Source organism: Felis catus, chromosome D1, assembly GCF_018350175.1.
Source record: "Felis catus isolate Fca126 chromosome D1, F.catus_Fca126_mat1.0, whole genome shotgun sequence".
Classification (NCBI taxonomy): Eukaryota; Metazoa; Chordata; class Mammalia; order Carnivora; family Felidae; genus Felis; species Felis catus.
In genome coordinates, this window is record NC_058377.1 from 45,067,499 (window position 1) to 45,555,085 (window position 487,587).

Below are 487,587 nucleotides of genomic sequence, written 5' to 3' on the forward strand. Positions count from 1 at the left end.
TTAACGATGAAGTTCCAGCAATTGTGCCTAACATTTTCTTCTCTGGTAGGGATGTATTTTCAGTGTCAGCCACATGTCCATTCTCACCTCTCTTTAAGCCTCCCTGTTGAACCTGGGTGGCCAGTCAGGCTTTTCTTTCCCTCCTGGCACCTTCTCTTTCAGGTCCTTTCCTGTCAATGGGTCTTTTGTGGAGCATAATCAGTTTAGCAGTAAAATGTGATAGCATTGAACTTCAAATAGAAAGAAGCTGAGATCTTAATCTCTTCCTCTCAGGAGATTCCTAGTCCCTTTGCACGTTTTTCTGCTCCCCACCCCCTCCCCCTCCCCCTCCCCCTCCCCCTCCCCCGCCACAGTTCTGATTTAGGGAATTAGGTGCTTGGTTGATTAATATTTGCCTAAGGGACCTGTTAAGTAAGTCTGCAGAATAAATAGATCTGATTTATGGTGCTTTGCAGCTCCATCATGAGAAAGAAGTTGTGTGTGTGTGTTTTAGTGTTAAATTTTCTTGTTTAAATTCGAAATAATCACTGTCAAATGAGAGAAAAAGGAAAATGATCAAAATATTTGAATTTCAACAGGACTCAAATTGTCGTTAATGCTATCTTCTAAAAATTAAAATAACAGCCATTTCCTACCTGTGACCCTCCACTGTCCACAGGACACAATCCAGATTACTCCTTAACCTGGTTCCAAATAGAAAGCAAAGGAACACACGCAAATAAATTTCTACCCTTCTCTTAAGATTCAGCTGAAATATTCACTTTTCCTTATGTGCTCCCAAACATATTGATTCATGATTGTTTTTTTATTCCTTTTTTCAAATTAAAAATAAATTATCATTGAAATATAGTTGATATTCAATGTTATATTAGTTTTAGGTGTACAAAATAGTGATCTGCTAAGTCTGTATGTTAAGTGGTCATCATATATCACCATACAACATTATTGCAATATTATTGTGACTAGATTCTCTAGGCTGTGCTTTTCATTTCTGTGACATTTATTTTATAACTAGAAGTCTGTACCTTTTAATCCCCATTATCTATTTTACTCCTCACGCCCCACCCTTCTGGCAACTATCAGTTTATTCTCTGTATTTAAGAGTCCGTTTGTTTTACTTTTTAGATTAAACATATAAATGAAATCATATGATATTTGTTTCTCTCTGTCCAACTTATTTCACTTAGCATAATACTCTCTGGGTCCATCCATGTTGCTGCCAATGGCAATTTCATTCTTTTTTATGGCTGAGTTAAATTCCATTCTATGTATATGCCATATCTTCATTATCCATTTACTTATACTGGACACTTGGTTGGTTCCATATCTTGGCTATTGTAACTAGTGCTGCAATAAACATAGGGGTGCATATATATTTTCAAGTTAGGGTTTTATTTGGGTTAATACCCATAGTGGGATTACTGGATCATATGGGATTTCTATTTTTAAGTTTTTGAGAAATCTCCATACTGTTTTACATAATGGCTGCACCAGCTTGCATTCCCACCAGCACTGCACAAGAGTTCCCTTTTCTCCACATGCTCACCAACTCTTGTTATTTCTTGTCTCTTTGATTCTATCCATTCTTATGGATGTGAGATGATATTTGTGGTTTTAATTTGCATTTCCCTGATGATTAGTGAAGTTGAGCATGTTTTCAGGTGTCTGTTGGTCATCTGTATTCTTTAGAAAAATGTCTGTTCAGGTACTCAGCCCATTTTTTAATCTGATTGCTTGTTTTGGTGTGGAATTGTATAAGTTCTTCAAATAACTATGTTTTATTTATTTATTTATTTTTAAAGATTTTTTTTAACGTTTTTTTATTTTTGAGACAGAGAGCGACAGAGCATGAATGGGGGAGGGTCAGAGAGAAAGGGAGACACAGAACCCGAAACAGGCTCCAGGCTCTGAGCTGTCAGCACAGAGCCCGACGCGGGGCTCAAACTCACAGACTGCAAGATCATGACCTGAGCCGAAGTTGGACACCCAACCAACAGCCACCCAGGTGCCCCAATATAACTGTATTTTAGAGGTTATATTTTGTGTATAACTATTTTTTGGAGATGAATCCCTTGTCAGATATATCATTTGCAAATATTTTCTATTCAGTAGGTTGCCTTTTTATTTTGTTGATGGTTCCTTTGCTGTGCAAAAAATTTTTATTTTGGTGTGGTCCCAATACTTTATTTTTTTCCTTTTATTTCCCTCACCTGATGAGACATATCCATAAATATGTTGCTAAGGACAATGTCCAAGGGATTATTGCCTAAGTTTTCTTTTAGGAATTTTATGGTTGCAGGTCTCACCTTTAGGTCTTTATCCATTTTGAGTTTATTTTTGTGTATGGTGTTAGAAAGTGTCAAAATTCACTCATTTGCATGTTGCTCTCCAGTTTTCCCAGCACCATTTATTGAAAAGACTGTCTTTATCCCATTGCATATTTTTGCCTTCTTTGTCCTAGATTAGTTGACCTTAAAAGCATAGTTTATTTCTGGGCTCTCTATTCCATTGATCTGTGTGTCTATTTTTGTGCCAGTACCATACCATTTTGATTACTATAGCTTCATGGTACACTAAAAAAAATTTTAACATTCATTTATTTTTGAGAGAGACAGAGCATGAGTGGCAGAGGGGCAGAGAGAGAGAGAGAGAGAGAGAGAGAGAGAGAGAAAGAGAAAGAGGAGAGAGGGAGATGCAGAATCCGAAGCAGGCTCAAGGCTCTGAGCTGTCAGTACAGAGCCCGACAAGGACTCTAACCCACGAACTGTGAGATCATGACCTGAGCTGAAGTAGGACACTTAACCTACTGAGACTTCCAGACACCCCAAGCTTCATAGTATAGTTTTAAATTGCAAATTTCAGGATTTATTTCCAGTTTCATTCTTTCTCAAGGTTGCTTTTGCTATTTGAGATGTTTTGTGGTTCTAAACAAATTTTAGGGTTATTTGTTTTAGTTCTGTGAAAAGTGCTATTGGTATTTTGATAAGAATTGCATTGACTCTGTAGGATGCTTTGAGTAGTATGGACATTTTAACAATATCCATTCTCTCAGTCTATAAGCATGGAATATCTTCCCGTTTGTTTGCATCACCTCCACTTGTTTTCATCAGTTTCTTAAAATTTTCAGAGTATAGGTCTTTCACCTCCTTAGTTAAGTACATTCCTAGGTATTTTATTATTTTTGCTGCAATTGTAAGTGGGACTATTTTCTTAATTCTTCTTTATGTTACTTCATTACTAGTATAGAGAAACACAACAGATTTTATATATATATATGTATATATATATATATATATATATATACATATATATATGCATATACATATAAATTTTGTATTCTAATCATTTTTTGGTGGGGTCTGTAGGATTTTCAATAAATAGTATCATGTCATCTGCAAATAGTGACATATTTATTCCTTACCAATTTGGATGCCTAATTCTTTATTATTCTTCTTAAGTTTGTCTATTCCACTTATAAAAGTAAAGCCAAGGACTCTTCCTTTTTTATCCTAATGATCACAAAGCATACCAGAGTCCCTGCTTTTGTAAATAAATAGATGAATGAGATAGATTTTTGGAAAGTATTGCTGATTGCAATGTAAGTATTTTTTGAAGTGGTTTTAAGGTTTCACTCACTAAAATCAGGAAAACAAAGTGAAAATGCAAGATAATTTAAGCAAGAAATGATGTGTTTGGACTAAATAAATAATACTGGAATGGAGAATAACAGATTTTAGAGGTAAAGAATTCTCAGTGCTTGATGTTTAATTGGTTAAAGGCAAATGGGAAGGAAATGATTTTCTAATTGCTGGCAGGGAAAATTCCACAAAATTTGCTGACTTTTTCTGATAAAAGACCAGAAAAAAAAGAACAAGTTGAACATACTAAGATCTTTTTTTCTTTTCCTTGCTTTCTTTTCTTCTTTCCTATTTTTTGTCCTTTTAGTGCTTACAAAGTTTGTGAAATGTGTTTTGCCAATAAAGAATTCAGCCTCTAGTTGGGAGTTGAGACACATATCTAAATTAAAATTTTAAACTATAAAATGGCTTAGAAAAACTATAAAATCTATGGAAAATAAACATTACAGGGGAAAAATATACTATCTACTTCCCAGAAATAATAATAGTCAACATTATAATTACTGTATGAACTGGAACCAACTACTCCACTACTCTGAGCTTGAGTTCCCAAATGGCAATAAATATTTTTGTTGATTTGACATCCTGACACAGAGAAAGCTGTTGCTAGATTGCCTTGAACTCAGTAGGCTTTATTGAAGATTCTTTATGCATGGCAGAATCCCAGATTACACTGGGAAATTTCTTGTGTTACATAACTGAAAGACCAGAGATAGTAGGATAGAGAGGTTGAATGCAAGGCAAGGCTCTCCAAAATAGTCCATTACTGAAATAAAAGGGTAGGGTATAGATTGGCAGAAAATATTTTATATTCTCTCTCTAAACACATGCACAACATTTCTTTGTGATTTTTTTTGTATCTTTGTGAATGAGTACTCCTACAGCTTTTAATAAGATGGCAAAAAACCCAATATACAAAAGCAAGTCTGAAATACACACTTCACAAAGAAGATATATAAGGTATATAGTAAAAGTACATATAAATTGTTACATTTATAGTGTTATATTCATACAATTATATTCATTCATAGTGAGCAGTAACAAGAAATGAATTACTGACATACGTAGCAACTCTGATGAAGTGAAAGAAGGCAGACACAAAAGACTACAACTGTATGATTTTATTTACATGACATTTTTAAATAGGCAAAATGAGCCTGTAGTAAACAAATGATGAGTTGTTTCCTAGGAACAAGGGTCATGTTGGTTATTTATTGCAAATGTGCATAAGTTTTTGTGATGATGACAGTGTTTTATATTTTGATTGTGTTGTGGTTACAAAAGTGCATTTTCAAGACTTCCCAGTCTATCTACCCCTAGAATGGATATATTCTAGGTATATTTATTATATTTTATTTATAAATCAATAAATTGGTATTAAAAAGTTAAAGTAATTAAATTATCATTCTTTGGGACAAACCAGAAAATAGACAAACTGCTTTTATCAAAAAAATAGTGAAAATATATCTAAATATAAACAAAATGAAAAATGACAGAGGGAAATAACTCTTTTAAAAAGATAAAATTAAGATCATAAAAGATTATTTCACACAAATTATGGAGATATAGTTGAAATCATAAGTTATAATACAATTGAGCATAGCTGACCCTACTTGTGATATAAAGCTTTAAAACACTAATTATCATACTAAAAAAGGATGAAGAATTGAAAGCGCTACCTCCTAAAAATTACCCAAACTAGATGGTTACAAACGGAATTCTACCAATCCTTTAAAAACTATTCCTACTAAAATTCTTCTAGGGCATAGAAGTAAAAAAGAAGAAAAGCTCTATGTATTTTTTCTAAAACAAATGTAATATTTAAAACTAAACCTGACAAAGATAAGAAAAAAAGCTAGAAAAGTTGTTTCCTTTATGAATATTAATTTAAGAATCTTAAACTATTTGCAAACAGAATCTTCCAACAACTTATTAAGAAAATATGTCATGGCCAAATTATATTTAGTCTGGGGATCAAAGAATGACCCAATATTAGGAAATCCATTAACATAAATAATTATATTGATAGTTCTGAAGCAAATAATCATACATGGGTCTCGAGTGATATGTATAGCAACATTCAAAACCAAAGAGAAACAAATGAATTTATATTTGTATATCAAATGATAACATATCTGCATAGAAAAATTAATTCAATTAATAGCATCATGTTATTTTGAATGCACACCCTTAATAAAATATGTACTAAGAATTTAAAAAAAATACAAAGATACCTTGAACTTTACGAAGTTGTGTTACTAGTTAATAGTAGTGGTATTAGTTTATACTTTTTGAAATTATTTTATATGGTGCAGGATAAAGCAAATAGGAAATGTGGTATGGAAAAAAAAAGCTGAGGAAGAGCACTGTGGTGTTAGGTTTGAAATTTTGTTAGCATGGATGATTAAATGTATATATTCAGCAGGAGAAAGGGCCACAAACACTGTCACATCAATAGCTACTAGTATACTTTCCTCTTAAATATTGGCTTGTCAACATCATTCCTTATTGAAATGAACCTGGGATCCTTAGAGATATAACTGAAAACATACCTTTGGCAGAGTAAGTACCACAGAACTTCAAACAGCTTTATTGTGTTAGTAAAAAAAGTGTTACATATTGAGGGTACAAAATAGCCCAGAATTAAGCTCAACTGGCTTTCTGTTGCCCAAATTTGGGGTGACTTAATTATTAAAAGTGTAATAATGAGGATTATTACAAATAATGATAATTTCTGTAATATGAAAGTTTCATTCATTTTAAAAAGATACAATTAGGTGAATGGTGATAGATTGATAATGATTGATAAGGAATAAGAAATAACGAAACTTATCCTAAGGTTTTTGTTTTTGTTTTTGTTATCATTAGAAGAAAAAGAATCACAGTATTAAGAGACAGACCTATACACTTAAAACTGTTTTTGTCATTTATTAATTCTGACATAAAATCTCTTGCCCAATTATTCTTCACCTGTCAAATGGGGGAAGTTAAAAGTATTTCACTCATGGTAACGTTGTGAAGGTTACCTGTGTTCATACATGTAAATCACTTAAACTAGCATGTAACGTAAGAAGTGTTCAGTCAAGTGTATAAACTTTCTTTCAAGTAGCATCTTCTTTCATTAAGATAGAAGTCTTTGTAAAATTACGTGTACAAGCGTGTCAGAATAGCCTAAGCTTAATTCATTAAAATTACACTGTATAAAAAAGGATAGAGAAAAAGAGAAGAAAAAGAAAAAAATGAAGAAAATTGGAATGTTCCAAATAAATAATCTTTGAAATTCTAAAAAAAAGTACTCAGTAAAAAATTACTATTACCATATTAACAGTATTAGATTTATACCAAGGCATCTGCTTTTATTAAAAATTGTTGCCTTCACCAATTTCAAATATTTATTTTGTCCCCAACCCATTACTTCATTTATGTATACTTTACAAACCCTATGTAAGTTTTGTGTATTGTAGAAAGAAATGGCTAAAGGCAAATCAGATGACTTTTGTCAGCTTTAGTTAGAGACCCTCTTTGGACAAGACCTATGTGCAGGTTGTCACATAGACTCATTTACCTCTGCCCTCTCTTATTTATTGCATATATGAACCATGCACTGGGCACTGTTCTAGTGAGGATACAGTGGTGAATTGGAGAGAAATCTCTGCTCTCAAAAAGCTATATGTGTGGAAAAAATGGACTACAAACATACAAATGCACTTAGGTGAAATACTATAATATCAACTATGGATAATTCCAGGAAGTAAAAGAGAAAATTCAGGTGCTATTCTTAACGTTTATTTATTTTTGGGACAGAGAGAGACAGAGCATGAATGGGGGAGGGGCAGAGAGAGAGGGAGACACAGAATCGGAAGCAGGCTCCAGGCTCTGAGCCATCAGCCCAGAGCCTGACGCGGGGCTCGAACTCACAGACCGCGAGATCGTGACCTGAGCTGAAGTCGGACGCTTAACAGACTGAGCCACCCAGGCGCCCCTCAGGTGCTATTCTTGATAGGTCAGAAGACTCTCAGAGAAAGTTACATTTGAGACCACATGAAGTGGAGGAGAGTGTCATAAATATTTGGTGAAAAGCAGTCTTAGTAGAGAAGGCTGTAACATAAAGAAACTGAGGCAGGATGGCATTTGGGGGCATTCAAAGAATGAGAGTGGAGATGGGGGGTGGTAGAATATGAGTTAAGAGAAGTACATAGGGACTAGATTTCATGCACATGTCATTATAAGGACTTTAAATGGGAAGACTTTTGTATTTCGCAGGGAATGGTATTAATACGATTTACATTTTAAAAGTATTAAGTCAGTTGCTCTAGATTAGGGAAGAAAGAATGAAAACAGAATAGTTAGGAGTCTGTTGCAGGAGAGCAGGTGGGAAATGGGCCTTAGAGCAGGGATGGGGGGGCAGTAGCAGAGATGGAGAGATTGGATTGTGAATATATTTCAAAGGGAAAGCTGAGAGGATGTGAGAGTAGAGGATGTGAGAGTAGATCTGTATCTCTGTGAAAGAAAAAGAGAGTCCAAAGTATTTGGTCTGTGCAAGGGGGGAGAGGAGGCAGGGGGAGGGGCAGGGAATGGTGGCACCATTTACAAAAATGGGGAAAACTGGGGATGGAGCCGGTTTGTGGGTGGTAGTGTAGGTAGAAAATTAAAAACAACTCTTAGTCATCCAAGCAAAGGTGTAAAGAAGTGGTTGAGCATAGGATTCTGAAATTTAAGGGAAAAGTCTAAGCTACTGATTTAAATTTGGAAACTACTGAATAGGAAGTATTCCAATTGATTTATGGAAATTACCCAAGGAGTAAGTATAACGTGGTGAGAAGAGGAACAGGCATGAACTGTGGTGTGCTCAGTCTTTCAGAGGTGGAGAAGACAAAAATAGTCCAGAAAAGGAAATAGAAAAGGAGTGGCCAGTGAGTTAGGAGAGAAATTGGGAAAATGTGCTGTCCCCTGTGAGTGAAGAACCTACTTCCAGAAATGGGAATAATTGAGTATGATGGTGTTGCTGGTCAGTGGAAAAAATATGAAGGCTGAGAATTTGCAAATATACCTGGTTCCTGCTAGAGATGGAAGGTCCAAATGAGAAACAGGAGTTGAGAAATGGGGACAATAAATACAACCCTTTTAAGGAGTTGTGCCACAAAGAAAAACATAAATGGGGTGATTATAGAAGAGGAATATGAAGTTAAAGGGGGGATTTTCTCTTTAAGATCAGAGATAGTTCACTGTGTTTGTGGTAGTGGAAGAATCTAGTAGAGAGAGAGAAAATGATGCTACATGAAAAAGAATGGACAATGTTAGAGAAATATCTTTAAATGAGGAGGGGATTCGGTGCACCAGGGAGGGGTTGACTAGAGATAATGGCAGGAAGGTTAACAGAGTAAACTGTACAGACAAAGGCAGGCCACGGGCTATGGAGGGAAGACAGGAAAGTTGTCTTTGCAGTGCTTCCCTTTCCTCAGTAAAATAACTAGCAGGGTCTTTGGTTGAGAGAGGAGGTGACAGGGAATGATGAAGATTTTAGAAAAGAGGAAATCACATGGAATTGTTGTTTACCTTCCTCTCCACTATTTAGACATATTTTAGGAACTCACTGGCCAACTTAGTTTTAATACATAAAAAAATGAAAGAAAAAAAAAAGGTCTGGGTAACATGTAGAGACAGAGTTGAAATTGCCCAAGGCTGTTGAAAGCAGGTGTCTTAGAACAAATGCAGATTTCTGGAAGTTGCAAAGGAGCCAATGTGAGACTAGGGTATGTAATAGTTAATCTGTAGATTAAAAATCATTGCATAGTAAGAATTGGATATAACCCTTGAGACATAGGGTTAGTTTTATGTACGAAATTTCTTTATTGGAAACCAATACCATAGAATTATGGAACTGGTTATGTATATTTAGAGATTTTATAATTCCCTCATTGTATATAAATGTGTGTGTGTGTGTGTGTGTGTGTGTGTGTGTGTGTTCTCCTTATTACCAATCAACTTGGGAATATGAAATCAACAAATAGATTCCCTCCACAAAAAAATAGAAGTAAGCACATATGTACAATTTCATAAATAAGGAAGTATCCATGAACCAAAGGATAAGAAGAATCTGGATCTTACCTCAAATGTATCTTGAGCTAAATGACTTCCCTCTCTCATGTCTGTGGTTGCATATTTTCTCCTCTCTGCCTGCAGTGCCCATCTTTGTTTTCCATGCCTACCAAACTGCTGCTTCTCCTTCAAATTGGAAGTTAAGCTTTGCCTTGTCTGTGAAGTTTTTTCTTACTCTTAACAAACCCTAGGGGCTCCTTCCTCCAAGCTCCTGCTTCTTCCATAGTAGCATTTATCACTTTGCTTTGGAGCTGTTGGTTTGGAACTCTGTTTAACCCATGATACTGTGGATTCTTTGAAGGCAGAGACTAAATCTTTTCATTTCTGAATCATCTTTATCTAGATTAGTGCCTAGCAAGTTTTTAATGAATTTTAGAAATAAAGAAAAAATGAGACCTAAAAGAATTTAGGTAACTTAAACAAGCTGGTTGTAGTACAAGGCAGGACCATGGTGTTTTTCTTGCTCAGTTTAGGTCTCTCTTATGCTTTCTGCATCTATCTGTTTTTAGGTAGGGAAACATTTACACCAGGAAATGGTAGGACAGCCATGAAGCTGTAGTGAACTTCCAGAAGGATAAGTGCTCCCCCTTGTGGCACCTCTGGGAGGTGGAGGTGGAGATGAATATGGACGCTTAAATCCCCGTTAAGAAGCAAGATGGCTCTTTCGCTAGGAGTAAAAAACTGTGCCTTTCAACTTTGTTCCCCCAGGAGGAAGTTAATAAGATGTTTTCCTGTCTTCACTGTAAGCAAAAAAATATCTTCATATCCATGATCTGAGCCATTTTCATTAGATTGCATGGTCATCTGAGTAGGTTGCTTAGGCAGGTGGACTCATCTCTCTTATCTGACATTAAGTTCTCACTACAACCCTATCAAATCAGGTTCTCATTCTAATGTTACAGGTGAGCAAACAGAGATTAATAAAGGTAAGACAATTATCCTACGGGTGCATAGCCTGGAACTCAGGTCTTTGAAATCTATGAAGTGCGCTTTCCAGGGCAATGTGCTGCCCACTTATGCAGAAGCGTGAGAAGTTACAAAACAAGTTAGCTACCCTTGTTACCAGAATTATGTTAGCCACCAAGTAGGCAAAAAGAGCTGACTCTTGGCTGACAGTTCAGGGTCAGAAATAAAAGTTCCCTTTTCTTGCATAATGGCTGGAAGTGTCAAAATATTAGGTGGACACAAGGGCCACTGGGAGTGGTGGTGGAGGGGAGATCCCAGAGAAGCGCAGGGATTTTCTCTGTCTGATCCGACCTCAGACTTCATGAGTAGCCAACAATGGTCCTAGTACTTTGCCCAGAACAGAGGTCAGAGTAGAGGGGAACAAATCCTCAAGCTGCCTCAGAAAGGTGCAAAAGTCCAGCCTGGAACATTTTTCTTTTCTAAGACTCAGTAAATTCTTTGAACCAAGCCAATAGCTTGGGGACATGCGATAGCCTATAAGTGACCTTTTAGAAGGACTGGCTACTTTCTGTAGTGGAGGAAGCAACATTAGCTTTGATTTGATGAATGCTTTCATAACCTACTCTCCCTTCCTTCTCCAGACTCTTCTCCTTAATAGAAGCTAATAAACATCCAAATCAGCACAATAGCATAATTAACACATTTCCATATCCTGAACCCCTGCAAGGCAATGATCAAAATAATAGCTAACACCTATTGATCAATCATTATGTGCTAAATGCTTTACCAGCACGATTATTTTATCCTCACAGCAAACTATATTATACTGACCAAGAAAGGCTCTAGAGTTTAATTGACTTCCCTAAGGTCACAGTGAGTAGTTGATAGAGCTGAGAATGAAAGAAAGCAACCGGACCCTATACTGTAGAGTCATTGCCCGAAGATCTAAACATAAATAGCTGATCTCCTGAGTTTCTCAGATACTACATGAGTTTCCACCTATAGGGCTGCTCCTCTAGTTTACTCAGCACACCAAAGATGGTGGAAGACAGAGAACAGCTGATGCTTCTCTTTTTCCCAGTCTGTACACCTGGTCAAATGGCTGAGGAACAGCCCATGATCTGGGCAGCCCTGTGTTTCTTAAGAAAAATAAAAGCAATTAAAATTCTCACCAAGAGTTAAGATTATAGGGAAATTTTATAACTGACAAAATGTGTAAAGAAATACAGCCAACTGGGTACCTCTTTGATTTTAGAGTTGACCTGTTGTTGATTAGTAGTTCACTGTGATTATCAACTTTACTTTCACTAGATTGTCTTTTTATCACTTTCTAGAGGTTACCATTTCTTTCTTTTTTTTCTTTTTTTTTTCTTTTTTTTTCTTTTTTTTTTTTCAACGTTTATTTATTTTTGGGACAGAGAGAGACAGAGAATGAACGGGCGAGGGGCAGAGAGAGAGGGAGACACAGAAACGGAAACAGGCTCCAGGCTCTGAGCCATCAGCCCAGAGCCCGACGCAGGGCTCGAACTCAGGGACCGCGAGATCGTGACCTGGCTGAAGTCGGACGCTTAACCGACTGCGCCACCCAGGCGCCCCTCTTTCTTTTTTTTCTTAATATTATTTTATTTTAATTTCAGTATAGTTAACAGTTTTATATTAGTTTCAAGTGTACAATATAGTGATTCAACAATGCCATACATCATCCAGTGCTCTCCTTAATATTCCTTCACCTATTTCACCCATCATCTCACACCCTCCCTCTATAGTTTTGTTCTCTATAGTTAAGAGTCTGTTTCTTGGTTTGTCTCTCTCTTTTTTCCCTTTGCTCCTTTTGTTTTGTTTCTTAAATTCTGCATATGAGTATGTGAAAGTCATATGCTTTTTCTCTTTGTCTGACTGACTTATTTTACTTAGCATTCTACTTTCTAGCTCCATCCATGTCATTGCAAATAGCAAGATTTCATTCTTTGTTATGGCTGAGTAATATTCCATTGTATATATATACCATTCATTAATTGATGGACTCTTGGATTGTCTCCATAATTTGGCTACTATAGATAATGCTGCTATAAACATCAGGATGAATGTATCCCCTTGAATTAGTATTTTTGTATTTTTGGGGGGAGTAAATACCCCATAGTACAATTACTGGATCATAGGGTAGTTCTATTTTTAATTTTTTTGTGGAACTTCCATACTGTTTTCCACAGGGGCTGCACCAATTTGCATTCTCACCAACAGTGCAAGAGGGTTTCTTTTTCTCCACATTCTTGCGAATATTTGATTCTTGTGTCATTGATTTTAGCCATTCTGACAGGTGTGAGGTGATATTTCAATGTAGCTTTAATTTGCATTTCCCTGATGATAGATGATGTTGAGCATCTTTTCATATGCCTATTGGGCATCTGTATATCTTCTTTGGAGAAATGTCTGTTTATTTCTTCTGCCAATTTTTAATTGGATTATTTGCTTTTAGGTGTTGAGTTTTATAAGTTCTTTATATATTTTGAATACTAACCCTTTATTGGATACGTAATTTGCAAATATCTTCTCCCATTCTGTAGGTTGCCTTTTAGTCTTATTGATTGTTTCTTTTACTGTGCAGAAGCTTTTTGACATAGTCCCATATCTGCTTTTTTTTATTTCCCACAGAAGCCCTGGAGTCCTGTACTGTCTGTGCTAGCCCTACTAACATTTCCAGTAGTGGCCCTGATGATTGTGCCTCTTGTTACCCTGGCCAGTGCCACCCGTCTCCATTGCTGAGCATCAGAGGCTCCAAACTGTCTCTTCCCATCCTCAACCCAGTCACTGTGCATTTTCAACAGGAAACAAAAGAATTGGAGAATAATCCTTCCTTAATCCATGTGTTTGCCAGCATTAAAAACAGGTTTCATCAGTAGGGGAGATGGTGAGGAGAGGATTTGGGATCACCTCCACCACCCACAGGGCTTGCTATAACTAGAAGATAATGGAGGACAGCTTTGAAGTCAGAACATCAATATTCACTCTCTTAAATGTAGGTAATAATACCTACCTAGTAGCAATGTTTTGTGGTAAGAGAAATAACAGATGGGTCATTTCCACTTTTGTAATTTTAGGATATGTAGATTAGGGAGTAATATGAGGTAAGTGCATGGGGAAGGCATATCTGGGTTTGTGTCCTAATTTGCACGACTTAATAACTCTGAATTTGTTGAAAAAAATTTAATAAATGTTTATTTATTGATTTTGAGAGCCAGAGCAAGAGAGAGAGAGAGAGAGTAAGGGAGGAGGAGAGAGAGAATCCCAGGAAGGCTCCTCACTGTCAGACTCAGAGTAGAGCCTGACTCGGGACTTGATCCCATGAACCATGAGATCAAAACGTGAGCTGAAATCAAGAGTTGGACTCTTAAATGACTTAGCTACCTAGGCGCCCTGTTGAAAAAAATTTTAATTCCACCTTCTCAGTTTTCTCATCTGTAGCACAGAGTTGAAGCTCCCTACCACATGGAGTTCAGAAATAAGACAGTATATATAAGTAGCTGCTGTAAGGACTGGCATACATATTCCAAACCCTTCATTTCTTCCAGTAGAGCTCTCATTATCTTTGACCTCTGGATACCAAAGAGGAAGATTGGGAGAGGAGACTGCCCCCAGATGTGCCCTTGTCTTTTACCTCCCACTTGAAAATAGGGTAAAAATAGCAACTACTCCTACAATCACTTCTTATATGATGGCATTTTTTTTAAAACTGCTGCCGCCACTGCTGTTATTCTGGTATTATTTATTGAGCACAGCTATGTAGGATATGTAAAGGATACTGTGCTATGCATTTTACCTACATTATTGATCTTAATCTCAGTATACCAGCCCTCTATGAAGGTTTTATTGTATGGCCTTGAAAAATAGCTATTCCATTCCCTGCCCAGGGTGTTTGCAAGGCAGGATTAACACATGAGGCCCTCATTAGGAAATAAGCTCCAGGGCCTCTTGGAGAATAGGACTGGACCACACATCTTCCTTTTTACCATCTCAGCCCCAGCACCTCTGAGGAGTCCCTCTCTGACTGATTTCATGGCTCGCCATCTTAACCGTTGTGGGTTCCTTTCATAGTGTTTCACCGCAGCATTTTGCAGGCAAGCATAAATCTCCAGATCCTTAGGTTTTCAGTCAGGTAGAATAAAACCTCAGCATTCCTTTTCATGCTGTTAGTCATTCTCAAGCGGTTCCTTTCCTTTTGTTGCAGTCATTCTAAATGCTGAAAAACAACAGAAACAGAAAGCAATCATGAAGCCATATCCTTGGATATTAGTAGAAAATAAAACAATATCCATTTTTATCCTGTTGAATGTATACTCCCTCTAAACAAAAGAAATTGGTGAACTATAGCAAATAAAGTATGCTTTCCTCAGCTCTGTTTTAGACAGATAAGCAAGGACAATTAATATCAAGGATGTTTTTTCTTTGTTCCCATTTTCTATCTCTGTTCCTAATTGATATTCCCAGAGGTATCTGAGATTAGATAACTGCTTAAGATTCCCTTCTGGATTATTTTTTGGTACTTATCGAAAGTTTATTTCCTAGAGGCATTCTGAGGCAAATAACTCTAACATATTAATAGATTTACAGAATGTTAGAACTAGAAAGAATCTTAGGTATAAGCTCTGTCTGGGGCAAGACTTGTTTTGCAAGTGGGGAAATTTGAATCCCTAAGAACTTTGGGATGTGTGTGCTTTGGGAGTTCAGAGATCTTCTTTATAACCTAATATTCACTTCTTTGTACATTTGATTCTTGGAAATAATTTTAAAATTATGCCTATTAAATAACAGTTTCCCCTCTGAATTAAAAAAAAATCAGATTCTTTCAATAGCATAGTAGAGCAACAATGCTTTGATCAGATTCAGCTTGCTTCTTCCAACATCCACTGGGGCATTGAGGAAGGGCAGGAAGTAGAGAAATTATACTAAATATAATTAAGAAATAATCCTATTTTTTCAAGACAAAGGGATTTTAGAACTGTATTGCTTCTTACTTGGCTAGATGGGATTTGCTGTGTTGTAATTGCTGTGTCAGGGGCCTGGGTCCACATGACAAAGGAGTCAGATTATTTTAGGGGACCTGTCAATTTTTTAAAAATTCCCACCCAGAAGCCTGAAAAATATGCTGCCAGACATGCTAGCTGTCCAGGCTTAAAAATCATTTTAACAGAAACCTTAGTAGGAAAACAACCCATTAAGACCCAAAGCTCCTTACCATGCTTGGTGCCCACCATTTCCCTCGCTGTTAGCTATGAACAGTCCTACCTCCAGTCTCTTCACTTCAGATGCAGTAGCTTCTCCTGCAGCTGCTTACATCTCCTGACACAGATGCTAAAAGGTACCCCTTGGTGTCCTTCCAAGGAGCTAGACATAGTGGTGACTCTGTTCCTACCCCAGTTGAGGAGAGAGAAGCTCCTGGGTGATCATCAACTTCATATATCAGTGGCTCACAGCCTGAAGGTTTCTACTTATCTGATCCATGCCTGTTCGTGACTAGATATCCAGATGGGAAGCTGATGAGGCCCACAGAGGCAAAATGATTTGACCTAATGAGTGGCAGGGCTAGGATCAGGGTAGGGATCTCTGAGACCAAGGCCATTGCTGTTCCATCTCTCAGTTGAATGTCACAGGGATTGAGGTAAGTTAAGAAGGAGAGTGTGGAAACGTAGTAGAGAAAGAAAGAATGGCCATGGCTTTTTAGAGAGGGACAAGCAGGAATAAGCAGGAATGGGGGAAATTTTCAAAACAAAGTCTTTTTCTTGAAATACAGTATGTCTTAGTAAATAATAAAATACAAAGTTGGACAGCTCTATGCTTGAATGTCAGTTACTTACTATCTGCTTTGAGAGAAACTGCTAAACCCCTCTGAGCCTTGGTTTTCTAATATATAGATAAGAACCAGAATGTCTACACCATGAGGTCATTTTGAAGGGCTAAATGACATATTGTACATAAAAGACCTAGAAAAGCTCCCATAGGCACAGGCCAATGTACTAATCATTAATACCAAGGCTAGCCTTGCTGCATTCTCATCCTTTATTTATACTTTAAAATTTTCTGGCTCTTCTGCCATTTCAGTTATTTTTTTGAGATTATTAATCTGGAGTAGTTTTTAACAGCATGTGATTTTGAATCGGATACAGATTGGGGATACAATATTTATTTATAGTCATATTTATTTAAAGTAAAACAGGCCAAGCCTCTGCAAGGCTCAGTTGTTGAACCTGTAATATGGGAGTAATAATACCCACCCTGGTAGAGATGGACTATTTTGAAGACTAAATTAGACTGAATGAGACTATAAATTTTAATGAATGCAGGATCCCTGTCTTGTACAATGTGGTATTCCTTGAATCTGCAATGTGCTTGCCATATAATTAGTCTCAAATGAAAAATTAATAATACATGCAATATAAGCTTTTAATACAGTGTCTTATGCATACTAAGTGGGAGTTACATCTATTTGATTCCAGTTAAAATGTATGAAGGTGAAACAGAATTGCATGACCATTTAATACCTTCTCACAATAGAAATCGGTCTGGAATTGCCTATTGGATTACCAAGATTTCTCCTTAAGTAGCTCTGACAACTTTATTCCCAATAAATAAATCACAGAGACTTAAATGTCAGAGAAGGTATATGGAAGAAGTTAATAGATGATCCTGGGATCTCTTGCAGAGACCTCCAGAGAGGAAGAGTAGCTTCTGATGTTTGGGAATGCTAGGTGGGGAGACAGGGAATGGAAGAGATATTAAAGACTGGGGATCTGGCACCTAAGAGAAAACTGTGAGGAAGGTAAAAAGGATGAAGTTCTTAATGACTAGCTTTAAATCCTGCCTTGGAACTTAGGCAAGTCATTTTTTTTTGTATGAGTTTTCCCATTTATAAAATAGGAAGAATGATACTTTTCAGAGCTATTGTAGTGATTAAATGAGACAGTGGTTATAAAAGTGATCAGTCAAACACTGGATGAAAAAAAGTAGTTATTCCTTGAAGATAAAATTATATTGTAGAACTTTGCATTCTCTACTGAGGTTTTGTTCACTTTTTAAATATTTTTTTTCTTAGGATTGGCCAATTTCTGCTGATTTGTCCTTGAGTTCCTGATCCTTTATTTTGCAATATCAAATTTGTTGTTCAGCCCACTCTATGAATTTTTCCTTCCATATTTATGGCTTTTCAGTTGCAAAGTTTCTATTTGCTTCTTTTGTTGTTGTTTTATTCTGTTACCATTTTTTCTGCTGAGCTCCATTTTTTTGTCTCTTTATATCCCTTTTTAAGTCCTTAAGTACATGTATAACCTCTTGCTTTAAAGATTTTTTTCTGCTAATTATGATAACTGGATTATCTTGACATCTGTTTCTATTGACTTTTGTTGTTGTTTTGCTTGGATTTATTTTCCTACTTCTTTGGGTATCTAGAAAATTTTTATATTATGTTGGTGTTAGGGAGGAAAAATTTTTCTATACCCTTTAAGATTCTTTATGCTGGTCTAAGAATTAAATTGACATGAGACAGATTAACAGGAGAAAATTAAATTCAATACGTACTTATGAAGAATCCACATAAACATGAGATTCCAAAGTCAGTAGGGCAAAATGAGGTATATAGAGTTATATATGTCATTCTGTATAAAGGAGAAGTGGGTAGAGGTCTAAGGCTACAAAAGAAAGGAAGGCAATTCACAGTAAAGATGAAAAAGAGCAAATATTTGGTAAACAAATGTTTTCCTTTTTTTCTTTTTTAAAAATTAATTTTTAATTTATTTTTTAAAAATTTACATCCAAATTAGTTAGCATATAGCACAACAATGATTTCAGGAGTAGATTCCTTAATGCCCCTTACCCATTTAGCCCATCCCCTTCCCCACAGCCCCTCCAGCAACCCTCTGTTTGTTCTCCATATTTAAGAGTCTCATATGTTTTTGTCCCCCTCCCTGTTTTTATATTATTTTTGTTTCCCTTCACTTATGTTCATCTGTTTTGTATCATATGAGTGAAGTCATAAGATATTTGTCTTTCTCTGACTTATTTCACTTAGCATAACACCATCTAGTTCCATCCATGTAGTTGCAAATGGCAAGATTTCATTCTTTTTGAGTGGTGAGTAATACTCCATACATATACATATACATATATATACACACCACATCTTCTTTATTCATTCCTCCATCAATGGACATTTGGACTCTTCCCTACTTTGTCTATTGTTTATAGTGCTGCTATAAACATTGGGGTGCATATGCCCCTTCAAAACAGCATACCTGTATCCCTTGGATAAATACCTAGTAGTGTAATTACTGAGTCATAGGGTAGTTCTGTTTTTAATTTTTTGAGGAACCTCCATACTGTTTTCCAGAGTGACTGCACCAGTTTGCATTCCCACCAGTAGTGCAAAAGAGATCCTCTTTCTCCACATCCTCGTCAACATCTGTTGTTGCCTGAGTTGTTAATGTTAGCCATTCTGACAGGAGTGAGATGATATCTCATTGTGGTTTTGATTTGTATTTCCCTAATGATGAGTGATGTTGAGCATTTTTTTTCATGTGTTGGTTGGCCATCTGGATGTCTTCTTTGGAGAAGTGTCTATTCATGTCTTTTGTCCATTTCTTCACTGGATTCTTTGTTTTTTGGGGTGTTGAGTTTGATAAGTTCTTTATAGATTTTGGATATTAACCCTTTATCTGATATGTCTTTTGCAAATACCTTCTCCAATTCTGTCAGTTGCCTTTTAGTTTGTAAACAAATATTTTCTGAGCACATTGAAACAGTGAGGCAGAAAGAGGAGTTTTAACAAACAGACTTTGCTAGATCCCTCCCTGTCTACCATATCTAGTGCATATTATACTACTGTTATCTACAGAGATAGCTCCCTTCCTAGGACAGACCTCTATCTAAATTCTTTTAGGCAGATAGGGAGAAGGTCACAGGTTCTTCCTGTGCCTCTGTTTTCTTAAAAATAATCAGCCTAAAGTAATTTATATGTCAAAGAAATACATTTTGGGGTGGCAAGTTTTGCGCCCTGCATAGAACATTCTTGGTAATACATTGTAGAAATACTGAATTATCTTATATGTTTTTAATTACATTGTCTCTTTAAAAAAAAAAGAGTTATTAACTGGCACACAGTTAAATAATGATGGGTTTTATTGATCGTATCAGACTCAGGTTTACTTTTTTTTTTTTTTGGTGGGCAAGGGAGCTATTTTAATTTTGTTTATAGTCTTAGGTCATGCTCCTTAACATGGGGTGGTTCTCACTCATAAGGTGGAGCATTTCCAAGGTCTCCAATGATTGAGCAAGGTGCTTACCAAGACTTCTTCACTTTAAGCCTGGATTGGTACTCCCACATATTCCAGCACTGTGTGACCTCTGGTATTTTCATTTAGGTTCAGTGCTGCACCAGCTCCCCTCTTCTGGGACTCATAGGGTCTCACCCTTCACACGTGCAACCAGTTTTTGATAAGGTCTATGAGGGTGAGACATACAGAATTCTGGGTACTCTCAGATCTGCAGCTTTCTCCCCTTTGGGAGCTTACCCCCAAATTCCAACCATTTCAGAAGCCCTCGTCTCAAATCCCTGATTCTTCAGCTCAGGAAGACTGCCACACTCTGCTTGGTCTCCGCCTTCTAGCTCCATGGACAGGAGTGCCTCTAGACTGAAAGCCTGGAGAAACTTGGACTCTCCTGTTTTTCTCTTATTTCAGAGATCACAGTACTGAGTTGTCAATGATCCAGTTCCTGAAAACAGCTGCCTCATGTGTTTTTCTTTCCTTTTTGTTTTTGAGTTTCTTTTTTTTAAGTTTATTTATTTATTTTTGGGACAGAGAGAGAGAGAGAGAGAGAGAGCGCGCAAGCAGAGATAGAGAGAATCCAATCCCACACTGTTAATGTGGAGCCCCTAAGTCAAAATCAAGAGTTGGATGCTTAACCGACTTAGCCACCTGGGTGCCCTGTGTTTTTCTAATTTCATAGTTGTTTACAGCAAGAGGGCAAATATTAAAATGTTACTCTTTCATGGCCAGAAGCTGGAGAACAAAAGATCTTTCTTTTTCTCTGATTATGATAGTATCCTGCTCTTTAATGGATGAAACATCTTTTCTCATTTCCCCGGGGATATTAATGATTATTTTCTTTCTTTGTTTATTTAACTCCCTACATTTTATTTCTTTCCTTGATATGTCTTTTTTCTTTCTTTCCTTTTTTCATATTTATTTTACCTCTGACTCATATTAGGGGTACCTCAATTATATAAGTAATAATCATTCTAAAAGATCTTTGGAAATCTTTTGCAAGGATGGGAGTTATTGAATGACTTAATTCACCAGAATGTGATTAATTGGAAGAATTGGTTGCTTTATTGAGGGGCCTCCAGATGTCAGTAGGTGTAGGTCTATTTTTATAAGCTGGCTAGCCATCTCAGAGAGGATTTCCCTGAATCTGTTAATGTGAAGAGAAACATGAACTTCTGTCTTCCTTAAGCTAATCTAAAGGATACATAGTCACCTGGTGACTATGTGGGCTAAGGGAGGAGGCCTATGGTGAGGAGCACTTTGTAAATATTTTCAACCTATTACTCTACTTTCAGCTCCACCCTATTCCTGTCATCAGAGATAATCTTCCTATTTCCAGTATACTCTGCAGTGCTGAGACATGACCATCTTTCTTGCTGTACTTCCTCAGAAGGAAAGTTTCAGGTTTCTGTGTACTGCTACCTCAGTAACTATTCATGTATCTTCTAAAACTGTGTGGATAATTCAGTGGGCTGTTACTTGATTTAAAAATATATTTTTTAAAAGTTTTACAGATATTTTAGTGAGATTTCAGGAATGAAATGCAATGAACATGTGTGTTTGATCTACCATGTTCAACAAGAACAATATATATATATATATATACATATATATATACATATACATATATACATACACATACATACATACATATGTATACACATATATATTTTACAGAGTGAAAGACAGGCATGGACAAAGGGGGGGTATAATTCAGGAATGGCCCTTTAAAAATTGTATTTAAGTTCACTCATCTAACAGTAGGTCCAATTCCCACACCCACTCCTCCACATATTAGAATCTGGTCATCCCGTCTTGCTCCAGGATCTCTGGTCTTTCATTCTTTGTCTACTGAACTGAAGCAAAAAGAAGCCTTTAGCTTCCACTGACCTTACTTAAACACATTATGTCCATGTTACTTACTCATATAAGCAAGAATAGAAGCAGAAAAAGAAAAAGGAAAGTTGAACAGGTGTGATAGGAACTGAAGTCACTTTCTCTGCCCTTCTGAGTTGCATACTAGTTCAGGATTCCTCTGATTGCAGAGATATATTAGTGGTAGCCCTATCATTTCTAAGCATGAAAACAATTTGCAGGGCTCTCTCTTGCCTTTCCTGACTTAATCTCAACAAAATAAACCCATTTGGAAAAACCCTTGAAGCAATGTTCTTCCTGCCTCATTACAACTACATCAACACATCAGCATTCTGGAACTGCCCTGCCTGTCTCCCTTCTCAGCCAGAGCATCTCATAGGCGATTAAATCCACTATAGCTCAGCTCTGAGACCTTGTCCTTGCTCCCTTATTGCTTTTCAATAGCTTTAAATCTAGTCATCTGAAAAACCAAACCGATAACCAGATAGGAATCATCACTGAAGTGAGAAATGATGGAAGAACTTTGTGCAATGTTGGACTGCCGCATTGGAATGTGGTCCTGGATATGAAATGAGCCTTTTAGCACCCACTTGAGAACAACTATGACTTTCTACATTTGGGTGCTCTGTTTGTGTTTCAAATACCAGGGATGGAGGGTGACATTTAGCTGTTGCTCAGGGACTCATTCTGTCCCTTGCCATCTCATGCCAGCATTGTTTAAAATGTTTGTCACAGCATCCAAGAAGCAAAGGAAAAATCAAAGTCCTGAATGTAAGGAACTCAGTGGTGACATCTGGAGCCAGCTGTCAGCTTTCAGCTCTCCACCTCTTCACCCATAAGCTCTGCTTCTTTTGCAGGTCCTAGTGTGCTTATACATCCATATACATGTAATGTCTCAGCCCACCTGGAGAATGTCGCGGCTGAAATGGATGTTGGAAATCATCCACTCTAAGATTTCCACTTTACAGAAGTAAATAAGCAATAAGAAATTCCTTTTTTCTAAAATAGTAGAGCACATTTATGCTCTGGGGAAGGCAGCCTAGTTCAGGGCTGGGACCTTGGTGAGTTTGAGTGAGGCACTCACCCCAGGTATAAAATATAAGCGGGCATCAGTCAATTCAGTGAGCAAGATAACTACTGTTTTAGTGCATATTTAAATTTTTTTAATGTTTTATTTATTTTTGAGACAGAGACAGAGCTTGAATGGGGGAGGGTCAGAGAGAGAGGGAGACACAGAATCTGAAACAGGCTCCAGGCTCTGAGCTGTCAGCACAGAGCCTGATGTGGGGTTTGTACCACGGACTGTGAGATCATGACCTGAGCTGAAGTCAGACGCTTAACCGACTGAGCCACCCAGGCGCCCCTAGTGCATATTTTTAAATGTTTAAATAAACAAACATTTATTTGTTTTTGAGAGAGAAAGAGAAAGAGTGAGCTTGAGCAGGGTAGGTGCAGAGGGGGGAACAGAGGATCTGAAGCCAGTTCTGCAATGACAGCAGTGAGACCAACGTGGGGCTCACACTCACAAACCATGAGACCATGACCTGAGCCAAAGTGAGACCTTCAGCCAACTGAGTCACCCAGGGTCCCCTCGAGTGCAATATTTTAAGAAACAAAATTAATGCAAAAGAATCTATAATGAACAAAATATCAACATTTTAAATAAAGATAGGATACAACAGGGCCAGGATTAGGGTGAGGCAAGTGAGGCAGGTCTGTTCAAACATAGAGCTGGAGTTGGTGTTTATAAAATGTTGATATTTTGTTCATGATATTTTTGTGCTTTTTTATTTTTAAAATATTGCACTGAAATGCTATTTCTCTAGATTACTGAAATTTTTGGGGTCCTCTTAAGTTTTCTCCTATGTTGAATGTCTTACTCCCTTTCGCTCTAGCTGTGTTCTTATTCTCAAACCTGTTCTCTGTATATGCCTATTTGCTTGCCACTTCCCTGTCAATCTTCTCACTTTGAATTTTTTTTGTTACAACTTTGAGATATAATTGACATACCACATTGTGTAAGTTTAAGTAAGATGTACAATGTGAAGATTTGATACACTAACATATTGTGAAATGAGCACCACAATGAGGGTTAACACCTTCATCACCTCTTATTATTACCTTTTTTTTTCCCTTGCATGTGATAAGAACATGTAGGATATACTCTCTTGGCAACTTTCACATATACAATACAGTATTGCTAACTATTGTCACCATGTTATACATTAGGTCCCCGGAACTTAGTCATCTTTTAACTAGAAGTTTGTATCCTTTAACCAACATCTCCTCCATTTCCTTCATCTCCAAGCCTCTGACAACCACCATTCTACTCTCTGCTTCTGTGAGTTCAGCTTTTTTGGAATCCACATATAAATGACATCATACAGTATTTGTCTTTCTTTGCCTGACTTATTTCACAATAGTATAATGCCCAAAAGGTTCATTCATATTGTTTCAGGATTTCCTTCTTTTTAGCTGAATATTCCATTGCATATACCATATCTTCTTTATCCAGTGTCTTAGGTTAGATACTGATAACCTAAGACACAGTGTCTTAGGTTAGGAAACAACACTTAGGTTGTTTCTGTATCTTAGCCATTGTGAATAATGCTGCAGTGAACACAGGAGTACAGAAATCTCTTTGAGATCCTGATTCCATTTCCTTTGGATATATATCCAGAAGTGGAATTACTGGATCATACGATAGTTCTACTTTTAATTTTTTGAGAAACCTCTATTCTGTTTTCCATAGTGGCTGCACCAATTTACATTCCCATCAACAGTGCACAATGGTTCCTTTTTCTCCATATCCTTGTCAATACTTTTTGATGATAGCCATTTTAACAGATGTGAGGTGATATCTCATTGCGGCTTTGATTTGTATTTCCCTGATGATTAGTGATGTTGAGCAGTTTTCGATGAATCTGTTGTATACCATCTCTCTTTTGTTAAGGTGGGGGGGCAAAGGAAGAGAAAGAGAGGGAGGGAAGGAAAGAGGGAGGGAGATAATCTCAAGTAGGCTCCATGCCAAGTGCAGAGTCCAATGTGAGGCTGAATCTCACAACACTGAGATCATGATCTGAGCCAAAATCAACAGGTGGACACTTAACTGACTGAGCCACCGAGACACCCCTCCTGTCCCTTGATCCTGCAATTCACCAGGCTGGAGGCTGACAGCCTCCATTTTGCTTTCCCAAGGATATTGCTAAATGCTCATTGTGATCTCTCTCAGGCACACAGATTCCAGCTAGGTTTCTGCACATGCTCATTAACTGCCTGCCAAAGCTTGCTCTTGGGACATTGAGATCATACATAGGGAGCCATTAATGGGTAGGAGGTATATGGATGAAGCATGCAGAATGTTGGAGCGTCTATGAGCCAACTGGGGGATTTAAGGAAAGACATCCCAGTGACTTATGGACAGGTCTCTTGCTAGAGTATGTGATGTGGTTAGTAGGATCTGTGTCCCTTTTATACTTTCTGAGCTCTGACTGTTCTCCAAATGGCTCATTGCCTCCCCCACCAGCCATATAGCTCACAACTCAGCACTCGGGATGAGCCAAGAGAGAACTGGGCCTCTTTGACAGCATCCCATATAGCTGAGGAAACCATGTGCTCACTTACAAACTCTCACTTCCCCCATGGGGGAAATTTTAGGCTGAGAAGGGCTCTCCTGGTGCTGAGCTGTGCTGTCTTGAGATAGAAGTAATACAGGTAAAGTCAAAACTTCTCTATCCCTCTTCAGTGTATCAAATACCAGATTTTTTTTCTCCTGTGGTGTGTTGGAGCTACTCCACTGGACTCCTGGGCTCCCACAAGTCTCTCTCATCTGTGTTCATTGTCTAAGTTAGTATTCTCCAGGGGGTCCTAGACCATGGCTGAGTGAGGATAAAGTCCACTGAGCATACACAGTTGGGACCAAGGTCTATATGCCTCTTGCCTACTGAATGGGAAAGGTGAGACTCCTCTCGGGTTCCTTGGCATATGGTGCTGTATCCCATAGCTCCCACAAGCTGGTCTATGGAGGGATGCCCAATTTTTTGTCTATGGAAGAATGCCCAATTATTGTTATTGAGGAAGGGGATAGAGTGATAGCCATCTTCTTTGGTCCTTTTGCAGACATCACTTTTTTTTTAATATGAAATTTATTGTCAAATTGGTTTCCATACAACACCTAGTGCTCATCCCAAAAGGTGCCCTCCTCAATACCCATCACCCACCCTCTCCTCCCTCCCACCCCCCATCAACCCTCAATTTGTTCTCAGTTTTTAACAGTCTCTTATGCTTTGGCTCTCTCCCACTCTAACCTCTTTTTTTTTTCCTTCCCCTCTGCCATGGGTTCCTGTTAAGTTTCTCAGGATCCACATAAGAGTGAACACATATGGTATCTGTCTTTCTCTGTATGGCTTATTTCACTTAGCATAACACTCTCCAGTTCCATCCATGTTGCTACCAAGGGCCATATTTCATTCTTTATCATTGCCATGTAGTACTCCATTGTGTATACAAACCACAATTTCTTTATCCATTCATCAGTTGATGGACATTTAGGCTCTTTCCACAATCTGGCTATTGTTGAGAGTGCTGCTATAAACATTGGGGTACAAGTGCCCCTATGCATCAGTACTCCTGTATCCCTTGGGTAAATTCCTAGCAGTGCTATTACTGGGTAATAGGGTAGATCTTTTTTAATTTTTTGAGGAACTTCCATGCTCTTTTCCAGAGTGGTTGTGCCAGTTTGCATTCCCACCAACAGTGCAAGAGGGTTCCTGTTTCTCCACATCCTTTCCAACATCTATAGTCTCCTGATTTGTTCATTTTGGCCACTCTGACTGGCGTGAGGTGATATCTGAGTGTGGTTTTGATTTGTATTTCCCTGATGAGGAGAAACGTTGAGCATCTTGTCATGTGCCTGTTGGCCATCTGGCAGACATCACTTTTCTTTGAAATCTCTTGATTCTGCCTTCATTGGTCTAGCAACTTTCACTCTTCACATTGAACATGAAGCTACTTGCTTACTTGGGCTTTGCTTACAAAGGTTTTTATGTGGATTGATACTCCTTTATTGAATCCCAGCCCTCCTCAGAGTCAGAATTCTTTCTGCTTCTCTGGCCATGGCAGCATATGAGCTTAGAGTCTCTTGACCCCACAATCGTGTCACCACAGAAACAAAACTCAAATTGCCAGTTCTAAAAACAGTCACCTTTGTGCTAGGCCATGTTAATTTATGGTCTTGGATAAATAAATAGAAAAGCAAACATGGAAAGTAAAGTGTGTATTAGAAATTCATCAGTTCTGTACTAAAATTCTAATCTATCTTTTGTGAATAAAAATTTACAATACAGATGTAGCTCTGAGGTCTATTTCTAGGCTCCTTGATCTGCAGGCTGCATTATATTGACTTCGCTTTCCTTTTGGTTGTTCAAAATTTTGATAATTGAATCATAATAATACTTAACTTACAAATTAAGGACGTCATGAAGTCATTTTTTTTCTTTTGAAATTGTTTTTGCTCAGGACCCTGGACTTCCTCCTTCATGCCTAGTGTGCCTTTAGATAATGTAGCTGTGCAACACGCAACACTTGAAAAATCAGGATTTTTAATGGTTAACCTAATGGTGACTTCATCATGATGATTCCTATGTTAAATGCTTACCTTTGGAATTCAGGATACCTTTTGTTTTTTTGTTTTTTTTGTTTGTTTTTTAATTTTTTTTTTCAACGTTTATTTATTTTTGGGACAGAGACAGACATAGCATGAACGGGGGATGGGCAGAGAGAGAGGGAGACACAGAATCGGAAACAGGCTCCAGGCTCTGAGCCATCAGCCCAGAGCCTGACGCGGGGCTCAAACTCACGGACCGCGAGATTGTGACCTGGCTGAAGTCGGACGCTTAACCGACTGCGCCACCCAGGCGCCCCCAGGATACCTTTTGTATACGACACCTTTCCTTCATACACCATGTGTCTATTTGTCTTTGGAAAGGAGTGGCCAACTTCATCAAAGGATGGTGATGGTCACATGAGATGAGGACCTTCTAGTGCAATTGAAGAATGTTAAGTAGAAAAGGCATTTGCATCATAATTTTTGTATTGTTAATGTAATCTGAATTAACATTTCTTCTTCTTCACTCTCACTACCTAAGGACTCCTGTCAAAGTCCACTGGAAAAAGATAAAGAGGGAGTCAAACAAGCCATCTGTTCTACAAATTTCCTTAAGATACTGATGAAACAAGGTCAGGGTTTGGGGCCTTTCTACGGACAAAGTACAAAGTATGAGACTAGTGGTAAAAGAGTTATTGCCAGAAGGCATTGGTTAAAATATTATTTCCGTTGTTTTTATGGAGAGTAAAGAACAGAGGCTTGAATAAGAGAGAAGGTTTTTTCGTTCTCACATTAAAAAGTCTCAGCTGCCTATATTCCCCAGGGATAGAGTGGCTCTGCTCCACATGTTCTTCAAGGGAGCCATATTTCTTTAGTAATATCACAATGCATCTTACAGAGGTATTTCTACTCAAAATATGGTCCATTGACTTTTTGTTACTGTTCTTCAATAAGATAACAAGCTTGTGCCAGTACATAAAATAACCACATAACTAAGCACACTGCTTTGCTTTGTCCAAATAATTTTCTTTCTTAACTAGATTTTCTTAATAAAGAGAGCAGTATTTTGAATTACATTATGGTAGAAATTTTTTATGTCCTTTTGCACTGCCATCTGAGTTGCACTGCTAGAATGTGTTGTTGTCTATGTTCTCATGGTTGAAGCAGGCTCACCACTGCTATTTATGTGTCCTAATTGGGGGAAAAGAGGAAAGGATATGTATAAGACAAACAGCTACCTTCTAAGGACATGCCTCTGAAGTGTCCATTTTATCTCTGCTCACATCTCTTTGACCATATCTTATCCACAGTGCAACACCAAGAAGGATTGGAAACTGGAAAATGTAGTTGCTAGCTAGGTAGTTTGTGCTCAGCCAAACCTTATAAGTTCTAGTACTAAAAGAAAAAAAGGGAAATGGATATTGGAGACAATTTATAGTCTCTGACATAGCACATCTTAGGCATGGAATGGCTATGGCTAAAACCAGCAATGATCTTGGTACCAAATTTATAACATAAAAAGAAATTATAAGGCATAATGTAACAAGATAAAAACATCAGTTTTTGGAAAATTAAGAAGGTACAATAAATAGCACGCTTCTTTACTCTTGTGAGTTCTGAATCATTTAAAAAATAACCCAAATTAAGACAAATGAGAGACAAAAATATAAACTTTATCACTGGAAAATAATATATTGGGTTTATATTTACAGACAAATGTGTTTCCAGTAAAGAACCTCAGAATTAAGAGAGTTACTCATCCAATGAGAGGCTCCTCTAGACTACTAAGGGTGGTATCCCCTCTTCCTCCCTGACAATGCTGCCAGGGCTTTTCTTATTATGCCCATTGAAAGACTGAGAGCAATCAAGAGCACATAATCTCTGCAGACAAGAACATTCCCAACAAAGAAGAGAAGACAGTGAGCTGAGCTCACCCATTTTATTCTTCCCAGGTTTTCCCACAAAACGAATCGCCTCCTCTGAAGAGGGTAGTCTGAGGGGGAGGAAGGAGGCCAGTGGTGTTATACTTACAGAGCTTCCTCCACCTGGAAGGAAACATCATCAGAAGAAAGGATACAATCCTCCTCTCTCACATTCCCAAGCTTTTGTTGTTTTAACACATTAGACTTAACAATTAAGCTGATGACCAACCTGATGTATGCCTATCTCCCTAATGTATGTAGATCTGCCATTTCTCAATCCAGTCTTATTTTTACTGTCATGTGGATATTTTCAGGTTATTAACCACTAATTCTTTGGATGTAATCCTGAAGCCACTAGTGGACAGAAGTTTCTGAATCTGATCCAAACAACGCACAATTTTATTTCAAGACCATTGTTTTCCACACCAATTTATCTAGCCATTTTTGTCCAGCAGAGTCAATAACACATTCTTCAAAGAGATCCAATAACTACGTTACAATAGTTTAATAATAAAATGCCAAGAGAGAAGAGCGACAAATTTGGATACACATGTTTCTCAATACAGAGTAGAAAATAAATTTTGAAGCATAAACCTCTTAAAGTTCAATGACTTCAGAATTCAAAGGAATTAAATTTGGAAATCAAATCCTCTGGCCTTCATTATTTCCTCTCCAAGTTCATATTCTGTTTACTCTCCACCAGAGGAATGACCCATGCCTGACTGGAGTTAGGATTCCTTCCATAGATGAAGTCCAGATGGGCATCCACCTGAATTGCTGTGGGTTCTTTATGACCTTAGGAGCTGAATTTGTTCAATACCAAATCTCTTATGAGCCTCCCATTTGAGAAATTTAAAAAGATAATAGGACATATATGATCATCATAACACTGACATGCACCCAAGAAATTTTGAAAATGACCTGTTCCCTAGCCCCTAGAGAAATTATTCTAGGCACAATTATGTATGTAATGTTGCAAAGATTACAGAAGATTCTTGGTGGGATTTATACGGAAGAGGGAAGATAGAGAAAATTATTTTTTTTTTCAGTCTAAGGATAATGTCAGTTATCTAGCACCTTGTCCAAAATCCATGACCTGTGTCTTATAAATTTAACTGAGAGGTTTATCTTGGCATTGTTAATTTACTAAATGAGAAGTGTAAAAAGCATGGAGTCAAACTGACCAGAGTTAGCTTTAACATAAAAAGGAGGGATTGTTTTTTTTAGGAGAAAATAATATCCATTTTGTTTTGTCTTTGTTTCTAGATTTGAGCCTCAAATGGATCTACTGGATTCTGATGTCAGGGAATAAATGCTCTTAACCTCTAGGGTTGGTTCTGACATGTAGAATGCCATGGCTGCCACTTGAGCAGCTCTGACACTTTTTAGGAAATGCTGTTACACATCCACATGTTCTGTAGCTCAGAACACTTCAGTTAACCACTTCATCTCAACATTGTGTGGATTACACAATCTCTCTTTAAACTTGTTATTTTTAAAGAGCATTCACTGAGATCATGAGGTCCTGAACTTAGTTCTCAGAAAACTTCAAATTATCAGATGAGACAAATATCCACTAAGTCTCCTCATCTCTGGCCTTGGCTAAGATTAAAGTGCTCTCCGAGTGATTGTTTCAGCTGTTCTGGCTGAAAGGAGGACCAGGAGAATAAGTGTCATTAGGTTTTAGAGGAGGCAGAAGAGGATCAGATGTGCTTGGAAATTTGATTTTATTCTGATCGCATGGAAAGAGACATTGAGACTGAAGAACTGGATGGCTAGTTTAAGGTTGCTTTCTACCTCTCCTCAGTTTGAAGTGACTTCAGTATCTGTTTAAGAGTGGATGTGTCTTCAGTTACTTCCCTGGTACTTTTCTTCTTAATACTAGTAATGTCTCCCATTAATTGAGCCCATCTTCATATGCCATCTTTAAGTTCTTACAACACATCTGCAAGGTACTACCATACAATATACGGGCGGAACTGAAGCTTAGAGAAGTCTAGGTATATTGCGCTGGTCTGGCTCAGTGCAAGATTAGACTTCAGCCTCTCTAGAGAAACGAAGTAGGGCATATATCTCAGGCTCCTCTTTATGAGCTTTGTTTACTTTATAATGAGCATTAAAGAGCTATAATTCTGAAATTAGACACCATGATGAATAAGGAAGTTGTAAAATTCAGAGACTAAATGGAACTCCAGAGTGGAGGTCAGATATATGTGTCACATGGTCACATGTGTCCAATGTGAGCATGTAACTGTATGCCTACAGGAATTAATATCTTTAAGTCTCAGCTTCCTCATATATGAGAGGCAATTTTTAAATTACCTTATAGAGTATACATGGGGATTGAATCTGATACACATATAACACTTCAAGCAGTGCCCACCACACAATAAATGCTGGCTTTTATCTTCATTGTTATTACCATCACCATTATTCAGTTCTTTATACCTTTTTGCTTTTGGTCATGCCCAGGGCTTCTGCCTTTTGAACTTAAATATTTTCATATTCTAATTAAAATCCGGTTTTTCTAATTCTTTTATCTATCATCCCTATTTAAGGAGTGTGCTGTCAGTGCTACTCAAACCATTGTCTCTAGATAGGCAATCTTTGAATCATATAGGAGCTTGTTAGAATTACAGATTCTTAGGCTAAGCCAAGACCTCCTTGATCCAAATGTCTGGGGAAGGAATCTCCACTGTAATAAGCTTTGTAGAAGGTTTTAAGGCCTGTTAAATTTTGAGAAAGCAGTCTTCTAAGTCAATTACACAGTTTAATGAAAAAGTCCTGAAAATGGGTTGGGATTTGGATTTAAATCCTACCTGTGCCATTTATGAGCTATGTGAACTTTGGCAAATTATTTAATCTCTTTGACTACCGTTTTGATTTTATAATGTGTGCAAAGCTCCTTGGAGTTTTATTTATTTATTCAGATTATAAGCTAAGCTATATCAATGAAGAGATCCAAAAATACAGTTTGTACAAGTGATTCATTTATTTTTCTCTGCATAACAGCCCAAAGGTAAGAGGGTGGTCCACAGTGAGTTGTTGCCTCTGTTCATAAGGTCATCTAAGGATTCTCTCTTCTCGCAGGATTCTCTCTCCTCTCCTGGGACTTTGTTTTGTCTCTATGCTTGACTTGTGTTCAATGACTATGTCAGGCTTATTGACAAGGGAAAAGGGAAAAAAGAGAATAGAGAACAAGAAAGTTTCTTTTAAGGAAGTGATGTAAAGTGATGTAAAGTGATTTCTTTTAAGGAAGTGATGTAAAGGTTGCACGTATTTCTACTCCTCATATTTTCTTAGTGAGAACCTAGACTTTGGGGCATACCTACTAGGAAGTGTCTGTGAACTAGGTGACCAGGTGTTCTATACAACTTCAAGAGCTGTGGGTATTCTGACTCTAATAAAATAGGCATTTGCAGGGGCGCCTGGGTGGCGCAGTCGGTTAAGCGTCCGACTTCAGCCAGGTCACGATCTCGCGGTCCGCGAGTCCCAGCCCCGCGTCGGGCTCTGGGCTGATGGCTCAGAGCCTGGAGCCTGTTTCTGATTCTGTGTCTCCCTCTCTCTCTGCCCCCCTCCCCCGTTCATGCTCTGTCTCTCTCTGTCCCAAAAATAAATAAATGTTGAAAAAAAAATAAATAAAATAAAATAGGCATTTGTGGAAAAATATAGCAGAACACTCAGCATGTAATAAACACTCCACAAATACTAATGTGAGTGAGGGTAGCCCGGTGTTGAAGAGTCAGGCAAACATGAGCATGAAAGCAAGTTCTGTTACCTACATTGTATTTCACATTGGGAAGATTATTTCTTCCTTGAGATTCAATTTCCCTACTGTCTAAAATAGAAATTATAGTGTCTTACCTCAACGTGTTGTTTTTAGGATAATGCATGATTGCCTGATTTAGGCTACCTCCAATGCTAGGTCAGAAAACATTTTGATTCTTTAATCACAATGGAACAGGAGACATCCATAGTTAGTTAGAATGGTTCACATGTCATTAATTCCTTATCAAGCACAACTCCAAGCAACTTGCTGCAATTACTGTACAACTTTTGGCCCTCAGCCTGAAGATAGGAATCTTAATCCTAGGGCCCATTTGGTGGTTGGTGGGGCATGCATAAGAGAGATCTTGCCAACAGCCTAAAGCACAGATCTCAGTTCCAAAGAAGGAAGGAGTGTTTCCATCCTTTTACTATAATCTCCAGGGCAGAAATTGTGGGCTAGTGGTGAAATATAATTACAATTCTCCGTTGTCTTAATTGGGGTATAAACAAACAAGTTCCTTTCTAATCAATTTGCAGAAAAAACATGGAAAAGCAAATATGCAGACTTCCTACAAAAGGAGAATTAAGCAGGATTTGCATATACCATTTTTTTCTGGCAGAACAGAAGTGCAACTTTGTCTTTAAAACAAGGCAAACACTCACCTTGTTGAAGAATAATGCTCTTTATCAAAGCTTAGTTCCATCTCTTGACATCAAAAAATCCTTTTTGGTAACTATTTTTTTCTACCAGTAGTTTTCCATCTTTCAGAAAACATGTTTTCTGTATTCTCCAACTTAATAAGGTCAAAGACATCTCTAGTCTCTCTGCTCTCTACTTCCTTCATTCACAAAACACATTAGAGGCTGGGAACAAGAGAATCCATGATTTCTAAGTGTGTTGCTACATTGCTGAGAGTCTGGCTTCTCAGGGTTCATTTTCTCTGATTACCAAGAAAAGTGTCTAGTAATGGGAAGAGGAGCATGGGTGTTAAAGAAGAAGATGGGAGTCTTTCTTAGCCTGGATATCCTCCAAAGCAGAGCCTGAGACAAAGGCTTGCATGCAAGTGCTTTAGTTGGGAAGTCATTCCAGGGAGATTCAGGAGAAAGAAACAGGAAAAGGAGGAAAGCCAGCTCAAAGATGTGTTACCGAGTTGTCTACTGCTGCTGGAAAATAAAACTTATCCTGTGGGAACTTCTGGGAAAACTTGTGACATGAATCTTGGAGCTGTCTGCCTAAAGGGTAAGGAGTGGAAGAAATTACATATGGATTCCCATACCCCCTGGTCAAGGTTGGGCCCATAGGGATTCATCATCCTTCCTTTGGTTTCCACACACGTCTCTTGCTGTGGCATCTGAGAGACCACAGGGCAGAGTGTGAGAGGTCCACAGAGAAGCTATGGTCCAAGACCACACACAACGGGCCCCTGAAGCTGAGGTGAGCCCAGAGGGAGGCCAAGAGAGGTTGAGGTGGCTCATAAGGGGTTTCTGATACAGGTGCCTAAAGAACAATTTTTCTCTGTCACACTTTTCTGATTCTAGTCTTGTGCTCTGTATGATTTTATAATAATAATAGCTACCATTTATCTGCTATTTGCCAGATGCTGTTCTAGGCACTTTTCAAACATGTTCCCATTTTATTTTTTGTAGCAATCCTTTATGATAACTTTGTATTATTCACATTTTACTTATTAATAAACATGTTGAGAAAGGTAAATAATTTACTTAAGTTCATAAGGCATATACAAGTGTGCAGTTTTTAAAGTAATTTCATTAATTATGACATTCTATTATCCCTATCATATATTAGAGGGTTTTAAGCATTTTTTTTATCCAGCATTCACTACATTGATAGAAAACTTTAACAAGAATTTTACAAAATCATATTTCTTCTTTTTATACTTGCTGTATTTTAGTATTTTCTATTCTGTTCTGTTTGTGAGTGTGTGTGTGTGTGTGTGTGTGTGTGTATGTGTGTGTGCGTTCACTGTTTGCTGCTACCCGCTAAATAGATTTCATCATTTACTAGTGTATTATGAGTCATAACCCCACAGTGTGAAAAATGGTGGCCTAGTAACCGATATTTGATAGACACTATTCATTTTCAGGTGGTGGGGTCATCTGAAACATCACAAGTCCTGTAGTTTGATAGATAGATGATATATAGATGATGGATGGATGGATGGATGGATGGATAGATGGAAAATAACAGATACATGTTGTGTTTATTAATCCATTTATATATGGCTTATAGCCAACTATAGACTTTATACAAAGGCTTTAGTCTTTGTGGGGGGAAAAAGCCTATAGGATGAATTTTGTGACCTAGTAATATGTTCTTTCCCAGAAGCTGTTTACAGTCATCTCTCCATAGGGAAATTCTATACTCTAGTGAGGAGGGAAAAACACCTGGATAGTCTTCCCATTGCTGATATACAAAGAGTTATTAAACATAACCAGAATAAATGAGAAAATATGGTGACAAGTTCCTGTCACCTCTTGTGTATCTGAACAAATAACTATTGGTATTGCTCTTATGAAATAGTATCTTTGAATAAAGACAAAAATGTTCTTTCTGGTGCATCCATATAAATTAAAATATTTAGTTGCATCCTTATATATAAATGCCTTATTTTTAACATAAAGAGAGATATGAATGGTTTATTAATAAAAATCCATTTCTCCCTATAACCACTACATAAATGAGGAGCATGTTCTTTTTTTTTTAACATATGAGATTTATTGTCAAATTGGTTTCCATACAACATCCAGTGCTCATCCCAAAAGATGCCCTCTTCAATGCCCATCACCTACTCTTCCCTCCCTCCCACCCCCCCATCAACCCTCATTTTGTTCTCAGTTTTTAACAGTCTCTTATGCTTTCTCTTTCTCCCACTCTAACCTCATTTTTTTTTTCCTTCCCCTCCCCCATGGGTTTCTGTTAAGTTTCTCAGGATCCACATAAGAGTGAACACATATGGTATCTGTCTTTCTCTGTATGGCTTATTTCACTTAGCATCACACTCAAGGAGCATGTTCTTAAACAAAGGACACCAAATTACCAGCTTGCCCTGGGTACCCATCAGACGTAGTCCAGCTCTGACCTGTTTTACCCCAAATTGGTTGGAATTCCAACAACTTTTTGTCCTTACCTCTTTCTACATTTGTCCACTCTATCCCCTTTGCTGGAAATGTCTTTCCCCATTTTAACTGGCTCCTTCTTATTCTTTAGTATTCAGATCAGGCATTGCCTTCTCCAAGAACTTCCCCTGATAATTGTCCAGCTCCAAATTGGATCAACTCTCCCTTATCTGAGATACCAAATAACATAATAGTGTAATCTCTCAATTTCATTTACGTTAAACTGGTTGAACAAATAACTCATGAGTGAACAAATATTTTGTAATCATTCCCTTGCATTTAGTATTATTAGAGCTACCTTAGATCTCTTGGGAGACTAGGCTTTTCCCTTTAGGTCAACATGCAAAACAAATCTCCCTTCACAATGCCACAGTTCTCTTTTTAGCAGACTAGGACAATGCAAATGCAGTCATTTCATTAAATGAGAACTGATGTCAAAGATCTCTTAACCTAGATTTAAAGGTTCTAAATGCTCAGAGATTTCATCCTCTAGAGATCTCTAAACTGTGATTATGAACAATTAGAATGAAATTTGTTTGTGAAATGTAATTAGAAATAGAAATAGTCCATGTTCCTGTGCATTTTAATTGATGCCTTGTTTTTTGTTTTTTGTTTTCCTGAAATATTCCCTTTACTTGACTCTGGCAACAGTGAAAGCAGATCCAGTTAAGGACTCATTCCTTGGAATTAAAAACAACTAACAACACTAGTGTCAAAAAAGCAAGGTAAGTTATAGCTTATAGGATTTTACAGAGCTGTTCAAGTCCTCAACAGGAGGGATTCCAATGTGGATAAATACAGGCATCTCAAAGGAGTTAGACCGTAGAGCCCTCGTCGCTCATTGTAGCAGTGCATGAACACTGTGGCACGGAATTCAGTCAGGCTGTTGAAATGTAATGGACTACACTTGGCAGTGTCACAGTTTTCAGGGGAGAAACCAAAACCTTAGCGTTGGGTACAAGTTACAGCTTTGTCACTACCATCTTAGTCAACTTACTTTGACTTTTATGTGTTAGTTTATTGATCTATGAAACAGAGATAATACAAACTTCCTTAGAAGTTTCTAGAGAAGCAGACAAGCCTGGGTGGCTCAGTTGGCTGAGCATCCGACTTCAGCTCAGGTCATGATCTCACAGCTCGTGGGTTTGAGCCCTGCGTCGGGCTCTGTGCTGACAGCTCAGAGCTGGGAGACTGCTTCAGATTCTGAGTCTCATTCTCTGCCCCTCCCCCCACTCATGCCATGTCTCTCTCTGTCTCTCAAAAATAAATAACCGTTAAAAAAAAGTTTCTGTAGAAGTGGACCAAGATGATGGATGTACAGGTGCTATTACAACGTTGAGAATGTGGTGTCTTCTCTGTCAGTGTCTCACCCTTCTCCATCCTCCTTGCTCATATTTTAGCAGACAGCCCTGCTGAACTAATGTAAGGTCTCTAAGGCCTCTTCCTCATTCCCTTCTTCCTCTTCCTCCTTCTCCTCCTCAGGGGTAGGCAAGACTCTGTTCCCCAGATTTTTGTATTTCGTGGACCACTAGTATTATTTTAATGGAGCATTGAGAAGATTGGCTATTTCCTTTGCAATGTAAAGATATTTCAAAAAACGAATGCCATCTACTCTAACCATCATTTCACAAAGGAAAAGACCTTTTATTTTTTCATTTTAATTAAAAGTTTTTTAATATTTATTTAGTTTTGAGAGAGAGGGAGAGAGAGAGAGAGAGAGAGAGAGAGAGAGAGAGAGAGAGAATGAGAGAATGAACAGGGGAGGGGCAGACAGAGAGGGAGACACAGAATCTGAAGCAGACCCCAGGCGCTGAGCTGTCAGCACAGAGCCCGGCACAGGGCTGGAACTCAAAAACCATGAGATCATGACCTGAACTGAAGTTGGACGCTCAACACACCAAGCCACCTAGGCACCCCTATTTTAATTTTTAAATTTTTTTTAAATGTACTTATTTTTGAGAGAAAGATTTTGCAGTAACATTTGAAGACTCTGCCTCCACCTCTATAGCTTAGGACTTACTTAGGGTGAACTACAATGTGGCTACATGTGCATGTGTTGCTGTACGTATGTATGTGTGCATGCTATATATACCTTTCCAGATGTAAGTGCACACTTATGTGGATATGTGTGCATGTGTGCATGCATGTAGGAGTTGTGGAGCAGTTATTGGTCAAGTCGAATTTTGCTAATACCATTAGGTGTTAACTTTCCCTAAAAAAGAGCTATTTATAATGCATACATCAACGTGGGATTTGGGGGCTCTGTGGGAAGACCTGTGGTTTTAAAATCAAAGACGGAATTCCGAGTGCTTTCCTACATAAAGTAAGACCTAAGGCTGGCCCACATGGCTTGGAGGGAATGGTGAATCATCAAAGATCTGAATAACTGATCATGGCACTGAGGAGCACTAAAACATTTCCCCCATTCCCCTGTGCCCCAATCCAGCCTTAAACTGATAGGCACTAAGTTTTGTAGCAAGAAATTCAATCCTCTAAGATATGTGGCCAGTTTGTATGTATCCCCCTACTATTCACCTGCAAATGTTTATGAAATCAGACCAATCAAGGTTTAAAGTCAGGCTTTACCATATACTACCAGTGTGATTTAATCTCTACCTTGTGATTTAATCTCTGGCTATAAATCAGAGGTTCCCAAGAACCCTCCTTAGTTCTGATTAATTTGCTAGAATGGATCACAGAACTCAGAGAAATATTTTACTTACTAGATTACCACTGTATTATGAAAGGATGTAACTCAGGAATAGCCAAATGGAAGAAATGTACAGAGCAGGGTATACAGGAAGGAGTGCAGAGCTCCCATGTTTTCCCAGGTGTGCCACTCTCCCTGAATCTCCACATATTAACCAACCTGGAACCTTTCCAAACCTTACCCTTTGGGGTTTTTATGGAGGCTTCATTACATAAACATGATTAATTAAGTCATTGGCCATTGGTGATTGATTCAACCTCTAGCTCCTCTCTCTTCCTGAAGTTTCCTGATTTTAGTGGAAAAGGTTTCAGTTTTTACCATTGAGTATGATGTTAGCTATGAACTTTTATATATGGCCTTTATTATATTGAGGTACATTCCCTCTAAATCCACTTTGTGGGGAATTTTTATATTTTGTTGAGTGCTTTTTCTGCATCTATTGAGATGATCATATGGTTGTTATTCTTTCTCTTGATAGTGTGATGTATCACAGTGATTGATTTGTGAACACTGTACCACCCTTGCATCTTTAGAATAAATCCTTCTCAGTTGTGGTGAATGATCACACAGGTGAATGATCCTTTTAATGTATTGTAAAATTTGATTTGCTAATACTTTCTTAAGGTTTTTATATCTATGTTCATCAGAGATATTGGTCTGTAGTTTTTGTTTTGTTTTTTTTTTGTTTTTTGGTGAGTGTTTGCTTTTAGTGTCTTTATCTGGTTTTGGTATCAAGGTAATGCTGGTGTAATAGAATGAATTTGGAAGTTTTCCTTCCTCTTTTTTTTTTTTTTTTTTTTTTGGAATAGTTTGAGAATAGGCGTTAACTCTTGCTAAAATTCACCTGTGAATTCATCTGATCCTGAACTTCTGTTAAGAGTTTTTTTGATCACCAATTCTATTTTGTTACTAGTAATCAATCCATTCACATTTTCTTTTTCTTCTTGATTAAGTTTTGGAAGATTGTGTGTTTCTAGGAATTTATCCATTTCTTCTAGGTTGTCCAATTTGTTCGTATATAATTTTTCATAGTATTCGGTTATAATTCTTTGTATTTCTGTGGTGTCTGTTGTTATTTCTCTCCCTTTATTTCTTATTTTATTTACTTGAGTCCTTTTTTTCTTACTGAGTTTGGCTAAAGGTTTATGAAACTTATCTTTTCAAAGAACTAGCTCTTGGTTTCATTGATCTTTTCTTTTTTTAGTCTCTATTCGTATTTCTGATCTAATCTTTATTATTTCCTTCCTTCTAATGGCTTTGGACTTTGGTCTTCTTTTTCTAGTTCCTGTAGGTGTAAGGTTAGATTATTTATTTGAGGTTCTTCTTATTTCTTTTTTTTTTCAATATATGAAATTTATTGTCAAATTGGTTTCCATACAACACCTAGTGCTCATCCCAAAAGGTGCCCTCCTCAATACCCATCACCCACCCTCCCCTCCCTCCCACCCCCCCATCAACCCTCAATTTGTTCTCAGTTTTTAAGAGTCTCTTATGCTTTGGCTCTCTCCCACTCTAACCTCTTTTTTTTTTTTCCTTCCCCTCCCCCATGGGTTTCTGTTAAGTTTCTCAGGATCCACATAAGAGTGAAACCATATGGTATCTGTCTTTCTCTGTATGGCTTATTTCACTTAGCATCACACACTCCAGTTCCATCCATGTTGCTACAAAGGGCCATATTTCATTCTTTCTCATTGCCATGTAGTATTCCATTGTGTATATAAACCACAATTTCTTTATCCATTCATCAGTTGATGGACATTTAGGCTAGGTTCTTCTTATTTCTTGAGGCAGGCCTCAATTGCTATAACTTTGCTCTTAGAATAGCTTTTTCTGTGTCCCAAAGATTTTGAACCCAAAGATTTTTATTTGTCTGCATGAATTTTTTTATTTCCTCTTTGATTTCCTTGTTGATCCATTCATTGTTTAGTAGCATATTGTTTAGCCCCTTGTGTTTGTACTCTTTCCATTTTTTTTTAAAGTCGATTTCTAGTTTCATACTGTTGTGGTTTGGGAAGATGCCTGATATGATTTCAGTCTTCTTAAATTTATTGACATTTGTTTTGTGACCTAACATGTTATCTATTCTGGAGAATGTTTTGTGTGTTGTTTTAAAGAATGTATATTCTACTTTTATATGGTATGTTCTCTATATATCTATTAGCTCTATCTGGTCTAATTTGTTGTTTAAAGACACTGTCTCTTTATTGGTTTTCTGTCTAGATGATTTATCCATTGATGTAAGTGGAGTGTTAAAGTTCCTTAATCTTATTGTATTACTTTCAATTTCTCCCATTATGTCTGTTAATATTTACTTTATGTATTCAGGTGCTGCAATGTTGGGCGCATATATATCCTCTTACGGATTGATTTCTTTTTTTTTTGTCCTTACGCAATGCTTTCCTTTGTCTCTTGCTACAGTCTTTGTTTTAAAGTCTATTTTATCTGAGGCAAGTATTACTAACCCAGTTTGCCTCCATTTACATGGTAAGTATTTCTCTATCTTTTCAGTTTCAGTCTGTTTGTGGCTTTATGTCTGAAATGAGTCTCTTTTAGGCAGCATATAGATGAGTCTTATTTTTTGGTGTTGTTTTTGTTTATTTTTTTATCCATTCAGTCATCCTGTGCCTTTTTTAAAGTGTTTATTTACTTTTGAGCGAGCACAAGTTGGGGAGGGCAGAGAGAGAGGGACAGAGGATCTGAAGAGGGCTCTGAACTGATAGGGGCTTGAATTTACGAACCACGAGATCATGAACTGAGCTGAAGTAAGATGCTCAAATGACTGAGCCACCCACGTATGTCTTTGAACCTGAGCATTCATTTATATTTAAAGTAATTACTGGGGCACCTAGGTGGCTTAGTCAGTTAAGCATCCAACTCTTGATTTCAGCTCAGGTCATGATCTCACAGTTTCTGAGTTTGAGCTCCATGTCACTGATGGTATGGAGCCTGCTTGGAATTTTCTCTTTCTCCTTATGTCTCTCTGTCACTCTCCTGCTATATTACTATATAAATAGTAATTACTGGTAGGTATGTATACATATCCATTTTATTAAATGTTTTCTGGTTGTATATTTCTTCTTTTCCTCTCTTGCTCTCTTCCCTTGTGGTTTGATGCTTTCTTTAGTGTTATGCCTGGATTTCTTTCTCTTTATTTTTTATGTATCTATTATTGGTTTTTGATCTTTGGTGACCATTCAGTTCATATATAATATCCTATGTGTATAGAAGTCTATAGTAAGTGGGTAGTTACATAAGTTTGAACACATATTACAAACACTCCCCCTTCATATTTTATGTATATGATGTTATATTTTACATCTTTTATTTTGTGTATCCTTTCCCTAATTTTTGTAGATATAATTGATTTACTACTTTTGTGTTTTAACCTCCATATTGGCTTTATAAGTAGTTGATCTATTACCTTTACTATGTATTCTTTTACCTGTAATTTTTTCCTATCATAATTTTTTTTTTATTTCTAGTTGTGGACTTTTCCTCCCATTTAAAGAATTCCCTGTAACATTTTTTTTTTTGTAAGGTTGGTTTAGTGGTGATGAACTCTAACTTTTCTTTATCTGAAACATTCTACCTATTCCTCCTTCAATTCCAAATGATAACCTTGCTAGGTAAACTATTTCGGGTTATACAATTTTTTCTTTCAGCACTTTGAATATATCATGCCTTTCCCTTCTGGCCTGTAAAGTTTCTGTGGAAAAATATGATGATAACCTTATGGGGTTTCCCTTGTATATAATGGTTTCTTTTCTCTTACAGCTTTCAAAATTCTCTGTCTTTATTTTTCTGCCATTTAAATTATTTTGTGTCTTGGTGTGGACATCCTTGGGATAATCTTATTAGAGGCTCTCTGTGCCTCATGGACCTGGATATCTGTTGTCTTCCCCAGGTTAGAGAAGTTTTCAGCTATTATTTTTTTAAACATTTTCTGCCCCCTTCTCTCTTCAACCTTCTGGAATCCCTATAATACACATGTTATTATGCTTGATGATATTGCAGAATTCCCTTAACCTATTCTCAACTTTTTGGGGTTTTTGTTTGTTTTTTTCACTATCCTGTTTTCCTGATTGCTGATCCACTGTTCTACATCCTCAAATGTGTTGATTTTCTTTATGTATCTTTTAGTTTAGTCATTATATTCTTCAGCTCTGACTTTTTAAAAGTATTTTCTCTTTGTTAAAGTTCTCACTGACTTCATCTGCTCTTTTTCTCAAGTCCAGTGAGTATCTTTATGACCATTACTTTTAATTTTTTAAAAAAACATATTGCTTATCTCCATTTCATGTAGCTGTTTTACTGTGATTTTTGTCTTAGTCTTTCATTTGGGATGTAATCTTTTGTCTTCTCATTTTGTCTAGCTCTTTGTGTTTCTTTGTATACATTAGGTAGGTCAACTACATCTCCTGATCTTGAAAGTAGTAGGCTTATGTAGAAGAGGTTTTGTAGTGCCCTGTAGCACAATCTCCCCTGTTCATCAGGATCAGGCACTCTACAGGTGTCCCCTGTGTGGATTGTGTGTGACTTTCTGTTGTGGCTGAGTGGTGATTGCCTTCAGTTCAGCAAACTGCAATAATTTTCTTAGCCTTTCCTGGGTGGAGTGAATAGGGTTTGTTCCTCATGCTTTTGAGCAGTCTAGCTCCAGCTGCCACAGGCTCACTGGTGAGCAGGGCTGATACTTAGCCTTGCTATCCTCAATTAGCCTTTCTGCCACAGCTGCTGGTGAACTGAAGGTCAGAACTTGCTCCCTGTGCAGCCAGCTGAAGTCTAACTGCATGAATTGTAGATGCAGTGGTGTGTGGGGTGATCTTCCCTCCTCCACAGGGCAGGAATCACTTTGGAGTGGCACCATCTTGACTGACACTGCCTGTTGGGTGTTGTCAAGCAGGAACTATTTTGGCTGCTGAAGTTGGTGGATTGGGTGGAGTAGGTGCACAGGGAAATGTCAGGGTGGGGCACACAGTGCTAGCAAGGTAGATAGAAAGTGTTAGAATTGACTCCCAGAACCATTTGGCTATCTAGGTTTGGGGAGAGCAAGAAAAATGGTGCCTAGCTAGAACTTTTGTTCTCAGAAACTTCCTGCAGATTTCTGCCTTTCTGGCACATATTCTAAGATTAGCTAACAGGTCTTCACATACAGCCCAAGAGCTTTTCAAACTGCTGCTTCTGTGCTGTGTCTGGCATTGAGTTACTTAGTATGCTAGCTCTTTAGGGGCAGGGACTAGGTTTTATTTTTAATGCCCTCTAGCTGATCTAGAGTCCAGCCCACTGATTTTTAAAGCTCATGGAGTTAAACCTTATTGGTTCTCAAAGCCAGATGTTATGGGGACTTGTCTTCTCAGTTTGGGTCCCTGGTGCCAGGGGTGGCCAGTATGGGGTCTGATCCTCTTGCTTCTCCATGTCTGTGATGTCCTTCTCATTTATGTTAGTTGTGCTGTGGCTTTGGTTCCCAACTATGTCTCCACTCCTGTTATTCTTTCTAGTGTGACCTTCTCTTTACAGCTAGCTGTGAAGATCTGTTCTGTCAATCTTTAGGTCGTTTTCAGGGTTAGTTGTATACATGTAGCTATTGCTTCAGTATGACTGTGGTATGAGGTGAACTCAGGATCCTGCTACTCTACCATCTGTCCTACAGGATTGATTCTTGATGTTGTGAATAGCTAAACTAAGATGACTACAAAAGTAGGCAAAATAAGCATAGCTTTAGATTTGTATTTTGAGTTGTAAGTTCTTAATCCTTTTATCTACATCTTATGTGTCAATTCTTACACTCTGGGAAATCATTGGGAGGTAGGAGGAGGTTATTTATCGCAAAGTGATAATTAAGAATATTGAAACACAAAATGGCCATGTCTTTCTTACTCAAAGTTTGATGGATAAACCAGTCACATCAGTGGGAACTTCTCAGAAATACAATGTTTCAGACTCCATCCAAGACCTATTGCAAAAAACCTGGAATTTAATAAGATCCCTGGGTAATTCTCTTTAAAATTTGAGAAGCACTCAGTTATGTGATTTTTCCCCCCAAGGTCCTATCTCATGTAGAGCTGATGATGAGCAAAAGCATCAGGGAACAAAAAGATCATTTATACTGAGAAATATCATTGCAGGCAATAACTTAACAAAATCAGGTTGTATATCATTTTCTTGGTGAGAAAGCTATAGGCCACAAATTAGAAAGTCAGGCTGTCAGTGGCTTCATCATCAGACACCCACACAAGAAGCAACAGAGAGACAGGTGAAAAAGATTTCCCCTGGGGCACCTGGGTGGCTCAGTCGGTTGAGCATCCGACTTCAGCTCAGGTCATGATCTCACGGTTTGTGAGTTCGAGCCCCGCGTCAGGCTCTGGGCTGATGGCTCAGAGCCTGATGCCTGCTTCCGATCTATGTCTCCCTCTCTCTCTGCCCCTCCCCCATTCATGCTCTGTCTCTCTCTGTCTCAAAAATAAATAAACATTAAAAAAAATTTTTTTTAAAAGAAAAAGATTTCCCCTTGGGGGTGTTTCCAAGAGCAGGGCTTCTTCTGACAGGTAAGGGGAATGGTGTGCCTCTTAGGGCCTCACCTTGAGCTTTATGCCCATAGTAAAACAGAAAGGAAGGAAAGCAGGGAAAAACCGGGAACATAATGTCATCCCAACAGTAAATAATCATGTCCTTTATTTGGCCTCAATATTCCTCAGTAATTAAAAAAAGAGAATATTTGAAATTCCCCCATTGTTCTTTGACTTGTAGGAAATACTTGGAGTCAGAAATGCCCACTCCTTTACTCCTTCATTTATCCATTCCACATTTGTTGGGCATTTACTAGATACTTGATGCTTGGGATATGAAAATGAAGGACATAGATTCTTGACTTATGATGGAGGGGGAAGAGAATCAAGTAGAGGTGTGATTTCAGTCAGATGGTATCATCTTATTTCAATTTTACATCATGTGGGGCTGTGCCTACTTGTTTTTCAAAGAACCCAACCTTATATCTCCTGACCAGAGACAAAAGAAAATGATCTAGCTAGTCCCAGCCAGATAAAACCCAGCCAAAACTGTGATGAGTCTAAGTTGCATTCCTGTCTATGAACCAATCATTGTGGCCAGGAGATGGGAAACTCTAGGCCAGTTTGAGCCATTAGGCCATTTCTGTGATAGAAGTGAGGATAGAGATGTTACCAAAAAAACATAGGGTAAAGAGTGTTAGAAGTTAATATTTCTAGCAAAGAACTGACTTCTTTCTAATACATCTCCATAATTAAAATTCAGAGTCTTCTATGGGCAAGAATCTTTCTTTAGCTGTACATTCATCATGACACATACTTCAAAGATAAAAATTTTAAGCTGACCTTGGCTGGGAACTGAATGACTATAAACACATTCAATCACAAACAATAATGCTAAAATCTCTACAAGGGGTAATATTTGTTGTCTGGCAGACACTCTGAAAAGTATCAAGAAAAAACAGACCATCTAGTGATTTTTAGGAGCTGAGGAGCTATACCATGTTGAGTTTTTGGGTTTGCATTTTGCTTTACATATACCTGACATGAAGCTGAAGAAACCAGCAATTGGACATACGGGCAGAAAAATAAATTTAAAAAATAATAGTAAGCCTTGACCTAAGTCTCACACCTTCTATAAAAATTATCTAAAAATAGATCATGATAATTAATATAAAATATAAAACTATAAAGATGAAAACATAAGAGAAAACCTTGAGTGTTTAGAGCTGGGCATATAGTTATGCAACTTGACACCAAAAGTATCATCTATAAAAGGAACACTTGACAAATTGTTATTCTTCAAAATTTTAAAAATTTATTCTGCAAAAGACCCTGTTTAGAAGATAGAACAACTAATAGGAGGGAAGGGAAATGTATTTGCAACTTACATATTTAGCAAAGGACTATTGTCTAGATTATACAAAGAACTATCAAAACTCAAGACTCAATAAACCTAAAAAACAAGAAATCCAATTAGAACATGAGCAAAAGACATGAAGAGACATTTTATCAGATAAGTTATCCAGATGGCAAATAAGCACATGACAAGACGTTCAACATCATTAACCATGAAAGAAATGCAAATTAAAATCACTCTGAGTGAAAAAAGTCAATCATGAAGGCTACATACTGTTGGATTCCACTTGTAACTTTCTTCAAATGACAAAATTATAAAAATGAGGAACAGGTTATTGGTTGTTAGGAGTATAGAGGAATTTAGGGTGGGAGGAAAACAGAATGGCTATAAAAGAGCAATATCAAGGATCCTTGTGGTGATAGAAATGTTCTGTATCTTGTCTATATCTGTGCCAATATCATAGTTATGATATTATACAACAGGTTTACACAAGGTAACCATTGGAGGAAACTGGGTAAAGGCGCATGGCATCTATATGTATTTGTTCTTCTACTGCATTTGAATATATAATCATTTCAAAATGAAAAGATTAATAATGATGAAGGAAGAAAGGAAAGGAAGACAAGGAAAGAAGGGAGGGGGAGAGAGGGAGGAAGGGAAAGAGGGAAAAGAAAAAAGAAAAGAAAAGGCAAACTGCAGCAGGTTCTTCTTTGAAAATAATATTATTAATCTCAGGGAAGAATAACAAACCTCCACAGAGGCTAAATGTAAAAAGCAAGGTCTTCTAAATGAGAAATGGCAGTGGGGGTAAAGAGTTGATTTGTTGAAAATAATGCATAATAAAGAATTTTGAATTTTCAGGGGAAATCCCAGGGGAAGAAGCAGTAAGGAAATCAGGAAATGAAGAAAAATGAGAGAAACAGCAGACTAGAGCTTACTGGGAGAGTCTCCAAAAGGAATTAAGACCAGAGAGAAATTCCACAGGGATTAAATGACAGAGGAGCTATTATACAAAAATGTATATCTAATATATAATTTTATAGTTGTTTATCACATAATAACCCCTCATTCTCCAAACCTTTGATAGTAAGTTTTTTGTTAGTGTTCCTTTGGGGTTTTAAAGGAGAATAGGTCCCATTCCTTCTTTGGGATGATGCAAGGCAGAGAAGAAGACTTCTAAGGTGAGACTTTGATGACAAGAAGCATTGAATAAATAAAAAGAAAATGAGAAACAGAGGTGACTGTAAAATAAAGCCCCTGAGTTGTGCAGAAAATTAAGTCCCTGGATATTGATTATATTGTATGTAAGATAAATATTAAAGCTCCAACCTCCATTACTACTATGTTGCAAAAATTGGTAAAGAAAAGGTGTTCCCAGAAGATTAAGGGACCAGTGGACTTCCTAGTGATAGATGCTTGGGTTACATACTTATATTCTTAATTTAATGTGAATGTTACCATTGGTCAAATCCTTTAGTTACAAGAGTAATCATATGTCAGGTATTTAGCTACGGCCTCTCAACTCCAAGTCCATTATTTTGTGCTCCTCTCTGTAATGTAGGAACTGGAATTTTGCACACCACATTCATCCTTTACCAGCTGGCTCCCTGCTGTGTTCCAGGGCACCTTAGGAGACCTGAAAACAGGAGGAAGGGAGAGAGAACTTGCCCTTTCCCACATGCTTGCACTTTCTGTCAGCCTTGCTCTAGCAAAGGCTCTTCACCTTGGCAGCAGGAGACTGTTTGCAGTTTCTAGCTTTATTTTCCCTACAGCACTCTCAGAACCAACTTCATTGTTTTCTCAAAGATAACTGAAATAGCCAGGTTGCAACCCCTCCTCAGAGGTCTAGTCCCAGCACTGCATGGTGTTTTCCTCAAGCTTCAAAAGTCTGATAATTCCAGTCTTTCCCACTGTTGCCCTATCCTACAAGGTGGTAGCTGTTTCCCACAAATACTATTTCAGTGTTACCTCAACATTCATGTTCCCCTTTTTTGTTCTTTTATATTAAACTTTAAATATTATGTTAATATGTTTTGTTGAAATACATTGTATGTTTTCTTTTTTCCTGGCTAGGCTCTGGTCAGGAAATTATACTATCTTCATATAAATGATACTCACAGAAGGCAGCTTTTTATGAGAACACATGGGAACAAGTAGTAGACTTGGAGAAGATGTGTGCAGTGAATGTTTCACTTCCTTTGAGACTGAGATGGACGATAAGAAGAATTCAGAAAGTAGTTTAGCATTGCTTGGGAGAATCACCTTATGCTACTATGGTATTTATATTTTCCCAAAGAATGGATTTAATTGGGTCAGCTTTTGCCACTAGTTATAAAATAACACTATTGGGTAGATTTTCCACCAGGCCACAAAGGAGATTAACATGTAACTCACTTATTTGTATTCTAATCCAGTATGTTATGATAACATGGAAGAAAAGATTTCACTAACAACTTTACAGAAGTCATAGCAAATGGGGTGAGTGTTGGGAAGACTAGAGTTGAGCCTTCAGGTTTTTCTCAAAAGGTGGTTGTGTAGATAATATAGACTCTTACCATTTCATGGATTTCCCCTTCAGCTATTGCAGTGTTAGTTCCAAGCACATAGTCATGCTAGCTGTAATTGAGATACACATCCAGATTTCAAGTTAATTTAAAAAACCTCTATGCAAACACTGGATATACTCAAGTGCTTCCTTGGGTAGCTAGGAGAGTCACAGATTAATTCACGAAGGTTTGGTTATTTAAGAATGGATTTAAATGAGAAGGAGGAAAGCTTGGGTAGGAAAGGTGTTTCAGTTAATATTTCCTGAATTGAAAATTGCCAATCTTGATAGGACTTACTCTACTGCCATTGGTGTATTAGCTTATGCTTAAGGGAAATTTGTTGCTTTGTGTAACCGAAAAATCCAAGGCTAGTCTTTCTTTAAGTAGAGCTTAACTCAGGACTCAAAGAATAATACTTGGACCCATCTCTTAACTCTGCTTCTACATAGCTGGTTTGTTTTTCAGTTCTGTACTGGCACACCAAGGAAATTTCACATTTATATTACCTCATGCCTGTGTAGCAGTTGACAGAATCTACTTTTCTGAGAGCTCAAATATAAGTCCTCAGGTTGTATCTTCTTGACTCTGGGGGACTTGCCTTGGGACAACTGCCTATTTTTTATTTTATTTTATTTTATTTTATTTTATTTATTTTATTTTATTTTCTAATGTTTATTTTATTTTGAGAGAGAGAGAGAGCACGAGCGAGCAAGCAGAGGAGGGGCAAGAGGGAGGGAGACACAGAATCCGAGGTGGGCTCCAGGCTCTGAGCTGTCAGCACAGAGCCCGATGCTGGGCTTGAACCCATGAACTGTGAATTCATGACCTGAGCCAAAGTCAGACATTTAACTGAGTCACCCAGGTGCCCTCACAACTGCCCATTTTTTTTCAAGTTTGTTTGTTTATATATTATTATTTTAATATAATTTATTGTATAATCCAACTGCCCATTTTAAAACCATTCTGTGTCAAGCAGGATGGAATAAGATGACCAGGCTAGTCTGAACCACATGTCCCTCTCATGTATATTTGCATGAAGCCAGCATTATGGAGATATGAGTAGGCAGAGTGGCTTTCCCAAAGGAAAATGGGAGTACCAGTGCTATAAAGAGGAGGAATGGATTTAGGACAACAATAAATACTACTACATTTTATTTCTATTGCAAAGTTATGCTGAAGTATGTCTGAGTGCTAATTTTTATTACTATCCATTTCTGCTTTCAAAATACCTAGCAATTGTATGGCTAACTTGGATCTCAAGTCAGCTTCCTTCTTGGTGTAGTCATGGAGGATTCATCTCTGTTACCAGATGAAACTCTGTATGCGACATTTTGAGTGGTGTGGAGCAGGCTATGCTGTTACCTTTTAAAGGGCATTGATGGGTCTCTTGAGGAAATATGATTTAGTAGACTGAAGACTCTGTGTTCTCATAATTGCAACAAAGATATCTTGACTCCAAATTAAAAAATAATAATAATAAAAATGCAGTAAGTCCCTACCTCCCATTGCTGCTGATTCTAGAATTAAGGATGTCCAGTTTAGAAGATGTGAGCAGCCAGTACAATTTGAAGCCTGAGGCTCAGCTGTCCTAAAGGTGTAACTAGATGAGTCAGGCCATTTTTGCATGCATGCTGCACAACTAGCTATAGTTCTGCTTACACAGAAAAAAGGGGAGAGGATGATACCTAAAAATGGGATCTAAATATTTACCTAACACATGGGAAAGTAGGCTCTGGGGAAATCAATTTGTTGTTTTCCCAGCAGGATGCTGGGTCCAAGCAAGATATATCCTATTTTTCTAGGCAAAAGCCTATTAGATGAACTAAAGGAAGCTCAGGGGGGATTGTAGGAGGGGCCTGTAGAGATGGCAAAGCCATGATGGTAGAGCAGCCAAGCAGTCTGAACCACCCTGCCCAGACAGGGTAGAAATTCTCTCCAAGATGGCCTGCTAGCACCTTCCAAATCTGTCCATTTTTCTGATGATGTTAAAGTATAACAAAAGGGATTTCAAATTTTCCCTGTTCTTCATAGCTGAAGGTCTAGGGTGGACATTGGACCCAAACTTAGGCATCTGGACTTGAGACATGAAAAGAAAGAGCAATTTATCCCTTGAGGATCTGAGCTAAGAGGTCATATAGACACAGCGTTCCTTGTTCATATGTTCTTGATGCTCCAGTTACACAGTAAGGCAGATACCGATGCTCTTCTCTATCCCCACTTCTGCATATTGTTCAAATGCCCCTATTTTTCCTCTTTACTTCCCTTCCTCTTTTGCTTGCAGCAGATTGAGGTGCTGCTTCTTCAATAAGAGAACACATATACATTTCATTTTTGTTCTCATTCAAGAGTTTAAAAACACAAAATTATAGGGGCATTTTGTGTACTAGCTAAGGAAAAGGTTACAGATGTCAAACATTCTTAATATACTTGTTAATTTAACACATACATTCCCTCTGAGTCATCAAAGCTAACAGAAGGGACTGGTACTATATGTAATCCAAATATAATTTCTGTTTGGCTTTAAAAATTGTTCTATTCTGACATTTGAATACTGGTGTACCTGGAGTTCAGGGAATTTACAACAGGGAAGCAGCCATATGATACCAGGTGGTCAATGGCCTATGGAAGATCAATTTCTCAATCCTACCTGATGCTACATGCCTCCCAGGGATGAGCAGAAATGCCTCCCACCCCAGTGCACAGCACCAGTTGGCCTAAAGCTGTCTACATTCTCTCATCTAATATGGCACTCTCTTTGCTCATACTGACAAGAAGAACAGAAAATGCAATGAGAGGGCCTCAACCAGAAAGAGAAAGCCCAAACCATCTCCTCACTTCCCTTCTTTCCTTAGTAACATGAATTAAATTCTCTTTGGGGGCATGGAAGTCATGGATGCTTACAATATTACCCCTGTGTTTAAAGATTTTGTTTGGTTTATTATCTACATGATGTTTTAAGAATGAAAATTAATTACAACTCTAGCTAAAATAATTTTCCAAATGCTTATTTGAAATGATCATTTGAATGATTATTTGAAAAGGTTCAATGACTTGCCCAAGGCTACACAAACAGCAAAAGAGTAGCAGAAAGAAATTTAAGGACAGATAAAATCACCTACAATTAAACTCTTATTCAGGCTGGTTTAAATAATTATGGTGTATTCTTAGCAGAGAAAAGTGTAGACGCTTTAATAAAAATGAGATATACACGTGCACATGAAAATATTCACATGCTCTATTGTTGAAAAGAAAATACGGGTGATAATATATTGTGTATGGCATTATGTCTCTAACTAGTTCACTAAGACAATGTTATACGAGTGTGGAAAAAAAGTCTGGAAGGAAGCCTGCCTCATTTTTAACAGTGTTTACCTCCGCAGGGGGAATTGGGTAGGTAGGGATGAGGAGCTTTTACTTTTTATCTTATAGCAGTCAAAAAATGTAGAGAAGTGAATGATTTTTTGTTACCCTTTGTTTTTATTTTCATATTAAGAAACAGAGTATTTCCTGGGCTCCTGGATGGCCCAGTCGGTTAAATGTCCGACTTCAGCTCAGGTCATGATCTGACGGTTCGTGGGTTTGAGCCCCGCGTCAGGCTCTGTGCTGACAGCTCAGAGCCTAGAGCCTGCTTCAGATTCTGTGTCTTCCTCTCTCTCTCTGCCCCTCCCCTGCTCATGCTCTGTCTCTCTGTCTCAAAAATTAATTAAACATTAAAAAAATTAAAAAAGAAATAGAGTATTTTTCCAACTCTTTTTGGTCTTATTCTTTGAAAGTTTAAGACTTTTTTTAAGGTCAAGTCATCAAAAATACCTCTATTCCACTGTTAAGTTCCTAGTAACTATCACGTTCACAGTATTTCAATGAATGGGAGAGTTGTTTTGTATCCTTCTGGTTTTACTTCTTTTAGCTTTGCTCACTTAAAAATATTTTTAGGAGTTTATTTTGATGGCATTTACTTTAAATCCTTAAATTATTTTAGTTAAGATTGAATTACATTTAAACATATTTTAAAGATACCTTTAATAGCTACATAAGTTATGCAAAATAAGGCTCAACTTAAATTCATTAGGTTATATAAGAAATGTGTATCACTGGGGAGACTGAATTGAGAAGAACTTTCAAATTTGTAACTTATTTTAAGAACATAAGGGGTGCCTGGGTGGCTCAGTGGGTTAAGCAGCTGATTTCACATCAGGTCATGATCTCATGGTTGGTGACTTTGAGCCCCGCATCAGGCATTGAGCTGTCATCACAGAGCCTCGAGCCTGCTCAGAATCTGTGTCTCCCTCTCTGCCACTCTCCTGCTCAGGTTCTGTCTCTCTTTCTCTCTCAAAAATAAACAAACAGTAAACAAATTAAAAAAAAAAAACATGTGATCAGGTAAAGTGACCTTCTACAAGGATTTTCATTTCCTATAAACTAGTCTTCAGAGGAATTGATTAAAAAAAATTTAATACAATTTTTAGACCAGTTTTAGTTCAGAGTAAAACTGAGGGAAAGGTACAGAGATTTCCCATATTGTCTGTGGAACTGATTTTTTAAATAAGCTAATTTTATCAAAATGGCATTTCCAAAAGTATAACATAAAAAAAGAGGGAAAAGTATTGCTACAAATAATAGTTAAAACTTTTCCCTGAAACCAATACTACACTGTATGTTAACTAACCTGAACTTAAATAAAATCTTGGAAGAAAAAACAAAACAACAAAAAACAAAACAAAAAGTTACTAAACACATTATTTGGCAAGTACTGTTTTAACTACATTATACTTATTAACTATTTAACCCCCCACTATAAAACTATTATAATTCCTATTACCCCTATATTGCAGATCAGAAAACAGGCATAGAAAAGTTAAGTAACTTGTCCAAGTATTCACAGCCTAGCAAGGGTGTAGTAGGAAGAGATTTAAGGACTGATGAGATTGTTCATAAATTTAGGAACCACGAGCTACTGGAAACTAAGAAGGGGGAGGCTGACCACCCCAGGGAAAACAGGAAAGTTTCTCAGACTAGATGCTGCCTTGTACCATGTGGGCTATATGGTTAAGAGATGGACAAATGGATTTGCTATTTAGGCAAAGGAGGAGATTCCATTTAGAAAACTGAAGTGCAAAAAGATGGGCCACACCACAGGCAACCCACTTGAAGATAAAAACTGAAGTACAATATTATGGGTACTTGTAAGAAGAGAGAATATTTATATTCCAACAGCTTTAAAATAAAAATGATTCTCACTTTTCCTTTGTCTGTCAAGCACATATTGAAGACCAGCTCTATCAGCAGCGTTCTCTTCTGGATGCTGGGAGGTAGGATGTATTCCACATAATTCTTGCCTACAAGTAGCTCGCAGTGTAGGGATGGATAGTTGAGAATCTTACAACAATGTTATATAGTTATAGGTATGTTACAAATTAATATCCAAGGGAGAGGTTTCCACCCGAGTAATAACTACCTGTAGTTGTTGTTTTTAAGCCTCCTGGGATAGATGGAACATATGCAGATATATGGGGCATCTGAGTGGCTCATTCTGTTAAGCATCAGACTGGATCTCAGCCCAAGTCATGATCTTATGTTTTGGTTTCTGAGATCAAGCCCCTCATTGGGCTCTGCACTAACAATGTAGAGCCTGTTTGGGATGCTCTCTATCTCTCTCTCTCTGCCCCTCCCCTACTCATGTACATGCTCTCTCTCTCTCTTTCAAAATAAACAAACTTAAAAAAAGTTGCAGAATTAACATCTGAGACAGTACAGCCAAAATCTGTTTGCACTTTGTCATTCACATGCAAGTGCACATACCATCATGTTACCTATCTCCTTTCTTCTGAGCAACCTCTCTGCACTGTTGGATCCACCTCCTGTCACTGCTGCTGCTCCCGAATAGATAAAACTAGGCCAGACAGGGCTCCCAGGGGGAAACAGATGAGCTTGTGTAGAGGAAGCCTGGGTAGAAGACGGAGCTGTAGCTCAGTGCTGCAATCAGCCCAGCATTGATGGATGAGCGCTCCTTTACAGCTTGGCCAGTGGGGCTGTGTGAGGAAAGCTCACCCTTTTCTCATCACCATGTAATAAAGCCCAACTCCTCAGCAGCACCAGCCCCAGGCTGTCACCTGCCAGCATAGTTTCTTCCCCTAATCCTCATTTAGACTAATCTGCAATAATTTACCAGCTCTCTTGGGTACTCAGGCTTTATTATATTATTTCAATGGGTAAAATTGCTATTATTTTGTACTAGGAAGGCAAAAGAAATAATACTATTTCATTTATTTAAAGTAGAGTTGGAAAATTCTTGAGAGATTGTTTAAGTCAGTCTTGTCATTTCATACATGAGACCCAGAAAGGTGACTCTCCTAAACTCACACAGGTTTTTGGTGACTGAGTTCGTGGTAGTCAAGTGATATCTTACCTTCAGGGCCAATAATATCCTACTACATTTTAACTGGAAATAATTTAGTAAAATTTTGTGATTTTTAAAAAAAAATTAGGGAATGAGATAACTTTTCTGGAGTTTCAGAACATAAGTTAATAAAGACCATAGGTTTGGGGCTTTTGAAACACAAGTGTGAGGGAAATTAGGCTGGAAAGGACCTGAGGATGGAAACCTGAGGTTGGTAATCATGACAGCAAAGGGGCTATCAGAGATTCTTTCATTATTTGGACCTCTCTGCTCATATCCGTGTGATGAACTCTGTGCTCAGAGTCAGATGTAGGCCATAGGTCAACAGAGTGGTCCCCTCTCAGGACTGCATTGAGCTTACATAAGTAGAGTCTGGATGGGTAGTGCTGTGGGGGTATATTGACATGAACTGTCCTTTCCTGCTTCGCATAAGGCCTAATACAATTGCTATTCCCCTTTATAAAGTCTTCTGATTATAGGATGGCAGATATTGATGTTTAAAGAGATAAATCAATGTCAAATAAACATGGAAAATCCTACCAGATCACTCCAGACAGATAAAGGAATATTTACCTAAAGTGAATTATTTCCAGAGACAGCCCATTCTGCAACTGGATAACTTAATAGGAAGAACATTAGCATGGTGTATGCCTCCTGTAATGCTGACATGTGGTTCCCTCCAGGGTGTGTAAGACCACCCATTGGAATTCCTAGCCCAGGAGCGAGGAGTAACTAGCTAGGAGTATCTCTGCTTGAAATCATTGGTCCTTTCTCCGAATGCCTTCACCAAACAAACATTTATTATACACATATTCTATGTCCAGACTATACTTAAAACTAAGCATACTGAGCAGGTAAGAGATTTTGTTCACAACACAGTTATTTTAGGAAAAAAATTATAGTGCAACATGATTGGTGGTGGGCATTATAAAAAGGAGATAAAAGAAGAAACAAATATGCCTAATAATGTCTTATGAATGGTAGCTGCTCAATAAATATTTGTAGGAAAATAAATTCTTGGTGTTACCAGTGAGGAGAGGGTAATTAGAAGAGCTTTGGGGATGAGTTGGCATTTGAATTAAGCCTTTGAAAGCTAAGTATTTATGACCTACACCAATTAAGAGGTACCAAGCTGAACTCAATTTTATCTTTTTAGTGTACTGGGATCTTGGTTATAGTGAAGCCAAGTCTGGTGAATTTTCAAGGCAGGGGCTACATCCCTTTCTTCTGCTTTTCCAGTGACCCTAGTGGGAGAGATGAGCCATCACCAACAGGAGGCCCTGTTGGCTGTCCTCAGTAAAGATGTCGCTATCTCTACTTCCCTACCACATCCAACTCTGCTCAGTCCATTCCTGTAGTTCACCCAGTGTGCACACACTTGGGAGGGAACAAAAAGCATATTCCTTTCAAAAGCCGAGCTCTGCTGTAGCCCACAGCATTGATTTTATATGTCATTATGAGACATTTGCCCCCCTCACCTATACATCTGTAGCAATAGGTTTAAAAATAATATCCTGAGGAGAGTACCAGGAGACAGAAAAGACAAATATAAAACCTGAATATAGTTGATAACTCTATATTATATAATTAAAATTTGCTGAGAAAGTAGAATTTAAATGTTCTTACCCCCAAAAAAGTAAATACATGAGGTAATGTATATATTAACTTGATAGGGAAATCCTTTCACAATATATATGCACATCAAATCATCACCTTAAACTATTTATTTATTTATTTATTTATTTATTTATTTAAGTATTTATTTATTTGGAGAGAGAAAGAGTGTGCATACATGAGCGGGTAAGGGAAGGGAGAAGAGAGAGTCCCAAGTAGGCTCCACTCTCAGTGCAGAGCCCCATGCAGGGCTTGATCTCATGACAATGAGATCATGACCTCAGCCGGAATCAAGAGTCTGATGCTTAACTGAGTCACCCAGATGCCCCACCTTAAACATTTTAAATATTTTAGAATTTTATTTGCCAATTATACCTTGAAAATTGGATTTTTTAAAAAATCAGGATCAATAGGAAACATTCATTTATCATACACATGCACACACATATACCTACGTACATAGGTAAACAGATGTGTGCACATACATATGCATTTGTATACATACGGAGGTACACTGGAAAAATCAGTTCTCTGGAGTAAGATAAACATAGGCTTGAACCCTGACTTCCAATAGATATTACTTAAACACACTACCTACAGGTTTGACCCAAGGTATTTATCTTGATTTTTATAAACCTTAATTTCCTTAAGTAAGAGGTGACTAAGAGTTCCCACCCGGAATATAAACTGGTGCAGCCACTCTGGAAAACAGTATGGAGGTTCCTCAAAAAATTTAAAAATAGAGCTACCCTATGACCCAGGAATTGCACTATTAGGTATTTATCCAAAGGATACAGGAATGCTGCTTTGAAGGGGCACATGCACCCTAATGTTTATAGCAGCACTACCAACAACAGCCAAATTATGGGAAGAGCTCAAATGTCCATTGACTGATGAATGGATAAAAAAGATGTGGTATGTACACACAATGTAATATTACTCAGTGATCAAAAAGAATGAAATGTTGCCATTTGCAACAATGTGGATAAACTAGAATGTGTTATGGTAAGGGAAATAAGTCACTCAGAGAAAGATAAATATATGATTTCACTCATATGCAAACTTCAGAAACAAAACAGATGAACACAGGGGAAGGAAAGGAAAAATAAGATAAAAACAGAGAGGCAAACCCCAAGAGACTATTAACTACAAAGAACAAACAATGTTGATGGAAGGGTGTTGGGTGGGGGAATGGAATAGATGGGTGATGGTCATTAAGGGGGCACTTGTTGGGATGAGCACTGGGTGTTATATGTAAGTGATGAATCACTAAATTCTCCTGAAACCATTACTATAGTACATCTTAACTAACTTGAATTTAAATAAAATTTTAAAAATACAAAAAAAAAGACTTCCTACACACAAGCTGTGAAAAAAGATTATCTGAGAGCATATATGTAAAATGTTTCCTCTCTGAGATAAGGGAAGGCTTGCTTTCACCTCTTAAAACATGTAGCCTGGTGGCATGGAGGAAGTGCCCCTCACTAATGATGCACGTGAGAATTAGCTCCTCTCCCACAACTGGGCTATTAAAGCAAATCAAAGATTTGCCTAACAGGAAAAAGGACACTAGTAAATGTTCCAGTTTACAATCTCAAGGACTATTTTGCAAGCCACTTCACATTTCCCCATAAATGCTACTTCAGCTCAGTTATTTTGTGATTGCAACTTGCCTTTGAGTTCAAGCCTATGTCTTGTTTATCTTTGCAACACATCAAGTGTCTTGAACTTGCAAAGTGTTTTTACCCAGCAGGTGCTTTGCAAGTGTTTGCGGAACACAGAAGGTCAGTGTGACATGGCAAAAGGGCACAGTCATATGTATCTTGAATTCAAATACATATTTCCTCATTGGCCAGGGAATTCGGCAATTTAATTTCCCAAACTTTCCTCATCAGTCAAATAAGGAAAGCAATGTCAGACATGGACAAGTGCATCAATGTCAGAAGATTAATTAAAATACATTAGCAAAGACATTATTAACAGCAATGCCAGGCACCTCATATAGGATGAATGTGTGTGTGTGTGCACGCATGTGTGTGTGTGTGTGTTTACCCTTACCTCATTTTTATTTTGTCCTCTGAGATGAAAGAAGACCTTGAGATTTTTTTTTTTTTTTTATCTCACTGGTCCTCAGTCACTCTCTGAAGGTGAACATGATATAAAAAGGCACGAGCTAGAGTCTTCAGAAAAGTTAACTATTTTCTCTGAGGCTATAATTCCTCAACTTCAAAACTGTGATGCGAATGCTAGCTTCACAGTGTTGCCATGAGAATTAAATGAAATGGCATCTATTGAGACTTGCTCAGAGCGGCTGCTTAATTAATGGTAGTGATGATTATTAATGCTATCATTAAATACATCTATGGAACCAACTCACCTCTTTCTTGATACAACTCTAGAATTGTTCGCATGAGAAATAATATTACCTCTTTTTAAAACTTGTCTGTTTTAGGCTGCCAAACACACACACACACACACACACACACCGAGGGGGGGGGAGAGAGAGAATTAAGTGGTTTTTGCTTATTGGAGCAAGATTCAAATACTTTTTATTCTCTTGTGCTGATTCTGTTTGTTTATGTGCCCCAACTAATGAATGAAGTTTATGCTCAAGGGCAAAATAAATGAAGAAATTTCTAACTCGAATATCAGAATCTGAGAAAATTTAAAAACTACCCTGCTGTTTCCTGAATAAATACCCTGGAAAATATAAAAGAGGGCAAAAAGTCTCCTTCTTTAGGGTTTCATTAGCTACAGAATTTGAGAATATCATTCTCTCCTGGTTTCATCCTCAAAAGAAGTACTGTTAATACTAATAAAATAGGAAATATTACTACTTCCATCGTCCCAACATAAGGTCACTATGTCTAAAATTCAAGTAAAATTAGTCACTTTGTTGTTATTTATGTTATATAGAAAGGAAACAGCCACAGCAATTATCAGTTGTTCAGGTACAGCTTACAGTCAAAATTAGTCAACCAATTACATAATAGCCATGACTTTTCCTCTCTCCTACCTTCCTTCCTTCCTCTCTCCCTCCCATCCCTTCCCTTCCTCTTTTCTCTCATCCCTCCTTCCTTCTTTCATTTCTCTCCTCTCAGCCTCCCTTATTTTTCTCTCCCTCCCTCTCTCCTTTTTTCCTCTCTGCCTCCCCTTTCCTTCCCTCCCTCCCCTTTTTTTCTTCAGTCTCTTCCATCATCCTTTCTTCATTCTTCATTTCCTTTAAAATATGTACTGACTGTGACTGTTTCAGCCTTGTATAAGGTTGTTGGGATAAAAAGATAAGTACCCACAAAATTTCCATATAGCAGAAAACTTATACAGTCTATGAAGCAAAATCAAGTAGAACACAATAAAATGAGGTATTCCTGTTTGAAAAGTTTTCAGTGCTTTGGAAAGAACAAAGTACAAGGAATTTTTTCTCCTTAATTTTAAGAGTGAAAGAGATCCCCATAAGATCTTTTTTCTTTTTTCTGATAGACACATATCTTTTTTTTTTTCTGATAAGAAACAGACTCAGAAACTTGCATGACTTGTGTAATAAGAATATGACAGGGTAATTAAGCCTTGCCCTTTACCAAAAGGATGAAAAGAAATAAATGGGGAAATTACATATTTAAAAACACTTCACATGAAAAAGAAAGATCTCTGTGATTGAAACAAATACATGTTCCCTAGGAGTTATCCTGTACCTCAATATTTAAAATAGGTAATTTTTAAAAAAAGAATATTAAATGAAGGTTATGCCAGAAATAATAGAATTCTTCTCTTTAGAGGGTGTGCATTCTGGGGGTGGAAACAGATTTACCAGTATATTCTTTCCACTTTTGAGGCTGCACGATCTGTCTCCCTAATGCAATATAATTACCATCTAAAGTGACACACTGCATGAAGCATTTTGGCACGGAAGTGGAGTTTATTGTGTTCTGGAAATATTTACAGTCATATAAGTTATATGCTGTCATGAACCAGTCTAAAACACTGTTTAAAATCCTCACTTAGAATGTATTTAAAGCATTATTTTTGGAACAAAGGACATAGGTGCCTTTGAATATATATATCTGAAGTAGCAGATGTCCTTGGTTGTCTACCTAACAGCCATTTTGCTCCTTCTTCATGGCTGATGGGACCCTCACTTTGCTTGGATTCAACTCTAAACTCATGTGTTTCAATGGCTTTAGAGACGAAGTTCATCTCTTCATTAGTTTTTATTGAAGATGCTGCTTCAAAAATGGGATGTATAGTGATCTAGTAAACTTCCTGCTATCTGAGGAGAAAAGGTATCTACTTACCAATATTTTTATTCAATCATTTATTCAACCAATGTGTACTGAAGCCTTACTATGTGTAGCTATGTACTAGGGCCTGAGGATGTAGGATGAATAAAACCAATAAACCAATCTCTAAGCTCAAGTAGCTGCTGGCTAGTAAAAGAGATAAAAAGCACTTATAAGACACTTATAATACAAAGAAAATAGTGTTATAGTGTGTTTTATATATACACATACTCTTTGTTATATAGTGTTATACACACACACACACACACACACACATATATTATGTGTATAACACTGTGTTAGAGCAGCACCTGAGAGTTAGAGCTGCACCTGAGAAGGGTATTTGACCTTGCCTTGGGGTTCAGGAAGATGATTTTGAGCTGAGAAATGAAAGTCCATTCTGGAATCATATCCTGTGTCAACTTTTATCAATTAGTAGTATGGGAAATATAATATTAAAAAGGATTCTAAGATTTATAGATTACTTTTCCAAACAAGATAGAGTAATAAAAGCTAGATTTAGCGTTTTAACTGAAAAACTAAAAGAAGACAAAATATAGGAAATGACAGTTCTGAAAGGGGATATCTGTTAATGAAGGAGGGCAATCTGTAAGAAACAGGGAACAAATGAGATTAGTCCTAATTGCCCCAGCTTCCACCTTGAGAGTGCGTTCAGATCATGAGGCATGGAAGGGGAAAATCCAGGCAACAATTTCCCAGAGGTGAGCAGATGGAGCTGGCAGTGTGGGAAAGAACAAGAACTCAGAAGGCATAACTGGGAGGACAGAGCTGCAGGGAGAGAAAACTGCTTAGATCCGCAGAGGGCTTCCCTGGAGTAGACAACTGAGTACTGATTAATGCATGTGTGTGAGAAACTACCCAGACCAGCACACTAAGGTAATACCTGAAAAATTAAGAAGAAATAATGCCTAGCCTTCACCAGGCATTCCCTGGTTCACCAGGTTGATAGGCTTCCCATCAACCAGAGTGGGAAAAAGCTCATAATTCAGAGACTATCAGTTAAAATACAATGAAGGGTCTTGCTTTGATAGCAGCAAAAAATTAGCCCAAGATTAAACACTGTTTGGACCCTAGCTAACAAAACCTAAATGCAAAACCTAAAAGAATTCAATGGTTTGCAAATAACTTTAACCATTAACCTAGAAAAAAAAACCTCAAGAATAAATCCAGAAATAAAATATATCTAGCACTTGACAAAGTAGAATCCATAATGCCTAACATCCAATAAAAAACTACCATCATGCAAAAAAAAAATCAGGAAAATAAAACTCACAATGAGGAGAAAAATCAATAGAAACTGACATAAAAATGATTCAGATCCTAGAGTAGTAGACAAGGACATTAAAACAGTTAATATCGGGGCGCCTGGGTGGCGCAGTCGGTTAAGCGTCCGACTTCAGCCAGGTCACGATCTCGCGGTCCGTGAGTTCGAGCCCCGCGTCGGCTCTGGGCTGATGGCTCAGAGCCTGGAGCTTGTTTCCGATTCTGTGTCTCCCTCTCTCTCTGCCCCTCCCCCGTTCATGCTCTGTCTCTCTCTGTCCCAAAAATAAATAAACGTTGAAAAAAAATAAAAAAAAAACCAGTTAATATGATTTCATTCCACATGTCCAAGTAGCTAAAAGAAGGATTAAACATGTTAAGTGTGGAAAACAAACCTCTAGTGATGAAATCTACATGTCTGGAATAAAAACACACTGGATGGGGTTAATGGCCAATAGATATTGCACAAGAAAAGGTCATTAATGAACTTATTTCCATAGTAATTCAAACTATCCAGATTGAAATACACAGAGCAAAAAGCTGAAAGAAGAAAATAGAATGGTACATAAACTAACTGGGAGGTAGTTGCGTATAATTAGTGTGCCTGAATAGGACAAAATATTTCAAGAAACAATAGCTATGAATTTTCCAAATTTATAAAAATAGTTCCCTACACATCTAAGAAGCTCAGCAAACCCCAGTCACAAAAAGAAAGAAAGAAGAAAGAAAGAAAGAAAGAAAGAAAGAAAGAAAGAAAGAAAGAAAGAAAGACAAAACCATGAAGAAAACTTCACCAGGGAATGTGATAATCAAATTGCTTAAATGAATAATATAGAAAAAACTGTGAGAAGCAGACCCTGAATAAAAGACAAATTATATTCAAGGAAATAAAGAAAAAGATAGTACTAAATTTCTTGACAGAAAAGAAAAGCACAAACTAGAACACAGTGGAATAGCATCATTAAGGTGTGGAAATAAAAATTAAAACTGAATCCAGAAGTTTTTACCCAATGAAAATATCAGATAACTCATAGCAAAAAATATTACCAGGGATGTAGAGGGTCTTTTTAATAACGTAGTGGGAGTCAATTAATCTGGCATATAATAATCCTAAGTTTTTATGCACCTAATAACTTCAAAATCCTTGGGAAATAACTTGATAAAACTGCAAGGAGAAATAAATCCACAATTAAAATTGGAGATTTCAACATTACTCCATGAACCAGTAGACAGTTAATTGATAGAACAACTGGACAGAATATCAATAAGGATATAGAAGATTTGGAAAACACTATAAACCAACTTGAACTACTTGACATTTATAGAACACTACACCCAAAAAACAGTATATGCATGATTTTCAGGTACAAATGAAATATTTATCAAGATAGATTATATTCTGGCAATAAAGCAAATCTCAATAAAATTAAAAGATTAATGTCATTCAAAGTATTTTAAGTCTGATGGAATTAAATTAAAAATCAATAATGGAAAGATAGCTGGAAAATCCACAAATATTAGGAAACTAAACACACTTCTAAGAAAACAATGAGTCAAATAAGAAATCTAAAAGAAGATTCCAAAGTATTTTGAACTAAATGACCAAGAAAATGCAACATATCAAAATCTTGGGATTCGCTAATGCAGTACATGAGGGAAATATTATAGTACTGACTATCTATAATAGAATAGAAGAAAGCTTTCAAATCACAGACCTCAATTTCCACCTTAAAGAATTAGAAAAAGAAGAGAAAATTAAATCATTAAATCTGAAGTACAAAGAAAAAAAATGTCAAAGCAGATATCAATTAAATAAAAATAGAAAAGCAATAGAGAAAATTCATGAAACAAAAAGCTAGTCTTTTAAGATCAGTAAGGCCAGCATTGTGCTGATACCCAAATCAGACAAAGACATTAAATGAAAAGAAGAGTTCTTTGTATATTTTTGATAGAATATTTATCAAATATGTAATGTGTGAAGTAAAAAGTAATGAGCATTTGGTTACACACAGTAATATGGATGAATTTTAAAATAATTATGCTGAATAAAAGAAGCCAGAGGGCGGAAAAAGAGTATACACAATATAATCTTAAAAGGGAATAAGGGTTAAGAGGGCAGAAGGAAACACTAGTATGAGGAAACATTTGTGTTTGACAAATATATTTGTCATATTGATTTTAGTCATGGTTTCATGGGTCATGTGCAATTTGAACATATATAAATACATAACATGTCAATATACCTCAATAAAAATGTTAAGAAGAAATGATGACTCTGAGGCTCCATCTTGGTTTAGTTGAGAAAGAGTAGAGTGAATATGCTTTACAGATGAGAAATGCATTTCTAACTCCTCCCCACTGTGAGAAGTAAGCCAAGGTACTGTAGGAGCACTTACAAAGGGCATGAGGACAAGCTTTGGGAAGTCAAGATATCATCCCAGAGAAACTGTATCTATCTTAATCTTTAAACACTAAACAATTGGAAAGCTAAACAGAAAGGAAAAAAAAAGGCAGGAGATTTTCCCCAATGGGGAGTCTTGCATTAGCAAAGACCCAAAAGTAAAGGAGAGAATGATTCATTTTAAGAGCTTAAGATACAGTAAATGATTTTTAAATGCAATAATGTTGGAAGCAAGAGGATATATGCGAGTAGAAAGATCTGTGATGACATTATGTTGACCCTGAGGAACTGGAATACACTGAAGCATCCCTTGCTTCAGTAAGGTTCAATCACTTTCATTAGTTTTCAGTTGTGAGAATTTTGATGCATTCCACTTTTTTCCAAGACGGCAATCCACACATGGTAAAATTTCTGATAAAACAGACATCTCAAAATGCTCCAGTCTTTTTAACATTATGGAAAAGAAAGAGCTCAGCATCTTAATTAAGGCAATGTTGTCCCTGATTAACATGAATCCATAAGGTGAGATCCTCATTATCTGCCTACATATTCCAAATTTCAAACTTCTCAAGCATTTCCTTTAATTGAATCAATATGGGTTTGTGGGTTAGCATTTAAAAACCACACAAGCTGCAACTCATTTGAGTCTAAACAAATTATTTTTCCAGCAGATTGCTATGTGACAGGCACAGTGGTAGGCACTAAAGAAATAAATAGAAGAAAAACACAGTCCCTACAATTGGGAAAAAAGGAGATTGTGCTTGATTAAGAGTAAGTATGTGGGCCTAATTTTCCTTTACTAACCACAAAAGTCAATGTGCTCTGTTGAACACCAATTTAATGGAATTAAAAATTTGTTTGAAGCCTGTAATTTTCATAGAGTTACCAATTTAATCACTAAGGGAGTGTTCACCCATATTAAGGGAAAGTGGAATGTGACCTGAATTTTGCATTCTGATGACACTGTCTTAACTATGAAACCCTCTCTGTGAGGTCAAGATCAGAAAGACTAGGGGCACAGAACAATTTTTCTTACAAGAGCAAGCTCTAGGCTTGTAGGTCTGCTTGATAACAAGGCTTTGATCTTTCTCATTTTCTTAATCTGTAAATCCAATCACACTCCATTGAGCACACAGATCTCATTCCCTCTTATGAGCATAGCATCCCTCTCAACTGCTATATGTCTAGGCAGAAACTTTCCCTAAGAGAATTCATGTTAAGTCTCATGACTTGGATTTATTGTTACAAAATGCATTTTAATGTAAAAAGGAGACAGGTGAAATATGATAGCTATTGCAAATATTGTGTATAATTTAGATACACTGTTTGAATCAGTAAATCACATAGCTTTCTCTAACATAGTATATTCATTCTATATATTCAAGTGCATTCATGTTATTAAAATTTCCACCAGGAAACAAGTGTTGGCAAATTTAACCCACTATATTAGATTTATAAAGGCTTCCAGAATTATAGTAGAGGAGAAACACAGGATTTACAATGGAAAATAGAAACACATCATTGAGTTGGATTTCCAATTAGTTATTAAGGAAATGGAATTATTCAAAGAATAACATTGATTCAACTTACTAGCTTTTTAAAAAAAGTTATTACTTCAGTCATTATACAAAAATCTATTGCCTGTGAATAAAAATTTAAATGTTGGAAATTTGAAAAGTGCATATTGGAAATTTAACAGTGTCATAAATTGCCTGAAGGATAATTTTTAAATAATAGTGGAGTAGAGAGGAAAGGGCACAGAAAAATGAGTATCATAATGGAAATTATTGAAAATGTTGTTTATGTACAAAATTTAAACCTCTGAGTAGAAGAAAATGTCCAAAAGAAAATCAAACAAAACAACAAAGTGGACCAAAAAATAAATAAATAAATAAATAAGCTTCTAAGAAAGTCAATAATATTTGCAATATTCACCACACAACTAATTTCTTAATTGTAACCTAAAAAAAATCTTGCAAATCAGTAAGAAAATGACAAACCAACTAAAAAGAAATAGGAAAGAGGCCAAGATTAACAATAGGCAGTTTACATACAAAGAAATACAAATGACTCATAAACAAATGATATTCTGAATTCGAAGCAGGCTCCAGGCTCCGAGTTGTAAGCACAGAGCTGGACAGGGGCTTGAACTCACAGACCTCAGGACCATGACCTGAGCCGAAGTCAGATGCCCAACCGACTGAGCCACCCAGGCGCCCTGAGTTATACATTTAATACAGAAGCACAACTATAAAACTGAAAAAAATATTAGAAAATGTTGATAGTGGTTAATTGCAAATGACTGAGCATAAGTGATTTTCATTTCTTTCCATTTCCTAAAGTGTCTCAGTCACCTCATGCTATTTGAATATCTGATCCCCGCACGTTCCTTGCATCCCTAGGACAGGGGTAGGGAAGTCTGATGGTGTGGTAGCTGAACAGACACTTAGACTTGGACTCGTAACTCGGGCCTGTTTTCTGCAGGAAAAATATATTGAAGCACTCTTTTCCTCCAAGCAATAGGCAACAATTGGGTCCTGGACGCGCCGCCAGGCCCCATACTGGCAGAAAATTAGGCTGGGAGCATAGAATAGCAACTTCCGCAGTGATCAGTGCGCCCAGGAAGGGATGTGTCACCTGGGCGGGTACCCGAGGTTGGGGGTCGGATCCCTTTCCACCGCTGAGATCCAGGGAGAAAAGGGGTCCACCGCACTGCATGGTCCCCCACCCCCAGGGAAAGTTGGTCCAGGGAGGCAGCAATGGAAATCTGAAGGAGACACAGGTCTTCGGTAGTCAGGACGCTGAAAGTGAAGGGAAAGAGGGGCACCTGGGGATTCAGTTAGTTCATTTCGGCTCAGATCATGATCTCATAGTGCCTGGGTTCGAGGACAGTGTTGAGCCTGGTTGGGATTCTCTCCCTGCTCTTCTCTCTGCCCCTCCCCTGCTCACGCGCGCACTCTGGGTCTCAGAATAAATACATGTTAAGAAAAAATAAAAGCGAAGGGAAAGAAAGTAAAAAATATATAAATGGTATTCTACTTTAGTCATAGTAAAAGAAGTGCAGATTAAAATATTAAGATTCTGTGTCACATATCAAATGAGAAAGATTTGAAAGTTTGATAATACACAGTGTTGGAAATGGTGTGGAAAAATAAGCAGTGTTTTTGGAAATGTAAATAGAGAAGCTCTTTGGAAGGAAACAGCTATATTGACTAAAATATAAAACTATACATGACTATTTAACAATCAGTTTTAGAAATTTACATAGTCATGTTCATACATACAGAAAAATATGTGTAAAAATGATTAATAGAGCTATATTTTAAAAAGTAAACCTGAAAATAACACTGATTCTATAAATATGGGAGTATTTACAGAAATTGTGTTACACCTATGTAAAGCAACATGATGCAGCTATTAATGAGGTATATTTGTAGGTGTTAAAATGAACAGAACTCAAGACATATCATTGAACGAATAAAAGCAGAGAAAAGTGTGTATAAAACATTTTTATTTGAATGAACATAAGGAAGTTACAGAAACTCATATCTATATAACAACGGTGAAATTTTGGAAGAATACAGAAGAAACTGTTGATGGCCTTACCTCTCAAAAGATTGGAGCTCTGAGATGGCAGGCAGACAACTCGTATTGTATAACTTTATATACTACTTGGATTCTTTTTATTATATGTATATTCTATTTTTATATAATGAAAATATTTTTAAAATATCACTGCATTGAAGATTTTAACTTTTGACGTCAGAATAATGATATCCATTGGTTAAGTGCTTGTGTCAAACACTATGTTATGTGTTGTTGTTGTTTTTTTTTTTTTATCATTTATTCATTTCTTGAGAGACAGAGGGAGACAGCAAAGGAGGAACAGAGAGAGAGAGAAACACAGAATCTGAAGCAGGCTCCAGGCTCTAAGCTGTCAGCACAGAGCCAGATGTGGGGCTCAAACCCATGAACTGTTAGATCATGACATGAGCTGAAGTTGGATGTTTAACCACTGAGCTACCCAGGTGCCCCTGTTATGTGTTTTTTTTTTTTTTAACTATTAATGATTTTTATTTATAAAATATACATCCATGATTCTTTTCTGGGTATATAGACTTTTTTTTTAATTAACTTGTTTTATTTTTTATTTTTTTTTAATTTACATCTAAATTAGCATATAGTGCAACAATGATTTCAGGAGTAGATTCCTTAGTGCTCCTTACCCATTTACCCATCCCCCCCTCCCACAACCCCTCCAGTAACACTCAGTTTGTTCTCCATATTTATGTCTCTTCTCTTTTGTCCTCCTCCCAGTTTTTATGTTATTTTTGTTTACCTTCACTTATGTTCATCTGTTTTTTCCTCTACAAGTCTTCATATGAGTGAAGTCATATGATTTTTGCCTTTCTCTGACTAATTTCACTTAGCATAATACCCTCCAGTTCCATCCACATAGTTGCAAATGGCAAGATTTCATTCTTTTTGATTGCCAAGTAATACTCCATTGTATCTATATACCATATTTTCTTTATCCATTCATCCATCAATGGACATTTGGGCTCTTTCCATATTTTAGCTATTGTTGATAGTGCTGCTATAAACATGGGGGTGCATGTGTCCCTTTGAAACAGCACACCTGTATCCCGTGGATAAATGCCTAGTGGTGCAATTGCTGGGTAGTAGGGTAGTTCTATTTTTAGTTTTTTGAGGAACCTCCATACTGTTTTCCAGAGTGGCTACACCAGTTTCTATTCCCATCAGCAGTGCAAAAGAGATCCTCTTTCTCTGCATCCTGGCAGACATCTGTTGTTCCCTGAGTTGTTCATGTTAGGCATTCTGACAGGTGTAAGGTGGTATCTCATTGTGGTTTTGATTTGTATTTCCCTAATGATGAGTGAAGTTGAGCATTTTTTCATGTGTCGGTTGGCCACCTGGATGTCTTCTTTGGAGAAATGACCATTCATGTCTTTTGCGCATTTCTTCACTGGATTATTCGTTTTTGGGGGTGTTGAGTTTGATAAGTTCTTTATAGATTTGGATATTAACCCTTTATATGATATGTCATTTGCAAATATCTTTTCCCATTCTGTTGGTTGCCTTTATCTTTTCCCATTCTGTTGGTTGCCTTTTAGTTTTGCTGATTGTTTCCTTCGCTTTGCAGAAGCTTTTTGTTTTGATGAGGTCCCAGTAGTTCATTTTGCTTTTGTTTCTTTTGCCTCCAGAGACGTGTTGAGTAAGAAGTTGCTGCAGACAAGATCAAAGAGGTTTTTGTCTGCTTTCTCCTCGAGGATTTTGATGGCTTCCTGTCTTACATTGAGGTCTTTCATCCATTTTGAGTTTATTTTTGTGTATGGTGTAAGAAAGTGGTCCAGCTTCATTCTTCTCATTTTGCTGTCCAGTTTTCCCAGTACCACTTGCTGAAGAGACTGTCTTTATTCCATTGGCTATTCTTTCCTGTTTTGTCAAAGATTAGTTGGCCATACGTTTGTGGGCCCATTTCTGTATTCTCTATTCTGTTCCATTGATCTGAGTGTCTATTTTTGTGCCAGTACCATACTGTCTTGATGATTACAGCTTTGTAGTATAGCTTGAAGTCTGGGATTGTGAGGCCTCCTGCTTTGGTTTTCTTTTTCAAGATCGCTTTGGCTATTCGGGGTCTTCTGGTTCCATAAAAATTTTAGGATTATTTGTTCTAGCTCTGTGAAGAATGCTGGTGTTATTTTGATAGGGATTGCATTGAATATGTAGATTGCTTTGGGTAGTATTGACGTTTTAACAATATTTATTCTTCCCACCCAAGAACATGGAATCTTTTTCCATTTTTTGTGCCTTCTTCAATTTCTTTCATAAGCTTTCTACAGTTTCAGTGTATAGATTTTTCACCTTTTTGGCTAGATTTATTCCTAGGTATTTTATGGGTTTTGGTGCAATTGTCAATGGTATCAATTCCTTGATTTATCTTTCTGTTGCTTCATTGTTGGTGTATAGGAATGCAACCAATCTCTGTGCATTGATTTTATATCCTGCAACTTTGCTAAATACATGAATCAATTCTAGGAGTTTTTTTGGTGGAACCTTTTGGGTTTTCCATATAGAGTATAATGATATCTGTGAAGAGGGAAAGTTTGACTTCCTCCTGGCCGATTTGGATGCCTTTTATTTCTTTGTGTTGTCTGATTGCAGAGGCTAAGACTTCCAATACTGTGTTGAATAACAGTGGCGAGAGTGGACATCCCTGTCTTGTCCCTGACCTTAGGAGGAAAGCTGTCAGTTTTTCTCCATTGAGGATGATATTAGCGTTGGGTCGTTCATATATGGCTTTTATGATCTTGAGGTATGATCCTTCTATCCCTACTTTCATGAGCGTTTTTATCAAGAAAGAATGTTGTACTTTGTCAGATGCTTTCTCTGCATCTATTGAGAGGATCATATGGTTCTTGTTCTTTCTTTTATTGATGTGATGAATCTTGTTAATTGTTTTGTGGATATTAAACCAGCCCTGCATCCCAGGTATAAATCCCACTTGGTCGTGGTGAATAATTTTTTTAATGTATTGTTGGATCTGGTTGGCTAATATCTTGTTGAGGATTTTTGCATCCATGTTCATCAGGGAAATTGGTCTATAGTTCTCCTTTTTAGTGGGGTTTCTGTCTGGTTTTGGAATCAAGGTCATGCTGGCTTCATAGAAAGAGTTTGGAAGTTTTCCTTCCATTTCTATTTTTTGAAACAGCTTCAAGAGAATAGGTGTTAACTCTTCCTTGACAGGAAGGTTTGATAGAATTCCCCTGGAAAGCCATCTGGCCCTGGACTCTTGGTTTTTGGCAAATTTTTTATTACTAATTCAATTTCCTTACTGGTTATGGGTCTGTTCAAATTTTCTATTTCTTCCTGTTTCAGTTTTGGTAGTGTATATATTTCTAGGAATATGTCCATTTCTTCCAGATTTCCCATTTTATTGGCATATAATTGTTCATAATATTCTCTTATCGTTGTTTTTTATTTCTGCTGTGTTGGTTGTGATCTCTCCTCTTTCATTCTTGATTTTATTTGGGTCCTTTCCTTTTTATTTTTGATCAAACTGGCTAGTGGTTTATCAATTCTGTTAATTCTTTCAAAGAACCAGCTTCTCATTTCATTGATCTGTTCTACTGTTTGTTTTTTGTTTTTTTGTTTTTTTGTTTTTTTTGGTTTTGATAGCATTAATTTCTGCCCTAATCTTTATTATTTTCTGTCTTCTGCTGTTTTTGGGTTTTATTTGCTGTTCTTTTTCCAGCTCCTTAAGGCATAAGGTTAGGTTGTGTATCTGAGATCTTTCTTCTTTCTTTATGAAGGCCTGGATTGCTATATATTTTCCTCTTATGACCACCTTTGCTGTGTCCCAGAGGTTTGGGGTTGTGGGGTTATCATTTTCATTGATTTCCATATACTTTTTAATTCCCTCTTTAACTGCATGCTTAGCCCATTCATTCTTTAGTAGGATGTTCTTCAGTCTCCAAGTATTTGTTACCTTTCCAAATTTTTTTTTGTGGTTGATTTCAAATTTCATAGTGTTGTGGTTTGAAAATATGCATAGTATGATCTCAATCTTTTTGTACTTACTTGGGGCTGATTTGTGTCCCAGTATATGGTCTATTCTGGAGAACGTTCCATGTGCACTGGAGAAGAATGTATATTCTGCTGCTTTAGGATGAAATGTTCTGAATATATATCTTTTAAGTCCATCTGGTCCAGGGTGTCATTCAAAGCCATTGTTTCTTTGCTGATATTTTGATTAGATGATCTGTCCATTGTTGTGAGTAGGGTGTTGAAGTTTTCTACTATTGTGTCATTACTATCGATGAGTTTCTTTATGTTTGTGATTAATTGATTTACATATTTGCCTTCTTTCACATTTGGCACAGAAATGTTTACAATTGTTAGGTCTTCTTGGTAGATAGACCCCTTGATTATGATATATTGCCCTTCTGCATCTCTTGATACAGTCTTTATTTTAAAGTCTAGATTGTCTGACATAAGTATGGCTACTCCAGCTTTCTTTTGTTGACCGTTAGTGTGATAGATGGTTCTCCATCCCCTCATTTTCAATCTGAAGCTGTCTTTAGGTCTAAAGTGGGTCTCTTGTAAACAGCATATAGATGGATCTTGTTTCTTATCCATTATGTTACCCTATGTCTTTTGATTGGAGCATTGAGTCCATTGATGTTTAGAGTAAGTACTGAAAGATATGAATTTATTGCCTTATGATGCTTGTAGAGTTGGAGTTTCTGGTGGTGTTCTCTTGTCCATTCTAATCTTTGTTGCTTTTGGTATTTATATATATATATATATATATATATATATATATATATATATAATATATTTATATATAAATATATATATATTTTTTTCATCGTTTCTCCCCTCAGAGAGTCCCCCTTAAAATTTCTTTCAGGGCTGGTTTAGTGGTCACAAACTCCTTTAATTTTTGTTTGGGAAACTTTTTATCTCTCCTTCTATTTTGAATGACAGCCTTACTGGATAAAGAATTCTTGGCTGCATATTTTTCTGATTCAGCATATTGAATATATCCTGCCATGCCTTTCTGGCCTGCCAAGTTTCTGTGGCTAGGTCTGCTGCAAACCTGATCTGTCTTCCCTTGTAGGTTAGGGACTTTTTTTCCCCTTGCTGCTTTCATGATTCTCTCCTTGCCTGAGTATTTTGTGAATTTGACTATCATATGCCTTGTTGATGGTCAGTTTTTGTTGAATCTAATGGAAGTCCTCTGTGCTTCTTGTATTTTGATGTCCGTGTCTTTCCCCAGGTTAGGAAAGTTTTCCGCTATGATTTGCTCACATAACCTTTCTACCCTTATTTATCTTTCTTCCTCCTCTGGGACCCCTATGATTCTGATATTGTTCCTTTTTAATGAGTCACTGATTTCTCTAATTCTTAAATCATGCTCTTTTGCCTTAATCTCCCTCTTTTTTTTCTGCTTCATTATTCTCTATAAGTTTGTCCTTTATATCGCTAATTCTCTGTTCTGCTTCATCCATCCTTGCTGCTGCTGCATCCATCCGTGATTGTAGTAGCTCAGTTATAGCATTTTTAATTTCATTCTGACTATTTTTTATTCTTTTATCTCTGCAGAAAGGGATTCTAATCTATTTTCGACTGCAGCTAGTATTCAGATTATCGTGTTTCTAAATTCTGGTTCAGACATCTTGCTTGTATCTGTGTTGGTTAAACCCCTGGCTGTCGTTTCTTCATGCTCTTTCTTTTGGGGTGAATTCATTCGTTTTGTCATAATGAATTAAAAAAAATTAAAAAATGAATTAAAAAATTAAAACAACACACGCACAAAAAATTCTAATAAATGATGCAAGATCCTAGGTGTGTTTTGGTCTGGGTGTTGAAAGTGGTTTGACAGATTAGAAAAAAAGGGGGGGGGATCATTTGAGAATTTGAAAAAATGAATACACTGAAGTAGACTAAATTGAGATGATGGGAGTAAATTAGAATTTGAAAAAACTTACACAAAAGTGAAGAATTTAGTACGAAAAAATTAAAAATATTTTTAATAAAAATTAAAAATAAAAATGAATTTTTTTCACTTTCTGTTTTCAAGAAAAAGAAAACAAAAAAGAGAAAAAAAGAAATAAAGAAATCGTTTGCAAATTTGAAAAAGTGAATACACTGTAGTAGACTGAAATAAAATGATGGAAGTAAAATAGAATTTGAAAGAATTTACATAAAAGCAAAATATATAGTAAAATTAAAGAAAAATATTTTTAATAGAAACTGAAAGTAAAAATGAAGTTTTTCACTTTTTGCATTCAAGAAAAAAAGAAATGAAAAGGAGAAAAAAGAAAATGAAAAAAGAAAACAAGGGAATTGTTTGAAAATTTGAAAAAGTGAATACACTGACGTAGACTAAAATAGAATGATGGAAGATAGAATTTGAAAAAATTTACACAAAAGTGAAAAATATAGTAAAAAAATTAAAGAAAAATATTTTTAATAAAAATTGAAAATAAAAATGAGTTTTTTCTCTTTCTGTATTCAAGAAAAAGAATAGCATAAAAGAGAAAAAAAAGGACAGAAAATTGAGTAGATGGACCTGCTAACATTGAAATAGGATTGAAATTACTTAGTTTTTCCCCTGGAAGTCAGATTATGTAGCGCTTTATAGTCCATAAACTAAGTAGGCTGTGAGACTTGTGTCCTTGAAAAGCAAGGTTGTCCCAGTTGGGTGGGGCTCAGTATAACAGCTCTGTTCTCCACTAGATGGAGCTGCTATCCTACTGGGGTGGATTGTTGCAGTGCTGGTAGGTGCGTATGCACATGTGGAGTGAAAATGGCGTCATCTAGTAACCCAGTCTCTAGTATGGGAACCGTTGTCTCTGATCAGCAATCGCGTACCTGTCCTCTGTCTTCAGCTTTCGTCTGCTCCCGCTTCTTCACTGTCTGTGACCAAGCTCCAGGCAGTACCTCTCTCCTGAGTTTTGTCTCAGATGCAGCTGTTTTTCCCAGCCCCTTACATCTAAAGGACTGTGGCTTTGACCTGATACACCCCTCTGCGAGAGGGTCTCACTGAGCAATGGCTGAATGAGCAATGGCTGAATATCGGCTGCACCCAGGAACGCTTTGTTGTACCCTGCTGCTGCCGGTGCCCCGAGACTGTGGCCAGGTGCCAGCCCACCCCAGAAAAAGTTCTCGAGATAGTGTAGCAGCAGCATTTCAGGGATTATGGAAAATCACAACACACATCTGGCACCAGCCTTCATGCTTAATGACCTTGTTCCAGCACCAGCGAATGTGACCATTTTGGGGGGTCTTCTGGGACCAGGTGGCTTCAACAGTCTCTACCCAGTGTCCTTCCAGCAGTGGAACTGCTTTTCCCCATGTGGCCCGAGAACCTCCCAGACTCCACTCTGCTCCTGGGGATTCGCCCTTCCCACCAGAGCACCGCCAGGTATGGAGCTGCTCCCCTTGTTTATAGTCTTAATGGAATTTAAACCCTCTCCTTTCTCCTTTCTACCTGTTTAGTTTAGTCCCTGCAGCTGTTTCTGATGTTCCACTTTCTCTCCACCTGCTTTTGGGGAGGGGTGCTTTTCCTGTATTCTCCCCCACCCCAGTCTCAGTCTTCTCTCCACCTGTAAAGGTGGCTCCCTGCCTGCCGCCAGCTTCTCTCTCCCCAGGTTCATCTCTCCGTGCCACGTACCTGGTGAATTCTGTGGTTCAGGTTGTGCAGATTGTTGTGTTAAGCCTCCAATCAGTTTTCTAGGTGTGCAGGATGGTTTAGTGTTGGTCTGGCTGTATTACATGGACACAAGACACACAAAAAACTTCCATGCTGTTCTGCCATCTTGGCTCCTCCCCTCCTTTTATGTGTTTTAAAATCACTATTTCTAGACTTAACAGTAAGATAGCTGTTGTTTCTATCTTCATTAAATGTCTTATAAAAATTCACGTAAGTGCTATACATTTACTCCATCTAAAAGTCTCATTAACCAAATGAGTTAGAAGTTTGAATTTTAAGGACCAGTGCCAGGATCTAGCACATTTGTGAAAACAGGAATAATATGCTATCCTCCTGAAGCTTCATTGGTTCATTTATTTGATTTTTAAAATGTTTGTTCCAGGGAGAGGACACCTAATTCTAGTATGATACCATAGCTGGTAATAGTCTAGTCCTCCTGTAATAAACAACTCTACACTGGATAAGATATATGAAAAATTTTTTCAGATATTGCACAATAGGCACCACAGAGCCAAGACCACCAAATAAGGGAGACAAATGACATGAGCCTCACAGTTGTCCCAGTGTTCTGCTCAGAGGCATGTTCTTGTCCTTAGCAGTTTGGAGCTTGAGACCAAGAAGAGCAGAGGTATCTTGCTGAGCTAGAGACATGGAGACCGGTTTGGAGATACTGTGGGAGACTTGAGTTTGCAGGCAGAGTATCAGCAAGGAGACAACTGTGCAGAAAAAGAGAGCTCTAGATGACTGCATCAGATTCCCATTTGTGCAGCCTGTGACTGCATCAGACTCCCCTGGGCTGAATACTGAGCTATGCAGCATAAGGTGAGACTCAGAAAGGCCAAGCAGAGAACAGTCCCCAGGGAGCTGAGAAGGCAATGGAGATTTCAAAGTGTACACATGATTAGACACATTTGAGTTCCAACCACCCAGAGTAATCAGACTTTGTTGAATACTTCAGATAATTGACACTTTAGAAAGGCCGCATCTCAAGATTAGAGCTCCTTTATCCTAACCCTAACAACCTTACAGACAAGTCTCAAAATGGTCAAGCTGATAGACAAATTAACAGCCTGCAAATAAAAAACTTAACTCCCTTTAACTAAGACAAAATTACAGTGTCTATAACATCTAGAATTAAATAAAACATCACCAGGCATTCAAAGAAATTGGAAAATCAGGAGAAAAATCAATGATATAAGGAGATGCAGAATGACAAAGATGATGGAATTAGCTGACCAGGACATAAAGCAGCCACTATAAGTATGTTCAAGGACTTAAAGAAATACGTGAGCATAAGGAGGGAAGAGATAAAAAATGGAAACTATAAAAAAAATAAAACTTTTGGATTGAAAAATATGGCATCTTAAATTTAAAAATTCGTCAGCTTATCAGTAAATTGTAAACTGAAGAAAAAATATATCAGTGACACTGAAAACAGGAAAATAAAAAGTGTTCAAACTGAGATTGGGAGAAACAAGAATCTATCTCAGTGAACTATGGGGTAATATCAAATAATGGGTAATTGGACTCCCAGAAAAATCCAAGAAAGAGATTGGGGGTGGGGAGGAATGTGTGGAAAAAATATGGAAAGAATGGTTGAATTTTTTAGTTTCCATGAAAAATAAAAACTCATGAATCCAAGATCCAATAGGCCCCAAGCAATGTAACAAAGAAAACCACACCAATGGATGTCATAATCAAAATGTTACAAACCAATATAAAAAGTCTTAAAAGTAACAAGCAAGATGAAAGGAAATAATAAAGATGACAGAAAAAATCCATAGAACAGAAAATGGAGAAAATTAACATAGCCAAAGTTGGTTCTTTGAAATATTAATGAACTACTAGAAAACTCTTAGAGAAACTAAGAAAGAAAAGACAAAACATATTGCCAATATAAGGAATGGGCAAAAACACATCACTATATATATGGTACAGACATTAAAAGGTGTGTAATAGAATTCATGAAAAATTTAGGGCCAATAAATTTGATAACTTAGATAAAATGGATAAAAGTTCTTAAAAAACATAACCTTTCAAATCTTACCACCAAAGAAAGAAAATCTGAAAAACACTTATCTATTAAATAAATTACATTTATAGTTACACATAAATTTCCCGCAAAGAAACTTATAGGCCCAGATGTATTCTCTGGTAAATTCTAACAAACATTTAGGGAATAGAGTAATCTTACACAAAATCTTTCAAAAAAATAGAACATGAGGAAACATTTTCCATCTCATTTTATGAGGCTTCATTGCCTGATACCAAAATCAAATAAAGAATTTATAGGTAAAACCTGTCACAGACCAATATCATCAAGAATATAGGTTTAACAATCTTTTACAAAATATGAATAAATACAGACCTGTATAAAAGATAATACCTCAAAAACAACTTAAAATTTTCCCAGGATTGCAAATTTGATTTACATTAAAAAATTATCAGCGTAACTCAACCTATCAGAATAAAAGGGGAAAAATAATATAGCCATTTCCGAATTTCAAAAAAAAGAAAAAAGAAAAATTAAAAAGGCAAAATTCCATATTAATTTATGAAAAGAAACCCAGCACACTAGAAATAAAAGTAAACTTTCCAAAGCTGATAAAGAACATGTACAAAAAACCCACAGTTATCATCATTTTTAAAAAGATTTTATTTAAATTTCAGTTAACATACAGTGTAATATTAGTTTCAGGTGTACAACATAGTGATTCAACACTTCAATACAACACTTGGTGCTTATCACAAAAAGTGCACTCCTTAATCCCCATCATCTATTTCACCCATCCCCCCACCCACATCTCCTTTGTTCTCAATAGATAAAAGTCATTTCTTGGTTGTCCTCTTTTTTTTCCCTTCTGCTCATTTGTTTTGTTTCTTAAATTCCACATGTGAGTGAAATCATATGGTATTTGTCTTTCTCTGACTTATTTTTCACTTAGCATAATACTCTAGCTCTGAACACATCATTGCAAATGGAAAGATTTCCTTCTTTTTTATGGCTGAGTAATATTCCATTATATATATATATATATATACATATATATATACACATACCGCTTCTTTTAAAAAAATAGTTTATTATTTATTTTGAGAGAGAGAGAGCACATGTATGTGAGCAGGGGATGGAGAGAGAGAGAGAGAGAGAGAGAATCCCAATCAGGCTCTGCACTGTCAGTGTAGAGCCCCATGTGGGGCTCCAACCCACAAGCCATGAGATCATTACCCATGCAAAATCAACAGTTGTTTGCTCAATCGACTGAGCCACCAGACTCCCCAATACCACTTCTTTATCCATTCATCAGTGTTGATGGATACTTGGGCTGTTTCCATAATTTGGCTATTGTAGATAATGCTCTTATACATATTAGGGTGCATATATCCCTTTGAATTAGTATTTTTGTATCTTTGAAGTTACCATCATTCTTAACAGCAAAAGACTGAATGCTTTCCTATAAGATAGGGAATAAAGCACGGATATCTGTTTCATGTTTATCCAACATGGCATTAGAGATTCCAACTAATGCAACTAGTCAAGAAAAAGAATGACATAATATTTGAAAAGTTGAGTAAAACCATCTTTATTCACAGACTACATCTTGTTCATATAGAATATCCTAAGAGATCTATTGAAAAAAGTCCTTCTCAGAATTATTAAATTGTAATTAATTATTAAAGTGTATATAAATTATAAATGATATTTAGAATGATTAAAATAAGTCATAATTAATACGTGTACCTAGAACTGCTAAAGTGTAATTGGGAAAGTCATAGAATATAAAATTAATAAAATTTGTGTACATATGCATAGGTAATATATATATTGTGATAAACAGATTATTCATACATTTTACCATGGTCCAGTCTTTGCACTTTCTTTGTTGATGGCTTTGTTGAACTCTGTCTTTTCTTTGCAAGAGATTTCTCACATGCCTGGAGATAAAAAATAAAAAATCAGCAAAACACAGTAACATATTCAACGTAGTGATTCTAGACGCTACATAAGCCAAATTCTACAATGTTAATATGGTTTTAGCCAAACCGTGAGTTGAAGGACTTTCCTGCTTGGTTATGCTTACTAATGTCCCAAAGTCCTTTTTATAATAGAATGATACTTTTAAGATCCTTAGAGTAATTACATTGTTCTGGAATGATTTACTGTTTAAGTTGAATATGTGGAAACTGTTCCTCTCTTGGAATTCCTGATCTTATGTGCCTATTTATTAACTTCCTTGCAAGTCAGCACATCTGTTGTTCTTTTGAGTGGAGGAGAATGAATAGTTTAGCAACCTTGGGAAATATGCTTCCATGTGTTTACAGGCTGATGCTTATAGAGCTGTTGTTGATAAAAGTTGAATGAGGCTAGTGGAAGGATAAGAGTCTTTAGGGAAAACATTTTACACTTTACTTATGGGATGTGGAGCTCCAAAACAATCTGGAAAAGGAAATGAGAGCCCCATTAATTTTTGTGGAGTCTGGGAATGAAATAGCCTTGACATTTTGAGCATTTAATTGAGACCATATTATATGCCAGCCCTGTGCAAAGATCAGAAAAACATAGATGCATAAGGTCAAAACCTTGCTCTGAAATTATTTCATGTATAATGGTTTTCATTCCTTGGCACATGTTAATCACTTGGGAGGTTTAATAAGCATTTATTAAGGGAACACACCCTAAGCCAAATGAATCCTCATCTCTGGGAGCAAGGATAATATAGCTACAATTTTTTTTAATGTTTATTTATTTTGAGAGAGTGAGACAGAGTGTAGCAGGGGAGGGGCAGCGAGAGAAGGAGACTCAGAGTCCGAAGCAGGCTCCAGGCATTGAGCTGTCAGCACAGAGCCCAACATGAGGCTCGAACTCACAAACCATGAGATCATGACCTGAGTTGAAGTCAGATGCTTTAACCCACTGAGCCACCCAGGTGCCCCCAAACAGCTACAATTTTAAAAGTATTTCTGTTCATTCTCATATACAAACAGGATTTGCTGAGGGTGAAAGTACAGGCAGGCTAGAGGAAATAGGACTAGAGCTCTCTCAAAAAAGTTGTGATTTAGTTGATGTTGGATGTAGAGAAAGATTCTGCATGAATTTTGAAGGTTCAAAGAAGTCAGTTAAAAATGAAAGACGAGTTCTAGAGAGTATAACATAAAGGATTTGGATGGGAATCAATAAAGGACAGGTATTTGGGTAAAATGCATGAGAGAAGAAGATAAAGGATGAGAAAGGAGAAAGTGCCAAGGTTCTCCACCACCCCCACTGCCATTTTTACCCCTTTTTCCTCTTCTTTTTTTCCCCCTTGGTAACAGAGAGTCAGAGAACATGGCAGAATTAAAATTAGATGAATATTGGGAACAGTGAATTCTAGCTGATATATCAGACAGAAGGTAACATTTAGAGCAAGAAAACTTGCTGGTAAAGATGAGTATTCAAGAAGGGAACAATACCATCTTTAGGCACTTGCTGAAATGTTATTTGTTGTTTTCTGAGCAAGCTTATGGGTGTAGTGCATAGTGGCCTTTCAAGACAATAAATGCTCTTACAATTTTGTTTCCTGTCCAGATTGGTGGGGGCACAGGGTCTTAGAGAGGCAGTGAAGTTTGAGTTCATCTGTGTCAATTTTTACACCATGAGAGGGTTAATTGAGGACAAGGATAGGCTTTGGGACCTTAGCATATGCTGTTTTCTTCCTCCAGAAAGTTTTAGTTTACTCCCACCTCTTGGTCTCCTTTCCCCCATGTGACTCCAATATGTCATAATTCCTCTCAATTTTTCTGTCTTCAGGTAGACCATTCCTAACTCACCTGACCAGGTTGATTACTCAATTATTCAGAGTCAGTCTCCTGTATACCCTTCCTACTTCGTTGCCACTGCCATTTGACTTATTTTTAAGATACTTTTTTTCATCATTATAAGTCTTTCTGCACAGATGAAAGCTTCATGGCATAGTGACCATGTCTGTTTTGCTCACCATAAGAGTTCTACATCTAGCTCAGTATCTCTACAAGGGCTCAATGAATGAATACATGGTGGCCATCGGGAAGAAGAGAAGGACTACGAAGAGAGACAAGTATGTTGCAGTAGTGTACCAACTGAGATTTTGCCAGAGAAAAGAGTTTTGATTTTGACATTGTTTTCAAATAATTGCTGTTTACATGAGGAAGCCTAATCAAATCATGTAGCTAACATCATGACTTTTGGCAGTTATATCCTATAGAAACTTTTTTTCCCACTGTGAGAACTTGCAGTGGAGAGTTTATGCTCTGGTGTCTCAGGAGAAAAGCTGTCTATGATGGAGCCTCCGGGGAATCCAAGTGCCCTGGATGAGTCAATCCTCTCTCTCCCACTAAAGACATTGGGGTAGAGAGGCATGGCAGTGCCCCTTCCCTGATGCTAGTTGTCCTAAAACTTTCCTTCCAACCAAACTATGTAGCAATGAAGATACAGGAGTTTTTCTTATTATAACAGTAGTAAAAAAATGTACATAGAACATATACATAGTGCTATATAGTTCATATAAAATGTTACAGCTGTTTTTTTTTTTAATTATCCCAAAGCTCTTCAAATAGTCATTATTAAGAAATGGAAGCAGGCTTAGGGAAGTTAAGTTTTTGCCAAAGTTATTTAGCTAGAAAATGTCATTTTTCAAACTTGTACAGGACTTTCACTTGTGCCTTTCCTCTGCATTTGAAAGGCATTCTGTCCAGTTCATCAGAGTGACAGAAATTCATAGCGTCTTATAGACATAGATGTTTCTAGAATCTTAGGGGCCATCCCTCCATCTCTGTACCCAATACAATAATCCCCAACACTGTGTTGTTCACTAGTAGGCATCCTGCTTTATTTGAGTATCTACAGCAACAGGCACTTATTCTTTCCTCAGGTCGTCCATTCATTGTTATGGGGTCTAATTATTATCTGCTTCCATACAAATGTCTAGTATCAGCAGATGTGTGTTGGTAACCCAATTCCTGTCTAAGTGTTAGTGACAGGCATCATTCTTGAGAGTATTTTCATTAAAAAAAAAAAAAAGCTTCCGGTACACAAAATACTTTAGCAGGAAGCAAAAAAATATAAAAATGTGATAGCAGGAATCAGGAGGGGTTATATTTGGGTCATGCTGCCCTCTGGAGGCTTTCAGTCCTTACTACATGAGGAAACTCAGTCTGTCTTGTGGCCACATCCTTGGCACCTTCTCCTGCCACCTGTCTTAGTTATACTCTCACCATGGTGAACTGTAGTAACACAAATTATTACCATAGTTATTAAGGTAAGGATGTCTTAAAACACCTACAAGTGTAATTGATAACTAGTGAGAAACTAACATTCCCTACTCCGCTAAATTAAAAAAAAATGGGTAGCAAGACAAAAATAGTATGCCTTGTTAACATCCTTATAATAAGATTGAAGGACAAACCAAGTGTTGATGAAGGCAGGTAGGTGGGAGACGGGCTAGATGGTGTTGGGCATTAAGGGGGGTACTTATTATGATAAGCCCTGGGTATTGTATATAAGTGATAAATCACTGAACTTTATTCCTGAAACCAATATTGCACTGTAAATTAACTAGAATTTAAATAAAAATTTGAAAAGAAAAATATTCATGACAATGTACTCATTGATTTAGTCCTTCAACAAATATTTATTAAGCATGTAATACATGCCACATGTTAAGCATAGTGCTGAGGATATAATGATGAGCAAAACCCATCATGCGTCTGCAGTTGTAGAGTCCATAGTCTAGAAGGGAGCCAGATACTCATTTTAAAGATTGGAAGCAAATGTGAAATTATACCTGAGGTTTGTAGTCTCAAAGACTGATTTTGCATGTTGAAGTTATTCAGTGAAAGTGATTGGTCTGAGATGTGAAGAGGATTAGAAGCATATCAGGGAAAAAGTAGAGAACAGGGCTAAGGGAAAGCTTTTCCCTCCATAAAGATAGCAGCATGTGCAAAGGCCCTGTGGTTGGTCGGAACATTACACATTTGGGAAATGAAAGAGTAGTGCATTTGAAGAACAGGAATATAATGGGATCATAGTGCCTGGATGAGGCCTTTCCCTGATGAAGGTCAGATATTCATTTCATCTTGACCCAATTTTTTACTGTCTCTACTGAGTTGGTAACTCTTGGAGATTATTCATCTATCCAGGTGAATAGTTGAGATACTTCTCCCTCTGTTTCTCTCTCCTCTCTCTCTCTCTCTCTCTCTCTCTCTCTCTTTACCTCTGGGAACTATAACATAGGTCCATAGATAAAAAATTAAAGATCATTCAATTCTAAGATAGAAAATAGATATTATTTCTAGTTCTAGTCCTTGTAGATTCATGATGGATGCCTGTAATCACATATGACAAGGATTCTGAGTCATATCTTTGCCAAATCCTGTCTTCCCCCTTCTTGTGGTCAGTCTTTAACTCAGTTCTAGTTTTTGAGTCTGAGTCTTTAACTTAGTTCTAGTGTTTCCTGCCTTTGTTTGGGAAAGTAAAAAAGGCTCTTTTCTACTGACGCTGAAAAGTACTTCGAGATCCCCTTTCCCTTTGTGCATTAACAGTGGATGAGAACACCATTTATGGCATTTACCCTGATAGGTAATTCTGCTTTGAGTGAATTCTAGAGCTATTTCTTCTTTTTTAGCTCTTAAAAACAATTGCATATGGGACACCTGGGTGGCTCAGTCGGTAAGCGTCCGATTTCAGCTCAGGTCATGATCCCACGGTTCGTGGGTTCAAGCCCCGCTTTGGGCTCTGTGCTGACAGCTCAGAGCCTGGAGCCTGCTGTGGATTCTGTGTCTCCCTCTCTCTCTGCTCCTCCCCCACTCACATTCTGTCTCTCTATCAAAAATAAATAAACATTGAAAAAAATAAAAAAAATTACATATGAATGGGTACTTTGCAAATCCATGCACAATTAAGGCAAATGTGTACATTTAGAAATTTAGAAATTTGAAAGGAAACCGTTCCATTTATCAACATTTCTATTGTTTTCCAGTTTCATTAAAAGAGAACAACAACAACAAACCTACAGAAGAAATTAAAAAAAAAAGACTTATCTTAACACTATTCAAAAAAAATTTTTTTTTCAACGTTTATTTATTTTTGGGACAGAGAGAGACAGAGCATGAACGGGGGAGGGGCAGAGAGAGGGAGACACAGAATCGGAAACAGGCTCCAGGCTCCGAGCCATCAGCCCAGAGCCTGACGCGGGGCTCGAACTCACCGACCGCGAGAATCGTGACCTGGCTGAAGTCGGACGCTTAACCGACTGCGCCACCCAGGCGCCCCAACACTACTCAATATTAACTTCAAGACCTTCAGATTTCTAAGTTCTGGGAAATCTGGCAATAGAACTTCATTTCATATATGGCATGCTACCCAAGAAGATGAAATATTTAGAAGCTGGAGATTGCTGGAGGCATGAAAAATACCAGTGTTTGCAAAACTTACAATAGTAAAATATTTATAATCTTCCCAAATGGAATGTTAATAAAAGTATGAGTAGGTATAGCTTTGTGGTCAGATCTGAAGGCATATTGGCTGTTCCATGATTTTTAACATATGGGATAAGTTACCAAGAATGATGCCAGTTTTTATTTATGATTTACATTAGTCTTTGGGCAAGTTTGAAGAATTATTTTAAATGCCTATTGACATACATTTATTCTATTTACTTTAAAAGTATTGAACTTCCCAACTGATGAAAAAAATATATACTCTTCCAAGCTATAGAGTTACCAGATGTCTGCACTTAAAAGGCAAAAGGAAAATCAGTGAGACTAGTTTCAAATAAAAGATATATATGGAGTCTTTCCACAAGCAAGTAAACTATTAATGAATCATGCTAGTGCCTGAAACAGAGTAAGATAAAGCCAACCTGGATACACAGCAGAGGAATATGCTAGCTTTTTTGAGTGACTAATACGTGTTGGGCTATTTGCTGCATACTTTGTACATATTAGGCTCTTTGATATTCACAAAGAAACTTCACATGTGCAATCCCAGCCTGGATTACCAAGGAGGAAATTGAAGGTCAGTGCATGAACATCTGAGACTTGAACCCATGTCTGTCTGACTTAGAGATGTCTTCTGTTTTCCACAGTCTGGAAATACTGGTTGAAGGAATGACTAATTCTCTGTACTTTTTCTGTTTCCTAGCTCGATACCCACAGGAGACTTTTGCTTTGTATATTTTTCAGCAGCTGTGTTTTGAGATTAATGGAGAGTTTGAGGCTCAAATTCTTCTGTCATAATGCTCAGCAGAGAGCAGTATGTTTGATGTAATGTGTCTGCACCCAATTTGAAATGAATGGTTCTCTTTCTCCTAGATGTTTTGACCCAGATTCTAGCAAACACTTTCTCCTGATTTCAAATCAGATTTTTCCTCCTCATAATGTACTACGTTTAGTATAGACATCTTGTGGTCTAGAGTATGAGAGACTCTTACAAAAGGTGTCTGAAGAAGGATTAATGATCCCTTGGCATGGACTCTTTCTAAATGTCTTGGTGGAAATGGAAGGTCGGAGCTTATGGCTGAGCTTATGGCTCAGCAGTGGTCATGCAGCTGGTGACTGGCTGAACCAGGATTTTAATTCAGGTCTGTCTGAATTTAATCTCTCACTCTCTTTTACCAATCCCTAATGAGTAGGAATCAATCTTATACCTTGCTATATCTTCCTAAGTATTTGGTACAAGCTTGATTACATGACACTTATCTAAATAGGATTTTTAAAAAGGTATCTGAATGATTAACTGACTCTCAAAATAATAAGCAGGCTTAAATCATTTAGAAGGCATGGGGGAAGCAAATAACATGTACAAAGGCACAAATAGGTATGAAGGGATAGTATGTGCAGGATGTTCTTTTTGAAGACTTCATTTGTACCTTAATTTATAGCACTCATCCTAACCTGGTTTTCATCTACAATAAGCACAAGTCTGTCTTCTTAAGTAGGTTGTCGGCATGCTCCATGTTTCATTTCTGTGTAGCTGAAGTGACCAGGACAAAGCAGGCTTTCACATTGTGCTTACTGCATGGGTTAGAATTACAGATTTAGGGCAAAACAGGGTAATGTACACTGTCCTTTCCTGAAGCTGGGTGGTGTAGTAGAAGCGTGAGCTTGGGAGTCAAGGAGATTCTCCATTGTCTAGCTGTGTGCCTTAGTTGCTCATCTGTGAGATGGAGCTAATAGTACTTGGCTTGCTGAGAGGGTGAGAGAACAGAATGAAAAACTTCACAGGGTTTCCCATCACAAACTTGAAATGAAACAAATTTCTGGGGTCCCTGCCATGCGCTTCTCCCTTGCTCCTCAGAGCAAAGGCCTAGGGAGTCTGGCTGTCAGTGAGCCAGATTTTCCTCTCTCAGCACCCCATGCAAGGACTGCAGGCCTGCATTCCCTACAATTATTTTTCATCTCCTAATTGTCTACTGCGTTTGACTACAAGAATAGAGCTATTTTAAAGTCTTCATCCCCCATCCCATCATCTGTGCTGTGTTTGACTCTCATCTAATAGGGACAGGGATGTTTCATGCCTTCAACTTAGCAACCACCCTCTTAAGGCAAACAAGCAGCTTTCTTTCCAAGTCCCTGCTAGAGCAATTCACCCCCAGTTCATACCTGGGGGTGCTTTTGTTCTTCTCTTTAAGTAAACTCATTCTGTTCTCCAAGCAGCCATTTCATTTGAACTCCATCAGCCCTACAAAATGGGGCTACAGGGTGCTAGCAAACCAGCACATTTCTTTTGCAAAAATTGAAATGACTTAATACACTGATAACTGGTGCCTGCTCCAGGAGACTCATTTGTAATCAGAGCTATAATCCTTTCTTCTTTCCAGAGAAAGGAAATACAATATGTTTATAGTTCTAGCTCTTTCATAGTATTATTTTATCCATATGACCCTCTCAATTATTATGGTGAGTAACATATACATATACACATCACAGGTGTAATATATACACATATGTATGTACACATATGTATGTATATGTGTGTATGTATTATATATATTCACATATAAAAATGTAATTTTATATATAAGTTCATGTTTCATACACAATAGCAAACACACGATATTTTTTTAATATCAAGAAAACACTTAACACTTAACATTATTTATTTTGAGAGAGAGAAATAGTGCATGTGTGAGTGGGGAAGGGCAGAGAGAGAGGAGGAGTGAGAATCCCAAGCAGGCCCTGCACTGTTAGTGGATAGCCCAACATGGAGCTCCATCCCATGACTTAGATCGTGACCTGAGCCAAAACCGAGAGAGACGCTTAACCGACTGAGCCACCCAGGTGCCTTGTTTGTTATTATTTTAACACTGTAGCCCAAAATTTGAATATGAAATGAGTACAATCATTGCCAGGGAAGGCAATAAGGTACTGAGGGCATTTCTTTAACCAACACAGCAGAAATATGCTCACATGATGATGGTACATATATCTCCAAGTGATCCTTTTAAGAGGCAGCACGTTTGATACAATACTTTTACCATGCATCCATAATATTTTGGATCTATTTTTAGGGAATCTGCTGCATTATCATTATTATAATAATTATCATCATCATCATTGTTCAAATGGCTGGTATAGTAACTACATATTGGTTTTGACTGTCAAACAAAACTCCTTTACTCTGTGAATAGCATGTCCTTTCTCTGCAGAACTGTTTGTTCTTCCCTCACACCACACCACTCGCCCTCATTGGCCCTCCTGTGTTAGAAGTAGGATTATCTTGTTATCAACACTCTGCCTCCTGACCACAGTTGATTGGTCCAGCAGAGGGCTTAGCTAGCCCCTCCTGACCTTAGCTAGGCCAATCAAATCCCTTCCCAGCATGTTTTTTTTTAAACAAGAATTGGAAAAATGACCAAGTCACCTTTAGTAACTAAAACTCTAAGAATTAAAAGATTTGGAAGCTGCTAGTGTGGTATTTCCTGACTTATGAAATCATCGATCTTCAGTAAGAGAGAAGCAGAGTGGAGCACTGAGAAAAGATGTAAGATGCACTAGCACTAAGAGCTAGCTGAATCTCTGCCACTAATAATGCCATCAACATTACCTAAACAACAGGCTATATATGGAGCATCTGTGGAACAGTGTACTAAATGTTTTGTGCTCATTATCTCATGATGTAAGATTACAAATCTTACACCATGGTCTTTAACTTCCATAAGTACGTCAGGATGATTGAACATGCAAACAGATAATTTCAATAATACTGATAAGGTCTGTTAGAGTTATATAACACTGAGTGAAGGTGAGAAATATTGGGCTGACTTAGTGGAGACAATGATTAGAACCCTCTCGTAGGAAATGTTATCCAAGCTGAGTCTTAAAGGATGAATAGGACTGAGCTAAACAAAGAAATGGGGATATAAGATGTTCTTGAATAATGCATGAAGTCAAGAAGCGGTGCCAAGAATTGCCAAATATTTCACCGAGAAGTGAGATAGGGGGATCTGAATTAAAGAAGGATTAGTTCAGATGACCCTGATTGGCCATGTTCTGAGTAGATTCTGCTAGTAATTACTAACTTCTAAAAGGCTTCTGAGTAGGCAAATAACATGTTGAATTTTCAAGTTAAGTTGATTACTACCATATTACCATCATGGTGAAGTACGAATTGAAGGGAGACAGAGGTCAGGAAAACCAGTTGGACAGATGTTACAATAGTCCCGGAAAAATATTAACAGACTTATAAATAAAATAGTGATGGTAAAAATGGAGAGAATCTATATGAATTAAGTAACCTTTTAAGACCCAGTAATTAGTTAGATGAGGGAAAGAGGTTAATAGCAAGGAAATTAAAAAGTCAGATTCCAAGATGTCACAGAGGTTCAGCCAAGATCCTGCTCCCTCCTCAAGGGGTGAGCTGGTTTTATTATTCCCAGGTCCATGGTTGTCAGGGCTGTCACTTCCCTTGGCAGTTTATGCATTTCCTGGGTGTCCATTGCTAGTTTTTTTTTTCCAGCCAAGTATTCCTTATTAAATAAATATTGATAATCTACTGTGTAGGTACCCAGGAACATGAGGTATGTAAATTATGACTCCTGTCTTTAAGGAGCTCAAAGGTGGTAGACAGGTAGGCAGACAAAAGAAAATATCACATGTCAGAAGCTATTATTCAGATGTGTAAAAAAGGCTGTGAGAGAATTTAAAAAATAAATATATCATTACACTATAAAGGCTTTATAGATGAAAGAATGTTTGATCACCTAGATTCTAAATTTTAGCAGGGCAAGAAATTCTATTCTTTCTGTTTACTTCTACATTCTGGGTGCTTACCTATAGTAATTTATAACATGTGTTTCAAACCATTAATATACAGATAACATAATATAAATATAACATACAAAATCTTGGTATTAGTCATTTGAACACCTGGTTAGCACATTCACTGGGCTAAGAAGAACTTTGTAACCAGAAAAATTGTCCCAATTTATAGTTTAAATATACTGTGGAAATGCTCAGCAAAATATAAGAAAACTGGACTGTTCTTATTTCCAGAAACCTTTTGTTCTTATATTATGCTTAAATATCACTTACTTTTAGCCAGTAAATGAGGCAAAGCACAAAGCCAGTTCAGCTTACTCACCACTGCAAGAACAATCCCATAATCTCCCTGATTAATTAACAAGTGGTGAGCAACCATGTTGAGTGGTATTCATTCTTCCTCTGTGCCTATGATAAACATGGCATAAAAACCATTGGAATCAAGGTCAGGATTATAAATTTATGTATTTTCCTTGGTACCAAAACACCAGACTGAATTTCCTCCTTTTGTCTGCATTTTTGGGGATGTCTGTTAGCTGTTTGGTAACTTGGAAATGATGAAGTACAATAAAAGAAAGGAACAAGATGAAATGCAAATGTTCTAAGGCTACCCCAAGCCAAGACCTTCCCTAACTAATACTCCTAGCATTCCTATGTAATGGGACTTTCCTTTTCTTTAAAGGAAGTAAAAGTTTAGGGTTTTTACTCTTTACTGTTAGACACACAGTAAACAAATACAGTCTAGATGAGAGAGAGAGAGAGAGAGAGAGAGAGAGAGAGAGAGAGAGAGTGAGCAGAGCAGGACTGGCTTCATAGGCATGTGATCTGTGCAGCTGACTTACAAGGGCCTCACTCTTGGTTTAACATTTTGCTGTGGCTATCTTGATATCATTACTAAGTTTTAAACAAGAGGCCCCATGTTTTCATTTTGCACTGGACCAATACTAGAATGTATATACTAATACAACACCTGGCACACAATGACTATTCATTAAGTAAATAAGTATGTGAATGAATAAACCTTTTTTCCTGAAAAATAAGTTGGAGTTTTCCAAGTATGAAACAAATATGGCCAGTCCAAAAAAAAAAAAAAAAAGATTTGTGAAAAAATGCAGAAGAGAAAAGGACTTGTATGTTTCAGGAAGTGGCAAGAGGTTTTGTTGGTGGCTGGAGGCCAGACTGTTTGGAGTCTATTAGGGCTCTCCCTAATAGAGATTTCTAATGTTAAAAAGATATGAGAAAATTTAAAGTTTTGGATGTCATTCTAAAGAATTTAGAATTTATTTTTGTGGCTTAAACAATTTGTAGAGGCCCATAAAATAGGTGAATAACAAGGATAGAATATAAATTTTAGAAATTCTCTGTGGATGGTAACAGATGGACTAATGGCTGGGTAGGTTTCGTGGATACTAAAGCAGTAGAGAGATGTGCAGGAGGAGAAATAATTTTCTCTGTACCCTTCTTAGTTATTGGCTTATAATCCCTGTAATAAAAGACAGATTAACAAAAGAAAACAAATAGAAGTTTTTTGGTATGCATCTCATGAGTAAATGGAAAATACCCTTGGAAAAAGGAGTAACTCTTTGAGGTGGCTCAAAACTCTGGCTTACATACAATCGTTAGCTAAAGACAAAAGAAGAAAGGGGGCGGGCAGGCCATTTGCAGGGAGGTGACCAGGAAAACACACTAAGCAAGCTTTGTTATACAGGTTTAAGTTGGTACCTTTTCCATTGATAAGATTCTCCTGATTTATTTATTATTCTCTTCCTGGTACAAAGAAAGAGACTCTTTCACATATGGAAATTTCCTTTATAAATACAAATGTAACTTCTCTGTTTTCAGAGCTTTTCCTATCTGTTCTTTCTCAAAATAATCAGATCAAAATAATTGTTATGCCAAAGAGGCTTATTTTGGGGTGACATATTCTGTTAGTATTTACCAATCAATCATGGTTTTCAGGGGTGCCTGGGTGGCTCAGTTGGTTAGGCATCCGACTTCAGCTCAGGTCATGATCTTGCAGTTCGTAAGTTCAAGCCCCGCATCAGGCTCTGTGGTGATGGCTTGGAGCCTGGAGCCTGTTTCGGATTCTGTGTCTCCCTCTCTCTGTGACCCTCCCCTGTTCATGCTCTGTCTCTCTCTGTCTCAAAAATAAATAAACGTTAAAAAAAATTTTAAAAAAATCATGGTTTTCAGTTTTTGCCATAGGTTTTACATATATTTCCTTCCTGGGTAAATGCTATATTTAAATATATATACTTAGTAATTTTATCTTTTCAACTTTTTGTTGCTAGAATACAAAAATAAAATTAGTTTATTATTTGCAATGAACTATATTTACATAGTTATACACTATGATTCAACTATTTTTAAAGTTAAAATTAGCAAAATTTTATTTTGTATATGTTCAAAAACACTGTATTTATCCTATATGGTAGTTTATTTGGAGAATTCCTTGTTATACAATCAGTCAACCCCAAAAGACTCAGCTATGCACATTCCTAGTAGATATCTCCACTTAGAGGTTTAACAATCATCTTAAACATAACATAATCAAACATGAGCACCATATTTGCACTTCCAAATCTGCCCCACTTGCAGCTTCCCCCATATTAATTGATGACAGCTCCATCCTTCCGATGGTTTCAGCCAAAACTCTTGGAGACGTTCTTGATTCCTCACCTTCTTTACATTCTACATCCAATCAGCAGATCCTGGTGGTTCTACCTGCTAAAATATACCCAAAATATAATTCTACTTTTAGAAGCTGACCTAAAAACAAAGTTTAAAATATTCAATGTAGTTATAGAAGTAAATATAAGAACTCTCAGCTTTGACAGGGTAAAATAAAGCTTTGGGTGACAAAACTTGAGAGAAAGGTAAAAGCTGTGATATCCTAGTCTTTCCAAGAGGGAATTTAGGACATATTGTCTGTAAAGATTAAAAGAATAAATAGATATTTATGGTTTTTTTAATGTTTATTTATTTATTTTGAGAGAATACCAAGCAGGGGAGAGGCAGAGAGAGAGAGAGAGAGAGAGAGAGAATCAATTCTAAGCAGGCTTCGCGCTGTCAGTGCAGAGCCCATTGTGGGGGTTCTATCTCATGAACCATGGGATCGTGACCTGAGTCAAAATCAAGAGTTTGATGCTTAACTGACTGAGCCACCCAAGTGCCCCAGTATTTGTACATATTTTAAGTTATTTATGTTGAACCATAAAATTGTTATTTTTGTGGGTCAAAATGATTGAAAATTGGTGAATTTGCATGGTTTAAAGAAATTTAATTTTCTTTCATCCTAGATAAAATTAAATAGTAAGTGTGAGGTTGTTGTGTATGGGAGTAATCATTAGAAGAAATAAAATAAGACATATTAATAATTTCATGTAGATAGGAAGATATTTTATAGTAAAGCTTTCTTTCCATTTTTTTTTGAGAATTAAAAAAATACCCATCTGTGGGCTTATTATGTATAAGGATTTGGGGGACTCTTCTGTGTACAAGTATTAAGGCAATCCCTTGGTGTGAGTTTCATTTCTCACTCCTGTCCTCTATTGTATCTGCCATCTCTGCACCCAGAAATACTCAGTGTTTCAGGTGGACTCCATGGCCTCCTCCTGGGCTGCAGCCCTTCAGCCTGTCTCACAACTATAGTTTGTTCTGCCCCCATTCAATATTCAATACTCTCCCTTCTGCATTTCTTCATTCATAAATTTGTTGAAACTCTTCATCTATTGATGCCTCCATTATCTTTACTATCACTTCAATTTAATTTTAAGTGGTAAACCTGTGTCCTGGTCTGCCTTGTCTTCCAGTACAAAAGATAGGCAAAATGTGAGCTCCCACATCTCTCCTTATAGAATTCTACACTTGGGTTGTACACAGAAATGAGATAGAACCCATAGCAAAGTGAAAGTGTAGTCACTTTAAAATAAAATGTATTTAATCTTAGGCAATATACTTAAATCTCCCAGCTGACATCCTTATCTGTATCATAAACAGCCTGAATTACATGATCTCTGAAACCTTTTCTAGTCTTAAGATTCCATGATTTTGTAGGTTCCTATGTGAAGTTATGTAAAAAAATATATGAAGATGATTCTGTCTGCAATTTCACTATACTATGAGCTCCTAGAAGGCAGGTAATTTTTCTTCTTCACTTTTCCATATCCAATACCTAGAATAGTGTCCTGTATATACAAGGTCTTTAACGAATATTTTTAGATGAATAAAAAATATAACATTCTATCATTTATAATTTATGTAAGTTTTATATAGTTATCATAATGAATAAATACTCATTGTGCCTTTAATATTATGAAGGTCTCTCTATTAGTTAGTGGTATTATAGAGGAAAGACATGACACCTGCCCTTAAGTATTCTGGCAGCAAAAATAATAGAAAAACAAATATACATATACACACAATCACACACGGAGAGTATAGAATAGTGTCATGTATGAGGGTAATATGATATAAAAGAAAGAGTGTGAGCTTCAGAGTAGTGCCTGGGTGGCTCAGTTAGTTAAGTGTCTGACTCTTGATTTCGGTTAAGTCATGATATCACAGTTCATGGGTTCAAGCCCCAAAGCTCCATGCCGATGGTGTGGAGCCTGCTTGGGATCCTCTTTCTCTCTCCCTCCCCCAATCATGCTTGCTTTCTCTCTCTCTCTCTCTCTCTCACACACACACACACACACGCACACACACACACACACACACTAAACAAACAAACAAACAAATGAAAAAGAGTATGAGCTTTGGAATCAGAAAAACATGTGTTCAAATCTAGACCCTGTATCTTAGCTACTGTGTCAGCTTGGAAAGCTTATATGGCTTCTGTGTGTTTCCTTTACAAAATTGGAGATCATAGTTTTGTTTCAGAAATGTTAGGAGGGTTATATAATAAATTCAAACAACCTCACACATTGTAGTTACTCAAAGTTCTATCATTATTAATTATTATTACCAATGTAGGTGCATCTGGGTGACTGAGTCAGTTAAGTGTCTGACTCCTGGTTGCTCGTGGTTTGTGAGCTCAAGTCCTGCATTGGGCTCTGTGCTGACAGTGTGGAGCCTGTTTAGGATTCTCTATCTCTCCCTCTCTCTGCCCCTCTCCTGCTCCCACTGTCTCTGTGTCTCTCAAAATAAATAAATAAACTTAAAAAATATTATTACCAATGTATACACATGGGAAAAAAATCTAGGTTGAACAAATTAGGAACAGCTTTTCAGATTAGTTGATCTTGAACTGATTCTTGAAATATGGAAAGAAATAAGGTAGACATAAATAGCAAATATTTAATCCTGAGCAGAGGAAAGAGCATGTGTGCTTGGTAGGTTATGGGTGCTCATGTCAAGTAGTTCTGTTTGGCTCCAGCAACATAAAAGCTACCTGCAGGAGTCAGTCAGAGAGCAGATGGGGGATGGAGTGAGCTAAGGGACTCCTCTGCCTGTGCCCTCTTTCTTCCTTCTGTACTACGTGGGCAGAGGGCACTTCAGTGAAAATATGGGTGTGAAAAAGAATATGACCTTATGTTTTTCTCCATATTTTCAAACTTTAAAAACAATTGTTGGCAAGAAGAAAACAAAGCTATTTAGTGAGGGTTGTGTTCTGTGAGCTTTTCCCTTTAAAAATAGATGAGGGCTAATATGGGAGAAATACTTTCCTTGAAGTAGTGTTATCTGCTTTGAGCACTACCCTGTACTTGCAGAGAGCACTAATTGCCAGTGGTAGCTCCTTGGAAGTAGCCCATGCCTTCATTGTCCTTGTGTTCTATCAGTCGGATGGTACAGAACTTAATTCCACCTTTCAGGCAACCAATACATTGGACTAAGTGTATGAGAAGTTAGTTCTAATAGCTTTCATTTAGGACAAAAAAAATTCCTTGAAATAATCCAAGTCTCTTTCCCCCTCCTTACCTTATAGCAGTCCTAGGTCTGATTCCTGGCATGATGCCAGGAGTGTGGAAAGAACAGGTAGGGAAATCTTTTGTCTAAACACCTTGCTCTTGAAGGTTTATCAGAAGGCAGCTGATGAAGAAGGAAAGGTGAGAAAATTAGCGTATCACCGATGCTTTTATGTATACAATCTGATTCACCCTCCTAATTTCCCTCAAAGAGTACATTATTATCCTTATTCAACAAAAAGAAAACTGAGGCTCAGAGGGACTAAGTAATATGTCCAAAGTCACACAGCTAGGGGTAGGACAGGCATTTAGTCACAAATTTGTCTAACTCTAAAGCGGATGTTCTTTTCATTATTACAGTGCTCTCCCGTTTCCCTGGCTGTTCAAAGCTTACTGTATTTCATCAATTCCAAAATACTTCCTTTTTTTGTTACACTATGAGCCTATATGAAAAGAGAATACATAGTGTTTTATAATTGCTGTTAGCAAAAGAGAGTTTTAACTATGTCATTACCTATGTGGGCACAATCTTGGGTGTTGTTCTTAAAGCATCATTTGATATTTGCAGTCCCTTGATGTTTTTACCAAGTCATTTAAGGAACATTTAATGAAGGAATATGAGTTTTATTTGTTTTCCGAAAACCTTCCTTGATACATGATAAAATCAAGAAATTGCTACCTTTATAACGTGCAGAATGAGAGTCTGGGGCTCGGGAGAAAATCACAAAGAAGATATTAGAGCACTTTTCAGAAAGGCTGCATCACCAATGCCCCTGATGGCCCAAGAATATTGTACAGAAAAGCAGTAATTAAAACATTCTTAGACCAAAGTTATTCAGAATAGTCAAACTGGTTTTGCTTATATTGTCATTGTATTTTTGCTTATATTGCCATTTTCCTTTATTTTCATATTATGTAAATTTTCTATACGATAAAAATATATGTTCAAAACACCCCACATGGTCTTTGGATCTATTCATGAGTTTATTGTCTGCCTTTAGCCAGATGTGTTTCAAAGAACAAAGGTCTGGCAATGACAAAACTAGCCACCATGTTTTTTAGATCATATTGTCTTTCAAGTATTGTGCTGAAGCATAAATTATATCTTTTAATTCTAACAACAATTTTGTCAGGTAGTTATTATCTTCATGATTTTATAGAAGAGGAAATAAGAATTAGAGAGGTATATAATTTGCCCACATTCATACCATGTGGATTTTTAACCCAGGGTTTTCAGACTCAACCATCTTGTTAAACATCACATTCTTTACATTTCAAATCGTTTCTGGACATGACATTAGAGGTATAGCACTTTGCGGAGCACATGCAAGTACTGGTCAATTTCTGGCTAATTAAATAACAAATTTCTATTTTGCCCACTGAAGGAAGAAGGCAAGCATACCCAGAGCAACAATGAGTGACTAACTAAAGACTCTCAGCTTTTTCTTGGTATAGAAGAGTGGGATCAGGCAGTCTTTGGAGTCAAACATACCTAAGGTCTGAATCTCTAATAAGCCACCCATGGACTGCAAGAACTTGGCAAGTCATGTAGCCTCTCAGAGTCTCATTTTTATGTAAAAAGGGTATGATAATCACAAGTCAGCAGGGTTTTTGATTGCCTTAGAGGAGATGATGAATGTGATTTTGTCACACTTAGCACACTGACTAGCACAAAGTCACCACGGGAAGACACTCTTTTCCCATTTCACAGAGTTAGTTTTGGGCTGAGTATCTCAGTCTAATTTTAGCCCTAGTCCTTTTTTCAAGAAAGTTAAACTAGCTGAGGAAAATTATTTTCTATTTCTTCTGCTCCAAAACTGGTGGCACATGTAATCTTTTATTTATTCAACACATATCCATTCAGCACAGTAATGCTCCACACAGAGTGCCAGGCATCAGTATAAAAAGAAAAACAGCAAGAGCTTTGGCATCAGGATAACTTCTGAGAGCCCTGGCTCCATCACATGGTATGATATTGGACAATCATCACATGTTTCTGAACCTCACCTTGTTTATGTAAAATGGATAATAGTATCATCTTCCCAGGGAAACTGTAAGGATTGGAAGAGATAATCAAAATAAAAGTGTTTTTCACTAAGAAGGAGTTTGTGTAAAGGCTAGTTCCTCTGACAGTGTTAGTCTTGACTCAAATACCAGTTAGAATCAAACTCTTTTGACTAGTTGCAAACCCACTGATGGTATGTTGGCAAATGCTTCACAATGGGTTCTTTGGGTAGGGTGGGGGGAATCTTTGGTGTAGCATTTGATAATTTCCATGTATAAATCTTTCCAGGCTGCTCCGGCCCACCACTGACAACTGTTTCTCTTGCCTGACCTTAACAGCATACAGGCCCGTGCCTTGATTTCCCATGTGAGGCAGCATATTCACAGGTTCTAAGGATTTGAGTGTGAACGTCTTTAGGGGGCCATATTCTCACCTACCACAAATTGCAATCATTTATTATGCTTTCTGTGCATTACCTTATCCTCTCAGCAACACTACTGTGTACAGACTCATCCAATTTTGCAGATGAGGAAACTGTGACTCAGAGAGATGAACTTGCCAAAGGTGACCTAGGCAGCCAGTGTCAAACTGAGGTTTGAACTGAAGTCATTTGATTCCTAGGTCAAAGTTTTTATCCACCCTCCTCTGCTGTCTCCCCTGTCAAGGATTCAGTAAACCAGCTCCCTGGTTTAGCAGAGAATTTCCATAGAAACAGTTGGGTTGCTGTGGTGGTGGTGGAGGGGTGTTTATTATGAGGTGCATGGTGTGCTTTAGAGTGGATGCTAAAAGTAAACATTGATTTGGGTGGCATATCCGGTCAGTGGTAACCTCCTGCAGTAATCAAAGTAAAATCCACTAAGAGTGTTTCTAGGCTTTAGCTAGGGTGATTTCATGAAGCTTTGTCCACCACAGTCACACATAGAAAAACAAATGTAAACAAACAAACAAACAAACAAACTGAAAATTAAATGAATCCTCTCCAAAGAGCTGTATTGGAACTCGAAGCTGTCTTACAAAGCAATAAAAATAGGGAAAATAGAGTATATTACAACTTTAATCTCAGCCAGATTTATTATCATCTTGGGGAAAAAGGGAAGGCTTAGAAAAACAATGCCTTGTAAAGCTATTTTCTGAAAAATAACCCAGACACTCCTTAAGGAAACAGGTTAACTGAGTTTCCATGAGAATGGTCCATGATGCTGAGATACTATGGGCAACAGGAAAAAGTGACCATGGGAGAGAGACAAAAATAAGGATAGCTGGAGAAATGTCTTGTTTAAAGATCACATCCTATTCTAATTGTCCCTTTACACTTCAGACCTCACTCCCCCTTATATTTTGAGGAGAGGATCTAAGTCAGTTTGTATACATATCATTTAGCCTAGTGTTTAACAAGAAGTACATGCTTCATCAATGTTGGTAGACTGCAGTTGAATACTACATTACTCTAGTGGAGTGGTTCTCAAATGCAATCTTTGGGTTGGTAAACCTAGAATCACCAGAGGAGATTTGAAAAATATAAGTTACCTATATTTTTCATAGAGATTCTCAAATATAAGATCTACAGTGGAGTCCAGATGCTTGCATTTTTATAATGCCATACAGAGGATTCTGAAATGCACCCAAGTTTTAGAAACACAGTTCTACACAAATCCATAGGTAGCATGCTAGACTCACATTTGTCAAAAGCCACACTTCAGTTAATATCACTTATGACAAAGCATAAGAACTGTTTTCACTCATCATGGGCCTCCTATGTGCCCCAGACTGGGACAGGGGAAGTCAGGAATACCAGAATGATGACCCTTATCTCTGAAACAAAATTATTTTATAAAACTAAAGATATCTTTATAATTCAAATCAATTTGATTGTCTGGTAGGCTGTTAAGTAACAGAGGAAATGTCAGAAATAACCTCTGTTAAAGAGGGAGGATGAAAGTATTGATTTGATTCCAGGACAATGGAAACTTATGGCAGGAAAGGAAGATTAGTATTAGTTACTGCTGAAGGTGGTGCTGCCTGACTAGACCCTGGCCAGCCCTGTACATGCGGAACAGCAGTGCACTTGCTATGGACATTGAGGCATGAACAGCAGCATGAGCACCACTCACACAATTTGGCTGTTATTTTAGCAGAGAAAAATACAGTTCTGGCTTTTAATATTGAAGTGACAAGAATGTGACCACAAAACCAGAGCAGAAAATGCGGGAAACCAGAGGAAAAAAAACTTGATGGCAAAACTTGGAGTCCATAAGAGACAACCCACTAATAATTCTTAAATACCTGCAACCAGAGAGATATTGTTGTCATTATGGTCCTATTCTTACTCTTAATGTGGCTAAAGAAACATTGGTTATACTATATAAGAATAAAGAAACGAATAATATGTGACAAGATGTAGTCTCTAAATTCAATATGAGTTTATGCCCAGAAGATAAGGACAGAAACAAAATTAATGTGAAATGGATAAAAAATAAAGGTAGGAAGATAAGAAAAAGTCAACAGAAGATCCAGAATTACTTTATTAACAATTGGACAAGCATCCAATGCCTTAGAGCCTAGTCTGGAATCTGTCTTTTTTAAAAAAAGTTTATTTATTTTGAGAGTGAGAGAGAATGAGGGGAGGGGCAGAGAGAGGGAGAGACAGAATCCTAAGCAGTGTCCATGCTGTCAATACAGAGCCCAGTGTGGGGCTTGATGCAGAGCTCAAACTCACAAACTGTGAGGTCATGATTTGAGCTGAGATCAAAAGTTGGATGCTTTCTTTTGGGATAAGCACTGGGTGTTGTATGGAAACCAATTTGACAATAAATTTCATATATTAAAAAAAAAAAAAAGTTGGATGCTTAACTGACTGAGCCAGCCAGGTGACCCTGGAATCTGTCTTTTAAGTCAACACTCCATCCATAAAATATGGCTCAATAAATGTCCTGAGCTCTGAAATGAGGCTGGAAGGGACAGCGATTCCCCCAACATAGCCCACATTGTTTCATTTCCCTCAGCATCTTCTGTGTGCAAGTGTTCTTATGTATTGAGGATACCATTACAATAAGACAACATCCATGTTTTAGTTTTCACCATAGCACTCAATGTTAGTTGGTATTTTATTATAAATTCATTATTTTAAATTTACTGCACTATATGCCCCTCACAAAAATGAGCTCCATGAGGGAAAGGACCTTTCTCGTTCACCGCTGAGTTCTCTATACCTTTTGTAAACATTACTCACAACTATTATTTAAACAGGTGAAGAAATGACAGAGTAAGTGAACAGTATGCATGGGCATAAAGTAATTAAAAAGGAAATTCCGAGTTTCTTTTGAACTACTCTCATGGGGGATAGTTTATCAAGCAAAGAACATAGAAAGAATTGCTGGTCATATAAGATAGATACTTTCTGTTTTCATACCAAACAGAAAATGACTCTTCAAACCACAATGGAATCTCTCAGCTTAAAACATGTGTTAGTCAGTATAGTCTAGGCTAAATGTGGTGAAAATAAACTTCATACTTTATCCACTTAACACAATAAAGTATAACTTGTTTTCATATCGCTGTCCTTTGAGCGGTTCTCCTATAAGCTGTGACTTGGGGATCTAAACTATTTTCATCTGTGACTCCATCACTTTGAACTCTTTCTTTTCAAGGTTTTAAAATGCGGATAGATAGGGACACCTGGCTGGCTCAGTCAGTTAAGCATCCAAACTCTTGATTTCGGCTCAGTTCATGATCTCATGATTCATGAGTTCGAGCCCCATGTCGGCTCTGCACTGACGGCACAAAGCCTAGCTGGGATTCTCTCTCTCCCTCTCTCTCTGTCTCTCTGTCTCTCACTTTCTCAAAATAAATAAATAAATAAATAAATAAATAAATAAGCAAGCAAGCAAACAAACATTAAAAAAATATAAAATGGGGATAGAGCAGGGAAGCTATGTGTGACATATCATTGCCAGGAATTGAAGTGCTGCATGTTGCTTCCATGCATAATCCATTAGTGTGGTCTCATCCAGTTGTAAGAGGTCTATACATGTAGTCATCTTGTATGCCAAGGAGGAAAATTAAGTGGTTTGGTGAACATGTGACATTGTCTCATGTTACATTTCCAACACTGGGTTTAAAAACAAGAGGAGTGTTGGTATTTCTAGCCATAGCCAAGAGGTATTTCCCATACAGATGGGAAATAAAATAGTCCAAAGCAATCCTTTAATAAAAATCCAATAATCAGATATTAATTAACTCAGTCACTAGGTTTTTATGAAGTTATTACTCTTTACAACTATTGCCACTCTCTTATAGCTTATAGTCTAGAAGGGAAGATAAATGAGCCATTATGATGAAATAAGAAGAGTGCCGTGATAGAGAAATATAGCATGTTGTGGGAAAACTATAATAATGTTTAAGTAATTACCAATATTTTAGCATTTGCCCCATATATAGCACCTTAAAGATATTATTGTATTTATTTTTACAATGCTAAGAGTATTACCTAGTTTTACAATGCTAAGAGTATTACCTAGTTATTTTACAATGCTAAGAGTAATTACCTAGTATTACAATGTATTTACAAAGTAAATACAATGTATTTATTTTTACAATGCTAAGAGTATTACCTAGTTTTACAATGCTAAGAGTATTACCTAGTTATTTTACAATGCTAAGAGTAATTACCTAGTATTACAATGCTAGGTATTGTTTTATGGATGGGTAAACTAAGACTTAGAGAAAAACAGCAACTTGCTCAAGGTCACACAGTAATTAATTCACTTTGCATAACTGAATAAGCAATAATTAGCACTAGTAATGAAAGTTTTTAAAGCAAGAACTGGATGGTTTTGCCCCAGATTATGTCATGTGGAATAAAAATAATGTAAAATTCCCGGAAGAAAATCCACATGAGATGAGCATTGAGTATATTTCATGCAAACACAGAGATTCTCACCAGTGACTTGATGAAGAGCCAGAGATGACAGATAACCCATTATACACCCCCTTAGTCTGCTGCACAGAGCTCTAAAAATAAAGCTCACAGAGTTACCATTCCAGAATATGGGTCCTACCTTTTTAAACAAATCTTTTCGCTTTTTTGCAGTCCCAATTTAAAAAATCATCTCAGTCACTGTAAAACTCTCTCTTTCTTCCTCCCTCTCTCTCTCTTTTCCTTCCTCTAATTTATCTTACCCCCTTCCCTCCCTCCCTCCCTCCATAGAGAGAGAAGGGAAGCAAAGCAGAGCAAAGAAAAGCAGGTGATCCCTCTGAAATCTCTCCCTTTTGCTGGGTTGTGTTATGCCCTGGCCATGTGGTTATATATTCACATAAACACATAGGAAAATACTTGTGAGTGCATACAGTCCTATTCCAAGTAAATAAGAAATTTTATGCCCAGCTCAAGTAATTTGTTTTAGTGATAGATGTAGGAATTAGTAAACAATGTAATTTATATTTATGATATTCTTAATATAAAAACCATTATCCTTCCATAGTAAAAAAAACAAAAGTACCTGGAGTTCTGCCTATCTTCAGTATGACCTGTTTTCCCACCCTTCCAACTCTTTTGCCAGAATTTAAATTCCTAGGCAATATAAGTTTCCCACTGAGGCCAAAAAAAAAAAATCAATAATTGCCCTGCAAATTAGAGAAGCCAGCTAGGAGACGGTACTCTACTTGGATATTTTCCATTGCAATAATGTGGAAATAACTGATTTAATGAGAATAGTATAATGAGGCAGGGTAACAATTTCATCCTTGAGCCAAAGTCTCATTTTTCTCTCCATGGGATGGATTAAAGAGGTGGATTGAGCAAGGAGCTCACCTGGTGAACCCACTGTTTTTGCAGATGTAAGTGGTGCACAGCTGGCTTTAACTGCTGCGATTTGCTTGCCCATATGTGGTAGTACATGAAATAAAGAGGAGCTGAAACTGGGGAGTGGGAAATGCAATTTTTAGCACAGCTTCACTGTCAGCAATGGGAATTGCTTTTCTAACACTGAGATTATCCTTGATGAAAACATTCTTCGATATGCTCAACATTGCCTTGGGATAAATTCTTCCAGAAACCATGGAACGCTTCCTCTTCATTTTGCAGTTTTATGGCATTTTATTGTCTGCTTTATGGAATGTTGTGAAGCTGTTGCACAGTCCTCTGCTGTTTTCTGTGCTGCATAACCAGGGTGTTCACAAGTAAGAGACTGAGATCATTTAATTCAAATTAAATACTTCTTTGAGCATGTGTTAAGCATTGGGGATACAAGAACAATTAAGTAAAAAAAAAAAGTATAATGGGCAAAGCCTATGTTTTAGTCAGGCAAAATAGTCCTTAGCTTACGCCCACCTCATGCCAGCTGTGGGATTATGGGGAATTGATTTAAATTCTCTCAGGCTCAGGGCTCAGTTTCCTTCTATGCAAAATGGGAATAACACTTATTTGCATCATGGTATAAAGATAAGTAATGAATGCAGAGTGTCTGAAACAGAGTAGAGTGCATGGTATGGAGCTATTATAACAGACATTGGTCATAAACTCAAGAATAGGATAAAATTAGTGGGGAACCTGGGAGCATGGGATTATGTAGTAGGAGAAGAGTGTGGTTTCATGGCTACTACAGTGACCTGGATGGTAAAGTGGGCCTCACTGAGGATATCAGCTGTGAGGATGCAAAGACTTTAGGAAAACCACACTGGTAGCTGAGAGGAGCTCATTCAGTAAGGTTGGTGGGGAGAGACACGAAGAAGATAGATTGGGCTGTATACTTAAGATTTGTCCATTTTTCTCTATGTCTATTTTTATGAAATTGTACTTTAAAATGCCCAGGATTTTTTTATGGATTAATTTATGCTTTTCATTGGAAGGCACTAAAAAGGATTTAAAATGTGTGTGTGTGTGTGTACCTGTGTGTGTACATCACAACCTTCTGGATCAACTTCAAAATCCAGCAACATAGCACATGTTTGGGGATTTGTTTTGTAAAATTAGTCTGTTTCTATTAGTCTATTGTGAAGCCTGACATTTTACCTAAGCTGAGTTAGCTAAGTTCTGATCACTGCTTTGTGGGAACTGATGGCAGAAGGTGGGGAGGGGTTGTTGAGAATAGATCACAGTCTGCTTCTCTGGAATCTAGACATTTCACAGCTTGTCCTGAAGGCAGTCAGAATATGCAATGACATGCTTTGACAAACAAACTAACAACATACTGGAATCATATTTGGACCCTCAGGTGAAATCAGCTAAACATAAAAATGATTTTCTCAAAATCGTTTAGTTTAATATTTATGTATTATATGTTAAACCCAATGTTTGGATCCAGATTAAAGTTTAGAACAAATGAAATAGTTTGCACGTAAAATATGGTTATAAAACAACTTTAACATTTTGCATAATAAAGTAAAACACAACATAATGCTATGAATGGTATAAACAATTCAATTACATAAAATACAGGAATGAACGGTTGCATTACAAATGGAAAACCGTAGTTTTTATTTGGTCTGAGGAAAAAGTACAAACATACAGACTATGATAGCTATTCTATACACAAACACCAGACTAAGAAAAATCCCACATGATTTTGAGGCTTTCACTTTTAAGCATGTGAATAATTATCAGTTCCAAATAAATATTTACTTTAATTTTTTAAATGTTTATTTATTTTTGAAGGAGAGAGAGAGACAGAGCATAAGCAGGGGAGGCGCAGAGAGAGAGGGAGACACAGAATCTGAAGCAGGCCCCAGGCTCTGAGCTGTCAGCACAGAGCCGGTTGCGGGGCTCGAATTCATGAACTGAGAGATCATGACCTGAGCCAAAGGTGGATGCTTAACCAAGTGAGCCCAGCAGGCGCCCCAATAAATATTTACTTTAAAAGGCTAAATAATATCAAAACTAATCCAAACCAAAGCTTCTAATTTTAGAAAGATCTAAACTGACTTGAACAGAGGACTAGAGAAGTCGTGTTACATCTTTCCCGAGTTATTTTCCTTCTGTAATTTATGTGGGCATCTTTTTTTTTTATGTGGAATGTTATTAGCAAATACAAATAGAATGATATCTTATCTCAGAAACACTAAAGGAAAAATAAGAATAAAGAAACATGAAGCCAGAAGCGCCAAAGGCCATAAGCAGAGAAAAGTGATGGGGCCCCAGTGACAATAGGTGTGTAGATCCTGCAATGATTTATTTTTTATGATTTTTTTAATTTGACATAGGCATTAAAAAAACTGAATTAAGAATAAAAGTGAGCACACTAGCTACATCATAAACATAAAGCCTATTTCAGCTTTGCTTTACAGCTATTTTATAAACCCGTATACAGCAATGTTTTGGACCCATTGTCATGATGACTCATGGAGGAAGATGTTCATATGTCTGACATTCTGGGCATATACAGATTTTTTTTCATGGAACTGTAAAAGATTTTGTGATGAAGTACAGTAAACAGCCCCACAGAAATATTTTCTTTTTGATGAAGCACTCATAAAAAAAATTTACTATGAGCATGTGAACAATAAAATCAGTCCCAAATAAGTGCTTAAAAGGATAAATAATATCATGTCTAATCTAAACTAAAGTTATTAATTTCAGAAAACCCTTTTCCCCCCAGACTTCTATTCGACAGGTATTATTAAGATGAACAATTGTATATTATTTCAGGACAAGCACATAATTTATTTTGTTAAAACTATAATCAATAGAATTTCTGACTCTTTAACTGTTTATTTATTTTGAGAGAGAAAGAGAGAAAGAGTCCAAGTATGAAAGGGGCAAAGATCAGGGGAGAGAGAGAATCCCAAGCAAGCTCCACGTTGTCAGGCTGTCAGCGCAGAGCCCAACGCAGGGCTCGATCCCATGAACTGTGAAATCATGACCTGAGCTGAAACCAAGAGCCAGACACTTAACTGAGCTAACCAGGTGCCCCTAGAATCTGACTTTTAACACATATTATGTAGTACTCTCTTTTCCATGGTATTATCCCAGTCTAGTTGCCTTTGATTTGGTAACATTTACATGCTTTTGTGAATTTAGTTATAGAAGTATCCTGCACATCTCCTTCACTGATATACATCAAAAATGGGTGCATAGAAACACAGTTGGTTGGGCTGTGTTACATAGATAGGAAGTATGTAGCTTATAGGCCATCTCCCATTCAAGAAAGGATAACAATACAAACAATTATGAAGTTATTAGAGATAATCTCCAATGTACCCCAATGGTTTTTTTTTTAGTAAATCATTCACATACACTTGAACTTTAAAAAAATCATTGAAAACAGCAGGAAATATATACCTGATATAAACTTTATAATACTAGTACTCTTAACATTGCTGTTTTGGTATATCCAAAATTGTAACTATTGCATTTTCCAAAGAGAATCAATACTTTTGTTAATGCGGTCCTGCCTACAGAAGTTTTGTAGTACAGTGAGCAAGGCACTAATTTGGGGCAAATGTCCATGGTTCACATTCAGGCTCTGAAGCTAAGTGACCATGAGTGGTCATTTGGTTTCTTATGAATATTAAATGAGATACTGTGTTAGGTGCTTATCCCAGTGCTTGGAGCTTGATAAGCGATCTAAAAAATAGCTGAACTTATTATTTGGTTGATGAAAGCAAATGATCACGTAGCAGAGAACAGTAAAGGACAGTTTGCCACAAGAATGACAAGTTATAGTAATAGTGACATTTAAAATAGTTGCTTTTATGCTTTCACTTTCCTGATAGAAGAGTGGATATTACAGTGGAAATAGTGAATCAACAATGATGTCTTAGATTTGGACTCACTTCAGTTTATTCCCAGTGTGAAGCTCTGAAGTATGAACAGTCTAACAGTCTTCATCTCAGTTTGGAGCAGTGGAGGCAGCCTTTGCCACCCCCTCAAGCACTCAGTCATTGGCCACAGTATGATGATCTAAAGGAGCAGGGACTGGAGTGGGGGTTCATTCCTGCCTAGTAGGGGGTGATTGTCTAGAAAAGGAGGAAATATTTGAAGTGGCTGGGGTGGTGCACCAGCCAGTAAATGGGCAGAGCACCAATAATAAGGTCTCCATGACTATCATGCTTCTTTAGTGGAGAATACTCAATAGCACAGAAGCCTTCTGCTAGGAATATATGGCCTAGTTGTATGCCGGCCCTCCAAATTATCCTTTCTTTTTTCTCTCATTCTCCACCCCCCAACCCCGATCTAGATCACTCTTTAATTTCTGTTGTCACATTCTCTGTCCCAAAATATCCTCCATTTCCAAATATTCCATGTCAGATTGGTCATTTCCTTGTATCTGCCTTGACTTGTCCACTGCGAAGGGTTTCAGCATCTCTGTCCGTAGCTCAAGTGTTACACCTTTTAAAGTGTGGGACACTGCAGACAGTACTGGGTAAGGCATCATAACTTGGGTTTGAAACTTATTTCCTCCACTTAGCAGCTCAGGGAGCTGTGCTCTGTGTCTTAGTTTCTTCATCGGTGAAACAGAATTAATAATATAAACCTACCTCTTAGAATTCTTTGATAATTCAATAAGCTAATGTGTTTAAAGCACTTACAACAGCATCTATATAGGATAGGCACTAGTTGAGTATTCATAATCGCAAAGTACAAAGTCACATCTGTACAAAATACAGAGGCTGCCTTTTTCAACTTCAGACTCTATCAGTTATGTTTTTAATTCTCTGGTTATTACCATATTGCCAAATTGTTATTGCCCACATTTGTGCAGTTTGGAATATAAGGTCCAATTCTTCCTAAATGTCAGGAAGCTTTACTAATGTTTTCTGCCTATTGACAATTACCAGAAAAGCCTTAAGAGTGCTTTCTGTGGCTATACTAAAGAGGTTTGGTTTTTAGCGAGGCAATGGATGACTTTTAGGTGAAGTGTCGCCTAGAGGACTCTTCCCCATTGAAGCCCTTTCTTTTTATGGAATTTTTTTTTCACCTCATATTTACTGTCTTCCAAACTCCAGAGACTGCTAAAATTACCTCATGGAGATAAAATTTTAGTCTTTGAAAATAATATGTATCCCTGCTTGGCTACTGTAGTATTCATTTAATCCTGAAAATTACCCTGAGACATATTATCTCCATTGACTTAGAAACTAAAGCTTGGAGGCATTCAATTCACACAAAAGGTCACAAAGCAGGTTTTAATGTTTAACTGTTTCATATTTACTACTTGTGCATTACCTGAGCTGCCCCAGCAGTGCCAACCCATGCACTACTCCACCAAGGAGAAATCCCAGGAAACACACACTCATACAAAGAAAAGATCTACTCAGGCCAGGTTCTAAAGCATCTGTTGTGTCTCATTTCTTACCAAAGCTTATATTCAGAGGAAAGCAGATTATTAGTTAGTCTTTTCTGTTATCTAAATAATTACTATTGAATGATCTTTTAGTGAGTAAAGATAGGATAAATGTCACTTTGTAACTAAAGCGTATTGTCATTTCAATGATCACCAGATCCCCGATTCCTCCTCCATTTACATCTTGAAGTTTTGGAAGTTTTTACAGATGGAACACACTGGGGAAAGCACTGTGCTGTAGTGGTTCCTCAGACCATTGCACCAATTCATAATGGTGAGTCTGGGCAGTCGTCAGACCTCCCCATGCTACTCCTTCTTCTGTCAAATTAAGACTAATAATAGTACTCTTTGTAGGATTATAGAGAAAAAATAAGATATGTATAAAGTGCATCCTTAAATGTCAGCCGCTATTATTACAGATGGTTCTGCGAAGATAGAGTGAAGCACGGTTCGTGACTAAGTACTAACTAAAGACTTGTAGTATCTTTGGATAAATGGAGGACTCATGATTTTAATAAGAAAACTATTAGACAAATACATATGTGGGGAATTCTATATGATGATAGGCTTAGATTCTTTAAAAATTCACTGTCATTAGACCAAAAAAATAAATAAATAAAAAGTCCATAACTTTGCAATAAAGGATACTAAAAAAGTGAGATACCTAAATTCTATGTGTGATCCTCCCAGTTGGATCCTGGATTTGAAAGGGGGAAAAAAAAAGATACAACAGTGATTCTTAAACTTGAATGTGTTTAGAACCACTGGGATCTTGTTAAATGAGTAGACTCTGAGGTTCTGCATTTCTAACAAACTCCCAGGTAATAAAACTGCTGCCCAGTCTGCAGACTGCACTTTATGTAGTAAAGGCTAAATAGACATTCCTGGAATAATGGGGATATTTAAATATGGGCCACATATTAGACAGTATATCCATTATAAAGTGTAATAAAAGTTTTACGTGGATGAATGTGATCATTTTTAGGAGATTCCAATTTAAATACTCAGTGCTAAGATATTATGATATGTGAAACCTACTTCCAAAAGGTTTGAGGAAAAAAAGGTGAATGTGTGCATGTGGGGAAGGGGGAGAGGAACAAATGGGGAAAAATATTAACAATTTGTCATTTTAGTTGAATATCTATACTTTGACATTTCTCAAAATGAACATATTTGAGAAAATAATATGGCTTCTCTCTATGATAATTTTCACCAAGTTTCCAAGATCTCATCCCATCTCACAGTAAAACTTGAAGCTTCTTTACCTCCAGCATTCTCTCCCTGTTCAATTAGGAATCTACCCCCAGAAGTTTTTTTTCTCAGGGTACGAATTTATCTTCTGGGTGAATTGGTTTGTAGTTACTTCTATTTGTAAAGAAACATAAGTCAAGAAAGCCATAGAAAGCAACGGTGTCGAAGGTAACTCAAGTGGAAAGATATTGCCCACTGAATAGCATCAGTGCTTGCCAGGGAGCTTGCCACACATTAAAGGTAATGCACCTCTGAAGATCCGGAAATCTTAACATTTATTTCTTGTTGAACTCTTTTATCGATATCCTGATAATATTCAGTGACTCTCAGTCTCTCTTCCTCCACCCCTATTCCCTTCAGGCTTTGAATATCCTTGTTCTTTTTCCACCTTGGTTGTAAATTCTGACTCCATTGTTTCAGATAACTTTCTAGATGTACTCTCCTGGAAGCTTCCAATGTGCACTATGCTACCATTAACTATAGTCACCATGCTGCCCACCACATCATGATCTGTTCATTTCACAAGTGGAAGTCTGTACCTCCCGATCGCCTTCATCCATCTCGCCCACCCCCCACTCGTCTCCCTCATGGTAACCGCCACTCTGTTCTCAGTACCCATGAGTTTTGTTTTGCTTTGTTTGTCTTTTAGATTACACATATAAGTGAGATCATACAATATTTGTCTTTCTCTGCTTGACTTTTTTTGCTAAGCTTAGTAACCTGAAGGGCCATCTATGTTATGGTAAATTGCAGGGTTTTCTTCTTTTTTATGGCTGAGTGTTTTTCTTTGCTACAGGGCAGTGACCACTTCCAGGTATGGACCCATATAGCATCCATTATGCTTTTTTTTTTTAATAATAAAATCCAAATGCCTTTTGTTGGAATCTCCTCAATGACTCTTCCATGTTATTCGTAATGACCCATTTGATCCCATGAGCATCATGGCTTTCATTTAATTTAGAAGGAAGAAAAACATTATTTTCTATTGACTATTAGATACAATACAATGTGGAAACAACTACCACTTTTCTGCCACCACTTGGCTGGGAATGGAGCCAAAATAAGAAAGCAGAGCCAAGAACTAGATAGAGAAGAAAGTCCTATTAACTTATGCCAATCCCTGAAACAAGATGTTTGTGATGCCAGCAAGAAGGATCCCTGGACTTTATAGTTATGTGAAACAATAAATTTCCTTTTTTTGCCTAAACCATTTGAGGTCAGCTTTTCTGTTGATCACAACCAAAAGATATCTTACAGATGCTGATAGGTATCTTTTTTTTTATATATGAAATTTATTGACAAATTGGTTTCCATACAACACCCAGTGCTCATCCCAAAAGGTGCCTTCCTCAATACCCATCACCCACCCTCTCCTCCCTCCCACCCCCCATCAACCCTCAGTTTGTTCTCAGTTTTTAACAGTCTCTTATGCTTTGGCTCTCTCCCACTCTAACCTCTTTTTTTTTTTTTTCCTTCCCCTCCCCCATGGGTTCCTGTTAAATTTCTCAGGATCCACATAAGAGTGAAACCATATGGTATCTGTCTTTCTCTGTATGGCTTATTTCACTTAGCATCACACTGTCCAGTTCCATCCATGTTGCTACAAAAGGCCATATTTCATTTTTTCTCATTGCCACGTAATATTCCATTGTGTATATAAACCACAATTTCTTTATCCATTCATCAGTTGATGGACATTTAGGCTCTTTCCATAATTTGGCTATTGTTGAGAGTGCTGCTATAAACATTGGGGTACAAGTGGCCCTATGCATCAGGACTCCTGTATCCCTTGGATAAATTCCTAGCAGTGCTATTGCTGGTCATAGGGTAGGTCTATTTTTAATTTTCTGAGGAACCTCCACACTGCTTTCCGGAGCGGCTGCACCAATTTGCATTCCCACCAACAGTGCAAGAGGGTTCCCGTTTCTCCACATCCTCTCCAGCATCTATAGTCTCCTGATTTGTTCATTTTGGCCACTCTGACTGGCGTGAGGTGATACCTGAGTGTGGTTTTGATTTGTATTTCCCTGATAAGGAGCGACATTGAGCATCTTTTCATGTGCCTGTTGGCCATCCGGATGTCTTCTTTAGAGAAGTGTCTATTCATGTTTTCTGCCCATTTCTTCACTGGGTTATTTGTTTTTCGGGTGTGGAGTTTGGTGAGCTCTTTATAGATTTTGGATACTAGCCCTTTGTCCGATATGTCATTTGCGAATATCTTTTCCCATTCCGTTGGTTGCCTTTTAGTTTTGTTGGTTGTTTCCTTTGCTGTGCAGAAGCTTTTTATCTTCATAAGGTCCCAGTAATTCACTTTTGCTTTTAATTCCCTTGCCTTTGGGGATGTGTCGAGTAAGAGATTGCTACGGCTGAGGTCAGAGAGGTCTTTTCCTGCTTTCTCCTCTAAGGTTTTGATGGTTTCCTATCTCACATTCAGGTCCTTTATCCATTTTGAGTTTATTTTTGTGAATGGTGTGAGAAAGTGGTCTAGTTTCAACCTTCTGCATGTTGCTGTCCAGTTCTCCCAGCACCATTTGTTAAAGAGGCTGTCTTTTTTCCATTGGATGTTCTTTCCTGCTTTGTCAAAGATGAGTTGGCCATACGTTTGTGGGTCTAGTTCTGGGGTTTCTATTCTATTCCATTGGTCTATGTGTCTGTTTTTGTGCCAATACCATGCTGTCTTGATGATGACAGCTTTGTAGTAGAGGCTAAAGTCTGGGATTGTGATGCCTCCTGCTTTGGTCTTCTTCTTCAAAATTCCTTTGGCTATTCGGGGCCTTTTGTGGTTCCATATGAATTTTAGGATTGCTTGTTCTAGTTTCGAGAAGAATGCTGGTGCAATTTTGATTGGGATTGCATTGAATGTGTAGATAGCTTTGGGTAGTATTGACATTTTGACAATATTTATTTTTCCAATCCATGAGCAGGGAATGTCTTTCCATTTCTTTAAATCTTCTTCAATTTCCTTCATAAGCTTTCTATAGTTTTCAGCATACAGATCCTTTACATCTTTGGTTAGATTTATTCCTAGGTATTTTATGCTTCTTGGTGCAATTGTGAATGGGATCAGTTTCTTTATTTGTCTTTCTGTTGCTTCATTGTTAGTGTATAAGAATGCAACTGATTTCTGTACATTGATTTTGTATCCTGCAACTTTGCTAAATTCATGTATCAGTTCTAGCAGACTTTTGGGGGAGTCTATCGGATTTTCCAAGTATAATATCATGTCATCTGCAAAAAGCGAAAGCTTGACTTCATCTTTGCCAATTTTGATGCCTTTGATTTCCTTTTGTTGTCTGATTGCTGATGCTAGAACTTCCAGCACTATGTTAAACAGCAGCGGTGAGAGTGGGCATCCCTGTCGTGTTCCTGATCTCAGGGAAAAAGCTCTCAGTTTTTCCCCGTTGAGGATGATGTTAGCTGTGGGCTTTTCATAAATGGCTTTTATGATCTTTAAGTATGTTCCTTCTATCCCGACTTTCTCAAGGGTTTTTATTAAGAAAGGGTGCTGGATTTTGTCAAATGCCTTTTCTGCATCGATTGACAGGATCATATGGTTCTTCTCTTTTTTTTTGTTAATGTGATGTATCACGTTGATTGATTTGCGAATGTTGAACCAGCCCTGCATCCCAGGAATGAATCCCACTTGATCATGGTGAATAATTCTTTTTATATGCCGTTGAATTCGATTTGCTAGTATCTTATTGAGAATTTTTGCATCCATATTCATCAGGGATATTGGCCTGTAGTTCTCTTTTTTTACTGGGTCTCTGTCTGGTTTAGGAATCAAAGTAATACTGGCTTCATAGAATGAATCTGGAAGTTTTCCTTCTCTTTCTATTTCTTGGAATAGCTTGAGAAGGATAGGTATTATCTCTGCTTTAAACGTCTGGTAGAACTCCCCTGGGAAGCCATCTGGTCCTGGACTCTTATTTATTGGGAGATTTTTGATAACCGATTCAATTTCTTCGCTGGTTATGGGTCTGTTCAAGCTTTCTATTTCCTCCTGATTGAGTTTTGGAAGAGTGTGGGTGTTCAGGAATTTGTCCATTTCTTCCAGGTTGTCCAATTTGTTGGCATATAATTTTTCATAGTATTCCCTGATAATTGTTTGTATCTCTGAGGGATTGGTGGTAATAATTCCATTTTCATTCATGATTTTATCTATTTGGGTCATCTCCCTTTTCTTTTTGAGAAGCCTGGCTAGAGGTTTGTCAATTTTGTTTATTTTTTCAAAAAACCAACTCTTGGTTTCGTTGATCTGCTCTACGGTTTTTTTTAGATTCTATATTGTTTATTTCTGCTCTGATCTTTATTATTTCTCTTCTTCTGCTGGGTTTAGGCTGCCTTTGCTGTTCTGCTTCTAGTTCCTTTAGGTGTGCTGTTAGATTTTGTATTTGGGATTTTTCTTGTTTCTTGAGATAGGCCTGGATTGCAATGTATTTTCCTCTCAGGACTGCCTTCGCTGCGTCCCAAAGCATTTGGATTGTTGTATTTTCATTTTCGTTTGTTTCCATATATTTTTTAATTTCTTCTCTAATTGCCTGGTTGACCCACTCATTCGTTAGTAGGGTGTTCTTTAACCTCCATGCTTTTGGAGGTTTTCCAGACTTTTTTCTGTGGTTGATTTCAAGCTTCATAGCATTGGGGTCTGAAAGTATGCATGGTATAATTTCAATTCTTGTAAACTTATGAAGGGCTATTTTGTGACCCAGTATATGATCTATCTTGGAGAATGTTCCATGTGCACTCGAGAAGAAAGTATATTCTGTTGCTTTGGGATGCAGAGTTCTAAATGTATCTGTCAAGTCCATCTGATCTAATGTATCATTCAGGGCCCTTGTTTCTTTATTGACCATGTGTCTAGATGATCTGTCCATTTCTGTAAGTGGAGTGTTAAAGTCCCCTGCAATTACCACATTCTTATCAATAAGGTTGCTTATGTTTATGAGTAATTGTTTTATATATTTGGGGGCTCCGGTATTCGGCGCATAGACATTTATAATTGTTAGCTCTTCCTGATGGATAGACCCTGTAACTATTATATAATGTCCTTCTTCATCTCTTGTTACAGCCTTTAATTTAAAGTCTAGTTTGTCAGCTCCTGGTGACTGTTCCTTAGTCCCTTGATCTCTGTAGCAAGAGATTCTCTGCTGTCCTGTATACTGTTTTCAAGTCCGGCGATTAATTATATGACTATTATTCTAAATTCACTTTCTGTTATATTATTTAAATCCTTTTTGATCAGCTCATTAGCTGTTGTTATTTCCTGGAGATTCTTCTGAGGGGAATTCTTCCGCTTGGTCATTTTGGATAGTCCCTGGCGTGGTGAGGACCTGCAGGGCACTTCCCTTGTGCTGTGGTGTATAACTGGAGTTGGTGGGCGGGGCCGCAGTCAGACCTGATGTCTGCCCCCAGCCCACCGCTGGGGCCACAGTCAGACTGGTGTGTGCCTTCTCTTCCCCTCTCCTAGGGGCGGGATTCACTGTGGGGTGGCGTGGCCCGTCTGGGCTACTTGCACACTGCCAGGCTTGTGATGCTGGGGATCTGGCGTATTAGCTGGGGTGGGTAGGCAAGGTGCACGGGGGCAGGAGGGGCAGGCTTAGCTTGCTTCTCCTTAGGTGATCCACTTCAGGAGGGGCCCTGTGGCAGCGGGAGGGAGTCAGATCCGCTGCTGGAGGTTTGGCTCCGCAGAAGCACAGAGTTGGGTGTTTGTGCAGAGCGAGCAAGTTCCCTGGCAGGAACTGGTTCTCTTTGGGATTTTGGCTGGGGGATGGGCGGGGGAGATGGCACTGGTGAGCGCCTTTGTTCCCCACCAAACTGAGCTCTGTCGTCAGGGGGCTCAGCAGCTCTCCCTCCCTTTGTCCTCCAGCCTTCCCGCTTTCTGAGCAGAGCTGTTAACTTATGACCTCCCAGACACTAAGTCGCGCTTGTTGTGGGAACACGGTCCGTTAGGCCCCTCCGCTTTTGCAAGCCAGACTCGGGGGCTCTGCTTGGCCGGCGAGCCGCCCCTCCGCCCTGGCTCCCTCCCGCCAGTCCGTGGAGCGTGCACCGCCTCGCCGCCCTTCCTACCCTCTTCCGTGGGCCTCTCGTCTGCGTTTGGCTCCGGCGACTCCGTTCTGCTAATCCTTTGGCGGTTTTCTGGGTTATTTAGGCAGGTGTAGGTGGAATCTAAGTGATCAGCAGGACGTGTGTTGAGCCCAGCGTCCTCTTAAGCCGCCATCTTGCCTCAACTCCGCTGATAGGTATCTTAAAGTATAAGTGTCAGACATTGAGGGTATGTACAGTTAAAATTTTATAGATATTGACAAATTGCCCTTCCATAAACTCTACCAGCCAAGACACAGCAAACCCTTCTCCATCAAGAATATTATAAGCAATTTTATCTTTTGATAAAACATAGTAAAAATATATATATTTTTAAATTGAATTACCTGATAACTAGGTAGATTGATCATTTTTTCATAGATGTTTGACCACTTATCATTTTTCTCCTGTGGCTTTATTGTACATACATTTTCCCAATTTTTAAAAATTAGGTCATTTATGTGATTTTCAGATGGTCTTCATATATCCTATATATTAACCCTTTATTATATAAGGTGAATATATTTTCTTCTAAACTACCCCTTTCCTTGAAACATTATTTATGATATTCTCATATAGATGTTTTAAAATTTTACTAGTGACATCTGACAAACATTTTCTCTATAGATGATACATTTTTTGTCGTGTTTAGAGGTTCTTCCTAAAAGCATATTAACTACCTTAAATTTTCAAAATTTTATATTATACTTTATTTTTTCATTTTAATTTACTACTTGCTTTTGAAACATTTAAAATATGTTTTTTAAAGTTTTCTCTTATTTACTATTTTCTTGGTATATTTGACACACAATGACCCATTAGTTTCAGGTGTACAACATAGTTATTCAACAACTCTATAGTTTATGCTATGCTCACCGCAAGTGTAGCTACCATCTATCACCATATGCCATTGACTATTCATTTGGTTGTATATTGTGAGATAATATATAATAAGTAACCAGTTACTACATACATACATATTAAATAGTTCATTCTTTCCTAGTGATTTAAAATGCTATTTTCATCATTTGTTATATTTTTATACCTAAGTGTGTTGTTTGACTTTATTCTGTTTCACTAATCCATTTTACATTTTTACATTTTGAACACAGATGCACAAAATTTTATTAATCATATCCCTTGTTTTATGACATGTTGTCAACATTGGTACATGAATTACATGGTTTCATTTATTTGGTTGATTTGGCAATTTAAACAACACCTGCAAATCTAGTGCTGAGAGCAAAATCCAGGACTTTGACAATGACCTACATCTAATTATTTGGTTATCTTCTTCCAGTCTTTTTTTAAAACAAGTTTTTATTTAAATTCCAGTTAGTTAACGCACAGTGTAGTATTAGTTTCAGGTGTACAATAGAGTGATTCAACACTTGCATACAACACCCTGTGCTCATCACAGCCACTGCACTCTTTAATCTCTATCATTGTTATTTTTTTCCTGTCTAAATATTTATTTTAATGGAAGTGGTTTTAGTATTTTTCACCCTTGAGAACAATATTTGCTGTTAAGTTTTAGTACAAATCCTTCATTATATTTCAGCAGTTTTCCTCTTTTTTCATTTTTACTTAGGATTTTTATTAGGAATTGTATCAAATTAGGCTGGCTCTAAATATTAAATATGGGAGCTTTCCTTCTTTTTTATAGTTTTGACTAAATTAAATGGCATGGAAGTTATCATTATTTAAGAACAGATAACAGCTAGCTCTGGTGATATCTATCACCTTTTTAATGCACCCTCCCACCTAACTTCCTTCTGGTAACCATCAATTTGCTTTCTATATTTGAGAGTCTATTTCTTGGTTTGCCTCTCTTTTTTCCCCCCTTTTCTCATGTGTTTTGTTTATTAAATTCCATATATGAGTGAAATCATATGGTATTTGTGTTTCTCTAACTTACTTTGCTTAGGATTTTACTCTCCAACTCCATCCACGTCATTGAAAATGTGAAGATTTCATGGCTGAGTAATATTCCACTATATATGTGTGTGTATATATATATATACATATATATGTATATACACTACATACATACACACACACACACACACACACACACACACACACATATATATATATATATACACACACACACATACATACACATACACACACACACCACCACCACCTCTTTATCCATTCATCAGTGTCAGTGGACACCTGGGCTAATTCTATGATGTGACTCTTGTAGATAATGCTGCTATAAACATTGGGGTGCATGTATCCCTTTGAATTAGTAGTTTTGTATTTTTTGGGTAAATACCTAGTGGTTCAATTGCTGGATCATAGGGTAGTGCTGTTTTTAACTTTTTGAGGAACCTCCCTACTGTTTTCAACAGTGGCTGCATCAGTTTTCATTTCCACCAACAGAGTAAGTAGGTTCCCTTTGCTTCATAACCCCACCAATACCTGGTGTTTTTTCTGTTGCTGAAAGTGAGGTGATACCTCATTGTAATTTTGATTTCCCTGAGGATCAGTGATGATGAGCATCTTTTCATGTGTCTGTTGCCCATCTGTATGTCTTCTTTGGAAAAATGTCTTTTCATGTATTCTGCCCAGTTTTAATTGGTTTATTCATTTTGGGGGTGTTGAGTTTTACAAGTTCTTTATATATTTGGATACTAACCCTTTATCAGATACATCCTTTGAAACTATCTTACCCCATTCCATAGCTTGACTTTTAGGTTTCTTGATTGTTTCTTTCACTGTGCAGAAGCTTTTTTATTTAGATGAAGTCCAAATAGTTTACTTTTGCTTTTCTTTCCCTTGCCTCAGGAGACGTATCTATAAAGAAGTTGCTACTGCTGATGTCAAAGAAGTTACTGACTATCTTCTCCTTTAGGATTTTTATGGTTTCAGGTCTCACATTTAGGTCTTTAATCCATTTTGAGTTTATTTTTGTGACTGGCATAAGAAAGTAATCCAGTTTTATTCTTTTGTATGTTGCTCTCCAGTTTTACTAACACCATTTATTGAAGAGACTGTCTTTTTTCCATGGGATATTCTTTCCTGCTTTGTTGTAGATTAATTGATCATATAATTGTGGTTTTATTTCTGGGTTTTCTATTCTATTGATCTGTATCTATTTTTGTATTAATACCATACTGTTTTGATCACTATAGCTTTTTAATATAACTTGAAGTCTGGAATTGTGACGTCTCTAGCATTGCTTTTCTTTTTCAAGGTTGCGTTGTCTATTCAGAGTCTTTTGTGATTCCATACAAATCTTAGGATTATTTGTTCTAGTTCTGTGAAAAATGCTTTTGGTATTTTTGATAAAGAGAGAGACAGAGACAGAAACAGAAACAGACACATTTAAGCTGGGTCCACACTCAACATGGAGCCCAACATGGGGCTTGATCCTCTGACCCTGGGATCATGACCTGAGCCTCAATCAAGAGTTGGACGCTCAAGTGACTGAGCCACCTAGCTGTCCCACCTGTTGGTATTTTGATAGAGATTGCATTAAATGTGTAGATTGCTTTAGGTAGTAACATCATTTTAACAATATTTGTTCTTCAGATCCATGAACATGGAATGTTTTTCCATTTCTTTGTATTATCTTCAATTTCTTTCATAAATGCTTTACAGTTTTCACAGTACAGGACTTCATCTCTTTGGTTAAGTTTATTCCTAGGTATTTTATTCTTTTTTGGTGCAAGAATCAGTTTTTTGGTGGGATCTTTGGGTTTTTTATATATAATAATATGTCATACACAAATAATGTAAGTTTGACTTCTTCCTTGCCAATTTGGTTACCTATTATTTCTTTCTCTTGTGTGATTGCTGTGGCTAGAACTTTCAGTACTATGTTAAATAACAATGGTGAGAGAGGACATCCCTATCGTGTTTCTGACCATAGAGGAAAAACTTTCAGTTTTTTCCCATTGAGGATGATATTAGCTGTGGGTTTTTCATATATGGCCTTTATTATGTTGAGGTATGTTCCCTCTAAATCTACATTTTGGAAGGTTTTCATCATGAATCAATGCTTTTTCTGTGTCTACTGAATGATTATACGGTTCTTATCCTACGCTTTTATTAATGTGATATGTCTCATTGATTGATTTACAAATATTGAACCACACTTGCAACCCAGGAATAAATCCCACATGATTGTGGTGAATGATTTTTTTAATGTATTGTTGGATTCAGTTCACTAGTATTTTATTGAGAATATTTGCATCTGTGTTCATCAGGGATATTGGCCTGTAGTTCTCTTTTTTAGTGGTGCCTTTGTCTGGTTTTGATATCAAGGTAATGCTGGCTTCCTAGAATGAATTTGGAAGTTTTCCTTCCTTTTCTATTTTTTTGGGGAATAATTTGAGAATAGGTATTAACTCTTCTTTAAATATTTGGTAGAATTCACCTGTGAAGCCATCTGGTCTTGGACTTTTGTGTCTTGAGAGTTTTTTGATTACTGATTCAATTTCATTGCTGGTAATTTTTCAAATATTGTATTTCTTCCTGATTCAGTTTTGGAGGTTATATGTTCTAGGAATTTATCCATTTCTGCTAGGTTGTCCAATTTGTTGGCATATAATTTTCATAATATTCCCATATAATCTTTTGTATTTCTGTGCTTTTGTTATTTTTTCTCTTTCATTTCTGATTTTGTTTGAGTCCTTTCTCTCCTTTTTTTTCATTTGTCATGAGTCTTGCTAAAGGTTTATTAATTTTGTTGGTCTTTACAAAGAGCCAGCTCGTGGTTTATTTGATCTCTTATATTATTATTTTAGTTTCTATTTCATTTATTTCTTCTCTAACATTTATTATTTCCTTCCTCCTACTCTTTTTGGGTTTTGGTTGTTCTTCTTTTCCTACCTCCTTTAGGTGTAAGGTTAGGTTGTTTATTTGGCATTTTTTCTTGCTTCTTGAGGTAACCTGTATTGTTATAAACTTCCCTCTTAGAATTGCTTTTGCTGCAGCCAAAAGATTTGGAGCCATTAATTGTGTTTTCATTTTCATTTGTTTCCATGTATTTTTAAATTTCTTCTGTGATTTCCTGGCTCACCCATTCATCTTTTAATAGCATGTAGCATAACCTCCATGTATTTGTGGTCTTCCCAATTTGTTTTCTTGTGATTGACTTCTAGTTTCATAGCACTGTGATCTGAAAGGATTCATGGTATGACTTCAAACTCTTTGTATTTGTTGATATCTGTTTTGTGACCTAATATGTGATCTAATCTGGAGAATGTCCCATGTGCACTGGAAAGAATGTGTTCTCTGCTGCTTGGGGATGGCATGTTCTGAATATATCTGTTAAGTGCATCTGGTCCATTGTGTCATTCATTGTTCCTTTGCTGATTTTTCTGCTAGGTGATCATCCATTGATGTAAATGGGGTGTTAAAGTCCCCTATTAAATTGTATTATTATAAATTAATTCCTTTATGTTTATTATTTGTTTAATATATTTTATAAATATATATATATTACAAATGTTTTATCTTTATCTTGTTCGGTTGTTCCCCTTATGATTATACAGTCCCCTTCTTTGTCTATTTTTACAATCTTTATTTTAAAGTCTAGTTGTCTAATATAAGTATTGCTACTCTCACTTTCTTTTGACACCTATTTTCATGATATTTGTTTTTCTATCCCCTCACTTTCAATCTGCAGATGTCTTTAGTTATAAAATGAATCTCTTGTAAGCAGCATACAGATGAGTCTTGCTTCTTTTTTTTTAAATCCATTCTGATACCTCATGCCTTTTGATTGGAACATTTAATCCACTTACATTCAGAGTAATTGATACATATGTATTTATTGACATTTTTTACTTGTTTTGTCATTGCTTCTGGAGATTTTTCTCTGTTCCTTTCTTTGTCACTTTTGTTCTCTCCTTCACACCCAAAGGGTCCCCTTTATTATTTCTTGCAGGGCTAGTTTAGTGGTCATGAACTCCTTCAGTTTTTGTTTGTGTGGGAAACTGTTTTTTTATCTCTCTTATTCTGAATGGTATCCAGCCTTGCTTGATAGAGTTTTTCTGGATGCAGATTGTTCCCATTCAGCATGTTGAATATATCATGCCACTCCCTTCTGGCTTGCCAAGTTTCTGTTGAGAAACCTCTAGGTACCTTTATGGATTTTCCTTTGCAAGCTAAGGATTTATTTTGTCTTCCTGCTTTTTTAGTTTTTGTTGTTGTTGTTGTTGTTGTTGTTGTTTCATATCACTATATTTTGCAAATTAAACTACAATATGTCTTGGTGTTGGCCTGCTTTTGTTGATTTTGATGGGAGTTCTCTGTGTCTTATGGATCTGGATGTCTGTTTCCTTCTCCAGATTAGGGAGGTTTTCAGCTGTTATTTGTTCAAATAAATTTTCTATTATTTCATCAAATAAATTTTCTGTTCCCTTTTTTTATGTCTTCTTGGACTCCTATAACAGGAATATTATTATGTTTTGGTGTCAATGAGTTCTGTAAGTCTATTCTCGTGTTCCATAATTCTTTCTCTCTTCTGTTTAACTTCATTACTTTCCATTATTTTTGTCTCCTAAGTCACTACTTTGTTCCTGTTTCTTCCATCCTGCTGTCCAGTGCATCAAATGTGTTTCCAATCATTTATTGTATTCGTCATCTCTAATTGATTCTTTAACTCTGTTATCTCTGCTTTATGGGACTTACTGATGTCTTATTTTCTCAAGTCCAGCGAATATTATTCATTTTCATTAAAAATTTTTAATGTTTATTTATATTTGAGAGGGAGTGAGACAGAACGTGAGTGGGAGAGTGGAAGAGAGAGAGGGACACACAGAATCTGAAGCAGGCTGCAGGCTCTGAGCTGTCAGCACAGAGCCTGATCTGGGGCTCAAACCCACAGACCATAAGATCATGACATAAGCTGAAGTCAGACACTTAACTGACTGAGCCAAGAAGGCATCCCAGTCCAGTGAGTATTCTTAGGTTTGTTACTTTAAATTCTCCATCAGGCATGTTAGTTATATCTGTTTTGCTTAGATCCCTGGTTGTGGCCTTATCTTATTCTTTAATCTGGGATAGAATCCTCCATCTCAGCATTTCATCTACATCTCTGCCTTCTTCTCTGTGTTAGAAAAACCATTTATGTCTCCTGCTTATGAAAGTAATGGCCTTATGAAGAAGAGGTCATGTAGTGCCCAGATCCTGGTGCTTCAGGGATTTTCTCTGGTGTGTGCTATACATACTCTGATATTGTGTTTTGGCTGCTCTATCCTTCAGCCAGTTGTCAGCAGAGGCTCTCCTTTCCTGCTGTGGGCAGTGCTGGGTCCCTGGCCTGCATGTGACCAGTTTTAACCAGGTGGATTTCTCATCTGCTTGTGAAATGAGACCTGTCACCACCTCCACCAGAACTGAGGCCCTGCAGAACTCTGGTCAGGAGACATGGTGTGAGAAGGAGTTTGTGCTGGTCTTCTGGGGTAGGGGACTGCCACACTGATACTGAGGCAAGCTTGACTGAGAATGGCAGTCCCACCAGAGTGCAGGGTGTTGAGACCTGGTATATGCAAGTTAGGCAGCCAGTGTTGGTTCTGTACTGCTTCCCACAGGTCACTCCTGTTTATTTTGAGAGGTAGGGTAAGGAAATGGCACTCTCCAGCTGTTTTGTTCCCAGAGAGGCATCTCCATGAACACTGCTTCTTAAGAACACATTCCCAGAAGAGCGAAAAATCTTCCCACTCTGTGCCCCAGGCAATCTTCAGATCATTGTTTCCATGCTGTCTTCCCCCAGTCGTTTCCCTGCCTTCTCTCCAGGAACAGTACAGTTCCCTCTGGGCTCTATCTCAGCCAAGCCTGCTGACCTTTAAAACTTCAGGCGCTAAGACTTGCTGGTTTCAAGAATTCACAAAATCCAACGTCTCTTGTTTTCTAAGCCAAACACTTTGGGGAAGCATTCTTCTTGTGCATTTTCCTATGTGCTCCTCTCTCCCTTGCCCTTCTCTGCAACCAGGATTCTCTCTACTCCACAGGACCTGTAATCCACTTCTACCCTAAACTATGTCTCCATAGTTCCTACTTTCTTTGGCCTTTTCTTTCCCTTTAGTTGTGGAGCTTGTTCTGTCAGTCTTCAGGTTGATTTCTGGTATATTTAGGAGGATTGATAGTTACCTTGTTGTGTTCCTTAGAGGAAGTAAGCCTAAGATCCTCCTATTATGCTGCCAACTTCTTCTCTTCCACTTCCTCCTACCTTGTTTCCTGACAAACCCTTCATTCTTTTGCTTTCTTTGTAAATACTACATGTGATTTATAAATTCTATATGTACTCTAGAATTAAAATTTTTATTTTAATTTGCTCCTTTTAATATAATGGTTTCAGAAACACCCCTAGGATTTGCAGGGCCTTGGAGAATTTTTTTCGTGAGACCTCTGTCTAAAAATAATTTGACTCACTCCAAATAAGCATTCCAGAAAACGTCTGGCTGCCTAATCTTATGTGATCCCATGAATGAATTACCTTTCTGGCCTATAAGAGCAATCCATTTGTCAGACTATCCTCCTGGAGCCAGGATGCTGCCATTGAGTCCTAGGAGGATATCATAGGCATGAGTCTGGAGCTCCTCAGAACATTTGATCAACTCTGCCATAAAGAGTCAGGGAGTTCCCCAAAGGGGAAAAAAGGTAACCAAGGTCCATAGGTTCTAGTCTTGTATCAGGGTCACCCACCTGGATGGCATTTGGGATGAGTCTGGTCCTACTCATTAGAGGGAAACTTAGAAAATTTTGAGAAAGTCCCTCTAAAGCATAGAGTTCTTTGAGGTAAGGGCCCAGGGCAAGCACCCCTTCTTGCCTAGCCTAAGGGTAGTATTGATAAGTATAAAGTTACCTCTTGGATATATAGCCAGGAATAAGTAGGTTATATAAATATTCAAAATTAGGAGATAATGCCACATATTTTTACAACGTAGTTGCACTATTCTGTGTTCTTTCCAGCATGTGAATCTATGAGTCTATGTTCTGTGTCTCCAAACCTTCTCTAACACTTGGAAATGTTACAGTTTTTAATTTTTCACAAGCAGGTATAAAATATATTTCAATATAGTTTTGATTGGCCTTTACCTAAATAATAACATATTAAACATATCTTTCTATGTTTACTTTATTCATTGCTTCACCTGTGAAATGTCTGTTCATGTTTTTGGAATCTTGTGATATTTCTTATTAAAAATGTATTTACATTTCCTTTATGAATCATTGATATTAAGCCTTTATTGGTGGTATATATTGCTAATGCCTCCATTTACAATTTGTCTATCCTTGTTTTTTGAGGTGTTTATGAATCATAGTTGTGTATTTTCATACAGACACAATTATATATTTTTACTTTTATATTGAATAATCTTGTTATTTTGCTTAAAAATATTTCTCCAAAATTGATCTAAGAGGTATTTAATTATATAATATACTAAGGGTTTTAAAGTTTACTATATTTATTAATCCATCCCAGACAGGGATCAGAATATTTTCTGCAAAGAGGTAGATAGTCAATCCTTTTGATTTTTAAACCCAAATGATTTCTTTTATTTGTTTGTTTGTTTATTTACTTATATTTTTTTATTTTTTAAAAATTTACATCCAAATTAGTTAGCATATGGTGCAACAATGATTTCAGGAGTAGATTCCTTAATGCCCCTTACCCATTTAGACATCCCCCCTCCCACAACTCCTCCTGTAACCCTCAGTTTGTTCTCCATATTTATGAGTCTCTTCTCTTTTGTCCCCCTCCCACTTTTTATATTATTTTTGTTTCCCTTCCCTTATGTTCATCTGTTTTGTCTCTTAAAGTCCTCATATGAGTGAAGTCATATGATTTTTGTCTTTCTCTAATTTCACTTAGCCTAATACCCTCCAGTTCCATCCATGTAGTTGCAAATGGCAAGATTTCATTCTTTTTGATTGCCGAGTAATACTCCATTGTATATATATACCACACCTTCTTTATCCATTCATCCATCGATGGACATTTGGGATCTTTTCATTCTTTGGCTATTGTTGATAGTGCTGCTATAAACATGGGGGTGCATGTGTCCCTTCAAAACAGCACACCTGTATCCCTTGGATAAATGCCTAGTGGTGCAGTTGCTGGGTTGTAGGGTAGTTCTATTTAGTTTTTTGAGGAACCTCCATACTGTTTTCCGAAGTGGCTGCACCAGCTTGCATTCCCACCAACAATGCAAAAGAGATCCTCTTTCTCCGCATCCTTGCCAATGTCTGTTGTTGCCTGAGTTGTTCATGTTAGGCATTCTGACAGGTATAAGGTGGTATCTCATTGTGGCTTTGATTTCTATTTCCCTGGTGATGAGTGACATTGGGCATTTTTTCAAGGGTCGGTTGGCCGTCCGGATGTCTTCTTTGGAGAAGTGTCTATTCATGTCTTTTGCCCATTTCTTCACTGGATTCTTTGTTTTTTGGGTGTTGAGTTTGATAAGTTATTTACAGATTTTGGATACTAACCCTTTATCTGATATGTCATTTGCAAATATCTTCTCCCATTCTGTCAGTTGCCTTTTAGTTTTGCTGATTGTTTCCTTTGCTGTGCAGAAGTTTTTATTCTGATGAGGTCCCAGTAGTTCATTTTGCTTTTGTTTCCCTTGCCTCCAGAGACGTGTTGAGTAAGAAGTTGCAGCAGGCAAGATCAAAGATATTTCTGCCTGCTTTCTCCTCAATGGTTTTGATGGCTTCTTGTCTTACGATGAGGTATTTAATCCATTTTGAATTTATTTTTGTGTATGGTGTAAGAAAGTGGTCCAGGTTCATTCTGCATGTCGCTGTCCAGTTTTCCCAGTACCACTTGCTGAAAAGACTGTCTTTATTCCATTGCATATTCTTTCCTGCTTTGTCAAAGGTTAGCTGGCCATACGTTTGTGAGCCTATTTCTGTGTTCTCTGTTCTGTTCCATTGATCTGAGTGTCTGTTCTTGTGCCAGTACCATAGTGTCTTGATGATTACAGCTTTGCAGTACAGCTTTAAGTCTGGGGTTGTGATGCCTCCTGCTTTGGTTTTCTTTTTCAAGTTTGCTTTGGCTATTTGAGGTCTTTTCTGGTTCCATAAAAATTTTAGAATTATTTGTTCTAGCTCTGTGAAGAATGCTGGTGTTATTTTGATAGGGATTGCATTGAATGTGTAGATTGCTTTAGGTAGTGTCGACATTTTAACAATATTTATTCTTCCTATCCAGGAGCATGGAATGTTTTTCCATTTTTTGTGTCCTCTTCAATTTCTTTCATAAGCTTTCAACTTTGATGTTGTAACATGTAAGAAGTTATAGGCATAAATTAATGTGTGTGACTGTGTTCCAATAAAACTTTATTTATAAGAACAGACAGTAGCTTGGATTTGACCAATAGACCATTGTTTGCCAACCTCTGATCTAGTATTTTTATTTTTATAAATGACGTAGAGCAGGGAACTAATATCTTTTTTCATATAGATTTAGCAATTAATTTAATTTCCAGTCATTCAATAGTTATACTTTTCCTCACTGATCTGACATGAAACCTTATTCATATGTCAGGGTATATATATATATATATATATATATATATATATATATATATATACATGCATCTGTATGGACTCTATTCTATAACATTAATACATTTATTCCTATAGCATTATTATATTTTCTTGATTAATATAGCTTCATAGAAATTTATATATCTTATAGGGAAAATTTTATTTCCTTCTCTTATTCTTCATAAGTGTTTAGCTATTCTTGGCTCTTATTCATCTAAAAGTAGATCATATCCTTTCTTTGTCAAATGAAATATTTACCTATTAGACTGAAATATAACTTGTAACTTACATAAGTACGATAAACCCTGATGATGATTTCATGACATAATTCAATCCCCATATTATTTAGAAGCAGTTATTCACAAGTTATACTCTAATGGGAACAAGGCATTCTAATGATAAATTTGAATTATTTCAATTATTCCCAGGTGTGATGTAAAGTTTCTTTCAATAATAAATTTATCTAAAACTTTTACTATTTGTTATTATTTTCAGATACTAAAGTCTATATAAGATATTATGATAATTATGCCTAGTTGCTGAAAAAATAACCTTGAAATCTTAATGGTTTTAAAATAATAAAGGTTTACCTTTTGCTCATATCATAGTCCAATGTAAATAGGTAATAGCTGTACTCCATGCAGTCATTCAGGAACACAGAATCTTTCCATGTCATATAAACTCCATCTTTAAAATAACATTTCAGTAGGACAGGAGAAGAGTATGTGAAGAATCATCTAGATGGTCTTATGTGTCAGTAATGGAACACATCACTTCCACTAAATTCTGTTGGCAAGAATGAAGTTTATCATGCTAAATTTACTGCTAATGGTTAGGATATGCAATCTTCCTGTTTAACCAGGAAGAAATGAAGTAAATTTTGTAAATTTATAGCACTTTCTCTGCCACAGATGATCTCTTATATATCACAATGTATGTTTTTAATTGGTTTAAGTTTGTATTTAAGTGCATCATGGTGTTTTATAAAATTATGTTGACTTTTAGAAAACCATTAGTTTAAAAAACTTAAGGAACACTTAAGTGTTGGAAAGGTATGAGTGTTTTACTACCAATTGCATATTTCCCTGTACAAAACATATAAAAATCATAGAAATATATAAAGATAGATCTGCTGAGCAAATATGCTGAGGCTATACTAATTCACTAGTAGAACTATAAGAATTATTCATGTTTATTTAAAAGATAAATGTAAAAAATAAACAAATATCTAAATATCTATTACAACTGGAATGTAGAAGGTATTTTCTATGTAGGAAAAGACTAAATGCTAACACCTTCATTTCTATTTTTATTTCATAGGTTAGGTGTTTATTTTATAAAACTTTTTATGTAATTTTTCTTCTCTGATATCTTTGCAAATAGGTATAAACCATTATTTATGAAGTCATATTTTAAAACTTCCACTTTACCTTCTTAATTTTCCACATTAACCTTAATAACTTGAATAGATAAAATTGAAACCATGGTTTACAGTAAATAATGCCTCCATTGTCATGACAGAAAAAAATTATGACTTGTTAATAACTGCATGATGCTGACATTGCCACTGTTCTGAGTGGATTTATAACCTCAGTGAGCCAGTAGAAGTCTACGGGGTATTGTTAAAATAGAAGAGCAAGAGATTATTGAAAAAAAGAAGATCACCAAGGAAACTGCCTTTCCCTGGATATTTCACCCAAAGACTTTATGGAAACATTCATATACATTGAATAAATAACGAAAAATTTTAGAAAAGATTAATTTTGATGAAATCTGAATCTTTAGAACAATGGAACAAAACAGATTTGCTCTGCTTACTAACAGAAATATTTTCTGAGGAAAAATAGAGGGAATTACTACCCCAAATTTCAATAAGCTTATATTTTTAAGGAATCTCAGCAAATCGAACAAACACATAAAATGCCCACAGAAAAAAATAGCACTATAACTCTCTGTATTAACCTTTTTTTAAAAATAAAATTAGGGAATGTTTGTAAACAAGATGTTTTATTTTTAATTCAATTATTTTTAAAATAAATTTTGGTACTTCTATGGCATAAAATGTATTTTTGTAAACAGAGGTCCAATTATAAAATTTTGCTGCTAGGAATAAAATACTTCACTTATGGCTTTACTTGTGGATGTTATCCATGGCGGGGGTGGGGGGGAGGGGAGTCAAAAGACCAAGGGAAGAGAAATGGCTTCCTATTAGATACTCAATTTTCTCAAAATTCATATTTAAATAGCAACTTTACATGCTGAGAATGAATCATTTCCCCATTCACTATCACATGTTAAGTTTATTCCATAGAAAGGAGAGATAAGAAAAGAAATTAAAGCAAAAGAAAGTAGATTCTTCCAATTTCCTAGATCCTCACAGCCAACACTCTTCTATGTGTTCAAAGGACAAATTAGGCTTGAATATTATCCAGATACCACATTTTCAGTCAAGTTGTATAGAATCAACTGAAATTCTTCATTTACCAGCTGTGGTTGGCAGAATAATAGTCCCCCAAAGATGTCCACATGCTAATCCCTAGAACCTGTGAATACATTACCCTACAGGGCAAAAGAGACTTTGCAGATGTGATCATGGTTCAGGACCTTGAGATGGAGAGATTGTCCTGGACCATCTAGGTGGGTCCTATCTAACCCATGAGCCATTAAAAGCAGAGAATCTTTCCTTGATGTGGAGAGAAATGCCATGTGAAAAGGACTCCATCTGCTATTGGTGGCTTTGAAGATGGAGTGAGAGAACATAGGCTTGAGCAGCCTCTAGAAACTGAAGAGGCCCTCACCTGGCAGCCAGTAAGAAACAAAGGGGGAAAGGGGTGGAGGGGTGTCATCAATTCTGCCTACAACCTACATGATCAGAATTGGATCCTTTCCTAGGGCCTCCAGAAAGGAATGCAGCAGCTCTGCTAACACCTTGGTTTTAAGCTAGTGAAGATCATGTGATACTTCTGGCCTACAGAATTGTAAGATAATAAAGTTGTATTGTTTTAAGACGCTAACTTTCTGATTTGTTTTAGCAGCCATAGAAAAATAATATACAAGCACTTCAGTCCCATCCAAGACTTTTCTGAATTAAAGGTTCAAATTTTTGGCAGCTCCATCTTCTATTACTCCCATAACACAAATATCTGCTCCGATCAAGTTTTTGGTTCCCAGACCACAGCATTCATTTTATGCTTTCACGCTTTGGCCCATGTTACCACTTCTGCCTTAAATGAAATGTCATGTCTTTTGTGCAACCTACACAAATCTTCCCAAATATAGCTGACCATTCCCTTTCTTTTAATCCAAATGTGTGTTCTTTTTTTTTTTTTTTTCAACGTTTATTTATTTTTGGGACAGAGAGAGACAGAGCATGAACGGGGGAGGGGCAGAGAGAGAGGGAGACACAGAATCGGAAACAGGCTCCAGGCTCTGAGCCATCAGCCCAGAGCCTGACGCGGGGCTCGAACTCACGGACCGAGAGATCGTGACCTGGCTGAAGTCGGACACTTAACCGACTGCGCCACCCAGGCGCCCCTCCAAATGTGTGTTCTACTCCACCTGTGATATCACAACTATTACCTGTTAATTTTAATAATTTCATTTTAATAAGCAGACTTTAAAATTTACCTCACAATTATTAAAAGTGTTTTTGTTCGTTAGGAAGCATTCCATTTTGTTGTGAAATATATCTTAAACAGTCAACTTCAGGTAAATGTGTAGCACCAAGATCTGGATCTTGGGTAATGTCAAGGCTTTAGATAAAGGATATTGTTTAATGGAAGAAGCATCACTGAGAGATCCAGGGGGGATTTGAAAAAAAGGAAGTAAAAGGAGAACAAGAGAAGGTATTAGAGGAGATCATCAGGAAGACATGACCACCAATTGACCTTCAAGCTAAATCTGGGCTATCAGAGAGTCCTCCCTCCCTGCCCTGTCCTTGGAATGTACACCCACTGTTTCCACAACTGGAGCCATTTTAGGGACCCAACTTGAGAGAGATTGAGACCATATAGATGGTACATGCCACTGAATCCTGTTAAGGTCTCTGTATAAACTCATCAGATTCTGGTGAGCAGATGCAGGTATGTACTTGTCTTGCTACTGCCTGAGACAAGCCTTGTATGTAAGTTCTCTTGCTTGTTAAAACTTCTTCCTACCAATCTGGAATAGCCTGCCTCTTTTTTTTTTTTTCCAGTCTCTCCTTGACTTCCATGTACAGGGGCTATTTTGCAAACCAACAGAAGGGGAGAGGAGAAAAACAAGAGTGTGTGCTGTACTATATTATATACTACTCTGCCTAACCCTCAGTGTTATTTATTGAATATGCAAACCATCCTCTTTTCAGCATCATTTGATTTTAGCCCTGTGGAAAAAAATATAAAAGATAATGCAGAGATGGAGAAAGAAGACCTTATTTTTACACTGAAACTTTCTATTAGAATTACAATCTCTTGCCCGTCATTGAACCATGTCATATCTCAATTCAGAATCTTTAGGATAAATTTTAAGAAAGACACATTAACCAAACATTTAAAAAAGAGTTAATACCTATTCTTCTCAAATTATTCCAGAAAATAGAAAAGGAAGGAAAGCTTCCACAATTATTCTATGAGGCTGCCATTACTCTGATACCGAAACCAAATAAAGACACTACAAAAGAAGAGAACTACAGACCAATATCTCTGATGTACATAGATGCAAAAATCCTCAACAAAATAGTAGTAAATCAAATCCAATAGTACATTAAAAAAATCACTCACCATGATCATGTGGGACTTATTCTCAGGATGTAAAAGTGGCTCAATATTCACAAATCAATCAATATGATACATTACATCAACAAGAGAAAGATAAAAACCACATTATCATTTCAGTAGATACAAAAAAGGCTTTTGACAAAGTACAATATCCATTCGTGATAAAAATCCTCAACAAAGTAGTTTTAGAGGTAACACCTCAACATAATAAAGGTCAGATACAACAAATCCACAGCAAGCATCTTACTCAATGGTGAAAAACTCAGAGCTTTCCCCCTAAGATCAGGAATAAGACAAGGATGTCCACTGTCACCACTTTTATTCAACTTAGTACTGAAAGTCCTAGCCACACCAATTACACAAGCAAAAGAAATAAATGGCATCCAAATTGGTAAAGAAGAAACAAAACTTTCACTATTTGCAGATGACGTGATCGTATATGTAGACAACACTAAAGACTCCACCAAAAAGCTACTAGAACTGATAAACAAATTCAGGATACAAATCATAGGATACAAAGTCAATACAGAAATCTGTTGCATTTCTTTGTATTAATAATGAAAAATCAGAAAGAGAATTAATTACAAACTACATTTACAATTGCACCAAAAAGAATAAAATACCTAGGAATAAACTTAAGACCTGTACCATGAAAACTATAAAACATTAATGAAAGAAACTGAGGACGACACAAACAAATGGAAAGATATTCCATTCTCATGGATTGGAAAAACAAATACTGGTAAAATTTCCATAGTATCCAAAGCAATCTACAGATTTAATGTAATCCATACCAAGATGCCAATAACATTTTCACAGAACCAGAACAAATAAATCTAAAATCTAGGGGTGCCTGGGTGGCTCAGTTGGTTAAATGTCTGATTTCCACTCAGGTCGTAATCTTGTGGTTCGTGATTTGGATCCCCACATCAGGCTCTGTGCTGACAGCATGGGAGCCTGGAGCCTGCCTCAGATTTTGATTCTTCCTCTCTCTTTGCCCCTCCCCTACTCAGGCTCGCTCTCTCTCTCTCTCTCTCTCTTTCTCAAAAATACATACACATTAAAAATAAAAATCAATTTTGTATGGAACCACAGGAGACCTCAGCCAAAGCAGTCTTGAAAAAGAAGAGAAGAAAAAACTGGAGGTATCACAATCTCAGATTTCAAGATATACTACAAGGCTGTAGTAATCAAAACAGTATGGCACTGGTACAAAAATAGACACATTATTTACAAGTTTTTACTTAAATTCCAATTAGTTAACAGTGTAATATTAGTTTCAAGTGTAGGATTTAGTGCTTCATCACTTACACACAACACCCAGTCCTCATCACAAGTACCCTCCTTAATACACATCACCTATTTAACCCATCTACCTACTCACCTCACTTCTAGTAACTCTCAGTTCGTTCTCTATAGTTAAGAGTTTGTTTCTTGGTTTTCCTCTCTTTTTTCTCCCCTATGTTCATCTGTTTTGTTTGTTAAATTTCACATATGAGTGAAATTATATGGTATTTGTCTTTTTCTCACTGACTTACTTAGCTTAACATAATACTCTCTAGCTCCATCCATGTCATTGTAAATGGCAAGATTTCATTCTTTTTTATGGCTGAGTAACATTCCACTGTATACTCACACACACACACACACACACACACACACACACACACCTTTTTTATACATTCATCAGCTGATGGACATTTGGGCTCTTTGCATAATTCGGCTATTGTTGATAATGCTGCTCTAAACATCACGGTGGATGAATCTCTTCAAATCAGTGATTTTGACATATAGATCAATAGAACAGAAAAGAGAGCCAAGAAATAAACCCACTATTATATGGTCAATTAATCTTCAACAAAGGAGGCAAGATTATGCAACAGGAAAAAGTCTTTTTAACAAATGGTGTTGGGAAAACTGGACAGCAACATGTAAAAGAATGAAACTGAACCACCTTATTTTACCATATACAAAAATAAACTCAAAATAGATTAAGGATCTAAATATGAGACCTGAAACCATAAAAATCACAGGCAGTAATTTCTCTGACATTGCCCATAGCAGCATTTTTCTAGATATGTCTCTTGAGACCAGGAAAACAAAAGCAAAAATAAATTAGTAGGACTATATCAAAATAAAAAGCTTCTGCACAGCAAAGGAAAAAAAAATCAACACAACTACAAGACAACCTATTGAATGGGAGAAAATATTTACAAATAACATATCTGATAAAGGGTTAGTATCCAAAATATATAAAGAACATACACAGCTCAACCCCCCACCCCCAAATAATCCAATTAAAAATCAGCCAAAGACATGGACAGATATTTCTCCAAAGAAGATATACAGATGGTCAACAGACACATGAAAAGGTGCTCAACATCACTAATCAGGGAAATACAAATCAAAGTCAGAATGAAACATCACCTCACATTTGTTAGACTGGTTAAAATCAACAACAAAGAAACAACAGGTGTTATTGAAGATGTGGAGTAAAAGCAACCCTTGTACACTGTTGGTGAGAATACAAACTGTTGCAACCACTGTGGAAAACAGTATGGATGTTCCTCAAAAATTTAAAGTAGGATTACTGTATGATCCAGCAATTCCACTACTTGGTATTTACTCAAAGAATACAAAAAGACTAGTTTGAAAGATATATGTACCTCTATGTTTATTGTAGTATTATTTACAATAACCAAATTGTGAAATAAGCCCAAGTGTCCATTGATAGATGAATCAGTAAAGAAGAGGTGGTGTAAATGTATATATATATATATATATATATATATATACACACACACATATATATATACACAGTGTGTATGTGTATATATTATATTATATATTATATTTATTATATTTATTATGTATAGTATATATATGTGTGTGTGTGTATATATATATATAACAGAATATTACTGAGCCATAAAACAGAACAAAATCTCGCCATTTGCAACATCATGGGTGGATCCATAGAGTATTATGCTAAGCAAAGTAAGTCAGTCAGAGACAGTCAAATACCATATGATTTCTGTCATATGTAGAACTTAAGAAACAAAACAATGAAATGAACAAAGGAAAAAAGAGACAAACGAAAAACCTAACTCTTCATTATATAGAACAAATAGATGGCTACCGGAGGATAGGTCACTGGGGGAATGGGTGAAATAGGTGAAAGGGATTAAGAACACACTTAACTTGATAAGCACTGAGTAATGTATAGAATTATCAAATCACTATGTTGTACATCTGAAACTAACACAACACTCTATGTTAATTACACTGGAATTAAAATTAAAACAAATTTTTAAAAAGAAAGATACATTAGGACCAGAAACAAACATCATTTTCTTAAAAATATTTTGCTCAGGATCTTTTCAAACAGCATTTCTTTTCAGCAGCAAATTTGCTTTGATATTGTTGTTTCCAACGTCTGTAAAAAGGAAAAAGCAAAAGTAAAATGATTAGGAGCAGATGTCAGTGAATTTCCGAGGTCAGTTGACCATTCCAGGTGGTAGGTTCCCCAGAAGGACCAAGGGTCTGTGCGAATGGTGAGTTTGCAGAAGGATACAGGCTCTGCAGAGAGCTACAAATGGCAAAGTTAATCTTGGGATTAAGATATGACAACTTTTACCTCACATATTTTTTTTTAATTTAGAAAATGGAAACTACTCTCCCTTTCCAGCTATGTAGCAGCAGTTTTTCTTACTTGGTGTTTCAACGCCATTAGGTTTAACTTGTCTTCATATGTAGGTAATAACCGGGAAAGAGTGAGGTAAGCAAACAAACCAAGCAAACAAACAATAACAAAACAAACAATAACCAAGCAAACAATAACAAAAAGTTAACCTCTAATCATCAACTCATTTAGCTATGAAATGCCATTCTAAACACTGTTTGTAAGTAGTAAAGGCTCTGTAAATTGTGGAAAAGATAACTTGTAATTCACTTTCATTTAAAATGGTGTAGCTTTGGGGCACCAGGGTAGTTCAGTCAGTTGAGTGTCTGCTTTTGGCTCAGGTCATGGTCTCACCATTCGTGAATCCGAGCCCTGCATGGGGCATGCTGCTGTCAGTGTAGAGCCCACTTAGGATCCTCTGTCCCCCTCTCTTTCTGCCCCTCCCCCACTTGCAGTCTGTCTCTCAAAATTAAATATTTTAAAAATAATAAAAATAAAATAGTATAGCTTCTATGATGTCAAAATCAGTTCATTTTCATTAACACCTACTGTGCCTTGAAATAAATGCATGTCATGCTAGATGCTGAAGTCAGCAAAACACAGCCTCTACATTCAAAGGGTTTACAATTTAGTTGTGGGGTGTTGGGGAAGGAAGATGGGCAACAAATAGTTGCCCTCAGGTTAACAGATACTAAATTCAGTCTCATAAGTTGTCTTACTATCATTTTCAATTGGAGGTATAGGAAATTTCTGTGAGACTGTATTTTTTCCAGAGAAAAGGCTGGAAATTCATACTGCATTAAGGTCTAAATGCATCCTGCTCTTTTACCTCCAGATCTGGAGCTATTATCCCAACCATGAAATGCAGACCCTCAAAGCTACATTGGTTTTAATGAGTGTATTTGAATTTTAACAATAGCAATGAATTTCTACACAGCTCAATGAAAAGGACAAGCCCTCTGATGCTCCAAGATGCAGGTGATATGTGTTTTGGAAATCAGTGAAGCATTAAGTTAAAATTCTTAAGATTAAACACAAAGAAGTACTTTTAACACTTTGATGGTAGGATGCAGGCATTATTTGTGTGTCTACTGTTGTGTGTGTGTTGGTACTGTGTTGGATCATCAGAATTTAATTCTTCAATCAGTTTTTGGTGCCAAATTTTGGGAGTTGGGATAAAAGATTAAGAAAATATATGCGGTGCCTAAAATATTTTGACTAGCAACCCAAGGACTGCAAAATTGAGTGAGACTTTGACCCACCACAAAGAGGAAGACCCCATCACCCCCGCACCCACCCCCCACAGATGCTTCTTTAGAAGGATTATATGTGGAGGAAGGGAAGTATAGTTAAAAGCAACAGAGTTATGGGGATTCAGTGAGGGATTTGGAACCTCTAAATTTATGAAATGTGCATATGTTGTGTGTTAAAGGGAGAGGCAAGGAAAGAGACTCTTTCCATTTCTAGGAAAAATCAACTACTATAGGATGATATTCCTGGGGAAAGAGGCTGCAGCAGAATTGATAATATTTTGCTGAATCAGTACTTTGGTACTTTAGTTGTGGTTTATTTTATGATGACTTGGTACTTTTGCAGACAAAATTAAATTGGTTGAGCGAGTTACTTTGCTAACTTTGAAAGATGTTAATGTAGGATGTGTGTGTGCGTGTGTGTGTGTGAGAGAAAGAGAGAGAGGGAAGATATGTGAACTTAAAAGGAAGTTCCCAGTGGAGCAGAACTTTTTTTTCTTTTAAAGAGAATAGCCATTAAAGGTGCTTGCTATTTCTGTTGATAATGGTGGCATGACCAATCTATGTGTGACCAAAATGTTACTGGTTTTTAAAATGTTTATTTATTTTGAGGGAGGGAGAGGGAAAGGGAGAGAGAGAGAGAGAGAGAGCGAGAGCCTAGAGCTGAGAGCTGGAGCAAGAGCAGGAGCATGACTCAGGGGAGGGGCAGAGATACAGGAGAGAGAGAATTCCAAGTAGGTTCCATGCTGTCAGCCCAGCGGGGGAGGGGGGTCATTCTCATGAATTGTGAGATCATGACCTGGATTGGAATCAAGAGTTGGATGTTTAACTGACTGAACAACCCAGATGCCTCAGAATGTTACTATTTTAAAAGGTCATCATAAGAATCCTATTGTTATAGAAAGCAAACTGAATACCCACACACTGTTGGGCTGGTGGGGGTGGGGGAACAGGATCCTTTTTTGGCTCTGGGAGATTCTAGGCTTTAAATCCTATTTGAAGATGAAGTTCCAGGATCCTTACTTATTTCTCATTTATTTGACCTAGTTTTTCAGGTAAGTTTCTAGAAGGAAAGATGGCAGGATGGAGATTATTTCTCTTTGAAGACTAAAGTTATTAAGCACTCTAGCCAGCTGGCAGAAAAGGACAACAAAGCCTTCCAAATAATATTCATAATAAATAAGGGGTGAGCTATCTGGTTTCAACATGAAAATCCATATTGTTGTAGGGAGGCAAAGGGTTCATGGCTGGTGCTGAAACCCTTCTGATTACACTGATACCATTAAGGGACCTTATAACTTACAACCCAAAAGAAGAGCTGTTTAAAAGTGGTAGTATGAGGGAAGATTGCTATTAATAATTATACCAAGAAAAGAGGCATAAATTGAGGCTGTCCTGGGATCTTTTGCTACAGCAGTTTCCGTGGTGCACAAAATTTTGCACCAATGTATGAACTCCCTGATTTGAAATTAATACTCTGTGGTGGTGAAAGTCATGATATTGGGTCCCTTTGATTTGTTGTGAGGAATACAAAGTATTGCTGGGATTTGAGTAAGCCCTGGTGTGAGAAACTGGAACTTATTCCTGAGCCCACAGTAAAAAATACCTTCTCACCAGTGGTCTAGAGATACCATTCTTATCAGCATAAAAGAGGACCTGACTTACAAATACAGCAATATTAATGTTGGACTCAATGCTTGACTATGTGAATCAAAGATTAAATTAATGGTAAAGTTGCTTGTTCCTATGCAATAAACTAATAACTCCTTTTCTTCCTAAGGTATGCAATGATTTTCTGATAATCTGTTTCTAAACCATCTAAAGCTTTTTCAGTCTCAGATGTGGAACTGATGGGTTGGTGCCTTGGTTAAGCTTTACTGTTTTTCCTGGTAGCCTGGAGAGATAAGAAACTTCAAAGCTGTGTGAGCACAAAATGTTAGTGTTTATTGAACATTCATTAGCATGTGAAAGAAAAGCATTTTTAAATTTGTGTTTATTATTTTAAGTCTTTGTTGGTTAGATCTTGTTGTGGAAAACAGAGGAATGTGAACATATGTTTGAGATTTTGAATGGGAGATACATAGGATGATAAAATATAAATAAAAGTAAAACCATAAATTATAAAAAGGATGATGCTGAGATAGTCAATTAATTAGGCTTACTTAATAAAGTAATTTTAATTGCCATTCCTTTCTTATTATCAGAAGAAATACTAACTTCCAACATTTTTAGGAGAAACAACTTGTTTTTTCTGTTATTATAAATCACCAGACCAGGAGAGACTGGGAGAGAGGGTCAAAGACTGCACACTAACATTAAGGATACACCTAATTGAGTAGCAAGAAACCTCTGGGAGGGGAAACTAGATGCTGGCTGTCCTTTGGTACCTTCTTTACCCCTGTTTCTATGAACATGCTAAATAGAAGGTGATCTATTCCCCTAGATGGTAAAGCTACAAACTAGGGATGGGATAGGAAGGTGATGGATCAAATTTAGATTCAAAGCACAACTAGGCATAGGAAATTGAAGGTTCACTGGTTACCCTTTCCTGTTTTAAAAAAGTGGAAAAATTAAGTTAGGAAATGATTATAATAGAATAAAGATCTCTTAGATTTAATTGTGTTCCTTGATGTTTAGAGACTCATTTATTAGAGATTGTTGGCCTTTGGTTAAGGATCTCAATGCTTCTTTTTCTCTTAGCTCTTTTATTCCGCCTTACATTGTATTCTTTAGGGAAAGTAATGTACGTAAGTTTGCTTCAGGACACTGACATTTATTATTTATTGCTTCTCAGTGAAAGGACTCGTCTTTCCCTCCTTTGAGTTTCCATTTCTCTGCCTTGATTTGTGGCCCAGGTTAAATTGATAGTGTAACTAGAGAGAGGATTTTTTTTCTAGCCAAGAATTCAAGCATCCTCTACATGAGCCTTGTCCTGCTACAGCCCCCTATATACTGGCTCCATACTCCCACCACCCTTCCCTCCTCACCTCCTACAGGAAATATGCAGTGATGTCCCCAGGGGAAGTGTATTCCAAGAAGACTGCCAATCTCACAGTGAAAACCCTAAGTCTGGAGTTCCACTTTTGGGTAACAAATTCAATTTCTTTGCTTGACATTAAGACTATCATTCAGCTTTTTGGTTTCCTTTCGTGTCAATTATTATGTTTTATCTTTCATGAAATATGTCCATTTCATGTAATTTCTCACATTTGTATCCCAAAGTTCTCTTTTCTTTTAATGTGTAGAGTCTGTGGTGACAAATCCTACGATAAGTATTCATTGCTCATATTATTAGTTTGTTATTTATCTCTTTTAATTTTTTTTTAATTTTTTAACGTTTATTTATTTTTGAGACACAGAGAGAGAGAACATGAACAGGGGAGGGTCAGAGAAAGAGGGAGACACAGAATCTGAAACAGGCTCCAGGCTCTGAGCTTGTCAGCACAGAGCCCAATGCAGGGCTTGAACCCACGGACTGCGAGTTCATGACCTGAGCTGAAGTCAGATGCTTAACCAACTGAGCCACCCAGGTGCCCCTATCTCTTTTTAATATAATTTATTCATGCTCTTTACTAACTTTCTTTTATTGACTTTGTTTTGCTTTTCTAGTTTCTTCAGATGGAGTTTTACACTGATTGTAGATCTTTATTCTTTCCTAATATATGAGTATTAAAATTTCCACTTACTATGTTTAGCTGCACCCTACACATTTTGATATGTTGTATTTTAATCATATCAGTTCAAAATATTTTATAAATTTTTATGTAATTTGTTTCTTTTATTTTTTAACATGAAACTTATTGTCATATTGGTTTCCATACAACACCCAGTGCTCATCCCAAAAGGTGCCCTCCTCAATACCCATCACCCACCCTCCCCTCCCTCCCACCCCCCCATCAACCATCAGTTTATTCTCAGTTTTTAAGAGTCTCTTATGGTTTGCCTCCTTCTCTCTCTGTAACTATTTTTCCCCATTCCCGTCCCCATGATCTTCTGTTAAGTACTCAGGATCCACATATGAGTGAAAACATATGGTGTCTGTCTTTCTCTGTATGACTTATTTCACTTAGCATAACACTCTCCAGTTCCATCCACATTCCTACAAATAGCCAGATTTCATTCTTTCTCATTGCCACATAGAATTCTATTGTATGTATAAACCACAACTTCTTTATCCATTCATTAGTTGCTGGACATTTAGGCTTTTTCTATAATTTGGCTATTGTTGAAAGTGCTGCTATAAACATTGGGGTACAAGTGCCCCTATGCATCAGCACTTCTGTGTCACTTGGGTAAATTCCTAGCAGTGCTATTGCTGGGTCATAGGGGAGATCTATTTTTAATTTTTTGAGGAACTTCCACACTGTTTTCCAGAGTGGCTGCACCTATTTGCATTCCCACCAACAGTGCAAGAGGGTTCCCGTTTCTCCACATCTTCTCCAGCACCTATAGTCTCCTGATTTGTTCATTTTAGCCACTCTGACTGGTGTGAGGTGATATCTCAGTGTGGTTTTGATTTGTATTTCCCTGATGAGGAGTGATGTTGAGCATATTTTCATGTGCCTGTTGGCCATCTAGATGTCTTATTTAGAGAAGTGTCTATTCATGTCTTCTGCCCATTTCTTCACTGGATTATTTGTTTTTCAGATGTGGAGTTTGGTGAGTTCTTTATAGATTTTGGACACTAGCCCTTTGTCTGATACGTCATTTGCAAATATCTTTTCCCATTCCGTTGGTTGCCTTTTAGTTTTGTTGGTTGTTTCTTTTGCTGTGCAGAAGCTTTTTACCTTCATGAGGTCCCAATAGTTCATTTTTGCTTTTGATTCCCTTGCCTTTGGGGATGTGTCAAGTAAGAAATTGCTGCGGCTGAGGTTAGAGAGGTGAAACTCCTCTAGGGTTTTGATAGTTTCCTGTCTCACATTCAGGTCCTTCATCCATTTTGAGTTTATTTTTGTGAATAGTGTAAGAAAGTGGTGTAGTTTCATTCTTCTGCATGTTGCTGTCCAGTTCTCCCAGCACCATTTGGTAAAGAGACTGTCTTTTTTCCATTGGATATTCTTTCCTGCTTTGTCAAAGATTAGTTGGCCATACTTTTGTGGGTCTAATTCTGGAGCCTCTATTCCATTGGCCTATGTGTCTCTTTTTGTGCCAATACCATGCTGTCTTGATGGTTACAGCTTTGTAGTAGAGGCTAAAGTCTGGGATTGTGATGCCTCCCACTTTGGTCTTCTTTTTCAAAATTACTTTGGCTATTTGGGGTCTCTTGTGGTTCCATACAAATTTTAGGATTGCTTGTTCTAGCTTTGAGAAGAATGCTGGTGCAATTTTGATTGGGATTGCATTGAATGTGTAGATTGCTTTGGATAGTGTTGATATTTTAACAATATTTATTCTTCCAATCTATGAGCGTGGAATGTTTTTCCATTTCTTTGTGTCTTCTTCAATTTCCTTCATAAGCTTTCTATAGTTTTCAGCATCCAGATCATTTACATCTTTGGTTATGTTTATTCCTAGGTATTTTATGATTCTTGATGCCATTGTCAATGGGGTCAGTTTCTTTGTTTGTCTTTTTGTTGCTTCATTATTAGTGTATAAGAATGCAACTGATTTCTATACATTGATTTTGTATCCTGTGACTTTGCTGAATTCATGTATCAGTTCTAGCAGACTTTTGGTGGAGTCTATCAGGTTTTCCGTGCATAGTATCATGTCATCTACAAAAAGTGAAAGTTTGACTTCATCTTTGCCAATTTTGATGCCTTTGATTTCCTTTTGTTGTCTGATTGCTGATAGAACTTCCAACACTATGTTAAACAACAGCAGTGAGAGTGGACATCCCTGTCGTGTTCTTGATCTCAGGGGGAAAACTCTGAGTTTTTCCCCATTGAGGATGATATTAGTTGTGGGCTTTTCATAAATGGCTTTTATGGTGTTTAAGTATGTTCCTTCTATCGCAACTTTCTCAAGGGTTTTTATTAAGAAAGAATGCTGAATTTTGTCAAATGCTTTTTCTGCATCTATTGACAGGATCATATGGTTTTTATCTTTTCTTTTATTGATGTGATGTATCACATTGATTGATTTGCAAATGTTGAACCAGCTATGCAGGCCAGAAGTGAATCCTACTCGATCATGGTGAATAATTATTTTCATATGCTGTTGAATTTGACTTGCTAATATCTTGTTGAGAATTTTTGCATCCATATTCATCAGGGATATTGGCCTGTAGTTCTCTTTTTTTGCTGGGTCTCTGTCTGGTTTGGGAATTAAAGTAATGCTGGCTTCATAGAATGAGTCTGGAAGTTTTCCTTCCCTTTCTATTTTTTGGAATAGCTTGAGAAGGATAGGTATTATCTCTGCTTTAAATGTCTGGTAGAATTCCCCAGGGAAGCCATCTGGTCCTGGACTCTTATTTTTTGGGAAATTTTGACAACTGATTCAATTTCTTCGCTGGTTATGGGTCTGTTCAAGTTTTCTATTTCTTCCTGTTTGAGTTTTGGAAGTGGGTGGGTACTGAGGAATTTGTCCATTTCTTCCCGGTTGTCCAGTTTCTTGGCATATAATTTTTCATAGTGTTACCTGATAATTGCTTGTATTTCTGAATGATTGGTTGTAATAATTCCATTTTCATTCATGATTTTATCTTTTTGGATCTTCTCCCTTTTCTCTTTGAGAAGCCTGGCTAACAGTTTATCAATTTGTTTATGTTTCAAAAAAACCAACTCTTGGTTTCATTGATCTGCTCTACAGTTTTTTAGATTTATATTGTTTATTTCTGCTCTGATCTTTATTATTTCTCTTCTGCTGGGTTTGGGATGTCTTTGCTTTTCTGCTTCTATTTCCTTTAGGCGTGCTGTTAGATTTTGTATTTGGGATTCTTCTTGTTTCTTGAGATAGGCCTGGATTGCAATGTATTTACTCTCAGGACTGCCTTCGCTGCATCCCAAAGCATTTGGATTGTTGTATTTTCATGTTCATTTGTTTCCATATATTTTTTAATTTCTTCTCTAATTGCCTCATTGACTGATTCATTCTTTAGTAGAGTGTTCTTTAATCTCCATGCTTTTGGAGGTTTTCTACACTTTTTCCTGTTGTTGATTTCAAGTTTTATAGCATTGTGGTCTGAAAGTGTGCATGGATCTCAATTCTTTTTACTTATTAAGGGCTGTTTGTGAGCCAGTATGTGATCTATCTTGGAGAATCTTCCATGTGCACTCAAGAAGAAATTACATTCTGTTGCTTTGGGATGCAGAGTTCTAAATAGATCTGTCAAGTCCATCTGATCCAATGTATCATTCAGGGCCCTTGTTTCTCTATTGATCCTGTGTCTAGATGATATATCCATTGTTGTAAGTGGGGTATTAAAGTCCCCTGCAATTACCACATTCTTATCAATAAGGTTGCTTATGTTTGTGATTAATTGTTTTATATAGGGGTGCCTGGGTGGGTGGCTCAGTCAGTTAAGCATCCAACTTTGGCTCAGGTCATGATCTCGTGGTCTGTGGGTTTGAGCCCCATGTTGGGCTCTGTGCTGACAGTTCAGAGCCTGGAGCCTGTTTCAGATTCTCTGTCTCCCTCTCTCTCTGACCCTCTCCCGTTCATGCTCTGTCTCTGTCTCAAAAATAAATAAACATTAAAAATTTTTAAAAAATTGTTTTATATATTTAGGGGCCTCCATATTAAGTGCATAGACATTTATAATTGTTAGCTCTTCTTGATGGATAGACCCTGTAATTATTATATAATGCCCTTCTTCATCTCTTGTTACAGCCTTTAATTTAAAGTCTAGTTTATCTGATATAAGTATGGCTACTCCAGCTTTCTTTTGACATCCAGTAGCATGATAGATAGTTCTCCTTCCCCTCACTTTCAATCTGAAGGTGTCCTCAGGTCTAAAATGAGTCTCTTGTAGACACAAATAGATGGGTCTTGTTTTTTAATCCATTCTGATTCCCTATGTCTTTTGGTTGGAGCATTTAGTCCATTTACATTCAGTGTTATTATTGAAAGATATGGGTTTAGAGTCATTGTATTATCTGTAGTTTTCATGCTTGTAGTGATGTCCTTGTGGGCCTTGCAAGGATTCACTCACAGAGTCCTCCTTAGGATTTCTTGCAGGGCTGGTTTAGTGGTGATGAATTCCTTCAGTTTTGTTTGTTTGGGAACACCTTTATCTCTCCTTCTATTCTGAATGACAGACTTTCTGGGTAAAAGATTCTTGGCTGCATATTTTTTTCCATTCATCACACTGAAGTTTTCCTCCCATTCCTTTCTGGCCTGCCAAGTTTTAGTAGATAGGTCTGCTACTACCCTGATGTGTCTCCTTTTGTATGTTATGGCCTGTTTATCCCTAGCTGCTTTCAGAATTCTCTCTTTATCCTTGTATTTTGCCAGTTTCACTATTATATGTCATGCAGAAGATCGACTCAAGTTACATATGATGGGAGTTCTCTGTACTTCTTGGATTTCAATGCCTGTTTCCTTCCCCAGATTGGAGAAGTTCTCACCTATGATTTGTTAAAGTATACTTTCAGCCCCTTTTTCTCTCTCTTATTCTGGAATTCCTATGATATGGATATTGTTCTGTTTGATTGTATCTCTTAGTTCTCTAATTCTTCCCTCATACTCCTGGATTTTTTTTTTATCTCTCTTTTTCTCAGCTTCCTCTTTTTCCATAATTTTATCTTCTAATTCACCTATTCTCTCCTCTGCCTCTTCAATATGTGCTATGGCTGCCTTCATTTTATTTTGCACCTCATTTATAGCATTCTTTAATTCCTCATGACTATTTTTTTAGTCCCTTGATCTCTGTAGCAGTAGATTCTCCACTGTCCTCTATGCTTTTTTCAAGCCCAGAGATTAATTTTATAACTATTATTCTAAATTCTTGTTCTATTATATTGCTTAAATCAGTTTTGATCCATTTGTTAGCTGTCACTACTTCCTGGAGTTTCTTTTGAGGAGAATTCTTCCATTTCATCATTTTGGGTAGTCTCTGTGGTAGCTCCAAACTGTAAGGCACTTCTCCTGTGCTGTCTGGAGTAACTTGTGTTGATGGGCAGGACCACAATGAGACCCAATGTCTGTTCCCAGCCCACTGCTGGGGCCACGGTCAGACTGGTGTGTACCTTATTTTCCCCTCTCCCAGGGACAGGACTCACTGTGGAGTGGTGTGGCCCCTGTCTGGGCTCCTTGCACACTGCCAGGCTTGTGGTGCTGCTTTGATGGGATCTGGCCAAGGGACTATTGGCCAGGGTGGATTCGCAAGGTACACAGAGGCAGGAGGGGCAGGCTTAGCTCTCTTTGTCTTTGGTGGTTTCCTGTGGTAGGGGCCCTGCTGCACCTGGAAGGAGCAGGCCCCTGGGAGGGATGGATCCACAGAAGCACAGCATTGGGGTTTTTGCGAGGTTCAAGCAAGTTCGGTGTCAGGAACTTGTTCCCTTTGGGATTTCGGCTGGGGGATGGGAGAGGGAGATGGCGCTTGCCAGCGCCTTTGTTCCTCGCTGAGCTGAGCTCTGTCTTCCGGGAATCAACAACTCTCTCCTGGCATCCTCTCACCCTCCCAGTTCTCCGAGAGCAAAGCTGTTGATTTTTAACATTCCAGATGTTAAGTCCCAATGGCTGTCAGAACTCACAGAGTCCAGCCCCTCCACTTTTGCAAGGCTCCCTCCCACCAGTCCATGTAGCAGATCCTGCCTCTCCACCCTTCCTACCCTCTTCTGTGGGCCTCTTGTCTATACTTGGCTCTGGAGAGTCCATTCTGCTAGTCTTCCGGCGGGTTTTCTGGGTTATTTAGGCAGAAGTGGGTGGAATCTAAGCAATCAACAGGACAAGGTGAGCCCAGAGTCCTCCTATGCCATCATCTTTTTTTTTTCTCATTTTCGTGTAATTTAGTCTTTGACCCATGAATTATTTAAAAGGTGTAGTTTAATTTCCAGATGAATAAGGTTAACTCAATATTTATTGTTATGTAGTTCAAATTTAATTACACTGATGTTAGAGAATACACTCTGCATAATTCAGATTTTTTTAAGTTAATTGCCTTGTTTTATATTCCAGAGGATGGTCTGTCTCAGTGAATCTATCATGTGTACTTGAGAAGAATATGCATTCTTCAGTTATTAGATGGAGTACTCTATAAATATAATTAGATTAAAGTGGTTCATAGTGGTTTTGAGATCCTTTATGTCCTTGTTGAATTTTTACTTAGCTGTTTTATCAATTGCTCAGAGAAAGTTGCTCAAATCTATTTTGATGAAAAAATTATCTCCTATTAATTCTCTCAATTTTTGATTTGTGTATATTGAAGCTCTGTAATTAAGTGTGTAGACATCTTTGTTATTTCTTCCTGATTATTTCTCTTATTTTTATAAAATGTAATCTGTGGTATTTCTCTTTTTATTAGAGTCTATTTTATCTGATATTAGCATAGCTAGTTCAACCTTCTTATGGTTACTATTTGCATATCTTGTTTTTTTCATCTACTCACTTGAAACCTCTCTGTGTCTTTATATTTTATGTGTGACTTTTATGGAAGCATATAGTTTGGTCTTGTTTTTACCCATTTGTCAGTCTCTATTTGTTAATTGCAGTATTAAAACCAATAATGGTTCCTGTAATTATTAATATATTTTAATTTAGTCCTGATGTTTCCTTATTTGTTTTTTGTTTCTATATTTCCTTATTTTTTATTTTTGGGGAGAATATTTTTAGTATTTCATTTTAATTATTATTTGGCTTTTTTGATATATATTCAACTTTGTGTGTGGGGGGGGTCATTTTTTTTTAAATTTAAATTCAAGTTGGTTTAGTTAATATACAGTATAGTTTTGGCTTCAGGAATAGAACCCAGTGATTCATCTCTTACCTATGATACTCAGTGCTTATCCTCAAAAGTGCCCTCCTTAATGCCCATCACCCATTTAACCCAGCAACCCTCAGTTTGTTCTCTGTATTTAGAGTCTGCTATGGTTTGCTTTCCTGTCTGTTTTTATTTTATTTTTTTCTTCCCTTCCCCTATGTTTGTCTGTTGAATTTCTCAAATTCCACCTATGAGTGAAATCATATGATAACTGTCTTTCTCTGACTAACTTATTTAGTTTAGTATATTACATTCTATTTCCATCCACATTGTTGCAAATGGCAAGATTCATTCTTTTTAATCACCATGTAGTATTCCATTGTATCTGTATACCACATCTTCTTTATCCATTCATTAGTCAGTGGACATTTGGGCTGTTTCCATAATTTGGCTATTGTTGCTAATGCTGCTATAACCATTGGGGTACATGTGCCCCTTTGAATCAGCATTTTTGCATACTTTGGATAAATTCCTAGTAGTGCAATTTCTGGGTTGTAGTGTAGTTCTATTTTTAATTTTTTGAGGAACTGTTTTCCAGAGTGGAGGATATTTTATTTGTAGTGGTTCCCTGGGGATTACAATGTACATAACTTACCTTCTACATTAGAATTCTACTTAGAATTTCTATTAGCATTCCCTACAGGAAAGATTTGTTAGTAACAGTGCTTTTCATTTTATTTCATCTGAAAATTTCTCTATCTCATCTTCATTTCTGAAGGATATTTTCATTGGATGTAGCATTACAATCCAATAACGTAGTTTTCTTTCTTTTATCACTTTAAAGATATTTGTCTTCTGGCCTTGGAGCTTGCTGTCCTCCTGTAAGCAGTATGTTGTTTTCCTCTAAATGTTTTCAGAACTTCATATTTGAATTTTAGAAGTTTACTTGTAATGTGTCTAGTGTTGTTTTCTTTGAATGTATCCTTTTTAGAGTTCACCAATCATCTTGAGTCTATAAACGTATGTTTCTTAAGAGAATTGGGCATATATCATGAAATATTTCTTTTGTTCCAATATCTTTCATTTTCTGGAATTCCAAACATACATATATTAGACCTTAGGTATCTTATATGTCCCTGAGGATCTGTCCAATTTTTCTTTCTTTGTTATTTCCACTGTCATATCCATTTTGCTTTTGTGTCTATCTCGTGTATTTTTTATTTCAGATATTAAAATTTTTATATAAAAATTTCCTTTTTGAAAATATTATTTTTATTATTTCCTGTTGAGATTTCTTATCTTCTAATCTCATTTCATGTGTTTGATTTATTTTGTTTGTTTTTTACCTCATAGAGCATAGTATTGCCTTAATCTTTGTCATGTTGGCATTGTATACCTTGATTTTTTTCGTGTTTTCTTTTTTAGAGAAAGAGAGAGATGGGATATATTTTCCTGGTCCTTTGTATGTCACATAATTTTGGATTGTATCAGACTCTATGACTTGTTATAATATTCTGTAGAACACTGATATTTTTATATTAGCAGACAATCAACAAGTGAGATATGGACCCTAAGTTTTGTCCTGTTTCCTGTGAGTGGTGGTTCAAACCTCAGTTCAGTTCCTTAAATCATTGCTATGCTTGTTTATAAGTATTATTGGAATGCATAATTTAAAAATTACTCTGAGACTTGTACAGGTGACCCAAATCTATTTATTTTTCAAAACTTTTGCTGTGATGATTTGAATCTGCCCAACCATTTGTATTTCAGAAGTTAGGTGCAGTCTTGTGTTAGTGGTTCAAACCTCAGCTCAGTTATCTAGGTCTGTGCTATGTTGCTTCGGGTCTGTCCCATGCATGTTTGTTCAGAGTTTTGGCTAAGGTTTGCCAATTAACTTTAAATTTCCCCAAATACACAAGGCAGATTAATTAGGTGAAAGTGAACTTTTGTTTTAGATTTACTTCCAAGTTAGCCACTTATGGATGAAGAGTTGTAGAAAGCTCAATGCTGAAAATGGCAAGAATAGCCAATGAAAATTAGTAAGGTATACTTTGAGAAAAGTAAAGGACATGATATAAATCTGAGAGGGAGTTCATCATACTGGTTAAGAGCATAAGACCTGGGATCAGGCCAAATTGGAATAAAGCTCCACATCTCCTGTAATATAGCTCTGTAATGTTTGGGAAATTAGCCTATTTGAGCCTTAATTTACTCAACTACAGTGGGAATAATGATTCCTCTCTCATAAAGTTCTCATGAGAAGTCCATATAATTGTGCAAACTGCTTGGCATAAGGCCTTACACATAATGACTTTTCAATATATTGCAAGAAAATATCAAAAGAGCACCTGAAACAAGTTGAAATAATGGTAGTGTTATGGGTTAGAAAAACCATGAATTCAAAATGAGTATATGTTTCTGTATGTTTTAGTTTCCATACACATCAACTTGAAAGAATCAGAACCCTTGTTCTCTTATTAAAAATTTTTAAAATGTTTACTTATTTTTGAGAGGGAAAGAGACAGAGTATAAGCAGGTGGGGGTGAGGTGGGGGTGGGGAGGAGCAGAGACAGAGGGAGACACAGAATCCAAATCAGGCTCCAGGCTCTGAGCTGTCAACACAAGAGCCTGACACGGGGCTCAAACTCATGAACCACAAGGTCATGACCTGAGCCAAAGTCACACACTTAACTGACCAAGCCACCCAGGTACTCCAATCCTATGTCTGACCAGTGTGGGATTTGGAGAGGTGGACATAATTGGGTGTAGCTGTCTATAAAACATGGAGGCATTAACATAAGTTTTGTGGTGCCCCCTACTCAGTGCATCTCAGTAGGGCCAAATGAGCTGTCTAAACAAGGAATCTATGATCTAAGAAAAAACAAAATGTTTCTGGGTCTCAGAATGGAGGGAATATGGATGAGGTGGGGAAAAGATCTGATATCCCCTAGCTAAAGCCCCCACTCTGCCTATTTCAGCCAATACACTCTCCTACAGCTTGTTTCCATGGCTTCAAAGCCCAGCCTGGCCAAATATAAACTTCCCATTGAGACAAATCTCATACTTTTTATGAAAAATGCCTTTCAAATGGTAGTGGATCGTGTGTATGGTAGAGGTGGGGGTTTGCTGATAAGGGCAAACTATTTTGACCAACACGGAAACTTGTATGTTTCAAAGTAAAGTCATTTCCAGGAGAGTCAGATTGAAGTAGAGATAATATGCAAAAGATAATATGCAAAAAGAAAATAATGAACCAGTTAGTTTGGGTCAAAGGACTATGAGAGAGTACACTCATTTGTGTAGTTCAGTTTATTGTAATTTTTGCATACACATACATGTAGAGCTATTTATGGCACACATTAATTTTCCAGATACCAATCAGGAGTTGCTCTCTGAATAGGTCAGTGAGAATGGAAGCCTCCAAATGTACAAGAGGTTCCTTTTGGGCTTAGGATGTCATTAAATGGGGGGGCCTAAGAGCCTCTTCGCACAACTTTACTTGGAATACAGGATTTCAACTTGTCTCATGTGACCTTTCACCAAAATATAGAACAAACAATTTAAAATTTTATTTTTTTCTTCTCTCTTTCTCTCTCACTAACACAGTTTAATGATGCTTCATTGTTTCTTCTCTAGGGAAATTCTTGACCTTCTCTAGGGCTGCAGGTTCCCCTGTCATCTTCTTCTTCCACATTATTTACTCTGGTATAGTAAGCTGAAAATCCTTATTCTTTCTCTGAACACCCCCTTAGGATGTTTTTCTTTGTTCATTCATGACACTTCTCAAATTTCACTTTATTTGGACAGCAAAAAATCAGGTTATTCGACAATAATTGCATCCGTCAGCCTCTGAGCCCTATCAGCCTCTCTTCCTGTGACAAAATGTATCAAACAACAAAAAGAAAGGGGAAAATAAAGGGAGGAAAGGAAAGATAAAATATAGCCAGTAAAATTTCAGAGAACAGAGAACTACTTATGTAATTTATCCTTCTAATGTCCCTTAATAGAAAGCAGAAGTAAGTTGCAGGTGAGGTGACCACACAATCCAATATTGCCCAGGACATACTGGTTTATGATTGTCCTCACATCCAGTCCAGTTAGCACCATCTTTTATTCTCCACGGTGTCTAGATTTGTTCACCCATTGATAAGAAGAATGAGTTTTTCATATCAAAGTTGAATTGTACATTCTGAGAAGCAGGCACAGCATATCTGAAATTCAAGACTGTCTCTGGTCTTTGGGAGGCCTGGTCTTCAGACAAACATCCAAGCTCAGAAACATTCATCAAGAAAATGTGTTCTAGACAGAGAACATTCACTCATCTTTTGGAAGGGATTCTACCCTTGTGCCCAGAGTATTTACCAGGTAGCTACAATTTAGGAACAAAACCAAGCCCAAATAAGAGATTAGAACATCTCCATTCAGGATATGTGTGTTTTTGGGGATGAGTGGGTGAGAAGGGTGGGGATTTGGATGTAAATAAAGTTAATGTGTTAATGGATGTAAATAAAGTTAAGTTCAGAGAAAAGGGGAAGGACTTTAGAACCAGGCACATCTGAGTTCAAGACCCGTATGTACTACTTATTGGCTGTGATGCAAACTTGCTAAGCCTCAGTTTCTTCATCTATAAAATCAAGCCAACAAAATGGAGATGAAAATATAGATATTAGAGGAGTTATAATGATTAAATATAAAGTATAATTACTTGAACAGAATAGTAATGATAGCTTATATTTTTAAAAATGCTTAGAAGTATCAGATACCATTCTAAGAACTTTATATTAATTCATTTAATACTTACAAAAACCATAAGATGAGAACCTACTGTTATCATTATCATTTTATAGGTGGTGAACAAGAGGTCAAAGTCCCAGGTGGCCAAGAATAAGGGAATCTGGGTTTGATCCAAGCAGGCTATTTTCAGAATTGTTCTTGGTCTAGGGGTTAGGCTGTTTTCAGAATTGTTCTTGGTCTACAGGTTAAGCATGACCTTAGTATTTACACAGGTGTTCTCTGGAAAGCAAGCAAAAGATGTTATTAAGAGGGGCAAGGAAAAGAAAGTTAGTTGTGAATAAAATGGAAAATGTATACAAACAATAATAGTTGAATGTGAACCACTCTATATAGATAACTGTCAAAAGCTCTAAGTCAGATTTCTGTATGCCTTACACAAAGGAAACATTTATGTACATCAATAAATTTTACATTACTTTTGATGATAATGCCATTTTAGCACATTTCTCACTTTTGGAATTTTAAAAAGTGAATTAATATGAAACAGAAGCTCTTAAAATAGATATATCACTGGATTAAACTGTGACTAACTACTACCTTAATTTAGGAACAGTATAAACTATTGCAAATAAGCTTTCCTCCCAGGATGCTGTACTAGTGATTCTGAGAAGAGAACCTATGTTGTACTGAATAAACAGGTGGGCAGTCCTTCCATTAGACTTTGTAGAAAAGAAATCATCCTGATTATCATTCAGGAGTGCCCCACTCTCTGATATTCAGGAAACCAGTAGTCAATTATTTAAAACTTACTTAGGCATCTTAGCTCTGTGCTGTTTGTTTACTTTGAAACCAAAGGCTCATGCTAACTTTCCATGTTTTTCAATGTCACCAAAGGAGGAAGGGAATTTACTTCTTTTCTCTAGTTCAAGCCCCAACAAAGTTTAATAATCCCTTCAGCAATCACCATCCATTTTCATTTGTAATGTCTAACATCTCTCTCTTTCCTATGTCTGTTATTACTTCTCTGCCCTTTTCCTCTTTTTATTTTCTTTATATCTTCCTCTTTTCACAAAGATAAGAATATTTCTAGCCTCCAAAAGAAGGTGGGTTTTTTCGAGCAAAGGAATTTGCAAGTTATTTTCCTATTTCCTGGGGCTCAATCTCACTGATGACATTATGTAGACTCACTGGACTACATAATGAAGCTATGACATACATCACAACGATCAACCTGACAGAAGCCATTTGAGGTACTGGAACATTTTCCTGTACTGGATACATAAAGATTCATTCTTGGTATATACTAAGAGTTTGGTTCAATTTCTGGTATTAACTTGGTTATCAATAAATTATTATGAATGGATTATGGTGGCCCAAATGCTAGCACAAGAACCTTGCCCCAAATTTATTAGTGGCCAAATCAGATGCATCTCCTATCTTCTATTTCATTTTTTTCTAATAGTAATATTAAGAGGGTTTCTTCAAATATATCTCGATAAAAATCCTGCTGCTCCTACTTGTCACTTAGAAACTTTAATAGTGTTATCCCATGAATATAGAGTAAATCACATAATTTTACTCATTCTACTCAATATAATCTTGGTAATATGTAATTAAGGAAAGAGCTTGGCTAGTTTGGTAATTGTTTTACACTGAAGAACAGTAAATGAAAAACCAGGCAGTCACAATTAGAAAGAAACCAAGTATAACCTATAGTCTGGTATTCTTATGTTTGATAACCACAGGTCAGAACTGAAACATGTGGACAACCATCTGCATGAATTATGAGTTTTCTGCAGCATTTCTGGTCATTTAATTAACAATGTATTTATTGTGTGTCTTTACCTGCAAAGCTTTATATAACGTAATTAGAGATATCAACAAATAAGACCATGGTCCTTGATCAAAAGATACATGACAGAAATCTATTAAATACATATAAAAGAAAGAGGCAGAGACAAAAGCACCAGTAATTCACTTTCTAGTAGCAAAATTTATGAAAGCCATTAAATAGAGAATCTTTTACTAGACTGTTGACTGCATAAAAGTTATTCCATTCTAACAGCTCTCTAGTATCCTGTGGATAGTAGCACTTTTTACCAAATCAATTATATAGCATAGTGGTTAGAAACATGGGCTTTTGGCTAAGCCTTTTGTTGGCTGATGGAGTTTGAATAAGTGACCTGTAAAATGGACAAAATACTAAAATTTACCAGCATTGTTATTAGGATTAAGCACGATGGTGACAGTAATGAGTTTTATTCAGTGTCAGCACATAGTAAGTACTCAGTAAATGTTAGCTGTTTTTAAAGTTAACAGAAGATGAGCTGGCAGAACTATTTTAGGATGTCATATGTTGTTTCCATAGTATAGGATTTGAATTAAAACAGAGAAATATGAAATGACAAATGCCCACCATGAGGTTCAGACACACCCACATCATTGGCATTTTCTTCATCCCAGAAAAGCTTTGGGCTAGCCAGGATACTTCTTGGTGATAAAGGAAGAAAGAACACCAAGATTTCAGGGGGATAACTCGATTCCTCTTAGATATTTTCATCTCTACAGAAAAAGTCAGATCGCCCAGAGTCACATCTTCACCAGTTGAAGAAAGATCTAACATCGGTTTGAATTCGAGGGTGAAAGATGATTATTGTTAATAAGTAGCTACTGATGCCTGAGTCCAGTTGCTGCATAAAATGAGCACAAGCATTGCTTCCTATATTGAATTCACCGGGAAGTGCTGGACACATATCACAAGGTATTAAGCAACATTTACACGTGGACTATTCACCAAGTATTTACTGATAGCTTGCTAAGTGCCAAACACTGATTGTTTAAGAGTAGTTAATTTGTAGAAAGATTAATTCAAAAAAGGTAAAAACTATTTATTTGTAATCTTAGATGCCAGGAAGATCTTCAAATATCTTTATATATGTGCTTAATATTCTATATTTTCATCACTGCTTTCCCCTATGGGGAATGACTATTTAACCCAGTAAGATGGGAAGTGCAAAAGCTTTAGTCAAAAATTAGTTTGGTGGTAAGTACTAACATTATCTGTATGATCTGGAACAAAAGTCTTCATTTACTTAGTCGTCAGTTGGATCATCTATAAAATTGGAGGAATAATGCCTGACTCATTTAGTTGTTATAAAGTTTGAGTCATAACCATTGGCTAGCATCATTTTGACCCTCAGTAAACATTAGTTTACTTTGGCCCTCTCTTCCTGGCACTAACTTATGCCTTTAATTTTCTGCTAAATACTTGTGACTGGCGCAGGTGTAGATAATCAGAGGGATATTCCCGAGCTTTAAGTCATGCCTGCCAAAGCAAATTCTAGGTCAACCTTGATGCCTCTATTGGAAGAACTGACAACAGAAAAATCTCATCCCTTCAAGAAAAATGTATTAGGTATCCACATTATGCTTGGCATTAAAGATACAAATGTGCCTTCATGGAGCTCATGGATAAGCCATACAGTACTTTAAACAAGGTATATGTGCTCATATGGGGGAAATGTGTGGTCCAGTGGAAGTATACACGAGGCATTCCAAGGTCAGTTTTGAGTTCAGGCGTGAAGTGATCACGGAAATCTTGCTAAAAGAGAATAATGAAAAGAATTGCAACAGCAGTCATTTACTGAGTGCTTGCAGTGGTCATTTTATAAAACTTAACCCTCTTATTCCATACAATGTCTCAATGAAGAGGATTCCATTTTATACCCATTTTGTTGATGAAGAAGATAAAGTACCCATTAGGTATTTTTATAATGACACATCTAGTAAATGAGGCACAGAGATCTGATATCTAAATAGAAACTTTAAGTAGTTAAAAGAGGAATTCTGGGAAGAGGGGAAAAAGGTTTTAGGCAGAGGGGATTCTGAGTACAAAGGGCCAGAGACAGCACAAAAAAGGAGACTGGTAGTGTAATAGGAACTAAGAGTGGGACTGGGGGGGAGAAAGTAGAGGTAAAACCTCAAAGGGAAGCAAAGACCAGATACTCAGGAACTGAATACATCAGGCAAAGAAGTTTCAGAGCTCTAGAGGACCATGAAAATTCAGTGAAGGATTTAAATACTTGCCAGAGCTGAGTTTGCAATATAGAAGAAACAAACACTTTAGCTAGAATACAGAGATAAGATTGGAGGAATGCAGTCAGTAGTGAAAACAGACAGTTAGGATTTTTTTCAGTGGCCTAAGGTAGGAGCAGAAAGGACGATAAAGTGGATGGAGCAGACAACTATTTTAGATAGTTGAGTCAACAGCAGATGGTGATTAACTGAAGAATTTGAATGAGACAGTAGTCAAAAATATCTCACAGGTTCCTGGACTAAGAAGCCAGGTGGAAAGAATTTTCATTTGTTGGAAAAGGGAGTGCCAGAGAAAGGACAGATTAAAGAGAAATATATTGAGTTTAATTATCTAATTGTACAATTATCTGTGCAACACCCAAAATTGGTTTTAAATGGGATTTTCAAAGGATAATTTGTCTGAAAGGTTCAAGTCTTTCAAAAAAAGTCAGTGTGAAGGATTTTATCAGTACTTTTGTAATGGAAATTGCATTACCATATAAGCATTTCCCGCATTATCATGGCTGTAGATTATGTGGAAAATGTAAGACTTGTTGAAGGAAAAGTGCATATTAAAAGCTATATTTAGTATCCTGGACCTAATTCTAATGTGGAGAAGAGTAGATGTCCTGACGTCAATGGAGAAAATTCAAGCATCAGACCAAGTACTGGATGACTGTCTTTTGTATCTGTATTGGTTTTCTAGGGCTGCCCTACCAAAGTACCACAGACCAGGCAACCTAAACAATAGTAATTTATTTTCTCACAATTATGAAGGCTGGAAGGTCAAAATCAAGGTGTTGATGGAGTTTGTTCTTTTCTGAGTGCCCTGGATGAAGGATCTGTTCCAGGCCTCTCCACCTGGCTTGGAGGTGTCTTCTCCTATGTCTGAACATGGCCTTCCCTCTGTACATGCCTATGACCAAATTTCCTTTCTTGTAAGGACACCAGTCATATTGGGTTAGGGCCAACCCTAATGATATCATTTTAATTTGATTGTTTCTATGAAGACCCTATGTCAAAATATGATCACATTCCAAGGTACTGGGGGTTAGGACTTCAATATATGACACTAGGGGCAGGGAAGACACAGTTCAGCCCATAATAGTATCTTTGGTAATACACCCTAAGCCAAAATCAGAGACAGTAGGGAGTTTATTCCAGAGGTTTCAGAGATATTAGTCACAACATCCAGGTTCCAGATTCGTGGTGACAGTCAGCATGCCCAATACTTAGTGCCTTTAGTGGTGACAGTGCCAACCACAAGGCCTAATTCCAGCTGCTGACACTGGTAGGCTCACTTAGTAGTTCTTCTGGCTGCTTCCAGCTGCTTGGCATCCTTGGTTTCTGCCCATTCTTTTAGCCTATTTCTCCAGCTTTTCTAGGATTCTACAAGGCACCCAATGCTTTACTTTCTTTAATTCAGTTAATCATATATGGTTTCTAATGTTTCTAATCTAAAACCTTGACAACTAGAAAAAAGCATTCATAGATTTTTTCTGCATGTTGAATTAAGACTTACTCTCCTCTATGGTACAGGACCAAGAACAGACTGAAGAGCCAGCAGATCTGGGCTTCAGTCTTGGCTCCATTATTTGCCAGACACATGCACACATTTCTCAAATTGAGCATCAGTTTCCTCATAAGGAAACTGGAAATCATGTAATACCAAACATTTATTGGGCACCTATCAAATTCTAGGCACTGTTCTGTTATTTTATATACGTTATGCCATTTGCTTCTCATAACAACCCATGACCATAATTAGTATTAATATTAATATCAGTTTTTTAGATGAAGAAAATGATGCTACATGACAATGACTCCCCAAGTGCTTGTCCCAAACCCAAAACCTATCTTTTGAGCTTAAGTCGATATACCCAATGACAATTATGACATATTGAAAACCTAATGTATTAAAAACTAACTCTTCTTCTTCTTTCTTTTTTAATAAGCTCCACACCAAGCATGGAGCCCAGTGTGAGGCTTGAACTCACAACCTTGAGATCAAGACCTGAGCTGAGATCAAGAGTTGAATACTTAACTGACTGAGCTACCCAGGTCTCCCTTAAAAACCTAACTCTTCAGCTCTGATTCCTTCCCTGACTCAATAAATGAGGACAGTCAAGTTTTTCAACCCTAAAACCTTTGTTATTATTGATAACTCACTTCTCCTACTTCTAATAATAACTAAGCCCTGATTAGTTCACCTCTGTATTAGTTTTCTATTACTACAATAATAAACTACCACAAATTTAGCAGTTTAAAACATCGATTCTCCCAGTTCTGAAGGTCCAAAGTTTGGGCACAGTATGACTGAGTTCGTTCATAGCCTAGAGTCTCACAAGTCTAAAATCAAGATGTTGGCAGGGATGAGTTTCCTTCTGGAAGTTCTGGGGTGAATCCTTTTCCAAACTCATTAAGACTGCTGGTTGAGTTCAGTTCCTTGTGGTTATAGGACTGAGGTCTCAGTTTTGTTGCTGATTGTCAATTGGGGGCTGGTCTTTGATCCTAGAAATTGATAGCATTTCTTCTCATACCTTCTGCAGGGTCCCTTCAGCAGTAGTGGCTTCAGAGCTCCCTCATGCTTTGACTCCCTCTGCTTTCCCCTTGTACTATATACCTCTGCTTCCAGCTGGATACAATTCTCTGCTTTGAAAGGCCTTATATAATTAGATTGAGTCCATCCAGAATACTCTTCACATCTTAATGCCAGCTAAGAAAAAAAATGCAATTGCCTCTGCAAAATCAATTTTGCCATGTAATGTAACATATTTACAGATTTGAGTGTTAGGATATGGACTTCTTTGGAAGGAAATTATTTTGCTTACTATAATAAGCTGACAGGTAAATCTCTTATTACGCATAGATAATAGCAATGTTACATATTTTTAATGTTTATTTATGTTGAGAGAGAGAGTGAGCAAGCAGGGGAGGGGCAGAGAGAGGGGGAGAGAGAGAGAATCTCAAGCAGGCCCCATGCTGTCAGCACAGAGCCTGACATGGGGCTTGATCTCATGAACCATAAGATCATGACCTGAGCAGAAATCAAGAGTCCAATGCTTAACTGACTGAGTCACCTAGACACCCCAGCAATGTTACATATTAAGAGTTATACACTGTGGAGCTGGACCCCTTGAAGTTCTTTTACCTATTGGCTATTAACTTGGACAAGTTAGTTAACCTCTTTGTGCTTCAGTTTCTTCACCTGTAAAATCGAAGTAATAATATTGTTTGCATCATAAAATTCTTGGTAAAATTAAATGCATCACTGTATTTATGGTTTTTAGAATACTGCCTAGTACCTTGTAAGTGCTATGCTTTTTCTATTGTTACAAATTGATACTTAGGATGAAGGGAAGAAGTGTTCCATAAGGAACAGCTAGAGGACCAGTTTTCCAATGAGTGATCAACAAAAATCTCTTTAAGCTCGCAACTGAACAACAGAAGCTATAGAGTGACATGACTTGAGTAACCAATTTTAGAAGATCACTCTGATCCCACAGAAAGTAATAATCCTGATCCCAGGAAGTAATAATATTGTTTGCATCATAAAATTCTTGGTAAAGTTAAATGCATCACTGTATTTATGGTTTTTAGAATACTGCCTAGTACCTTGTAAGTGCTATGCTTTTTCTATTGTTACAAACTGATACTTAGTTTGAAGAGAAGATCTGTGGGAAGGGACTGGAAAGAGTCAAGCACAAAAGCAGAGAAACTGGTTAGAAGACCATGGGAGCAGTGCACATGAAAGACTGATTTGGGCAGTGGAGATAGAATGGAATATATTTGAGATATATTTTGAAGGTTGTAGTAGGCTGAATAATGTCCTCACACAAAGATACCTATATCCAAATGTCTGCAATTTGTGAATACATTATGTTACATGGCAAAGAGGAATTTGAAGATATAATCAAACTTACTGACCTTAAAGTCATAGGGAGAATAGCTGCAATTACCCAGGTAGATCCAATCTAATCACATGAGTTCTTAAAGAAGAGAATTGTTTCCAGCTGGAAGAAGAAAAGGGCTTCAAAGAGACGAGGTATAAAGAGAGGTCAGTGATCCCAAGCTTGAGAATGATGTGGCGGATTGTTGCTCGCTCTCTGTCAGAGGGCCTTGTTTGTAAGGCTGGAGAGAGACTTGAAAATTTAAGGCAGGCCCCCAGTTAACAGCCAGCAAAGAAATGGGCCTTAGTCCTACCGCCACAGGAAACTATATCCTGCCAACAATCGAATGAGCAGGAAGCAAAGCCTTCCGGTAAAAGCCCAGCTGGCTGATGCCTTAATTTGGGGTTTGTGAAACCAGGAGCAGAGACACCAACTGAAGCAGCCTAGCTTTCTGAACTACAGAACAGTGAGTAACAAACTTTTTTCAGGTCTTTTATTTATTGTTTTTGTTTGTTTTGTTTTAAGCCACTAAACTGACTCATTGTGGTCATTTGTTATGGCAGCAGTAGGAAACTGCTGCATTTATATATTGATATCAGTTATCCTCATAGACTGAGAGTTTCATAAGCACAGGGATTGTTTAGCTCACCACTCTACCCCAGAGACCTATTCCACTGTTTAGCATTATACTAGGTGCTCAATAAGTATTTTGTTGCAAAAACGAGACAATGAAAATTTGTATAACTTGACTAATGTCACACAATTAGTGTTTGAACCAGGCCTTGACCTCATGCAAGAACACCATCTATAATGAATTGTTCTGAACACTGGAGAGTGTGTATAAAGTCTCTGATGTGCAGTTGACATTCAGTAGCTATTAAATCCTCCATTTCCCCTTAATTATCCTGACCCCAGTTCAGACTGTCCTCATTGTACTTCTGGCTAATACTAATGTCCTAATGGGCTTCACTGACTTTAGGCCCTCTCTCTTCCAATCAATTTCTTACCAGATTAATATTCCACAAACACATTAAGTGAGACAATGTCTTTGCAAGAACAGGGCCAACTGTAAAGCCTATGTGTTATTACTATTATTACCATCACTCCTGCTTCTATGCTGCATTAAATCTGCTGAGCCAAGCTTCCAAGGTGCCAGTGTCACAGACACTTCCCCTGTTCTCCCAGGTATGTTCCTCAGCATTCCTCAGTATGTACCCATCATGCAAGCAAAGCCACCTCTTCTCTTTTGGAGAAACAGCCTAGACTATGACCCTAGACCTTTGCTTATACCCTTTCTGGCTCCCCTTTGTAAATTTTGCTCTGACCTCAGCTTTAAAACCCACCTCCTTCTCACAAAGTTTTCCTTAACTACGATATCCATTGCTGGTCTCTGAATTCCTATAGTACTGAACTCTGATCCATGCTCTTTTGTATTTATTTATCTGGTGTATTCCACAGTCCTAAACTGAATGCCTTTTATATAACAAATATTTTTCATGGTATAAACTGTGACCTTTGCTCAATACTGTTTTGGAGATAGTTTTTGGCTCGTTGATATGTGTGGGTATGAGTCTTGCCAGCTCTACAGTAAACCCCTTGCAGAGTCACTTGAGAAGCTGACCTCTGGAGTCAAACAGGTTGCATTCAAATTCCACCTATATCTTACAAGCTGATTGACCTTGGGGAATTTCTTTAACTTCTCTAAAACTTAATTTCCTCATCTATAGAAAGGAGAGAATAATGATATACTTCATTGGGTTGTTGCTATGGGAAATAAATTTGTGTAAAGCTCTTAAAATATTCTCTGGCCTACGAGTGTTTGATACACATTATCCATTGTTATTTTTTACTATTTTAACCACTATTCTGTGTCTTCCACAATGTCTATTACAATGCTGAGCACATAGTGGGTGTTGGATAAATATCCCTCACTAAATAATTATTGAAAAATAAGCTATATCAGATGGCTAATCTAGCAAAGGAAAATCAGGGGAAAAAGGTTCAAAGAATTATCAACTGGGGGCGCCTGGGTGGCTCAGCTGGATAAGTGTCCAACTTTGGCTCGGGTCATGATCTCACAGTTTGTGGGTTTGAGCCCTGCATCAGGCTCTGTGCTGACAGCTCACAGCCTGGATCCTGCTTCAGATTCTATGTCTCCCTCTCTCTCTGCACCTCTCCCGCTCACACTCTATCTTTATAAAAAAAATATTTAAAAAATTAAAAAGAATTATCAACTGGACTGAACATTCAATTGACAGAAGCCAAGAATTAATTAGGGAAACGAAGATAGCCACAAATTATTCCAGTGTATATAAATCAAGCTAAGAAACAGGGTAGTCAGGATTATAGGGTAATTTTATTTTTTGAAAAATTTAAATTGCTAATTAACATGTGTTTTCAGTAAAAAAGAAATTCCAGCAATAGAGAAAGTTGGTAATATGACCTTTATCCTCACCTCCCACTATTCCCACAGCTCAGAGGTACCTACTAGGAAGAGTTTGTCTGGTTTTCCCAGAATGTTCTGTGTGTGTCATTACTTACCTTTCCAATCCTCTATTTCCTCATTTTGAGAATGAGCAAATACAAATTTTTTGTAGGAATGTTTCAAAAATTTAATAAACTACACAATATAATAACCAAAGTTAATTTGAGGACAGCATAACTTTATAGGCATAGAGGGAAAAGAGCAGAGATCTGTCAGAGTATTTTCAAGGTGAATCAGAGATTAATTCCCATGAAGGTAGTAAATCTCAAATGTATCACTAAAGATTATTATAGAGCATGCTGTTTCCTAAATCCATTCAAGTGATTGTACTGTTCAAACAGAAGGTTGTAGATGAATTAGCTTTTTAAAATGTTTAAGAAAGAAAATAAATATGTGCATTTATAATTATTCATCACAAAGTCAGTGTGCCAAATTTAAAGCATGTTGTTTAGTAATCAGAAAAGCTGATGAATAAATTGGGGAAAAAAAATAGAGAAAAAGAAAATGAATAAGCAATCACTGGATAGCAAAAGAGTAAATGAGGAAGTTAGAGCATGGAGCCCATGCCCATGTGCACAGGATGAGTCTCTGCAGTGTTATTGTCCAGCACTTGCCCTTTGAGCAAGAACAACCTAGTGAACTTCCCCTGGCCTCCTCGTCTGCTGGCAGTACGCCAGACAGAGAATGAAATGGACTACCATAGCTTTCCCTTTCTACCATGCATCTTCACCTCCTCTTGCTCTGTTTCACTCTTTGGACTCCTACTTTACCTCTCAGTGTTATATGATGATGATAATAAAGACTGATGGTGACAGCAGTGATGATGGCAGTAGTTTAATGACAAGAGTATCAATGGCAGGCTAGAAACATACATATTCAAAAAATGTACCTTTATTTTATTCTTCCTCATCTAAATCACATTTCTATTTCAAGTTGCAGTTCCTCCAAGTCCATTTGAAATCTCCCCCGACTCTTTTCCCAGGGTTGTGTCTGTGTTATCACATGGTGACAAGGCAATGGGGTGTAGGTGGGTGGCCTTTAGGATTCATCACTCTTTCAACCCAGCTTCTATTCCTGTCTATAGATCCTTCTGATATTCTTAAGCCATCTGGGAATTTAAAAAAACCCTCTGGTGTTATCTCTCATCCTTTACCATCTCTAAGACTCTGTTGGGTACACAGGAGACATTCTGCTGCACCTGCCCACACTAGGGTACCTTGGAACTCTGTGAGCTGCATTAAACCCATCAGTTTAGGCACAGCCCATACTATGTTCAGGAGGCAGCATGGCCTGTCAAATCATTCTCACACTTTGAATATCTGACGTCTCCTTATACCACATGTCTCTAAAGTCCTCTTCTATTTCTAGCTGGACAGAGTTTTAAGAATTCTCCTTTTAAGCATTAATGTGAATAGAGTAGATCGGACCTCCATGGATAATACAAGGTAATGTCCTCATTTTAAGGTACATAACCTGAATTACATCTACAAAGTCTCTTTTGCCATCTACCATAACATATTCCCAAATTCTAGATATTAGGGTATGAACATCTAGGGGTGTGGGCTGGATTATTCAGGCTAACACAGTATCCAAAATATACAGCAAATATGTTCAGTTATCTTTATTCCCATTGCTCCAAATAAGTCTTTTATTTGGATGGTTTCATTGACTTCTCAGTTTCCCTGCTTTTGTTCTTGCCCTTTTCCAGTGTCTTCCTACAGAGTAGTGAGAATGATCCTCTAAAGTATGTTATTCAAGTACTGCCACTCTGTAGCTTCTATCCTTCTAAAGTCTAAGTTCCTCAATCTGATCACAGGGACTTGTGGGCTCTGATGTCCTTTTATTATCACTAGTCTTTTGTTTTTCCTCACCCTACCCCTTTGTCACCAGGCTGTAATCCCAGTGACTGCTTGGAGTCACTGAGATCTACCAGTATTGTCTTACCCTTGTTACTGCCTATCCAGAATTCTCTGTGTGGGCTACTTCCTCCTTACCATACTTCTCTCTACAGCCTGCCTTAGCTGTCTCAATTTCTTCTTTCAGTTCTGCACTTAAAGAGCTTTTTGTGGCCCACCATTGAGAAAATTGGTCTGCATCTGTTTGTGATTCCTATGGTTCTTTCTCCCTCGCTTGGACCATGTCCAGAAGGCAGCATAAAAATTCCTCCGTATTAAGGGCCCCACTTTTACTCTAGCTTTTCCATAAAGTTTTCCCTCCATTCCTGTGTCAGGATGCTATCTAGTTTCTATGGTGGGATGCAGATCTCTGAGACTGTTTTCTGTGTTCGATGTTTCTATAGGACTTGAACTTCAGAAACTCAAAGTACTTTTCTATAAGTTTATTAGAACTTCCCTCCCCTGAATCAGTGGATGACATGGACCACATGTCAATGAATAAGTTACAGGGCAACAAGCTTGACTGAAAAATCTGTTAATATTTTAAAATATCATCCAGACATAACGATAAAAATCATGAAAAATAACTACCATTCACTGAGTACTACTTATTGCCTGTAAAAGTACCACTAAATGCCACATGTTTTGTTTTAATATTAATTTATTTATTTTGAGAGAGACAGAAATAAAGAGAGCCAGCCGAAGAGGGGCAGAGAGAGGAGAGAGAGAATCCCAAGCAGGCTCCATGCTCTCAGCATAGACAGCCTGACAGGGGTCTCAATTTCATGAGATCATGACCTGAGCCAAAATCAAGAGTTGGTTGCCTAACCAACCAAGCCACCCAGGTGCCCCAATGCTACAGTTTTAATCTTCAAAATAGTCCTGTGCCATAGGTAATATCCCATTTTATTGATGAGCAACCTGAGATTTCAAAAAGATAACAAAGTGCTATTTTCAAAGTCTTCTAATCAGAAAGATCAGTGTCTTCGTTCTGGCAAAAATGTTGAGTTGTTGTTGTTGTTGTTGTTGTTGTTCATACCTGCTTTGGGCAATAGTCTTTTTTTGTTTCTTATAGGCCCTGGAGCTCTCTTACCCATTAATGACTTTTTCTCTTGGAATTTGAGGAAACATCTTGAATGCCTTTCTCATGTATAGTAACTGTGAAGAGACATGTGGTATATATATTTGACAACATTGCGATTCGTCATCAAACATATTAGAACAGGTGGTTTGAGAGTGCAGTCACCATGCAGAATTTACAGAATTTAGAAGATTTGAGTTCAAGGATGATAGAAAGACATGATCAAGAAATGCAGATGAAGCAGTCAATTCTCCAAAAGAGAAGTTGTGTCCAAAGCTGGGAATCTGTGGACATCAAGGAGCAAGAGTTACTTGAAAGAGCCAGAGAGATAAGGGAGAAAAGCTGAGGCAAGGTGTCTTTTAGGTGGAGGGGTCTTTAGAGGGATTACTCAGGGTGTTCCATTTAGCATCACACAGTCCTCAAAGAGCCTTGCTTTTATGTTCCCAAGAGCCTTGCTTTTATGTTCCCAAGGAGGCTCCAGGCTTGATACTAACCAGACTGAATTCTCTGTGAATATTCTGTGGTGCAGACCTTGAATGATTTACAAGTAGAAACTTTTGAATCTAAACAAAGAGTCACAGGAAGAGAATACTTCTCTCACCTTTAGTTTCCTAACATGCTTAGGTGTTTTATGCCAGCAGGGAGGGATGCAAACCCACATCCCTATAATACAGATGGAAGATAATTATATATCTTAAACATTTTTAACTGCCAACCTGAGTAGGGTTTTAAAAATGGATACCTGCCTTAAAATATCCAGATGGAACTAGATCAAATATCTAATAAATGTAAGAGTTATTAATAATGAATAAGGCATTCTGAATATCTAAGTAAGAAGGAGAAAATTTTAGAAAATCTAAACATACTTTATAATAATTTTAAGTCCTCTTTGGTGATTTAGCATCAGATCAGCAAATATTTCTATTTTCATAAGGTTGAAGTCAATGATTTTAACTATTTTTAATGTTTTATTTCAAAATAATTTTGATTTACAGGAATGTTGTAAAGATAGTACAGGAAAATCCCATATATTCCTCATTCATTGTCTCTGATGCTAATTGTAAATTACCATGGCACATTTGTCATAACTAAGAAACTATCATTGGTAAATTAATATTACCTAAACTCTAGACTGTGTTTGAATTTCATCAGTTTTTCCACTGAACTCCTTTTTCTATTTCAAGATCCAACCCAGGACACCACACTGTATTTAGAAGCTGCTGGGTTTCTAGAAAGCTAACTATAGCAGACAACCTATTTCTTCATTTTGTAAGGTGCAGTTTACAGCAGTTTCTTCATGTTGCTAGAACTTGTTTGAAAAGAGATACATTCAATCTGCTGATGGGTTTTGTCTGAAGTTCTGCAAATAAGTCTTGTCTCTAGGTGAGCTAATTATTTTGGTAGTGGGAAGACCAACTGGGTGTTAAGAAATTTTTGGAGATAGGTCAGTATACAGCAGTAATATAAACTTGGGGATTTTTGTTTCCTAATTTAGACCAGAGCTTCTCACCCACTGACATTGTTCCTAAATCAACACTACTATTGATTCAGATGAATATATTTTCAGTATGGGGTCAATAAAAGAAAAAAACTATGATTAAATTTTATTATTATGGTTATGTGTAATGATATTTCCTTAGGAGTAAATAACATTTAAAACAATCTGACCAATCATGTTCTTCTCAATTAGATTCATATTTTCCATGGAGTACTTCTTAAAAACTTTACACTTAAGACTACTAATGAGAGAGAGAATCCAACTCGGACCCTTGAGATCGGGCAGCTTATTAAAAGAGCCTTCCAAAAGAGAAAAAAATACATATATCTTTGAAGTGTTTAGCTTTGACTTAAAAAGTCATACATTTTGCATTTTATTCCATGATGTATTTGCTTTGTTTTCATATAAAATTAGTGTTCTAAATTATTTAATACCAAGTCAAAACTGAGTTATGTTTATCCTGTGCCTTCATAAACCATCTTGCACTCTGATGGTTGAGGGTACGGCTGTCTGTCCCTTCTTTTTTTTTTTTTTTTTTTTTTTTTTGTTGTTGATAGGATTATTATTTTTTTTAACTTTTTTTTTCAACGTTTATTTATTTTTGGGACAGAGAGAGACAGAGCATGAACGGGGGAGGGGCAGAGAGAGAGGGAGACACAGAATCGGAAGCAGGCTCCAGGCTCTGAGCCATCTGCCCAGAGCCCGACGTGGGGCTCGAACTCACGGACCGCGAGATCCTGACCTGGCTGAAGTCAGATGCTTAACCGACTGCGCCACCCAGGCGCCCCTGGCTGTCCCTTCTTGATGAGCAGACCGGTTAATGGAAGTCCATGCTAATCCAGGTGTTTGTTAAATTGCAGCCCTGATTAATCTCTTTAACCAAATCTCTTTGTACAAACATTATTATATTTTATACTCAGGAGAAAAATGTCTTAGTTCCAGGACTTAAGTCTTCATACTTCTGAATTAATAAATATGTGGTTCCTTCTGTCTTCAATGTACTTCCAACTTTATTCACCTACCAACTCGTGTGTATGATGAAGAAGTTACAGACATAGGCCTTGGAGTCAGGGAAGCTGGGCGTCTGGACTACTCTAAACCAACATGTAGGACACTCTTTACCATGTAGTCATGGCATTTAACCTTCTAGCACTGTTGTATATCAGCCAAATGACCTTGAACAAAAACTCCACTAAGCCTTAATTCCAACAATGTTAAATTGAGATTGATCATAGTAACTAGCTTTCAGATTTATTATGAGAATTAAATGGTATGGTGCATGGAAAGCATTTAGCCAACTGTCTGATCCATAGTCACAGCTCAGTTATTTTGTTAGTATATTTTAAGACCCAGTTCCAATGTCATTTCTTTTTTTTAATTTTTTTTTAACGTTTATTTATTTTTGAGACAGAGAGAGACAGAGCATGAACGGGGGAGGGTCCAGAGAGAGAGGGAGACACAGAAACCGAAACAGGCTCCAGACTCTGAGCGGTCAGCACAGAGCCGGACGCGGGGCTTGAACTCACGGACTGCGAGATCATGACCTGAGCCAAAGTCGGATGCTGAACCGACTGAGCCACCCAGGCGCCCCATCCAATGTCATTTCTTCTGTGGAGTCTTCCTCTTTTTTCCATGGAGAATTAGTGGCCTTTACTTTGGGTCTCATTGCATTTTTGTTTTACTTAAAAAAAAACGTAGAGGATTGTCATAGGTGAATCATCATATGCTTTTAAGTAATGAGATTATAAAACAGCAGGTACATTATATGTGTGAGATAACCATGTTAACAGTGGAGTGTTTTCTTTCAACACCTCTGTATTTTTCAAACTTTCTATAACATGCATTTTAGAATCTGAAATGAAGAAAGCAATGTAATACTGTTCTAACCATCCACATTAAATTTATTTTATCAAAGTAACACATGCACATATTTCCCTTTTCTGCCACTCCCTAACTACTAAATCCTGATCCCCAAAGCATATCATTTTCAAATCTTTTGATTGTTTCTCCCATTTGAGATTCTAAATAACATGCACATATTATTCCTCCATTTTTCCATCTTAAACTTCTTTTGGCTTTCTAGTATAGAAAGTCTTGGACCACTTCTCTCTTGAGCCACAACCTAATTTTCCAATATCTTTGTCCATCCTCTCAGTACAGTTAGATTATAAGAGTTTTCATTAAATCATTATACCACATTGTTATTATGACTAAGTATAATTCATACCTTCACTATGCAGTTTATTATGTTTATCTTGTATATTTTGGTTTCCTGGAATTAATCATTGTTACATTATTTGTTTGTTCAAAGATTATGTACCTATCATTGCTTCTTCTCAAACTCTCCCAAGAAAGAGCCAATTACCTCTTAATAGCAAATGCATCCAGTGGTCTTCCCTGCACCACCCCCATTTCCACAGACCTCTTTCCTAGACCCCTTGTGCTTTTGATCACTCAGGACTGCTTCCTGAGATTTCTAGGCCTCTCTCGTGGACTGAATTCTGTCCCTCTAAAATTCATGTTGAAGCCCCCAGCCCCCAGTACTTCAGAATATGAGGATATTTGAAGATAGGGCCTTAAAATAAGTGATTAAGTTAAAATTAGGTCATTAGCATGGGCCCTAATGCTATCATTATCCTATATTTCTACCTTTTATTTTTTGAATCTCCAATATTTTATTATGTAGTCAGTGTTTGTTGATATTTAGTCACATATTTACTACTTGTTTTGCTTTAGTTGCTTCTTGCAGTTCTATCTGGGAGAAACTCCCTTCTGTTTTAAATACACCCTTAAGAATTTCTTTTGTGTAGGGCTATTGCTGGTAAAGGCTTTCTGTTTTTGTTTGTCTGAAAATGTCTTCATTCTACTCTTGTTTTACAGAGATGTTTCTAATGGGCTTAGAAATCTAGATTGTAGTTATTTTCTCTCAATACATGGAATATATCATTCTGATTTGTATTGTTACTCCTGAGAAATTGGCTCCCCTTTTATCTCTACTTTAAAAGCCTGCCTGCTTTTAAGATGATCTCTTTTTCTTTATTGTTCTGTGTTTCGCTGTAATGTATGTAGGATCTTTTTGTTTATCCTGCTTGTGATTTATTTGGCTTCATAAAAGTGTGGATTTGTTTCTTATTTGTACTACAAAATTGTCAGCAGAATTTCAGTTCAGTTTTGCTAATGTCCATCCCTTTTCTTCTCTTGGAACTCTGAGATGTGTTAGATGTTCTTACTCCAGTCATCTGTGTCTTTTTGCTCCTCTTTTATATATTCCATGTCATTTCTCCATACTGGTTTGAGATAATTTCTTCAGATCCATCTTCTACTTTATGAATTCCCTATTCTTTTCACTCTAATATTTGGCTCAACATGCCTGTTCAATTTTGAGCTATTTTCAATCTTGTTGATTTTAGTTTCTCCTCTCTAGACATTTTCAACGTGTTTTATTTCTTTAAGCATATTATTTAGTTTAAGCACTGTTACTTGAAATCTATATGTGATCACTTACTGTGATTTTTTTTTTAAGACTGGATCTGTTACATGTTGTTTACAGTACTTATTAATGGTACTTTGTTTCCTTGTGAATCTAGTTTTTATTTTTATTTTCTTTTTCACGAGCTTATTTTCCTTGGAGGTTTATTTGAGGAGAATTATTTGAGGCCTGAGATGAAAGTGAATACTACAGAGGTGACTGGCCAAATGCTGGATCACTCTAAATCTGTGACTGGGTTTCTTTTGAATCAGAAGTTGAAATTACATATCAAAAACTTGGGTAAAGGCTATGTTATGGTTGTCAATTCTTAGTCATTTTTCATTTGAGATTCAGGGTCAAGGTTCAAGACAAAAACCTTTCAGTCCACTGAAAGAGATTTAATTGGTTTTGGATTTGGTGCTAGATCATCCTTATCCCAAAGAAGTCCTTATACTTTTATGGGCCCTAGCTTTACCAGAGAAATCCATTTGGCTCCTTGTTTTTGGCAGTACTTGGGCTTTGTTTCCTGTCTTTTTCATTCCTTGAGTCTATGAAAGCTGGAACTCAAGTTCATATAGTTTGGCAGTTGTCCTCAGAGTGAATTCCAGCCACAGAGCTCTACTTAGTTCTTCAAACTAAGAATTTATTCAAATTTATTTATTCAAATTAATATTTGAATTAATAAATAATAAATAAATATCGATTATTTATTCAAATAAATGTATTCAAATTTATTTTTATTTTTTCATGTTTATTTATTTTTGATATAGAGAACCAGAGTGCAAATAGGGGAAGGTCAGAGGGAGAGAGAGAAAGACACAGAATCTGAAGTAGACTCCAGGTCTGAGCTGTCAGCACAGAGTCCAACATGGGGCTCAAACAGCAAAATCATGACCTGAGCTGAAGTCAGACGCTTAACCAACTGAGCCACCTAGGTGCTCCTTCAAATTTATTTTTAATATCTTATCCAGGATTTTAGGTTGCTTTAGCAGTGAAGGTTGATTCAAGAAACTGACCTCTTGTGTTATCAATAAAGACACTCCTGCTGTTGCTGATACCACACTATCAATTATAATGTATTGAATGTACCTGCTGGTGTTTCTTTTTCCTACTAGACTTGGAGCTTTGTAAAGACCTTTGTTCATCTCAGTGGCTGGCTTATAATAGGGACTTCGTATATCCCTATAAATAATAAATAAATATTAGTAGGATATTATTCTACATCAAATTACATGTTTCATGCCCTTTATTGATTGACTTATGCAGTACATTTCTGACTTATGATTAGGAAAGATAAGGAGACTGGAATTTGAAATTTCATTAATTGGTTCAGTTGTTGTTAAGTGTTTGTGTTCCTCTTTTTTAACGGAGATATAATTGATATATAACATTATTTTAGTTTCAGGTGTGCAACATAATGTATGTTTTCTGTGGCATAACATACAGGAGAAATTTATTAATGTAATTATTCAGTGTTTCACCTCATTTAAATCCATAAGAAACGCAAACCAGTTGCCCTCACAGCATAAAAACAAAAACAAAATAAAAAAATCCTGTTATATAACAAAGACTTTTTGTCTCATTTTTCTGGTGGCCTGTTGCTATGGAAATCTCCCCATATATCTGCAGACGTGAATCACCGGGTAGCACTACATCTGCAGTGTACCATATGGCAAATTTACTACAGCCAAAGGAGGCAAGTAAAAACTCCTTAAACAAATGGATTTACCACTTGGAAGGTTGAAGCAACTATTAAGTAGGCTACATTGCTTGTTTATTGGCAATATCAAAGTTCACAAAGGCATTTGTCCTGAACAACTGAATACATAGGTGATGAGCTGGTACTTGGAATGAACAGGCCAAAGGGCTGCTGGGAGGGCTGCTCAGGAGAAAACGCCCAACCCCATTTGGTAAGCAGGGCCTCTACCCTTTGCAGTTGTCTGGTCTCCACCTGAATCCACTTCATTTGTAGTGCTCATAGAATGATCCTGTTGTTTAGATCTATAGATACAGATCTATAGCTCTTGGAAAACAACCCCATGTTGGTTTCATAATAAATATTTAACATATGATTGGATGGGTGGATAGTAGAGTTGGGAAGTTAATTCTTGATGTGTCTGCAGTTACAGCTGCTGTGAGCAGGGGATGGTTACCATTTGTGGACCACCACACACGCTAGGCTTTCATCTAAGTGTTTTACTTACGTTATTTGATTTTTATTTTCGAACCTTCCTGCCAAGATATGATACCCATTTGATTTATAAGGGCACAACAGTTAAAAGATACTAATCTGTTATCTATAGTTTGCAAACGGGTTGTGAAGTTTAGGTTCTGCTGCAATTCTGACTTCAAGGCCTGTTCTCTTGTCACTGTATAACAATTTCTCTGTAAGAGATGTTTATGAAGAGCAGAGTCAACACTGTACTCCAGAGTCGGACTGCCCAGCCCAAAAGTCAGCTGTATCTTTCACTATCTTTGTGACTTCAGGCTACTTACTTGACTTCTTCTATCTTCAGTTTCTCCATCTGTAAATAGGGGTAATGAAAGTACTTACCTAGGAGGATTCTTAAGAGAATTAAATGACCTATGGCAAAGGGCGTAGTAAGTACTAGGTAAGGGCTCAGTAAGTGTTAATTACTATCACTATGTTCATTCAGTAATTTTAAAATATAGCATACTAGTGTTTGGATATACAAGGATGAGTAATTTTTTTTTTCTTTCTTTTAGGGCAGTAGTTCTCAAACTGTGGTTCCCAGACTAGCAGCATTACCATCAACTAAAAACTTGTTAGAAAAACAAAGTAGCAAGACTTATCCCAGATGTACTGAATAAGAAACTCTAGGGATGGAGCCCAGCCATCTGTGTCTTAACAAGCCCTCCAATGGTTCTGATTCACGCCAAAGTTTAAGAAGCATTAGTGTGGGAGAAAAAACGTTGTCTTTCCCAGTTTTACCCAAGGCCAACTCTGCTCAAAGGATGTTTTTGGAACCAATCCTGAGACACTGATTTTTCTAGAATCAATCCTCATGTCTTCAAGTGGGTGATGCAATCACTTTGTTCTATGGGCCCATATAATCACTCAGATTCTTGATTAAGAGTTAATCATTTTGTCTTGACTGCATTTGAAATGATCAATTATTTTATAATGATTTGCTCTTCTGTGGAATGAGATGTAATGCTGTGATTATCATAGCCATTAGAAGACACTGCTGGAATTTGTCCAGGGTTGAAGCAGACAGAATATTTGAGGTGCCCAAAAAAACAGGCTAGCCTCTATTTCTCCATGAAAACCTAACATTTGATTAATTTTTCTGACTAGGAATTATTTGAATCAACTTTGTAAGGCTTTTTCTAAGTTGCACATTGTTTGTGTGGGTTCATAAGTGGAAAATGACACATTGGTAAATTTTCAGACTTAGCCTGCTTCAATGCAAGAACAAAACTCCATGCATCTGAGCCTCAGTATGATTAATTTAACGCCATCCTCAAAAATGAAAATTAAACCACTCATTTTACCAAGTCAAGAGAGGCAATGAAATTAAAATCATTTTTATCAAGACTGTTAAACAAATAAGGATGTTTAAATGGTTTAAATGTTGAAATCTCCCTAAAAGTTTTAAAGCTATTTACCTTTCCTAAATCTCTTTACTTATTCTATAAAACAAAGGGGGTTATTTCAGTTGATTTCTTAGTGTTGTGGTTGTTGTTGTTGTTGTTGTTGTTGGCTGTTGTTGTTGTCAGAACAACAGTGTTGTTTCTGTTGCTGTCAGAAAAGAATGGTGCAATGAGTATGTGGAAAACTATTATTTACATTTAGAAATAGAATGTTTAAGTCCTTTGGGAGTCCTTTGGGAGTAGACCCACATCTAACTTGATAAAAATTTTAAGCAAGTCCTTTTGAGATCTCCACAAAAACTATCAAGTTGGTAGACTTCATAGCAGTTCCTGAAACTGTTGGCATGTAGTAGCTATACAGAAGCTTTTGATTTGAGCAGATGGAAAATCCCAATTAGGTTGAGGTTGTTTATCTGTCCAGCAGACCTTCAATATCTTTATTTCATAAATAAGTATATTAATGTTACCTATATCATAAAGTTCTTAAAAGGATTGCATAAGGTTATCAGTGTTAATAAACCTAATGCTTGATTCACACACAGAGCTCCACATACATGTCATTATTGTTCCAGCACAGTGGTTTCTAAACTTTGTCATGTATCAGAATCACCTGGACTGATAATCGTTTTAAAAAATAGATTCTCAGGTCTCTTTCCAGAGATAAGGTGGATCTACCAAATCTGCATTTTTAAAAAATATAATTTATTGTCAAATGGGCTAACATACAGTATGTAAAGTATGATCTTGGTTTTTGGGGTAGATTCCCATGGTTCATTGCTTACATACAACACCCAGTGCTCATCCCAACAAGTGCCCCCCTCAATGCCCATCACCCAATTTCCTGTCCCCCCACCCCACCATCAACCCTCAGTTTTTTCTCTGCATTCAAGAGTCTCTTCTGGTTTGCCTCCCTCTCTCTCTGTTTGTAACTATGTTTTCCCCCTTTCCTTCCCCCATGGTCTTCTGTTAAGTTTCTCAAGATCCACATATGAGTGAAAACATAAGATATCTGTCCTTCTCTGACTGACTTATTTCACTCCACATAATACCTTCCAGTTCCATCCATGTTGCTGCAAATCACATGATTGCATTCTTTCTCATTGTCAACTAGTATTCCATTGTATATATAAACCATGTCTTCTTTATCCATTTATCAGTTGATGGACCTTAAGGCTCTTTCCATAATTTGGCTATTGTTGAAAGCACTACTATAAACATTAGGGTACATATTCCCCTATGCATCAGCACTTCTGTATCCCTTGGGTAAATTCCTAGTAGTTCTATTACTGGGTCTTAGGGTAGTTCTATTTTTAATTTTTTGACAAACCCCCATACTGTTTTCCAGAGCCAGCTGCATCAATTTGCATTCCCACCAACAGTGCAAGAGGCTTCCCATTTCTCCACATCCTCACCAACATCTGTAGTTTCCTGAGTTGTTCATTTTAGCTACTCTGACTGGTGTGAGGTGGTATCTCAGTGTGGTTTTGATTTCTATTTCCCTGATGATGAATGACATTGAGCATCTTTTCATGTGTCTGTTGCCCATCCAGATGTCTTCTTTGGAAAAGTGTCTGTTCATGTCTTCTGCCCATTTCTCCACTGGATTATTTGTTTTTTGGGTGTGGAGTTTGGTAAGTTCTTTACAGATTTTGGATAATAGCCTTTTGTCTGATATGTCATTTGCAAATATCTTTTCCCACTCCGTCAGTTGCCTTTAAGTTTTGTTGATTGTTTCCTTTGATTTGCAGAAACTTAATCTTGATGAGGTCCCAATAGTTCATTTTTGCTTTTAGTTCCCTGTCTTTGGAGATGTGTCAAGCAAGAAATTGCTGCAGCTGAGGTCAAAGAGGTTGTTGCCTGCTTTCTCCTCTAGGGTTTTGATAATTTCCTGTGTCACACTTAGGTCTTTCATCCATTTTGAGTTTATTTTTGTGTATGGCATAAGAAATTGGTCTAGTATCATTCTTCTGCATGTTGCTGTCCCAAAAGACTCCACCAAAAGGCTGCTAGAACTGATACATGAATTCAGCAAAGTCGCAGGGTACAAAATCAATGTACAGAAATCGGTTGCATTTCTATATGCCAATAATGAAGCAACAGAAAGAGAAATCAAGTAATTGATACCACTGACAATTGCACCAAGAACCATAAAACACCTAGGAATAAACCTAACCAAGGATATAAAATATGTGTACACCAAAAACTATAGAAAACTTATGAAGAAAATTGAAGACAAAAAGTAATGGAAAAACATTCCATGCTCATGGATTGGAAGAATAAATATTGTTAAAATGTCAATGCTACCCAAAGCAATCTACACATTCAAAGCCATCCCAATCAAAATTGCACTGACATTCTTCTCAAAGCTAAAAAAAAAAATCCCAAAATTTGTATGGAACCACAAAAGACCCCCAATAGCCAAAGTAATATTGAAGAAGAAAACCAAAGCGGGCATTGCAATCCCAGACTTGAGCCTCTACTACAAAGCTATAATCATCAAGAAAGTATTATATTGGCCCAAATATGCATTTTTAATAAGCTTCCTAGGTATTTGGAATACAGCTCATCCTAGGTATTAAGATTTTCCAAAGAAATAGAACAAACAGAAGATAGATATCAAGACAGAATGAGAGGGAGAAATACATTTATTTTAATTAATGCCAGCAAACTAGAAATTCAGGCAAGAATTGATGCTTCAGTCTTGAATCTGAATTCTACAAGGCACCAGCCTGGAAATTCAGGGAGGGTGTTATGTTGTCATCTTTAGGTAAATTCGTTCTTCAAGAAAGCTCAGTCTTTAGCTCTTAAGGCCTTAAACTTATTAGATGAGGCCCACCCATATCATGGAGCATAATCTGCTTTACTCAGAGTATACTGATTTAAATGTTAGTCACAACATAAAAAATATCTTAATAACAACACGTAGTTTTTGACCAAACAAGTGGGTAGAAGGAGAAGGATTGGTAAATTGGACAGATATGAAGAAGTAGGGAGAGCAGTTTTGTTTGGGGGTTTGGGATTTTTTTTTTTTTAAGCATAAAGCCCAAGAGCAATGTTGTAGCTTTTTGGAGGTTAAGCACATTTAACCCTCTTCTCAATAGCCATGTACAGCTCAAGAGACCTGGAAGACTATGAGGTTGTGGGAAGAGTCCATGAGTGGTTTGAGGAGTAGGTGGTGTATAAGAAAAGGCATCACTATTTACCTTACATTATTAATACTTTTAATGCTGTAGGTATTGCTGATGCTTATAAGTAAAAAAAAAAAAATGTGGGGGGGGTGGGGGGTACACATGGGGAAAGACAACACAGAACCTGATTCTAGTGCCCAGTCACTATCAGGGGACTGGGGCCAAGATTAAATGGGTCAGAGGTTGGGAAGAAGCAGCCAAACTAATATTTTTGAGCCCCTGTCACTCAGAAACCATGTAGCTACATCATAAAGATTATCTTATTTAATTCAAAAAACTTTTTGAGGTTTTTACAAGTGAGACACTTGAACCTCAGATTCCTCAGGTAAATTACCTAAAGAAGGAGAGGGAGACAGAGGATGCAAAGCGAGCTCCAAGCTAACAGCAAAGAACACGACATGGGGCTTGAGCTCACTAATAAACACGAGCTGAAGTCAGATGCTTAACCGACTGACCCATCCAGGCGTGCCTGTGCAACTTTTTAGTAATAGATCCATAGTTCAGATCCAAGTCTCTCTGACTGGAAAGACCGTTCTTTCACTGCTTCCTCATGAGGTAGGGTGCTGTGTCAAGTTTACACAGACTGCTTCAGTCCAAGGTGGGCCTCTCGAAAAGATGTGGATTCTGTGTTCCTTACAGTACATACTTCTCTCATAAACTAGCTCAGCCTCATTGTCTCATCTCCTTGTGGACAAGTGAGAATATCTATGACAGCCCAAAGTCTGAGGTCTTAGTCTTTTAAATTTGGTTTGTGGAAAGACTAAGACTGGAGTGTGATCTGCAGAGTTTGAAGACAAACGTGTGTGAAAGGATGTACCCGGGGTTGAAACTTAAATTAAAATCCTGGCAAATAGAACCAAAGCAAACATCTGATGGAATGAGAAAATATCAAAGTCTGGGGCTTTTGGAAAGAAATGAGGTTTGTCAAATCAGAGCAAGAAGCATAAGATCAGAGGAGAGGGTATGTGTGTGTATGTACTTGAAGCTTCCTGGGGTAGTCAAAACTTAATAAATAGAATCAGATCAATACATTGTGTTATATCCTTGTTCCCCGTCACTTGTAAGCTGTGTGACCTTGGACAAGTAACTTATACTCTGTAGAACTCAAGTTTTTGCATGTGTAAAATGGGTTTAAGGTTCAACGAACAAATGCAGGTGAAATATCTAACCTTGTGTCCATAAGTGCTCAATACATTGCTGCTGCTGTTAATTATTATTAACCAATAGTTGAGAAGAAGAGCTATGAGGCTGCATATGTTTGGTGCTTCAGGAGCCACACTTGACACCATGTTCTCCCAGAAGATCCTGGGAAATATCCTTGACTTATTTCCCTAGTATTGGAGAAAACAGAGAAGCAATTACATGGATCTCCAAGGGCCTAGGTGGGGCAAGAGACTGGGTGATTGTTAAAAGTACCTGCGATGCTATACATCTCCTGGAAGGGAGCTAAGCTCGAAGAAATCCAAACTTGTTTCTCCACAAAAGGAGTTAAGAAAAGAAGTCAATGCTCACAGCCAAAACCAAGAAACTGGGAGGAACCAGGAAAGCTGAGAGTGAAGACCAGAGAACGGGTATTCAGGAGTCAGCTAAAATGGATCCCCAAGATTGGGTGACCACTCTGGATTTGGTAACGTTTTAAGAGGCTCTAGTGAGTGGGGTTATTTTTCTTTCTTTTTTCTTTTTTTCTTTTTGGTTCTAAACAAACAATTTCACTTAATAAGAACAGGAGAGATAGAAGAGGGGATAACTGTTAATATCTAGATTGTGACTACTTGTGAGAGCATTGCTCTTTGAGAATCCTATGCCTGAATGCAAACATTAGATCTTACACTATCACTCAAGACTTTAATCCTTGAAGTGGAGAAAGGCATTTGGCAACTGTTGTCCTCTATCTCAAATCTTAAGACTTCTTTCTGGGGGCATAAGCACATTCTGGTGCTCACCCACCCAAAGTACCTTCATTTCCTGCATCAGAGCAGATAAACTAAGGGCTCTTTATCTGATTTTCTCTCCTACTCTTCTCCCCTTGGTTACATGCCTCCTGGAAAGAGAGAAAGAACAGTCTTAACCTTGAACATAATAAATTGATTTCACCTTCAGACTGGCACAGTTCTCCATCAACATACTGTGCTACCTTAATGCCTGGGTGGATTTTGAAGGGCTTGGAAATCTTCCTCCTCATATCTTATAAAATTCATCGCTTGAATAAATTCCTCTGAAGTTTCTCAAATGGTCTTTTCTGCTGTTCTTCTTGGACTGAAGATATGAAATACCATATGCATTCTCTTAGATTTAAGGTATCTTACAGAGCCACAAAATTTTACCCCTCGCCACTCCTCTTTACTGCTATATGTTACTAATGGGGAGTGGGAAAACAACTATGGCTTTAGCTGTGGCTGGTGGGAAGCAGTGTGTCTTTCTTTTATAAAAGCTTGAATTTTTTGCTATAAAGTGACATTGCTAATTTTCAGGGAATTTCTTTAGAATATAGTCATTAATTTTTTTTTTTTCATCCATGGGGAAAGAAAAGGGAGAGCCCAGTTCCTGTATTCAACAAGACCATTTAGAATCCATGATTGGCTATATTTCTCTAATTTGTAGGGGATTAATGAACTGCTGACCTAAATTTTTTAACAGTGGCAAAATGAGAATTGTTTCCAAGCAACCAGAAATTACTGACATGAGGATTAAATGTTGAAGCATTTTTCACAAAAGCCGAGAAGTCTATTCTGCTGGTGAAATGAATGGAAGATATATGATGAGAAGCCTGGGCCTTCTGCAAGACCCAAATAGGGGCTTGAGAGTCAAGCACACACAGCCCCATTTATTGAGGTATCCCCAAAACCCCTCCATCATGTTATCTTTTTCTGATTGAATATAAGTAATAGATGTACATAGAGTATTTCCCCACAAAAACCTGCAACTAAGTGTTTTCTTCACTCTTATAAACTCTCTTTTTTTCATAGCCTGAATGTTTTATATATATGTAGAGCATATTAAATGAGACAAAATAGTCTCAGGCCAGTGATCAACACATAGGAAATACTCAACACACAGGAAATACTCAACACCACTTCAGAGGTGATCTAATCATTGGTGATGGAGGGGTGAGGGGGTTGTTCTCAGGGCAAATCAGAACCTCACCAAGATTAACAGAAAGCTTTTTCATTTAGCAAAAAAGTTTTTGATTTTTGTTTAAATTTGAGTGACCCTCATTAGGTCAGCCCTCTTCATCTTACAAATGAGAAAAAGAAGATGTTTGCCCAAGTTTACTGGAGGTGAAGTTGATATCTAATTCCTGAGTGCTGAATTCTGCTCTGCTTTCTAGTGAACACTGCTTAACCAGTCTGAAACTCTCTACCAACCTCCAGGCCCATAGTTTGATCTATGGCAAATCATTGGAGCCAGATAGTTCTGAAATTCTAGGAGGATACAAAAGGTGTGTATTTTGTAACAGAAACAAAGAAAATTTGGATGGTTCCTTGGTAATTACTCCCTGTTTAAACTACAATTTGAAATTATACACCTTAAGCTTTTTCCAGATTTTTATCACCTCTCACACATGAAAGACCACTGGTACATTTCTTACATTTGATAATTCTTGGATATTTGTAACATAGTAATAATAATCATTTAGAGAAGATACAGTTAGAATTTTTAAAACAATAAGGACAATCTCTGGTGCCTTTTCCTTTGCCCTGAATTTTTAAAATAAAATTTATTGTCAAGTTGGCTTACATTACAATACTCAGTGCTCATCCCAAGAACTGCCCTCCTCAATGCCCATCACCCATGTTCCCCTCTCCTTTCTCCCCGCACCACCCCCTCATCCACCCTTAGTTTGTTCTCTGTATTTAAGAGTCTCTTGTGGTTTGCCTCCCTCCCTCTCTGTAACTATGTTTTTCCCCTTCCCTTCCCCCATGGTCTTCTGTTAAGTTTCTCAAGATCCACATATGAGTGAAAACATAGGATATCTGTCCTTCTCTGACTGACTTATTTCACTCTGCATAATACCTTCCAGTTCCACCCATGTTGCTGCAAATCACATGATTGCATTCTTTCTCATTGTCAACTAGTATTCCATCGTATATATAAACCACATCTTCTTTGTCCATTCACCTGTTGATGGACCTTAAGGCTCTTTCCGTAATTTGGCTATTGTTGAGAGCACTACTATAAACATTGGGGTACATGTGCCCCTATGCATTAGCACTCCTGCACCCTATGGATAACTTCATAGTAGTGTTATTGCTGGGTCATAGGGTAGTTTTATTTTTAATTTTTTGACGAACTTTCACACTGTTTTCCAGAGCCAGCTGCATCAGTTTGCAGTCCCACCAACAGTGCAAGTGGCTTCCCGTTTCTCCACATCCTCGCTGGCATCTGTAGTTTTCTGAGTTGTTCATTTTAGCCACTCTGACCAGTGTGAGGTGGTATTTCAGTGTGGTTATGATTTCCCTGATGATGGGTGACGTTGAGCATCATTTCATGTGTCTGTTGGTCATCTGGATGTCTTCGGAAAAGTGTCTATTCATGTCTTCTTCCCAGATCTTCACTGAATTATTTGTTTCTTGGGTGTGGAGTTTTGGATGTTCTTGATAGATTTTGGATACTAACCCTTTGTCTGATACGTCATTTGCAAATATCTTTTCCCATTCCGTCATTTGCCTTTTAGTTTTGTTGATAGTTTCCTTTGCTGTGCAGAAGATTTTTATCTTCATGAGGTCCCAATAGTTCATTTTTGCTTTTAGTTCCCTTGCCTTTGTAAATGTGTCGAGCCAGAAATTGCTGCAGCTGAGGTCAAAGAGTTTGTTGCCTGCCTTTCCTCTAGGGTTTTGATAATTTCCTGTCTCACACTTAGGTCTTTCATCCATTTTGAGTTTATTTTTGTGTGTGGCATAAGAAAGTGGTCTAGTTTCATTCATCTGCATGTTGCTGTCTAGTTCTCCCAGCACCATCTGCTAAAGAGACTGTCTTTTTTCCATTGGATATTCTTTCCTACTTTGTCAAAGATTAGTTGGCCATACTTTTGTGGGTACAATTCTGGGTTCTCTATTCTATTCCATCAGTCTATGTGTCTGTTTCTGAGTCAGTACCATACTGTCCTGATGATTACAGCTTTGTAGTAGAGGCTAAAGTCTGGGTTCCTGCTTTGTTCTTCTTCTTCAATATTACTTTGGCTATTCAAGGTCTTTTGTGGTTCCATACAAATTTTGGGATTGTTTGTTTTAGCTTTGAGAAGAGTGCTGGTGCAATTTTTATTGGGATGGCATTGAATGTGTATATTGCTTTGGATAGTATTGACATTTTAACAGTATTTATTCCTCAAATCCATGAGCATGGAATGTTTTTTCCATTTCTTTGTGTTTTCTTCAATTTCCTTCACAAGCTTTCTATAGTTTTCAGCATACAGATCTTTTACATCTTTGCTTAGGTTTATTCCTAGGTATTTTATGGTTCTTCGTGCAATTGTAAATGAGATCAGTTTCTTTAATTCCCTTTCTGTTGCTTAATTACTGGTGTATAAAAATGCAACCAATTTCTGTACATTAATTTTGTACCCCACAACTTTGCAGAATTCATGTATCATTCTAGCCGCCTTTAGATGGAATCTTTCAGGTTTTCCATGTCATCTGCAAAAAGTGAAAGTTTGATGTCTTCTTTGCCAATTTTGATGCCTTTGATTTCATTTTGTTGCCTGATTGCTGATGCTAGGACTTCCAACCCTATGTTAAACAGAAGTGGTGAGGGTGAACATCACTGTCGTGTTCCTGATCTCAGGGGAAAGCTCTAAGTTTTTCCCCAATGAGGGTGATATTAGCTGTGGGTTCTTCATATATAGCTGTTATGATGTTTAAGTATGTTCCTTCTATTCCGACTTTTTCAAGGATATTTATTAAGAAAGGATGCTGAATTTTGTCAAATGCCTTTTCTGCATTGACAGGATCATATGGTTCTTATCTTTTATTAATGTGATGTATCACACTGATTGATTTGTGAATGTTGAACCAGCCCTGCAACCCAGGAATGAATCCCACTTGATCATGGTGAATAATTCTTTTTATATTCTGTTGAATTTGGTTTGGTAGTATCTTGTTGAGAATTTTTGCATCCATATTCCTCAGGGATATTGGCCTGTAATTCTCCTTTTTAGTGAGATCTCTGACTGGTTTGGGAATCAAGGTAATTCTGGCTTCATAGAATGAGTCCAGAAGTTTTCCTTCTGTTTCTAGTTTTTGGAACAGCTTGAGAAAAATAGGTAGTAACTCTGCTTGAAATGTCTGGTAGAATTCCCCAGGGAAGCCATCTGGTCCATGACTCTTATTTGTTGGGAGATTTTTGATAACTGATTCAATTTCTTCACTAGTTATGGGTCTCTTCAAATTTTCTGTTTCTTCTCATTTGAGTTTCAGTAGTGTATGGGTGTCTAGGAATTTGTCCATTTCTTCTAGGTTGTCCAGTTGGTTGGCATATAATTTTCATAGTATTTTATGATAATTGCTTGTATTTCTGAGGGATTTATTCTGATAACTCCATTTTCATTCATGGTTTTATCTATTTGGATCCTCTCTCTTTTTTTTGAGAAGCCTTGTTATGGGTTTATCAATTATGTTTAATTTTCAAAAAACTAACTCTTCATTGATCTGTTCTACTGTTTTGTTTTTGGATTCTATATTGTTTATTTCTTGTCTGATTTTTATTTTTGCTCTTCTGCTGGGTTTGGGGTTTCTTTGCTGTTCTGCTTCTAGTTCCTTTAGGTGTGCTGTTAGATTTTGTGTTTGGGATTTTTCTTGTTTCTTGAGACAGGCCTGGATTGCAATGTATTTTCCTCTTAGGACTGCCTTTGCTGCATTCCAAAGGGTTTAGATTGTTGTGTTTTCATTTTCATTTGTTTCCATGTATTTTTTAATTTCTTCTTTAATTGCCTGGTTGATCAATTCATTCTTTAGTAATATAGATGTTCTTTAACCTCCATGCATTTGGAGGTTTTCCAAACTTTTTCCTATGTTTGATTTCAAGTTTCATAGCATTGTGATGTGAAAGTGTACGTGGTATGATCTCAATTCTTTTATACTTATTGAAGGATGTTTTGTGACCCAGTATGTGATCTATTTTGGAGAATGTTCCATGTGCACTCAAGAAGAATGTATATTCTGCTGCTTTAGGATGAAAAGTTCTAAATATATATGTAAAATTCATCGGGTCCACTGTATCAATCAGGGAAATTATTTATTTGTTTATTTTCTGTTTAGATAATCTGTCCATTGTTGTAAGTGGAGTGTTAAAGTCCCCCGCAATACCACATTCTTACCAATAAGATTGCTTACGTTAGTGATTAGTTGTTTTATATATCTGGGTGCTTTTGAATTCGGTGCATAGACATTTATAATTGTTAACTCTTCTTGACGAATAGACCCCATAATTATTATATACTGCCCTTCTTCATCTCTTGTTATAGCCTTTAGTTTAAAATATAGTTTGTCTGATACAAGTGTGGCTATCCCAGCTTTCTTTTGATTTCCAGCAGCATGATAGGTGGTTCTCCATCCCCGCGATTTCAATCTGAAGCTGTCCTCAGGTCTAAAATGAGTCTCTTGTAGACAGAAAATAGATGGGTCTTCTTTGTTTATCCATTCTGATATCCTATGTCATTTGATTGGAGCATTTAGTCCATTTACATTCAGTGTTATTATTGAAAGATAAGGGTTTAGAGTCATTGTATTATCTGTAGGTTTCATGCTTGTAGTGATGTCTTTGTGGCCCTTGCAAGGATTCACTCACAGAATCCCCCTTAGGATCTCTTGCAGGGCTGGTTTAGTGGTGATGAATTCCTTTAGTTTTTGTTTGTTTGGGAAAACTTTATCTCTCCTTCTATTCTGAATGACAAATTTGCTGGATAAAGGATTCTCGGATGCATATTTTTCCTGTTCATCAAATTGAACATTTCCTGCCATTCCTTTCTGGCCTGCCACGTTTCAGTAGATAGGTCTGCTACTACCCATATGTGTCTAATCTTGTAGGTTAAGTCCTGCTTATCTCTAGCTGCTTTCAGAATTCTCTCTTTATCTTTGCATTTTGCCAGTTTCACTATATGTCATGCAGAAGATCGATTCAAGTTATGTCTGAAAGGAGTTCTCTGTGCCTCCTGAATTTCAATGCCTGTTTCCTTCCCCAGATTGGGGAAGTTCTCTGCTATGATTTCTTCATGTGCATCTTCGTCCCCTTTCTCTCTTCTTCTTCTGGAACTCCTATGAGACAGATATTGTTCCATTTCATTGAATCACTTAGTTCTCTAATTCTCCCCTCGTGACCCAGAATTTTATCTTTTTCTCTTCTTCATCTTTTTCCATAATTTAATCTTCTATTGCACCTATTCTCCACTCTGCCTCTTCAATTCTTGCTGTCACTGCCTCCAGTTTATTTTGTACCTCCTTCACAGCATTTTTTAACTCATCATGACTACTTTTCAGTTCCTTGATCTCCGTAGCAATAGATTATCTTCTGTCTTCTATGCTTTTTTCAAACCCAGCAATTAATCTTATGATTATTATTCTAAATTCTTGTTCAGTTATATTCTTTATATCTGTTTTGAGCAATTCTTTAGCTGTCATTTCTTCCTGGAATTTCTTTTGAGAATTCTTCCGTTTCTTCATGTTGGCTAGTTTTCTGTCCCTTATGTGTTTTAAAAGCTTGTTATGTGCCCTGAACCTGTTATCACTAATATTAAAGAGGGGACATACACTGTCCAGTGCCTGGCCCTTCAGGAGGTTTTTTTTGTTTTTTTTGTTTTTTTTTTTTTTTTTTGGTTTTTTTTGGAGAGGGTTACTTGCTCTCTGTTGTTGTGACTTTGGTTACTTTATCTCCCTTCCCCTAGTGATGTTTTGGACCCTCCACCAGGTGTGCTTTGATTTGCTCATTGAAGTAGCCCTGAAAAGGAAAACAAACAGACAAAAACAAACAGAAAACAAAAACATGGACACACACACACACACACACACACACACACACACACACAATCCAAAAGCAAAAAAATCAAGCAAACATAACCAACAAAACAAAAAACCAGAAACACCAGCTACAAATAAATGACAGGGTGGAGGTAGTGCTGATGGAGAGGCCTTATCCCATACAAGGAGAGAAATGATGGGGGCAGGGAAAAAGAAAAAATAAAAATTGACCAGGCAGATTGACTATAGGCTTAATCCAGAGAGAGAGAAAAATGAAAATAAAGAAGTGGGTGGGGTAAAAGAAAAGAAAAGAAAATTGATCAAAGAAACTATACAGTTTAATCCAGAGAGACAGTAAGGAAAATAAGGAAGGAGGTGGGGAAAAAGAAAAGATAAAGTTTCCTAAACTGAGAAACTATATGGCTTAATCCAGAGAAAGAGAAAGGAAAATAAGGATGGAGGTGTGGAACATGTATCAACAGAATGGATTTGTCTGCTTAAACAGACAAACAACCAGAGTAACCAGACTGGAGGAGGGAAGACAGAAGAAGAAGAAAAGGAAGGAAGAATATATATAATAAGAATTGTCCGAAAATTAAACCAGGCAGTGCAATAGCACTGGTCTGGAACAGGGACTGTCTGGTTCATCAGCGTCAATCCAGCTCCAGTAGCTATGCAGTTACCAGGCACAGAGGGGTGTGCTTTGGTGTAAGTGGGCCCTGTCTCCACTGTGAGCACGCTGTCTATTCCCTGAAGTGTCCCACCTATGGCCCATCAGGTTGTCCCGATGGGTCCCTACAAGCAGCTCTGCCTCTTTTCCTCCCAGAATCTTGGGGTTCAAAGTCCTTTGGCCTCAAGAGGGCTTTGAGAGATGATGGAACTTTGGATCCCGCTATTTCTCTGCCATGTTAGTCCCTCCCTCCAACCCCTCCTTTCTGAGGAACTGCACCTTTGACCCGCTCAGATCCTCTGGGGGAGGGTCTTGCCAAGCAGTGGCTGGGTGCGGGCCCATCCCTAGGAACATTGATGAGACTGTGCTGCTGCCAGTGACCAGAGACTGTGGCTGGGTGCCAGCTTGCCCCAGAAAAAGTTCACTTGATCTTGTAGCAGCAGCATTTCAGGGATTATGGAAAATCACAACACACATCTGGAGCCAGGATTCCCCCCTAATGTCCTAGTTCCAAAACAAGTGAATGTGGTTGTTCTCTGGGGTCTGCTAGGAACTTTGCCTGTGGGTTGGCTTCACAGCCTCTACTGAATGTCCTCCCTGCAGGGGAACCACCTTTCCACGTGTTGCCCATGGATGCCTTGGACCTCACTCTCTGCTCCTGGGGATTTGCCCTTCCCACCAGAGCACTGCCATGTATTGAACTCTATTTGTAGAGTTTTGATGGAATTTAAACCCTCTCCTTTCTCCTTTCTCCCTTTATTTGTTCAGCCCTGCAGCTGTTTCCACTTTTCCACTTTCTCTTTAGCTGTTTATGGGGGGTAGGGTGCTTTTCCTATACTCTCCCCCTATCTCCGTCTTCTCTCCATAAGCAAAAACAGCTCCCTGCTGTCCCTGGCTTCTCTTTCCCCCACTTCACCTCTCTCTTCTGAGTACCTGCTGAGTTACATGGTTCAGGTTTTGCGAATCATTGTATTAATCCTAAAATCAATTTTATAGGTGTGCAAGATGGTTTAGTGTTGATCTGGCTGCATTTCAACAATGAGAGATGCAAAAAAACTTCCATGCTGTTCAGCCATCTTGGCCCCTTTCCCTGAATTTTAAAAAGCAATAAAGTGGTAAAATAAAGACTTGATTAAGGCAGCCAAAATGAAGAACAATTATATGTAGAGGTGGAGAACAGAAGAAAAAAATTTACAGGGGAAGTAAGACAAGCAGCCCCTAAAATATTACAAAGAATGTGGGAAATGGAGTAAGCATTCCAAATAGAGGGTCTAGCACTCAAAAGAGGTATAGACCCAGGAGATTCTTGAGGAATTGAGGAGCAAAATACTCATGAAGAGTTAAGAAGAGACCAATAGTTGAGTATGGTCTTCTCTATTCAGCATAACATTGAAAATTTTAAGCAGGTGAGTATATGATCCTATTTGCAATTCAGAAAGAAGGATTTATGAGTGGATTCTACTTACTATCTCCATCTGTGCTAATAGAACTTTGCCCTTCTCACAGCAGAAAGAATGTAGCCACTGAGTTCCAGAATTATTCATAACAAAGATGTAGCTAGGATTGGATATCCTCCAACTTTATGATTCCTGGCTAATATAAAATAAAATCTGAGCTCGTTTTGCAACTTAAGCCTCTTCTCTGACTTTGCGTTAATAGGGAATCTAAATTTTTCAGAAATTTTTTTAGGTATTGATGGGAAAATATTTTCTCCTAACTTTTTTTTTAACATATCTGAGAGGTGACAGAATTTGGACAACATTTGATTGGCATGCAATTTAAAGTAGTAGTTTATTCAGGCAGCAACTTCAATTAATATCTGAATTCCTTTTATTACTTTTACATACAAAAGAGATATGTAAGAAATTAATAAACCTATGTTTTCTAGTTTGTAAAGAGTAGGAAAAAGCTTGAGAAATAAATCCTCAATATTATAGTCAGTTGTTTTATTTTCTGGAGTTAGTGTCCTCCAAGTTTTTAAGCAGATAAGATGAAAGTAAAAGATAAAAGGACAGAAAAATAAAACTGGTTTTGGGCATAACCATTAACCCTCTTGATTTTTTTTTCTTCCCCAGAGCTTTTGCTATAGGTAATTTCTGTCCCTCTGGTTAATTCTTTTAGAAAGTACTATCATAGTCCCTCTGAAAATGAGAAGTCTTCCCAGGGTGATGTGAATATGTGTCTTGATTTGATATTATAAGTCCAACTTCACACCAGTTCAACAAGCTGCATGAAGTTACTGTAAGCAAGAGTCTGACGCCATGACTTACCATTGTGTTGCTGGAGGCACAGCTTGGCAGAATCCCAGGCTACAGCTTTGGTTCAAGACCAAGAAAAGATTTAGTGTCTACTACATTTGAAGGATTGAATGTGAAGATTTTTTTGTAGTCTGGGCAAAATAGAAGTTGTGCCATTTTTTGTTAGGATTTCCTAGTAAATCTTTTACAACCTCTTACATTCAAAACTTCATTGTCCTTATATTTTAGATGTGGTTCTGGTGAATAGCCTATGACTGAATTTTGTTATTGTTTTTTCCAATCTAGAAATAAGTTTCTTTTAGTTAGATCAGCTATTCCATTTACATTAAATGAAATTATTCTCATCGGTGTTTAAAGCTACTGTTTTATTATATGCATTGTCATTGCTACTTCTGTATTCCTTTTTCTCACTGCTCTTGTCTTCCATTTGATTGATGGCATTTGGCACCTCCAATTCTTTCCCCTCTACTAGTTTAGAGGTTATATGCTACCTGTTATTTTCACAATTAACCCTTAGCATGCATCTTTAATTTATTAAAGCTTAGTTTTAACTGCTGTCTTTATTTTCCTCCAAGAAAATGCAAAGAACTTAGAATGCTTTGATTCTATTATTCCTCATAATGGATAGGATATTGTTGTTATGCACTTAAATGATACATGTGTGACAATGTATTCATATTCATGTTTCATGTACATATGAATATTGATATCTTCTACAAAATTTTGAATCTCTTATACTTGATTTTATTTTAGAGTTATCCACCATTTTTATGGCTTCATTTGCTTTTTTGCTTTCATCCGTTTCTGAGCTTTTCCTGGTATAGTGTTCATATTACCTCAACTGCATGTTGAGAAATCTTAGTAGACTGGATCTATTGGCTGTGAACTCTCATTTGTTTTTATTCCAGAAAAAGTGTTTATTTCACCTTCATTCACAAGAGTTACTTGCATTGTGTATAGGTTTTCATACTGTCAAATACTTCTTTTCAGTATATTGAAGACCAAATTGCACTAATTTGCACTGCTAGTGTTAATTTGTGAAGTTAGCTGTCATTTTAGTTGTTGCTCTTTGAAAGGTACTTAGTCTGGCTGATTTTAAGACTTTTTTAAAATTGAAGTATAGTTGACATGTAATAGTTTCAGTTGTACAACATAATTTAATAGTTGATAATTATATACATTACTCAATGTTCATCATGGTAAGTGTACTTACTATCTGACACCATACAACTTATTACAATATCATTGACTATATTTCCTAGGCTGTATTTTTCATCCTTGTGACTTATAAGTGGAGTTTGTCTTTTTCAATTTCCTTAGAGTATTTTGCCCATTCTCCCCACCAGCTGCCCCTCTGGCAACCACAATCTTGTTCTCTATTTATAAGTGTGTTTCTATTTTATTTTTTATTTAATCTCTTTTGTTTTTTACTCCATATATAAGTAAAATCATACGGTATTTGTCTTTCTCTGTCAGACTTATTTCACTTAGTATAATACCCTTTAGGTCCCTCCATGTTACTGCAGAAGGCAAGATCTCATTCTTTTTTATAACTGAGAAATAGTCCAGACTTTCTGTGTGTATGTATAAATTGTACACATGTATAAAAATGTGCATAATCTATACTACATCTTCTTTATCCATTTACCTATTGGTGAATATTTGGGCTGCTTCTATATTTTGGCTATTGTAAATAATGTGGCATTCAACATAAGGCTGAATTTATCTTTTTGATTAGTGTTTTCTGGGTGTTTTTTTTTCGGGGGGGGGGTTGGGTGCAGGTGGTAAACACCCAGTAGTAGAATTACTTTATCATATGGTATTTCCATTTTTAGTTCTCAAAGAATCTTCAAATTATTTTCCAGAGTGGCTGCACCAATTTACATTCCCATGAACAATGTATTTGGATTACCTTTTTTCCACATCCTCACCAACATTTTTTATTTATTGTCTTTTTTTATGTTTACTTTTTTTATTTTTTTATTTACATTCAAATTAGTTAGCATATGGTGCAACAATGATTTCAGGAGTAGATTCCTTAATGCCCCTTACCCATTTAGCCCATCCCCCCTCCCACAACCCCTCCAGTAACCCTCTGTTTTTTCTACATATTTAAGAGTTTTAGGTTTTGTCCCCCTCCCTGTTTTTATATCACTTTTGTTTTCCTTCCCTTATGTTCATCTGTTTTGTCTCTTCAAGTCCTCATATGAGTGAAGTCATGATTTTTGCCTTTCTGTGACTAATTTCACTTAGCATAATACCCACCAGTTCCATCCACATAGTTGCAAATGGCAAGATTTCATTCTTTTTGATTGCCGAATAATACTCCATTGTGTATATATATACCACTTCTTCTTTATCCATTCACCCATCAATGGACATTTGGGCTCTTTCCATACTTTAGCTATTGTTGATAGTGCTGCTATAAACATGGGGGTGCATGTGTCCTTTCAAAACAGCACACCTGTATCCCTTGGATAAATACCTAGTAGTGAAATTCCTGGGTCATAGGGTAGTTCTTTTTTAATTTTTTGAGGAACCTCCATTGTGTTTTCCAGAGTGGCTACACCAGCTTGCATTCCCACCAACAATGCAAAAGAGATCCTCTTTCTCCCCATCCTTGCCAACATCTGTTGTTGCCTGAGTTGTTAATGTGAGCCATTCTGATAGGTGTGAGGTGGTATCTCATTGTGGTTTTGATGTGTATTTCCCTGATGATGAGTGACATTCAGCATTTTTTTCATATGTCAGTTGGCCATCTGAATGTCTTCTTTGGAGAAGTGTCTATTCATGTCTTTTGCCCATTTCTTCACTGGATTATTTGTTTTTTGGGTGTTGAGTTTGATAAATTCTTAGTAGATTTTGGATACTAACCCTTTATCTGATATATCGTTTACAAATATCTTCTCCCATTCTGTAGGTTGCCTTTTAGTTTTGCTCATTGTTTCCTTCACTGTGCAAAAGCTTTTTTATTATGAGGAGGTCCCAATAGTTCATTTTTGCTTTTGTTTCCCTGGCCTCTGGAGACGTGTTGAGTAAGAAGTTGCTGCGGCCAAGGTCAAAGAGGTTTTTGCCTGCTGTCTTCTGGAGGATTTTGATGGCTTCCTGTCTTACATTGAGGTCTTTTATCCATTTTGAATTTATTTTTGTGTATGGCGTAAGAAAGTGGTCCAGATTCGTTCTTCTGCATGTCGCTGTCCAGTTTTCCCAGCACCACTTGCTGAAGAGACTGTCTTTATTCTATTGGATATTCTTTCCTGCTTTGTCAAAGATTAGTTGGCCATACGTTTGTGGGCCCATTTCTGGGTTCTCTATTCTGTTCCATTGATCTGAGTATCTGTTCTTGTGCCAGCACCATACTGTCTTGATGTTTACAGCTTTGTAGTATTGCTTGAAGTCTGGGATTGTGATGCCTCCTGCTTTGGTTTTCTTTTTCAAATTTGCTTTGGCTACTTGGGGTCTTTTCTGGTTCCATACAAATTCTAGGATGATTTGTTCTAGCTCTGTGAAGAATGCTGGTGTTATTTTGATAGTTATTGTATTGAATGTGTAGATTGCTTTGGGTAGTATCAATATTTTAACAATATTTATTCTTCCTATCCAGGAACATGGAATCGTTTTCCTTTTTTTGTTTGACTTCTTCAATTTCTTTCATAAGCTTTCTGTAGTTTTCAGTGTATAGATTATTCACCTCTTTGGTTGGATTTATTCCTAGGTATTTTATGGGTTTTGGTGAAATTGTAAATGGGATCAATTCCTTGATTTTCTGTTGCTTCATTGTTGGTCAATAGGAATCCAATTGATTGCTGTGCATTGATTTTATATCCTGCAACTTTGCTGAATTCATGAATCAGTTCTAGCAGTTTTTTGGTGGAATCTTTGGGGTTTTATATATAGAGTATAATGTCATCTGTGAAGACTGAAAGTTTGACTTTCTCCTGGCCGATTTGGATGACTTTCATTTCTTTGTGTCATCTGATTGCAGAGGCTAAGACGTCCAATACTGTGTTGAGTAATAGTGGCAAGAGTGGACATCCCTATCTGGTTCCTGACCTTAGGGGGAAAGCTCTCAGTCTTTCCCCATTGAGGATGATATTAGCATTGGATCGTTCATATATGGCTTTTATGATCTCGAGGTATGATCCTTCTACCCCTACTTTCTTGAGGGTTTTTATCAAGAGAGGATGTTATATTTTGTCAAATTCTTTCTCTGCATCTATTGAGAGGATCATATGGTTCCTGTCCTTCCTTTTATTGATGTGATGAATCACGTTAATTTTTACAGATATTGAACCAGCCCTGCATCCCAGGTATAAATCCCACTTGGTCGTGATGAATAATTTTTTTAATGTATTGTTGGATCTGGTTGGCTAATATCTTGTTGAGGATTTTTGCATCCATGTTCATCAGGGAAATTGGTCTATAGTTCTCCTTTACAGTGGGGTTTCTGTCTGATTTTGGAATCAAGGTAATGCTGGCTTCATAGAAAGAGTTTGGAAGTTTTCCTTCCATTTCTATTTTTTGAAACAGCTTCAAGAGAATAGGTGTTAACTCTTCCTTGACAGGAAGGTTTGATAGAATTCCCCTGGAAAGCCATGTGGCCCTGGACTCTTGATTTTTGGCATATTTTTGATTACTAATTTGATTTCCTTAATAGTTATGGGTCTATTCAGATTTTCTATTTCTTCCTGTTTCAGTTTGGGTAGTGTATATGTTTCTAGGAATTTGTCCATTCCTTCCAGATCGCCCATGTTGTTGGCATATAATTGTTCATAATATTCTCTTATTATTGTTCTTATTTCTGCTGTGTTGGTTCTGATCTCTCCTCTTTCATTCTTGATTTTATTTATTTGGGACCTTTCCTTTTTCTTTTTGATCAAACTGGCTAGTGGTTTATCAATTCTGTTAATTCTTTCAAAGAACCAGCTTCTCATTTCATTGATCTGTTCTACTGGTTTTTGTTTGTTTGTTTGTTTGTTTGTTTGTTTGTTTTGGTTTTGATAGCATTAGTTTTTGCTCTAATATTAATTATTTCCTGCCTTCTGCTGTTTTTAGGTTTTATTTCCTGTTCTTTTTCCAGCTCCTTAAGGCATAAGGTTAGGTTGTGTATCTGAGATCTTTCTTCCTTCTTTAAGAGGGCCTGGATTGCTATATACTTTCCTCTTATGACTGCCTTTGCTGTGACCCAGAGGTTTTGGGTTGTAGTGTTATCATTTTCATTGGCTTCCATGTACTTTCTAATTTCTTCTTTAATTTCTTGGTTGACCCATTCATTCTTTAATAGGATGTTCTTTAGTCTCCAAGTATTTGTTACCTTTCCAAATTTTTTCTTGTAGTTGATTTCAAGTTTCATAGCATTGTGGTCTGAAAATATGCACGGTATGATCTCAATCTTTTTGTACTTGCTGAGGGCTGATTTCTGTCCCAGTATGTGGTCTATTCTGGAGAACATTCCATGTGCACTGGAGAAGAATGTATATTCCATTGCTTTAGAATGAAATGGTCTGAATATATCTGTTAAGTCCATCTGGTCCAGTGTGTCATTCAAAACCATTGTTTCCTTGTTGATTTTTTTTATGTTTATTTACTTTTGAGAGAGAGATACAGAGAGACAGAATATGAGTAGGGGAGGGACAGAGAGAGAGAGGGGAGACCAAGAATCTGAAGCAGGCTTCAGGCTCTGAGCTGTCAGCACAAAGGCCTGATATGGGCTTGAACTCATGAACTGTGAGATCATGACCTGACCTGAAACCCTACGCTTAACCGACTGAGCCACCCAGGTGCCCCAACCTTGTTGATTTTTTGGTTAGACGATCTGTCCATTGCTATGAATGGGGTGTTGAAGTCTCCTAATATGGTATTACTATCAATGAGTTTTTTATGTTTGTGATTAGCTGATGTATATATTTGGGTACCCCCACATTTGGCGCATAAATGTTTACAATTGTAGGTCTTCTTGGTAGATAGACCCCTTAGTTATGATATAATGCCCTTCTGCATCTCTTGCTACAGTCTTTATTTTAAAGCCTAGATTGTCTGATGTAAATATGGCTACTCTGGCTTTTTTGTTGACCATTAGCATGATACCTCGTTCTCCATCCCCTTATTTTCAATCTGAAGTTGTCTTTAGGTCTAAAGTGGGTCTCTTGTAAACAGCATATAGATAGATCTTGTTTCTTATTCATTCTGTTACCCTATGTCTTTTGATTGGAGCATTGAGTCCATTGACGTTTAGAGTGAGTACTGAAATATATGAATTTATTGTCATCATGATGCTTGTAGAGTTGGAGTTTCTGGTGGTGTTCTCTGGTCCTTTATAATCTCTGTTGGTTTTGGTATGTATGTATGTATGTATGTATGTATTATTTTTCATCTTTTCTCCCCTCAGAGAGTCCCCCTTAAAATTTCTTACAGGGCTGGTTTAGTGGTCACAAACTCCTTTAATTTTTGTTTGTCTGGGAAACTTTTTATCTCTCTCTCTCCATCTTGAATGCCAGCTTTGCTGGATAAAGAATTCTTGGCTGCATATTTTTCTGATTCAGCACATTGAATATACCCTGCCACTCCTTTTGGCCTGCCAAGTTTCTATGGATAGGTCAGCTGCAAACCTGATCTGTCTTCCCTTGTAGGTTAGGGACTTTTTTTTCCCTTGCTGTTTTCATGATTCTCTCCTTGTCTGAGTATTTTGTGAATTTGACTATGAAATGTTTTATTGATGGTCGGTTTTTGGTGAATCTAATGGGAGTCCTCTGTGCTTCCTGGATTTTGATGGCTGTGTCTTTCCCCAGGTTAGAAAAGTTTTCCGCTTTGATTTGCTCACATAACCCTTCTTCCCCTATTTCTCTTTCTTCCTCTTCTGGGACCCCTATGATTCTGCTGTTGTTCCTTTTTTTTTTTTTTTAATTTTTTTTTAACATTTATTTATTTTTGAGACAGAGAGAGACAGAGCATGAACGGGGGAGGGGCAAAGAGAGAGGGAGACACAGAATTGGAAACAGGCTCCAGGCTCTGAGCCATCAGCCCAGAGCCCGACGCGGGGCTCGAACTCACAGACCGCGAGATCGTGACCTGGCTGAAGTCGGACGCTTAACCGACTGAGCCACCCAGGCGCCCCTGTTGTTCCTTTTTAATGAGTCACTGATTTCTCTAATTCTTAAATCGTGCTCTTTTGCGCTAATATCCCTCTTTTTTTCTGTTTCATTATTCTCTATAAGTTTGTCCTTTATATCGCGATTCTCTGTTCTGCCTCCTCCATCTTTGCCACTGAGGCATCCATCTGAGATTGCAGCTCAGTGACAGCATTTTTAATTTCATCCTGACTAGCTTTTACTTCTTTTATCTCTGACGAAAGGGATTCTAATCTATTTTTGACTCCAGCTAGTAATCTTATTATCATGATTCTACATTCTAGTTCACACATCTTGCTTGTATCTGTGTTGGTTAAGTCCCTGGCTGTCATTTCTTCCTGCTCTTTTTTGGGGGTGAATTCCTTCGTTTTGTCATTTTGAAGTGAGAAAAGGAATTAATGGGGTAAAAAAATAAAATTAAAAAATTAAAAACACACACACGCAAAAATGAATAAATGATGCTAGATCCTAGGTATGTTTTGGTCTGGGTGTTGATGGTGGCTTGATAAATAGAGAAAAAACAGGAAAAAAAGGAAATCATTAAAATTTGAAAAAATGAATACACTGATATAGACTAAAATAAAATGATGGAAGTAAAATAGAATTTGAACAAATTTACACAAAAGTAAAAAATATAGTAGAAAAATTAAAGAAAAATATTTTTAATAAAAATTGAAAATAAAAATGAATTTTTTGTCTTTCTGTAGTCAAGAAAAAGAAACGAAAGAGGAAAAAAAAGAAATAAAGAAAACTGAACAAATGGACTGGCTAACAGATTGAAATATGACTGAAATTACTTCATTTTCCCCTAGAAGTCAGACCATGAAGCGCTTTATAGTCCATAAACTAAGCAGGCAGTGAAACTTGTGTTCTTGAAGAGCAAGGTTGGCAGTTTGGTGGGGCTTTGTGTAACAGCTCCATTCTCCACAACATGGTGCTGCTAGCCTTCTGGGGTGAATTGTTGTGGCGCTTGTAGGTGCATGCAGGGGAGCAGTGAAAATGGTGTCACCCAGTTACCCAGTCTCTAGTATTGGAACTCTGTTGTCCCCAATCAACAGTTGCACACCCATCCTTTGTCTTCAGTTTCCGTCCATTCCCTGCTTCCACGCTGTCTGTGACCAAGCCCCAGGCTACACCTCCCTCCTGAGTTTTGTCTCAGATGTGGCTGCTTTCCCTGGCCCCCCACTTCTGAGGGACTGCAGCTTTGACCCACTCCTCCCCTCTGAGGAGGGTCTCACAGAGCAATGGTTGAATGCCGGCCACACCCAGGAAAGTTCGTGGGACTGTGCTGCTGCAGATGCCCAGAGACTGCAGCCAGGTGCCAGCCTGCCCCAGAAAAAGTTCACAAGACAGTGTAGGAACAGCACTTCAGGGATTATGGAAAATCATAACACACATCTGGCACCCCCAATGACCTTGTTCCAGCACCAGCACATGTGGCCATTCTCTGGGGGTCTACTGGGCCCAGGTGGCCTCACAACCCCTACCAAATGTCCTTCCAGCAGCGGAACCACTTCTCTCTGTATGGCCCAAGAACCTCCCAGACCCTACTCTGTTCCTGAGGATTCACCCTTCCCACCAGAGCACCGCCAGGTTGAGCTGCAGAGTTTCAGGCTCTGAACTCCCCTTGTTTACAGTCTTAATGGAATTTAAACCCTCTCCTTTCTCCCGTTTTAGTTCAGTCCCTGTGGCTGTTTCCAATTTTCCACTTTCTCTCCAGCTGCTTTTGGGGAGGGGTGCTTTTCCCATATTCTCCCCCCATCCCGTCTCTGTCCTCTCTCTGCCTGCACAAGTGGCTCCCTGCCCTCCATGACTTCTGTCTCCCAAGTTCACCTCTCCATGCTGCATACCTGCTGAATTCTATGGTTCAGGTTGTGCAAATTGTTGTGTTAATCCTCAGATCAGTTTTCTAGGTGTGCAGGATGGTTTAGTGTTGGTCTGGCTGTATTTCATGAATGCAAGACATACAAAAAACTTCCATGCTGTTCCACCATCTTGGCTCCTCTATACTTACTGTCTTTTTGATACTAATTACTCTGACTGGTGTGAACGGGTGCCATATTGTGGTTTTGATTTGCATTTCCTTGGAGACTAGTAATGAACATCTTTTCGTGTATCTGTGGGTTATCTGCATGTTTTCTCTGGAAAAAAAAGTCTTTTTAGGTCATTCACCCACTTTTTAATTATACTTATTTTTGGTGTTGACTTGCATAAGTTCTTTATGTATTTTGGAAATTAACTCCTTGTTGAATATATAAATTGCAAATTTTTCTTCCATTCATTAGGTTGCCTTTTTCCTTTTGTTGATGGTTTCCTTTGCTCTGCAAAAGCTTGTTATTTTGGTGTAGTTCCTAGTTCACCTTTGCTTTTGTTTCCTTGGCCTGAGGAGACATATCTAGAAAAACATTGCTACGACAGATGTCTAAGAGATTAATGGTTACATATTATTTTAGGATTTTTATCATTTCAGGTCTCAACTTTAATCCATTTTGGGTTTATTTATGTGGATGGTGTAAGAAAGTGGCCCAGTTTCACTCTTTTACATGTTGCTGTGCCATTATGTCAGCACCATGTGTTGAGAATACTGTCTGTTCCCATTGTGTATTTTTGCCTCCTTTGTTTTAGATTAATTGATCATATGATCAAAGGTTTATTTCTGGGCTCTTTGTTCTGTTCCATTGATTTGGGTCTATACTTGTGCCAGAACCATTCTGTTTTCATAACTATAGCTTTTTAGTATATCTTAATCTGGGATTACGATACCCTCAGCTTTATTCTTAGAGTGCTTGGGATATTCAAGGTCTTTGTGGGTCCATAAAATTTTAGGATTATTAGTTCTAGTTCTGTGAAAAATACTGTTGGTATTTTGATAGGGATTGTCTTGAATCTGTATATTGCTTTGGGTAGTTTTAACAACATTTTAACAACATTTCTTCCAATTCATCAGCATGGAATAACTTAATAATTTTGTGTTGTCTTCAATTTCTTTCATCAATGTCTTAAAGTTTTCAGTGTATACGTCTTTGACCACCTGGGTTAAAATTTTTCCTAGATGTTTTGGTGCATTGTAAATGGGTGTGTTTCCTAAATTTCGTTTTTAGTTTTTCCATTATTATTGTAAAGAAACAAAACAGATTTCTGTATGTTAATTTTGTGTTGTGCAACTTTACTGAATTCATTTATTCTGATAATTTGTTGGTGGAGTCTTAGGGTTTTCTATATATAGTATTATGTCATCTGAAAAGAGTGACAGGTTTTCTTCTTCTTTACCAGTTCAGATCACTTCCTTTTTCTTGTCTGATTACTGTAGCTAGGACTTCCAACACTATGTTAAATAAAAGTGTCAAGAGTTGACATTTTGTCTTATTCCAGATCTTAGAATAAAAGCTTTGAGTTTTTGACTATTGAGTATGACATTAACTGTAGGTTATTTATCTATGTCCTTTATCATATTGAGGTATATTCCTTCGAGACTCACTCTGGAGAGTTTTTTCATAAACAGATGTTGTATTTTGTCAAATGTTTTTTTCTGCATGTACTAAGTGATCATAATTTTTTAAATTTTATTTATTTTGAGAGAAGGAGAGCATGCAAGCAGGGGAGGGCAGAGAGTGAGAGATGGAGAGAGAGAATCCCAAGCAGCCCTGTGTTGTGCAAAGCTTGACGTGGGGTTTGATCTCATGAACCTCAAATCTCTGGGCCAAAATCAAGAGTCTGTGCACTTAACCAACAGAGCTATCCAAGTGCTCCATACATGATAATATTCTTATCAATTCTCTTGTTAATGTGGTATATCACATTGGTTGACTTTTGGATATTGAACCGTCCTTGCATCCCTGGAATAAATGACATTTGATCATAGCATATGTTTTTCATATTAAAATTGGTTTCCCAGTATTTTCATGAGGATTTTTAAAAATTTTATTCTAGGGGTACCTGGGTTGCTCAGTCATTTAAGTGTCCGACTTTGGCTCAGTTCATGATCTTGCAGTTTGTGAGTTTGAGCCCCACACTAGGGTGTCTGCTGTCAGCACAAACCCCACTTTGGATACTTTCTCCCTCTCTTTCTACCCCTTCCCCACTTTCTCTCTCTCAAAAATAATAAATTAACATTTGATTTTTAAAAATTTTAATTCCAGTATATTTAACATACAGTGTTCTATTAGTTTCAGGTATGCAATATAGTGGTTCAACAATTCTATACATTAATCAGTGCTCATCATGAGCCCAAGTGATGTAAGTGTACTGTGAATATCTTTCATCTATTTCACTCACTACCCACCCATCTGACTTCTGGTAACCACCAGTTCTCTATACTTAAGAGTATCTTTTTTGGTTTGTCTCTTTTTGTTGTTGATCATTTGTTTCTTAAATTCTACATATGAGTGAAGTCCTATGGTATTTGTCTTTCTCTGACTGACTTATTTTACTTAGCATTATACCCTCTAGATCCATCCGTGTTGTTGCAAATGGCAAGATTTCATTCTTTTTTATGGCTGAATCACATTCCATTGTATACATATATATCCATTATATACCACATCTTTATTCATTCATATATCAATGGCCACTTGGGCTGTTACCAGATCTTGGCTTGGCTATTGCTATATAACTTAGCAGCATATATCTTTTGGGATGCATATATCTTTTCAAGTTAGTGTTTTCATATTCTTTGGGTACATTGAAATTACTGGATCATATGGTAGTTCTATTTTTAATTTTTAAAGGAATCTCCATACTGTTTTCCCCAGTGGCTCCAATGGTTTGTATTCCCATCAACAGCGCACCAGGGCTCATTTTTTTTCAACATCCTTACTAACACGTGTTGCTTCTTGTATTTTTAATTGTAACCATTCTGATAGGTATGGGGTGATATCTCACCATGGTTTTGATTTGCATTTCCCTGATGATGAGTGATGCTAATCATCTTTTCATATGTTTGTTGACCATCTGTCTGTCTGGAAAAATGTCTAATCTGGTCCTCTGCCCATTTTTAATCATATTTGTGTGGAGTTTTTTGGTGTTGAGTTGTATGTATTTTTTATATATTTTGGATATTATTATTGGATAAATCATTTGTAAGGTAGATTGCCTTTTTGGCTTAATGGCTTCCTTTGCTTTTCAAATGATTTTTAGTTTGTTGTTGTCCCAATTGTTTATTTTTGCTTTTTTTCCCATTGCCTGGGGAGGCATATCCAGAAAAATATTAATGTTGATGTCCAAGAGATTACTTCCTATATTTTATTTTAGGAGATTTATGGTTTCAGGTTTTAAATTTAATTCTTTAATCCATTTTGAATTTATTTTTGTGTGTAGTGTAAGAAAGTGATCCAGTTTTTTTTGTTTTTGTTTTTTTGTTTGTTTTTTGCATGTAGATGTTCAGTCTTCCCAGCACCATTTATGGAAGAGGCAGTCTTTTCCCCATTTTGTTTCTTCCTTCCTTTGTCATAAATTGACTATCATTGTGGGCTTATTCTGAGTTCTCTAACATGTTCCATTGATGTAGGTATCTGTTTTTGCTTATTACCATCCTGTTTTCATTACTACAGCTTTGTAGTATAATTTGAAATATGGGGCTATGGTACCTCCTGTTTTGTTCTTCCTTAATATTTTTTCTGCTATTTTTGGTCTTTTGTGGTTCCATAGAAATGTTAAATTATTGGTTCTAGTTCTGTGAAAATAGCTGTTGATATATTGAATAAGGATTGCATTACATCTGTAGACTGCTTTGAGTAGTATAGATATTTTATATATTATAATATTTATAATATTCTTCTAATTCATGATCATGGGGTAGCTTTCCATTTCTGTCTCATCTTTGATCTCTTTCATCAATGTTTTATAGTTTTCAGGGTTTAGGTTTTTCACCTCTTTGGTTGAATTTCTTGTTTTATTCTTTTTGGTGCACTTGTAAATGGGATTGTTTTCTTAATTTTCCCTATTTTTTCATTACCAGTGTATAGAAACAGATTTGTGTATATTGGTTTTGTATCCTGAAACATTATGAGATACATTTATTAGTTATGATAGTTTTGTGAAGCCTTTAGGGTTTTCTATGTATAGTGTGTCATCTGTATACAGTGACAATTTTCTTTCTTACAATTTGGATGCCTTTTATTTCTTTTCTGATTGCTGTGGCTAGGACTTCTAGTACTGTGCTGAGTAATAGTAGTGAGAGTGTACATCTTGTCTTGTTTCTGATCTTAGGGGAAAAGCCTTCAGCTTTTCACCATTAAGTATGATGTATGCTGTGGAGTTTTCATATCTGGCCTTCATTATGTTGAGGTATATTCCCTCTAAACCCACTTTGTTGACAGTTTTTATCATGAACAGATGTATAATTTTGTGAGATTTTTTTTTTTTGCATCTATTGTGATGATCATATCCTTCATTTTGTTGATGTGATATATTCACTGATTAATGGATATTGAACCATCCTTATATCCCCAGGATAAATCCTACTTGAATGTGGTGAGTGATTCTTTTAATCTATTGTTAACCACAGTTTGCTAATATTCTGGTCAGGATGTGGTATCTATGTTCATCAGGGATATTGACCTATAGTGTTTATCTGTTTTAGAGTCTTTGTCTGGTTTTCTTATTGGGGTAATACTGGCCTCATAGAACAAACTTGGAAGCATTCCTTTTTTTTATTTTTTGGAATAGATGGAGAAGAATAAGTATTAACTCTTCCTTAAATGCTTTGTAGAACTCTCCCATAAAGCTATTTGTTCCCGGATCTTTGTTTTGTTTCTCTGTTTGATTATCAATTCAGCTTTTCTATTTCTTCCTGATTTTATCTTGGAAGATTTATGTTTATGGTAATGTATCAATTTCTTCTAGATAGTAAAACTTGTAGGCATAAAATTTTTCATACTTTCTTAAAAATTTTTGTATTTCTCTGGCACCAGTTGTTATTTATGTTATTTCATTATGATTATGTTATTTTGTTCTTCTCTTAAGAAGTCTGACTAAAGGTCTATCAATTTTGTTCATCTTTTCAGAGAACCAGATCTTAGTCTCATTGATTTTTTTTGTCTTAATCTCATTTATTTCTTCTCTAATCTCTATTATTTTCTTCTTTCTATTAACTTTAGGCTTTGTTTTTCTTTTCCTGTTGCTTTGGGTGTAAAGTTAGATTGATATTTTTCTTGTTGAAGTAGGCCTGTATTGCTAGAAATTACTCTCTTAGAACTGCTTTTGCTGCAACCCAAAGATTTTGGGACTGTTGTTTTCATTTTAATTTGTGTCCATACATTTTTTTTATTTCCTCTTTTATTTCTTTACTGACCCATTGGTTGGTTGGTAGCATATTGCTTAGCTTCCATGTGTGTAAGTTTTTCCAGTTTTTTTTTCTTGTAATTAATTTCTAATTTCACATAATTATAGTCAGATAAGATACTTGGTATAATTTCAATCTTCTTAAATTTATCCTTTCATTCCTCTCTGCACTTATGGGTGGCCACATCAGAGTTTCGTTCTAAATCCTGTCTCTGCCTCTCTGCCTGTCTCTCTCTCTCTCTCTCTCTCTGTGTGTGTGTGTGTGTGTGTGTGTGTGTGTGTGTGTGTGTGTTTAAGGTATTTTCTCTCTATAACTAGCTGTGGAAGGCCTGATTGTCCAATTTGTTTCAGGTTGTTTTCAGAGCGAGATACAATACATGTAGTTGTTGTCACCCTGTGTTCATGAGACAAGACAAGCTCAGGGTCCTTCTATTCTGCTGTTTTTCTCTCTTTTTCCCACATTTTTAAATGAAGTGTTCAAGTAATTTTCAATCTTTTGTTTATCCAGGTGAATTTTAGAATTGCTTTGACACTCCCCACCAACCCCCGGCTCCCAAATTCTTCAAAGGTTTATTGACTTGCATCAAATTTAGAAATTAATTTCAAGTAAATAGTGTGTGTTAATAGTTTTTAAAAAGGTTATTCATTCATATTTTTAAATATTATATTTTGTCTTATTTAAACTTTGAAGTAAACTTTTTGTCTGATAGTTTGTACTTTATTTTGCTAAGATAAATATTTTTACCCTTTTGTATTTTAAACTGCTTATTTCTGGACTATAAGAAAGACATTGGTTTTTGTATTTTTATTTTGTTATCTTATTGAACTATTCTTAATTGTCTTTCAGCTAATTCTCTTAAATTTTTTACTATTTTTTAAAATTTATACCCCTGATTTAGATCTTTAATTTCTCTCAGCAGTGTTTTATAATTTAAAGTGTATAAACCTTGCATTTTTTTGTTACAATTATTTCCCAACATTTACTTTTTTTTGAAGTTATTATGAATGGAACTATTGCCTTAATTCCATTTTTGGATTGTTGCTACCTAGTATATAGAAATATAGCTGATTTCTATATATTGATCAGTTATTCTGTAACCTTACTAAACTTGTTTATTAGTTATAGCTGGTTTGTTGTTGTTGTTGATGGCCTATATTTCATTTCTATATACTGGATAATTTCTGAGAATGAAGTCAGATTTTTCTTCATTTCAAATCTGACACAATAAATCCTTTCCTTCTCCTTTTCCTTCTCCCTCCCTTTATTTCTCCTTTATTTGAAAGGAGGGTTTGCCACATAGGCTAGAACCCACAGGACAATGTTGAATAGAAATGTTGAAAGCCCATACATTTCTCAATTATTTCTCAGAAAACTTCATGTATTAAGTGACTTTCCTTATTCTCCGTGGTACTTCTATTCACTATACTATTGTATCTCTACCTTTTTTAACATTTATTTTGAGAGAGAGAGAGAGAGAGAGAGAGAGAGAGAGAGAGAGAGAGAGAGAACACAAGTAGAGGAAGGGCAGGGAGAGGGAGACACAGAATCTGAAGTAGGCTTTGGGGTCCAAACTGTTAGCACAGAGCTGGACATGGGGTTCAAGCCCATGAACCATGAGATTATGACCTGAGCTGAAGTTGGATGCTTAACCAACTGAGTCACCCATGCGCTCCTACTTTTTTTTTAAGTGTGTTTATTTATTTTGACAACAAGAAAGAAAGCATTGGGAGGGACAGAGAGGGAGAAAGGGAGAATCCCAAGCATTGTGGACTGCACAGTGTGGAGGTGTGGAGCCCAATGCAGGGCTGGAACTCCAGAAACATGATATCATTACCTGAGCCCAAATCAGCAGTCACATGCTTAACCAACTGAGCTACCCAGGAGCCCCTCTACCTCTAAAAGGTCAACAGAGATAGTATGGAAAAACCTGAAAACAAGTGAAGATGGAGTAAGAAGATTTCATTTGATGGCTTTGTGAGCAAGGGAGAGATATAGTTTTGAGTAATGATATAGTTTTGAGTAATGATATAGTTTTGAGTAGATATAATGAGCACGGAAGTTTTGTTAATTATAACTTATTATGTAAGTGCCAGTTATTAGTGTGATTTTAGAAGGGAAGGGTGAAGAAACACTTAGAATGGGATGATTTACCCAATCTCAGAAACCTACTTATTGCCTAACAACTGTACTCAACAACTCTAGCTTGCTTGAAATGAGTGTGATTTTTCAGCTAAACAAACAAAAAAAAGAGCCTTTGTGTGTACATCATCTTACCATGAACTATTACCCTTGTCTAACAAGCCTTAGATCACTGAGTTTCTCCCTCCCAATGTCCTTTTTAGGATAGGTATGGGGTGGAGGGTATTAAAAGTTTATTGAATTAAATGAAGTTCAGATATACCCATTGTTAATGTGCAAATGACCAAATAAGTTACCCTTGGAGGGTATCTCGGTTAAGAACAGAATGTGTTTATTACCAATAACTCTCAAAGACATTTTTAACATAAAGGCTGGAGACAGGGGACTTTGAGCTGAAATCATTGAGACTTAATCTCAGACTATTTCATACAGAAATTAGACCCCCAGTTCTATGAATGGGGAGATCCAATTATTTAGGAATACTTGTTATCAGCTGGAATTATGGCATAATTTTAACTCACAGTGGATCCAGTGAGCCTGAGAATCCATCTTATGGTTATTTACCTGGTTTATCATTTATGGTTTGTAGACTAGCTGACAGAATCTTCTCTTTGATCTATATACCTGTGGAATAAAAGCCACTATTATAGCAATGGACATGCACAAGTCTCTGAAACTGTTCATCTCCCACTAACCAAGGTAGGAAGTTAGAAACAACATCCTATCCAAAGAGAAATTGCAGAGATTAGTGACATTGCCAAAGATATAAAGAAGTGGTAGAAGCCATTTAATTAACCTGTAGCCCCTGAAAACCCAGGAGGATTGTGGTTGATAATGAAGGAGCACTGTAAACTTAAACAGGTGGCAACAATCTCAGCCTCTGGGCTGGGTGTGGTCTGGGTATTGGCACAAGTCAACATAGCCTCTGGCACTTGATAGGAAGCTATTTGGCAAATGTTTTCTTCTTGAATCTCCCTCATTGGGGAAAAAACTGATTTAGCTGCTGCCACTATGAAATGACAAACCTGCCCAAGCAGAAGCCAGTAATAATTCCTCATTATGTAACAGTTTCTTGAGAAGCCCAGCCAGCCAAGTGAGAGCTTGAGTACATTGGACCTTTTCTATTTTATTTTGACCTTATCTGTATTGTAACCTGATGTGTGATTTGACCCTACCAACATGGAAACCTTCTCTGGATATGTATTTCCCCTCTTTTCCTACAGTAATTCTTCCAGAACCATCATCTCAAGTCTGATCAAATGTTTCATCTGTCAATCTTGGTGAACAAAGAGGGTGAGACAATTGACATATGACCATAGCATCCACTAGTCTTATGTTATAGACTAAACCTATAATCCAGCAGTATAACTTAACAGTGGAAGACCTATTGATTCGTAGTAATGTGCCAGTTCAGGGTTGGAGACTGTACTCCAGGTTATAGTACATGCAGTAAACCTATGCTCATGGTGCTGTGTCTCTAATGACTAGAATACACAATGCCAGGAACCAAGGGTGAACGTGGTATTATCTCTAACCATCATCATTCCAAGTTATCCACTTGCAGAATTTTGTGTTCTGTCTCTAAAATCTTAGGTCTGCTATGTTTGAGGCCAGGTTTTCAGTGGGTGAAATTTCTACTAAAGAAACTGTAAGGATTCCTTTCAACTTGAAATTGTGATGACATCGTGAGGCTCTCAAAATCCCTAAACCAGCAGGCAAACAAAATAACTCATATTGGGAGTAACTGACTCCAACGACCATGATGATGGAACTGCTGCCACAAAATGGGATGGGAGCAAGAATGAGTAGATCTGAAGTCCAGGAGGTTTACTGAGGTGTCTATTTTTTTTATTTTTTTATTTTTATTTTTTTTGCTCAAGGATAAATAGACACGTGTTGGAAAGAAGTCCTAACAAAGGCAAAGTGATGAAGAAATCAGATTACTTGGAATATAGATGTGGGTTATCCCACCAGACAAATGACCCAGACTAACTCAAGTGCTGACCAAGGGTTAGAAATATGTAGAATGGCTGGTAGAGGAGAGGATGAGGATACTAATTATAGCCATGTGAGCAGCTGTGGCCATGGGGATTATAGCTTATTTTGTTCCCCTACTCCTCTCATTGTCTTTGCAGAGATTGTGCCTGCTAACCATCTAGAAGGGACATCCACAGTAGACTGGTTGAGAGCACAGGTGGATCAAGAGTGGGCAAGAAATCTAGAAAATACTTCTAATGCACTGTTACAAATCTTCTCAGCTACACCTCTTATTACAGCCATGGTTGCTTTGACCAGTTTGGTACAGGTTCCAACCAACTTCATACAGTTACAAACTGACTCACCAGGCTCCTGCTACTTACCCCTTGCTTTGCCCCACAGTGGAAGGCAAATCACCTGCATGTGATGTGCCCACACATGTGCACATTAGAAGTATGGAACAGTTAACCTACAAAGTTAATATTTTACCAATGGGAGATAGAAGCCAATGGACAAATGCTTTCTCCTTACTCCTCCTGAAAGACATCACTGAGGCATATTTTGTACTGCTCCTCAGATGTTCTTGGATCAAACAGCCAATAGTATATTACATTATTATATAATAATTATAATAATTATAATTAATATTATATTATATATATTATATATAACCATATATATTATTACTATATAATATATAATATATGATTATATTATATATTATATATTAATTATATAATTATTAATATATGGCATTATTAATATAGATTACATGTTGTTAATATAATAATATATTCCTCTATGTGTTCTGGCTCCTTTCCTGCTTTGTTCCCCTGTCCCCCATGTGTGTTACTGGAATCACACACCCCCCAGTAGGGTACTCCCACAAAAGCCTTTGTTTCAGAGCCTGCTTCGTGGGGAACCAAGATAAGATGCTCTGTCAGAAAGCTATTATTAGATGTGAAGTCCAGATGATAATGCTGTGACTTACCTAGAGTCTCACAGATGGTGATCATCTGATTTCTATCCTTATCCTATTTTATGGCTCAAATCTTGTAGTGTCTACACCAGATCACGTCTCAGTGGGGCTGGTAATGCAATGACTGTTGAAACTAGGACGTAGTTAGGCCATTGCCAGTTCTAGTGACTGTGACTTTAATGTCAAATTTCATGGTGTTTTTTCCTAGCAAAATCAGAGGCAGAAGCATGCAAGAAAATAGCAGATTCCGTATTTTAAACAATACAAAACTGGAATGCTATCTACCTTAGGTAATCCTCTATTTTCCAATAACTGTGAAGGGGCTGTATATAGACACTCGCATCACAGTGTCTGTTTGGAAAAAAAAATGTGTTCCTGCCCCCGCTTTTAAAAATGATACACTGAGGCCTAGAGAGATTAAGTTATCTGTCTAATTTCATAAGCTTATTAGTGGCAATATTTAAGTTGTGACTAGATAATCTAAAGAACAGTGTAATTATGCTTTTGGTAAGTTTAAATACAGGTCTATGGAGGAATCTGGGAATTTTTGATAAGGCCCTGAGGGCCCTTGTAACACTATATTTCTGTGATCCTAAGTAATCATCACATCCAAAGAATTAATTATGCCACATGATATTTTCCCAGTGCAATACAGATGGCTTCATCTTACAAATTTAGGCTCTAGTCAGAGATGATTCACTGGCATTTTAGAGGTACTGTTGCAACTGTTCCCCAGAAGAAACTCAAATAGGATGCTTCAAATTGCTGTCTATTGAAAAGATATGTTAGGGACGCCTGGGTGGCGCAGTCGGTTAAGCATCCGACTTCAGCCAGGTCACGATCTCTCGGTCCGGGAGTTCGAGCCCCGCATCGGGCTCTGGGCTGATGGCTCAGAGCCTGGAGCCTGTTTCCGATTCTGTGTCTCCCTCTCTCTCTGCCCCTCCCCCGTTCATGCTCTGTCTCTCTCTGTCCCAAAAATAAATAAACGTTGAAAAAAAATTAAAAAAAAAAAGAAAAGATATGTTATTTAGTGACAAGTCCCTTTACATCTGAAAGGGAGATCCAGCAATCTCTGTGTGCACACTTAGTATATGTAGCCAAACTGCCCTTCTGAGATTGAGCTACAGTGGGTATACCTGTGCATCAGGGTCTAGAAGCCTATCTTGTACCACATGCCAGATTAGCTCAGAACCAAATGATGAAAGGCACTGTCAAAAGGTCCTAGAAACCCTGAGTCAGGACAGCTAGAGAACATTGGCCGAGTACAACCTTCCATTAAAAATTTGATGCTTAAATCCCTTCCATAGCCTCCCTCTTGTACAGATAGCTAGGCCCTCTCTGAACCCACCCACTAGCTGAATTAAATACCAAATCTGCCAATGTCCAGATTAAAGTAAACCCCATTTTACTTACTGCATGTTACTTTTGGCTATAGAATTATCTTCGACATTCCATCCATTTGGCAAATGTTTACTGAACAACATACACATTGGCTTCATACTGGCAGTAGAGACATAAAATGACCACACAATTGTGTGTACACCTTGCCTCATTCCCAAAAGGTACTGAACAACATAAATATCTCCCTCAAAAAACACTAAGTGTGGAGCAGATGCCAAAATGTAAGCCATGGTTACCATAAATATGATAGAGGTGCTTAGAGGGACAGCCTTTCTGCCTGGGTGGTTAAGGAAGGTTTCCTGGAGATGGGATGCCTGAGCTGGATATACTGGAGGACTGTCAGGATTACTTAGATAATAATGGAGGAAACAGCCTACCAGCAGCAAAATGTGCAAAGAGTGACAGTACATGATGCAGTCAAGAGACAGCAGTCAATTCAAGGAAACTGGGATAAGGTGCCTGTGAAAGAGGTGGATAAAGTTGGGCAGGTAGACAAGGCCACATCATAGAATGCCCTACAGGAGCTTCAACTCTATCCTACAATCTATGAAGGCTGATGATGAGGTTGAAATAGGGTAGTGATAAGTTGAGATCAATCACTGAAAAGGCAGTTAAACTAATTATTATAGCATTTTGTAAACTGGATTATAACTTTGGCAGGTCTCCCCATACAGGTCCTGCCAGTAAGTAGAATAAGTGGAAACTTTATCTGCTACAGTGCTGAGGGGAAGTCCATGAGAACTATAGCTCCCCATTGTCTGCCTTCTACATTAGAGTAAATTTCCTATTTCAGAGAGGAAAGAGATGTAAATTAATAAGTAATTTTAGTGGCAGTACTGTTAATAGATGATTATGTTCTTTCCAGCTGTCCCGTCATTTATTTCCTACCCAGTGTCTCTGGCTGTCACCTTTATGCTATTTGAACATTTCTAAGTCTGGTCATCTCTTGCCTGTCCTTTGTGTATTTAGCAGAGTTTTCCTTTGTCTCTGTCCTTTGTTATCCAAACTCCCTATTAGAGGTTTTGGTATTATCCAAATTCTAGGGTTCTCTTTACAGTCTAAATCTCTTGGAAAATTAAGTTGGTTGGGCTACATTACTATTCCATAAGTGGATTCACATACTGCCTAATGCTAATCCATAATATAAAACTGGTCCTTAGGAAAATGAAAAAAAAATACACTGAGGGATTTGTGGTCTTGTGTTCAGTTTGCCTTTGGATCTCAGGTGACAATGATGGATTAATATTATTACTTTAATAATTATAATTCTTGTGACATATTCCTATCATACATCCATGCATAACCCTTCTTTCTTTCTTTGCTTGCTTGTTTGAAATGATTGAATTCAATAAATAAATTTATATCTCCTACCCAACATGGAAACTAGAACATGGACCATAACTTTTATTTGTATATGTAATTCCCACTCAACTCATTCCCATGCCTCCCCTTACTTGTGATATTTTACCCTTTAAACAATTATATATGGCCACCTGGGTGACTTAGTGGGTTAAGCATCGACTTCTGCCCAGGTCATGATCTCGAGGCTCGTGGGTTTGAGCCTCGTGGGTCAGGCTCTGTGCTGAGAGCTCAGAGCCCGTAGCCTGCTTCAGCTTCTGTCTCCCTCTCTCTCTGCCCCTCCCTTGCTTGTACACTCTCTCTCTCTCTTAAAAATAACATTAAAAAATAATAAAATAAACAATTATATACACAGATATATGCATAAACACTTCTATGGAATCCCTAAAAGTATATCTTTTATTAAGATTCATATTTTTTACGTGCAGCTGTTCACTTATCCTGTTGTGTATTATTTAACTATGTTAAATGTTTCACATGTTTATTCGTTATTATTCTCTTGTAGATGGTCATCTGTATTATTTCCCAAATACTTCTAGTATGACCAAGGCTGCATTAACATTTCTGCACATATCTCCTGGGGTATATTGACAATAGTCATTCTCAGATAAAAACCTGGAGGTAGAATTGCTGGATATTAGAGTCTGCATGTTTTCCACACAGAAAGATGCACTCGGTGGAAGGACTCTATTTATTCTTTCTTAAATATGCTCTTTTATGGTAGCAAATGCCCATTTTAATTAAATGATGCTAATTATAGATAGCACTTGCTGCTTTGAAGAAAGTATCCACTTTTATTAAAATTAACAACCTCAAATTTTATTGGGATGTTTTACTACCCTGTGAAATTCTAAAGTCTAGGGAACCCAAGACAAGATCCTATTTAAGAGAAAGGAAAATTTTATCTCCCTCTGTGAAGGAGCCATCATCATAGCACTTATCTCACTGTCATGAGGATTAATGAGATAAATAAATTATAACCACTAGTATACGGTAATTGTTCAGTAAGCCAATGAGGCTACCTTGGTTTCAGATGGTAACTTGTGCTTGCTGCAGCATTTAGAAGCCTTGGTGAGAACTGCCTTTCATGGAGTTTTCACTCCTCATCTGTGAAACAGATATAGGAGCATTCAGAATACAGAGTTAACCCTTGACTGTGATGCCCTTCATTTTGAGGTAATTCTTTTATATTTATTTTGACATTATGGGGAAAGCAAGGCCACCGCACAGCAGGCATCTTGGAATTGAGTTTCCTCTGATGCTGGGTCTTTGGTCTGCTTCAGTTTCCTTTTCTGAGGATACAAACATTGGTGGGTCAGTGTGGAGCAGCCAGATCTGAAGGAGGCACTAGAAAACAGAAGAGGGAGGAAGCTGTTAGTTTGTTAAAGGAGAAATTAACTTTGCTCCAGTCCCAAGGCTGAGAGTTATCTTCTCTGGAGAGCTCCCTGATGGTCTTCCCTGGTTGGTCACTGAAATCCAGTGGATACCTACATGAATTTAGCTTCATATAGGAAATAATTGTGGAAATGAAGACCTCAGGGCATCCAGACTTCATTTACATTCACTTAAATTATCACCTGCCTGTCCAGTTGTTATTTAAATAATGCAACAAAATACTATTGCATAAACTCCAGCAGCCCTTGTCATTTGTTTATATACAGAGGGAACATTTTTATCTCTTGCTAATAGTTGGTTCTTTGCAAGTGGAACTGAAGACAGAGGTCTGTGTTGATGCTGGGCTGTTTATGCCACGAGGGAAAGGGCACTAACATGATAGGTAGAAATGCTTCCAAAGCAAATTTATATATTTTAAAAATCAATATATGCTTTTCACTTACTGTGTGTCAAGCTCTGTGCAGGATACTGAGGATACAAACATGAATAAGACATTTCTTCCTCCCGTGAAGCTATTGGGACATAGGACATGGGCAACTTAAACAATTACACCATAGCTAGTAACTATAAAAACGCTATATGGGCAGGTGCTACCAGAACACAGGAGTGGCAGCTAACTCATGGGGGATGTTTAGGGAGCCATCATATGGATAAGGTGCCATAAAGGTAGTGCCTTGAAGCACATGTAGGATATTTACAGGTAGAGAAAGATTTCCTAAGAGAAAACCATTTGAGCAAAAGCATGGGACTGAGAAAATTCAGGGTCTCTTTCAAGATCAAGGCCTTCTTCACATGCCTGAGAACTCAGTGCCATTTTCCTGCTCATTTCCCTCCTGCCATGCCCTACAACAGTGCAGATTAAAAGCCTCAGATAAAACACATGAAGCACACCGTGCTTGGCACATGGTTACTGGTCAATAAATGATGACTGTCCTTACGATGAGGTTGCTAGTGTGTGCCTTCTATGTTTGCCCAAGTTAATCTCTTAGCCTCTGCCCATAGGACCGTAATAAAACAACCATCCCTCATTAAGCTCACAGTAAGTAGCACTGAGGCAAAAGCATGCGAATTACAGTTTATATTTATTGTGTGGATGAGGTGACTGAGCCTCAGGGAAATGGAGCAACTTGCCTAATGGCACAGAGTGGTGGCATTAGAAACCAGTCCAAGTCTGCCAGACTCAAAAGCCTATGCTTTTTCCATTGCTCCATATGATTTATCATATTGAATCCATGATAGATCTTCTGGGATTGACTAAAGTCAAAAAACAACCCTCAGCATCCTCCAAATCAGCTCCTAGCCTGGATATTCGAAATATCCTGTTTAAGGCACCCACGGTTTCTACTTATCTTCCAAAAGCATTTGAAAATTACATCTCTTGCTGTGACACACAGGTCTCCTTCCTGCTACCTAGGTCAGAGCACTTGGAAACTGACTCCACTTAGTATATAAGCAGTTTATGCCAAGGCTTTGAGGCTTTAAATGATGTTCTCATCAATACCTTTATTTCTTCTCTTTTCCATTATGCATTTAACTTTTACAGAGTAATCATTACATAGTATTCACTCACTGTCTTAATAATCCATCTCCTACTGCTGACTAAATCCCAAATACTGAGCTTCAGAGTTAAGATGAAAAAACCCTACCCCTCAAGCAATCTCTTAAAGGCTGCTTTCAAGTGTTTCAGTTTAATTGGGAAGAGAAGATTATATGCAGGATTGAGGACTTTCATTTTCCATTTCTCAGAGGACTTATGACTTTCCAAGCCTGTAAAAGAATATGACTCAAATCTAAGAAGTCAGTGTAAGCTACTATCTACCTAAATCAGGAAGCCTCCCAGACCCAATCTCTAATCATAATTAACATTATAATTAATTTCTCCTTTTCTCAGCTCTGCTGTCTGAGCATAGGGTTGACCCCATGAACTCATTTTAGCATAGCCTAACGAACTGTTATTTTTCAGAAGCTCATTGTGAGGGTGAGGACACAATTTTATTCAACTTTGATCATAACATCACAAGGTTTAGACTCAGAAATGTTCAAGAAATACTTGCTAAATTAACAGGACCAAGATAAGAAGTAATTATCTTTCCAGCTGAAGAAAAGACACATGTCAAAATAGATGTCTTAAAAATGTTTTCATTCAGCTTGTGACATAGAAAATTATCTTAAATATAACACTTCCTGATGTTCCTGCTTCAATATTTACTAAAACTTCTCTAAACATTGATTAAGCACTGATATGAGTCAGGCATGCTGCAAATGTAAGAAAAACAGTCATTCCCCTTAAGAGCTTTGCAGTCTTTTAGTGGAGAAAGCCCCCAAACTCACAAATCTTGTAAAGCAAGATAGGTATTTCACTTACAGGTATGTGAGGATGCTGGGGGCATGGCTTACAGTAGAACAGTCAGATAACACTTCAAAGAGACAAGGGGGGTGAAGGAAGAGGAAGGACGTGTAGGGCAAAAGAAACAGAGGTAAAGAAGTGTAATATATTCCAAGAATGTCAAACATCAAGTGTGTCCTGGGCATAGAGATCATGGAGGAAGAACGGGAGATTGAGAGCTGGGTCTAAAGTTTTGTTTTTTCTTTTTAAATTATTGAAATATATTTGGAATACAATGTCGCACATAAGTATAGTCACCATTTGTCACCATACAACATCATCACAATATTATTGATTATAATAACTTTGCTGTACTTTTCATCTTTGTGCTTTATTTTATAACTAGAAATTTGTACCTCTTAATTCCCTTTGCCTATTTCGCCCATTTCCCCACCCCTCTTGCCTCTTCAACTACCAGATCATTCTCTGTATTGGAGTCTGTTTTTTTTGTGTTGTTGTTCATTGTTTTGTTTTCTAGAGCCCACATATAAGTGAAATTATATGGTATTTGTCTTTGACTTATTTCACTTAGCATAATACTCTCTAGGTCCATCCATGTTGTCACAAACGGCAATATCACATTCTCTGTTATGGCTGAGTAATATTCCTTTGTAGGTTCATATATTGCAACTTCTTTATTCATTCATCTATCTATTTACACTTAGACCATGTCCATATCTTGGCTATTATAAATAATATTGCAATAAATGTGAAGGTACGTATATCTTTTCAAATTAGAGTTTTTGTTTTCTTTGGTTAAATATCCAGTACAGAAATTATACTGGATCATATGGTATTTTCATTTAAAAATTTTTAAAGACCTCCATATTATGGCATGGTTGCACCAATTTATATTCCCACCAACAATGCACAAGAGTTCCCTTTTCTCCATATCATTGCTGACATTTGTTATTTCTTGTCTTTTTGATACTTTCCATTCTGACTGGTGTGGGGTAATATGGTGATTTTGATTTGTATTTCCCAGATGATGAGTGATGTTCAGCATCTCTCATGTATCTGTTTGCCACTTATGTATCTTTGGGAAAATGTCTGTTAAGGTTTTCTGCCCATCTTTTAATTGGACTATTTGTAAGTGTGTGTGTGTGTGTGTGTGTGTGTGTGTGTGTGTGTGTGTGTGTGTTGACTTGTATAAGTTCTTTACATATTTTGGATATTAACCTGTTGTTGGATATATCATTTCCAACTATCTTTTCCCATTCAGTAGGTTGACTTTTGTTTTGTTGATGGTTCCCTCTGTTGTGCAAAAACTTTTGAATTTGATGCAGACCCAAGAGTTTATGTTTGCTCTTGTTTCCCTTGCCTCAGGAGACATACTCAAGTATGTTGCTAAGGCTGATATACAAGAGATTATTACTATGTTTTCTTCCAGGGGGCTTATGGTTTCCAGTTTCCAATTTAAGTATTAAATCCGTTTTGAGTTTATTTTTGTGCATGGTATAAGTGGTCCAGTTTCATTCTTCTGCATGTAACTGTCCAGTTTTCCCAGCACTATTTACTGAAGTCCTGTCTTTTCTCCATTGTGTTATTGCCTTCTTTGTTATAGATTAGTTAGCCATATAAGTGTCATTTATTTCTGGACTCTATTCTTTTCTATTGATCTATATATCTATTTTGGTGACATTTCCATGTTGTTCGAATTGCTATAGCTTTGTAATATATCTTGATCTGGAATTGTGATATTTTCAGCTTTGTTCTTTCCCCAGATTGCTTTGGTTATCCAAGGTCTTTTGTGGATCCATACAAATTTTAGGATTATTTGTTCTAGTTCTGTGAAAAATGCTGTTGGTATATTAATAGGGATTGCTTTGAATATGTAAGTTTCTTTGGGTACAGTATGGGCATTTTAACAATATTGATTCCTTCAGTCCATGAGCATGGAATATCTTTCCATTTGTTTCTGTCATCTTCAATTTCTTTCATCTATGTCTTAAAGTTTTCATAGTATAAGTCTTTCACCTCCTTGGTTAAGTTTATTCCTAGGTATTTTATTATTTAAAATTTTTTAATGTTTATTTTTTTAAGGAGAGAGAGAGTGTGAGCAGGGGAGGGACAAAGAGAGAGAGACAGAATCCAAAGCGGGCTCCAGACTCTGAGCCATCAGCACAGAGCCCAATGTGGGGCTCAAACCCATGAGCCATGAGATCATGACATGAACCAAAGTCAGACATTTAACTGAGCCACCCAGGTGCCCTGGGACTGTTTTCTTTATTTCTCTTTCTACTACTTTGTTGTCAGTATATAGAAAACAAATTTCTGTATGCTAATTTTGTATCCTGGAACTTTACTCAATTCATTTATTCATTCTAACAGTTATTTGGTGGAGTCTTTAGTGTCCTTTACATGAAGTATTATTTCATCTGCAAATAGTGATAGTTTTGTTTCTTCTATACTACTTTGGGTGATTTTTATTTCTTTTTCTGATCTGATAGTTACAGCCAGGATTCCCAGTACAATGTTGAATAAAAGTAGTGGGAAGACCTCCTTATCTTGTACCTTGTCTTGGAGGAGAAGCTTTCAGTTTTTCCTCATTAAGTATGATGTTATCTGTAGGTTTTCCATATACTGGCTTTATTATGTTGAGGTATGTTATCTCTAAATCCACTTTGTGGAGAGGTTTTATCATGAATGGACATTAAATTCTCTCAAATGTCTTTTCTGTGTCTATTAAGATGATCATGTGGGTTTTTTTCTTTTAATTTACTTTTTAATTTACACCCAAGTTAGTTACCATATAGTGCAACAATGATTTCAGGAGTAGATTCCTTAATTCCCCTTTCCCATTAAGCCCATCCCCCCTCCCACAACCTCTCCAGAAACCCTCTGTTTGAGTCTCTTATATTTTGTCCCCCTCCCTGTTTTTATATTATTTTTGCTTCATTTCCCTTATGTTCATCTGTTTTGTATCTTAAACTTCTCATATGAGTGAAGTCATATAATATTGACTAATTTCACTTAGCATAACACCCTCTAGTTCCATCCACGTAGTTGCAAATGGTAAGATTTCATTCTTTTTGATTGCCAAGTAATATTCCATTATATATATATACATACATATATATGTATGTATATATATACATATACATATACATATACATATACATATACATATACATATACATACACACTATATCTTCTTTATCCATTCGTCCATCAATGGACATTTGGGCTCTTCCCATACTTTGGCTATTGTCGATAGCACTGTTGTAAACATCGGGGTGCATGTGCCCCTTTGAAACAGCACACCCAATCCCTTGGATAGATACCTAGTAGTGCAATTGCTGGGTCACAGGGTAGTTCTATTTTTAACTTTTTTGAGAAACCTCCATTCTGTTTTCCAGAGTAGCTGCACAAGTTTGCATTCCCACCAGCAGTGCAAAAGAGGTCCTCTTTCTCTAAATCCTCATTAATATCTGTTGTTTCCGGAGTTGTTAATATTAGCATTCTGACAGGTGTGAGGTGTTATCTCATTGTGGTTTTGATTTGTATTTCCCTGATGATGAGTGACGTTAAGCATTTTTTCATGTGTCTATCAGCTATCTGCATGTCTTCTTTGGAGAAGTGCCTATTCATATCTTTTGCCCATCTCTTCACTGGATTATGTGTTTCTTTGGGTGTTGAGTTTGATAAGTTCTTTTTAGATTTTGGATACTAACCCTTTATATGATATGTCATTTGCAAATATCTTCTCATTTCATCAGTTCCCTTTTAGTTTTGCTGATTGTTTCCTTTGCTGTGCAGAAGCTTTTTATTTTGATGAGGTCCCAATAATTCATTTTTGCTTTGGTTTCCCTTGTCTCTAGAGACATGTTGAGTAAGAGTTGCTGTGGCCAAGGTCAAAGAGGTTTTGCCTGCTTTCTCCTCTAGGATTTTGATGGTTTCCTGTCTTATGTTTAGGTCTTTCATCCATTTTGAGTTTATTTTTGTGTATGGTGTAAGAAAGTGGTCCAGGTTCATTTTTCTGCATGTTGCTGTCCAGTTTTCCCAGCAAAATTTGCTGAGAGACTGTCTTTATCCTATTAGATAGTCTCTCCTGCTTTGTCAAAGATTAGTAGGCCTTACCTTTGTGGGCCCATTTCTGGGTTCTCTATTCTGTTCCATTGATCTGAGTGTCTGTTTTTGTGCCAGTACCACACTGTCTTGATGATCACAGCTTTGTAATATGGCTTGAAGTCCAGGATTGTGATACATCCAGCTTTGGTTTTCTTTTTCAAGATGATCATATGGTTTTTATCCTTTCCTTTGTTAATGCGATAAACCACATTGATTGATTTGTGGGTATTGAATCTTGCCTTCCTAAAATGAATCCCACTTGATCATGGTAAAAGATTGTTTTTTTTTTGTTTGTTTTGTTTTTAAATTTTTTTTTCAACGTTTTTATTTATTTTTGGGACAGAGAGAGACAGAGCATGAACGGGGGAGGGGCAGAGAGAGAGGGAGACACAGAATCGGAAACAGGCTCCAGGCTCTGAGCCATCAGCCCAGAGCCTGACGCGGGGCTCGAACTCACGGACCGCGAGATCGTGACCTGGCTGAAGTCGGATGCTTAACCGACTGCAGGCGCCCCAAAGATTGTTTTAATGAATTGTTGAATGTGATTTGCTAATATTTTGAGGATTTTTGCACCTATGTTCATCAGGGTTGTTTTTTTGGGGGGAGGGGGAGTGCCTTGTTTTGGTAGCACAGTGATAGTGTGTAGAATAGTTTGGTAATTTTCCTTTTTCTTCTATTTTTTTTTGGAATAGTTTGAGAATAATAGGTATTAACTCTTCTTTAAGTGTTTGGTAAAATTCACCTGTGAGGCCATTTGGTCCTGGACTTTTATTTGTTAGGAGTTTTTTGTTTTTTTTGTTTTGTTTTGTTATTGATTACTGATTCAATTTCCTTACTAATAAAGAGTCTGTTTAAGTTTCCAGTTTTGTCTAATTCAGTTTTGAAAGATTGTGTATCTCTAGGAATTTATATATTTATTCTAGATTGTCCAGTTTGTTAGCATATAACTTTTTATGTTGAGATATTTTCTAATATTTTGCATTTCTGTGGTGTCCATTTTATTTCTATTTTGTTTCTGATTTTGAGTTTTCTCTATTTTTTTAATGAGTCTGGCTAAAGGTTTATCACATTTGTTTTCAACGAGCCAGTTCTGAGAATCATTGGTCTTTTCTTTTTTTTTTTTTTTCAACGTTTTTTATTTATTTTTGGGACAGAGAGAGACAGAGCATGAACGGGGGAGGAGCAGAGAGAGAGGGAGACACAGAATCGGAAACAGGCTCCAGGCTCTGAGCCATCAGCCCAGAGCCTGACGCGGGGCTCGAACTCACGGACCGCGAGATCCTGACCTGGCTGAAGTCGGACGCTTAACTGACGGCGCCACCCAGGCGCCCCTCATTGGTCTTTTCTATTGTTTCTTTAGTCTTGATTTAATTTATTTCCACTCTAATTTTAACTACTTTCTTCCTTCCATCAAGTTGTTTTTTTCTTTCTCTAGTTCCTTTAGGTGTAAGGATCAGTTGTTTATTTGAGAATGTTCTTGTTTCCTATGGTATGCCTGTATTGCTGTAAAGTTGCCTTTAGAACTGATTTTGTTGTATCCCAAAGATTTAGGACCATTGTGTTTTTCACTTTCATTTGTCTCCATGTATTTTTTTATTTTGTCTTATTTTTTTCATTGACCCATTAGTTTTTTAGTAGCCTATTGTTCAGCTTCCATGTTCTTGGTTTGTTTTTTTTTTTTTTTTCCAGTTCTTTTCTTTTGATTCCTAACTTCACACCATTGTGGTCAGAAAAGATGCTTAATGTGATTTTATTCTTTTTAAATTTGGGGGGGTTTGTTTATGGTCTAGCATGTGATCTATTCTGAAGTATCTTCCATATGCACTTGAAAAGAATGTGTATTCTGTGTATGGGTGGCATGTTCTGTATATTTGTGAAGTCCATCTGGTCTAATGTGTAGGTCAAAGCCAGTTTCCTTGTTTATTTTCTAGTTGTATGATCTATACATTGATTTAAGTGAGGTGTTAAAGTCCCCTAATATTGCTATATTACTTTCAATTTCTTCTTTTATGTCTATTAATATTAGCTTTATGAATTTAGGTACTCCTATATTGGGTGCATAGATATTTATAATTGTTAAATCTTCTTGTTGGATTGATCTTTTCATCATTATGTAATTCCCTTCTTTATCTCTTGTCACAGTCTTTGTTTGAAAGTCTACTTTGGGGGCTCCTGGGTGGCTCAGTCAGTTAAGTGTCCAACTTCAGCTCAGGTCATGATCTCACAGTCCGTGAGTTCAAACCCCATGTCAGGCTCTGTGCTGACAGCTCAGAACCTAGACCCTGCTTCAGATTCTGTGTCTCCCTCTTTCTCTGCCCCTCCCCTGCTCATGGTCGGTCTCTGTCTCAAAAATAAATAAAAACATTAAAAAAAAAGAAAGTCTACTTTGTCTGATAAAAGTATTCCTACCTGTTTTTTTTTCTTGTTAATGTCCATTTGCATGAAATATATATTTTTCCATCCCTTTACTTTTAGTCTATATGAAGTGAGTCTTTTATAGGAAGCACATACATGGGGCTTGTTTTCCTTATCCATTAAGTCACTCTAAGTCACTCTATTTATTTATTGATTTAGTCTGCTTATATTAAGGTAATTATTGATAGGTACCTACTTACAGCAATTTTGTTGTTTTCTTGTTGTTTTTGTAGTTCTTTTCTGTTTCTTTCTCTTGTATCTTCTCTATTGGTTTAATAGCTTTCTTTAACATTATGCTTGGATTCATTTCCCTTTATTTCTTGTTTATTTCTTTACTAGAGTTTTTTTTTTTTAATTTGTGGTTATTATGGAGTTCATACATAACATTCTACATGTAGAGCAGTCTATATTGAGTTGGTGATCACTTAAATTCAAAAAATTTCTGGGGTGCCTGGGTGGGTCAGTTGGTTAAGCATCTGACTTCAGCATCAGGTCATGATCTCACAGTTTGTGAGTTTGAGCCCCGCATCAGGCTATATGCTGACAGCTCAGAGCCTGAAGCCTGCTTCAGATTCTGTGTCTCCCTCTCTCTGTTCCTCCTCCACTCACGCTTGCTCTCTCTCTCTCTCTCTCTCTCTCTCTCTCTCAAAAATAAATATTTTTTAAAAATTCAAAAAATTTCTAAAAGCACTCAATTTTTACTCTCTGCTGTATGTATATTATGTCACATTTTACATCTGTTTAGTTAGTATATTTCTTCACTAATATTTGTAGATACTACTGATTTTTACTATTTTTATGTTTTAATCTCCGTAATGGCTTTATAAGTGACTAATATATTTACTATGTGTTTGCTTTTACTAGTGAAACATTTACCTTTCATAATTTTCTTCTAGCTATGGACTTTTTTTCCACTTACAGAATTTTCTTTAATGTTTCTTGTAAGGCTGGTTTAGTGGTGATGAACTTTTGTTTGCCTGGGAATACATTTATATCTCTTCAATTCTGAATAACTTTGCTGAATATTCTTCATTGTATGTTTTTCCCTTTTAATGCTTTGAATATAGTGTACCATTCCCTTCTGGTCTACAAGATTTCTGCTGAAAAACCACCTGATAGCCTTATTGAGTTTCCTTTGCATGTTAACTGTTTTCTTTTGTTGCTTTTTAAAAATATTTATTAATTTTGAGAAAGAGAGTGTATACACATGAGCAGGGGAGAGGCAGAGAGAGGGAGAGAGATAATGCCAAGTAGGCTGTGTGCTGTCGGTGCAGAGCCTGCTGTGCTTGAACTCACAAACCCTAAGATCATGACCTCAGCCAAAATCAAGAGTCAGCCATTTAGCCAACTGAGCTACCTAGGTACCCTTCTTGTGGCTTTTTAAAATTCTCTCTTTGATTTTTAATTCTTTAATTTTTGCCATTTTAATATGTGTCTTTGTGTAGACCTGCTTGGGTTCATCTTGTTTTGGGTCTCTGTACTTTCTGGACATGAATGTCCATTTCCTTACCCAGATTAGGGAAGTTTTAAGCTATTATTTCTTTAAGTAACCTTCCACCTTGTCTCTCTTCTCCGCCTGAAACTCCTATCATAGGAATATTACCACACTTGATGATGTAACAGAGGTTCCTGAATTTATCCTAATTTTTTAATTATTCTCTGCTGTTTCAGTTGGTTGCTTTTCATTACCCTGTGTTCCAGATCACTGATCTATTTTTTCTGCATCTTCTAATTGACTCTTGATTCCCTCTGGTGTATGTTTTAATTATTTTTCAGCTCTGACTCATTCTTCTTTTTCTCTTTGTTGAAGTTCTCACTGAGTTTATCCATTGTTCTCTCAAGTCTGATGAACATTTTATGGCCCATTACTTTGAATTCTTTATCAGGCATAATGCCTATCTCTGTTTCATTTAGTTCTTTTTCTGTGACATTTGTCTTGCTATTTTATATGTAACATATTCCTCTGTCTCCTCATTTCGTCTGTTTGTTTCTATGTATTAGGTAGTCAGCTAAATCTCCCTGTCTAGAAAGCATTAGTCTTGTGTAGAAAGGTCCTTGTTGTGTCCTATTCAACCCCCCTGGTCACCAGGAAACCGTACTCCAGGGTTGTTCCCTGTGTGGTCTCCATGCTCCCTACTGTTGTGACTGAGCTGGGATTGCCCTGAGCAAGCTATTGGATGGGGATGCAATGACACAGTTCACCTGCTGTACTGGGCAGCATTTGCTCACTGTGTTGTTAAAAGGCCTGGCTGCAGTTGCTGTGGGCTTGCTGGTGGGTAAGTCCAGGGCACAGCCTGGGAATATGAAATTGGGAATATGAAATTGCTGTGATAGCCAGGGGTGAACCAAAGGGCAAAGTTTGCTCCCTGTACAGCCACCTAAGAGGTCTTCTGCAGGAAATTTGAGCACTGGTGTGTGGGTTTATCTAACCTCTCTACTCGGGGCAGGAGTTATTTTGGAAGCCTGTCTGCTGGGGTGGTCAGGTCAGGTGGGACAGATTGCAGGGGAATGCTGAGGTGGGGCATGTGGTTCCAGCAAGGTAGACGGCGAGTGCTAGAACTGGCTTTCAAGCATTGGCTATCTGGACTGGGGGAAAGCAAGAAAAATGGTGCCTGACAGCACTGTTGTTCCTGAAGAAATCTGTAGATTTCTGCCCCTCGTGCACATATCCTAAACTCAGTCAATAAATCTCCTTTATGTATATATCCTTTATATATATTTTCAAAGTGCTGCTGTTGTGCTGTCTTAGGTTGAGTTATTTAGTATGCTAGCTCTTTAAGGGTGGGACTTGGTTTCCTAATTGCCCTCCAGTTCTCTGAGTTGAGCCTGCTGAGTGTTAGCTCCTAAAGTGTAGCTCAACCTATTTTAAACGCCAGACATTATGGGGACTTGTCTTTCCAGTTCAGGTGCCCAGGGATGTTGGTGTTGGGTATCAGTCTGATCCTTTCACTCCTCTGTGCTTGTGATGACCCTCTTATTTGTGAATAGTCCCAACTGGGGATTTGGTTCCTGTTTGCATCTGCTCCCCATCGACTCCTTTTGATGTCACTTTCTCTTTACAACTAGCTGTGGAAGATCTGTTCTGTCAGTCTTTGTTTTCAGAGTAAGCTGCAATACATATAGTTCTTGCCTCCAAGTATTTGTGGAATGGGTGAGCATAGGATCCCCCTACTCTGCCATCTTCCCTCTCCTTCCCTGAGGTTAAATATAATTGAAAGAATCTGAAGTATATCATCTTGTGGTCATTGATAACCAACTTAAAAAAAAAAACTTGGAACATCACATTTTCACTTTCTCCCATGGAAATAAGCAGTGTCTAGTAACCTGGCATACTGGTCTCTTCCTTTACATTCAAGAAAGCATGGTATAATGCCACAAGAGGAGAGTGATCTTATTTTTGGTATAGTTTTGAATTGGCTATAGTCAAAGAAAATAAGTAAAAGATTTACATTTCCACATTTTAACTCTTTTTAATAGAAATTTGATTTGTGACAGCCTTTATTCCCTCCCCTCCCTCACTGTTCCCCAGTGTGCTGTGTGCCAACATCTTAACTGTGATCTGAGAAGTATGTGATTGGAGAATAGGTCTCTATCAGTTAAATATTTTAGGATGATGGCAAAAGGCAGCAATTACGACCGTAACTGTCCCCAAATTAGTGTGTTAAAAACATTAAAAATGTCATTTACACTGTGCATATTTGTTCTATTCCCAGGAACTTGAAAAAAAATTTAAATTTACTGTCTGTAGCAGGTTTGGAGTTTGCAGACCTCCCCTTCGCCAGATTGCCTTTAGAGGGATGTTTTTTTACACAATACATCCAGTTTTGTTGTTATTTCAAACTGATCTCCCCACCTTGGTAAGAAGTCACCAGTCTAGCAATTAGGAGCTGCTGTGCTCACTTGTTTTTAGCTAATGTCCCATATTGAGAAAATTGCATTTTACTTAGCTTGAGCTCTATTTTTGAGTGATGCTCAAGTTAAAAGCAGGTGTGCCTGATAGCACTTAATTTCTTCAGTGGCTAAAGTACTATAAATGAGATGGCCCATGTAATCAGACTTCCAGTGAACACAGAATCATTAATTTTAATTTCCTCTTCCCCTACTTTCAGTGGGGCCATGCTCTTTTGCCTGGACTATTACACTATCCTCCTAAATGGTCTCCCTGATCCAATCCAAGCCCTCAGTCAATGTCTGTAGTGCTGCAGGAATGATTCCTCAGCAGACTGCTTCCTCTCTCTTCCCTTTCATAAAACTTTTAAGGGACTATCCTGGCTTTTGAGAAGCTAAAATTGAAAGTGCCAAGAATTCTTTCAAATCTTTCTGCTAACCTGAGCTATTAGTTTCCTTCAACACACCAATCTCTAAATCTCTGCCTGCCTCATGTCTTTATGTTCTCTGAAATAAGTTACTTCCTTAAATGTCTTCCTATCCCCATTGACTTTACCCTTAAAGTTAAATTGAGGTTTTGTGATGCCATTCAGTCATCTGTCTTGGGAATCTCAAGACTTTCTAGGTAAAGTTCATTGCTCATTCATTCTTTGTGCCAAGGACTGTTACCACTGTTGGAAATACAGAGATGAACCAAGGTTCTTGCCCTCCTTCATCTTCTATTCTAGTGTAGATCATATAATTAAGACAATAGTTAAATGCTTGAGAGTGTAATTCCGTGTAGTAAAAAGTGCATTGTAAATAATAATTTAGGACACATACATAGAGCTATAAAAGCAGTAAGGAGGCTTTTATATATTCTATAGCTATAGACAGCGTATACTACTTAGGGAAATTGTTGCATGTATAAATTGTTGTTATAGCTCCTTAAGGTGACAAATCCTATTTACTTTTGTCACCTTTAATCCCTCTGCAAAACACTCAATAGTATGTGCTGATGAATTAAATGTACCTATGTATAAATGGGTAAACAAATGAATTATTCTCAGCTATGTTTTATCTTGAATTCATTAGAAAGGATATCCTTTGTAAACAAGTAATACCCCCAAGATGACAAACTAATTTCTTAACCAATCCTGGGGCTCTGGCCAAAAACCAAATTATCTTTGGCACATGGATTAGAGTAATAAGATACTTCTTAAAACCATGCATCTGGGCCATTTGATATCCAAGGTATCTTCAAAGAGAGATGGAGGGGCGCCTGGGTGGCGCAGTCGGTTAAGCGTCCGACTTCAGCCAGGTCACGATCTCGCGGTCTGTGAGTTCGAGCCCCGCGTTGGGCTCTGGGCTGATGGCTCAGAGCCTGGAGCCTGTTTCTTATTCTGTGTCTCCCTCTCTCTCTGCCCCTCCCCCGTTCATGCTCTGTCTCTCTCTGTCCCAAAAATAAATAAACGTTGAAAAAAAAAATTAAAAAAAAAAAAAGAGAGATGGAGCCTCTATTACCTAATCTATGTTCTATAATTTTATAAATACATCATTTTACTTCTTTAAAAACAATAAATCTGTAATATCAGTTTTAAGAATTAGTTTAAACTAAGATTTTGTTGTAAAACAATTTTCTGGGGGAAAGAAAGCAAATTTTGGCTAAAGTTTGGAAGAATCCATATTGTAAAGTAACTTTAAATGTAAAGTCATTTTAAAGTCATTTTAAAAGTAATTATATTGCCTAAGCATTATATAAAAGTCCATCCTTTTTTAAAAGATTATTTATTTTTATCATAATAAGTATACTCTTTAATCCCTACCACCTATTTCACCCACACACCCACCCTCTTCCCTCTGGTAACCATCAGATTGTTCTCTATAGTTAAGAGAATGTTTCTCGGTTTATCTCCTTATCGCTTTTTTTTTTTTTCTTAGAAGTCGACATTTAGAGTGGACAGCTGATGCCTGGCTCCAGGTTGTCCATTAACTTACTCTAGCATTTATTAAATATTTTACTCATTCTTTCCTTGGTTTCCATGTCTGTATCATGGGCTCCTATAAGCCTGCAATATATCTCAGAGCTCCCAGGATCCTCTGCCCTCTTTATAGATCTATATGAATCTAGTGGGGTCCCCAACTCTCACTAGTGGGATGTCCTAAAACAAGAAGAAATCAGGGTAAGAGTGCAGCATAGAACAAAGCAAGTGTCCCCTTAGGGAATCATTGTTAATTTCTTTTTGTCGTGTTTTCTTTTTGTTTTTTGTTTTTTGTTGTTGTTTGGTGTTGTTGTTGTTGTTTTGTTTTGTTTTTAAACAAAGCATAGTACAAGGCAATATTTGTTGAAGTTCTTTGGTTGCAGGCAATAGATATCCCGTTATCAACTCTACTTAATTTATGCCAAAGGCAATTTATTGAAAATCTGTGAAATAGCTCACAGAATTAAATAAAAATCTGAACAGGGCTCAGAAAGGACCAGAAGTAGGCCAATGATGAAATTTAGCATAAACTAATGAAGAATCTCCTTAGGGCTTCACCATAGGGAGGAGTAAATCCCATCAATGACCTTGCCATTCTCTATTGCTCAAAATTTTAAATCTAGGGATAGAGGACTTGATTGGCTTTCCTTGGGTCACCCCTATGTCAGGACAGCTGGGTGGTGAGGCATTTTGATTGACAGACTCACTATGAATGTATCTAATAGAAAAGATGCAATTCCCCAATGGAGAAATCAGATGCCTTTAGTAGAAGAACTGAAAACAGATGTTCAAGAAGCAGAATGCTTACCTCAAGCAAAGTTTCAGATCAAGAAAAGGGTTGGCAAAATTGAAAAAGAAATGATTTTGGCATTATATGCCCTGGAGTTCAGATCTGAGGTCTCCTACTTAGTAGCTATTATATGGAGTTTATTTTGCATTCCCCAGAGGTTTGTTCTTAGGATAAATGAATCTATACAAATTAGTGTCTAACTCAAAGTGAGTACTTAACAAATTGCATCTATTATTCTTGCTATTACCAAAGAATGAATGTGCTTAGGGTATTTAGGGACAAGAATGCATACATATAATGACATGTCACTGGAGAACCCTGAATGCCCCTAAAAGGACACAGCTGAGAGACATTCAGGAAGCAGCTTCAGGATGTGTGTGTTTCCACATACCTGATTCCAAAAATCAGTATCCTAAATTAATCTTAGAATTGCCTACTGCTGTGTCCTCATTGCAGTGCCGTCCTCCTCTTTTCATTATCTTTGGCCTAAAGATCTAGTGTTCAAGTAATGGAATAGAGGGAGTAAATTGTAATATTTGATTAAAATAGGAGATGTCATTATTTATGCTCATTCTATTCATTTGATACTTTCCAAACATAACCACATTAAAATCAGTGTTTTTAAATGCAGAGCATACTAAGATATGTGATGGGCAGGAGGAATCTGTGAAGATGTAGGCAATAAATGGATATATTGCCTACAGAGAATTAAAAATAATAATAAAAAAAGCCAACTAAAGGCTGCTTTTTTTTTTAATTTTTTTTTCAACGTTTATTTATTTTTGGGAGAGAGACAGAGCATGAACGGGGGAGGAGCAGAGAGAGAGGGAGACACAGAATCGGAAACAGGCTCCAGGCTCTGAGCCATCAGCCCAGAGCCCAACGCGGGGCTCGGACTCACGGACCGCGAGATCGTGACCTGGCTGAAGTCGGACGCTCAACCGACTGCGCCACCCAGGCGCCCCTCTGCTTTTTTTTTTTATCACCACTATATGCCAGCAATTCTAAATGATATCCAAGATAAAATAATCTCCTCTCAGTAGGAAGCTTCATCTTTTCCTCTCCTTGATTCATCCTTATAGGTGTGTTTTTCCTGTCATATTGCTAAATTTTAGAGAATAATTTCCATCTCTTGTTCAATTTTGTAGCTTCTATAATAACTGGCATTGACTTTATGCTCACATGAGGGAAATGGGTCTGGAGCTTCAGCATAGTGATTTATTTGGTTCAGGTTACTCTTTTTAATATAAATCTTTGATTCAATAAAATCAAATCTCAGATTCCTTGTGTAAAAAATAGGATAATAATGCTCACCTGTGACTCTGAACACTGTGATGAAGATTAGCAACAAAATAGGTAAGATCCCTGGCACAATGCTTTCCACTCAGTCTTTCAGAAATGAAGGGTAGTTATCATGATGTCTTTGGAATCATTATTAAGTCAGCAGATATAATAAAAGTATATCACGTGCCAGGCTAATTTACAAGAAATCAAAGGTTAACAAGACATTTCTCTTGCCCTGGAGCACATCAGCAACAAACATACACTTCAGAGTGGTCCAAAATCTCTCAGGTCCTATGGAAACAGCTGATGAGAGTATAAGGCAAGGCATAAAATCAAAACCTAAAATCCTATGGGGAAATAAGCCCTTAGGAGAGGTTTCTTTTTTTATTTAAAAAAAAAAACTTTTTTTAACATTTATTTATTATTGAGAGACAGAGAGAGACAGAGCATGAGAGTGGGAGGGGCAGAGAGAGGAGGAGACACAGAACCGAAAGCTGGCTCCAGGCTCTGAGCTGTCAGCACAGAGCCCGACGCTGGGCTCAAACTCACAAACCGTGAGATCATGGCCTGAGCTGAAGTCGGACGCCTAACTGACTGAGCCACCCAGGCGCCCCAAGGAGAGGTTTGTAAAAAAAGTAACAGATTAAACAGAGTATATGCTACCTAGAGACATCACTTAATGGAAAAAATCAAGTTAATCATTCAGAAGTTAGAAGAAAATATGATAGGAAAATGCTTCTCTAAACATGTTAAAAAAAAGACACAAACTATAAATTGTGATATGGAAAAACACAGAATAATTAGTGGAATAAATTTGTCAAATTGTTAGAACTGGCTATCTCTGGGTGCTGGGGCCACAGGTAGTTTTAATTTTCTTTCCTGTAAGCATGCAATTTATCACTTCAAAATCAAAAGGGATAACTATAAACTCAGAATTATGGTCTCTGAGCTGTTGAAAACTAAAGACTACATTTGCTACACATAAAATTTTATTGACTAGGCCCTAGAGAAAGTGGTGGCTTTAGCCAATAAACTCTGAAGAATCTTTTACTCTTTGGACCTCTCCTGAGTGAGATGTGACTTGTGTGATTTGCTTTTAGAGAAAATGGCACCGGAGGTTACCTTGCAGAAGAGAGTGAAGGGAAGCTGCAGAGAGTTGTGGCAAGCTTGCTGGAACTTCAGAATGTATTTTAAATGCTCAGTTCTTTACAAGAAATTCTGGGCCTATGAGATAATGAGTCATTGATTTTGAAATAGGCTTTCTCATACCTCTCATCCTTACCCCAAATACTTTTCTGCTTTTCCACAGGTGAGAACTTATTTACTTCCCAGTGCCCCTCCATTTATGAGTAGCTCCAAGAAGACTAGACTGACTCTCCCAATTCCATTTTCAGCACTGAATGTGTGTGTCTTCAAAGTTCATATTACACTGCCCAGAAATATTGTTTGTTGGTATTTTTCTCTTAGTGGAATGTGGTTACCATTATTCTGCTCTAAATATCCTGTGCCTCACAGAGTGCTTGTAACATGATAGAAGATGAATAAATGGTTCATCACCACATGTCAAATCCAAGTAACATTTCAGTCCTTACCTTACGTGACCACTAATGCTGTTGCCTGCCATTCCTTCACAACTCTCTGTCCTCCTTATCCATCTACTGAGGACTGCTCCTCAGTCCTTTTCATTACCAATATCCCTGAGTATGTATATTTTCTGAAGTTCAGTTCATAACTCCTTTCTCTTCTGTATGGATACAGAGCAGACTCATTTCCTTCTCTCAATTTCTCTCCACACAAGGGACAATGATTTCCGCATTCCTTTTACCAGCCAGACCTCACTACTCAAATCCACATCCACCCCACGTGTCCTGGCCACCTTTATCCAGATACTCTACAGGCACTCACACTTAACATAGCTACATCAGGACTCGCATTTTATTGTGTACCTCCCTCACCCAAGATTAATCTCTTCTTCCTGAGTTGTGTATCTCAGCGAGTCTCATTCTTTTTTTCAACTTCTTTTCCCTCTTTCTCTGTATTATGTTGAGGAACAATTTCTTCCTATTTTGTATCTTGTAGCAATCCTTTGATTCCCCTCCTTTCTAATTTCAGGCCCTTATCAACTCTAATTTGGACTATGGAAATAATCTAATAACTGATCTACTAAACCAAATTGTTAATAAAGTGATATTCCTAAAGCACAGTTGTTATCATGGCACTCTCCTGGTTCATGTCTCTTTATCACCTACACAAAACCTCCTTAGGTAGTAGGTTCTGTTCTCAGTGAAGTAAACCCTTAATGGTCAACATTAAGGGTGTTGAGGTCAACACCCATTGAAGGAAGAAGAGCAGAAGGGAGAGGGAAAAGTCAAGCTGTGATGTGGACCCTGTAGCAGCCTCTGGACCGCTCCTTTTCCTAATGCTCTAACTTCCAATCATATCAACCTCCTTACAGTTCCTCATTAGCTCAGCTTAATATTTTCTGTCTTTTCCTTTAGATAATATTCATCATTCTCTCTTTGATCTCCCACAGTAATCAGTACTACTCAGTATTATGGTTTTGATTTTTAGGTCTATTTTTAGTAGATGCTAAGCTTTTCGAGAGAAGGTATTCAACTTACTCATCATTAATACTAGGCAAAAAACATATATAACGTGTATCCAGCACATAATACCCACTTATAAAAATAGTATGGAAAAGATGGATGGCTGGAAGGATAAAAACATTATGGCCATGCTCTCTCATGGTATATATGTTGAGACCATTGTGAGATAGTTAATCATTGTTCAATTCTAGTGTAGCGTTTCCTGGAAGGATGCCATTCTCTGGTTTTCATTGGAGAGGAGCAAGGAGGGGCAGAGGCAGTGTGACTTAAATAGATGAGGCCCAAACCAAACAAGTCAGCAAAGCCAGGAATGTGCAGGATTATTCAATAGGCAAGAGAGTATTTAGACTCCCACATGGTACAGGCAATAGTGATCAAGACCCTGAGCTGAGAGAGAGAAAAAAAAAAGGACTAAGAACACAGAGTTATGTTTTGTCATAGAATCTCAGAATGCCAAAAAAGATCTTAGAGGTATTCATCAAACCTTTGTTCTTCAGAAGAGAATGTTAAGGTCCTGGGAAATAAGAGATCAGAATCTATCCATCTATCCACTCATCTATGCAATGATCAATTCATTCAATATTAATTTGCAGTTTATGAGAACCTACCATGTTAGATACTCTGCTAGTCACTGGGGACACAAACATGAGTAAGTCATGTTCTTTTCTATAAAGTAGTCCTCAATATACTAGAAAAGAAAGTGATATAATTAAAAGACTGAAATTCAATGTGATGGGTACATTAATATAAGATTGTCTATCAACTGAAGATATGAAGGATGAAGTTTTCATCTTTGAGGTTGGTGGCAGGGGGGAATTGTCAAGTGTTATGGTAATTGATAATAAGCATGAGCCCCAAGAATGAAGTCAGATATGGAGTCAAAGGTTATGAGAACCAGCATCTCTCTACTTTTCTCTGGCTTCAGAACAGAAAACCTATATGAGCAGAATCAAGAAGATAGATTTCTCTGAACTAAAGGAAGAAGTGGAGTTAATTTCTGACATGCTTCTGACATGTATCTGTGCTTAGCTTTTACTTCTGCTTCTTTCCATTCCAGGAATTAACAAGGGTCATGACATAGCAGCACTGGACTCATTCTAGATTTTCATAGTTGAACTTACTTGAGTCCATTCATCTGTCTTTGTTTAAGTAAGAGAGAGGAAATAATGAAGGGAGAGAGGGAGGAAGGAAAGAAAACTTCTAGAAACAAAGACTGAAAAATAGCACCTTCTTTTCATAGACTTCATTTTTAACATGGTTTCATGATAGCTTTAGTAGCCTGGTGATTCCACAAGCCTTTCAGGGATCAGGCATGAAGCCAGTAAGTCATGAAATTGATCCTATTAGTTATTTCAATGAATCAGGTCAGGGTGACACAAAATTTCTCAGATTTAACCTTAGAAAATAAACTGAGAAGAGGTGTTGGGTGTGTATTTAATCAGACGAAAATTTGCCTCAGAAAAAGAATTAATTTTCTAAGAAGTCATTCTGATTTGTGACTCTTAGATTTATACCAGCAGCTATTCTAATACTGAAGTGCTCTTGCTGGAAAAAAAAGAGCAGGGTGTGGAAAGCATTAAAAGAAAAAGCCAAGGGGGCACTTGGGTGGCTCAGTCCATTAAGCATCTGACTCAATTTTGCCTCAGGTCATGATCTCATTATTTCATGAGATCCAGCCTCATGTCAGGCTCTGCACTGACAGCATGGAGCTTGCTTGAGATTCTCTCTTTTCCTCTGCCCCTCCCACCCCCCATACTCTCTCTTTCTCTCTCAGAATAAATATTAAAAAAAAAAAAAAAGCTTCGAAGTTAAAAAAAAAATTAGGGATGTCTGGGTGGCTCAGTCGGTTAAGCATCCAACTTCAGCTCAGGTCATGATCTCACAGCTTGTGAGTTTGAATCCCACGTCAGACTCTGTGCTGACAGCTCAGAACTTGAAGCTTTCTTCAGATTCTGTGTCCTCCTCTTTCTCTGCTCCTCCCCTGCTTGCACTTTGTCTCTCTCTGTCTCAAAAATAAATAAACATTAAAAATTATGTTAAAAAATTAGGAAATACAAAATACACTAAATTGTCTCATCTCTGGTATTCAGATACAAGTTGAGTATTTACATGGTATGTGCTCAAATTAAGCTCAAACTACTCAGTTTCACCATAAAAGTGTGTGCTGAAGGATGCCAGGTAGTTTACCATATTTCTTTCTTAACATCTTATTCTAATTTTGAAATAGAAAAATAAGATAATGAAGAAATTACTGAAAAAGCAACTACTATTTGTCCTTGAGTTAGTTAGCAGTTAGTATAATTCCATCTCTAGGACCAGATGCTGAAACTTACTGTTACATCACAAATATCATTTATGTCTTTCTCTATTTCTATACTTTGAACATTAGATGTTCTTACTTCATTTGAGCATTGTCTCTGTTTACAACATTTGCACTAAATTGAAAAACACTTATAAACACTCTGGGGATAGGGTGTAAGTCTTTATATCATCTTGCCACAGACCTCACTATGACCAACCATTTGCATGCCTTCTTGTGAATCTTTCATTGGCTAGACTAGAAACAATGGTCAGTGAATCACTACAGTATCTTCACTCAACAATGAAGTTTCACTAATATTCACTATACTTGTTAAAGCAGAGGCAGTAGGTTCATAGAGACCATGAAAAGATGGTAACAAGAATAGAAATAAAAATTACTTTCTATCTGATCCTATGTAAAATCCAAAAATAAACTAACCAGGCTCTTGACTTCGTCAGTTTTTCAGTCTCAAAATCAGAAAATTCAAGGTAAAAATCAGGAGCATAAATGGAAATGACTGGACATTTTACCAAGGATTCCACAACTTATGAAACTTTCTAGTATCATGTAATTATTTCAGAAAATACTCTTGCTTTCTCAAGTCTAACCTAAACTTCCTTGTGGAGATATAAATTTATTCCTTCCTGCCCTATTTCCAGACATCCTGGGGGATTGCTTTCCCCTCTTTTTATGTAATACTCTTCCTTGGTTTGAGACTTAGGAAGTTTACTCTCTAGCTTTTCTTTCTATATCTATGGCTCTACTAATGAAAAGAATATGCTCCCATGTATACATTATTCTTGAAAATACTTTTGTAGAGACAGAACTAGCAGTTAGGCTCATGTGTATGTAAAACATTACCTGCCTCTCTCCAGACCCTTTCAACATTCTTAGGATGGCCCTCTATGGTGGCTTGCTGTGTTGGATCACAAAATAAGGCCTCTCCCGCTACCAAGTGCCCATAACAACTCAAGGCATTCCTTTTCCTGAATCCTAAACTCCTTCCAGCCTTTGCTTAGTTCTGGCTGTAGGATTCTATCTAGAATATTGCATACACCCCAGGATTCTGGCTCATAGAACCCTACTGATGCTGTGTCCTTCCTCTCATACTCCTGGATGAGGTGATAATAAGGTACAAATCTGCTTTCTCCATCACAGATACAGACCTGCCCAGTGGATTTGACTGGGCCAATTTTCTACTTGCTAGTATCACAATTCCACAGGGTCCAGGAGATCTACTTATGGGACAGCAAAGCTGTAAATCCATTCTGAATGATAAACAACCTGGGATCAGTTGCTATGGTTGGACAGGGGTCCTAAGAAAGGGAGGAGCCAGGAGAAGAGGAAAGAATAATATACAAATTGATGTCTTTGGAAACAATGGCTTCCAAGATGTTATTCCTGGATACTTTGATTATATTAGAGATGAGGATCTTAAGCTCCTTGTGACAGATTGGGTGATTATATAACTTCCAAAGGCAACCCCTCAATCAGCCAGTGCCAAGCCCTGTGCAACTCCTGAAGGGGTCTGTGTGAGTACACCAGTGTTCTTACACTTTGGGGACCAATGACTGAGGAGATCCAAATACCCTCATCCTTTGTGTTCTCTAGGGTAGCTTTCATAAAGGCATTGTTCTCAGAAGAGCTATTAATGGCAGCATGCTAGGAGCACCATTTCCTTTAATCTGTGAAATCACTAAATTTTTCATTTTGCTACAATTTTTCAGTGATAATATTCTAAGCATTTGAAAGCAAGAATAGTTTCTGCTTTTGATAGATGAAGCCAGATGGACTCAATAATAATTCTTTTAAATATATTTTAATTTGGAATCCTGCCTTTAATCCACATATCATAGTGTCTCTACCAAAATCTTAAGGCTATGAAACAAATGCTTTGTTAAACTCCCTCCAAAAAAATTTTTAAAAAAAGAGCTGGAAATGATGTCAGGGCACTAAGAAAATTAGTTCTTTAGAGTAGATAAGAAGAAGGAATGAAAGGGTGTTGAGGGTAAATCTTGGCTTTCAGAATAGAAAGCCACAAAAGCAGCCAGAAGGAAATGGAATATTTTTAAACTGTGACAAATGGCTTTATGCTTCTTATATTAGCTATTAACTGCTGGGACTCATTAGGCATAGTATGCAAAAGGCAATAATTGAATGTACTAGCACTCTGTGGTGCCACAATGGCTTTCCTATTTCTAGCGTCCACTGTAATTAGGAATCCTCCTCAATATATAGGGCTGAGAAAAGAAATGCTGTCCTTGAATCAAGCTGGCCTGGTTCAAGGCATTTTTATTCTACCTTTAACTCATAAAGGTAGACATTCCAATTTACTAGATACAGAAAACCTCTTTTTGGTACTTCTGAGTACAGTACAGAAAATCTTCCCAAATGATGGTTTGAGGAAATAAGGAAGATAAGAGACTTTATGTTCTTTCAGAGCTCAAGTCCCCACAGCCTTTACCAGGCCTTATGGCTGTTCTTCATTGCAGTCCATGTATTCTCTAACCCCTTCACCCTCTCCTGCAAGATGTCCTCTCAAGCAGGGTCCCTTCTTTCATCAGGTCAGTTCCCTGGACTTAAAGCTACTTATCAATCTTTTCAGCCATCCCTACACATACACTCAGCCTGATGGCCTTTTCTACTTGGATTTAAATTCAACCTACCCCCTTTTATCACCATTCATAAAACTTTGCTTCTTTCCAAAACAAACAAACAAACAAACAAGAAGACAAACAAACAAAACCATATCTCTCCATGAATAGCGCAACAGAACTAATTGTCAAGTCCTGAGTCTCCGCTCAAAAAATCACACATGTGTAGGATATGAGGGTTTTGGCCAAAAAGTTCTCAGATTTCAGTTAACAATAAGCTTGGAATAAACCTGAATAATGGGATGCAGTTGATAAAAATCTCTCTTAGCCCTAGGTTGCACTGAGAAACATATAATGGCCTAACAGAAACAATAATCCTTGTATATGTGGTATCAATCATATGTCAGGCAGCATGTAGCACCTGGAAAGTGTGTTCACACCTGGAAATTTGACAAAACCAGGTGTACACAAGAGAGAGACAAGAAAATACTTAGTGACTTAAAAAATATGTACAAAAAACAATAGAAACATATAGGGGTATAGAAGACAAATGGGATATTTTCCCATCCAAAATGGTCCCCTTCCTGACTTCTCATTTCCTTTTCTGCCCCCATCCTTACACCAACATTCACTCAGTCCCCATCATACACCATGTCCTGTCATAGGCAGTAAAGAAATCAAGGTGATTGATTAAGGACTGGTCCCTGAAGTTCCAAGCCACTCATCCTCAGAATCCAAACACCGAATGTAACAGTGCAACTCTGTCACAAACACTTCATGCCAGGTTGCTTGTGATGGGTGGCACTTACACACACTTCAGTTAATATTATTATCTGAATGAGGATTGCATAGTGGAAATAACATGGGCTTTCCAGTCAGATATAATAGGGTTAAAATTCATTCTGACCAATACTATCTGTGACCTCTATTTGAAGAAGATTTGCATTACATGGTGATAATAATGACTCAAATAACACTGATAAATGCACCCAGCTAAAGGTCTGCCACATCGTAGTTACTCAAAGGTGTTAGTTTCTAAACCTCTCTATTCTTACTAGTATGAAAGCTCCTTTTAACTTTTTTGAATTTTTTCCTGACCTATTAATCCAGGGCCTAATGGACCTGATAAACATAAGTTAGGTTATGTGTTTTATTAGATGAGTTATAGTTCTTTGTCTTAGAGGAGTGTTAGAAAGATTAACTAAATTAAGGAATAGGCTTGCTTTTTAAAAACTATAAAACACCATACCTATATGTGATGGTGATGTTGACCATGACCACAATAATAAGGGCACCATATACACTTATTGACTACAGTATCGCAGACAGGAAGTCTAAGGGGTGAATAACTGTTAATAATAATGGTAGTAGCTCACCACATTAAGTATAACAACTGGTCTCTCACAACAACTCTTTGAGAGAAGTACTATAGTTTCCCCCATTAAAACAAAGAGATTGTGGGGCGCCTGGGTGGCGCAGTCAGTTAAGCGTCCGACTTCAGCCAGGTCATGATCTCACGGTCCGTGAGTTCAAGCCCCGCATCAGGCTCTGGGCTGATGGCTCGGAGCCTGGAGCCTGCTTCCGATTCTGTGTCTCCCTCTCTCTCTGCCCCTCCCCCATTCATGCTCTGTCTCTCTCTGTCCCAAAAATAAATAAAAAACGTTGAAAAAAAATAAAAAAAAAAAAAACAAAGAGATTGTGATACCAAGGGATTAAGGAATCTTCTTAAGAGACACATCTAATAAGTCATGGGTCTGTGATTCATGGTCTGACTTCAGAATCTAGGCTAAGTAGAAAAAGCTCCATTGTTAGACCCAAAGAGGGTGGTGCCATAGCTCTGGTCAATGGTCTCTGCAGGCTCAATTCATATACATCAAAATAAGCTGCTTTATTTTTCAGAAATCCTGAGACTGTTTCCAGCTCATTCTGTACATCCTTTGCCATGCAAAAATAGGCCTCTTTGCACCCTGAGAATAATGGACTGAACTTGGCAGAGATTATCATGATGAAAGCCACCCTGCTGACTGTGGTTCTATTCATATATTTTCATTTCTTCTGTCAAATCCACTTGTTCCGTGCATTTGCAAATGGCTGTGCTTTTCCCCCAAGCAACTCCTTAAGTAAAGACTGTTGCTCTTTCCTGTCACCAGGCTTCATGGATAATTGGGAAGTATCCATGAGTGTTGGCATTTCCACAGCAGCTGTTGACTCACACTCACTCACAACTGGGAAAAATGCTTTAATTTCTAAGGAAACAAATCTTCAGTACAATCAAATAGATATGGATTGTGACAGGCCACCATGAAATGACAAACATACTTATGAAACCTTCCTTCAGCTGTATGGATACAAATGATCCCAGAAAATAGAGTGAGGCTCCAGATAGGCAGGCTTAATATACCTAAAATGATTGCAATATAGCAAGACAGAGTAAAGATAAAATAGAATTTCCAAAGTTTTTCATGAAAATTGAACTATTGAACTATTGGAGAAACTATAATAACTACCATTTGGAGACTTATTTTGAGCCAGGAGTTAAGTCAGGCATCTTACCTCACTTGTTCTTCCATCCACTGATTCATTCTTTTGGGAAAATGATAAAGCACCTACAGTGTGCCAGGTGCTATAGTAAGGGGTTGGAATAAAAAAATAATATACATGGTCCCTAACATCACAAAGCTCATAACCTAGTCGAGGAAACAAATGTTAGTCACATTGTTATAAAAGTAATTTTTTTCTGAATTCAAGTAAAATTAACATACAGTATTATATTTTAGGTTTATTACATAGTGATTCAACAATTCTATACATTACTTAGTGCTCACCACAGTAAGTGTAGTCACCATCTGTCACCATACAACATTATTAAAATATTATTGACTATATTCCCTATGCTATATTTTCATCTGTGACTTATTTTATAACTGCCAGTTTGTACCTTTTAATTCCTTTTTTCTATTTTTCCCACCTCATCCCAACTCCCTATGGAAAAACATTTGTTCTCTGTATTTATGATTCTGTTTGTTGTTCTTTTATTTCTTTGTTTTGTTTTTAGATTCCATATGTAAGTAAATCATATGGTATTTGTCTTTCTATGATTTATTTTGCGTAACATAATACCCTCTACATCCATCCAGATTACCACAAATAGCATGACCTGGTTCTTTTTATAGCTGACTAATATTCCATTATAGATATATCCCACACCTTTAACCATGCATTTGTTGATGGACACTTGGATTGTTTTCATATCTTGGCTACTGTAAATATTGTTTTAATAAACATATGGGTTCATATATCTTTTTATTTTCTTTTATTTTCATTTTTATTTATTTTTTAATATATGAAATTTATTGTCAAGTTGGTTTCCATACAACACCCAGTGCTCATCCCAAAAGGTGCCCTCCTCAATACCCATCACCCACCCTCCCCTCCTTCCCACCCCCCATCAACCCTCAGTTTGTTCTCAGTTTTCAACAGTCTCTTATGCTTTGGCTCTCTCCCACTCTAACCTCTTTTTTTTTTTTTCCTTCCCCTCCCCCATGGGTTCCTGTTCAGTTTCTCAGGATCCACATAAGAGTGAAACCATATGGTATCTGTCTTTCTCTGTATGGCTTATTTCACTTAGCATCACACTCTCCAGTTCCATCCACATTGCTACAAAAGGCCATATTTCATTTTTTCTCATTGCCACGTAGTATTCCATTGTGTATATAAACCACAATTTCTTTATCCATTCATCAGTTGATGGACATTTAGGCTCTTTCCATAATTTGGCTATTTTTGAGAGTGCTGCTATAAACATTGGGGTACAAGTGGCCCTATGCATCAGTACTCCTGTATCCCTTGGATAAATTCCTAGCAGTGCTATTGCTGGGTCATAGGGTAGGTCTATTTTTAATTTTGTGAGGAACCTCCACACCGTTTTCCAGAGTGGCTGCACCAATGTGCATTCCCACCAACAGTGCAAGAGGGTTCCCGTTTGTCCACATCCTCTCCAGCATCTATAGTCTCCTGATTTGTTCATTTTGGCCACTCTGACTGGCGTGAGGTGATACCTGAGTGTGGTTTTGATTTGTATTTCCCTGATAAGGAGCGACATTGAGCATCTTTTCATGTGCCTGTTGGCCATCCGGATGTCTTCTTTAGAGAAGTGTCTATTCATGTTTTCTGCCCATTTCTTCACTGGGTTATTTGTTTTTCGGGTGTGGAGTTTGGTGAGCTCTTTATAGATTTTGGATACTAGCCCTTTGTCTGATATGTCATTTGCGAATATCTTTTCCCATTCCGTTGGTTGCCTTTTAGTTTTGTTGGTTGTTTCCTTTGCTGTGCAGAAGCTTTTTATCTTCATAAGGTCCCAGTAATTCACTTTTGCTTTTAATTCCCTTGCCTTTGGGGATGTGTTGAGTAAGAGATTGCTACGGCTGAGGTCAAAGAGGTCTTTTCCTGCTTTCTCCTCTAAGGTTTTGATGGTTTCCTATCTTACATTCAGGTCCTTTATCCATTTTGAGTTTATTTTTGTGAATGGTGTGAGAAGGTGGTCTAGTTTCAACCTTCTGCATGTTGCTGTCCAGTTCTCCCAGCACCATTTGTTAAAGAGGCTGTCTTTTTTCCATTGGAGTTCTTTCCTGCTTTGTCAAAGATGAGTTGGCCATACGTTTGTGGGTCTAGTTCTGGGGTTTCTATTCTATTCCATTGGTCTATGTGTCTGTTTTTGTGCCAATACCATGCTGTCTTGATGATGACAGCTTTGTAGTAGAGGCTAAAGTCTGGGATTGTGATGCCTCCTGCTTTGGTCTTCTTCTTCAAAATTCCTTCGGCTATTTGGGGCCTTTTGTGGTTCCATATGAATTTTAGGATTGCTTGTTCTAGTTTTGAGAATGCTGGTGCAATTTTGATTGGGATTGCATTGAATGTGTAAATAGCTTTGTGTAGTATTAACATTTTGACAATATTTATTTTTCCAATCCATGAGCAGGGAATGTCTTTCCATTTCTTTAAATCTTCTTCAATTTCCTTCATAAGCTTTCTATAGTTTTCAGCATACAGATCCTTTACATCTTTGGTTAGATTTATTCCTAGGTATTTTATGCTTCTTGGTGCAATTGTGAATGGAATCAGTTTCTTTATTTGTCTTTCTGTTGCTTCATTGTTAGTGTATAAGAATGCAACTGATTTCTGTATATTGATTTTGTATCCTGCAACTTTGCTGAATTCATGTATCAGTTCTAGCAGACTTTTGGGGGAGTCTATCGGGTTTTCCATGTATAATATCATGTCATCTGCAAAAAGCAAAAGCTTGACTTCATCTTTGCCAATTTTGATGCCTTTGATTTCCTTTTGTTGTCTGATTGCTGATGCTAGAACTTCCAGCACTATGTTAAACAACAGCGGTGAGAGTGGGCATCCTTGTCGTGTTCCTGATCTCAGGGAAAAAGCTCTCAGTTTTTCCCCGTTGAGGATGATGTTAGCTGTAGGCTTTTCATAAATGGCTTTTATGATCTTTAAGTATATTCCTTCTATCCCGACTTTCTCAAGGGTTTTTATTAAGAAAGGGTGCTGGATTTTGTCAAAGGCCTTTTCTGCATTGATTGACAGGATCATATGGTTCTTCTCTTTTTTTTTGGTAATGTGATGTATCACGTTGATTGATTTGCGAATGTTGAACCAGCCCTGCATCCCAGGAATGAATCCCACTTGATCATGGTGAATAATTCTTTTTATATGCCATTGAATTCGATTTGCTAGTATCTTATTGAGAATTTTTGCATCCATATTCATCAGGGATATTGGCCTGTAGTTCTCTTTTTTTTACTGGGTCTCTGTCTGGTTTAGGAATCAAAGTAATACTGGCTTCATAGAATGAGTCTAGAAGTTTTCCTTCCCCTTCTATTTCTTGGAATAGCTTGAGAAGGATAGGTATTATCTCTGCTTTAAACGTCTGGTAGAACTCCCCTGGGAAGCCATCTGGTCCTGGACTCTTTTTTGTTGGGAGATTTTTGATAACCGATTCAATTTCTTCGCTGGTTATGGGTCTGTTCAAGCTTTCTATTTCCTCCTGATTGAGTTTTGGAAGAGTGTGGGTGTTCAGGAATTTGTCCATTTCTTCCAGGTTGTCCAATTTGTTGGCATATAATTTTTCATAGTATTCCCTGATAATTGTTTGTATCTCTGAGGGATTGGTTGTAATAATTCCATTTTCACTCATGATTTTATCTATTTGGGTCATCTCCCTTTTCTTTTTGAGAATCCTGGCTAGAGGTTTGTCAATTTTGTTTATTTTTTCAAAAAACCAACTCCTGGTTTCGTTGATCTGCTCTACAGTTTTTTTAGACATATATCTTTTTAAATTAATGTTTTCACTTTCTTTGAGTAAATACCCAGTATTGGATTTACTGGACCATATGGTATTTTTTTAGGATAAAAGTAATTATTTAAAATAAAATTATAATGTCTAAATAGGAGAATTACTTTGGCCTCTCTATAGTTCCTGATGGAGGAGACAGTTGAATTAAGAGGTTAAGTATAGGTAGAGGTCAGGAGTAAAAGCAAGAAGGAGAGGAAAAGGAGAAATTTCATGGGAAAAGTTCATTTAGACAACTTTAAAAGGCAAGTGTTGTTCTGTTACTGTAGAGCTAAGGACACTGAGGCACAGAGTGAATTTGTAACTTGCTTAGTGCTTTACACTAGTAAATCCTAAATCTCCAGATTTGAGCCCAAATAAACATTTTTCCCTAATAAGTTCTTTTCCTTAGAAATTGTTTAACAGAATATCTTTCTATCCATCATTAATACTTAACCTTTAAAAAGAGATACTTTTTCTGTTGTCAGGGATTTTTTCCCTCCATACCTATGGATAATAGATGAATGTAACTTTTAACTTTAAAAATGACACCTGTATTCAAGACATATAACTGAAAGGGACTAGCAATAATTGGTTTCTTTTCTATTACTAGTAAAAGAAGTCCTCTTCTGTCCTTTTCAGAATTCTGTCATCAAGAATGATTTAATTCTGATATATTAAAAATAAAATAAACAGATATCCTGGTTTACAGTTGTGTGAGGTCCTGATATCGCAAAGATTGAGATAACAGTGAATAGAGTTGTGACCACCTGAGGGTATCAAGGAAATTTCCTTCCATGTTTGAAGGCATTTTATTACTAGAACTCTTCACTGTGCCAATTTTTTTTTGGTTTACAAAGAGGCAATAATAGTGGTAGTAACACAACTTCCAAAGGTAGTTATCATTTAGTGGGAGCCTATGTACCAGGCACTTAGCACTTTATTGATGTTTAAGATACATATTTTGTGGGTTTTTGTCATCAGTGATAACTTAAAATTGACATTTTTCTTAGTTGTAATTGAAATAATGCATGCTCTTGTCATCAATGATTTCTTCAAATCAATAACATATGACAACATATTTATATTTAATCCTCACACCAATCTATGAAGAAGTCTCAATATATTTATTTTACAAATAAAGAAACTGAGTCCTAAAAAGTTTAGGTAACATGTCTCAGATTACATAGCCAGTAAGTGGAAAAACTGTGATTCTGACCCAGATCTGTTTGAGTAAAGTTTGTGTTTTCTTTAATCTTTGAAACACAATAGTGTCCTAGAGGTTTGCTTTAAAATGACCTAGTTACCCAAAGGGTCATCGTTAGATCAATAGTTTTCTCTGTATGTTACTGCACGTGCAAATTTATTACACGTGCTTGATTTCAGATTTAGCCTATTCAGGCACATAGCATGAGAAAATTTTGTATTGTAATCTACAAAGAAACTTAAAGTTCCAGTTGGGTTTAAAAACAAATAAATAAATAAAGCTTCAATAAAGGAGTCTATATCTCAGCAACTTAGAATAGAGGCTTTGATTTATGCAGCTTGGGTCTGAATTTTGTTCTTAAACTTGCTAACTTTGCAAGCCTGAGCAAGTCTTGTACCTTTTTTTGAATGCAGTCTCATCGTCTATTATATGGTGCATGCAATGTTTTTATACAAACCCTTATGGTGTCACCTGGTGACACTATAGCTGCAGCTATAGTCAGGAGAATGAACACAGGGATAAGTCTCCAGTTTCCTTAGCACACTGCAAAGAGCATGCTTTGGAGGAGCCATAGCAGGACACACCATGGAGTTATGGTCCAGGAAAGGATCTTCTTGTCACAAAGTGACAAGGAAATGCAGTATCTGTGCCACTGCTGACCCTTCTGCCATGAGTTCTAGTCTGCATTAAGTGATTTGTGCTTGCACAGCTGCTGGTATAAAATATCTCTTCTATCAAACAAAGGGCACAGAGCCACAGGCATTACTTGGTACAAGCTGGAAAGCCAAGATAAAAAAGGTCAGCAGTTGCATGACAAATTAAAATAGCAATTCTGAAGTTAAGGAGTATTTTGAGAATTTAATTAGAATATACAAGTGCTTAGCACTACTTAGGATATGGTAAGGTTACAGAACATGATGATAGCAATGATGGTGATAATCACGATCATGAGTATATGAATAAGACTATTTTATCTTAGATTCTATGAAAACATGATACTTTGACCTATATTAGGCACTATGTTGATGCTAGGCAAATTGTCTTATTTAGACTTCATAAAAACCTTGAAAAGGCTATCACTATCTCTATTTTATAGATGAAAAGATTAGGGCTCAGAGAGAAGACCCAGGCTTTCTGCCTCCAAGCATGCCATGACACTACAAAGTCTTAATAAAAAGAGTCCTTTTTAGGGGTTCCTGGGTGGCTCAATGGTTAAGCGTCTGACTCCGACTCAGGTCATGATATCATGGTTTGTGGGTCCAAGTCCCACATTGAACTCTGTGCTGACAGCTCGGAGCTTGGAGACTGCTTCAAATTCTGTGTCTCCCTCTCTCTCATTCTCTCTCTCAAAAATAAACATTAGAGAAATTAAAATTTATTAAGAATAAGATTAAATAAAAAAGAGTCCTTTTTATAAAAATGTTTGTCACAGGATCATTTTCTGTATAATATCTTGTGTATTTCAGAATATTTTATGCACATTTCCTTGGTATTTATTTGCTATCTGTGGAAAGTAGTTGTTGAAAATACGATAATATGTGAATCAGAAACCAGATTTTATCTTTCCCCTTTCAAAACCCAATAGGCTCATTAGTAGAGCTTCTGTTGAAAATTCTGCCAGTGGCGTATATTGCTGAGGATTTAGAGCAACTGGAACTCTTATAAATTGCTGGTTAGAAAACCAGCAATTTCTTAGGAACATAACATGCATCAACCCTGTGACCCATTAATTGAACTCCTAGGTATTTATCCAAGAGAAATGAAATAAATGTCCAGAAAATATTTATACATGAATATTCATAGTCACTCTATTCATAGCAGTCCAAATTTGTAAATGGCCCAAATGTTCATCATAGCAGAATTGGAAAACAAAATGTGGTAACTCAAATAATGGAACACTACTTACAACAACACAAATGAATCTTAAAACTCATTTTTTTTTCTGTGGATACCATCATTTCTATGATGATGATATTCAGAACAGTGGTTGCCTGGGTGTTGGGGATTGACTTCAAAGAGGCATAAAGAAATGTTCTTGGGTGATAGAAATGCTTACTATCTTAATAGGGTGTGGGTTAGGTCAGTATATAAACTTACCCAAACTCATTGAACTGCAATAGTTAAGATCTGTACCTTGGACTATATACAAATTATATGCAATAATAAAAATAAAATATAGAAGATGCTACAATTAGATTTTCATCAAACTAGTATCTCACTGTATCTCTTCAGATTGAAGATTAGTTTTAAGGATAGCCATAAGGACAAATTCTGAGATAATTTTTATTGCTTAAGTTCCAACCACAAGTGCTTTTACCACTATGGCAGAGATTGGTAATTACTCCCTAGTATCTCATCACCCCTTCTGCTTGTGTAATTCCCAAGTTTAGCTAGGCACATGGATCACCAGCTAAAGACCACACTCCCTAGACTTTCTTGAAGGTAGATGTGGACACATGATTAGGTTTGGCCTAACTGAACATAAGCAATGTATGTAACTTCTGTATTATCACCTTAAAAGGGAGGCAGCATACTTTCTCCTCCCCATTACCCTTTTCTGCTATGCAAAAAATGTACTCCGAGCAGATGTGGTGTTGAGCAAATTTCAAAAATGCGGATAAGACAGTGAGGGAACATTAATACAAAAGGAACTTGGATTCTCTCTCTGGTAAACCACCTCACAGTCCTGGAAAACCTACTGAGATTTCTAAAGCAGAAAGAAACTTCTCCCTTGTTCATGCTACTGTATTTGAGAAGACTTTTTTATAGCCACCTCATCCATAATCAAATCAATGAAACCATCCTATGTCTGGGCAACCTCCTTAGGACCTGCCTAATGCATCAAGGGATGCATTAACATCTGCTTGAGGAGAGGATTGCAGAAAGGTCTGATGGGTCTGAGGGATCACTGTTTCTTGCACTGGATCCTTGGCACTAACAAACGAAACTTCAGCCCCAAATGCAGCAGCATTTTTGAGAGAGATACAGGCTGGACTCTACCTCCAGCTACTCCATGGCTCACAAGCCACGTCATAAACATTTACATCCCAGGTGCAAAGGACTTAAACAGCCAGCAGATGGATCTTCATAATGAACATCTCAGGCTGTGTTTCTCTGGAGGAAAAACTGTGGAGCAAATCCAGCATCCTTGCTCACAGATTTTTTTTTTTCCTCTGCCTGCCCAGAGAGATTATTTCCTGTCAGTTGGATCTGACTTTCAAGATTTCATTCCATCTCACCAGTTGATAGTTTGTTTATTTTAGTGTCATTTGCTCCTGGTTTTGACACAGCAAACTTGTTATATCACACTGCTTTTTAATCTGTCTACATGATGACCTGTGGGTCAATTCTTACTTTCCTGACATGAATGAGCCTAAGCAACTTAATTAACCTCTTAGATATTTCCTTTCACTTGGCAACTTCCAAAGTAAATTCATTTTTTTTAGAGCACATTTTATCTTCAAACAAGCCTTGAGTTAGGCGGAAGTTTTTAGTATCTCTATTTGACAGATGAGATACTTGAGACACGGTGAAGATAATAAATACGTCCAAGATTACATAAAGTGATAGTGTGACACCAGGTGTCCTGGTTACAGATCTAATACTTTCTTCATGAAGTCATGATCTCTCTCCTTGATATCTTGTTTGAAAGGTAGGATTATAGACATAGGCAGATCACTCACTATCTAGGTGAGGGCCTGGTGAGGAAGGACAAAAAAATAAGGGTTTTTAATTCCTACAATTTAATCTTCTTTCCCTGTTTTGGCAAATGGCACCACACTGAATCCAGCTGTCTAAGACAGAAAAATAGATTTTATCCAAAACATTTCCCTTTTAATCATTTCCTACAACAATCATCTGCCGAGTTTCATTCTTTCAACCTCTTTATTATCTCAAAAGGTATGTCCCACTCCTTTATTCTCATTGTTACTGGGTAAGGCTTTTACGATACCCAGCCTGTGTTTAATCAATAACATTAGAACTTTTATGCATGTCTCTATTTTTTATCTCTTCCAATCCATCCTGTCTACTGCTGCCTCATGATCTTTCTATAAGCAGTTCTGACTCTGACACTTCCTGCTTGAGCTACTTTAATTGCTTCCTTTAATTTTCTGGATGAAATTTAGATTCTTTATCATTGTATACAGGGCTCTTCATATTCAGAGTCACATGCACTTCTGCAGATTCCTTTCTTTCCTTTGCCTGCACTCACCCTTTGTTCTGCCTGTACCGAGCTACTTGAGCCTTCTCTGGTGTGTCCTTCTATTTGCTATCTATCTGCTGACATTTGAAAACTCAAACATATTTAGAGACCAAGTGAGTAACACAAGTGTGTAAAATAGCCTAGATGTAAGGTGATAAAGAGCAGGGGAAAGTGTGGTGTGTGTGCAGAAAAGCGTTGTAAGTCAAATTTCAGCCCTGTGTTAAGATCAAACAACTGCTCTGAAGCACTATTCCAACCGCAGGCTGCCAGATGATAACCCTTAATGTTTCCATGCTTGCTCATTCAAGTATCACCAATGTCTCTCCCCTTTTATTTTGTCTCATTCAGCTCAACTAAATCTTAAGTACTCAGCATGTCATCCCTTCCCTGATCACAGGCATCCTCATTATGCATAAATCCTCTCCTAATGTGTGGCCCTTTTTCGTGCTTTTGCCACCTCAAATACAAGGTGAGAGCCTTGGTGGCAAAGGCTGTTTATAACTTGTTTAACCTCCACTTCCAGTGCTTAGCAGACAACTAGTGTTCAATAAACGTTTGAGTGGATGACTGTATAAGTAAATCAGTTTGCTTGAATGGGAGGAAAGTCCATGAATAAATGGCCTGGATATAGGATTCTGGGCTATGTATCTGGAATGTCTATGTTGATGGAGAATCAGTTTTCCTCTACCATATTCACCCTGGTTTTTTCATGGTAGAAGGAATGTTTTCTATAGCTCTGAGGTGTAATTTTTCTCTTTAAGGTCTCCATGTTCCAATTTTGATTTTAAATAGCTAGATGTCTGCTTTCTGGGCTTAAACAGAAATACCCCCCCCTTTTCCCCCTAAAACTCACAACTAGGATTTTGTTTTGTTTTCTTTTGCAGTTAATTGACTGACACTGGATGGTATATAATAGAGAAATGCCACTTCATCAGAGTTTAATTTCCAAATACCACATTATGAAAAGCAATTAAATATAAAGATCATAATCTGTCTTCAATAATCTATGTGTGTATAATGTAGCAAGTTAACAAAGATAATAGGATCATAATTGGCTTAGAAAATGAGGTTGGAGGAATCAGGACATGAGATGGGCTTCAGGAGGAATTAAGGAGCCAAATATTAAGTGTCTTTGGTATAAGGAAAAAGAAAGTGGCTAGTGGAAAGAATCCTTGTAGGAGGGGTGTGTCTTTATGATCTCAGTAACAAATTAGGTTTGTTCTTATTACCCCCTCCCTAACAGTTGGCCCCAGAAGAAAAGAAAGAAAGGCTCACTTTTTCCCTTGAAAGTTTGGTGTTTCATAAACACTGGGTGTCTAATAACTAGAAAATCATAGCTCTCCTGAATAGCAAGAAAGCAGAAATAGAGGGTGCCTGGGTAGCTCAGTCAGTTAAGCGTCCAACTTTGGCTCAGGTCATGATCTCACAGTTCATGAGTTAGAGCCCCCCGTTGGGCTCTGTGTTGACAGCTAAGAGCCTGGAGCCTGCTTCGGATTCTGTGTTTCCCTTTCTCTCTGCCTCTCCCCCCACCCACACTCTGTCTCTCTCTCTCTGTAAAAAATAAATAAACATTAACAAATAAAAAAAAATAAAGCAGAAATAGGAGAGACATCCAGAATTGAAGTTTGAACAGACCTCACAAGGCAGATTTGTGAAGGGAATAGGGGCGTCAAGCTGCTGCCTAGTTAGAATGAGATCATTAAGGGAATGTGATTGTAATCAAGCTACTTCTGTGAATGACACCAGGATCCCACATCTGCCTGAGACTGCAAGCTCTGAAGACATCACTGATTGAAGTTGGAAAAATGGTAATAGTAAATTGGAGCCAGATAGACTGCTTTTCTCTGAATTAAATGATCAGTGTACCTCAGAATAGAGAAAGGCCTATTGTAAAACAGTCAGGAGAGACTATAAAAAACCTTTTGTTCTATTCCCCTGACTTTAGGAGGAATGACATCTGAGCCAACATGGGTAGAAGTAAAGATCTGCTTAACTTGGAGCAAAGGAGCTCCTTCCACTAAGCCCTCTAAGGAGTGATTTATATGAGTATTTACCTAAGTGGAGTATTTTTTTTCCATTTATTGGGGCAGATTTCTGAAGACAGGAGAAGTAGCAAATTTGTGGATTCTCTGTTGCCTATCACTTTGTGGTGCAGTACACAGGGATCTAGTTGGCAGGCCATTGGACACTAGAAGATAGGCACTGGGACTTTTCAGCTGCATGATTGGGGAAGCACCAGCCCATGTGCTGACAAAATCAAAGGCTAGAGTCCAAGCCTTGTGGCTGGTCATGTGGTTATATGACATGGAATGAACCTTGGCCTTCAGCCTTGTTCCATGACCTGAGCATTTATACTTGGAAAAGATACCCACCTTAGGTATGATTAGAGGGCTAAGGTCCCATATCATTCACCCACTTAAAATACCTCAGTGGCCTTCCACTGCCAGTAGAATAACACCCAGACTCTACAACAGGGCATGTGTGGCCTTTCAGGATCTAAGGCCTAGCCACCTGTTCAAATGGATCCATACCTCTCCCTCATGTACTCTACTTGGGAACCACTGTGAGGCCAGGCTTCTCCATGCCCCTCAGGCTTTGCACATATATTCACTTTGTCTTCAATATCCCTACTCAAACATATCTATTCATATTCTTACCTATCCTTTGGCACCTGCCTTGGCACATTATCTTATGATGATGCTTATGATGATGAAATGGATCCCTTCAAAAGATATACTTCCTCCCTTTGGCCACTATGCTCCTCATGCATTCCTCTATCATTGTTTATATGAATCAACACAAGAAATCAGTTAAAACAGTACTTTGCGAATAGAATGCACTAGTAAATTTTAGGTGGTAGTATTTTTTTAATCACATAATTTTGCAATTATCAGTTTATGTCTGTATCTGCCTCCACTACTAGACTATAAACAACTTGAGAGAAGGGACTGTGTTTATATTTGTACTCAGTGCTGTCTCTCCAGCTCTGTCTCCAGTTAGAATACAGATAACTCTTATTTTTATGTCCCAGGAAGGATATTGAATTTTGAAGCTTAGAAGGAAAGAAATACTTGGGTTCAAATCTGAACTCTTCGACTTACTACCTGTGATTTTCAGTAAAATTCTTAACTTCTTAAATCCTTATATTCCTCATTTTTAAAATAGAGGAAGAATAACAACATCATAAATTTTTTCTTAGGACTACGTGGGGTCCTATTTATTAAGTATCTGGCCCACAGTAGGAGTACATGGATATATGACTCTGACCTGGAGATAAAAATAAAAATCATCAGAATGCTAGAGATGGGAATGTGTTAACACAAGAAATTTATTAGAAGAGAAAGCTCCTCCAAACTTCAGAGTTTATATATTTTTAAAAATGAGTCATATAAACTTTTAAAACAACTTTGTTCTTTTACTGTGAAATACAAAAGAATGTAATTGTGTGCAGTTGGCAAAGATTCTTACCCTTAATGTGAAAACTTGAGGAAATCCAAACTGCAATCTAGAATTTTAAAATTCAATCCAGAAAAAGTATTCATTTCCCTTAGAAAGTGATTCAGTGAAGAAGTACTTGAGCTTAAGGGAAAAGAATTTAGGACATTTAAACTTAAAAGAATAATACCTCACTTTGAACCTGACGTTGAAGGAATAAGGAAGATTTAAGTTTTTGGATGAGGCTGGTGCTCTCTTGTCTCTCTCCTCTCCATCCCTGCCTCCCATTCTCTTCTCTTTGCAGAGCAATAATTATCAAAAAGAATCAAATACCAAAGGCTTTAATTTACTGCAGAATCACTCCAGGTAAAGTCATATTATTCTTTTGTTGTCCATGTCTGTCTTTTTGATTGAAGAATAACAGGAGGAAATAGCTCTATGAAGGAATGAAGGAAGAATGGCTTCTGGTTATTTAACAGTCATTACTGGGGGGTGAACGGTCTCTGCAGTGCTGCATTCTACAGAGCATGAGGGTGCATTTAAAATCTTTTCATCTTCCTGTCAGATTTCCTATGTTTTTAGGCACAGCATTCAGCCTCACATATTATTCCTTTGTTATATGTTTGGTTGTTTTCTTTCTTAAGAATAATGACCCAGACTTTACATTATTCTACCAAATAAGAAGTCTAATTTTCTTTGCATTATTTTTATTGATATTCACAAAAAAATTGGTGAGTAAAGGAAGACGGATGTGATGGCTTGCACTTAAAAGGAAATGGAACTAACAATTCAAGAAGTCAAGTGATTTTGCCCAAGATTACATAATACATGACTCAGACTAGTAACTCTAAGCTCTGGACTTGGTCAGTGCTGCTAGCAGGTGCTGACTATGGGCAGGGCAGGAGTACCAGTCCATGAGTGATGTGGATTCTGAACTCCAGGCCTATCTTACCAAGTGTTATATCTGTTCCACTGATGCACTCATGCATCCTCTCTTGTTTCCATTGCTTTTCTGCTCATATGGAAGGAAAGAAGCTTTCTTCTGGAAGGATGCAGAATCCACAAACTGTTCCCCCACGCTCCCCTCCCCCACAAACACCACAACTGCTACCAGTTGTTCTGATCCTAATTTGTATTCCATACTTAGCAAGTCTCAATTTCTGATATGCATGCAATGAAGGAGGGTGGGAAAAGGGAAACAGGAGTTTTGAAGCCTTATTGTCTAGTTGAAAAGTGGTGTTGCTCGTGTCCACACTACTACCTTCTGCCTTGAGATGAATGAATCTGTTTGGCTGAGCTTGAGTCAGTCTCCACATTAGTTCAACCATCTTTGGCCAAAAGTTGAGTCATCTGATACAAATACAGTCATTTAGATGGACTCCTTCATCAAGTCCTAGCAGACAATACCAGAGAAGGGAAGCTAAGGCTGAGAGAACCCAAATAGTGGCATTACTCAGGTAAAGGAGTGGGAGATGAGGCTTCTGGCATAGGATAGCAGGGTCTGTCTGGGTGTACAGGGCATAGAAAATCTGCTTGGTATTCTTCAGAAAAGACATGTTTTCCTTAGCACCTGGGGGCTAAGAAAAGTTCCCCGGTTGAATATGTCTTTGTAGGAGTTGGGGTAGAAAAAGAAGAAAGGTAAACATAAGACATATTTGTCTGCTATACTAAATCCTTTAATATGGTTCTATACTTTGACCATGAACCTGTATACTAACACATATTTGGTGCCATGAGATCCTAAGTTACTCGAACATAGAGCAAACTTTGCTCATGGGATTCATTCATTCCTTTACTTCAGCTGGCACTATTGAAAACTTGGTATTTTTCAAGTCCTGGAAATACAAATATGTATGAGATATAGGCTTCAGGAACCTCAAAGACTGGTAGAGATAATAGGGATGTAAATAACTAAATGCAACACACTTGAATATATACAATATGCCATCAGGAAGCAACAGAAAAATGGATTCCATCTAGATGGTTAGCAAAGACTTTAGAGGGAAACTAAAAGAATCTTAGGAAGAAATTCAACTTGATTTATTTAACAACTATTTGACACTCTGGTAAGTCCTAATGAGTAAAATAATTTGATTCCTTTATAAAGGATTATTACATTAAATAGAGTGGCCATGGATGGACTCTGAGAAGAAGATATTGGTGCTGGTATCTAAAGGATAAGAGGGATAGGTCATGTGAAGGAAGGACAAAAAGACCATTTCAAGTAGATAGAACAGCACGTATAAAAGTCTCACAGAAAGAAGGAGCTTGGAATGTAATTAAAATAGAAGACAGGCATAAAGCAGTAAGAGAAGAGGCTGGAGGGCAGTATCCAGATCATGCAGTGTCTGCTACACAGACAGAATAAGTTCAGGTTTTACCTTAATTGCCATGGGCAGCCATTAAGATGGTTTTAAGCAGACCTAAGACCTGATCTGACTCAGTCATGGTTTGTTCCAGGAAACCATAGGTTAAAGTGTTGCTGGAACATAGCATAAGTGCAAAAAGAGATGCAAACCTGTTAGAATGGGATACAAAGGCCAGAACACCTCAGCTGAGTATCCTCCCTTCTCATGATGATAATGGAGGGGACCCAGCAAACAATTTTTTTAAAGAGGAGTTATCTGATGAGATTTCTATTTTAGATTGTTCTTTTCTAAAGATGGATCAGAAAGGGACAAGAGTGAGCAAGCCCCTAAAGACCTCAGATATGAAAGTGCCAACAGCAACAGCATGGGTTTTCACAACACCGTGGCCTTCAGCAACATGGGAGAGATGCAGTTGGTAGTGTAGATAACCCTTCTGAGGTATACTCTCAACTATTTCTCTTAATTTTAGGGATCATGAACTCAATAGAGAAAAATAGACTGGAATATTGGGAAACATAAACATGGGAGATTTTTTCTTTTTCCTTCAATTCTTGTCTATTGCTTTCTTACACTAACGCAGTATCTTAATGGTCTAAACTAATAATAGTGTTATGTGTCCAGTTTGTAACATACCTAGGATTCTGGGAATGGTGCGATTTCTTAAATTTGGTGTATATAGGCTTCTCCTATGATCTATTTAAGTGTCCTATTACCCCTCTAGAAGTTTGGGAGTTTATTGGAGTAATTTAGGATGAGAACATCAGAACTTTGGAGGTGTCATTTCTAGTGTAAGAAATCCATTCAGCAGCTGCAGAAAAAAGAGTTGATGCAACAGGCAACCCAAGGCTAAAATGGAACAGAATTGGAGACACAGGTGGGATGTAGGATATGTTCCATACATATTTGGGGAACTATTTTGACTTAAAAACTGAGAAAGTATTTGAGAAATTTTAATTTGCATTTATAAACTAAATGACCCTACAGTTAAGCACTTGCTTTATTACAAGGTTGGTGTGAAGAGAGGATAATCTCTACCAATGTAGCCTAAAAACACACTCATAAGTCAACTCATGTTAAACTCTAAGGGCCTGTTTGTTCAAACTGATTTGACTAGTAGTAGTAGTAGTAGTAGTAGTAGTAAAGGATATAGTGGCATTACCTGTTATACCTTTGTAATATCACATGTTTGTCCCTGGCGGGAACTCCCATGGTTCATGTGTTTTCCTTTTAGAAGTACGTACTGGCAATTCCACTTAGAACATGACTTGGTTATTTCTAAAATAAATAGAAAAATATGTAAAATGGAAGGTAATAATAGTGTATATTTATATTAAATGAAGATTACATAAGTAATTGAATTAAAAATACTTTGAAAAATGATATATAAATAAGTATAAGAATATTACTTCCAAAACTTCTAGAGAATGCATATTTTTCAACATAATGAAGGAATAATTAAGATAGTGGTCATCATACTGGAACTGAAATATGTCCAAATCAGTGTTTGACAGTCTAGATTTTTCTTATTTGGTTGCCTCATCATCACCTTACTGATGCTGGGACTTCAGCTATCATTCAAATATGGAACTTGGCTTTGCAATTTCTTGAGCATAACACAATGTTGTAATCAGACATATTCAAATTTGGTATTTCAAGAGTCATTGTCTTCTCATAGAATAAATGGAATTTGATACTGTCTTGAATATCTTGACAGATGGGCTCATCATTTCAGAGCAGATGGCAAGATGATTAGGCTAAACTGAAATCTTAAATACTAGACATATGAGCAGCTATACAGGAGCTAAAGACACTGAAAATACCTCTTTAGACAGCCTGAATTTTAGGGGGATATCTGTTTAAACCTCAAATATTCTTTTGCTCTGAGGGAACTTAGATTTTCCTTATAGCAAATACATTCTGTTGTTGAAAGAGTAGAGACTCGTTGTCAGGTTGACTTGAGTTTGAATCTAGATTTGTTGTTTGCTAATGTGTGATGAGATAGTTCAACTCAGTTTCCACATCTGTAAAGGCTGGGTCAATTGTACTGGCCTCATGGAATGGTGGGCAGGGGAAAATTTACTGAGATAGCACATGTAAAATATCTCACAGATATCCATTCCTCACAAACACCTTCCTTTATTGACCAGCAATAAAATTGTTCTGCATTTATAAATGAAGAAAAAACAGTATATTTTTTCACAAACATGATTTTATGGGGTTTTTAAAGATATTTTAATAAAAAGGACTCTAAGAAACAGAAAATAAGAAAAGGAAAAATACATATATAAATATACCAGCATGCAGGCATACATGTGGGAGATACACAGTCATTTTATCTTTATTTAATACTAAATACAGATTTTAAAGCACTTTTGCAATCATTATTTCATTTAGTCCTCACAAGCATTGAGTAAAGCAGCAATATCTCCACCAAAATACATTTTTAAGGCTAGAACTCAGAAGTTAATTGAATTTCCCAGTGCAACAAAATACAAGTCAGACTTAAAACTGATATTTACAGATTCTTGGCCCAGATCCAAAGCAAAGGGTATCTGAAGTCCTGCCTAGTCACAGTCTCTGCTTTCCCCAATATTGATGCAGTGAACATTGTTGGTTATGTTCTCAGCATCCGCATCATCTTCCAACCATCAATATACCCAAATTTTGCTTTGGAGGAATCATTACCCATATATTCTCAACCACTTAATTTGAGTTCTATTGATTCCCACCCTCAGATCCATGAGTGGTTCATGATTTGCTAAAGGTAATTTGTGTTTTTAATCCTCCTGGTTGTGATGATAGAATTTGGAAAGAGGCACAGTAGTCGGTCAGGGTCAAAGAGATGCAAAGTGACTTTTGCTGTATAACCTGAGAAAGAAAAGATTTCTCTCTCTTCTTTGAAACTATTTCTCTGGGGATTGTGATGTAAAAGTGTCAGGAATAAAGCCAGCAGGCACTTTATGATAATCAGGGGGAACACTGGAGTGACCAGGGCACTGTAAAATCTGTGACAGAACCCAACCTTGCAGAGATCAGAAAGTCAGATCCTTGTTGCAGCACCTGGCCCCCAGATCAAGCGATGACTGAATTACTACTAAACTTTCAGTTACATTAGCCTTTATTGAATGTCCTTTATTGTTCAAGACAATTTGAATTGGACTTTCTTTCCTTGCAACATTAAGGTCCTGTGTGAAATGCTGTGGCTAAAATTTTGGCAATAAAAATAGATACTACTTGGGGAAACATCTGAATTCCTTGGAAAATCTATCTCTGGGATGACATTTAAGTCAATCTTGAAAAGAGTTTACTTTTGAAAATTTTACAAACAACTTTTTAATGAATGCACTTGACTATCATTCCATCAGCCTATAAGGGATTTAGCAAATACCTCTGAGCCAGGTATACAGACAGGAAAAAATATAACCCTTGTGGCTGATCTTAAGGCACTCATAAGCTAATTAGGTAAGTAGGGCTAGCAAACATGACCCAGTGAAAAGTACTAGGCTGCATATGCCCATGTTACATGGTGTGGGATAAATTTGAGTTCATAGAAATTCTGAATATCAGTAACTTCTTAGCAGAGTTAGGAATGTTCTTATGGAATAGTTGAGACCTGGTGACTCTGATATTACAACTATAGTGTAATAAGGAAAGTGTTGACAGAGCTGTAATTTTGAAAAAGAGAACTTGGGACGCCTCAGTGGCTCAGTCAGTTAAGCGTCTGACTCTTGATTTTAGCTCAGGTCATGATCTCACAGTTGTGGAATCCAGCCCCGCATCAGGCTCCACGCTGAGCATGGAGCCTGCTTAAGATTCTCTCCCTCCCTATCCCTCTGCCCCTCCTCTGCTTACACATGAGTGCACGTGCACTCACTATCTCAAAAAAAAATTTTTAATAAAAAAAAGAACTAACATTTCAGATGTGTAGGATGTTCATAACCCTAATGTTTTACCATTGGCTATTTCAATAGCCATGTAATATAGGAGAGGAAAGTTGGTCTGGGACACAAGAGACATGAAGTCTTGTTTTGGTTCTAATATTTATTGCATTATTTTTAAAAACCTTATTTTGAAATAGAGATTCTCAGGAAATAGTGAGATTGTTCTAAGAGGTCTCATGCACCCTTCATCCAGGTTGCCCCAATGGTGTTTAGCTCTGAGTTATATTTTCATGTGTAGACTAGGTAACTAATGCTTCAAACAAGATGCAGAACTATTCCATCACTGCTAAGACTTCCCTCATGCTCCTTCTTTATAGCCACTCCCTCTTACCACTGGTAAACCATGACAATCATAATTTGTTCTCCAGCTCTAAAATGTTGTCATTTTAAGAATATTATATAAATGGAATCCATTTTATTTGTTTTGGTTTTGTTTGTTCATTTCTTTTTCCTGCCTTCTTTCGGGTTATTTGAATATCTTCTAGAATTCCATTTTGATTTATCTATTATGTTTTAGAGTATATCTCTTCACATAGCTTTTTTAGTGGTTTCTCTTAGGTATTATACATACATAACTTATCAGAGTCTGCTGCTGTTGACATTTCATCAGCTCAGTGAAGGATAGAAACCTCACCTCCCTTTATGTCCTTTCACCCCCCCCCCCATTTATACTTTAAATGTCTTACATTTTCCTTTGCAAAAACCAATAACACTTGTGATGAGCACTAGGTTATGTATGGAATTGTTGAATCGCTATATTGTACACCTGAACCTAATATAACACTGTATGTTTACTATATAACTATAGTAGAATTAAAATAAAATATAATTAAAAAATTTAAATCAATAACTACATCAGTGTTATAAATTTCGTATCAACTGTTAAGCCTAATTTAGAAAATAAAATACAAAATGATAAGTCTATTGTCATTACTCATAAAATTTAATTCCTTACAGTGTATTGTTTTTTTCTTTCCTGGTATTTCTGGAATCTTTTATAATTTCTGTGTAGAGAACTTCCTTTTAGATGTATTCTTTTATGGTAGTACTTATGGTAACAGATTTCCCTAGTTTTCCTTCATCTGAAACTGTCCTGTGTTTATTTTTTTCTTTCATTTCTGAAGGATATTTTTGTTGGCTATAAGATTGTAAATTGACAGTTCTTTTTTTTTCCAGCCCTGAGAAAATGTTGTGCCATTTCACTGATACTTCCCTCTGCCCCCTCCATTCTGCTGTTGAATCTGTCTACTGAGTTCTATTTTAGTTCATGTATTTTACAGTTCTAAAATTCCATTTGGTCATTCTTTAAATCTTCCATTTCTTTCCTGAAACCTTTCCTTTTGCTCATTTGTTTCAAATATATGCATAATTATTCACTGAAGAATTTTTATAATGACTGCTTTAAAATCCCTTTTAGATAATTCTAACATCTGTGTTACCTCATCCTTAGTGTCTATTAATATCTTTCTCTTTCAAGTTGAGATGTTCCTGGTTCTTTGTACGATACGTGAGTTTCTATTAAAACCTAGACATTTTAGATTCTATGAGGCTCTTGGTCTTATTTAAATCTTATTTTAGTGGGCCGCCTTTGACACTGTGTCAGCAGGGGAAGGAGAGGTCAACCATGTCATTACTGACTGACTGAGTAGAAGTCCAGGTGCCTCACTTGGTTTCAGTTAACACTGTCAAAAGGAAGAGATATCTTATTGTGGTGCCTGGGTGGCTCAGTTCATTAAGGGTCTGATTTTTCATTTCAGCTCAGGCCATGATCTCATGGGTTGTGAGTTTGAGCCCCACAATGGGCTCTGTGCTGATGGCACAGAGCCTGCCTTGGGATTCTTTCTCTCCCTCTCTCTCTGCCACTCCCCCACTCACTCCCTTCCCCTCTCAAAATAAACAAATAAGCATTTAAAAAAAAAAGAAGAGATGCCTTGTTACTGCTGCACATGGATGGTAGCTCATGCTCTCCACTAGAATTCTGCTGATACCACATGGCTGGGAGGAGGAGTGGTGCCATTTTGTTGCTCTCCACCTGGCTCCCACTAGACCTGCAGGGAGATGGCCTCATTACTACTGGGTGGAAATAAATTCTTGATTCTCCACCAGGCCACCTCTGATAGAACCCCAGCAAGAGGGGTGGGGAATGATTCATTGTTGTCAGGTGGGTATGGAAGTCCAGCTCCCTATGTGGTCTCCATTGACAGTCAGGTGGCCTGGGGAGGCCCACTGTCACCTAGCAGGATAAAAGTGCCAGCGACTGTAGGCCTCTGCTCACCTTGCCACTGGGGCTGGGGCATATCATTACAGCCTGTCAATAGTGAAGGTTTAGACTTTCCACTTCATCTATGTTACCTGGAATTTCATACAGGACCTCAGCTCTTTTCTGTGGTGTTTGGCCAGAGCATGTCCTTGTCTAAAAGTTTTTTGTCTTGCTATGATGTCCCTTTCCTCGTCCTATGGTAAGAGAAAGAGAGTGGGTTTCTCTTGGGGTATTTCTTTAAATCTGTACCCACTGGTGTTACTGAGTTGCTGATTTCTCTACCATGCAGTTTGGGATATATGATGCAAAAGAAAATCCAAGTAATTTACCACTATGTTATTCCTTGGACTCCCCAGGCCCTAGACTGTTTGTCTTTTTCTATTTTTCAAAGTTATGTTTGTTTGATATATAATGTCCAGGGTTTTCTACTCAATATTTTTAGTGGTAGAAAGATTTGTTTTATCATTTAAGTAAGCTTAGAGGCTAGCAGCAGTCCAGTGCTGATGCTAAAACTAAGACTAGACACTAATCTAGAGTTATCATAAATATCAAATTAAATAATATGTAAAATTGTAAAATGATGCATATAAAGAACAGTGGTTGTATGTGTACTTTCCATATATCTATGTGGATGGTCGTATATATGTGTGCATATACACATACATACACACACACAAATATGTGTGTATACACAAATACAATTATATCTTTTAAAAAAAGCCCCAGTGTTTCCCAGGGATCTTTAAAAGACTATAGGAAATAACTCAAATAACTAGTCTCTGTGGTTAATTATATACTATAATGCTTCAAAATTTTTACTGTCTGATTATGTGATGTGAAAATAATTTCAAAACTAGAAAATAATGAAACCAGTTATTGAATGGCCATTTGAAAGGGACCATCTCTTCTGCATTATCTGCTTGGATTGCCAGTGATCCCACAAGCAATATGATGGTAACATTTCCAAATTAGCTTTGCTGAGAAATCATAGCCTAAAGAGCAAGAGATAATTTTATCTAATTTTTATTTTATCTAATCAACTTTATCAAAATTAGTAGTACTCTTTGAAATATAAATGATAGAAAAATCTACCACAAAATGGCTTAAGCCAAAAGAAAATTTATAGTCTTCTGTAACTGAACAATTCAGAAAAGAGTCTCTAAATAACACTTGATGTAGTGGCCAAAATGTCTACAAAAATCCAAATTTCCCCCATCGCTACTTCACCTTCATGTTATCGCCTTCATTCCAATACTATCCATCATTACTCTTGACAGTCTAACCCATTCCAGCAGTTTTAACCTTTATTCTTTATTGGGGTGAAATACCACCATTTTTAAGAAAAATAATGAAGAAAAACACAGTTGTGAGAGGAGTCAAGATGGCGTAGGAGGACGCTGGGCTCACCGCGCGTCCTGCTGATCACTTAGATTCCACCTACACCTGCCTAAATAACGCAGAAAACCGCTAGAGGATTAGCAGAACGGAGTCTCCGGAGCCAAGCGCAGATGAGAGGCGCAGACGAGAGGCCCACGGAAGAGGGTAGGAAGGGCAGCGAGGCGGTGTGCGCTCCACGGACTGGCAGGAGGGAGCCGGGGCGGAGGGGCGGCTCGCTGGCCAAGCAGAGCCCCCGAGTCTGGCTTGCAAAAGCGGAGGGGCCGGGCGGACTGTGTTCCGACAGCAAGCGTGACTTAGTGTCTGGGAGGACATAAGTTAGCAGCTCTGCTGGAAAGCGGGAAGGCTGGAGGACAAAGGGAGGGAGCGCTGCTGAGCCCCCGGACTACAGAGCTCAGTTTGGCGGGGAACAAAGGCACTCACCAGCGCCATCTCCCCTGCCCATCCCCCAGCCAAAATCCCAAAGGGAACCAGTTCCTGCCAGGGAACTTGCTCCCTCAGCGCAAACACCCAACTCTGTGCTTCTGTGGAGCCAAACCTCCGGCAGCAGATCTGACTCCCTCCCGCTGCCACAGGGCCCCTCCTGAAGTGGATCACCTAAGGAGAAGCAAGCTAAGCCTGCCCCTCCTGCCCCCGTGCACCTTGCCTACCCACCCCAGCTAATACGCCAGATCCCCAGCATCACAAGCCTGGCAGTGTGCAAGTAGCCCAGACGGGCCACGCCACCCCACAGTGAATCCCGTCCCTAGGAGAGGGGAAGAGAAGGCACACACCAGTCTGACTGTGGCCCCAGCGGTCGGCTGGGGGCAGACATCAGGTCTGACTGCGGCCCCGCCCACCAACTCCAGTTATACACCACAGCACAGGGGACGTGCCCTGTAGGTCCTCACCACACCAGGGACTATCCAAAATGACCAAGCGGAAGAATTCCCCTCAGAAGAATCTCCAGGAAATAACAACAGCTAATGAGCTGATCAAAAAGGATTTAAATAATACAACAGAAAGTGAATTTAGAATAATAGTCATAAAATTAATCGCTGGGCTTGAAAACAGTATACAGGGCAGCAGAGAATCTCTTGCTACAGAGATCAAGGGCCTAAGGAACAGTCACGAGGAGCTGAAAAACGCTTTAAATGAAATGCAAAACAAAATGGAAACCACCACAGCTCGGCTTGAAGAGGCAGAGGAGAGAATAGGTGAACTAGAAGATAAAGTTATGGAAAAAGAGGAAGCTGAGAAAAAGAGAGATAAAAAAAATCCAGGAGTATGAGGGGAAAATTAGAGAACTAAGTGATACACTAAAAAGAAATAATATACGCATAATTGGTATCCCAGAGGAGGAAGAGAGGGAAAGGTGCTGAAGGGGTACTTGAAGAAATAATAGCTGAGAAATTCCCTGAACTGGGGAAGGAAAAAGGCATTGAAATCCAAGAGGCACAGAGAACTCCCTTCAGACATAACTTGAATCGATCTTCTGCACGACATATCATAGTGAAACTGGCAAAATACAAGGATAAAGAGAAAATTCTGAAAGCAGCAAGGGGTAAACGTGCCCTCACATATAAAGGGAGACCTATAAGACTCGTGACTGATCTCTCTTTTGAAACTTGGCAGGCCAGAAAGAATTGGCACGAGATTTTCAGGGTGCTAGACAGAAAAAATATGCAGCCGAGAATCCTTTATCCAGCAAGTCTGTCATTTAGAATAGAAGGAGAGATAAAGGTCTTCCCAAACAAACAAAAACTGAAGGAATTTGTCACCACTAAACCAGCCCTACAAGAGATCCTAAGGGGGACCCTGTGAGACAAAGTCCCAGAGACATCACTACAAGCATGAAACCTACAGACATCACAATATGACTCTAAACCCATATCTTTCTATAATAACACTGAATGTAAATGGATTAAATGCGCCAACCAAAAGACATAGGGTATCAGAATGGATAAAAAAACAAGACCCATCTATTTGCTGTCTACAAGAGGCTCATTTTAGACCTGAGGACACCTTTAGATTGAGAGTGAGGGGATGGAGAACTATTTATCATGCAACTGGAAGCCAAAAGAAAGCTGGAGTAGCCATATTATATCAGACAAACTAGACTTTAAAGTAAAGGCTGTAACAAGAGATGAAGAAGGACATTATATAATAGTTACAGGGTCTATCCATCAGGAAGAGCTAACAATTATAAATGTCTATGCGCCAAATACCGGAGCCCCCAAATATATAAAACAATTACTCATAAACATAAGCAACCTTATTGATAAGAATGTGGTAATTGCAGGGGACTTTAACACCCCACTTACAGAAATGGATAGATCATCTAGACACACGGTCAATAAAGAAACAAGGGCCCTGAATGAGACATTGGATCAGATGGACTTGACAGATATATTTAGAACTCTGCATCCCAAAGCAACAGAATATACTTTCTTCTCGAGTGCACATGGAACATTCTCCAAGATAGATCATATACTGGGTCACAAAACAGCCCTTCATAAGTTTACAAGAATTGAAATTATACCATGCATACTTTCAGACCACAATGCTATGAAGCTTGAAATCAACCACAGAAAAAAGTCTGGAAAACCTCCAAAAGCATGGAGGTTAAAGAACACCCTACTAACGAATGAGTGGGTCAACCAGGCAATTAGAGAAGAAATTAAAAAATATATGGAAACAAACGAAAATGAAAATACAACAATCCAAATGCTTTGGGACGCAGCGAAGGCAGTCCTGAGAGGAAAATACATTGCAATCCAGGCCTATCTCAAGAAATAAGAAAAATCCCAAATACAAAATCTAACAGCACACCCAAAGGAACTAGAAGCAGAACAGCAAAAGCAGCCTAAACCCAGCAGAAGAAGAGAAATAATAAAGATCAGAGCAGAAATAAACAATATAGAATCTAAAAAAACTGTAGAGCAGATCAACGAAACCAAGAGTTGGTTTTTTGAAAAAATAAACAAAATTGACAAACCTCTAGCCAGGATTCTCAAAAAGAAAAGGGAGATGACCCAAATAGATAAAATCATGAATGAAAATGGAATTATGACAACCAATCCCTCAGAGATACAAACAATCATCAGGGAATACTATGAAAAATTATATGCCAACAAATTGGACAACCTGGAAGAAATGGACAAATTCCTGAACACCCACACTCTTCCAAAACTCAATCAGGAGGAAATAGAAAGCTTGAACAGACCCATAACCAGCGAAGAAATTGAATCGGTTATCAAAACTCTCCCAACAAATAAGAGTCCAGGACCAGATGGCTTCCCAGGGGAGTTCTACCAGACGTTTAAAGCAGAGATAATACCTATCCTTCTCAAGCTATTCCAAGAAATAGAAAGGGAAGGAAAACTTCCAGACTCATTCTATGAAGCCAGTATTACTTTGATTCCTAAACCAGAGACCCAGTAAAAAAGAGAACTACAGGCCAATATCCCTGATGAATATGGGTGCAAAAATTCTCAATAAGATAATAGCAAATTGAATTCAATGGCATATAAAAAGAATTATTCACCATGATCAAGTGGGATTCATTCCTGGGATGCAGGGCTGGTTCAACACTCGCAAATCAATCAACGTGATACATCACATTAATAAAAAAAAAAAGAGAAGAACCATATGATCCTGTCAATCGATGCAGAAAAGGCCTTTGACAAAATCCAGCACCCTTTCTTAATAAAAACCCTTGAGAAAGTCGGGATAGAAGGAACATACTTAAAGATCATAAAAGCCATTTATGAAAAGCCCACAGCTAACATCATCCTCAACGGGGAAAAACCGAGAGCTTTTTCCCTGAGATCAGGAACACGACAAGGATGCCCACTCTCACCGCTGCTGTTTAACATAGTGCTGGAAGTTCTAGCATCAGCAATCAGACAACAAAAGGAAATCAAAGGCATCAAAATTGGCAAAGATGAAGTCAAGCTTTCGCTTTTTGCAGATGACATGATATTATACATGGAAAATCCGATAGACTCCCCCAAAAGTCTGCTAGAACTGATACATGAATTCAGCAAAGTTGCAGGATACAAAATCAATGTACAGAAATCAGTTGCATTCTTATACACTAACAATGAAGCAACAGAAAGACAAATAAAGAAACTGATCCCATTCACAATTGCACCAAGAAGCATAAAATACCTAGGAATAAATCTAACCAAAGATGTAAAGGATCTGTATGCTGAAAACTATAGAAAGCTTATGAAGGAAATTGAAGAAGATTTAAAGAAATGGAAAGACATTCCCTGCTCATGGATTGGAAAAATAAATATTGTCAAAATGTCAATACTACCCAAAGCTATCTACACATTCAATGCAATCCCAATCAAAATTGCACCAGCATTCTTCTCGAAACTAGAACAAGCAATCCTAAAATTCATATGGAACCACAAAAGGCCCCAAATAGCCAAAGGAATTTTGAAGAAGAAGACCAAAGCAGGAGGCATCACAATCCCAGACTTTAGCCTCTACTACAAAGCTGTCATCATCAAGACAGCATGGTATTGGCACAAAAACAGACACATAGACCAATGGAATAGAATAGAAACCCCAGAACTAGACCCACAAACGTATGGCCAACTCATCTTTGACAAAGCAGGAAAGAACATCCAATGGAAAAAAGACAGCCTCTTTAACAAATGGTGCTGGGAGAACTGGACAGCAACATGCAGAAGGTTGAAACTAGACCACTTTCTCACACCATTCACAAAAATAAACTCAAAATGGATAAAGGACCTGAATGTGAGACAGGAAACCATCAAAACCTTAGAGGAGAAAGCAGGAAAAGACCTCTCTGACCTCAGCCGTAGCAATCTCTTACTCAACACATCCCCAAAGGCAAGGGAATTAAAAGCAAAAGTGAATTACTGGGACCTTATGAAGATAAAAAGCTTCTGCACAGCAAAGGAAACAACCAACAAAACTAAAAGGCAACCAACGGAATGGGAAAAGATATTCGCAAATGACATATCGGACAAAGGGCTAGTATCCAAGATCTATAAAGAGCTCACCAAACTCCACACCCGAAAAACAAATAACCCAGTGAAGAAATGGGCAGAAAACATGAATAGACACTTCTCTAAAGAAGACATCCGGATGGCCAACAGGCACATGAAAAGATGCTCAATGTCGCTCCTTATCAGGGAAATACAAATCAAAACCACACTCAGGTATCACCTCACGCCAGTCAGAGTGGCCAAAATCAACAAATCAGGAGATTATAGATGCTGGAGAGGATGTGGAGAAACAGGAACCCTCTTGCACTGTTGGTGGGAATGCAAATTGGTGCAGCCGCTCTGGAAAGCAGTGTGGAGGTTCCTCAGAAAATTAAAAATAGACCTACCCTATGACCCAGCAATAGCACTGCTAGGAATTTATCCAAGGGATACAGAAGTACTGATGCATAGGGCCACTTGTACCCCAATGTTCATAGCACTCTCAACAATAGCCAAATTGTGGAAAGAGCCTAAATGTCCATCAACTGATGAATGGATAAAGAAATTGTGGTTTGTATACACAATGGAGTACTACATGGCAATGTTAAAGAATGAAATATGGCCCTTGGTAGCAACATGGATGGAACTGGAGAGTGTTAATGTAAGTGAAATAAGCCATACAGAGAAAGACAGATACCATATGTGTTCACTCTTATGTGGATCCTGAGAAACTTAACAGGAACCCATGGGGGAGGGGAAGGAAAAAAAAAAAAGAGGTTAGAGTGCGAGAGAGCCAAAGCATAAGAGACTGTTAAAAAGTGAGAACAAACTGAGGGTTGATGGGGGGTGGGAGGGAGGAGAGGGTGGGTGATGGGTATTGAGGAGGGCACCTTTTGGGATGAGCACTGGGTGTTGTATGGAAACCAATTTGTCAATAAATTTCGTATAAAAAAATAAAATAAAATAAAATAAAATAAAAAGAAAAATAATGAAGAAGTTTCCAGCAATTTTTTTCACATGGCCTATAATTTACAGCCCATAATTGGCCTGAAATGGTTCTCATGGAGCTTATTGTCTCTGATAGGCTTGAGATCTAGTTAAGTTCTATCTCAGAACCAATGCCTTCTGTCTGGGGGCTAGAGCACAGTGATTGACTTTTACATCTGTTCAGGTTTCACACAGAAATATTTTGAGATATAAAAAAGTATAATTTCCATTTTAGCATGATTTACATTTTATGGATGAGCTGGTAAAGCTGGGAGTCAAACATGGGTGTTCTGACTTTAGTTAAGACTTGTTACACTGCATTATCCTATATGACTAATGATAAGCTCTCATGGTAACAACCATCAGTCAGTAACAGTTAAATGTACACAATTTGTAAAACATACTGTGCAGATGAGCCAACTCTTTGCTACTGTCATCATGTAATATCAAGAAGTTGATATGACTCAATAATTATACAGTGGCTTGACAACATGAAACACAGGCAAACAAACCCATACGAAAAACCTGATACTTGTGCAGAGTTAGAAACAGATCCACAAAAAGGAGGAAGAGAGGGTAATATTGCCTAATGAGATTACAATGAATAAATTTGTTGTGTTTTCATTATTATTTTTATAAAAACTACTCAGATAGTCATGGGAACAGAGCAGTTTTCTAAAAATCCAGAGTTATCAGCAGTCTTAAAGAAAACCACCAACTAATATTCTGGGGAATTTAATAAAGACACAGAAATTTCTCATTTGGCAGACATCATTGAATAAGAGCTACAAATCCCACCCTCAACATTTATACCCATATGCAATTTCTTTTATAATTCCTGTGAACTAAAATAAGATTATAAGTTAGATGATAACCTTTCCAGTACCCCTACCATGACTGCTCCTTGCAACTTAACCTCCCTTGTGTTATTCCCACAACTTCCCCCACCCCAAAAATCCAAAGAACAGAAGCACACATATGAAAATGGTAAACTGACAACTGATCTTTGAAAAATGCCAGTCTTATTTGTCAGTCTCAGGCCTAGCAAACCCTCTATGACCCCTCATTGTCCATACATCACATGATTTAAACTCTGATCCCTCTATACAACTTTCAAAAGTCTATCATTGTACCTACCTGTTGTCATTTCTTGCCAATTCTTGTTATTTTTCAAATGTTTATTTATTTTGAGAGAGAGAGAGAGAAAGAACATGTGTGTGAGTGGGGTATGGGGCAAAGAAAAAGAAAGAGAAAGAATCCCAAGCTGGCTCCATGCTCCAGCTGAAATCAAGAGCCGGATGCTTAACCAACTGAGCCATGCAGGCACACCACTTGTGCATCCGTGTTTAATCACCCCTCATTCCTGTCTCTTAGATCATTCCTTGTTCCCTTAGCACACTCATACATCCATGGCTCTCTTTGATTATACCATACACTCTAACTTCATGTCCTAAATTTTTTCCTCCTCCTCCATCATTCTTTTAAAATTCCCATTATTGCACTTGTTAGCTACCCTTTCTTCTCTCTCAAGGATGACTTCCTCTGAGAATTTCCCAACTCTTTCATCATGCTCCCATTGAAGCAGTACATTACTCTGTTTTTAGTACATTTCTGTACTATGTGACCTAATTACCTAAACATTGATAGTCACAAACACATAGCAGGCATGGGATAAAGAGAAGAGAAAATCCCTGCCAGTGAATAGCATACTTTCCATTTGGGAGATAAAATATAACCAGAAAATTTCCATATTATATGGCTAACTGCTAACAAAGCATGTATGTGTTCCATCATAACACAAAAGATATGTAATATAACTGAAGAGGACTTGTAGAGATGACAACAGCTTGGCAGATCTTTGTAGGATGAGTATCCTAATTATTTGTTTACATGATTGTATTCCCTACTTGAGCACAATCCTTTATTGAAATCCCATTCTTATTTTCATAATGTTGAATGATGTCCAGCCAAGTGTAAAACAAAATAAAATATTAGTAAATGTTTATTTGTTGAGCAAATGATTAATGAATAAATATATTTATTAGGCACATTGCCTCATGGATGCTTATAGGTCAAATAGATCATTGCTTATTTTTCTCTGACCAGTTCATGACACTGGCAAGTGAAGATATAATCAATCAAAAAAGGAAAAAAAAGAATTCATCCAAATTAAAGCCATGATACAGTTTAATATCAGCCTATCTCCTACATATTCGTCCTGGAAGAATAATCTACATGACAAATTATGCTGGGATAAAGGGAATTTGATAGTATCATACAGATAGAAAGTTTTGAGGCAGTATAATGTATTTAAAAAAATACTACAAGTCAAAATTTGACTCTGATAGTTGTTTCCTGTGTGATTTTATTTCACCTCTGAACCACAATGTCTTCAGCAGTAAAATAGGGACAATAACAACTTCCTCCAGGTTTACTGTGGATTCAAATGCAACAATGCTTTTGAAAGCATTTATCTCAATATTTAGCACATCATAGGTACTAAATAAATTTTTATTAATACTTTAATCAATATTTTTTTCTTTATAATTCTGATCAATCCTTAACTTATACTTGATATTAGAGTAAGACACATGGAGGTTTACATGCAACCTATAATCATTCTCTATTGATACCACAGACAAAGTCTTTAAAGGAGGTTGGGGTTCTGTGATCCCATTACTAAGGGCCACCAGGAACAGTGGTCCAGGTTTCCCACATGAGCACCAACCTGGGAAGGGCTGGAATGGAGCTGGCACTTTTCACATTAAGTTGCTGGCCTGCTTCCATCCAGAGAGGGTACTTTGTACCAAGGCCTCCAGTGGGCTAGCTCAGTCCTGTCTTTTTTTATATCACCTACAGCACAACTGTGGACTGTGACAAAATAAGATTGTAAATCTCTTGCCTGATTTGAGGCAAATTCTATGAGCAAGTCACTTTCTATTTTTCAAGCAGAAAGCCAATATAGTTTTTGGACAAAGGCAAATCTCAGTGTTTTGAAATCATTACATATTCTAATCTCTTACTGCATTCTATATTATTAATTCTCACTTGGGATGAGATTTCAGTTATTAGGGTAAATTAAATAGAAAAAAAAGGTATAAATCTACAGGAAAACAAGGAAAATTGTTAATTGTTCGATCAATTCCAGTGGTCTTCAGACCTATAAAGGGGAATTTGACAAACCATATCAGAGAGAAGAGCAGAAAATGCCGTAATTTTCCTTAGGGACTGAGGAAAGAAGCTGGAGATATTTATTCATACATGGTTTGGGGGCCCAATTGTACAATTATTTGCTCTTGCATCTTAGTTCTAATTACTTATTTCTATTGGTCATCCAAGACCAGTCTCCACCCAAATCCACTGGGGTGAGGATGAGAGTGGGAGGAATCTTCAACTGGGTGTCTAAAGATGAGAAAAAAAACATGAAATGTCTCTCATGTTTTAGACTCTCCCATAAGTACAATTGTATGTAATCATCAAAACAACCTTTCTACTAGGATTTTTATCTCCATTTGCAGACACTAAGCTGAAGCCAGGAATAGTCCCAGAACTGCTAAGAGGCCAAAGCATTGTCAGAACTGCATTTCCCGAAGTCAGGTTCTATGTTCTTTCCACTTTATCATAATTCCTTCTCATAGCTCTGACCTAGAATGTATCTTCAAGGTTTGCTTCAGCTATGCCAACATCATCAGAGGATTTAAAAAGCCCTAATGCTATAAAAACCTCTCCAGAGCCCAAAGACAAGTTCAGATGAGAGGTGGGGTAGGAGCCAACTGACCAGCATTGTCCACTAGCACAATCCCTCTTCCCTTACCTTATTACAGTGGCCAATGTGGAACAGCTGCCAAATCCTGCCAAACCCAGTGCAGCTCATTTTCCCTCTGCACAGGCGAGCTTCCTCCCTGTAATTCTGTCCCTTTAATGCTTTGCAGCTGGAGAAGAATGAGAAGTCCTCTCTCAGAAGAGAGGACAAAGTAAGGCAGCTGCATTGGCTAGGGGAGGAGGGAAACTTAGGGAAGCTTTCCAGAAAGCAACCATCTCCATCCCCCGGAATTGTCACCCTGGTCTCATTATTTATTGGTCACATGGAACAGAACACATAATGTGATCCCATCTAGATAACTTCGTGGGCTCCATTTCCAGTCCTTTCAGGTCAACATTGAGTACTCATCACACTTTTCTGGCCCCTGTCCCAAGGACTTACCATGTCATTGCATGTACCTAGAGCTTGTGGCTTCTCTGGAATGACTATTTTCACTTTTATCAGTTCAATTTCAACATCTCTCATTTTAAAGGAAAAGAAAAACGTTTGGACGTGTCTGACCTCTTCCAAGGCTTTATGAAATCCTGGTGGAAAAGGAACCACCTACAGAGAAAGAGGGACATTCACTCTTTCATGAGTATATCATTGGTATGCAAAGATTTGGAAGTGATTAAGAGCAACCCTGCATTGGGCTGTGTGCTGACAGTGCAGAGCCTGCTTGGGATTTTCTCTCTGTCTCTCTGTCTCTGTCTCTGTCTCTCTCTCTCTCTCTCTCTCTCAATCTCAAAATAAATAAATAAACTTTAAAAAAAGAGCATAGGATTTGGCATCACACTGTTAGGGTTCTGATCCTGGCTCTTCGATCTACTAGTTGTTGGGCAACTTATTTGATACCACTATGTAAAATAGAGATATTACAAATACATCAACCATGCCTACTGCATTGTGGAAATCAATTGGGAAAATGTGTATAAAGCTTCCGGCATGGCACTTCTCAGATAATAAGTAACCAGCAACTGCTCATTGTTGTATGTGTTGATGTGTGGTGGTCTGGTACAGAACTGGGTTTGCAGGAGCCAGAGGTGAGATGTCATCTCTGACTTCAGGGATGATTAACAATTCTAAAACAGGGTAGAAGTGAAATTATAATACAGGAAGTGTTGAGCAACAGATACAGAAGTGATCCGAAACAGGAAGCATGAGGTTTGGTCTAGGGCTGTCCTTCCCCTGAGTTCCTTCAGCATCTTGTTCTTAAATGATGGCGGTACATTCACTCCCTAATAAAATAGCTTATTCATTTACCCTAGGGTACTGAGCCACTTGAGGGCAGGAGTTTTGTCTTGTCATACTCTTTTTATTAATACTCATGTCTTTTTTTTAACGTTGTTTTTGAGACAGAATGAACAAGCAGGGGCAGGGCAGAGAGAGAGAGGGGGGAACAGAGGATTCAAAGCAGGTTTCATGCTGACAGCAGAGAACCCAATGTGGGCCTTGAACCCAGGAACCATGAGATCATGACCTGAGCCAAAATCAAGAGTCAGATGATTAACAGACTGAGCCACCCAAGTGCCCTAATACTCATGTTTTAAACCACAGCTTAGATAGAAGGCTCTTGGTAAATATTCAGCAAAATAATACATGGTAGGAGGTGATATGTAAAACATGTTCTGGGTACAATAAAGAGGCCATTCAGGTTTAAGTAGGTTTATGTAAAGAGAAAATACGAAGGGCTGTATTATGTTATGGGAAGCCTAGTGTGCTAGAATAAGAAATTTGAACTTCATCATGTACAGCCATTAAAAGTTTCAGAAGACAGAAGAAGCAACAAAAGAAGTATTTAAATTTTAGTTTGAATTTGGTGCTCAAGGAAGAACATGAAGAAGACAATCCAGGTAACACATTAGGGTAACAGCCCTGAAATTAGGTGCTAGGGGTCTGAGCTGAAGTAACAAGGACAGAAATGAAGTGAGGACATTTTTGAAACACCCCTGAAGAGGAAGGTGTAACAGGACTTGGTCACTAATTGGATACATATGGTAGAAAGAAGTGGGGAGGGGGTCATCTCTGAGCCTGATCATTGCAGTAGTTCTGGCAACCAATGGGTCTTGAGCCCTCCCCCTTAGAAAGGAGATATCTAGATGAAAGAGCTGCCCTTGATTTGAGTATTTCTCACTTGTTCTTGCCCTCCTTTCAAATAAGAACCGGGATTAGAAACCCTGTGGAAGCCAGTGACACAGAGCTCGTTCCTAACAGATAGACAACAGGAAAGTCACGATCTCTCACCCTGACAGCAACCATCCTTCCATTCACCTTCTCATCCATCCATGCACTTGTCCATCCAATTCTCCTTCTAACACATTTCTTGAGTACCTTCCGCAGGCCAAACACTGTCCTGCTTTCTAAATACTCCATAATCACAGGCAGTTTGCTGCTCCTTATGAGTCACACGACTGCAAAAGCAACGGTACAGAGTACGGAATGATCTTAATTTTTTTTTATTACATTGATTGGTTCTGTTTCTTCATGGGGACAGCGGTAAATTGCTCTTTTAAATTTAGCTTTGAGACACTATAATTTCAGCTCTAAGTGCAGAAATTGAACTGCTTTTAGGGATAGCAAAATGATGGCAGTATCCTGGTGCTAAAATACAATGACAAGCTAAAATACAATGAACCATTACATTGCGCTATGGGAGCTATGTATCCGTGCTGAGAAGGGCAGCATGCTTTGTGAGCACTATACATAAACACAGTCCCTGAGTGTTCCCTTTCTCTCTATAAAGCAGAGATGATAATGCATGCCTACTGTCTGAACTTGACAGGGTTGGTGGAAGGATCACAGTATACAAGATCTGTGAATGTGCCTTGTAAAATGTACTAATAAAAGGGAATATTATTTTTGTCATTAGAGTTTTGGGGAAATTTTTGAGAGGACTATTTGTCAAAACTGTTCCCTGAGTCTCTCTTATAACGTTGTATTTGACTGGAGAAAGCAACAATGTGAATCCAGAAAATAGTTAAATTGAAAGGTTAATTTTTTGCTATCTAAGTGACCCTAAACTAAATGTTTAACCTTTCAGTTTTCTCATCCTTAAAACAGAGATGATCATAATACATGTTGTAAAGTATTACTGTAGGTCTCACAGCTCCCCAACCACTCCCTAAATCCATCACCCTGAAAAAAATACCATGTTTCAGACGCAGCACAGAGCTTCACTTCTATTTTAAACTCCTGGGAGCTCCACCCCTCACCTGGGTTTCTAAGCATTCTGTTCATGTCTTAGGAGAATGCTGCCACATTTCTAAACAGTGCCTCTGATAGACACTTATGCCTTGTCTTGCCCCATACTCGAGGTGGCTTGCAGAGTTGTCTCATTTGAACTTGTAGCAACCCACACAGTGCCTACACAAAGCATGTGTTAAATACATGTTCACCCCAGATGAATGAATAAAAGATACATATGACAATGCTTTGTAGACTATAGGAGAGTTAGCAGTTAGGAATAATTCTGAATCTCATTTGTCAAATGTTACAGTGTGTGAGTGAATTCATGGCAAAACAAAAATGGGTATAATAGTTTTAACCAGGAAGAACAGGGCTTTTATAATCTCTATAACTGTGTCTCTCAACCTGGGAGATTTTGCTCCTTAGAGGACATTTGACGGTCAAAACTGGAGGGGGATGCTACTTGCATCTAGTGAGTAGAAGCCATGGATTCTGCTGCTAAACACTCTATAAGACACAGGACAGCCCCCATAGCAAAGAATTATTTGGAGAAAAATGTCAATATTGCCAACACTGAGGAACGCTACCCTAACCTTCTTGTCTCACTTAGAGGATAGGCTGTCTTTTAGGTTGTGCTGGTGATTTGACCTTTCATAAATCTGTTTGGCACTCATCATCCATAGATTTCACAGAAGAGACAAACATGATTGTTCCATAGACAACTACTTTTACAAAACAGGCTGAGGTTTGCTCAAGATAATAGTAGCAAGAACTGCAGACAGGACTTAAGTGAGGAATTGCTTTCCGTGTTTTTGCATCCCATGGCAGGCTGCCCTGGTTGGTCTTTGACTAGGGCTACAAATTCTGTCAGGAAATCCAGGGAAGAAACTAGACTTGCCTCATTCCAGGAGGAAATGTTTTTTCTAAAAAACATTAACTTTATAGTGCTATTTCCTCAAGGACTAGGACAATATAACCACAGGAACAAACCTATATAAGGTTTTTTCAAAGTGACTTTGTTTTCCTCTGAAGGCTAAAACCCTTTCCTCTGACTTACCTAATGTCCCTTTCCACCTCACTCATTTCTGCATCACAGCCACAGAGATCCTATCTTAATTCCTTGAACATCCTACATTCTGGCTCATCCCTCTCTCAGGAGCGTCCATGCATTGCCTAGTTAATTCCTACTGATCTCTCAGAGCTCAGCTCAAATATCACCTCCTAAAGATTGCCCACTGTGGCCCCGCATGAAACTAGGCTGCAGGTTGGACCCTCATCTTGTGTGCAGCCATCCTCCCTAATTCTTATCACAGCTATGGTTAAATTCATTATCTGTATCTTCTCTGTAGCAGGAACCATTTCTATCTCTGCAAGTAAGCTTTACATGTATCTGACATACAATCAAAATTTATTTTCAGTAGAAAAAATGACTTTTTAGGTATAGAGTATCCCCACTTGAAGTTGAAATGATATTTGGCAGGTAGTTCCTGGTTCAGAATAAAAAAATCTTACAAAAAGAGCATACAAAGATAATGTAAGTAAAAAAACTGAGGTTGAGTAGAGAAGGGACTATAACTTGTCTCCTACATCTAATTATCAACTAGAGAGGAGATAAGTCCTTTTTACAATTAGCAAAAAAAAAAAATGTTAACTGCTGAAAATATGAAAATATTAAGAAATGTGTGGAAAACTTTGTGAAAACACTAAAAAAAATCTATTGAGAGATCTAAAACATTTTGTAAATGAAGAAACCAAACAGTTCAAAAGTGTTGGTTCCCCCAAATCAATTTATTGATCAGTGTAATCCTATTCAAAATCCCAGTAATATTTTTACGTAATAAAATGGTTTAGATAATCACCTGGACTACTTTACAGTCTAAAATAGGTAAAAGAATTTTGAAAATGATGCAATCAGAACTGATCTAGTAAATAATAAAACTTACACTAATTTTTTTTTCAACATGGCACTTAGATAGAAAGCAAGGAACAGAGGAACAGAATAGAACAAATAATCAAAAACAGACCCAAGTGTATATTAAAACTTGGTAAATGATAAAGGAATTATATAAACTAATGAGAAAAGGTTAATTGCCAAAAGAACCATTGAACATTTCAGGGAAATATCAAGTTACCTTACCTCTTACCATATACCAAAATAAATTGTAGTGAGTTAAACATAAAAAGTGAGTAAGTAAATATATAATGATGAAAATAAAACAAGATATAAATGAATATTTATAGTTTTTCTTTGGATGTAGACTCTCTGAGGATAAAAGCTATGGGAGAAAACACAAAGGAACAGATTAGGATATTTGTTACATGATATTGGCAACTTATTAAGATGTTCCAGCCATCATACTCTTTGCTTTATCTATGTATTGTTTGATGAGAATTTATCAACCACTATGAACTAAGTGAAATTAATATGCCCATTTTATAGAGAAGAAAAGTAAGGCAGAGAGCTGTTAAAGTAATTTGACCAAGATCACACAGCACAGAGATGGCAGAGCAAGGATTCAAACCCAGTGAAATAACAGAGCCTCTGTTCTTTATCGTGGTGTTCTTTGGGATGCTACAAAAAAATAAACTGTAGATCTAAGCTAAAAATCATTAAAGAAAAAAACCATAAGGTAAAAAATTTTAAAACTCCCATTAAGTAAAAGGCAAATAACAAATTGGGAGAAATATTTGCAACAGATATGACCATAAATATATGTCCATTACTTGAGTCTATCCTCTTTGTTCCTATTCTCCTTATCTTAGTAGTCTGTATAGAGGATACATATTCATGTGTGCATAAGAGAGAGGGGCGTCTGGGTGGCTCAGTCAGTTGAGTGTCCAACTTTGGCTCAGGTCATGATCTCACGGTCTGTGGGTTCTGGCCCCATGTCAGGCTCTATGCTGACAGCTCAGAGCCTGGAGCCTGCTTCAGATTCTGTGTCTCCTCATCTCTCTCTCTCTGCCCTTCCCTCGCTAGTGCTCTGTCTCTCTCTGTCTCTCAAAACTGAATAAAAACATTAAAAAAAAAGAAATGGACTATAAACTAGTAACAAATCATCAATATATTATTTTCCATCAATTCAGAAAATATTTACTGATAAATTAGTACAATGTTTCTGGAAACAGTTTATAAATATCAAGAACATATTAAAAATGCACAATTAAAAAAATTTAAGATATTTCCAAATTCTACTAGCCACCCATTTTATAGAAATTTTCTGAGGTGTAATGAGTTATATAGTAGTAAAGCCATAGAAACAACATCAATGGCAGCATATTGTTCAGAATAAACTAAATGTACAATTAGAAATGGATAGGTCAGTCATGTAATATCTACTGCATAAGTTTCTGAACAACCCTATTTTCGTGAAATATTTAATAATGTAGTAAAATGTCTCTGATAGAAAATCAATAAAAATATAGCAATATTCATCCTGTAGAGGGCAGACAGACATTTTAAGGAGGCCTAATAATAGCCAAAATGAACCTTAAACTGCTGCCTCTCCCAAGCTGTGCCTAAAGCCCTCAAAACCAGGGAGCTTGGATAGTTGACAGAGCAAGGGTTGGCCTTCCTTAGTGCTTTTCTATCTCGGTTAATTGACTAGAATCCCATGTTAAGTTTGGGGAACAATGGAGGAACCAGAAGGGGAATGGAAAAGTGAAGTACTCCATCCCACCTATGGCCAAATCTCTCCATTCCCATTGCTACGGAGAACACCACTTAGATTGTGACAAAAGGACCTTAATTCTCTCCTACCCCCCCCTCCTCCTTCCCCTCTTCCTCCTCCTCCCCCTCCCCCTCCTCCTTCTTTCTCTGTTTTAGACAGAGCTCTTAGACAAAGAGATCCTAGTCTTGGATCTCTTTGCAAACAGCTTCCTGGGTTTTGCCCTAAAATGGAAAGTAAAAGAATGCTCAAAAATTTTAACAGGACCTTGTTGCTAGGCAACCATTTCCTTTGTCTCTAAGTATATGGAATATGACATTGTTTGGAATGTGTTTTTAGGCCTGTACTTTAATACAAAGGAGCAAGGTGGGGGGTTAGGGAGGAGGTGAGGGAAGAGGTGGTGAGATAGAAACCTTTAGATTGAGACAATATAAACATATAATATGAGGGGAAGAAAAACCAAAAGAACTCACCATAGACATTTCAACCCACCACCACCATGTGGTGACTAAAACTTCAAAATGGATTTTTTTTTTTTGGTGAGAATAAACATATGGTTATAAGCATATTCTTACCTTCATTATGGTCTGCATATTTTCTCTCTACAGGAAATGTAAATATACTCTTGATATCTTTTTACAGTCACATAATATGAAAGCAGATAAAGATATGTTGTGATTGGACTTGTTCACAATATACCATAGGCTTGAATTCCTCAAGTTGTCTATATTTACAGGACAGGTGGGTCTCAATTATGTACCTACCTCTGTGTTCTCGTTGGCCTGAAGACAGCCTATAAATAAGAACAGACAGTGGTGTCTATTGGCCAGAACAAGTTCCCACAACTCACTTTTGACTCTGTTCTCAAAAGTATCATTTTTATTTGTTCAAAGGCAAGGATTCTAATTGGGCAGCTTTTTTTGAAGAAATGGGTTGTAGCAGGTTATGAATAAATACATATAGAGATACTTTTTGTTCTGCTTGGTGGCTGGCCTGCCATGGTAAAAGCCATCACCATTGGGGTCACACACAATTCAAGACTTGGGTGTAGTTAGGGAGAATGGAGTGAGAAAGACCCACCAGCTTGCTGTGATTCTAGGGTCTGGCCATTTGCAGCCTAGAAAAGAGAACTTCTCTATCTGTTCTAGTTTACTCACCAGAGATCATACTGGGTTTAGGGCTGAAGAACTTAGTCAGCACTGAAGTTTTGCTTCATCAGTAAATAGGACATTTTTCTATGCACACATTTCCCTTTAGGACCTTGTATTCAGGAATGGCTGGTTGAGGTCAGGATTCAGGACTTCTCTGGCCAAACACATATTAACCTCATTATGATTCACAACATTGTTAAATGGCAGACAAGCAAACTTGATGGCATTCCAAAGATTTGGCTTTTAGCTCCTACTTCACCATAGAAAAGTAGTCATATTTTGGATGGTTCTTTATCCTCTTAGTGTCTCATTTTCTATTATTAAATAAATCCTACCCACAGAAGCAGGTATAAAACATATGTTGAGGGTTTCAAAAATAATAAGATAGACAACTATATACCTAATACTCAGACTAAGAAACAGAATATGAGTATGTGAAAAGGTCCTTGTGCCTCGATATGCCCTTCCCCATGAGCATCTCCCTTCTTTCCTTTTTCCTCAAGAGGTAACCCTTATCCTGACTCTTGTTTTAGTCATCCTGCCACTTTTTGGTGATTTTTATTTTTACATGGTTTCAAACTTAAGATTTGGAAGAATAGTATAAGGAAATCTTGGATATACTTTACCCAAGTTTGCCATTTGTTTACATTTTACTTATTTGTTTTATCATTTTATATATGTATGAACCATTTGAGAAGAAGGTGGAATTACTTTTCTCATTTGCTCCTCAATGTGCCTCTTTCCTAAGAACAAGATCAATGTGTATTCATTCCCTAAACATAAAAACACTCTCTCACATCATCATATACAGTTATCCAAAATTAAGAAATTTAATATTGCCATAATAGTTTTTCTCATCCATTTTTAAATTTTATTAACTTCTCCAATAATATTCTTTAAGCCTTGATCACCCTAGTCCAGGATCTGACCCAGGACCACCAATTTCTTTTATTTGTTACATCTCTTTGTAGTCTCCTTTACTCTGGAATCATTTCTCAGTCTTTTTTCATCTATCTTGACCTTGAGAGTTTTCAAGAGAATGGAACAATTGTTTGGTAGAATACTCTCAATTGGGTTTATCATATATTTTATCATGGTTACATTTAAGTTACGTATTTTTGTCAGGATGCGAGAAAAGTGACATTATGTCTCCCATAGGAGGCACATAATAGCAGTTTGTACTGATATTGGTGATATTAACATTATCACTTGATTTAGGCAATGCCTACCACGTTTCTCCATTATAAACGTGCCATTTTCCCTTGTTAATAGGTATTTTGTGGGGAAATAATTTGAGATTATGTAAATACCTTAATACCCATCAAAGACTACTTCTTTTGTATCTCTCTATATGTGTTGCAATTCTGCTGAAAGTTTTTTCCTTTTCTCCCATTTATTTATTTATTTATTCATGTTTTATATTGGTATAAATTCATGTGTTTTTTTAATGGGTAAATTGTCATAGATTTGGCCAATGAAGCTGCTAAACTTGTCTCTGGTTTTGCTTTATAATGTTGTCATTATTCTTTGAATAATTCCTTATTTTCTGGCAAAGCAAGATGTTTCAGGGTCAACTCATGATTTCCCTGCCTCAGTCCTGGATCTGTCCATTTTCCTAAGGAATCTTGTTTCTTTTTTAATAGAAAAAGATATTTATAAATGAAGATCTGTGCTGAAGGTGTGCTCATTGCTGTTAATATGTCAATATGTCATGGCCTTTAGACCATCTTGATAGACATACCTAGGGAATATTTCACACACACACACACACACACACACACACACACACACACACACAAATACTCATAATACATAATAGTGAGAAACCTGGTTTTCTCAACACATTTACTCATTCAATCAAGCTTGGAATACACAAAACATAGTTTCAGAATTGCTATTCCATACCACAGCATAAATCAAACCTACTAACTACAGTTCAATATGATTTACATTTTTACTTATAAAATTTATATTCATTAAACACAAAAACCTTAGATATAAAATTTCATGAGTTTTGACAAATGCATACATGATTCACACATCTGTTAATAATAATACATAGAATATTTCCATAACTTCAGAACATTTCTAGATATATTTTCCAAATTAACATGCCTACATCTTCAGAGTGTTTTGAATGTTTTCAACTATAGATTAATTTTCCCTATTCTAGAACTTTAAATAATTTGAAGATAATTGTCCGTGGTATCTCATAATCCTTGAACATGGTATATCTTGTTTTTATTTAGGACAAATGAGTTTTTCTTATCAATGTTTAGTAGTTTCCAGTATATAGGTATCAAACATTTTGTTAATTTGTATCTAAGTATTTTATGTTCCTCTTTTAAGCTACTATGAATACTTTTATTTCATTTTCTAAAAGTTTGCTGCTAGTGTACACAGCTATAATTTTTGTACACTGAACTTTTATCCTGCAACCTTGATAAATTCACTCATTAGTTCTATTACTTCCTTTGTCATTTCCTTAGCATTTTCTATAGAGAGAATCATGTTTCCTGCAATAAGAAACATTTTCACTTCTTTTTTCCTCACATGTAGTGACTTTTATTAGCTTTTAGTGCTCCATTGCATTGTTAGAACTCCTGATAGAATGAAGAATTAAAGTGTGAAACAAAAAATATGATATTGACTTCAGGTTTTTCCATAAATGATTATGGTCAAATTAAGGTAGTTCACTTCTAGTCTTAGTTTACTGAGAGTTTTTATGATGAATCAGTATAGACAGTTATGATTTTTTTTTCTGAATGTGAGAATAGGAAAGGATAAGAAAGGACAGGAAGAGAGGAAAAGGTAAAATTATTCGGTGCCACTCAGCTGGCAACCCTCCTCATATTTCCATCTTTCAGTGATTCCTCTCTTATCTGAACTCAGACTGCCTTAAGAGTCAGTGCTTAATTGTTCTCTATTATGTGTGTGTTGATTTTGTCTTTACTGTCAAAGTAAAAAGAACTTTGAGGGTAGGAATACAAAGTTTTGCTTCTCCGTATCCCTTTCTGCCCTTGTATTTGGCTGGGCTTACAGAGATTGCTTGATCACTTTCAACACTGATTTTATAAGTAATAAAGTGCTAAAATTATTTACTATTTTAGAGTTCTGCATCACTTCAGTCTCAAGAACAGACCTATATGACTTGTTAGTGACCACAGAACTCATTTGAAACACAGCAAGAAAAAGAACTCAGATTCTTTGACCCTTCATCCACACCCCATCTTAGTGCACCAGGCTGGCTGATCCCCATTGTTCCTCCCAAGACCATCTCTGAGGTCAGTTCTTACATCAATAAGGATCATACTATAGCCTCAAAATTGGGTCAGATCAGGATATATAGACACAGAGCCACCATTGGCCTCTTATCCTCCATAACCATGGAATTAGCCCATCAACAAGTTTATACTGAAAATGCCCAGTGGCCAAACAGGGTCTTTCCAGACATTCTGCAACTTGGCACAAATTAGTTTCTAGTTAGATATATGTGATTGTATGTTGTACCCAATTTCTATTTGCATACAGATCTCCTCTGGTGTGGATAACTCTGGAGAAGGGTCCTCCAAAGGTTCAGAGTAGGCTATAGTTAAGGTCACCATATTTGTTTCAACTGCTATAAATGTTGCATCTTTGTAGGTTACGTGGTAGGGAAAATTGTCTGTACCACATTCACATTAGACAGATATCAACTTGACTGAGCAATCCTCAAGACTCTGTCAAAGGGAAACAGAGATCAATGGAGGGTACTTGGCTTCATTTACCCTGAGACTGAAGCAGGGTCTCTACTTAGTTTTCCAGTTTTATTTCCTGCCACTCTCTCCTTTGCAGTGCATGGTCCAGTGACTCTAAAATATTTGTCATTCCCTACACACAATACTTAGCTGGAGTTTTTTTTTTTTCTTCATAGGCTCATGCTGTTCTCTCTACTGAGAATGTCAATAACTTTTCTCCTTCCCTCCCAATCCTTCTCTCACATACTGCTTTTCACCTAACATCCAGTCACTTCACAGTATTTATTAAGTACTACCTGTGTGCCAGGGACTTTGCTAGGTGTGGGAGATACAGAGGTGAAGATCATGAAGTTGTTGCCCCACGAGAGCTCCCAGTGTGTTGTGGGGCTGACAGGTAAATAAGCACTGACAGTAAAGACTAATACTGTGATGGGGGACCACAGGATCCTGTGAAGGCACAAAGAAGCATCACCTATTCTGGCCTTGCAAGAAGCCTCCTGGTGGAGGTTATACAAGCTAAGATCTAGAAGACCAGGTCTTAGGAATTAGCCAGACAAAGGGAAGAAATGTGAGAACCCAAGCTATAGAAATTGGACTCCCAGCTTCAGGACAGAGCTCAACTAATTTATCTTCTAGAAGACTTTGCTGACCTGTCCCAGGATGTCAGTTGTCCTCTGATTTTTCATCACTTCTTGTGCAGATTCCAGTTATGACACTTAAACACTCTCTGCCATAATCTTTCATGTGTCTTTCTTCCTTAGTAAACTGGGATGTCTTCAGACCTGAGCTTTATTCACTATACTTGCAATATTTAGTGCTGAAACTGGTACTGTATGATTGTTAATAAGTGTTTGGGGATGTGAATGAATAAATATATGGACCACCAACACATGTGGAGCTCTTCTAGAAGAGATGATACCACCTGTGTAGCCGACTACACTGCTCCAATCACCCTGTGCAAAATTTGTGACACCAGTCCATACCAGGCTAGGGCAAGGTCTCTGGTGGCAAAGGAGAGCAACCAGGTTTTCACCCCTTCTTGTCATCATTTGTGACTTGTAGAACTACATGGGCCACTATTCTTTCCTGGTTGCAGGAAAGGGATTCCAAAAGATGTAGGCTTTCAGAATTGTATTCTTCTACATAAAAAAGAGTTCCTGCATCTCCATTGTCACATAGTTTTCATTACATTTTAAGATTTGTAATGAAGACCTATTGTACATCATGAACTATCAAATAAAAATGAAATGGCAATCCACTTTTGACTCTCCTCCCTTTTCCTACAGCCATGATGGGAATCATTTTACCTATATGTTGTTGGTAGCTGACACTCCAATCCTCATGCCCCCTGTGATTGGTGTTGGGGAAGTAATGAAAAACAAAAAATCTCCTGCCAACCCAAGAGAATCCTCTCTACAAAATATAGAAAAGAATGAAACAGTTTTATCGGTGATTAAGCATTAAACCAGGCTGCAATGCAGATCACAGGCAATTGCTAAAGAGATCACAAAGACAAAAAGAAACCTTACCCTTCATAATAGATGGGCAGATATATTCCGTTATATACATGTTAATTATCTTTATCCCAAGGAAAATAAACTTTTATGACAAGCAGATAATTACAATTGGAGTCAGGTGTCTAAGCTAAACTCACACAGGGACAGGGAGACCTGGGTACCATTCTCCCCACGTTCACATTCCAAAGGGATGCAAGTAGCCTCCCAGGAGAACCACTCTTAGGAGGCAGAGCTGACCAGAGGCTTATTTAGCTTTTAAAAGATTTACATACGTCTGAAGCAGACAGAGAAAGCATTTACAACTTCAAGTTTTCTAAAAGAATGCTAAAAGAAAATGGAAAGGGTACTTTCCTTTCTGTTTTGGAACCAGAGAAAATTTTAAATTCAATTTTTTCTATACTTGTATATACCCTTATGTTGCCACTTCTCATTTATTTTATTCTTGTACCTGATCTGTCTCTATGTAATCTGTGTCTATGATTATCTTTTTCAACTTTTGATTGTTTCTCTCTGTCCGTATTCTGTGTGTTTCTCCTCCATGAAACCTGTGATTTGACCACCTGTCCTCCCAGCCTGTACACAATGATTGGTTAGCTTCAGATAACCCTGGATCCCATCCATCTGTCCTTTCTATTGACTGTGACTGGGCACATCCTTAGAGCAATTCTTCTTAAACTTTAATGTGTATAAGGTCATCTTGGGAGCAGGGTAGGGCTCAGGATTCTGAATTTCTAACAAGCTCTTAGATGAGGCCACTGCTGCTGCTTAGGGACCATGTTTGAGTAGGAAAGCCTGGGAGCAGGACTAGTTTTTTCTACAGCCTGGGACACTGTTCATCTCCTATTGCCTATTTTCTTCATACAGACTGTTATTATTAATTTATTCATTTATTCAGTAATAAATATTTATTGAATGCATTCTTTTTAGGCAATGTCTCTCTCTCTCTTTTGTCCTGCTGTGGCTGACACTCCCATCCCTTCAAACATAACACCGCAACTTGGAACAGATTCCTCTCTAACCACTTCAGCCAATTCCCTGTTCTCCTATGGCATGTCCCTAAGACTGCATTCTTTTCCATGTGGATCTCCCAGGACATTTCACACTACAAATATTTTCTCCCTTTGTCTTTCTATGAAAATTAATCACAAGTTGAAATATATCCCTTTGTCAGAGTATATGCCCTGGCTTTTTTATTTGGAAAATATAGTGTCAGAGCATAGAGACTTTGGCTGTGAGTCTGGTCCCTTACAGCATGCAGCTGTCATTGCTAGCTTCCGGGCAACGTTATTAAGGCTTCTCTGCTTTGTGGACTGTGGTTGTGGTCCTCTATTTGTCAGAAACGGGGAGACAGGAGGGGTTCTGAGTGCTTTTCAGCACCAGCCTTCCTTCATTATCTTACTGTCTGTGACAGGTAGGGCCAAAACAGAGTTCTCTGTGTCCTGGATGACATTTTAGTGTGTCCCCTGCTGACTGTGTGCCCCTGAGTGGAGACCTCCAAGATCAGCAGGCCCCTGAAGTAATAACCTAGAGGAACTGGTACTGAATCCCTTAGAACTGGTTTCTCCCCCACTTTCAACTGCCATGTGGTCTGATCTTAAAAAATTACTTTTAAAGTATTTTCTTTGATCTTCCAAATCACTGTAAATGCTCTCCAATTGGCATCAATTAACATCAAAGTGATTACTTGCCCAGCCCCACAGGAGTCCATAGCTTTATAGATGTCAGGGTTGCAGGCAGCTCCTTTCTATAGCCTCACTTTTTTGGAGAAACTAATCCAAGCTGATTTGCTGTCAGCCCGGGATTAGTACAGCTTGCTGTCTAGCCTGAAACAGCCTGAACCTGGAGTCCACTTCTCCCACCCTCCCTCACAATAACACCATGTAGTCTCCTCACCATGCAAGGCAAGTGTTCCCTAGTTATTAGTCACATACACAAATGTATAATTGTTCATGTACTGAAGTGCTGAAAACTCAGGCAGTCAGGTGCTCAGATCAAAGTGGAAAAAGTTTGCAACAGACCATGTTGGTATTGATATTAAGTCAATTGGGATAAGACAGGGAAGTGTTGCTGAGCATCGCAGACCCTTGCCATCTGTCAACTCAGGAGAATTAAGATAATTTGAGTTTCTATGACAATTCCAAGGTCTAGAAGACAGAGCGCATGCTGCTGTAGACATGGCAGGCTCCAGACACGGTGGCACGAGGGTCGTACCCTTGTGGAACGGGGTTGATCTTCTTGCCCATCCATCCATCCATCCATCCATCTATCCATCCAAAAGGCAGGCCTGCAATGGCTTCTTATTCAGCAGTGTTCCTGAGATTTCAGCCTGTGAACACCAAAGTCCTGCAGGGCAATTAACTCTTGACTCACCAGAAAACCAGACTCTGTGACCAAAGTGGGTCCAGAGCTCTGGAGGCAGAGCTCAGGTGAAAGCTAAATGGAGTGCCTTCTAAAGGGCTCAGTATTTTATGACAAGCATATTTTACAACATGCAATAACTCATCATCTCAATAATCTGAGAAGGCTTATTTTGGCCTAGATATTTTAGAAAATATAAAGGATGGTTTTCAGTATGAGCTAGATCATGTTTTTAAATTTTTTTATTTGGTTTTAATCAGAGTAGTCATGATCCGTACATACAGTTCACTGAAGATGTTGAACCCTGAACAAATAATTGTGAGGAAGGGAGAAGATCATTTTTATATTAGAAATTTTAAAAATCCTAGTATAATAATCCATTATATATATTTCATATTATAATTTTTAATTTATGTATTTTATATTCTATATTTTTGGTCTCTTGGCAAATATGGCACATTACATTCCTGGGGATTTGAAACTACAGTCAAGTTAGGTGTTAAATCCTGGTTTACTAGACTTGAACCTTAACCTAAGTGATGCCATTTTGGTCCTGTGGTTTTCTTTTTTAACAGATATAGAGTACCTATATAGATATATATAGGATATGAATATAGAACACATACACACACACTAGGATATAATACTCCATGTGGTTATGTAATGATGCCTACTTCAAGTATATATATATTTCTATACTCAGATAGTATTTACAAAAAATATGATTATACTGACTATAAGGTAAACTACCATATATAATATTTTGGACATATGGTATCTGTGCTAATAGAATATATAATAGTATTTAACTATATAAGATACATACTTTCATATGCACAGAAAACTGCTTCTCCTCAAATAAATAATTGGCAATTTCCCTGAATTTAACTGCTTTAAAGTTTCAAGGGATGTTTTAGATAGAAAGACTATGCCTATAGTCTGAGTTAATACATCTTTTTGAAGTTGACTTTTTCATGAGCTTTTATTTAACTAAATTATGCACATCATAATGCATATTTTGCAATCAATTATTCACCAGTGCTTTAACTTTCTCAAGCTAAATTACTACTCTGTGTGAAAGAAGAATTGCTGTTTTGAACCTCTTCATTACTATCTAAGCCAGAAATTTTCATCATTTTTCTGTAAACCTGCAATCAACTGGAAGCCCATTCACTTTAGAGTTCTTGGCAACAATTCATCCTTCTCTCTTATTAAAGGCCCAGGGCACGTTTCTAAGCAGAATCATGGATCTGGAACAAACTGCATTTTATCTTCACAAGAATCCTAAGAAGTAGATACTATTATCTCCATTCAACAGATGAGCAAACTGAGACTGGTAATATGTTAGCAGAGCCAGAATTTAAACTCAAGTATTTCATACACAAATCATATACACTGCTTGCAGGGTTATGCTGCCCAACATAAAAAGAAGGAAAGAGTGCTTACAGGTGTAACTGAGATTCCTACACTGTTGTCACGTGAGGAAAGGACACAGATGAGGGTTTGGACCAATAATACTATTTTTAAAGTTTCTTATAAAACAGTTTATCTCCAAATAAGGGAGATGTTTGCATGCTCCCTTTTCTATCTATGCTAATAGTACCTTCCCTTTTAATTCACTCAGACTAGAAACTCCAATGTCTTATGCTAACCTACTTACCCTTCCTCTCTTGTGACATCAAACACTGAGTGGCCCCCTTTAGGAAGATCTTGCACATCTATGTTTATCCCCTCACACCTACAGTTCTACAGTGGCCTCCTCAACTTTCTTTTTTAAACATAAAACAACATTTTATTAATTTCAGGTATACAACATAGTGATCCAACAATTCTATGCATTACTCTATGTTCACCACAGTAAGTGTAGTCACATAAAAATCTACTACAATATTATTGACTGTATTCCCTATGTTGTACTTTTCATATGCATGACTTATATATTTCATAACTAGAAGTTTGTACCTCTTAATCCCCTTCACCTATTTTGCTTGACTCACTCACCTCCTCTCAGGCAACCATTGCTTTGTATTTGGTTGTTGTGTCTTTTAGATTCCACATATAAGTAAAATCATAGGGTATTTATCTTTCTCTGACTTAATTCACTTAGCATTATACCATCTAGGTTCATCTGTGGTGTCACAAATAGCAACATTTGTTGCTCTCATTCTTTTTTATGGCTAATATTCTATTGTATAAAATATACCACATCTTCTTTATTCATCTATTGATGGATACTTGGGTTTCCATATCTTGGCTATTGTAGATAATTCTACAATAAAAATAGAAGTGCACATATCTTTTCAAATTAGTGTTTTTGTATTCTTTGGGTAAATACCCAGTAGTGGAACTACTGGATCATATGTTATTTCTATTTTTAATTTTTTTAAGTTTATTTTGAGAGAGAGAGAGAGAGAGAGAGAGCGCGCACAAGAGTGAGAAGGAGAGGGGCAGAGAGAGAGGGAGAGAGAATCCCAAGCAGGCTTCACATCATCAGCACGAAGCCTGATATGGGGCTTGATCTCACAAACTGAGAGATCATGACCTGAGCTGAGATCAAGAGTCGGATGCTTAACTGACTAAGCCACCCAGGTGCACTTCTATTTTTAATTTTTTTTTTTTTTGAGGAACTTCCATACTCTTTTCCACAGTAGTCGCACTAGTTTACATTCCTATCAATGGTGCATGAGGCTTCACTTTTCTCTAGATCCTCACCAACATTTATTATTTCTTGTCTTTTTGGTACTAGTCATTCTGAATGGTGTAAGGTGATATTTCATTGTGGTTTTTATTTGCATCTCCTTGATGATGAGTGATGTTGAGCACATTTTCCTGTGTCTGTTGGCCATCTGTATGTCTTCTTTGGAAAAATATTTATTCAGGTCCTGTGCCCATTTTTTTAATCAGATTGTTTTCTGGGTGTTAGGTTACATATCATTTGCAAATATCTTCTTCCATTTAGTAGGTTGTCTTTTTGTTTTGTTAATGGTTTCCTTTGCTGTACAGAAGCTTTTAACTTTGGTATACTCCCAACAGCTTATTTTTCCTTTTGTTTCTCTAACCTGAGGGACAGATCCATAGATGTGTTGCTAAGTCCAATGGCTAAGAGATTACTGCTTACATTTTCTTCTAGGAGTTTTATGGTTTCAGGTCTCACCTCTAGGTCTTTATCCATTTTGGGTTTCTGTGTATGGTGTAAGACAGTGGTCCAGTTTCATTATTTTAATGTAGCTGTCCAGTTTTCCTAACACCATTTATTGAAGTGATACTATTTATTTTTCCCCTATTGTATTTTCTTGTCCCCTTTGTCACTGATAAATTTACTGAATAGGCATAGATTTATTTCTGAGTCCTTTATCCACTTCCATTGATCTATGTGTCATTTTTGTGCCAGTACCATACTATTTTGATTACTATGCTTTTGTAGTATATCTTGAAATCTGTCTGCCTTCCCAAGCTTGCTTTGGCTATTCAGGGTCTTTTGTGTTCCATATAAATTTTGGGATTATTTGTTCTAGTTCTGTTAAAAAAATAGTATTTTGATAGGAATTGCATTGACTCTCTAGATTGCTTTTGGTAGTATGGACATTTTAACAATATAAATTCTCCTGAACCAAAAGCATGTAATATCTTTCCATTTGTTTATGTTGTCTTCAAATTATTTCATCAGTGTCATATCATTTTCAGAATAAAGGTTTGTTTGTTTGTTTTTTACCTCCTGGGTTAAATTTATTCCTAAGTATTCTTTATGGTGCCATTGTAAATGGAATTGTTTTAATTTCCCTTTTTGCTGCTTCATCAGTAGTGTAAAGAAATGCAACAGATTTCTGTGTATTAATTTTGTAATCCTGCAACTTTAAAGAATTTATTTATTCCAATAGTTTTTTGGTGAAGTCTTAAGGATTTTCTCTATATAGCATCATCTCATCTAAATAGTGACAGTTTTATAATTTCCTAACCAATTCAAATGCTTTTTTTTTTTTTGTCTTAATGCTGTGACTGGGACTTCCACTATTATGTTGAATAAAAATGAAGACAGCAGACATCCTTGTTTTGTTCTCAATCTTAGAGTTTGGAAAGTTTTCAGTTTTTCATCATTGAGTATGAAGTTAGCTGTGGTTTTGTAATAGATGGCCTTTATTATGTTAAAGCATTTCCCTTCTAAATCCACTTTATACAGATTTTTTTTTAATGAATGGATGTTGAATTTTGTCAGATGCTTTTTATTCATCTATTGAGATGATCATATTGTTTTTACTCTTTCTCCCCTTAACGTGAGGTATCACACTGAAGGATTTGTGAATAATGAAACATTTTTGAATCCCTGGAGTAAATCCCATTTGACCATGGTGAATAATCTCTTTAATATACTCTTAAATTTGTTTTGCTAATATTTTGCTGAGGGTTTTTACATCCATGTTCATCCATGTTAATTTAATAAATTTAATTTATTAAATTATTATTATTTAATTCATTTTATTTACATCCATGTACTGGCCTAGTTCTCTTTGTGTAGTGTTTGTCTAGTTTTGGTATCAGGGTAATGCTGGCCTCATAGCATAAATTGGGGCATTTTCCTTCCTCTTCTATTTTTCAGAATAATTTGAGAAGAATAGGTATTAGTTCTTCAATTGTTTTGTAGAATTCACTAGTGAAACCATTGGTGTGTGAACTTCTTTTTGAGAGTTTTTTATTATTGATTCAATTTTGTTACTAGTAATGGGTCTGTTCAAATTTGTTATTTCTTTCTGATTTAGTTAGAAAGTAGTATGTGCCTAGTAATTGACCCTTTTCTTATAGGTTGTACAATTTATTGGTATATAATTTTTTGCATCAGTCTCCTATATGTCTTTGTATTTCTCTGGTGTCAGTTGTTACTTCCATTTTATTTCTGATATTAGTCATGTCCTTTCTCTTTTTTCTTGATGAGTCTGGCTAAAGATTTATCAATTTTGTTGATCTTTTCTAAGAACCAGCTTTTGATTTCACTGAGATTTTCTACTTTTTTTTTAAATCTCAATTTAGTTTATTTCTGATCTGATCTTTATTATTTCCTTCTTTCTACTAACTTTGGGCATTGTTTGTTTTCCTTTTTCTAGCTCTGTTAGGGGTTAAGGTTAAATTGTTTGAGATTTTTCTTGTTTCTTGAGGTAGACCTATATTGCTGTAAACTTCCCTTTTAAAACTGTGTTAGCTGCATCCTGAAGATTTGGGAAGACTGTGTATTCCTTTTCATTTGTCTCCATGTATATATATCTTTTAATTTCCTCATTGATTTTTTCATTAACCCATTGGTTGTGTAGTAGCGTGCTATTTAGCCTCCATGTATTTGTGCTGTTTTTTTTCTCATATTTGATTTCTGATTTCTTACTCTTGTGACTGAAAATTATTTCAGTCGTCTTAAATTTATTGAGACTTGTTTTGTGTCTTAACATGTTATCTGTTTTGAAGAATGTTCCATGTGTTGTTGAAAAGAATGGGTATTCTGCTATTTCAGGAGGGAATGTTATATATACATATATATATGTGTGTATATATATATATATATGTATGTATATATGTGTGTGTGTGTGTGTGTGTGTGTTAAGTCCATCTAGTCTAATGTATCATTCAAAGCCACTGTTTACCTATTGATTTTCTGTCTGGATCTACCCATTCATGTAAGTGAGGTGTTAAGTTCCACTAATATTATTGTTTTGTTGTCAGTTATGTCTGTTATACTTGCTTTGCATATTTAGGTGTGTCTCTCTTGAATGCACAGATATTTAAAATTGTTATGTCCTCTTGTTGAATTGATCTCTTTATCATTATATAATGCCCTTCTTTGTTTCTTATTACATTCTTTGTCTCAAGGTCTATTTTTTTTTAATTTTTTTTTCAACGTTTATTTGTTTTTGGGACAGAGAGAGACAGAGCATGACAGGGGAGGGGCAGAGAGAGAGGGAGACACAGAATCAGAAACAGGCTCCAGGCTCTGAGCCATCAGTCCAGAGCCTGACGCGGGGCTCGAACTCACAGACGGCGAAATTGTGACCTGGCTGAAGTCCGAAGCTTAACCGACTGCGCCACCCAGGCGCCCCCTCAAGGTCTATTTTGATGTAAATATTGCTATCCAGCTTTTTTTTTTTTTTTTCACTTTTATTTGCATGGAATATCTTTTTCCTCCCTTTACTTTCAGACTATTGGTCTTTAGGTCTCAAGTAAGTTTCCCGTGGGCAACATTTAGAAGGGTCTTTCCTTTTTTTTAATACATCTGGTCACCCTATGTCTTTTGATCAGAGCATTTAGTCCATTACATTTAAAGTAATTACTGATACTGTTGAAGGAGTGTTTTTTGCCATTTTGTTAATTGTTCTCTGGTTGCTTTTGTTCTTCTCCGTTCTTCTTTTGTTCTCTTCACTTGAGGTTTGATAGCTTTCTCTGTGTTATGCTTGAATTCCTTTCTCTTTATATTTTGTGTATCTATTATAAGTTTTTTATTTTTGGTTATCATATGGATCATATATAACATCCTGTGTATATAGGAGTCTGTGTCAAGTTAATGGTTGAATTTGAGCATGTTCTAGAAGTATTAATTTTTTACTCCCCCCTCTACATTTTATGTATATTATGGCATATTTTACCTCTTTATTTTGTGTACTGTCAACTAATTTCTGTGGATATAACCAATTTTACTACTTTTGTGTAGTAACCACCACACTGGCTTTATAGCTATTAATCTACACATTTACTGTATGTTTTCTTTTACCAGTGGAATCTTTTTCTTTAGTAATTTTCTTCAGTTTATGATCTTTTCTTTTCAATTTAAGAAGTTCCCTTACCATTTCCTATAAGGCTGGTTTATTGATGATCAACTCCTTCAACATCTGTTTGTCTAGGAATCTTTCTCCTTCAATTCTGAATAACATTGCTAGCTAAAGTATTCTTGGTTGTAGTTTTTTGTGGGTTTTTGGTTTATTTTTGTGTATTTTCTGGGTTTTAGGTTTTTGGGTTTTTTGGTTTTATTTTCCCTTTCAGCACATTGAATATATAATGCCATTGAATATATAATGCTTTCTCTGTGGCAGAAAAGTTTCTGCTGAAGAAACAGCTAAGAGCCTTACGGAATTCCCCTTGCATGTAATTGTTTTCTTTTCTCTTGCTGCTCTTAAAATTCCCTCTTTATTTTTCATTTTTTCTACTTTCATTAATATGTATCTTGGTATGGACCTCCTTAGGTTTATCTTGTTTGGAGCTTTCTATGTTTCTGGCCATCAGTGTCTGTTAGAATTTTCACCTTTTATTTATTCAAATATGTTTTATGCCCTCTTGTAGTGAATATATTATTATTCTTGATGATGTCATTGACATCCCTTAGCCTATTCTCATTTTTATCATTCTGTTTTCTTTTTCCTATTCAGCTTGGTTGCTTACTATTACACTATCTTCCAGATCACTGATCTATTCTTCTGTATCTTCTAATCTCCTGTTGATTCCATCCAGTATATTTTTCATTTCAATTATTATATTCTTCAGCTCTGACTGGTTCTTTATATTTTCTATTTCTTTATTGAAGTTCTTACTATGTTAATTCACTCTTAAAGTTGAATGAGTATCTTTATGACCATTGCTTTAAACTCATGAGGCACCTGGGTGGTTCAGCCAGTTGGGCATCTGACTTTTGCTCAGGTCATGATCTCATGGCTCATGGGTTCAAGCCCCGTGTCGGGCTCTGAGCTGACAGCTTGGAGCCTAGAGCCTACTTCAGATTCTGTGCCTCCTTCTCTCTCTGTCAAAAATAAACAAACATTTAAGAAATTAAAAAAAAAACCCTCTATCAGGCATATTGCTTATATCTGCTTTGTTTAGTTCCTTTTCTGTGATTGTTGTCTTGTTCATTTATCTGGGACATGTTCCTCTGTCTCATTTTGTCTCACTCTCTAGATTTGTTTCTGTATATTAGGTCACCTACATTGCCTGGTCTTGAAAGTAGTGGTGTTGTAGAGGTCCTGTTGCAGTCTGTAGAGCAATACTCCCTGATTACCAGCGGTATCCTCGGTGTGGGCTCTGTGTACCCTCTTGCTATGGCTAAGCCATGCTTGCTATGGGCACACTGGTAGATGGGCCTGGCCCTCAGCTCAGCTGGCTGCAAGACCCACTTTGCCCACATTCGGTGGGGTTTGGTCCCTGTGTGGCAAAAGAACTAGGTGGGCTCAACACTCAGTGAGCTATCTGCATTTAGCCTTTTTGATAACTTCAGGCTCATTGAAGGGCAGGGCATGCTCCCTATGCAGGCAGCTAAGAGATCTGGCTGTAGGAACTGTGGGTATAATGATATGTGGTATTATCTATCCCCCAACACATAAAGGGCAGGTTTCACTTTGGAGGGGTGCTGGTTTCAGCAGGGGTTGCTTTCCAGGTGTGGCAGGGAAGGAACTGCTTTGAAGGGGTACCTGCTGCAGCAAGCAGATTAGGTGAGACATGTCTGTGGGGAAACACTGACTCCCACAAGCACACAGCTATATAGGCTCATGGAGGGGAAGGAAAATTGTCTGCCACAGCTTATGTTCCTGGAGAAATCTCTTATGGATCCCTGCCCCTCAGACACATGTCTTAAAATTAGTAAATCTCTGCGAATCATACCTCAGGAGCTTTTCAAACTGCTGCTTCTATGCTATCTCTGAGGCTGAGTTATTTAGCATGCTATCCCTTTAATGGTGGGTACTTGGTTTTTTGTCTTTCCAGTGCAGGTCCCCAGGGCTGAGGGTGCCTGGTGTGGTGTCTATCTTCTTAATTCTCTGTGCCCGTGAGGTTCCTAGTGGGTAGTTGTACTTGGGGGGGTGGGGGGGAGGTTGGTGCCTGACAGTGTCTCTATGCCTCCTGTCATTTTTTTTAAAAATGTTTATTATTTTTTGAGAGAGAGAGTGTGGGGAGGGAGGGGCAGAGGGAGAGGGAAAGAGAATCCCAAGTAGGCTCTCTCTGTCAGCACAGAGCCCAACCCAGGGCTCCATCTCACAAACCATGAGGTGAAATCAAGATTCAGACACTTAACAGACTGAAACACCCAGATGCCCCACTTTCTGCCATTTTTGATGTGTCCTTCTCTTGACTAGCTGTGGAAGATTTATTCTGACTCCTGAGGTCTTTTTCATAGTTGTAACACATGCAATTATTGCTTTGGTGTATCCATGGGATGAGGTGAGCTTAGGAACCTCCTCCTCCACATTCCCCAAACTCTAAACTTACTTTCTTATAAAATATTGCTGATGGCTTTTCGCTGTCTTCAGGATAAAGTCAAGGCTTTCCAGGTGTGTGAGACTCTAGTTACAAGCTGTCTTCCCCTTGTCATCCATACTCCCTCTACCTTCCCATGACTACAACAGTAAGGGCTGCCACTGTAGAGAAAGTGGTAGGGGCAAGCAGTATGCTCTAACCTTTTCTGTACTCCTGATTAAACTCTCAAATAGCCTCATGCAGGGGACACTAGAGCAGGGCATAGAACCAAGCCTTCTCTCTGACTCTGAAGGCCTTACTCTTCACCACTGCACCACTCTGTCTCTTTTAGGGCATATGGTTTCTCCCCGATTTTTCCAAGTACCCCACACATCGCCATCTCTGTGGCTTGGCGCTTGTCCAAGTTCTTATCTGGAATTCTTTCCCCCTTTCAACCTGTTAAAATCCCACCCATATTTCAAACCTGTATTATTGTTATATTCACTTAAGAAACTTAGGGTTTCTTTTTTAACCTTAACATTTATTGTGAGATATATCAATACAACAGTTGTATTTGCTCGAGACATTTTTATTAAAAACAAATTTTGTTAAGGCCCTCTGAGTTTATTCTCCTCGTCTATCCCAGAAAATATCCTGAAATTTGCTTTTATTATTGCCATGCGTGTATATTATTGCCAGGCTGCAATAAATATTCTTATACAGGTACCCATGTATACATGTGTGAATGTTTCTAACCTACAATCTAGTCACAGAGGAATCACTTTGTTGTAGGGTATGCACTACTGTTAACCTCTAGCTCTTGCTAAGTCCAAAGTGGTTGTACATATTTATACTCCCACCAGCAAAGGATAAGAGTTTCCATTCCTCATATCCTTGCCAACACTTGGTATTTTCAACCTTTCAGTATTTGCCAATTTGTTGAAGTAACATGGCATATTTTCATTGTGTTGTTTTCCCCTCATAATTAATGAATTTGATCTGTTTTTTTGTGCATTTATCAGATCTGGGTTTTTCCTCTTTTCAGGAATTTTCAATCCCCTTTTCCAGTTTTCTTTTGGTCGTTTATAAAATTTTACTCATAGCTATTACATATGCACACTAAATACTAATTCTTGGCTACATATATTATAAATAGCTTCTCCAAGTCTGTGGTTTATCTTCCACTTTGTTTAGAGGTCTTGGCCACATAAAAGATTTAAATTTTAATGCAGTCAAATCTATTTATTTTTTAAATGTTCTGTTTATCAAAAAATTATTCTTGGGGGTACCTGGGTGTCTCAGTTGGTTGAGTGACTTTTTTAAAAAAATGTGGATTTTTTTAAGTTGTTTTTTTTTTTATTTTGAGAGGGAGAGAGGGAGAGCAGGGGAGGGGTAGAAAGAGAGGGAGAGAGAGAATCCCAAGCAGGCTCTGCACTGCCAGCTCAGAGCCCTATAAGGGGCTCAATGTGGGGCTCAAGGTGCCTCGAGTGTCTGACTTGATTTTGCCTCAGGTCATGATCTCACTTTGTGGGATTGAGCCCCATGTGGGGCTGCATGCTGACAGCATGGAACCTGCTGGGGATTCTCTCTCTCCCACTCTCTCAAAATAGATAATAAAAATAAAAAAATTATTCTTCTGTGCACAGTGTATTTTATGTTATGCATTCAAGGTTTGGCTCTTCATAATTATGTATTTAGTCCACTTGGAAGTCATTGTACACAGTGCTAGAATAGAAATCTCATTTATCTACAGTTTACTTCTTTCCAAGACCACTTGTTGAATAATATATTCTCTTTCTACTGGTTTTTATGCAACCTATATTATAATTTTTTATATATAGTAGATCTGTTTCTGTGCTTTTTTTCTGATAAAGTCATCTATTTATCTTGCATCAAAGTCACATTGTCTTCCTGACTAAATTATGTCAGCAAGACTTATGCTTGCCCTGACCTTTACATCTGTTCATTCTTAGTTTCAAACAAATTAACCCTCTTGTATACTTTTACTGAATTTTTAATGTTCCAATTTCATTTTCAGAACAATCACTGGACTTTTAATATTGTCTCTCTACCCATGAATATGATTTATCTTTGAATTTAATGTGACTTATTTTTATCTATTTCAGTAGTTTTATACTTTCTTTACAAAGACTTTTCATATTTTTTATCCATTCATCAGTTGATAGACATTTAGGCTCTTTCCATAATTTGGCTATTGTTGAAAGCACTGCTATGAACATTGGGGGGAAAGTGCCCCTATGCGTCAGCACTCCTGTATCCCTTGAGTAAATTCCTAGCAGTGCTATTGCTCAGTCATAGGGAAGTTCTATTTTTAATTTTTTGAGGAACCTCCACACTGTTTTCCAGAGCAGCTGCACCAGTTTGCATTCCCACAAGCAACCAATCTGACAATAAATTATATTTTTTAAAAAAGACAAAACATGATAATCAACAACAACTAAAAAAGACCAGACCTTGCATAGTTTTTAGATCAACTCCTAGGTCTTTTTAGAATCATTATGGTTATTTTATGAATTTATAATTTTATAAATATGGTATAAATTTATATTTTATAAATTATATTTTTGAATTATTTATTCTTGTGTGTTTAAGAATCCAATTAAAATTGACCCTTGATCAACATGGGGATTAGAGCTGCCAGTTCCCCCAAAGTTGAAAATCTTTGTATAACTTCTGACTCCTCCAAAACTTAGCTACTAATAGTCTACTATGGACTGGAAGTCTTACTAATAACATAATCAATTGGCATATTTTGTGTGTTGTATGTATCCTATATTTTTACAGTAAACTAGAGAAAAGAAAATGTTATTAAAGTCATAACAAAGAGACTGTAGCACTGTTCTGTTTTTATTTAAAAAATTCCATATGTAAGTGGACCCATACAGTTCAAATCTGAGTTAAGGGTCAACTATAATTTCATATAATTGTGTTTATCAAACTTCCTAAACTCTGTTCTAAATTTTTTTTTCATAGGATTTCTTGGATATTTTATATGTAGAATTATATCACCAATAATAGCAATTCCTTTTTTACTTTCTAATTGCTACAGTTTTCATTCCTTTTTCTTCTCCCTGAGATGGCTAGGACTTCCAATGTAGTTAATCTGAAGCAGTACGAGAAATTGTCCTTAACTGTTTCTGATTTGAAGGAATCTATTCTGTCATTTTATAATTATATAAGCTTTAGAGTTTGAAACATACTCCTTATCAAGTTAAGAAAATTTCACGCAATTTTGACTTTGTTAAAACTTTTCATCATAAATGAATTTTGGATTTTATTAAAGTCTTTTTTTTGTATCTGTTATACTCTACATAATTTAATATGCTAATAAAATGAATCACATTGGATATTCAGAAAACAAAACATGGTCAAGATTCTTTTATTAACATTGCTAAATTTACTTTGGTAATACTTTAGCAATTTTGTTCTGACCTATAATTGATCTGTATAGTTTATTTTTATTATGATGCCCTTGATTGATCTTCATATAAGATATAATGTAAGACCAACTGCATTTATCAATCAGAATAAGGTGAAAAAAATCAGTGGTTAAATGCAACTTTTTTTCTCCTACACCATGCACAACTATCTTAGCAGGGGCCAGTTCTTCTTCTAAGTCATACCAGAACCCAAACTGGCAGGTACTTTGCCTCCACCAGTGATCTGTGAGCATTCCAGTAGATGAAGAAAACACAATGAATTACACATTTTCACCTAAAAGAGGAAGCTGTTAATTTCACACTTATTCCACTGGCCAAAATAAGTCACAATGCCATGCCTGTCTGGTTAAGTGCAACCCCCATGTTCCCAGAAGGAAGAGAATCAAAATATTAATGACTATATTGCTTCACAAATAAGTTAGGAGCGTTTCTTCTATGTTATCTGGGGAAAAAATTGTATAATTTGAGATTGAGATTGAATCTTCAGGAAAACTCCTGGAAACCCATGCAGATCTGATGCATTTTGAAAGGAACGTGGTTGGAAAATTTTAACGATTCATTTATTTTTGTTAATTAACAGAGGCCTATTGGAGTTTTCTGTTTTTCATTATGTCTACTTGAGCTTAGAATTTTCTATGACATTGCCCTCAACTGTTCATGCCATTTCTAATGATTTTTAGAAATATCTAACAGTCTTCACTTTTTTTCATGATAATCTTAACAGAATTTTAACAATTTTATTAGTCTTGTAAGAAGCTAGGTTTTGGATTTTTTGATATGCTTTACTATTTCTTTTATGTCATTAATTCTTTACTTTTTAATTCTTAGCTTTTTAATCTTTGGTTTTTCTTTTATATGAAAGCTTTTATTGATTCTTAGAATGTTTTACTATAATTTGGTTTGATACTTTATATATATACATATATTTACATATATATTTTATAAATAGTATATGTAGTCATATACATTTTGATATTTTCATTTTGACCTAAATATTTTCCAAATTCTATAATGATTCCTTCTTTAATCAACACATTATTTAGCAATATGTATTTTTGGGAAAAAATTGTACTGGGGATAGTTTTTAATTATCTACTTCCTTTTCTGTTTTAAATTGATGTACAGTAGGGGCGCCTGGGTGGCTCAGTCAGTTGAGCATCTGACTTTGGCTTGGGTCATGATCTCTCAGTTGACAAGTTCAAGCCCCGCGTAGGGCTCTGTGCTGACAGCTCAGAGCCTGGAGCCTGCTTCTGATTCTCCCTCTCTCTCTGCCTCTCCCCCACTCATGCTCTGTGTCTCAAAAAAAGATAAACATTAAAAAAAATTTAATTGATGTACAGTTGACATGATACTATATTAGTTTCTGGTATGCCACACAATGATTCATCAATTATCATGACAAGCATATCATAATGTATACAAATATCGTCACCATCTGTCACCAAAGTTACTAGAATATTGTTGACTATATTCCCTATGCTATACTTTTCATTCCCATAACTTCTTTTATAATGGGATGTTTGTACCTCTTAATCACCTTCACCTATTTTGCCTACCACTCTACTTTCCTCCCCTCTGACAACTACAAGTTTGTTTTCTATATTTAGGAGTCATTTTTTTTGTTGATGTTTTGTTTGCTCATTTCTGTTTTTTAAATATATTTCACACATATATTTGTCTTTATCTGACTTATTTCACTTAGAATAATATCTTCTAAGTCCATACATGTTGTTTCAAATGGCATGGATAAAGAATATGTAGTATATATATATATATATATACAATGGGATACTCAGCCATAAAAGTGACTCTTAATGTAATTATAATGTCATAAAACATGGTCTGTAAAATTCTGATTTGGGGTTTTAAGTTATATTTTGTACCTGAAAATATGATCAATATTCATAAATGAATCATGCATAATTTGAAAGGAATATATATTTTTTAAATGTATATATTTGTTTTGGGAGAGAGAGAGTATGAGCAGGGGAGAAGCAGATAGAGAGGGATAGACTGTCAGTGAAGAGCCTGACATGGGACTCAAACTCATGAACCGTGAGATCATGACCTGCACTGAAATCAAGAGTTGGACACTTAACCAAGTCACCCAGGCACGAATATCCATTAGATCAAGCTATTGATTATGTTATTCAAATTTTCTATAACCTTGGTATTTCTTTTTGTTTGCTTTAATTTACTGAGAAGTACCATTCTTTAGTAGCTAGTAATGCAAACTGGCTGGATTCCAAAGCTGTCTCTACTATTTACAAGCTGAGATCTTGGGCAATTTCTTTAACCCCTACATGCTTCAAATTCCTGATCTACAAAGTTAATTGAATAACAGTTGGCATATAAAGTAGTTGATATATAATTAAAAATTATGTCAGCCCTAGAAAATTATTACAGATTAAATGTCTCACTAAATCAAGATTCAGAGTTTCTTAGTTCTCCTGAAGACTCTTAAGAACATATCTGATCTCCCATGTTTTAGTGCCTCTCTCATTTTCTTTCATTTCTCACAGTTGTTTTCTCATTATATCTGTTAAATTCTTTTAATGCAATGGTATATAATTTATCTGTCTCAAGGAATGGCACTACCATAACTCAGGATATCAGGATGTTGTCCCTGTCACCTGTTTCTCCCTCACTTCGTATGTCTAATAAATAACCAGATCCTGCATTACTTTCCCATCTCTTAAATCCATAGAGTTTGTTTTCAGTTCCAATATTACTTCCCTAATCCAGATCACCTTCATTTTTCCAAAAGAATTGTACTTAGGATACTTGTTTCACCCACCTATCCACAAATATTTATTAAATATATACTGTGGGACAAGCACTTTTCAGGGTGCACTGGATACAAAGATGAATGAAAAAGAGATGTGTCTCTGCCCTGATAGAATTTATAATATAGTGTGGGAAATAGACATCAATCAAACACTTTCACAGACTAATGGAAAACTGTCTAAATAACAAGAGCATTGAAGGAGAAGTTTCATAGTGCTGTGATTGAGGCCCTTTGAAAAGTTTTTTCTTTCTTCCTCTAGACTGGAAGTCAAGGAAAATGTCTGTGAGAAATGAAAAGGGTGTTAAAAAGGGATGCTTGAATTTATGAGTCATTAACTTTATAATGTGGCTCCAGTGGTTTTCCAGGTTTACATTATATTCCATAATAAGCTTTTTTATATTAAAAAAACACAATAAATGAGATATTTGAAATAGCCTTGGATACACTACTTTGTTTCACTTGAGGTGTGTTGAGGTGACAACAGCCCTGTGGCCTACCTGTTATTTCAGTCATGATTCTACATGGTAATGCCCATTTATATGTTGACCTCTTCCAATAGGCTGGAACCCTCTGGAAGACAGAAGTATGCCTTAACTACTGTGCTTCAGACACCAAAACCCTGCTAAGCACTTGGTGGGCCCTACATAAATGTGTTTGAATAAGCTCCAAATAACAGACATTTGGACTCCTTTCTAAATAGCTCACTGCATGTGAATGTCCTCAGGATGCTGAAGGGGACTTGGATCTCCCACCAAAGATATGTTTTTAAGTAGAGAGGTTTTTTTAACCTTCAGCATTGTTTAATTTCATTCATGAATGAACAAGAGAACGATAAACTTCAGACCTCACTTACTCCCCCTCCAAAGTGTACCTGGTTATCCATTTGTCCAAATGATTCTTTAATGTGAAACCCTCCATGTGACTTCCAAACAGTGCCAATTATTTTCTGAACAGCAACGAGTCAATGAGCCAAATTATGTGTGTTTTCTTATCATACTCTAATTAAAATTCTTCCCAGTAGGTAAAGTTTCTTAGTGCAACATTAAAATATTACTCTATAATTCAAGGTCATGTTTGCACTGAACAAATTAGCTTAATTCAAGTGTCACATTGATTAGGAATATTGAGTCTATGCACAAATTCTTTTAGTGCTTGGAATGCTCATGGAATGGCTGAGTAATCTTTGGATATTGGCGTTAAAAAAAAAAACCTCTGTAGAGGAAGAAAGATGTTGCTTACCTTTCCTTGGGTTACAGAGTGAAATCCAGAGCATGTCTTTTTTTTTTTTTTATAGCCATCAATGATGATTTGAAACATGAAGTACTTCTTACTGAAAATAGGTAAATAGGTAAATAGGAAGACGCTCCAGGCACTCTAGAGAGTGAAGTTGCTTAGCATTTAAAATATTATAGGACTAAACAAACTGGTTGCAGACATTAATCTAAAATGCAAAGGATAATCTTCATTAGACATATAGTTTGGATATGTGTCCCTTATTTCGTAGTAGTTTATCCTTAAAATGGAGTGTTCAACTCTGTTACGTCATAAGAAAATATATGCAAGTCCCATATATTAATGATTGGGAATATTAATTTATAATTTTTAAGACAACCAATCTCTGGAAAAAGAAAAGTCAGAAAACAAGGGTTCGTTTGGCTTCATCCTTCATTGAGATCATAGAATGTTGCCTCTGCTTCTTTGCCTAGGTCCATCACTCCCTCAGATCCCTCTAAGACATCTGCAAAAAGGAACAATGATTCTTTTAAAAGCCAGCCAGTCTTCCCGCTGAGCATGCAAGTTCTGCCACTTATGGCTGGAGGTTACTTCCTGTGTGCCATCCTTACCCAACTGAAGGTGTCTGACTGATGCTCTGTGTTGGTAAGTACTGCCACTTATTTTTGATGTCCATTGTAAGGAGAGTATAAGTGCCAAATATTTGCATAACTGTCCAGACCTATAAATAAATGTAGCTTTGTGATTATATCCCACTCAGCCTTGTTGCTCAGGTTGTTGGTTTACTTTTTTAAAGTTGTCCATCAAGTCTCCAGACAAAGACCCAGTAAGTTACAAGCACACTCATTCTTGGCTCCCTGTCTACAATGCTGATACCCATGTCTTAAAGTTAGGATTGATTCCAGAAATTGAAAGTATTTCTAGCATCCTGCTGTTTGGGGTGGGTGAGTGTTTTAGGCTCCATGAGAAAAGATAAGGTTGGCCTAATTTAAAATCAGCCTGAGTTGTTGCATTAGATTCACAATAGGTTTGGCTATATCAAAGAGTCTCACAACCAATGTTTCAACTATTTAATTTTATGTTTTATTTCCTCCAGGCCAAAAGGTACCCTCAGAGAAAAAGAAAGAGGGATTCACATGATAGTAGGTCTGTCCAGAAGTTTCTAGGGCAGCTTAGCCACATTTCGTGAAGTTTTCTTGGGCACTACTGAACCAAGGAATAAAAGTTCACCGGTGCAGAAGAACACACATATTTTGGTAAAAATTTTTAGAAGCTACTGGGGAAATGCTTGGATATGGGCTATTTAAACAAATTGTAGAATTAAGCTTATTGAATCTTACTGAATTCTTTCCCAAGTATAAGCTTCTGCAATATCAGTTGTCCTAGAACTTACCTGACATGAAATGCAATCAAGAAGACAAGAAGACTATGACCTCAAGCAATTTTAAAATAGCTTTCAATACAATTCCACAAGAAATCAGAAAAAAAAAAAAATAAGTCTGTCCAGACATGGTTAAATTGTTTCTAAAAAGAATTTTTTTTCTTTATGTTTTGCATACATTGGAAAGGGGAAGCAAAAAGTATGCATGGTATTTAGTCAGGGAAATAGAGGCTAATCCATGATCTTCTCAAGCCTTCTAGGATGACCTCTGCATATGTTAGCACATAGCCTTAGGTTTCTTGCCTTTGTAGATTCCTGAGACCACAGAGCTGCATCCCTGGGTTGTCTTTATCACAGAGTTCCTGGTGAGTCTACAATGTAGGATACACCTTGGCCCTGGGCTACCACAAGCAGCCATCCTGAATGGATATTTACATGGCTGGATCTGTAGAACTCCCATAAGAAAATAACATTCTTTTTGTGTACTGATCTGGAATTTAAAGCAGTATTCATCTCCTAAGAATAAGAGAAGAAGGAATTTTGATTTAATGCTCCAACTCAGAAAAGCTTAGAAGTAAACATTTCAGCATTGTCACAGACTTGAATTTGGTAAGGAGAATTAATGTAAGAGAAAAATTCAACATCACGATGAGCAAGCAGCACTGAAACAAATTAATCCAAAGAAATGCATGAGACATAAAGAACTGCAGCATACAAAATGCAGTATTTTGCTGGATGAATTACTTTATGACATTCACGAAATAGAAATGAAGTAATAAAAATGTTTCCTCAAAATATTTTGATTTTGAGGCTGCCTCACTCAAATTTTGGCTAAAAATCTATATTTAGCTCAATTTACTGATATCTACAAACTCAAGCTCAATCTGCTATAACATACCTTTATGTCTTCTGGAACTCCTAACATGTATAAACTCTGAATCAGGTCCTATAGGATATATGACATATTGAGTAATAATACTAATAAATAATAAATACTTACTGAGAACTTTCCAGGTGCTAACACTGTTTTAAGCACCTGACATGTAATAACTCAATCTTCATAACAATTCTATTAGATGGTCACTATTATCATTTGTTAAAGAAGATGCCAAAGTAAGCATTGCTGAGAGAATCATTCAAAATAGGGCCAGGAAGATACTGAAGAAGCAGGACCTGTGCACATCTCCTGATTGAATTTTAAGAACACCATGAACTCTTGACTTTTGTCAATTTCAACTTGTCAGTTGCACCTGGACCAGCTCCTCCAACACATCTTTCCTCTTTGGACTGGAATAGAGATATAATGGAGCAACTTCTAGCTAAACAGCCAATACTGTGTCAGTCAATTTAACTCTGGCAGTAGGAACCATAATTCTTTCAAAACAATTTATGTAACCTTTTGAGTGTTGCCTTTACAAGTCTGCACTCCCTGTTTGCAATTCAGAGCACATTTTTGATTTCAATGGACTTTATAGACTGCTTCTTCTGGGTCGCAATTCCTAAGACCTTAAAGAAATATTTTTGGTTGCTTTCCTGCCTCTTGATCTTCTTGGGCAACATTACATGGCCTAATCTGCAGGATCTAAAGTGCCTGACCGCCATCTGTAGCACTGTTGCCATTTGGGTAAGGTCAGAACAATGGCCCATTGCGCTCTGTGCACTCAGGCAGTTAACTCCAAATTTTTGAAAGCTAATCTGAACCTTTCCAAGTGATTCTCAAACTTAGCTGAAGCTTCTCAACCCTTTCTCTACCTCCACCTCCTCCACCTGTGTAACCTAGTTTAGCTGAACTTCCATTCAATATTGACAACTCAGAGGTTTCTCTAGACCCCTAGTCATCCAGGTTCCTTTTAAAGTTAAATGTAATGAAGGATGCTGAAAGGACTTCATCAGTTACCTGTACTTCTTGGACTAAGGCGGAATTAGAAGCCATTACTAAGGACTTCTCTGTGGCCTTGAGGACCCTTTAGGATTTGCTAAAGAAATGATACTCTGACCTATGAACCTGGGTATTCTGACCTTTATCAATTTATCCATATACTTGGACATGCAAGGGAATAGATGGAAAAAGTAAGGTAGACAAAGCCTTTTGAAGACTTTTCTAAGCAAGAAGCTACAGATAAAACAGGAGCTTTTAAGCTAGCTAAAGATTTATGTAAAACTATCCTAAGATTTTTTTCCCAAAGACTGCATATTGGTGAAAAATTTGACAATGTACTCAATGGCCAAATGAATTTTATTATTATTATGACAAATGGGAAAATACTTTTAAAGAATACTCTTGAGATTCATCAGGCACATCAGGGACATGCAAATCAAAACCACAATGAGATATCACCTCACACCTGTCAGAGAGGCTAAATCAATAACATAAGAAACAAGTGTAGGCAAGGATGTGGAGAAAAAGGAACCTTCCTGCAATGTTGGTGGGAATGCAAACTGGTACAGCCACTGTGGAAAACAATATGGCAACTCCTCAAAAAAATTAAAAACAGAACTACCCTATGATCCAGGTATTCTACTACTGGATATTTATCCAAAGAAAACAAACACTAATTCAAAAAGATATATGTACCCTTATGGTTTTACAGTATTATTTACACTAGCCAAGACATGGAAACAGCCCAAGTGTTCATCCACAGATGAATGGGTAAAGAAGTGGTATATATATACACAATGGAATATTACTCAGCCATAAAAGAAATGCAATTTTTCCATTCACAATGGCAAGGATGGACCTAAAGGGTATAATGCTAAGTTGAATAAGTCAGAGAAAGACAAATACCATATTATTTCACTCATGTGGAATTTAGGAAACAAAACAAATGAACAAAGAAAAAAAGAAACCAACATAAAAACAGACTATCATATACAGAGAACAAACTGATGGTTGCCAGAGGGGAAGTGGGCGGGGGGGGGGGGGGGGGGGGAGATGAATGAGATTAAGAATACACTTATCATGATAACCCCTGAGAAGTATATAAATTGTTGAATCCTATTGTACACCTGAAAGTAATACACAATCTAAACAGATCTATAATCTAAGAAAATTTGATGTTTATTAAGTAATTTTAAACAAGTTTTCCTTACTAAGTGTATTTGTTTATTTTGAAAGAGAGGGAGAGAGAATGAGTGGGGGAGGGGTAGAAAGGGAGAAAGAGAATCCTAAGCAGGCTCCACTCTGTCAGCCTGGGACCTCATGTGGGGCTCGATCTCACAAACCGTGGGATCATGACTAGAGTCCCATGCTTAACCCAGATGCCCCGTGGTTTCTTTACTACTAATATAATCTGCCTGGGTAACAAAAATTCTATGTTTTGTCTGCATCACATCTTCGATTAGTTAAAAGGAAACAAAACAAAAAAACTGAGTTTTCGCTATTCAAAAAGAGCTAAGGCTTTTGCAGCTATATCTGTCCTTGAAATCTTTTTGTCACTTCAGTGAAGTAGATAATTAAGTAGCCATGCATCTAATGAAACTTTTGACATTTTTTGACAAGCTTTCCCAAATCAAGTTTGAAATGAAGTCTTTTTGACCTGAAAGAAACTTTGGGACTTTTTTCTAGAGGGTCCCTGGAATATTTAAAAGTTCTATTAAACTAAGTTTATTTGATATGTTAAATTACATGGGAAGCATTGTCAAATAAGAATACTAAACCCTCTTTATGTTGTATTTGTGTAAGTGTATGGTAAGTGTTCCAAAAATTATATGGAGGTTCTAAAATTCTGACATAAGTTTAATGAGAATCTTATCCTTATAGCAGTATGCCCAATACTCCTACCCCTATTTCCTTTGATCCACAACTGATAAAAAGGGATACACTTCAATTTTACAAAATCCTGATCAAATCCATAGGGACCAATCATACTACCAAAGTATGTTCTACCAAAGAACAGTCTTTCCACAGCATGCTCTGGAAATACAAAGACATTGAACATTACAACCATCAACCTGGAGACATGATTTATTGGAAAAAACACTTGCACAAAGGTTCTCTCCAGTCTCACTGGAAGGGACCATACAAGATATTGCTAATCAACCTTTACACCATTAAATTAGAAGGCACTGATTCATGTTTCTTATTTTTTAAAAAGGCTCTCATATCCAGCTGGACTACTAAATCAACTGGAGACCTCAAATTGACTATATTCTGAAAGAAGAAGCAGACAACATCTGAATACACTGCTTTCCTGAAAGTTAGGACCAGGTCAGTACAATAACTCTTTAATATTTGCCAAAAGTATAATGAAAACTTTTAAATTCATTGAGATCTTTGTTCTACTGTTTACCTGGGTAGGAATTCTTATGAATTTTGCTGTTTGATACTCAGTAGGACTTCTTCCCCTGTGGTAGCCAAATCTGAAAGCTTTCTGTATACCTATTGTTGTTCCCTCCCTGATTTTATATGTATATATATCCAAATGATGAACTTTTTAATCTTTCTAGTTTTTCTTCCAGCTTTCATCTCCTTTGGTACCTAGAATGGTTAATGCTATTATTCAAATATATCAATCACTAGTGGATTGGCCATAATTCCTCTACTAAAAGTTTGCAAAGTAAGTAAATAACAACTAGTAGTATGCTAATCTCTGAACTCAGATGTTCCCAACTTTACCATAATTTTTGATAAGGAGCCTTCTGCTATAATCTACAGAGCCCAAGCTTTCATCCCCAAACTCCTATTCCATGCTTTCTCTTGATATCCCATTTCCTATCTAGCTTTTCCTCCCTGCCCCCCCACCAACCAAATAATGACTATTAAACTCCTAGAAGACAGATTCTAGGCCCTTGTATCTGCAACAAAAATGCACAGACCCATATTTGTCTGATAATAATTCATCACTTGCTTACCTGACCCATTCACTTGACTACCCCTTCCCAAGCTTGCCAGCCTAATGAAACTTGTGGGCAACTCCCTAAGACTGATCCTTGACTTGAGTTTGTTTCCTCTTCATTTCCTGTAAATGAATCTATAAATACTGTCAACATGTCTGGCTTGCTCTGTGCACTTGATATATTTTTGTTTGTGGATATAGTCATCAATCTTGGGCTTATAAATGTCTTAACAGTTGGAGAGGCCTTAATAACTTGTATTTTGGGGAGAATTTAATATTTTCCTTCACTATTCTCAAAATGACTACAGCCACTACTGCCAAATCTCACACAAGAAAAAGAACATTGTTAATACTTGATATTTACCCTGATGAGGAACCTTCAGGATATGAAGACAATAGCTATGGTCATAGCCAATGCTGCTAACTTCCTGCTAGATATTCCACCAGAGATGAGTTTAAATAATATCTTAGAATCATAGGTTCATGGCTTAGAGTAGGCACAGCAGACTTTGAAATTTTGAGAAATGTTGAGAAATTTTAAGAAATATATCTCCTTTTATTAGCTGTGGGTCAGAGGAGGCAGAGGCTAAGTGCATTGGATACCCTGGTGACCATCTCAAAGGATGAGAGTCTGAGTTTCAAAGAGGATGGAATTTAGAGGAAATAACAGTAGGGGTTTGGGCCAAGGTATTTGAAGGGTCTCTACAAATTTTGCCAACTGAGTCTTAATAGTGCCATTACTGTGTTCAACTAACCATGATGATTGAGGATGATCTGCACACACACAAAAAAGGTGTCATAAAACTAGCCAAACAGAGTAGACCTGTCCAAGGCACATGACCAGTAAATTGATTTCCCCTATCACTCTGAAGTTCAAGAGGATTTCCCCAAGAAAAGATAATTTTTTTTTAACAGAATTTTTTTAGCTATAGAAGCAGCAGTGGCCTGAATACAAGGGACAGCTTCAGTCTGGTGAGAAACCATGCAAGGACTAAAACATCCATGACATGAGAAATATATATGAAATCCATCTTCATTTTTTTAATGTTTATTTATTTTCAGAGAGAGGGAGAGAGAATCCCAAGCAGGTGTCATGTTCAGCATGGAAGCTGATGTGGGGCTGGATTGCACAAACGTGAGATAATAACCTGAACTGAAATCGAGTCTGATGCTCAACTGCTTAAGCCACCCAGGTACCCCTGAAATCCATCTTGGTGAACAAGTTTCCCTGGATTGTATTTTGAATAGGTAGGACAAGTGAGGTGAACACTTTTTGTGACCTTATTAATATTTCCCTACTAATATTGGTTTATGAATGCTATCATTGTGTTAGTAGTCTAATGGTTTAATGCAGCAATAGTGGTAAATAGTGAAAATTTTAGAATTTCTGGTAGGGCTAGATATTTTAATTGGTCAAAACTAGAATTCCTTTTATTGAATTAGCAATTACTAGATCTCTCTCGTCAATTTTCCAAATTATCATTTGGAAGAACACTTGTTTGGATCATTACAGAGATTTGGCTATTGGTTTCCTTGAGAGTAGCATTTGAGGCAGAAATGTCAGTGAGGTGGTTTCCTTTGAACTCCAGTGAGTTGAATTTGGAAGGCCCAGGGCCTTAATAATAGCCAGAGCCACCTTTAAAAGTATCAAGTATTGGGGCGCCTGGGTGGCGCAGTCGGTTAAGAGTCCGACTTCAGCCAGGTCACGATCTCGCGGTCCGCGAGTTCGAGCCCCGCGTCAGGCTCTGGGTTGATGGCTCAGAGCCTGGAGCCTGTTTCCGATTCTGTGCCTCCCTCTCTCTCTGCCCCTCCCCCGTTCATGCTCTGTCTCTCTCTGTCTGAAAAATAAATAAACGTTAAAAAAAATATTTTAAAAGTATCAAGGGGCGCCTGGGTTAAGCATCTGACTTCAGCTCAAGTCATGATGTCATGGTTAGTGAGTTCAAGCCCCACATCAGGCTCTGTGCTGATAGCTCAGAGCCTGGTGCCTGCTTCCAATTCTGTGTCTGCTTATCTCTCTTTCCCTCCCCTGCTTGCACTCTGTCTCTCTCTTTCTCTCTCACAAATAAACATTAAAAAAATTAAGGCATCTAATAAATTTTGGACATGGGGCCATTTTTAATTTATCCCAGTAGAAGTACAACAACAACAAAATTTTCATTATTTCCATAACATTCCAAAGTCATGAGCTATCCCAAAGGAAAACTGGTTATCAATATAAATGTTTTCAGCTTTGCTCTTAGCCTAATTACAAGGATAGTTAAAGGGAATCCCAGATTATTTCTTCAGTGACCTTAACTAAAAATGGCAGGAATGGCTCAGAGGTAAAGGGGTTATCCCTGTGCCATGGGTCTAGTTGTTGAAGAGGCAGAGGGGTAGGTGGTGTTCAAAACACTTTGATGTCTAGAGCAAAAGGAAAACTCCTCAACAGTACAGTATGAATAGGAACAGCAAGTTCTGAAAGGAATCAGATAAAATGCCAGCACAGGAGTCAAACTGAAAGCCAGCACAGTTCTAATAGGAATAGTCTGAGTCCAAAAAGGAATTGACTAAAGGCCAAATTAGTACTCTTAGAAAGGACAAGGCCTTAAAACAGATCTTGAAGAAAGCCTGAAGAGCCAAAACACAAAGAGAGCAGAGCTCAAGACCCAGAAGAAAATTAACCTTCAACTTCCAGAGTCAACAAAAAAGCAGTGAGCCCAATTAGTGCTGTGAGTATCATTTCCTATTTGCACATCAGCCTCACAGTTGTTGGGGGTTGCCTCTGGATCCTATTTCTTATAATTACATAACATTTACCTTGAAAGTTATTTTACCAGCAAAAAATGGGGTTTATTAAGGAATAAGAAAATGGAAATTTAGGACTAGCACCTTAAGGCAAAGCCATAGGTAAGTTCAACAATGCAGAGGAACATTATTTTATGTAGAAGAAGGAGGATCTTATCAAGGATTGTTTTGAATGAAAGTCCATGGGAAAAAAGGAAGAATTCAGGGTGATGATGGTTTTTCATTGGCTGAGTTGCAGGGATAGTTGATTTTGATTTCTCATAGGAGATGCTTTCCCTATTGGGGTTTGTAATTGACATTAAGTGATAGGGCTTCCCCTCTTGCATCCCTAGTCTACTTTAGTGAGGTTTACATTTATTAATTTTCACAACCCAGGATGGTTCAGTCTTAGGTTCTCTTGCATTTTTAACTGGATTGGAGCTGTCTTGTATTCATGTTTTTAAATTACATTGTTATTATTTTAATTTGTGCTTTATTTGCTATTTTCAAATTGCTTATGCTATGTATTTCTAGTTATTGTTGTACTACTACTTAAAATGTCAGACTCAAAAACATTCATCAGATGTACCTTTTGACTAAAGGTAATGAGAACCTAGTTGATGTCTACACCTTATTTCTTTAAACCTCCTTATTACTCAAATGTGACCATAAGACTCTAACCTATCATGATTGTTGAACATCTCAAATATCAATAACCTAAAAAACTCCTTGTCTGCAGGACATAATGTACCCAATGCAGGTTGCCAACCACTCTGCAGTGAAATGAGTCTAACAATTGATCATCAATCCTTTCCTGCCAGAAAGATCTTGATCAAAGGAGAATAAGTAAAAGAAGATTCCAAAGTGAAATACCTATAAGCATTGCTAAAAGAGTCATTCAAAATAGGGCTGGGGAAAGGTTCAGGAAGCAGGGCCTATGCACATCTCCCGTTTCAATTTTTAGAACACCAAGAACTCTTGACTTTTGTCAATTACAACTTGTCAGTTGCACGAGGACCGCTTCCTGGAACACCTCCTACTTTGGACTGGAATAGACATAATGTAAAAACTGTTAGCTAAACAGCCAATACTGTACTAGATAGTCAGTTTAACTCTGTCAGCACCAATCATACTTCTTTCAAAACAAGTTATGTAACCTTGCAGGTTTTGCCTTTATAAGCCTGCATTCCCTGATTGTAATTCAGAGCACACTTTGTTGTCAGTAGTCTGTGTGCCTCATGGATTGTAATCCCTAAGACCTCGATAAATGGAGAATAAAATAGGAGGCCAGATAATAGCTAATAGGAATTATTATTATTTTTTTTTACAAAGGACCCCTAGTGCAGGAGTGGTGACTGATATGCAGAGGACAATGCAGAAGGATGTCAATGCTCCCAGCAAAAGTTAGGCTCAGGAACTGGAGGTAAAGTATTGGTGAAGTAGTAGTAAGTGAAGTTGTAGTAAGACATGAGCCTGAAAATAAGACACCCAGGGCCTCTTGCCATCCACAAGAATAAGTCTCCGGGGGAATACAGAAGAATAAGCTTTATAGTCTGGAGAAACTGGGCCATAGGGGCTGGACTTGGGCACACAATCAAAAAGCAAGGCTGGAGTTCTCCACAGAAACAGGTCATGGACTCCCTCTCATGTCCTGATCTTAACAGACATAAAGAGATATATTGATGGTTATACAATAATAGTAGGGTCCTTGAACACCCCATTTACATCAATGGATAGATCATCCAGGCAGAAAATCAATAAAGAAACAATGTCTTTGAAAAACACACTGGGCTAGATAGACTTAAAAAATATATATGGAACATTCCATCCCCAAACAATAAAATATACATTCTTTTCAAGTAAACATAGAACATTCTCCAGGGTGGATCACATATTACCCCACAAAACAAGTCTTGATAGATTTAAGAAGACTGAAGTCATAATCATGCATCTGTGCTAACCACAACAGTATGAAACTAGAAATCAATCACAAGGAAAAAATGGCAAAAAAAAAAGAAACCCACAAGTATGTAGGGACTAAACAACTAATAGGTCAATAAATCAAAGAGGATCAAAAAATACATGGAGACAAATAAAAATGAAAACACAACAGTACATTTTGAGATGTAGTAAAAGCAATGCTAAGAGGGAAATATATGGTGACACATGCTTCCTCAACAAATGAGAAAAATCTCAAACATTCTAACCTTCCACCTAAAGGAATTAGAAAAAGAATAATAAACATAAAATGCAAAGTCAGTAGAAGGAAGAAAATAATAAAGATCAGAGTAGAAATAGAGAATAATAATTTAAAACCACGGAAAAGATCAATGAAACCAAGAGCTGATTCTTTAGAAAGATAATATTGATAAACCTTTAGCTGGACTCACTGAAAGAAAAATACCTAAGTAAAAAAAAATAGAAAAAAAGGAGAAATAACAACCATACCACAAAGGATTATAAAAGACTACTGTAAGTAATTATATGCTAACAAATTGGACAACCTAGAAGAAATGGACAAATTCCTGGAAACATACAATCTTTTAAAATTGAATCATGATGAATAGAAAATATGAACAGACGAATTACTGTAAGGAAATTGAACTCATAATCAAAAGACTCCAAGCAGACAGGTCCAGAACCAGATAGCTTCACAGGCAAATTCTTCCAAACATTAAAAGAAGAGTTCATACCTACTCTCCACAAGATGTTCCAAAAAATAGAAGAAGGAAAGCTCCCAAATACATGCCATGAGGCCAGTATTACCCTGATGCAGAAACCAGAGAAAGAAACTGTGAAAAAGGAAAACTATAGGCCAATATCCAATGAAAATAGATGTAAAAATCCTCAACAAAATATTAGCAAGCCAAATTCAATAATACACTAAGAGGATTATTCACCATGATCAAGTGGGATTTATGCTGAGGATGCAAGGATGGTTCAATATTTACAAATCAATGAATGTAATATACCACATTAACAAAACAAAGTATCAAAATCATGATCATCTCCATCAGTGCCAAAAAAGGATATGAGAAATTCAACCTCTTTTCATGATAAAAACTCTGAACAAAGTGGTTTAAATGAAACATAACATAATAAAAATCATATATTATCAGCTAAGATCATAATCAATGGTGAAAAAACTGAAAGCTTTTACTCTGAGAAACAACACAAGGATGTCCACTCTCATCATTTTTTTACCATAGCACTGGAAGTCCTAGCTACAGCAATCACAAGAAATAAATGGTATCCAAATTGGTAAAGAAGTTAAACTGTCACTATTTGCAGATGATATGATACTACACATAGAAAACCCTAAAGTGTCCACCCAAAAATTTATAAGTAATAAATGAATTCAGCAAAGTTGGATTATACAAAATTAATACACAGAAATTGGTTGTATTTCCATATACTAATAACAAAATAGCAGAAAGAGAAATTAAGAAAAGTCTCATTTATAATTGCACCAAAAAGAATAAAATGCCGAGGAATAGACTTAACCAAATAGATATTGAAGATGACACAAGTGGAAAGATATTCCATGTTTATGGAGTAGAAGAATTAATATGTTAAAATGGCCATGCTACCCAAAGCCATCTACAAATTCATTGCAATACCTATCAAAATATCAATAGCATTTTTCACAGAACTAGAATAATCGTAAAATTTGTATAAATCCACAAAAGACTCCTAATAGCTAAAACAATCTTGAAAAACAACAAAGCTAGAAGTATTACAATCCCAGATTTCAAAATACACTACAAAGGAGTCTGGTACTGGCACAAAAAAAGACAGGTTGATATAAAGAACCCAGAAATAAATCCACACTTATATAATCAGTTAATCTATGACAAAGGAGGCAAGAATATGCAATAGGGAAAAGACCAATGTCTTCAATAAATGGTGCTGGGAAAACTGGATAGCCACATTCAAAAGAATGAAACTGGACCACTTTCTTATACCTACACAAAAATAAACAAAAATGATTTAAAGACCTAAATGTGAGATATGAAACCATAAAACTCCTAGAAGAAATCATAGGCAGTAATTTCTTTCACATTGACTTTAGCCACGTTTTTCTAGATATGTCCCCTCAGGCAAAGTAAACAAAAGCAAAAATAAACTGTTGGGACTAAACCAAAATAAAAAGTTTTTTCATAGTGAAGGAAGGCATCAAGAAAACAAAAAGGCAACTAACAAATGGGACAAGATATTTGCAAATGATATAAATGATAAAGGGTCAATATCTAAAATATATAAAGAACTCCAACTCAACACCAAAAACCAGAAATAATCTAATTGAAAATGGGCAGAGGACCCAAATAAACATTTTTTTCCAAAAAACATACAGATATCCAACAGATACATGAAAAGATGCTGATCACTACCAATCATCAGGGAAATACAAATCAAAATCACAATGAGAGACCAGCAGTCAGAATGGGTAGAATCAAAAAGGAATAACAAGTATTGAAGAGAATGTAGAGAAAAAGCAACACTCATGGACTATTGGTGGGAATGCAAATTTGTGCAGCCACAGTATGGAGGATCCTCATAGAAATACCATATGAACCAGTAATTCTACCACTGGGTATTTACCCAAAGAAAAAGAAACACTAATTCAAACAGATATTTGCATCTGCATCACGATGTTTATTGCAGCATTACTTTACAATAGCCAAGGAATGGAAGCAACCCAAGTGTCCATTGATAGATGAATCAATAAGGAAATGGTATATGTACACAATAGAATAATACTCATCCATAAGAAAAGAATGAGCTCTGGTCATTTGTGAAAATATGGGTGGACCCAGAGGGTATGATGCTAAGTGAAATAAGTTAGACAAAGACAAATACCACATTTCACTTTTATGTGGGGGAAAAAAAAAATAAATCATAAAGAGAAGCAGAGAACAAACTGATGGTTGCCAGAGTGGAGGGGATAGGAGGATGGGCAAAATGGGTGAAATGCATGGGAAGTATTGGTTTCCAGTTATGAAATGAATAAATCATAAAAAGTTATAGCATAGGAAATATAATGGATGGTAATGTAATAATGTTGTATCAAGACAAATGACAGCTACACTGGTGATGAGAATAGTATAAGACATAGACTTAGTCACTATATACCTAAAACAAATGTAACATTGCATATCAACTATACTTCAATAAAAAAGTGGATATGTACAACCTGTGTATTTAGTGGCCCATTCAAGAACAGTATTAGATTCAAAACATAAGTGTCCTGAAAATTTGTTTAAAAAAATGGTTAAAAACAATTTAAATCATGGGGTGCCTGGGTGGCTCAGTAGGTTAAGTGACTTGATCTCAGGGCCATGAGTTCAGGCCACATATTGTGCTCCAAAAAAAATTAGATCATATTTAAAGCCTCCAGAGGAGGAGTCATAAAGAGGGCCATTGGTTACACACAGCAAAGTGTTAAAATCCTTTTCCTCATATCCTGCTATTGCCTTAGTTTTCCAGTCCTATTGTATAGAGTTCCTTGAATTCACTTGAAACTCAGCCTAAGGTGCTGTGTCTCAATCTCACCAGTTGCCCCCCGGCCCCCTCTTGATTCATTCTCTAAAAGACCTCTTTTCAGGCCATAGCTCTACCCACTTCCCTGAGTACAACCACAAAGGCCAGGGGTCAGCAACCCTCAGAGCACAGGAATTCTTACCGAAGAAGCTGGGGTAGTGCAAAGCTGCCTGAACACATTGTGAGCCCATCATATTGATGCATGACTATTTTTTTAGTCCGTGGAAATGTTATAGATTTTTAGTAACTCTTCGACACCCAGGGTCCCTGGCCTATGATGGAAACTACTACCTCATTTTCTACCTCCTTGAAATCTCTGCAGGACCCAGTTTAACAATTTACACAGGGTGTTTTGTGACAGTACAGAGCAGCAACAATGTCTAAATCCAGACTCATATTGAAACATGTCCACTCCAATAAATCAATGTTCTTACCTTGACTAATTTATTGACTCACTTGGCTGGGAAAAGGTCATGAACAGCATTGGACTGGATTCAAATTGATCTAACCACCAAACAGCAACAAAAAGAAAGCATTTCATTATTTACCCCACAAATTGGTCAGTTTTCTATATATTTTTTTCTTATTTCTATAACAATATCTACAGACTCACATCTGGCACTCTACACAATTTATTTGAAAATACTAAAAACCTCAGCAGAACAAAAGTTAAAAAGTTGAGAAAGGGATACAGGAAAAAAGAAGGGGGCAGGAATAAAGTTATCTCATTTATTAGAATTAGAATCCTGGCATCTCATTGTTTTAGCAAAAATAGGGAAATCATGTTTGTCCCAACATAAAACCTAAGTCTGTAGCAGTCTAAGATGAAAATTTTCTAGGCCTTCCCTTAATTGGACAATGTCGCCTTGTCTCCCTGGAAGATAACCAACCAAGAAGGAAAATGAGCAAGAATACAAATAGATAATAAATACATACATAGCATGTATTACCATGTGCCATGAGTGGAGAGCAGAGAGACAGTGCAATAAGGGACAACACTAACCCAGATTTAAGAGGTTTTGCCTTAAGACTGGGCTCTCCCACTAAAGGTCAAGGTGCAGGTAGCAATTTTGTTAATCTTCATCTTTCTAAGGGAATTTTGGCCAGGTGATCCCTAAGATTCTTCTTAACTCCACAATTCAAAATCTCCTTTTGGAGTCATACTCATCCATTTATCTTTAATTCTCAACACAATTGAAAGAACATCAACTGTGGAGTCAGAAGAAATGGGTTTATACCCCAGTTAGGCCCTCATTTGTATGATATTGGGCAAGTCATTATCATCTTGTCTTCTTTTACTGTTTATTATTATTACTTCCTCAATATAAAATAATGTTTTTCTTATATTACTGAGAGGGGTAACTATAATAGCAAACATATATTGTAAATGATTAAATACTATGCAAATTTTGGTCATTAATATTTTCATGGCTCTGTCAACAGGGTTTCTTCCTCTATTGATAGTAAGGTAGTAATGTATTGAAATTTTCCAAGATAAAGCCTAGTGTGTAATATTCCTCCTCCCCCCAAAAAATCATTTGCACAGACCCAGTGGCCAAAATTGTGGATTATTCTTTTGATTAATTATTCTATTTTAAAAGTCTGAACTAATTTCCATAATAAGACATAGGAAAGATCTCTAGCAATATCTCTTCAAGTAATTAAAAACCTATTATTATAATTTCCTTTTTAATTAAATAGGCAGTGGAACAATGTCTTAGTTCAGGCTGCTAAAGCAAAGTATCATAGACTGGGTGGCTTATCAATGGAAATGCATTTCTCCCAGTTCTGGAGGCTGAAAGTCTGAGTTCAGGGTGCCAGCATAGTTGAGTGCTGGTGAGGAGAGCCCTCCTGTGTGTTGCAGACTGCTGACTTCTCATTGCATCCCTCACAAGGCAGGAAAAGAGCAAGCTAGCTTTCTGGTTTCTTCTTATAAAGGCACTAATCCCACTCATTAGGGCTCCACTTCCTGACCTACTTATTCCTAAAGGTTCCACCCTCCAGATACCACCACACCAGGGACTAGATTTTAACATATGAATTTAGAGAGACACAACATTCAGTCTGAAACAAATGGTGTTATACAAAAGAGAGACAATTCAGCAAATTCAAAAATGCTGATGTCATTCAAAAAATTCTACAATGAAAATCTTCTATTTTTATTCTCTTTATACACCAAAGTATAGGGTTAAAAAAGTTCTTTCTAGATGTTGATTTTCCCTTCACCTTCAGAACTTTTGGACTTTTTTCTCTCCAGACTCCTAAATGATTTGCTGAACCTTCATTGTCTTTCTGACCAAGAGTCACCAAGAGATATTTACTCTGGGGGAAATAAATTAAAAACCAGCAGTGGCTGCTGTCTTCACATGGAAAGTTATGCAAATGTTCATCTGTTCTTTTGAAGCCTTGAGCATCCTGTGGGACCAACAGTCTTTTTGCCAGAATTCATAATCCTACCGTTTAAAGTGAAGGTGCACTTACCTATCAGAAGGAAGCTAGCCAACAGGTTTTACAGTATCAGAATGATCAGAAACTGCTTCCAAATACTAAATCTTATGGTGGAAATATGGTTCTTTGGGACTATTGGAAGTATCAGACTCTCTCCCCTGAACTTTCCTCTCACTGGCCCATAAGCTGATTGGAGCAATCTCAGCCAGAGGAGCCTCAGAGACGAAGAAAAAAATTTAGTAAAATCTTTCATAGTGCTTTTCCCCAAATAAAACTTTGACTAAATGAAATGCTCCCAAGGAAGTTGTTAATTGGATTGTTTGGAGAATAAATCAATACGTAAGAATCCATTTTTCCCTCAGCTCCTGGCTAAAAAACATCTTCTCAAAGAAAGAGGCCCAATTTCCTTGCTATGTACAGCATTTGATTCAGTGCCAAACATTTTTGGGAAAACCTGTGTCTTAGCATATTCATAATCTGAAGAATAAAAGCAATAACGGAGGGTGAGGAAAGTCTCAAAGGCTATTCTTGGGGAAAGCCTAGCTCCATGTATTTTAGCCTCCCTAGAAGGGCAAAGAGGATGGAGATTATGTTAGGAAACTTATTTCTGTTACAGCCTTCTATCTTTATGACCATCCATACAGGCAGGTTACTCAGGCACTCCACAGCTTAAAAAAAATCCCTATTATAAGCAATACCTAATGATAAACAATGAATAAAATAGTCTCTGTCTTCTGTCCTTATAGTATGGCAAGACAGACATGCTAAGAACTACAGGTGCGATGAGCTTAAAAAGAAGTGTGGGGTGTTATAAGAGCATATATAATGAACAGAAAATACCTGAGCAAAGATGGAGAAGGCGTGAGGGACAGAACAATTATTATATTTTTTGACAGATAGTGCAAGTGAAGCCCCAACAGATTAATTATCCCACAAGTGAGTGAAGAGACAGGATCCAGATCCAGATTCCTGTCCTTCAAAGTACAGGTACTCAGAGATTCCCATCTGAGACTCTGAGTATATCTTATCTGCTCAGTCCTGCCTGGGAGCAATTGTCCTCAGGTTTTTCTCCTAAGTTGGGGAAGACAGAGGAGGGAATAAATTTAGTCAACTTCATTTTAACAAAGAAAGCAGATAACATCTCTTTAAAATGTTTTCTAGAAGTGATTCTATAAAAGAATCATGTATTACTAGCTGAGACTTGTGCCATAATAACTCTGAAAGTACTAAAGCTTGGGACTCTGGGCAAATTTGGAAAGATCAGCTGTCAGAGCCCACAGCACCCACTTTTAGAATTTGTGTTCATGGGCCCTACACCCTAACCTACTAGGCTCTGGATCACACTGCATCCCAGATGCCTACAGTACAGGCAAATACTACATAAGCCTCTTGCCAATCTCACAACTCAGGAATCTTTCTTCAAGGACCAGAGAGCCATCTTTTTGAAATGTAGTTATCAAGGAAGATAAAATGCCCAATCTCCTAGTTTGGGGGAAGAGCTGAGCCTAACTTCAGCAATCACCTGACTCCAAATTCCAAAACCTATTTCCAGTCATACATGTAGGAGGTAACTAGCAAGTTTATCTTGAAGACATAAGTGTAATGGGTTGCACCTACTTTGCTATATAACAGAGTGATTTCTTTCTGTCTTTGCAGTATCTTTAGGGGATGGCCTGTAATGTGCATCACATTCTGCTCTAATGCTTACTCAATAGTAAGGCTGTTGGCTTTGTCTTGTAACCTATGTGGAAAGGTGTTGTAATTCGGGAGATTTTGCTTTTAATGATCGTCCTCCAACCACCCCCGCTCTGCCATTTTCCCACTGATAGGAAGAGGTGAATTTTATGATGACTGCCTACAGTCCAGACAGAGTGTTGCACTTTCACCAGGCTTGCAAAATCAAAGTGTGAATTGTTCCCATATAATCACGTGAGAGGCAATTTTCAGCAGCATGTTTAGCCATGCTCACAGAACACAGGGTCAAGAACAGCTTGAGTCAATCTCCTTGTCAATCTCCCTCAGTGACAATTTAATAAAAAACAGAATTTAAATTAGAAAGATGAAAGTATCCCCCTTGCAGGGCCAGAGCATTTGTAGAAGGAAGAAAATGAAGCCAGGCTCCCAAATCTATCAAGAAGAATGGGAAGAAAAGCTTTGGAAAGACCAGTAACAACACTCCCAGGCTTGTTGCTTGTGTTATTTTCCCGGTAGTGCTTAACAGTTGACTGCAGTGAAACAAGCCCTGTGCACTTTTTTTTAAATTTTTTTTTTAACGTTTATTTATTTTTGAGACAGAGAGAGACAGAGCATGAACAGGGGAGGGGCAGAGAGAGAGGGAGACACAGAATCTGAAACGGGCTCCAGGCTCTGAGCTGTCAGCACGGAGCCCAACGCGGGGCTCGAACTCACGGACCGCGAGATCGTCACCTGGCTGAAGTCGGGTGCTTAACCAACTGTGCCACCCACGCGCCCCAGCCCTGTGCACTTTGACAGCACCAGCAGGATGGAGACCAGTGGAGGCTCTGCTTACAGACTTTGATGGGGAGACGCCCAAAGGATGGGGGTCAGATGTAAGAGGAAGAGAAAAAAAACCCAATACCTAAGACCTCCAAAAGAGGAAAGGAAAGCCAGACAGAAGGCAAATATCTTTAGGACCCAGGGACAGTGCCCATGTCACAGGATGCTCTGCTGGGACACCTGGAAGACCCCTCAGATCCCCTCACCTGCAGGCTGAAATGCCTAATTTTCTACCATCTGGACCTTGTGGATTTCATTTATGATCTGATCCTTGCTCAGTGGATGAGCACTATTTATTGAGCACTTGGTATGTGCCTAGTAACTGAGGTAGGATTCAAACACTCAGGCACACCCTTTGTTTTGGAAGTAAGATAGGTAGATGTATCTGTCTGTCTATCTGGACTCCTAGATCTTTGTATTCAGGTATTCATTCAAATGTTCCCTCTACCTAGAGGCTTTTCCTAACCACCTATCTGAAGTAGCCATTTCATCTCTTACGACATCCTAAAGGCACTCTCTGCATGGCTCTTATTCCTAGTTGCAGGGAAACTTGTCTCTCTCCTTCTCTGCTGTTTCCCAAGGGTGAAGAGCAGTACCCAGTACCGGCACTTGGTAGCTTTGTTTACTTAAGTAATTCACTAGTTGATGGCAAATTCCCAATGGACCTTTGGGTCCGTTCAGTCTTTTTGAGTTAGAGGGAAGTGGAGAGAAAGCACAAGGGCACTACTGTTTGTAGCCAATAATAAAAATAAAAAGTTGGAGGAAGGATTTTTATAAAAAATAGTTTTCTAATTTCCCAGTTTTTCCTAGGGCTACAAATGGTACCAATGGAAGTGGGTTTTAGTCAGGAGTCCTATAAATGCAGGACTGCTGCACTCTGATATCCCCCAGCTGGAAGGAAACTGCTTCTGTAACTTCCCTGGTTGCTCTGTCACTTGTCATCACTTGTCATATGTCACTTGTCATCACTTTGCGCTCAAGTCATCTTCCTGCATGTTTGCGTTGCTCCAAGGACCACTCCTGGGTCTGAGTTCACTCCTTCTCCTCTTCTTTCCCTCCAGCCTCCCTCCCTATAGCCTGGGCAGTGGTCAAGGTCAGTCTTACAAATGTGTATGAATGAACTGCCACAAGGCAAACCCTAAATCTTTAATGTCATCTTGTTATTTAATTTTCTCATAAAAGTGTGATGGAAAAAAAAAAATGATGACATTCTATTTAATTGAAGCCACCAACAGATGGTTCTGGTTAATTGAGGTTTTTTTGGTAGGCTCTCTTTACGAAAGACCCTGTCACACAGGCTTCTTAGCATGTCCTTCCATGCCCCAGAGCCAAGTGCTTGGAGAACATATGCTCTTTTTGAGAACTCTAGTCTGTCTGCTCTGGGAATTCTTCCAAATTCCCACTAGTAGTGCTCATTATGACTCTATTTCCTCATAAAAATACCATAAGGGTAACACCACCATATATTTTTATAGCCTTTCACAATTCACAAAGCACCTTGACATCCATGGTCTCTTCTTTATCACAGGCTGTTTGCTCCTTAGATAAGAGAGGCTCCATTTGAATCAGGATTCCAGAGGAAAAGCAAGGATGTACAATGCCTTCTAGAAGGAGAATAAGGAGTGGACGTATCCTGAGATAGCAAGAGGAACACATCTTTGCCCCTAACATCAGCAAGCTGGAGTGCCAGTGCCTTCAAGTATCATTGTTATCATGTGGTGTCATTATTAATAGTGGCTAATTGTTTACCCTGTACCTGCTAGGTAACATGTCCTAATAAAGGTTACAAAATCTCATGTTACTGGTATGGATTTGCTGAGAGGAGCGTTGGGGAATAAAGGCTTTCTTGAAACCAAAGCCTAGGCCAAAGCCTACCATATGTACAACAGAAGAATGAAGCTTCTCTGTTAAGTGATAGTGATGGCTCGGCCCTCCTGAATCCTCTTTCCTCCCTTCACTGATGACTCCTGCAGCCATGAAGACAACTCTGGGGACTTCCCAGGGCTATTCAGAGCACACCTGGAAGATGGTTTTGAGAGGACCTTGACTGGGAGAAGCACAAGAGAGGAGAGAGGAAGTGAGAGGACAGGAAGGTCACAGAAAAGCCATTTTCCTGTGACACTCCAGCTCCTCAGAGTGTGAGGGACTTACATAACAATAAGGGCACATCCTCATGGCAGACACAAGCCTGTGTTCCCCCAGCACCCTTCCCCACCTGGACACCTGATGCTGGGAGTAGCTGTCACCCTAGACACTTCCCACATCTCTCCACTTAAGTGCCACCATGGAAGCAGAAAGGAAGTCCTGATTCTGCCTGCTGTCCATCCCCTGACATTATCGAGTCCTTGTAAAATGCATCCTTGCCAGTTCAGAGCTCTGCCTGCACACTTCAGAGAACCTTGAGAAGTCTGACCTCCTTGGGTTTCTCTCCCTTGTGCTGGGCCTGACAGATACTGATCTAGCAGAAACATGGATGGCTCGGGGAACTCACCTTGCCCTGACTTCTGCAGCAACCTCTCCACAGACTTCGGCAAAGGCTCAGGAGCTTGTCATCTATCATACTCACCTTTCATTTTCCAGACAGCCTCCCTGGGTGTGTTCCCACCTTGTCAGTGCTAATAGAGCCTCTCCGTGTGAGAGGGCCCATCCAGTTTCTGCCCTCCCTACAACACAACCCTCCAGAATCACAGTACTGAAAACGCATAAATCAAATCCTTGCCTTTCAACATCACATTATCCTAAAAAACATATTTGGAATTGGGTGTACATAAAAATATAACCTCTGCATTTTTCTTAGCTCTAAAATTGAGTGAGCCATAGTTGCTACCTCAGAGAATTGTGATTGCTGAGATGTTATGTCAAGTGCTCCATGCAGTACCTGGCGTAGGAAGTACTCAGTAGATAATAATGAGTAAATAGCTTGACATGTAACTAAATACAGAGATAAGTAAATGAACAGATAAATGAACAGTAGAGCATAGGACTCTGGGTTAGTTACCATTCTCTTTCCTTTCCTGTGGAGATGATAATTATTACTAACATTTATACTTTAAGCAACTTTTTGCGATTGCTTAGAAACTCAGATCTCATGTGGAGTCAAGGCGTATGCTTTAAGATCTAACCCAAAACGCGGTAGAGGTAAGTCATTAAGAACATGGGCAGTGGGGCCAGACCACACTGGACCAAATCCCGATGTTGGCCTTAATCACTGTGTTACCTTGTGTAAGTCACTTAACCTTGCTGTGCCTTAGTTTCCTTGTCTGTAAAACAGACAGTGATAGTACCTGACTCATGGAGATGGTATGAAGAGTAAAGGGGATAATCCATAAAAGGGCTGACTGCAATGCCTGGCATAAAGCAAGGTGCTCCCTAAATCCATTGGTGACATAGAAATCTGCTGTTGCTGTTCCTATTACCACAATGACTCTAAACAGATTTCTACTTGCCTCACTTCAGGATTGCTATCCCTGAACATTCCTTCTGCTCATCTCACCCCTGGATTGGACCCATTTGAGATTAACCCATTAACCCTTGAGATTACCCTCCCCTTTTGGGCAGCACACAGGCACTGCCAGACATCCCACTTGCCCCCATTCAGCCTTCCTTCTCCTCGCTACAACTTGAGCCACTGAAGTCCAGGATGCTTTGAAGGCAAGCCACCTTAGTTATTGTGGTTATGACAAGGCTATTCTGCGCACCCCGCATATCCCTTGCATGGTGTACGTGCACAGGACTGCTAATCATAGAGCCAGCATAAAAACAGAAGAATAAAAATGATAAGGATTTGAGTTGTGGGTTGTGAAATTGTGACACCCTGTACAGCCCAGGCTGAGGGAAGGTTAGCTCTAAGACAACCATCCATGACACCGTGGTACCTTCAAAGCAAGATTGGTCTCATTCCCTGGAGGTCTGCTGAGATGCAGGACCTGGGGCTCACCCTGGGGCTTCCATCAGAGCAGCCAGGATCATAGTGAGGAAGTTCATAGGAGCCAGACAATGCCATTGAGGTACATGTGAACCCAGAGTTAGTGCCTGCTATTGGCCTGGAGAATTTTAAATATACAAAGATAGCTGGAGCAGGTGGTAGATGGAAGGAAGTAAATAAAGACAGCTATGGGGCAGCTTGGACTCCAATCTTTTGGTATCACCAGGATGCCTGAGTTTTCCCAGAGCCCTTGTTGGTGCTAGAGAAGGAAACAGGCTTGGATCACTATCCAAGAAAAAGGCCTTTTAAATAAGGAAACACAGCACCTGGGCAGCTCAGTCAGTTAAGCATCTGACTCTTGATTTCAGCGCAGGTCATAATCTCATAGTTCATGAGATGGAACCCCACATCAGGGTCTGCACTGACAGTGAGGATCCTGCTTGGGATTCTCTCTCTCCTCTCCCTTTACCCCTCTCATGTTCGCTTGCTCACTCACTCACTCACTCACTAGCGGGAAGGGAAGGGAAAGAGGGAACTCTATTACAAAGGACTATGGTTTTACTTCAGGAAGTCAAAAGCTGGGGAGGGTCTTAAAATATCAGCCAAGGAAGCCATCAAAAGGAATGGTGCATTGTGATGACCCTTTAAGAGCTTCCTAGGAGCCCATATTCCTTTTCCAAGAGGAAGCCGGCAATGAAGGTTTGCCACTCAGCAGCAACAGCCAGATTATAATAGCACCAGTTAAGTGACACCTTTTCCTTTTATCTACTGAGTCTCAATCCCTCCCTTACCCAGATTAACAAAGAGCCAGAAAAAGAGAGGGGGGGGGTAAAAAAAATAAAAGTTCTTTTCCCCACTACATGACTCTGAGCAGGAGTCTGCTGCTGACTGTCTCCAAGAGGAAAACCTTGATTTATAGCAATAAGCAACTTCCATGGGGCAGATCCTCCCACCATGGCTGCTGTTCATCCACCAACACATCACTGAATTCAGAGTTGGAGGAGATGGTAATAATTGACTTTTCCTAAGATCTCCAGCATTGCTGAGCAGAGCATGAGCTGGGGTGAGAAAGGTTGGGGTTAGGAATAGAGGAGAGTTTGAATGAGATAGGAGATTGAAGTTTTTATTTATACGGGACAGGATTTCTTTATATTTGGAAAATGAGCCTTGATAACCAAAGTGGATCTATTCTTATAGTTGAATGTGATCAAGACACTTCTCTCCAGATGGTATCAAGATGTTTGAGATCAGTCAGACTGTTCTTAAGACAGCGATGACTAAGAAGTAAAGGCACTCTTGGTATCTCACAAAGTTCACACTGTTTAATATTCAGGTTATATTTCAGTCCCAAAGGCTCCCTTAGGGGTTTATCATCCATTACATTCCAAAGGAAGAACCAGCCTTTGTGGATACTGTTACCTCTCCCTCGCTCCAGTCATCCTCCTTCAGGGAAATGGGGCTGAACTGTTACAATGAGAGCTCATCATGTTTATTTGGAAGAAAATTTTTAAAAACTGAAAGGTATGAATGCACCCAGTTTCCAGTTACAAAATATAACTCCAGGCTAGTGGGAGCAAGACTAGTGTAGGGAAGTCCGTGCCCTGGCCTGGTTGCCTCCCCCAGTCCCTGGATTGTCCCTGTGCTGTGCATGTCCATTGTACTGCAGACCCTCTGGGGCAGCTGAGCAAGACCCTCAGGAGCCCACCTACAGTGGAAATGTCCCTTGAAGGACATTAGGCCATAAGAACGAAGGATTACTTTGGAAAGAGACATCATTGGGGGCTAAATGACTCTTGACAAGAAGTTCATTAGACCTTGACCCATCATATAGACAGTTATACTCCAGACATCCCCCACAGGCACAAGTATCAGCCTGGGCCAAGCTACCATTATGTCCTGCCGGGAGAAGGAGTCTCCCAACTGTACTCCCTAATCCTGTCTTTGCTTAGTATAGTCTATTACCTCCACAGCAGTAGAGTTATCCTATTAAAACCTAAGCCAAATCCTCTCTGCTGAAAAACAAAATGAAATGAAGTCTCCCCCATTTCATTCAGTAAAAGCCAAAGTCCTTCTAATGGCCTAGGCCTACATGATCTGCCCAGATAATTCTCTGGCCTCAACTCCTACCACCCTTTGCATTAGTCACTCTTCACCAGCCACCCTGATCTCCTTGTTATTTCTCATACCACCAACCAGATCCTATCTCAGGGCCTTTGCACTCTGTTCCTTTACCTGGCAAAACCTTCCCACCAGAGGCCATGTCATATACTCTTCCATTTACTTACGGTGTCTTCTCAAAAGAAGTATATCTAGCAATGGCTTTCTGACTGCCTTATATAAAAAATCTCTTGCCCTGTCCCAGAACTTACTGTCCCCTTCGTTCCACTTAATATTTTTTACAGTTATCACAAACAATCTGTATATACTACCTTGTTTACTGATTATTGACTTTATATTTACACTGGAATGTAAACCCTCTAAGAAAAGAGACTTTACCTGATTTATTTTTTAAGATTTTATTTTTTAAGTAATATCTATACCCAATGTGGGGCTCAGATTCACAACCCCAAGATCAAGAGTCAAATGTTCAACTGACTGAGACAGCCAGGTTCCCCCACCTGATTTGATCCTTAGCACCTTGATGAGCACTGAGCATGTAACAGCAACATGATAGATATCTACTGAAGGGATAGGTGTTTCTCCTAAGTAATATACGACCAATGAACAAAATCTGGGGACGAATTCCCCTAAGTCTGTGGAGCAAGAGGCATTCTATCAATCACCCCTTTCCCTCTTCATCATGAGGACCAAAGGGGAAAGATTCACCCAGTCTGGAACCGTTTTTTTGTTTTGTTTTGTTTTGTTTTGTTTTGTTTAGAGAAAGGACACTAAGCCCTAAAGAGAGGAAAATAAACACAACCAAAAATATTAAATTCCTCCAGAGTTCTGTTTGCCCTTATTTAGTCACATTGACCGTGTAATCATCTCCTCCTTTTCATATCTAATTTTTCCTCACTCTCTTGATTCATCCCTTCCATCCACATTTCTCATAATTTGGGAAGTAGTAGTCTCAATAGATCTGCTTAGCAGTGAGCCTATTTTGTGCTTCATCTCCTTAGCAAAGAACTCTCTTAAGCAGGTCGGATGTCCAATGCCTAGCCAGTGAGAAATTTTAGCTGAAATAACATTATTCAGTTTTTTACTGAGGTATAAATTACATATAGTGAAATATACAGATCCTAAGTGCATGTGTAGAAAGAAGTTTATAGAGCTACAAACCTGTGTAGCATGCACACCAGTTGAGACAAAGAACATTTCCATTACCTCAGAACAGTCCCTGGTGTCTCTTACAAGTAAATTACTGTAACTTCTTCAGAAACAACCACTGCTCTGCTTTCCACCCACAACAATTGGCTTTGCCTACTTAGGAATTCTACATAAATGGAATTATATGTACTCTTTTTTTTTTTTTAATCTGACTTCTCTTGGTTGTATTTTCAAGATCCATCCATGTTGGTGGATTTATCAGAAATTGCTCCATTTTATTGCTTAGTATTTCATGTGTGCATAAACCACAATGTATTCATTCACCTACTACTGGATGTCTTTGCCCTTTCCACATTTCAGTAATTATGAATAAACCTGTTTTGAACATATGTATACCAATATTTTTGTGTGTGGACAAGGTGTTTTCTTTGGATCTATCACATGTTTGTTTTCTTTTGTTTTTGCTCTTAGGTAAAATAGATATATAAGATTTATATGGGCAGTTCTTAATTTTTCCAATAGAGTTTTACCTTTTAATTGTAGAGTGCTTGCATATTTTTAAATAGAATATGTCATATTTTTATGTTATAGCAAATTGTATTGTTACTTAATGCCATATTCCAATATTGCTAGTTCATAGAATAAAACTGATTTTTGTTTGATTTGTATATATTGTATCTTTGATACATTCACTTGTTAGTGAATTACAATTAGAATTTTAACATAATAAGCAAGTGGTCTGAATATTTATTTTCCTTTCTACTCCTTATGTCTTTTTCTGTGTATTATTGTACTGTCTGGTACCTTCAGTAAAATACTGAATTGTAATGGTAAGAGTGAACATCCTTAAATTTTCACAGTCTTACATATTTCATCATTAAGTATTATGTTAGCTGTAGGTTTGACAGATATGACTTTTATCTGGTTGAGGAAGCTTCTGTGAATTCCTAATTTGCTAAGAGTTTTTATTTTTGTTTTATTTTGATGACTGGGTACTGAATATTTAAATTTTTTTCACCTATTGAAATGATACTTTTTCTTTTATTCTGTAAATATATTGAATGACAGTGACTTATTTAACAGTATTAAGCCAAGCCTGAATTCCCAGAAGAAATTCCATTTGCTCCTGATCCATTATCCATTTGATATATTGTTCTATTTTATTTGGTAATACGTTTTTGAAGATTTTTGCATTTCTGTTCATGACACATATGGGTCTATAGTTTTCTGTTCTAATCTTTGTCTGGTTTTCGTAACAGGTTAGCACAGGCCTCAGATATTTTCTAGAAGAGTTTGCATAAGATTTGTATTATTTCTTCCTTATATGTTTTTTGTTCTTGTTTTTTTTAAGGTTTAAAATTTATTTTGAGAGAGAGAAAGTGCAAGTAGTGGGGGTGGGGGAGCAAAGAGAGAAGAAAGTGAGAATCCCAAGCAGTCTCTGAACCATCAGCATGGAGCCCGACTCAGGGCTCGAACTTACGAACCATGAGATCATGACCTGAGCCAAAGTTGGACGGTTAACCAACCGAGCCACCCAGGCACCCCTTTTCCTTGTATGTTTGATAGGTTTCACCAGGGAACCCATCTGGCCCTAGAATTTTCTTGGTGGGAAGTTTGTTAGCTATAATACCAACTTATTTAGTGAATAAAAAGTACTTTTAAGATTTGTTTTTCTGTCAGTTTTGGTAAGGGATTAATCAATTTATCCAGTTTATGGGTTTACAGTTGTTCATTTCTATTTATGCTGTGTGAATTTCTAAGCAATACAACACTTTCAGATGCTGATAATTTGTGTTTTCCCTCATTATTTTCAGGATTCATCTAGCTTCAAGTTTATAAATTTTATTGATTTTTTTTCATGGACCAACTTTTGCTTTGTTGTTATTTTCTACTCTTTGTTCCTTTTCTTCATTAATCTCCACTCTAATCTTTACCATTTCCATGGATTTGCTATTAGATAGCTTTAGGTTTTTTTTTTTTAATATTTATTCATTTTTGAGAGACAGAGAGAGGCAGAGCTCAAGGAGGGGAAGAGCAGAGAGAGTGGGAGACACAGAATCCAAAGCAGGCTCCAGGCTCTGAGCTCCAGGCTCTCAGCACAGAGCCCGATGTAGGGCTCAAACTCACTAACCATGAGATCATGACCTGAGCCAAAGTCACAAACTGACTAAGCCACCCAGGCACCCCAATAGTTTTAAGTTTTAATGTTGGTTCTGCCACTGATTAGCTGAATAGGCTTAAGAAATGGATTTACCCTCCCTGAAACTCATTTTCTTCATCTGTAACATAGGGACCATAATTCCCACTTTCCATAGTTTTTGTGAGTCTTGCAGTAGTTATAAATGTAAGTTACTTAGTACAGTATCTGGAACATAGAAAGGGCTCTGTGGCTGTCAGTTCTTCCCTTCCCCATATCAGGGAGTAAAATGGGACTTGAATAGGGAAAAGTTCATGTACCTAATAGGGTCAGGAGATTTGGGTTATTTGGAAAAGTCACTGTGTCTCTGAGTCTCAGGGTGTATTGTTCTTTGTCTCATGAGAGATTGACCAAGGGATCACACAGTTTTCTCCAGATGCAATAAACATTCCATGTGTCTGTGAATAAAGAGTAGGTCTCTCTATAACCTCATGACTCCACTCTCCCAACTAATACTATTCCTGTGACAACTAACAAAAAGGCAATAGAGAAAAGTTAGGGAAACAAAAGATCAAAGGAAAATAATAAGAGAGGCTTCAAAGCACAGAGAGAAGAAGGAAAAACAAAGCAGGGGAATGGAAAAGAAGTACCAGCTAATGGTAGACAGCAAATAAGGCTGAGAGCTGTGTTGCTGTTGGCACTGTCAGCTGAGAACCTGCTCATCAGAATTCATAGAGATGATACAGGAAAGAGAGAAGCCTGTCTGGGCTGGGGGCTGCTTTGAACAGGGCTCAGATCTTCCAAGGCAGAAACTGCCTAGAGCATCATAGCTTAATTTCTGAACTTCCAAATCACCAACTGAGCTCAGCTTAGAAGTGGTAATTCTAAAGTTTTAAATTTTAACTTTCAGGAAAAAGAAAAATCTTCATTTTTCACTGGTTCTGTCCCCAGAATACTTAATCCATATTTTCATTTGGAAGGAGTCAGTGAGAGAAGAGAGTGAAATGAGTGGAAAAGAATAGAGGAAGAGTGATCACCAATAAGAACAGAGTTAGCCAAACTTACTGTGCCCTTAGAATGGGTCAGATACTGTTAGGTGCTTCTGCATTTTCAATTTCAATTCTTCTTCACCATCCAGAGAAACAACCCAGGTGGAATAACACTGAAGGGAGAATATTACTGCGCTAATTTGGGGACAGTATGTTAAATTTTAAGTACATGTATGTTTTCAAAGATAGGGCTAGGAGGCAAGAGGCATGTCAGAGAGCCTTACTATGCAACATTTGGTTCAAGGATCAAAGGCATCTGATCACCAGGGAACTTATTAGATGTTCAGAATCTCAGATGTTTTCCCAGATTTTGAGTCAGAATCTGGTCATTTGTATGCACCCTAAAATTTGAGAATCCTTGATTTAGAAAATGAGAAGATAATGCCAATTATCCCTACTGCAATTATAACAGGCCATTTACCTTCAACACTCTGTTTTCATTCCTTAATAGTGATGGAAAGTACAATTAAGGCGGCCATTTTCCATGCTGGGTAGCTACAGAATAGGAAAGACTTGGGCTGGAAGCTTCGCTTTGTCACCACTATTATGACACAGAGAAAGTTACTTTTTTTTAAGTTTGCACTTCTGCTTCTGCAAAATGAAGCCAATTCATGTAATTAAGAGTGTCACTGGGTCAAGAGCAAGATATGAAATAGATTATGAAGCATGCTATATGTCTCCCCAGGAACTTTCTTCAGCATCTCCTAATAGCCTACAAATTAATGAACACTGTCCTTCAGTGACATTCAAACCTCTTTAGCCCTCTTCTGCTTCTCCATCTTCATTTCCTCTTATATTTTCCCATGAATCCAATATTGCTGCCTTTTCCTCAAACATAACACTCACTTTCAGTTTCTACCCCTACTTCCGTATTTTTCCTTCTGCTAGGCAAGGTCTCCTCTCTACCTCTCACTACCAAAATCCTACTCACTCAGGAAGACTCAGGTCAAATACATGTGTTTAATCAAGTTGTTACCAGTAGCACTAATTGGACATCATTAAACATTTTTCTGCTCAGTTACAGGACTTTCCCTTTTCTCTACAATAGTACAATTTCATTATTTTTTGAGTTGGAGCTAGTTGTGTATATATATGAAATCACCTTTGGAACACAAATACTCCAGGAAAGGGTTATTACTTGTTATTCATCATTGTTGTCCCCTCAACCACCAGCATTGTACCTTTTACATAATCTATAATAAAGAGTTGAGGAAATTAGAAAGGAAAAAGCAAATTTCAAGACATTGGAGATACTTTGAAAACATCTTTATGTGGTAGAAATAAAGTTGCTAATGAAATATGTGCCTATCTAATAATAAGAAGGTGGTAGAGATGGTATGCATAATTCTATAGAGAAATCCCATTACATATATCTCAAATGCTTGCTGTGTGCTCTGTGACACCTAAGTGCACCTCTAAGCTCTCCTTTAGTTTGGGACAATGGAGAGGCAAAGTCTCAACCATTCCCCCTTAGACTGGAATTACCTTGATTACTGCTCATTTGCAGTTAAGGAAGGCTAATGTCTTATGAAAGCATGGACATCTTAAAAAGGGCATGGAGGCTAGTTTTCACTAAAAAAATTCAATGAGAGAGATTGTTGCAGAGAAGATGCTGAGAAGGAAATCAATAAATCTGGATTCACGTTCTAATTCTGGAACTATGGGACTCAGGGCAAGTCACTTGACCTCTCTGAGCCTTAGTTTTCTATCTTTCAAAAATGATTCCAGCAATCAAATAGGTACGATTGCTTATCTTTTTGTAATTTATAAATTGTAAAGAACTATGTATATACAGCATATCATCAGTAAATTCAGCTAGCAGGACAAACTCAGAGCAGCAGACTATAAACTACTAGGCACTAGAAGCCAATGACTGCATAATTTAGACCTATCCTTCCCTCTGTGTTGTGAGAACAAGTAAGATAGACAAGTGACACATTTCTTACTATTTTTCCTGTTATGGCCCCAGATAAAGTCCCCTGTCTTATTTCTACTGAGCCAGAGGACCCACGGATTTCCTCTGCATCCCACCTAGTTACTGAAGGAGGAGTTCACTGTTAGAGTCCAAAACACCTTATAAAAATGGCTAAATTGTCAGGAAAAGAGAAAGTGAAGTTGAAGTCAAAATTGCCATTTTCCCCCAGAAATACTCTGAATGAAAAGATGGCCCAATGAGGAAGGAAGCAAGATGGTTTTATTCTACTTACATCATTTAACCTCTAAATACACAACTTCTAGCACAAGAGTGAGGAGGTAAAGAACATAGGTTTTGGAGTAAGACTGCCTGGAGTTTAAAGCTAGGTTCTTTTGAGAGCTAGAAGGGGCTGAGATTTGTACTCTACTAGCAAGCTAATAAGTTAGCTTATCACAGTTTCAAGGATTCTGGTATTAAACATAACACTCCTGGATCAGAGACAAGGGATAGTTTATTACTCACAAAATATCAGTAGAAAGAGCATAAGCATTTTTATCAGTTCTCCAAGCCCCAGTTCCCATGGGGTGATGCAAACATGTACATGTACACCCCATGGGGTTAGCTAGTATGTATGTATGTATATATATATATATATATATATATATATATATATATATGTGTGTGTATATATATATATATGTATGTGGATATATATATATATATATATATCCACATACATATATATATATATATATATACACACACACACACACACAGTAGGCTATGTTCCAGAAGAGGAACTCTGAGTTTGAGTAACCCAAATCTTTTATAATGGGTGGTCAACATGCCTGTCCTATGCTTCATCGAAGAACCTATCTTACTGTCTTCATTGTACTAGACATTAAGCCTGCTTAACCTCTGCCCCGAGGAATAGTATCCTTATTTTCCCAGACTCTTCACCCTGAAAACATGCTTGAAAAGATAGTCCAGAACAAAGGCAATCAGTGGCTCTGCTCACAAGTTGAACAGAAACATGAGAAATCCATGGAGAATTGTCTCTCAACAGGTTCTATCACTTAAGGGATATGATTAAAAATCGTTTTCCTTCCGTCTGAGCATTGGTTGTGGGTTTGTCTGTTTCTATATAATGCAGGTAATAGCACATATCTTACAATAGGATGAAAAATAAATATTAAGTGCTCAGCATATTGCTTCATACCTCAGTGGTAACTAGTTTAATGCAACAGAATGACAGTGGAGGAGTATGTGGAAATTTCTTCAGACCTTCTCCTAACCCATAGTACATTCTGATGGATCAATAGGTACAGAGGCAGCTCAGTATAATTCTCAGAGCTAAGTAAATACAAGAGGCAGCACAATATAGAAAAATAAGTCTATTCACCTCTACAAATTACCAAATAGGTGATGTTGGCCACTCAACCGTGCTCAACTTTATTTTCCTCACCTAAAAATGGTCTAACTTACCTAGTTATTATAGCATTTAAATGAGACATTTATGTGATAGTATTTATCACATAGCAGTGCTGTTCAGTACATAGTGGTGGACTATCATTAAGTACAGGTAATTTCCCAAGTCAGTTGGTTCAAGGTAACACTGAAAGTTGCTTTCTGAGCACTTTCATATCCACCACCACCCTTTTAGAACCCCTGATCCACCCATTAATAAAGAACTGACTGAACAGCCATCATGTACTATGAACTATAGACCTGCAAATTCCCTCCACCTGCCCAAGACTCCACACTTGGTCCATTAGTAGGGACAGGCAATGTCCTATTGAGAGCAGCATCTTAAAATTATATAACATGGCCTCTTAAGATCTAAGAATCCTAGATTTTGAGCTGGAATGATTGGTATATTAGAATCCCAGATCTTTGAGAATGTACTTCTCCTCCATAGAACTTAGTTTCACAACCTTAGCAACCTGAGCTATGACTTACAAAGACTAGAAAAGTCTTTCTCTTTCTCTTACCCACTGACAGCTCATGTGATCACTTCTCATTCTGTCCACCCATCCAGTGTATCCCATTCCCTTATCTAGCTTTCCTTTCTCTGTTTAATCAATTTTTGATCTATTTATTAAATAGGTATCTGTAACTACTGTGTGTGATCATTCAGCTAAATGTACTCTATACACAGTAGGTAACTATAGGAAGTACCAAAAATTGTGAGGTTATATGATACAGATTCATGAAGAGAATCAACCTAGTTGGGATTGCAGAGATGTTCACATGTGAAAATTTTAAAAGAAATAGCAAAAATAATGCAATCATTCAAGATTCACACACATGTGCATATATATGGAGCCAAGTGCCCATTTTTCTTTAGCAAATTCATCACTTCTCCAAGCTCAAGTCACTGGTATTAGCACATGAAATGAATACCAAAATAGAGACACAGCTATATAATTGTAATTTCAGATAGATAACAGATACACTATGTACTAGTAAACTTCCTAGTGTCTCTTAGAGTTATAGGAATGAAGGTGAGGGGCAGATGGTAAGTAAGACTGACTGTGCCATTGTCAGCTCTCAGGGTAGGAGAGGGGTTAAGAATGTTGAAGAATAGCAAACACCTTTGTCATCCCTAGCCATGAAGCTTCAGTTGAATATGTCAAAGGAAAATTTTTCTTTTAAAACCCCTGAAGAAGCAGGCTGTGTTGATGACAATAGTTTGGTAATCTTTCCTTGGCCAGATGGTGCTTAGCAAGTGTTTGTTGAATGAATACATGAATGTATAGCCCCCATTATCAGTGGAATTTTGCCATCTCCCTTCATCTGGGACACTGAAGGATCCTGGGCAAACAGCCCACCAAGAATTGTTCTGTTTCCAATTATGTCTTTGTGTTATAAACCGTGAACTCATGTATAAACCATGTGGTGCAGACAGCCTAATTTAAATCCTGCAAGACTTAGGGAAACATTATGTCTGCTCAGGAGACTCACAATGTGAAATGAGACTCGCAGGCATTGTTAACCATAAAACGCCAAGGAAAAGGGAATATTTCCCTCAGGCAGCAGCCTCATAACTCCTTTTCTCCACAGAAGCCTCATCTTTTGTTTTCAGAGTTTGGGCAGAGGGGGATGTCTGGGGTGTCCTCACTAAGAATGTAAACTCTGAATTTCAAAGAAGGCAAGAAGCTGCTCTGGGGGGAAGAACAAGAGGATCCACTTCAGATGGAGAGGACAGCCTGGGGATTTTCCACATTATATCTTATTTTAGGGAATATGCTCCATTGTCATCCTGAGAACACATCAGTATATATAAATATATACATTTATATATCCATAGTATTATATTCTTCAAGTCCTAGAACAGTCTATTCATTTTATATTTACTTAATAAACAATTATACATGTCTTATTAGTTACCAAGACCCTAATTATCTATATATACTGTCCCATTTAATCCTCACAACACCCCTGAGAGGTAGGTAGCATTACTGTCACTACAGACATGTTATGGTTCAGATCAGGAAAATGGGGCTGAAAGCATAATTCAAGCTGAAGCACATAAATTGTACAGCTGGGCTTGGGACGCGAACATGTCTGATTTTAAGGCTCGTATCCCCTTGTACAGAAGCAATAGTGACTGCCACCCTTCTTCACAGATCTGAAAACAAATAAAAAGGAAAGGTTATCCTCTGGAACCATGACACATTCATTCAATCCACCTCTGAGATGAACTTCAAAGGAGATTGAAAAGATACAGAGATAAAAGAAAATTCAAGAATGCAGCCTGTCCCAGAAAGTATCATTAGTTTAAGTGACACCAAGATGGTTATAATTCACAAATGTCTGTCTCTGGGCCTCTCCTTTGAACTCCAGCCCTGGATAACCAACTGACTGCACAACATCTCCACTTGAGATCTAACCGCCACAGAAAATCCTAACATTTCCAAAATAGAGTTCCTTATATTTCCCCTAAATGAGCTCCACTAGGCCTTTCCCGTCTCAAAAAACAGCAATTTCATCCTCTTTTCCTAGCCCACACCCCATTTCAGAAACTCTTGTTGGTCTTGCCTTTCAAATATATCCAGAATCTAAAGGCTTCTCAGCATCACCTTTACTACCACCCCCATTTAAGCCCCTACCATTGGGTCATTGCAAAGGCCCCCTTTTTTTTTCAACATTTTTTTTTTAATTTTATTTTTTGGGACAGAGAGAGACAGAGCATGAACGGGGGAGGGGCAGAGAGAGAGGGAGACACAGAATCAGAAACAGGCTCCAGGCTCCGAGCCATCAGCCCAGAGCCTGACGCGGGGCTCGAACTCACGGACCGTGAGATCGTGACCTGGCTGAAGTCGGACGCTTCACCGACTGCGCCACCCAGGCGCCCAAGGCCCCTTTTAGCTTCCCTGTTTTTGCCCATATCCCCTTGAGCCTAATTTCAACACAGTAGTAGAGTGATCCAATCCAGCTTCCTCTAATGGCCCACTTACTTGGAAGTAGGACTTAAAACCATTTCAATGGCCTGCAAGTCCTTTTGTGATCTGTCACCATTCCCCCATCACCTCTCTAACCTCATTTCATACTGCTGCCACGGCAGGTTGCCTGGCTTTATCTATCATATATTGGATTCCCTCTATATTGAATGAATTTTTCCCAGATGCCCACATAGCTTTTCCCTTCACCTTCTTCAGGTTTCTTACCCTAATGTCACTTTTATGGAGGCCTTCCCTGGCCGCCAAATCTAAAATTGCAGTGCCTCTCACTCCACATGTTTCTTATTCCACATTCATCTTTATTCTCCCTCTTAACACTTGTTAAGTATCAGCATGCTATGTATGTTGTTTTGTTTTGTTTTTTAACATCAGTTCATTCCAATTTATGTTCCAAGAGTACAGACCCTCAATAAATAGCAGACCCTCAATAAATATTTGTTGAATAAATGACTCAATGAATACCTGTTGTTGGTTTAAGGTAGGTATCTTTTATTGCTGGCAAGGAGTTTCCTGACATCCTCTGTTTTTTTAAGTATTGGATGTTCATTTTTATCAATACTGGGATTATCACATACTTTATTCCATCAACTGTTAATATGAAGAATTTACTTATAAACGTCCTGCTAATTCAATCATCTTATATTCTTCATATAAATACTACTAACAGTAAATGATTTGCTAAACACTCTTTCAAGCTCAATCTGCTAGTTTATTTAACTCCTTTAAACAGTTTTTTTTGGTATGTGCTATGTTTGTCTGAGTTGAGGATAAGCATATGCTATCTTTATCAAATTATTTAGATAGTTTTTCACAATTTTCTATACTTTTATACAGTCTGTGTGATAAAGATATTATAAAAGCATAACTTGTTCCCCCAAACCTTTAACAGTCTAAACGTTTTTGGAGATAATTCTTTAATAATTTGTCCATGTAGTTCTTCGTTATTAATGGATTCAAGTTTTTTACTTGTTTTTGAGTCACTTTGATAAGACATTTTCATCAGGCAAAGTTCATCCATTTCACCAAATTTCCTATATATTATCATGCAGTTTTTTCTAGTGTATTTTTCAAATGTTAAACTCTTCTGTGCTTGTTATTATAAACCCTTTTCATTGCGGCTCTTGTCCATTTGGATTTCTCTCTTTTCTTTATTAGACTTTCAAAAGGGTGAGTTCATTTTTTTTTTTTTTCAAAGAAATAGCTCTTGGATCCAATTCTATTCTTTTATGCAACTCCTTAACTTTTGCTTGTATCTTTATTTCTGTCCTATTTAAGAAATACCCATTCCTCCAGGGTGCATTTTAAGTTTGCTACCTAATTTTACTTGTTTTATTATTCTTCCTCATTTTATCTTCTTTATCCCTCTCCCTTGTCATTATGAATCATACTTATCTTATAGGGCATCTTAATAGCTTCTCAGTTCTAGCTTCCTGCTCTTGTTTCACGTAAGTTTTATCTTTTTATATCTCACAAAACTTTCCAAGAGTTTTCCAAGCACCTGGGGGGAATCTTCATAAGTTATTTACCAGAGGTAAATTCTTCCTGAGTCCTTAGGTCAATTGCCTTTTTCCCAGTTTTATAAATTTGGGGGATTTTGCTTGTTTGTTGTTTGGGTTTTGTTCTTGTTTGTTTTTTCTGCACAGGCTAATGTTTGCCTTTGGACAGAATGCATGGTGGTGCTTGACCTCATTCACCACTTACGTTCTAGTGGTATCCTCTTATATTGTTATCAGGAAACAAATCAATCACAATTCCTTGTTCTAGTCTGCTTTACTCAAGTCTTCTGCTGGCCTGAGATGGGATCATATCTACATTCCTATACTCCTAATTCAGACAATATATGCAATTAAACCTTATAACCTCAGCTGTGTTACCCCAAGTGTTCTCCCAGTCTCAACCCCTAGCTGTAATACTTTACTACAAGTCTGGCATCTCTTGGAAACATTTATTCATATATTCAACAAATATTTGCTGAGCACTTTACATGTGTAAAGCACAGCTCCCAGCATTTGCCTCCTTATTTTCTGAGAGGCTATCTTCTGAGTCCTGTTAGTCTAAAACAAGTGATCAAAAATTGTGAGCAGATAGGGACAATATTTGCACTACCCTCACAATAGTACCCGTTTAGAGGAGGCGTAGTGACTTAGTTCAGGCTTCTGTAACAAACATATCATAAACTGGGTGGCTTAAACAACAAACATTTATTTTTTCGTAGTAGTGGAAGCTGAGAAGATCGAGGTACCAATAGATCCCATGTCTGGTGAAAGCCCTCCTTCTTGGCTTGCAGATGGCTGTCCCTTCTCACTGTATCCTCCTGTAGCAGAGGACAAGCTCTGTGTCTTATGTGTTCTTCTCGTAAGGGTACTAGTCCCATTCTTAACGTTCCATTCTTACGACCAAATTACAGCCCAAAGGCTCCATTTCCTAATACCATTACATTAGAGGTTAGGATTTTAATCTATGAACTTCGAGGGTGGGGGGAGGGTGGAAACAAACATGCAGTCCCTAAAAGAGACATAATTTTCTGGATGATAAAGACCTGGGTCTCCGATCCAGAATGAAACAGAAAACAAAGGAAGAAGAGTGTTCCTCCCTCTTTCAGGCCAGTGGTCCTGCTGTTTCATGAAGTGACACATGATTCTGATACCAGTTATTGTTATCAATCCATCTTTATGAGTCTTAGAGGAATAGAAATTATAACTCCTCCTAGATTCTTGTCATAGGGTGTCTTTGCTTTTCCAGTACTTTCATGTTTTTAAGGGAATAGTAACATTTTATACTGAAGGTCATTCAGGGCATTCTGAGTATCCCACTTCCAGAATCTGGCATCTTCCTAGGCACAGGCAGACCACTCGGGCATCAGGCATATTCTAGCTATTGGGGCATTAGGAGAGCAACCATGCACCATGGAACTCTGAAATAGTTAAATGAATCAGCTCCTCAGAGTGGAATATAGTTTCAAACCATAAAACCAACATTTCTGTTGTGCTTCAACGCGGAGCCTGCTGATGTCCATTTGGGTAACAGGCACAGCATGTGCTTACAGGAACAGCTGCCTCTCTTTTCCTCCTTTGGCAGCCAGGACACTGAAGTTAAAAGGATCTGCTATTTTCCTTCTAGCTGCTACCAAGTAGCAAGCAGTGCAAGACCTATAATTCTCTGTCCCATGTAGTCTCATCTGGCAGGGGCATGCAGGGGAGAGCCTGAAAGTTACCAGATACCACCTATGCAAAGAATCCAGCTCCTGTATGGACAGTTGTGGTGTATGAGAAGCATTTAGAGTCAGTTATACCTTCAGAGTCAGAGAGAATGAACTTTGGAATCAGACATGCAATTTTAGCAAGTTACTCATCATTTTCTCATTTCTCATTACTTTCAAAGAATGAAGGTAATGGTGGTTATCTCACAGTGATATAGAGAGGACCAAATAAGATAGCATATGTTACATTTCTGGCATATAAAATATGTTCTCAAAAGGATAGTTCTGACCAAGGCCAGGACTAGGTTAAAGCAAGTAAGGCATTCTGCATCGGCACAATGCTTAAGGGGGCACCAAAAACCCCAGTAACCAAAAGAGAATCCTGTTTTATTTGTCCCATCCTAATCCCGGCCCTGTTTTCAGTACAATTTTATTACAAAACCAGGAGCCAGCCAGTGGGGCTATAGTTTGCTGGTTTGGTTTCTTAAAAATATTGCATTAAAATATGATTTATATTGATTACTGAGTTGGGGGACAACTGCCTTCAATGTTGTTCCTGAGGTGAATTCCTCATTCACCTAATCCTACTCCAGGCTCTGGTTCTTCTGCTAAACCCCATTTCTTAGTAATTTATTATTTGCTGTTTTTAGTATCACTGAGAAAATCCACATGCTCTCTCTTCCTTCCCCCAAACCTCTCTCCTTTCTTGTTCTCTACTTAGCATCGAGATTATCACCATCCCCCTAGCTATAAAACGTGGACACATTCATTACATATTATTACAAATATTACTATAAAAAATACTACATCGTATTACAAACATGGCCATATTTAAGGAAATGGCCCAAACCTTAATGGTCTTGTCCAAATTGGCTTGGACAGTAGGAGGCCCTGGCTTCTCTAGGAATTCCATACAAAATATTTCCACAATGTCTAGGGTACTCACTAGTTCAAATGTCCTCAAGGCCCCCAAATTTTATAAGCACCAAGTAATAGGACTTTCCCTCTGAAAAGCTATGATGGAGGTGGAAGGAGTCTTGCAACAAGTTTTAGGGGAAATACGGATATGTGTAAAGTATAGGTATCTTCAGGGAACTTAGGGACTGAAGGGTGAGAATAAGAAACGGTGTAAAACAATAACAGCCCTTCATTGGGCATTATGTTAAATTCTGTTATGTGTATCATCTCATTTAATCCTCATTAAAGGATGTATAATGTATATATTATCACTCCTATTTTGCTGGTAAGTAACTGATTGGGCACAGATTGACTTACACAATCAGCTAGTAACTAGCATTTCTAGGGTCTTTCCTGCTTTATCCTTCTTCATCATGTATTCAAGACATACATGTTAAATATCCACAATGTACAGCCCATGAGGAGCAAAAGTTTATCAAGCCTTCTCCCAGAGAATTCACATTCTGCCTGGGATATGTGTATAACAGAGGTACACAGGGGTTTCCAAGGGAACCCACAGCACCCGGCCAAAATGGGTGTGGTCAGCCTCCCAAACTCAACAAGCCCAAATCCCAAAACCTAGTCCTCTTCTAAGCGCTCCCTGTCTCAGTGAATGAGTACCACCATCCACTTGTGCAGGCCAAAAACCTAGGATGAATTCTTCAGTGCCCCTCTCCTCACTCCCTATATGAAATCAATCAGTAATTTTCATAATTGCCTCTTAAAATATCCTTAGAATCTGCTCAATCTCACCCATAATCTAAAACAAGCTACTGCCAGCACTCACTTGAATAACAATTACCTTTTCCATATTTACTTGCCCACAACCCTCTCTCCACCAAGTCATCCTCCATATGGCCTCCACAGTGACCTTTGTAACATGAACATCTTACAGGCTGGCCTGCAATGGCTTTGGTTTCAAATTAAGGAGTGGATTCATTAAAAATGTCCACCATTCCTGATGTGGTTGGGCTCTTGCCTCCCCAGTCTCATCCAAGGACATATTAGCCTATGATCCCCCCCACTCTCCCTCTCCCCTGTACCCCCAACACTCATGTTCTCTCAGACCCCAACTCATGGCCCCCTCCAACACAAGAGACCATTTCCTCTGTAAAGTCTTGCCTCCCCTGTTCTTCACCAGTTACTTCTCGTCCTCCAGGATCCATTCCTTGGGAAAGCCTTGTCTGACCCCTGACTATATCACCCCCTCTGCTATGGGATCCCACATAATGGAGCCTCTCCATTTCATGCCACAAGTTCGTCTGTATTCTAACAGAATAATCCTTATTAAATGAACTTTATTTAAGCATTAATTATGTAATCTGAACATCAAACTGTAACATGAGGGCAGAGACCATGTCTTATTCTGTTCATCAATGTATCCTCAGCTCATAACACAATGCCTGGCACGAACTATCAGTTCAAAAAATTTGTTAAATTTTAGAACAAAATGCCAGGAAGGAAAAGAAATGTCAGTAACTCCTCCAGATAAAAAGGCTTCCGTTAAGCATCAAAATATTTCATTTTAAAGCATTTCTTAAAATGTTACACTTTCCTTATCTTCTTAAAGTACACTAGAAATAACTCAATATTTATTAAAGGCTCTAAATCTTTATTAGGAACCTTAGTTATCATATTTTCTTGTAACACTAGCTGGCTTTGACTTCTGTGCTTTTTAGATTCCTCAGCCTGCAGGTCAAGGATTCCTGCTCTCTCCCTTCAGAGTTGGCAGTGTCCTTTCTGGCTAGTGTCAGTGTGCCTGCCTCTAACAACCTCTTTCATGATTTCTTATTTGTTGCTTTGAATCTCTGGCAGACTGGGAAACTAGATAACCAAGCCGGTTGTATTGAGTGTGAAGTCACATTGACACGTTCCACATGAACCCAGAGGGTTCTTCTAAACTAGAACTAATAACCTCCAGAACCCCCTGCATGCCTAAGACCAGTCACTCTCACCCCACTTCTCAACGTTCCTTTGCTTCTTTCTCTTTTTTCTCTCCCTTCCTAGCCTTTATTTGGCAATATTGGCCTTCTGTGGACTTGGCAGCTAAGAGAAAATTTCCCTTTCCCCTTAATTAGCAAACCCACTAACATGGCAGACCTAACCATCAGGGTTTTGATGCCTTTGTTGGTTTTCACTATTTTTAGGTACTCAGTAAAATATGCAAGAGTTTATTTCTCCCCAAGTCTCATGCAAAAGCTCAGAATTGGAATTTTGTTTTTGGATAAATGGGGTTTTACCCTAAACAGATACCAAAGGCATCAAGCAGTTATTTGAAGCATGTGTCACTTTTAGCAGAAGGATCAAGCTTGGTTATCAGTGATAATGAGCGTATTCCTTGCTTAGTCATAAAGAATGTCCCTATTTTTCTATCCAGTTAGAATATTAATTACTTCCACCTTGAGTTAAATGAAAACAGGAGGGAGCCAAACTGCTAATTAAAAACTTGGGAATGGTTTTGCTGGCTATGGAAGAACTCTCTTATTAGAGACTGGTATAGGGAATTGCTCAAGTACAGAGCAAATGAGAAAGCAGCAGCTCTCAATTCTATCTTGAATTTGAGCACTTGGCCCTTTCAAGTTGATTGCATGCTTTAAAAACACATTAAGGAAAAGCAAGGAAGATGGAGAAAACAAAATTTAGAATGGCAGAGTTCCTACAAGCTAAGATTCAGACTCTGATCCAGAGGGCAACTTCTTAAGTGATTTTGAAGACTTGGTCTAACACTTAGCTTTGCTACAGCAGCCTTTATTATGTTAGGCAATTACCCCCTTGATGCATATGTGATGTTAATGGCAGGTTAAAATCAAAGGTGATAAAAAATGACAGCACTGTCTGTTCCCTGGGGAAAAAAAGTTATGACCACAATTTTATACAAGCTAGGAAGAGGCCAAAGATTCACTGCTTATCCTGGGCTGGAAGGCAATCTGATGAAAAACTAAAAGGCCAGCAAGAATCTAGGTGACTGAGCTCAGCCAACAGCTGGCCAAGCAGGGGACTCAGAATCAGACATACTTACATACTTACATATCCTCTTGCATTTGTAAAATAACGCTGACTCTAAATATAGTTTATTTAAGGTAAGGTCCCACTCAGGTACATTTTTATACTGTTTTCCACCCAAAGGGCTTGCTTGGCTCTTAGAATGGACTTAAAAATGAGGCTATTCTGAGAAGCTATCTTTGTAATAGGCAAAATTCCTACTATTCCATTAGTAGGGATCGGAATGATGAGAAGGCAGCTGCCAAGGTGTAGAGGAAAGAGCCCAGATGCAGAGCAGACAATCTGAATGCTAGTTTCATAATGTCATTCACTAACTAGCTCTGTGACCTTGAACAGAGTGGGTCCTAAAGCTTCTGGTCTAGTTTCTTCAACTTTAAGTAACAGAGGTTGGCCATATTCTTCTAAGCTTATAGTCAACTTAGAGAATCTGTGATTTTTAAGATTTTCGAGAACTTAAATTTTTATTGTTTATCATGGTATTGGGTGTTGGGGAGGATAATGATGAATAGAAATTCTAGTATGCAATTCTACTGTAAGTAGAAAGAATACTAAACTTGAAGTAACAGGTAGCATTTAACTTCTCTAAGCCTTAATTTGCATTTCTTAAAAGTGGGCATAACAGTAATGTACTTTGTAGGGTTGTTGAGTAGATTAAATAAAACAATGTGTGTCTAAACAATTTCTGTAAATGTTTTAGGAAATCATGCTCCAGGCCCTCAAGGACTTTAGGCTAGTTTATTGGGTGGATAGGAGGGGCCAAGTCAACAGAGAACCATGGTTCTCAAACTTGCAAATTACCTGGAGGTCTTGTTAGAGATGCAGACTCTGGGGTGGAACCCAAGATGCCACATTTCTAACACACTCACAGACATGCTACTGATGCCTAGTTCACATTTTTAGTAGAAAGCCTATCAAATGAACGTGTTTAAAGCAAGACACTGTAGAATAAAGCATGTGCATGATGCATACCATGAGTGAAAGCCTCTATTCCTTTCCACATACCTAAGTCCTCTCCTCCTTTGAAGACCGGTTCAAGCAGTATGGTTCAGACTACTGCAGCCCTCTATAAACCCTTCCTTCTTAAGCGTGGTGCAGTACCTTGGATTCAAATAACTTTCCCAGGTGACTGTGATATCAAATTGGTTCGGCACCAAACACTACAGAGGTAGTTCTCAGCCCTGGCTGCACATTAGAATCAATTGCAGAGTTTAAAAATGTAGAGGCTCAGCCCCTAGGCCAGCTAATTATATGAAATTCATTAAAGCACCACAGGTGGTTCTAAGGTGAGCCAAGTTTGAGAACCACACACCATACTCAAGTCTATGAGTGAGGGAAGGGATCACGTTGACTTGGTTTACCACTGTATTTCCAGTGCCTAACACAGAATTTGGCATTCAACAAATACTTGTTGAATGAATAAGTCAATAATAAATAAGTGAATAATAAATAAACAAATGAAAATTCAGGCTGTCAGCCATTTCCTTAATCTCTTTTCTGATGCCCAACAAAACCACGTACTAAAGGATAGAGTTGAAGTTAACCTCTGGAGCAGATTGCCAGGATTGCAATCCTAACTCTGTCACTGGACACCCATGCAAACTCAGGCAAGCTTCACAACCTCTCTGTCCCTCAGTTTCCTACTCTGTGACAGGGATGATAACAGTATTACCTACTGTTTAGAGTTTTGTAATAATTAAATGAGTTAGGACATGGAAAACATGTAGAAAAGTGCCTGGCACACAGTAACAACGTATTAATTGACAACTATTTTTATATTCCATCACTGAGCACACAGTGGTTCTTAGAGTTCTGCAACTGGTCAGATCAATGAGCACTGTCCTGTCATTTACCTAACTGATATTTCTTAAACAGCATCTCTATTCCAGGCACAGAGAATCTGTGACTATAGATATAGCAGCAAAAGGAGAGAAATAGGACTGTTCTTACATTACTTAAAATATAGTGGGCGAGGCGTACACTGAACAAGTTATTTCAAAGTGATGAGTAATAGAAAGTTATTTTAAGTGTACTGAGTATTACAAAGGGGAAAAGTATCATGAAGACCTAGAAAGAGGGTGGGAAGGCAACTACAACAATGTACAACATGGGCAATTAATACTGAAGGTTGGAAAGGCCTCCGAGAGAAGGAAGGATGTTCAAGCCTATTTGAGCAAAGAGAGGTGGCAGAGCCTTCCAGGCAGAGAAGACTGTTCATAAAAGCTCAGAAGCATGGAAGAGCAAAGTTTGCTTTAGGCACTGAAAGAAGGCAGGTGTGGCTGAGACATATAATCACGGAACGCTTTGGGACATATGGTTGCTTAGGTTGGGTTTTGAGGCCAAGTAAGATTGGGAAGGCAATGAACAAAACAGAGGGAGTAAAGACAGGAAGGTGAAAATTAACACAGCATTTATTCATTCATTTTCTACAGCGTGTTAAAGATAGGCAGTGAATGAAAATACAAAGTACCCCTGCCTTCATGGAATGTACATTCTAGTTGGGGAGGTGGACAATAAGCAAATAAACCTAGTAATTAAATAAGATAATGAGAGGTCATTACAAGGGCCATGTAGGATATACGCAAGGTGACATGCTGGGGGATAACAAGAACGTACGTGAGTCAGAAGGAGATATGTCTGACAGAATTAAAGAGGACCTATTGATCACCATGTGATTTGGCTCTATGGGACCAGGCATGCCAAATCATAGCCACCGTAGAAAGCCTGGCAGACAACTTCGATGTCTTTAGATACAAGGCTGCTTCCTTTGTGTCAATCTGCGTTTCTACCCTCTTTCTCTCTCCTCATGATTCCTTCCTCTGCTCTACTAAGCTTCCTTTATTAACATCGCCTTTCTTTCCTTGTCTTCTAAAAATAAACTGGAGAATTGAGCATCACATAGAAATCACTGGTATGGCCCAGATGTGAAATCAGAAAGAAATAATTTTGAGGTATAAGCTCCAGTCTTTATTAACTATAGTACTTGAAGCTTTGGTTTCCTTTTCTATAGAATGAAGTAATAATATTTGTATTCTAAAAGAACCAACAGGATATGCATATATAGTGTGTGTATGTATGTGTATATAATATGTGTGTATATATAAATGTGTGTGTGTGTATATATATATGTGTATATATGTATATATGTATATATGTGTGTATATATATACATGCATACATATGTGTGTATATATATGTATATATATATACGTATACGTGTATATATATGTATACATGTATATATACGTGGAGAGAGAGAGAGAGAGAGAGAGAGAGAGAGAGAGAGAAGGGGAACCTGTAAGGAATTGGCTTATGTGACTATGGGAGCTGATTGGTCTGAAATCTGGAGGCAGGCAGATGACCCAGAGAAGAGTTAATGTTGCAGCTGCAATCTGAAGGCAGTCAACAAAAGGCATCTTAAAGTGCTCAACAAATTGGATGAGATCCAACCACAATATGACAGGTAATATAAATTATTCAAAATCTACTGAATTAAGTATGACTCACATCTAAAAACCACCCTCACAGCAACATCTAGATAATTTTTTACCAAATATATGGCCACCATGGCCCAGCCAAATTGACATATGAAATTTACCATCACACTATCCTTTTACCTACACCAAGGATGTTACTTGGATCACACTGGTTAATATACATGGATGAACTTGGGCAGGTCACTTTGTCTCTCTAAACCTCAGTTTCTTCATCTGTAAAATGCAAGTAAGACTACCTATATCACAAATCAAAATAAGAATGAGTTATCACCTCACAGTTGTCAGAATGGCTAAAATCAACACAAGAAACAACAAGAGTTGGCAAGGATGCAGAGAAAGGGGAACCATCTCGCATTGTTGGTGGGAATGCAAACTGATGCAGCTGCTCTGGAACACAGTATGGAGGTTCCCCAAAAAGGTAATAGAATTATCATCTGATCCAGCATTTGCACTACTAGGTATTTACCCAAAGAACATAAAAACACTAATTCAGAGGGATATATGCAGTCCAGTGTTTATAGCAGCATTATCTACAATAGCCAAATAATAGAAACAGCCCAAGTGACCATCACTGATGAATGAATAAAGAAGTGGTATGTGTTTATATATATGTATAATGGATTATTATTCAGCCATAAACATGAATGAAATCCTGCCATTTGCAATGACATGGATGGAGGTAGAGGGTATAATGCTAATATAAGTCAGTCAGAGAAAGGCAAATGCCATATGATTTTTACTCATATGTGGAATTTAAGAAATAAAACGAACAATAAAAGGGGGGTAAAAGAGACAAAGCAAAAAACGGACTCTTAACTATAGAGAATTGATGGGCATGGGGGTGCAATAGGTTATGGGGATTAAGGAGTGCACTTGTGATGAGCACTGGATGATGTACAGAATTGCTGAATCACTATATTGTACACCTGAAACTAATATTACACTGTATGTTATCTAACTGGAATTTAAATAAAAACTTAAAAAAAGAAGACTACCTATTTCATAGGGTTGTGATGACAACCAAATGAAGCAATCTAAATAAAAACTAAGCACAGGGACTGACACCTAGTAAACTCCCAAATAACGTTTCCTTTTACGATTATTTTTATGTTAGTATTATTTGCACTGAGCACTTCACATTTTCTTAGCTGTTAACCTTAGCGTACCCTGCTATGCATACCACTTTCCTCTTTGACTGAATTCTAACCCCACTTCAAGATTCAACTTACATGTAAATCCTTTCCTGACATCCTTGGCCCTGCATGCTGGATTAGCTGCACTGTTTTCATACATCTTTCATAGCACTGAGCTTACTTTTTTTGTTTGGTTGGTTGGTTGGCAGATTTCATCACTAACATAAATTATAGAGGTAAGTAGGTGACTTTAATTCCCATGTCCTATCACTTAGCACAAAGCAGAACACAAAATATTTGATACAGTTGCAAAATGAACAGAATTACCCAGATCTGTTTATGCTCATGCAATGAAATGTATATTTGGAGGCACTTTACCCTCTTCAGATTATACCCATTTGTCCCTCCTCATACATCTATGGGGACCATGAGAGCCCCAGCCATTCCAAGCCTCTGGAATCACAAATTTTAATATTTATTCTCTATTTCATTATATTAAGTGACATCCTTCTTCTGTTTATTACAACTCTGTAGTAGGCAAGTAGAAAAATATGTTCGATGTTTATTAAATTGAAATAAATTGACACTGACATACTATAACAGATTCAGTAGGTAGTTGCTGTAGAAAAGTCAGGGATAGCTTGTTTATACTAGCAAGAGGGAATGTTTGGGGGATGACAGAACAGTTCTGTATCCTAATTGAGATAATAGTTACATGAATCTTCACTTGCATTAAAATTCATGAAACTATATACCCTAAAGTCAATATAACTGTACCCTAACAGAAATAGAAAAAAAATCAATGTGCAGAAAGTGTACACAGTGAGAGACAATATATAGACAAGTCCATACAATGAAACTTTTAGGACAACAAACAATTTTATGACAATAAAACTCTAATCTTTTACCCCTGCAGCAACCAAGCCAGGAAGCCAAACCATAACCTCTGTAAACAATGGCCCAGAATGGCCCATGACGTGGTGACAACTGTCAGTTTCTCTACTTTCTGTCCCCACTTCCGAACTCAGGACCAACAAGCGTAGGCCAAACCAATCACTAGGATGCCTTATTTCTAATGAGTCTACCTCCAGCTTCCCTAGACCAACAATCTGCCATCAGGGCACATCTGAAGCCTTCCCTTTTCTTTGCTAAGATACTTTCCCACCCTCGGTCAAACACAGTGATAGGGGCTCTCTTGCTATAACAAGCAAGAGAAACTGCTATAATAAGCAGTTTCTAGGGTTTTTTTTTCTTATATAAATGGTCTTTGTTTATTTCCACAGCAGTATACTATCATTTGGGATAAAATATAATTATATGCATGTGTTTGTATATGCATAAACTTTAAAGTACATGTGCACACATGAAAACAGAAATGATGTTGCTTCCTAGGAAGGGAACTGGTTGGTTGGGTAATAGACTGATTTTTCTGTATTCTCCTTTTGAACCTTTTGGATACCCCACCACCATTAAATCAATGATTTAAAAATAAAAAGTAAAATAAAAGGGCAACCTGGGTGGCTCAGTTGATGGAGCATCTGACTCTTGGTTTCAGCTCAGGTCATGATCTCACAGTTCATGAGTTTGAGTCCCACCTTGGCACAGAGCCTAATTGGGATTCTCCCTCTCCCTTTCTCTCTGTCCCTCCCCCATTCACATACACACACACACTCTCAAAAATAAACATTTTTAAAAAGTAAAAAAAAACCTAATATAAATAAATAAATAAATAAATAAATAAATAAATAGTAAAAGTGAAGTTCACTAAATTATGAAGACCTCCGGACTAGAAGTACTAATTATTCAAATTCACAAATGATCACAAATAGTCTCTCAAGTAACCAACTTGATAATTATTATGTTTAGAATAAATCAGTGATAAGGAATTTGGTGAGTTGTTTGACAGCTCTGAGATTCGCTGCCCCATGAAGACAGTACCAGCCTGGGGGGTGGGGGTCATAGGGAGGATTAATTGTCACTTTATATGTGTGGCACCTGTCATATATTAAGTGCATTTGCTGGAAAGACTAACTGCTGAAGAAAATATAACCCAACATTTATTATAACTCAGACACAGATGTTTCTTTCTTGCTCACAGACCAGTGAGGGTAAACAAGGTAGCAGGTGGTGCAGTTGCTCAGGAACACAGACTAACTGTGGTCCTGCCATCTTCAGTGTGGGGCTTCCAAAGTCTTCCTGGGTAGTGTCCCTATCCATCTAGCACAAATGGGAAGGACACAGGAGGCTCCATAGCCCGTGCCTGGGAGTTGGGACTGTCACTTTCACATTTAGGACTGCCAGATTTAGCAAATAACAGACATCCTATATTTTATCTAATTAATTTGAATGCCACATAAATAACACAGTATTTATCTTATGTTTTTATTATTACTGTTGTTTTTAGAGAGAGTGTACATGCAGCAGGGGAGGGGCAGAGGGAGAAACAGAGAGAGAATCTTAAGCAGGCTCCATGCTCAGTGTGGAGCACGATGTGGGGCGCAATCTCACAACCCTGGGATCATAACCTGAGCCAGAACCAAGAGTTGGATGTTCAACTGACTGAGCCACCCAAGCACCCCCACAGTATTTTTTCAGTATAAATAGTATGTCCCATGTAGTATTTGGTACATATTTATAATTAAAAATATATCTAAAATTCAAATTTAACTAGGTATCTTCTATTTTATCTAGCCATCCTGGGCCACATTCCATTGGTTAGAATAAAACACAAGCCCACATAAAACAACAAAGAAGGCTAGAAAATGTGGCTTTGTTGTTTCCTCAGAAGGGAAGAAGAGTGTGGGTCTTGCTAAGCAACTAGTTGTCTACGCCATGATAAGAAATGAACACAATTTAGGTCCCTTCCTTTTTCTACGCTACAGGTGTTACAGGACCTACAGAATTAATAGAAAATAGTTGTTCTTGAGCTTTTGCAGGCATTAGAATCTTCTAGAATGCTAGTTAAAAGATTCACACCTTTTGTCCCAACCTTGACAATTCCAAATTCTTTCCAATCTTAGAGACCAGAATCTCTCATCTTAAAAATATATGTATTTATTTAATTTGAAAGGGGGGAGGCAGAGAGAGAGGGAGAGAATCCCAAGCAGGACCCACCCTGTCAGTGCAAACCCCAATGTGGGGCTCAATCCCAAAACCACGAAATCATGACCTGAGTCCATATCAAGAGTCGGATGCTCAACCAACAGAGCCACCCAGGTGCCCCCAGAATCTTCTTTCCTAACCAGTGCCTCAGGCTCCATTTCAGACAATGGAAGCAACATATCTTGGACTCTTTGGAACTAAGACATAGGTACATAAAAAAATTAAGGACTAATCAAACAGTTTGAAGCGACACAGGCTATAGTAGGGCACAAACCTGAGGTTTTGTATCACAATAGACAGAGGCATTGTTTCCAACACTACCTGTGCAGGAAGCCAACCTGGAACACTGGCCTCAAACTTTGGGTACAGAGCACAACTCAAACACCTGTCAAAACAGGCTCTGCAAAGGTTCTACCACTTGGAGCAGATCCTTGGTAGACTACAAAAATCAAATAACAAGAAGACAGTGACACAAGGTTGGCGTCCTTCATCAAAGTCAGACAGTCCTGGACCCTGTGCTGCATGGCAAGCCTCTGGAGGCAGCAGTACAGCTGGTGTGGACTCTAATAAACTGCCTCCTTGGAGTGATAGGACTTGTGAAGCTGACTGCTGTCTCAGGTAGTTTAAAGAACATGAGAATTATTTTTTAACAAATCCTCTTGTGATGGTTGAAATCCCAGCATTCATTCGTATTCATTTTGGAAGCTGGCACCCATCACTTAAGGGACTGGTAATAAAATTGACAATCTGCTACCGTGGAACTCATGCAGGTGTTATTAACTTTAACTGAATTGATCTCAACTAGATCACTGTCAGAGAAGATATGGTAACAATTGATTTTTTTTTCCAGCTCTGAGAGCATTATCAGTTGACTTATTTCCATTTCTCCAGTCTTTTTTTTTTTCCTTTTGGTTGAAGGTTTATGGCAGCATTTCTTTCTTCTTGCTTTCTCATTTCAATTTGTAAATAGTATGTTTTTAAAGCACAATATTTAGGGAGAAAAGGCAATGCAACTTCAAAAACAACTCATCCAAGCCCATAAATTTGGCAGCTGTAGAATATGTTTAAACAGGCATTGAGAAAGAAGGGCACTTTCTCTGAACGTGATTCATATCAACCATGCACTATGGACTGTTATGCCCACTGTTATGGACAAACTGTGCCCCCCTCCCACAAATTAATATGTTGGAGCTCTAATGTGCAGTCTGACCATATTTGAAAGAGGTAATTAAGGTTTAATGAGGTCATAAGGGTGGGCCCTAACACAGTAGGACTGGTGTCCTTCTAAGAAGCAACACCAGGAATACACACACAAAGGAAAGGCCAAGTGAAAACACAGCAAGAAAACAGCCATCTGCAAGCCAAAGAAAGAGGCCTCAGGAGAAATCACACCTGCCAACACCTTGATCTTGGACTTCCAGCCTCCAAAATTGCAATAAAATGAGTTTATTTTGTTTAAGCCACCCAGGTCTGTTGTATTTTGCTATGACACAGGGCTTACCAATGCACCCACCTACCCAGTACCTTAGAGGAGTGCAGTTCTGTGTAGTACAGTGTTTCCTAATAGGCTTGGGAAGAGCACTGCATGTCTTCTAGCAGCATTAAGGTGGATGGAGGCACCAAGATGCTTACTCTCTGTTCCCCATTCCTAGAACATGCACCTGCCTCTCCTGTTGTGCTCACCTGAATCAGAAGCCAGTGCAGAAATAAAGGCCCTACAGGGAAAGATGGAGTGTGGAACTCTGATATGGCTGGCCCTGGCCCTGTAGTTTCCTAGCACTGTGACCTTGGGCACTGTGTCCTTGGGCAGTGAAGCTCCACAGACTACTGGGTTATTATTTGGACAATAGGGAGAATAATACCTGCTTCTGAGAGCTGTTACAGTGATCCAATAGAATAACAAATGTGAAAGTATCCTGTACAGTGTAAAGTACCAGACAAACTAACAGGCGTAATAAGGCTCTGATAGTAGAGGATTATAAAAGTCACACTTTTCATTTGTTACCTCAAATACTTCAAAAATTTATATTTTAAACTCGTGACTATCCAGAAGGAGGTAAATCAGCTCTTCTACTGGCTGGAAATTATTTTAACAAAACCAGGAAGACAAGGGCCTGTGCCAATAGGATGCATAAATTAAAGAGTGATTCTGAAGATGTAGGAGTAAACAAGGACAAATCATAAACAATTCAAGGTATAGAGAAAATTCAAGAAAGCTGTTTCCTTAAAGTACAGGCCCTGGACTCAGGTAGGTCTCAGTGTGAGTAAGCTTTTCATCTTTCTCTTACAAACTATGTATTATGGGCAGGTTATTTAATCTTTCTAAGCCGTATAGGTTTATTGGGGGCTAAATAATATTGTATGTGTACATTATATATATACACACATATAATAATATATGTGTATATGAACTACTTTGGTGCTTTTTGTATAAGAAATGTAATTATTTCTTGTCCTGATTTTACCAGCAATTCCCTGTGTGACCTTGAATTCACCCTTTTAAGCCCCTGTTTTCTTACCTGGTTTCAAGGACTTCCTTCTGGCATGCTATCATTTTAAAATAGTGAACATTGTGGCTGTATCACAAGGCTGATAAATAATTCAGGGTTCTTATGTAACTATGAAATATAACTTACAAATCAGGACTAAAAAAGAACAACAACAAAAAAACAAAACAAAACCAGTGATTAGATTTGAAAATGGTTCTCTATAAGCATACAAGGTCATAAGCAGAAAACTGCGTCTCATGAGTCTTTTTCCTCCAGACCGAATGGCCATTCAAGAAATGGATACCACATACCTACTATGGGCGGAGCCCAGTTCTAAAAGCTGAGCATACTGCTGGAGCAAGCTCATGCATGGTGAACTGTACAGTGTAGAACATTCACTGCTGTGCAGTGCAGAAGACTTTAGGATAGATCCAATGAGAGCAAGCTAAGCACTGAGAGGAGGTTCAAGATGCAGAGTTGGATGTAAGTCTCTAACATTTACAAAGGTGGAACAGTCCTAAATAAGTACAGATCCACTGGCCTGCAGCTGTCAGTGGAGCAAAAGCCATGTCAGCCTCTATCCTGGTGAGGAGCTGGGGAAACCCTCCACCCCGACCTCACAGTTATGTGCCAAGCATGCTGACAGAGGTCACCCAAGCTTGTCTTTACTTAACTTCTAAAATCACTGTGTTTCTGAAGCCACAACCAGGCCAGGAGGTCAGGCAATGAAATCAACCATCTCCGCGTGTGTTTGTTTTTTCTCATCTGTGAAATAAGACCTACTTCACAGGGTTTTTCTAGCAATACAATTAGATAATATATGTGAAAATGCTTAAGGAAGCGGCACAAATACAAATGCTCATCATTGCTGCCATCATTTATCTCAAAAGGATCTGCCATGTGAAACCACCCACTTCAGCCTGGTTTTGCAGCAGATGGCTGCCAGAAATATCAATAGCAGCAATTTTTCCAGTCATTCTTCAAATTCTGCTTAGTGTTCATTATCACCTTTATTGACTTAGCCCAGCTGCAGACACCAGCCCAGCTCCATCATCCTGTCACCAGGATTCGGCTGGGCAATTTGTGCTTTCCAAAGAAGGAAGGATGGTTGGGCAGGAATGCAAGCAGGATTCAACAGCACAGCCTGATGACATCCTCCCTCTCACATGTCCTCTGTCCTTGCTGGGCCTCCACAGAGCAGGGGTAGGGCTGTCCCTTCTGATCCTGGGGTCAGGAAGGCCCACAGCTCTAGGGTCTATGTTTGTATTCAGGAGAAGAAAGCTACATCAGGGCCCATCATCACTTAAGAATGAGCCCTCTACAGACAGAGAACTTTACAAGCAGTGTGATGTAGTGGGAATAACGGTAATAATGCCCTCTGTGTGCTGAGGAGGTACAAGGAGCCAGGCTCTATGTAGATGCTTTAAAAATTAGTTACATTAGGGATTCCTGGGTGTCTCATTCCGTTAAGAGTCCTACTCTTGATTTCAACTGGGGTCATGATCTTGCAGTTCATGGGTTTGAGCCCCATGTAGTGCTCTGTGCTGACAGTGCAGAGCCTGCTTGGGATTCTCTCTCTCCCTCTTTCTCTGCCCCTCCCCTGCTCATTCTCTGTCCCTCTCTCAAAATAAAAATAAACTTCTTAAAAATTAAAAAATTAAATAAAAATTACTTAGATTTGAATGCCAGCTTTGTTCATTCCTAGCTGTGTGGCCTTGAGAATGTTACTCAGCCACTCTGTGCCTCAATTTCCTCATCTGTAAAATGTTTCTGGGAGTATTGCTTTAAGGATTACATAAATATATAGCATATAAAGTGTACATAAGTGTAGATATATCAAATATAAATATGTAAAATACATATTATATAATATATAAAATAAAATCTAGAATACCAGAAAACGCCTGTGACATATGCATCACATTAAGTATTATTAGTTATTATTATAAATCTTCTATATTCATTTACTATTGTGGCTGTAACAAATTGCCACAAAATTAGTGGATTAAAATGACACAGATTTATTATGTTACAATTCTGGAGGCCAAAATTCCTAAAGTTAAGGTGCCAGCAGAGCTTCCTTCCAGGAGGCCCCAGAGGAGGACATGTTTCCTTTCCTTATTCAGGTTCCGGAGGCACTTACACTCCTTGGCTCATGGCCTTCTCCTTACACCCCCCCTAACCTGTGCTTCCATGGTCCCGTCTCCCTCTCTGCCTCTTATCCTCCCAGCACTGTATTACAAGGACTCCTGTGATTTCATCAGGTCTAATAGAGCAATCTGGGATGATACTCCCATTACAAGACCCTTAACTCAATCACATCTGCAAAGCAAGGTAACATACTCATAGGTTCTGAGAATTAGTATGTAGACATCTTTGAGGGGCCATTATTTGGCCTCCCACAGCTCCCAAGAGTAAAATATTTGTATGAGGATTTTACACTAAGGGCTGAGTCTTGGAGGAATTACAAAAAGCTAAAAATGCTAAAGGTGGGTTCCAAATACAGGTAAGCCTTGTTGAAAAATTCCTAATCTTTGTACCAGTTGCTTCTAGACATGGACAAGGAAACTCAGAGTTGGCTTCCCAGTCCTACTACAAGCTGCCCAATGGGACTGCGCCACTAAGAGGTGCCAATGAGACAGTGACTATGAAGAACATTTAAACTGTTTCACAGGTACGAGGCCCTTGACTGGGTGTCCAGATGGGGAAAATCTGCCCAGCGAGCAGAATGACTTAAAGTCACAAACTAAGGAAATAGTAGAACCAGGATTTCACCCTAGATCTGCTTGACTCCAAAGAAAATAACTTTATTCAGTGAAAACTGTAGTTTAAAGAGTCATTGCAAAAGAAGTGTGCTTTTGTGATTTTCAACTTGAGTATACATGGTGTAACCTTTTCATCCTCTCATGTACATAACCTTTCAAGTACAAAGCATAACGTCCTTCTATTCAATCTTGTACTTTATGCACTACAACCTTTATACTTTCAACATGGACATGTCTGGGATTGAGAAGCTAGGACATATGAACACAGAAGGAAAAGGTTATGGCTCTCTAGTAAAGAAATGGGAAGGTCAAGCGAGGACATGCTTGGAAACCCGAACATCCTAAGCAGAACCCCAACTGGTCCATCCATTTCTGACAGAAAAGGACAAGAAAACTCCTTAGAATAAGAGGAAGAAGTTTAGGGCCAATTAAATCAGGCTCTTCCCACTGCATGGTGGATGAGAGACTTAAAGAATGTATTTCTCTCCTCTTTCCCCAATTAATGGTACAGATTGAAAATATAAATATGTCTGAATGGGGGTAAGTTAAGTCAAATGAATTAGGAGCATTGGCTGGCTCCTAAGAGGAACTAAGCACTACTGTGCCCCCAAGGTTGACCTCCAAGGGGCATGGAATCTGATGGTTTGGATCATGGATTAAATCTCCACTCTGCTTTGTTAGGCTGGATGATTCTTTTTTAAGTTTTTATTTTAATCGCCTCGTGCTCATCACAACAAGTACACTCCTTAATCTCCATCACCTATTTCACCCATCCCCCCACCCACCTCCCCTCTGGTAATCATTAGTTTGTTCTCTATAGTTGACAGTGTGTTTGTTTTTTCAGTCTTTTTCCTCCCCTTTGCTTATTTCATTTCTTAAATTCCACATATGAATAAAATTGTATGGTAAAGTTCTTTGTCTTACTGACATATTTCACTTAGCATCATACTCTCTAACTCCATCCATGTCATTGCCAATGGCAACATTTCCTTCTTTTTATGGCTGAATGATATTCCAGAAATACACACATACCCCACACATCTTCTTTATCCATTTATCAATTGATGGACACCTGGGCTGCTTCCGTTTCTTGGCTATTATAAATAATGCGGCTATAAACATCAGGGTGAATGTGTCCCTTTGAATCAGTATTGCTGTATTCTTTGGGTAAATAAGTCAGTAGTGCAAATGCTGTATCATAGGGTAGTTCTATTTTTAACTTTCTGAGGAAACTCCATACTGTTTTACACAATGACTGCACCAGTTTACATTCCTACCAAGAATGCAAGAGGGTTCCTTTTTCTCCATATCTTTGCCAACACCTGTTGTTTGTGTTGTTGATTTTAGCCATTCTGATAGGTGTGAGAGGACACCTCATTGTAGTTTTGATTTGCATTTCCCTGATAAGTGATGATGAGCATCTTTTCATGTGTCTCTTGGCCATCTGGAGGTCTTCTTTGGAGAAACGTCTGTCCATGTCTTCTGCCCATTTTTAATTGGATTATTTGTTTTCTGAGTGTTAAGTTGTATCCATTCTTTATATATTGTGGATACTAACCCTTTATCAGATACATCATTTGCAAATATCTTCTCCCATTCAGTAGGTTGCCTTTTGGTTTTGTTGACTGTTTCCTTTGCTATGAAGCAAGTTTTTATTTTGATGAAGTCCTAATAGTTTATTTTTGCTTTTGTTTCCCTTGCCTTAGGAAACCTATCTAGAAAAAAAGTTGCTACGGCTAATGTCAAAGAAGTTACTGCCTGTGATCTCTTCTAGGATTTTTATGGTTTCAAGTCTCCACATTAGGTCTTTAATCTGTTTTGAATTTATTTTTATGTATGGTTTAAGAAAGTGGTCCAGTTTTAAGGCACCTAGGTGGCTCAGGCTGCTAAGTGTCTGACTCTTGATATTGACTCAGGTTCCTCAGAAGTTGTTCAGAGAAAAAAAATGAAAAACCATCCATAAATCACTTGGCAGAGGAGCTAATACATTTCATGCATGGAGGTGATGATGGCTTATATTAATTGACATCTTCCCACATTATAACACAGAGACCTCTGACAAACTGACATTTATATTGCAAAATACAAACTCAGAAGAATACAGTAAGAAGTTTCTAGGTGCTTGTTCCAAAAACTACTCAAATAAAAGAAAATAGAAAAATATACAGGAGTGATAGTTAACATTTATTAAGCATCTGTGGTGGTCCAGGTACTCTTTTATATATTTTATTTATATTAATAATTTAATCCTTACACAACCATATGGATTTAATATCAACCCATTTTAGAGATGATGCAACTAAGGAACAGAGTCTGCACTGCTAGGAAATGTAAGAGCCAGGATGTTAACTTGGGCAGTGTGGTTCCATAGCCTACACATTTTGTAACTACACTAAGGTGGCCTTATAATTTACCATCCAATCCAGGATACTTTTAGCTAGGAAAGCAGGCAGAAATCCAGTGTTCCCAGGCTAGCCAGGACATATTGGCATGCTAGCTCTACTGCCTACATAATAGCCTTTAAGAACATAAATAGATGTTAGAAATTATCTACTGCTTGTATAAAATGAGGAACCTTAGTGCCTGTCTCATGGTAGGTACTCAATAAATTTATGTTGAGTGAATGAATGATTTGAGTAACTTGTCAAAGGACTAAAGTATAATTTTCTCATTTTTATGATGTGATTGTAGAGCCTGGAAATATCTGGGTTGATGTTGTCTGGGAATTTTCCTGTACTTTCTTTCATAGGACAGACAGTGACTACTAATTGTTTTAGGATTCATTCCATAGGTAAAGCAATTTACTGAGGTCAATGAGGAAAGGATCTGAGAGCGTCACAATGTTGGACAGACAACTCAAACTCTATGCCTGTGGGAGAGAGTCAGGACAAAAGATAAATGTCTGTCTCCCTGGTAATTTATGTGTAAGAAAAATATCATATCTAGTCCCTCTATGTTCCTTACTGCCCTGTGACATCAGAAAATGATTTGTGTATTTTTCTTCTCATGTACTGCCAGAGGTGCCTTTGGAAAATACAATAATACCTAATATTCATGATGCTTACTATATGCCAAGTATGGGTCTCAACCACTTTACATATATGAATCTCTACCATACCCTATGAGGTAGGTACTTCTGTTACCTATTTTACAGAGGAAGAAAAGGCATAGCTAGTAACTGACAAGACTGGGAATTAAGTTCAGAAATTATGAATTAAATAGCTCCAGAGCCTACACACTTCACTGTTCTGCTGTGTTGCCTTGTTATACTGATGCAGCTGTTATGAGAAGGTTCTGGACAAATACATGGAGGAGGGGGAGAAAGAAGAGTTACAGAGAAGGATTATTCTACTAAAAAAATCTCAGGAAAGAAAAATAACAGTTGTGGAAAGATGGGAGTACCAAACTCATGGGCTGGTTACAGAGAGAGTATTCCTTGATATCAGGAGAGTGAGAAACCAGTAACATTTTGGAGAACAGCTCTTTCTTAGGTGGAGCTTTTTGAGAGTATCAGCAATGAAAAGAGAATTTTAAAGTTATTTTTCTGTGTTCTAAAGATGTACTTCACCACCACCTTAAAAGTTAGAGGTGATTTTTAAGAGGCACAGGAAACTTTTTCATGTATTTCAACTGTTTTTTCATAGAATGTCTGTTTAAATTGACATGAACTTGTTCCATTTGGGTTTCATGTAAAGTATCCCATATTGTATGCACAATGGGACTATGAGGTAGATACTACTATTGTCATATTGTAGATGAAGAAACTATGAATCAGAGAAGTAACTTGCTTAAGGTTACACAGAAAGTAAATACCAGAAGCTAGGATTTGAACTTAGATCTGACTCCAAAAAGCCCTGCTTTCACTATGCAAACTAAATTGGTTTGTACCTCCTGTGACAAGGCCAGAGTTCACACAGAGACAGAGAAAGATCTAGAACATCAGCCTCTCAACTTTAATTGTAGAGACATTACAGCTTCCCTTATTGCCTACATTTCCTCCCAAATGTATACTATGTACACTATCAGGACATTTAACACATAGAAAGAAGGGAAATTCTAGACTGGAAGAAAATGATAATTCCCAAAAGAACCTCTTTCAAATGTTTCTGATATATGACCTTGAACCTCACTTTTTTCAAAAGTGAAAATACATGTGGGGCACCTGGGTGGCTCAGTCAGTTAAGCGTCATCTTTGGCCTAGGTCATGATCTCCCTGTTCCCAAGTTCGAGCCCCATGTCAGGCTCTGGGCTGACAGCTCAGAGCTTGGAACCTGTTTTGGATTCTGTCTCCCTCTCTCTCTGCGCCTCCCCTACTCATGCTGTCTCTCTCTCAAAAGTAAATAAACATTAGAAAAATGAAAATACATCTAATAAATGATATATTCACACATTAAATACATATATCTATGTGTACATACATATAATGCACATAACTACATATATGCAATTTGCCATTCTTTGACTTGTGGTGAAATGAAAGGACGTATACCATATTGGTTAATAGCTTTGACTTTGGTGAGACACACATATGGATGTAAGCACCATTTTGCCTGCCTTTCAGGATCTATGTGATCATGGACATTTAATTCAACTGCTCTGTCTCAACTTTCTCATTGTTAAATAAGGGTAATTATCCCTCCCTTATATTGTTGTGCTGATTAGGTTAAATGTGTAAACCACTTAGCACAGGCCTGACACCATAATAAGCATAGAATAAAAGATTACTTTCATTACTTCAAATAAAACCTTTGTATTGTTACCAGAATTAAGTTATCAAAATCAATTGAGCTTTTGTCAATACCAATCACAGGGAGCCATGGCCAAAACCACTAGCCTTAGCATGTAAAGAACTATGAACCCTGTGGTCCCAGTCACTCATCTATCCTAATGATACAACTGAATAAGTCATTTCCTTCTCTGGGCCTTCATTTTTTCACTCAATAATAGAATACTATTATGAGTAAAGCAATGGTTTCTGTGTTCAGTTCTGACTTTAAAATGCCAGTTCCTAGTCATAGTAAATGTCAACAGCACCCTTTTTCAATCTTAAGAACAGTGATTTTTTGATGAAAAAGTCCTCAACAGGTCATCCTGGTTGACACTGTGCAGACACAGGAAATTCTACCTTAATGAACAATTTGTGATTCTGTCAAAAGTTGTAACCTCAATTTCCTTCTAAGGAGGAAGCATTTCCATCCAGATCCTGAGGGAAGGGAAGGGTTAGTGGCCTAGGAAAGAAATTAGACTTAGTTCTGATTTCTTCCCACCAAATGGCCACACAATGGTGATGCCATAGTGATCAACTGAATTCTGCTCTGGAGATAAAGATACATATTAATTATCCTTGGAGTAGCTCTAAACACTGTAATGTAATCCAAGATTAAGTACTATGACTGTGCTGACCACTTTGTTTAAAAACGTAGAGTACATATGTATGCAATTCTTTCCACTTCTCATAGAAAACTCAAGCACATATAAGTAACAGGTTCACAGAATCTTTCATTTATAGATTCAAGAACCTTTAGTGAATGCCTACCAATGTGCTAGACGCTAAACATATGGGAGAAATTAGAATATAGTTTTTTGCCCTTGAGGCTAGTAGGCAAGACAAAAAAATGCAATACCAGTGTGATAAGGTGGTAAAAGTATTATGAAAGCACCCGAACACAGTTTAGGGAGTGAAGGTGGCAGTGTGGTGATAAGCTGGTTCTGAGGGTGGCAGGAGCTCTTATTTATAACATTTGCTGATTTCTGTGGTGTAAGAACTCCAAAAGGCCTATTTCAAGGCTTCAACAAGACATCCCTGAACACAGAGTTGAGAAGAGGGATGTGTAATTAGCTCTTATAAGCTAGTACACCCTGGCAGTAAAGGGCAGATTCTCAGAAGCACTGACAAAAGCTTTCTTATGTGTTTGACCTTTCTGCTAAGAGATTTCTAAACTGAATGATTCTACCGAAAAGCTGGGGAGCTCAGGACCCACAATATTTATTAAATTCCATGCAGGGAGTCTAGACCAACCTAAGCTCAAAGAGCTCTTTTGTCACTGAGAACAGAGATGCCTGACCACTGAGTTGCACCTATGTTTACCTGTGTGTAGGAAGAGTAGTTAGCATTCTGGTGTGTTTGTTCAGATTATAAACCACATGCCCTCAGAATAAAGATTCAATGAACCTGCTGTCAGAAGAATTTCCCCTGTGGTGGCAGAATGAAATCAACGTCTTTGGTGGAATACAGTTAAATCAATAAGAAGTGCTGTTTTAACACATTTCAGAAACTGCCAAGAAACCCGACCCGAGTTTAAGAACATCACTGAAGCCAAACTTTCTTGTTTATATAGCAATTCAGGGATATTAGGGGAGTTATTCATGAAATTTAGCTCTGTATATACAGTTTATAACAGAGTTTATAATTCCTTGTTCTAACCAACTGTAAATGAGGCAGAGCCCTTTTGCTCCACCAGTAAATTTTCCTTAAACGAGCCTTTCAAAGTAATAGACCTATGCAGTGTTAAATGAGTAATGCAATAAATAAATTTACCGTCCTGTGGTCCAAACATTTGAGCAACTCTGATTTACTATTTGGTGGGTTTCTCTAGTGGAGAATTTCTCAGAGCCTTTATTCTGCATTAATTATGGCTACTTTATTGAGCCATGTTAAGTTCTATCAGACAATGTGCCAAGCACTTTAAATGTTATCTCATTTAATCTTTTAATCAAATTTGTAAAATACAGATGGTTATCAACATTTTTCTGAGGATGAAATTAAGGCTCATCAGATTGAAATACCTATGTTTAGGATCATAGACCCAAAGAGCGGATCTTGAACCCAGACCTCCCTGACTTCAGAACGCATGCTCTTAAACTTCATGCTATTTTCTCCCTATGCTATAAACCTCTCGCTGTGGGACAGTGTATGTACCATTTCCCAATGTATCTGAGGACTAAGTACTTTTCCACAGATGCACCAGTGTCCAACACAATATACTTGGTGAAGTACTGTACCATAGGAGCATAACACTAACTTTTATGGATGTAATGCAAAGAAACAAGAAAATCTTGTTTAGCAGTTGAAAATTATGGTACAGCTAAAAGGAATATAAGTAACAGAAGTCATACAGTTGACCCTTGAACAACACAGGAATGAGGGGCACCAACTCTCCATGCAGTTGAAAATCCACATATAACTTTTGAGTCCCCCAAAAGTACTAATAGTCTACTGTTGACCAGAAGTCTTACTGATAACATGATTAATTAATGCATATTTTGTATGTTACATGTTATATTTTTTGTTTTATGTTTTTATGTTTATGTGTTTATATGTTTTACAATAAAGTAAGCTAGAGAAAAAATGTTAAGAAAATCATAAGAGGAAACACATTTATGGTACCGTACTGTTTAAAATTAAAAAATCCACAGGGCACCTGGGTGGCTCAGTTAGTTCAACATCCAACTTCTACTTAGGTCATGACCTCACGGTTCATAGGTTTGAGCCCTGCGTCAGGCTCTGTGCTGACAGTTCACAGCCTGGAGCCTGCTTCACATTCTGTGTCTCCTTCTCTCTGCCCCTCCCCCACTCGTGCTCTCTCAAAACTAAACAAACATTTAAAAATACATTTTAAAAAATCCATGTATAAGTGGATCCATGCAGTTCAAACCTGTGTTATTCAAGAATCAACTGTGTAGAAGGGGAAAGTTAGGGTCATGAAAAGTGTTAAAGTCTGAAGAAACAGGTTTCTACCCTGGGAGCATCACAGATATAATCTTGAGCAAGTCATTTCACCTTTCAGCCTCAGCCTTTTCTACAAAGTACCTATGTTACATGAGATAAACTTCCAGCTTCCTGATGTTATATTCAGTCTGCCATGGACATCTCGCACTCCCTACAATGTGTTGCTGCATAGGCCAAAGTGACAATGTCAGACTCATTCTTTCACTCTGTGAAAGTGTCATTGGACTACTTTTCAGGGTTTTTTGTGCAGTTAGGAATGCTGAAAAGTGAAGAATGCACTACATGGACCTATGCTGCGATGTGCTCTCCCTCTGGTCAGAGAACATGCTTGCTTGCTGCTTGCTACAAAGCAGCATATTCCCTCATCTCAGAGCATTTTGTAGCACACCCCACTGAGCACGAAGGCTCTACCTGGTCCTCTTTGTTGCATGTGGAATTCAGGGATTGTGGAAACTGGTTTAACTATGCTGATATTCCTGCTACTGATTTTATAGTGAATAAGAGAGCCCTTCATCTCTAACCCAGGTTTTGTATTTTCTAGCAGCACTCAAGCAACTATGCAACTTAGCAACTATGCTAAGTTGTTAGCTTAAGTGGTTGTCCTGCTGTTAGCGCTTTTCTGTACTGTCAAACTTATTTAAGTAGGGTAAAATCCTAGCAGATGGCATAAGGGAGCACATGGTACTCCCTAAATTTAGTAGAATAAAGAGAAACCATGAAGTGCAAGATGTGACTGGTTGTGAATTGTGTGTGTGTGTGTGTGTGTGCGCACGAAAGCGCGTGCCATTCACTCATTCATTCTTTCAGCAGGCACATTCTGAGTCAATGCCCTGTGTCAGACCCTAAGCAATAAATGATATGGAGGAAACAATCCCTATTTTCAACAAGCTCTTTAAGGAATATAACCCATCAGTTATAGACGAAGCAATTAAGCAATTGCTAAAATTATAAACATGTCCTTAAACAGATTCACACAGACCAAAATAAAAGGTAAATTCTGAAAAAGTTGTCCAAAAGTTGGATAGCTAATAGAAGAGGAGGGACACTGAGGTTGTCATTGACATAATTAGACCAGACACTGTATGTAAGAATATCTGGCAACATGTAACTTATGTGTGACCCGTTATAGGTGCTCAGTAATTTTTCCTGAATCTTATATTCAGATAGCCTTGATATTTGCACACATTGGTTCCAGTTTTATTTCAAAGCCAGATGGAAGTAGACCAATTATTTCCATACAAAACCAGACAAAATATTAAAGTCCATTCAAAATCTAACAAAATGTCACTATATTTGAAAGAGCAGTCAAATCACTCATGGCATGAAATTAACCTGTGCTCTTAACAAAGAAACACACAAAACACCAAGAATTTTAGGATGGTCCTGGGAGACATTTAGCTTTTTTTAATTTTAGTTTTAATGAATTAGAGAAGCAGAGAAAGAGAAATTATAGTATCCTCATGTGAGGAAAACCGTTTACCTTGATGCTGAGAAGGCAAGACCAATGCTTCCTATAGTCCTGAATGTTGCTTGGTGGGTTTTTCCCAGGCCAATTTATTATACAAGTGACTGATATATAGCTCTCTTATCATTGTGGCCAGTGCAATGGTAAAAGAGGATAACATTTATCAAAAAATTAGTGAAAAGAATAGGTAGGTCTATAAAGTTTATTCATATACTAATTCTTCTAACAAATATTTATTGAGTTCCTATTCAATGTCAGGCCTTATATAAGGTGCTGAGACAGTATTAATGGAATTATTTGTAATGTGTTTGAGTGTGAGTTGTTAAGGTAACTGAAGCTGACTCAAACACTGCAAAAACTAAGATAGGCTTATGACTCCTGATTTTGGAGTCCTTTTGAGGGAATAAACCATACTCCTGTCCAAAAAGACATTCTTGGTGGGAAGTCACTAAAACTAACGTAATTAGAGGTAGATGGCAAATAGCCAACTCAGATCAATTTGTAAAGGCTGCTGGAAACAGCAGCTTAAGAAAAAAAAAAACTGTGTAGCCTCTTCAATGTGTGGGTATAGGAGGGAAAGCAGAATGGTTATCATACAGGCAGTAGAACTGCAATTTTGAGTTATAGATCTGACTAAGGAGCCAGGAATGCAGAAGACAAAGACAAGTGAGTGACTTCCTGGAGTTTGTAAGAGCCAATCAGATTCCCAATTTAAAGATAGGCAGGTAATTTGAGTTGGAGTCCTGGTGTGTCAATGAGTATCCTTGAAAGGCTGAACCCAAAACATTGCTGTCATTTTTTTTTAAGTAGGCACCACAACCAGCGGGGCTTGAACTCATGACCCTGAGATCAAGAGTCAGATGCTCAACCAACTGATCTACCCAGGCACCCCTGGTGTCATGATTAAAATTAGAAAATGAATCCAGATAACATAAAAACCCAATAAAGCATAATTCCTGGCAGAATGGGGAAATAACACAGCAGATAAAGCTCTTACTTCTGGCAACATAAGAATGTCTTTTGCTATGGAGGAGGGCCACCCACCCAAGGCTCAAATGATAACATCTGAATGCAAGTACATTATTACCCAGCTGGAGATTTTATTTTACAGCCTTCCTTACAGCTGGGTGTGGTTATGTGATTAAGTGCTTGCCAGTGAAATGGGAGTCCAAGTAATATGCGCATCTTCTGTCTCAGTTGCTTAAAGTTGTTTACCAAGTGGACAAGGACAGTGCCCTAGAGATGGCAGAGAAACAAGGTAGAGGAAGCCAGTTCCCTGTGTGACCTCAGGGAGCCAACATGCCCCACAGACCTGGTCTGCTGCTACCTGGGAAAGAATACTCTATTTTGAAATACATTGTTACAACAACTAACTTAATTTTTTTCCCTAACATAGTTATTCAGAGAAAGCCCTCTGAAAGAGACTAACAACATTTGAGCAAGATGTGTGGTCACAGAGCATGAAAGAACACATCCCCGGAGCATAATGGCATGAGACAGGCCCTCTTTCCACATGCGCTCAACCAGCAACGTAAATATTAACCGAAATTACCTTTTTTTTTAAATTTTTTTTAACGTTTTATTTATTTTTGAGACAGAGAGAGACAGAGCATGAACAGGGGAGGGGCAGAGAGAGAGGGAGACACAGAATCTGCAACAGGCTCCAGGCTCTGAGCAGTCAGCACAGAGCCCGACGTGGGGCTCGAACTCATGGACCGTGAGATCATGACCTGAGCCGAAGTCGGACGTTCAACCGACTGAGCCAGCCAGGCGCCCCCGAAATTACCTCTTAATAAAGGGCCAATTGTGGACACACAGAATCCAGAAGATGGTGTATACATTTCTTCTTATTCCCATGTTAGCCACATTGGCCATTTTGAGGCCTTTTTAGCTCTGATGTTTCTCCCTCTTTCTTCTTCCCTTCATCTTTTCTACATGTCAACTCTCTTCCCATGCACCAGCTCCAGATGGCTGCAGGCTCAATCAAGGAGACAGACATGCTATCATTATCTCCATTTTACAGAAAATAAGGTCCTGATTGAGTAACTGACCAAAAGTCTCACAACTAGCAAGTGATAAAGCCAGGATCCAAACTCACGTAATCTGACACAAAAACCCCCTCCCTTAATTACCATACTCACTGTCCCACTAAGTACAGCTTTTATGAAATCTTCAAAGCGGAGCATCTTCAAAGCAGTTAAATCTTTATCTTGCTTTTAGTGAATGCTTCTAATAACATAATATCCCTACTAAAAAGGCTTCTTTCTTCCAGGGATAAAGAAGAAAAAAAGGGGGGGGGGGACGAAGGCAACAGAAAATTCTACCTTGCTACTCTTAAAAAGTATCAATGCTCAGAAAATTACGGCCATATCCATTCTCAAATACTGACACTCCCATGAAATAGCATTATTTCACACACATGTATAAAGTGGCAGAGTTGTACTCCAACTTAGCTCTGTAGTAATCACATTTTTGTTGCTTTCTCCAAAAAGGAAGAAAGATTCACAATGTCCAGAGATATACCTAAGTGACCCTGGCAGTAGTAAAGCAGTATGCATAGAAATGTTGCATGCCCAGTAGTTTCTGGCTGTGTCTACCCCCTTGTTATCCTGCTCTCCTATCTTTGGCATCCTATGGGTCTATAACCTCTCCATACCTGTCAGTACTTACTGTGAGCAAGCTCCCTTCCCTAATTAAATTTAGCTTTCAGCAAAGACCCCAGCAAACTCCTTCAGACTAAGATATAAGTGAACATTACCCACAATGCATAACCCAGAATGAGAATATTCACAGTATGACATAAATTAATCTCCAGCCTATGTAAAAGAAAGTTCTCACTCTGGGATTTTAAGCATGGAAGTAGAACTAATGCCTAGCCAACTCTCCTAGCTTGAGGTCACCCATACCCCAGTTTGACTAAAAACCCACCACCACCACCAACAACAACAACTGTAGTGTCAGGTAAGACTTCCTATTTAAATTAAGCCAGGTATCTACCTTCTAAAATAGTGAAACCAAAGTACTCAAAGCTTGAATAAGCTTCATGTTTTTCTCTTCCTCAGAAAGTATTGAGAAGGTGACTTGTTAGAACTTCACTGGGGTCAATCAAGCGTGTGCTTGTATACGGGCTGGTTAGCAGTGCCTCTGACAGCAAGAACAGAACAGGTGACCCAGACAGCCAGGCAGTGACAAATGGCTTTTCACAGGTGGCCACGGAAACAAAGAGTAAAAATGTAATTACATTTGCTGCTATTAAAAAAAAAAAGTCTCCACAATTACATTTACTGGCCATTAAATAGTTATTGCTTTGCTTATACCAAAATGGCCAAGTTGCATTTCTTGCTTTATTGGATTTTTTTTTATTTCCTCTAATGGCTAAGCACGCTTTCCTTGGCATAGAATTTGCAGCTCTAACAGCATAGCCTGCCCTGTTGGTTGTTAAAAAGCTCCAAAAAGAAAGAAAACAAAGCTGAGAAGCCACGTGGCATTGGTGCTGCAGCTCCCAGCCTGAAGGTCAAGGATTTTAGGGATCTGCAGAGCTTTTCAAGGAGCCGCAGAATCCTCCTTCTGTGTATCAACCACCATCATAGCCTGCTTCAACATCTCACACGTGTCTGACATACACACGATGAATAAAATATTCATTTCCAAGTGGTACTGTAGTCATAGTGACTTCCTGTCATGAATTATAGTAGTATACATTTTTTACATGAGAAAGGACTGACTTCGTTCCTGAAACCATATGCAACCACTGTCATTATTACCCACACAATTTAACAAAATGTAAACCTAATGTAAGGATAGGCTTCAATAAAAGTAGATTGGCAGTACAACTGTTCTCAGGACAATGGTCATGTCAAAATGTAGAGTTTTCAACCCTTCAGAATCTTAGTTGAAGTAATGATGGCTCCCACAAGCACAAACTAAAGAGTAAGCAAATTTTGGTCATATCATAAGCCCACAGATTTCCTTTAGAGAAATGATTATGTATAAACATTGTTTTCCCAAAACAGAATCTTCAGTAGGTCTGACATCAGCAAAAAAAAATGTCAACCTTTTCAAGCCTCTAAATTTAAAAAAGGACATTTCCTCTTATTAATTCACAACCTGAAGTTCCTGGGAACCCTAATTCAACGGGAAACATTGATTAGTTGTCACGTAAGAAAAATATAGCTTCCGATTTGTACACACTTCTGAGACTCAACTCTACCAGCAGACCAGTACATCCTTGACAAAAAACAAAAGACCATGTCTACCATCAATCAACCTCTAAGGCAAAGGACAGTCTCATGATGTTTCCAGCCTTGGGACCCACAGCATTGGTCTGAATGGAGGGAAGTTGTTGCCACTTTCATATTTTATGACATTAACAGTTGCCTCATGTTCTTTTTTTAATGCCTGGAGTAAAGAAACCTTAATTTGGCTGAAACATGTAGCAGGCGAAGAAGAATCAAATTGTCAAACCTGGGGTCATGCCATAACACCTCATTGGCTGGGACCTACTTTCAGCTAAGAATTACATCCCAACCACCCACACTGTATTTGGACCATAGTAAAACTTCCATAAATGTTTGTCAAGTAAATTATTGAGTTCTGAATAAGATACTCAAAGCTGAGTTGGACCTATGAGTTGCCCGCTGTCCTGTTACACTGAGAGACTGTTGTTTTCTCTGTGAGGTGCAACATAGGAAGCCCAGTTCTAAGAGGCTGATTCTTTTATAACTACGTAAACTGGGTTTGCTATTGTCCCATTTTCCAAATACATAGATTCAAACTGTACATTGAAAAGTCTTGCCCAAATCTAGATTTTGGTGCCAGGAGTTTCCTAAAGCATCAAGAATTCTGAAAAGCCTTACTGTAGCAGATACATTTTACTATTGAAATTTCTAACTTCAATTCCCTTTTCTGAAACTAAAACTATCAGGAAGAGGGAGTGTCTGAAAGTCATAGCTGTGCAGCCCCCTCAATGGCCTCTACCACCACCGCAATGAAGCCAAATAAGCCAAACCCAATCTGTACCCAACACATACCTGCTCAGAGTTCAGTCACAGCCCTCCCAGTGGTGACTGTTTGTGTGTTTGTCTCCCCGAAGAGATTATGAGCTCCTTAAAGACAACAACCTCATTTCATCAGTCTCCATAACTCTACAGACCAGCATAGGGACTGGAAAAGACTCAGTACCCCATAAATATATTCTGGATATTAGTAAATTAATTTTCTGTCTTAGTTCATGCTGCAGTGAAATCTTGCATAAGCTTCTTGACACTTCTATGTTTTTGAGACTAGCTCTTTATCTCTCCTGTCCTTGTGCTTTTTGTTCAGTTCTTGCACTTAAAGAGTCTATTAACATCACCAAAGAGCCACATTGATAACTCCAGAGATAGAAGTGAGATAAGCAACCAGAAGCAATGACACAGTATTCCCTTACTGTGACCCCAGCCCTGGGCCCTAGACCCACTCTCATTCACAAAAACGTAGACTTTGAGCTGAAACAACCACCTTCAAAAAACACTTCCCAGTATTACTGAATCAATTTTCATATAGATTATTTAGGACTCAATAGCAAAGAACTTTCTTCTTTCTTGCAATCATGTGTCATCAACATCACCACCATTATTCATTAAATGTTTACTACGGGGGTGCCTGGGTGGCTCAGTTGGTTGAGTGTCCACCTCTTAATATTGGCTCAGGTTGTGATCTTGCAGTTGTTGGAGGATCAAGCCCCACTTCAGGCTCTATGCTAGGCATGGAGCCTGCTTGGGATTCTCATTTTCTCTCTCTCTCTCTCTCTCTCTCTTCTCCCACTGTCCCTCCCCCCCACAGTCTCTCTCAAAATAAATTAACTGAAAAAATTAAAAATTAAATTTTCACTATGTAGCACACACTGTTTAGTCATTGGTGCTGGTGGACACACCCCCCCAAGCACACATATATGCATAGATAATTCTCTCAGCATCAAGCTTGGCTCAAATGTCATCCATGAAGGATATCAACAATAATCAGAACATTATACCTGCCCTTGCCCTCATTCTGTCACTCCTGGTCCCACTTCCCCTGACTCTGTCTTTCTCCATAGCATTTATCACCTTTTAAAATTCCATATTTCGGGCTGCCTGGGTGGCTCAGTCGGTTGGGTGTCCTACTTCGGCTCAGGTCATGATCTCACGGTCCATGAGTTCGAGCCCCGCGTCGGGCTCTGTGCTGACAGCTCAGAGCCTGGAGCCTGTTTCAGATTCTGTGTCTCCCTCACTCTCTGACCTTCCCCCATTCATGCTCTGTCTCTCTGTCTCAAAAATGAATAAACGTTAAAAAAAAATTTAAAATTCCATATTTTAGTGATTTATTATGTTTATAGTTCATCCATTCTTTATCCATCACATCGCTTTCCATGGGGGCAAAAGTTTTGTCTGTTTTACTCACTGATGTATCCCAAGTACTCAAAAAGGTTCTATCTCACAATAACTATTTAATAAATACATGTTTAAATGTATTAATGTATACAAGTATTTACACAGTGCTTAGCATATTTTGCTCAAGAAATTGTTAAAACGTGCCCCTTCAAGAAGCTCACAGGATAAAAAATTTTTTTAAATAAAAAATAAATTAAAAATAAAAAATCCTCAATCTGAAGACATTTTCAGAAAAAAACTGTTTTTTGTTTTTGTTTTGTTTGGGTTGCAAAGTTTCTCTAACAAAGCTCTTTTCAGTTTGACTGGCATTCACATTTTTCTCACACAGCATGTACCTTTCCTGTATGACAGATTTTCTGGAGATTGATTCTGTTCATGCTGGGCTTTTCGCCAATTTTTCCATATGCTGGGCAGGGACTAGGTAAGAGAAGCTAGCCTCTCTATGAGTTCTCCTGAGAACAGCTTTGGCCATCCCACAAAGTCATTCTTAGACATTTACATTTCTTATCCTGGGGACTGGAAAAGGACTAGAGGAATACATTAAAAAACATGTAGGACATGATCAGTAGTTTCAAGGAGTTCCCTGTACATGCTGTTTTCAAATTTATTTTAATATGACTGAATGTCTATGTTCAAATCATGGCTCTACGCTTCACTAGCCCTGTGAGACCTTATACAATTCACTTAACCTCCTTGAGCCTTGAATTCCTTGCCTGGGAAAAAAGAAGATGATAATCATATTCCCTCATAGAATCATTGTGGAGGGGAAATGATGTTTAGAAATATAAGAGATTAAGATGCTCAGAGGAGGGTTTGGACTATTGCAGGTACTACTTAATCTTAACTTTTACATTAATTATCATCTGACAAAACAAAGGCATATGAAATGAGAATAAATAACTATCAAGGGTTAAATATCTCTCTCTTTCTCTGTACGTGTGTGTGTGTGTGTGTGTGTGTGTGTGTGTGTGTGTGTGTGTGTTATTTATTTTTGAGAGAGAGAGAGAGAGTAGGCAGAGAGAGGGAGACATAGAATCTGGAGCAGGCTCCAGGCACAGAGCCTGATGCAGGGCTTGAACTTACAAACTGAGATCATGACCTGAGCCTGAGCCGAAGTTGTATGCTTGACCGACTGAGCCACCCAGGCGCCCCTAAATGGCTTTAAGGTTTCCTTTGATTTCTGTATTTTATTGGCTTTTATCCTACAGTTATTTGAAAAATGTCAGTCCAATTTTTAATTATACCTGTGTTTAGTTTTGCAGACTTGAAATAAAATCAACTGGTAACTTTCTCCTATGAACTATGAGGAATTTATCACATTTTTACATCCTTTGTCCTCTCCCAGAATGTATTCTGCTTGGCCTTTGTTAATTCAATAAGCCAGTTTATTATCAGACTCTCATGATTTCTTACTGTCCCATGGATTTAGCATGCTCCATATTTCTTCCCCACTATCCAATGTCCACTAATTTTACTCCACCAGAATCAGTGGTTGTGTTTCTATAGCCAGAACGATGGAATTTTCAAACTGGAAACTTCTTTTTTTCAAATAATGTCATTGTGGACACTTGACATTCTCTGTTCTTGAGGACACACAGATATGGGTGGTTCTACAGATGCATTCTTTTCTCCTTTTCCCTTACTTTAGCAATTTATCTCCTCTGGGGGCTCTGCTTGTTACATGATATGAGAGGAGCGTTTCTTCCCATGGCTGGTGAGACCAGGAACTATGCCTAGCCATGTGCGTGCTCCCTAGATTGTGTTGCCTCATACTACTTGGTAATTTTTTACCTGGCCTTGAGTATTTTCCTCAAATGCACATGAAGATAACTACTTAGCCAGGATTTTAGGGGGTTGCCTTTATAGATCTCCAGAGGTCTCTCTGTAACTCTGTCCTCTCCATTCTCTGCATTGCAAATTCTTCCCACTGTGGCCACTCTGAATTCTGAACTCCATCTTCTCAACTCAGGGAGACTGCTGAACCAACTGAACCACCTAGGCACCCCTCACCAAGAATTCCATATAAAAATTCCACACAGGTCTTCTTTTGTTGACCCACCAACATGTGTATATGAATTTCACATTGTTCTCTATCTCCCTCCCTCTTTGTGTGTACGTGTGTGTGTGTCTCAAAAATAAACTTTAACAAATTTTTTAATATACTTTTAGAGAGAGAGGCAGACAGAACAAGTGGGGGAGGTGCAAGAGAGAGAGAAAGAGAGACACAGAGTCCAAAGCAGGCTCCAGGCTCTGAGCTGTCTGCACAGAGCCCAACCCAGGGCTTAAACTCAGAAGCTGTGAGACCATGACCTGAGCCAAAGTCAGACACTTAACCAACTGAGCCACCCAGGTGCCCCAATGTTAATTTTTTTTTTATAAAAAGCATCTAAAGCATAAAACTAACTGGCAACTAAATCTGTTATAACAAATGCAATTCAATGAGCACCCCTAATTCTATTAAAGGAAAAGCATACCTGGTTTTTTTTTTTCCAAAAGAAAGAAAACTGAAGATTGTAATTATATCTTTAAAAAGTGATTGCCCACCTCCCAGGGTGCCTGGGTGGTCCAGTTAGTTAAGAGTCCCATTCTTGATTTTGGCTCAGACAATGATCTCAAGGTTTGTGGAATCAAGCCCCACATCAGGCTCTATGCTGACAGCGAGGAGCCTGTTTGGGATTCTCTCTCCACCACCACCACCCACCCCGCCCCCCCTTGCTCAAGCACACACACGCCCTTTCTAAAAATAAAGAACTTTAAAATGTTTAAGAAAAAGTGATTGCCCCCCCAAAAAAGTGATTGTCCAAAAGGGAAACACAATTGTCTTTTTGCAGATCTTTCTAAATAGATCCTATAAATTATTCTGTTTTCATCCTTTTTGCCTAAAGGCAGAGTAACTGATTAAATGACTTTTCAAAGTTCCTTCCATCTGTGATTGCAACAAAACAGATAGAACATAAGCAATTAAAATCAAATATACCAGCTCTTCTGGGGTAGAGTTATATTTCTAGCAGAAATAAATATGAGAAAGAATATCCACTGAAAGACTGATTATACTGGAGAAAATATCTATCACGTGTAAAGACAAGAAGACATTCATCAGAGATAAACACAAAATGAATTATGATAGCAAAAAAAAAATTGGACAGTCAGCTACAATAAATAATACCACAGCATCACATTCCAACTGTTTGCACACTACAGAGCAATTTTGTTGTGGAAAGTAACTCTAAAACATTATCAACTGCCAATCCTTTAATAGAAAATTAATAAACTTGCTTGGTGTAGTTGCATATTCATTAATGAGTATATTTAAAATCTAGCTATCATTGTGCATCTTCATGGAGGCTAGAGAAATGGTACATGAATTTTCATGTTAAAGACCTGTCTAATCTCAGAATGTGCAACAATATAAAAGAAAGAATAGTCAAAATACCTAGGAAGAAGAAATGAAATAGTTGAAACACGTCTTATTAGAAAAGCCTTTGCAGAAGAAACAAATCGAATTGTGATCTAGCAAATACCAAATTCATGATCAATCCCATTTTTTCTCAAGAAGCATATGAACATAGGATGAGTGGAGATGCTATCTCCCTTGAGGGTGAGATTTTGGCCTAAAGCCCTGTGGAACCTCTAGCATCGAAGAATCATAAGATTTGTTCCAGACAATAGGAATTATCAAAATGCCATCTTGAGTTAGCTAATGATTTTCCCCCAAGGAAATATACTTTCAAATAATTATGTAGCACTTAACAGAAAGCATTTTGGCCTGGCTTAAATATGTGAAGCAGGTGTTGTTGTAATTTCCATTTTACTTATGCAGAAACTGAGCTTCCCAGAAACTACATATTTGCTTTTATAAGTCAAGACACAAATGGCAGTGCTGGAGTTTGAGTAGTAGAGAGAACTTGCCGGTGTCCTCAGGAGTAACCCACATTAATAAAAGATTTCATCCTGTGCCCTACACTCCAAGATGATTTCTGTATGGTTGCTATTGATCCAGAGGAGATGAGGCAGGTCAAATGGGATAGATGCCTGAGGACTGAGTTAGGAGAACATGGGCGAAGAGCAGTGTAAGTGGGGACATGTGTCCAAGAATCTGTTCTCAAATCAACGGGAGAGCAGAGGTTTATGTGCTAGATAACCAGAAAACCAAAGGTCTGATCTGAAGGTGGACAGGTGGCTACATATCTGTCGGGAGGGAAGCAAGAATGCTACTCAGAGTCCAGGAGAGTTAACCCAAGGAGAACAGGATTTTCCCATTTTAAAAACCTCCTGCTACACATTAAATGAGGAAACTGAGGTACAGTAAAGTTTAGTGATGTATCTCTGGTTAAAAAGGGGCTTAATCCTATTGGGAAATAGGACCCAATCCTTCTGGGTATTTATCCCAAAATCCTAAAACTGAACCAAATTTAAAAAGCAAAGTGTAGAGAACACTTGTGAATGAGACCACTTTGCCATGTGAATGGCCAGAGAGAAAGGGAAGCAGAAAAAAAGCTAAGAATTTTACTTTATAACTTGGTAATTTAAAGTCTTAAAAATGTGATTTAGAGTATTCATTGATTTTGTGCTTGGTTATTTCTAACAGGCTTGAATGTAATTACCTGGAGGTTTATTCTCTGTGCCCTCCTGTGTGGGGAAAGGGAAAGGAAGGAAAGCCGAAGGAAGGCAGACACAGGAAGAAGTGACACCAAGGGTGAGATTGGTCCGGAGGGGACACTGCTTACTCAGCAAAATGACAAAGGCCAGCATGTGAACTGATTACCTTTTGGAGGAAAAAAAAAAAAAAAAAAAAAAAAAAAAACGTCAAGCAGAAAATGCTATTGCTCAAATGAGGATAATTATAACAGAGAGGAAAGGAGCCAGACTAAGGAAAGAAAATTAAGCCAAAGAGAATGCAGACCCATCACCAAGAGAAATGGCAAAGCATGAAGACTCTGAGCCTGGGAAACTCTCTTCTGAGGGAAATTAGAGGAACCCCATCGCTTGCATAATTAAATACAGATATTGTGCTTTAGGGAACATACCTGAGGCGACACAGGAAGAAAGGAAAGGCCTATCTGGAGATCCTGAGCTTTCTCATGGAAAATCATGAACGAGGGGAAAGCCCTGCCTATGCACAGGTTTATTGTAAATTTAAAAATAATCCAGCTCCACCACTGTTGTTTGTCTAAAATGGAGTTCATGGGGCGCCTGGGTGGCCCAGTCGGTTAAGCGTCCGACTTCTGCCAGGTCACGATCTCGCGGTCCGCGAGTTCGAGCCCCGCGTCAGGCGCTGGGCTGATGGCTCAGAGCCTGGAGCCTGTTTCCGATTCTGTGTCTCCCTCTCTCTCTGCCCCTCCCCCGGTTCATGCTCTGTCTCTCTCTGTCCCAAAAATGAATAAACGTTGAAAAAAAAATTTTTAAATGGAGTTCAGAGTCTTCTTCCCATTCCCCCAATGGTGCTCACCTGATTTAAGCATCAGTGTTCTGGCATTTTGTTGTGGTTGAGTTTAACAGATGTATCCCACTGTATCAACATTTCGTGTGTGCTTAGGATTCTTCTCAATGATTATCACTCACACAGTAATAGTGAGCCACTGGACACAGCCTAAAGGAAACAGTGATTTGCAGGGCAAATCGCAATAATCATAACAGGCTCTGGAGTCAGAAATAGGTCAGAATCTCTCACTAGGCATGATCTTGATTAAGTTCATTACCTTTTCTGAGGTTTTATTCTATCATCTGTAAAATGGGTATAAAAATCTCTCTCCCTTCAGATTACTGTGGGGTATAAGTGAGATGATAAATTTTTTTTAAAATGCACTAAAATTAGTGCTTGGAAAAAATATGCCACAGAGCCTTTCAATAAAAGTCATCAATAGGGGCACCTGGTGGCTCATTGACTTTCGTGTCCAACTGTTGATTTCGGCTCAGGTCATGATCCCAGGGTCATGGGATGGAGCCCTGCCTTGGGCTCCGCGCTAAGTGAACAGACTGCTTGAGATTCTCTCCCTCTGCCTCTTCCCCTCTCATGTGGGTCCTCTATCTAGAATAAAAACAATGTTATCGATAATGCTGATGATGAAAAGACACCACTCCAGATATTAACAGTTAGAAAGAGACCAAATAGAAAATACAAAACGTGTATTTTACCTCATACCTCCAGGTGTTGGGAGTGTGAAAATGGGAAACTGATGGGGGAGCTCTCATGTTGCTTTCCACAAAACCAGCAAGATTACTCTTACCTTGACAAGGCAAGACACTTTCCACATAGGAACTTCATCTCCTGCTTTTACAACAAAGAAGGAAGGTTGCTCCCTACCAGGCAACAAAGCACTAACTACCACCTGCAGCCAATGAGAAGCTGTCACAACCTTCAACTCCTGTTCTCCCCTGAAATTTTGTTCCAAACAGCCCTCCCAATTTCCTCCTAACACCTAATAAAAGCTGACCTTCTGTCTCTTTGGACTTGCCTGTGGTTTGCCAAAGTTTGCTTGTCCTGAATTGCACTTTCTCTGCTGTTCCCGAAAAAACTCATGTTGCTACTAAAATAACCGACTATTTTATTTTTAAGGTTGGCAGAAGGTGCTCAGTGACTGTTGACTTATGTCATTTAAGCATATGATCATATAGAGTGCTTATGGAAGAGTGATGGCATTCAAGAATTTTCTCTCCTGGGTCATTTCAAGAAAGATCTGGAGTGAAGAGATAAGGACATTCACTTTTCTTGTGTGTCTATGTAGATGATGAAGAGATGTGATATCTTTCTTTTCCTAATAAAAATCCTGGGCAAAGTTCTGTAATATAAGTAAACATAAGGAACTTGCTCATTTTTTATTGCTGAGATAATCTTAGCCCCTTTTTGATGGAAAGAGTGAGAAGTTGAAAATAAGAAAATGAGGGTTTGAGTCCCAAGACCAACATTTCCTCCTCAGTTTAGTGGCAACTTCAGTGTGAGCCCTCATCATCCTCACTGCGAAACAGAAATAATCATCTTCTCCCCAACTACTCCACAGGGTGGTTATAAGAATTAATTAATAATGTTTGTGGAGGTGCTTTGTAGCAGCATCATGTCAAAACATTACCTTACCACATTTTTATCTCATAGGAAAGTAAAGTTCATTCTTTATGAAGAAAATAGAACATAAGCCCCAATATAGTGGGCTATACGGAACCAGCATTCTGGTATTCAAACATTTATGAGGGACCCACCACCAGTTCCCTTCTATTTGTGAAGTATGCAAGCCACACCCTGACGAAGCTATTCTGTGGGGGGAAATAAATTATATTTGCATGAAAAACTGTGTATTCTGGGTGTTATATGAATCACCAAATTCTACTCCTGAAATGATTATTATACTATATGTTAATTAACTTGGATTTCAATACAATTTTTAAATTGAAAAAAAAAAAACCCTATGTATTATCTAGAAATACCACTCCAGGTTATCTGATTCTTTTACTTGTCTTTAAGCTATTTTGCAACTGAGTACATTGTGAGTAACTGCAAGTAATGCAAGATGATTCTTATCTATAAACACGTAAGTTTTGTCTTGCCCTGCAGAGATTCAATTGTCTTTCTACCCACTCCAATAAAAAATTAGTTTTGCCTCCATTTATATATTTAGTTCAATATTCCTGGTCTACAACTATGCCCCTTTTTTTTGCATTTTCTTTTTTGAATCACATTTGCTTGTCCATCATATTTACCTGATTCCTTTATGAGTTAAAAATCTTTAACACATGTTCATTCTTGTATCTGTATGAGAATAACAAAATTACTCTTTTTTGGAAATTATCTTTGAGCAGTTTGTCCCTTCTTCATTTACCCCACAAACATTTTCTGAGCAACTACTCTGTGGCCAGCTCTGTTTAAAGAGGTCACCAGAGCACTTAGCATGCTGCGGCATACTGTGAATCATTTCCTGACCCAGCCCAGCTTTATTGTGGCCAGCCCACAATAAATACTCAACAAACGGGTATTGAATTATTTTTAAAATGTCTTTTCCTAAAGGCAGTAATTTTTAGTCTAGTAATTTCTAGTCTTGTAAAGGCCTTCCAACTAGAGCCTAGACAGTGCTGGTGACACTGAAGATGTGATAGATGTTTGATGAATGAATGAACTTACAGTAAGCTTTTGAGGGACTCACAGTGCACTGATGTTGCTGCTCATGTGAAGGTAGACCATCCAGGCTTGCACAGTTCCTCTCACTTGGGAGACATGGCAATCCATACCCAATGATGGACTTCCAAGGCATGACAGATATAAAAACCCAACATATATATTTGATCCTTCTCAACGAAATCACCTCCCTGGATCAGCAAACCATTATTGGAGCAGTGAATTTGTGGTATCTTTTCTTTTAAAAAAATTTTTTTAACGTTTATTTATTATTAAGAGACAGAGAGAAAGAGAGAGAGAGAGAGAGAGAGAGAGCATGAGCATGGGAGGGGCAGAGAGAGGAGGAGACACAGAATCCGAAGCAGGCTCTAGGCTGAGCTGGCAGCACAGAGCCCGATGTGGGGCTCGAACTCACAAACCGCAAGATCATGGCCTGAGCCGAAGTCGGACACTTAACCGACAGAGCCACCCAGGCGCCTCTGTGGTATCTTTTCTTGAATGGTTAGATTCCCAAAGTAAAAAAAGTCATTCTTCTAATTATTTAACTTTTTCCTTAGTCCAGTCAGTTAAATTTTATCATTGTTTTCAGGAGTTGATCTCATCCTTGATCCATGGCTAATATTTTTATTCAATTACCACAAACCTCGGGTTCATTTTTGTCAAACAGATTCTGACATTATCTCTGTCTTGCGGATACTGACAACAACACTAACATGACCGTTGGTTTTCTTTCATAAAGTGGAAAACAAGAGTTATGTTACGAATTTTCTAAACCCCGTGCACTGTGAGAAAAATCTATGCCTAGAAATATAATTTAGTATAGAGAATTAGATATAAATCTTACCAAAAAAAAATTAAAAGACACTACATGCTTAGAATGAACTACAAATCCTGGTCTCCAAAAGGGAGCTGGCATAAACCTTGAAGAGATTTATTAATAATGCCCACATCTGCCCTGATACCTTCTCAACACCAGAGGTAAAGAATTATTCCTCACTGACCATGCTATAAATATAGCTGGCGGGAGAGGGAGTTTTACAGCTTCAGAATGACCATGTGGATTACTGCGAAAGGTTGTTCCCAACACCGGAGGGAATTAAATTAGCTGTGCTGAGAGTCTCAGAAGGTTGAAATGTGCTATTGTGCTGATATTATGTGTCACAATTGATGTAGTCAGTCCAGCCATTTTCAGCTATACGAAGTGAAAAAATATGGCTAAATTGGCTATTTTAATTAGCCAATTTGAAGATGGCCATGGCAACTGGCACAGGATACACAAACTCAAAATCAGATCATGCCTTTCTGAAGTCGTAGTGTTGTGGGAGGAAGGAGCCTTGAACAGAAATAACAAGGCAAGTAACCACATGTGGGAAATGTTCAGCAAAATAAGAGAAGGAGAAATAAAAAGATGTGATGAGAGGGGGAGAGATTACATTCAGCTCTGGCTTTAGGAGACTTCCTATGGAAAAGGAATTTGAGCTAGGCCATCAGTATGCCATAGTTATGAGGAGATGAAAGGCCAAGCATGCTGAGAATAGGGCACAGCATTGGTACACACCTGGAAAAGAGATAAAAGGACAAGTAGGAAGAAGGGAAATAAGCTCTCTGTGTGAATGTCCTCTGTGTACAGACCTACCCGACTTTGATGGCTTTCTCCTTGGTAAGGCTATCTTTTGGGTGATAATCACTACAAAATTGCCATGTATGGAGACTATACAGGGGAACATGAACATAAGCACCTAGACATGGGAAGGCATTGGAGTATGAAGTAAAAATAGCAGGTACTCAGTTTTCGGTAAGAACAATGGTTTTTAAACTTTATAAATCCATGGAAACTCTATTTGAAACAAAACATATGTGGGATCACAATAAAAAAATGGAGCTGCTCTGTTTGAGACAGGGATGGGGGTCCAAAGGCCCACCTACTCAGCTTCTTCTAAATACAAACCTCATGTAGAAGGCCACAGAGGAATGATGTCTCACTGCTTTCTGGAATAGAGTTTAGAGAAAGTACTACTCTCAAACAACAACAACAACAAAAATGTACAGTAGCAAGAATTTAGAAGTTTGGTTCTGATGGTTCGGTCTTTACTCTGGAAGGAATAGGGAGTCGTTAAGAGTTCTTTGGGTAAGAGAAATGTACTGTGAGTGAGAGAAGAGACAACAGGAATATAATGATAGAAAGATGGAAATAATAAATCATTCAGAAAAGATTTGTTCCTCACTGACCATGCTATAAATATAGCTGGTGGGAGAGGGAATTTTATGGCTTCAGAACAACCTTACTGTGAAAGGTTGTTCCCAAGTGTTCATGTCCCACTTGGCCAAGTGATTGATGTGAAGGGGAAGGAAAAGGGAGAAGTCCACAAAATAAGGCAGGGCTTCAAGCTGGGTGACTTATGTCATTAGAGAAAAACAGTGACTTGTGGAAGCTTGAAAGAAAAGATGAATTGAGTTTAAGAAATGCTGCACAGGCTAGGCACCAAAGGTAAAGGTGGCCAACCAAGAGCCAGATGTGAGACAATGGACCTTAGTAAATGTGCTCAAACCTTGTGATGCTCAAAAAGCACAGAAGCTACTATTCCCAATATGAACAAGGGGCCATCTATAGAACACAGCTACTAGACAGACAAAATGTGTAAGAGTATAAGTCCCATTGAAATGTATTGCTAGAAGAACAACCTTAAGTAAAAGTTCTCTTTTCCATCTTCCTCTTTTTTGGGCTGATAGGCTTTCTCAGATTTCAAACTATTTCTTCATACATTCCTTTTTTCATTCAACTTTTACCAATTAATTGCCATTTGGGCTTGTGGCATAGTGCTAGAGCCTGTATGCAATTAAAAAACAAAAACAAAAACGTAATAGTGGCCCCTGGAGGCAGCTTGGAGCAATAGAAAAAGCATAGATTTGGATGTCTGATAAACCTACACTTGAATTCTGGCCAGGTTAAACTTTCTCTAAATAGGATTTGAATCTAGACCACAGGGAGAAACCAGGATAAATGGTCACCAAGAGATGGGCTGGATTTCCAGAAGGGATCCTACTTTCTCCACCCCTTGATGGAAGACCTACCACTGTGGCTCTGACTTGTATGCACTGGGAGAAAGCAGTACCTAGTGGGTGTCCTGTTTTCTCCAGCCCCTTCCTATGGCATCTCTGCCATTTGTAAAGAAAGGGAAGTGGTATTTTCACACTTTTATTCTTGCTCAGAGTAGAGAAAAGCTCATCACTACATTTTCTTCTTCTTTATTGATCTTAATTCCTAGAAAATCAATCTATTACATGATGCCTACCCTACAGCGACTAAAACAAGACTGTGGACATTTCCACTTCACATAGTCCCAACTAGCACTTTTCTGGAATCTGCCTCACACTGGTTTGGTGTCTGTGTGGTCACTGGTTTGGTGGTCTGTGTGGTGTCTGTGTGGTCTATTGAGTTAGAAAGCCAAAGAGATAAAATCTAAACTTCCAACTCCTTAATTATCTTGATCTGACATACCAGAATAACTGGAAGAAAATGTATTCTCAAATAATACAGATAAACTATTCCTTCTTAAATCACTAATTATAGCCTAACAGAGCCCAAGAGTTGGTCTAAGGGAAATTTTATACAGACATCTAACCTCTAAAAATTGAGATTTAGAACTAAAAGCAAAGGCAAAAACATAAGTAAATAAAAATAACTGGAACTATAACAAACTAAAAACCTTCTGCACAGCAAAGGAAACCATCATCAAAATGAAAAGACAACCTGTTGTATGGGATAAAATTTTTCAAATCACTTATCTGATAAGGGGTTAATATCCAAAAAGCATGAAGAACACCTACAACTCAATAGTAAAAACAATAATAACCACAACAACAGACCATCTGTTTTAAAAACAGACAGATGAGGGGCTCCTGGGTGGCTCCATCAGCTAAGCATCCGACTCTTAATTTCTGTTCAGGTCAGGTTCTCATGGTTTCTTGAGTTTAAGTTCCACATCAAGCTCCATGCTGACAGTGTGGAGACTGCTTGGGATTGTCTGTCTCCCTCCCTCTCTGTTCCTTCCCCACTTGTGTGCTCGCTCGCGCGCTCTCTCTCTCTCTCTCTCTCTCTCAAAATAAACAAATAGACTTAAAAAAATAAAAATAGATGATCTGAATAGACATTTTCCCAAAGAAGACATACAGATGGCAAACAGGCTCATAAAAAGATACTCACTGTCACTAATCATCAGGGAAATGCAAATCAACACCATAGTGAGATATCACCTCATGCCTGTTAGAATAGCAATTTCAAAAAGACAAGAAACAAGTGTTGGTGAGGATGGGGAGGAAAAGGGAACCCTCAGGCACTACTGGTAGGAATGTAAATTGGTGCAGCTTCTATGGAAAACAGTAGAGAGGTTCTTCAAACAGTTAAAAATAGAACTACCATAAGATCCAGAAATTCCACTTCTGGATATTTATCCAAAGAAAATAAAAACAGTAACTTTAAAGATATATGCACCTCCATGTTCATGGAGAATTATTTATAATGGCCAATATATGGAAACAGCCTAAGGTCCATCAAAGGATAAATGACTAAAGATAATGTAGAATGTATGTGTGTCTGTATGTGGTGTGTGTAATGGAATATTACTCAGCCATAAAAAAGAATGAAATCTTGCCAATTACAACAACACAGATGGACCTAGAAGGCATTTGGCTAAGTGAAATAAGTCAGAGACAGACAAATACTGTACGATCTCACATGTAGGATCTAAAAGAAAGAAAGAAAGAGAAAGAAAGAGAAAGAAAGGGAAAGAAAGAAAGAAAGAAAGAAAGAAAGAAAGAAAGAAAGAAAGAAAGAAAGAAAGAAAGGAAGGAAGGAAGGAGCGAGCTCATAGATACAGAGACTGGTGATTATTACAGGTGGGGGTTGGGAGGTGCACAAAATGGGCGAAGGGAGTCAAAAGGTACAAACTTCCAAATATAAAATAAATCATGGGGATATAATGTACATCATGGTGACTATAATTAGTAATATTGTATTGTGTATTTGAAAGTTGTTAAGAGTAAATACTTTTTTTAAAATATTTATTTTGAGAGAGAGAGCGAGCGAGCATGTGCACAAGTGGGGGAGGTGGAGAGAGAGAGAGAAAATCCCAAGCAAGCTCCACGCCGTCAGCACAGAGCTCAACATGGGGCTCGATCTCACAAATCCATGAGATCATGTTCTGAGTCGAAATCAAGAGCCAGACACTTAACCAACTGAGCCACCCTGGCGCCCTGAAGAGTAAATCTTAAAAATTCTCATCACAATAAAATTTCTACAACTATGTATAGTGATGGGTTTTAACTAGATTCATTGTGGCGACCATTTCACAGTATATACAGATATCAAATCATTATGTTGTACACCTGAAACATGTTGTATTACAATTATACCTCAATTTAAAAAGACAAAAAATAAAATAAAAAGGGATGAGAATAATTTCTTAAAGGTTATGTTTCAATTTAGCCTTGTAAATGTTAAAAGTAAAGGGTCATTTGGGGGGGAGCTATTTTTATAGTGTCCTTAGGTGTATGCAATGAAATACAGAAGAGTGAAAACTGAGCACACAGTGTATGAGCTAGTGAAAAAGATAAGCTTTCCCAGGAAGCACTATTCATTCTTTATTGAACAAATATAAAGAGACTGTACAATATTCAGAGATTTTCTAAAAATCGAGTCTATCCACATCTCCCCCAGACCCCCATGATTGAATTACTGCCTCCATTTCCAGCCCTAATATTTAATTCTTTCTGGGAACAGACAATGGTTACAGCAGCTCCACTTTCTCTATGAATCTACTACATTAATCATGAAAATGCAGACACCTCCCCCACTACAGGTGAGGTCAAAATGCCTCCAAGGTTTACTAAAAGCTGCATGGGTAGATTTGGTCTAGGCAGCCAGGGTTTTCCAAATTGCTCTCCACTGCAAATTGTCCCCCCACACCTTTGTCTTCTCATTCCTGTTTTCTATTAAATCAGTAATATTTCTGTTTCAATTCTCTTCTCCCCAGGTTTGAAAATTAAACATTTTATGCTCCTTCTATTTAGTGGTTACTTTGACAAAATCTGAAGTTGACCAGTATTCTGTGCCTCATCTCAAATGATACAGGAACCTTAGGACTCTGATCAGGACTCATCCTTCAATCCCAGTCTTCTACGCTAATTTTTTCTAGCATTGTTTCTTTTTTTCTGCACATCTCTGTAACATTTCTAGTGGTAACTCAAAATCCTCTTCTCAGAGCACTATTTCTTAGAATCACGTATTGACAGAGGCTAGGTTGCATACCAACTTCAAGCTTGATGTTTTAAGAGGAAGTTTCTAAGTAAGCTCACATTACAAGGTATAAATTTAGCTCTCCTGCTAAAACACCAAGTTTTAAACGATGGCTTTCTCTTCTGACCATGGAACAGATTTTCCAACTTTCTTCTGACTTTGGAGTAATATTCTCAGGACAACCCTGAGTCGGGCTCCATTCCTTAGAACTATGTGTCCAGCATGCAGCAAACATGGGGAGACTGCACATTTATGGCTCAGTACTAGAGAAAAATCTATTCCAAGATGCTGGAATCTATTCTAATTCATGCTGTCCTATTCCTCAAAGATATGGCTAATCTGTGGGAAAGCCCCACCAGTATCTTCAAAAAACTGTTCAACCTTTCTTCCATAGGCTCTCCCTGCCTATGCTTTCCTTGTGTACACTTTTCTGTTCCACCCCATGTCTTAAGTCATCATACTGTGAATGTAGTAACTTTATAGAAGATTTGGGGTTGTCCTAAAAAGGGAATTACATTATAATTGCACAGCATTCTATAATCTCAAGAACTCTCTCTTCTGCTTTCCTAAACTTACGCTCCTCATACTACCCCACACAGCCTCTAAAGTGTGCATTTCAGTCCACCTTTCCCCACTACCTCTCTCTTAGTGGGGAGTTTACCAGGCTAGTCTGTCATCCCCTAGCTTCTCTGGAATTCCATAGGATCAATTTTTCTCTACTTACTCATGCAGGTAAGATTACCATTATTAAGCACTGGGTACTTGGGCTTTATCCTTGAGGCTTTCTAACTGAGACTCTAGGTACACAAAAGTGCCCCAAGAACAATTTCATGGAATAAAAGGAAGTCCAAATATGCTGGCCTCTAGGCCCCCACATCAACCCAATCTACTTATCAGAGATCTTCTAGTAATAAAACAGAAATGAGGTCAAGACCTATGACAAGGAAATTTCACTGCAACCAACTATAAATACGCTGAATAAGTTGCTACTTGTTTATAAATACCCTAAAAGCTAAGAAACTGGGAATTAACAATTTTCTTTCATAACAGGTAAAGGAAGATGTCTCCTTCCCTCATGGGTCTTGAGTAGGAACATTGGTGAGAAAAACATTCAGACGAATAAAGGAGTTTTCATCAGCAAGTGAGCACCTTAGCACTAATATGATAAAAACAAAATATTTTCCACAGTGTATAGATTTAAGGCATTATTAAACCACAATGATTTTGTCTTGTCACTACTCCCTTACTTCTGCCTTTTAATGATAAATAACCATTTCTTAGTTTCTCATTTTTGCTTTATGGGGTTTGCTTTGCTTCCCAGGCAACAACTATTTACTGAAGATTAAAGACAAAGAAAAAAGGTCAAGAAGCTTTATTCATTCCATGGTAGCTCTTCCGAAGAGATGTGAAATAACTCTTTTAACTCAACTGAGAATAGTCATTATCTACCATGTATGCTAGTGGGCTCACCAAGCCCTGGAAAATTTGGGGGTTTGCCAAACTAAATTCTGGAAAGATAACACAATATAAAAGTGAATATTGCCTTATTCCACTCTCACAGAGAAATGTCTCTTCTCTTTTTAAACCATAGGAACTTGGCAAACTTACAAATGTTAGGAAAGAGAAATACTAGCTGAGTTTAGGTAGCAGAGGGAAGACAAAGGATAAAAACTACAGGGTCCCTTACCTGGATAGATTGATTTTTTATTATGATTGCGATTATGAGCATTACACTGAAAGGAAGAAAACTTATTTGGGTAGCTAGTATGCAGTTGCAAGCCCTATTGTCAGTCTAAAGTGTTTAGACTGTTAGCTGACAGATCAAGATGAGGAATCACTTCTGACGAGGTATGAAGTGATTCCAAACTCCCTAGGCCAGAATAGCTTAAGATTTCACTCTGAGTTGAATTCCTACAACATAAACCAGACCTAAGTTTCAGGAAGAAAATAAATATGTCTTATATGAGAAGATGTCATTGATATGTAAGTCAATCTCTGAGTGAACGTTGGGCTACACAATAAGCCACCGCACCTTGGCCCCTACCCCCAACATAGACCATGAGTGGGGAACGGACTCAAAGCAGTAAACGCATTGGCTCATGAGTGACCACTTCAATTCTCTTTGTTGTTGTTTGAATTAAGGGACACAAGTGGAGTGAATGAAAAGGTAAGGGACACAAGAGCAATGAGGTCACTATTCTGTTCATCAAAACAGCACCTTATTTCCATTTGTACACTTATCAGGTTGTTGCCTAGGAAATGTTTAGAAACCACTGTGTCAATAGAGAATGAGAGTCCATTGTTACAATCATATTTTCTTTCTCACTGACTACATGAGCTTGAATAGGTCATCTTGACCTAATTTATTAAGCTTAAAAAAATCAGGCTTGTAGAAAATAATACTTGTGAAAGTGGGATTTGCCACTGTAGCAAAGGACCTAGAGAAATAATTGAACTGTGAGACTTCTGCAAATTCAGATAAGCCAGATATGAAGTAGAAGAGAAGATATAGGGACACCTGGCTGGCTTAGTGGCCAAGGATCCAATTCTTGATCTTGTGGTCTTGAGTTTGAGCCCCACACTGGGTGTAGAGATTACTTAAAAAAAAAAAGAGGGGATATAGAAAGACTGGGACATGAGGCATCAATTTCCATGAAGGCCTGAATTAAGAAGGAGGAAAAGTTGTTATATTTATCACAATTCATGTGACTATATGTTCAGATTTGGGCCTAGGACATTCCCAGTTTATGCCCACTTCCTTGCATGGTTATCCACTATACCATCTTTCACTCTCAAAAATGTGCCAATATAGATGATAAATTACATGGTCACATTAATTACAGTCAAGGTAAAGACCCACAGATTTAAGATATACTGGAGTTTGGTTAACTAAAATCTATATCCTATTTCCTCTTCCTGTAGACTATCCTTCAATTTTAACATGCATTATTTATAGCTTTTTTTCCTTTTTCAGCTTTGAGGTATAATTGAGCAAAGAAAGTAATAGAAAGTACAGAACATGATTTTTATATAGGTATATTGTGAAAGGATTTCCACCATTAAGTTAATTAACATATCCACTACTTCACATATTTACTTTTTTGGTGGAAGAACATTTAAGTTTTATTCTTTTAGCAAATTACAATTATACAATACAGTGTTATCAACTACAGTCACCATGTTATACATTAGAGCCCCGGGCTTTCTTTGTATTATAGCTGAAAGTTTGTACCCTTTCTACCAATCTACTTCTACTTTCCTCAACTCCTGGAAACCACGTTTCTGCTATTTCTAGGAGTTTGGCCTTTTTTAGATTCTACATATAAGTGATATCATGCAGTACTTATCTTTCTCTGGCTTATTTCATTTAGCATAACACCCTTTGGGTTCATCCATGTTTACCCAACTGGCAGGATTTCCTTCTTTTTAAAGGCTGAGTGGAGCACCTGCGTGGCTCAGTTGATTAAGCTTCTGACTCCTGATTTAGGGTCAGGTCATTATCTCACAGTTTTATGAGTTTGAGCGCCACATTGGGCTCTGGGCTGACAGTGCAGACCCTGCTTGAGAATCTCCCTCTTTCTCTGCCCCTCCCCCGCTTGCACTCTCTCTCAAATAATGAAGAAATAAAAATAAAGGCTAATATTCCATTATATATGGATACCACATCTTCATCCATTTAACCATTAATGGGCACTTAGGTTGTCTCTGTATCTTGGCTATAATGAATAATGTTGCAATGAATATGGAGGGGTAGATACCTTCTGCTTTTCTTTCTGCATGTTATAGAAAAAAACCACCTTTCCCAGTTTTGTCAGACAATTTTAATGTAGTAGATGAACCTCATCATCAGCCCAGCACATGCTTCTCATTGCCTCTCAAACCACCATCTTTGTTTTGGGGGGATCCCAGTAGTTGGGAGTATGCCAAGACCAGTCAGTGTCTCAAATGAGATGTCTGTAGTCAGCACCTAGATGTAGTGTGATTAGAAGCCAGACACTTAGCAGCTGGGAAAGTATGCAGTCAAACCCATTTAAGGGGAAAACTGCATTTTAGCCTGCTCCCTCTGCACTAATTCAGGCTGTATTGCCATGGGTATGGAGGAGGGAGAGTGTTCCTACACCCACTTACAAAAACTCCTTTTCTGTTTGCTATAGTCCTGTAGAACTGTAAATGCAAGCCTTGTGATTTAGGGACCCAGCCCTCAGATGGTAGCTATATAAGTTGAAGTGCTAAATATGTGGACAAGCATCTTTCACGGAGATGCTAATAACAGTTTTGTTGGAGAAAACCAGAGAGAGAAAAGTGGGGAGGGGAGTGATCACCAGTTCTCTCAAGCTCCAAGTTCAATAACAGTCAACACCTAGATGCCTACTAATCAGATGCCAGATCCTCAGGCAATAACTTGTAAAGTATTCATCCAAAACCCTTCCAGAGAAAGACCAAGAGAATGGGTGCTTTTGCCTGTTCCCTCTGCATTGAACGCTGTGGGGATAGCCATGGCCAAGTGATATCTTTGTTTGCTATAGGTCTGTGGGTCCCATGAATGCAAGCCCCATTTGCTTTCAGCTAAATGATCTGAGGGACCATGCTTTGGGTGACAGCCTTAAAAGTTGGGGCACTAGATGTGTGGTCCAAACCTTTCCCTCTTCAGAGAGAAGCTGGGAGTTGGGGTTTCCCCCCTGACTCTATACAGCACTGTATTGGGAGTTGATTTTATGGTAAGAATAGGTGTACCTATTTTGATGTAGGCATTTTCTCAGTCACCCAATACGTGAAATAACTCAGTTTCTGGATTTCTGAGGAAATTGCTCCTTGTGTAACTATAGATTTGGTTCATCCATGGGAAGTGGGAAATTTAGGAACCTCCTATGTTGTCATGTTAGGTTGGAATCCCCTAGCTTTTCTTATGAAATATAAAGTACTTCAGTATTTCTATCCTCCTCCCAAATTACAAGAACACTGGTATGCTTTCATACTCCTAGTCTATCCAGCTTAGAATTTTATAATTATCTTTTAATGTTAAAAAAAAGTGTAAGTAAAGTTTAACTAAAGATCATAAAAATGTTATTACTATCTGTGTCATCACATTATCCTCTTCTTTCTGTTTGGTGAAATTTATCCTTTAATAGTTCAAGTAAGGATCTATGTTTGATATTTGTATGCCTAAAAATGTTTTCATCTTTATTCCCTCCATAATGATAACCTAACTGGGTATAAATTCCAGATCAAGAATTAGTTCCCAACAGCACTTGGATGTTATTACTCTATTTCCTTCCCATATCCTTTCTTCTTTATCTGCAATCTACCATTTATCTAATTACTGTTTTTTTAAAGGCAATCTTTTTTCCACCTGATAGTTTTTATTATCTCCTTTTCCTTGACATTTTTCATTTTCACTATGACTAGAAATTGGTATGTTTTTACTGACTACATTTAATATTCAGTGCATTTTATGATCTGAGAATGTATGTTACCCTTCCTCAGATATTCTCCATCATTCACATGGAACACTGTTCTGAGTTGCTTTTCAGTATTTTTCCTTTTTAAAAAAATTTTATCTTTCTTTTTGTGATAACCTCTCCAGGTCTAAGAGTTTTGTGATAGGTCCCATCTGGTATTCCAGGCTTAAACAGTATAATGTTAGATCAGGATTCTTGCCGAAAATGATATTGTAGAGATCTTACAATCCACAATCAAAGCTCTATGCAGATTATTTCAGTCACTAGGCTATATTAGAAAACAGTGCTATTCAAGAAGACTGACAGGTCATGAAAAAGAATAGAATAACACATCACAGCATGATGCAGGTGATTTCCTCACCTTCAAAAGCATCCTCAGTTTTCATGTTACTCCACATTACTCAGAGGAACAGAGATGATATTCTACAAATTCACATGTATCCCCAGTATTTTATTTTAGTGTATAAATTTAAAATACTAGATTGTAAGTTAAACATATCCAACTAGAAATCATTAACATTACAATGATAAAGAAGCAGCAAAAGCCTGTCAACTTTCATTTCACTAAAAACAATCTAAAGATGTCAGCAGGTGAGTGGCTCATCCTAGTGAAACAACAGACATACCATTGGTTTTAAAAGAGATTTCATATACAAAAAATTTTAATGTAGAAGATAGAAACTAACATAGCTAACAGACTTCCGTTATTGTCATCTGGATCAATTGGACATTGTTGGAAACTTTTGTATCCTCAAACTGGTGACTTGTTCATATTAATACATTGATTTAAAAGAACATTTTTAACCTGCTCAATATATCCTGATCTTCTCATCAACCTTGATAAAAGCATTTTTCATTACCTAAGTATAACTGACATTTCTTGAATACTACTGAAAACCCTCTCAGTTTCATCTCCTATTCCAGCCCACTGCTACAAAAACCCATTTCTTTTAGTCACTCAGGAATTTCCCATCCCCACCCCTGTCTACATATCACAATCCAGAACCAAGAGATTTAACATCACGTGGCAATCCTTGACCAATGGAACTAGCAGCTAAGGGATAAATGTTTCTCCTTTTTTCCTCAGGTAGATAATTCTTAGACATCATTTCCCCACAAGATTAAGCAACACATCACCAGTGGGCACTGACTTCCCTCCTCTGTTCATTCCTTCCTTTTTCACTTGTGCTCCTGAAATCATATTCCCATATAAACCACCTGTCTTCAAGCTCTTTACTTAGGCTTTATTTTCAGGGAAATCTACACTAAGATATTTTTCAAGAACCTAACCCTTGGGTACACAGATATATAGTCAATTGCAAAGCTACAACCCATGTAATGAGTCCATTTCTTTTTAATTACAAAGTTAATGTATGCCCGCTTTTGCACTGAAAATGAGTCTCACCGTTTCTAATCTGATGTTTTTCTGTACAGTATTGGACATCAAATCCTTTAAATATAATTGAACTAATTTGCCTAAAATCAAGGCACATTCTTCTAGTCTGACACCCACCAGACAAAATGTCCAGAAAGACTCGAAGAGAAAACAAAGGTCCATTTATGAATTTGCTAGATTACTAGATTCTGTAAGCATCTGAGGAGACAAATTTGAAATAGGAGACATACCTGCCTTCAGTGAGCTCATATTATGGTAAGAGAAACATAATAGATTCATATATATATATAGTATATACACACACACACACACACATATATATACACATACACATACATACATATAACACACACACACACAAATGAAGTATAATTACATGATATAGAAAATAAAAAAATTGTTCTATAGAAAATGAATATACAAATAACATGGTACTTAGATTCTACCTTCCCCCAAAAAGATCTTTGCTGCATAATTTTGGGTACATTATTTAATTTCTCTGAGTCTCAGTATCCTGAAATGTTAAATAGAAACAATTATAACTACTTTAAAAAGTTTTTGTGAAAATTCAAAAAGACAATATGTGAAAAGTGTTTGGCATTTAATATATGGCATCCACTATTATTGTTCTTTGTTACAGACTTTTCATCGCTATCGTTAATAACAAATGTCATTTACTATCATTAACGTAAGAGGACATGACCATTAATTTAACAACATAACAGGAAAATAACCATGGTAAAAATAAATGAAGTTAGGGTATGTGGTCTAGAGAGAAGTAGGGAAGGCCAGAGGAGGCTTCGAACTTAAAGGTGAAGAGAAGGCGGCAGATCTAAAAATAAGTTCATAGCACAGGTGGGCTTGTGGGTGTTCCAAGTCCTTAGTCCACAGTATGGAGGAACTCACAATTCTAATTTGAGGTCATGACTTCCAGAGCCTGTCATTTGTGGAAGAGCAGCGTCTCCATCACCCCTGGATCCCTGACAAATACACAATTGTGGCTTCACTGGCTTCTCCCCTCAAGCAAGTGTTAAGCTGAAACTCACTCAAGCAGAGCTATTTAGCTGCCCTTCCCTCTCTGTTCTACTGGCTGTGTTGTCATCATGTGTATTCAATTAAGATTAATATCACTACCAAAAGAGTCTGAGTTCTCACCAAGCCCCAAACAGAAATCACTCATTGGGAACCAAAGTCCTATGGCTCCATTATGTTCTGAGGGCAAACAGCAACTGAATGACGAATTACATCCTCCATTTTGTTGTTGTTGTTATAGTTGTATGGATTTAAAATGATTAAGATAAGACCCAGCTGTAACACATCAGTAACCAATGCAAACAAGACTACTCTTTTTATTAATGGATAGATAGTCCTTACATCCTTTTCCATTTTATTTTATTCACAATTATGGTCTCTAAGAACATTCTTGTTCTTACTCTTATTTTGGCTCATTTGAATTAACAAGACTTGTTTCTTCTTGATAAATTATGTTTAATTAATCCTTTTGGACAGCACTGAGGACCAAATATTGGATGAGCTACTTAATCATGAGCCCTGTCAGAGCCCAAATCCACCCCAGACTAACTAATGGAAAATTGTACGAACAATAAGCATGCTAACAGAACAGATAAAGCTGTCCACAGCCACTTGAGAAATGCCCTCCCTCAGGATATGTTTCAAAACTCTGCACACATATCTAAAAGGTTCCAGACTTTTTGTCTGGGATTAGTTTTTATAAAGTCAAATAGCAGATTCACCGTCGCAAATCCAGATTTGGGGAAGACTGAATCATATACAGTTTGAGGGGCCATTTTGAAGAAAAAGAATAAAAGTAAATAGGAGATAGATTTAAATTTTAACATGGATTAGGGCTAAAAAAAAAAGAAATGCTAATAAAATGTAAATTTTTTTAAAGTTGACAAATACCACAAACATCACTGAAGTCAGAAAAATAACATACATTCACTAAGTTATTGCGTGATCCATTTCTATAATACTTCCTCATACATATTTTTGCTGGTTTTTCTGGTTGTCTCTTCATATGACAACAATTTTGTAGTATCATTTTTTGATAGAAATAAATGGAAAGAGCCTTTTTTCTGGCACAGTTGGTCAAATATTGTTTTTTTTTTTAATTATTTTTGATGGCATTAAGTAGGCATCTGTGTGAACTGAATTCTCTACTTACAGTGTTACATATCTGATGATGCAAAGAACATTCGACAGGCTTCCAGTTCCTTCCAGTAAGCTCTGCTCACACAATTCCAGGGCCAGATACAGTAAGACACATTTACACTGTGATGTCACATCTTAATGTCACAATGTTCAGCGTAACAAGCATCAGCAATATTCATGAAAGCCATTTCTATGTCAGGATGCTTAACAGCTTCACTCTTCATGTAAGTGGCCATTTTTCATAAAAAAAAAAAAAAAGAGCTATTAGCATCCTTCAGCATACTAGTGAAAAATACTGGTCCACATCTTCATATGGTAACTTTAGCCTCATGTTCTCCCCCAAGTATATATGCCATACAATGTCTGGCCTTAGCACTGGAATCCAGATTCATTCATGCTGATATCTTTGTCCTTTTCTGTATCTCTCCCAATCCTCTCTACGTTGAAAAAAAACAAGAAATAGCACCAAGCCTTCCTAAGCACAGAGTTCTTGCTGCATTTAATGGAAGGATTCCCTAGGGTTCTACATGTTTATCAGAGGACCTGGTTCTGCCAAAAATGGCAAATCTAATCATCAAAAGGACATTTAGAAAGGATTTTTCTTAAAAACACACCTTTGAAATTAAAAAAAAAAGTAAAGGGGAGAGAAAAATATGATTCTTAAGTTACTAGAACATGGTAGCTGCATACTCAGTTGTTAAAAAAATTCTTGAAGGATTAACCATGTATTAGGGATTCTGCATTTTAATTTTGGCATGAGATCTTGGAGTTTTAAGGAAAATACAGTTGAAACCATTATTTTTTCAAGCTATCTGATAATTACATGGCTTACATCCTTTTCTTCCTTTTTTCAGATTCCTGTATTGGTTTTTTTTTTTTTTTAACTCTAAACAGGGCTACATTTGGAAGTGGTGACAAATTTAACACTTACACAGAATTTCTTAATGTCATTTCTTTTCCTAACAAGCTTAGTGAGAAATGAAAATATGAAGGAAAAGACATATCTTACTTGTGTGCTTCTTCCAAGCAAAGCAAGAGAATAGTTGTAACAGATTCCATGCATTAGTGGGCACTCCATTACCCCATTTTGCTAAGAATCAAATCAAAAGAGACATCTGTTCTCAGTAATTCCTCTTTCTTCTGTACCAGCAAACTGCTTCCAGCAGAGGAAGAACTCCACAGTGCCATAAAGAATCCCTCTGGCTTTCAACAAACCATTATGTGAAGGTCAGGTCTATATGCTACCAAGAACAGTTAAGGTAAAAAAAAAAAAAAAATATATATATATATATATATATATATATATACACACACATACACACACACACACACACACACACACATATATATATTACACACACACACACACACATACAGATATATAGACAGATACACACACACATACATATAATCAAAAGGGTAACAAATTGATCTTCTATTAATCAAAAATGGCCAGGAAGTCTCTATTAGATTGAATTTTTCCAGTTAATGGTAAACATAGGATACTTGTTTATGGGACCTGTTACATGTCACACCATGATAGGATCATGCTTCTCAATGTTTTTTAAACTACATTTCTTCTTCAACGTTTTTTATTTTTTTTTTTGGGACAGAGAGAGACAGAGCATGAACGGGGGAGGGGCAGAGAGAGAGGGGGACACAGAATCGGAAACAGGCTCCAGGCTCTGAGCCATCATCAGCCCAGAGCCCGACGCGGGGCTCGAACTCCCGGACCGCGAGATCGTGACCTGGCTGAAGTCGGACGCTTAACCGACTGCGCCACCCAGGCGCCCCTAAACTACATTTCTTCTTGATGAACATAAAAATCTCCACTTTCCTGGAGCTTCTACACTCTGCCTATGTCCATAGGCCTTGCTCTTGTCTTCATAATGGAATCAGTGAGAGACAAAGGAAATTTTATTTTCTGTATGTTCCCATCAGCCAAGAAGTTCCCTTTAGCTTTTCTGATGCAGTTTACATTACAAAACTAATGGCCTTTTGTGACATTTCAATTTGCTAATTTGTATAATGTTAAATACATATTTTCATATTGCCCGCTGGGAGAGTGATACGTTCTCCTGGAGGAAGAAAGGTCTCTGCCCTGTCCCTACCCACAAGTAAGAAATGCTGCTCAAAGACTAATGATTCCAATTTTCTGCTTTAGTAAATAGGATAGAGAGAGCATAATTGAATTCCCATTTAGTGCTTAGGATCTAATAGTGCCTCAGGCTCTGGATGATAAAATTGGATCTTCACTATACAGCACTATAGCTACAGATTTACAAAATAAGCAAGCTTGACTGGAAGGTGTACCACAGAGTCAGGAAATACCGCAAGTGCCCCTCCTCTACTGTTATTTTTTTTAAAACAGAGTTTCCGTCACTGTGAGCATTGTTGAGAATTATAACTTGAAAATATTTAAACTACCCAATGCAGCTCATCTTTGGTGATTTTCCCCCAAAGCATCTTCTATCATATATGAAGAAAGAAGCTAATCTCTTTTTTAATCTATTGCCTTAGAATCCTCCTATATTTGCAGATATGTAATGGACTTTGCCATGTCAGTATTTGCTCAGACTCTGGATATTAACTTCCATAATTCTTTTCACATGCTCCTGGCAATTAATCCCTCATGCAATATGCATACTTTAGTGCCCTTTTACTGCATGACCTCCACGGTCACATCTCCCCAGGCTAATACCATGCTAACACCTTGATTCTGCTTTCCAATTTTAGGATATATTGAGTTCAGGAAGCAAAAATAGAATGGGCTTGAACTGTCTCATTTTTGTTCCACCTTTTCATGGTCCCTGTGTGTTTCACCTTGAAATTAATTAAGAGAGGACAGTGAGGTGAAATTGCACTATTTCATCTGGATGTTACCCTGCTTACCCTTTTTTTTCCTTTTTTTTTTTTTTTTTTGACTCTTAAAACACCAAAATTTCAGACATATATTTAAGCAATAATGAAAGGATCACAGCTCGTTACAGAGGTTTTTGGTCAAACACAGATGCATCCCCCTCCTTGATTTTTTTTTGTTCATAAGAATATGAAACTATTATTATGGCATAAAGTTGCCAAAAGGGGGGAAAGATTTTTTTTAAGATGTTCATGAGATGAAGAAGTATGGTTGACTCCAGATGCATGATGGAGACAGCAGATTCTGTATCCCACAAAAAGGTGTGATACCGTTACAGAGCAAGGGACAGTAGTAAATTAAATTTCCGTGCCTGTAGAGAGATGAGGAAACCAGGACGATACTTGCACGGCTGCTCACAGACAGGGTAGCAATTGTATACTTACAGGTGGGGGCTTGTGGGGCAATCAGCAAGATGAGGTAAAAATACTCATTCTCTTTGTTTCAGTATCCTAGGCCTCGGCTGATACCACATTGCTACTACCAGTCCAAAACTCACACACACACACACACACACACACACACACACACACACACACACCCATAATACACACAATAGGGTTCAACAAATCATTCAGGCAGTTACAACAGGGAGTACTGCACCTGGCCACGCTGGAAACAGTAAAAGTAAAGAAAACTAATGTAATAAAGCATAAGCAAGCACCACTGGGGACACCAAGAGAGAATCTGGTATCAGTCAGACCAAGTGTGACTTCTAAACAAGAAATGCTCATCAAGGCATGAGGCATGTTTCCTGAAAGGTTTCCTCACGGTCATACCATGCAAGGGTATGCAAGCTGATTTACAGAGCACTATGGGTATTCTCCCAACAAAGCAATAAGACCTGGATCAGATGATAACTTGACTCATACGCATTTACGGAGGGACTACCATTCATTGGTGCTATGCTGGACATGGGAGAAGGCGAGCACAGACCCTTAGGCAAGCAACAATCATGTCCTGTGCTGAATGAAACTACAGGTGCCCCTAGGGGTCAGGGAGATGGACATGGAAAATAAACTCCTTCTAGAAGAGTCAAGGACAGCTTCACAGAGGTGAGTTCTCTGTGCAGTGTTTTGAGCATCTCACACGGGATTCTTAGCTACAAACAACAGAATGCATTTGCCTATTTTTAGCAGCAAATCACTTTATCAGAGGAAAGCTCACAAGTTTTCTGAGAGACTATGCAGCCAGGAGTAACACCCCAAATCTTATTAGGGAACAGCTCCAGTGGAGAAACTGCTACTGCCACCTCTGGGCAGAGATCCAGTCCTGGGCCACAGGACTTGACCAAGTGCTGCCTCTGGAACTGGATGAACCTGCCACCTCAGAAGCTCTACTTTCCAATTCTGAATCTGGGATCAGTGCATCTGACTGGTGGAGCCTGGGTCACATGCAAGAGAAAGTGAGAAAGCCCTCTTTCTGAATTTGAGACATACAGAGTAGAGAATGAATGCTTCAGAAATAGGAGGCATATTTGATGTTTCTGGGCACACAGAAGAGATGACAAAGGTTCACTTCAGAGGCCTATAAAGGCACTCACAACATGAAGCAAGGAGGAATGGTGTGTGCAGGGGCACTGAGAGTGAAAGAGCCTGGCTTACAGCAGATCTGAGAGGTCATTGCTCTAGACTTTCAACCTCATCTTAGGAGAGGGATTCAAGAAGCAGCAACTCAGTTGTACACTATCAGAAGAGATTTTATTACTTTAGTTATTACTATTATTAGCACTCTTATTCCCAAATGTCAGATTCATTGTATCTTGGATGCTCTGTTCACACAGCACCCATCACTAGCCAAACCCTGTGCTCAAGCACTGGGAACTAAGACTGTGGAACAGCCACTGAGACCTTCTGCCCCCTCCCAGGGCCTAACATATTTAGATCTATTAAAGCTAAGACTTTTACAATTATTAACAATATTCCCCTATGCATCCTCAACTGGAATTTGTCTAGAAGTATTTCCTATTAGAACATTTAATAACCAATTGCATATCATCCCATGCTGTATGAGCACATGGTTTTTGTTAGTTAAGACAGCAGCCATGGTACATGCATTATATAGCCACCTACTATAGAACACAGGCACAGAAACTTGCTTACTACAAATATTTTATCATCATAAGCAACCCCTTCTTTACAGTAGCTGTCAGAGTGGTTTGCATTTACATTCACACATCTGTCCACCTGTCAATCAGGAAACAATTAGAGGAGGCAAAATGAAGAGAGCAAACCTGCTCCTATTGGCTTGGCTTTCTCATGCAAATGCCAAGCTGACTTGGACAGAATACTTTTAATACTTTAATGACCAGTAAGTCAGAACTTCACACATTTTCAAACTTCCCCAACAACTCTGCATAGACACAGACAACACCTTAGGGATCAGTCTAGCTTATTAATTAGTCTTCACACTCTTGTCTGGTTTCTAACATTTTAGAGCCAGCTTGTAGCATCAGCTCAAGTTACAAAACCTGCTGCATCAATAAGTTATTTCCCATAACACTAGAGGCACAATTAAATCAGTCTTTATAGCTTCTTGAAGATTTCATATTCAGTTACCAAATGCACCAGAAATTTCTCACTTTACTGAGCTAGGCATTTCCATTCTGTATTACTGCAATGAACTTCTTTCTGAGCTTTTTCAAGCTCTCCATTTAAATGCCTTGTTGAAAGAAAAAAAAAAACTCCCAAATGTAACCAAACTGTTCTAGTTCAGTTTATGACTAAGAGCTACCTAAACACCCTTTCCCCCAGCAATCCTTCTTCTGCCTCTATTTTTCTTTCTTATTGCTTTGATCAACTTTTAATTGGACCACCAGAGACAACTCAAAATCTAGGGAAGAAAGCTCATTGTCCTCTACCTCAGTGTCTAATGCTCACTCTAGGATGATCTTCTGCTCTTTTTTGATAGGTCTCTAGGGAGTAATCTCAGAGAAGCCCATTTTTAATAGTTGGCCAACTCAAATAAAACCAGGAAAGATGTGGGAATATGGAAAGATAAATTATACTCCAACAAAACAGAAATATGATGCAACTCTAACCAATGAGTCCAAACTTTTTACAAAGAATTCTGTTGAGACCATACTTGGATAAGACTTTAGGACAAAGTATAGGGTTATTTAAAAGAAAAGGTTTCAAAATGGATTTATTGCTTTTTTATTAGTGGACACGATTTCACATTTTAAAAGAACTATAATTTGTAATTAAACACCCTCACTCCACCTTACCCTAGAATGATACCTACTTGTTCACAAATAGAGATAGGAAACTTCATTGGACAATTAGGGGTTTACATGACACTTTCACAGAAATTATCTCATTTTATCCTTAACATTAGGTAGAGAAGGTATTCTTAGGTCCATTTCATGAACTAGTAAGCTGAACTCAGCATTTCCCCAAGATCACATATGTAATTAAAGAGGGATTAAGCCTCTAATCTTATCTTCTCACTTCTTACCATTCTCTTTTAAATAGCCTTCAAACTAATGTTTGAACACTGAGTACCTGACTGTGTCAGTTATTCAAGAAGAGGCCAAGGCCTTTCCTGGGTCTGCAACCCTTAGCACCACCAAAGTTGAAGGGAATGATGTCAACTGCCCCATCATACCTCAAATAGGAGACAGGTCAGTAAAGCAAATGTTTTCACCTTCATTACATTTTTTAACCACCTTACCCATGGAGGGTGCTCAGCAAAAATACCTTTCCAACAAAGCTTCACAATTTACAAAGGAAACACTCTGCATATCACTGTTCCAGGCCTTTCCCTTTTACCAGCTCTTACTTCCCCATCTTTCCATCTAATACTGTTTTAGTTGCCTTTATTTTACTTTTTTTTTTTTTTTTTTTTTGCATTTCCTGCTGGTTATTTTGTCCAGTGATGAACTTTTAGCAAAGGCAAGACAGTGAAAGCCACAAAAACCTTCACCTTCTTTAGAAGCAATGAAAGCCAAAGTCTACTATGACCCCAGAGAAAGATTCCATTCCCCACCCATCCTATGTTAACAGCTTTTTCTCCATTCACAATATAGTATATTCAAGAATACATAAATGCTTCAACCCTTTCCTAATTCCGGACTTATGTGTTAACACAGAATCGCTAAGCAACCTAAAACTAATTCTTTTATTGCTGGCCTCTTATACCAGTGCTTCCTGCCTTGGCTTCAAATGCAAAATCTGAATAAAACTATGTCTGCCCTCATGAGACTTACATTTGTAATGGAATTCATCATAAAAACAAATTCTGTTTGAATTTTCTGCGTCTCTACTATGCCTAATACCATGGACTATATTTTTAACTCACCAAATATTTATTAAGTTGAATTACAATTATGGTAAGAGTCAGGTATAGATATTCTGATAAAATGTCTATTTTAACCACTGCTTCAAAAGAAATATAAGATAAGTGGTATATGATGGGGTACGTGGGTGGCTCAGTCATTTAAGCAGCTGACTTCAGCTCAGATCATGATCTCACAGTCTGTGGGTTCGAGCCCTACATTGGGCTTTGTGCTGACAGCTCAGAGCCTGGAGCCTGCTTTTGATTCTGTGTCTCCCTTTCTCTCTCTCTCTGCCCCTCCCCAGCTTGTACTCTATCTCTCTCTCTCAGAATATTAAAAAAAAAATAAAAATATATATAAGTGGTATATGAGCTTAAAAAGAACAGACATTAATATCTAAACTATAGCAAGGTAACCTCAAATGTTCAAATGTCTCTCACTACTGAATTGTGTCATTTACACTTAAAAGCAGTTTCCAGACAAATAGCTATAATTCTCAGTGGGCCAGTTAGCCATTTCAAAACAGTTTTAAACAGGTTTATCTACATTTCTTTCAAAAATTAAGTGTGTTCTTTAGTTTCAGCCACTCTTTTTTCATTTTTGGTCATTGAACCTCCATAACACATCAATTTGTTTTTAATTCAATACAGCAGAACTTCTATTTTGGACTAGTTTTCATGTGGGCCCATACCTGTTCCCAGTGTTTTATATTTTCACATTATTCTTTATCAAAATTACCACATATGTTATACCCTTATTCAAACAGCAAAAGGATTAGTTCTATCATTTCCAAATTATTGATGGAGAAGCTGAGGTTCACGGCACCCTAAGCGGCCTCATAGAGGATTTCACAAAGGCATTTACTGAAGATGGTGATGGATGTAAAGAGATGGTAAGCAGGGAAGATAAGCATTCCAGGTACAGAAAATAGCCAGTCAAGCATAAGTGGAAGTACATAGCTGAGTGAGGACCCAGCTGCCCCAGGATCTTTCATTCGTGGGGAAATTCTCCTTTGTCACCATCCTGTAGCTCTTTCCTTGAACCACAGATTTAGAAGGACTACCTTGCCTCTGGTAAAATATAGTAAGTTTGTGATTTTTTATAAAGGAAATATAGAAAATACTCCTTTATTCTATAATATGTATTTCTACTGACTCTGACCCAAGTTTCAAAATTACCCTATTATACACAGAATTACTACCTACTGAATCTGTATACTGTTTCTTGACACTAATACTTGTAACTTTGGGGAGACTCATGTACAAAATACAGGTAACAACACCTACTGTACATGGTTGTTGTAAGGACTAAACAAGATAATCTGTGAAAGCACCCAATGCCTGGCACAAAGAAGTATTGTTTGGGGATAATCTCAATGAATTTGGCTATATTTGGCTAATGCCTCCAATCCAGCCTAGAAAAGAAAAGGCAGCCAGCTACTGGAGAGTTTATGCAGTAACTTTCAATAATTAGTCACTAGGAATTTAAATTCTACCAGCGGTTTTAAAAAGTTGTAAAATGTTTTCCATTTCCCTCCAGAATCATGCTGATACCCCCCCAAAAATACATTAAAAATTATGTACAGACAATTGTGTTGAAGTAAATGGCTTGACTTTTTAATACTTCCCTCCTGGTGCATCAGTTAAGCACCAAGGACTTCTTCCTGGGATCCCATCTGCTCCCCGAGGTTTATTTTAAACAATAAGCTACTTATTCTAAGAGGAGAGATGCTCCCATCACATTAAACTAAGAAGTCCCAAACACAGTTTGGTGTCCTAGTTATTTTGTCTAGAGACTTAACAGCTAAAATAATTTCAACCTAAATATTAGGAGTTGAGGGGAATAGAAACAATCTGGTATTAGATATTAGGCCAAGCAAACCTAAGTCAGGAGGTACTGATGGTCTGAAAAAGGAAATACACAAATGGGTGGAAAAAGGGTCAGATGAGAAGTTGAGTCCAGCAGCCTACAGGCAAGTAAGGAGTTAGGAAGTCAGAGACAGAGAGGCAGGACGGAGGCCAGGCACAGCCCCAGAGTATGGCAGATGAAGCACTTGCTGGCACAAGGTTCTGCTCTCAAAACCAAGAATGGCCTGAGGTTAGCATTTGAAACATCCGCCCAATGACAGGTGCTGGAATTGGGAGGACACAGTTAGCTGAGGCCCCTGGCCAAACAACCAGGTATCAAATATAAAGGAGAATTTTCAGTTTTCATCTCTCTAATCTTTGTTATCTGAGGACATTAACCAGAGAATTAGAAACCCTTCTCCTTTGCCTGTAGAACATACAGAGGTCCTCATGCTGACTTCTGGCCTTTCTTTTACAGCCGTTTTAGCCGGGCCTGCCAGCTTCTAAACAGTAGTGTTTCCTTCCTGCTCTCTCTAGATGATCACATCCCTTCATGTTTTAACTACCACCTATTAAGAGATGCCCTCTAGATTAGTATCCCTTCCTAGATCTCATTTCTGATTGCCAGCCCCATTTGTCAAGTGTTTAAAGGACATCATGTGGGCATTTCATCACCTTCAGCCCATCCATACTTCCACAGAATCAGTCATTCTCTCTCTCCCTTTCTCTTTCCCTTCCTCTCTCTTTGCCCTCCCTGCTTCATTTCCCTACACATACATACCCACACACCTACACATACCTATACAAGTAAAAGCTCAAGTTAGTTTAAAATGGTGCTTCTTGAACCTTAATGTGCGTATAAATCACTTGGATATTTTGCTACAGCTCAGATTCTGATACACTTAGGCTGGGGTGGGACCCCAGATTCTGCATCACTAAAAGCTCACAGGTTTCATCAATTCTGCTGGTCCCTAGCCCATTCTTAAAGTCACAATGATACACAGGAACTAGGTCACCTAAGTTAGAGTTTCACCTCACTCACTGCCTCCATTCCCCTGTTTGGCCTCAGTGTCTTTATCCATAAAGGCACAACTACACTGTACAATTCATGAGGTTTCCATCCAGCACTTAAAGCATGAATCAAGAGCTGAAGCCTGTTAACTATAGCTAACAAAATGTACCCCCGTTTCTGTGCAGTGAACCTGATTTAAAAAATCTAACCAGGACTTAGTAGCAATGCTAAATTAAACTAGGATTTAGTAACAATACTAAAGTGTTCAGAACACTATCTGCAATAGATATGGGTCCAGGAAATACACACTCTTAAAGACACTGGGCCAGGGGCAAAGGTGGCACAGTTAAAACACAGTGCTATTTTGTGAAATAACAACAATTTCAAATGACTTCTTTTCTCAGTGGGTCTGTAAATCAAATGACAGCCATCAGAAATACACTGAGAGAACAGTCACTAAATAAATAGTGCTGAAATAAAACCCAACAATAAGGGTATTCCAGGTCTAATGGTTATTTTTACGGCCTGTAAGCAAGGTGTTTAGGGCTGTAGTATATGTTTCCCCAGTAGGTAGATGACATACAAGCCTATATTGGCTTTTATTTTAAAAGTGTTTACTTGTTAAAAAGTGTCACCTTTTATGGTGGTGGAGTATAGAAGAAACAAGACAAGGCTTGGAACACTAAGATTTGGGTTCAAGTAGAAGTTCTCTCTCTTGGTCAAATTAACGTGACCCTCTGTTTCTTTACTGGTGAAATACAGATCGTAATAAATCACGCACCAGTATACTGTTTTGGGAATTAGATTAACTAACTGGAAGAAAAGCTTAACAAAAATTACAGAACACCATAGAATACCAGAGAAGAGTCTAAGGAGAGAGGAGCAGCGTGAGAGAGGAATAGTGGCAGTTATTTTGTGTAAACTGAGTTGAAAACAGAACACTTCCTATTACTCCCTTTCTAAAAAACAGTTACTCCACTGTCTACAAAGAAAAAAAGAGCATGCCCTTTGAGGACCACTGCAATTTTTTCTCTGCCTGCATTTCAAACCCACTTTCCACTATACCACATAGGCTTTCTACTGACAAGTGATGGGAGGGTCTCTGTGTTGCGTGAATGAATGAGTTACTACATGTTTAAGAGGGAAATGTAACTGCCATTTGAAATTACCTACCATGTGCAAGATGCCATGTGTTAGTTGCTTAATTTTTACAACCACCCTGTTGAGCTTGTAAATCATGTTAAACTTTATGGTCCCTTCTGATTGCCTTGGTTCTACCAATTAAAGGTCAAGTGACAGGATCTGCTCTGGAAGATTGTTCATACCCCATATTTTACAGTTCTTCCTTTTGGCTTCTCAAAATGGGATTAATTAAATTTCTCAAAGATTAGAAATGGAATCTATATGCTTCATTTAATAATACACCAGTGAAGACAAAATTTATGCCATGCCTCTCTGTCATTTGCTGATATAATATTTTCCAAAGAATAACTAAAAGTAGTAACAATTCTTATGTCCATTGCACATCTAGTCATATTTACTAGGTTACATAGAATATCATGTGTTAGATACTACAGTGCAATAACAGATTTACAGCTACTGTTTGGGCACTGGCTGTATAAGAAAGGGGAGAGGTATGAGGTTTGCCCCTTACATAGGGCTAAGTAAAATTGGTTCTAATGTATCCATACCAGTTTACTGGGTGACTTGTACACAATTATCTCATTTTGATTCACTAATTCCTCTCCACCGTCCTGTAAGGTAATTATTCTTATCCTTTTGATTAGTTGAGAAAACCAAGACTAAGAGGGATCAAGTGACTCCCCCAAGGTCACATAGCCTATAGCTGCAGGGTGTCACTTTTTAAATTTTTTTTAATTTTATTATTTTTTAAAATTTACATCCAAATTAGTTAGCATATGGTGCAACAATGATTTCAGGAGTAGATTCCTTAGTGCCCCTTACCCATTTAGCCCATCCCCCCTCCCACAACCCCTCCAGTAACCCTCAGTTTGTTCTCCATATTTATGAGTCTCTTCTGTTTTGTCCCCCTCCCTCTGTCACTTTTAAATATACATCACTTAAGTCTGAATCCCTGTTCCTTTTATGACCCTACTTATTTCTTTAACAAGTAAATATACATCACCTGCCATGGGACAGGCACAGATCTAGTAGCTTTGGACCTTCTGAGAAAATCATTTTATGGAGACGAAGACTCAATGCCTGGTTCCCCTACTTTCAAAATAGCATGTGATGTTGGAATTAATTTCTCCCTTGGATCCAGAAATTTAGCAATATCTAAATACCATCAGAAGGGAAGTAATGAATTTGGCATTTCTGGAGACTCATGTTTTCAATCTTCTCTGTGATCACAAACTAGTTACTAAAGGTTACCAATGTGTTGAAAAAAATGGTCATTACTTCTCTTTTTTCCTGTTTTTGTCAAGCACAAAAAGAACTCAGGACAGGGGTGGGGAGTAGAAACAACACATAGGAGAGAGAGATTAGAAACTTTTTAACTTTAAAAAGGTCTTTACTTATACACTCATTCATGCCACTGATTCACAGATTCATAAGCTGCAAGGGGACATTAAAAATGGGCCCTTGGCAAGAAACATCATACATAAACCATTTTCAGTAAAAGGCAGTAGAGTGTAGAGGTTAAGAATATGAACATGGAAGATTTCTTCCTAGCATCAAATCTCAGCTCTGTCACGTAATACCTGTGTGACTTTGGGTAAGTTTTCTAACTTCCCTATACCTCAGTGTTCCATCTGAAAAACAGGGTGGAATATAATAGTGCCTATTTCATAGATTTGCTGTGAAGAGTAAATGAAACATTATGTATAAGGTACTTGGAAGACTGCTTGATAAATACTAAACACTTTAAAAGTACAATTATTATTGCTATTCTCTTGCTCAAAAACATGCTTCTCTCTACCAACAGGCTAGGTCCAAACCACTCAACTTGACATTCAGGCCTTCTGAGATCCTAAACCATGACTTGAGTTTCATTTCCCACTATCCATTCAATTTTATTTCAGTAGTATTACCCAATCACTAAGCTCTTACTATGGGCTAAGTGCAGTTTTAGGTGCTGGAGGTATAGAGGAGAACAGGCAACACATGCTCCTTGGACTCACAAAACTCAGTTCCTCGGATTCAGCCAGCCCAGTCTCCCCACTACCCCCTTGAAAAGTCATGGTAATCTTGACCTTTATTCGTAATATCCTCCTATCTAACATACTTGAGTAGCAGTTAGGATTCTCTCCTCTGCCTAATCAAATTTCATCTTCCTTTCCAAGTGCCCTCTTGCATAAAGTTTTCCCTAACAATTCAACTCAAGGTTGCTCCCCTTGAATTCCTATGTCACAGCATTTAATTAGCTACTGCCTTCTATTCCTATGAAAATATTTTACCCACACTGCAACAGATTACAGCATTAATGGTCAGGAAAACTTTAGTTTTCCTGCTCTGCTTCTTAAATATGTGGCCTTAAACAAATTTTTTAACCTCTATAAGCCTTGGTTTCCTCATCCATAATGGGAACAATAGGATTTACCTTACAGTGTTTTTATGACAACAATGCACATAGTGAGATTTCTGAGATATAGAAGATACTACATTAATGGTAGTCTCCCTTTCTTCTCTCCACTCCCATTGATCTTATCTTCCCATCTAACCAGTAAGTCCTCTGATTTGGTCGAATATGGCTCTAATGCCACATATGCAGGGTTGAACATACGTTAAAAAATCAAATAATAAAGGGGAAGGGAAGAGAAAGTGATCTTAGTATCTAGAACTGACAGAGAACCTTCATGTCCTGCCTTGATGACACCATCCTCTTACCTAACAGCACTTTCTATTAAACTCTCTCATGTGACAAAATGTCACATGCAAAGCACTCATTTCCAGTTTTCCACACATCTATGTTCATAATAGGTACCATGTGTTAAGCACCTCATTTTTGCTAAGGTGATTTACAATCCTTCAATGTCTGCTACAACCCTGTGAGATGGCAATTATTGTTTCCATTTTATAGATGAGAAAAAAGTTCAAAGAATAAATAATTGATTCAAGGTGACCAAGCTAAAAAGTGGCAGCACAAGAATTCAAATACAAATCTGACTACTAAGCCATGATAATACTAAACATTTATATTACTTCAAATCTAGAATGCACTTTTTTTACACCTCTGAAATCAGGATGAGTCCAACCCATAACTGATATTTTTATTAAATTACAATTATTAGCCTTTTTTTCTATCTTAGTGGCATTAAGTGCATAAACATGATGCATTTCTCAGCCAATGGTTTATTTGATTCAACAAATGTGTTAACAGTACTTTTTATGCAGTAGGCATCACACCTTAAATCTACTAATTCATCTAATTCTCACAAGAACCTTGTGATATAGTCTTTTATTATCATTTTCACTCTACAGATAAAAAGACTAAGGCATAAGACAGGTAAGTAGCTTGTGTTCTCTCCCCTCTCCAACTTAACAGCTAGAGCACATTGTACTTAGTATTTGAAACCCAGATATGGTTCCAGATTCTGTGATTAAAACCAGTAAATTGCATGCATTGATGCTATGCCATAAACTGCTATGCTACATCAGCTCTCTCTGCACTGCTTTTCTGTCCAAAGATGTCCTTAAGAATTATTTGTAGGTTTTTAACAAGACAGTAGATATCTTCTTCAGCTCTCTATAATTTCACAGTACCTAGCACAGTGTCTTGTTCATTGCCTCACTGGCAAATGCAGAATAAGTCTTTATTGAGTCTAATCTTAATACAAATATCAAAAGTAAAAATTTAACAGATTTAGTGTAGCCTTTCAGCTTTCCTCAGGTGATGTTTACTGATGGATTCATTTAATTCAGTGGTTCTCAATAGGGCAATTTTCCTCCCAAGGGACATTTATTGATGTATGGAAACCTTTTTCACACCTGGGGATGGGAATGGAGATGCTACTGGCATCTAGTGAAAAGAAACCCTGAATTCATTGAATAGATATGGAGCACCTTCTCAAGCCACATTTTTATTATCTATAAATCTAGAAATTCATAGTATCAAAAAAATTCTTTTGATCTGAATGTACTCCTACTCAATACATGAATTCCCTTTTCAGCAACCACATCAGATAGTCTTAAGACTCTATCTGAACACCTCACCTTCAGGGGCCAAAATTTTATAGACTCTGGGGAAGCCCACCCGTTTCTAAAACCATTAATTACAATTCATAATGGACATGCAAGAAACATGGCTACAATTCTGCTTAACATCAAATAAACCAGGCTCTATTACTATGGCTGATAAAAGCACTATTAAAAAAATCACCCATGACTTTTTCAAAATTACTGTTCTTTAACATGCAGTCTCAGTTCACTAACTAAACTTTCTTCATCTTAAATGCCATTTTCCACACAGAATATTTCTGACTAATGGTTCTTAGATAATCCTCAGAAATGTCAGTACCCTCCACTAATTCAGATTATCAGAGAAAAGCCAATCTCAAATAAGGACATTTAAAAATTATGACATAGCTATAAAATTGCCTCTTTATTACTTCTAAATGCTGTTTTCATTCATCCATGCAATAAGCTCTTTTGTATTCCCATGCTGGACCTCAGAAATACAGATGGAATAGAACCAAACTCTGGAATGAAGGTATCCACAGTCTGTCAGAGGAGGCAATCATACTACATTGTGACTGCAATCAAGGAAAGACTGATGAGGAAGTCACCAATTCTATCTGGGGGACTTGAGAATTTACAGAAGAGTTGCCTGAGCTAAGGTTTCAAAGATTTGTAGCATTTCCTGGACAAAACAAAGGAAGATCAGGTGCAAACACACCAAGTCTGAAGGAATGAAGAGCATTCTGAGAACATACATAATCCAGCAGGCTGACACTCAAGCCCTGTGTACAGGATCTCCAAGGCAGGAGATTTTGTGGAAGCTCATATGTGCCCTGGTAGAGAGTTTTGACTTTATCCCAGGACCCAAGAGACCAAGTCAGAATGCACTGTAGAAAAGATCACTGGCAGAAGTGAGAACAAATTGGAACTGAGAGAGACTGGCATGCAAAGGTGATGGTGATTTATCTAGACATCTTGGAAAGGAACTGTCCTTCTTACAACAGTATCTGCCTAGCTTAATGAAGACCTAGAGTTTATTTTAAATGGAGCATATCAATTGCTATCATTGTATTAGGTCACTAAAGGGCATGGAGAACAACTGTGGATCTTATGGAGGAGCCTCCATAAGGCTCCTCCAACTAAGTCCAAGGAAGGAAAGTAGTTGTACTTAAGTGATACAGTAGTTAGAGAAGACATAGGAGGAGCACTCAGGGCTCTAAATATCCAACCCTTTCCACTTTTTCTACTGCTATAAGATTGTTGTTATTTGTTTGTGAAAGGCCGTTTTTTTTTTAATCATGTGAGCAATTAAATGCTTCTCCTTTTTTTCTCTCCCATCATTCACCTGATGTTCTATTTACCCAATTAATTTTTACTGTGTATAAAGAAAGCCCTTTCAAAGCCAAGGTAAATTTCAGCCTAGACCTTGTCAACCTGCTGGCTGATTCCTAATTAACTGAGATGAAAATGAACGGAGGTTTATTGTTATTGAGCTTCTGAAAGCCTTCTGCTTACACTGGATTTGGAAGCACTTGACAGGAGGATTGTGTGCTTTATATTCTGAACTCGACAATGGACAGATGACAGAGCAAGGGAGCCATCACAGGGCTATAGGACTCAGATGGGCAGGATGTTTCCCAAATTCCTTAGTAACTACTGTATTGATGCAGGGGGAGTGCTCTAGGAAATGGCATTGGAGTAGGGTCAGAGTTCAAACCTTACACTGGTGACATCCTTGCATCTCCAAATTGAATAGTCTTGAGAACCTCAATATTGATTTAAGACAGGATTATCACTGCAAGTTTGTTATCATTTATAATTCTCATTCACACAACTATGGGGGTGATTATGATTCTGTGAAGTTGGAAGTAATGACTACCCACAATTTCCTATGCTTTGTAAGTAGCTATAACAAGAAGAGAGAGAGAGGGTGAGAGTGTGGGGTAGAGGACGGTCAGAGAACACACACTACATAAATTTTCTGAAGGTTGCATAACAGCTTCTTTCTTCAAAAAAGAAGAAATAAAGTCAGCAGTTAATTTGTACAAAGTCACTTGGGAGAACCAAGAGTTATTTGCTGCTGAACCCACTCTCTTTGTAAAATCATTCATCTCCACTCCTCTAGTTTCCACAGGTAGGGACCTCTCCTACACAGTGACATTCGAAGCCTCTTTCAAAGCCTATCCCAGGTCTTCCCAGGGGTGGCAGAGTTGCTTATCTGTAGGGTTTGGGAGATGGACCTCCATGCAGCCTTTTATTCTCTTAATCAAGGTGAAATGTTAGTGAGCTGACTGCAAACCTTAACTACTTTCTCCAACTTCATTTTATGAGAAATAAACTGATCTCAGTCTATATCTTGGGCTCCACAACCATCTCCTAATTCATTCTAAATATGAGCAAAGAAATTTATTTACTAAGTACTCCTAAAACACCTAATACTTTAACCACTCTACTGTGAGATACCTACTGCCTTGGAAGACTGACACTCTGGAATATATATAACTGAAAGTCTGGAGAGACTTTACTCTCCTCCTGAAACAACCAAAAAAATGGACAAAATATAGTAAACTATGGTTTTGAAGATACTGGAAATCAGGCAAAGAATAACAGTGGTCCCTGAGAATAGGAAGTAAATAAGAGATAAAGTTGCCCAGCTCTCTTGATAGTGTTCAGTACAGAGGGGAGGAAACCAGACAGAGCCCACTGAACTTCCTAAGTTGAGAAAATGAAATTGAAAATCCAGAGGGACCAAGGTGATTAGAGAACAGACTCCTGTAAAGGAAATAGCACAGAGAGAACTCTGAAGGTCTGGAAAAATTTTTCCTAGATTATTTAGCTAAGTGCTGATCAACATGTGCCTGTAAGGAAATGACCTAACACTGGGGGAAGAGCCACCCAAAGAATTAGAAGGAACACTGCCTGATCTTACATAGGCATATTGGAAAAGTTCATAAATAATGGGGAATGGGGTAGAATACCCAAAAACTCTTGCTTTGATAGTGGGAAATAGTTATCTCTAGATTGAGTACTACTTGAAACCCAACTAACAAATCTTAAAAGTAAAACTCACAAGGATCAATCTATATCCAAGGAAAAGGACTGTATCCAGAACAAAGCTCAAGAAAACTTATAGGAATACAAAGATATCAAGCCCCCCAAGAAGGTAAAAAAATCCATGTCTGGAATCCAGTCACATAGCAAAAAAGCAGGAAAATACAACCCGTTATGAGAAAAAGCAAAACCCACCCACAACTGACACAAATGTTAAAGTTAGCAGAAAAGGAAATTAAAACATAATGTTATTCCATATGTTAAGAAATAGAAACATAGAAGGCATTTTTTTAATCCCAGTTACACTTCTAGAATTAAAAAATAAAATATGTGAAGTGAAAAATGCACTGGTTGAGATAAACAGCCAATTATAATTTGCAGAAAAGAGGACTAGTAAACCTGAAGACATTGTGATAGAAACTCTCCAGAATCAATCACAAAAATAAAATATGTAGAAGGATAAAGAGGAGATTAAGGAAAGAGCATGAAAGTCCAAATATACAAATAAGTAGATCCCTGAAATTTATGTGTGTGTAGGGGAGGGGATTATTTGAAGAATAAGGACACAAAATTTTTTCCATATTTGACTGATATTATAAATGTAGAGAGCCAAGAATTTGAAAATACAAAAAAATGAAAAAACTATACCAAGGCACATCATAATCAAACTGCTCAGAACCAATAGTAAACAGAAAAATCTTAAAAGCACCCAGAGAAAACACTACAAGTTACATGTACACAGGAATAAAGACAAGAATGACAGCAGACTTCTTATTGGAAACACAAGTGAGAAAAGAGATAACATTTTTTAAATACGAAAGGAAAATAACTGTCAATTAGACTTGTATACCCAGAAAAACAACTTTTGCAAATGAAGGTGAAATTATGACTATTTCACACATAGAAAATCTAAAAAAATTCAACACCAGGAGTTCATCAGTACAATAAATGTATTAAGAAAAAGGTCTGTTAGGCAGAAGGAGAGGAAAATATGAATCTACATAAAGGAAGGAAGAACACCAGATATGGTAATACCTTTATATAAAGATAACTGACTATTTAAAACCAGGAATCAACAGATTACAGCCCACTATGTTGTGGTATGGATGTTATCTCTCCAAATTTCATATGCTGAATTTTAGCAACAGGAATTGCCTAAAGGTGATGGTATTAGGAGGTGGGGCTTCTGGGCAATGAGTAGGTCCTGAGAAGTGGACCCCTCATAAATGGGATTAGTGTCTTATCAAAGAGGCTCCAGAAAGATCTCTTGCCCCTTCTTCCATGTGAGGTTACAACAAGAAGTCTGCAAACTGGAAGAAGGCCTTCATCTGACCTTAATCTCAGACTTCCAAGCCTCCAAAACCATGAGAAACAAATTTCTGTTGTTTATAAACTATGATATTTTGTGATAGCTGCCAAACAGACTAAGACCAAATCCTTCTTGCTTTTTTTAAAATAAACTACTACTGGAAAACAGTCATTCTCATTCATTTATGTATCACCTATGACTGCTTTGAGCTACAATGGTAGAGGTGATTTGTTGCAAGAGACCATATGGCACACAAAGCCTAAAATACTATCTACCTCTTTATAGAAAAAAAAATGAGTGTATATGGTTAAGATTCTTCACTATGTGAAAATGATGTAATATTTTGTGAAAGGTGTAATAAATTAAAGATGTATGCTATAAATCCTTAAGCCACCACTAAATTAAACAAGGGGTTGTAGTTAACAAGCCAATGAAAGATATAAAGTGGAATCATATTCAATTAATCCAGAATATAAGGAAAGTAGAAGGGAAAGAATAGATGAAACAACTAAGAAAAAGAAGGTATATTTATACCTAACATATCAATACTTATATTAAACATAAATGGCCTAAATACCTCCATTAAATGGTAAATATGATCATATTGGATTAAAAAGCAAGATCAAACTATATGCTGCCAAAAGGAACACACTTTAAACATAAAGACATTAACAGACTAAAAATAAAGGAATGAAAAATAATATACCATGTTAACATTATCAAAGGAAAGCTGGAATGGCTATATTTGATCAAAGGATATTTCAGAATAAAGAATACTGTCAAGGGGTGCCTGGGTGGCTCAGCTGGTTAAGCAGCTGACTTCAGCTCTGGTCATGATCTCATGGTTCCTGAGTTCGAGCTTCGCATCAGGCTGTGTGTGACAGCGTGGAGCTTGGAGCCTGCTTCGGATTCTGTGTCTCCCACTCTCTCTCTGTTCCTTAACACCACCCCCCTTCCCCTGCCTTGCACTCTTTCTCTCTCTCTCTCTCTCTCTCTCTCTCTCTCAAAAATAAAGATTTAAAACAATTTTTAAAAAAATAATACTGTCAAGGATAAAGAAAGGTATTTGATAATAAGCAGGTTAATTCATGAAGAGAATATAACAACCCTACACATTTATGCATGTAAAAACAAATTAAGCAAAATGTATGAAGCAAAAACTAAGAACTTAAAGGAAAAATGAATCCAAAATTATAGTCAGATTTAGAATAATGTAATTAAAACTACAACGAGTACCACATCCCACCTATTAGCATTAAATTATTAAAGCTTAATTATTAAATTATAAAGCTTATCTTAAAAGCTGGTAAGGAGGTAGAAGGGCTAGATATCTCATATACTGCTGGTAGGACTTTGGTAAAATAGTTTGGACGTTTCTCAAAAAGTTAAATGTGACCTACCATATGACCCAAACTTCTACTTCTAGATATGCATGCAGGAGAAAGAAAGCATATGATCATATGCTTGTGTCCAAGGGCTTGTACACAAACATTCACAGAATCTTTATTTGTAATAGCCAAGAACTGGAAACAACCCAAATATCCATCAATATGTGAGTGAATACACAAACTATGGTATATACATACATTACGATACTAATCAGCAATGAAAAGAAATGAACTACTGATAAGTGTTAAACTATGGAAGAATCTCAAAATAATTATGCTAAGTTAAAGAAATAAACCCCCCCAAAAAAGAGAGACTATATACTATATGTTTTCATACATAGAAAATTCTATTAAATGAAAACTAATCTTACAGGAACAGAAAGTAAATCAGTCATTACAATGGGGTGAAGGTAGAGGAGACCAGGGAGTAGCTAGTGAGAGGAATTATGAAGGTGCCATGAGAATACTTCTAGAAGTTATGTTTTTATTAACTTGATTGTGGTAATAACTTCACAGGTACATGCTTATGTCAAAACTTACCAAATGGTATACTTTACATGTGGTTTATCATACATCAATTAATCCTCAGTAAAATTATTTTTAAAAATGTACAGAGAGAATCACTGGTCTGTATCAAGGTCAGCCAAAGGTGGCTTGAGAGTGCCCACAAAGCATAATTGCTTTGTCTGCAGAGAGGTACAGGCCAAGTGGCTCCACAGTGTTCCTGGCCCCTCCCACTGTCACCTTCCAGTGCCTGAGGGAATATTTCTTCTAAACCCCATCTTCTTCCTGTGAGGTAACATACAGCTTCTGTTCCCCTCATCTCAAAGGTGTGGTAGGAGGCAGTTCTTCTTACCCACCACCATCTTTTCAAAACAACTCTCTCTGCCAGCACCAAACACTGACAGGCACTAGGGGAAGCAGAGCTATCCACAGCTTTCAAAGACTGCCAATGCCTAATTGGCACTGTTAGATTATACAAGGGCTTCTTCTTATGTAATCATTTAGGAAGTATCCATGCTGGAAAATAACTTTTAAAGTACCAACAGTGTAATCCATCATTTTTTTTTCATCAATGTACTTCCCTGCACAAAGAGGAAAAGTGTATAAATTAAGGAATTAGGGTAAGATTATAGATGTTTTGCTCTAACACAGTACCTTATATGTGCTTCCCTCTATGTAAAGTCTGAAAAGTTCTTTCCATCAATAAATACCACCCATATTCTATACTAGGTACACATAGGAGGCAATACTTGATGCACCCCCAAGTGATGAATCAATTGTCAAAATACCACTTATACATTAGCCAGAGGAAGACTAGACCAAGATCTCAAACTAGAAATTGAGAAAATGATAATTTGAGGAATCCAGAATTCTACTGAGTACAAATAAAGTCACCACTTGGACTTGATTTTCCACAAATTGACTTTTAAAACTGATAGCACTTAGACTTTGATGTGAAACATATTAATCTCAAATATATCCCACATGTTTTAAGATACAGAAACCTATTTAAGGGATACCAAGATGGTAATAGTCCATTTGGAGAGTGACATTTTCGTGTTGGTAGGAAAGATGAAAAAAAAAACTTTCCTAGTGTTTGTCAAGCAAAGGAAAGTGGGATCCCACAGCTTCCATGGACCCTCACTGATATAAGCAATATAAGATAGAAAGAGGATTTTCTTCAGCTGAACCAATAGGCAAGAAATCTATCCACAGGCTTATCTTTCTCGCAATCAGAAAAGGGCAAATTCTGTATTATCACTATATAATATATTCAATCACATTTCCGTTTCTGAGAGCAGATGAAAAGTGGGAAGCCTGGGATTCTAAATTAATTCCTTCTATTCCTTTTCAAGACATAGCTTCTGTGCTGTAGAAGGGTATCACTGCTCCCTTCTCATTTCTTATTTATAAGTCAAACTCCCTGTCCTAATCATCTCCAGCTCTTCCCCACAGCTAAATGGTTTCAAAGAAACTGAAGTTTGGCATCTTTTGCAAAGTGCTTACTGCTTTACTCCTTAAATACTCATATTGATTTTAGAGTTAAATAAAGTTAGTATGCCCAAGGATAATTCTGTATACCTACTGCTATCTCTGATTCTGACTGCTAATCCAATAGAATCATTGAAATAGTCAGAACTCTTTGACTCCAAGAGATAGAAATCCAACCCTGGGTTTTTTCTACAAGCATGTAAATATAACCATAAACAACTTCAAGCTTATATCCTTCTAGGCTAATGGCCAGAAAGCAATTTTGAATTGCACATATGCAATTCAAGATGCTCAGAAAGGACTCTGATTTCTGCACCCCAAGACTGAGGTGTTATGATTTTCTGCCTACACCAAAATCACATAATTTGGCTGAGGACGTAGCAATTTTTATAAAGGAAGGGGAAAAGGGGGAAGAGTGGGGAATAGGAAGTAGGAAGGGGGGGAAGAGGTTAGGACACATAAAACCACTTGATGAATAGTTGGAAATTGGGAAACCAGTTTACTACATTTGTTCATCTTACACATTAGGTTTGGTTATTCATCTTACAGACCTTTTGAACCATCATAAAAAGTAACACTGATATGTGTTACCATCAGGCAATGGTAGGTGTCTTAATTGCATGGTCAAAGGAATGGAGTTAAACTATTGGCAGTTTTATTTGAACTACAGATTAGACATTCTCCCTTAAGTTACAAATTAAAAATACCAAGAATTAGGACATAGGTAACAGGTAGAATTCTTGTTTCAAGTAGAATAACCCTACATAAAATTTTGTGCTTGCTTGCTACTTCTTAACTGTTGCTAGAAATCTGAGATTTCTGCCTTCTTTCACCTTAAAACTTCAAAGAGTAAAATAGCTTCTCTCATATTGGCCCCTAAGTCTCAAAACTTTGAGGTTTGAACAATTTTCCAAAATGTGCTTTCACTTACAATGCAATTCTCTAAACTGTTTTCAAAGTGGTAGATTTGGGCTTTGTCCTCCATCTGTGTTAGTCATGGGAGGGATGCTTTCAGAAGATGAAAAAGAGATGTGCTTCGTACTGGAAAAATTCACAAGAAAACTCAACTGGGCTAACATCACCTTCTGTGTTATAGTCCCCTGGTGAGTCCTTCATCTTCTTATCCAGAGTGAGACCCCATGATGCTGCCCCACTTGCCACACAAACAGAAACAAAATGATGCTCCCCTATCTGAAGACACCTTAGACACCTTACTTTCATAAAGACCTTGCCTTCATAACATCTGTTATTTCTTCCAGCACAAATTATCACAGTAAGGTTTATTCTTTATGTAAAAAAAAGTTTCCTATAGAAAACTGAAAATATAAATAAAATATTTCAAGAGATTACACCAGCTTTTTTCATTTGACATTGTATCACAAGCATTTTTCATGCAACTAAATGTGAAAACATGGTTGTATTGGCTGCAAACTATAATTCAGTCATATTAATGTGCTGTATTTTACTTAATCATTAGTATGTTTTCATGTTTTTTCTATTAATAACACTATTAAATATCCATAAGTCTTTTTCTACAGCATTATTACTTTGAAATTTATCCCCAGAAATTGATTTATCTCTTTCGATCTGTAATTTCTTTTCAAACTCTTAATACATATTGCCAAATTTCTTCTAAGTATGAATTAAATTCTAACTCTTACTAACAGAATCTGAGAGTAATTATCTTTGCCATCAATGGTATCATCATGTGAGTATTCTCAACAACAAAATTTAAGCAAAGTTATCAAAATAAAAATTTGAGATGGATTTTCACTCACCAGCTGACTTAATTTGCACCATGACTAGCGTCCCAGTAGCTGATGTATTTTAAATGCAGACTTGCTTGTCAGTAACCTAAATGTTTATCAAAAAGGGGACAGTTAAATTATGGTACATTTATATATGTATTCCAACTATATGTAAGCAATAAAAAAACCTGAGAAATATCCATGCTTCTTTTAAAAAAAACCCGAACTATATATGTTTCTGCATACAGTAGTAACTGCATATAGTGTATACATAAATGTTGTGTGTATATCATGTATATAAAACTAAATATTCATAGAAATATAAAAGGTCTGAAGGGATAAGCACCAAACCACCATGAACAGTCTTAACCTAGAAAGAGTGGGTTTCTTGACAGGGGGTGGGAGATTCTAGAGATGGAAATTTCAACTTGGATTTTCCCACAATAAGCATTTATTATTTTGGCAATTATGCCTCAGTTAGAATAGATATAACACTCCATTAGAATTAATAGATATTTTTACTACCCTCTAAGGAAATTTTATTTTATAGATTTTGAAGCCATGAAGTAATTTTTGAGTGAGAAAAACTAATTTTTTATATCTACCTTTATAATATTGTAAGATCTACCTGGTAAATTTAGAAATAAAAAAAGTGTATTGTGGGTATAATTTGACTTGATCTTAAAATAATAATACTTTGTATATTTGAACATCAATGTGGGAGGGGGATAAAAACACAAAGCAGAAAATATCAAAGGAAAAATTCTCTGGGAAGATTTATCATCCTCTCAAATGCTCTGGGTACAAGTCTAGGCATTATCCTGTACTCATTTCACTCTGATCTTCTGTATCCAACGTGGGTTGTATCTCCCAGTTCAACTCAGATCTATAACTCCTCTTCTCCCAAAGTCAAGGTCCCAATTCAGGCCCACAGTTCTCTCATCCTCAATAGCTTCCTAGAGCACTTTTTGCCTCTAAGTCACCTTCTGCCTCCTGCAGCTTATGTTATTCAGCACTTCACTTGCCAAGACTATTAGATTTTCATCCACTGTAAAGTCAAATACTAATTTCTTAGTACAGCATTCAAGGACCTATGCAATGTGCTGCCTGGTCCACCATTTTTCCATCACTAGCTAGCTACTGGATGTGCCTCCCCCATCCCAACTCAACAACCAATTCACATTTCTCTATACTTTCCTTCAAGTCTAACCTCCATGACTCTGCTTGTGATGAGCCATCTATGTCCCAGTTTTTTTAAATAGACGAACTATTGTCTAAGGATGTAAGAAAGGAGGAGAAACGAGGACATTCTTAACTTTGATCACCAAGATTTGGAAGTGAAACTGTATTATTTGAATTTGAATGCAAAATTCAAATGAAATTTCAAGGCAGTGATAAGTCTGTTTCTAACTATTCTCTCTAACACCACTACAGGTGGTGGCTGTGGTAGCACACACACACACACCTCTCCAATCCCAGCCCCAGAGGTTTGTGGTCACTGCCTTTTGCTCTTTGGAGTCCTCTACTGGAAATTTTGAGAAGCACCGCTTGAAAATTTTTCCAACCCACTTCTGTTTGACAATTCCTGTCCATTTTTAAGAGCCAGCTCCTCTACAACACATTCCAAAATCCCTCCAAAAAATAAAACCAAAAATTAAACTCCCTTTCTTTACTCCCAAGGAATATATAATGACTGTTACATATATTATATAATTATATATATTCCTATATATTATATAATATATCCCTATAATATATAGGAATATACTATATAATATATATATTCCTATAGCATATAATATATATTTCTATAATATATAATATATAATATGTATATTCCTATAACATAATATATATATTCCTATAACATAATATATATATTCCTATAACTATTTCCTATAACATAATATATATATTCCTATAACATATAGTATATATAATATATAACATAATATATACAATATATTCCTATAATATATATAATATATTCTTATAATATATATGTTCCTGCAATATATATAATTATATATAATATATATTCCAATAATATATATAATTATATATAATATACATAGTATATATTATAAACTGTTGCTAAGCTTAGGTGGGTTTATGGATTCCCAATCCCTGCCTGTTCACAAAGCAATGCATCTCAGTAAACACCAGGAACAGCTTGAGTGAATGCATGCCAGGATGCAGCCTTACCAAGGTGTGGGGAAATAAAATTTCCCAGAATTTGTCAGTGATCCTGCAAAATGCTTTAGCCTTCTGAGCTACAAAAATGTATATGCTCTAAAGTAAGGGAAAGCTTACTTTCATTTCTGGAAACATGTCTACATACCATAAGATTAGATCTGTAATTTAAAATTTATCCCCAAAAGTCAAGTGGGTAAGTCCCAGGATAGGTACCTAGGTTAGGTGAAAAGGTTCTAGGAGAAGGGAGCATTATCTACAAAGGTATTTCTATTTCAAGAAGTATTAAGTAATCCCTGTAATAAGTATCCCTGACCTTGGGATACCTCTTTGTCACAAATCCTAGAGGCAAAGGACTATCAAGTAGTTGGAGTGATTTTATTTGCATATCAAAGGGCTGGAGTCAGAAAGAAACCATTCAGGAGAGATGGGAGACAGTTGCCGCCTTTCTCTTTGTGTGCAGAAAAAAGAAAAAGAAAAGAAAAAGAAAAAAGAAAAAGAAAAAAGTCATTTGCCTCTTCCCTCACCTATGGGGTATCCAGCTACTTGCACAAAACAGCTGAAGTGGCCTTAATCACATCACCCAGGGGCCAAGACTAGGGCAAAGAGGAGGCCAGAGCACTTATTTACCTTGAAGTATTTAATAAGGAATGGGTCTCTGTTAAAGAATACTTCATGTGCACATTCAGCCTAAGTTAATAAAGATGAATATTAAAAACCTAAGGCCTATGAGAACTTAAATGTAGCCAATATTTGTCTTCATTTTTCTATTTTGCTACTATTGTTATTTCTCCTCAACTCTCATCACCTGTCTCCAATCCTCCTGCCATCCATTTTGCTTCCAGAAGCCTCATTTATGTTTACTATTTACCTTGTTGTCCTGATTTTGGCATACGGCTGCTCATTAAAGCATCATTGTTTTCCAGAGGGGAGCTCTTTTTCACAGTGATGCAGAAGTGGTTTCATCTAGTTATAGACACCTGGGATAGTGAGTCAGCTAACCTGTAAGAGGCATGAAAGAGACATGGTAAGTCATAAATCCTCAACCATATCTCCTTGTACTAGCTGGTAACAGTGAAAAAAATGCAAAGGTAGCAAATGAGCATGTGGGAGATAGAGGTTAGTGAGCTATGACTGCACTATCCATGCTAATCATTCTCCTACTTAATATATTCATGGAAATTCTCACACCTACTTAACATATTCATGAAACTTCTAGTACTCACTTAAAATATTCATGAAACTTGCTCATTTTCAGTCCCACAGTGCTCACAAAAGTTATTACAAATAGATAAGGTGGGAAAGGTAATCTGAGGCCAGGATGTGTCTGCCTCCGTCAATTGTGTTAGCATCTGGTCAGAAGCAGAGACTGTATCTAATGAATTCTGACTTCTCCAAACATCTAATATTATACTTCACACACAATAAAGTTTTACGAGACTAAATGTTTGTCAAATCAAGTCATTCCTACAGGGAAAAAAATGTGATTAATAGAGGATGAACTAAATCCTGTCAATGAAAAACTTAATCTCTGTAAAAAAACAAGTTATCACAGCGTTGGTAAGTGTATGGAGAGATAATTACAAATACATAGCTAGTGGCCATATAAATGTGTTCATTCTCTTGGAGGACCTCTTTTTGAGATTATCAAAATTTTACTACACACACCTTTGACCTAGAAATTCAACTTCTAAAAATACATCTTGTAATTGTATGCATATGCAAAAAAGAATGTGCACAGATAAATGAATCCTGCATTTTTTTAAAGCAAAGGAAAAATAAGCTGTATGTGCATTAATAGAGGACTAATAAACTGTATTACTTCCACTTATTAGGAATATAACATACCTACTACTAAGTTATTGACAAAAAACAAAATGTAGCAGATAGGTCTATATGATGTGAAAAAATCTTCAAGATAAATTGTTACTTGGAAAAAAATCAATTAAGATATAGAACAGTATGTTTAGAATAACCTGTGTTTTTTTGTGTGTGAAAGTAAACACACACACACACAAATTTACTGAAAGATTACACAACAGACAGTTGATAGTAGTTAAGGATTTGGATGAGAAAACCCACATTTCATTCTTCATTCACTGCTTGAATTTTTATTCTTTTTAATTATGAAAAAGAAAACAATACAAAGTTAAGAACAGAAAAAGGGCACTATAAGTTCTAGCCATAGCAATCAGATACGAAAAAGATATAAAAGGCATGCAAATTGGTAAGGAAGAAGTAAAACTTTCACTATCTGCAGATGACATAATACTATTCATACAAACCCTTAAAGAATCCACCAAAAAACAATTCAAATAAATGAATTCAGTTGGAAAATACAAAATTAACATACAGAAATCTGCTGCATGGCTACACACTAATAACAAAGGAGCAGGAAGACAAATTAAGAAAACAATTCCATTTATAATTGTACGAAAAGAATAAAATACCTGTGAATAAACTTAACCAAGAAGGTGAAAGACTTGTACTCTGAAAACTATAAAATACTGGTAAAAGGACATTGCAGACTCAAATAGAATGATATTCCATGCTCATGGAGTAGAAGATTTAATATTGTTAAAATGGCCAGATGACCCAAAGCAATCTACAAACTCAATGCAATCCCTATCAAAATAACCATTGCATTTTTCACACTAGAATAATCCTAAAATTTGAATGAAACCACAAAAGAACATCAATAGCCAAAACAATTGTGAGAAGTAACAAAGCAGGGAGTATCACAATCCCAGATTTCAAGATCTACTACAAAGCTATAGTAATCAAAATAGTATGGCACTGGCAAAAAAATAGACACATAGATCAATGGAACACATTAGAAAGCCAAGAAATAATCCTAAACTTATATGGTCAATTAATCTACAATGAAGGAGGCAAGAATACACAATGGAGAAAAGACAGCCTTTTTCAATAAATAGTGCTGGAAAAACTGGACAGTTACATGCAAAAAATGGAACTGGACCACTTTCTTACACCATACACAAAAATAAACTAAAAATGGATTCAAGACCTCAATATTAGACTTGAAACCATAAAACTACTAAGAGAAAACACAGGAAATAACCTTTGACATCAGCCTTAGCAACATTTTTCTAGATATGTCCCTTCAGGAAAGGGAAACTAAACCAAAAATAAACTATTAGGCCTATACCAAAATAAAACGCTTTTGCACAGCAAAGGAAACAATCAACAAAATTAATAGGAAATCAACTGAATGGGAGAAGGTATTTGCAAATGATATATGCACTAAGAAGTTAATATCTAAAATACATTAAAAAAAAACTTAAACACCAAAAAAACCCAAATAATCTGATTTAAAAACTAGCGGGGGGGGGGGGGGCAGCTGGGTGGTTTGTCAGCTGAGTGTTCCACTCTTGATTTTGGCTCAAGTCATAATCTCACAGTTCATGGGTTTGAGCCCAACATTGGGCTTCATGCTGACAGCGTGGAGTCTGCTTGGGATTCCCTCTTTCTGACCCACCCCACTTGCTGTCTCGGGCATGTTCATTCGTGAGCTCGCTCTCGCTCTCTCTCTCTCTCTCTCTCTCTCTCTCTCTCATAATAAATAAGCTTTAAAAAACACAGAGGATCTGAATAGACATTTTTCCAAAGATGACTGACAGATGGCCAGCAGACATATGAAAACATGCTCAACATCACTAATAATCCAGAAAATGCAAATCAAAACCACAGTGAGATCACCTCACTCCAGTCAAAGTGGCTAGTATCAACAAGACAAGAAATAACAACTTTGGTGAAGACATGGAGAAAAAGGAATCTTTGTTCCCTGCTGGTGGGAATGTTAACAGCATGCAGCCACCATATGATCCAGTAATTCCACTATTGCATATTTACCCAAAGAAAACAAAAACAGTAATTTGAAATGACATATGCATCCTTGTGTTTATTGCACCATTACTTACAATAGCCAACATATGGAAGCAGCCTAAGTGTCCATTCATCGATAAATGGATAAAGAAGATGTGGGTTGTGTATACACGTACAATCACACACAGACACAAAGAACATTACTCAGCCATAAATAATGAAATTTTGCCATTTGTGACAACATGAAAGGACATAGAGGGTATTATGCTAAGTAAAATAAGTCAGACAAAGAAATACAAAGACCACATGCTTTAACTTGTATCTAAAAAATAAAACACACAAAACAAACCCATAAATACAGAAAACAAACATAGTTGCCAGGATGGGGGGATGGGAAAGAAGGGGGAAGGGGAGAGGGAGATATAGGCTTTCAATTATGGAATGAGTAAGGCATGAGAATGAATATAGTCAGAGAGAATGTAGTCAATGATATTGTAATAGTATTGCACGATGACAGAAGATATACTTGTGAGCATAGTATAATATATAAATTTGTCAAATCACTATATTGTACACCTGAAATACAGTAACATTGTGTGTCAACTATACCTCAATTTAAAAGAAAAAAAAAACAGAAAAAGGAAGTAAGCTATAGAATTACAAAGGTAGAAGTGTCATTAGAGGTAATTATCTCAAAAAGGAGAAATGACAAGTGAGTTGTTAAAGGATACACAGCTGTTATTGGTGCTAGAAATACAACTAGGACCAGGTCCTCTGACTCCTAATTCAGATCCTTACCTAAGTTTCTTTAATAATGTGCATACGAGCTATCATGTATTGAGCACCTACTTTGTGCCATGTACAAGGCATCATACTAGGTACTTTATAGAGAATGCCTAGAATTCTTACAATAACACTCAAGAGTATGGTTTGAAAGTGTCTTTCAGTTTTCAGGACCATTTTATACCTTAGAGCAAATTCCCACGTTAGGGTAAAGTGGCCTAAAGTATTATGTACTTTATATACACTACCTCTGCTAGCTCTATTACCTTAAAAAGGTAGATATTTCCACTTGACACGTAAGGACACCACACATCTTACTAGTGATAATACAGTTGATATGTGGTCAACCTGGGATTCCAACACAAGTTTGCCCAACTCTCAAATCTCTGTTCTTGGTACTACTTGACATTCTACATCCTGAAACTATGGATATTCTGAGAAATTCATTCAAAGTTTTGCTTATTTGTTATAACTTATCAGTTAACTACTGGCAGCAAATTAGTAGTGATACTTTTATATATTGACATGTATGTTCTCTTATGTATTGACATCCCACTCAAAAGCCATACATTTCATTGCCCAGTTTTATCATCTAGCTCTTTCACTACCACACATTCTGTTCTCTGTGATTCTTGAGCCTGAATCTTCTGTCACTAGCATTGCTTGCCAATATGCAAGCCCTGGTTTGATGCAGAAAAATCCTAAAAACACTTCAGATTCCACACCCAATTCTGCCTTTCCACACCTACTTCTCTTTTCAAAGGTATTGAAAAAAAATCACCAAATCTTAATGCTATAAACTAATTACTGTACATCTGCCTTAATAATTACTATATTAAGCAACTTACAATTATGACTTCATTTATCTATAATTGGGCTCCACATATCTCACACTGATAGCTATTTTAGTTTCAAGACAAAATTCAACTCAACAGTTATGTTCGTCATTATGAAAATACATGGCTCCAACTATACATACTAACCAAGTGCCAGGGTGAGCTCAAGTTTCAGGCTTCTTGAACCTACATTTTTCTGTTCTCTATCTTCAGGTCTGAAATCTGGCTATATAACTCAGTTTTTGATATATTTAAATGATATTTAAGTGATAAAAAATACTTTAGACATGGCTAAATTTGTTTTGCTTAATATCTCTCTCTCATTTTGAACAGAGACCTAAGTTTCACAATATCAATAATTACATCAATAAAGAAATTAACATACAAGAAGAAACACATATTTAGAGTCTAATGTGATAACTTTTCATATATTTACCTGTGAAACCGTCACTACAATCAAAATAATAAACATATCTATCACCCACAATGAACTTATACACCTTTATAATCTCACCTTCTACCATTTCTTATTCCAGGCAACCACTGATTCATTTTCTATTACTCTAGATTAGTTTGTATCATCTAGAATTTTCTCTAAGTTGAATCATACTTCATGTATTCTTTTTTGGTCTGCTTTCATTCAACATAATTATTTTGAGATTCATCCACATTGTCATGCCTATAAGTAATACAAATCTGCTCTTAATAGTTATGTAAAAAATCTGTGTATGGATATACACTTTAATTTCTCTTAGGTGAAATGACAGAATTATATGTTTGGCAGTTTGTAAAAACCTAACTGCTATCCAAACTTGTTAAACATTTTACACCACCACCAGCAATGTAGAAGAGTTCAAGTTTCTCTACATCCTTACCAACACTTGAAACAGTCTTGTAAATTTTAATCATCCTAAAAGGAATGTACTATTCTCATTGGAGTATTTATTTACCTTTCCCTGTGTACCAGCAACATTGATGATCTTTTCACACATTTATTTACCATCTGTCTATCTTCTTCGGTAAAGTGTCTGTTCAAAGCTTTTACCCACTTTGTGTTGGGTTGTCTTCTCATTATTGAGTTTTGAATGTTCTTTACATATTCTAGATAAAAATTATCAGATGATTTGCAAAAATCTTTCCCAGTATATGGCTTGTCTCTTCATTCTCCTAAGTGTTTTACAAAATGCGAATGTTTTTAAATTAATGTACAATTTATCAATTTTTTTATGGATTGTGCTTTTGGTATTATATCTAAGAAACTTTCACCTAAGATTATAAAAATTTTTATCCAGAAATAATAGCTCTGGGGCACCTGCGTGGCTCAGTCCATTGAGAGACCAACTTTGGCTCAGGTCATGATCTCACGGTTTGTGAGTTTGAGCCCCACGTCTGGCTCTGTATTGACAGCTCAGAGCCTGAAGCCTGCTTGAGATTCTGTGTCTCCATCTTTCTCTTTTCCCTTCCCCACTCATGTTCTCTCTCTCTCTCAAACATTAAAAATAATTAAATAAATATTATAGCTCTTGATTTATGTCAATGATGCACTTTGAGTTAATTATTCTATATGGCATGATATATACACTGAAGTTTTTTCTTTTGCATCTTGATATGCACTTGTTCCTGCATCTTTTGTTGAAAGCAACATCCTTTCCCCATTGAATTGCTTTTGCACATTTTTGAAAAGTCAGTTGCTTGCTTTTAAGTGTGAATCTATTTCTGGACTCGCTATTCTGCTCCACTGATCATTTCTATCTTTCTAAGTTTTTTCCTCTGTGCATTATCCTTTCCTAGCCTTTCACTATTAACCAATTTGTGTTTTGATATTTAAAGTAGACTTCTCATAGGCAATATAGTTTGGTCTTGCTTTTTGTATCCAATATCTGCCTCTTAATTGATGTATTTTATATCATTTAATGTGATTAATATGGTTAAGTTTGATTTTATTATTTTACTATTTGTTTTATCTGTTTTATATTTTTCCATTCTTTGTCTTATTTGGATTAACTGATTATTTTTGTGATTACCCTTAATCGGCAGAGTTGACTTTTTATTAGCTGTAATTTTGTTTAGATTTGTAGATATTTTTAGTAATTATTCTAGGGTTAATAGTGTTTCTTTTCAGTCTATATTTAAATATTATACCGTTTCATGCATTATATACTTTCATTTTTTCTCTCCAGGCTTTTGTGCTATTATTGTCACACATTTTGCTTTCACACATAAACCCTACTCTATATGGTTTTTATTTCTGTTCAAATCATTACCTTTTAAAGAGACTCAAACAAGACAACAATCTATAGACTACTTCTGGAAAAGATGGTAAAGTTGGAGGATCCTAAACTCACCTTGTCCCACAAATACAACTAGGTAACACCTACATCAGTGTAAATAACTCAGAAAACAACCCAAAGACTGGCAGAACAGACTCTCTACAGCTAAATGTAGAGAAGCCACATTCAAGAGAGTAGAAAGGGCATAGTTGGGAGACAAACTAACGTGTAGGACTGTTTTTCTTGGTGGGGGGGGGCAGAGAAGGGGAGGGAATGCCATGGGCATGGAGAGGGAAGAGAAATAGACTCGTACACCAGGCACCCAGGCATGGGAGACCTGTACTGGGAAGACAAATCCCTATAATATTTGGCTTTGAAACCAGAAGGGCCTGTGTGACTTGTTATAATTAGTGGGGCTTAACACCTAGAACTTTAAAATTCAGCCACTTGGCTGTCAAAGAGCCAGGAGGGCAATAGGAAACTGACTCCTCACCCTTAAAGAGACAGCACAAGGGGCGCCTGGGTGGCTGGTCAGTTAAGCGTCCGACTTGGGCTAGGTCATGATCTCACGGTCCGTGAGTTCGAGCCCCGCGTCGGGCTCTGTGCTGACCGCTCAGAGCCTGGAGCCTGTTTCGGATTCTGTGTCTCCCTCTCTCTCTGCCCCTCCCCTGTTCATTCTCTGTCTCTCTCTGTCTCAAAAATAAATAAACGTTAAAAAAAAAAATTAAAGAGACAGCACAACAAACAGCCCCACTGGGGATATAGCATAGAAGCAGCAGTTTAAAAAATGCCTGAGGTATACAGGAAGATTCATTTACTAATCTCAGAGCATGTGCTAGAGGGGCAAGGATCTTTGGGAACTTCAAAAACAAAAGACCTAGAAGGTACTATTTCCCTCCCACCTCCCAGCCTATACACATGCAGCAGATAGTGCAGCAAGAACACTCTCCACCTAGCTTGGTAGCAGTGCACCCTGCTCCCAAGTTCTCCTGTGGACATTCCTCCTCTATCCAAGCTTCAGCAGGAGTTTTCCAGGGTGACTACAGGTCTCCTTACATAGTGGACCAGTATCGACCTTGCTGACACCATGCACCCTACTTCAGCATTCTCCTATGGACTTGCTTCCTCCAACACACCTTTGCCAGGAGTCCACCCAAAGCAGTGTGAAAAGCATGGAAGTGTGCAAGCAGCCCCAACAGAAGCCAGTATCATGTCAAAGTGACTGCTACTCTGGGGAGAAGGGAAGATAACCATGAACATAAGTCTAACTGCAGCCCTAGCAGTGGGCTGGGGGCAGACATCTGGTCTGACTGCAAGTCCCACCTACACCAGTGAAAACCTCTCAAGGGACAACAAGGGTAAAGTGCCCTGCAGATTGGTGCAGCTGCATCTCTGGCAAAGGCATGGTCTGACTCAACTCAAGCACAAGGCAGCCAGCCCAGAATGGCCCACTAACACAGGACCAAACCCTGTCTATTACAGGCAAAGGAAACCATTATAGACAACTAACCTGAAGGTAAATGTGGATCAGCCACAACAGCAAGGCACATGCATCACACATAAGAGATAACCCTGGACTTGGGGCGCCTGGGTGGCGCAGTCGGTTAAGCATGCAACTTCAGCCAGGTCACGATCTCGCAGTCCGTGAGTTCAAGCCCCACGTCAGGCTCTGGGCTGATGGCTCGGAGCCTGGAGCCTGTTTCTGATTCTGTGTCTCCCTCTCTCTCTGCCCCTCCCCCGTTCATGCTCCATCTCTCTGTCCCAAAAATAAATAAACGTTGAGATACCCCTGAAGCATCAGTTTGGGTAAATGAGGAATACTGCACTGCAGGACCTCTTCTTCCTAAGAACACTACTTAAAAGAGCAGGAGATGTAGCAGACTTTCCTAACACATAGAAACTGACATAGGTGGTTAGTCAAAATGAAGAGACAAAGTAGTAGGTTTCAAATGAAACAAAGAACAAGAGAACAGGTCAAAAATCACAACAAGGGAGGTAAACAAAACAGAGCTAAATAATTTACTTGAAAGGAATTTAAGGTAATGGTCATAAAGATACTCACTGGGCTTGAGAAGAGCATGGAGAAACTTGATGAGACCCTCAACAAACACAGAAAGAACTAATCAGGGATGAAGAACTCAATAAATGAAATTAAAAATAGACTCGATGGAGTAAATAGTAGACTAGAGGAAGCAGAAGAATGGATCAGTGATCTGGAATACAGTAACTGAAAGTAATCAAACTGGACAGAAGAGTGAAAAATAACAATAGGAGAAAATATACTAAGGGAACTCAATGACACCATCAAGCATAATAACATTTGCATTACAGGGATCCCAGAAGGAGAAAAGAGTGAAAAGGGGGCAGAAAATTGATTTGAATAAATAATAGCTAAAAAGTTTCTCAATCTGGGGAATGAAACAGAAATCCATATCCAGAAGGCAGATATCCCCCAACAAAATCAACCCAAGGAGGTCCACACCATGACACATAGTAATTAAGATGACAAAAAGTAGGGGCGCCTGGGTGGCGCAGTCGGTTAAGCATCCGACTTCAGCCAGGTCACGATCTCGCAGTCCATGAGTTCGAGCCCCGCGTCAGGCTCTGGGCTGATGACTCAGAGCCTGGAGCCTGTTTCCGATTCTGTGTCTCCCTCTCTCTCTGCCCCTCCCCCGTTCATGCTCTGTCTCTCTCTATCCCAAAAATAAATAAAAAAAAAAAGTTGAAAAAAAAAAGATGACAAAAAGTAGTATTAAAGAGAATTTAAAAGCAACAAGAGAAAAGAAAACAGTTACATACAAAAGAAACCCCATAAGCCTTCCAGTGGATTTTCAGCAGAAACTTTGCAGGCCAGAGGGGAGTGGCAGGATACATTCAAAATGCTTAAAGAAAAAACAGCAACCAAAAATACTCAACCCAGCAAAGCTACCATTCAAAATAGAAAGAGTTTCCCAGACAAGGAAAAGTTAAAGGAATTTATTACCACCAAACTAGCCCTACAAGGAATGGTAAAGGAGACTCTGACTGTATAGGAAAGACCATAAGTAGGAATAAGGAAAGTAGGAAGCACAAAAACAGTAAAAATAAGTATATCTGTAAAAATCAGTCAAGGGATTCAAAAAAACAAAAGGGCACCCATTATGACACCATATACCTAAAGGATGAGGTGGAGGGGAGAGAAGAGTAAGTTCAAATTGAATTAACCATCAATTTATATCAGACTGCTATATGCATAAGATGTTATCTATACACCTAATGATAACCTCAAGTCAAAAAATGGTAACAGATATGCAGGAAATAAAGAGAAAGGAATCCAAGTATATCACTAAAGAAAGCTAGCAAGCCATGAGAGAAGAGAGCAAGAGAAGAAAGTAACAGCAAAGAACTACAGAAACAACCATAAAACAAGTAACAAAAATGGCAAGAAGTACATAGCAATAAGCACAATTACTTTGAATATAAATGGACTCAATGTTCAAATCCAAAGGCAGAGGGTGACATGGTAGATGACAAAGCAAGACCCATCTATATGCTGCCTACAAGAGACTCATTTCAGACCTAAAGAGACATGCAGACTGAAAGTGAGGAGACAAATATTTGTCATGCAAATGGATGTGAAAAGAAAGCCAGAGTAGCAATATTTACATCAAAGTAGACTTTAAAACAAAGACTAACAAGAGACAAGGAAGGATCCTATATTATCATCAAGAGAGCAATCCAATAAGATGTAACAATTTTAAGGATGTACCCACCATGGAAGCAACCAAATACATAAAGCAGCTAATAACAAAAGAAGTAATCAATAGTAAAAAAAATAGTAAAGAACTTAAAAACTCCACTTACATCAATAAATAGATCATTCAAACAGAAAATTAACAAGGAAACAGTGGCTTTCAATGACACATTGTATCAGATTGATCTAACAGATATATTTAGAACATTCCATCCTAAAACATCAGAGTACACTTCTTTTCAAGTTCACATGGAACATTCTCCAGAATAGATCACATATTAGGCCACAAAACAAGTCCCAGAAAACTCAAAACAATTGAATCTTATCCAACCACAGTACTATGAAACTATAAATCAACCAGAAGAAAAATCTGGAAACAACATAAATGCATGGAGGTTAAAGAATGTGCCATCTCTAAAAAAGAAAGGGGGGGTGGGGATCCAACCAAGAAATCAAAGAGGAAATCAAAAAATACATGGAGACAAATGAAAATGAAAACATAATTGTCCAAAATCTTTATGATGTAGTAAAACTGTACATATCAAGACAGGCCTATCTCAAGAAGCAAATTACCCTTAGACCTAAAGGAGCTAGAAAAAGTACAGCAAACACCCAAACCCAAAAGAAGGAGAAAAATAATAAAGAGTAAAGCAGAAATAAATGAAATAGAAACTTACAAAGAAAAAAAAGCAAACAAACAATTAAACCAGTTGTTTCTTCTAAAAGATCAACAAAATTAATAACCATTAGTCAGACTCATCAAAAGGAGAGAGAAGGAGAACTGAAACAAAATCAGAAATGAAGGAGGAGAAATAAAAACCAGCACCTCAGGGGCACCTGAGTAGCTCAGTCAGTTAAGTGTCCAACTCTTGATTTCAGTTCAGGTCATGATTTCATTTTTCATGAGTTCAAACCCTGCATCGGGCTCTGTGCCAACAGTGTAGAGCCTCTTGGAATTCTCTCTCTCCCTCTCTCTCTCTGCCCCTCCTATGCTGTCTTTCTCTCTCTCAAAATATATAAATACTTAAAAATTTAAAAAAACAGCACCACAGAAAAAGATTGTAAAAGAATATTACAAAAAATTATGTGCCAATAAATTAGACAACCTGGAAGAAATGGACAAATTTCTAGCAACATATGACCTCCCAAAACTAAATCAGGAAGAAATTAAAAAATTGAACAGATTACCAGAGAAGAAATTAAATTAGCAATTAAAAAACTCCCAACAAACAAAAGTCTAGGACCAGATGGTTTCACAGGTGAAATCTACCAAACACTTAAAGAACAGTTAATATTGGGGCACTTGGGTGGCTCAGTTGGTTAAGCACCCAACTCTTGGTTTCTGCTCAGGTCATGATCTCAAATTTTGTGAATTCAAGCCCCACTTTGGGCTGCATGCTGATGCGGCAGAGCCTGTTTGGGATTATCTTTCTTTCCATCACTTTCTGCCCCTCCCCTGCTCTCTTTCTCTCTCAAAATAAATAATATTAAAATTAGAAAAAATAAAAATATAAAGAACAGCTGATATCTATTCCTCTAAACTAATCCAAAAAATAGAATATTCAGGAAAGTTTACAAATTTATTCTATGAGGACAGCATTACCATGATACCAAAACGAGATAGAGACACTACAAAAAGGTGAGAGAGAGAGAGCGAATTAGAGGCCAATATCTCTGATGAACATGGATGCAAAATCCAACAAATTATTAGCAAACTAAATCCAACAATACATTAAAAAAAATAATTCACCACAATCAAGTGGGTTTTATTCCCAGGATGCAAGGGTAGTTAAATATTCATAAATCAATCAATATGATACAACATACTAACAAGAGAAAGGATAAATAATGTAATCATTTCAATACATGCAGAAAAAGCATTTGGCAAAGTACAAAATCCATTCATTATAAAAACCCTCAACAAAGTACGTTTAGAAACAACATACCTCAACATAATAAAGGCCATATATAAAAAACCTACAGCTGACAGCACACTCAACAGGGAGAAACAGAGCTTTTCTCCTGAGGTCAGGAACAAGACAAGAATGTCCACTTTCATTACTTTTATTCAACATAGTATTGGAAGTCCTAGCCACAACACTCAGACAACAAAAGAAACACAAGGCATCCAAATTGGTAAGGAAGAAGTAAAACTTACACTATTTGCAGATGATATGATACTGTAGATAAAAACCCCTAAAGACTCCACTAAAAAACTACCAGAATTAATAAATGAATTCAGTAAGCTTGCGAGGATGCAAAAACAATGTATAGAAATCTATTTAATCTATTAATTCACTTAATCCTATACACTACTAAGGAAGAAGCAGAGATTAAGAAAATGATCTCATTTACAACTGCACCAAAAATACTAAAATAACTAGGAATGAACTTAACCAAGGTGAAAGATCTGTACTCTACAAACTCTAAAACACTGATAAAAGAAATTGAAGACAATACAAATGGAAAGATATTCTGTACTTATGGATTGAAAAAACAAAAATTAAAATATTGATACTACCCAAAAGCATTCTACAGATTTAAAGTAATCCTTATCAAAATACCAATAGCATTTTTCACAGAACGAGGACAAGTCATCTTAAAATTTGTATGGATCCACAAAAGACCCTGAATTGTCAAAGTAATCTTGATAAAGGACGAAACTGGATGTATCACAATCCCAGATATCAAGATATGCTACAAAGCTGTAGTAATCAAAATGGCATGATACTACTAACAAAAAAAAATTAAAAATTAAAAAAGACATAGATCAACAGAAAAGAATAGAGAGCCCAGAAATAACCTATGATTACACGGCCAATTAATTTTTGACAAAGAAAGCAAGAAGCAACGGGAAAAAGGCAGCCTCTTCAAGTCATAACAGGAAAACTGGACATCAACATGCAAAAGAACAAAACTGGACCACATTCTCATACCATATACAAAAAAATGCAAGTAGATTAAAGACCCAAATATGAAACCTAAAACCATAAAAATGAGAACACAGGCAATAATTTCTCAGACATTGGCCACACCAACATTTTTCAGATATGTCACGTCAGGCAAGGGAAACAAAAGCCAAAATAAATTGTTGGGATCACAAGAAAATACAATGCTTCTTCACAGTAAAGAAAACAGAGTAACAAGAGACAAGCTACCGAATGGGAGAAGATCCAATAAAGCGTTAGTATCAAAAATATTTAAGGAACTCACACAACTCAATACCAAAAAAAAAATCCAATTAAAAAATAGGACAAGGACACAAACAGACATTTCTCAAAAAAAGGCATACAGATGGAAAACAGGCACATGAAAAAATCCTCAACATTACTCACCATCAGGGAGATCAAAGCAACAATGAGATATCACCTCACATCTGTCAGAATGGTTAAAATCAAAACATAAGAAACAAGTGTTGGCAATTTGGAGAAACAAACTCTCATACACTGTTGGTGGCAATGCAAACTGGTGTAGGCACTGGGGAAAAACAGTATGAAGGTTCCACAAAAAAAAATTACAAATAGAACTACCACAGGATCCAGTAATTCCACTACTGGTATTTACCCAAAGAATAAGAAAACACTAATTCAAAAAGATACATGCACCGCTATGTTTACTGCAGCATTTGCAATAGTCAGTATATGGAAGCAGCTGAATCGATAAAAAAATGAAGATGTGTTATACACAATGTAACATTAGCCATTAAAATAAATTCAATATTTCCATTTGCAACAACATGGATGGATCTAAAGGGTATAATGCTGGGGCACCTGGGTGGCTCAGTCGGTTAGCATACGACTTCAGCTCAGGTCATGATCTCACAGTCTGAGTTCGAGCCCTGCGTTGGGCTCAGTGCTGACAGCTCAGAGCCTGGAGCCTGCTTCAGATTCTGTGTCTCCCTCTCTCTCTGCCCCTCCCCTGCTCATGCTCTGTCTCTCTCTGTCTCAAAAATAAATAAGAACATTAAGAAAAACTTTTAAAAAATAAAAGAAATAAAGGGTATAATGCTAAATAAGTCATTGAAGGAAAGACAAATACCTTATTTCACTCAGATGTGGAATTTAAGAAACAAAAGAACCAAGAAAAAGACAAATCAAGAAACAGACTCTTAACTATAGAGAATAAACTGATGGTTACCAGATGAAAGGTTGGTGGGAGGATAGGTGAAATAGGTAAAGGGGCTTACGAGTACACTTATGATGAGCATTGAAAAATATATGGAATTATTACAATCATTATACAATTAGTACAATCATTATATTGTACACCTGAAACCAACAACAATGTATGTTAACTATACTGGATTTTTTTTAATTTAATAATTTTAAAAATTAAATAAACAATCTATTTATCTATGCAATTACCATGATCATGTCTGATACTCATTCCTTTGTATACATTTTCATCCAGTATCAGTCATTTATCTTCTATCTGAAGAGGTTTAATATTTTTTTATAGTACAAGTACACTGACAATTAATTTTTAGATTCTATGTCTGAAAAGTCATTATCGCACTTTTATTTTTTAAAGATATTTTCTCTGCCTGTAAAATTCTAGGTTGACAGGTTTTCTTTCATTACCATCAAAAGCTTGCTACACTATCTTTTCCCCTGCATAATTTCTAACAAGAAACTTGCTGTTTTTATCTTTGTTCCTCTGTTTATAACATGTCTTATTTTCTCTGGCTACTTTGAATTTTTTCTCTTTATCACTGGTTTTGAGTAATTTGATTATGAAGTGTCTGCCTGTGAGTAGTTGTCTTCATGTTTCTCATGCTTAGCACTTTTGAGCTTCATGGATTAATCAATTTATAGTTTTCATCAATTTGGGGATGGGGGTAGAATCATTTCTTCAAAAATTTTTCTGTCTCTCCACTTTTTTTTCAGGACTGTAATTACACATTAACAGGCAATTTGAAGTTGTAATTGAGCTCACTGATGCTCTGATAATGTTTTTAGTTTTTCCTCACTGTATTCCATTATGGATAGTTTATACTGCTATGTGAAGCTCACTTATCTTTTTTTCTTGGGTGATGTCTAATTTATTATTTCCATCCTGTGTATTTTTCATTGTACATCTTGTGGTTTTTATCTCTAAAAGTTGAGTTTGATTCTTTTTTATATCTTCCATTTCTCTGAATTTTTGAATGTGTGAACCACCTTTGTAATAACCATTTTAATGTTCTTATCAGCTAATGTTAACATCTGTGTCAGTTATGGGTCACTTATGATTTTTCTCCTTTTATTGGTTGTATTCTCCTTTGAATGCATAGCAATTTTTTTTACTGGATCCCATACATTAGGAATTTTACTTCATTGAGTGCTGTATATTTTTGTATTGCTATAAATTTTCATTAGCTTCATCTGGAATATGGTTTTATTACTTGGAGTCAGTTTGATCCTTTGGGGCCTTGCTTTTAAGATTAGGCAAGAATAGAGTAACATTCAGTCTGAGGCCAATTACTCTGCACTACTGAGGTACAACACTTCCACGTGCCTCATTGAGTTACTATGAATTGTTAGGTTTTCCAGGCTGGTGGGAACAAAAACTTTTCCTGGTACTTTTGTGCATATCTGGTGTTTTCCCCTCTAATCCTTTTGATTAGTTCCTTCCTTGCTTCAGGTGGTTGCATTACCTTCATGCTCATCAATACATGGCTAAATACTTAGATGCAACACTCTGCAGATATTTGCAGTTCTCTCCATGTGTGACTCTCTTTAGTCCTCTGTCCTGTTAACACTGGACACCTTAGTCACTTCATACTCATAACCTGTCTCAACTCTTGGTGTCTCCCTACATGTGCCTCCACCTGATTTCTCTCTCTCTCTGCACCACAGCCTACAGCCCTCTCAACCTGAGACAATTTTAGAGCTCACCTCATTTGTTTCCTCTCAGAGATCATTGTTCTTTGATGCTCAGTAACTTGAAATCCATGGTTTCACAGACTGTATCCATAATTTTTGGTTGTTTTGGGTAGGAGGATAAATCGAGTCCTAATACCCCAATTAAATCAGAGGTAAAATCCCAATATTAATCTATCAAGGTAGAATTCCATCTGTAAAACTGATGACAAGAGGCGTGTTATGGTGAAGTAAAATAAGCATGGATTTAGGAGTTTTCAATTCCTGTTCCTGCTCCTAAACTGCCGTGTGGCTTTGGACAAGTGACTGCACATCTGTGAACCTCAGTTTTCTCCTGAATAGAAGATAATTGCAGATTTCATGTCCTAACATTTATTCATTTAAAATTACAACTACTTTTATATATACACCTATATGTGTATAAAGTGAATAGATGAATTCAGAGGGAGAAAGAAAACCCACATTGTGCCAGGCCTTGTCCTGGACTCCAGGAATATAGCAATAAACAACACAAGACTTAGTTTCTGCCTTCATAGAACCTAAGACACTTTTTGAGACACTATTGCATTCTAAGGGGAATTTTTGAATGTTTTGATATATCTTATTCCATCTATGACTGAATGTTTTATTCATACTGCACGGCCCAATTAATATTTTATCTCTTCTTTGAGGTATTCTGTAATACATCCTCTTACCTCTGATCTAAAAAAAAAATACATACACACAAGCTTTCAGATACATACATATATACTGAGTGTTACGTGCTTAATTTATTAATTCTTTTTAATGTTTATTTTTGAGAGAGAGAGAGCACAAACAGGGTAGGGGCAGAGAGAGAAAGGGAGACACAGAATCCGAAGTAAGCTCCAAGGTCTGAGCTGTCAGCACAGAGCCCAACGCGGGGCTTGCACCCACAAACGTGACATCATGACCTGAACTGAAGTCAAATGCTTAAACTAACGGAACCACCTAGGTGCCTCTTCACATGCTTACTTTATATCTCTTCAGATATTCATTCATTTATCCATTTATTCATCTGTTATAAATTCAGTACATACTCTAGGCCAGGGCATGTGCTAGGTATCAAGGATACAAACACTAAACAAATTTCAGTTGCTTCTCAAAATGTTTACAGTAAAGTATGTAATAGACTAGTATAATGCAGGGTATGTGATACAACGCTACAGTTGGGAGAAGTATACAATGCACTTCTTCATTGGAATATGAAGAAAGGATGCCTACCCACACCTGAGAGGATCATGGATGAGGTCTTAAGATAATTTTGGGGGCACCTGGGTGGCTCAGTCGGTTAAGCGGATGACTTCAGTTCAGGCTGTGATCTCGTGGTTTGTGAGTTTAAGCCCCGCATCGGGCTCTGTGCTGACAGCTCAGAGCCTGGAGCCTGCTTCGATTCTGTGTCTCCCTCTCTCTCTCTGCTGCTTCCCCATTTGCACACTGTCTCTCAAAAATAAATAAACATTAAGATAATTTATAAATTGAGTTAAATAAAAATTAATAATTAGCCCACCTGAGTTCTCCTTCTGCTTAAAACATAGAAAGATGACAGACACCTTTACTCTGCCAAACAACATGAAATTACTACAAACACTCAGAGATAGACTGGGACAAAAAAAAAAAAAAGAAAAAGCAAGACCCAACTACATGATGTTTGTAAGAATTATACTTTAACTATAAAACATCATCAGATTAAAACTCAAAGATTTGAAAAAGATATGCCACACAAACCCTAAATATAAGCAAGCTGGAGTTTTGGGACACCTGAGTGGCTCAGTAGGTTAAGCATCTGACTCTTGGTTTTGGCTCAGGTTATGATCTCATGAGTTCATGAGTTTGAGCCCTACATTGGGCTCTGTGCGGACAGCACAGTGCCTGCTTGGGATTCTCTCTCTTCTTCCTCTACCCCTCCCTGCTAACACTCTCTCACTCTCTTTCAAAAATAAATAAACATTTTTTTAAAAAGCTGAAGTTTTAATGTTTTAAAATCTGGAGTATTAAACAATGTTAACTTCAAGAATATTAGAAGGAGAGGAGGGTATTTTTTTAATTTTTTTAATTTTTTTTATTTAAATTCAAGTTAACATACATAGTACTGGTTTCAGCAGTAGAACCCAGTGATTCATCATTTACATATAACACCCAGGGCTCATCCCAACAAGTGCCCTTCCTAATACTCATCACCCATTTAGCCCATACCCTACCCACCTCCCTTCCAGCAACCCTGAGTTTGTTCTCTGTATTTAAGAGTCTCCTATGGTTTGCCTCCCTGTTTTTATCTTATTTTCCCTTCCCTTAGCTTATGTTCACCTGTTTTGTTTCTTAAATTCCACTAATGAGTGAAATCAGAGAGGGTAATTTTATGATTAAAAGATCAATTCACCTGCAAGGCCTAACAGTCATAACATTTATTTAAATTATAGGAAGTGATAGTTGGCAGAGTTGGAGGAGTGAAATAAACACATCAGTAATTACAGTTCAAGATTACAACATTCCTTTCTTAGTAACTAATGCAAGAAATGGGGGGCGGGGAAAACCCCAGAAGATTAGACCAACACTATCAATTTGGTAATGTCAACGTTTACGGAACTACCATCAATAACTAAAGAATACATTTTATTTTGAAGTTCATGTGAAACATTCAGAAAAATTAACCATATGATGCTGGCTCATAAAGAAAGGTTTGTTTGTTTTTTTTTTATAAACTCAGCGACTGAAATCACAAAGATTATATGCTCTGACCCTAACAATAAATTTTAAGTCAGTAATACTTTGTATAAAAAAGGTACATCTATTCGAAAATGAAGCAAGACATATCTAATGCCCATAGGTCAAACAAGATATTTCAAAGAAAATTTAAAAACATATTTAATGGAATAATTCTAAAATATTAAAATTAATGAGATGCAGCTAAAGCAGTCCTCAAAGGAAAATGTATAGCCTTAATGTTTGCAGTAGATAAGGCATAAAATAAATGATTTGTACTTTAATCTTAAGAACCTAGAAATATAAACTAAAATTTAAGTAAAATGAGGAAAATAATAAAGATAATGAGACATAAATACTGTTATTAGTTGAAGAAATCAAAGAAAATAGTTTTTTGTAAGATTAATAAAGTTGGTAAATCCATGGCTAGATTAATTGAGAGAGAGAAAGAGCAAATTCTCTGTGTCATTAGATCCTACAGTCATAAGACAATGAGGTTATATTTTTATGCAACCTAATTTAACTGCTTAGGTAAAATGAATAAATTCTTTTAAAAACACAACTTACCAGACTACAAGAACTAGAAAATTTTAACCATATTAATAAACACTTCCTCACTTTCAGAAAATATTTGCTTCCCAATTCATTTTAGAAGGCTAGCAAAATCATGATAAAAAATCCTTAAAAAGGATATAAAAGAAAAAATACAAATACCCTTCATTAATATAGGCACAAAAATTCTAAACAATTTAATAGCAAATTAAATCTATCAACATATAAAATGATAATACATCATGACCAACTGACTTATTCTGGGAATGCAAGGTTGGTGCAATACTCATATTAATTAATTCAATACACTACATAAACAGAATAAAGGAGGTAGGAACATGATCACAGTACAGGCAGAGAAGTATTTGTGTTTAAAAATGTTTATCCCTCAGCAAAGAAAACAGGATTTTTCTCAGTCCGAAAAAACACATCTATAAAAATCCTATAGTTATCATGATGGAATACTAAATGTCTTTACAATTAGAAATAAGACATGTTGGTCCATCTTTGCTATTTCTATTCAACATTATACTAGAGGTCCTAGCCAATATACTAGGTCAAGATAAAAAGGTAACAGGCATGAAGTTCAGACTATAGTAACAGACATTATGACTGTTTACATAGAAAACTCTAAGGAATATACAAAAAAAAAAACCTATTATCAATAAGAAAAATTATCAAAGACATGGGATACAAGTTCAATATCCAAAAATCACTGCATTTCCATATAGCAAGAATTATAAAATGAAAATTAAGAGTACCACTTACAATATCATCTAAAACCAAAATACTTTAGAATACATTAACAAAAATGTATGAGATTTCTTCACTATAAAATATTACAGAGAGAAACTAAAGATGACAAATTAACTTAGGAAAAATAAATCTTATTCATAAATTGGAAAATTCAATATTGTAAAATTGCCAAGTCTGCCAAAATTCATCTAGTTAAAATCTCAGGAGGTATGGCAAGCTAATTCTAAGATTTTATTTAGAAATATAAACAACTTTGAATAACCAAAACAATTTTGAATAAAAATGAAAAAAATTATACAACCTGATTTCAAGATTTACTATAAAGCTATAGTAATGAAGTCAGTGTGGTATATGTGAAGAACACACAGATAGACCAAAGGAAAGAATATAGATCAAAGATAGACTCACATATACACAATTTATTTTCAACAAAGCTTCCAAGGTAATTCCATAGGGAAATTATATTCTTTTTGACAAATACTACTGGAAAATTCTGGTATCAACATAGTACGAGTTGATTCTTGATTCCTACCTCAAACAATACACTGAAGTTTATTCAAGATAGCCTAACTATAAAATCTCGAATTATAAAACTTCTAGAGGAAAATATCACCACATCCTTAGTGTAGTCAAGGTTAATCAGGACACATGAGTTATAAAAGAAAAGATTGATAAATTGAATTTCATCCAAGTTTAAAACTTCTCTTCAAAATATACTATTAAGAAAATAAAAGATAAGCCCAGATTAAGGAAAAATCATAATATAAAGATATAACAAAAATGAATTCAGAATATGTAAAGAACTTCTATAGATTTTTTAAGTTAGACAAATAGTGGGCAGAAGACTCATACATTTATCAAAAAAGATATAGGAATGTCTTAGAAGCACATGAAGAAATAATTAGTATCAGTCATTAGGGAATGCAAATCAAAAACATAATGAGATACCATGTCACAGCCACTGGAATAGTTAAAATTAACAAGACCAACAATACCAAGTGTTGTTAAGACCATGAAGCCACTGGGGGCGCCTGGGTGGCGCAGTCGGTTAAGCGTCCGACTTCAGCCAGGTCACGATCTCGCGGTCCGTGAGTTCGAGCCCCGCGTCAGGCTCTGGGCTGATGGCTCAGAGCCTGGAGCCTGTTTCCGATTCTGTGTCTCCCTCTCTCTCTGCCCCTCCCCCGTTCATGCTCTGTCTCTCTCTGTCCCAAAAATAAATAAACGTTGAAAAAAAAAAGAAAAAAAATTTAAAAATAAAAAAAAAAGACCATGAAGCCACTGGAACTATCACAGGCTGGTTGCTGGTGTAAATCCCAAAAGACACAAGCACTCTAGGAAACAATCTAGGAAACAATCTGGTTCATCATATATCTACCAGTAATCCTCCTAGATGCTTACTCCAAAAAAAACATGTGATCACAGAGGGAACAGGGGCTCCTCAGTGACTCAGTCTGTTAAACATCTGACTTCAGCTCAGGTCATGGTCTTGCAGTCTGTGAGTTTGAGCCCCACATCGGGCTCTGTGCTGACAGCTCAAAGCCTTGGAGCCTGCTTCAGATTCTCTGTCTCCTTCCTGCTCTCTCTGCCCCTACCCTGCTTGTTTTCTGCCCCCCCCCAAAAAAGAGTACAAAAAAAGTTCAAAGAAGCTTTAATTCATAGTATCCAAAATTAGAAATGCCCCATATAGCCATCAACAGATTAATTAATTTTAAAAGTATGACAAATTCATGCAATGGATTCAGTAATAAAACAACACCAAAAAGAAACACACACACACACACACACACACACACACACACAAACCCATCACAACATCATGAATGAATCTTAAAAACATTATGGTGAGTAAAAGAATCCAGACACAAGAGTGCACACTATCTGATTTCAGTTATACAAAACTCTAGAAAAGGCAAAATTAAGCTATCATAGAAATCAAATGATCACCCAGGCCGAGTGTAGACAGTGAGTTGATTAATGTATCAAAAGAATTTAAGTGATATAAATGTTCATTATTACAGTGGTGGCTACACCAGTGTATTTATTTGCCAGTACCTAAGACCTGGTTATATTGTCATATGTAAATTATACCTCAAAAGTGTTTAAGAGTGCCAGTCTTAAAACAGATGAACATAAGGGAAGGGAAACAAAAATATAAAAACAGAGAGGGGAACAAAACAAAAGAGACTCATAAATATGGAGAACAAACTGAGGGTTGCTGGAGGGGTTGTGGGAGGTGGGAATGGGCTAAATGGGTAAGGAGCATTAAGGAATCTACCAAAATCATTGCTTCACTATATACTAATTTGGATGTAAATTTTAAAAAATAAAAAAATAAAGTTTAAAAACAAAACAAAACCAACACTCTTCTAACTACCTACAAAAAAAAAAAAGTGCCAGCCTTGAGTAGATGCAAAGCTTTTCATACAATCCAACCACTTTTGCAAAGGCTCAGAAGGGAAAAGAAAATCAGTGCTGCAAAGTGGTTTATAAATTACCTACTGGATGCTTTATAGCCAATTTTAATCCTAACTTACTAGTGTGTTTTAACTGAATTGTACACTCAAGTTCTTGGTAGCCTCAGAATATATGCATGTATGGTATGTATGTATATATAGTGTGTGTGTGTGTGTGGCATGTATGTATGTTGTATGTATGGTATGGTATAGTTTAGGGCTAGGCTCTGGAGCCAAGATATAAAACCTAGTTCAAGTCCCGACAATACTTCCCCCTCCTGTTTAGTAGCTCTGAAAGCTTAGTCAAGTATTTAATTTCTCAGTTCCTCTATTTACATATCTCTAAAATGGAGATGATGATAGTACCTCACTTTCAATGTTTTATTATGTGAGCTAATACATATAAAGTAATTATTTATAACATGATGGGCATAAAAAATAATTATAATTGAGGACGGGGTCTCTATCTCTTATTTACCTCCACTGCCTGGTACATAGTACAATTCCCAATTGAATTTACAGGTTGACAGAGCAAAGTGGTCTGTTGGATCCAGAAAACAAAGAAGGGAGAGACACCAACAACCCATGTCTCTCTTGCAGCCCCCAGGGTGAAAAATATACATTTATATATATACATATTTATTTCTACTCTTGGTGTTTTCCTTGCAGATGGAAGCTACTTTCAACACCTCTAATACCACATCCACCAAAATCTTCCTCTTCTCCTGTGCAGCTACAGGAGTTAATTCATCCTAAGATGCATGAAGAAAGTAAGAAATAATTTTAGTCTCAACTATCTTAATTTGCTTACCTAACATTTCATAATGTATGAGCATTAAAAATTGTGTACAATTCTCACTAAGGTACTTTCCATTCATTTATTCAAACCAACATAGCATAAATAAAATATTTGATACGGCCCCTACTTCTTAGGCAATAAAGTTAATCATAAACCATATTCTCCAAGAAAATTCACCATAGTCCGTTACCTGCCCCATTCTGCTATTCTCTCAAGGATTTATCATAAGTCCTCTAATTACTGTACTATCCTCTCAGAGTCTGATCTCATTGGAACTGGTCTCCTGATCCAGAATCCCTACAAAAGTCTGGAAAACACAAACCGAGTTAAACCACCCTATTCTGAAACTGAGAGCCAAAGAGGTGAAGTCTCTTACCCAATGCCACACAAGTTGGTGTTCAATACACATAGATGTCAATTAACAAAGTATATAGAGTGACAACTATGTGGCTTCTATTGGACACACTCTAGATCTTCAGAGAAATAAGAACTAGTCAGAACCCAAGATGCCAGCCTTCCTTCTGTTCACAATGCTTCAAAGGAAGAGAAGGAGAGGAAGGTATCTCCAAGAGGAAGATCAGTAAGAGCAACAATGGGATTTGGAGTGGGTGAAATTGAGAATAGCTTGATAAATCTCCCAAGTCACTTTCATAAGAGGCTGCCTGTGATTTACTCATCTTTGTGTATCCTAGGATGGCTAGCAGTGTTATATCCATAGGAGAAACTTCTGTTTGTTGTTCAATAAACAGAACAGAACAGTTGTTGCAGAGTAAAATTTTCCATCCACATCAATTATACAGAGCTTACAAAATGGAATGAGAAAGACAGAATGGAAGGGGATGGGATGAATTGGGATGGGAGGGAAGAGGAAGTAATCTGATGACCTTTAATGGAATGAAATCAAATCAAGTCCATGATAAATGGGCAGGAATCTATGTTCATCCATCTATATTCTCACTCCCCCCCCCCACCTTGTGGCAAGGAAGCTGGCAACATTTGCTGAGGAAAAAAAAAAATACCACATACCATTTTGGCCTCTGAGCTTCATGTAATAAACTACTGGGTCTACTAGTCTCAACCAGAAAGTCTAGGATCTCCAGCATGTCCCAACTAAATTTGAAGAGAGCACTTGCAGGGAAAGAGATATGCTGAGCCTATTATAACATCTCTTATACAGAAACACAAAGTAGAATCAGAAAGTCGTCAGAGTTTCAGCCTACTTTCCCTACACAAAAAAGACAAAGCTCATGACCATTTTGAGGGCAAAAGTTATGTGGATGGATACAGCATTCATTACTTGAAGTAAACAGATCAGTCAATACTGCACATCCTCAAGAGAGAAAGGTATGGAAAAAAGGAGTCCAGGATAGAGTCCGGGACCTTCTCCAGCTTCATCCTGCACTAAGACTGAGGACAGCACTGCTGCCCATATCTGTATCAGGATCTTCATGACTCTGAAATCTAAGGCTGTGATTCATCATTATCTCAACAAGCATTTGCTCCATGCTCACTTCAAAGTTCTCAATACCTTCTTGCAGCTTCTTCAATGACTAGAACAACTTCATGCAGAGAAATCACTTCCATCAACACAAAGCAGATTGGCAGCACACCGAAGCATAGCATCTGAGTCAAGCCTGCTCAGAAAGATCATTTTACCTCTTCTTTAATTCCTCATGGCTGCTGTGTCAGAGTATTTTAGATTATTTGTAACTCAGAATACGCTCACTTGGGGCAACAATGTGCCACAGACACAAGGTTTGACTGCCATTGTTCTCTCAATCTCTGTTTGTGCATTAGCTCATTGTCCAGCCTGATCTACCTGTCTTGCTTTGGTCCAGCAAGCTCTCCACAAATCCTATATCACCCTGTAGCTTCTGACTTTGCCTAACCACTTAGCCCTGCTACATATAAAAATAGAGAATAAATGTCTCTTTCTCTGTTCTTTTTCAGATGGCAGCTGAAAAAATTAGTCATAGGTTAGAAAACTCTACCATAGAAAAAGATGACTCAGTTAACTTCAACTTGGTGATTTACAATGGGAGTAAAGTAGGGCAGATTTTTGGATTAGGCATTTATTCATTTCTGCACATTGAAAATTTTTACCATAAACGCAGTTACCTGTAATGCATTAAATTCTTTATGGTCATTAAGTCACTCAAGAAAGCAGCTCATTGACTGCCTTCAAATAACAGGAAATGTCCTAGTCACTGGAGAATGAGGTGATTTCAATATCTAGCACAGAGAGCGGCACATAGATGTTGTTCCCCACATGTTATATTCTTTTAGGACTATTACATTCACTGCTATTATTGTCAACTCTGCTTGTGGACTTTCCTTTTCTTGGACAGGGGATTATTCTTACCTGTGGCTGACAACAGTGACCTTTATAATGTTCCTTTCATTATTTCTGCCGATTATCACCAGTGCAAAGTCCACCTCCCATACATTAAACTTTTCTTCCAGATAATAGAAAGAATGTCTGCTTTTTTTGGCCTCTGTTGGCAGCTTCAACTGGGATTTCTAGCTCCTGTTGCTAACATATACCAGAACTCAGAAGTCTTACATACTTTGGCAAAGCCTATAAAAACAACGGAAAACGTCAAGTCAGTTGACTGGCAAGTCAGCCTTCAAATGAGGCCTGGCCTGTGGTCCCACCTGCTGCTTTACCACTTACAGGTGGTCCTAGGCAACAGTGGGAAGCAAAAAAAAAAAAAATTGATGCAAATGACCTGCCATCTTCTATCAAAGTATATGTCACAGCTATCCTACCAAGCTATAGGAAAATTAAAGAAAAATGAGTACAGCTCCTTTGAAAATCTTTCCATGAAAGGGATTTTTGTCCCCTTCCCTTGAAACTGGGCAGGCTTGTAACTTAATTATAACCAACAGAATGTGCTGGACTTCTGAGGCTCAATAAGAGAAGATACAGCTTCTGCTTTATTCACTGAGACACTATTTAAGAAGTCCAACTTTCTTGAAGCCACCATACCGCTAGAAAGTCCAGGCCACATGTATAGGCCACCTGTAGGTGTTCTGGTCAACAGCGCTGGCTAAGGTCCACACTAATGGCCAGTATAAATTGCCAAACATAGAAGTGAAGTTGCATTCATAGGAGTCCAGTCCCAACCATAAAGTCACCACTATTCATTGATGGTGAGATAAGGCATTCCCACTGTGCCATATCTGGAATTGCTGACCCACAGAATCTATGAACATATTACAATGGGTGTTTTAAACTACTAAGTTTTAAATTTATTTATTAGTAGCAAGAGTAACTGGGACAAACAGTGTTTAAAGTCAAACAAGCCTACACTGAAATTCTATCTCTATCCCCTATGTGAAGTTCACTAGCAACTCAACCTGAATCTATATCTGATGTGTAAAGTAGTAATATCAAAACTTATAAAGAATTTGTGAACTAATGAATACAGAAATAGTACCCCTCCCTTGGGTGTCTATTTCCTTTCTCTCTTGCCACTCATTCCTCAATCTCAGAGCTGACGAAGTCTGCTCTTCTTAATGGAAGTTCATTAATCATTGCTATCAACAGTGCTAATGTAACTAATGCATTGTCTTTCATCTGAAACCTAATTAATTTATATAAATAAAGAGCAGTTGAGGGAATACCTTGCCCAAAAATAAAGATTTTCCCTCATCCTGGCTGCTCTTGCAAAGGCAGCTAACTTGGCTTCAGGCCAACTAGAGACATTCCCACCTTCAGCCAATCTTTGTGAGGACTCTACAATTCCCTAACAATTTCTCCCCATTTTCTCATGCATTCTTCACAACAAACCTATGAGCAGGAATGATTCTGCCCTTTCAAGGTTAAGAGATCATGAAGGAGAGTCCACAGTACAGCACTAGAATTTATGAGGGCAGCAACATCAGGTTACTGTGGGTAAGCAACTGGTGTTATCATGCTATAGCTGGTCCAGGTGTCAACTCAGCTCTTGGTTGGCAGCTATTTCAGAAGATAGCTTTAAGTGAGAAAATAGAAGAGGCTAATTTCAGCTTTTATGTAGCCTAAGTTACTGATATGGGGAGAGAAAATAAACATAACGAGCACTTAGCATGTGCTGAGCATTCTGCTAGCTGTTTTCCTACATTATATATTGCAATTCTCAATACATTTATTTTACAGATGAGGAAACTGAGGCTCAGGGATAAGCAAATTTTCTTAAATTCACGCAGGAAGAAATGATGGTATATGCTGCAAGGCTCGTGTATCAGATTCTAAACATATAGTTTCCCCTCTAGCATCTGTTATTTCTAGGAACAATGATTTCTTGAATCAGTGCTATGTCAGTCAATGAACTTGTGCAGATTTGATGGATTGGTTAATTTATTGACAAATTAGTTGATAAGGCTTAGTTGGATTCAATATATCTTTTGGCCAAGTTAGTCCACAGTTTTCTCACTGACTTCCACGGGCTCAAGTCTACCTATAATTGATGTACAAATAAATTAGCCTGAGAGTAGAAGTTATTGTACTGAGAGCCTGGATTTCACTGGGTTCTGCCTGCTCAGGGCTCACTTGTTGGGCTTCTCTCCTACAAACAGAGATTCTCAGTAAAGGCAGCAAACCTGAAGACATCGTAAGCTTGGAATGCAAATTAACTTGAGTCTTTTATTCTCAACTTTCCTCAAATTTCATGGGAACCCAGACTAGATGTAAACATACAAGCCAGCAAAGGGAGAAAGAACGACTTTAGCCAGAATTGGATAGAAAAGAAGTCAGAATTTATTGAAATTAGATGCAAGATGGCAGATTTCTGAGGGACCCCTCAATAGCAAAGAGAAGTGGGGCAGCAGATGGCCTTAGTTATACCAAGACTGTATGTGAGTCTTTCATTTGCTCACTGACTTAGGTTTTAAGGAACAGCTTCAAACTAGCTTTAGATGAGGAGGGTTGATTATAAGGAATCAGAAGTACTTTACAGGATGCAAGGGCAGGAAACACAGCTGAGCCATATACAAACTGCAAAATCTGTGAGCTGCTCCTTTGTCCAGCTCTTTCATCACTCTCTGAAGCAACATGGCCTCTTGTCTCTGCTAGAAACTTATTACATTCCTTTATCTTTTTCTATGAACTATTTTCTCTTCTTCCTAAAACCTCATAATTTCAATTTGCATGGAGCACCGTGTTGCCATGGTGCTGACTCTAGTTGCAATGTGACTTCACAGCTCCCTTACCAGTTCCCATCTGACAACATCTGGAGCATCAAGTTCTGGAGACAGAATCTGATATTCAGTTCAGGGTCAGTAACAACGGAGTTGAAAGCACTTCATACAACATTGTTCCATCCTTTCTTGACTTGGGTGGTGGCATGGCTTGAGAGGAACTTCCAAAGAAACTCAAAACGTACCTAGTACATAACTTCGGGGATGGGGGTAGAAAAAGCCTAGATAGAATCTAGCCTAAAACCCAATAGAGGCATAAACAGAACTAAGATAAGGTCCCCTCGGGTGTTTATGTTTTAGGATTTTTGTCCTCATTTGTACAAACTATCTTTGTACATGAAACGTACCCAAACTCAAGCCTGGGTTTGAGTGACAGCTGTACATACCATGGGCCTTCATTTCCTTATCGGTAAAATGAGCTGTAAGGACACCTGAGTAACTCAGTTGGTTAAGCGTCCAACTTTTGATTTTTGCTCAGGTCATGATCTCACAGTTGATGGGATCAAGCCCCACATCAAGGCTCTGTGCTGATGGCTCAAAGCCTGCTTGGGATTCTCTCACTCTCTCGCTCTCTCCCCCACACCTGTGCCGTTGGTCTTTCTCCCTCTCAAGATAAATAAACTTTAAAATGAGGTGCAATAAAACCATTAAAATGTTAGTCTTTTTCCCTGAGTCCCTAAAATAATGAGGGCCTGCTCTGTGCTAGACTGTGCTTATCCCTGGAGATACTGGTCTGTGCCCAGAGAAGCTAGTGTAATTGCAGAATAGACAGACCACCTAAAACAAATAATTATACTGTCAGATGACACCCCAGGTGGAACAATGAGCTCCAATATTAGGGTTTATAAGAATCTTCTGTGTTCCTGCTTATAAGGCAGATTCCTAGGTCTTACCCTACATACACTGAGTCACAAACTCTGGGGTTGGAGCCCAGGAATCTGTATTTGGGGCAAACTCACAGAAAATTCTTTGAGTGCAATGTTTGAGAACCATTGTTCTCTTAGGTATATTGTCACAGTTGAGACCATGCTCCAGCCACAGGAAAGAGTGACTCCCTGTGCATAAGAGTTAGAGAATGCTTCCTCAAGGGGTGACATTTGAGTTGAGTCCCAAATGTGTTTTCCAGGAAAAGGATAAAGATCAGAGAACCCTAGGCAGAGGGAAAAGCAAAAGCCCAGAAGCATGAAAGTCAAGGCAGGCTCTCAGAGGGCAGAGAAGACACCAAACATTTGCAGAAGAGCAGGATAGGAAGGAGACTGGAGCCTGTGGGGGGAAGAGCTAAGTATACAAGGCTTAAAAACAAAAGGTTCAAGGAGTCTTTTAAACAGTTTCTCGGACTTGTATTTTCCTTTAATACCATTTCTCCAAAATTCTCTTTTCTTGCCATTGCCCTGGCCCACGAAAGGCCTCCACAATCTTCAAGGAGCTACTCATCAAACACAACTGTTGAAACAAAATGGAGACAGAGACCCTGGAGCTGGTTAGATCTGATGCCATTCACTGGAAGGAGAATTGAAATGCATCTTGAGATCTGTCAGCGCAAGGAAAAAGGAGACTGTTCCTCAAACTCCTCTCTTGAAAGCCTGAGCAGACTGGGGATTGCTTTGGCCGAAATCAAACACAGTGTCAGCCAATGTCCAAGAGCTGCTTTGTCTCTTTGCCAGACAGGAGAGGCTGGGATTCTCCAGTGACTTCCTTCCCCAGGCCAGGAATATCCATTTATCTTGAGCCAAACCTCAATACTGGCTGCTTCCCTCCCAGAATCTGGCATTTCAATTTCTAAAAGTCTTCCAAATAGCCACATGCAGGGCAAAAACCCACACCCAGAAATGTTCTTTCTTTCCTTTTTCAAGAGGGACAATTTGCTTTTAAAATAGTCACCTAAGGTGTGATTGATGGGAAATCAGTACTTGTCATTTTTGGCTCTGTAGGAAATGTCATTTAGTCAAACTTAACTAAGCCTTTTATTTCCTATATGGGCTCCCTCATGAACTGGGGCCTGTCAGCCACCCATTCCAGAAACAACAGAGAGCCTGAGTATGCTGCAGTATTTTCACAGAGCAATGCCTCCAGCCTAACAGATCAGATTTCTAGGTCTTTTTCTTCTCTCCTCAAAAACAGACACCTCTCCCAGAGCTGCCGGTCTAACTTTAGTTAGGTGCCAGTGAGAACAAAGAACAAAGGCTTAATTTTCTGCTTTCCCTTCTCTACACCTCCTCCATCCACCACCTGTATCCAGCAACACTGCAGGAACCCTGGCTTCCTGAGAAAGCCAAGTAATCTTCTGAGATTCCAACATTTTCCCTCTCACACTTCCAATCTATAGAATTTTGAGGAGCTTGCCTTTAGGGCCAGCAGAGATGTCAATGTTCAAGGGCAGATTGAGCCTGCCAGGGCTCACGTGAAGGGCAAAGGCTTTGAAATCAAAATATGCAGGATTTAAACTCTAACTCTCCCAGATACTAGCTGTGTTACTTAGCCAAGGTATTTTCTTTATGAAACTTCAATTTTCTCACTTGTAATGGACAGTGATATTGACATCTGTCAAGTTTTAGCGTGAGCATAATTGTGGCAGACACTGTTTGATGGTCACTTAGCACCTTCCACCTTAGAGGCTGAAAGAGCTTAACCCTCACTTTCCTAGGCTCCCTCTCAGCGAGGAGTGGGTGGCTAGATAACACAGTTATGGGGAATTGCATAGAAGCAGAAGACTTTAAGTGGTTCTGCAAAGGTTTCTGCTTTCCTAATAAAAGGGACAGATGAGGCTGACTCTCTTTTTCCCCCTTCCTCATTCCTTGAACAAAGATGTGATGTCTGCAGTAGCAGGAGCTTTCTTGTGGCCAAGAGAATATCAGTATCATCAGCCCTGACATCAACAGAGACGTCATCAACACATTGAACCAATGCTGAATCCACCAAATTCCAGATTTCTCATATGTGGGGGAAAAATGGCCCCTCTTTATTTAAGCCACTGCAAGTTAAACTTGCTATTTCTTGCCAGCAAATGTATTCCTGATATGTGTAAGTGACATACATACAGCAGCTACAATAGTCACTGGTATTTGATAATTTTAGTTCTGTTATCCTCCCCTCACTCAAAATGTGCAACCCTAATCTCCACCATGGGGTTGTTCATGTTTATGGTAGGGTTTGGGCCCAGAATATGGATCCAGATTGACTTTCGAGGCCTCTGCAATCTGTTTCTTCCTCTCATGGCCACTTGCATCCTGCTGTCAAAATCCTAGTTAATGCCAGCCAAGCCAGTTGGTTACACTGTACATGTACTATACTCATTCTATCCCCAACCCTCTACTCTCCATTCCTGCCTTCCTTCCTTCTTCCCCACCGCCCTTTCCTCAGCCTTCCTGAATCTTCTCCATCTTTCAGTTCTTAGCTGCAGCCCTACCACCTCTCTAAAACATACTTTCTGATGCAGTCAGACACAGGAGACGCAAGAGAATCCTGTGTACAAACATGGTCACCCCACGGGGCAATGAGAATGAGCAAACAAGAAAACGTGGCTAGTCAAAGGAGCCCTTGGAAAGGAGGGATAAAGAGTTTTAATAATCAGTAACAAAAGACAGAGCTGTGCAGGGCAGTTGCAAAGCAGATCTCTGGGCTTGACTTTGGCTGCTATATTAACGAAAAGAACTGGAGAGCCAAGGTCACTCAGGTGCTGCCCTTGAGGTGGCAAGAAGAGGTGCCCAGGGAATGTAGGATACAAAGACAGAAAGCACAGTGCATGTAGGGTCCCCAGAAGCTCCACATAGGCCCTGACCAAAGAAAAGGATAATCAAATTGCCAAGGCTTTGGAAGACTTCTTCTGCCACAACCCCTCAATACAAGGAGCGGTGGATTACCAGGTAGTTAACCAGATGAACAATGAACAATGACAGGATTAGCTATATTGGCCTTTCAGGCAGACTCCCTGGGGTCTACCAGCAGCTGCCATAAAGTCCCTGTTGTGCTCTTCTTGGGTAAACTGTGACACCTGCTGGTTTACAACAGAGAAAAACCAGGCTTCTGGATTCAGTTTAAAAAAAAAAAAAGTTGCCTGGTGCCAGTGCAGGACAAAGGCTCCCAAATAGATTAGGTTCTTTGCTAGTGAGATATTGTGCATCTTTGAGATTCTGTGGCCACATGCAGATTCAGCTTCCTATGGCCACAGTTGTTTTAGAGTATTTGAAGGACAGTGGAAGTAACCAGAAGGTGAACCACTATAATAATAAGATATGACGGGGAGACTAACCACAAAGGGACTTGATTTTAGATTCTGGCTCTGCCAAGGGGCTCCTGGCTCAGTCATTAAGTGTCCAACTTCGGCTCAGGCCATGACCTCATAGTTTGTGGGTTCAAGCCCCACAGAGCCTAGAGCCCAGAGCCTAGATCCTGGACCCTGCTTCAGAGTCTGTGTCTCCCTCTCTCTGCCCCTCCCCTGCTTGTGCTCTGTGTAGGTCTCTCTCAAAAATAAACATTAAAAAAATTTTTTTTAGAATCTGGCTCTTCCTCTTTGTGGCCTCAGGACAGTCAGTAAACCACTTCTGTTTTGTTGTTGTTCTTTTCAAAGAAGTTAATTATCTGTATTATACCTACCTTATAGTTCTTCGTGTAAGGAATGAAATGATATGTTTATTGAAACCACAAATGTGTTTTGTAAGCATTATTTGAGTATCTACCATGTGCTATCTAACATAGTACTAGAGATACACATATACATACATACACACATATGCATACTTTTGCACAGTTCATATACTGCTGATACACAAACGAACCAACCACAATACTAGTCTAGGAGGACGGACATACATGCAAACCAAAGAATCCTGTTTTCTTTGCCTGAAACTCTTCCCCCTCAGTATCTTTTTCTAGTCTCAGTTCACAGGTCACCTCCTCTGGGATGCCCACCACACCCATCAAGACAGGTCCTTTTTATTTATCAAATTTTTAGTTTAATGTTTGTCCCTCCCACAAGACTATTAACTTCAAGAAGGCCAAGGTCTTATCAGTTTTGTTAATACCATATTTTCTGCATCTATCACAGTATCTCAAAAACAGTTTCTTCCTCTAGAAAATTCAAACTGTATTCGCAGGGATACTGTAAAGATTAACAGCAATAAAACTTCCCATCAGCAGTAATGTAGGTAGCATGAAGCCAATACATATGTATGTATTCAGTTGATATTATCAATAAAAATGAAGTCCATACAGTGTCCAGAAATACTACAGAAAAGGTGATGAATTTTACCTGGGAATAGGGAAGGATACCTAAGCAAGGCCTTAAGGGATGGAAGGAGTTAGCCAAACAATCTATGCTCAGTTGTGTATAGAGAGAAATAGAATCCAGTCTCTGCCCTCCAGGAAGCGACAATTCCATGGAGGAAGACATCTTTCCCCCAGCTGAGGGTCCTTTGGATGCACAGAAAAGGACAGCCTAATCCATAATGTCTGGTCAGAGAAGGCTTTCAGAAGGTGACCCAGAGTAGTGCCATACAGACAGAGAGGGGTTAACCAGACTAGGACCCAGAAGAATTTTCATTATGCAAAAGAGCAGGAGACTGTAAATGCCAAGGAACTGCAAAGAGTTCAGGCTTAGGGTATATGGGCCCAATTGGAAAGAGTACAGTTGGAGAAACAAAGTCAGGAGATAGGTAATGAAGAGTCAGGTAATAAAGCCATGCTAAGGAATTTGGATTTCATTCAGTAAGCAATGGGAGTAGTTGAAATATTCCAAAAGCAGGAGAGAGTGATATGGTCACTCTTACATTTCAGATAGGTCATTCTAGAAGGACAGTCAGACAGCAGCTGGGAAATTAGTCAAGGGGCTTTTGGAAGAATCTTGATAGGCAATGGTGATGGCCTGACTGAAGAAAGTAGAAGTGATGAGAGATGTGAGTGAATTAAAAATATAATTAGGATGTAAAATCCACAGGACTTGTGAACAAATTTGATGTAGGAAGTGATAAAGAGCAAATGACCCAGAATTTGACTTGGATGACCAGGTAGATTATGGAGCCACACACTGGTTCAAAGATAACAAGAAAAGCAGCAAGTTTGCAACAGGAAAAAGACCAGCATGGTTTTGTATATATTTCATTTGGGGTTTCTAAGGAGCCAATAACAATCCTCTTCTCTTATATAACATCATTTCCTCATGCACAAGCCACCTGCAGGGTTATATAACCATCCCAAATCTTTCTCTTTCAGCTCCTACCAACTCACATATTGATCTGGCAACACCACTGGTTTTCTGGCAATGACTGTGTCACATGGTCAATCTGCCTACTTTCCATAGCTTTTCCCTGGCCTTCAGGATGGTGACTCAGACTAGCAGGCAACCAGGTCCCCAGCTAGCAGCTTCATGGACGGAGCTGGAACACAGGGCAGAATCAGAGCCAGACATATACAGTTGCGAGTAATCAACAGTTTGTGTAAGGGCAGCATGGAAAACAGCTCAGCTCACCCCAGGAAACTGTGCAGGGTAAGAAGATGAGCACAGATGGAAGCCTGAGGAGCAAGAAGAGAAACATTAAGAGAAGAGCAAGGCGGAGAAAGGCTGACAAAGGAGGAACAGCCAGAATGACATAGGAAGAAAACCAGGATAAACTCAAGGGAGGGGATAACTAAACACACAGTGGTCAGAGACATTCAGTGCCACTGGCAAGTCAGTACCAAAATCAAAATTCAGGGCTTGTGAATGCTCAGGTGTTTTCAGTAGACTGGTGGGAACAGTTGAAGATGGAGGAAGTATAGACACTATTTTGTGAGGACAACTCTTTGGAGAAATTTGTAAAAGAAAAAGAGGGCAAAAGCTAAAAGTAGTTCGATGTAGAAAGTATTTTTGGTTTTTATTTTGGACATTAGTGCTCATGGTGTGGCAGCACGTGTTGAAGTTCATGTATTATAGCTCAGCTTATAGAGCCAGACTAGCTGGGCACCTTCCTCAACTTCTTGGGATCCAATTTTGCTCATTCGCAAGTTGGAGATACTAATAATACTGCCTATATATAGTTGTATTTAATAGTTACAAGTGTCAAGTGCTTACATGGTTCCTGAACCACTGTAAATAATAAATATTAGCTGTTTCTGTTGATATTCCTATTTCATAATAGGGAAAAGTCATTAAAAGAATGGAAAGACAAGGAATTAGTGATGGAGCAAAGTTCCTGAAGAGGCAGGAGATGGAGCAGAGCACTAAAGGAGGAGTAGCCTTAGACAGGAGGAAGGACTACCCTCCTTCCATCAGTGTGCTCACTGAGAGAGCTACAGGAAATCACCAAGGGAGTTCAGATTCCAATCTGTTGGTCTTGAACAAGACACATAGTTGAGAGAACCTCCATTTTCCTCTGTGAGATAGGAAACTAGGTCATCTGCCAATAATGAAGAAAGAAGTGGTGACATGGGGAGAGGGTTGTTGTCAGGAGGCATGAATGAGAAAGGTCTGCTACTAAGGCCATGGAGAGTGTAAGTCTGGGGCATGACTCTGCAGAGGAGTCCAACATCCCCCAGAGCACTAATGCATGTAATATCCTCAGGAATCTCAACAGCCTATGGAAGAGTAGAAATGACTATTGGTTGGACTGCTCCAGAGTTGAGACTTTGAGAGTCTGTGACAGAAGTTAAAGAGATAGGGACACAGAGTGTTGAACCAGTACAGAGTCCAAGCTAGAAGGTGGGGATGTAAAGCCACAGAGGAAAAAGATGGAGGCACAAAGGAACAGAGGTCTCCACCAGTAGACACAACAAAATAAGTGAGTGGCACATAGAAGGAAAGGAGCTAGTAGCCAGAGACATTGTTTTTAAATATTGTAACAGATTAAACAGGGCCACAAATTCATTGTCATTTCTCCCAGTGAGAGGTGGAGTCCGATTTCCTTCTGCTTGAATCTGTGCTGGGCATAGTGATTAGCTGGACCAATAAAACACGTTATAACTGATTATCTGCGCTTCACAGTCTGGATCATGAGAACTCTTACACACAGACCTCTTGGAACACTTGCTCTTCAAGTCCCAAGCAGCGTTATAAGCAGTCCAGCTATTAGTCTGAAGTCCCCAGGCTGGGGAGACCATGTGGAGATGCCACAGGGAAGGAAACTGGGATTACAAGAACAAAGAGATGTCTAGCCAGTCGTCCACCACGCCAGGACCAGTTATTTGAATTATCCAGATGAGGTCCCAGATGCCATGAAACAAAGACTAATTGTTATTGTTGACTCTTACCACCTTGCAGATTTAGGAGAATAAATGGTAGGAGTTGTTTTGGGTGGTTTATTATGCAGCATTAAGCAACCAGAGCAATTGGAAGAGCTAAGCTTTCAGGCATGGTACAGACTAGGCTGCAGAGACAGCAAATGGCCATGATGACTGATAGCTGAAGAAGATGAAACTAACTGGTATTAAGAGTTCAATGGGAGGAATGATAGTAAAGATGGTGGTGTAGGAGGATGCTGGGCTCACCTCATCCTGCTGATCGCTTAGATTCCACCCACATCAGGCTAAATAACCCAGAAAACTGTCAGAAGACTAGCAGAATGGACTCTCCAGAGCCAAGGGTAGACAAGAGGTCCAGAGAAGAGGGCAGGAAGGGGAGAGGCAGTGCATGCTACACAGACTGGCGGGAGGGAGCCGGGGCGGTGGAGGGGCAGCCCACCAGGCAAGGCAGAGCCCCTAAAGTCTGGCTTGCAAAAGCAGAGGGGCCGGACTGCATGAGTTCTGACAGCCAGTGGGACTTAACATCTGGAATGTTAAAAGTGAACAGCTCTGCTCTCAGAGAGCAGGGAAGGTGACAGGATCCTGGGAGGGAGAGTTGTTGAGCCCTGTAAGAAGAGCTCAGCTCGGCAGGGTAAAAAAGTTCTGGGAAGGGCCATCTCCCTCTCCCATTCCCCAGCCATACTCCAAAAGGGAACCAGTTCCCGTGACGGAACTTGCTTGCACTGCAGAAACGCCCAACTCTGTGCTTCTGCGGATCCATCTCTCTGATTGGTCAGCCTCCATCCTGGTGCTGCAGGGCCCCTCCCACAGGGGACCACCATTGGCAAAGCAAGCTAGGCTGCCCCTCCCGCCACTGTGCACCTTGCAGATCCACCCCATGTAATAGGCCCTTGACCAGATCCCATCAAAGCAGCACCACAAGCCTGGCAGTGAGCAAGTAGCCTGGACAGGGGCCACACCACTCCACTGCCCCTGGGAGAGGGGAAGATAAAGTACACATCAGTCTGACTGTGGCCCCAGCAGTGGGCTGGGGCAGACATCGGGTCTGACTGTAGCCCAGCCCACCAACACAAGTTTCTCTGGACAGCACAGAAGAAGAGCCCTGCTGTTTGGAGCCACCACAGTGACTACCCAAAATGATGAAACAGAAGAAGTCTCCTCAAAAGAAACTCCAAGAAGTAGCAACAGCAAATGAATTGATCAAAAATGATTTAAGCAATATAACGGACAAAAATTTAGAGTAATAGTCATAAAATTAATCTCTGGGCTTGAAAAAAGCATAGGGAATGGCAGAGAATCTATTGCTACAGAGATCAAGGGACTAAAAAATAGTCATGATGAACTAAAAAAATGCTATAAATGAGACGCAAAATAAAATGGAGGCGGCCACACCTCGGATTGAAGAGGCAGAAGAGAGAATAGGTGAATTAGAAGGTAAAATTATGGAAAAAGAGGAAGCTGAGAAAAAGAGGAAAAAAAAATCCAGGAGTATGAGCAGAGAATTAGAGAACTAAGTGATGCAATCAAACAGAACAACATCCATATCATAGGAATTCCAGAAGAAGAGAGAAAGGGGTTGAAGGTGTACTTGAACAAATCATAGCTGAGAACTTCCCTGATCTGGGGAAGGAAACAGGCATTGCAATCCAAGAGGCACAGAAAACTCCCTTCAGACATAACTGGAATTGATCTTCTACATGACATATCATAGTGAAACTGGCAAAATACAAGGATAAAGAGAATTCTGAAAGCAGCTAGGGATAAATGGGCCCTAACATACAAAGGTAGACACAAAAGGGTAGTAGCAGACCTATCTACTGAAACTTGGCAGGACAGAAAGATATGGCCGGAAGTCTTCAATGTGATGGACAGAAAAAATATGCAGCTGAGAATCCTTTATCCAGCAAGTCTGTCATTCAGAATAGGAGACATACAGGTATTCCCAAACAAACAAAAACTGAAGTAATTCATCACCACTAAACCAGCCCTACAAGAGAGCCTAAAGGGGATTCTGTGAGTGAAATGTTGCACGGACCACAAAGTACCAGAGACATCACTACAAGCATGAAAACTACAGATGTCACAATGACTCTAAACCCATATCTTTCAATAATAACACTGAATGTAAATGGACTAATTGCTCCAACCAAAAGACATAGGGTATCATAATGGATAAAAAACAAGACCCACCTATTTGCTATCTACAAGAGACTCGTTTTAGACCTGAGGACACCTTCAGATGGAAAGTGAGGGGATGGAGATCTATCATGCTACTGGAAGTCAAAAGAAAGCTGAAGTAGCCATACTTATATCAGACAAACTAGACTTTAAAGGCTGTAACAAGAGATGAAGAATGGCATTATGTAATAATTGTAGGGTCTATCCATCAGGAAGAGCTAAATTATAAATGTCTATGCACCAAATTCAGAACACCCAAATACATTAAACTAATAACAAACACATTGATAATGTGTTAAGTGCAGGGACTTTAATACTCTACTTACAATAGACAGATAATCTAGACATAGAATCAGTAATGAAACAATGGTCCTCAATGATACATTGGATCAGATGGACTTGACAGATATATTTAAAACTCTGCATCACAAAGCAACAGAATATACTTGCTTCTCGAGTGCACATGGAACATTCTCCAAGATAGATCACATCCTGGGTCACAAAACATCCCTCAATAAATATAAAAGAATTGAGATCATACCATCCACACTTTAGTTCACAATGCTATGAAACTTGAAATCAACCACAGGAAAAAATCTGGGAAACCTTCAAAAGCATGAAGGTCAAAATGACCACTAAACAATGAATGGGTCAACCAGGTAATTAGAGAAGATATTTAAAAATATGTAGAAACAAATGAAATGAAAATACAACAATCCAAATGCTTAGGGATGCAGTGAAGACAGTCCGGAGAGGAAAATACATTGCAATCCAGGCCTATTTCAAAGAACAAGAAAAATCCCAAATACAAAATCTAACAGCACACCTAAAGGAAACAGAAGCAGAACAGGAAAGACACCCAAACCCAGCAAAGAAGAAAAATAATAAAGATCAGAGTAGAAACAATATAGAATCTAAAAAACTATAGAGCAGATCAATGAAACCAAGAGTTGTTTTTTTGAAAAAATAAACAAAATTGATAAACCCCTAGCCAGGCTTCTCAAAAAGAAAAGGGAGAGGACCCAAATAGATAAAATCATGAATGAAAATGGAATTATTACCACCAATCCCTCAGAAATACAATTACCAGGGAATACTATGAAAAGTTATATGCCAACAAACAGGACAACCTGGAAGAAATGGACAAATTCCTAAGCACCCACACATTTCCAAAACTCAAACAAGAAGAAACAGAAAACTTGAACAGACCCATAAGTAGCATAAAAATTGAATCAGTTATCAAAAACTTCCCAACAAATAAGAGTCCAGGACCAGATGGCTGCCCTGGGGAATTCTACCAGACATTTAAAGCAGAGATAATACCTATCCTTCTCAAGCTATTCCAAAAAATAGAAAGGGTAGGGAAACTTCCAGACTCATTCAATGAAGCCAGCAGAACTTTGATTCCCAAACCAGACAGAGACCCGGCAAAAAAGAGAAGTACAGGCCAATATCCCTGATGAATATGGATGCAAAAATTCTCAGCAAGATACTAGCAAATCGAATTCAACAGCATATAAATAGAATTATTCACCATGATCAAGTGGGATTCATTCCTGGGCTGCAGGGCTGGTTCAACATTCACAAATCAATGTGATACATCACATTAATAAAAGAAAAGATAAGAACCATATGATCCTGTCAATTGATGCAGAAAAAGCATTTGACAAAATTCAGCATCCTTTCTTAATAAAAACCCTTGAGAAAGTCGGGATAGAAGGAACATACTTAAAGATCATAAAAGCCATTTATGAAAAGCCCACAGCTAACATCATCCTCAATGGGGAAAAACTGAGAGCTTTTTCCCTGAGATCAGGAACACGACAAGGATGCCCACTCTCACCGCTGCTGTTTAACATAGTGCTGGAAGTTCTAGCATCAGCAATCAGACAAAAAAAGGAAATCAAAGGCATAAAAAGTGGCAAAGATGAAGTCAAGCTTTCACTTTTTGCAGATTACATGATACTATACGTGGACAACCCAATAGACTCCACCAAAAGCCTGCTAGCACTGATACATGAATTCAGCAAAGTCACAGGATACAAAAATCAATGTACAGAAATCAGTTGCATTCTTATACACTAATAATGAAGCAACAGAAAGACAAATAAAGAAACTGACCCCATTCACAATGGCACCAAGAATCATAAAATACCTAGGAATAGACCTAACCAATGATGTAAAAGATCTGTATGCTGAGAACTATAGAAAGCTTAAGAAGATATAAAGCAACCTGGATGGAACTGGAGAATGTGATGCTAAGTGAAATAAGCCATACAGAGAAAGACAGATACCATATGTTTTCACTCTTATGTGGATCCTGAGAAACTTAACAGAAACCCATGGGGGAGGGGAAGGGAAAAAAAAAAAAAGAGGTTAGAGTGGGAGAGAGCCAAAGCATAAGAGACTCTTAAAAACTGAGAACAAACTGAGGGTTGATGGGGGGTGGGAGGGAGGAGTGGGTAGGTGATGGGTATTGAAGAGGGCATCTTTTGGGATGAGCACTGGGTGTTGTATGGAAACCAATTTGAGAATAAATTTCATATATTAAAAAAAATAAAGAAAAAAGAAACGGAAAAGCATTCCATGCTCATGGGTTGGAAGAATAAATATTGTTAAAATGTCAATACTACCCAAAGCTATCTACACATTCAATGCAATCCCAATCAAAATTGTACCAGCATTCTTCTTGAAGCTAGAACAAGCAATTCTAAAATTTTTATGGACCACAAAAGACCCCGAATAGCCAAAGGAATTTTGAAGAAGACAACCAAAGCAGGAGACATCACAATCCCAGACTTTAGCCTCTACTACAAAGCTGTAATCAAGACAGCACTGTATTGGCACAAAAACAGACACATAGACCAATGGAATAGAATAGAGACTCCATCATTGGACCCACTAAAGTATGGCCAACTAATCTTTCACAAAGCAGGAAAGAATATCCAGTGGAAAAAAGACAGTCTGTTTAACAAATGGTGCTGGGAGATGTGGACAGCAACATGCACAAGAATGAAACTACACCACTTTCTTACACTATTCACAAAACTAAACTCAAAATGGATGAAAAACCTCAATGTAAGACAGGAAACCATCAAGACCCTAGAGAAGAAAGCAGGCAGCAACCTCTTTGACAGCAGTTTCTTACCTGGCACATCCCTAAAGGCAAAGGAATTAAAAGCAAAAATGAATTATTGGGACCTCATCAAGATAAAAATCTTCTGCACTAGAAAGGAAACAATCAATAAAACTACAAGGCAACAGAAGGAATGGGAAAAGATATTTGCAAATGACATATCGGACAAAAGGCTTGTATCCAAAATCTATAAAGAACTCACCAAACTCCACATCCAAGAAACAAATAATCCAGTGAAGAAACGGGCAGAAGACATGAATAGACACTTTTCTAAAGAAGACATCCAGACAGCCAACAAGCACATGAAAAAATGCTCAACGTCACTCCTCATCAGGGAAATACAAATCAAAACCACACTCAGATACCACCTCACGCTGGTCAGAGTGGCTAAAATGAACAAATCGGGAGACTATAGATGCTGGAGAGGATGTGGAGAAACGGGAACCCTCTTGCACTGTTGGTGGGAATACAAACTGGTGCAGCTGCTCTGGAAAACAGTGTGGAGGTTCCTCAAAAAATTAAAAATAGATCTACCTTATGACCCAGCAATTGCACTGCTAGGAATTTACCCAAGGGATACAGGAGTGCTGATGCATAGGGGCACTTGTACCCCAATGTTTATAGCAGCACTTTCAACAATAGCCAAATTATGGAAAGAGCCTGAATGTCCATCAACTGATGAATGGATAAAGAAATTGTGGTTTATACACACAATGGAACACTACATGGCAATGAGAAAGAATTAAATCTGGCCTTTTGTAGCAACGTGGATGGAACTGGAGAGTGTTATGCTAAGTGAAGTAAGTCATACAGAGAAAAGCAGATGTTTTCTTTCTCTGTATGTTTTCATAGAGTTTCAAGAGTATGTTTTCACTCTTATGTGGATCCTGAGAAACTTAACAGAAGACTATGGGGGAGGGGAAAGGAAAAAAAAGTTAGAGAGGGAGGGAAGGAAACCAGAAGAGACTCTTAAAAACTGAGACTAAACTGAGGGTTGATGGGGGTGTGGGAGGGAGGGGAAAGTGGGTGATGGGCATTGAGGAGGGCACCTGTCGGGGTGAGCACTGGGTGTTGTATGGAAACAAATTTGACAATAAATTTCATATTAAAAAAAGTTAAATGGGAGAAAGACACCCTTGCCTTGTGGACACAGGGGAAGCTAGATCAGAGAGAGAGGATGAGGAAAGACTTGTCAGAATGTACAAAACCCAGAATAGTTTTATTCTTAAGTACCACAGAAACATCTATTTTTATTTGAACACACTTATTAGGTTTCAAAGTGTTCATGCAAACTGGCCCCAAGGAACATACTTAGCAACTGTTTAAATTTAGAGTGTATGATGTTGCCCTAGGTGATCACTCTATAAATGTGAAATAATAAATTGCACTTCTTTAAAATAGTGCTCTTAAATATAGATGTTGTGTTACTCAATGATTACACCACCTCCCCCTCAACTCCCATGTATTGCCATATATAGTTTTGTTTCTCACTCTTATGATATTAAACATTCAACAAGTCTGTAGGGAGCATCTGCTATGTGCCAGGCTCTGTGTTAGGTGCTGTACTTAGATCTTAATTATTCAAGAAATGTCCATCTTTGGGGACTGCAATGGAGATGTTTATCAAGCATTTAATATAGGCTAGGCCCTATACTAGGCACTTTATAAGCCTTATCCCATTGAAACAATGAGTGGGTTCTGTTTCAGGCAGGGCTCAGTCAGAGAAACAGAGCCACCATAAATAAAGAAAGATTTGTTACAGGGGGTTTGACTTTATACAATCATGGGAGCTGGTTGTCCTCACATCTGATGTTGGAGCTCGAAGTCTGTAAAGGAGACAGTCAGCAAGGGAAGAAGGATGTAAAGTGGAGAAGAGCAAGAACAAACTGGAATATACAAAGTGGACTGAAATCGCATCAGTTTGTTTCTGATTTTCATGATATGAGTATCCAGTAGAAGCCAGGGCCTTGTCCTGGAGCTAAACAGACATACCCAGCCAACAAGTGAGAGAAGCCAAGGGAGGATCTGGGGGAGGCTAAGCCATTGCAGGCCTGATTGCTACCTCCCCCCACTGAGGTGAGCAGATTAACAATGTGTGTGAACGACCAAATGACTGTTGCTTTCCTTGCACTTTGCAAATCTCCCACCGGAATCTCTGTTGGGGCCACTCTAACCAGAAACATACAAGAAAGGAAATTCTGCTAAATGTGGTTCGGCCCCAACGAGCTGTCACATTACAAAGCCACCATAGAAACTATTCAAACAACAGAAACCAGTATGCACTATCATCACTGAAATTTCAACAAAGGCAGAAACAGGTGCTCTGTTCTCAGGAAACGATGCTCCGAGCAGACTTGGACCCGCCTGATACCAAAGCCTGTGCGTTGAGCCATCACACACAATATTCTTGGCTTCTACTTCAGGAAAGTTTAAAATGGCAGACAAATAATAAAACATGTTGGTCTCCTTACCCCTCAGCTGACACACACATGGTACCAGAACCTAGGACCTTTGCAGACGCCTAAATAAGTGGAGACCTGACAAAAGAAAATATATTCATTGCAAAATACAAAAAGAAAACTTACAATCCAAATGATTATATGCTTTATTATATGTCAACACATCTTTTACTTACCTAAAACTTAAAAAAATTTATTTAAAATTTCATGTATCATGCAAGATTTAGATGAACAACATATTTAATATGAGAGAAGAGCTCCAAAACTAAGACACCTAGGGCTTACCAACTTCTTCTGGACAGAGGAAAATTTAGTGGGGGCATGGGGGGAACACATATTAAAACCCATTTTTTGGAGACCACATTTGGAGCAGGTACTGCAGTCCTGTCTTACTCAGCAATTCAGAATTGCAGATGTGGCATGAAAAGGAACGGCACTGATATTCACTGGGGTTTTATATAAAACGAAGGAAAAAATGGGCAGCTTGGTCCTGGCACACTGCCCACCTTGCTGATATGTCGGGAGCATTTTAAACATATCACTGCGGGTGGTTGAATGAGAACAGAAACCAGAAACGTAGAGATCGAATTTAGCAGCAGATTGAATTGTGCTCACCAAGACGTTTGCCTCTATGCCTGTTCCCTTCTTCCTCTCAGCTCAGGCTGCAGGATGCCTAATCACAGAAGGCAGCCTTCTAGCAAATTCAATTAACCAAAGAGATCCTTGTGTGGGTTAACGGATAAGAGAAATGGAAAGAGACATAACTGCACAGAAATGGCCACGGGCAGGGTGGGAAGAATTCAGTGCTCAGCCAGACCGAGCTCATCCTTCTTGGGGAACCAGTTATCCCCCCAGGTATAACAGCTCCATATACAAGGTTGGAGGGTGAGGGAATACTTAGCTCTGAGACAGAAGCAGACTGCATCAAGGAGAGAGTTATACCTCTTCCTCCTCCCTTCCAGATGCCCATGTTCTAAGATATAATGACATTTGTTCACTTAACCTATCTCTGTGGTATACCTAGCTCATCCCTCTTACCTGGTCTAAAGTGACCTAGGTCTCTTTCTCTGGAAACTTCTGACCAGGCTTAGTTTTTAATCTCAAACTAAATTGCATCATGAATTGAGAGACAGCATTGGTTAAGAGTGTGGTCTTTGAAGCTACATAGCCAGAGTTTGAATTCTAGCCCTTATCATTTATGGTCTTATATGTACAGTCTTGTGGCTTTATACTTAAAATCTGTCACCCTCTGTTTTCTCATCTTTAAAATGGATATAATAGTGCCTACCTCATATAAGATGTTGTGAGGAATAGCAAATATATATAACATGCTTAACACATGTCACATAATCCTCAAAAAATACTGGCACCTAGCTCTAATAGAAATTGCTAAATGAGTGTGCTGGGCAATGAAAATGACATTAGTCCAAACCCTTAGAAGCTCACACTTTAACTGAGGAAGCAGGCATTTAAGTATATGATCTTAATAGTATGAGTACTAGAAGCCCAGAGATAGTGGTTCACAACGTTCCTTCTGTCCCCAAACTCTTAAGGAATCAGATGGAATCCCATGAGAAGCAGTGGCTCACCACAGGAGTAGCTGATCTACCAGAATGGAGGTATGAGAGGCCACCCTACATCCCATTTCCCACTTTCCAACCAGCCCAAATTACCTGAGCAACTCTGATGACATACAGATTATAGCCCATTGTCTCTTGTCAACAAATGTTTGTTAAACACAAATATGCAAGGTCCTGTTTTACAGCGTACATAGTGTTTGCAGTCTAGCAGAAGGACAACATTGAGCAAAAAATTAGGGTGCCTGGGTGGCTCAGTTAGTTAACCATCTGACTCTTGATTTTGGCTCAGGTCATAATATCAGTTTGTAGCATCGAGCCCTGTGTTGGGCTCTGCACTGACACTGTGGAGCCTGCTTGGGATTTTCTCCCTCTCTCTCGCTCGCTCGCTCCCTCCCTCCCCCCTGCTTGGGCTATAAATAAACATTTTCTTAAGAATTCCAAGTATTCTGAACATGAACAAGTAAAGGTGTTGAGACCGAGAACTTAAAACTTCCTAAAGGACAAGAGACCAAGGTGGAATAGAAGTTAGTTCAGAGAAGGGGGTGAGAAGACTTAAAAGCACATTTGTCAAAATAAAGAGACTTCAGCCAAAATTATAATCTATACTATATTTAAATGCAGATGTATAGGGGCACCTGGGTGACTCATTCGGTAACCGTCCGACTTTGGCTCCGGTCATGATCTCACAGTCCGTGAGTTCAAGCCCCGCGTCAGGCTCTGTGCTGGCAGCTCAGGGCCTGGAGCCTGCTTCAGATTTTGTGTCTCCCTCTCTCTCTGACCCTCCCCCATTCATGCTCTGTCTCTGTCTCAAAAATAAACATTAAAAAAAAATTTTTTTTAACGCAGATGTATAAACAGACGCAGAAACCCTTAGGATGTAGACTGAGGACAGAACTCTACCTCCTTAATAGTCTGAAAAACTATTTCATGAATAGAACTAACAGTTAAAATCTTTAAGGATACTGTAATAATGTGTAGCCTTTAATAAGGACAAGGAAAACAGCTACTTAAAACAGGTAAGAGTGTAACTGTAAATGCAGTGGTGTATAATTTCAATCAGTAAGAACATGAAACATACATGTAGACAGATATACACACTGTACCTTGGACCTCTTCTTCTCTGCCCCTAGAATTTCTCTTATGGTTGTCAATGAATGCTCTTATCTCATGAATTATCAAATCAAAGGCCATTTTATATTCACTCTTGATATAATTAACCAATAAACTAATTAAATAAAGCTGCCACCTTGCTTTTCCTCCAAGACCTAACCTTCCTGCCTTGAGCAGGCTACTGCTGTTTAGATTCTAGTCATGTCCTTCTGGCTGTCTCTACTGTCTCCCAAGAAATGCCATCTGGGGCATCCACATCCTCCCTCACAGTCTAGGAGATTAATGGACCCATCGCAGCACAGGTCAGAGGCAGCCTGGCAAGGAGGCTTTTCATGGTCTCTGAGTTTCTTAGAAATGGAGTGAAGAAGAGTTTAAATAGAAAAGTCTACAAATAAACTGGAATTAGACAAAAATGGCAGCTGAATATACAATTTGAACATACAATTTAGTACACTTTTAATTCCAGTATAATTAAGATACAGTGTTATGTTAGTTTCAGGTGTACAATGTAACAATTCAATAATTCTTTACATCAGTGTTCATTATGATAAGTGTACTATTAATCCCCCTCACCTACTTCCCCCATTGCCCCATCCACCTCCTATCTGGCAGCTACCAGATTTTTCTTTCTAGTTAAGAGTCCTTTTTGTCTGCCTTTTGTTTGTTTGTTTTATTTCTTAAATTCCACATAGGCATGAAATCATACACTATTTCTTTCCAAATAGCAATCTTAATACCATGAGGACAGGGTGACAATGTGCCCAAGGAGATGACCATACCTCCCCCTCTTCATAGCCTGGCGGTTAGGAGGCTCAAGGTCACAAGCAAGCGAAGCCATGTCAGAGAAGCAATCAAAGCAGTAAGGGTTTTAGAATCATGCAGAGTTCAATTTGAAACCCAGCTTTCCCACTTAGTAACTATGTATTCTTATACAGGTATCCTGAACCGGGGTTTCACATCTAAAAAGAGAAGAAGTATATATCTCATAGGGTAGTGGTAAGGATTATAAACACTTTATTCAAGCCAATGTATCTTGAATCAAAAAGCCCAATTCAAACTATTTTAAACTTAGAAACAAAACATGTGTACCATGTAACTAGGGAATCTGGAAGCCCAAGGGAAGAACAAGTCTCAGAGACACAAATATTGTTTTCTCCTGTGTGGTGGGCCCATTCTAGCTTACTGCAGACAGCTTTCTTCCATGCAGCAGTGAGAGGAGAGGAGGAGAAACGACCACAGGCTAATCATCTGCCAGCAGAGAAGTAAAGCCTCTCTTGCCCAGCCTCTGCAGAGGATTCCATCAAAGTCATTTGGGCCAGGTTGCACCCTACACTCATCCCTGTAACCAACACCTTGGCCAGCAGTGTGAGGTACTAGAATGAGCTAAGCCAGGTGCCATGTATGCCCTGCAGGTGAGGGGATGAGATTCCTGGATTCCAATCAGCCTCATCCATTCAATACTTGACCCTCTCCGTCTTCCCTCATTTGAAAAGTGCAACACTCATCCTGCTGAGATAAGACTAGCATATGGAGAAACAATATCCCCCTTGGCACTTCAAACTACTCAATCAATGTGAGGACACTGATCTGTATCTCCACTATCATAATTATCATTTAGTAACCAAACAGACCAGAAAGCAGATGCCTTTTATCTCGGGCCATTCTCTTATGCATGTACTTGTTATTTCATACATCCATTCATCACTTACTGAGCATTTATATGCGTCAGTGCACTAAACCCTTTATGTGCAAGATAACATTTAGTCTTTGCAATAATATTAGAAAGCACTGTTATTAGCCCTACTGCACAGCAAGAACACAGAAGCTCAGAGAGGTTAAGTAACTTGCCTGATACTTCACAGAAGCGGACTTGAACCTGGGTCAAATCAAATGCCATGTTCTTAACTGCTGGGCTTAACAGTTGGTAGCGGTTTGAACAAGACAGAAGATCATGGGAAACTGGGATTAATTTTGTCCAGGGGAAGTCTTGAAGGGTCAGACAGAATTTGCCCAATAGGAAACACAGGAAAGGGCACTTGAGGCAGAGTAAGAAGGTGCACAAAGGTGTTGTGTGCTGCAAGTGTTGAACATTTCTCGTCAACATCCAGGGGATCCTGCTAACTCAAACTACTAGACAGGACAGTCTTCGTTAGTGAAAGGTAAGAACTATGTCCTTTTATAAACAAAAATAAATGCAGTTCTATTACATTTCATTTGCTTACGAACACAAAATTCTCCAAAGAAAGGACAAGCTTATTAAGAGACCTACGTGCTTCGTTTAGCACAGACTATTTTGGGCTGCATGGACATAGTGGACAGACGTCAGTCTTCCCTGAACCATCTTAGAAGCATCACACAGCCTTTCTTTCTCTGAAGTCCCACAGCCATCTTTTCCACCCAATTATTTGAAGGTTACTTCACGTGTTAACCTGCTAATGAAGACCTATAGAAGGCACCACCCATGTCGGGTATTTCGTGAAAATTAAACTTCATTTATATGGAGTTTTTGCATGTAAGGGGACAAATATTATCTTTGGAAGAAAATCAGGAAAGGTGTAAGTAGTCATAGGAAGTAAAACACAAAGACTGAATTTCCTCTTTCCTGTGATAAACGGTCTCTCCCCCCATCTCAATAAATACTACCTCCTTCACCCAGATTATCAAGTAGGAAAGTACGGCCAACATCATTCACTCCTCAAACCTCACATTCTCTCTCCCTTCCTCTTCAGGCAATTCCTTCATTCTGTGGGTTCTGCCTCCCTATTTTTTACCTTTCCCTGGCTCACTGTTTCTTCTGTTAATGTATCAATTCACAATTCATCGCCTCTCTCCTCCCTGCCTCCGGTCTTGCTGCCTTCCTACCTGTCCTGTGGAGTAAGCTTTTTGGTACCCAAGGCTGTCCTGTATCTCCCATCACTGTCAAGATTGGTCAGTCCAGACAAGGCTAACTGGAGTCCTTCCCCAGATCTGTGATACAGATGCTGACAAATTCAATGTCTCCTCGTGTCTTCTTCTCTGTGGGGAAAACTGAACGCAATAGGTGAGCCTAAGGCCAACATTTGAAAAGAAGGAGAGGTGGATGAGCAATGGTCAAATCCTTTTGGATTTGCCAAGGCCAAATCCTTGGTTCTCACCTTGATCTGATTCCTTATAGTTACCCCTGTATCATTATTAACCACCAAAGCCAGAAAATTTCTTTTTGCTCAAAAACAAAAATTTCTGGTTGTATCATCCCTGGATCTATGCTAAGTTCAAGCTTGTGAGTCGGCAAGCTATAGCCTTCATAGCACGCCTTCTATCTCCCACGTCCAGACTTATCTTGGCAGCCTCTTTCACCACACTCAAAGTTCAAAGCTGTATTCATACTGAGCTGTTTTGCTGTTGCTTTTGCTATGGCAATTACGGTCATTGGTGCCCGGACTTCACCATCCTCTTTGATGCTAGACCTCTGTATTTCACATAGCCATACTTGGATCTGCTGAGCTAAATTCTATCTGTCCTTCTGAAGGCTCCTTCCTGACCAAACCCCTTCTCTACATACCCTTAACCTCTAAACACAGCTCTACTGTAGCAAAATAAACACACCATCTTGTAATCTTATAAATATATTTACTTTTTTGCCTTCTCCTATCCAATGAAAATGGGGAAGGATTGTTTCTTTCTCCTCCATAATTAACAGTGTTGCTTTATAAACTGGCCCACATTCACAGAGGAAAAGGAGCAAATGAAGAGGTAGACCACACCAGAATGGTAGGTGGCAGTTTTAATCCACAAGCGAACTTACACACAAGGGTTGTTTTTGGTGGCTGTAAGATTGGCAGATCTCTACCCATGCCCACCAGAATGTTAAAAGTTCATGTAGAGGCCTTAATGGGATTGAGGCAGGTCTATTGCCCAGATGGTCTCAATACACCGGTCTTCGAAGGTGGCATCCTTAAAACAGCTGTGGTAATGGTGGAAAGAATTTATTCCAAGGACAGAGGAGATGGTGAGGAGCCTCTAATTGCCCAGACCCACCTCTTAGGTCAACTGGTGGTAACATCCTCTCAATGACCTCCTCCAATATTCCACTCCTTGTGGCTGGCTCTTACACCTTCTATGTTCACTCTCCTTCCACAGTATGCCCTGAGTGGTCAAAGGGTTTTACTAACTTGGAGGTAGCTCATTGGTGGCTATCTGGCTGCACTATCCCGGTAGGACATTCAATTGCCAACTCTAGTAGGTAACACCTCTCCCAGGTATGATGAAGCTTGCTGTTCCCAGCAGCATAGCATGCTGATCCACTCTGAGAGGCAGGGAAGTATGTGATTTCCATACTTTTGTGGTGCTGGGTCCTTCAGCAGGGTCCCCAGTCTGGCATACGGGGTGACAGATCCTATTGGTTGATCATTAAGATATATTAAAGCCTGAAGTAGTTTTTCAGCCCACCTATCCAAGGTGGTTTTGTTAGTGGTGTAATTTATATTATAGAAAATATTTAACCAACCATGTTACTTATGGGTTATTGGGGAAATAGAATCACCACTTAATGCCCTGTTCTTTGGTCAGTTTTGTAGAGCATGACCTTTGAAGTGTGCCCCACCCCCATCATGATCTATCCAACAAGGGTATCCATACATGGTATTCAGTTTTTCTAATCGTCTAATGACTGTACCCTGGTTCACATGGCAAAGGGAGAAAGCTTAAGTCAGACAATGTGTCCACACAAACCAAGGCATATTTAGAATCCTCACTCAGAGGGAGGGGACCAATTTCATCAATTTCCTAATCCCTCACCGTTGGTAACTCCAGTGGATGGTCTCAGAATTCTGTGGCAGTTACCTTAGGCATTGTTTAGAACACACAGGACATGCTAGGACTATATTAAATGGCATCCTTGGCTCCCACCCAGGACCAACAGTGGTTACTCTTTTTATGCTCCCAATCTGCTATATCTACAAAAGGGCCAGATCTTAGGGTTCATACCTAGGTTATGGCATCAGCTTCTCCATTGCCGAAGGGTATCAGTGCCTTATGAGCTAGGACTTGGAAACAGAAAGGATTGCCTTAGGCTCTTGCTGGTGAACTTGTCTTATCGCATATCCTAAATCCACAGGGGCTTACTCATGACCATCCACCCCTTGGCTTTCCATTGTTCAAGCCACAAGGTTAATCTCTTTAGAACAGCCCAACTAACAGCACAAAGGGTTAACAGCCAGTGATCATGAGTGATCACCAGCCATCCCTGAGTTCAGCTCACTAGCTACTGTAGTTCCTTCTAGTTTCTATCCAAATGGGGTCAGTGTTGGGCTGAATAGTGACTGCAGTCCATGTGCATAGCTTGCCCAGACCACACCCAGCTGTATACCAGGCATCAGGGGTAATAGTGGTAGGCACATTTGTACATACTCTACAGGGACTAGTAGCATCCACATTTCTAGTGGGCTGGCAAACAGGTGCTCCTCTGGTGCCAGTAGGCATGACACTTAGTACAAGTGGGAATTTGAGCCATGGCAGAGGCAGGTTGATGGAATATATTCTTACCCCACTCTTTGCGAAGAAGGGGAGTTCTTACCAGGGAGAGCTGTACCTGTAGGAATACTATATACATGGTTAGGACCTGTTGCTCTAGGCACCAAAATCCTAACAGTAGCCTTTCCTTCTACTGATTGTCACAGTGCCAATCCACACCTTCTGGAGTGACAGATACAGTTAATTCAAGAGGCATCCCTGCTTGGGAGACTTCCAAAGCTTTAATTTATTTCACTCTATTTTTGCCTTTAAAAGCAACTTGTTGCTCTGAACCCTAGTCCCACACATGCCCTTCCTTTACCAGGTAGTATCAATGGCAAAGGACAGGTGGAGAACAAAAATTCCCCAAACCCTCAAATCCCTACCAAGGCTGCACCTCTTCCATGTTTTTAAGGGTTGTATAGGCTTGCACCTTGTCAATCACAGCTTTTGGGACAATACACATCTTATCCATCAAGTGGCTCCCAAAACTATGGCAGTGCCTGGGTCTGGAATTTTCTGTGGGTTTACCACCTATCTTCTCCCTTGCAGATGTTCAAGAAAAGTCTGCAGAGTACCCTGCAGCAGAATCAAGTCTTTACATGGTAATATACTTGACATAATGGACCCATTTTACTGTTGTGGAGGAGAATGGAGATATGATCAGGCTACCATCCCAGGACTTATTATGGAGCTATGCCCATAGCTTTGGGGAAGTACTTGAAAGTTCCATTATTGCATCCTCCCACATGAAGGCAAATGGTCTTGGGACTAAGTCGCCAGGGATATCTTGAAACACCCATTTGCTTAATTCAACATGGTATACTCCTACAACCATGGCCAAGGTGTCTAGGATAGTGGTGGGGCACCTGGGTGGCTCAGTCGGTTGGAAGTCTGACTTCAATTCAGGTCATGAGCTCATGGCTTAGGGGTCCAAGCCCGTGTTGGGCTCTGTGCTGACAGCTCAGAGCCTGAAATCTGCATCAGATTCTGTGTTGCACTCTCGCTCATGCGCACATGCACTCTCTCTCTCTCTCTCTCTCTTTCTCAATCTGCCCCTCTCCTGCTTGTGCTCTGTCTGGCTCACTCTCTCATTCTCAAAAATAAATAAACATTTAAAAAAATTAAGATAGTGGCAAAGTTAGGCATAGCCGCATGGATGGGGACACAATCCTGTTCAATTTTTGGTAGTCCACAGTCAACTGCCATGAGCCAACCAGCATTGTTACCAGCTGTACCAAGCTATTGAAACCAACATGGGCAGAGTGTAAAACACCCATTCAGTGCAGTTCTCAGATAGTTTCTCTTCTTATGCTCCCCTCACACCCAGGCAGTTTCTGTTGTTTGACAGTTAAACTACTCTTCCCAGGCATGGTAGACTTAATGGTTCCCAAGTGGGGTTTCCCCCTCAGCAGTGCTTTAACTAGTCTAACCCAGAGAAGAAATTCATCAACAGAGATTTAGAGTTTGAGCTTGTAGGATGTCCATGCCCAGTATGTTCTCTGGTATTAGAAAGATAAAAGTCTCATTCTCTTCTAAGTGAGAACACCCAATTTGCAGTTTCAAAGGACCTCTCAGACCATAATAATCTGCTCTTTCTAACCACCAATAGCATTGAGGGGCCAGAAGACTTCTGAGGGTTACTGTGTATTAGAGTGTATTTGACTCCAGGATCAACCAGAATTCTTGTTTATTTCAGGGGGAGGCAGCAGAAAACTAGTGAATAGAGAGCTCAACATGATACCCCGACTGCCTCCAATGGCCCTCACCTGGAGACAACCTTGGTCTGGACCCTGTACCCAGGGCATAGGAGGCACCCATCCCATTTGGACTACAACCTAGAGGCCTCTGAGGAAACAGGAGGTGTGTCAGGGACAATAGAGGCAGGGAAAGTAGATTGGGAAGGTCTGTTCAGGTGTTAAGGTTTTCTACATCAAGATCAACACAGAGCTGGGCTACTGATTTTACTTTTTAGGTAGTGTCTCCATAGCAAGGGCAAACCACTTACAGGTTACCTTTCCTGCACACTTTACAGACAATTGGGATAGCCTTTTGGCTTTTTGAGTTTCCTCTTTGTCTGGGATCTTTCTTACAGCTGGTACTAGTTCCTGGAATTTGTCAGTTTCCCCCAGATCAGGAGTAGACATCATAAATGTCTTGTCCTACAACTGGACTCAGCAAGGATATCCATGTCCCATACCAGATTCTTGGGGCATTCCTGCAGTGAATGTGGCTCCATCAAGGCCTAGGTGGCCTGGCTCATACCCAGCACCCTCAAGATTTATACCTCCTCTATGGATTTCCAAGACCCCATAACCAGGGAGATGACCCTCACTGAGCCAAGCCTACCTAAAAGCTAGAATAATCCATTTATAAGAGCATGAATACCTTAAACTCCCCCCCCAGCCCCCACAAGGGGGTACAGGCACTATCAGAGGGCAGGGTGTGTGGTGATGACGCTCATTTTCTCTGCCTCCTTCCCAGAGAAATGCCACCTCTCCCCATCCCCTTAGTGGCACTAGCCACACCTGGCTACTTACCCTGGCTTTTTGCTGAAATTTGGCAGCTAAACTAGTGAACTCAGTGGGAATATATTCTTTCATCATGAACATTTCCTGAGTTAGGGGCTGCCCTGTTAGCCAGGGTTCTTGTTGGTGTGCTTTTGTTTTCCTTTGTGTTATTAGGGGTTAGACAGCATGGGGCATTCTGTCTGCTTCACTATCACAACATCCTCTCCTTCATTCTCCCCACTTTGCCTGAGATCCTCGTCTTGGCCTCAGGCTTTGTCCCAAATGCACAGGCTTTAATCCACCATGGGCCCGCCCAGCTTTGCAAAACTGCAAGCTAAGTTGCCCAGATGATTATCTTGCTCTCCCACCTTGTCTGCTGTCCCCAAAGCCAGCGGAGTAGGGGGCACCCGCCCTTCTCCAACCTCAGCACTTCCTCCTTTCTAACGCGAGCTCCAGCCCCGAGTGGGGCATCTAGAGCCCGCAAAGTTAGAGGCCAGCCCACCGTGGCCGCCACGCGCTTCCCTTTTCTGCGGCAGTGGGCTCGGCCCAGTTCCTCGGACAAGCGCGTTTTGGGGGCTGTCACAGGGTGGTCCACAGCTTCTAGCGTACGGGCCAACCCTCCCCACACAGAGGTGGGTGGCCAGCTCGGGATTTCCCCCCCACAGAGGCCTCTTCCCCAAGACTCGTTTCCGCCGACCCCGGCTGGCTCACCAATTGCTGGTTTGCAAACCGGTCCCGTACCCAGAGGACGAGGACACGCTAAAGAAAGAGGCTGCTCCTGGATAGGTCCGTGGCAGGTTTAGTAAGGGAACTTACCTGCGGGCTTGTCTTGGGCCGACGCAAGATGAGTAAATCTCTACACCCGCCTGCCAGAGTCTGAAGTTTATAAAGAAGCCTTAAGGGGGTTGAGTCATTACACCATCCAGATGGTCTCAATAATACATTACCCTCTCCAGGTTTCATCCTTAAAATGGCTCCAGCTGTGAGAATGCTGAGTGAAACAGACATCCCAAGGACAGGGAGGGGCGCTAGGAGCCTCCAATTGCCCAGGTGCACCTGTTGGGTCAACCAGAGGTCATGTCCTCTCAGTGACCTCCTCCAATACCTAGGGCCTGGACTACATAGCAGGTAGCCAGAAATGTTTGTGGAATAAATAAATGAATGAATATACTGAGACACTTCAGTTTGGACATCTTGGAAATTATATGGTACCAACTTGCTTTAGAAAGTCCCCTAACTTAGGCCGCCCTGGTGGCCCAGTCGGTTGAGCGTCCGACTTCGGCTAGGGTCATGATCTCACAGCTCATGGATTCGAGCCCCGCATCAGGCTCTGTGCTGACTGCTGGCTCAGAGCCTGGAGCCTGCTTCAGATTCTGTGTCTCCTTCCCTCTCTACCCCTCCCCCACTCACGCTTTGTCTCACTGTTTCTCAGAAATAAATAAAATGTAAAGAAAACAGAAAGAAAGAAAATCCCCTAACTTGTGCAAGGCAGAATGGCAGAATCTTCTCTCTGCCACTACACCTTCACTGAAGGCTGCAATACACATATATTCAACTCATAGGTTAGATTTTCTTGTGATTGAGCTGATTTTCTTAAAGAGTTTAATATTAGCTTTTAATTACATCCTGCCATGCAACAAGTACTTTAATAAATGTAAGGGAAGAAACCCCTCTGCATATCAACAGAGGCTAATTCAATTCAATAATTCTATTTAATTAAGCATTTTTGTGCTCTAATAGTCAAATTGCTACAGGAGATGTCATTTCCATAAGCTCGTCAACGGAGAATGCTGAGCAGTTACTTGAATACTTTCTAAGGGCTTCCTGTTTCAAAAGGGTTTTTAAATGATTTCCAAAGGCCAGCCAGTTCCCTCACACCTTCCCAAGAGTCTCTGCAACCTTTTCACTCTCCCTCCCAAAAGCAGCAGTCCTGGGGGCTGGGGGCTTTTTTCATGCTGCTTCCCTCACTTCTCATGCAACATATACCCATCTCCTTGCCTCCAAACAAAATGGTGTCCTCCTTTTCAAAGCTCATTCCAGAAGTCACCTCTTCTATTAAGCCTGCCCAGATTTACCAGGCATTGGTTTGGACCTATCAAAACATCCTCACTGTGATCCCTTAAAGCAGGACTTTCAAGAAAATTTAACCCAGTCATGACCTCAGTAAAATGAACGGATCTTCATGATTCACCTCCCTGAACTGTAAGGGAAGGAGTCCTGGACTGGAAGGCAGAGAATCCTATATAGGAACCCTAAGTCTACCGAATAGTTGTGCAAATTACAGCATCTGTCTGGGCTATAGTTTCTGCACCTGTAAAATAGAAAATATTGCTGACCTTCTAGGCAGTTGAGAGGATTCAAAGGCCTAACATGTGAAAGTTTATCACCTCACACCTGGGATTCAATCACTGATCAAATCACTTTTTCCAGCCATGACATGTGGGACTAAAATGGCCATCTGATCATCACACTAAAGAGGACATCTGATAAATACACTCAATTCTCC

The 487,587-nt window shown here is 37.8% G+C and overlaps 3 long non-coding RNA genes across 26 annotated transcripts; 2 read left to right on the forward strand and 1 right to left on the reverse strand.

The window, feature by feature from the left end:
• Nucleotides 1-161,271: 161,271 nt before the first annotated feature.
• LOC102900237 lies at nt 161,272-327,609 on the forward strand. 5 transcript variants are annotated; one of them, XR_006586248.1, is made up of 8 exons: nt 161,272-162,554; nt 306,799-306,970; nt 307,422-307,581; nt 311,801-311,913; nt 312,153-312,262; nt 313,604-313,789; nt 316,640-316,730; nt 327,342-327,609. It is a non-coding gene; the product is annotated as an uncharacterized LOC102900237 (long non-coding RNA). The 5 variants fall into 5 exon arrangements; XR_006586244.1 differs by having other exon boundaries at nt 161,274-162,554; nt 312,165-312,262; XR_006586246.1 differs by lacking the exon at nt 161,272-162,554 and adding an exon at nt 237,629-237,689 and having other exon boundaries at nt 312,165-312,262.
• On the reverse strand, nt 254,666-486,457 carry LOC109491930. Of its 20 annotated transcripts, XR_006586224.1 has the most exons (10): nt 485,898-486,457; nt 429,488-429,618; nt 426,454-426,529; nt 402,751-402,831; nt 401,755-401,959; nt 327,689-327,860; nt 321,283-321,352; nt 306,332-306,422; nt 257,869-257,984; nt 254,666-254,776 (listed from the first exon to the last, which is right to left on the reverse strand). It is a non-coding gene; the product is annotated as an uncharacterized LOC109491930 (long non-coding RNA). The 20 variants fall into 20 exon arrangements; XR_006586227.1 differs by lacking the exons at nt 254,666-254,776; nt 257,869-257,984; nt 327,689-327,860 and adding an exon at nt 304,077-305,372 and having other exon boundaries at nt 485,898-486,445; XR_006586228.1 differs by lacking the exons at nt 254,666-254,776; nt 257,869-257,984; nt 327,689-327,860 and adding an exon at nt 305,386-305,662 and having other exon boundaries at nt 485,898-486,445.
• LOC109491931 lies at nt 401,910-453,287 on the forward strand. The gene is made up of 4 exons (XR_002736191.2): nt 401,910-401,965; nt 402,891-403,000; nt 408,132-408,280; nt 453,097-453,287. It is a non-coding gene; the product is annotated as an uncharacterized LOC109491931 (long non-coding RNA).
• Nucleotides 486,458-487,587: the final 1,130 nt, after the last annotated feature.